This window comes from Stomoxys calcitrans, chromosome 2 (genome assembly GCF_963082655.1).
Source record: "Stomoxys calcitrans chromosome 2, idStoCalc2.1, whole genome shotgun sequence".
NCBI lineage: Eukaryota > Metazoa > Arthropoda > Insecta > Diptera > Muscidae > Stomoxys > Stomoxys calcitrans.
The window spans coordinates 16,028,746-16,521,826 of NC_081553.1; the positions used below are offsets into that span (position 1 = coordinate 16,028,746).

At 38.0% G+C, this 493,081-nt stretch overlaps 5 protein-coding genes and 7 non-coding genes across 15 annotated transcripts; 6 read left to right on the forward strand and 6 right to left on the reverse strand.

The window, feature by feature from the left end:
* Positions 1–50,739: 50,739 nt before the first annotated feature.
* Positions 50,740–53,204, reverse strand: LOC106083823 (telomere-binding protein cav). Its single transcript, XM_013247077.2, has 2 exons — positions 53,078–53,204; positions 50,740–51,664 (listed from the first exon to the last, which is right to left on the reverse strand). Exons 1-2 carry the CDS (start codon positions 53,162–53,164, stop codon positions 50,822–50,824), a joined length of 930 nt encoding a protein of 309 aa, XP_013102531.2. The 5' UTR covers positions 53,165–53,204; the 3' UTR covers positions 50,740–50,821.
* Positions 53,205–56,026: 2,822 nt separating this feature from the next.
* LOC106083821 (DNA-binding protein Ets97D) lies at positions 56,027–61,853 on the reverse strand. The gene is made up of 8 exons (XM_013247076.2): positions 61,750–61,853; positions 60,583–60,907; positions 60,343–60,475; positions 60,209–60,278; positions 60,019–60,151; positions 59,657–59,955; positions 56,948–57,236; positions 56,027–56,873 (listed from the first exon to the last, which is right to left on the reverse strand). Exons 2-8 carry the CDS (start codon positions 60,650–60,652, stop codon positions 56,410–56,412), a joined length of 1,458 nt encoding a protein of 485 aa, XP_013102530.1. The 5' UTR covers positions 60,653–60,907; positions 61,750–61,853; the 3' UTR covers positions 56,027–56,409.
* A 33,445-nt stretch (positions 61,854–95,298) lies between these two features.
* Positions 95,299–419,354, forward strand: LOC106083827 (aminopeptidase N). 4 transcript variants are annotated; one of them, XM_059362206.1, is made up of 14 exons: positions 95,299–95,328; positions 214,388–214,546; positions 219,677–219,712; positions 348,864–349,175; positions 368,271–368,439; positions 371,725–371,940; positions 404,679–405,038; positions 409,150–409,302; positions 409,373–409,690; positions 409,790–410,870; positions 410,935–411,125; positions 415,126–415,293; positions 415,545–415,685; positions 417,726–419,354. In XM_059362206.1, exons 2-14 carry the CDS (start codon positions 214,522–214,524, stop codon positions 417,979–417,981), a joined length of 3,426 nt encoding a protein of 1,141 aa, XP_059218189.1. In that variant the 5' UTR covers positions 95,299–95,328; positions 214,388–214,521; the 3' UTR covers positions 417,982–419,354. The 4 variants fall into 4 exon arrangements, with proteins under 4 accessions (XP_059218189.1, XP_059218188.1, XP_013102535.1 ...); XM_059362205.1 differs by lacking the exon at positions 95,299–95,328 and adding an exon at positions 95,491–95,647 and having other exon boundaries at positions 214,307–214,546; XM_013247081.2 differs by lacking the exons at positions 95,299–95,328; positions 348,864–349,175 and having other exon boundaries at positions 214,307–214,546.
* Trnak-cuu (transfer RNA lysine (anticodon CUU)) lies at positions 414,826–414,898 on the forward strand. The gene has a single exon. It is a non-coding gene; the product is annotated as a tRNA-Lys (tRNA).
* On the reverse strand, positions 415,357–415,428 carry Trnaq-uug (transfer RNA glutamine (anticodon UUG)). The gene has a single exon. It is a non-coding gene; the product is annotated as a tRNA-Gln (tRNA).
* Positions 419,355–421,529: 2,175 nt separating the features above from the next.
* Positions 421,530–421,602, forward strand: Trnak-cuu (transfer RNA lysine (anticodon CUU)). Its single transcript has one exon. It is a non-coding gene; the product is annotated as a tRNA-Lys (tRNA).
* A 385-nt stretch (positions 421,603–421,987) lies between these two features.
* Trnak-cuu (transfer RNA lysine (anticodon CUU)) lies at positions 421,988–422,060 on the forward strand. The gene has a single exon. It is a non-coding gene; the product is annotated as a tRNA-Lys (tRNA).
* Positions 422,061–425,213: 3,153 nt separating this feature from the next.
* Trnaq-uug (transfer RNA glutamine (anticodon UUG)) lies at positions 425,214–425,285 on the reverse strand. The gene has a single exon. It is a non-coding gene; the product is annotated as a tRNA-Gln (tRNA).
* Positions 425,286–425,484: 199 nt separating this feature from the next.
* On the reverse strand, positions 425,485–425,556 carry Trnaq-uug (transfer RNA glutamine (anticodon UUG)). Its single transcript has one exon. It is a non-coding gene; the product is annotated as a tRNA-Gln (tRNA).
* Positions 425,557–429,442: 3,886 nt separating this feature from the next.
* On the reverse strand, positions 429,443–429,514 carry Trnaq-uug (transfer RNA glutamine (anticodon UUG)). The gene has a single exon. It is a non-coding gene; the product is annotated as a tRNA-Gln (tRNA).
* A 1,308-nt stretch (positions 429,515–430,822) lies between these two features.
* On the forward strand, positions 430,823–453,320 carry LOC106083819 (sperm-associated antigen 1). The gene is made up of 5 exons (XM_059363267.1): positions 430,823–431,160; positions 431,241–431,638; positions 431,725–431,852; positions 432,254–432,381; positions 452,643–453,320. Exons 1-5 carry the CDS (start codon positions 430,891–430,893, stop codon positions 453,177–453,179), a joined length of 1,461 nt encoding a protein of 486 aa, XP_059219250.1. The 5' UTR covers positions 430,823–430,890; the 3' UTR covers positions 453,180–453,320.
* Positions 453,321–458,405: 5,085 nt separating this feature from the next.
* On the forward strand, positions 458,406–474,921 carry LOC106081829 (uridine phosphorylase 1). Its single transcript, XM_013244043.2, has 7 exons — positions 458,406–458,513; positions 465,629–465,664; positions 465,739–465,862; positions 465,971–466,102; positions 466,178–466,387; positions 474,131–474,269; positions 474,339–474,921. The coding sequence occupies exons 2-7, from the start codon at positions 465,654–465,656 to the stop codon at positions 474,623–474,625; spliced, it is 903 nt and encodes a 300-aa protein (XP_013099497.1). The 5' UTR covers positions 458,406–458,513; positions 465,629–465,653; the 3' UTR covers positions 474,626–474,921.
* The last annotated feature ends 18,160 nt before the right edge of the window (positions 474,922–493,081 follow it).

A 493,081-nucleotide genomic window follows, 5' to 3' on the forward strand; every position in this document is an offset into this window, starting at 1 on the left:
GTATCTAGCATTACTCCTTCGAAAGTTAGAGTGCTTTCGACATACGGACGGACGAAAGAACAAACACAGCTAAATAGACTTAGAATGTAGAGACGACATATATACTTTGTTGAGTCTCAAATCATTATTTCGATGAATTACAAACGAAATGACGATGTTAGTATACCCCCATTCTAAGGTGGATGGTATAAAAATTTAGTTATTCTAAAAATTTAAATATTTAACGGCAAGTACCTTGAATAAGGAGGCCACAGTAGCGCAGAGATTAGCATGTGCGCCTATGACGCTGAACGCCTGGGTTCGAATACCGGCGAGAGCATCAGAAAAAATTTCAGCGGTGGTTTTCCCCTCCTAATGCTGGTGACATTTGTGAGGTACTGCCATGAAAAACTTTTCTTCACAGAGGTGTCGCACTGCGGCACGCCGTTCGGACTCGGCTATAAAAAGGAGACCCCTTATCATTGAGTTTTAACTTGAATCGGAATGCACTCATTGATATGTAAAGTTTGCCCCTGTTCCTTATTGGAATGTTCATGGGCAAAATTAGCATTTTGCATTACCTTGAACAAGGATCGTGTTTGGCAAGCCATAACATTTAATTAAAAGTCCACATTCAACATTTAATCCAATTCGAATAGAAACTTCATTCCATTGGTGGTGAAGAAGTCATAACAGATTATCATAAAACCCAATATCTAACAAATCGGTGCTGAAATGCGCCTTCTATGTGCTCAATAGGTCAAATCATTATATGGAAGTAATTACATACTGTTGCAAGTAATTGCAGAACATGTAAGCAGAGCATTAACCAAATAAGAACTGCAAAGTAGGTGCTGATGATCGGTTTTAATGGGAGCTTTATATAAACAATGTCCGAATTGTTAACTTAATTCCGAATTTTACTTTTTATTCTTATATATTTGTAATTTTAAAAATATTAATTGGGTGACGTTATAGGTGGTGCAATAAACCTCACCTTTAAATAATTGCTAATCCTCTAAACTCTTGTTGTTGCATTCATCTCACGCTAGTCAACCATTTGAAGTTTTCTAAATCAAATGCCATAAATTAAGCAATCATGGATGGATTTCAGTTGGCGCTAACTCTAAGTTAGTTTGTCAGTAAACCAGTTGGTCAGTTGGTCGGAATGCCTGTCTGCTGGTGATCTCCAATTAAATAAAACCGAAACTGAAACCAAAACCAAAATGCATGATATTGAGTGTTTTTGTGAAAATAATTGAAATGTCACTCGAATGCAATGCGCTGCCCGAATTAAAGTGGGGTTCAGCTGGGTTATAGACTCCAACAGCAAACTGCTTCAAATTAAACATATGAATTAAAGTGTGATTCAGCTGGGTTATGGATTCCAATAGCAAACTGCTTCAAATTAAACACAAGTACAGGTAGGTTTGAGCTTTGATTAACAACTGATTTTATTTTCCTCAACATTACTTATCAACTAACAATTTATTTCTTATGAATGTGTTAGTGTGTGTGTGTGTTTCTGTGGGTTTTGCTGAGTTTGCAAGACCATTGTGTGACCTAATTAAAGTTCTTTATTTATTATTGTTGTGTGTGTGTGTGTGTTTTTACAAAGAAGGTGTTGAAATTAGTTTTGGTATTCTGTTTAAATGTGTCTACTCTATTTCCGTTTGCTAAATGTTCTTAATAATAAAAGGTGCAGAAAGTGCAACATAATATTGAATGATAACATGATATTTATCGTATGTTAGGATGTAGTCTGTTCTTAATAATAAAAGGTGCTGAAAGTGCAATATATTATTTAATAGGGTGGTTTATATCTAATGATAACATGTTATATATTCTTATACTAGGGTGTAGTCATCCTCGGTGGCTTTGATGGTGGTGGGCCTAACGTAACTCCTCCCCCCTTATTGTAGAGCGAAGGCCACAGTGAAGTCGATGGGGCCAGAGCGACCTTCAACTGTTCTGGATAGAATTTTATACTAGATTTCTTCCATAAGATGATTGAGCTGCAGACTAGTATTATTCCGAGAATTATTAGTGACCCAAGTATGATGTTGTTTCTAGTTGTTGTGTACTGTTTTAGGTTGAGAATATCGTATCCATTGTTAAAGGTGTAATCTCTTAACTTTATGAGATTAAATGTGTCGCTTATAGATGAGGCTTTTATCTTGTTGTAATTGGGGGGAGTTATCATGATTTGGTCCCAAAAATATAAAGGGTTGTCCTTATAAGTCACTGAGGCTGCGGTAACTGAGCAGTTTGAGAAACGTATCAGCGAATTCCCCTTAATTGTGAAGTTGGGTTTGCTGCAAGTGGACGTAATTAGTAATTGTTTTATATTGATAAATATGATGTAGTTATTTTCCGGTTGGAATATTGAGGATATGTGGCCAACATCTTCTAGGGGACAGCTAGGTGTTTTTCCGGTTATTATATTGCCAATGCAGGTGGATTTGTCTGTTTCTTCGGTTGCTGCAGGTTTTTTACAAAAGTGGGTGTTCTCTATTCGTGGGCAGGGGTCAGTGAAATATTGTATGCTTTGATTATTATAATTTATATAAGGTTTGGTTATAATTCGCATGGTTTCGTTTATTGGTAATGGGATTAGATGGTAAAGTGTGTAAGTTTCGTTTGAAAAATTTGGTATTTTTACATTAAATATTAGATTGTTGTTGTTATAGTAGGCTTGGAGTTCCAAGAGTTCATAAATGTGTTGATCTGATATCAGGTCAATTTTCTGTGATTTGAAAATATTTCTTATTACGGTAGTTTCTTCTGGGTGAAGGATGAGCTTAGATATCGTACCTAATTTAGCCAGCATTATTGAATCTATTATGTCAGAAATATGGTCTGACAGTAAATCAATATTGAGGTTAAGTTGATTCATATATTGCATTTCTTCCAAAATAGTATCTTCCCTCTTTATACTATTGGAAGTTTCCCTTGAAAGTTTTGTCAAGAATTTATTTATTACGTCCTGTTGATAGTTTATGTGTCCAGTCAAATTTTTAAATCTTTCGATCATCTGTTGGTTCAAATTCTTTTGGTTCTGCATTATGCCGGCTGATTCGTAAGTTATGTTCTCTAAGTCTTGCAATTGTTTATTAATAGTCTCAGCGTCGTTTGCGTCCATGTTTCCAGTAATAAATTTTATTGCCGATCCTAGTCCATTTATAAGTCCCCTTCTTTTTCTTCTGTATGGATTTAATGTATCCAGTTTGGTCATTACACTCTTTAATTTCAGCATGCACATTTTGGCGGAATCCTGTAGTATGCTTTGCTTTCCAAATTCCTCAACGATGGCAGACATGTTTGCTATCTGGTCGTTGTAACTGTCCAAGTCAATAATGTGTATGAGACTGAAATAGCCCTCTATTGTTCTAGATTTTCCAATTTCTAAGACTGCCATACTTTGGTCTGTAGCAAAATTATGTACCTCCAACATTTGTCCGAGTGTGAGGGGTAAACTAGAAACAAAATTAAGTATTGATTATTTTCCCTTCCTTAACTTCATCTTGCTTTTATGTAGTTTCTTGTTATTCGTAGTCAGGATAGTGAATTTATTACTTCTTAGCACTCTTTGTTTGGAAAATCTTGGAGTAAGTTTATTTCTCCTACATTCTTTCCTGTATATTTCTTCATCCGTGTCCCATGGCTCCGGATCTTCCCGATCTCTATTGAGTTTAGAAATCAATTTCTTCTTTGCGTCTAAAACCTTTTCCTTCACCACTGGATATAATTTGTCCCTATATTCGTTGAGTTTGTCGAGAAATTCATGTTCGTTTCTGAGTTCCGTCTTATCTTTGAAGTCATAAGGTCTGCCGAAAAAAAGTTCGTAAGGGGTAAGTTTCGTGGAAGAGTGAATTGTGTTATTATATGTCATGAAGGTCTCGTCTAGGATCTCTTCATGATCGGTCTGGAGTTTCTTTTGTCTCCTGGTAGCCAATATAATCCGATAGATTTCTGTTAGAGTAGAATGTAATCTTTCCACAGGTGAATTACTAGACGACTGTTGAAATGAAGTGAAGTGTAGTTCTATTTGGTATTGTCTACAGAAATCTTTGAATATATTAGAATTAAACTCAGTCCCTTGATCACAAACAATTTTCTTTGGAATGCCCAGAATATTCATAAAGGATTTCAGGGACTTAAGTACGCAAATACTAGTTTTCGACGGAAGTGTGTACCCTGTCGCATATCTCGAAAACTTATCTATTACCGTTAATATGCTTTTCCCATTCACTGTATAGATGTCAGTGTGTAATATGTCAAGAGGTTGGGACGGTGTTTCGGTCAATTGAAATTTTATCTTCGGTGGATTCCGATCGTATTTAAGAGTCTCGCAGATTTCACAGTTATTTATAGTTTTGTTGATTATCTCTTGCATGAGAGGGAAATAATGAGTCCTTTTAAGGTAATTATAAGTTTCCGATATCCCCCTATGATTCCTATTTTCATGGCATTCCCTTACTAGTTCAACTTGTCTGTCTTGTTCTGTCACATCCAATAAAAGTCTTGTACAACGAACTACGCGAAATTGCTTTCCGTTCGCAAAGTATTTGGAGTACACTAGTTGTACTATCTTGAAAATATCGTCAGTAGTGTAGACAGCCGTTAGTTTCTTTGGAGGGAGAAATTCCTTCAATATCCTCATTACTACCTCCTCTGTAAAGTCAGGTTCTTCTATCGTCCTACGCTGCTTGTTACGGAAAACGTTCTCGACCCTCATCATAGGTTTCCCGGCGGATTTATCGAGGACGAGTTGAATATTGAACTCATTTAGAGGTTTCTCAGAGATCGAAATTCCATCGTCCAGGTTCTCTTCGCAAGAATGTATGGTGGAAAGGTTCTCAGAGACATTCATGTTCACGTCTGCAATATTCCCCCCGTCAATTTTTATCCTGCTTAGTGCATCTGCATTCCTATTTAGTGTACCTTTCTTATAGACGATCTCATAGTCGTATTCCTCTAGTTTCAATCGCCATCTCACAAGTTTCGAGTTAGGCTCCTTCAAGGACATCAGCCATGTGAGTGGTCGGTGATCCGTTACTATCTGAAATTTTCGTCCGAAAAGATAAGGCCGAAAGTATTTGGTAGCCCAGATTATAGCAAGCAATTCCTTCTCTATCGTAGAGTAATTACACTCGCTGCTTGAGAGGGTCCTACTAGCATAACAGATAGGTTTATCACTCCCTATCCGACCTTGTGACAAAACTGCACCTAATGCAAAATTACTAGCATCTGTCGTCAATATGAAAGGTTTAGAGAAGTCGGGATATTGCAGAATAGGGTCATTCATTAGAATTCGCCTACATGTTTCAAATGATCCCACATAGTCCTCGTCGAGTGTAATGCGTCTGTCTTGCTTTAGACAGTCTGTCATAGGCCTTAAAAGTTTGGCCAGGTCGGGAATGAATTTCCTATAATAACTTAGCAATCCTACGAAAGATTTTATCTCCCTTCTAGTTCGAGGGATAGGAAATTTCTGTATAGCTTCGATCTTTGCTGGGTTCGGCTTTATACCCTCTGTCGAGACTAAATGACCTAAGAAAGCTATCTCTTTTCGGAGAAATTCAGATTTGTCTAACTGCACTTTGAAATTTGAAGATCGCAGTCTTTCGAAAACCTGCTTCAGACTGACTATATGCTCCTGTAGAGATGTCGAATATATGATGATGTCGTCCAGATATACCAAACATGTCTTCCCTACTAGATCTCTAAGCATGTTATCCATCACTCTTTGGAAAGTAGATGGTGCGTTCTTCAAGCCAAAGGGCATCCTGACGTATTCGTAATGACCGCCCTCTACAGTAAAGGCTGTCTTCTGAATGTCCTTTGGGTGCATCTCTATCTGATGAAATCCGCTTGCCAAATCTAATGTGGAAAAGTAGAGGCATTTGCCTAATTTATCTAGGATCTCTGAGATATTGGGTAATGGGTACCTATCAGAAACTGTCTTCTCGTTCAGCTTTCTATAATCTATCACTAGTCTCCACTTCTGTTTTCCAGATGCATCTTTCTTCTTTGGAACGATCCATACTGGAGAACTCCATGGGGAATAGCTTGGCCTAATTATGCCCTGATCCAGCATGTCTGATATCTGTCGTCGGACCTCCTCTTTATGGATAAAAGGGTATCTGTAAGACCTTGTATGTATCGGAATATCGTCCGTTGTAGAGATTCTATGCTTCACTTCGTTTGTGAAAGTTAATGTCTCTCCTTCTTTATAAAAGACATCGTCATATCGTCTACAAAGACTAAGAAACTCTCTCCTCTCTTCGGCATTGAGATGTTCTATGCGTAATAGGTCTGTGAATTTCCTAGAACCATCGTCTACTATGTCATACTGCACATCAATTTGATTAAGTTCTACAAAATCAGTTGAGTCGTATGGGTTCACTTTCATCGGTTGTCTCATGAAAAGTTTCAAATCTGTATCCGTGGGATTAACTATCTCCATCCTACTAACCCAGTTATCTGCATTGTATAACCCAGGTGAGACAATTAATCCGTTGTCCAAGCCGATTTTCCCTATCAAAAAGTCACCCTTTTCAACATCCACAGGGAGTTCTATGAGCTGTCTTGTCTTAGCCATTATAGTGTGTAAGCCGGACGAAAAATTCGGTTTGAGGTTTAAAGGAATTCTAACGTCGCCTGTAATTAGTACTTTGTCTTTGAGGTCTACTTTCGCCTCTATTTTAGTCAAATAGTCGGTGCCTAACAGTCCATCGAAGTAGCCATGGAATTGAAAAACAAAAAAATTGAAATTTCCCGACCTTCCAATTTCCTTGAAAAATGGCAAGGTAACTTTCTTACTGATCTTATGTTCATTACGAAGGGCAGAAATTGTGATCACTTCACACTCCTTGATGTCGTTTGGATTCACAAATTCAGGGTTTATGAAGGAAGCTGAAGCCCCAGTGTCAACCAGAAATTTCAAAGGTCGTCCGGAAGGTGAAGATATGTCAATATAAGGTAATTCGTTTCCGAGGTTATTAACGTCTATGTATCCTGTCTGCCTTTCGAGGCGAAATGTCGAAAATCCTGGTTGTCGTCGATATTGCCTTCCTCGTATCTATCCAGGTTCGTCATGTCCTGATTACTAGTGTAGACCCTCTTCTTGTTAAAATCTTCTTCTTTACAATTTCCCTGGCTGGCAGATCCGAATCCATCTACGTTATTCAACTCCCCTCTGTTGGAAAATCTACTGAAGCGAGTGCTAGGGTTTGATTTGAACCTCGTTGAATCCTTTTCTAATTTTGTATAAGTCGTGCTTGTATCCATAGGCTCGAGTGGAGGTTGAGATTGTCTCCAATTTGTCTGCCCCGAGGTTGTCCTGAAGGCCTGACCCTGCCTGTCATTAAAACTGCCATTACGATTTTGTGGCTGGTATTGATACCGATTCGCGTCCCGATTATAGTAACTCGAGTTGAAAGATTGGTTGTTATTATTGGAATAAATCTGCCTGTTTGGCCTATCAAGATTTCCTCGCGGTGTATTAAAATTATTCCCGAAATCCCGTCGATATGGGAAGTTTCTAGCATTAGGATAGTCCGATCCCCAACGGTTCTGTCTGGGTCTATAAAAGTCTGATCGCGAATAATGGATGTTCTGCTCCCCTATACAATACTCAAAAGCCAAAGCCAAGGAGCCGGGTCTCATCGCTCTAACCGTGGACCCCATTGGTTCGCGAAGACCAGAAAGAAAAGAGTTCAAGCACATCTCAGAAAAAAGTTCCCTCTTTGCATTTATAACTGCCCTTTCATTTTCGTGAATGGAAAGATTGTTATACAGAGCCGATTGTATCTCCATTACCTCACTAAAATACTTCTCTAGGGGTTTCCCATATTGTTTCAGAGAATGTAGATCCCTAATAAGGGATGTCTCCGTCCTCTTGTCGGAATAGTGGGAAATCAGGTTCCTCTTTATGTCGTCCCAATTGAGAGGAGTTCCATACATGTTCAAAACCTCGTTAGCCTGTCCGTCTATTTTATTCCTAATTGCCCTAAGTAGGATTTGTCCTTGTGGAGTATTGTCGGTCCCCTTGATAAACAATAGTATCTCTTCTACATTGCTAACAAATTCATATAGGAGACGTGGATTACCGTCGAATTTAGGCAAGTCCTTAATAACGTCTGGTATCCGTAACGAGCTAATTATATCTGTTGCCTGAGCCATCGTCGGATTAGCCTCGTTTAGAGACATATGGAAGTCAGCTAAGTTATTCTCGGGGATGGAATTGAGGCTTCTTGACTTAAAAATTCCAAAATTCTTAGGATATGGCAAAAACCTAGATCTACTGCTCATTAGATATAAATGAACCGAAAAAATTTCTTTCAAATTGCCAGAAGATAGCCCAAAAAAAAAATTTTCTTTTTTTTTGTATTCAGGGAAGCCTGCCGAAAACCCAAAATCTATTTAAGTAGAACAAACATAAACGAGGAAAAGCACGTAATATGAAGAAATATTTTCAACACATCGCACGGAAAATTTTTTTTTTTTTTTTTTTTTTTTTTTTTTTTTAATAATCTGTTTTCGTTTATAATCAACAATACTCTTTCGGAAGATTTGTGAGATTTATTGTTCCCAGTATATTAAAATTATTCTTCTTTCTATTTATCTCTCTTTTTCAAATTTTCTTTTCTTTATTTCGATTTTTCCTTTATTTGGTATATTCTTCTCTTTTTCTTTCTCTTGTTTTCGTTTATATCAACAATACTCTTTCGGAAGATTTGTGGGATTTATTGTTCCCAGTATATTAAAATTATTCTTCTTTCTATTTATCCCTCTTTTTCAAATTTTCTTTTCTTAAATACGATTTTTTCTTTATTTGATATATTCTTCTATTTATTTATTTCTTTCTTTTACATACACATTTCTCTCTTTCTTTCTTTTCTTTTTCCTTTTTTTTTTCTTTTGTTTTCTCTTTTTTTTTTAATTTTCTTTTCTTTATTACGATTTTTTTTTTTTTGTATATTCTTCTATTTATTTATTTATTTATTTTTTTTCACATACACAGCATACTCACAGTATCCCTGCCCACAGATGTGCCGGTTGCATTTTTCCTTTGGTGATGGGGGTCCTGAAGATTGAAGAACGTCGGTTCGCGCCGATGACTATTTCTGCCTGGTACTGATGTTCCCTCAGTACCTGTGGTATCTAATTTTCCTTTAAATAACCACAACGACAATAATGAAATTTTTGTCAATCGGTCGTTTTTCGACTGCGCCAATTAAAGTGGGGTTCAGCTGGGTTATAGACTCCAACAGCAAACTGCTTCAAATTAAACATATGAATTAAAGTGTGATTCAGCTGGGTTATGGATTCCAATAGCAAACTGCTTCAAATTAAACACAAGTACAGGTAGGTTTGAGCTTTGATTAACAACTGATTTTATTTTCCTCAACATTACTTATCAACTAACAATTTATTTCTTATGAATGTGTTAGTGTGTGTGTGTGTTTCTGTGGGTTTTGCTGAGTTTGCAAGACCATTGTGTGACCTAATTAAAGTTCTTTATTTATTATTGTTGTGTGTGTGTGTGTGTTTTTACAAAGAAGGTGTTGAAATTAGTTTTGGTATTCTGTTTAAATGTGTCTACTCTATTTCCGTTTGCTAAATGTTCTTAATAATAAAAGGTGCAGAAAGTGCAACATAATATTGAATGATAACATGATATTTATCGTATGTTAGGATGTAGTCTGTTCTTAATAATAAAAGGTGCTGAAAGTGCAATATATTATTTAATAGGGTGGTTTATATCTAATGATAACATGTTATATATTCTTATACTAGGGTGTAGTCATCCTCGGTGGCTTTGATGGTGGTGGGCCTAACGTAACTCCCGCAGCAACAACAGCAGACAGCCAGAGTGGAGCATGCGCATAGCTGCATGTGCGCCTGAGCAGTGGGTGCTTGCGAATCGGCTCAATGTCCATCATCGTCAATTAGTTTGGACATCGTCACGTAGACGAATATTACATATTGCATGACTGCAATAACAAAAGAACCTCGAACGGCAGCAGCAACAACACTATCGCCCCCATAGCAAACCCCACCCGCCTTGTAACAAGCAACAGTTTTGGCAACAACTTGTGTGCTAATGTTGCCAACTTGTTGTAACAACAGCAACAACATTATGCTTTGGGCAGACAAGCCGACACAGTGTTGTTTACACATACGAGTACGTTTTTACAGCGATAAACATAACTTGTAAATGACAACAGCAAACAAAAAAACAACAACAACAACATCAGTATAACACAAGTGTCACATTACTGACATTTTGTCTTGGCTCCCCCAAAACAAAGCGAGAGCCGTCTGGGGGCAATCGTGCCACCTGAGTGTTGCTTCCAACGCATTTTTGCCTACTTCTTGAAACAGAGTCTTATAATGTACGTTGCATTATGCATCCGTTCGGTAGCTTGAAATAAAATCCTTACCTTTTATTTTATTTTGTTTGGCTCGTTGAAGAATGTGTTGTAATACGGAGATGGACTTGTTGTGATTTGTGTGCATGCGGATTACACGTGCACTTGGTTTTGATCGAATTACTTGTGTTACTCTACACATAAGAGCATTAATCGCGGAATGTGGGTTAGTGTGACATTTTGTTTACACATACATACATATTTTAAGAATATAATAAAATTTCTCAAAATATATTTATATATATTTCTTTGGCATAATCGTATGAGAATAGGAATTTCGAGGAACTCAGGAAGTTAAAAGGAGAGATCGGTTAAGTATTGCAGTCGTAGTATTATAGTCGCAGTATTAAAGTTTTAGTATTACAGTCGTAGTATTGCAGTAGTAGTATAACAGTCGTAGTATTACAGTCGTAGTATTGCAATCGTAATATAACATTCGTAGTATTAAAGTTGTAGTATTATAGTCGTAGTATTATAGTATTAAAATCTTAGTATTACAGTCGTAGTATTACATTCGTAGTATAACAGTCGTAGTATTACAGTCGTAATATTATTGTAGTAGTATTACAGTTAAAGTATTATACTCGTAGTATTACAGTTAAAGTATTATACTCGTAGTATTACAGTCGCAGTAATACAGTCGTAGTATTATAGTCGTGGTATTACAGTCGTATTATTACTGTAGCAGTATTACAGTACTATACTCGTAGTATTACAGTCGCAATAGTCATAGTATTGCAGCCGTAGTATTACAGTCACAGGATTACAGTCGTAGTATAACAGTCGAAGTATTATACAAGTAGTGTTACAGTCGTAGTACTACTGTCATAGTATTAAAGTCGTGTCGTTATATTACAGTCGCGGTATTACAGTCGTAGAATTGCAGTCGTAGTAATACAGTCGTAGTATTACAGTTGTAGTATATAGGCGACGTATGAACCACGAGCTGTGTGAGCTGTATGACGACGATAACATAGTTACATGCGTCAAAATACAACGGCTGCGTTGGCTAGGTCATGTTGTCAGAATGGATGAAGAAGCTCCAGCAAAGAAGTTTTTTGTAGGCAAACACGGCGGTACACGCAAACCGGGAATACTAAAAGCCCGATGGAAAGATCAAGTGGTGGGTGACACCTGAAAACTTGGTCGAGATTTAAGAATGAGCGCAGAAGATCGAGGCGCTTGGGCGCTATTCTACGTTCGGCTAGTGGAACAGATATTCTGTCATAGCCAATTAAAGAAGTATTACATTCGTAGTGTTATAGTCATAGTATTGCAGTCATAGTACTATAGTCATAGTACTACAGTCGTAGTATAACAGTCGTAGTATTACAGTCGTAGTATTACAGTCGTAGTATTGCAGTCGTAGTATTACAGTCGTAGTATAACAGTCGTAGTTTTACAGTCGTAGTATTACAATCGTAGTATAACTCTCGTTGTATTACTCTCGTAGTATTTCAGTCTTAGTACTGCAGTTGTAGTATTGCAGTTTTAGTATTGCAGTTGTAGTATAATAGTCGTAGTATTACTGTCGTAGTATTATAGTCGTAGTACTACAGTCGTGGAGGCCACCGCAGCGCAGAGGTTACCATGTCCGTCTATGACGCTGAACGCCTGGGTTCGAATCCTTGCGAGACCATCAGAAAATATTTTCAACGGTGGTCATAGTACTACAGTCGTAGTATAATAGTCGTAGTATTATAGTCGTAGTATTACAGTCGTAGTATTGCAGTCGTAGTATTACAGTCGTAGTATAACAGTCGTAGTTTTACAGTCGTAGTATTACAATCGTAATATAACTCTCGTTGTATTACTCTCGTAGTGTTACAATCTTAGTACTGCAGTTGTAGTATTGCAGTTTTAGTATTGCAGTTGTAGTATAATAGTCGTAGTATTACCGTCGTAGTATTAAAGTCGTAGTACTACAGTCGTGGAGGCCACCGCAGCGCAGAGGTTAGCATGTCCGCCTATGACGCTGAACGCCTGGGTTCGAATCCTGGCGAGACCATCAGAAAAAATTTTCAACGGTGGGTTTCCCCTCCTAATGGTGGCAACATTTGTGAGGTACTATGCCATGTAAAACTTCTCTCTAAAGAGGTGTCGCACTGCGGCACGCCGTTCGGACTCGGCTATAAAAAGGAGGCCCCTTATCATTGAGCTTGAACTTGAATCGGACTGCACTCATTGATATGTGAGAAGTTTTCCCCTGTTCCTTAGTGGAATGTTCATGGGCAAAATTTGCATTTGCAGTACTATAGTCGTAGTATTACATTCGTAATATTTCCGGGATTTTAATATTCTGAGGACTAACACATCCGGTCCTAAGAGACTGTGTAAGCCATAAACTAATGAACAGGTGGATGTGTTGTGGGTCGCTTGACATAAGTATGATGAAAAGCGAAGCATAGGGTACGCAAAATAAGGACGTTTCTGAGATTCCAATGCAGGATATTGTCCGGCTTTAGACCATTGTTAAATGCTTTCTATTCAAAGAATAGTATAGCAAAAAACATTTAAAAGTCATCAAAAGTGTATTGTTGCTGGAAACATTTGACTAGTTTCCCGTATCGCGGTTTCCCAATTTCGACCAAGAAATATCATTAGCGGGAGATTTCAAATGGATCATGATGCTTTACAACCATTTCAACTAGAGTAGGTTGTAAATCACACATCTGAATTTGATTTGTTTTCTATTGCGCTTATGAATCAAGTGGAGTCTTAAAGAGCCCTGCTCAGATTCAGATGTGTGCTTTACAACTTACTCTAGTTGGAATGGTTGTAAAGCGCCATGATCCATTTTTCATCTCCCGCTGATGATATTTCTTGGTCGAAATTAGGAAACCGCGATACGGGAAACCGATTCAACCTACTTACAATCTAATCTAGTTGGAATGGTTGTAAAGCGCCATGATCCATTTGTCATCTCATACTGATGATATTTCTTGGTCGAAATTGAAATCGCGATACGGAACACCATTCAAATGCTTCCAGCAACAACACACTTTTGATGACTTATATGTTTTTTGCTATGCTATTCTTTGAATAGAAAGCATTTAACAATGATCTCAATCCGGACAATGTCCTGTAATGGAATCTCAATAAGATTTTAAAACCGAAAAAAGAGCGCAAACAGATAAGGACGTTAAATTCTTAAAACGTGATGTTTTGGCATTGCCAGGGCATACATATACAGATTAATGATAAGGCAGCCACTTCAGCTTACTTACTTACTTACTTACTTAAAACTAGGATAAAACGATAGGTCGGTTTTTTCTCTTTGATATGAATAAAGTATCACTGCTTTTCTTAACAAAATGTTCCGAGGCAAATTTAAATTGTATTTGCATTATAATAATCATCGCATAAACTAAGAAGGGTCGACTGGTGATATTCATAAGCCTTCAAAATTCAACAATTTGTCTCTTAAAGAACATTTGTAGTCTGATTATAAAAAAATCAATTTATTGCTAAATGAGCATTTGTAGCCCGATTTCAGTCCAATTGGATACCATCTTTTTTCAAAGGCATTCTTTCGTACCCACATATTTAGTTCAAGGGCAAATTTTGAGAAGATCTAATAATTGGTTCAAGCGATCCCAAAAAGCAGAACCATGAGTAAAAAAGTTAATTCCTTCAAACTTTAGGTGTTTCTTTCCCATACCATTCATCATCCATTTTCCTTTAGAAACTCCATATAAAAATCTCATCAAAATACTTTTAAGCTCTTTTTTTGTAAATATATAAACATAAATTTAATGTAGTGTCAACAATGTTGTATTTTAATGTGTTTGTTTTCAGTCTATTCTTCCATTGTTTTTCATCGAGTCGTTAACAGTTCCACCTGTTAGGCCATATGTCTATTTGCGGTGTAAACATTTCGGACATGTTTGCACCTAAACTTGACATTAATATTGGGACATATAAAACATAACTCGTACGTTCTTTGTAGAAAAGTTAAATTTATAACGCTGACACATGTAACGGACAGACCGGCGGCTTTACCATACTATTCTTAATTTATGTTTTGCCTATGTAAATAACATAACAATCCATTAATGAAGAATAGCTCCTCATAAACTTGACACTTGAAGTGAAACATGAATGTTAAATGACTTTAAATGCTAACGAAAACTATGCATATGGAGGAAAATTAAGTTTTATGTAAGAGTTATTTTTCAGAAATTTAGTGTTGTTGTTCTTGCGCTTTTTATTTTCGTCTCAACATCGTTTTATCATTATTTATATATTAAACTAGCTAGACAGGGCCCGCTCCGCTGCGCCTTCTTTTACTTTATATGGAACAAAATTATGCTTTGAATATTTATTTTCGACAATTAAAAACCTTTTAATGAAATATCATGCTAGGAAATTAGTAAATGTATATCGCTTGATGTCTGATTAAGGGATGTTTTCGTGATTGAGGTGGTATCTTAGACACTTGGTCTTGAAAAAATATCAACATCGTGGTATTCTCTCAAATACCATTTATTTAAGCCCCATATTGCCATTGGTTTAAGGGGAGTTAATGGGATGAAGCGTCCTTGAACAATGTGTACTCTTTGGGGGGTGTTTTTGGAAAGGGGCGGTGCTCCAAATGCATGGTCCCACATTTGGATATAAGATTCGTATTGTACTCCCAAATACTTTATTTGAGCCACATATTGCGATGGTCAGTAAAAAATTGCTGTTTGTGGGGTGTTATGGTGGTCACGAAAGTAGGTATCAATTTCATACTCTTCTCCCGGTAAATATGCGCAACGTGCTCCACTCTCAAATATCATTTATTTGAACCCCATATTGCCATTGACCTCAAAATTGGATATCAATTTCGTTTTCGCCAAATACCTGTCATTTAAACCCCTTTTTGCAAAAGTCAGCAAATATGCCCGGTTTTGGATATGGGCTCTATAAACTATCAATATCGAGATCCACTCCCTTTAAGACCCCAATTGTCATGGTGAGCAAATACGTCCTATTTGGGGGTTGTTATGTCGAATGTTGATGTTAGATCGTGGTCTACTCCCAAATACCTTTCATTTGAGCTCCAAATTTCCATAGTCGACAAACTTGATCGGTTTTGAGGGTGTTTTGGGGGATGGGGCGGCCGTTCAGTGATTTGGTCCTGAAAATATAAGATTCGTGTTCTATTCCAAAATACTTCTTATAACCGCTCCATATTGGAATGGTCAGCAAATACGTCCTATGTGGGTGTTGTTATGCGGCTGGGGTGGCCCCATAGACACTTTTTCCTGAATATTGATATCAAATTCGTGCTTTACTTCCAAAGACCTTTCATTTGAGCCCCATATTGCCATGGTCGTAAATTTGTTCTCTTTGGCGGGTGTTTTTGGCAAGGGCGGCCCCCCATCACTTGGCCCCACACTTGGATATCAGATTCTCATTCTACATTCAATTACGTTTTATTTAAGCCCATATTGCCATGGCCATGACTTCTTGAGCCGCTAGAGGGCACAATTCTTATCCGATTTTGCATGAAGTGTTTTATTGTGACTTCCAACAACTTTGCTGAGTATGGTTGAAATCGGTTCATAACCTGATATAGCTGTCATATAAACTGATCTTGGATCTTGACTTCTTGAGCCAATAGAGCGCGCAATTCTCATCCGATTTGGCTGAAATTTAGCATGAGGTGTTTTGTTATTACTTCCAATAACCGTGCTAAGTATGGTGCAAATCGGTACATAACCTGATATAGCTGCCATATAAACCGATCTTGGATCTTGACTTCTTGAGCCAATAGAGCGCGCAATTCTCGTCCGATGTGGAAGACGTTTTGTACAACGGCTTCTCTCATGACCTTCAACATTCGTGTCTAATAGGGTCTGAATTGATCAATAGCTTGATACAGCATATAAACCGATCTCCCGATTTTGCATCTTAAGCCCCTACAACGCACAATTCTTATCCGAATGAACTGAAGTATTACACAATAGCATATTCTTATTCAATATCCTTTGTTTGGCTTAAAAGAGATACTGCGCATAGAACTCGACTAATGCGATCCATGGTGGAGGGTATATAAGATTCGGCCCGGCCGAACATATCAAGCTCTTACTTGTTATATATAAGATATATTATTTGTACATGTATGAAATGTCCTCAAATGTGATGTTTTCGTTTAAAATATGTACGAGGGGAGCTTTATAAGTTTGTGGCCTAGACAACTAGTGTTGCCAGGTGCAATCTGACATTTCCATTGACCATCATTTGGGTTGTTTACAGTGAAAATATTAATTTGGCACCCAATGACCTAAGGTAAAAATGCGTGGTCCATGATTTTTGCCACCAGAAAATACTGTTGAAGCGTTCTTCAACCATGTTTTGGAGGTGTCTCAATCGGAAAGGAAAAAGTGCTTCAACAAATGATTTGAGGGCATGCAAAAGTTTATAAGTCTGCAAGAATACCATATTTGATGATATAAATTAGCATTTTCTTTTTTAGGCCTGAAATTGATATAGCAGCCTCGTACAATAAATAACTATTGAATATCAGAAGAAATAACCAGTTGAATATTTAAATATATATATACCATATAAAGTCCTAAATAAATCTGTTGAATTTATTACAGATACTTTTGACGACACCAAACTACTTCTTTAGTCTTAGTGAAAAAACAAATTTATTTTGAACATGCTATAGTAACCAGCAATTGGTTACATTGCTCCCTGCATACACTATTCAACTTCAATTAGATCGACAACAGAGGTGTTTTTTGTGTTGTGGAAGAAAATGTTATGTTGAATCATTAAAACAAAATACTGCCGGGTTGTTTGTTGTATTAATAAAATGATTTAACAGACAAAACCAGGATTGCCCATAAAATTGTGCCATGTCACAAATCGAACACATGTCGAGCACTGATCTTTGAAAATTGGAAAAGAAACAATACATGGCAGCTAGATGACAAAAAAGTAACACGAACACCTACGCCATCCGATTCGACAACATGAAAATGGCTTTTATTTCACAAATGGAAACATAAAATTTGTTATAACCATTCAATAAAACCAAAACAAGTATTTCTACGTATTACAAAAACATTGTCTATGAGAAAATCCAGATTGTTTAATATCAGCAGTGTTAACAGACCGCATTTTTGGGGTTTAACTACTGTTAATGGGAAAATTGAATAGTATAAAGATAAGAGAAACAAGTAGCGATCAGTTAAGGCGAATTTCCAATAAGTTAATATGATGGTATCATAAAATTCAAATAACAAGTAAAAGCGTTGCTAAGTTCTGCCGGGCTTTATCCACCATGAATCGCATTTGTCAATTGGACAACAACTTAAATACTTAAAAACTATTGGGTTGCCCAAAAAGTAATTGCGGATTTTTCATATAGTCGGCGTTGACAAATTTTTTCACAGCTTGTGACTCTGTAATTGCATTCTTTCTTCTGTCAGTTATCAGCTGTTACTTTTAGCTTGCTTTAGAAAAAAGTTTAAAAAAAATATATTTGATTAAAGTTCATTCTAAGTTTTATTAAAAATGCATTTACTTTCTTTTAAAAAATCCGCAATTACTTTTTGGGCAACCCAATAAATAAACTTAAATACCTTTCTTTTGAGTCCCATATTGTCGGGATTGGTCCTTATATATAAATATATATATTTTGTAAGTTTTCGGGGTGGGGAGGCCCCCAGATACCCAATGGAAAAGTTGGATACGAAATTTTTGTGTTTAGGTTACTATAAGAGAGCAAAATTTCGTTTCTGACAAGGAGCGTCTTTGTCCGTTCTCAAATGCCATATTATACCCACCACCGAAGGATGGAGGTATATTCATCTTGTCATTCCGACTGCAACACATCGCAATATTCATTTCCGACCTTATAAAGTATATACAATATATTCTTGATCAGCGTAAAAATCTAAGACGATCTAGACATGTCCGTCCGTCTGTTCGTTCTGTCTGTTGAAATCACGCTACAGTCTTTAAAAATAAAGATATTGAGCTGAAATTTTGCACAGATTCGTATTTTTGTCCTTAAGCAGGTTAAGTTCGAAGATGGGCTATATCGGATTATATCTTGATATAGCCCCCATATAGACCGATCGGCCGATTTCAGGTCTCAGGCCTATAAAAGCCACATTTGTTATCCGATTTTGCTGAAATTTAAGGCAGTGAGTTATGTTAGTCCCTTCGTCAATTTGACCCAGATCGGTCCAGATTTGGATATAGCTGCCATACAGACCGATCCTCAGATTTATGGTCTTAGGCCAACAAAAGTCACATTTATTATCCGACTTTGCTGAAATTTGGGACAGTGATTTGTGTTAGGCTCTTCGACATTTTTCGTCAATTTGGTTCAGATTGGTCCAGATTGAAATATAGCTGCCATATAGATCGATCCTCAGATTTAGGATCTTAGACACATAAAAGCCACATTTATTATCCGATTTTGCTGAAATTTGGGACAGTGAGTTTTCTTAGGCCCTTCGACATCTTTCATCAATTTGGCCCCGATCGGATCAGATTTGGATATAGCTGCGATAAAGACCGATCTCTCGATTTAAGGTTTTGGGGCCATAAAAGTCGCATTTGTTGGCCGATGTCACCGAAATTTGGTACAGTGAGTTAAGTTAAGCCCCTTCACTTACTACTGCAATATGGCACAGATCGGTCCAGATTTGGATATAGCTGTCATATAGACCCACCTCTCGGTTTTAGGTTTTTGGGCCATAAAAAGCGCATTAAATGTCCGATGGCGCCAAAATTTGAGACATTGAGTTGTGTTAGGCTCTTCGGAGTCCTTCTTCAATTTGGCCCAGATCGATCCAGATTTGAATATTGCTGCCATGTAGACCGAACTCTCGATTTAAGGTTTTGGGTCCTTAAAAGGTGTATTTATTGTCCGATTTCGCCGAAATTTGGGGCATTGCGTGTAAGGCTCTTCGACATTTTTGTGCAACTTGACCTAAATCGGTCCAGATTTGGATATAGCTGCCATATAGACCGATATCTCGATTTAAAGTTTTGGGCCTAATAAAAGGTGCATTTATTATCCGATTTCACTGAAATTTTAATCAGTGACTTATGTTAGACTTTTCGACATCCGTGTCGTATATGGTACAGATCGGTTTATTTTTAGATATAGCTACTAAAAAGACCAATATTTTGTTATACACACATTATCAATGACTTGTACTTATTAGTATTTGGTCCAAATCGGAACATATTTCGATATAGCTGCTATGGGACATAAGGTATGCAATTTTCACCGGATTTTGATGAAAGGTGGTTCACGATTCAAGGTGGTGGGTATCAAAAGTTCGGCCCGGCCGAACTTAACGCCTTTTTACTTGTTTTTTACTAATTTTTTTCGTTTCTATACTACTGTGGGAAATGACGCCTCAATTTAGAATGTTGAGAAGATCACAAATATAAGGGGTCAAACACCATTTTTCTAAACATTAACGAAGGAAAAAGCGATATCAATATCACCCCCAACAGAAAACCAGCCTGCCAACAATTTCAGTTGCAACTTCATTTCCCTATGCCAGCTTTGTATCCAATCCCTTTTTCCATTTCATGAGACAATCTATGACCTCATTTTATGATCAATGATGAATTGAATTGAAAATCCTTCCTTTACAATATTTTGACATTTGTGATTTGATATTCAAATGGCAGCCGATGGGAATTACGAAACACGTGCAGCTTCATATTCAAATTGGTTTATTTTTTTCCTCTCCATTTATTTATCTACGATGTGGGTTAATATGGCAGTTTGCTAACCTAATTTCTTGTAGGATTTGAATAAAATCGTTGAATCGATGGAAAACTTTAAAAGTCATTCGATCAATTCATTATGATTTTTGACTTTTTGTTGATTGCATTCTGGTGGCAATTTCCGTTTTGCCAACAATTTGCCTACTGAAGTGTGTCTATCGTAGCATTGATTTAATACTGCTGCTGGTTCACATTCATTTTGCAGTCCATGGGTGTTTTTCACACTTGCGACAAGAAAAAAGCATAGTTTGATTAAACAAATTGTGAACAAAGGCAATTTTTTAACAAATCGGTGAATGAATTAAGTTTGTAATGGATGAAATCCTCAATTAGAGGATATATTTATTCATAGACCATAAAAGTCTGTTTTGATGTGGATATACGAGTATCCAGTGACTTATCTAGGCTTTATTTATAGGTCCAAGTAGCAGTAAACCGACGAAAGAACAACAAGGCAGCAGGAGCCGACGGGTTACCCGCTGAACTATTTAAGACCGGAGGCGACACGCTGATAAGGCGTATGCATCAGCTTATCTGCTCAATCTGGCTAGAAGAACGCATACCCGATGATTGGAACCTCAGCATACTATGTCCCGTACACAAGAAAGGAGACAAGACGGAATGTGCCAGCTACAGAGGAATAAGTCTCCTCCCCATCGCATACAAGATACTCTCGAGCGTACTGTGTGAAAGATTAAAACCTAAAGTCAATGAGATAATTGGGCCCTATCAATGCGGCTTTAGACCAGGTAAATCCACCCTAGACCAGATATTCACACTGCGCCAAATCCTGGAAAAGACCCGAGAAGGACAAATCAATACCTACCATCTCCTTAACGTTCAAAGGTATTTCAAGCCATGTCTCAGTTTGGTATCCCTGCAAAATTAATAACACTCTGCAGGATGACACTTGCTGACACGCGTTCCTCAATAATAGAATAGGACAGAATCTCTCCGAACCATTTAATACCAAACGAGGTTTCAGACAAGGAGACAGCTTATCGTGTGATCTATTTAATATCCTGCTGGAGAAGATTATACGAGATGCAGATGTGAATTGATATGGCACACTAATCACAAGAGATCACATGCTACTCGCCTATGCCGACGACATATCATAGGTCGGTCACCGGAAGTAGTAACTATGAAAGAATCGAAAGAGAGTCAGTGAAAATGGGTCTGGCAGTAAATGGAGATAAGACGAAATGGATGGTTTCCACTCCCAAAAAGCCTTGTACAACCGAGCAGATAAAGAACATGGAGAAAGTTGGGAACCACAACTTTGAGATAGTCAGTAACTTTATCTACCTCGGCACCGCCGTAACCAAAACGAATGACACCAGTTTTGAGATAAAGCGAAGAATAATACTGGCAAACAGATGCTACTTTGGACTAAGTAAGCAGTTTAGAAACAAGGCCACCTCTCGACAGACGAAGACTACACTTTACAAGACACTGATACTACCCGTGCTATTATATGGTTCTGAAGCATGGGTACTTGTGAAAGCAGATGAGGCAGTGCTTGGAGTATTTGAGAGAAAGATTCTTCGTAAAATATATGGACCAGTTTGCGTTAACGGAGAATATAGGCAACGTATGAACCACGAGCTGTATGAGCTGTATGACGACTATAGCATAGTTACACGCATCAAAATACAACGGCTGCGTTGGCTAGGTCATGTTGTCAGAATGGATGAAGAAGCTCCAGCAAAGAAGTCTTTTGAAGGCAAACACGGTGGTACACGCAAACCGGGAAGACCAAGAACCCGATTGAAAGATCAAGTTGTGGGAGACACCTCGAAACTTGGTGTCAGAGATTTTAGAATGAGTGCAGAAGATCGAGGCGCTTGGAACGCTATTCTACGTTCGACTAGTGGAAGAAATATTCTGTCATAGCCAATTAAAGTAAGAAAGTAAGTATATAGGCTTTATTAAAGGCTATAGCTAATATGGCTATGTCTAAGCGATATATTGCTCTACACAGGGTAGCTTGAGTTCAAGCAAAACAGTTTATTTGCATTACATCGCAACCATCTATTGTTGCCGAACTCAAATACCTTAAAGTGAACCAAATGTTTGTATATTTCACTTAGTTATAATGATACTGGTAGCGTTACCATACGTCGTGGTGGTGGCCCAAAAAATTGCAACAACACCTGAAATTATTTAACGAATGGTTCATGGACCAGTCTAGGCTGTTTTGTTGTGAATGTATTCAATAACTTATCTAGACTTTATTATGGACTATGTAACTCTATTTGAGCCCTATTATTTGTTGATGTTCGGAGACATGAATGTCTCCGCCCTTATTTTGTGCAAATGGGTGGTTGCGATCTCTAATCGAGGAATTGGTTTACACAGATTAATTGGAATTCTAGAATAATAGTTTATTTATGCTATATTAGGCTAGAAAATCACAATCAACTATTGTTGGCGAACTCAAACACTATAAAGCGAACAAAATGTTTGTATGTCTCACCATAAATCTTTATAATGATACTGGTGCCGTTGCCAAACGCCATGGTTGTGGGCCAAAAAATTGCAACAACACCTAAAATGGTTCGACGAGTGAACGCTCCAATACAACGAAATCCATACAGTAGTGTCAAACAAATGGCTAAATATCTTAAAATATCGCGAAAAATGATCATGTTTACCGAGCGAACGCATGAGTATTTGAGCCAACGAACGGCCACCTGAAGTAATTTTCAATCTCAAGTGATGGCTTGAGCAGTTGTGATCGCCGATGGCTGCTCTCCAATCGTTTTCATCGACCCTGGCGTCAAAGTAAATGCAACTTATTATCGGAAAATAATTTGAGATGCTTAAGGGCCTTGAGCACGCAAACATTTCGGTCGTAGACCATGGACGTACCACCAAGACCCGGCTTTTCTATTGGGGTCTTCTTGGAGAGCAAGATAAGAATTAAACAACAAAAAAGACATTAAGTTCGGCTCGACCGATCTTTGGGGTATATATGTAAATGACCTGGGGTATATATGTAAATGACCTTTTGTCATAATCCGGTGAAAAATGCATTATTTATGCACCCTTAGCAGCTATATCGAAATATGGTCCGATTTGGAGACATTGAGTGGTGTAATAAATACAATTCACTGTTCAATTTTGGTTCAATATTGGTCTTTTTGGCAGCTATATCCAAATGGAATGAAAGGAATACTTCTTTCCACAGCTGATTCGGACTGGGTTTCCCCTGAGTGACCCCTTTGTAGAGAAGTTCTTCATGGCTGGGTAAGATTAGGTTTAGATTCGCTTTAAATGAGAGTCTGCAATTAGCCTCATTTAGACTTTTTCGTCCATTGTGACACCACAGAAACAGAAGAAAGAAGATACCTTTTACTTCTTACCGGTGAACCGATCCTATTCTCCACGTTGGCCTTTCAAAGTTAACCATCTACGCTCAATATTCAGGATTTATTAAGGGCAATACGGTGGCGATTAAAACATTGAACTCTATGTTGGCAAGACTGATGAGGTGGTGTACTATATATAAAAAACTTGTATAAACTCCAAGTCCATGGCATTAAGCTGTCTTGAGTTTCTGGACACGACGACATGAAAATCAGGACAGGAGAGGCGAATAAATTGCTATTAATTTTAACACAGTTATTTCCATTGATTGTCTGTCCTCAGTTGACCTCTTTAAGTCTTAATTGGCTCATATAATTTCCCATGACTAATGACTTGACATAAGTCATCTGCATTAGCAAGGAGAATAGATTCAAGCCTTCAGAGTAATAGGCGCACATACTAACCTATGCTTCGTGGCGGCCATTCAAAGATAAGGTATTTAAACTCTATGTTGGCAAGACTGAAAAGGTGGGGCAGAATATAAAACACTTGTATAAACTCCAAGTCTATGGCATGCAGCTGTCTTGATTTTCTGGACAGGACAGAAAAGGCCGATAAAATGCTATTTATTTTAACACAACTATTTCCATTGGTTTGTCTCTGCTATGTTTACTTTGCTATTCACAATTTTCGGCTTTTTGCATATAACTGCAGTAAAACCACAAATTTTTCAATCATGCTCTACTTAAACCCTTTAAAAACTTACCTCAATGGTTTCTTGTTCTAGTTCTTGCTTGCATGGCATTTTCGCTAAATTCTTTAAGATATTTTAAATATCCAGTTGTTTCCAACCAAACCAAAAAACCTACGTGGGTGCCAACGTTTGTCTTGTTTTTACTGTCTCACTGAGTTGACTTGTTCTTTTTCATGTTGAGTGATTGCTACAACAACATTGTCTTGATTTATGGTATGGACATAATCGCATAATCAGTACTGGTCTTGTCTGTCAAATTATACCATTTAAGCTATAACTTGGTTTTATTTGTTCTAAGTTTTAACACCTTCCCGGTGTTGTCCTATTTTGGCCTGCTTATTGACGTAATTGAATTTAAATAGTTATTGATAAAAATTAGAAAAAAAATATTTGGTGTAAAGTTGAACTTTTAATATCTTAAGGCTATTCAATTATTCATAGTTTTATTATTCATCTAGAAATTTTCATAAATGTGAGCACACTTCGTTAGTGGTGAATAAAACAAAAGACTTAAGACACGAACTTGTTACACTTAACAGCTGTGTCAAAGCCTAGGCAAAGAAAATACCGACATGATTATTAATTACAAAACTGGTAGCTATTCATGTCAATGTCTGGAAAAAACCTATACTCCAATCTTAATATTCCCTATATTGAAAGGTGAGAGTGTTCATTCCCCCAAGATCTCCTTTTTTTTTTAATTAAAAATATAAACTCCTATCCATATTGACTTTCGGTTGTTCGAAATCCCATTAAAAAAGAAAAATGAAGCTATTTAGAATTTCAACACAATTTGGAGGCATGTCGAGTCTTTGAAGTGAACGAAATGAACTGATTTTAACATCAAAAGTGTTTTAGACCAACATGATCATTTAACACTTGCAACGATGAAGACTTTCTTTTTTGATATGTCTGCCGATTAATATTATTTTTTCTTATTTTTTTTTTAATTTTGACGAAACAATATCTTTTATTCAATTTACCTACACGCTATCGGTAGAAATTTGAAACAATTTCAAATTAACTAGATTTTTTTTGAGAAGAAGCCCTTTCATGTTTCGCCACATGTTGCCATCAATACTGGTAGCCTCTAAATTGCTTCTTTTTTGCTCTGATCTAAAGATTACTTCATTTTATACCGCTCATCAAAACTTGCCAAGCCAATAAGAGTAAAGTTTGTCTTATTATCTCATGGGAATCCACTGTTGATGGACACGAGACATACAGTCAGCCAAAGATTTGTGACTTGCATATATTGACAACTAACGAAAGTTTTGACTTCTTTCTTTGCTTTATTTGACACTCCTTCGTTGGGTTTTCGTTTTATTTTCTGTCGTTGTATTTGGACATTATGTCTTCTTTTGTGTCCATTTCTTTTTCACTGATTGGCTTAGGTTGCATGTGAAGCATTCGAAACTGCGAGGTGAGTATGCTAGGAGGTAGTATATGTATAAATAATTGTGGAAATGTTAAAATCACGCTACAGTCTTCAAAAATTAAGATATGGAACTGAAACTTTTTTCAATATAGACCGATCTTCAGATTTAAGATCTTAGACCCATTAGGTTAGGTTGAAAAGAGGTTGTGGATATTAATCCGCCCCATGCCACTATGGAGATACACCTTAGTCAGTAATCGGCTTGTTGTGCTATCTAAATACTAAAAAGTAACCATGAACAAAGAGACCACCGTGGCGAAGAGTTTAGCATATCCGCCTACGGCGCCGAACGCCTGGGTTCAAATCCCGGCATAAACATCAATAAAATTTTCATCGGTGGCTATCCCTTTACTAATGCCGGCTACATTTTTGAGGTACCCTTCCATGCTAAAACTTCTCTACCAACCAGTGTTGCTATATCAGATCAGGTTATAGGCCGATTTGGACCGCACTTGCCACAGTTATTGGAAGACGAAACAGAACATTATGTACAAAATTTCAGCCAAATCGCGGCTTCTAGGGGCTCAAGAAGTTAAATCGGTATATCGGTTTATAAGGGTTCTGAACCGATATGGCCCATTTGCAATCCCCAATGACCTACTCCAATAAGAAGTATCTGTGAAAAATTTCAAGCAGCTAGCTTTACAACCGCAATCGTGGTTTCGACAGACGGACGGACGGACATGGCTAGATCGACTCAGAATGCCGAGACGGCCAAGAATATATATATACTTTATGGGCTCCCAGATCAATATTTCGAGGTGTTCCCAACGAAATTACTAGATTAGCATACCTACATCCTATGGTGGTGGATATAAAAAGAAAATCTTAATTAGGAATTCCGAGCTACTTTCAAAAGTCTTTAAGTTGGTTCGTGTCCCCACCCCACCGATGCCTGTTAGCCACGCTGGCTATGAAATATGAAATGCTCCAACGTCTCATCATCTTACACACATTCCCTACATAAGCTATCACTTGCCGCACCGGTTTCGCATTAGTGAACTCGTATGATACCGAAAGCAATACTGTCCTTCGTCTTACTACTTTCAATAATAGTCTTGTCTTCTCCCGAAAGTATTTTTGCCGTCCTACCGATCGTTGCGTGTTCGTCGAGCAAGCCCTTAACTTGGACTGAGTCGACCTGAAAGTCTTTGGGTTAACCAATTGTGTTGACGTCTTCTCTTTTATTCCAGTTTTACTTCACAGAACAGGCACCCATACGATGCGGATTGTGCCATCCTCAGAGAAAGCGTTTATTTTCTTCTTACGCTTCAAGACAGTTCATGACCTTATCGTTCTCGTTGTTATTGCCCTGATGGCCAATAACGTCTGCCTTCAGAATGGTATTTTAATCTAAAACAGATCTCAGTCCCTGGGTTCTCATTGTAGACCCCCAGTCGCACTCTGTCTTCTAGCTTTGATCAATCTGTATTGGATGACCTCAAGTGTCGTGTCAGGTATCCGATCGGAAACCTTTTCTAATCCACCCAGGTTTCCTATCGTCGCTTCCTTTATACCGCAATTGCTTTAAGTCTCATAGCCGCAGGGGGTGCCTCACACTTAGTCTGTATGTCAATGGGTCGGATATCTAGAATAGTCTCCAGTGCTCTAATGGGCGCGGTCCTCATCGCTCAGCCTATGTCAAGATAACATGTTCTCCCAAACTGTTGTATTATTCCTACGTTGCATTTTTTCTCCATCGCAGTCCACCAAACTACTGAAACGTAAGTAAGTATTAGTCTAATCACGTCCCTGTGAGCCAGTAGACTATCCTGAGATTCAAGCCCCATTTCGAGCCTACGGCCGTCTACATAGTGCTCAACATCTGTGAGCATTCCTAGTACGCTCCTGAATGCAATACTTCCAGCTAAGTTTCCTGTCCAAATCACCCCAAAGTATTTGACCTCGCCAGATATAGAAGTTGTTCTATTGAGGAAATGTGGAGCTTCAAATTCGCCCACCTTCATCTTTCTCGTGAACAGGCAAATTTTAGTCTTCACTGGGTTAACATTGAGACCGCTGGTTCTAGCCCAGTCGTATGCCATCTACAAGACCCTTCGGCCCTTCTGCATAGCTGATTTGGATCCTTACCTTATATAAGTCTTATAACATCGTCTGCGTACCAGACAGGTTCAAATCAGTCCTCAGTAAGGTAATTTATGGTGATTGTTGTTGTTGTTGTAGCCACATTTTCATGTGGAGGTGGCGATCCTCGTCAAGCTCCTATGTGAGCAAGCTCGTTTCGATCCAAAGGACCGATCGCTGCGGGAACAAGGTGGCCATTGGTTATTTAAAGGCGCTAATAGCTCGCCCTGTCATATTGAGCATCGTAGGCACTCAGTATTTGTGCAAGAGCCGGTAGCGCCCGGCCTCTCACTAGGACTCTCCCTCCGCTCGATACCACTAAGTATACGCAATTGCCTTTGCAGCTACTCCGTATGGAGTATTCCACTATCCGCAACCTGTGGTAGCTCGCAGCTAAGCTTCTCGTGACAGTAATGCGCACCACACAAGTAGGACCTCAAAGTTCCAGCATATGTGGTGCTCACAGCTATCCCGTGGCGGGATATGGTGGTCGCCCATAGGAGTGACGATAAATTGCCCCCTGTGGCGTGCCTTGCCTTTTTCCCTAATATTTTTTCATGGGACCCAAAATCCCCACCTGTTCCATGGCATATGGTTTATCCAGTCTCTAAGGAGCCGGTCAACCCTGTACTGGTTTAAGGATTGGATCAATGTGTCGGTCCGCATTTTGTTAAACGCCCCTTGATGTCAGTGCAAACCGCCAATGTGTACTTTTTGGCATCGAAGGATTCTTCTATTTTATGCAAAACCTAGTGCAGGGCAGTCTCCACCGATCATCCCTTGACATAGGCATACTTTTTGTATTTGAATAGTTCGCTGGATGTACTACTTTTTTCATGGTTTCCACAATACATTCCATGGTTTTGAGTAAAAAGGACGTAAGGCTTATGGGTATAGTGTCTCATAGCTTGCCTAGCTTGTGTATAAAAACCACCCTTGCCTCCTAACAGGCTTTCGTAGTATATGCAAACATTGTTGCCGTTTTTGGTAGGTTCCTACCAAAATTGGTAGGTTTCTATTCTCTTGGTAGAAACCTCAATTTGTGGTAGGATTTTCCAACGTATAAATAACTCAAAATTATTCCACTTCCTGTCGTTTCTGTGTATTCGTTAAAAGTGCAGCATAAAATCCTGGAGGTCGAGGGGCCAACTACTGTTCCAACGGGTCTCACTGCTACAAATTCCAGGAAAAAGAGCTTAAGTTCCAATATTGCCTATAACTTGTGCAAATGCTAAGGGATCTCTTCTAAATTTCGTAAATTCTGATGTGTTGCAAATGGACCGCACACATCTTTGGTCACTCGCCAAAAACTGAGTGAGCTTGGCTGGGAACTTTTGATGCATCCACCATATAGCCCTGACCTTGCACCATCAGACTACCATTTATTTCGATCTTTGCAGAACTCCTTAAATGGTAAAACTTTTGGCAATGATGAGGCTATAAAATCGCACTTGGTTCAGTTTTTTGCAGATAAAGGCCAGAAGTTCTATGAGCGTGGAATACTAAATTTGCCAGGAAGATGGCAAAAGGTTATCGAACAAAATGGCAATTATATATTTGATTAAAGTTCATTCTAAGTTTTATTAAAAATGCATTTACTTTCTTTTAAAAAACCGCAATATCATCGAGAGACCCCACTTTTGCAGTCGTAATCCTGTTGACATTGTCGTCAATGTCTTCTATGCTGGGACAATCTAAATTATCTTGCCCAAGTCTTCATCTGATTAGTCTTGCGAATTTTGTCTATTTGATTTTGCCCATTAAAACCGGATTTATTGTCCGAATTCACTGAAACTTGGCGCAGCAAGTTTTATTGTACTTCTCCACGTCTATGCCGAGTATGGTCTGAACCGCTCATAATTGGGATAGCTGCCCAATATACCAATCACTCCATTTAAAGTCTTATGAGTTTTAAAGCTACAACTACTGCTCGGATTCGATGAAATTTGGAACAGAGAGTTGAGAGAGAGGCCACCGTAGCGCAGATGTTAGCATGTCCGCCTATGACGCTGAACGCCTGGGTTCGAATACTGGCGAGACCATCAGAAAAAATTTTCAGCGGTGGTTTTCCCCTCCTAATGCTGGCAACATTTGTGAGGTACTATGCCATGTAAAACTTCTCTGCAAAGAGGAGTCGCACTGCGGCACGCCGTTCGAACTCTGCTATAGAGAGGAGGCCCCTTATCATAGAACTTAAACTTGAATCGGACTGCACTCATTGATATGTGAGAAGTTTGCCCTTGTTCCTTAGTGATTTCATGGGCAAAATTTCCATTTGAGTTGTGTTGGACCCCTCAACTTTCGTACAGCGTATATTTTAGATCGGACCCTATTGGGATGTAGCTGCCATATATACCGAAATCCCGGTTTAAGGGCTTGGGCCCATAAAGAACGCATTTATTTCCCGCATTCAGTTTAGTTCCTCAATCGACTTTACCAAATTTGAGAGCAATACCTCCTACTTTTGTAAAGATCAATGTTTCACTGAAATTTGGAACAGAGAGTTGTTTTAGACCGCTCTACTTTCGTACAGAGTATACATTCAGAAAAACTAGTCTGCTGACATCAGCAAACACTGTCTGCTGATATTTAATTAAAAATTTTTCACTTTTCAATATATCAATTTTTTGAACTCCTGAACAACGATTGAGCCATTTGCTATATATTGGGTTGCCCAATTTTTCATATAGTCGGCGTTGACAAATTTTTTTACAGCTTGTGACTCTGTAATTGCATTCTTTCTTCTGTCAGTTATCAGCTGTTACTTTTAGCTTGCTTTAGAAAAAAATTGTAAAAAAAAGTATATTTGATTAAAGTTCATTCTAAGTTTTATTAAAAATGAATTTACTTTCTTTTAAAAAATCCGCAATTACTTTTTGGGCAACCCAATATAAATGATAAAATTTAACAATTTTAGCCGTTAATTTTTTATTTTAAATCATAAATATAATAGTTGTAGTTATTTTGTCTGCTGTTATTTAAATTAGATAATAAAATTTGCAAATCAGCAAAAAGTGTTTACTGTTTTAGCAAAAAAATTACTGATGTCCCATTTTCAGCAAACTTTCTGCTGTAACAGCAAACAAACTGTTTTTGCTAACAAATTCCTATGAGTGTATTTTAGATCGGACCATATTGGGATGTAGCTGCCATTTATATCGATCTCCCGATTTAAGGTCTAGGGCCCATATGAGACGCATTTATTTTTCAAATTCAATATCTCCATTAACTATAGCATTTCCTCAATCGACTTAACCAACTTTGAAAGCAACACCTCCTATTTATGTAAAGATCAATGCTTCACTGTCACTTTATATTTTTGACTTATCCATTCAAAAATCTCAGCCTCAGCTAAAGTAGCAAAAAGACCTTTTTTCGCTACTGCAAAAGAAAAATCGAAAACGAAGGATTTAGTTTTTGTCATCGTCATCGTAGTCATCATCATCAATAACTTTATGTATTCGCCACCAGACCTTCATTAAAATTTGAATGTAGTCTCAAGTAGTGCTGAAGTTATGTATGTAAGTCCCATACTTGATTGACACTTGCGGAAGCGGTTAAAATATTCAAAATTTCTGTTTTTTGTTTGTTTATTAGGGAGCCACTGTAAGTTTGGGTCTGTTGTTCCTTTTGTTTGTTAAATTTTCAAAAGAAATGCATTCGAAATGAAGAAAGGTAGCCTTTCTGGAATTTCTGTTATTGTTTCATGTTAAGCACAACAAAACCATTGAGGACACTTCTTGAAGATGATTAATGTAAGAGAAGCCAAATTTTTGTAAAAAAAAACATTTTTTTTCAAATACATAACCATGTATTGAATTTGTATGTGCTTGCATTTTGAATGACATTCGACACCAAAGATTGTTTTGATTGGTTTACTCTAGAAAAGAAGAAGATGTGCCTTTTCCCACTTGTCTACAGTTAGTGTCATATATTACAAATTTGTCTGCCATTAGAAAGTGAAATTTATTTTTTTTTTGTTTTAAAAGCGTTGTCAACACCTTTTGCTGTGTGCATTGATTTACACACCGTATATTTTCGTGAGCGTTTTCTTCTGTTAAGATTTTATAGTTTATGGTGTTTTAAGATATTCACTTGATAGCCACAACACGACTAAGCTGCGCTTTGACTATAAAATTTACAATAGTTTTACTTAGATAAATCGTGACATTATCATTGTCACATTGTCAAAACATATTGTTTTTCAGGTGAGAGTGCTTGTAACAGTCTGGCATATTTTCTTAAAAAGTTTATGTGGATCTATCTGTTCTTTTGATATTGGTTTTACAAAACATTAAGTCTGATTCGAATTTATAATACGAAAAACAAGTAAAAACGCATTAATTTCAGCAGGGCCGAACTTTGGGTACCTGGCGCCTTGGATGTATATTAACTGTAAAAATCCATGAAAATATAGTCCGATTTCAACCAAACTCGATACGGGCGTCGAGGGACCTAACCCAACTCACTATGCTAGATTAAAGAGAAATTCGGAAGTAAATACGTCTTTTATGGGCTTAAAACCTTAAATCCTGATATCGGCATATATGACTCGCTCGTCCATTACGCAACCTTTTCAACCTTGCCTACCGTGCGGGTGTCTTCCCGGCACGTTGGAAGGTTGCGAACGTTCAGCCAATACCCAAGAAGGGTGAGACAAACAACCCTGCGAATTATGGGCCAATTGCGATATGCTCCGCTCTGTACTAGGTCATGGAGTGCATGGTTAATCATCATCTTGTGAGATATTTAGAGTCTAATGGCCTTCTTAGCGACCAACAGAATGGGTTCCGCAGAAATCGCTCTACGGGTGACCTCATGGCACTTCTGTCAGAACGTTGGAATCGCTCAATCCACCAGTTTGGTGAGAGTAAGTTTCTGGCTCTGGATATCTCCAAGGCATTTGATAGGGTCTGGCACGGTGCAATACTTTCAAAGCTTATCGCATTTGATGTCGGTAATGGCTTCGTTCGATTTATTTCGAGCTTTCTCAGAGATCGCACTAATCGAGTCGTTATAGATGGTTTCTCATCCAATGAGCAGGTGTACCCCAGTGCTCTGTTCTTTCTCCTTCTCTTTTTCTTATTTTCATTAACGATCTGTTGGGTCAGACATCGAATCCGATCTACTCATTTGCGGATGACAGTAATCTCTGTCATTCGTACTCATTCGACCATAGGCCAAGTCTTCGAGAGATTGAGGACAAGAGGCGGGTTATGGATGATACACTCTGCCAGGATTTGCTGGCCATTTCTGAGTGGGATCGAATGAATCGCGTAGATTTTAATGAACGGAAGACTCAGTGCTGCTTTTTGTCACACAAACGATTCGCTGACCTATTACGATCATCTTTGTCTATTAACGGTGTAGATGTTGAGCAATCAGAAGCTCTTGATGTTCTGGGCATAAAAAAAGAAAGTGAAATCCGTTGGGCTTAATATGTATTTGAAGTGTCGAAAGAAGCATTCAAGTGCTTAGGCTTCCTTAAACGGTGTAAGAATTACTATACTCCGTCTGATCTTCTTAACATCTACACCACTTTCATAAGGCCGAAAATGGAGTTCAACTCAAATATATGGGCTGGAGCTTCAAAATCATCCCTGGAGCTACTGGACCATGTACAATGGAGAGCGATGGCGTTGATTGGGGACAGTGGGGTGTCCAACTCTATTGTCTCCCTTCATCATGTGGGTTGTTTGGCGCTGTTCTATCGGTACTTTCATTGTGTGTGTTCGTCTGATGTGCGTCTTCTTATTCCTGATGTGAGGATGTATGTCAGAGATACTAGACATTCTAGGAACTCACACCCGTATGTAATTGATTGGCCGGCGGACCGCACAATGCATTATAGAGATAATTCTTATTTCGTCCGAACCGTTCGTATGTGGAATCGACTTTCGGCTTATATTGGGTTGCCCAAAAAGTAATTGCGGATTTTTTAAAAGAAAGTAAATGCATTTTTAATAAAACTAAGAATGATCTTTAATCAAATATACTTTTTTTACACTTTTTTTCTAAAGCAAGCTAAAAGTAACAGCTGATAACTGACAGAAGAAAGAATGCAATTACAGAGTCACAAGCTGTGAAAAAATTTGTCAACGCCGACTATATGAAAAATCCGCTATTACTTTTTGGGCAACCCAATATTTTTCCCACCCACTTTGAGACAAATGTCAATAAGCACTAATTTCCTCTCGCCAACGCAATGCACTGCAAAAAAAAATACAAAAAAATTCCAAATACAAATATAACCCGATCTTGACCATATGGGTGTCGAGTGGCCTTACTCAACTCACCCTGCTAAATTTCCGAGCATTTGGGGTAATAAATGCGCCTTTTATGGGCCGAAGATTTTAAAACGAAAGATCGGTATCCAGTCTCATCTAGGACATATTCCAACAAAATTGTGTAATAAATGCGGCATGAGAACTGAAATCGGAAGATCCGTGGGAAGCCAATCTTCGAAATGGTGACCGGTCATAACGCCTACCGGATGTACGCTAAAAATATTTTATGTTGGAAAATTTTGATGCGGCCATTATGTCCAATACTGTTTTGGGCACTAAAACCGCCCAAAATCGGCCAGAACGACCATTGGGCTTTATGACCTTTTTTATACCCACCACCGAAGGATGGGGGTATATTCATTTTGCCATTCCGTTTGTAACACAACGATATATCGATTTTCGACCCTATAAAGTATATATATTCTTGATCAGCGTAAAAATCTAAGACGATCTAGCCATGTCCGTCCGTCTGTCTGTTGAAATCACACTACAGTCTTAAAAATTGATATATTGAGCTGTAACTGCACAAATTCTTTTTTGTCCATAAACAGGTTAAGTTCGTAGATGGGCCATATCTTGATATAGCCCCCATATAGACCGATCCACCGATTTAGGGTCTTAAGCCCATAAAAGCCATATTTATTATCCGATTTTGCTGAAATTTGGCACAGTGAGTTGAGTTAGGCTTTTCCACATTCTCCCTCAATTTGGCCCAGATCGGTCCAGATTTGTATATAGCTGCCATATACGATTTAAGGTCTTGCGCCCATAAGAGGCGCATTTATTATCCGATTTTGCCTAAATTTGGAACAGTGAGTTGTGTTATACATTTCGATATGCCTTTTCAATTTGGCCCAGATCGGTCCAGATTTGGATATAGCTGCCATCCCTAAAATTTGGGTCAGTGAGTTGTGTTAGGCCCTTCCACATTTTTTCTCAATTTGGCCCAGATCGTTCCAGATTTGGTTTTGGGCCCATAAAAGCCACATTTATTATGTGATTTTGCTGAAATTTGGAACCGTGAGTTGTGTTAGGTGTTAGGTTGGATGATACTTGAATATATTTGGTATGGATTCATTAAAGCGCTTTCTTCAACGGATTTGGACGAAATGTGGTTGATATACATCATATATATCCAAGGTGGTTAGTATCCAAAATTTGTGCTGCCGAACTTAATGAGTTTTTACTTACCTTACTTTCCTCCCTAAAATGAACCAATTAGAAAAGTTCGTCGGAATGACATCCAATGAATTGGACAACCACTGTATGACTTAAATTAAGTGTTATTCTTCTTAGACGGTGTAGAGTCTTGTCCATGATCTACGACAGAAATGATTGCATGCCCACGGCTCCAAGGCAGTTTTCAAAATGTGTTCCCGATAATATAAGTCGTATTTACTTTGATGCTAGACTCGATGAAAACGATTGGACGATGGCCATCGGCGGTCCCAGCTGCCCATACCATCACTTGAGATGGAAAATTACTTCGGGTGGCCATTCGTTGGCTTATATTGTCGTACGTGCCCTGGATTAATATTGGGAGTTTACAAATTGTTCAGTTGGGAAATTTTTCTCGCCAGAGAACACCATGTTCGGGAATTAACCACTTTCGTACAAGAACAGTAACTCCTTTGCCCTTTCGAGTCAAATTTTTTTTGCTTCGGTGTAAGATCGTGTGCCTTTTGGAACTTGTAAGGCCTAACCTTGAGCTCGTTACTCGCGAAATGATTGCAGGTTTTGTTGCCTTTTTTTACCACCACCAAGGCGTTTGGCAACGCTGTAATTATAACGATTAATGGGCCGTACACAAACATTCTGTTCACTTTAGGGTGTTTGAGTTCGCCAACAATACTCGGTTGTAATTTTCCAGCTAAATAGATCCCAATCACAATAAAACAAAAAAACTCAGATGCAAATGCTTTTGGTGACTTGTGGACAATATAATAAGCTGTAAAAAAACAAATCTCATGTAGCCGTCATTTTCAGTATGATAGATATACCAGTGTAAACTTGGTACCACTTAGTATAAACTACCTTGTATTCGATTTTTAAATTTGATATTTTAGTTTTGCTTTGAAACGTTTTACTTTAATTATTTAAATCTAACATTTTAATGCAAATTTTAAACTTAAAGATTTTTTATCGAATTTTTCTTAATTTTTTTTTTAATTAATAACATTTTAAGTCAAAGATATGAATCTCAAACTCTTACATACCATAAGGTAATTTTTAACCACTCTTGGAGAAACACAGAAAAAAACAAGTTTTAAGCTCAACATGGTCAAATTCAAGCAACCATGGACATTAACGCTAATTTGTCAGATAAGTCTAATAATCAAGACAAGAAACCAACTAACCAATTTGGAGTTGTGTTGTCCATTTACATCAAAAATCAGAGAAGGAAAACAAGTCAAACACTTAGAAATGCCTAATCCCAAGCAATCATTCGCAGATACTTGGGCTATCAAATTATCTATCGATTGATCGGTTGATATGGTTGTAGTCACTTTAGAAAAATACCGTTACTAATGGAAACATTTTGGAATTTTCCTAGAGCTATGTAGGGGTACCATACATACCCCCTAAGAAAAACACAAACGATAACAGCAAAAGATCATTAAATTTAATTTCCAAAACCCAAAGACAAAATTTTCAAAACTCACAAATGGGCTCCACACATCTACATCTGGGGGCCAAGTTGCCCAAGCAAACCTACTCGCCAAATGCGGTTGCAATGTTTAACGAAATTAAATGAAATTTGAAAGACATAACAAAAATTTTCGAATTACCTTTATCACAAATCTCGGCAAGTTGTTGGCTTTGTCTCCATTGTCCAACTATCCGTCCGGCCGTCCAGTGCTTAATTCAGCAGCTGTGACTATAAAATAAATTCAAATTAATTGATAACAACAGCCAAGAGATCTGTAGCCGCAACAAGAAACTTCAGAGCCTACTCTACTCTGTGTGCTGAATTTCCCCCATGTTAACAGCTCTATTTGGTAGGCCTTCAGCCTTTAAACGTAATAAAATATCGCAAAGAAATTATCAACGCCAATTTATGGTAGCAAAATAAGAAAAAAAAGCGGCTATCAACAAAACTCACCTTAAGACGGCGTAGACCTAGAGTCGCATTGATCGTTCCATGGGAGAACGATGGTCCGTCGGCATGTCCGTCCCTCCATTTCATTCACAGACCGCCTATGAACAAAATTGTTTGTGGCAACTGCGTTTGTTTATTAACAATCGTTAAATTGTTGCAACATTCGAACGCAAGACCAACAGCCAGTTAACCAGACAATAGTTGCTGCGATTGCTCCAGCCTATTTGAACAATCAGCACAAATCTCAGACACATCTCAAGTGTTGTCGTAGCTGCTTTGCGCTTTAGCTTAATGAAAGAAGATCATATCCTAGCCATTGACGAGCTGTTGTGGATTAAGGCCTTATTACAGGCGTGGTTAAAAAAATAGCTATAAAAAAACACTCAAATATTCACTATCTAAAAATTATACCCAAACTAAATCTTTAATAAAAATTACTTAATAAATTAAAAAATATGTTTTCAAATAAAATAAAGTCTATATATATATATATATATATATATATATATATATATATATATATATATATATATATATATATATATATATATATATATATATATATATATATATATATATATATATATATATATATATATATATATATATATATATATATATATATATATATATTAATACCCTCCACCATAGGATGGCGGTATACAAATTTCGTCATTCTGTTTGTAACACCTCGAAATATGCGTCTGAGACCCCATAAGGTATATATATTCTTGATCATCATGTCATTTTAAGACGATCTAGCCATATCCGTCCGTCCATCCGTCGGTCGAAAGCACGCTAACTTTCGAAGGAGTAAAGTTAGCTGCTTGAAATTTATCACAACTCTTTTATATAAAAATCAATTTGTGTTTGTTCGTAGGTTTGTTTGTTTGTGTGTTCCTTATATAATCAGAAACGGTTGATCCAATTTTCTTGAAATTTTCACAGATGGTGCATAATGACCCCGTGGTGAAAATAGGGTACTACATTTTTTGATATCTGAAGGGGGGGGCGGACCCTCCCCTTACCCTTATTTTCAGAAACTCCAGATCTCGGAGATGGGTGGAGCGATTTAAGCGAAATTTTGTGTGCTCTCATATAGTACCTTAAAAATAAAAATTTGGTATCCACATTTCGGGGGGCCTCCCCACCCTAAAACCTACACAACACATATTTAGACCAATCACGACAACATGGGAATCAAATGAAAGGTATTTAGGATAAGAAATCGTATCTGATATCCAATTGTCGGACCAAGTGCTAAGGGGACCACCCCAAGCCCCAAAACACCCCTAAATCGGACATATTTACCGACCATGGCAATATGGGACTCAAATGAAAGGTATTTGCGAGTAGATTACGAATCTGATATCCAAATGTGGGACCAAGTTTCTGGGGACCACCCCTTTCCCAAAACACCTCCCAAGCAGGACTTTTGTACTGACCATGGGAATATGGGGTTTAAATAAAAGGTATTTGAATGTAAAATACGAATCTGATATCCAAATATGGGACCAAGTGATTGGGGGCCGCTTCTCCGCAAAACCATCCCCCAAAGGGGAACAATTTAAGACCATAGCAATATGGGGCTCAAATGAAAGGTCTTTGGGAGTAAAGCGCGAATCAATATTCGGGAAAAGTGTCTACGGGGCCACGCCACCCCCCACAACACCACCCAAATAGTAAGTATTTTTTGACTATTGCAATATGAGGCTCAAATACGAGGGTTTTTAAAGTGGAACACGAATCCGATATATATTTTCAAGGCCAACTCACTGAGTGGCCGCCCCAAAACATCCCCCAAACCGGTCATGTTTGCCGACTATGGAAATATGGGTCTCAAATTAAAGGTATTTGGGAGTAGACCACGTATCTGATATCAACATTAGGGACCAACTGTCTAGGGGACGTCCCACCAACATAACAACACCCAAATAGGACGTATTTGCTCACCAAGACAATTTGGGTCGTAAAGAGAGTGGAACTAAATATCTATAGTTTTTAGGGAAAATAAGAGGAATAAGGAAAACCGGACATATTTGCTGACTTTTGCAATAAGGAGTTAAAATGAGATTTGAAAACGAATTTGATATCCAATTTTGAGGCCAATGGCAATATGGGGTTCAAATAAATGATATATAGATATATGAGAATAGGGCACGTTGCTGATATATTTTCCGGGCTTAGTGTTTGGGGGACCACCCTAATCCCCAAAACACCCCTAAATCGGCCATATATACCGGCCATGTCAATGTGGAGCTTAAATGAAAGGTATTGGGGGATAGAGCAAGAATTGATATCCATTTTCGGGACCAATTTTCTGTGGCTCTAACCCTTTCCCAAAATACCCCACAATTAGCAATTTTTTAGTGACCATCGCAATATGGGGCTCAAATAAAGGTATTTGGGAGTAGAATATGAATTTTACATCCAAATGTAGGACCATGTATTTAGGGCATCACCCCTTCCCCAAAACACCCTCCAAAGGGTGAAAATTTTTTGACCATGCCAATATGTGGCTCAAATGAAAGGTATTTGCGATTAGAAAACGAATTTGATAACCTATTTTGGGGCCATGTGTTTGGGGACGCCTCATCCTGTAAACTCTTCTTCAGCCAATGGCATAAAAGGGTTTAAATAAATGGTATTTGAGACAAGAGCACGATGCTGATATTTTTTCAGGGCCAAGTATCGGTGGGACCACCTCTCCCCCGAAAGCACCACTAAATCAGACATCATGAGAATATCAGACTGAAATGAAGTATTATAAGAATGGAGTACACCTTACATCCAAACTTAAATTCGTAGACCAATAATCATCATATGGGATTCAGATAAAGGGACTTATATTGTTAAACTGTTAGTCAAGTTAGCATGGTATTTCACTAAAAGATCTTTAATTGTCGAAAATAAATATTCCAAGGAAACTTTTGTTCCATATACAGTAAAAGAAGGCGCAGCGGAGCGGGCCCGGGTCAGTTAGTACCTTTTATAATTGTAGGTCAGTTGGGACTGTAAATGGGCTATATCGATCCATGTTTGGATATAGCTGCCATTTAAACCGATCTTGGGCCTTGACTTCTTCAGCCTCAAGAGGGCGCACTTCTCGTCCGATCTTGGGTCTTGACTTCTTGAGCCTCTAGAGGGCGCAATTCTCGTCCGATTTGACTGAAATTTGGTACGTAGTGTTTTGGTATCATTTCCAACAACTGTGTTAAGTATGATTCAAATCGGTTCATAATCTGGTATAGCTCTCATTTAAACCTATCTTGGATCTTGACATCTAGAGCCAATAGAACGCGCAATTCTCATCCGACTTGGCTGAAATTTTCCATGAGGTATTTTGTTATGAATTCCAGTAAATGTGCTGTGTATGGCGCAAATCGTTACATAATATAGCTGCCATATAGACCGATCTGGGATATTGACTTCTTGAGCCGCTAGAGAACGCAATTCTCCTCCGATTCGGCAGAAAATTTGTACAACGGTTACTCTCATGACCTTCAACATACGTGTCTAATATGGCCTGAGTCGATCAATAATACTACCAATACCATTCATTGAACCATTCAAATTCCTTATCACAGCATGCAAGCAATGTCAACTAAATAACTGGACTGGCAAATGTTTAAGGCGCTCTTTTGCCATAAATATCTTGTCTTTAGCCCACACTTAATGCGCGTTGATAGTGTAGCAAAGTTTTTACGTCAACAACTATGACAAAATTTGTGTGGCTTTTTTCCACAAAAATAAAACTCCATTATGACTTGTTTTTCCTTTTGCGATTTTATTATTCGAATAAAGACAAGCAATAAAAATTCAAGTTTTATATTGTATTTCTGATATAAGATCAAAATAGTAGATTTTTATGTAAATTAAGTGTTTTTAATTATATCACCTTATATACAATTAAAAACACTTAATTTACATAAAAATCTGTATAAAAATCTTGTATATAAGGTGGGTACTATTTATTTGAAGTATAATGAAAAAAATCTAAAAGTCAGAATAGCAAAAAAAAAAGGAGTTTGTGAGAATTGAAAATTCACTGATCATTATTCTAATATGTTCATGAAAATAAAGTTCACTTTATATAGCAGAGACAAGAACGCACTCTCTTATGGGGTCTTAGCAAAGCTCTACAGCAAATATTTGGAAAACACTAAAGAGAATGCAGAGAAGAAATCTTTCGATGTCCAGAATCGAAATTAATAAACCAAATAGTTCGAGATATGTTGAGTTTTAACAAGTTAAAGCGGATATCAGATTCGTGCTCTACTCCCATTTATACCCCATATTTCCATAGTCAGCAAACATAACCGAATTGGAGGGGTGTTTTGGAGGATGGGGCGGTCACTCAATGACTTGTCTTTGAAAACATATATCAGATTCGTGTTCTACTCTAATGGCCCCATAGACACTTTTTCCCGAATATTCATATCAGATTCGTGCTTTACTCCCACAGACCTTTCATTAGAGCCCCATATTACTATGGTCCTAAATTTGTTCTCCTTGGGGGATGTTTTTGGGGAGGGCCGGCCCCCCAAACTCTTAGTCCCACATTTGTATATCAGATTCGTATTCTACACTCAAATACCTTTTATTTAAGCCCCATATTACCGTGGTCAGTAAATAAATACTGTTTTGGAGGTGTTATGGAAAAGAGGTGGACCTCCACAAACTTGGTTCCACATTTTGGATATCAGATTAGATTCTACTCACAAATACCTTTAATTTGAGTCCCATATTGCCCGGGTCGATAAATATGTCCAATTTAAGGGTGTTTTGTGGTTGGGGTGGTGGACACTTGGTCCCACATTTGGATATCAGATTCTTATTCTACTAGCTAATACCTTTCATTTGAGTCCCATATTGTCGTGATTGGTCTATGAATATATTTGGTGGGTTTTGGGGGCGAAGCGGCCCCCCTAGGTACCCCATCCGAAATTTTGATACCAAATTTTTGTTTTTAAGTTACTAGAAGAGAGCACACAAAATTTCGCTAAAATCGCACCACCCATCTCCGAGATCTGGCGTCTCTGAAAATAAGGATAAGGGTGAGGGGCAGCCGCCCTTCAGATATCAAAAAATGTAGTACCCTATTTTCATTCTGGGATTAATTTGCGCCATCTGTGAGAATTTGAAGAAAATCGGTTCAGCCGTTTTTGAGTCTATAAGGAAAACACAAAGAAACAAACCGACAAACAAACCCAAATTGATTTTTATATATAAAAAAGAAGATATGGGATCTTAGACGAATATGTCGAGGTGTTACAAACGGAATGACTAGATTGGGATACCACCATCCTATGGTGGTGGGTATAAAAAGTAGTAGGAATTAAATGATGAGTTTTAAAGGGCTTTGGGGTGTTGCGTTCTCCCTGACACTTGGCTTTTATATCAAACCAGCTGATACAATGAGCTTCGGTACACCCTAATAAAGGATTTCTAAAAAAAAAATAATTTCTTAATATTTTGAAACCTGCTCCCAGATTTTTTTACATCCACATTTCAGAACTACATGACACCCAAAATTTGGGCCTCAATGGCCACTTTGACCAAAGCTATTGTCTGTTACGCATACAACCTAAAAACAAAAATAGCTAGAAACACACACAAAAATAGCTAGAAACACACACATATACAATAGAGTGAGAGATGCCCGAACATTATAGTAATGTGTGAATGGGGATGTTTTTTTTTCAATTTGGTCGTTGGGCATTATTTTCAAACTAGCAAATAACCATCACTCAGGTGAGTGTCATATGAAGCCAAAGCAAGCAGAGGTATGAGATATCAAGTGTTGTTAAGAGGCATAGATATGCTCCGATGTTTTTTGCACTTGCTTTTTATGTTTGGGTGAGAATTCCTTTTACCAATGACTGTCTCCGTCTGTTCAAAAGTGACAGACTTACTTCCATTTTATTCTTATCCAAGCCATTACAAAGGCCGCAAATTAATTTAAGCTCTCAAAACTTTGAACGGTAGCTGTGTGTGTGTGAATAGAACAGTTGTGGTCAACGTGAACAGTCGTGAGTATTGCTCAATATGTAAAATCATCCAGCAATCATTCTATGCTCATCAGCCTAAACACTTACAATAGCTCAACGAATTAAAAACAGCATTTTATGTTTTAGTCGTTGAGAGTCGTAGGAGTCAACAATGATTGCTGGTAAAAAGGGTGAGCTTGCCATTCGCAGTGTGTCAATAGTGTGCACTTGTTTTTAAGTTGGTTTGCTGCTATTCTCTGATCCACATCCTCATAAATGTCGTCAGCATTAGGAGAGGATAAACACCGCTGAAAATAGCGTACGATGTTCTCGCCAGGATTCAAAAAGCTATCACATGGGACAAAACATTTTGAAGGATCCACATGTCCCTCCTGCTTGTTTGAGAACATTTTACTCTATTACCAAATAACCCTTCATTGAAGTACTATTTTGCCCACATGTCCGTTTAAGGTTGTAATGAAGTGGCCAGCCCTCATAAGCATTTCATTTGTCCCGTTTGCCCTAGATAACCCTTTGGGAGTTCGATATGGCGACCCCTCGATATTGGTCCCAAACTTGAGAATTGTATATGATGCTCTCGCCAGGATTCAAAAAGCTATCACATGGGGCACAACATTTTAAGGATCCGCAGGTCCTTCTTTCATGTTTGAGAGGAAACATTTTACTCTACTACCAAAGAACCTTTCATTGAAGTATTATTTTGCCCACATGTCCGTTTGAGGATGGCCAGCCCTCATAGGCATTTCATTTGTCCCGGTTGCGCTAGATATCCCTTTGGTGTAATGGGGGGGTCGGTTCGCCAGACACTAGGACCAAAATAATTATATGAATTTGATCCCTACTGTTAATGACCTTTTATTTGAGTTTCATATTGCCGAGATCTACGTGTCCACTTGAAGGGTGTTTTGGAGCCTCAATAGGGCACAATTCTTATCCGATTTGAGTGTAATTTTGTATGAAATGTTTTGTTATGGCTTCCAAATATGGTCTGATATAGCTCCTATATAATTTTTATTCGATTTGGCTTAAATTTCCAAACCAAGTATGGTCCAATCGGTCAATAGATGACAAATTCAATCCATGGTGGAAGGAGTATAAGATTCGGCCCGGCCGAACTCAGCTCGGTTTTACTTGTTAGTACTATGGTGCGAGGCCGTTGTTGCATCCATGTGCTCTACCAGGCTTAAGAAACCTCATTATATTCAGCTTGCACAATACATATAGCAAGAACCCTTCATAGCCATGCCCCCTCACTTTTTTTTAATCTTCCTAATGTTGATCTCTTGTGTGACCTTGGAGACAATTTCAAGTTTTAATTTAAGATACCACTTAGATATGTGGGCATTTTTAATTTATTTCCCAAGCAGCTCTCATTTGTTATTAAATCCATGACCACTACCTTCACTTCATGTCAATCAATCTATGCACAATTTTTATGTGGCATGAGCAGTATGGGGCACAGTGTCTTTTTGCTGTAATGATGACGTATAGACGGCCCACAAAACGTTGATGCAGACTGCAGCTTATAGTAGCCCCACATTCATCAGCTCATTCATACATGGTGGGTCGAGCAGTCAGTCGATATTTGTGTGCCTCTCTCTTGTGTCCATTAGATGGACAAATTTGATTATAATTCACATTTGCTCCATTATGTCCATTGCGAGTTTATTATCCATTTTTATTTTGTTCAATGGCACTTATCGTCAATTGCATCTAAGACAGGGGAGACCTTGAAAACATTGGCACATAAGTATCTCTATGCTTCTCTCTGTCACAGAGACAAGTTCTGCCCTCTGTCACCATTGGCCACTGTTCACATGCAGTAGATGAATGCTTGAATGGTTCGTTGCAGATCAACCTTTGAAAATGGAATATGCAAATCGTTGCATCAATTAGAGACACACAAAGATAAAAATGTGCTCATTCACAATTAAATAAAAATCCAGAACTTGCAGAATTGCCTTCAAATCAAGAAATGTAGTGGAACACTTGTTGTACCAATGGAATAAGATTGCGCCCTAGAGAGGCACAGCCAAGTTTTGTTTAAACAAAACACTTCATGCAAAATGTCAGCAAAATCGGGTAATAATTGCGCCCTCTAGCGGCTTAAGAAGTCAAGATCCAAGATCGGTTTATAAATCGACTTGGTCCATACTTAACATAGTTGCTGAAAGTTTAATCAAAACACTTCTTACAAAATGTCAGCCAAATCAGGTAATAATTGCGCCCTCTAGAGGCTCGAGAAGTCAAGATTCGAGATCGGTTTTATGGGAGCTATATCAGCTAATGAACCGATTTGGACCATACTTGGCAGAGTTTTTGAAAGTTAAATCACAACACTTCATGTAAAATGTCAGTCAAATCGGGAAATAACTGCGCCCTCTAACGGTTCAAGAAGTCACCATCCGAGATCAGTTTAAAAATCGATTTGGTCCATTCTTAACATAGTTGCTGAAAGTTAAAACAAAACACTTCATCCAAAATGTGAATCAAATCGGATAATAATTGCTCCCTCTAGTGGCTCAAGAAGTCAAAATCCAAAATCGGTTTATATGGGAGCTATATCAGCTAATGAACCCATTTGGGCCATACTTCGCACAGTTGTTGAAAGTTAAATCAAAACACTTTATGCAAAATGTCAGCCAAATCGGATAATAATTGCGCCATCTAGCGGTTCAAGAAGTCAAAATTCGAGATCGGTTTATAAGGCAGCTTTATCCACTTCTGGGGTTCCAACAGTAGGCCCACCTCTAACTTCAATCCACTTCCCCATAGCCTTAAATCTCTTATACACATGTGCTGCCTCATATATTATTTGTATGTCTATGGGTCTGATGTTCGGAATCGCCTCTTGTGCCCTAGTCGCCATGGTGCTATAGCTTCACATATGTCAAGACAACATGAACTTGGGGCCTGTTGTTATGTTTTAACCTTGCTCTTCCTCTCTACCATGCTAACGATGAGTATCTCAGTATCGGCTTGACCACACTTTCGTAGAGCTAGTAGACCATCTTCGAATTCAGTCTCAACATGGTGGTTCTTCCAGTTCCATTCCATGTCCCAGATTACTTCTGGGTATTAAACTACAACCGATTTTGAGATTGTTTCATCCAAGAAGAATAAGTACTCCCGTTGACCTATGTTCGTCTTTCTAGTGCAGTAGCAGTTCTCTTTTTTTCCAGGTTTAAAGTTGAAACCCCTTGGATAGGTACTCATATTGACCTATGTTCGTCTTTCTAGTGAACAGGCAGATGTCTTTTTTCCTATGTTTGACGTTGAGTCCCCTTGCTCTAATAATTGCGCTCTCTAGTGGCTCAAGAAGTCAAAATCCGAGATTGGTTTATATGGGAGCAATATCAACTAGTTAACCGATTTGGACCATACTTCGATCAGTTGTAGAAAGTTAAAACAAAACACTTCAGGCAAACTGTCAGCCAAATCAAGAAATAATTCCGCCCTCTAGCGGCTCAAGAAGTCAAAATCCAAGATCGGTTTATATGGGAGCTATATCAGCTAATGAACCGATTTTGGCGCAGTTGTCGAAAGTTAAAACAAAACACTTCACCCAAAATGTGAGCCAAATCGGATAATAATTGCTCCCTCTAGTGGCTATATCAGGTTATGAACCGATTTGGACCTTACTTAGCACAATTGTTGGAAGTCATAACAAAATGCTTCGTGCAAAATTTCTCCCAAATCGGATATAAATTGCACCCTCTAGTTACTCAAGAAGTCAAGATACAAGATCGGTTAATGTGGCAGCTATATCAAAACATGGACCGATATGGCCCATTTACAATCGTAATCGATCTACACTAATAAGAAGTATTTATGCAAAATTTCAAGGGCCTATCTTTACTCCTTCGAAAGTTACGACGGATGGACATGGTTAGATCGTCTTAAAATGTGATGACGATCAAGAGTACATATATTGGGTTGCCCAAAAAGTAATTACGGATTTTTTAAAAGAAAGTAAATGCATTTTTAATAAAACTTAGAATGAACTTTAATCAAAAATACTTTTTTTACACTTTTTTTCTAAAACAAGCTAAAAGTAACAGCTGATAACTGACAGAAGAAAGAATGCAATTACAGAGTCACAAGCTGTGAAAAAATTTGTCAACGCCGACTATATGAAAAATCCGCAACTACTTTTTGGGCAACCCAATACTTTTTGGAAACTTAAAAGAAGATTTTGGGGTGTTACAAACGGAATGACGAAATTAGGATACACCCATCCTATGGTGAAGAGTATAAAAATAAACCCTCAATTTGCTAACCCGTACCCTCATACCGAGTGCCTCGATACAAAAAAGGTCGAGAGGAATCTGTAGATCAACACAAGTCATATAGGCCGATCTCCCTTCCTACATTGGCCTAAACTATACGCAGTGATTAAGCCATACCAGAATGCTATTCTACGAACCGCGATAGATTGTCTTCTAAGATTTTATTTGGACCACCTTCATCGCGAGACAATGAAATTTTGTTCTTTTAGGGAAGCAATTTGTATGACTCTCCTTCAATTGAGAAGAAAAAAGCACACAATGTTTTCCATATGCAAAAAACACGACACCAGACTTTATGGGCCACACCACTGACACACTGAACCACTAACTGTTGGCTATCCATTGACTGCATAGCTACATTGAGTGAATGACTAGAGTGACAAAAACTGCCGAAGGCTTGAAATTGCAATTTTTCAATTGAGCATAATTGAATGTAGGAACCAATAAATGGGATAGAGTCAACCTATCTATCCGTTCAACAAGCAAGCAACCAACCAACTCTGCAGACCAGACACTTAGGCGAACGCAGAACAGACAGACAGATAGACAAAGTATGTACAAGCATCGAGTAGTAATCAAATGGTCTTTTGTTGCGTTAAACTTTGCTTGCTCCTGTTGACTGGTCCTGGGAGTTTTTGTTTTGTAGCTCTTATGGAAGCGATCACATTTTTCATTTGGCAATCCAACAAATGTGTCTCATTTACATATGTATTTGTATGTGTATATGTACATTGAACCCTGTCAGCCATGTTGGCATGGTGTGTTAGCAGCAAATTGCATTTGGTTTTATTGAATTATTGAAAATGAATTCAATAAATAAATTAAAATTTATTACCGGCAGAGGTGAAAAGCTTGTGATGGAACGATGGCTCATTCCATCATCGCAGAGATTCATAGTTTTTAACATCCAACACTATAACAAGGAAAATGTACATACACCAATCTGGTAACTACGATTGTAGCAGCTCGTAAGGCCTGGGCGGAGGACGTGGGCAAGGCCCAGACTTGGGTTGTTGTTGTAGCAGTTTGTTGTGTTCTATCTTTCGTCTGCTTGATTCTGTTGAGTGTCAAGACCTAGGAACTCTGCGACTAAGATGGGGTGCGTCCACAGGAATCTGGGTCGGAGTCGGATGGGTCTGGGTCTGAGTGAAGTGGGTCTGGGCAGTTAAACAGGTGACATGTATCGTGCGGTCCCTGATTACAACATCGGGACATACATCTTGCACGTCGGCATCAATCCTTGCTCTGTAGGAGTTGAGGCGGCTGCATTTGACGGAACGTAATTAAGCCAGAACTACTCTAGTTTGCCGCTTGATCTAGAGGTTCTCTCTTGTAGCGCTCAACCTCACGCTCTAGATCATGTAGATCTACCTCAAGGCTTCTGGGCGGTGGATATCTATCCACAAGATGATGATTTGGATGGTCTCTGCGATAACAGCCCAAAAGGTATTGCTTAGACAGCATATAGTTATGTCTTCGCACAGGTGGTCCACATGAGAACTGAGGAGACAGCCCGTCGCAGTTCGGAGGGCGGCATTCTGACAGATCTGAATATTATTCCACTGAGTGTCACAAAGCTAACGTGATCACACTGGCGCTGCATAACTTACCACAGATCGGCCAATTGCTTTGTACGTCAACAAGGCCAACAAGGTTTCAGTTTGCTGTTTAGTTGCAAAAATGATACACTTCCCGACACTGGCCTGGCAATATTGGGACCGGGATGCTGCTGTTGCGTATATTGCCGTACGGGAGAGGTCGGGGGGTTACATAGTTCGACGACGAGGACGCAGAAGGCGATGACGATGACGCTTGTGACCCACTGCTGGCTACGTTCGCACAGCACTTTGCAACATATCCAGTACGACTATACTCCCATAGTGAAGTGAGGCCAGAGCAAGATCGGAAACGTACCCACTCCATGCACCGGTTACACCTCACCGACACCGACCGGTGATGGAGGCGGTTCTGGTATACCGAACAGAACTAGAACCCGGCACGGAGCAGAAGCATGCGGAGAAGGCACTCCGGAATGTGCCTCTCCCATGACGAAAAAGACGAACATGTACACTGAGGTGGCAGCCCTTGAAGATGAAAGGTTCCATCGGGTTAATCCGGTACGAACAACCGGCTGCCATGGGATTGTTTTTGTAGCAATGTGTTGTGTTCTATCTTTCGTCTGTTTAGTTCTGCTGGATATCCAGATTCACAAACGCTGAAACAAAGGCGGGGTGCGTCCAAAGAGATCTCGGACGCCTTTAAATAAACTACGGAGCTTGACAAGAATCGCTACCTCCACATACAAATGTGGCTACAACAGCATCAGCTTAGAAATTTCGCCGGAGACCAATGTCTTGGACGACGAGTTTCGTCTGTTAGTTCCTTTGCCTGGGCGGGGAATTGGGCTCAATCTGGGCTTTCCGAACGGTCAGTGTCAAGCAAGTGGATGTTGTTGGTGTTGTAACCACATTTTCATGTGGAGGTGGCGATCCTGGTCAAGCTCTTGTAGGTGGACAAAGGACCGATCACCGCGGGAACAGAGTTGTCATTGGTTATTTAAAGGCGCCAATAACTCACCTTGTCATATCGAACATCATAGGCACTCAGTATTTGTGCAAGAACCGGTTCCACCCGAGCTCCCACTGAGACTCTCCGCTCGATACCGCTGATTGTCCGCGACTGCAAAATGCAAATGCAAAACGCACATATATATAGGACAGGTGGCAGTCCACTAAAGCAATGACTGGTGTACTCACTGAAGCCATTGCCATCGGATTTCTAAATACGTCTGGCAATCCGAGATTATGAAGTCCGACGATCGGCCCATGGAGAAAATTATGAGATGCTCTGATCCCAACAGAAAGAGAGGTTCCCAGGATACATCATTTAACAGAACTGGTGATGGAATGGAGATGTCTGGAGAACTTCTGCCATCTTTTCTAATTCTGGTGAGAGTATCTTCATTCACCGTGCACAACATGAAGCTATTTATCTATTCTAACAAAACCTTATCCTGGTCGTTAGGAGAGAATGCCATAACAAAGAATTGTAGCCGGACAATATTCGACCAATTCCAGCCATATCGCCTGAGGCACAACTTCACACAGGCTATGAATGTACGTGGCATAGCTCTATCTCAGCATTTGCAGATTTGACTGCTACTCCACACATTTCATCTCAACCAAGCTGTGGTAAACATTTCGTTACACGCATAAGTGTCCTAGATCCTTCTAAATATTACAATAAAAGAATAAATTCTTAGAAAACTTAATTTTATTAGTTAGTAACTTTGAAACACTCTTAACTTTAAACGCTTAACAAAAACAAAAACTTAACATTTTAATTCACACTTTAAACATTAAAAAATTAATTTAAATTTTATCCTGGGATTGAGTTGAAGTCAATGGTACACCACCATCAAATTCTTCATAATTATTACTTAGAACATCTTGAGATTGTGCGTCCTGTGTTAATACTTCGGAATCACAAATGGTCATTGATTCTGTGTTGGCATTGAACATTTGACACATAGACTTATTAAGGCCTCGCTCACGAAGTTCCTCAGAATTAACTAATGGTATTTGATCGCCCTCCCTCATATTAAGTGCCTCATAATTTAGTTGTGTTTCAACTATATTGGCATCATCATCGAAGGGTATTTGATCAGCCTCACTCATATTTAGTGCCTCATAATTAATGTGTGTCTTAACTATATTCGCATCATCGTCCAATGTTGACATTTCAGATTCAGCTTGGGATATAAGGAATTCACTATCAACAATTGTGGGTGTTTCAAAGTCTTCCTGTTCCTCTTCTAAGTGCTCTTCTTCCATGGGAGATTCCGCAACTTCAAGTAATTCCATACTTTGGGAACTGCGGGAAACATTGTCATTTTCATGTTCGCGAGCATAGGCCCAACTCTCTAGCGATAGTAAATTATCCTTCTTTCGTAATATCCATTCCTGACGACGTTCTTTTTTGATTTCCTCTTCGTCATACAGCATTTTTGCTTTGTGACGATTCACCGCTTTAGCCATTAAATACCTTTGCTCCTGGGGTGGTTTATTGGCGAAACGGTTTCTCTTTTCGAAATATCTTTTATACACATACACCGGATTCCAACGGTATGCTTCTACACGACATTTTACTTTGAGGCACAGCTCTCTTAACTCTTCATCAGTCATTGGACGTTTTATGTCTTCCTCAGTTGGTTCCTATGCGAGGTTAAAAAAAGAGAGAAAAGGATGTTAATATAAGCCACTAATGACGAAGTTGTCTGAGAAAAATTTTACTATTAATGCTACTGTTAGTTGAGAAGTGGAGCAATTAATTTTCATAGGCATTAACTGCAAATTGCAAAATTTTTTATGAATATTCTATAGAGGAAAAGCGGGTATGCAAATGCAATTTTGCCCATCAACATTCCATTAGGAAAGAGGGGCAAACTTGTCACATATCAATGTCCGATTCAAGTTTAAGATCAGATGTGTACTTCTCTCGGGGATGCTTTTCTCAGACTTTAGTCCGATTCAAATTTAAGCTAAATGATAAGGAACCTCCTTAGTACAGCCAACCTCGGAGTTATCCTCCATACGGAGTAGTGAAATGTTCGCGGACAATCAGCTGTATCGAGTGGAGACTCACAGAGAAGTCGGGCTGCTCTTTTTTAAATACTGATTGTCTATGATGCTCGATATGACAAAGCGAGTTATGGGCGTTTTTAAGTTATGTTCCCGCCCCAGTCGGTCCTAATGAAAAAACGAGTTTGCTCACTTATAAGAACTTGACGGGGATCTCCACATGCAAATATGTGCTTACTACAGCACCTGAGAGAAGACTCGCCAGCATTATTGCGATGATAACCAGCGCTCATCTTTTTTGATGTTCGCGACCGGATTTAAAGTTGTTCGTTTAGCGTCAAAGGAGGACATGATAATCTCTAATCCAAGGTAGAGTTAGGTCTTGTGGATGTATCACGAAAGCAGGGGCAAAACTTGATTTTACGTGGTAGTTCGCAAAAAAATCAAATTTTTGGCATACCCCCTAATTTTGAACCCAGGAACCCGAATATGAATTCCGTTTTTGGGGCTCGGGCCCGTGAAAAAACACCCTTTGGGGGAAGTAGTCCAATCTATGCAATATGGGTATCAAATGATTAGTAGAGTACGATTATATGCAATCAAATGTCCCGGGAAGGACCTATGGGGTTTTCAGGATTTTGACCCATATTTGGAAAATTTGCTATTGTTATTTTAAATAAAACTCTGAATAGACAAAAGTATTTAAAATAAAACTCTGTATAGACAAAACTATTAAAAATAAAAATCTATTTACCTACCAAAGTTGGGCAAAATGTTTTGGTCCTAGGGGGGTCCACGGGCCCGAACACCGAAAACGAACTTCATTTTCGGGTTCCTCTGGGGTCAAAATTAAAGGTATGCAAAAAATTAGATTTTTCAGCAAACAACCCCGTAAAATACAGTTCAGCCTAATCGTTCGGTGATAGCCTAATAAGTAAGCAAACACTTGGAAATTGCTTAGGACGACGGAATCGAAGGTAGGATGTCAACGGTTTAATGCAATTGTAGCATGAAAACCGCTATTGTCAGGTTTATAATCCTACTTACCAATCTTTTGGCCATCTTCAACAATACCTCCTTATCTAAATCACTTGGAATTTGTTCTTCCTCGAGGTTATAATATGGTGTATCCATCTCCTATTCCGTTGATTTTAATTTAGTTTTGCCGCCTCAATTCCTTAATTCGTATAAAGCAAATCAAACATATGATGATGGTGATGGTAAGGAACTAAATTTCGATTTTCGATTTATCAAATACTAGAAAAAGTCGAAGTCGACTTTTACAGAATAAAAAAAAAATTGAATCGAGCATCGCAATAAGATCGCTCGAACAATCTTGAGATCGCTCGAACACACTATACAATGCGAGTTGTTGCAGTATGTTGTACACTGAGGGTTGGTACTCTTTTCGGCTTTTGACGTGAACTGCTGTCAAACTCTATATAAAAACAAACGTACATGCTAAAAACATGTGAAATAAATGGCTTAAAAAGAGTAAATGAAAACAATCAATCATAGTTGTTGTTGTAGCAGTTTATAGTGTTCTATCTTTCGTCTGCTTGATTCTGTGTCAAGACCCAGGAACTCTGCGACTAAGATGGGGTGTGGCCACAGGGTCTAAGTCGAGTGGGTCTGGCTGGGCAGTTAAACAGTTGACGTGTATCGTGCGGTCCCTGGTAACAACCGGGGCATACATCTTGCACGTCGGCATCAATCCTTACTCTGTAAGAGTTGAGGCGGCTGCATCTGCCGGAACGTTATTAAGCCAGAACTACTCTGGTTTGCCGGGGGAGGTCAATTTCTTCAGGTGCAATGGAAGGCGGTCATTCTCAAAGGCCTACATTTACCCGGTAGTCATTTACCGCATCTGCTACCGTGTCTGCATGTATGTTGTCTAGACCTGCTTGATATGCTGCTTGATCTAGAGGTTCTCTCTTGTAGCAGTGAACCTCATGCTCTAGATCATGTAGATCTACCTTAAGGCTTCTGAGCGGTGGATATCTATCCACAAGATGATGATTTGGATGGTCTCTGCGATAACAGCCCAAAAGGTATTGCACAGACAGCATGTAGTTATGTCTTCACACTGGTAGGATCTTCGTCTCCTGATGGAGGTGTTCCACATGAGAACTGAGGAGACAGCCCGTCGCAGTTCGGAGGGCGGCATTCTGACAGATCTGAATATTATTCCACTGCGTGTCACAAAGTTAACGAGGCCACACTGGCGCTGCATAACATATCACAGACCGGCCAATTGCTTTGTACGTGTTCAAAAAGATTTCTTTGTCTGCACCCCAAGTGCTGCCAGCAAGTGACTTAAGGACCTTGTTTCTACTTTTGACTTTATCGCAAATTGCTGTGGCATGTGCGGAGAATGTGAAAGAGCTGTCAAATGTGACGCCAAGAATTTTGGGACACTTGATGATCGGAATCATTTCTCTATCGACCATCACAGTCAGCTCAGTATTCACCTCACGCGTATTTGTACTGAACAATGTGGCTGAAAATTTGGTGGCAGATTTCTTCAGATTTCTTGTCGCAAAATATGAGGCAAGTGCGTTGAGGTAGACGTTCAACTTATCGCAGATGTCAACAATGGGTGGGGGGCCTGATGCCATGTTCGTACAATCGTCCGCATATGATACGATCTCTGTGCCGTCTTTAGGGGGTGGAATGGAGGATAGGTATTTGGTAAATTATGATGTTTGTACATCGGTTCAGAGAACACGTATGAGGGATAGCTGTTGTGCACAAAGCTATCTCGGTATAGCTCTGAGCACCATACAGGCCGGAACATTGAGGTCCGACCTGTGTGGTGTTTATTGCTGCGTGGTAGCTGCGTGCTACCGGGGGCATCGTTACAGCCATGGTTACTCCGTATGGAGCATACCACTATCGGCAACGGCAGTCGCGGACAATCAGCGGTATCGAGCGGAGAGTCACAGTGAGAGATCGGGCAGCACCAGCTCTTGTACAAGTACAAGATATGACAAACGAAGCGAGTTAATAAAGCCTTTAAATAACCAATGGCCATCCTGTTATCGCGGCGATCGTTCCTTTAGACCGGAACGAGGTTGCTCACCCACAGGAGCTTGACGACGATCGCCACCTCCACATGAAAATGTGGTTACAACGACAACAACAAATGTCTTTCATCGTCGTCCTACCACTCTCGTAATGGGCAATAAATTGATGTATGAAATTAAATGAAATGAACAAGCTGCGCATCTCTTCGGAACAGTCAATGCTATGTTGCGGTACTGTCATCCTTGTTGAGGCGATATCAAGAGTGAATTAACAGCAGGCCAAAGCCCCCAATTCCGACAGTTATCCAACGGCATTGATTTGCATTCTTCTTCAAGGTTTTCCTTATAGATACTTATGATAGTTGTTGTGTAGCCATGTATTAGCATGTGTAGTTGCAATCCTCGTCAATCTGCTATCTCAATATCGTTCCGGTACATGGGTCCGTTCGCCGCGGGAAAATAATTGCCATTGGTTATTTAAAGGCGCTAATAACACATTTGTCATATAAAGCAACAGCTTACGCCGCCCGGCCTTTCACTAAGACTTTCCGCTCGAAACCTCTGATTGTCCACAACTGCAGTTCCAGCTACTCTGTATACCCACGGAGCATTCCATTATATGTAACCTATGGACGCGCCCGGTAGATCTCGGCTGACATTTCCTTGACAACAATGAACCCCACACTGATCGGAGCCCAAAGTTCCTACCGGTGTGGTGCATAGATATCCAGTGGTTGTAGTGATTGCTCTTGAAAACCAAATGCTCCCATCCTAGCTAATATGATATGGTTTAGACTTTTCTATCCTACGTTATTTTTTTTTTCTTTTTATTTGAACATTTGTTTTTGTGTATGTAAAAAAATTGTATTTTATTTTTAAAAATATACATATATAGATTTTCTTCAATTTAACAATAAACCCGTTTTGTTGTTACAACAACATGTTATTATTGTTATCAATAGTTTTTAGTTTGTATTTTGTATTTGTAGGATATCAAAAAAAAAAATGATAAAAAAAGGAAAAAAGACAACGATTTGTTTGTTTTTAACAGCACAATTTCAAAGTAAAACCAGTCTCTGTAGAGAAAAAAACTTAAATAAAAAAATGTAAATGATGAACGAACGTTGATAGCGTTGAAAACAATATGTATGTTCAATATAAGGATGAAAAAAAATAACAATAACGAGTTAATTAAATAAAATGAAGAAAAATAAAATACTAGAATTTAAACATAATAATTATCTGCCTTAAAACTTCCACCGAACTTCAGTCCGGCTGTATTTCCACACATTCCTCTATAATGTGTTCCTCCAGTAATGTGAATAGGGGTTCCTCTTTTACCTTAACCCAAGGTCATTCTTCATGAGCTTCCAAATTCATTTTCTCCAAGTAGACGGATTCATCTACAAAGGACTTTTCATTGACCAATGCTGACAACTCGGCAGCTGTATAGCCAATAAGTAATTTAAGGTCACAATCGAATTTATAGGCAAATCTCTTGCCAGACACCTTGGAAATCATATCGCCATCATAGTAGTAACGTAAGGCCCTAGAGAGTTTTTCATAATTCATGGCTGGTTTATTTTTCTTTTCGCCCCATAAACGGGCGACTTTTTCAGGGTCGGTTAGCTTGAATTCACCATCGTCGCCCACCCACTGGATGATGTCAACATGGTCACGATCCGTGAGTATTTCGAGTAAAAATTGCCACAGCTGTACTTGACCATTATTACCGGTGCCCACACCGTATGAAGTGTGACCCAGACCGGGGGAGACCAAACTATTCGATTGTATATTCAATTCGCTCAGTGCAGCGGCTGTAACAAACATGAGAGGAATGTTAGGAATGTTTTCAGTGTTTAGTTTAGTACTTGTGACGTTGCGAACTCACTTTCTTTTTTCAAATTATGGAATGTCTTACGCATAATTTTCGGCTCCCTTGACATGTTTATGGCATTTGCACTCAGAGACTCTGGTATAGCTGATTTAGATTCGTTTGTGGCCAACGCTGTTTCGGCTGCCTTATGCACCACCGAGACGAATTTACACTCCTTAAGCAATTGTATGTGGGTCCAGAAAACATTACCCGGATCTGTTGGTATTTTCTTGCGAAACTCTTCATGGGAGAGAGAGCACAGCTGTCGACCCGATATGCACCAATCGCTGATATGGCCCTCGACCTAAAAACAAAGCGAAGGACATAATTAACGAATGAGGACAAATTTTATAAACACATTGTAATTAAAATTTAGAGATGTAGAAAAAATCTCCAAAAAAGGCATTTACAAGGACATTTGCCTTCTGATGGATGATATAGCTTTGCGCATTTAGTAGAGCAGCATTTTTGCAGTCCTGGACATTATCGACTCTTCCACTATCCATGTAGTGAATGAACCGCGGCAGAAGATTTTTTGCAGCGAAATCAGCGGCAGGATTGGCAAGAGGATGGGTAGAGGTTTAACAGTGCCTACCATAGAAAACATCCTGTTTCATTTAAAAGGGGTTTCGATGACCTTAGTCACATTTGTCGACGTTACTGAGACTTATCCGAACAACAACAGTCGTTTCGGCTCGGGATAACTATTTGCACCACACAGACTGGAACTTTAAGCTTCAAACTGTGTAGAGTTCATCGCTGTCACGAGAAACTTAGCTGGCAGCTACCGGGCGCCTTCACAGGTTGCGGATAGTGAATTGCTCCATGCGAAGTAGCTGCAACTACAATCGCGGACAATCAGTGGTATCGAGTGGAGAGTCTCAGTTGGAAGCCGGGCGGCACGGGCTCTTGCATAAATACAGAGAGCCTATGATGCTCGATAGGAGAAGGCTAGTTATTGGTGCCTTTAAATAACCAATGGCCATCTTGTTCTCTCGGCGATTGGTCCTTTGGCCCGGAACGAGCTTGCTCATCTAAGAAGTTTGACAAGGATCGCCACTCCAAGGCGTTGGGTACAGACGGCATCTATCTTTGATCACCCCTATAGTACCCGATGTCCGAAAATACTCTGGCCATTTTCGGATCCCACTATTGAAGACTAGAAAAGATCCGAGCAAGCAACCAATTAGCTATGTGGCAAGGGGTTTGTAAAATTTAAGGACAAGAAGTCAAAACACCGCTGAGTGAAATAGAGAGTTTCCAAGGCGGGGTGATTTCTCAGGTACGGTTTAACCTCTAACAACCTTCCATTCCACACCCTCCTAACGGTCATAGTTCTCATGAGACGTTCAGCTGAGAGCTACTTGGGCGCGTCCACAGGTTGCGGAAAGTGAAATGCTCCGTATGTATACGGTGTAGCGGTAACTGGAGTCGCGAACAATCAGCGGTATCTCAGTGAGAGGCCGGATGACATCGGCTCTTGCTTAATTATTGAGTGTCTATGTTGTTGTTGTTGTAGAAGTGTGTAACACTAAGGCGTCAGCGCTTGCCGATGAAGAACTCCATCTGGTCCATCCGGGACGTACAACCGGCTGCCATAGGATTGACTGAGTGTCTAACGAGCAGGACTGCGGGCTCTAACCCTCGACTCCAACCCCGGCTAACAGTCTAAATTAGAGTATTAAGCCGGAGTCGGAGAGCGGTTTGGATTCGAAGAGCGGTTTGGATACGGAGAGCGGTTTGGAGTTGGGGCAAGTGTTCTCAACTCCGAACCAAACTCCGACTCCGGGTCAATAGTCTGACTTTAATTTCGACTCCGGCTGACTTCGATTTTGACTCCAGGCTCAAAAACTCAACACCGGTCGACTCCGGCGCCCTGCTATCGAGTCTATCTCGATACGATTAGGGGAATTATCGACACTTTTAAATAACCAATGGCCATCACGTTCCCAGCTCGATAGGTCCCAAGGACCAGAATGGCCTTTCTCAATTACAGAAGCTTAACGAAAAGCGATACCTCCTCACGTAAATATGTGCCTACAACAACAACAACAGGACGACGGAGGTTCAACATCCCCCACCCTATGAATCACCCTGTTTCAGTCTACGGAGTCTATTTTTGAACCCCAAATTCAACGTGTCCCTATAAAGCATGGCATGGTTATCCTTATTGAAAGCCTTAGGTAGGTCAAGGGCCACAAGGACCGTGCTATAAAATATCTTGACCCAATTGAGACTTCATCTAATATGTGCATTGATGGTGTGCAAAGCAGTCGTCATGTATCGTCTATACAAATCAAGAAATCCCTGTTAATGATCAACAAGGCTCTGTTTGGTTAGTGACTGCAATGTCTTAACTATTGGCGAAAGGAGAAAAATGAGTCGGCACGATTTTAACCTTTTTCGAATCGTTTTTTGGCTTTAGCAGCGGGTCGCTCTGGCTATCGGTAGTTATACGAATGACCATAGGCAATTTGTTTAAGGGAAATTTTCATAAAATTTTTTGCGGCTTTAACCTACAACAAAATTTTTGTTAAGTCTATTATTCGTAGTCCTCATCGCCGCCCCGCCTTTGCCAAGACAACATGTTCTATGAACCGTTTGTATTATTCTTGTGTTGCACTTTTTCTACATCGGAGTCCACCAAACTACTGAGGTGTAAGTTTGGTTAAAACTTTTTTTTTTTTTGGTTATAGCCCTTTGAGGAACCAAATTTCCACTCACCAAATTAAATTCTCGCACAGCCCACTGAAACCAATATTTCACTTGAGGCATTGTCCAAGCATTAGGATCATCTGGTATTTTAAGGCGAGTCTGCTCTCGGCGAAATTTATTGTCAAGAACCCAATTAAGACATGGCTTATCCTTGAGCGAAGAAGCAGTGGTGGGCGTTAATTCTGTGAGTTTAGCCTTTTTAGGTTTCGATTCTTCTTCAGTGTCATCTTGGGATTCACTGCTACGTATAGGAGCCTCATCGTCGGTGGACGCATCTGTTTTGTAGGCCTCCTCAGCAGCTAAGGCAGCTAAGAAGGGAAAAAGAAAGAATTATTAAAATTATATTTTCTTTTTTCGTTTCTTTCTCTTACCCAAAGCATCTTCTGTTGGTTTTAATACATCAAGAATATTTATGCGTTTTATGATATATTTGATTTCTACATTTATTTGTACCAAGCCCTCGCCTTTAACACATTGGTCAACAAGGTTTTTATGGGGTTCCAACTAAAACAAAGAATTGTGTTATCGCTTATTATAGTTGCTATATTTTTAAGTGCTTACCTCTTGGGCATCTTGCAGCCAAAACTCGTAACCCTGCAGACTGAGGCCTACTTTTTTCTCTAATAATTTCCTATGAACCAGAGGGATTTTATCATTTTACTACACTTCAATTATAATTGCATGGATATACTTACTGTAACGTTCGAAGTGGTTCTCTTATGTCCATATGCATGATTATTTCATTATCAGAACCTACATTGGAACTGCTATCATCTTGATTTATATACAAATCATCCTGTTGAAATAGCTCATTGGCCATCATACCCTCTGGAAGGAAGACAAAGGGAAAAAAATTGCCAATAAGAAAATATTTAAACGTTGGGTTAGGCAATGAAAAATTTTCTTAAATTTTAGATTAAAAAAAAAACACTTACCTAAGTCACCTCCACTTCCCAATCGCTGTATGAGCTCTTCCGATAGTTGTGTTAAATCGTTTGATTCCATTTTTTTATGTATTTGTTTAGCAGTACTGTACTTTCTTTTCTGAATGGTTCGTTCTTACTCCTTCGTCTGCCAAAATACTCTTCGCTATTTATGTACTTTCTAAATGTTGTACTTTTTGTAGCTACAATATGATGTTCCACAGGGCGATGTCATCGTAGGCAATATTATGTTGCGTCTATGTTAAGCGATTTAATCCTAGTCAGACGGATCGTTTATTTTATTGTGTATATAGTGTCGCATAAGTTTCAGCTTTTGCTGCAAAAGATGGAGAATATTTAAATGTGAATTATGGTAATAAGATTCGATTTGATATTTTAAGTTTGAGATAATTTTCGAATGACTGCGACTGATGGTTAAAAATTGAGGGTTGTAACCATTCCATATCATTTGGCCCAATCTAAACTTGAGGTCTATCGCTTTGCGATTGGCTATAACAGAAGTCTCACTCACCGCATCGTCATGAAAGGGGCTTGTCTGATTGGAAAACATGGTAATTGACAAGTAACTTACGAAGAAGGAAACTAAAGAACATCTGCTGTATGCGTATTCCGAACAAGCAATGAGGCTAATTTGAAAATGACTTCTAAATTTATCCAATGGTGGGGATTACCGACATAACATTTCATATTACGACGTTATTGTGCATTCCACTCATATATAACATTTGGTTGTATTGGTAAAAGCATTGTTAATACGCACTGATCTTTAGCACAATTATTCCATATTCTAAAAATGTTTGTTGTTTTATAAACGTTTTGCTAAAAGAAGCAAGATCAAGTCCCTGTTCCCTTGAAATAGTGCGCTAGCCATTGTCATTCCGACCAATTACTATTTTAGTATAGCTGTGCCATACAATGGACTTTCATACTTTTAGAGTACACTTTTGGGTGAATTACACGAATGTATCCTTATATTGTTTCCGGAACTATGTTTTTTTTAACTACATCCTGTTTATTTAAATCAAAAATGCTAATAAATAATTTTCAGCTATGTCCACCGCGCCGTTTCCGGAGTCGCTCTCATTCTGGTATAAATGGGTCCAGCGAACACAAAAGATGTTATCCTGGTCAACAGGTTTTGTCCTTTTAAATACTCACCGGCTTTAGGCCCAAAATATACTTTCGTTTTAGCAAATTATTAATTAATTTTAATAGTAATTCTCAAATAACAGAAGTAAACAATTCAATTCCTTTGGAGCAAAAAATTTCTAAGCAGAATGTCAAGGAAAAGAAGAAGCAACAAGCAAAGCAAAGCAATAAAGGGGGAGCACACTTAAAGATTGGTTGTTAACTAATACAATGTTTACACTTATCGCAAATCTACATTTGCGACGAGATTTCGGTAATCAAGGATTCACTAATAGAAGGTTAGGTCACTTGCGAAAACATAGATAGGTCCCATGAACATCATTAAGCTGCCGATTGAAAATGTCATCAAATGGGAGAAACCGTAAACAAAATATATTTTCGTTAAAAAAAACAAACCAGTTGACATCCTCCATACCAAGTACTGCCAAATATTTAAAAAAAATTGTATGTCGGCTGATCGCTTAGCTTAACCTTATTCAGTGAATCCTGACGTAAATCTAAAGTTTTGCCTGGATTCACTAATATAAGGTTGGGTCACTACCTCAAACATAAAGTGGATAGGCACCATGAATATCATTAAGAGCGTGTGTCGAATGATAGCAATCTCTCATGACATACAGGATTCACTGAATAAGGTTAAGCCAAGCGATCAGCCGATATACTTTTTTTTTAATATTTGGCAGTACTTGGCATTGAGGATGTCAACTTGTTCTCTTTTTACATTCATTCTTTGTTTACGTTTTCTCCTATATGATGACATTTTCAATCGTCAGATTTGACATCCTTAATGATGTTTATGGGGCCTATCCACTTTGTGTTTTGCATGTGACCTAACCTTCTATTCAGGATTCACTGAATAAGGTTAAGCCAAGCGATCAGCCGATATACTTTTTTTTATTATTTGGCAGTACTTGGCATTGAGGATGTCAACTTGTTCTCTTTTTACATTCATTCTTTGTTTACGTTTTCTCCTATATGATGACATTTTCAATCGTCAGATTTGACATCCTTAATGATGTTTATGGGGCCTATCCACTTTGTGTTTTTGCATGTGACCTAACCTTCTATTAGTGAATCCTGCCTTCTATTAGTGAATCCTGCATGACATAATTACCAGGTAGGGTACCATAAGCAGCTGAGTACAATTTTTTTTCTCGCGAAGTGCACTATCTGTCAACGGGTTTTGGTTGCGTGTGTGTCAGGATTCACTGAATAAGGTTAAGCCAAGCGATCAGCCGACATACAATTTTTTTTCAATGTTTAGCAGTACTTTGCATTGAGGATGTCAACTTGTTCTCTTTTTACATTCTTTCTTTGTTTACGTTTTCTCCTATATGATGACTTTTTCAATCGGTAGATTTGACAGCTTGATGATGTTTATCGGCCCTATCCACTTTATGGTTTCGCATGTGACCTAACCTTCTATTAGTGAATCCTGTGTGTGTGTATAATAGTTAAGAATCATAACACACACAAACAACGAAAAATGGCGCGAACTAGTAACATACATAAAAGCAGAGTTGCACCAATCACTGATTTTGACAGTTAGCGCACTCAACATTTTGTTGTTGGGCAACTGCCACTGCCTGTAAATAAATATATCTTGCAATCTCCTATAGTGAGATGTAAAAATAACGAAGGGGTTGTTTTTTACACTGGTGAGAAAAAAAAATCATTTTGCAGTGTCAATCGACAATTTTTACTAACACTGAAAATTTTGACGTTTGGCAAAAATCAAAAGTATATATAAAGATGTGCGCGCCACATTATAATACAGGAAAAGCCAGAAAATAATAATAATTTGGGTAATGAATATTTTTCAGAAATATTTTCCATTATTGCTAGTTCGCAAATGCGAACTTTGCAATATGGAGATATTTTAGGTCTTGCTCTAGATGGTCTCACGCGAACAGCTGCTAACAGCCGGCCAGGTTTGACGGTATTAAGATGTTAGATTTTTGTTTGCATTCTCTTTGTTGTAATCTTCTTTCTCACATATTCTCAACTCATGTACGCACACGTATACAAAAACGCACATAAATTTCTTTGTGTGTGTTGCAAAACGTCGATCAGCGTGATGGCAAGATGGCGGATTGCACTATATGATTTGTGTTTGTTGTACAAATGAGACCTTCATTAATTGTTTCGCCATGGGCCTTGCTTTGGAAAAGAGGAAAACACTTCCAGACAAAGACATCTGTATTAATTATTTCCCAATTTTAGGAAGTTTTGTACATGAAACCGTCTTCACGAAAAATTAATGCAAATGCAAATTAGCTTCTATTTTTATACTCTCCACCATAGGATGGGGGTATACTAATTTTGTCATTCTGTATGTAACTCCTCGAAATATTCGTCTAAGACCCCATAAAGTTTATATATTCTTGATTGTCATGACAATTTAAGTCGAACTAGCCATGTCCGTCCGTCTGTCTGTCGAAAGCACGCTAACTTTCGAAAGAGTAAAGAGTGCGCAATTCCTATACGATTTGGCCGAAATTTTGCACGACGTGTTTTGTTATGACTTCCAAAAACTGCGCTAAGAATGGTTCAAAACGATCCATAATCTGATATAACTGTCATATAAACCGATATGGGATCTTAACTTCTTGAGCCTCTAATGGGCGCAAGTATTATTCGATTTGGCTGAAATTTTTGACAACGGCTTCTCTCATGACCTTTAACATACGTGTCGAATATAGCATGAATCGGTTTATAACCTAATACAGCTCCCCTTTAAACCGATCTCCCTATTTTACTTCTTCAACCCCTAAAGTGCGCAATTCTTACTAGATTTGGCTGAAATTTTACACAATGACTTCTACTATGGTCTCCAATATTCAGTTTAATAATGGTCCGAAATGAACCATAACTTGATATTGTTCCAATAACATAGCAATTCATTTATTTTGTCCTTTGTTTGCCTAAAAAGAGATACCGTGACAAGAGCTCGACAAATGCGATCCATGGTGGAGGGTATAAGATTCGGCCCGGCCGAACTTAGCTCTTTTTTTATTTGTTTTCTATCACGAGATAATTACGCGAAATGCACTATCTGTCAACGAGTTTTGGTTGTGTGTGTGTATTATATTGTATTGGGTTGCCCAAAAAGTAATTGCGGATTTTTTAAAAGAAAGTAAATGGATTTTTAATAAAACTTAGAATGAACTTTAATCAAATATACTTTTTTTAGACTTTTTTCTAAAGCAAGCTAAAAGTAACAGCTGATAACTGACAGAAGAAGAATGCAATTACAGAGTCACAAGCTGTGAAAAATTTGTCAACGCCGACTATATGAAAATCCGCAATTACTTTTTGGGCAACCCAATAGTTACGAATCATGAACCATAAACTCATGAAAGGTAAACAAAGTATTGAAGCCGTTATAGATAAATCACTAAACGGCGGCGCCATCATTTTAATAAACTACAAACACAAAACTGTTCTTTTGTCCATTATTGTTAAATAGAAACCTTTTAGAATCCCGTTGCCAATGATAATACACAATAATTTTACTTATTTAATGCAAATAAGTCGTTTAAATTCAGCGACGCCTGCCCGCAAGGTAGGGGGATAAGTTATGCCTCACGCAAGTTGGTTACCAAAACGCAGATGAATTTACAATTACTGACGTGGGACTTTGCTCAATGAAACGTCAAAATTTGCTGCGCATTCAAAAATCTTACTAGCCCCATGGGCTACTCAAAAATTATTTACCATACTTAACGTCATATTTTTACTATGCCTACAACTTTGCTACCATTCGACACACAGCCTAGGAGTTTTAAACTAATCCTCTAAGGTTTAAAATAATCCTCTTGTCAGGATTCACTAATAGAATGTTAGGTTATTTGCGTAAACATAAAGTGGATAGGCACCATGAACATCACTAAGGAAGTCAAATCTGCCGATTGAAACTGGCATCAAATAGGGGAAAATGTCAGGATTCACTAATAGTGAATCCTGGGAAAATGTGAACAATGAATGAATGAATGTAAAAAGAGAACAATTTGAAATCTTCAATGCCAAGTACTGCTAAAAACTAAAAAAAATGTATGTCGGCTGATCGCTTGGCTCAACTTTATTCAGTGAATCCTGATAAAGCCCTTGACATAATTATCAGGTAGATTACCGTAAACAGCTGAATACAATTTTTTCTCGCGAAGTGCACTATATGTCAACGAGTTTTGGTTGTGTGTATATTATAGTTAAGAACTATACACACACAATCAACGAAATATGGCGTGAACTAGTAACATACACAAAATCAGAGTTGCACTAATCATCGACTTTGACAGATAGTGCACTCAAAATTTTGTTGTTGGGCAATTGCCACTACCTGTGAGTGAATATATCTTCATAGAGCTCCTATTAAAACCAAAGTCATGATATCAAGAATAGTTGGCCAATTTGCTGAAAATAATGAATGAAATTCAAATATATAACATTTAAATTGTACGATAAATAACAGTATAGATAAATATATAACTTCGCCACATAGCGAAGACAAAAACCACACATCAATCATATTAAGTTTGCTATAATTGAAAATACAACGCTGCATAACTAAAATTAACGTATCAATTTGATACTTGATGGCGTTTATAGCTTTTTTCTATAACACAACGCATATAAAATCATATTGATGCCCTAAAACAAAACAGAGTTTCAAAAAGTTTATGCTAACACAACAAATGTTACTTAATAACTTTTTAGCAGAATATATATGTGAGACCGTTTTAACTCAAGAGCGATTGTCTGCCGTAAGGACGTCAACATTTCTGGATTATACACTGTCCGATATGACCAATTATTTCGTTTTGATTTCGACAGCAGAAAATATTCTCGAAGGAATCTCAATGAGCCAAGGTTATTTTAAATTCTGAGTTTGTTCTTCAAAATTATAACAATTCTTTTTAACAAAAAAAAAAAAAAAATAATTTTTTATAATTATCTGTAATACACAATTTTTAATGAAAATTTTGAAATAAATGTGGCTAACGATTTTTTTTATGTTGTATAAAAATTATGATAAAATTTATTCAGTTAAACTTTTGCAATCTCATCAACTATTTCTGAAAGTTAATTACCTGAGACGCGTAGGTCATTGTTTTGTTAAAACATTTTGGTCATATGAATTGTGATTATTAAACGCATGTGAACACGTTCCTCTATCATTTGTTACAGATGATTTATAATGGTAATTAATGCAAATGCCAGCTTTACTAAATTGTCCGCAAATATTGGAGCAGCATACATTTGTTGTGCAAATAAACACTGGAAGTCAGTGCTGTGGATTCATTACTTTTACGCATACATACGAGTATACCCACATATTTATACGTTGGGTATAACAACATATTCTTAACATTGGGTAAAATGCCAAAGAAGTTTACAGCAAAACAAATAAAAAGGCATTAAGTTCGGCAGGGCCTAACTTTGGATACCCACCAACGTGGGTATATCTGTAAACTACCTTTCGTCATAATCCAGTGAAAAATGAATAATTTATGCCCCCATATCAACTATATTGAAATATGGTTCGGTTTGGACCAAATTCGGCACTGACATTGAGTTCAATTTTGTGCAACAAAATATTGGTCTTTTTGGTAGCTATATCCAAATATAGGCCGATCTGACACGGATATCGAAAAGCCTAGCATAAGTCACTGCGTCAAATTTCAGTGAAATCGGATTAAAAATGCGCCTTTTATGGGCCAAGACTTTAAATCGAGAGATCGGTCTATATAGCAGCTATATCCAAATCTGGACCGATCTGGGCCAAATTGCAGAAAGATGTCAAGGTGCCTGACACAACTCACTGTCCGAAATTTCGGCGACATCGGACAATAAATGCGACTTTTATGGGCCCAAAAGCTTACATCGAGAGGACGGTCTATATGACAGCTATATCCAAATCTGGACCGATCTGGGCCAAACTGCAGAAAGATATGTAGGGGCCTAAAACAACTCATTGTTCCAAATTTTGGCTACATAGGACAATAAATGCGACTTTTATGGGCCCAAAACCTTATATCGAGAGTTTGGTCTATATGACAGCTATATCCAAATCTCGACCAATCTGAGCCAAATTAAAGAATAATGTTGAAGGGCCTAACACAACTTACTGTTCCGAATTTCGGCGAAATCGGAGAATAAATATTGCTTTTATGGGCACAAAACCTTAAATCGAGAGATTGGTCTATATGGCAGCTATATCCAAATCTGAACCGATCGGGGCCAAATTGAAGAAGAATATTGACTGGCCTAACACAACTCACTGTTCCAAATTTCGGCGAAATCGAAGAATAAATCTGGCTTTTATGTGCACAAAACCATAAATCGAGAGATCGTTCTATATGGCAGCTATATCCAAATCTGAACCGATCGGGGCCAAATTGAAGAAGGATATCGACTGGCCTAACACAACTCACTGTCCCAAATTTCAGCAAAATCAGATAATAAATGTGGCTTTTATGGACCTAAGACCTTAAATCGGCGGATCGGTCTATATCAGGGCTATATCAAGATTTAGTCCGATATAGCCTATCTTTGAGCTTAACTAGAATGCACAGATGGTGCATAATGATACCGTGGTAAAAATAGGGTACTACAGTTTTTGATATCCGAAGGGGGGCGGACCCTCCCCCTTACCCTAATTTTCAGAAACGCCAGATCTCGGAGATGGGTGGTGCGATTTAAACGAAATTGTTTGTGCTCTCTTATAGTAACCTAGAAACAAAAATGTGGTATCCAAATTTGGGATGGAGTATCTAGGGGGACGCCCCACCTACAAAACCTACCAAATGTATATATAGACCAATCAGGACGATATAGGACTCAAATTAGAGGTATTTAAGATGGTTAGGGGGACCACCCCAACCTCCAAAACACCCCTAAATCGGACATTTTTACCGACCATGGCAATATGGGACTCAATCGAAAGGTATTTGCTAGTAGAATACGAATGTGATATCCAAAAGTGGGACCAAGTTTCTGTTGGTCCACCTCTTCCCCAAAACAGCCCCCAAACAGGACTTATTTACTGGCCATGGCAATATGGGGCTTAAATAAAAGGTATTTGAGTGTAGAATACGAATCTGATATCCAGATGTAGGACCAAGTATTTGGGGGGACGCCCATCCCCGAGAACTTCCCCAAAAAACGACAAATTTACGACCATGGGAATATGGGGCTCAAATGAAAGGTCTTTGGATGTAAAGCACGAATCTAATTTCAATATTCGGGAAAAGTATCTAAACGTCCAGTGGACACTCAAGACAATGGAGATGGATATTCATAGTTTTTAGGGCCCATACCCCAAACCGGATATATTTGCTGGCTTTTGCAATAAGGGGTTTAAATGAATGGTATTTGAGATTAGAAAACGAATTTGATATCCAATTGCGATATGGGGTTCAAATAAATGATATATGGATATATGAGAATAGAGCACGCTGCTAATATATTTTCAGGGCTTAATGTTTGGGGGAGCACTCCACTCCCCAAAACATCCCTTAATCGGGCATATTTACCGGGCATCAAAGGTGTAGACCCCTTTTCCCAAAATACCCCACAAACAAAAATTTTTTTCTTGCCCATCGCAATATGGGGCTCAAATGAAGGAATTTGGTATTCCCCAAAACACCCCCCATGCCAATATGTGGCTCAAATAAAAGGTATTTGAGATTAGAAAACGAATTTGATAACCAATTTTGGGGCCATGTGTTTGGGGGATGAGGCCATCCTGTAAACTCTCCTTAAGCCAATGACAATATGGGGTTTAAAAATATGGTAATTGAGAGAAGAGCACGATGCTAATATTTTTCAGGGCCAAGTGCCACCTCAACGCCGAAAACACTCCTAAATCAGACATCATGAGAATTTCGGGCAGAAATTAAGTCTTTTAAGAATGGAGTACACCTTACATCCAAACTTAATTTCGTAGATCAATGAAGATCATAAGGGATTCAGATCCACGCCTTTTTAATTGTAAAACTACGTAAATTTGTATGAAGTACAATTTTAATTTCATTAAATTGCCCTTAAAAATATATAAGATTTTATTATAATTATATATATACATATAAATATCCTTATGCTTATTTGCATTTCGAAATGGCAAAAGAAACAGTTAACTGAGAATATAAATTAACATCAATCAAAATGTATGTTGGTCACAAATGCTAGAGGGCGCTTTTTCATTGTCCAGAAAATGGGGTTCTTTATTACACCTTGCCCATAACTGTGTCTTTTTTTAATGGACAATATGTCTAACCTTTACCTATTATGTAGAAAAATAGCCCAGTTTGTTATGATGAGACATCCACAATAAATCCTTTTCTAAGTATGTGTGGCATATTACAACTTTTGGGCAAAGTTCATTAAACTGTGTTACATATCAGAGCGGTAATTAGTAACATTTGCTGTGTTTTATTTTAGCACTGGGTTGACAAGCTGTCAAGGGGAAAAACCCAAATAATGTTTCCAGTGAAAGTCTGCTTGTTTGCCATTAGATGGTAATACCGTTTGCCAACCTGTCAAAACAAGACGAGAAAATATTTGTAAAATTTATAAATAAAATAGAGATTCAATTAAATTTATTAAGTTTTGTGCATGCAATTGTGTAAACAAATGGTTTTAATTTTATCATGCCATTCACAATAGAGGTATTTCTGCAGGTGGCCACACTGATTTGTGAGAAACATTTCATGGCAATCCTGACGACAGATGTTCTACATGAGCCTGTCTGGTAATTTATCCAGAACTTCGTTGAATATATGTCATTATACCCTACACCACCACTGTGGTATAGGGTATTATAGATTTGTGCATTTGTTTGCAACGATAAGAAGGAGAAGAGCTAGACCCATCGATAAGTATAAGGATCGGCTAAGAATCACTACCTGATTCGATTTAGCTGCGTCCGTCTGTCTGTCCATGCATTCTTGTAATCAAGTTACAGGTCGCATTTGTTGTCTGATTTTCACAAAATTTTGCATAAGTCTCTTTATTTGGTCCAAGGACGAACGCTATTGATTTTGAAAAAAAAAATCGCTTCAAATTTAGATATAGCTCCCATATATATCTTTCATCCGATGTGCCATTTCAAAGCTGTAAAAGCCACAATTTTGGTCCGATCCTTATAAAATTTGGTACAAAGTGCTTTTTTGACGTTCCAATATGTGCGCAAAATTTCATTGAAATCGGTTCAGATTTAGATATAGCTCCCATATATATCTTTCATCCGATATGCCTTTTTATACCCTCCACCATAGGATGGGGGTATACTAATTTCGTCTTTCTGTTTATAACTACTCTATTACTGATTGTCGTGACATTTTATGTCGATATAGTCATGTCCCTCCGTCCGTCTGTCTGTCGAAAGCACTCTAACTGTCGAAAGTGTAAAGCTAGCCGCTAGAAAATTTGCACAAATACTTCTTATTAGAGTAAGTCGGTTGAGATTGTAAATGTGCCATATCGGTCCATGTTTTGATATAGCTGCCATATAAACCGATCTTGGGTCTTGACTTCTTGAGCCTCTAGAGGGCGCAATTCTTATCCGATTGGAATGAAATTTTGCACAACGTATTTTGTTATGGTATTCAACAACCATACTCAGCAGAGTATGGTTCAAATCGATCAATAACCTGATATAGCTGTCATATAAACCGATCTTGGGTCTTGACTTTTTAAGCCTCTAGAGGGCGCAATTCTAATCCGATTGGAATGAAATTTTGCACGAAGTATTTTGTTATGGTATTCAACAACTGTGCTGAGTATAGTTCAAATCGATCAATAACCTGATATAGCTGTCATATAAACCGATCTTGGGTCTTGACTTTTTAAGCCTCTAGAGGGCGCAATTCTAATCCGATTGGAATGAAATTTTGCACGATACGATATCTAACAACTGTGCCAAATAAGTTTCAAATCGGTTCATAACCTGATATAGCGCCATATAAACCGATCCGGGATCTTGATTTCTTGAGCCTCTAGAGGTCGCAATTCTTATTCGAATTGACTGACATTTTACACAGGTCTCCAACATATAATATAATTGTGGTCCGAACCAGACCATATCTTGATATCGCTCTAATAGCAGAGCAAATCTTTTCTTTTATCTTTTTTTGCCTGAGAACTCGACAAATGCGATCAATGGTGAAGGGTATATAAGATTCGGACGGGCCGAACTTAGCATGCTTTTACTTGTTAAAGTTGGAGGTGCCATAATTTTGGTCCGATCTTTATCAAATTTAGCAGAAGATGTTTCGTGTGACATCTTAATACGTGTGCAAATTTGATTCAAATCGGTTTAGATTTAGATATAGCTCCCATATATATCTTTCATCCGATATGGTCTTTAAAGGCTTTAGAAGGCACAATTTTGGTCCAATCTTTACCAAATTTAGCAGGAGATGTTTCGTGTGACGTCTTAATACGTGTGCAAATTTTATCCAAATCGGTTCAGATTTAGATATAGCTCCCATATATATAACTTTCATCCGATTTGACCTATTAAGGCTGTAGATGGCTCAATGTTGGTCCGATCTTTACTAAATGTGGCACAAAGTGTTTTTTGTGACGTCCCAATATGTGTGCAAAATCGGACCAGATTTATATATAGCTCCCATATATATCTTTCATCCGATATGGTCTTTTAAGGCTGTATAAGGCACAATTTTGGTTCGATCTTTACCAAATTTGGCACGAAGTTCTTTTTTTGACGCCCTAGTATGTGTGCAAAATTTCATCAGAATCGGATCAGATTTATATATAGCTCCCATATATACCTTTCATCCGTTATGCCGTTTTAAAGCTGTAGTAGCCACAATTATGGCAAAATTTCGTTAAATGAGGCTTTTATCGGCCTAAGACCCTAAATCGGCGGATCGGTCTATATGGCAGCTATATCCAAATCTGGACTAATCTGAGTCAAATTGACGAAGGATGTCGAAGGACCTAACACAACTCACTGTCCTAAATTTCAGCAAAATCGGATAATAAATGTGGGTTTTATTGGCCTTAGACCCTAAATCGCCGGATCGGTCTATATGGGGGCTATATCAAGATATAGTCCGATACAGCCCATCTTCGAACTTTACCTGCTTATGGACAAAAAAGAATCTGTGCAAAATTTCAGCTCAATATCTCCATTTTTGAAGTCTGTAGCGTGATTTCAACAGACAGACAGGACAGAGTGACAGACGGACGGACATGTCTAGATCGTCTTAGATCTTTACGTTGATCAAGAATATATATACTCTATAGGGTCGGAAATGGATATTTATATGTGTTGCAAACGGAAATGAATATACCCCCATCCTTCAGTGGTGGGTATAGGAAGGTGGCTATAGCAAAATGTTTATTTATTTCTCAATAGTTTAATTAACAACTTCACTACTCATAACAAAGGTACGGAAATCAACGGTGTTACTCATATCAATAAGGAAGAACATTCTTCACCGCTTATAGACAAAACACACCTATTGACTCATTCCAAATGGGTACGAGAATCTTATAAATTATTGACATATTTTCCATATTAAACAAACCGAGAATTTAGAAGCCATCGATATTTTAGTAGCCTGTCGGCCAACAACCATTTTGGTCATGATTCAATTCAGGCGAAAACATTGTAGCCGTCATTACCGAATTTGGCACATTTGCGGTTAAATTACTTTTTTTGAAGAATTATTTTTTTCTTTCTCATTTCAATTCATTCATTCATAAATTTCTCATCGAATCACAGTTTTAAATATTAATTTTTGTTTTTTTTTTGTTGTTGCATCGGTTGCGGTGTTAGAAATTCTTATCAAAATTCATGACATCACTCCCAAGAGAGAGAGATTGATGATGGAGGAGAATTGCCGTTTAACAATAATTGGTAGAAATCTATTTGCACAAGTCGTCTTTTCGTACCCCAAAATGATTCATTGTGGGGCGTAATTCAAGGGAAAATACAAAAATGAAGTGTTTTATGGCCCAACAAAGTAATAAAATAAATGTACCTCCTCAAATTGGTGGTATTGGTTGGTAATGTCTATCACGTTTGCTTGTCATCTGGAACAGAGACAATCACAGGCTGGATGACAACAATGACCAGAGAAAAATGAGAAATTGAAACAATTTATTGCAATTTTAAGGACATGGCATGAAGGAGTCAAATCTGGGTTGATGAACATTCCACTAAGGAACAGCGGCAAACTTCTCACATATCAATGAGTGCAGTCCGATTCAAGTTTAATCTCAATAATAAGAGGCCTCCCTTTTTAATGCCGAGTCCGAACGGGGTGCCGCAGTGCGACACCTCTTTGGAGAGAAGTTTTACATGACATAGTACCTCACAAATGTTGCCAGCATTAGGAGGGGAAAACCACCGCTGAAAATTTTTTCTGATGCTCTCGCCAGGATTCGAACCCAGGCGTTCAGCGTCATAGGCGGATATGCTAACTTCTGCGCTATAGTGGGTTGACGTACATATGGGTTGCCCAAAAAGTAATTGCGGATTTTTCATATAGTCGGCGTTGAAAAATTTTTTCAACGGCTTGTGACTCTGTAATTGCATTCTTTCTTCTGTCAGTTATCAGCTGTTACTTTTAGCTTTCTTTAGAAAAAAAGTGCGCGAAATTTTGTTTACATTTGTTTGTTTGGCGTCAATTTTAATATGGAGCCCACAAAGGAGCATTTTCGTCATATTTTTTTTTATTATTTCCGTAAAAGAAAAAACGCGGAGCAGGTTGTTAAAAAGTTACGAGATGGTGATAAAGCCTTAAAAGGAAGACAGTGTCAAAATTGGTTTCGCAAATTCCGTTCTGGAGATTTTTCACTTAAAGATGAGCCACGTTCAGGTCGGCCAAATGAAGTTGATGATGACCAAATCAAAGCATTAATCGAATTGGATCGTCATGTAACTGAGCGTGAGATAGGAGAGAAGTTAAATATACCAAAATCAACCGTTCATTATCACATAAAAAGTCTTGGACTGGTGAAAAAGCTTGATATTTGGGTACCACATGTATTGAAAGAAATTCATTTAACAAACCGAATCAACGCTTGTGATATGCACCTTAAACGCAATGAATTCGATTCGTTTTTAAACCGAATCATAACTGGAGATGAAAAGTGGATTGTTAACAACAACGTTAGTCGAAAACGATCATGGTCCAAGCATGGTGAACCAGCTCAAACCACTTCAAAGGCTGATATCCACCAAAAGATGGTTATGCTGTCTGTTTGGTGGGATTGGAAGGGTGTGGTATATTTTGAACTGCTTCCAAGGAACGAAACGATTAATTCGGATGTTTACTGTCAACAATTGGACAAATTGAATACAGCCATCAAGGAGAAGCGACCAGAATTGGTCAATCGTAAAGGTGTCATATTCCACCAGGACAACGCTAGACCGCACACATCTTTGGTCACTCGCCAAAAACTGAGTGAGCTTGGATGGGAACTTTTGATGCATCCACCATATAGCCCTGACCTTGCACCATCAGACTACCATTTATTTCGATCTTTGCAGAACTCCTTAAATGGTTAAACTTTCGGCAATGGTTCAGTTTTTTGCAGATAAAGGCCAGAAGTTCTATGAGCGTGGAATACTAAATTTGCCAGGAAGATGGCAAAAGGTTATCGAACAAAATGGCAATTATATAATTGATTAAAGTTCATTCTAAAATTTATTAAAAATGCATTTACTTTCTTTTAAAAAATCCGCAATTACTTTTTTTTTTGATATATAATCCGAACCGGACCATATCTTGATATCGCTCTAATAGCAGAGCAAATCTTTTCTTATATCCTGTTTTTCCTAAGAAGCGATGCCGGGAAAAGAACTCGACAAATGCGATCCATGGTGGAGGGTATATAAGATTCGGCCCGGCCGAACTTGTCACGCTTTTACTTGTTTTTTATGAATTTATCATTATTCAATACATTTATGTCCTTGCAAATCTAAGTTTATTAGTAACCCTTGCATTTCAGCCATTTTATACGCACTCCCATTATTGAAATTAAAACAACAAAATTTTCTGTTGTCCAATTCCATTTAACTGCCCTAGGGGTCGCCGATGATGATGATGATGACGATATTTCTACTGATAACCAGTTATTTATAAGTTGTCCCAGTTTCGCTTCAAGTTCATTTATTCTCTTTTAATGTTGCCATGAAACGAAGAGCCTATCCTTCGCATATAGCCCAACCATGCTTGTAACCCATTTCATTTTGGCTAAGCGGAATCCTTTATGACTGCACAAAGTCATAAATTTGACACCATTTTCGGTTATTATTTAATTAATTCCAAATCATTTTACAACATTCAGGAAACAAAAAAATAGTCCAAATTCCAAGAGAGTAGAGTCAATATTTCTCACTTAATCATAGTACACATTCCGGCATACGTTCATGGGCCAGGTTTGCTAGATATTTTTTTTTGTTTTTCCCGATAACACGCCAACCGCTCCTTTGGAGCGGTTTTCGGTTTTTTTGTTTTTGGCAGAAAATGTTTGTGTTTGTGAGTTATCCATTTACTCCACTCTTAGGAAAATTAAAGTAAAAGTACTTTGGCCCACTTTCTTGGGTGGCGGCTTCCAACTGTATTTTATGACACTTGTCGTCGGTCGGCTTTTATGATGTTGTTCTCCAACACCACCATGTAAAACCCTCCACTCAGCGAACAAGAGTCTCAATATTGTCCTGTTGCCTGTTATGGAGCAATTCTTTTTTAGTTGTGCCAAAGCCTTAAGGCCCCTTTTTATTGTTTTTGTTTGGGGAAAAGGTTTCCTAACGAAGGAAATTATCCTGAAATGAAAGGAATCTAAGTGAAATGGCCTCAATACCAAACAATTACTTTGAAGTTGTTTGAGAGTTGGAGGTTGATATTAGGGTATTAGTTAGTTGTAACGCCTAGCACTTTAATAAAGTGAAAGTTGTTGATTACTAAAAGGGCTGTAATTGACTACAACACTTTAAACATATATATTAGGTTGCCCAAAAAGTAATTGCGGATTTTTTAAAAGAAAGTAAAAGAAAGTTTTTACACTTTTTTTCTAAAGCAAGCTAAAAGTAACAGCTGACAACTGACAGAAGAAAGAATGCAATTACAGAGTCACAAGCTGTGAAAAAATTTTTCAACGCCGACTATATGAAAAATCCGCAATTACTTTTTGGGCAACCCAATAGCTATATCTGGTTATATATAGCTACGGAGGCCACCGTAGCGCAGAGGTTAGCATGTCCGCCTATGAAGCTGAACGCCTGGGTTCGAATTCTGGTGAGACCAGAAATAATTTTCAGCGGTGGTTTTCCCCTCCTAATGCTGGCAACATTTGTGAGGTACTATGCCATGTAAAACTACTCTCCAAAGAGGTGTCGCACTGCGCCACGCCGTTCGGACTCGGCTATAAAAAGGAGGCCTCTTATCATTGAGCTTAAAAACTTAAATCGGACTGCACTCATTGATATGTGAGAAGTTTGCCCTGTTCCTTAGTGGAATGTTCATGGGCAAAATTTGCAATTTGCATATCTGGTTATAGACCGATTCAGACCATACTTGGCAAGATCATGGAGGTCATAGGAGAAATCATAAGAAGTAAAACCAGGAGCACCACAAAGGCTGGATCTCAAAGCTTTGACTTGTGTGGTATTCATCGTTATCAAGGGAAGCGTACCTGAAGTCTACCGGCCGCGTTCACAGGTTGTGGGTGGTGGAAAGTTTAGTATTTATGCGGAGTAGCTGCAAATGTGGTCAATCAGCGGTTTACGAAAGGAGTCTTAGTGAGCGGAGGGTTGGTAGCGGCTTTTTCTTCAATACTAAGTGTCTCGAAAGATATTGGAGACACTTAGTATTGGTGCCTTTAAATAAGCAATGACCAACATCAGCGTCTGTTTCGAGAATAGAGGAGGCTGTAAGTAGGCGTCGGATCTTGAAGCAGCCGGCCCGCCACATCAAGGGATATACATGGGCGCTGGGCCTGAAATTTTGCATGCCATATAAACCGATTTCTCGATTTGACTTCTTGAGCCTCTAGAAAGCGCATTAACCTATCGATGTGATTGAAATTTTGCACAGTGACTTATTCTGGATGGTTTCAACTCCCAAAATACCATGCACAACCGAGCAGATAAAGAAAATGGAGAAAGTTGGGAACCACAACTTTGAGACAGTCAGTAACTTTATCCACCTCGGCACCGCCGTAACCGAAACGAATGACACCAGTTTTGAGAGTAAGCAAAGAATTATACTGGCGGCATCTGTACGCCAGTATAATTCTACTTTAGACTCAGTACGCAGTTTAGAAACAAGGTCACCTCTCGACAGACAAAGATTACACTATACGAGACACTGATACTACCCTTGTCGTTATATGGTTCTGAAGCATGGGTACTTGTAGAGCAGATGAGGCAGTGCCTGGACTATTTGAGGGGGAAGATTCTTCGTAAAATATATGGACCAGTTTGCGTTAATGGAGAATATAGGCGACGTATGAACCACGAGCTGTATGACGACGATAGCATAGTTACACGCATCAAAATACAACTGCTGCGTTGGCTAGGTCATGTTGTCAGAGTGGATGGAGAAGCTCCAGCAAAGAAGCCTTTTGAAAGCAAACACGGTGGTACACGCAAACCGGGAAGACCAAAAGCCCAATGGAAAGATCAAGTGGTGGGAGACATCTCGAAACTTGGTGTCTGAGATTTTAGAATGAGCGCAGAAGATCGAGGACAAACATTCTATCGTAGCCAATTAAAGCAAAAGTAAAGTAAAGTAAGTCTTATTCTGAGACGCTTAACATACGTGCCATATAAGGTCTGAATCGGTTCACAAGTTGATACAGCTCCAATATATACCGATCTTCTGATTTTATTTCTTGAGCATCTAGAGGGCGCAATTCTATTCGGATTGGTCTGAAATTTCACACAATGACTTCTTCTATGATTTTCAGCATACGTGCCATCAAATGTGGTTTGAATCGTTTTATAATCAAAAGCAATTATAATCCGCTATACTTTGTTTGCCTATACAGAGATACCAGGCAAAGAACTTTACACTTGCGATCCATGATGTAGGGTATTTAAGATTCGGTCTGGACGAACTTAGCTCGCTTTTACTTGTTTGTATTTATTGAAAACAAGTTCGAGGTCTGTTATTGAAAATTTATATATGTATTTGAGTTAATTTTTAACAATATTTCGCCTTCAATCTGTTGAGGCATGGTGCATTTGACATTTATCTTCCAGTATAAACAAAAAACGCCATTTTGATAAAAATTGAGTTAGACCCTTTTTATATTAAGCCATCAATTTGTGTTTTTTTTATCATACCTATCCGTTCGCTGACGGCGAAATGTTTCGCTAAAAGCAAGGAATAATCATCGTGGTGAAATATAATCTCGCCTTCCATGTCTACGGTGTATCTAATGCGACCTTACCCAAATTTTGTATTATGTCAAAAGTAAGAGATAATGATCTTTTTCAAATATTAGCAAATAACTCAATTGTCTAATACGAACTGAATTAGCATACAAATGCGTTTTGGCTCATTTGCTTCATAATTAATAATGGTTTTTTAAATAATTTATTTATATATTTATTAGGGTCCACCCTCAATAACAAAACAAATAAATTTGTCATTTGCGAAAGCGGTAAGCAAGCAAGCTTGGCTGATGAATTCTTATTTTTTGGGGGGGATGGGCATTATTTGCACTTGGACGCATTCCGGGCGAAATGACTAAGCAATGAAGAGGCGACTATGAAGTAGGCTATTGTTTTTGGAAATTTGACATCAGACCAGCAGCACTTAGCACTTTTATTTATTTGTATTTTGTCATCCAGAGTATTGCTCATGATCTTGAACTTTTCAATTAAAGCCATGTAGGAATTAATAATGTTAGTTCTTCATGAACAACAACAACAACAACAACAGTTAGTCAATATTCGAAAAACGTGATGACTCCATCACTTTCTGTACAAATTCATAGTACACCCCTTAAAATCATGACATTTCCCGAGAACCGAGCAAATGTTAATAAATTGCACTTTCATGGCCAGGCCAGACGTGATGCTAATGTCCCAAATTATTTGATATGTACATTTGGCATTTCTCGGAAGACTCAATGAATGTGAAATAAATCCAAGCCTTTTAAATTAATTTCTCCCTCAGCTTTTGTATCAAAGAAAATCTAGGTTGCAAGTGTTGAGGTTGTTCTTCAAACAAACAGAAAAATTATCAAGAAGAGTATTCAGCTGCACGTACGACCATCATTCCCTGCCATAGAACAGGGAATGATGTCAACTTCTTCACTCCCCTTAGACTCAAAATGGGGAAGATTAGAACAATATTTGCGAATTTGTTCATCATCTTCATCTCGTTGGTGAGAGTAGAACAAAGCTCTTTGTGGTGGTGGTGGTGATTGACAGACTCAGTGACTGACTAGGTTATCTGCAATTTCCCAAGTGTGTAATTTTAATGTCAACAATGAGGTAATTTTAATTATTATTATTGTTGACTGTTTTTACCAAGAAATCTGTGTGACTCAATGATGATATATTTAAAAACGGGAAAACGAACTATTTAAACAAGTGTTTTTCATATTATCCTCTGGTTGAGAGTACTCATAGTGTTTAATTACAAAGTGTTTATTTCATATTGTACTGATGAACCGGGCCCGCTCCGCTGCGCCTTCTTTTACATTCTATGGAGCAAAATTATCCTTTGAGTATTTATTTTTCACCATCAAAGAGCTTTTAGTGATACACCATACCATACCATATCGCTTGACTAACAGTTTAACAATATAAGTGCCTTAATCTGAATCCCATATGATCTCACATTCTTCCATACTTTTGTTCATACTCCATTCTTTAAATACTTTATTTCCGGCCGATATTCTCATGATGTCTGATTTAGGGGTGTTTTCGGGGGTGAGGTAATCCCCCAGACACTTGGCCCTGAAAAAATATCAGCATCGTGCTCTTGTCTCATACACCAGTTATTTAAACCCCATATTACCATTGGTCTAAGTAGAGTATATAGGATGAGACGTCCCCAAACACTTGGCCCCAAATTTGGTTATCAAATTAGTTTTCCAATCTCAAATACCTTTCATTTGAGCCCCACATTGACATGGTCGGTAAATATGCCTGATTCAGGCATGTTTTGAGGAGTTAGGGTGGTCCCCCAAACACTAAGCCCTAAAAAAATATCAGCTACGTGCTCTATTCTCATACATCTATATATAATTTATTTGAACCCCATATTGGCATTGGCCTCGAAATTAGATATCAACTTCGTTTTCTAATCTCAAATACCTTTTATTTAAGCTCCTTATAGCAAAAGTCAGCAAATATGTCCGGCTTGGGGTATGGGCCCCAAAAACTATCGATTTCGAACTCCACTGTCATGAAGATCCAAATTGTCTTGGTGAGCAATTACGTTCATACCCCATCCGCAATTTGGATGCCAAATTTTTCTTTTCTTTAATCGCACCTCCCATCTCCGAGATCTGTCGTTTTGAAAATAAAGGTGGAGTGGACCCTCCCCCTTCAGATATCAAAAATGTAGTACCCTAGTTTCACATTTCAAGAAAATCGGTTAAGCCATTTTTGAGTCTATAAGGAACACACAAACTGACAAACAAACACAAATTAATTTTGATACCCTCCACCATAGGATGGGGGTATATTAATTTCGACATTCTGTTTGTAACTACTCGAAATATTCGTCTGAGCCCCATAAAGTATATACATTCTCGATCGTTGTGACGTTCCGTCAGTCTGTCGAAAGCACTTTCAAAGGAGTAAAGCTAGCCGCTTGAAACCTTGCACAAATACTTCTTATTGGTGTAGGTCGGTTGGGATTGTAAATGGGCCATATCGGTCCATGTTTTGTTATATCTGTCATATAAACCGATTTTGGTAAATGGGCCATATCGGTCCATGTTTTGATATAGATGTCATATAAACCGATTTTTGGTCTTGACTTCTTGAGCTTCTAGAGAGCGCAATTCTTATCCGATTGGAATGAAATTTTGCACGACGTGTTTTGCTATGACTTCCAATAACTGTGCTACGTATGGTTCAAAGCGGTCAATAACCTGATATAGCTGCCATATAAACCGATTTTGGGTCTTGACTTCTTGAGCCTCCAGAGGGCGCAATTCTTATCCGATTGGAATGAAATTTTGCACGACGCGTTTTGTTAAGATATCCAACATCTGTGTCAAGTATGGTTGACATCGGTCCATAACCTGATACAGTTGTCATATAAACCGATCTTGGGTCTTGACTTCTTGAGCCTCTAGAGCGCAATTCCTATCCGATTAGAATGAAATTCTAATCCGATTTGGCTGAAATTTAGCATTACGTTTTTTATTATGACTTTCAATAACTGTGCCAAATAAGGTTCAAATCCCTTCTTAACCTGATATAGTTGCCATATAAACCGATCTGTGATCTTGACTTCTTGAGCCTCTAGAGGTCGCAATTATTATCCGATTGCATATAACTCAATTGTGGTCTAAACCGGTCCATATCTTGATATCGCGCTAATAGCAGAGAAAATCTTTTAAATTATCCTCTTTTTACCTAAGAAGAGATTCCGGGAAAAAAACTCGCCAAAGGCGATCCATGGTGGAGGGTATATAAGATTCGGCCCAGCTGAACTTAGAACGCTTTTACTTGTTCTTATATATTATAAGAAGATAACGGCAAATCGGACGAACATATATATGGAAGCTATACGTAAATCTGAACCGATTTTTTCCAATTTCAAAAGGCTACGTTTCTAGGCCAAAAAACATGCCTGTACCAAGTTTGAAGGCGATCGGATGAAAACTGCGACCTGTAGTTTGTACACAAATTAACATGGACAGACAGACAGACGGACATAGCTAAATCGCATTAGAAAATGATTCTGAGTCAATCGGTATGCTTATCATTGGGGTATCTCTCTTCCTTTTGGCTGTTACAAACACTACATTACTGTACACAGTAGTGGTGTGGGGCATAATTAAAATGTTTTGGGGTGGTATTACTTACTTACACTTGGAAGTCACAGACCATTAGATCTATTAGACGGAGCTTGACAAGATTTGCAAGCGCCTCAATCTTCTGCACTGCTTCTTTAATTTCGTGCACCTAGTCTCGAGATGTTTTTCACCACATAATCTTTTTATCATCGGATTAAATTTTGAATGTCCTCCAAGCTGGGTCTTTTTCATTCTTCATTCAAACAACATGACAAATTACTTCTTAAATCCTTCCCCAAAAGTCAATGCAATTTTTAAAAAATCGTGCAATTTTTTTTACAATCGCTAATGAACTTTTCCAAGAATCGGCATTCATTACATTTGAAATATGATTTCAATTTTGGATGAAGTGTGTGGCATTGACTTCAACCTCTAGACTACTAGGCTCATACCTCTAGATTTTTAATCTCAACGATTAATTCCATGAAAATAGTTTTGGATATGGGATTGGTCCCAACAGAGAACAATACTATTTTCTGATGACTTCTTGTCTGACAATTGTACAAACATAAACTATAACTAGCAATACTCGTATTTCAAAATTATTGTTTTTCTTGCAATAAATGTTCTTGTATAGTAGTAGTTCATAATAAAATTAATTAATTTCATATCTCCAACAGAGCTCTTCATAACGATAAACAAAGCACGAACAACATGTTGCTGTTGTTGCTGACAATGTCTTGTTGCGTTGATGTGGATGGTGTGACGATGATGATGATGTGATGGTTGGTTGTTGGTGAAACAAACAAGAAAACTAAATCATCATCTTAAAGAGGAAAAAGTGTTAAATGTGTATTGAGGGTACTTAATGTTTGACATAATGATTGTTTATACTCGACCCAGTGAATGAGATGGAGCGACTGTCAGACATTGTGACACTAGGCCATAACATACAACAAGAATGACGATATTTTTGTTCCGTCTCTTCTTAGTACTAGAATATGTCAAGTGCATCTTTTACCCAAACCACCCAACCCATAGCTCCCAATCATCCATCCATCAATTGCTACTCAAGCGATACTTTCATCTTAAATCGTTGCACAGTGGAGGATAGTATGCGCATTTATGAGGCAAAAGTTTCAAGAAATCAGCATGTTAGACATATGACATGCTTCAAACTAATATACCTACTGTCAACTGTTGTTACTTAGCTGTAGGTAAATGGTTAAAGGATGATGTTCCTCTACAGTGCATTGAAGACGTTCCCTTAACCAATAAAAACAAGAAAGAGCGTGTTAAGTTCAGCCGGGCCGAATCTTATATATCTCCACCATGGATCGCATTTGTCGAGTTCCTTGCGCGATACCTCTTTTTGAGCAAACAAAGAATACTGAATAAGAACTGTCCGATTTGGACCATAAATGAATTGAATGCTGAACATTGTAGAAGTTATTATGGAATATTTCAGTCCATTCGGATAAGGGCATATTTATGAGTGTAGGAAGGAAATTAGCGCATTCTCTAAGATTGGTTCGGGTAGCATCGTTTGCGTTTTCGGGCCATAGCCGTGTAAGGGGAAACGAAAGTGCAAACGAATTGTCTGTAGAGGCCATCATGAATTTAATGAATGGGAAACCTTTCGGTGCTTCGCACTCTGGAATTGTGAAACGATCGGTAGGACGACGAAAATCCTATGGAGGTATCGGGAACGTGAGAGAAAGCAGCAAAAATGTCCGTATGCTGAATAAGGGGAGTAAGTGCAGTGTGCCGAGGGCATGTGGGGAAGATGATATAACGTTAGTTCATTTTCTATGTCAATGCCTGGCTTTCGCAGCTAACAGACTTTGTCACTTGGGTGCGGATACGATACAAGCCTTGAACCAGCTTGGGGTCATAGAATGGAAACCAATAAAGGGTTCTGTGAGCAGAGCGGTATTCCGGGATCTCTTCGGGGATACTTTTCGGTTTAAGGACACACAACGAGCCGTTTACTGGCTTAGGTAAATTTACATAAAGGCATGGGATGGATTAGAGTCCATCAATCGGTCTTTAGATTGTCTTCTTAAATTCAATAAGAGAATGAGTCTGTATAAAAGTTTTTAGAACCATGTTTCAATCTTCTGATAAAACCGTGGATTTGATTCATATCTGAATATGCTCACACTCAGATCGTGCTGTTACCTCTCTAATTATGCTTCTACCCTTCTTTTCTCTTCTCTATAGCAATACGGCTGGTTAAACAGTGCAGAGATTCCTTCTATGTCGCATTATTTGCTTAAGCAACACAGATTATACCACGAATTCCTTATTGCGAATTTCTTATGAATCATTAAGTTTAGTTTCGACTACGTTATTGCTACAAATTTCTCCAAAGGAATATTTGATATCTCTTACAAAAATCTTTCAATGTGCCTAAGTTCCGTTTCCATATTATGATGGTTTAACATGTCTCCCCAATTTAACGGATAAACTAAGTGATTGTTTCGTTTTTTTTTGATCGGCCTACCAAACAATCATTTTCACTATGCTGACACACTGACTTATTTGTAAGGAAAAAGCCGCTGACTATGACGGAAATTGATTGGGTATGGAATGGATGGTCTTTGTTTCTGTCACAGAAGTTGGGTCAGCCGCCATCACTATGACAATATTAAAAACATGATTGCAGACAAGGGCATATTTATGATTGGTGATCCGTGTTTATTATGACGGATGCACAACAGACTCAATGAGAGTTTTTTTTTTTTTTTGTAATTATTAAAGGGTTTCTCTTTCATTTTTTGTTGCTACAAATATAAGGGTTAACTATAGATCAAGGCTGTCCAAAAATATGAGTTTTAATAAGCTGTACAATGTATGGATCTTTTCTTTTATAAAAAAATTGCCCTAAAGTCTAAAATTTGTTGATTTCCCCTTGATTAGTAAAGAAGATATGCCGTAATTAAAAGAGTTATTTAAAATAGTCCTGGGAAATATGTCCGTTGTTCATTAAGCCAATTATATCTTTAATAGGTTTAGAATAAAACTTAAACTTATTTACAAATAACAAAAACTAAGACTCCAATCAAAAATCTTTGAAAATTTAATTTAGTCGAAATTATCTGGGGTTAGAATTCCCAAAGGATTTTGGGAAATAATCTTATCCTATAGAAGAAATTGAAGAGATAATTTATCAGCGTTCTTTTATGGATAAGGATACATGGGAGAGCATTTACACTTGCAATATTGGAGGGGAAACCCCTTGGCTAAATATATGGATTAATCTTCGTTGAGGAGGCCTTTTACATTCAGCTTCGGAACTACATTTAATCTTAGACTTAGGCCCATAGTGAAACTCCGTTTTAAAATCATTCAGAGACAACGTTTTAAAGCTTTTGTTCTCGTATTAAGGTAATTTTTTGGCATATATGTAATCATTATTCATATCATTAATAATGTAGGCCTTACCAAAATGTTCTTAATATCCACTTCCTTATACTTTAAATTGTTTCTAATGTTTAAATCATCTATTATCCCTAGATACTATGAAAAAAATATTTATGGACTTACCGAAGTGAATTTTCTTTTTAAACACTCAAAGACGAAAACAAAGAACATAAAAACTGCAAAGAGGAATGTACTCACGAAAAAGTTTTACATTGTTCTATGCGAAGGAATTCCTTTTCGCTGAACACCACATAAACACACCCGCTTACAGATATACTGCTATGCCGACATACAGACATTGTCTTTTTAAATATACACAACCACCCATTATTGATTTACCAATGACGTAAGAAGAGTTATCCTGGCCCAGTTTTCCTGACGCAGTCAGTCTAAGTAAAAAAAAAAAAAAAACGAAACTGTTTTCCCACATTCTGTGGAGAGTTCTGCTACCGAGAATAAACGTTCGTTGCTCCTTATTATTCGAATAACTTATCGTTGACGAACTATGTAACTCTTAGACGATTCGTCATAAAGCACCCCACCATAATAAGTGTACAAATGTAATTAAAGTAGAAATATGTGTGTTGCCATATTTTGTTAGTGTGTAAAATCCTTAAAGTAGGATCACCAAAAAAAGTAATTTTTGGGGGTATACTAAACTAGGCATTCCGTTTGTAACATGTCTAAATATTGATTTGAGACCCGATAAGGTTAGGTTGGATGAGGATGACACCAGACATTAGATGTCCAAATGCGGCCCATTGTAATTCCTCAATAGCCTTTCTCTCTTCGATTTGGGTAAATTAACTGCCAACTCCACTGATTGACGACTTTGATGATAGAGCAATAAATAACAGACTTCCTGGTTAAAGTCCGCAGAGTGATTCTTCAATAGCGTTTCTCGTTTCGATCTGGGTGGAATAACTGGGCCGTCACTGATTGCTTCACAATGGATCACTGTGCCCTCTCGTACCACTTTGATCGAAGGACGAAAGACTTCGATCTTCCTGGATTCAGTCCTCTTATCTCCTCCAATGCCTAAAAAAAAGAGAGCCTAGTATCTTATTCTTATTATGACTTATGGCCGGACATTTGCAAAGAAAATGATAACTATCTTTCGCGGCGTCAGTTCTATAACACCAGGTACTGATATCATCATTCCTAATGCCAATGCGAGACATAGCTTATTGTGTCCTGTTAGAATTCTATGACTGTTCCTAGGTGTATTCTTTCCATCCATAAAAGCGCATCTATGTTATGGCTGGAGCGTTCGTCCATAGTTGTTTCGTATGCTCACAACCTGCTGTTGCGTTCCATCTGCTAAACCAGGTTTCCTTAAAACGCAGACGGAACCCATAATAAATATGTGAGAGAAACGGGTGCATATCTGTTATCGATATCGTGGAAAGATTCGCACTCTCCCTCGCAAGCAAATCAGCCTTCTCGTTACACGGCACCTCCTTGTGACCAGGGACCCAATACAGGGTCACCCTGTGGTGCCTATGTAGTTGCTCCAGAGAGATCTGACATTGATACAGCGCTCTAGATCCTATGTGTCCTCTCCGCCGATTCCCTTACGTAAAGGTCAACCGGATGTATACCTAGGAGCACCTCCTAAGACCTGGCCGCAGTTGTACTCAAAGCCCCACTTATAAATCTCAAAGCCACCCTATTCCCCCTATCCATGTCATGCACATACGACGCATACTCAGTCACCGGCCACCAGACATGGCATCCATATGTTAGAACCGGCCGCAGACCCCATCTACTGCCAACGAGCCACTGACACGAGAATAACCCCAAGAAAGCCAGCAGAGTTAGACAGTCCCAAAGTCATTCTCTATAACCTCGGCAGTCTGAACTCCGGCATCTTCCTCTTCCTCGTGAACAACAACAACTCCGTCTTGCCGGCGTTAACCCCTAGACCACAATCAGTAGCCCAAGAAGTCGCAGCCCCAAAAATAATATGCAGAACCCCAGACTGGGTATCCAGGAACTTCCCGGTGGCTATAACAGCTAGGTCGGCTATAATAACTAGGTCTGAATTCTCCACAGAATCCCGTCGACTACAAGAATCCATAGTAGTGGAGATATAACCCAACCCTGTGGCTTGCCCCTGGACGCATTCACCGTCACCGAAGTGGCCCAATGCTGGCAGTGATCTCCCTTTGCAGATGCATACTCATTATTCACCCAGTAACACCACACCCGCCTTTTCAGATATTTTTGTCCAAGGAATGTATTCTAATATACCACTAAATATTTAGTTTTATTTTTATAAAAAGCCATTCAAAATAGTTTGGAGTTTTTTAGGGAAATTAACTTGTAAAATATCTGAAATTTGGGGACAAGGGACGGAAAAATATTGGCAACACTGCCCCGATATGACATAATTTTACTTGTTTAATGCTGGCCGTGATCTTCCTATGCAGATGCATACTCATTATTGACCCAGTAATACCATCCTCCACACCCGCCTTTCTCAGATATTTTTGTCCATCATATTTTTGTCCAAGGAATGTATTCTAATATACCACAAAAACATATTTTTATTTTTATAAAAAGCCATTCAAAATAGTTTGGAGATTTTCTATGGGGAAATTAACTTGTAAAAGATCTGAAATTTGGGGACGAGGGACGGAAAAATATTGGCAACACTGTCCCGATGTGACATATTTTTACTGGTTTAATTCATTTCATTCCTTTCACTCATTTCATTTCTTTCATTTTTTCATTTCATTTCATTAATTTCATTAATTTAATTAATTTCATTCATTTCATTCAATTCATTCATTTCATTCATTTCATTCTTTTCATTCATTTCATTTCATACATTTCATACATTTCATTCATTTCATTCATTTCATTTATTTCATTTATTTCATTCATTTCATTCATTTCATTCATTTCATTCATTTCATTCATTTCATTCATTTCGTTCATTTCATTCATTTCATTTTATTTCATTTCATTCACTTCATTCATTTCATTCATTTCATTCATTTCATTTCATTCACTTCATTCATTTCATTTCATTCATTTCATTCATTTCATTCATTTCATTCATTTCATTCATTTCATTCATTTCATTCATTTCATTCATTTCATTCATTTCATTCATTTCATTCATTTCATTCATTTCATTCATTTCATTCATTTCATTCATTTCATTCATTTCATTCATTTCATTCATTTCATTCATTTCATTCATTTCATTCATTTCATTCATTTCATTCATTTCATTCATTTCATTCATTTCATTCATTTCATTCATTTCATTCATTTCATTCATTTCATTCATTTCATTCATTCTATTACCTCATTCATTTCATTCATTTCATTTTATTTTATTTCATATCATTTTATTTTATTTTATTTTATTTTATTTTATTTTATTTTATTTTATTTTATTTTATTTTATTTTATTTTATTTTATTTTATTTTATTTTATTTTATTTTATTTTATTTTATTTTATTTTATTTTATTTTATTTTATTTTATTTTATTTTATTTTATTTTATTTTATTTTATTTTATTTTATTTTATTTTATTTTATTTTATTTTATTTTATTTTATTTTATTTTATTTTATCTTATTATATTTTTTATTATTTTTTAAAATTTTTTATCTATTACCTCATAATTGTCCACAAAACTCTTTAATGGCATCCCCGCCTTAGATACTTTAACAGAAAATTTATTTTTGTATTACACTCTGGACTTGAAAAGACTTTGGCTACTGTTTTCTTATTGTTCTTGCTGTTTCTCTAGTGTTTGTTGTTGTAGCATACTTTGTGTGTAAAAATATATATATGTTTGTTGTCATTTATTACAGTTGTTGTTGACTTTCCTCATAAGTACTACTACTACTACTTGTGAGACGACAACAAGGAGTTCAACAGAAAGAGAGCGACAGTGGCAAGGGTGCCTGCGAAATGCCGAATGTCTAGAGTGTGAGAGTATGTTTCTCGTCTGTTTTGGTGTTTTGGGGATTTAGGATGAAACAAATTGGAGTATGTTGGCGTTTGGCGCCAATATGACTTTGCATAAAATATCCACGTACTCGTAGTATTTCTCATACTCTTTGATCAGGCTGTGTGGACGTTTATTTGTCTAACTTGGTATTGACAAATGCAGGGGCAGACAGATGATGGTGGGTAGGAAATAGGGGGATGGGCTTAAGCACACGTTTTTGCTTGAACAGAGTTTTTGGCTACTTTTTGTTATGTTGCTTCGTATTTTTTATTTTGCTTAAAGGAAGAGTATGAAAAGTGAGCCTTGTTAACTTGTGTCGCCGTAGCCCGGCATTGTTTCTTTTTTTATTATTATAATAAATGTTGTTCCTTGAATAGGTTTTGGGTTTGTTTTGTGGAAAGCAAAACACAACACAATGCTCATGACCCGAGTCGACATATATTGTGGTTGTTGTTGAGAAAACACCAACAGCTATACATATTTGGACATTCATATGTATGTACATATTAACATTTGTTTGTGTTTACTGGTAAATGTATCCATGCCTAAAATGGTAAAAAAATATGGTGAGATTCTTCATTTGTCTAACCGAAAATTGTGTCAGAGCGGTATGTATGTACATACATAGGTATGCATGTGTGTGTAAGTATAAGTGGACAAATGTTTGTTTTTATGGCTCCAATTATAATACGGGGATATGGTCATTTAAAATAAAATTTAAAATGGGAATGTTTGTCCTTTTTCATCTGCGATTGAATTTTATTCGGAAGATTTCTTTTGCATTGGCTAAGCAGTCCTAAGGGATTGATACAAAAAGTAACACAGATAAGAATGTTTTTAACTTCAGGAGTTGAAGTAAATTTTAAACGAAATTGTTAATAGGAACATGCAAAATCTAAAAATAAAAAAAAACATTAACTACAATCCAATACAAAAAAAAAATAAAATAAAATAAAATAAAATAAAATAAAATAGAACAAAATAATATATAAACAAAGGTAAAATAAAACTATATAAAAAATAAATGAATTAAAATTAAAAACATAATAAGATAAGTACAAATAAATTAAATAAAAAACAAAATAAAATCTAACAAAAATATAAATAAAATGAATGAAAACAGCGCAAAATAAAATAAAAAATAATATGTAAAAAAATAATATTGTGTAAATTAATTTAATAATTTAATTTCCTTTCATACCTATCATATTTAAAATAAGTGTTTATTAAAAACTTCTTAATTTAATTTACCCCCTTTAATATCTCAAAATACACATATTACAGACATAATAAATATTCAATACTTACTTAAAATATATGGCAATACATGTGACATATAAACTAAATCATGAACAACCAAAGCTGCTTAAAATGTTTGAACTAAAATCGCGATATTCAAATTTTATGAGTGTTTTTTTTTAACCTAGCTTAGCGAACAATTTATTTTTGCACACAAGCAATAAACAAACCATCATACAAACACCCTGCACACTGATTGACACAATTCCTTCTCGTTTTCTAGATGATGTCACTAATTCTGTTGAATTTGAAGCAGTCACTTGCCCCCCAATGTGTGCCATGTGTTGGAAGTAACATTAAATTAACACACACACACCCTATGGGTGCTAAACAGCAACACTAACAGCAGTGTAGCAGCGGCTAATAAACTCTCGCTGTCATGCAAACACTGTTATTGACAGAACAGAGGGAATGTGGACAGAGACAAAAGCAGCAAAATGCATTGTTCCACCAAGTGCGGGCTAACAGTCAGCAATTGAGTGAGAGCTAAAGGGTTACAGCAGAAGAGTTGTATTTAAATTTCAATTCTGTTAAAAACGTTTTAAAAAAATTATCTAATTTTGAGTATGAGACGTCAATAAAGATTAGCATGTAAATAGAGAACGAGAAGATTTATCATGAATGAGGATTAAAAATGTTTGTCTAGATAAATATAAATATCATACTGTTGGGGTTTAGAACAAGGGAATCGGAACGGAGTGAGGAAGAAAGAAATGGTGCTTTGTACCGATGTCTGTAGTGGTTGTGGACTGTATGTGCGGGGGTTGGTCGTTGATATCAACTCCGACAGCAAGAAGTTCTTCAATGATAGAGAAGGGATTTAAGGATTGAGGTTTTTGCCAAACATAACATCTCATAGAAAGAGAGGTTATGGGCAATGATAAAAAAAAACAACAACGAAAGAGTGTGGGAGTTAGATTTCAAGTATGGTTTTATTGTTTAAACCCTATGTGGTCACCGTTGTGTAGCTATGAAGTAAGTGGGGCAAGTTGTTCTTCATGATTTGCCGAGAAATATCTTAACTGTAGATTGTTAATTCACAATAGTGCACAATGGTTTTAAAACTATTGAGTGAGTTAGCCAACATAGTATCGCAAAATTCAAGTATTTAAATAAGTAAGTCTAAACTCGTAAGATTAGAGACATACTAAACTCCCATTACAGCAATCATTTAAGTATTTGTCTTTATAAAATGAGAACAACATGAACTCACTATGGCTTGAAATAGAAATTTCAGTAAAATTTTTGGGTAAATCAGTCAGATCTAGGACGGACAGTCTATAGGTCCTAAAAAGGTCCGTATCTCTAGAAAATGCAATATGGTTTTACAGAGGGATTCGATCCACTCTCTATCCAATTTCTCTCTCGCCTTCCGTTGACGACACGCTTCGTCAAATTACTTTCGTTTGCCACTTCGATCTGCTGTCGGTATCATGGAACCGATCGACACAGAAGATTTTTCTGTCAATAAAGGGTTTTTACATACTGTTGTAGTAACACACCGGCATCTCATATCATTGTAAGGTGCATTTACTGGGATCTTGTTTCTTTCAAAAAATTTTAGGAATTGCAAGTTTGCTTACGAACATTTCATTATGGAACGAACATTTTATTACATATCAAAGAGTACTGTCCGATACAAGTTTTACGAGTATATTTTATAATAACGAACCTTTTTTTCTAGCCAAATCCGAATGGTCATGTAAAACTTCTAGTGAGGGGCTAACCATTACAGAACGCTTTCGCCAGAATTCGAAACCGGCAGTTTAGTGTAATAGTATGCTAATCATTGCTCCACGAAAGACGTCTCAAGAAACATTCTAAAATCCAGATTTAAAAAAAAAAAAATCCAGAAACCAAGAAATACCATTCCGAATCATCCTAAAAAAATTTTCCTATCCTGATATTCTTTGCAGTCTTAATGGTAGACTTTCCTTCTACGCCAAAACAAGACTGACTCACTCTTCCTAACATTCTGTCCTAAGCAGCACCCCCTACCCCATGACTCCGAGAGCGAATTTCAGACCTCAGTGACAATAAAAATTATTGCGCCAGGGAAATCGCAATCCTTGACCTCAGACGTCTAATATTTAGACAGAATCTGTTCGACCTTAAAAAACGACAATAGAATTAGGGTGTGGCATTTATCCTGCCAGGTGGCATTCATCCTTACCGAGGTTGCCCCAATATTGGCCGAGCTCTCCCCATGTAAAAATATCTTTAAAAAATAAAGTTTGCTGAAAATAGCAAAAACTGTCTGCTGCATATTAGTATTTAGTTCTCCGCTGATGATATTTCTTGGTTGAAATTGAAATCTTGGGATGGGAAATAATCGTCTAAGACCCCATAAAGTATATATTCTGGATCGTCTCGTCATTCTGAGTCGATCATGCCATATCCGTCCGTCCGTCTGTCGAAATCACGATAGCGATCGAACTCGTATAGCTATCTGCTTGAAATTTTACACAGGTACCTCTTATTGATGTAGCTAGTTGGGAATTGCAATTGGGCCATATCGCTTCTGATTTAGATATAGCTCCCATATAAATCGATCTCCAGATATTACTTCTTGAGTCCCTGGAAGCCGCAATTTTTATCTGATTTGACAAAATTTTGCACATATTGTTCTGCTACGACTTTGAACAACTGTTCCGAGGACGGTCAAAATCGGTCTGTAACCTGATACAATTCCCATATAAACCGATTTCCCGATTTGAATTCTTGAGCCCATGGAAGCTAAATTTTTTATCCGATTTGGCTGAAATTTTGCATCTAGCGTTCTGTTATGGTCCAAATCGGTATATAACCTCATATAGCTTCTATATGAACCGATCTCCCGATTAGACTTCTGAAGTCCTTACAAGCCGCAATTTTTGTCCGATTTGGCTGCATGTGGTGTTGTTTTACGACTTTCAACAATTGTGCCAAATGCGGTCCAAATCAGTCTACAACCTGATATAGCTCCCATATAAACAGGTCTTTCGATTATGCTTGTTCGGTTCCTAGAAGTTTTAATATTTGCTGGTTTAACCGAAGTTTTGTATGCATAATAAAATTATGCCCTACAACTAAAAATTTTTGATATATATTATTTGAGCAAAATCCATGATGGTGGGCTCCCAAGATTTGGCCTGGCCGAACGCTTTTAATTGTTAATATATCATTTTATGGCAAAGAAAAAATTATGCACAATTGTCTAATTGAATAAAAAAATGTAACTCATTAAACAGAACAGACAAAGGCATTTTTGGATGTTGATGTAAAGTAATTTTACCTGGATTTCTTTCTTTTCTTAAAGTGCCGCAAACTTTAATCCATTTTTATTTTTGTATTGAATTTAGGAACTTTGTATTCAGGTTACAATAATTTTTTAATTTAAGATGCCGTTTACTTGGTTTGTATCTGCATTACTTATTTTATGCTAGGACGTTATACTTCTTTATAAGTTGAGTATCTTTGGGCCGATATTATTACCAAAATCCAAAAATTAAGGACAGAGTCTTCGAGTTTGAGTGCCTTTTTTTTAGAGTCGACATTGCACATTTTTACTTGTTAAGTAATTAAGTAGTCTCTTTTTGCTATAAAACACTGTACCTTTTGCTAACGGAAACACTGCAACACATACTGGCCTACTGTTAACAACTTTGAATGCTACAGCCCACAATGCAAGAGTGAGTATGGGTGTGTGTGTACACATAACATTACTGTTAATGAGGGGGTTCCGTTTGAAACAAAACAGCTGTTTGCTTCGAACTCAAACATTTCACACAGAGAAGCGAATGGTGCGAACGAAGGAAGAAAACAAAACAAAACAAATAATTTTTGTTGGGTTGTTGGGGCTGCGTGCCGCAGCTTTAATTTTAGTCTGCAAATTTTTTTCGTGAGCGTCGGTTGGGGGTTCGTCGGATTTTTGTTTGTAATAAAATAATTAAATAATTAACTATTTTAATAAAAAATTAATAAAAACGTTTAAAAAACACGGTATTTTATTTGAATTGAAAATAAATTGATAACAAATTTATTTGTGTCGTCTTACCAACTAAATATTTGAGTGAGAGCCACTGAATAGAATTTTTGTTTTTCGAATAACTCTACTGAAGTTTCCAATACTTGTGTGGCGTAAAACTAGACCAGAGAAAAAAAATAGTATCTATTGGATACTGTTTTTTTTGTTGTTGTGCGTTTTTGTTTGTTTTTATTTTTATTGTCAACTGAAAGTGTGGGCGCCCATGAAGGTAACGCATTTTTGTTGTTGTTGGACTCTATTGGAGGAGTAGGAGGTGGCAGAACAAAACACCGTGTGTGTGCGTGCGTGTTCTTTTTATGTTAAACGTGTACTCGGTTAATTTGTTTTTCGGTTTATATTCTATGCTTTTGTTTTTGAATTCTCTCTCCGTTTTGTTTGTTTAAATAATAAAAACAAAATAACGTGAAAACGAGTTAGTGATGAAGTCTAACCTATATTGGTGATTGTTGGGCCAAATGGCATTATAACCCCTTTCGTTATAAATAAAGAAAAATGTTAAAAAATAATTATTTTGCTTAAAAAAAACATACATTGCTGATTTTTTATGTGAATGTATAATGGCAAAAGTTGTCAATTTAATGGTACCTTTACAACATCTTAAATAAAGACCTGGCCAAATGCCATAAAACAGTGCAACAAATTAATACAAGCTGCTGGTTGTTGACAAAACCAAATCGAAGAAAAACAACAACTTCGGAAGTTCCTACAAGAAACAAGTGGACAGTAAGCAGTTTCTTTGTCAAAAGTGTGAGAAAAAATGAGCAGCGAAAAAAAATGTTTGACATAAATTAACATAATCCAAAGATGACGTTATGGCTATGCTTCTGTGAAAAGCAGTGTTACAGTGTTGCTTGCTGTCTAATGGCGAATGTGCATAAGTGCGTGCTTAGGCGTGTGTGTGAATAATTGATCTGTTGGCAGCCAGGGCCCTCTGCTGCTGCTGCGGAGTTGTTAATTTGCAAGTGTTTTGATGATGCTGATGAGAACAGCTATAGTTACAAAAACAAAAAATCACAATGTTTTCATTGTCATTGTTGTTACAACAACAAATAACTTACTCGTGTTTTACGGACCAGAGAAGTTAATGCAGATCTTTCAATACAAACAACATCCGGAGAATTCAGCTTAACAATAACAGCAACAACAAACAAAAAAGGTAAGTTTTTCTCTCATGTTGTTTTTGTACGTTTATCTCTCGCATGTATTACTTGTCATAATCTCCCGCCCCACACCTGTAATCAGGTATTTTTTTATTGTCACCACAAAAGGCCTAAAACATTAGCATAGCCTATGGAGAAGGCAGCAAGGTGAAGGGGGCTTGTGATAAGCTTCTACAATGCTTTGCACTCACACTCATTCACGCATGGACCGGACCAAAAAAAAAAAACTAAAAACCAAAACCGTTTAAAAACAAATGTTTAGTGTGATAGATGTGTTTCTGTCGCGACAATAAAACAAAATTTTACAAATTGGAATTATGAGTAGGTACCTATGTTAAATAATATTGGAGTGTTCAAACATTAGAATGCCTGGCTTTGAATGGTTTCAAATTGAATTCAATAAATAATAAAAATATAGAAAAATAAAGCACAAAACCTGTGAGAAATTCGATAATTAACGAAATTCATTACAAAACTAAAAAACAAAAAAAAAAAAAAAAATGGGTTTTAGCAAAAAAAATTTCATAAAAATTCCATAGATTTGAATTTTTAAAAATTAAAATTTTTGCCAAATTTGCTGGTTTTAGTATTACCACTTTATAGAGAATTTAATTTGTTTTTCTTGATTTCGATTTTTATAATGCTATAGGTATGAAACAAACCCCTATGAAATTTGAAACCAGTAAGGAAGGGCAGAAGTCGGGCGGTGCCAACTGTATAATACCCTACACCTACCCTATTGGTCAATAAATGCGCTTTCAGTGGCTCTAGGATATCCATAAGAAAATCCTTCCTGCAAAAATTTCGACACAATTGGTTAACAAATGATCACTTTTTTTGCAATATTTCTCAAAATCAGACGAACATATATATGAGAGCTATATCTTAATCTGAACCGATTTCGAGCAAACTCCTCGTATACTGCGGCAGCCGTCGAGGAAAGCGTTTTGCAAAATTTTGGCAAGATGGGTCAATAAATGCGCTTGCTGTGACTCCAGAAGTTAAAATCGGGCGATATATATATATGAGAGCTATATCTAAATCTAAACCGATTTCCATCAAATTCACCAGTAATATTGAGAGTCAAGAGAAAATCCCTCCTGCCGAATTTCGAGAAAATCGGTTAACAAAAGACCATTTTATTGCAATATTACTGTAAATCGGACGAACATATATATGGGAGCTATATCTAAATCTGAACCGATTTTGACCGAACTCTATGTATATTGTGGTAGTCGTCGAGGAAAGCGTTGTGCAATATCTTGGCAAGATTGGTCGATAAATGTGCTTGATGTGGCTCTAGGAGTGAAAATCGGGCGATATATACATATGAGAGCTATATCTTAATCTGAACCGATTTCCATGAACTTCAGCAGTAATGTCGAGAACCATAAAAAAATCCTTTCATCCAAATTTCGAGAAAATCGGTTAACAAAAGGTCATTTTATTGCAATATTACTGGAAATCGGACGAACATATATATGGGAGCTATATTTAAATCTGAACTGATTTTGAGCAAACTTCTCATATACTGCGACAGTCGTCGAAGAAAGCGTTGTACGAAGTTTTGGGAAGATTGGTCAATAAGTGCACTTGCTCTGACCCTAGGATTGAAAATCGGGCGATATATTTATATGGGAGCTATATCTAAATCTGAACCGATTTCCATGAACTTCACTATTAATGTCGAGAGTAATAAAAAAATCCTTCCTGCCAAATTTCGAGAGAATCGGTTAACAAATGACCATTTTATTGCATTATTACTTTAAATCGGACGAATATACTGTGACAGTCGTCGAGGAAAGCGTTGGTTTGGGAAGATTGGTCAATAAATGCGCTTGCAGTGGCTCTGGGAGTGAAAATCGGGCGATATATTTAAATGGGATCTATATCTAAATCTGAACCGATTTCTATGAACTTCACCAGTAATGTCGAGAGCCACAAAAAAATCCTTCCTGCCAAAGCGTTTTGCAAATTTTGGCAAGATGGGTCAATAAATACGCTTGCCCTGACTCCAGAAGTTATATATATATGAGAGCTATATCTAAATCTGAACCGAATTCACCAGTAATATTGAGAGTCAAGAGAAAATCCCTCCTGCCGAATTTCGAGAAAATCGGTTAACAAATGACCATTTTATTGCATTATTACTGAAAATCAAACGATATATTCGTTTGATGGGAGCTATATCCAAATCTGATCCTATTTTTTCCAATTTCAATAGACTTTGTCTCTTGGAAGAAAAACATGCATGTACCAAATTTTAAGACGATCGGATGAAAACTGCGACCTTTACTTTGTACACAAATTAACATGGACAGACGGACGGGCGGACGGATAGCTAAAACGAATCAGAAAGTGATTCTGAGTCGATCGGTATACTTTCCAATGGGTCTATCTCTCTTCCTTTTGGGTGTTACAAACAAATTCACTAAGTTATGATACCCTGTACCACAGCAGTGGAGTAGGGTATAAAAAAAAATCTTACAAAAAAAAAAACCCCCAACATAAATGAAATAAACCCCAAATCTAAATAATGAAATAAACCCCGATTTTTTGGAAATAACTCCCAAACAAAAAATTAAATAAAGCCCAATGTTTTGAAACAATCTTAAGATATTGTGCCATTATTATTAATAAAAATTAATAAGGTAATATAGAATTTCTTAAAAATTGCATTTTCGGCACTACGAAATAACCCCCAATGTAACAAACCCCAAATTTTTTGAAATAACAAAAAAAAAAAAAAGAAAAAATAGCCCAATGTTTTGAAATAATACCCAATTTTAAAATCTTAAAATTGTACGACATTTTTGTTGATAAAGAATTTCTTAAAAATTGAATTATCGGCACTACGAAATTAGCCCGAATAAAATAAACCCCAAAGCAAAAAATCAAACAAACCCTAAATCAAAACATTGAAATAAACCCCGAATTGTTGTATGTAGAATAAAATGCCGCACAACTTAATATTGCAAAAATTTTTAGAAGAATCCACCACCATGGGTTCTTAAGATTCGGCTCGGCCGAACTTAGCGGAACGGCCGAACACGTTTTTTTGCTTGTCTTTTTTTTAAGTTAGCTTCCCTTTTTTATTTGGAAATTGTTTCATAATGAAATCATGTCTAAATAGTATCAACGAAATAAAACCCAAAAAATGAAATATTCTCGAAATTATTTTTGGTTTTTTTTTTGCTATGGAGGTGATTTCATTGGAGGTTATTTCGCTATGACTGAATTTTCATCAAAAATTTCCTGGATTTTCAAAATTTCTTAAAAATTTAATTTCTTGCCAACTGTTTGATTTGAAGAGGAAGTTTCTTTAAATAGAATTTAATAATAAAATAAAATTTTTAGAAAAAATTGGAATTTTACTGAGATTTTCATAAAAAATAAAAAATGCGTCAAATTTAAAAACTTTTAAAATTTGATTTTGGTGCAACAGTTTCAAAAATTTTGTTTTTAAACAACCTTTTTTTAAACTTGACAAACATGCTAAAAATATTTCAATATTTTTTCGAAAATTTTCAATAAAATATAAAAAATTTGAAAATAAAGAAAATTTTTATTGAAATTTATAATTTTTTTTATAAATGAAATTTAATAAAAAAAAATAAAAATTCAAATGCCTGGGCTGTCGAAATAGCAGGATTTACAACGCATTGCGTTTAAATCGACCGTATTAGTCCCGAAACACTCTTCTGGGATATTATTGGTGAACTCGTTGCGTGTGCGGAAGTTTCAGCAACTCTTCGCGACGATTGTTTTACAACTTATTGCGTATAAGTCGCAATTCAATTCAATGGACAATTCATCGCGTCGACTGTTACGCAACTCATTTTATAATCGTCCAAATAATTTGTTTATAATTGCCTGAGTTAACTTTTCGCGATTGCTTTTATTTTCATGCCTGGTGTGTTTGGAACTTGTATTGAATTATGTTATTCGATGTTCTGTTTTGAGTGGACAACTTTTACAACACCAAACAGAATTCTCACTTCGCTTATATGACGATTGGTACTTAGTACGATGGTTATGGAGAGTAATATCACAGTTTTTTTTCGGAGTTGTTACGTTTTTGATGAACTTGTTCTGAAAAATGCATTAGTTTACGAACAACGTACAACTCTTATAGAATAATATTTAATAAATATTAAAAAACACTTATCAGTTACTCGTGCCAGGGGGTAAAGCGCAATTCTTCTAGAAGAGTATTTAATTACTCTTCCAAAACACTCGTTTTTTAATCGTCGACACTATACTTGCGCGGTTCTTAAATCTTCCAATACTCTTCTGACTTCCTCGTTATCAACTCATATGGAAGATTCGCGGAACATTCTTCCGGAAGTGTTTTCTTGAGGACACAACTCCTCACGATGGGGAATCCCTTAGACGAGCTCGTCCGCGATCATAACCTTCGTCTAGAAGGCTCGCGAAAGATTACTTGGGAATCAAAAATGTTTGCAGGGCTTTTATCCTTTATCAGGGTTAAGTGTATGAAACATACATATGTAGTGATCATGGCTGTATGAAGCTGAAATGAAAAGTATGTGAAAAAAATATTAAGAGGAGAATTTTGTTCCATATTTGGTAAAAGAAAGCGCAGGGGTGCAGTCGCGGTTCAGCAAGTTTTGATATTTTTTCCAATTTTTTCAAGGAACTTTGTTGTTAGTACCATCGTTCGGGTAGAGAATAAATGCTCATCTTATGGCGCCAACAATTTTAATTGTGAGGACGTTTTATATCGTAGCTATATCAAGATATACTCCGATATAGGCCTTTTCGAACTCTAAATAAATAACAAGTAAAAGGGCATTCAGTTTGGGTCGAATCATGAACCATGGATCGCACTTGCCAAGTTCTTTGGCCAATATCTCTTGAAAGGAAATCAAAGGATAATGGATAAGAATTGGAAGGAAATCAAAGGATAATGGAAAAGAAATCAAAGGATAATGGATAAGAAAGGAATGGATAAGAATTGGAAGTATAATCGGAATATCGGCTTCTATGGGAGCTATATCAGGTTATGAACCAATTTTGACCATATTTGGCACAGTTGTTGGAAGTCATAACAAAACACTTGATTGAAAATTTCAGCCTAATGGGGTAATAATTTCGCCCTGTAGAGGCTCAGGAAGTCAAGATCCGAGATCGGTTTATAACGCAGCTATATCAGCATGTTTTTGTAAGTCATAACAAAACATCTTATGAAAATTTCAACCAAATCGGATAAGAATTGAACCCACCAGTGGCTCAAGAAGTCAAGATCCAAGATCGGTTTATCTCAAAACATAGACCGATGTAGATCATTTACAATCCCAACTGACTTACACTTATAGCAAGTATTCGTTCATTCGTTAAGCGACAGACGGACGTAATGACAGACGAGCGGACATGGCTAAATCGACTTAGAATATCAAGACGATGAAGAATATAAATACTATGTGGGGTCTCAGATCAAAATTTCGATGTGTTACAAACGGAATAATGTTGGAGGGTATAAAAATAGTCATCAAATGATGTAAAAATGTCTGAATGATTCGCATTCAGAATTATATGCAAATTTAGATTTGTTTTTTTAAAGAAAACATATCATCATTTTGGTTTTTTAAACCCACCACCATGGGATAGGGGTCCATTTCCGATCCTGCAAAGTAGATATAGTTCTGATCGTTGTAAAATTCTAAGGCGATTTATCTATGTCCGTGTGTCTGTCCGTTAGTCGGTCTGTGTGTCCGTGGGTAGTTATCACGCTATAGTCTTCGAAAAATTTACATATCGAGGTGAAATTTGGCACAGATCCGTATTTCTTTCGCACTCAGGTTAAGTTCTTGTATGAGCCAAATCGGTTTATATTTAGATAATATAGACCGATCTGCCGATTTAGGACCTTGAGTCCACAAAAACCTCATTTATTATCCAAATCCGAAGAAATTTGAAATAGTGAGTTGCATTTTGGCTCCCGATATTCGACCCGAATATTGTTCATTAAGATTAAGAGTCTTAATCCCATAACAGGAGCATTTATAGTCCGATTTCGTTAAAATTTGGATTAGGTAAGTTGGATTAGGTCCCCTGATATTCGGTCGGAATATTGTCCATATCGGACCATATTCAGATATAACTGCCATATATATCAATCTAACGAGTTAAGTGATTAAGCCCATAACAGGAGCATTTATAGTCCGATTTCGTTAAAATTTGGATTAGGTAAGTTGGATTAGGTCCCCTGATATTCGGTCGGAATATTGTCCATATCGGACCATATTCAGATATAGCTGCCATATATACCAATCTAACGAGTTAAGTGATTAAGCCCAAAATAGGCGCATTTTCAGTCTCATCAATTTTCAAACTAAATATGGTTGCTATCGGACTGTATTTAAATATAGCTGCCATATAAACCGATCTCCCGGTTTAAATTCTCAAGGCCATACGAACCAAATTCACTGAGACAGTGATTTGCACTAGGCCCCCTGATATGCGAACAAAATACTCTCCATATTAGACCATATTGAGATGTAGCTCACGTATAGACTGAACTACCGATTTGGGGTCTTAAGCCTATAAAAGCTGCATTTATTTTCCAAATTCGCTGAAATGCGAGTTGTTCTGGGTGGAATTATAAGTTGTACTGGGGTCGCCGATGTATGAACTGACTATGGTCATCGGATCATATTTGGATATAGTTTCCATATGGACCGATCTTCCGATTTTGGGTCTTGAGACCATAGAAGGTGCATTTTTACCCGATGTTGTGGAAACTTGGTACAATAAGTTGTGTTAGGACCTGCGATACCCGTGCTGAGTATGGTTCAGAGCATAAGTTTTTTTCTGTAAAATTCTTTGTGACAAAAAAAATAGACCTCTCCTTTGAAAGTCTAGACTAGACAAAGACTATTTTTTTAATCTAAAACATCTATTTACCAAATTTATGCCTTAAAGGCCATTTTTCTCATTCTAAACATTAATTCGTCATATCACAAATTCAATTTAGAAATATTAATGTGCACCCCATGCTGAGCTTAAGTGGTTTTATGATCTAAGCATACAATAGCATTTGCATTCAACCCAAGCTAAAGACCATTCAAACAAAATCCAAATCGATATTCTCCAAAATAAGCAAAGCTAAGCAAATTATTTAAAATAAACAAAAACATGAATCACAGTGCCGGCTGAGTGGTTTTAAGAGACGATAGTATCCTCATTATAGATTCATATTTTACCCCAAAGATTTTATGCGAATGAAAACAAATGCGAAGCTACAAATATTAGGTTGTAGTATGGTGTGTTTGTTGGAACAAAACACTGAACTGAACACACAAATCAATTACTAGCCATTTTTTCAATTGAGACATCGTTTGTGAATGTCATTTCATTTTGTCATTTCGCTATATATTTTTATATCCACCAACATAGGATGGGGGTATACTAAGCTAGTCATTCCGTTTGTAACACCTCGAAATATTGATCTGCAACCTCATAAAGTGTATATATATTCTGGATCGTCTCGACATTCTGAGTCGATCTAGCCATGTCCGTACGACTGTCGGAATCACGATAGCGGTCAAAGGCGTAAAGCTATCCAGCCGCTTGAAATTTTGATGTAGGTAGTTGGGAATGCAAATGGGTTCAGATTTGGATATACCCCCCCTATAAACCGATACCCCGATTTTACTTCTTGAGCCCCTAGAAGCCTCAATTTTCATCCGAGTTGGCTGAAATTACTTGACTTGAGTTATGACTTCCAACATCCGTGCCAAGTATGATTCGAAGCGGTCTATAAACAGATATAGCCCCCATATAAACCCATCCCCGGATTTGACTTCTTCAGCCCTTAGAAGCCTCAATTTTCATCCGATTTTGCTAAAATTTGGAACAAAGACTTGATTTATGACTTCCAACGTGCCAAGTATGATTCGAATCGGTCTAAAAACAGATATAGCCCCCATATAAACCGATCCCCGAACATAAATTCTTGAGCCCTCAGAACGCTCAATTTTCATCCGATTTGGCTGAAATTTAGAACAAAGACTTGATCTACGACTATCAACATCCATGTCAAGTGTGATCCGAATTGGTCTATTAACAGATATTGCCCCATATAAACCGATCCCCGGATTTGATTTCTTCGCCCCTAAGAAGCCAAACTTATCACCTGATATGGCCAAAAAACGTATCTTATGAACTTCAAAATCAGTGCCAATTTTTACCTGAATCGGTCAATATAGTGATATAGGTCCCCCTAAGTACCGATGTCCCGAAATGAATTCTTGAGATCAAAATAATTGAAATACAAGCCTAGTCAATAAAGGTAAGTTTTAAGCGGAATCCATGGTGGTGGGTACCCCAGATTCGGCCCGGGCGAATTTATCACACTTTTACCTGTTTCTCTTTTTTTTATACCCTCCACCATTGGATAGAGGTATACTACTTTCGTCATGTCTGTTTGTAACTACTCGAAATATTCGTCTGAGATCCCATAAAGTATATACATATATTCCTGATCGTTGTGACATTTTATGTCGATCTAGCCATGTCCGTCCGTCCGTCTGTCTGTCGAAAGCACGTTAACTTTCGAAGAAGTAAAGAAAGCCGCTTGAAATTTTGCACAAAAACTTCCTGTTAGTGTAGGTCGGTTGGGATTGTAAATGGGCCATGTCGGTCCATGTTTTGATATAGCTGCCATATAAACCGATCTTGGAACTTGAATTCTTGAGCCTCTAGAGGGCGCAATTCTTGTCCGATTGGAATGAAATTTTGCACGAATTATATTGTAATGATATCTAACAATTGTGCCAAGTATGGCTTAAATCGGTCCATAAGCTGATATAGCTGCCATTTAAAACGATCTTGGGTCTTGACTTCTTGAGCCTCTAGAGCCCCTAGAGGGCGCAATTCTTATCCGATTTGAATGAAATTTTGTATGACGTGTTTCGCTGTGACTTTTAACAACTGTGCTAAGTATGGTTCAAATCGGTCAATAACCTGATATAGCTGCCCTATAAACCGATCTTGGGTTTTGAATTCCTGAGCCTCTAGAGGGCGCAATTCTTATCCGATTGGAATGAAATTTTGCACGACGTGTTTTGCTGTGATTTTCAACAATTGTGCTAAGTATGATTAAAATCGGTCCATAACCTGATATAGCTGCCATAAAAACCGATCTTGGGTCTTGACTTTTTGGCCTCCAGAGGGCGTAATTCTTATCCGATTGGAATGAAATTTTGCACGAAATATATTGCTATGATATCCATCAACTGTGCCAAGTATGGCTAAAATCGGTCCATAAACTGATATAGCTGTCATATAAACCCATCTGGGGTCTTGACTTCTTGAGCTTCTAGAGGTCGCAACTATCACCCCCTTTGCCTGAAATTTCGTACGACGGATCCTCTCATGACCATCAACATAAATCGTTCTCTCTTTTTTACTATTTGAGCCCCCAAAGGGCGCAATTCTTATTCTAATTGGCTGACATTTTACACAGGTCTTCAACATATAATTTAATTCTGGTTCGAACCGGACCATATCTTGATATCGCTCTAATAACAAAGCAAATCTTTTCTTTTATCTTTTTTTTTGCCTATGAAGAGATATCGGGAAGACATCTCGACAAATGCGATCCATGGTGGAGGGTATATAAGATTCGGCCCGGCTGAACTTAGCACACTTTTACTTGTTGTTATTTAAATTTGGAACAGATAACTTATTGATAACTCATTTACTCACTCAGTCACTCAGTCATTCATTTGACCAAAGTTTCTGGGTCAAATTTTGTTTTGTATTTTTTTGTTGTGGATACTACCCCAAATACTCGTTAAAATAAAAACAAATCCCCTGCAAAAATAAAAACATCAACAACAACAAACAAATGGAAATGATGTGATGATGATGTAGTATAACATACTAGTGAATATAAAATTAAATCTGCTTAAAAAACATATGTATATGAAAATACAAAGAGTATTAAAATTCAATACACAAAAGGGGTGTAGCTATATTTCACGTATTGGGTGCTTCTGCATTATTAATGGTGATTTAATTTAACATAAATTTGATAACAAAGATAAGAAAACGCCAACACAAACATTTCAATCTCATCATAAAGACACAAATAGGCTATATCTGATTTTTTTCTATTAATTTTGAAGCTAAAATTTGTCGAAATTTTGGTTTTGTTGGAATATGCATAAAATACCCATAAAATCCGTCTGTCTGTTGAAATCACGCTACAGTCTTTAAAAATAGAGATATTGAGCTGAAATTTTGCACAGCTTCTTTTTTTTTTGTCCATAAGCAGGTTAATTTTGAAGATGGGCTATATCGAACCATATCTTCATATAGCCCCCATATAGTCCGATCCCCCGATTTAGGGTCTCAGGCCCATAAAAGCCACATTTATTATCCGATTTTTCTGAAATTTGGGACAGTGAGTTGTGTTAGACCCTTCGACATCTTTCTTCAATTTGGCTCATATCGGTTCAGATTTGGATATAGCTGCCATATAGACCGATCCCCCGATTAAGGGTCTTAGGCCCATAAAAGCCACATTTATTAACCGATTTTGCTGAATTTTGGGACAGTGAGTTATTTTAGACTTTTCGACAGCCTTCTTCAATTTGGTCCACATCGGTTCAGATTTGAATATAGCTGCCATATAGACCGATCCCCCCATTTAGGGTCTCAGGCCCATAAAAGCCACATTCATTATGCGATTTTGCTGAAATTTGGGACATTGAGTTGAGTTAGACCCTTCGACACCCTTCTTCCATTTGGCCCACATCGGTCCAGATTTGAATATAGCTGTCATATGACGATCCGCCGATTTAAGGTCTTGCCCAATATTTGTAGCCTTTACAGACAATTTACTAGAAAAATTCCGATTTTGAAATCATCTTTGCCCGACATGGGTATTTTGGGGATTTTGGTGAAACAATTCGTGCAGTATTTATATTAAAATTTATCTTTTGGTTTTTTTGCTTTGCAATTCGAATTTTCGTTTTCAGAAACTTTAAATTTTTCCTTTATCAGTTTTTGGGCTACTTTTTATTTTTGTTGCTTCAATTTATCTTTGTCAAGCTAAAACCAATAGGCTTTCATTTTATTTCCATTAAGAATGGAAAGTATTATGAAAAAAATGTCCATCGGAGCGAGTGATGCCGTCTTAAGGGGCTCAAGAACTGAAATAGGGAGATCGGTTTATATGGGAGCTGTATGAGGCTATAGACCGATTCGGACCATATATCACACGTATTTTGAAGGTCATGAGAGAACCCGTTGTACAAAATTTCAATCAAATAGGATCATAATTACGCCCTCTGGAGGCTTAAGAAGTCAAGACCCCAGATCGGTTTACATGGCGGCTATATCAGGTTATGGACCGATTTGAACCATACTCAACACAGTTGTTGGAAGTGATAATAAGACACTTCGTGCAAAGTTTCATTCCAATCGGATAAGAATTGCGCCCTCTAGAGGCTCAAGAAGTCAAGACCCAAGATCGGTTTATATGGCAGCTATATCAAAACATAGACCGATTGGGCTCATTTACAATCCCAACCAACCTACACTAATTAGAAGTGTTTTTCCAAAATTTCGAGCGTCTAACTTTACTTTTACCCCATCCTATGGTGGAGGGTATAAAACGAAATAGAGCACTGAAGATGTAGAATGCCAAGCCGGTAGTCTTCTTCTCCAGCACACAAGACAGGCCACTTTTTTTTTTTAGAAAAATTCATGAAATTGAGTACCCAAGATTCAGGCCAGCCCAACTTAGCCTCCTGTGTTAGTTGTCATTAATCTTTGAATGTACGTTTTTGTCCAATAAATTTGATTTGAAAATGTTTTATTTCTTCTTTAATTTTGATACCATTTGCATTTTGGACATGGAAGTCATAACTTAAAGGCATATCAGTAATAACTCATCAAATGTTTTAACGTTTGCCTTGGATTTGCCATAAATGAGGTATAGTAAATGTGTAGCCATTAAATGCGACTCACGATGAATAAACAGTCAACGAAAAAATATTTCTTTGGTTTTTTGCGGTAGCATTTTTTCTACCAGACGTCGACTAAGATTTGTAGACAAATGGCCGTGCTTATGCTTAATGCTATTTTGGGCTAATTTATTAGACATTTAATAAATAATGATACGCTGATGATAGGAAATTTATGAACATTATATTAAGAATTTTAACCAAAGCAGCGGCGGGAAAAAAAGAGCTTATTTGCAAATGTGGTCAAACATAATTTTGCATTCTAGGAAAAAAGTGACCCCCCACCCCTCCTCCCTGGCATGTTCTTAGCATTGAAGAGGATTCTAGTGAAGCGCATTGTTGTTTGGTTGGTGGTTTTCATGCTGACACTGAAATTCATTTTGGCACCTTCTCTTATGCGGAACACATTCTGGCTTTTAGGTTTGTAGCACAATGTCCAAGAAATTTGAGACCATCATCCTCTTTTGATTCTGACACTGTCGAGTGAAATTTCAACAACCTGCACGCCGCCCTACTACAAGCCGATATCATCGCCCCAGTGACAGACCGAGCGTGTGTCGTGGTGCGCTTGGTGTTTCCTCAAAAACAGACAGAATTTCCGCATGACAAAATCTATGCTGCTATTTTTTGCGTCTCTTGTTATGCCCTCCGCCATAGGATGGGGGTATTCTTATTTCGTCATTCTGTTTGTAACTACTCGAAATAGGCGTCTAAGACCCTATAAAGTATATATATTTTTGATCGTCGTGATATTTTATGTCGATCTAGCCATGTCTGTCCGTTTGTCAGTCAGTCTGTCCGTCCGTCCTTCTGTTCGTCCGTCCTTCCGTCCGTCTGTCTGCCGCAAGCACGCTAACTTTCGAAGGAGTAAAGCTAGCCGCTTGAAATTTTGCACAAATACTTCTCATAAGTGTAGGTCAGTCGGGATGGTAAATGGGCCATATCGGTCCATATTTTGATATAGCTGCCATATAAACCAATCTTGGGTCTTAACTTCTTGAGCCTCCAGAAGGCTCAGTTCTTATCCAATTTGAATGAAGTTTTGCACGACATGTTTTTTTATGATATCCAACAACTGTGTCAAAACTGGTTCACATCGGTTCATAACCTGATATAGCTGCCATATAAGCCGATCTTGGGTCTTGACTTCTTGAGCTTCTAGAGGGCGCAACTCTTATCCGATTGGAATGAAATTTTGCACGAAGTGTCTTATTATCACATCCAACAACTGTGTTGAGTATGGTTCAAATCGGTCCATAACCTGATATAGCTGCCATATAAACCGATCTGGGGTCTTGACTTCTTGAGCCACTATAAGGCACAGTTCTTATTCGATTCGGCTGAAATTTCGCATGACGTATTTTATTATGACTTTCAATAACTGTGCCAAATATGTTTCAAATCGGTCCATAACCTCATATAGCTTCCATACAAACCGATCTTGGGTCCTGACTTCTTGAGCCTATAGAGGTCGCAATTCTTATCAGACTTGCCTGAAATTTTGTACGACGGATCCTCTCATGATCATCAACATAAATGTTTTTTATGGTCTGAATCGGTCTGTAACCTGATACAGCTCCCATATAAATCAATCTCTCTATTTTACTTCTTTAGCCCCGAAAGGGCGCAATTCTTATTCGAATTGGCTAACATTTTACACAGGTCTCCAACATATAATTTAATTTTGGTCCGAACCGGACCATATCTTGATTTCGCTCTAATAGAAGAGCAAATCTTTTCTTTTATCCTTTTTTTGCCTAAAAAGATATACCGTGGCAAGAACTCGACAAATGCGATCCATGGTGGAGGGTATATAAGATTCGGCACGGCCGAACTAAGCACGCTTTTACTTGTTTTTTTGTTATTATTTCGTCTTTGGGTGTTCATTGTTCTATGAGTATATTCTGCCTTTGTACTCGTTGTTAGTGTATTGCGATATGAGAGATTTGGGAAATTGTTTTGAATAAGACAAATATAATTTGCCTTAACAGATGTACTTTAGGGCACATCGTATTGTAAAAATAAAAACAAAAAAATGTCTTATTTTTAAGTGTTTTCAAGGGTACTTCAAATTTCTGCCGCCACAATCGTGTCCTTGCTTAAGGGCGGAAAATACAAGAAATTAAATATATCAACGATAAGACATTTGGTGTAACCTTAAACATTATTAATGAGTTTAATACATGACTAATATAAAAATGTGTTAAATTTAAGGACAATTTGTTTCCTTAAGAAATTTATAATAGTTGATAGGTTAGGTTGGGTTAGGTAAGAGTGACAGTCCTTTACAGACAAGTCTATATGACAGCTATATTCAAATCTGGACCGATCTAGACCAAATTAAATATGGATGTCGAAGGGCCTAGCACAAAATCGGATAATAAATGCGCCTTTTATGGCCTCAAAACCTTAAATCGAGAGATCGGTCTATATGGCAGCTATATCCAAATCTGGACCAATCTGAGCCAAATTGAAGAAAGATGTCGAAGGGCCTAACACAACTCACTGTGCCAAATGTTGGCAAAATCGGACAATAAATGCGCCTTTTATGGGCCCAAGACCTTAAATCGAGAGATCGGTCCATATGGCAGCTATATTCAAATCTGGACCGATCTGGGCCAAATCGGAGAAGGATGTCGAAGGGCCTAACACAACACACAGTCCCAAATTTGGGCAAAATCGGATAATAAATGTGTCTTTTATGGGCCTAAATCCCTAAATCCGAGGATCGGTCTATATGGCAGCTATATACAAATCTGGACCGTTCTGAGCCAAATTGAAGAAGGATGTCGAAGGGCCTAACACAACTCACTGTCCCAAATTTCGGCAAAATCGGATAATAAATGCGCCTTTTATGGGTCCAAAACCTGAAATCGAGGGATCGGTTCATATGGCAGCTATATCCAAATCTGGACCGGTCTGGGCCAAATTGATGAAAGATATCGAAGGGCCTAACATGACTCACTGTCCCAAATTTCAACAAAATCGGTTAAAAAATTTGACTTTTATGAGCCCAAGACCTTAAATAGAGAGATCGGTCTATAAGGCAACTATATCCAAATCTGGACCAATCTGAGCCTAATTGAAGAAAGATGTCGAAGGGCCTAACACAACTCATTGTTCCAAATGTTGGCAAAATCGGACAATAAATGCGCCTTTTATGGGCCCAAGACCTTAAATTGAGAGATCGGTCTATATGGCAGCTATATCCAAATCTGGACCAATCTGAGCCAAATTGAAGAAATATGTCGAAGGGCCTAACACAACTGACTGTCCCAAATTTCAGCAAAATCGGATAATAGATATAGCTTCTATGGGCCTAAAACTCTAAATAGGTGGATCGGTCCATATGGGGGCAATATCAAGATATAGTCTAATATAGCCCATCTTCGAACTTAACCTTATGGACAAAAAAAGAACCTGTGCAAAGTTTCAGCTCAATATCTCTATTGTTAAAGACTGTAGCGTGATTTTACAGACACAGACAGACGGACGGACATGGCTAGATGGTCTTAGATTTTTACCCTGATTAAGAATATATATACATATATACTTTATAGGGTCGGAAATGGCTATTTCGATGTGTTGCAAACGGAATGACAAAATGAATATACCCCCATCCTTCGGCGGTGGGTATAAAAATGTCACGTAGGTGTTTTTTTTAGCTTTTATACCCTCCATCATAGCATGGGGGTATACTTATTTCATCATTCTGTTTCTAACTCCTCGAAATATTCATCTATGACCCCATAAGGTCTAAATATTCTTGATAGTCATGACATTTTAAATCGATCTAGACATGTCCGTCCGTCCTTCTGTCTGTCGAAAGCACAAATATTTTTTATTAGTGTAGGTCGGTTGGAATTGTAAATGGGCCATATCAGTCCATGTTTTTATATAGCTGCCATATAAATCGGTCTTGATTTCTAAAGCCTCTAGAGGGCGCAATTATTATCCGATTTATCTGACATTTTGCAAGTGGTGTTTTGGTATCACTTCCAATAACTGCGCTTAGTATGGTTCAATTCGGTTCATAACCTGATATAGCTGTCATATAAACCAATCTGGGGCCTTGTCCCCAGATCCGCTAGAGGGCGCAATTATTATCCGATTTGGCTGAAATTTTGCACGACGTGTTTCGTTATGACCTCCAACAACTGTGCTAAGTACGGTTCGAATCGGTCCATAACATGATATAGCTGCCATATAAACCGATCTTGAGTTTTGACTTCATGAGCCGCTAGAGGGCGCATTTATTTTTCGATTTGGCTGAAATTTTGTACAACGGCTTTCCTCATGACCTTCAGCATATGAGTTAAATATGGTCTGAATCGGTCTACTGCCTGATACAGCTCCCATGTAAACCGATCTCCCTATATTACCTCTTGAGCCCCCAAGGTCCGCAGTTCTTATTCGAATTGGCTAAATTTTTACACAATGACTTCTACCATGGCCTCAACATTATACTCGATTATGGCTCGGATCGGATCATAAATTGATATGGCTCCAATAGCATAGCAACTATTTTCTTTTATCCTTTGTTGGTCTTAAAGGAGTTACCGGGAAAAGAACTCGACAAAAAGATCCCTGGTGGAGGGTATATAAGATTCGGCCCTGACGAGCTTAGCACGCTTTTACTAGTTTATATTATCACAAATTAACACAATGTTCATTCGACTAATCATCAGCAGACAAAAACCACTATTTCTCCTAAAACGAATTATTTTGTTGCGGTCATATAATAAAACTAAAACTACAAGAGAAATTTTGAAATTTCTAACAAATTAAAATATCTCATAATGATTTTTTTCTCCTAGACTATTGGTGGCATGAAAAATTGTGGGGTGGCATATGGGAAGAGCACATCGCATATTTATTGAAATAATCTTTTGCGTTGTTGTGCACGCGCTGCCTTTTAATTTGGAAATTGCCACTACATTCCGTCCCATAATTTATGTCAATGGTGGAGGAGATCCTCTTGCAACATATTAAAATATTGTTTATGGGTCAAGTAAATCATCCTGGATTAGTGAAAAACCCTAAAAGCATGTAATCTGTCCACTTGGCTGATTGTTGAGATAACATACATCTAGGGGGGTATATGGGGAAATTTTGTCTGTGGAATGTGATGAAAAGCATTGAAACAATTGGTCACAAGAGTGAAGGGAAATTCTTTCATTTATGTTGCTGTGGGCGGAATATTTGTGAAAAAGTACTGTACTGCATGGGACTTCAGTATTTTTAACAATTTGATGTTATAAAAACTAGCTGGCCCGGTGTGCTTCGCTATACCCTTTTTGTGGACCCTTTTGACATGGTCTAAAAATAATGCATAGCAGTATTCCAATCTCAATTACCTTTTCTTTGAATCCCACGTTGTTCCGTTCGGTGTACTTGTCCATTTAGGGTATAGTTTTGGGGTGGGGCGACCCGCCTGGGAATAGACCATGAATTTTTAAATAAGTTTCGTATTTTACTCTCAAGTACCTTTCGTTTGAATCCCATATTTTTTCGATCGGCTTACCTGCCCGTTTGGTGGTGGTTTTTGAAGGCGGCGGCCCCCCTGGGACTAGACCCCAAATTTGTATAAGCGTTTCGTATTGTATTACATGTCATTTTCATTATATGTACTCAACCGGTATATATATATATATATTTTTATTTTTTTTTTGGTTTTTGGGTGTTGGCAGTTGGGGTGAAATTCCGACAGTTGGGGTGAAATTTTTATCTAAATTTCGTACTCTACTCTTAAATACTTTCAAATTGATACCCAAATTGTCCCAATTGGTAGTATGTCCGTTTGGGTGGATTTTGGGATAGGGCGTCCCCCACCGTTATTTGACCTCAAAGTTTTTTACCAATTTTGTGTTTTTGAGTTACCATATGGGGGCATACAAAATTTTTCTTAAATTGATGCACTCATCACCGAGTTTTTTGAAATACTTTCCAATTGATACCCAAATTGTCCCAATTGGTAAATATGTCCGTTTGGGTGAATTTTGGGATAGGGCGTCCCCCACCGTTATTTGACCTCAAAGTTTTTTACCAATTTTGTGTTTTTGAGTTACCTTATGGGGGCATAAAAAATTTTTCTTAAATCGATGCACCCATCACTGAGTTTTTGGAAATTGTGGTTAGAAAGGAGGGTCCGCCCTCTTGCGGATATCACAAAATTAAGTAACCTATTTTCACCGAGAGACCAAATTCTGCCATCTGTGAAAATTTCATGAAAACCAGTTCAGCCGATTTTGAGTTTATTCGGTTTAAACAAACAAACAAAATGCAACACTTTAATTGTCATACCCTACACCACCACTGTGGTACAGGTTATTATAAGTTTGCGCATTTATTTGCAACGCTAAGAAGGAGAAGAGTAAGACCCCTTGATAAGTATACTGATCGACTCAGAATCATTTTCTGATTCGATTTAGCCATGTCCGTCTGTGAGTCCATGTGTTCTTGTAATCAAAGGACGGATTGTTTTGTTACTAATCTTAACATATCTGCAAGAATTCATCAAAATCGGTTCAGATTTAGATATAGTTCCCATATATATGTATCTTCCGATTTGGACTTAAATGGCCGTAGTTGCTACAATTTTCAACCGATCTGCACAAAATTTGGGACGGATTGTTTTGTTGCTGATCTTAACATATCTGCAAGATTTAATCAAAATCGGTTCTAAATTTAGACATAGCTCGCATATATATATATCGCCCGATTTGCACTTAAATGGCCGTAGTTGCTATAATTTTCAACCGATCTGCACAAAATTTGGGACGGATTGTTTTGCTACTAATCTTAACATATCTGCAAGATTTCATCAAAATCGGTTCAGATTTAGAAATAGCTACCATATATATGTATCGCCCGATTTGCACTTAAATGGCCGTAGTTGCTACAATTTTCAACCGATCTGCACAAAATTTGGGACGGATTGTTTTGTTACTAATCTTAACTTTTCTGCAAGATTTCATCAAAATTGGTTCAGATTTAGATATAGCTCCCATATATATGAATCGCCCGATTTACACTTAAATGGCCGTAGTTGCTAAAATTTTCAACCGATCTGCACAAAATTTGGGACGGATTGTTTTGTTACTAATCTTAACATATCTGCAAGATTTCATCACAATCGGTTCAGATTTAGATATAGCTTTCATATACATATATATTTATATATTGCCCGAATTTATAATTGTAGGGTCCCGACTTTTGCCTTTCCTTACTGGTTATAAAATAGACTAGTTGTATCAGGCCTGCTCTGCTGCGCCTTCATTATGCGAAAAATATGTTCCTACTTATATATATCTCCCCAGTACAATTTGTTTATCTACAATACTACCAAATACCTTTTATTGAACTCTATATAGCCATGATGGACAATTATTAACATTTTGGTGGGTGTTTTGATGTGTAGGCTACCTCCACAATACTTGAACCTTATTTGTAATACCATATTCATAATCTATTCCCGAATCCTTTTTTTTGAGTCCCATATTATCATGATCGTCTAATATGCCCATTTAGGTCGGTTTTTGGGCTTGGGGGGCCCCCTTGGTAATTGCAGCCAATTTTTTATAATCGATAATCATATTCATACTCTACTCTCCAATATCTTTCATTGGAGCGGTTTTGGGTCTGTGGTGGCCCCTTTCATTTGAGTCCCATGTCGCTCAGTGGTAGAAAATCGAAAAAAGTAGTAGAAACCAGTAAGGAAAGGCAAAGACGGACGGAGCTGACTATATAATACCATACACCACCGAGTCTGCGTACAAACTACTTTTAATACATGAAATCTATGCTAAAATCTAGTCTGACACTAGTTGTGCATGCCTATTGAAATATTCAGTAAACCGTTGTAAGATTTTCATACGATACGACTGTGGCTTCGAATGATATATATAATATATATAAGAGCTATGTGTAAATCTGAACCGCAAATTTTTGTAAAGATCGGACCAAAATTTTAGCTAATACAGCTTTAAAAGACAATGTCGGATGAAGGATACATATGGGAGATATATCTAAATCTGAACAGATTTTCTTCATATAAATAGCGTTCGTCCTTGGACCAAGAAAGTGACTTGAGCAAAATTTTTTGACAATCGGACGACAAATGCGACCTGTACCTTGACAACAAGAATACATGGACGCACATAGCTAAATCGAATCAGGAAGTGATTCTAAGTCGATCGGTAAATTTATCTTTGGGCCTAGCTGGTCCGATTTCCAATTTATTTATTGCTCAAAAATTTCTACAATTTGGACAAAAAAACGATTACGATTCGTATCTTCTTTGAAGAAGTACGTTCCAATGACGCCACCAGCCCATAAACCGCACCAAACTGTGATTTTTTCTGGATGCATTGGTAGCTCTTGCAATGCTTCTGGCTGATCTTCACTTCAAAATGGAGAATTCTGCTTATTTACGTACTCATTGAGCCAAAAATGAGCTTCGTCCAAAAAATGGAAGCAGCACACGATGAACCTTCTTAACAGAGCACGCATTTTGATAATAAAATTCAATAATTTGTAAGCGTTGTTCGTTTGTAAGAAGATTCATGGTTAAATGATAGACCAAACTGAAGATGTTTGACAGTGAAATAAAACACGAAACGTGCGTGAGCGTTTCGTCTTTGGTTAGAAGACTTTTCAACCATATGAGGTGTGATGGCTTCAAGGGCCGTGCGTTGGTATGTTGTATTCGAATCGTATTAATTGCGAAAACGCATCTATGATACAATTACAATAGACAGGGTTGTCGAGCGTGGTTAATGTGGTAATTGTATCATAGATGTGTTTTCGCTATTAATACGATTCAAATACAACATACCAACGCACGGCCCTTGAAGCCATCACACCTAATATGATTGCAAAGTCTTCTAACCAAAGACGAAACGCGTCCCATAGTGGTTGGTGTGTGTTGCTATTTTTGGCTATCCTTTTCCATATGCATCTCCGATCATTGAGCTCGTCTCGAAAGAGAAACAAACAAAAAAAAAATTAAAACTTTTATGTCAAAATTTTAGTTTTTTTATATTTTTCTAGTGAATAATTTTTTTATTTCTTTTAATTTTTACCATGTTCCATCTCTTTCTGAGCTCTAGTTCCTCGAATCCATTCGATAATCCAAATACTCTGCTTATATTTAGCATTGACACATTTTTACGTTACCAACTACAACATGGATGAATCAGATGTCCTTGTTGTTCTTTTTTTTTTCTCTTCATTTTGTTGGATACAAAAGTAGAAGCATTGTTGACATTAAATCAAGCACAAATTTTCCCCCAATTTGAGGCATTAGTAATTGATTAGAAACCACTTTGGCCATTGTAGAGCGAACATCATGATACTACTTTGTCTAAGTAGGTTGCTTTAAAATTTCATAGAGCCACAAGTTTTTTCTCCTTATATTAAAGGGTTCTATGATAGGGGGGGAGACTACTATAAAAATAACCTCCTTCTGGTATCGATTTTGAGCTTTTATTGCATGCTCGAATGGCCTTCAACAATACTTGGGTAATAGTATGGTGGTCGGATTTGTCAGCTGTCTCACTTGCAACTTTTTCACGTACTCCAACCTTGTTGAGCTTTCTTTGCCCAGTTCTCGAGTCTCCCCTCACCAACAACAGCAACATAAAAACAATGAAATATAGAGTTGTTGCTGCTGCTGCTGCTGCAGGAATGCATTCGTAATCATCCTTTGTAACAACAGCATCGAGGACATTTGGAAAAAGGAACGAAGGATGAAGGAAGCAACGAACCAACGAACAAGTGCAAAACAGACATGCACAAGGACAAAGTGCAGCAGAGGATGTTGAGTTGCTTGCAAAACAGTCAAAACGAAACGACCGCCAAAGAACCGGTATATTATATCAGACCCAACATTTCACTGAACAACATGTTGCATGCCGGCTCTGGGTTTTCAAACGAACACAAACAATGTATGACTGCAACCTGCAAGAATCATTTGAACACTAACACATTTACCCAAGCCAACGTCATGCTCAACTTGGGAATATAACACCAGCTGTAACTGCAATTGCAGCTGACTGTGATGCGCATCCAAGATGCCGCAATGCGTAAACATTGAAGGTGCTGTGGTGTTGTTGTGGTTGAATGTTTAAATTATCGTTCATTGAATGATCAAAACAGAATTGGAAAGAATGAAAAACTCATTACATTTTAAAGGCACTTGACTTGTAAAGAGAGACTCGAACTGTCTTTACAAATTTTATTGAATGGGTGGTATTGAAAGGGTTTAAATTTAAAATGAAATGAAAATAAGGAGAGAATTTGAATTCTTTGGGAGTTTCTAAAGATAAAAATGGAACAATTAGTGGCCACAACATACTTAAAAGTCTAAAGATAATAACAAGTAAAAAAGTGCTAAGATCGGACGGGACGAATCTTGGGAACCCACCACCATAGATTCTACCAAAAAATTACATGAATCAAATTAGTTGAAGGGTACAGGAGTACTTTATGCAAAAAATTTCCGCCGTAGAAGATTAATCGGGAGGTCGGCTTATAGGGAAGCTATATCATGTAATACACCAATCAGAGCTCTGCAAATTTTCTACCAAATCGGAGAACAATTGCGACTGCCAGGAGCTCAAGATCTCAAATCGGGAGATCGGTTTCTGTGAAAGCTATGTCAGGTTAAAGACCGATTTGAACCGTACTTGGAATGGATCTTGGAAGTCAGAGCGGAAGACCTTGCGTCAAGTTTCAGCCAAATCGGATAAAAACTGAGGCTTTTAGGGGCTCAAGAAGTCAAAACCGGGAATCGGTTTGTATGGAGGCTATATCAGTTTATAGACCAGTTCGGATCATACTCAGCAATAATGTTGAAAGTCAAAACCGGATAAAAACTGAAGCTTTTAGGATCTCAACATGGCAAATCCTGGGATCGGTTTGTCCTGGGGGTTATATCAGATTATAGATCGATTCAGATCATACTGGACATGGATGTTGGAAGTCTGATCATTGTGTCAAATTTCAGCAAAAAAATCAGCAATCAAAAATCAGCAAATAAAAAGTATTTGTGAAAAATATTAAGAGGATATCTTTTCTTCGTTTGACCGCTATCGTGATTTTCACAGACTGATTTTGAAATTTCACAGATTTCGCAGAATGGTCTAGTAATTGTTGTTGGCGTTGTAGTCACATTAATCCATATTTGCAAAAACGCCACATCTCGGCCATAGTTGGGGCGATTGGAGCGAGTATATAAAGTCCATTGGTTATTTAAAGGCGCCAATAACCAGTTTTGTCATATCGAGTACCACGTCATAGCCAGCGTCTGAAACCGACCACTCGATATCGCTGATTGTACGCAACTGCAATTGTAGCTTCTTCGTATACGAGGCATTTCACTATTCGCAGCCTGTTGATTTTCATATCTAAAGGGGAACGGACCCTCCCCTAACCCTAATTTTCAAAAACGCCAGATGTGGCAAATGGGTAGGGTGATGCAAGCAAAATTTTGTTTACGCTCTTATGAAAAATGTTATCCAAATTTGACGTGGAGTGCCTAGGGGGACGCTCTCCCTCCAAAAACCTACCAAATGGATGCAAAGATCAATCACTACAATATGGGATTCAAATGAAAGGTATTTCAAAGAAAAAACACGATTCTAATTTGCAATTTTGGAGCCAAGTGTTTGGGGGCATTTCCTTTCCAAAAGCAGCCCAAATCGCATTTATCTTCCTACCATGGGTACCAAGTCTCAGGAAGTTCACTCCTTTGGGGCGTGTCCTGGGGAAGGACACGCCCTTTTGCCGTTTAAATAAAAGCTATTTCTGGGTAGCTTCTATTGCCTACTTCCAGGGGCAAGTGTCTGGTTGGAAACCTCATCCAACCCAAAAAGCCAACTAAACCGAACATATTTACCAACCATGGCAATATGGGGTTCAAAAGAAAGTGATTGTGGGGTAGAGCACGAATTAGATATACACATATGGGGCGAAATATCTGATCAGCTGTCCTTTCAAACTGTACTTATTTACCCACCAAGGGAACAAGTAAATGCGTGCTATGTTCGGCCGGGCCAAATCTTATATACCCTCCACCACGGATCGCGTTTGTCAAGTTCTTTGTATGAATGATACTTGTTGAAGGTCATACCAAAATAGCACTTGCAAAATTTCAGCCAAATTGGATAAGAACCGCACCCTCTAGAAGCTTTCATGAAGATATCTCTATCCGTTCCAAAATGGCAGACCCAATTCCACTTATTTTTTCCCATCCCACTATGGGACGCTCGGACAGACGGATGGACATGGCTAGAGGTGTTACAACCGGAATGATGAAATTAGTTTACTACCATCCTATGGCGGAGGGTACAAAATTGGGCTCAAACAGAGGGTATAAAGAGTGAAATAGTCGCAGCGGAGCAGGCCAAGTTTAACTATAATATTATTGTGATCATACATTCTTTTTCGATCTAACCATTTCTGTCCGTCCGTCTGTCGAAGTCATGGTAGCGTTCGAAGCTATCATCAAAAATTTAGCACATTTAGCTCTTATATCAGCCGAATAAATTCCTGGAGAAAGTATTTCTGATCACAAAAACCGCGCTCGACTGTCGCAGATCTCTTAACAGAGATCTCGCAGATCTGAAAAGTTTAAAATTCACCTGTTCTGGGTGTCGGGTCACAGAGATATCCCAGGGAATTCTAAAGCAGACGAGCATGCGAGACTAGGAACTACCTTACATACTCCAGGGACACTGGAATCTGTGGGTATACCTCTAGCGACATGTTAGCTAAGTTTTCAAGACCGGGCCTGAAGGGCAACGAATGATAGATGGCCACAAAGAGGGGGCTGTGAGCATTCCAAAACTATGTGGCTTCACCTAGACTTGAAGAGGTCTATTGCTTTGCTGTCATTGGCTAGAACAGACGTCTCAATCATAGTGTCCGTCATGACAGGTCACTGTCTAATCGGAAAACATGCTGACAGACTGAAGGTTGCCAACAACGACTTTTGCAGAAGCTGTAGGGACATCGAGGTAGAAGAGACTAACTAGAACACCTTCTGTGTGTGTGTCCCGCACTAGCAGTCAGAAGGAGTTCCACTTTAGGTTCTCATTTCTTTGAGAACCTGTCTGATTTAGCGGATGTGAACATTCGCATGTTACTGGGCTTTTTAAAGCGATTTGGATGGTTCAACGGTAGGAACTAGAAGGCATCTTTCTTCTTCTGTTTTTATACCCACCACCGAAGGATGGGGGTATATTCATTTTGTCATTCCGTTTGCAACACATCGAAATATCCATTTCCGACCCTATAAAGTATATATATTCTTGATCAGCGTGAAAATCTAAGACGATCTAGACATGTCCGTCCGTCTGTCCGTCTGTCTGTTGAAATCACGCTACAGTCTTTAAAAATTGAGATATTGAGCTGAAACTTTGCACAGATTCTTTTTTTGTCCATAAGCAGGTTAAGTTCGAAGATGGGCTATATCGGACTATATCTTGATATAGCCCCCATATAGACCGATCCGCCGATTAAGGGTCTTAGGCCCATAAAAGCCACATTTATTATCTGATTTTGCTGAAATTTGAGACAGTGAGTTGCGTTGGGCCCTTCGACATCCTTCGTCAATTTGGCTCAGATCGGTCCAAATTTGGATATAGCTGCCATATAGACCGATCCTCAGATTTAGGGTCTTAGGCCCATAAATCCGATTTTATCCGATTTTGCTGAAATTTGGCACAGTGAGTTGTCTTAGGCCCTCCGACGTCGTCCGTTAATTTGGCTCAGATCGGTCTAGATTTGGATATAGCTGCCATATAGGCCGATCCTCCGATTTAGGGTTTAAGGCCCATAAAAGCCTCATTTGTTATCCGATTTGGCTAAAATTTGGGGCAGTGAGTTGCGTTAGGCCCTTCAGCATCCTTCGTCAATTTGGCTCTGATCGGTCCAGATTTGGATATAGCTGTCATATAGACCGACCCTCCGATTTAGGGTCTTAGGCCCATAAAAGCCACATTTATTATCCGATTTAGCTGAAATTTGGGAAAGTGAGTTGTGTTAGGCCCTTCAGAATCCTTCGTCAATTTCGTTCAGATCGGTTAAAATTTGGATATAGCTGCCATATAAACCGAACCTCCGATTTAGGGTCTTAGGCCCATAAAAGCCACATTTTTTATCCGATTTAGCTGAAATTTGGGACAGTGAGTTGTGTTAGGCCCTTCAAATCCTCCGTCAATTTGGCTCAGATCGGTCCAGATTTGGATATAGCTGCCACATAGACCGATCCCCCGATTTAGGGTCTTAGGTCCATAAAAACCACATTTATTATCCGATTTTGCTGAAATTTGGGACAGTGAGTTGTGTTAGGTCCTTTAACATCATCCGTCAATTTGGCTCAGATCGGTCTAGATTTGGATATAGCTGCCATATAGACCGATCCTCCCATTAGGGGCTTAGGCCCATAAAAGGCGCATTTATTATCGGATGTCGCCGAAATTTGGGACTGTGAGTTAAGTTAAGCCCCTTGACATACTTCTGCATTATCGCACAGATCGGTCCAGATTTGGATATAGCTGCCATATAGACCGATCTCTCGGTTTTAGGTTTTGGGGCCATAAAAAGCGCATTTATTATCCGATGTTGCCAAAATTTGGGACTTTGAGTTAAGTTAAGCCCCTCCACATATTTCTGCAATTTGGTCTAGATCGATCAAGATTTGCATATAGCTGCCATATAGACCAATATCTCGATTTAAAGTCTTGGTCGAATAAAAGTCGCATTTTTAATCCGATTGCACTGAAATTTGACACACTGACTTACGTTATGCTTTTCGACATCTGTGTCGTATATAGTTCAGATCGGTTTATTTTTAGATATAACTACTAAAAGGACCAATATTTTGTTATATACAATTGAACAATGACTTTTACTTATTAGTATTTGGTCCAGATCGGAACATATGTTGATATGGCTGCTATGGGACATAAGGTGTAAGTTTTGCACCGGATTTTGACAAAAGGTGGTTTACATATATACCCGAGGTGGTGGGTATCCAAAGTTCGGCCCGGCCGAACTTAACGCCTTTTTACTTGTTGTGGTATCACAATGAACAAAAACGTCTAAGTGAATCTGATGTCGGACTGCCACTTAAACCTAACCTAGCTCTAATATTGTTGGTTGTCGGGGATTATTAATGAGCGGTATTGGGCCACACTTGGATGTAGTTCTAGTATAAATATACCTATGGCCCCCAAACAGCCAAACCATATGATCCAGATGGGTCCATCAAAAGCTTTAGGCTCTAGAAACTTTATTAATTTCGCTGATGTTTGGTATGTAAAGAAAACTAAACGTTACACCAAAAATTGTCTAGTTAGGTCTATATAAAGATGTAGATCCGCCATAAACTGACCTCCAGTTTGAGTTATTGTAAATATCACCAACCTTCGAAATTTTCTATTGTCTTCCTGATTAACTTCCTCTAGTTTAAGTTTAAATCCCTTAAAATTATTATTCAAGTGAATGCCATGAAATGGTTTCATTACTTAAAAGAGCACCACTCACCCGAGAATAGATAAAATTGTAGTTGTATTTCCGCAATATGCACAAAATCAATACGGCAGGCAATCAGTTAAGGGGTTCTTGAACTCTTAAAGCTGATAACAGGATACTTAATTTTGTGTACACACACTTGAGTCATGAAAACTAAGTAGGTATTCCTTCAAGCAGGGGGAGTAACTATAATTAAATGTAGCAATGAACACACCAAAGAAGTGTTGAATGGCAAAACAAACGACGATGGATGTTTTGCAAAGTGCATGCAACAAAATAACGAATGGCTTCCGCTCTGATTTTTTTGTAGGCTTCTTTTTGGCAAATTCAATTTTGGCCCACAAAAAAACCCGCCAGTGGGTGAAACGAAATATTTTTTGTTGTCTTCTATTATTTTCCATTTAAACAATGGCGAAGCATTGGAACCCACTTTTGAAGAGTAGAGCGAGAAAAATATTTGAAAACACACACACAATGCCTGGAAATCAGGTTAAACTATAAATTAAGAAGTTATCAGCTCGTTTAGCAGGCTACTTCAGTGCAGCTAATACTAGCACTTGTTTTTTATAAAAATCTTTTTTCAGTTTTTTTTACGAAAAATAATGCAAATACCTGACGCAGTTCCAGCCCATCCCCAGCTAGCATGTGGATGAATGTCAGTCAGTCTATACACATGCGAGTATTGGAAAATATTTTTCTAACACTGCGAATGCATTTGAAAATGAAAACAAACATAAAAATACCCGGCCACTTAAGCCTTACCGGCGAGGAAGATCATGGGGGTGGAGGAAGAAAATGAATTTTGTTTAGGGAAAATATATCTAAACTGGCTGACAAAGCAGAAAATATTTAACAACAGACAGCAATGAACTCCCAAAGTGGCATTTGCTTTGCCAGCCGGCCCCTGGAATTCCCATTGTTTTGCTAACAGCAGGAGTTCCAACCATTGCCAACTGCCACTGACGCTGGTATGAGTCTAAACAATGCCAGAACATTTTCCATTTGTTGTTTCGGTGGTTTAATAACATTTGTACTTTTGGTAGAAATAGTTCATTTGTTGATCGCACTTCATTTTTCATATAAAATTTATCATAATTGGACATCAGGCATACAGGGAGTGAAAGTGAATTGGACAAATGTTGTGAGGCAGTAGCCAAATTTTTGAAAACTTAAAATATTACCCTAATTAAAATTAGCTTTGAGTAATTAGAAACAAGTATGTTAAATAGGTGTAAAGTTTGGGCCATATCGAATTTTATATAGCTTCCACAATGAATCGAGAGGGTGTTATAATAAACAAGTAAAAGCGTGCTAAGTTCGGCCGGGCCGAATCATAGAAACCCTCCATCATGCATCGCATTTGTCGAGTTCTTTTCCCGGCATCTCTTCTTATGCGAAAAAAGGATTAAAGAAAAGATCTGCTCTGCTATTAGAGTGATATCAAGATATGGTCCGGTTTGGACCACAATTAAATTATATGTTGGAGACCTGTGTAAAATTTCAGCCAATTCGAATAAGAATTGCGGCATATGGGGGCTCAAGAAGTAAAATAGTGAGATCGGTTTATATGAGATCTCACCATATTGCATTCTTCTGCAATATGGCACATATCGGTTCAGATTTGGATATAACTGCCATATAGACCGATCTCTCGATTTAAGGGTTTGGGGTCATAAAAGGCGCATTCATTGTCCGATGTCGCCGAAATTTGGGACAGTGAGTTGTGTTAGGCCCTTCGGCATGCTTCTTCAATTTGGCCCACATCGGTCTAGATTTGAATATAGCTGCCATATAGACCGATCTCTCGATATAAGGTTCTGGACCCATAAAAAGCGCATTTATTGTCCAATGTCGACGAAATTTGGGACATTCTTCTTCAATTTGGCTCAGATCGATTTAGATTTGGATATATTAGCTGTCATATAGACCGATTTCTCGATTTAAGGTTTTGGGGCCATAAAAGGCGCATTTATTGTCCAATGTCGGCGAAATTTGGGAGAGTGAGTTGTGTTCGGCACATCGACATTCTTCTGAATCTTGGCCCAAATCGGTCCAGATTTGGATATAGCTGCCATATAGACCGATAACTCGAATTAAAGTCTTGGACCCATAAAAGGCGCATTTATAACCCGATAACACTGAAATTCGACACAGTGACTTATGTTAGGCTTTTCGACATCCGTGTCGTATATTTGAACCATATCGGTTCGGTCGGTTCATTTTTAGATATAGCTACCAAAAAGACCAATATTTTGTTATACCCAATTGAACAATGATTTGTACTTATTGGTATTTGGTCCAAATCGGAACATACTTCGATATAGCTGCTATGGGGCATAAGGCATGCATTCTTCACTGGATTTTGGCAAAAGGTGGTTTATATAGGGTGATTTTTTTGAGGTTAGGATTTTCATGCATTAGTATTTGACAGATCACGTGGGATTTCAGACATGGTGTCAAAGAGAAAGATGCTCAGTATGCTTTGACATTTCATCATGAATAGACTTACTAACGAGCAACGCTTGCAAATCATTGAATTTTATTACCAAAATCAGTGTTCGGTTCGAAATGTGTTCAAATTTTGACAAATTTTGTTCAGCGATGAGGCTCATTTCTGGTTGAATGGCTACGTATATTACATTACAAAACTCCTCTCCTCTCCTAGTGGTTAAAAAAAGGGAAGGGATGGGTATCGCTCATAAGAGGCATGCTTATTTATGCTGAATACTCACAAATCCTGCTAGTACCCATTAGACCAAGCCACTAGTTCCAAACCAGTTTTTTCACTAGTTCCAAAGAAACCAGGACTAGTTCCACTTTTGTTTACTTTCAATGTAAACACTTGGTGAACTTAACATGGGTTAGTCATTGGAGTAACCAGTTGTAATAACGTAATAAACATTATTACACAGAAATAAGTTTCTTAATGCAATTAAATGTAAAAAGTTATAGAAACCACTTTTAAATTACGAATTTTCTAAAATTAGTTAAAAGAAAAAATATCAAAAAAACTGCCGGCCTGTGGACTCATACCTGATTTTGCGAGTCTATCAGTGGCATGTGAATTTTTGGTGGTGCAAATTGTTTCTCGCATACAGCAGCACGATCTATTTTTTAAACCGACCCTATCAACTGTACCTGTTACTAGTTCCGTAACTAGTATTTGAGAAGCCAATCCATAAATAACTGCATTTCTTCGAATTTTGCGTTAAATGAAAGTGCTGGGACAAAATTAACTTTATTAAATTTTTTTTTTATTATTCATAAATATTATAAATCATCAAGCCCTTTTTAATAAATTTTTATATTGTTTTTCTTTCAGGTTAGTATTGTTGAACGAACTTCTTCTTGGACCCTAAATCTTTTTCAATATATTAAAAGGTAACTCTCAAATTTCACTTCCCCTTTTAAACATTTTAAGCTACAAGTTAATTAAACTTCCATTATAGCTCAGATAGTGAGCTGCAACAATGTACCTTCGCAACGACCACCACTCCTTTTGTGATGTTCATCATTATAGCTACACTCTATTCAAGACATTCAATTAGAGACTCGTTTCCAAAATGAGTTTTTCTCCAAAAACTTGCTCCTCCTTCGTTCAGCCACATCATGTACTGCACTATTTTTGTTTGTTTTGCAGCTCACTCATAAAACTAAAAAGACCATAAAGTTCGTTTTAATGATGCCAACCAAAAAGGAAGGAGGAGAGTTAAACTAAAACCTAAAATAAAATGGAGTCAATGATTCCTACAGCGAGTCAAGGTAATGCAAAGATATTCAATTTGACTTCGCCCAAAAAAAAAGAGGAGAAAAACAGAGTTTTGGTTTTTCTTTTACAAAACTCTGCTCTTTACATGAATGAACAACCAGAGAATTCGCATAAAAATCAAATATTTTCCTTTATTTTGTTCTCGCAAATACTGCAAACGTTCCCTAGTGATTGTATAGAGAAGAAACGAACTCAAGAATCTGGCACGCTTCAGTGCCTAAAAGTCTGCTGCATGCTGCCTGGCTACCGACTGACTATTTGGAATGAAATCAACACACAGCGAAGGGATGACAAAATAAATAAAAAACAATGCTATTGGAGGGTGTAGAGGAAATGGGAGGGATAGTATGTCAATAAACACTGCTCAAATGTTCAGGAAAAAATGCAATAAAAAAAATTTAAATTGAATACATAGATTCTACAAGCATTTCATATCTTTAAACAAGTTCAAAGGCATTAAGTTCGGCCGGGCCAAACTTTGGACATCCACCACCTTGGGTATATATGTAAACCCCATTTCGTCACAATCCGGTGAAAATTGGATAACTTAAGCACCCAAATTCGGCACGGACAATGGTCTATTATATGTGCCACTATTCAATTTTGTAGAACAAAATATTGGTCTTTATGGCAGATATATCCAATTATAAACCGATCTGAACCATATTAGGGTCGGATATCGTGAGACACAGAAAAACTCACTTTTTCAAATTTCAACGAAATGGGGTAATAAATAAAGCTTTTATGGGCTTCAGTCACCTTATCGGCAGATCGGTCCATATGGCAGCTATATCTAAATATAGTTCGATCTGAACCATATTTAGATCGGATGTTGGGAGGTCTGAACCTACTCTCAGTTTCAAATTTCAGCGAAATCGGGTAATAAATAAAGCTTTTATGTCCTTCAGACCCTTTATCGGCAGATCGGTCTATATGGCAGCTATATCTTAAAATAGTCCGATCTGAACCATATTTATATCAGATGGCGGGAGGCTTTAAATAACCCACCGTTTTAAATTTCAGCGAAATCGGGTAATAAATAAAGCTTTTATTGGCTTCAGATCCCTTATCAGCAGATCGGTCTATTTGGCAGCTATATCTAAATATAGTTCGATCTGAATCATATTAGGATCAGATCACGGGAAGCTTGAAATAACCCACTGTGTTTAATTTCAGCGAAATCGGTTAATAAATAAAGTTTTTATGGGCCTCAGACCCTTTATCGGGAGATCGGTCTATATGAGAGCTATATCTAAATATAGTCCGATCTGAACCATATTTACGTCGGATGTCGGGATGCTTATAATGACCCACTGTTTAAAATTTAGCTTAAGCGGATAAAAAAAAAAAGTTTTTAGGGGCATTAAACCCTTTATCGGAAAATCGGTTCATATAGCAGCTATATCCAAATATGGTCCGATTTGGCCCCTTCAAGAACATAACCAGCGTGAATCAAAAAGACATACCTGTGCCAAATTTCAGCTCAATATCTCAATTTTTTAAAGCTCTAGAGTGATTACAATAGACGGAAGGACAGACAGACAGGCACACGGACATCGTTAAATCGTCTTAGAATTATACAACGATCCGAAATATATATACTTTTTAAGGTCGGAAATTGATATTTCGATGTGTTGCAAACGGAATGACTAAATGAATATACCCCCTACCCTACGGTCGTGGGTATAAAAAAGGCGTTTTATACCCTCCACCATAGGATGGGGGTATATTAATTTCGTCATTCTGTTTGTATCATCTCGAAATATGCGTCTAAGACCCCAGTATATATATATATATATATTTATATTCTTGATCGACGTGACATTTGAAGTCGAACTAGCCATGTCCGTCCGTCCGTCTGTCGACAGCAAGCTATCTTTTGAAGGAGTAGAGCTAGCCACTTGAAGTTTTGCACAAATACTTCTTATTGGTGTAGGTCGGTTGGGATTGTAAATGGGCCAAATCGTTCCATGTTTTGATATAGCTGCTATATGATCCGATCTTGGGTCTCGACTTCTTGAGCTTTTAGAAGGCAAATTATTATCCGATTTGATGGAAGTTTTGCACGACGTGGTTTGTTATGGTATCCAACAACTGTGCGAAGTATGGTTCAAATCGGTCCTTAACCTGATATAGCTGCCATATAAACCGATCTTGGGTCTTGACTTCTTGAGCCTCTAGAGGGCGCAATTATCATACAATTGAACTAAAATTTTGCACATAATGTTTTGATATCACTTCCGAAAACTGTGCGAAGTATGGTCCAAATCGGTCCATAACCTGATATAGCTGCTATATAAACCGATCTTGGGTCTTGACTTCTTGAGTCTCTAGAGGGCGCAATTTTCATCCGATTTGGCTGAAATTTTGCAAGTGGTGTTTTGGTATTACTTCCAACATTTATGCGAAGTATGGTCCAAATCGGTCCATACCCTGATATAGCTGCTATATAAACCGATCTGGGATCTTGAGTTCTTGAGCCTCTAGAGAGCGCAATTCTCATCCCATTTGGCACCGATTTGCACAACGACTTCTCCCATGTCCTTCAACATACGTGTGCAATATGGTCTGAATTGATCTATAGCTTGACACAGCTTCCATATAAACCGATCTCCCGATTTTGCTCTTGAGCCTCGAATCGGATATAGCTCCTCCACCTCCTCCGCCCATATTCATTATTCTTTGTTTGCCTAAAAAGAGATACTGCGCAAAGAACTCGACAGATGCGATCCATGGTGGAGGGTATATAAGATTCAGCCCGGCCGAACTTAGCACGCTTTTATTTGTTTTTCTTCAAAAATTAATATTCTGAAAAATTTTTCTAGAAGACCATATTTGCTTAATTTGATTATCTTGTAAATTTGAGAAGGGATGATGCTTACACTTTTTATTTTCTTAATATCCCATTCCTTATTTAATCCGCTTTAGTTTTTTTACAATTTGAGCCATTGTATTTATAAACTTCACTGTGCTCCCCCATTCATTTGGGGTAGTGCAATGCCTGGAATTATTTACAACCACATCCACAATGGCTCCTGTAGGGCTGTTTTAATGCTGCCAAAGAGTCGAAACATTATATTACGGTGTTCAGTCAGTCAATACTCGTACCATGGTCTGACAAACGTTGAGCATAGTTCACCGCAAAAGGCAACTGGCGGAAATTGTGTATTTGTGCTAAAAGGAAAAAAATCTGCAGTGGCGCACATCCAAACTGGGGATGCATTGTAATGCACCACAAACATTAAATGAGAGAAGGGAAGGAAAAAAGGAAAGCAAAAAGAGAAAATAGGCTATGCAAATCCCAAATGGCCACTCATCTCGGCTCATGTGAAGGCTCTATTTACCAAATCCTTGTTTATCCTTTTAATGGATTTGCGACAGACGACTGCTGATGTGCTATTTGATCAAACAAAATGTTGTTGACATGCCACATCACCATCCTGGAATCCAGCCATTCTTCCATACTGTCTGCTAATAGGCCTAATCAAAACGGGGGTGGCAGTAGCGTGGAGGTCTTTTGTTCTCAATTTTCACACAGCACCCAATGCCATTCAGTCAGGCCTTAAATTGAAATTCAACCACCCGCAGTTTTAAAGCCAAATTTCTTTTCAAAATTGCCAATTTAATGCTTCAACTTTTCAACAATTGTTTTCATTTTTATTGCAGGGTTATTTGTTTAAAGTACTGCTCTTTCTTGTTCGAGTTGCTTGTTGAGCTGTTGTCTTTGGCGTTTGATATGATTTCTATTAGTTTTTGGGTCTATTAACGATTCTCAGCACGTGTCACCACGCTTGGGATTTAATTGTCATTTTTATAAGATTGTCTCTTTTCTAATTTTCTTCAGCTAAATGGGTTGTAATAGAATTAAATAAAAATAAATTTTGGTCTCGATTCAATTGGGAGAAAGAAATGTCAATTTGGCATTAGTACGCTTACACTCAGGGAAAAATGTTAGGAAAAATTGGCCTTGACTTAAGGCCTCACAAATGTCGTTATTATTAGTGAAAGGAAAGATATTTATCGGATGTTTTTTTTCAAGATTTGAACCCAGGCGTTCAGCGTCATTTAATATAGGACATGTTAACCTATGCGCCACACTTTTCGAAGATCTTCCTTCATATTCGGAAAATGCCAAAATTGTGTTCCTATATTACCACCAGACCAAATTGGAGCAAAATTGCAGGGAAAATCTGGTCATTAACTAAAACCAGGCTTACCTTTAAACAAGGTCAATTGAACCATAGAACTGTCAATTTGGTTCGTACGCTTGACCAGGTTTATATAAACGACCGAATTTAACTTTTGGCACCCGCCACCATTGGATTATAACCCGATCCGAACCAAACTCGTTAAGGATATCCAGAGGAAAAAGTTTAGGAAATTGGGTAATGAATACGCAATTAATAGTTGATAGACCTCCAATCGGCCGATCGGTCTATGTGGGGGCTATTACAGTATTAGACCAAAACGGACGAACATATGGAAGCTATATTCAAATCTCACCCGATTTTTTCGTCTGTAGACCAAATATGATAACCGTGACAAATTTGAAGACGATAGGATGAAAATTGCGATCAGTACTTTAAACACACAATAACATGGACAGACAGAGGGACATGAATAAATCGAATCAGAAATTGATTTAGAGTCAATCCATATACTTATCAATGGGTCTATCTCTTTTCATGCAAAATATCGTCATTTTTATACCCCACACCATAGGATGGGGGTGTACTAACTTCATTACCCCTATTGGAACACACGGAAATATTGGGCTAAGACTCCATAAGGTGCACATGTTCTTGACCGCCATGACATTTTAATTCGAATATCACGATTACCTTCGAATAAGCAAAGCTAGGCGATTGAAAATTTGCACACATTTAGTCCATATCAGTCCATATTTAGATATAAAAATGCAAATTTGCCCATGAACATTCCATTAAGGAACTGGGGCGGAGTGCAGTCCGATTCAATTTCAAGCTCAATGATAAGGCGTGCCGCAGAGCGACACCTCTTTGGGGAGAAATTTTTACATGGCAAAGTACCTCATAAATGTCGCCAGTATTAGGAGGGGATAACCATCGCTGAAAATTTTTCTGTTGTTCCCGCCAGGATTCGAACCCAGGCGTTCGGCGTCATAGGCGGACATGCTAACCTCTGCGCTACGGTGGCCTTATTTAGATATAGCTCGCATAAAAACCGATCTTCCGTTTATATTTCTTGAGCCTCCAGAGAGCGTAATTCGTATCCGATTTGGCTGAAGTTTTGAACTATGATGTTTTCTATGACATTCAACAGAGGTGCTTCGTATGGTCCGAATCGGTCCATAACCTGATATATATAGTTCACATATGTACCTATTGCACTTCTTGAGCTCCGCAGTTCTTATCTGATTTGACTGGAATTTTTCACAACGATTTCTCCTAAGACAATTAACATATTTGCTAATTATGGTCTGATTCCGTCAATAACCTCATAAAGCTCCCATATAAACCGATCTTCCGATTTGACTCCCTGCGGGCTTGTCTGTATAGACATGAGCTTTACCATATCCCATTAAAAATACTGTAAAGCGTTAAATCGCAAGATCTAGGCGGCCAATTAATCGGTCCCGAACGCGAAATAAAATCTTCACCTATCTTATCGCTCAATAAGTCCGATGTTTCGCGTGCTGTGTGGCATGTGGTACCATTATGTTGAAACCATATGTCATGCAAGTTATCAAGCTCTTGCATTTTGGGCAAACAAGGTTGGATATCATCTCTCGGTAGCGCTCACCATTCACAGTTATGTTACGATTCGCATCATCTTTGAAGAAGTACGATCCAATGATGCAACCAGCCCATAAACCGCACCAAATTATGTCCAAAAAGATAATAGCTAAAAAATCTGCCCTTATTTACTTCCCATATCATTCTTCAATCCTTTTTCAATTATTTTGCCATATTTTTTCTTGGAGTGTCTTACATATAGGCCTGTTATCTGTTTCAATATTTGCCGTATGTCCCGGAATTATGGCAGCATACGTTACAAATTACACAGGGAATTCATGGCAAAACGTATGTTTGGTTTTTCGGCTATGGTTGAGCTCTTGCCAACCGGCAAATGGTGATTTTATTACCATCTGATATTACTACCAGAAAAAAACTCACACATACACACAAAACTGAAACTCATCCTCCTTCTCATATTGTTGTTGTTGCTGTCAGTTAGCGACAGCGACTGCTGATATTAATGATCGATGAGGTTTATTGAACCTCAAAAGCAAATTATGTTGAACAAGCGTTAAACAAATTCATGACTATCAACAACAAAGCCATTTGCCTTTTGGTCGCTATGATATTCGATTAACTTTAACGTCATTACCTTTGCGAGGGGTTTTCGGAGTTACCTCATTACTCAAGTATCGATTGCATAACTCCAGATATGAGTGGTTCCTTAACTACCTGCGAAGCCAACCGAGGAAACTCAGGACCCATTATAATGGTGGCTGCTATAAATAGCTTACCTCACTGTGAAAAAAATTGATAATTTAACACAACAATGAATATGAACTTTGTTTTTGCTATCCCTAGGTCCGTTTTTATCTGATTTTCATTTTTGCAATATAATTAAAAAGTTTGAAAAGGGGGAAGGCAGTATTAAGCTTTCGCTGTTATACAGATAAAACAGGAATGATAAGCATTAATTCTATAACTCTATTTGATATGGCACACAATGTGTCTATGTACACATCAATAAATAATAAAATGTCTATTCTCCTTCCCACATTGAGATACTTAGAAGCATAGGTTGGTGGTAACTCTAATCGGGTAAACAAGTCAAGTGCTGGTGGAGGTAAAGTCAGCAGACTCAACTATTATTAACTTGATATAAAATGTGATAGTTTTTTTTATAGTTGGCAATAAAAAAAGAGGTGCTATAGAAAGTGATGAAATATTAAATTTACAATGTGCAAATATTGGCAATTTTCTTTTCAAAGAATTACTGTGTTCTGTAAAATTAACAAGTTAAAAGGCGTTAAGTTCGGCCGGGCCGAACTTTGAATTCCCACCACCTCGGGTATATATCAATATATTATATCGATATATGTTCCGATTTGACCAAATACTAATAAGTACAGTAGCTATATTTAAACATAAACCGATCCGAACCATATACGATACGGATGTCCAAAAGCCTAACGTAAGTCACTGTGTCAAATTTCAGTGAAATCGGAGTATATGCCTTTTATGGGGCCAAAACATTAAATCGAGATATAGGTCTATATGGCAGCTTAACCGAAATCTAGTCCGATTTGGCCCAAGTTTCAGAAAAATTTCGAAGAGCCTAACACAACTCACTGTCCAGAATTTTGGCGACACCGGACAATAAATGGACCTTTTTTAGGCCTAAGACCCTAAATCGGATGATCGGTATATATGGCAGCTATATTGAAATCTGGACCGATCCGGGCCAAATTAACAAAGGATTTTGAAGGGTCTTACACAAATCACTGTTCCAAATTTCGTCAAAATCTGATAATAAATGTGGCTTTTATGGGCCTAAGACCCAAAATCGGAGTATCGGTCTATGTGGTAGCTATATCCAAATCTAGACCGATCTGAGCCGAATTGACGAAGGATTTCGAAGGGCCTAACACAACTCACTGGCACAAAATTCAGCAAAATGTGACAAGAAATGTGGCTTTTATGGGCCTAAGACCCAAAATCGGAGGATCGGTCTATATGGCTGCTATATCCAAATCTGGACCGATCTGCGCCATTTTGACGAAGGATGTCGAAGGGCCTAGCGCAACTCACTGTCCCAAATTTCAGCAAAATCTGATAATAAATGTGGCTTTTATGGGCCTAAGACCTTAAATCGGATGATCGGTCTATATCCAAATCTGAACCGATCTGGGCTAAATTAACGAAGGATATCGAAGAGCCTAACACAACTGACTGTCCCAAATTTCAGCAAAATCGGATAGTAAATGTGGCTTTTATGGGCCTAAGACCCTAAATCGGAGGATCGGTCTATATGACAGCTATATCGAAATCTGAATCGATCTGCGCCAAATTAACGAAGGATATCGAAGAGCCTAACATAACTCACTGTCCCAAATTTCAGCAAAATCGGATAGTAAATGTGGCTTTTATGGGCCTAAGAACCTAAATCGGAGGATCGGTCTATATGGCAGCTATATCCAAATCTGGACCGATCTGAGCCACATTGACGAAGGATGTCGAAAGACCTAACACAACTCACTGTCTCAAATTTTAGCGACAGCGGACAATAAATGCGCCTTTTATAGCCCCAAAACCAAAAACCGAGAGATCGGTCTATATGGCAGCTATATTCAAATCTGGACCGATCTGGGCCAAATTGACGAAGGATGTCGAAGGGTCTAACACAACTCACTGTCCCAAATTCCAGCAAAATCGGATAATAAATGTGGCTTTTATGACCCTAAGATCCTTAATCGGCGGATCGGTCTATATGGGGGCTATATCAAGATATAGTCCGATATAGCCCATCTTCGAAATAAAGAATCTGTGCAAAGTTTCAGCTCAATATCTCTCTTTTTTGTAAGACTGTAGCGTGCTTTCAACAGACAGACGGACGGACATGTCTAGATCGTCTCAGATTTTTACGCTAATCAAGAATATATATATTTTATAAGGTCGGATATGGATATTTCGATGTGTTGCAAATGGAATGACAAAATGAATATACCTCAATCCTTCGGTGGTGGGTATAATTAATTGATTCGATCATTTTTAATTGAATATGTTTTTTTTTTTCAATTACATTCGTTGATTGAAAATGTTGCCATTTTTATTTAAAAATTAATTGATTCAATTAGATTTTAAATAGAATCTGAAAATTTTTGTAATTTTTAGTTAAACAATTAATTCATTTAATCATTTTTTTAATCGAATCTTAAAAATTTTTCAAATATGGTACTTAAGTCAATTCAACTTAAGGGTATTTTATCCTATTTTGTACAACATAAAGGTAAGGCGATTTCAAAGACCCATATGTCCCACAAAACACTGCTACGACAACAACAACAACTCTATAGGGCAACCCAATCCGCCACGGGTGCCCACGGTCATTTGTCTAAACAATGCACCTCCAGATCATGTTCCGAGGGGTAAACATTTGTGTACCAAATATAGAAATTAAATCGAATTTTCAAACATTTTTTAATTGAATCAATTAATAAATTAATTGAAAATGTTAAAGATTTCCATAATTTCTAATTGGATCAATTAAAAATTTAATCGAAAATATCAAAAATTTGAATAATTTTTTTAATTGGATCAATTAAATAATTCATCGAAAATTTGAATAGTTTTTTTAATTGGACCAATTAAGAAATTAATCGAAAATAACAAAAATTTCAATCGTTTTTTTAATTGAATATGCAATTTTTTTTTTATTGAAGTTTTTTTCAATTACTTTACCAAAAGCTGTTATTGATTTTATCATTTTCGTGATTGAAGCAGTTTCGATTAAAAAATTAATTGGATCGATTAATTTCATTATTGAAAATGAAGAAGAACGTGAAGTTCGGTGGGATCGTCTATGGTATTCAAAGGCAAAATTTCATCAAATCAGAAGATGGGACTTTTGTCACTTTTACGACTGATCTGGATGAACTTTAACAAAAATATTGCTCTTTTTTTCTCATAGCATTTATTCACCCTCCTATAATTCTTCTTTTTCCAATTAACACTAAAGCATTTCTTTCCACCCCCACATATAAAATTTCACTTTGATTACAATGACAACCGTCATAAAATGCACCTTTCTAATTGCTTCAAATGTATTGATAATGTTTTGGCAATCAAATTTCTTGCTACCAAATGAAAGTGACTTTTATATGGGCAACAATAGAAAATATTCCTTCATATTGATTTTTTCCAATTTTTATGGCAGAAACAACCCTTAAAAGTGAAACTTAAATAAATAGAAAAACAATAGTAACCCCCCACCTCGTGGACGGCACGATACACAATACTTGACCCTCCTTGCCAGCGGGCAGAATACATTTATAATTTTAATATGTTGTATTCGACGAACGGCGTTAAAGTTTTTCCAAAGGCAAAAACGCTCCTTAAATGAATTCCAAAAAACAAAAGAAAAATGTTGTGGCTAAGCCAACAGCATTTATACTTTGTTGACAAATTGTCAATACTAATGGGGAGAACTATTTGTTTCATGCGTTGGCAAAGGGGGTGTTGCAGGAGCTGAGTGGAGGTGGTAGCCTGTGGTTGTAAACCTAACCCAACCCAAAGGACAAAAAATAGTAAAGCATTTATTTGTTGAAACAAGAGGGAACTTGGTGGCATGAGGGGCGAGTTTTCAATCAAGTTTTTTCTCGTTTTCCTTAAGGCCGTTAAGAACAGCCCTTAAACGCTTTAAACTGGCATGTCATATAAAGCCACAGGAATTAGTCGTTGTCTTTTGAGTTTTGTGGTTTCCTCGACTAGTATTTCCGACAAAGAATAAATTAATTTTCTACTTTTTGTTAGGTAAAAAGGATACGTTCTGAAGAAGGTATTTTCGAAGAGTGATTATTTAACACCCTTTAACATTTTTTTTTTTTAATTTATGGTGGGAAGCCGGAAAATTGTGCATGGTTCTTGATTTTATTCTTTCTTTCTTTTATTTTAAATGGTTTGTTTTTGGTCTTTTGATTTAGTTGCACTTTCAAAAGACTCAATTCCAATAATGAAGGACACACACGTACGAGGGGCCGATATGGCCCCTTTTGCAATCGCCAGTCAATTGTATTTCTAAATTCAACAGTATTTCTAAACCGAATTCAAACAAGGGTACTCAACCACGCCATGAAATTGCCACAAAATATGGTCGACAGACTCAATTTCATTTTCATTCTAGTTCTCTTCCTTTTCATTGCAGTTAAAGCATCCCTAAAAGCACGATTTATAACCGCCCAAGAGATCGGCACCTATCCGATGATGTGAACATTTCTTATCGTTGCCAGCCTAAGGTGCCTAACTTTTACAACTTCGAGTCACTTTCTTGCTTGCAGATCAATTGTTCCACTAGCCGAACGTAGAATAGATTTGCAAGAGCCTCGAGTTACGATGAGAATAAAAAACATTCATTCCCTTCTCCGAAATTCCTATTCCAATTTCCGCCATGATATTCCACTTCTTGGGTTATCAAAAACTCTACATACTTGAAAGATGACATCCGGTAGGACAAAACAAGAATTAGGCTAAATTGCGTATTCTTGTTTTGTCCTACCGGATGTCATCTTTCTGTTGATGTTGCGAGTCGCAATTATAACAAAAATACCTTTTTCTTCATTGTTCCACAGTGATACAATTGGGGAACATGGTTGCTTCAGTGTTTTGGCTTCCGTTCGCTTGGATTTAGCTAAGTTCGCCAAGTTTTGACGCCAACGCAACCTCCCCGATGTGGTTCTCGAAAATGATCCAGCACTCGCTTGGTCATGAGAATCGCCATCGTGGGCTGTTGCTCAGCGAATGGTTGACTTTGAATGACGTCGATGTGTTGAACATACCGAGCGAAAAGTATACCTTTGATGGCACTTCGGGCGTTAGTGACATTGACGTAACGGCTGCGAATGGGGCGGCATTTACTGCTTACCAGTTTAGGTGGAGGGTTTTGTGACGAAAGGGGCTCAAATGACCATAATCCGATTGAGATTATGGTCACTTCCAGGGATCGACGTACTAGGGTTACGACTGAACGATTCAGGTGTTGGAAAGATCGAGACGTGAACTGGGACTTGTATGTGGAAAGTTTTAGAGAGACTGCATCAGCATTGTCTTTAGATGACTGTAGGGCACTGACCGTAGATGACCAAATTGCTAAGGTAGCCGAGTGGATGAGCGCCGTGAATGATGCGTTCCTTGGCAGTCGTCGAAAGGCGAAACCAAGTAAGGTCAAGTGGTGGACCCGTGAGCTGGAAACAATGCGGCGGAACGTCAGGCGTCTGAGGAAGCGATTCGAAAGAGCCAGAAGTTCCAATGCTGAAGATCTTGTCTCACGCTTTAACGACCACCTTAGCAATTTGAGAACGTGCAAGCATCTGTTGATTAGGAGCAAGGAAGATCACTTTAGGAGATTTGTACAGGACAACAGAGATGATCCATGGGGCAAGGTATACCGCGTGTGTCGGCGCGGTGGGCAACAGGGTTCTAGTCAGGGTGACCTGGGCGGTTTTAGAGTGGGGCACAATATGTTGACTTCTTGGAACGAGTGTGCTAGGGTGTTAATGGGAACGTTCTTTCCCGATGCGGATGAGCACGAACAGGATCCCAGTATGGAGATGATCGTGCCTCCTCCAAGTCTGGAAAAGGTCGAGATAGTGGACAGTGTTTGCCGGCTTAGAAGCGGGAGGTTACCTGGCATGGACGGTATGACTGGACAGATGTGCAAAAGCATCTGGAAGGCTATACCTGACCATGTCGAGTTGATCCTCACACGATGTGTCAAAGTAGATTATTTCCCTCGTACGTGGAAATGTGCTCGAGTCGTAGTCCTTCTGAAATCACCCGATCGATTGAGGAGCAATCCAAGATCATATCGGGGCATCAGTCTCCTCCCCGTGTTTGCAAAAGTATTGGAGAGGGTAATGGTGACAAGATTCAAAGGCGCGTTTGATTACCTTTCATAGCGTAGTGTACTCACGAGGTTAGGCTAAATAGGTTGTCGGGAACTTTCTCTCTGGCGTAGTTACTTTTGTGATAGAAGAGCTTGCGTGTTTGGTGCTAGCGATACGGTTTAAAAGGATATTCAGCCCTCATGGCTCCATCTGTGCTGCATATATATGGAGCCTCATGATGGATCCCCTGCTGCGACGTCTCGCTGAGTCCTTCAAAATCAGTGCATATGCGGATGACCTCATCCTGATTGAAGGAGATTCCAGACTTGCTCTGGAAACTCGCGGCGAGCTTGCCATGGGCAAGCACGTCGCGGAAGACAAAACCGTGACAATATTGCTCAGTGGCATCTTGTCGCGGAATCGTCTACCCACGATTCGATCTGGTGGAGCTAGCTTCAGGAATGTAGCGCTCGTTAAATATCTGGGAGTGACTGTTTCGTAGAGAATGGGTTTCCTGGTCCATTTGGATCGGGTGAAGGAGAAGATGACTGGAGTAGCCGGTATGGTTAAGCGTGTTCTGAGAGGCGATTGGGGTCTTAGTCGTCGCGCTGTTCGGTCCATATATGGTGGTCTATTTGTTGCTTGCGCAACTTATGGAGCGCCTGTAAGGCACGGAATTGCTGCGACAGTCTTAGGACGAAAGAAGGTTCCTCTCTTGTCAAAGGGTGGCAATGCTGGCTTGCTTGCTTGTGTGTAAGACTGTTTCGACAGATGCACTATAGGTATTGCTTGGCGCGCCCCCGCTTGACTTAATCGTGAGTTACATGGCCGTTCTATATAGTGTGAAAAAGCGAATTCCATAAGTGCGTGAGGATTGGCTCACCGCTTCGAAGCTTGCAGATGGGGATGTTAGGCGGCTCAGGGCACTCCTTTTGGAACGTCTTGATGATAGGTGGAGAACTAGATGGACGAACAGTGACAATGGTCGAATGACTTACGAATTTATTCGTGACGCGACGTTCGTACGAGACCGCCCGGACTTCAGTCTAAGTCTGGGCTTCATACTGACGGGACATGGTTCCTTTAATGTATTTTTGCATCAGAGGAATTTGTCCGCGACTGATTTGTGCGACTTTGGGAGACCTGAGGACTGATATAATGCCAATTAGAGATTTAGGCGCGATGGGGACTAGCGAGGCGGTGTGGGATTTCAGTAGGGCCCTTGAAGACAAGACGACAAGGCTGACCACCTTTTCCCGGGAAGTATTTCTTAGGAGGCGGACTAGACTTAGTGAGGGATGAATACCTGCTAGTTATCCATAACGAGGTGTTGCTGTACTGGCGCGACCGAGTGATTTGGTACTGTGCATGACATGGCCTGGCATCTGCCTTGCCCATGTTTATGCAGCGGTGTTTGCCCATTGTTGGCTCCCGTAGCTATTATGGCTGTATTCGGTCACCCGTGAGGGTGGCCTCGTTGATTGTAAAGTCCCATATTGATGCAGATATGTGTGGCGTAGCCCGTGAGGCCTGTCGTGTCCTGTTTGTGTATATCCTCCTGTTGTATGGTTGATGCATACTTCTGTATGCTGGCTTGAGGTCAACTTAGGGCGATGCTTCTCATCCAGGTGACCAGTCCGGAACTGTTTGGGGTTCAACTGGTAGTAGTCTTTTAAGGCTACGAAGTCTGACCGGAGACTTTAATCTGGTACCACGGGTGTCAGGAGCCTCTGGAACTTCGGTTTTAGCCTGACAATGGTGAGGCCTCAGTAGGAAGCAACGGCTATGGTTTGTACCCAAATCGCGGGTAGAGCATAAGTTCGGCGTGGAGTTGCGTTTTCAACCGGGTGCCATAGATCGGAAGGAATTTTAGGTAGTGCTCCGCTCCTATCCAAGAAGGTGAACACGTCCAACTACGTGGGATCAAATTGGTACTCATGTGTGGGTTACCACCCTTGGGCCTTGGGCCTCGCAGGTTTGGGCCATGATTCTTTTTCTTTTTCATCTGATAAAATGAAATTTTGTTGTTAGTTTGGTCCAAGTTTTTATTCTATTGACATTTTCCAAGCACCATATTCACTTAGCACTGTCGGCATTCCTTTGGATTGAAATGATGCAACACTTTTAATTGGTTGCAGTATGTAAACATAATGAAGTCATAACTATCATGTCAACCCATTTGACATGTATTTACAATCATAACATACAAACATATTTGCATATGTAATTGCCTGCAAACACACAAACAAACAACAAATACTTTTAGTCCTTTAGCAAGGACTTTCAAAAGGAAATCTACTATGTTTGGGTTTATAGCAACAAGCAATTATTAAGTAATTATGTATCAACATTTCGTAAGGACTCTACGATGGGCAGCAGACATGCACAAAGTCATTGCAAAGGACAAATTCCCAATGGGACAGGTCCTTTGTAAGAAACTGCCAGTCATGTTGCGACTTGTATTCTATTCTTTATTTATTATTAAATTAGTGTTTAAAATAACAAAAACAAGAAAGGAAAATAACTTTCAGGGACTTGCCTTCGTTGGGGTTATTCAATTCAGACAATCACTCTGAGTGCCATGATCAAATTCCAAACATGACTTCATACATTCCTGTGCAGTCAGTCTTTCACATCTTCTGCCCTAAATATGCAGATGACATGGAATGTGAAATTTCAGGGTTCTCTTTCAGTGGCCCCTTTGAATTTTGTAAAATCATTCCAAGATAAGGAAATATTTGAACATAGGCGCATTTTAATCAAGCGTCCTCGTCCATCCATTCATCTGCCCTGTTAGACATTTATGACAAATGATATTCAGCTTCATCTGCTCACTTCATTGCAATGGTTTATTATGGCCATTAATGTTCAGAAGATGGTGATGATGATGATAATGGAATAGCTAACATGTCCAACCGTTGTAGCGATGGCATAATGGTGATGAAGAGATCTAACTGAGACGCAAACCAATTTAAAAACTACTATGACAAATGATGTTACGGAGAAAAGCCATGTGCCTGTATGCAGGGTTGCCAACCAAAGCTTTTATGGTCTTCAGACCCTTTATCGTGAGATCGGTCTACATGGCAACTATATCTAAATATAAACCGATCTAATCCATATTTAGGTCAGATGTTGGGAGGCTTAAAATAACCCACTGTTTTAAATTTCAGCGCAATCGGATAATAAATAAAGCTTTTATGGGTTTCAGACCCTTTATCGGCAGATCGGTCTATATGACAGCTATATCTACTATGGTCCGATCTTTACCATAATTGGGTCCTATATTAGGAGGCCTAAAACTACTTACTGTTTCAAGTTTTAGCACAATCGGTTAAAAAATAAGGCATTTATGGGCTTCAGACCCTTTATTGGGAGATCGGTCTATATGACCGTTATATTTAAATATAGTCCGGTCTGTACCATATTTGGGTCGGATGTTGGGAGGCTTAAAACAACCCAATGTTTTAAATTTCTGCGAAATCGGGTAATAGATAAAGCTGTTATGGTCCTCAGACCCTTTATCGGGAGATCGGTCTATACTATACATAACCTGTTATATTTTGTCAACGCCGACTATATGAAAAATCCGCAATTACTTTTTGGGCAACCCAATAGTTCACATATAAGCCGATTTTGATTCTTCAGGCGCTAGAGGGCGCAATTCTTATCTGACTTGGTTGAAATTCTGCACAATGGCATTTACTAGGGTCTCCAACATTCAAGCCAAGTATGGCCCGAATCGGTCAATAACCTGGTATAGCTCTAATAGCATAGCAATTCTTCTCCATTATCCATTGTTTGCCTATAAAGAGTTACCGGGCAAAAAACTTGACCGATGTGATCCATGGTGTAGGGTATATAAGATTCGGCCCGGCTGAACTTGGCACGTGTTTACTTGTTTTTTTTTATTAAAATTTATTTTCATTTGTTTTTTTTTATAAATTTCCCCTGTTAATGGAAAATGGTGAGGCGGCAACCCTGCTTGCAGTGCACAGTAGCCAACTCGCCATACATTATCAATTGCCCGCTCAAAGATCTCCATTCATTAATGCACGTCCATCATGTCACTCATGTCACTCATTCAATATTCATCATCCTACAAATTATGCAAAATGATCTACGATTCAGTCTCTAGGTCTTCGCGTGTACTATCTGCTTTGTTTAGCCACTTTTACTAGGTTTTTAAGCGTTTGCTACACTCGTGAATTTCTTTATTAGCAGCTGTCAGTGAGTGAGTTTCTCATATGTTTTTTTGCCCCTCCTCCCGTTAGTGAGCTGTCAAAGTGTAAACAAAAGTAATTTCTGACATTTACAAAAGACATTTAACCAGGAAGAGAGCTTATATTAGTATCTTCAAATGTTGTTGTTGTTGTACTCTGACAGTTGCCATAGGACATTATGGAGCCATTGAAATAATTGGAATTTGTGTTGCGTGTGGTCATAGCAAAGATTTGATGAAGAGTGTTGAGTGGTAAAGTTTAAGTGGATCTATGTTATTGTTGCCATTTTTTGACTTGGCAAATTTAAACGTTTTGACAGCCTATGAGAGCTAAGGCTGGGCTACAACTTTTTTAAGAAAAAAATTGTTTTGCTTATTAATTGACCATTGTGCGGCGATATATTTTTCAAGCAATTGAGAATTTTGAGTGGAAAATAACATTGATGCCCCAGTTAGGTTAGGTAAGAGTGGCAGTCCTTTACTGACTCACTTAGTGATACCAAAGTAGCGACAGACCAAGGCTTCTGGCGGAAATCGAACCCACGACCCCTGCACTGGTAATTCGAGCACGGTACCAACTCGGCTACCGGGGCGTACCATTTGCTAAGTTAGTAGTGAGCTCCGTTTACCAATGCTGGAGTGAAGAGTTTGATTTTCATCAGAGGCTGTAGTATGTCACTACTGTGGTATCACAATATACAAACATTTTCAACGGGAGATTGATTTCAGATTCATCCTTTTACAGCGGTTAAGTCTTAGTCTGCCGTTGTTGAAGTTTTCCTTGCGAAGTCTGCACTTTCTATCTGTTTGTTGTAGAAGCATAAGCAGAAATTGACGTTAACAACCAAACTCAAATTATTACGAATTATAAGTAGATCTCAGTTTATTTGGATTTATTTTGATGCTATTATATTAAAAGCCTCCCATTTTCGCATAACTTTATTATGGTTTTGTAGTATGATCGGCTATATTCGTTATACTGTAAATAAAACAAACAAGTAGAAGCATGCTAAGTTCGGCCGGCCCCAATCTTATATACCCTCCACCATGGATCGCTCAAGAAGTAAAATAGGGAGATCGGTTTATGTGGGAGCTGTATCAGGCTCCGATTCAGACCATAATTGACACGTATATTGAAGGTCATAAGGAAAGTCGTTGTACAAAATTTCAGCCAAATCGGATAATAATTGCGTCCTCTAGAAGCTCAAGAAGTCAAGACCCAAGATCGGTTTATATGGCAGCTATATCAGGTTATAAGCCGATTTCAACCATACTCAGCGTAGTTGTTGGAAGTTATAATAAAACACCTTATGCAATATATCAGCCAAATCAGATAATAATTGCGACTTCTAGAGGCTCAAGAAGTCAAGATCCCAGATCGGTTTATATGGCAGCTATATCAGGTTATGGACCAATTAAAACCATATTTGGCACAGTTGTTAGAAGTCATAACAAAACACTTCTTGCAAAACTGCAGCCAAATCGGATATAAATGGCGCACTGTAGAGGCTGAAGAAGTCAAGATTCAAAATCGGTTTATATGGCAGCTATATCCAAACCGACCGATTGAATCATACTTAGCATAGTTGTTGAAAGTCATAACAAAACACCTCATGAAAAATTTCAGCTAAATCGGATAAAAATTGCGCACTCTAGAAGCTGAATAAGTCAAGACCCCAGATCGGTTTCTATGATAGCTATATCAGGTTATGGACCGATTTGAACCATAGTTAGCACAGATATTGGAAATTGTAACAAAACACATCATGCAAAATTTTAGCCAAATCGGGTAAGAATTGTGCCCTCTATTGACTCAAGAAGTCAGGATCCAAGATCGGTGTATATGGCAGCTATATCAAAACATGGACCGATATGACCCATTTACAATCCCAACCGACCTACACTAATAAAAAGTATTCTTGCAAAACTTCAAGTGGCTAGCTTTACTCCTTTGAAAGTAAGCGTGCTTTCGATAGACAGACAGACGGACGGACATGTCCAGATCGACTTAAAATGACATGACTATCAAGAATATATATACTTTAGGGGGTCTCAGAGGAATATTTCGAGGAGTTACAAACAGAATGACGAAATTAGCATACCCCCATCCTATGGTGAGGGTATAAAATAGTTGTTGTTGTTTTCGCACATTTAAATACCTACTTTGTGATTTATATTCCTTTATTGCGTAAGTGTTAGCAAACTTGTTTTGTTTTCTTGTACCTGGCAGCCATTTTTGATTTGTTTTAATGATATTTATCATTGTACATACCATACATTTTTGTACCGAATCTTTAAAAATTGTCTCTTTCAGAGTTTAACAACCGCACTCGTCCGAGCTGCTCAATATACTGACTGCTCTTTGCTCAGTCAAAAGAAAAAAAGGAAAAAAATTTTTTTTTGAGAATGTGTCTATACCTATGACGGGCACACAATTACAATTATTTGCAAGCCAATAGGTCTGCTTGGGTTTATTTCCTTGTGTACGTACAAAGTAATGAGCAATAGAGTGAGTATTTTTGCCAACCATTTGTCTATACGCTCAAACACTCATCCTCTCTCTCTCCCTCTCTAGTAGCAGAAACACAAGAGAATAATTATTGGTCCGGTACACGAATAATCTTTTTCGACTACCGAAGCACTTTTGCAATTAAAGAGATTTTGGTTTTACAACAAAAGGAAGGTCCTTTTACCGTAGATGAAGCTGCTAAAGGGTTAACAACAAACAAAGTTAGTTAGCTTCAATAATACTAAATTTATGGCTATCTTTGATATGTTGAAGCGAAACGTTACATGGTTACAATAAAAGCAAAACTTCGTGGTAGTATTTTGTTGGTTGACACATTTTTTCAAACTTTATATTTTTTTTTGCGTGTTCATTGTAAACGACTTTTCCAGAAAGAGCATCGTAATTAATACAAAAATTTTTGATTCAAGCCTTGACTTGTTTTCTTTGTATAGCTCGGTACTTTGCCAAAGCGATTAGGGCACATCAGCGTTATAGATATTTTATCTTCATTCGTTTTTTTTTTCTGATTGATTGTCATAAAAATGACAGTTCATACTGTCATTTTTCAAATACCAGGCACTAGGGTTGAATAAATTCACGCTAGAAAATTTCATACAAATTAAGTATCAGCTACTGAAAGAAACAGGTCTCCCCATCACCATCATAGCCGACATCAAAAGTGGGGACAAACGGCAGACAGTCACATGAAAAATAGTTATTATTATGATATGGTACTCGTGCTGTAATTTAAGGGTGCAGTCTATGGAATACAAGTAACACTTGCCATCAATCCCACCGGCCACTCAGTCACTCACCCATCTAGAAATTCCTCTGTCTGGGCGTTACTATTTGACATTTATTTCGGGAGTTATGGGAATTATTTGTCTGCGCTGCGTGTTTTCAAAAATGACACACTCACTCACGCAACACGGGCCCAAATGCGTCACATATGCACTTAACAAACGCATATGAGTGACAAGTGTTCGTGTTTGGTGGAGTATGTGTGTGTGAGTTTGTGTGTGTGGCATAATTTGAACCACATAAAATTGTCTTTTATTCTGTTATAATGTAGGACACATTCGTTTGGAAATTGGGTCAATTCTTTCACTGTTCTAATTTCACCGTCACAAATGTACAAATTGAGGAAACCGATAATTTTCCCCTTGGAGACCGCTACAAACGCTACCGTTGGACCCAACGCTTGTTGGTGTTGGTGGCGGTCATTAAATTGGTATGGAATGTGAACGTAAATCAAGAATGAAGTGTGTAATGAATTGGACAAATAAATCATAAAACGTAGATATTTGGTGCAAGATATGGATACGACAGCCAAACCACTATTTACATCGAATTACAACCCAAAATTCTCATAATTTTCTATTTAATTTAAGATAAAAGTTGCACAATGCAATCGGGAGACGGAGTAGTAGTAGGGGGACTAACACAACAATTTTGTTGATATTTTTATTAATTTGTTAAATACCCCACAAGTGTGAACGAATGATGACTTTTTATTGTCTATTAATCGGTTTGGTTGCTCGAAAGGCAATTTTGTGTATTGTCATGAGTTTTCTCATGGACCATGGCCACTATTTTCTTAATTATGATAAAAGAAAATTGATGAGTGGTTCGATACGCGGAGTTAATTACGTTGTTCGTGTTTTTTAAGAAAAAACCAAATCAATAAAAACAAATGAGATGATCATGAATCGCGATACCAAATGTAGCCGATCAGACATATAGATGGCGGTAGTAGTATGACAATAAATACATACATAAATAACATATGTTTCAAGTCTCAAGACCAAAGCGATGTTCAATACAATACTGAAGTCGGGGTTGATGGCTATTTTCAGAAGCTAGATAGTTACATGAACAGTGTAATGCAGCTATTGAAAATCGCTGAAAAAAATGTGTCGAATAAAACAGACATTGTCTTGAGAAATAACGAGAAATTATATAAGTGAAGTTAAATTCGGAATTAAACTAGTGGAGACACAAACCACTTACTTAATGGCCTCCTGTTACTGGCATTGGCAGAGCACCGTTAAGCAAATCTGCGCAAAACCAAGTAGAAAAAATAATTTATTCTCAAAAACATAATTCCAAACATCACCAAAAAGCATAACTAAATAAAACCTCATAGGTTAGACCACTCTACCAACTCGGTTAAAGGTCACCTAACCAAAACCTAAGAAGACATATAAAAAACAAGTAAAAAGGCGTCAAGTTCGGCCGGGCCGAACTGTGGATACCGACCGCCTCGGTTATATACGTAAATCACCTATCTTCAAAATACGGTGAAAAATGCATACCTTATGCCCCAGAGCAGCTATATCGAAATATGTTTCGATTTGGACCAAATACTTATAAGTACAAGTCATTGTTCCATTGTGTATAAAAAATATTGGTCTTTTAAGTAGATATTGGGTTGCCCAAAAAGTAATTTCGGATTTTTTAAAAGAAAGTAAATGCATTTTTAATAAAACTTAGAATGAACTTTAATCAAATATACTTTTTTACACGTTTTTTTTCTAAATTACAATTACTTTTTGGGCAACCCAATATATCTAAAAAAAAAAACGATCTGAACCACCATCCGTGTCGGATATCGAGAAGCCTAACATAAGTCATTATGTCAAATTTCAGCGAAATCGGATTATAAATGCGCCTTTTATGGGGCCTAAACTTAAAATCGAGATATCGGTCTATATGGCAGGTATAATCAAATCTGGACCGATCCAAGCCAAATTAAAAAGAATGTCGAAGGGACTAACCTATCTCATTGTCCCAAATTTCGGCGAAATCGGACAATAAATGCGCCTTTTATGGCCCCCAAACCTTAAACCTTATATGGCAGCTATATCCAAATCTAGACCGATCTGAGGAAAGATGTTAATGGATCTAACGCAACTCACTGTACCAAATTTCGGCGAAATCGAACAATAAATGCCCCTTTTATGGTCCCAAAACCTCAAATCGAGAGATCGGTCTATATGGTAGCTATATCCAACTCTGAATCGATCTGTGCCATATTGCAGAAGCATGTCGAGGGGCTTAACGCAACTCACTGTTCCGAATTTCGGTGACATCGGACTATAAATGCGCCTTTTATGGGCCCAAAATCTCAAATCGAGAGATCGGTCAATATGGCAGCTTTATTCAAATCTGTACCGATCTTGGCCAAATTGAAGAAGGATATCGAAGAACCTAACACAACTCACTGTCCCAAATTTTGGCAACATCGGATAATAAATGTGGCTTTTATGGGCCAAAGACCCTAAATCGGCGGATCGGTCGATATGGTGGGTATATCAAGATATAGTCCGATATAGCCCATCTTCGAACTTATCCTCCTTATGGACACAAAAACACAAAAGAATCGACGCCAAATTTCAGCTCGATATCTCTATTTTTAAATACTGTAGCGTGATTTCATCAGACAGACGGACGGACGTGGCTAGATCGTCTTGGATTTTTACGCTGGTCAAGAATATATATACTTTATAGGGTCGGAAATGGATATTTCGATGTGTTGCAAACGGAATGACAAAATGAATATACCCCCATCCTTCGGTGGTGGATATAATAAAATATTGTTCCCACAATATGCAGTAGCAAGTTAAAGAAAATGTTGTACCCTCCACCATAGGGGGTATGTGGGTATATTAAATTCGTCATTCTGTTTGTAAAACCTCGACATATTCGTGTAAGACCCCATAAAGTCGATGTAGTCATGTCAGTCCGTCTGTCTATCGAAAGCACGCTAACTTTCGAAGGAGTAAAGCTAGGCGCTTGAAATTTTTAACAAATATTTTTTATTATTGTATGTCGCTTGGTAACATAAATGGGTCAAATCGGTCATGTTTTGACATAGCTGCCATATAAAGAGGGCGTAATTCTCGTCCGATTTGCCTGAAATTTTCCATGAGGTATTTTGTTATAAATTCCAGTGTGCTTAGTGTGGTGCAAGTCGGTACATAACCTGATGTAGGTGCCATAAAAATCTATCTTGGGTCTTGACTTCTTCAGCTCTCAGAGGACGCAATTCTTAACCGATTTGAATGTAATTGAATGCACGTGTTGTTGTGGAATCACTTCCAACAACTGTGCTAAGTATGGTTGAAATCGGTTCGTAACGTGGTATAGCTGCCATATAAACCGATCTTGGGTCTTGACTTCTTGAGTCTCTAGGGGGTGCAATTATTACCCGATTTAGCTGCAATTTAGCATTAGGTGTTTTGTTATGACTTTCAACAACTGTGCATAGTATGGCGCTAATCGGTACAGAACCTGATATAACTGCCTTATAAACCCATCTGGGATCTTGACTTCTTGAGCCGCTAGAGGGCGCAATTCTCATCCGGCTCAACGGCTTCTCCCATAACCTTCAACATACTTGTCCAATATGGTCTGAATCGATCTATGGCTTGTTACAACTCCCATATAAATCGATCTCCTGATCTTGCTTCTTGAGCCCCTACAAGGCTCAATTCGTATTCGAATGGATTGAAATATTACACAATGGAGCATTAAATTCATTTATGGTACGAATCGGAGTATAACTTGATATAGCTCTAATAGCATAACAGTTCTTATTCATTATTCTATGTTTGCCGTACAAAGAACTCGACTAATGCTATCCATGGTGGAGAGTATATAAGATTCGGCGCGGCCGAACTTAGCACGCCGAACTTAGCACCTATTTAAAATTGGTAGTTCCACTGTGCAAAAATGGAAATTCTTAAGTAGATGAAACTTCAATCACAGTTTATGGAACCTAGTTTCTATCCATATCAGGTTTTATTACAAAAAATCGTTGTACTATCGAATTTTTAGGAAAATTTTGGAAAATTATTGAGACTCTCCACTCGACAATGCTGATTGTCTGCGATTGCAGTTGCAGTTATTCCGCCTTGCCGACTCCCAGCAGCGTAGTGACTGAAGATTACTGGAGATCGTTAGGAGAGGAATTCATTTCTTTCTATATCTTGAACTGATAGAAATTCTTCAAAATAAACCAAAGGATCAAAACAATATGCCACATGTTACTCAAGAATGCAGAAAACTTAAACGTTTAAAATTAAAACCACAAAAAATTCTTAAAAAAATATATTTTCTCTTAATTTCGAGAGAGAGTAAAATATTTCCCTAAACTCTTTAGTGTGAAATCTTGGCAAACTCTATGTTGCGATTGATGCTGATGGATTTTCCCAATGCCATAAAACAAATTGGACATTAATGGTGTTTTCTTTTTTACTTAGTGGGATAACTAGGTGTTTATACAACGGAAACTATTACCACAAATAAATCAGGCCAATTAAATAAACGTCCCTAGCCACATTGCGAAAGCGGCTCGTGTCTGCTAGAGAAATGCCATATAGCTCAGCACTTAACCAGCCAGGCAGGTTTCCGCCATGCTATCTGCCTACTTACCAAACGCCTGTTGCCCGCCACATGACAAGAAAATCCCAAAATCCCTCAGTCATTTTGTGCCAACGATGACTTTGAAGGTGAAAATGGTGAATATTTTTTGTCTTGTTAGCCAAAAGTGTTTTTAGACTACATCTGTCTGTATATGTATATATGTTTGGTCTTGGGGATCACCCACATGTTTTTGTTTGATTTTAAATGCCTACTGCCTGTGATTTTCGTAATGAAAATAAATAAATACATCAGCTATCATTCCCCAGAGTATTCATCCTTTTCACTATTGTGGGGGGGGTTATGCTGTATTTGTATTGCTGGCAACTATTAATAAATGCGTTGTTGGGAGAAGATGAGGTGATGCCGAAACAAATCCCATTCAGCCACTTACCACATATTGGAATATGGCAAACGTTTAACACATAAAATTTATTGTTAAAAGTTTTTTTTTCTCCCTTTGTAAAATTTTATCAGATTTCAGAAAAAATCCGACAGAAAACAACATACAAAAATGACAAGCTTGTCCACAAACTTTTTTTTTTGAAAAGATAACATCGCCTGAAAGAGGGCAGGGTTCGATGTTTACACACTGTCAAGGCACTCACTGGCTGTGGCACTTTTTAGTAGCATTTTATTTATTCGACTGCTATATGGTCGTCTTCCATTGGGATGACAATTAAACTTTTGCTATGAAAAACAATGTCACAGCATTTCATTTATCTTTACGCTCCCCCGAAATGTTGAAGATGATGATGTTGAGAGGGACTCGTTATTTACACCACGGCCATCAACACATTCACCTCTAATAGTCGCTTTCGTTGTGCGTGACTCATAATCATTTGACGTATTTTGTCCCCCACCCACTTTCTACTCTCCTCCCCACCCAAAATATTTGTTTGGTTTTTCTTATCTCTTCAAGGTGAATTTCACATTGTTTTCGGACACATATGCTGCTACTGTTAGTGGACGACATACACTGACTACCAGTCTATGTTCAAATATTCAGCCAGCACACAGTAGCTCGTGCGGCACCTGTTTTTTTTTTTTTTTTTTTTGACGGGAGGCGCCCATTTACTACTTTTCTTTTGTTTGAAAATCCCCACTCCAGAAGTCAAATAAGATTTTGTGTATAGGAGCTGCTATAAATTAGGTTATGCCTTGAAAGGTAATCATTTCAGGGTTCCCTTAGAGATGGTTATACCCTTCTTGCGAAGAGGGGGCATATAAACTTTGTCTTATCGTTTGCAACACTTCGGAGTATTGACTTAAGACCCTTCAAAGTAGGTGCACCGATTTTCACACAATGAAGAGTTGTATATACAAAGAGGGGAGGCATTCTCCCCTTAATCGCAATGTTTACCGCAATGTTCAAAAACGCCAGATCTGGTAAATGGATGCATCGATTTAAAAAATTTTATTACATAATGCAAATTTGCCCATAAACATTTCATTAAGGAATAGGAGCAAACTTCTCATATATCCATGTATGCGGTTCGATAAAAGTTCTCAGCTCAATGATCAGGGGCCTCCTTTTTATAGGTGAGTCCGAACAGGGTGCTGCAATGCGATACCTCTTTAACATATTACCTCACAAATGTCGCCAGTATTAAGGGGATTCTCGACAGGATTCGAACTCAGTTGTTCAACATCATAGGCGGACATGCCAACCTCTGCCCTACGTTGGACTCCTGCTATAACCCAAAAACTCGAATTTAATGAAACATTTTGGGGTCAAACCATTTGGGGGAACACCCCTCCCCAAATCCCACCTAAACGGGCATGCTTACCGACTGTGACAATATGGGTATCAAATGAAAGATGTCCCGATTATCTGGGAGCTATCACATCCCCAAAACAAACCCTGCTAAATGGAAATGTAGGCTGATCAGGAGCATTCACAAAATGGCTCGATCGGGACAGTATGGCACTCAAATGGGCTGCCCTACCCACAAAAAAAACTTCGACAGGGCCTGCAGACCGATCGGGACGATATGGGACCCAAATCAAGGGTCGATATGAGTAGAATATGATGAATCGCCAATCCAAAAAGTCCAACCAAATGACATGTAGACCGATGGCGACAACATGCGATTTAAATGGGGGCTACCCTTTTCTGAAAAACCCACCCAAATGAATATATAGGCCCATCAGGACAATGTGGAACTCAAAAAAACCTACCAGCGGAATATGTACATTGATCGGAACAAAATTGGACAACAATTAAAAGACTTTGGAAGTAGAGAACAAACCTTGCACATAAAATTGGGGTAAATGTGACCCCGGAAGGGTCATTTTTAATAATAACAAGTAAAAGCGTGCTAAGTTCGGCCGGGTCGAATCTTATATACCCTCCACCATAAATCGCATATGTCGAGTTCTTTTCCTGATATCTTCTTTAAGGCAAACAAAGGATATAAGAAAATAATTGATTTAATATTGGAGCTAAATCAAGTTATAGTCCGATTCAGACCATAATAGAATTGCATGTTGGAGACCATAGTAGAAGTGATCGTGTAAAATTTCATCCAATTCGAGTAAAAATTGGACCATTTAGGGGCTCAAGAAGTTAAATAGAGAGATCGGTTAATATGGGAGCTGTATCAGGCTATAGACCGATTCGGACCATATTTGTCACGCATGTTGAAGGTCATGCGAGAAGCCGTTGTACAAAATTTCAGCGTGTTGTACACTGAGGTGGCAGCCCTTGCTCATCAAGCATTTCATCGGGTCGATCCGGTATGTACAACCGGTTGCCATGGGATTCGGAAAGAATTGGTTTTCTATTGGTTTTCGATTCGAGCCATACTTGGGTCGGATGTTGCTTGCAGACCATAGTAGAAGTAATTGTAAAAAGTTTCAGACAAATCGGATAAGAATTGTGTGCTAAAGGGGCTCAAGAAGTAAAATCGGGAAAATCGGGTTTATATGGGAACTATATTAGGTTATGGACCAATTCAGACCATATTTGGCACATATGACCTTCGTTGTTTGTTCCGTATAGACTCAAAAACGGCTGAACCGATTACCTTGAAATTTTCACAGATTGTGTAGGTTAGTCTGGAAGGAAACATAGGTTATATAATTTTTATACCCTCCACCATAAGATGGGGGGTATACTAATTTCGTCATTCTGTTTGTAACTACTCGAAATATTCGTCTGAGACCCCATAAAGTATATATATTCTTGATCGTCGTGAAATTTTATGTCGATCTAGCCATGTCCGTCCGTCTGTCCGTCCGTCCGTCCGTCCGTCCGTCCGTCCGTCCGTCCGTCCGTCCGTCCGTCCGTCTGTCTGTCGAAAGCACGCTAACTTCCGAAGGAGTAAGGCTAGCCGCTTGAAATTTTGCACAAATACTTCTTATTAGTGTAGGTCGGTTGGTATTGTAAATGGGCCATATCGGTCCATGTTTTGATATAGCTGCCATATAAACCGATCTTGGGTCTTGACTTCTTGAACCTCTAGAGTGCGCAATTCTTATCCGATTGGCACGAAATTTTGCACGACGTGTTTTGTTATGACATCCAACAACTGTGCCAAGTATGGTTGAAATCGGTTCATAATCTGATATAGCTGCCATATAAACCGATCTTGGGTCTTGACTTCTTGAGCCTCTAGAGTGCGCAATTCTTATCCGATTTGAATGAATTTTGGCACGACGTGTTTTGTTACGATATCCAACAACTGTGCCAAGTATGGTTGAAATCGGTCCATAACCTGATATAGCTGCCATATAAACCGATCTTGGGTCTTGACTTCTTAAGCCTCTAGAGTGCGCAATTCTTATCCGATTACAATGAAATTTTGCACGACGTGTTTTGTTATGATATTCAACAACTGTGCCAAGTATGGTCCTAATCGGTCCATAACCTGATATAGCTGCCATATAAACCGATCTTGGGTCTTGACTTCTTAAGCCTCTAAAGTGCGCAATTCTTATCAGATTGGAATGAAATTTTGCACGACATGTTTTTTTTATGATATCCAACAAGTGTGCCAAAAATGGTTCAAATCGGCTCATAAACTGATATAGCTGTCATATAAACAGATTTGGGGACTTGACTTTTTGAGTTTCTAGAGGACGCAATTCCTACCTGATTTGGCTGAAATTTTGCATTACGTTTTTTATTTTTTCTTTCAACCACTGTGTCAAATAAGGTTTAAATCGGTTCATAACCTGATATAGCTGCCATGTAAACCGATCTGGGATCTTGACTTCTTGAGCCTCTAGAAGTCGCAATTATTATCCGATTTGCCTGAAATTTTGTACGATGGATCCTCTCTTGACTATCAACATACGTGTTGATTATGGTCTAAATCTGTTTATAGCCCGATACAGCTCCCATATAAATCGATCTCTCTATTTTACTTCTTGAGCCCCCAAAGGGCGCAATTCTTACTCGAATTGGCTGACATTCTACACAGGTCTCCAACATATAATTTAGTAGTGGTCTAAACCGGATCATATCTTTATATCGCTCTAATAGCAGAGCAAATCTTTTCTTCTATCACTTTTTGCTTAAGAAGAGATGTCGGGTAAAGAACTCGACAACTGCGCTCCATGGTGGAGGGTATATAAGATTCGGCCCGGCCGAACTTAGCACGCTTTTACTTGTTTGATATCGAAAGCGCCTTACTCAAAAAGTTCTACCCACAAAACTAAAGTGTACTGATCAGGACAATATGGGACTCAAATGAAAGGTATTCAAAGTAGAGTACGAATTTCTTATTAAAAATTGGGTCCAAGTATCTGAGGGGCCGCCCCAACCCCAAAACCCCCTAAAATAGGTTTTTCGGACAATCATGGTGGGACCAATATGGGACTCAAATGAGAGGTATTCTGGAGTAGATTGCGGATATGGACAGGAGGCATGAATCGGCTTTATAATTTGTTGATATCTGAAGGGGGCGGACCCTCCCCCGTTACTCCAAAAACACCACCCAAAGTCAAAAGTGGACCGATATGACAATATGGGTATCAAATGAAAGGTATTGAAGAGTAGAATGCGAATATGTTATTTAAAATTTGTTCCAAGTACCCAGGAAGTCGACCTAACCCCAAAATTCCTCCAAGCAGACAAATTGAACATTCATATCAATATGGGGCTCAAATGAAAGGTATTAAGGAGTAGATAACGAATCTGCTATACAAAATCGGATTGAAGTATAGGGGGTCACACCAATCCCCCAAAAAAAGAGTCAAATGGGCATATTAACTGATTAGGAGTATATGGGACTCGGTTTGTTTGTTTGTTCCAGCTAGACCGATTTGGTTCAAGTTTTCACAGATTGTTTAGGCATTGTTGGAAGGAGACACGTCACATACGTTATATAATTTTTTGATATCGGATGGGGGCGGACCCTTCCCCATACCCCAAAACCACCACCCAAAATCAAAAGTTGGCCAATAGGCACAATATGGGTATGGGTATTAGAGAAAACGAATATCGTATTAAAATTCTGGGTACAAGTACCCAGCGAGCCGCCCCAAGCCCATGATTCATCTAAACAGCTATATTCGACGTTCATGTCAATATGGGACTTAAATAAAAAGTAATCGGCAGTAGATTACAAATATGTAGATTGCATAGAAAATTAGGTCCAAGTTATGGGAGGTCGCCCCACCCCCAAATGGGCACTTTAGCCGACTGTGGCAATTTGGAGCTCAAATCAACGGTATTTAGGAGCAAATAACGAATTTGATAACTATTTTCAGGGCAAAGCGCTGGTGGGCGCCCCATCCCCAAAACACCTTCCAAACGGTTCACATTTACCGACCATGGCTATATGGGGCTCCAACTAAAGGGATTTGGGAGTGAAGCACAAATTTAATATCAATATTTGAGTCAAAATATCTGAGTGAGCACTTCGCATTACCCTAATTTTCAAAAAACAAGATATCGGAGATTTGTAATACAATTCGTTCGAAATTTTTTTGCACTCTTACAGTCACCTAAAACAAATCAAGGTTTCTATTGTTGGGGTCGGGTACCTCAGGGTCCACCCAACACCCGGCACATGGATAAATAGACCAATCACGACAACGTACAGCTCAAGCGAAAGGTGCTTGAGAGAAAAAACGAATTTGATATTCAATTGAAGAGCCTTGTGTTTGGGGGTCGCCCCATCCTAAAATACCTATTTACTGGACATTACAATATTTGACTTCTATAAAAGCTATTTCGGAGTAGAGTACGAAATTGATATTCACTACACCCTCAAACAGAAATTTTTTTCAGCGCCATAGGCGGATATGGGCTGCAGTGACACTAATTCGATATCCACATTCAGGCGAAGTGTCCAACCTTAAAAAGACACTAGAGATTTAAAGAAGACGGAGCGGGCCCGGTTCGGCTAGTTTTATATATAAGAAGAAGATTATAATGTGTAATTATAATAAAGATTTTTAACAAATAAATAAACAAATAATAAGCTATCAATAATACAATTATCCTGTAGTTGTCATTTCTTCACAGATATACCAGTCTGAACTTGGTAACACTTTGTGTCAGCTACCAACATATACACCATGTGTACAATATTAGTTCATGTGTGACGTTCTACGTTAGTTGATCATTCAATCGTTTAAGCCCTCACACTTCAGTCAGCTATTAAGATAGACTCACCTCCTCACAAAATGGCTGAGTCAGGCAACTTACTCACATATTCAGTAAGTCATTTAATCCGTTATTCAGTCAATAATACAATTGTTCAATTCTACAGTCCCCTATTTCGTTATTCATTTAGTTTTAAGTTATACTGTTAATAGTTACCAATTCGGTCATTCATTCATTTAATCAGTCGGTCCATCATAAAGTCACTCACATAATCTGTTATATTATTGAAATTTTTGTAGTCAGTTGTCTTTTGTCATAGTTACTTGGTTACTCAGTAAATCTTGCAATAATTGAATACATCATTGAATATCTTCAGATAAGATAGCATACCAATACAGTTTCAGAAATTACTGCAACTATCACTTTTGTCTATTTTTTTGTGGCTTTAACAGATGTCCCAAATCAAGGGACAAATGTCTAATTTAAACTCATAAAAAAGACATAAAGATGGACAAATAATAACTTAAACAAGCGATTAATCATTGAAGTTAATTGAGACATGTCACATTGTCATATTGATAATATTGGTATTCACTACCCAAAAACCTATATTATACTAAACTTGAGCCAAATGCGATAGGCATTAAGGTTTTGACATACATCAAAGCGACTATTTTTTGTATTATTTTTTCTACATTGTCGTTTTTCGTTTGCAAAACAACTTAATATTATTGTTGATTTATTTGATGAGAAATTTTAGTTTTATTTCATTTTCTTCTGTTTTGCTTTTCTTCAGCATCTTTTGTTCTGTGAATAATACAAACAAGTAAAACGGCATTAAGTTCGGCCGGGCCGAACTTTGGATACCCACCACCCTGGGTATATATGTAAACCATCTTTTGTTATAATCCGGTGAAAAATTCATCATTTATAAACCCATAGCAGCTATATCGAAATATGGTCCCAGTTGGACCAAAATCGGCACTCAGTGTCGAGTGGTCTAATAAATACAAGTCACTGTTCAATTTTGTAGAACAACATATTGGCCTATTTGGTATCTAACGAAGGATAATCTTTTATTCTTATGATTAATTAAAGATTTAGATTTATTAGAGTAGAGTGCGTTAGCCCATCGACAAACACATTGGAGGTCTTCATTTAGTTCACGCACATCCTGACTTATATACTGTAGGGAGCTGCCTAGATAAATGTGCACTTCATCTGCATACATATCGATTCGACTATGAGTTTGTTGGAGAGGAAGATCATTTGCGTACATAGAGAAATGGAGTGGGCCTATCATAGATACCTGTGAAACTCCTTACCTCCTTACTCCTTCCTTCGGAGTGATATTGATGCCAACAAGTCTGTTTGCTAGTTCTAAAAGACTATTGATACAGTTGATCATCGTAACTTGTGATACAAGCTTCGACAATTTTACCAATTGATCTACAAGACTTCTAGTCAAACTTATCTAATCGTTCCCAATCGATAAAGCGATAGTGTAACTGTGACAGTGCAGTTGGATTTCCGTACTGCCCACAGTTGCACTATCGCCTTAATAGAAGAGTCCCAGTCAATTCGGAGTGATATTGATGCCAACAAGTCTGTTTGCTAGTTCTAATAGACTATTGATACAGTTGATCATCGTAACTTGTGATTCAAACTTCGCCAATTTTCCAATTTTGCCAATTCGCGATCGGGATACTCCGAAATCTGTTCGTGTATTATTTTCTCAAATACTTTAGAAAGGTAGGATAAGATTGCTATTGGTCGAAATTCCGTTTTGATTTGGGAACTGAGATTATCTTGGCATGTTTCCAAAAAGTGGGATAGACGAAAGAGCTCAGTATAGGCCAGGGAGAAGTATCCCCACAAACCTCGGATCAATTCTGGCAGAATCATTGGCATTCGATTCAACATTAGCAAAACAGTTTAAAACCTCATCATAAGTTACGCATCGGAACTCGAAAACTGGCTCGATTTAAATGCCCGGTATATTAACAAAAGCCCGATTGAATTCGTTCAGGCTGGCGTTATAAATCCCAGAAGCTTTCGGTTTCCCAACACCTATATCGTTGATGGTTTCCATCTACTCTAAGAGTTTAGTGCATAACTAAATGGCGTATAATAATACCCAGTCTTAGCAGAGTTGATGCAGTCCTTGATGCAGTCCTTGCAGTAAAGTTCTAGTGTCCTGTAGCGTTTTCACCTCGAATATGCACTATCCCTATATTTTATGGAAGATAGTACTTTGCCAATACCGCCTGGTATTATTTTGTTCGCGCCATCGGCAAAAATTTTTAATACTATTTGATATCAATTCAATACCAGATAAAAGAGATTATAAGGAATTGACGGCATCATATTTATATTCTTACGGCACTTTGCCAATACCGCCTGGTATTATTTTGTTCGTGTCATTGGCAAAAATTGTTAATACCATCTGGTATCAATTCAATACCAGATAAAAGAGGCTATTAAGAAATGAAGGTGTTAAATTTATAATCTTGTGATCGCGCCAAAAGTATTGTTGAGCTTTGTAATTAAAATATTGTCGCCATTATAAAATATTTGTCAAATCAATAACGGATTGGTAATAAAACCTATAACAGATTGGTACCAAAACCAATTCCAGTTCGGTTAAATGATAGTAAATGCAAATTTTGTCCATGAACATTCCACTAAGGAACAGGGGCAAACTTCTCACATATCAGTGAGTGCAGTCCACGCTCAATGATAAGGGGTCTCCTTTAATAGCCGAATCCGAACGGTGTGCCGCAGTGCGACACCTCTTTGGAGAGAAGTTTTACATGGCATAGTACCTCACAAATCTTGCCCACATTAGGAGAGGAAAACCACCGCTGAAAAAATTTTCTGATGGTTGTGTTGTGTTGCTTTATTATCAATACCATATAGTACTGAAATCAGCACGTTTGGGTGCACCAACATTCGAGGAGAAGTGCGTAGGGTGTAAATTAGTCGCGGTGTATAAGTCTAGCGCCAGTATGTCTTTCATCAATGTCGGGTTAACGAGTATATTGGCGTTAAAATCGCCTGCTATTATTACCTCATTATAGCCCAGTAAGATGTTCTCCAAGACACTTCGAAGAAGATCAAGATCTCGTCACCAATGCTGGATTTCAATTTGAACTTGACTTTTAAGGCAAAAATGCAAATTTTGCCCATGAACATTCCACTAAAGAACAGGGACAAACTTCTCACACATCAATGCGTGCAGTCCGATTTAAGTTTTGTGAAGCTCAATGATAAGGGGCCTCCTTTTTATAGCCCAGTCCGAACGGCGTGCCGCAGTGCGACACCTCACTAATGTTGCCAGCATTAGGAGGGGGAAACCACCGCTGAAAATTTTTTCTGATGGTCTCGCCAGGATGCTAACCCAGGCGTTCAGCGTCATAGGCGGACATACTAACCTCTGCGCTACGGTGGCCTCCGGTGGTTTTTAAGGCATCCCTGACAAAAAAAGAAGAAGGATTTCGAGTGGCCTAATACAACTCACTGTCCTAAATTTCAGCAAAATCAGATAATAAATGTGTCTTTTAAGGGCCTAAGACCTTAAACCGGCAGATCGGTCTATACGGGAGTTATATCAAGATATAGTCCGATATAACCCATCTACGAACTTAACCTGCCGATGGAAAAAAAAGAATCTGTGCGAAGTTTCAGCTCAATATCTCTATTTTTAAAGACTGTGATTTCAAAAGACAGACGGACATGGCTAGATCGTCTCAGATTTTTACGACGATCAAAAATATATGTACTGTATAGGATCTGAAATGGATATTTCGATGTGTTGCAAACGGAAAGACAAAATGAATATACCCCCATCCTTCGTTGGTGGTTTTAAAAATTCAAAACAGTTCCAATTCACAGACTACTCAGACCGGTTTTAGCCTCTCGACCATTTGCCACTTAAAACCTTTCTCATAAAAATAAATATTTTATTAAAACAATTAGCAAACATGATTAATTTCTAGTATAAATGGATTGTACAACAACCAGAGTGTTTGTGTAATTTTTCCTTCTTTCTTCATATAATTCCCTTCCGTGGGGTATATGACCCAGTTTTTATTTTTCAATTCGTTTTCTGTTCTTTTATTTTCCCTTTTTTTTAACATTTTGTGTTTGTTTTTTTTTCAGTAGTAGTGGAGCATTGATGCAAAAATTCCCTGGGGGGTTGATAGCGATGATTATGATGTTTGGTTTTATAGTGGGCTTACAGAATGAGGGAAAATTTTAAGGAACCTTAGGAAGGAACATTTAGAAGCTACAATTGAGTATATGAATTTTTAATTTCAATTCGAAGTTTAGTATATATATGGGGCTATATCTTCTAATAGCCCCATAATTCCGAATTCCCAATTTCATTAACTCATTTAAGGCGTATAATTTGGCATTGTTTGGATTAATGAATTATATGAACAACTAGCTGAAAAGGGCCCGCTCCGCTGCGCCTTATTTAAATCCTGGCGAGATCATCAGAAGAAAATTTTCAGCGGTTGTTTTCCCATGGGCAAAAAATTTGCATAAAAATTTGTTAGAGTGAAAAAAAATTTCGAACGAATCACATTACCAATCTTCGAGATCTGGTATTTTTGAAATTAGGGTAATGAGAAGTGTTTATTAGGGGAGATATTTCGACTGAAATATGAACACAAATTTGTGTCCACTCCCAAATCCCTTTACTTTGAGCCCCATATTGTCATGGTCGGTAAGTATGAACCATTTGGAGGGTGTTATGGGGCTGGGGCGGCCACCGGCATTTTGTCCTGAAACTAGATATCAAATTCGTTCTTTACTCCCAAATACCGTTGATTTGAGCTTCATATTGCTATAGTCGCAAATGAAGTTCAGTTTAGGGGGTGATTTAGGGCGTACCCCAAAATTGGATATTAAATTCGTTTTCTACTCTCAAATACCTTTCATTTGAGTCCCAAATTTGCCATAATGGCTCAATTAACCTATTCGACGTGTTATTAGGAGGAAAAGCGCCACCTTGACTTGAACGCAAATTTTAATGTCATATTCTTTATATACTCCCAAATATCTTTCATTTGAATCCCATATAGCCATGGTCGGCTGATATGCCTATTTGGGGGTGGGGCGACCTGCCATTACTTGGACCTAATTTTTTTATGCCATATTTGTAATCTACTGACAAATACTTTTCATTTCAGTTCCATATTGAGTTAGGGCGGCCCGCTGGGTACTTAGACCCAAATTTTAATACGATATTCATTTTATAGCCAATACCTTTCATTTGATACCCATATTGTGCCTATCACTCAACTTTGAGTTTTGATTGGCGGCTGAACCTCCCCAGCCGCCGTCCGATATCTAAAAACAAACCGAGTCTCTTTTTGACAGGATGGGTCTTATGCCTATTGGTTGCGTTTTTGGGGGGTGGGGTGACCCCCTACACTTCGATCTGATTTTGTATGCCAGATTCGTAATCTACTGCCGAATACCTCTCATTTAAGCCCCATATTGATATGGACGATCAATTTGTCTGCTTTTAGAAATTGTTGGGATTAGGGTTACTTTCTGGGTACTTGCCCCCAATTTTTAATACCATATTCGTATTCTACTCTTTAGTACCTTTCATTTGATATCCACATTGTCCTTGTCGGTTCACTTTTGATTTTGTGTGGTGTTCTTAGTGTAACGGGGGAGGGTCCGCCCTCTTCCAATATCAACAAATCATAAAGCCTATTCCTTCTTCCTGACAATATTCGTAATCTAATCCCGAATACCTTTCATTTGAGACCCATATTGTCATGTTCGTCCAATAAACCTATTTTAGGGTGTTTTGGGGTTGCGGCCGCCCCTCAGTTACTTGGATCCAATTTTTATTATAAAATGCGTACTCTACTTCCGAATACCTTGCATTTAAATCCCATATTGTCCGGATCGGTCGACTTTTATTTTTGGGTAGTACTTTTGGATTAAGGGGGAGGGTCCGCCCCCCTCCCGATATCAAAAAATTATATAGCCTATGTTCCCTTCCAGACCAACTATTCCGTGCTGGGATACCTATTCCGAGCAGTTCAGAGCATATTTGCTAAATTTTTGCACTCCACTTTTGTAAAATATTTTTTAGGTGTCATTATATTTTGACAGATCACTGTAACTGCACTCAGCCATGTTAGTTATTTTAACATTTTGTTGTACTTCTGAAGCTGGGTACAACAACAGCAAAACTTATTATTTTGCTTTTAATTGGTGTCGGCAACATTTAACTTTTTCAATTTACTCCACATGGACTGCAGTCTGGCATACACATTGCAATTAAAAGGCGCTAAAAAAAACATTTTGCAAATAAATACAGCTCGTAATTAAAGGTTTTGTTTTTTCTCAACACATTTTCAACACTTTAACATGTGTCAATTAAGTATGAGAAATATTAAAATTAAATTAACTTTATTCACGCCTTTTTGGGTTTATACGATGATACGACTATGATGAAATCAAAAATAAACAAAATCAGTTATGGTTATGCTAATTATGTTACTATTTTGGATTATGTTTAAGTTAATTTATCCTCAGATTTTCGACCAGCAGTTTCAAATTTAAAAACCAGTTTAAATTTGTCTAAATGTGAATTGGTAAGCTTAATGTAGATGTTAATATACCATGAATGTTGATAACTTGAAAATAAACATCAAAAAATGTCACTTAAATCTTTTTGTTATTGAACGTGAGTTGAGTGTGCTTTTATACCATGACCTTTTCGCATGAAACTGACATAAATGGTTCATATATAACAAATTTTGATATTCATGTCGAATATTAACTAACCAAAATTGATTAAATAAAGTGCTAAAGAAGATATTGAAACCATGTTAAAACTTTTTATGATCCATATTAAGCGAGTCTATTCAAAAAACAATCAATTAATGAATATTAAATAGATGTTGCGAAACTATTGGGTGTGTCTTACATGTATGGGCAATTAAAAGAGTTCTATTCAAAGGTGAATTATCTTACATTTAAGCTAGACTACCTTTATGTTACACCTTAATATGCAAATTTCAATCTTCCACTAAGGAGTAGGAGCAAACTCCTCACATATTAATGAGTGCTGCCAAATTCAAGTTCAAGATCAATGATAAGGGACCTCCCTTTTATAGCCGAGTCCGAAAGGCGTGCCGCAGAGCGACATCTCTATGGGGAGTAGTTTTTATATGGCATGGTAACTCACAAATGTCGCCAGCATGAATCTCTAATAATACATCCATAAAATAGGGGGTTATACAGGGAGGCCCTTCTAGCGATTGTTTGGGTTATCTGAATCCTTTGGACTATTATGGGAAAAAGGAGTGCATAAAACATTCAGTACACCCTAATGTTTGTAAAGACTTCCCTAAAGTGCTGCCAATGCCCTAGATTGCAAAACAACAATTTCTTCTCTCATACAGCAGCTTCTCCTTTTTTTGTGAATTTATTCATTTATAGATGTCTCAGCGAATTAATCTGGAAATGTCAATCAAAAATTACTTCACAAAACATCTGTCACAAATTAGCACACACACTTGACATCCAACAACAAAATAACAACGAAAACAAAACATCTGTAATCAAACATCTAACCAATGCGTATTTTCTTTATTAAGGCTAGTTCATTGACAATTAAGATTTTCTATACCCTTCACCATAGGATGGGAGTGAACTAATTTCGTCATTCAGTTTGTAACTTCTCAAAATATTCGTGTAGCTCCCCATAAAGTGCATATATTCTTGATCGTCATGACATTTTAAGTCGATCTAGCCATGTCCTTCCGTCTGTGGAAAGTACGTTAACTTTCGAAGGAGTAAAGATAGGCGCTTGAAATTTGCACAAATACTTCTTAAACATGTAGACCGGTTGACATTGTTAATGGCCCGCATCGATCTATGTTTTGATATAGCTGCCAAACATAACGATCTCCAGATATGACTTCTTGAGCTTCTAAAAGGCTGACATTTTGCGCGGTAATTGTCTCTTAAACCTCTAGCATAGGTGCTGAATATGGTCTGGATCGGTCCATAAACTGATATACTTCCCATCAGGGACGTAGCCAGGAAAAGCCAGGCAAAGGAAACCAGAGATCACCATACACACCAACCACTATGGGACGCGTTTCGTCATTTGTTTAGAATAACTCATCAGCCATATTAGGTGTGGAGTCTTCGAGGCCTATACATTAGTAAGACGTACTTATATCGAATATAGCGCGAAAACGCATCTTTGATGTAAGCACGACACTAACACAAGTATGACACCTTTCACACTAGCTGTTCTTTTCCGTCGCATGTATACCTCAATTTTCAATGGAGGTATTTTTACCAATTTCATAGTAACAGAAGAATTGAAGCAATTTTCGATTTTTAAAACATGTGGGGAGGCCTCCCCCCCAAAAATTAAATCCTGGCTACGTCCCTGCCTACCATGTAAACCGATCTGCTGATTTTATTTATTAGCGTCTAGAGGGCGCCATTCTAATCCAATTTTGCGCAATGACTTTCAGCATGCGTGCCAAATATGGTTTGAAACGGCTTATAACCTGATATAGCTCCTATACAAACCGATCTCCCGATTTTACTTCTTGAGCCTTTAAAAGGAGTAATTTCTAACCTATTTGGTTGAAATTTCGAGCAGTGACTTTTTCTATGACCTTAAACTTACTTGCAAAGTATAATCCAAATCGGTCCAAAATCTGGTATAGCCCCCATATAAACCGATTTCAGGACTATAATTCTTGAGCCTATAGAAGGCATTACTCTTATCCGATTAGAATAAAATTTTGCACAATGGCATCTACTATGGCCTCCAACATCCAAGCCAAGTGTGGCCCAAATCGGTAAATAGCCTTATATATGCTCTCAAAGCAATTCTTGTCGAATATCCTTTGTTTGCCTTTCAAGAGATATCGGACAAAGATCTTGACCAATGCGATCCATGGTGGAGGGTATATAAGATTCTACCCAAAAATTGCAAATTTCCCAAAATTTGGAAATTTTTCCCATGAACTTTCCACTAAGCAAAGGGGGAAACTTCTCACATATCAACGAATGCAGTTCGATTCAAGTTTTAAGATCAATGATAAGGGGCCTGCTTTTTATAGCTGAGTCCGAACGGCGTGCCGTAGTGCGACACCTATTTGGAGAGAAGTTTTACATGGCATAGTACCTCACAAATATTGCCAGCATTACGAGGGGAAAATTTTTGTTGATGGTCTCGCCAGGAATCGAACCCAGGCGTTCAGCGTCATAGGTGGACATGCTAACCTCTGCGCTACGGTGGCCTGCTTGAAATTTTTTTAAATTTTGCATAAATACTTTTTATTAGTGTAGGTCGGTTGGGATTGTAAATGGGCCAAATCGGTTCATGTTTTGATATAGCTTCATCTACAAGGCGCAATTCCCATCCGACTTGGGAGAAATTTTGTACCACGGGTTCTCCCATGACCTTCAACATATGTGTCCAATATGGTTCAAATCGATCTATAACTTGATACAGCTCCCATATAAACCGATCTCCCGATTTTGCTTCTTGAGCCCCTACATGGCGCAATTCTTATCCGAATGGACTGAAATATTACACAATGACTTCTGCAATGTTCAACATTCAATTCATTTATGATCCGAATTAGACTACAACTTGATATAGCTCCAATAGCATAACGGTTCTTATTCTTTGTTTGCCTAAAAGAGATAGCGCGCAAAGAGCTCGTTAATGCAATCCATGGTGGAGGGTATATAAGATTCCACCCGGCCGAACTTAACACGCTTTTATTTATTTCTAAATAGTCACATGTAAATATGTAAATGAATTTTGCCGCTAGAGAAAAGTGTCAATCATTAATTAATAAAAACGTTTTACAACAAAGTTGCAGGCAAATTTCTTTAAGTGTACATATAAAAACTAGACTTTATTGACACAATTATTGTATTGTGCGTCATGAATTCTAAAACACCCATGATACTTTCATGCAAAATGCTTGTAGAATTTGCTATTTTGTTAGGTTTTCTGTGTTAAGCGCCATCAATATTAACGCCATCGGTAATTCTAAGAAGTCTAAATAAAGAAGAAAGAGTGTTATAAAAATTTTATTGTTTTTGTTTTAATTTGAATAGAACGGAAAATTATCATAGTAAACAAATGCGTACAATTAATAAAAAATTAAAAAAAAAATGCCATTCCTTAAAAAGTTTCTCTTTAACGTTCAAAGTGGAAATGGCGGCATTTGTTATTACCGACGACAATATTTTTTTTTAATAGTTTTAATGAGTTAGTGATTCTATCGGCAGGGTTTTACCATTTAATACTTTTTTGGATTTGAATCTTAAAAAAAAACTCAAACTACACTACTTCAAATGAATACTTTATGAATAGAACCCGTGTCAGTTATTTGAGAAGTCTAACAGATACACCGCCATTCTTTACCCAAATGGCCGGTTTTCTTAATTTCTAAGGAACATTTGTTCCTTATATAATATAATGTATAACATAAACAACTAACAAGTAAAAGTTTACCTCAGGTATAAATTATTCACAGTTCGGCATAATCCGGTGAAAATTAACCATTTCAGACCTGTAGCAGTTTTGATCTAGGCCAAACCTGGCACGAACATCGAGGGTCTTACGCAACTCACTGTTTCAAACTTCAGGAAATTGGCAAGTAAATAAGCCATTTATGAATGTAAGATCATAAATCGGGAGATCGGCATATATAGCAGCTATATCCAAATTTGGTCTGATCTTAACCATACTCTGCACTGATGACGAAAGGCCTAACACAGCTTTCAGGGCAAAATTTCGATTTATGGTGATATATTGGGTTGCCCAAAAAGTAATTGCGGATTTTTTAAAAGAAAGTAAATGCATTTTTAATAGAACTTAGAATGAACTTTAATCAAATATACTTTTTTTACACTTTTTTTCTAAAGCAAGCTAAAAGTAACAGCTAATAACTGACAGAAGAAAGAATGCAATTACAGAGTCACAAGCTGTGAAAAAATTTGTCAACGCCGACTATATGAAAAATCCGCAATTACGTTTTGGGCAACCCAATATTTATGCATTTTGATCACTTTCAAGTGTTTGAGTTCGCTAACTACAGCCGATTGTAATTTATCTAGCCAAGTTTTAAATAATCTAGCCAAGTTTATTTATTACGCTTAAACTCCATCACCAATAACTTTCTATTTAAATAAACTCTGAAGGAAATGCTTTTGTTGGCTTTTAAATAATATAATAAACTGTTAATTAAGCAAGTATCATGTAGTTGTCATTTCTAGTTTGACAGACAGATGTACCTGTGTGGACTTGTCAACACTTTGTGTTAGCTATACTGTAGTCTTCCTTCCTCTCTTGTCTCCTTATACGATTTTAATGCCATGAGTAGGGCAGCGTGGAGGCCACCGTAGTGCAAAGGTTAGCATGTCCACCTATGACGCTGACCGCCTGGGTTCGAGTCCTGGCGAGACCATACAGAAAATAATTTTCAACGGTGGTTTTCCCCTTATAATGCTCGCAAAATTTGTGAGGTACTATGCCATGTAAAATTCTCTCCAAACAGGTGTCGCACTGCGGCACTCCGTTCGGACTCGGCTATAAAAAGGAGGCCTCCTATCATTGAGCTTAAACTTGAATCGGACTGCACTCGTTGATATCTGAGAAGTTTGCCCTGTTTCTTAGTGGAATGTTCATGGGCAAAATTTGCATTTGCAATTGTAGGGCAGCGTTCATATCTCTAGGTGCTAGTAAAACATATCCTTGGTCTGCTCGTTCTTGTCTTCTATGAGGCATGAGCACAGTTGAATTGCTATGCTAATGGAGCTATACCATGCTATGGATCGATTGGGCTCATACTTGGTTTGGTTGTTGGAGACCAAAGTGAAAGTCATTGTGCGAAATTGCAGCCAAATCGGATAAGAACTGCGCCCTCTATAGGCTCAAGAAGTATAATCGAGAGATTGGATTATATCATCAGGTTATAAACCGACTTAGACCAAACTTGGCACTTGGTTGTTAGTCATTACAAAACACTTCATTTAAAATTTCAGCCAAATCGGATAACAATTGCGCTCTCTAGCGGCTCAAGATCCTAAATCGGTTTATATGAGGGCTGTATCAGGTTAAAGACCCATTTGGGCCATACTGAGCACAGTTATTGGAAGTCATAATAAAATTGGTAATAATTGCCCCCTTTAGCGGCTCAAAAAATCAAGATCCGAGATCGATTTATATGGCGGCTATATCAAAACATGAACCGATATGGCCCATTTACAATCCCAACCGACTTACACTTATAAGAAGTATGGGATATAGCTGTCATAAAGACCGATCTCCCGATATAGTGTAATTAGCCTATAAAAGGAGCATTTTTCATCCGATTTCAATGAAATTTGGCACAGCGAGTTCTGCTACCCCTCATAACCTTTTTGTTGAATATCGTCCAGATCGGACGATATTTGGATATAGCTGCCATATAGACCAATCTCCTTATATAGGGTATTGATCTCCTGAAAGGAGCATTTTTCATCCGATTTTGATGAAATTTGAAACAGTGCGTTTTGGTACCCTTCTAAACCTTTTAGTTGAATACCAAAACTCACTGTTTCAAATTGCATCAAAATCGGATGAAAAATGCCTCTTTATGAGCTTAATAGTCTATATCGGTCTATATAGCACCTGTATCCAAATATGGTCCGATCTGGACGATATTCAACAAAAAGGTTTAGAGGGGTACCAGAACTAACTGTGCCAAATTTCATTGAAATCGGATGAAAAGTGCTTCTTTTATAGGCGCATTACACTATATCGGGAGATCGGTCTATATGGCAGCTATATCCGATCTGGACTACTTATGACAGGATGGGGTTTGGGCTTTATCAGAGCACACTGTGCCAAATTTCATCGAATTCGGGTATAAATTGGATCTTTTATGGCCTCAATACCATATATCGGGAGATCGGGTGGTCAGTCTAAGGGCAACTATCCAAATATAGTCCGGTCTGAACCACACTTCACAGAAATTGACGCGATGCACTACAATTGCCAAGACAATTGTAGTGCATCGCGTCACCTTTCAGTGTTGTTCAGACACCATTCGCAATCCATCGCACTTCCTGTACGGCCTTGTACTTTCCGTCAGTGCGCATACTGTGTACACTGCATCTGGGACATTCCAGGTGTAGATTCGCAAATCATGGTCTTTAATATCATTTATTTTCTAAACTTTGAAAAAAATATTTCTATCACCTTTTTCTCCATTGTATATAAAAAAAAGGAAACCAGAGAAAACAAATCCAAATTGCACAAAAAGCCCCATAAAAATCATTTTGTTTTTATGAATATTATATTACGTGGTACGTGTCTATATTTTGTCCCACATTTTCCTTTTGCTAAGACTACGTGTGTGGTTTCAACCCATTGTTGTTTTCCAAGTTCAAAGAACTTGTTAAGCATTTTTCCAAACAAATCCAGCTAACTTTGCAAGTAGGAACAGCAGAACGTCTCAAAAAGCGAACACATGGGTCTTTTTTCATTATTACCATTAGCCATAATCCATAGGATATCTTGCCATACCTTGAAAAGAAATGAGGCACGCGTTCAACAAAGTTCTTCTTCAATAAAACCAAAATAGATGTGGTTTGTCTCTGGTGAAAATCCCAAAAAAACATAAACCCAAGACGACAATGCTGACAACCGATGAAGATAACTTGGCCTGTTGAGTGAGTACTTCGTCATTTGATTCAGGCAAAAAAATAAAGGAAAACAAATGGAAAAGAAAACTGTCATCAGCAAGTTTTGGGCCTTTTCTCGTCACAGTCATAACTATGTATTGTTGCACAAAAAACGTGACTAGAATTTCTGTCATCACGGAAACAGAATGTCTATTATGTTTCATGAAAACTTGTAAGCATGTCTGCAAACATGTGTTAGGCTATGTTAACCCTCACCTGTAAAATCAACAAGTTTAAGCAGTTGTATAATCAAATCTGCAAAAAAGTTCTTAATTGAAAGCCTATAGGAATGTGGTACTTATTTAAATGTTCGAGAGTGTAACTACGTTGTGGGTTTGGCACAAAGGGACTTAGAATCCAGGCAAAGGTCAAATAGGAATCAATGACGGTTACCAGATGGACAGATTAAAACAAGTAAGGATGGGTTAAAGTCGGGCAAAGCTGACATTTTGATACCATACACTACGTTGGGTATGCAGGCACAGTGGATGAAATTAAAATATGTTCAAATTTGAAAAAAAGAATGAAAATTTTGTGCCATATTTTGAGAGGATCAATTAACAATTCACCGAATTATTACAGGATTAGTTAAAATCTGATGAACATTTAAATGGAAGATATATCTTAATCTGAACTGAATCCGACAAAAATCCATATATATCATGGTAGTCGAAGGAGGAGGCCACCGTAACACAGAGGCCTATGACGCTGAAAGCCTGGGTTCGAATCCAGGCGAGACCATCAGAAAAAATGTTTAACGGTGGTTTTCCCCTCCTAATGCTGGCAACATTTGTGAGGTACTATGCCATGTAAAACTTCTCTCCAATGACTGCGGCACGCCGTTCAGATTCGGCTATAAAAGGAGGCCCCTTAAACTTGAATCGGACTGCACTCATTGATATGTGAGAAGTTCGCCCCTGTTCCTTAATGGAATGTTCATGGGCAAAAATTTGCATTTGCAGTCGAAGGTGAAAGCATTGTGCAAAGTTTTTAGAAGATTGGTTGACAAATGCGCTTGAAAAGTGTGTCTAGACGGAAAGATCGAGAAATACATATATAGGGGAGATATATCTATATCTGAAACGATTTCTATGAAATTCAACAGTAATATGGGGTCATAAGGGAATCCTTTGTGCCAAATTTCGTAAGAATCGGTTAACATTTGCCATAATAGTAATATTAGTGCAAATCGGGACTTGTTTCCAAATGGGAACCGATTTCTTACAGTTTCAATATGCTTCCTCATTAGGCCAAAAAAGATGCCTGTGCCAATTTTGAAGATGATCGAATAGAAAGTTGCGACTTCTAATTTGTATACAAATTAACCAGACATTGCTAATTAGAATTCGGAAGTGATTCTGTGTCGACCCTTATGCTTAGAAAAAGATTTATCTCTCTTCCTGCTTGGTGTTACAAACAAATGAGCTAAGTCGTAGTACCTTGCGCCACAGTAGTGGTATAAGTTATAGGTTTAGGTTGAATGGGTAGTCCACACCAAACAGTGAGTTCACTCGGAGGCCAGTCCGGCCCATTGAACACCCTAGGAAGAGAAAGGAAAAAAAATGGATAATGAAGACTTGGTGAAAATTATGATGATGAAATACAAATCCGGAGATCGCTTTATATGGGAGCTACATCAGGTTATAGACCGTTTCAGACCGTACTTGGCACAGTTGTTGGAAGTCATAACAGAACACTATGTGTAAAATTTCAGCCAAATCGAACAAACATTGCGGCTTGTAAGGCCTCAAGAAGTCAAATCGGGAGATCGGGAGCTATATCAGGTTATGGGAGCGATATCAAGTTATAGCCCGATTCGGACCGTACTCGGCACAGTTGTTAGAAGTCGTAACAGAACACGGTGTTCAAAATTTCAGCCAAATCGGACAAAAATTCCGGCTTCCAGGGGCTCAAGAAGTCGAATCAAGAGATCGGTATATGGGAGTTATATCAGGTTATAAACCGATTTGGCCGTACTTTGTTCAGTTGTTCTAAGTCACAACAGAACATTATGTGCAAATTTTCAGCCAAATCGGACAGATTCTAGGGGCTCAAGAAGTCAAATCAAGAGATCGGTTTATATGGGAGCTATATCAGGTTATAAACCGATTTGAGCCGTACTTTATTCAGTTGTTGTAAGTCACAACAGAACACTATTCACAAAACTTCAGCCAAATCGGACAAAATTTGCGGCTTCCAGAGGCTCAAGAAGTCAAATCCTGAGATTGGTTTATGTGGGAGCTAAATCAGATTATAGACTGATTTAAACCGTACTAGGCCCACCAATTTGAAGTCACAACAGAACACTCCGTGCAAAATTTCAGCCAAATCGAACAAAAATTGCGGCTTCTAGGGGCTTAAGAAGTCAAATCGGGAGTTCGGTTTATATGGGAGCTATATCTAAATCTGATCTGATATTGCCCATTTGCAATCCCCAACGACCTACATCAATATAAAGTTTCTGTGCAAAATTTCAAGAGGTTAGCTTTACGCGTTCGTCCGCTATAGTGATTTCGACAGACGGACGGACGGGCGGACATGGCAAGATCGACTCAGAACGTTGTGACGATCAAGAATATATATACTTCATCTTAGACGAATATTTCCAGGTGTTACAAACGGAATGACTAGATTAGTACACCCCCATTTTATGGTGGTGGGTATAAAAATAGGGAGCAAGCGCCTATCCATCATGCCTACAATCGACTGCTTTGTCAAGTGTTGAAGATTTCATCGCGTCTCGCATCGAATCAATCCCGTCTTATCCAAGCTCGCCGCTATTGGAGAAGAACCGTCTTCCTAGGAAGACAGTCCTATGTCCCTACGCATGAACAGAGCAGGTGCTCGAACTTCTCCTCCATATCCTCATTAAGACATCGTCCACAGTAGTCATGAGGGACTTCCATGCGCTCAGCTATATGGCCTATCGCACAGAGGTGATCCTTTATCAAGGTCCAGCAACTCCTTAGTCCTCTTCCCCTTAACAGCTCTCCAGAGCGTTCTGGCAATCCGACGTCCATCCACAGACTCCCACCTCACCACCGCCTTCGCACTGGTCATCTTCTCTACTATGTTCAGTAGTTCGATAAAAGGCACGTGTGCAAGATCGACCAAAACTCCAGGGATTGACCAAGTGAAGAAAGACATCTCGAGACTGATACTCAGAAATTGGAGAAGAAGTGCAGAAGATTGAGGGGCTTGGAAATGTATTTAACTTTCGGCTAAAGGAATAAATGTTCTGTAATGGCCAACTAAAGGAACTAAGTGGCTGCCATGGAGACAATCCTATAATGTTGTTCTTTCGCAACATAAAGGGTGATTTTTTTGAGGTTAGGATTTTCATGCATTAGTATTTGACAGATCACGTGGGATTTCAGACATGGTGTCAAAGAGAAAGATGCTCAGTATGCTTTGACATTTCATCATGAATAGACTTACTAACGAGCAACGCTTGCAAATCATTGAATTTTATTACCAAAATCAGTGTTCGGTTCGAAATGTGTTCATTCACCGTAACGTTGCGTCCAACAGCATCTTTGAAAAAATACGGTCCAATGATTCCACCAGCGTACAAACCACACCAAACAGTGCATTTTTCGGGATGCATGGGCAGTTCTTGAACGGCTTCTGGTTGCTCTTCACTCCAAATGCGGCAATTTTGCTTATTTACGTAGCCATTCAACCAGAAATGAGCCTCATCGCTGAACAGTGAATGAACACATTTCGAACCGAACACTGATTTTGGTAATAAAATTCAATGATTTGCAAGCGTTGCTCGTTAGTAAGTCTATTCATGATGAAATGTCAAAGCATACTGAGCATCTTTCTCTTTGACACCATGTCTGAAATCCCACGTGATCTGTCAAATACTAATGCATGAAAATCCTAACCTCAAAAAAATCACCCTTTATAATTAACTACACTTAACTACACTTAACTATATTTGCCTTTGTAATAACACACGGAAGTTCTACTGAACTTTTATTAAGTTAAAATTTCTTAATATTTAGTAAAACTATTATTCATGCAAGTAATTGCTTAAAAAAATGCAAAATGTTACTTTTCTTATGGTGGCCACCCTAGCGCATGTCTGTCTATGACGCTGATCGCTTGGGTTCAAATCCTGGCGAAAACATGAGAATCATTTTTTAAGCGGTGGTTATCGCCTCGTAATGCTGGTGGCATGTGTTAGGTACTTTGCCATATGAAAATTTCTCCCCAGAGAGGTGTCGCACGCGGACTCGGCTATAAGTTCGGCAGGGCCGAATCTTATATACCCTCCACCATGGATAGCATTTGTCGAGTTCTTTCCCGGTTTCTCTTTTTAGACAGACAAAGGATAACAGAAAAGAATTGAATTGAATGTTGCAGACCACAGTAGAAGTCCATCCAAATCGAATAAGAATTTTGCCTTTTAAGGGCCCAAGAAGTAAATTAGGGATATTGGTTTATATGGCAGCTGTATCTGGCTAAAGACCAATTCAGACCGTATTTGAAACGAAATACGGTCCGTCCGTCTGTCTGTCGAAAGCACGCTAACTCTTGAAGAAGTAGAGCTAGCCGCTTGAAATTTTGCACAAATACTTCTTATTGGTGTAGGTCGGTTGGGATTGTAAATGGGCCAAATCGGTCCATGTTTTGGTATAGCTGCCATATGAAGCGATATTGGGTCTTGAAAAATTGCACATAGTGTTTTGATATCACTTCCAACAACTGCTTGACTTCTTGGGCCTCTAGAGGGCGCAATTCTCATTCGATTTGACTGAAATTTTGCACATAGTATTTTGATATCACTTCCAACAATTGTGCGAAGTATGGTCCAAATCGGTCGATAACCTGATATAGCTGCCATATAAACCGTTCTTGACTTCTTGAGCCTCTAGAGAGCGCAATTCTCATCCGATTTGGCACATATTTTGTACAACGGCTTCTCTCATGATCTTCAACATACGTGTCTAATATGGTCTGAATCGATCCATAGCTTGATACAGCTTCCATATAAACCGATCTTGGGTCTTGACTTCTTGAGCCTCTAGAGAGCGCAATTCCCATCCGATTTGGTACATATTTTGTACAACGACTCCTCCCATGGCCTTCAACATAAGTGTGCAATATGGTCAGAATCGATCTATAGCTTGATACCGATCACCCGATTTTGCTTCTTGAGCCCCGAATCGGACTATAACTTGATATAGCTCCTCCTCCGTCCTTATTCATAATTCTTTGTTTGCCTAAAAACAGATACTGCACAAAGAACTCTACAGATGCGACCATTGTGGAGGGTATGTAAGATTTGGCCCGGCCTAACTTGGCACGCTCTTACTTGTTTTTTTTCTCAATAAGGGTGGCTGTTATAAACATTCGCCTGCTGGACATCATAAAAATCACCTCCAATGAATATAAAATGTTATAGCTTTAAATAAGTCACCTTAAGAAAAAAGTGCCCTTTTTAGGCCACCTCCATACAATGGCATACCTGTTTCAAGTGTGAAAAATTAATAGAATTCGCCACACTTAATCATTGAAATTCCACAGCTGCTACTGGTTTGTGTTGTTCTTTGTTTTAATGACTTCCATGACACCTTGGCCCAATGATTAATTCGATTTGTTGTATGGCATATTTGGTCTATGTAGTATTTTCTCCAAGGCTGGGAGCATTGTCTGCTACACCATGCCATTATCATCATCAATTTTATATCATTTTTATTGTAACATTTCTGCGAATTTGTGATCTTGGATCGTGAAGAGGGGCGGCAAAGGTGGAGTCGGAGGCCTGTGGCCATGTTATGGGGTGACATCATAGGAATTGTTTTCGACAATTGTTTTTCGACTTTCTTCTCTATTTTCTTCACATTGCCTTTTGTTTTTTTTTTTCTTTTTTATGGGAAAAGTCATAAAAATGAAATGAAGCTCACACTGCTATCGAAATAAAACAAAAACCAATCGAAAAAATGAAATTGAATTGAATTTTAGTGTACTTTCAAAGACCATGTGCTGATGTTGGTGATGTGCTGATGATGATGACAGTTCGGTACACAAAAATATTTTTGATTATTTTCTGAGTGAATTGTGGTATGATAAGCTGAAGACGGATACACAAGTAATTGGATTTCATGTTTAAAAATTTAATTAGTTTTGCTCTTTGGAAACTGAATAGTATTTAAGAACTATGCTTAACATATTCAAAAGAACTACTTTCTTTGTTTTGTAATAATAATGAGTTCTTTGTTTCTTTTTTATTTTCAGATTTTCATACGATGATGCACATCATTTGCTTAGGAGGACACTAAAACCAAAGAAATATAGGTCAGTTTAAAAAACCATAAATATAAAATTTTTCAATTTGATATGTTTTTAAACAAATTTTAATATTGAGAAAATCGTTAAAAATTTAAAAAAAATACACTTAAGATTTTATGAACAAGAGTTTAATATAAAGTGATAAAAATTGCAATAAACAATTTTGAGTTAGTTTGGGTTAAAGTGACAGTCTGCCATCAGACTCACTTGGACGTATACGTCCTTTGTGATACTCCAGGAACAGGAGAAGGAAGATACCTTCTAGTTACCATCCAGATCCGCTAAATCAGACAGGTTCTCAAAGATATGAGAACTTAAAGTGGTACTCCGTCTGATTGCCAGTGCCGGACACACACAGCAGATGTTCTATAGTCTCTTCTTCCCCGACGTCCTCACAGCTTCGCCAAAAGTTGTCGATATAACTTGTATTACCAGGGATATCGTAGTTCCAATCGATACAGTCAGAGATAGTTGTACTTACTTACTATACTTTTGTTGGCTATGACAAAATATTTGTTCCACTAGCCAGACGTATTGTAAAATAGAGTTCCAAGCGGCTCGATCTTCTGCGCTCATTCTAAAATCTCTGACACCAAGTTTCAAGGTGTCCACCACCACTTGATCTTTCCATTGGGTTTTTGGCCGTTGTATTTTGATGCGTGCTATCGTCGTCATACAGCTCGTGGTTCATACGTCGCCTATATTCCCCATTAACGCAAACTGGTCCATATATTTTACGAAGAATCTTTCTCTCAAATACTCCAAGCACTGCCTCATTTGCTTTAACAAGTACCCATGCTTCAGAACCATATAACAGCACGGATAGTATCAGTGTCTTGTATAGTGTAATCTTCGTCTGTCGAGAGGTGGCCTTATTTTTAAACCGCCTACTTAGTCCAAAGTAGCATCTGTTTGCCAGTATTATTTTTCGCTTAATCTCAAAACTGGTATTATTTGTTTCGGTTATGGCGGTGCCGAGGTAGATAAAGTTACTAACTGTCTCAACGTTGAGGTTCCCAACTTTCTACATTTTCTTTATCTGCTCGGTTGTGCAAGGCTTTTTGGGAATTGAAACCATCCATTTCGTCTTATCTTCATTTACTGACAAACCCATTTTCACTGACTCTCTTTCGATTCTTTCAAAGACTGCAGTTACTACTTAAGGTATCGATGTCATCGGCATAGGCGTGTAGCAATGTGTTCTCTTGTGATTAGTGCGTCATATCTGCATCTCGTATTATCTTCTCCAACAGGATATTAAAGAGATCACACGATAGGATGTCTCCTTGTCTGCAACCTCGTTTGGTATTAAATGGTTCGGAGATATTTTTTCCTATGATTCATACTGATGCATACGCCTTATCAGCTTGTCGCCTCCGGTCTTAAATAGTTCAGCGGGTAGCCCGTCGGCTCCTGCTGCCTTGTTGTTCTTTAGTCGGGTCACTGCTACTTGGACCTCATTCTGAGTAGGAGGTAAACATTCTATACCATCATCAGGGATTGGTTCTGCGGTATCCTCTTCGCCGCCAACATCGGATACTAGCAGTTGGGTTAAATGTTCCTTCCATATCCTCAGCATGTTATCTGTGTCAGTTACCAGATTTCCTTCTTTGTCTCTGCAGGAGGATGTGCCTGCACCAAAGCCATCGGTTTAATTCTTTGGTAGAATTTTCGGACTTTATTCTGACTCCTGTACATCTGAATTCGCTCACGTCTTTCCATAGTAGTATAGTACTTTTTATCAAAAAGCGGCTCAGGTAAGGAGTAATTCACACTGCCTGGAACTTCGGGCATTGTATCAAGGATAACACAGTGGGCGTAGCCGCCACAGGACCAAAGAGAAAGCTCCCTTAGCCTCACAGCAGTGGTTGCAGCAATTTGCCTCGCCACAATGTCCAGAGGCATTAGAATGCTACACCCAAATTCGGTGCATCAGATGGTGTCGTCCTCTGTGCGGCTGTGATTCGCTAACAAGCCATCCTTTGGCCATCCAGGCCATCCAAGAATAACACAGTGTCCGTAGCCGTCACATGACCAAAGAGTAAGCTCCCTTAGCCTCACAGCATTGGTTGCAGCAATTTGCTTCACCACAACGTCCAGAGGCATTAGAATGCTACACCCAAATTCAGTGCATCAGATTTTGTCGTCCCCAGTACGGCTGTGATGCGCAAACAAGCTATCCTTTGGATACGAGTATTGAACAGTAGGTGGACTTTTGAACCGACGTCCACCGAACCACAACACCATATGCATCTTTAGTAAATAAGATATTAATAAACTTTCAAGCGGTAGTGTTGATGACTAGGAACTCCAGCTCCTTCGTGATTGACGTAGGTATGACATTATTGAAGGAGGCCACCGTAGCGTAGAGGTTAGCATGTCCGCCTATAACGCTGAAGGCCAGGTTTCGAATCCTGGCGAGAACATTATGAAATTTTTCAGCGGTGGTTATGCCCTCCTAATGCTGGCGACATTTAGGTGGTACTGTACCTTTAGGTATGGCAGCCATGTAAAAATTTCTCCACAAAGAGGTGTCGCACTGCGGCACGCCGTTCGGACTCGGCTATAAAATGAAGGTCCCTTATCATTGAGCTTAAAACTTGTATCGGACAGCACTCATTGATATGTCCCTGTTCTTTAATGGAATATTCATGGGCAAATTTGCATTACATTATTGAAAGTGCCTTCAATGTCAAGAAATGCTACCATTGTATATTCCTTGACAGCGAGATAACCCTCTATGTAGCTGACTAAGTCATATAGGGCTGATTTAGTGGATTTACCCTTACTGTATGCTGTTGTCGAGACAGGCCATCTCCAGGGATCTTCGCCTTAAGATATGTTTCCATCAACCTCTCAAGAATCTTCTACAGGGAGTATGACAGGGTAATAGGGCGAAAATATTTCGCCTTCGTGTGGTAAGGTTTTCCTGCTTTCGGAATGAAAATGACCACGATATACTCTGTTATTACAATATACTCTGCTATTACAAGCATAGTATATTTCCCGAAGCCAAGGAGCCAGTCTGTCAGAGACAGCTTGTTATTCAACCGGTGATACATCAGGGCCTGGCGACTTAAGGATTCGAAACTTCTTATCGGCCAAAAGATTTTCTGTTCAGACACAATTTCCCCAATAACCACCGACAAATGCATACCAGCGACAACCTTTCCTAGAGTCAAGTTGTTCGCTGGAGTATATCCCGGGAAATGTGTGTCATCGATTAGTTCTAGTATTTCTTCACTAGACATTGTCCATGCGACTTCTGAATATATCCCACAGTAATAGATCTCAAGAATAGGATCTTCCTTAGCCTAGAAGTCTCAGATGTATCCTTCACTGAGCTGCTGAGTTCCACCCAGGATTTATTATGAGCCTTTCTCAGATTGCCTTTGTATTTTCTTAGCTCAGCCTTAAAGACGTCCCAATCATGCGGTGCCCTTGTGGCTTTCGGTATGCTGAAGAGTTTTCTGCAATCGTTTCTTAGACCAACCAGTTCTGGGGTCCACCATAGTGTTCGCTGTTTGCCCCTTGGCTTGGCACTAGGACATGCTGGCACAAGCGAGTCATTCAGGACCTTTGTGATCCGCATGACCATTATGTTTATACCATCCGCGATGTCAACTTCCTTTTCAGGTCTAGAAGGGATAATCGTGCAGAATGTATGGCGAATTCTATCCTATCTTTCTTCTGCTTAGGTCTGCCATATGTACCTCATACTTCTTTTTCATCAAAAACTACAATATTAACGCTTTTAACAAATTATCCAGTTTATTGAAATTTGTCATCAACACCACTTCGATAAAGCGGTTATTGCACCCTGCCCACTCACAGTACATTACACTGCTCACTTCTTGAATTCAGCATAACGTTTGTTTTTTTTTTTTTTTTTTGAAAATAAATCAAAAATTCTTTGAACTACTTCCCCGGAGGGCGCTCAAATTTCAACCATTCCATGAATATTCAAACAATACCGCCAATGTGAGTGATGTGGATTGAATGACTAATGCCAGGAGTAATAACCGGCATTTATGGTTTGTAGCCAGCTTTAAGCAAATAAAAAGTGAACAGGGAGCACACAACACTTTAGTGCTTATTTAAGCAATTTAATGGGGGATTGTATGTCATAGAAACATAAACTACCACTGCTGCGGTTTAGTTTTGTTTTTCCTTCGTCTATTTTTCGCATATGTATATCCACTGTTGATGTTTGTAACTACAATTTTTGTTTTTCGTAATTTAAAGTGGTAAATTTAATACCACGTTGACCTTAAACTTTTAGCAGACTGACCTTTGACACGCACTTCATTTTAGAATAGGTAATGAATGAACAATAAAATGTGTGAACATTTCGTGTCAAAACAACGATGCACAGTGGGATGGAAAAAATTGGTGATTAAGGGCATGCCAAGCATTTCTAACATATAAGAAAACCAGTAAGGAAAGGCAAAGGTCGGGCGGTACCGACTATATAATTCTCTACACCACCTAGTGTGTGTAGTACTTTTTATATGTAGAACTTATCTCGAAATCTAGCCAGACTTTTATTTGGATACCAATTAAAACAGCAATTTAGAACCTTGTAAGATTTTCCTACCATAGGACAAATGATTTGGTTTTCCACATCTTTAAAAGGCCATATCGGATAAAAGATTATATGGGAGTTATATCGAAACCTGTGCCAATTTTATTGACACATACTTGGACACGCAATAGAATATAACACGGCCTATATTGTAGAGATGTGACCAAAATTTTGGATTTGACAGCCTTAAATGGCCATATCGGATGAACGATATATATGGGATCTATATCTTTATCTGAAATTGTCCACACATATGAGGATGTTAAATAAAACACCTCATGCAAAATTTTGTAAAGATCGCACCAAAATTGTGGTTTTTACAGCCTTAAAAGGCCAAATCGGATGAAAGATATATACGGGAGCTATATCTAAATCTTAGCCGATTTTGATGAAATTTATCAGATATATTAAGATCAGTAACAAATTAATCCACGCCAAGTTTTGTGCAGATCCGTTGAAAATTGAAGCTACTAGGGCCATTTAAGTGCAAATCGGGCGATACATATATGTGGGAACTATATCGAAATGTGGACCGATCTTTATGAAATTTTGCACACATATGGAGAAGTCAAATAAAACACCCTATGCAAAATTTTGTTAAGATCGGTAAAAAATGGTGGCTTCTATAACCTTAAAAGACCTTATCGGATGAAAGATATATATGGGAGCTATATCTAAATATGGAGCGATTTTCATGAAATTTTCCACACATATTAGGACGTCAAATAAAACACCTCGCGCAAAATGTTTTATAGATGGGACTAAAAGTGTGTCTTCTACAGCCTTAAAATTCCATATCGGATGAAAGATTTATATGGGAGATATATATATAACTCTGGACCGATTTTTATGAAATTGCAAATAAAATACCCAATGCCGAATTTTGTAAAAGTCGGACGAAAATTGTGGCTTCTACAGGCTTAAAAATACATATCGGATGAAAAATATATATGGGAGCTATATCTAAATCTGAACAGATTTTCAAAATCAACAGCGTTTGTCCTTGGGCCATAAAAGTGACATGTGCAAAATTTCGTGACAATCGGACAACAAATACGACCTGCACTTTGATTACAAGAATACATGGACTCACAGACGGATAGGCGGACAGACGGGCATGGCTAAATCGAATCAGAAAGTGATTGTGAGTTGATCAGGATACTTTTCAATGGGTCAAGCTCTTCTCCTGCTTAGCGTTGCAAACAAATGCAAAAATCTATTATACCCTGTACCGCAGTGGTGGAGTAGGGTATAATTATTAAAATCGCACCTCAAATTAACATTTCGCCGCAAACAAAAATTGGTAGGGGATGGCTTAATCCAAGGGCCCACGTATAGGGTCTAGACTCCCTGGAATTTTGTATATCGTCTAACAAACACCTCCGCTATAAACATTTCAAATTTCATAAAGATATCTCAATTTATTCAAAAATGGCAGACTGATTTTCACTTTGAAGTCTTCCGAATGCGTGATTTGTCGAAAATGTATAGGAAAAAAGACGAGTTGTCTACTAGAGAACTGAAACCTGAAAACCAACATTTGGAACTCAATTGCCACTTTGGCCAAAGCAATTGTCTGTTACGCATGCCACACTTAAACAAATTTAGCTAGAAACACAAGCACATATACTACAATGGAGTGCGATATTACAGAACGTTTTAGTAATGGTTCAGTTGATGTGTTTTTCAATTTGGTCGACGGACATCCTGTGTTGTTTGCAAATGAGCACCACTTAAATGGGTGCCATATGAGGCCAAGTATCGATATACCCCGTAGTTTTTATACCCTCCACCATAGAATGGGGCTATACTAATTTCATCATACTGTTTGTAACACCTCGAAATGTGCGTCTGAGTCCCTATCAAGTATATATATTCTTGATCGTCATGTCATTTTAAGTCGATCTAGCCATGTCCGTCCGTCCGTCTGTCTGTCGAAAGCACGCTAACTTTCGAAGGGGATAAGCTAGCCGCTTGAAATTTTGTACAAATACATTTTATAAGTGCAGGTCGGTTGGAATTGTAAATGGGCAAAATCGGTCCATGTTTTGATATAGCTGCCATGTAAACGGATCTTGGGTCTTGAATTCTTGAGCCTCTAGAGGGCGCAATTCTCGTCCGATTTGATTGAAATTTTGCACGTATTGTTTTGGTATCACTTTCAAGAACAGCACTAAGCATGGTTTAAATCGATCCATGTATTAATATAGCTGCAATATAAACGGATCTTGGGTCTTGATTTCTTGAGCTTCTAGAGGGCGTAATTCTCATCCGATTTGACTGAAATAATGCACCAGGTGTTTTGGTATCACTTTCAACAACAGCTCTAAGTATGGTTTAAATCGATCCATGTTTTGATATAGCTGCTATGTAAACCGATCTTGGGTCTTGACTTCTTGAGCCTCTAGAAGGCGCAATTCTGGTCCGACTTGGCAGAAATTTTGTACAACGGCTTCTCTCATGACTTTCAATATACGTGTCTAATATGGTCTGAATCGATTAATAGCTTGAAACAGCTCCCATATTAACCTATCTCCCGATTTTGCTTCTTGAGCCCCTACATGGCGCATTTCTTATCAGAATGAACTGAAATATTACACAATGACTTCTACAATGTTCAGCAGTCATTTATGGTCCGAATCGGACTATAACATGATATAGCTCCAATGGCATAACTGTTCTTATTCAATATTCTTTGTTTGCCTAAAAAGAGATACCGCGTATAGAACTCGACAAATGCGATCCATGGTGGAGGGTATGTAAGATTCAGCCCGGCCGAACTTAGCACGATCTTACTTGTTTGAACTTGCTTCTTTATTTTTGGATGAGAATTGGTTTTATCAGTAACATGCGTGCTGTCAGTGACATACCTACTTCCTTTTCATACCCACCACCATAGGGTGGGGGTATACTAACCTAATTATTCCGTTTGTACAAAATGCAAGTTTTGCCCATGAATATTCCATTAAGGAACAAAGGCAAACTTCTCACATATCAATGAGTGCAGTCCGACTCAAGTTTAAGCTCAATGATAAGAAACCTCCTTTTTATAGCCGAGTCCGAACGGCGTGCCGCAGTGCGACACCTCTTTTGATGAGAAGTTTTTACATGGCATAGTACCTCACAAATGTTGCCAGCATTAGGAGGGGATAACCACCGCTGTAAATTTTATGATCGTCTCGCCAGGATTTGGACCCAGGCGTTCAGCGTCATAGGCTGACATGCTAACCTCTGCGCAACGGTGGCTTCCATTCCGTTTGTAACACCTCGAAATATTGATCTGCGACCCCATAAAGTATATATTGTATATTCTGGATCGTCTCGGCATTCTGATTCGATCTAGCCATGTTGATCCGTCCGTCCGTCTGTCGAAGTCACGATAACGGTCGAACTAGTAAAGCTGGCCGCTTGAAATTTTGCACAGATACTTAATATTGATGTAGGTCACTGGGAATTGCAAATGAGCCATATCGGTTCAGATTTTAATATAGCTCCCATATAAACCGATCTCCCGATTTCACATATTGAGCCACTTACAAGCCGCAATTTTTGTCCGGTTTGGCTAAAATTTTGCATGTGGTGTTCCGTTAGGACTTTCAAAAACTTTGCCAAGTACGGTCCAAATCGTTCTATAACCTGTAATAGCTCCCATATAAACCGATCTCCCGATTTGACTTCTTGAGCCCCTAGCGGCCACATATTTCGGTCCAAATCGGTCTATAACCTGATATAGCTCCCATATAATTCGATCTCCCGTTTTAAGCCTCTGGAAGCCACAAAATTTCGTCCGATTTGCACACAGTGTACTCTTGTGACTTCCAACAACTGTGTTAAGTACGGTTCAAATCGGTCGATAACCTGATATAACTCCCATATAAACCGATATCCTGGTTTTACTTCTAGAGCCCTTACTAGCCAAAATTTTTTTCCGATTTGGTTGAAATTTTGCATGCGGTGTTCTGTGATGACTTCCAATAACTGTGCCAAGTACGGTCCCAATCGGTTTATAGCCGATGTAGCTCCCATATAAACCGATCTCCAGATTTGACCTCTTGAACTCTTACAAGCCGCAACTTCTGTATGATATGGCTGAAATTTTGCATGTAGTGTTCTGTTACGACTTCCAACAGAGATTCTACAAATTCCACAAAAATCTAATTTCTGCCAAATATTCAACGAATTTTTAAAATTTTGAAGATATATGTCTTAAAATGTTGGTGACTTTTTTTTACAAAATTCCAATGTTGTTAACTTTTTTGCAAAAGTTTAAAAATTTAAACATTTGTTTAAATTTTTTTAACGTACGTGAGTATGTGAGAACGCAGGGAATCCATGCCACATGAGAAGGAGAATTTTTGTGTTATTTTATTACCATTTTGAGTTCCTTTGTCTATGGTATCATCAGTGGCTCTGCACCCACTGTCACTGTTAAAATCAAATATCTTTTGATTTGTGTCAGATAATAGAAACACCTTTGTTGTCTAAGGTCCCAAATGTCTCTCTCTTCCAAAAGTTGCGTTGATTTGATTTATTTTCAAACTGCATGTTTAAAGAAACCTTAAGTAACTAAATGGGCTTATCTATTTGTCCGTCCGTCCTTTCGCCCTGTCATCGTTCTAATCTAAAATATTAGGCTGCGTATTTGCTCATCAAAATTTCGGGTCATTTTTGAACGATTTCTTTAATTAAATAAGAATATTGATGATGAGCTCATCAACCATTCACAATGTTGTTATTAAGGTCAATCTAAGCAATTGGTAGATCCCATACCTGATATAGAAGCCATTTCAATCAGATGTCTTTACCAAGGCCATAACTAACTCTGTTAGGGGATAAAGGAGAACTGAATGACGGTTACGCCTTGCAAAAACAAGGTTTCCCAATAAGTTATTCTTAACGAAAACAAATTTCACACGTAATAACTGCGTTTGGTAAAGTTCCATTTCATTATTTATGCAAGGGTATAATACACTGAGAAAATTATATAAGCAAATTTTAATAGAAGTACAAATATAATTTGAACAAAAATTAACAAATTCAAAATAAAGCGTGTTCTATGAAATTGTTTTCTTATGTTTTTAAAATAAATTTAGATTTTTTAAATTTTTTCCCATAAAATCAAGTGAAAGTGTGCTAAGTTTGGCCAGGCTGAGCCTTATATACCCTTCACCATTATTCGCATTTGTCAACTTCTTTCCCGGTATTTTTTTTTAGACAAACAAAGGATAAACAAAAAGAATTGCTATGCTAATTGAATTGAGTGTTGGAGACAACATGTGTAAAATGTGTATGAATTTCAGCGAAATCGAAAAAGAATTAGGCCATTTAGGAACTCATAAAGTAAAATAGGGAGATCGGATTTGAACCATAATTGGCACAGTTATTGGACGTCATCACGAAACACTGCATGCGAGATTTTAACCAAATCCGATATAAATTGCGCCCTCTACAGGCTCAATATGTCAAGACCCCAGATAAGTTTATATGACAGGTGGCACAGTTGTTAGAAACTATAACATAGCATCTTATGCAGAATTTCAGCCAAATCGGATAAGAATTGCGCCCTGTAGTGGCTCAAAAAGTCAAGATTCCAGATCGATTTATATGGCAGCTATATTAAAGCATGGATCGATATGGCCCATTTACAATCCCAACCGACCCACACTTATAGGAAGTATTGGTGTAAAATTTCAAGCGGCTAGCTTTACTCCTGCGAAAGTTAGAGTGCTTTCGACAGACAGACGGCGGACGGACGGACAATCATTAAATACACCATTTCTTACTAGTGTGCTGGGTGGAAGGTCCACTTACTTCGTCAACAAATCGGAAAAAATAATGTTTTTCTAACCAACAACTTAAAATGTCTGTATTTCCTCGAAAAAAGTATCTTTATTCAAAAATGTGTTATTGGAACACCTCAAAAACTTTCAAACCAGATATCAACACATTGCCACTTATATTACATTAACTGGCCCGGTGTGTTTCACTGCACCCTTAAGTGTTTGCGACCACCCTTTTGACATGGTCCAAATTGGAAAATAATTTAAATTTGTATTTAACTCTCAAGTTCCTTTCACTAGAATCCCATATTGTCACGTTCGGTACTCATATCCCTTTGGCGCGAACCCCAGGACATTTTTGTGTAAGTTTCGCATTCTAGTCTTTCTTTTGATCCCACCTGGACTTGCCACCAAATATATGTATATTTTTCGTATTCTACTCTCAAATACCTTTCGCTGGAGTCCCATATTGTACCGTTCGGTGTTCATTTCCATTTCGGTCATAATTTTGGGATGGAGCTGGGATTTGACCCCATATTTTTATACAACTTTCGTATTCGACTTCCAATTACCTTTCATTTGATACCCATATTACCCCAATCGGTACACATGTCCGTTTGGGTCGGTTTTAGGGTAGGGCGTCCCCCCGCCCCACTGTTATTTGACCCCAAAGTTGTATACCAATTTTGTGATGGGATTGTCATAAGGGGCCATACACAATTTCACTTAAATCGATGCTCCCATCTCCGAGATCTGGCGTTTTTGTAAATTGGGGTTAATGGGAGGATTCGCCCCCTCGCATATATAACAAAACGAAGTACTTCCCACCGTGGGACTAAACTCTACCATCTGTGAAATTTTCATGAAAATTGGTTCAGCCGTTTTTTAGTCTTTTCGGAACACCTAAGCAAACAAACATATCGCAACACTTTCATTGTTATACCTACCATCATAGGATAGGATGGTCATTCCGTTTGCTACACATCGAAATATCCATTTCCTACCCTAGAAAGGATATATATTTCGGATCGTCGAAAAATTCGAAGGCGTTTTAACGATGTCCGTGTGTTTGTCCGTCCGTATGTCCGCCAGTTGTAATCAAGCTACAGTCTTTACAAATCGAGATATTGCGTTGAAATTTAGCACAGACTAGTATTTCTTTTATACGCAGGTTAATTTCTTGAATGGGCCACATCGGACTTTATTTGGATATAGCTGTCATATAGACCGATCTGGCGATTGAGGATCTTGAGCCCGTAAAAACCGCATTGTTTGTCCGATACCACTAAAATGTTAAACTGGAAGTTGTACTAAGGGCCCCGATTTCAAACCGAATGTGGTCCATATCGGACCATATTTACATATAACTGCCCTATAGGCCGATATGCCAGTTTAAGGTCTTAAGCCTGTTATAGGGGGATTTATTATTCCATTTCGATGAAATCAGAAATGGTGAGTTGTTTCAAGCTTTCGTCGTTATACCTTACTATGGTCCAAATCGGACTATATATTTGGATGTAGCTGTCATATAGACGAATCTGCCTATAGAGTGTCTTAAGCCCATAAATCCTTCAATTGTTATCCAATTTCACTAAAATTTCAAATAGTAAGTTAATAAAAGCCTCCTGGCATCCGATTCCAATATGGTTCAGATCGTTCTATATTCAGATACATGTACCATATAGAGCGATCTGCCGATTAAGGGTCTTAAACCAATAAAAGCTGCATATATAATCCGATTTCACTGAAACTTGAAACGGTGAGTTGTTTAAGCCTTCCGTCATCCGACCAGCATATGGGAAAAATATTTAGTGATAGCTGCCATATAGACTGATCTGCCGATTGAGGGTCCTAGGCCAATGAAAGCGCAAGTATTATCAGATTTCGATAAAATTTGAAATTGTGGTTTGTTTTAGGCCTCCCGACATCCGACTCAAATATGGTTCAGATCGGACAACATTTATATATAGGTACATATAGACCGATCTGCCGACATGAGGTCTTAAGCCCATAAAAGCCATAATTATTATCCGATTTCGATGAAATTTTAAATATTGAGTGGATTAAAGTCTCCCGATATCCGACTCAAATACAGTTCAAATCGTTGTTTATTCAGATATAGCTGCCGCATAGACCGATCTGCCGATTTAGGGTCTAAAGCCCATAAAAGCCATATCTATTATCAGATTTTGCTGAAATTTTATGAAATTAAGCCCCTCGACATCCATTTTCAATTTGGTCCAGATCTGTCCAGATTTGGATATAGCTGCCATATAGATCGATCATCCGATTTAGTCTTAGATCTTAGGCCCATAAAAGCCACATTTATTATCCGATTTTGCTAAAATTTGGGACAGTGAGTTGTGTTTGGCCCTTCGACATCCTTCGTTAATTTGGCTCAGGTCTGTCCAGATTTGGATATAGCTTCCATATATACCGATATCTCGAATTAAGGTTTTGCGCCCATAAAAGGCACATTTATTATTCAAAGTCGCCGAAATTTGGGACAGTGAATTGTGTTAGGCCTCTCGATATTCGTCTTCAATTTGGCTCAGATCGGTCACGATTTGGATATAGCTCCCATATAGACCGATCTCTCCTTTTAAGGTTTTGGGGCTATAAAAGGCGCATTTTTTGTCCGATTTCGCCAAAATTTGGGACAGAGAGTTGTGTAAGGTTCTTCGACATTTTTCTGCAACTTGGCTCAAGTCGGTCCAGATTTGGATATAGCTTCATATGTACCGATATATCGATTTAAAGTCTTGGCCCCATAAAAGGCGCATTTATAATCCGATTTCACTGAAATTTGACACAGTGACTTATGATAGGCTTTCCGACATCCGTGTCGTATATTGTTCAGATCGGTTTCTTTTTAGATATAGTTACTAAAAAGATCAATATTTTGTTATACACAATTGAACAATAACTTGTACTTATTAGTATTTGGTCCAAATCGGAACATATTTTGGTATAGCTACTATGGGGCATAAGGTATGCACTTCTCACCGTATTTTCATGAAATATAGTTTACATATATACCCAATGTGGTGGGTATCCAAAGTTCGGCCCAACCGAACTTAACGCCTTTTTACTTTTTTTTTCTTGTAATTATTGCAATTTTACATTTTATTTCAAAGCAATCTTAAATTTCTCCATTTAAAATCTTTTGAAATGCCTGAGTTTCCATGTTTCCCTCAAAATTTTCTCTGAGTGGTAAGTGTCCATATGGAAAGACGTCATCTAAATTCGCTGTCACTCGCTGAAGGTTATAGAAGCCATAAAGATTTCTATTCCTATTCTTAATTTCTTCGCTGAATCATACGCCTTAAACTATAATTTATTGATATTTATTTGTTTGCCATTATTTTCTTTGCCATTCGTTTAATGATTTAAATCTGTGCTTTTGCGAAAGAAACAACTGACACCTCAGCGTAAGGTGATGCACATTTGTTGCCAGATTTGTCATCATTCGAAGATATGGAAATAATTTATTGCCTAAGTCAATAATCGAAACGATTTAATGCAATTATGTCATAGATGAGTCTAAAATGCTGAAAGCAGTATGATGTTTCAAAGAGTATTTTTTTTTTAGAATAAAAAGCTCTGCAGTTGCTTAGCTAAATCTCTTATGCCAGGTTTTGTCAATTTCTAGTAAATTTGAGATATTTATTAAGACAGTTTTTAGAAGATCAATGAGATTTGCCGAAAATTAAAATAAATTTAAATAGAACAGTCCATAGTTATAGATAAAGAGTAGAGCAAAACATGTGCGGCTTGTGTTCGAGGCTACACCCAGAGAAATTTGTCTGCTGATATCAGCAAACACAGTCTGCTGATATTTAATTTAAAATTTTAAACTTTTAAGGGTAGTCATACAACATTTTTTTTACTTCTAAACAACATTTGAAGTACTTGCTATATATTGATATAATTTTTTCTCAATTTTAGCCTTTATATGTCTTAGTTATTTTGTCTGCTGTATTTTAAAATCTTGAGTTATCAAATTGAAGAAAACTAACAGATATTGTTCGCTATATACCCCTAAAAAGAATCTATGATCCCGAACAAACAAAGAAGATTTTTCCCAAACCTTTTTCGCTTTTTCTGCAATTTCCAACCCCATGTTTCGCTATGTCTTCACCTACTTTAGCCTTGTTCGTATTTAGATTGCACCTTGAAAAGTCACTCTACCGACTAGTTTTGGTACACTGTTTCAGACTTTTCTCAATTTAATCAATAGCCGCAAAGGATTAATCAGAGTTGCAATAACTCTAGGAAATTAAGGAAACAAAATTTGCTTTTGCGTCAAAGTGTTTGTTGTTGAATCAAACTATCGACTCTCACGGTATCAGTAATAACTTAAAATGACTGTATCTCCCTTCACACTTTACTTACTTGTCCATCGTTGTCAATTCTACACCAGATAGGTTCAATTGTGGTATCGCATCCGCCAAGTGCCGCATTTTATTAGCCGCCAAAATCGGACATTGACATAGAAAATTTTGCCACGTCACATCATCTTTCCCACATGCTCCTCATACTCTGTTACTTGCCGCACAAATTCTACAAAAGTGTGCCGGTAGTCCTTTGGGACCCGTAAGGATACCGAGAGCTACATTTACCTCCTTACTACTTTCATTCTTAGTAACGACGAACATGATTTTCCCAAGTCTTGTCCGTTTTTTTTTCCTTTTCCTTACCCTAGGTTAGGTCAGGTTGAAATAAAGGCTACGGACCATAATCCACTCCATGCCGCTGTGGGCAAACATCTAAGCCAAGCCATTCGGCTTGTTGTGCGCTCTAAAATACGAAAAGTATCCCCGAAGGGTCTACTTCAGAGATAACGTGCCCTTCACTAATTTCTTCATCGTTTCCCAGCCCATGCCTCCATGATGGTTATGTCCGGTATTGTGTCCGCACCCAGGTGCCGTAGTCTTTTATTTTTAAAAGTTGGGTGTTGACATAGGAAATGTTTCAACGTCTCGTCGTCTTCCCCACATGCCTCGCACACACTGTCATTAGCCGCACATATATTGCATGTGACCCTTGATGATGCCGAAAGCTATGCTGACCTCCTTCCTACTTCCTCTCAGTAGTAGTCTTGTTCTCTCCTTATCCGTGTACTCCTACATAAGAAACAAGTCACCCCACGGACCGTTTCACTGCTGCACAGTGTTACATTTTCATTCATAGGTCACGCCCTTTACTCGGAATGCGTCGCCCATAAAAACTTTTCCAAGTTTACTGATGGCATCCCACGACCATCTCGTTTACCCATTCGGTCCCTGCACTCTGCTGTGGCCCAAAACCCAAATGTTGGTTATCGTTCTATACTTAGAAAAGGCGTTTATTTTTCTACTTGCACTGCAGGACCGTTCAGTCCCTGGATCCTAAATATAGTTCTCCATTCCCACACTGTCTTCTAGTTTTGATCCATCCGTGTAGCATGATCTTCGAGATGGCAATACCAGGGTTCTGCCAATTCACAAATGCCCCGCTGGCAGCACAGCCTCGCAATCAGCTCCAAGTGTCATCTAATGAATCCGATCAGTAACCTCCACCAGACCATACAGGTTTTTTGTCGCCATCTCGATTATCCCGCGCTGGTACGACCTGCTTCAAACCTCTATCCACTCTCCCATCGCCTTAAGTCTCATAACCGCAGTGGCTGACTCATACTTAATCTGTTTGTCTATTGGTCGGACGCCTAGAATAATCTACGATGTCATAGTAGGCGCAGTCCTCATCGCCCCACTTATGCCGAGACAACACTTTCTCTGAACCTGTTATAATGTCCTTATATTGCATTGCCGTCCACCAAACCACTGAATCGTAAATTAGTATTGGTCTTATCATGCCCCTGTAGAGCCAACTATATGAACTATACTCGGATTCAGACCCATTTCCAACTGCGACCCACCTGCATAATGCACCAGACCTGTGAATCTTCCCAACACATTTCTGGATGTGGCACTTCTAGCTCAATTTCCCATCCAGGATCACCCCTAAGTACTTGACCTTATAGGATGTGGAAATCGTCCTGTTGACACAAATCGGTCGTTCCCAGATACTGTTGTCTCTGGTGGAAAATGTGACTTCATCAGAAGCTTCAACATGTGCTCCGTCGTCTCAGCGCTTACCCCCAAGTCATCGCTTAAGGTCTTAGTTTAAGACTTGGGTTTTTGACAGGAACTTCTTCGCATTCATTTCTTAGCTCAAGACTCAATATGTCTTTACCTACGTGCTTAAATGGTGTCGACTAAAATGTCTTTCAGGCAAAAAGTTCTTCTAGCAAAATTTTGCCCATAAACATTCCACTAAGGAACAGGGGCCAACTTCTCACATATTGATGAGTGCAGTCCGATTCAAGTTTTAAACTCAATAATAAGGGGCCTCCTTTTTATAGCCGAGTCCGAATGGCATGCCGCAGTGCGACACCTCTGTGGAGAGAAGTTTTACATGGCATAGTAAGCCAGGCGTTCAGCGTAATAGGCGGATATGTTAACCACTGCGCTACGGTGACCTCTCACATTTGCAGCTACTCCGCATAAATACTAAGCTTTCCACCACCCACAACCTGTGGATGCACCAGGTAGATTTCAGGTACGCTTCTCTTGATAACGATGAATACCACGCAAGTCAAAGCTTTGAGATCCAGCCTTTGTGGTGCTCCAGGTTTTACTTCTTATGATTTCTCCTTTGACATCCATGATCTTGCCAAGTATGGTCTGAATCGGTCTATAACCAGATATGAAAATTGCAAATTTTGCCCATGAACATTCCAATAAGGAACAGGGGCAAACTGCTCACATATGGATGAGTGCAGTCCGATTCAAGTTTTAAGCTCAATAATGAGGGACCTCCTTTTTATAGCCGAGTCCGAACGGAGTGCCGCAGTGCGACACCTCTTTGGAGATAAGTTTTACATGGCCACCTCTGAAAATTTTTTTTCTGAAGGTCTCGCCAGGTTTCGAAGCCAGGCGTTCAGCGTCATAGGCGGATATGCTAACCACTGCGCTACGGTGGCCTCCAAGCATTCTGCGTATTAACTTAAAATGATTGTTTCTCCCTTCATACATTACTTATTTTTAGGATTAGGATTTTTAAAAGAAAGTAAATGCATTTTTAATAAAACTTAGAATGAACTTTAATCAAATATACTTTTCTTAAACTTTTTTTCTAAAGCAAGCTAAAAGTAACAGCTGATAACTGACAGACAGTGAAAAAATTTGTCCACGCCGACTATATGAAAAATCCGCAATTACTTTTTGGGCAACCCAATAGTATAGATCACTCAGATTATGTCTCATACTACACCGATATTCTTCGTTAAGAAGATATATATTCATAATTCATTTTTTCTCGAATGATTCAAGCACTGTAGCTTCGCCTGTTGCTTGTTTCTCTCTCTCTCCCTCTCTCTTTTCCTGTTCTCTTGTTTCTATCTCATAAAAAAGCATTGATAGTATCAGTATCTTATGGAGCATTATTATTGTATACAATGTACACTGTGAAACTACCTATTTACTCCAGAAAAGCATCTTTAGCTGACGCTACTTTTATTTTATGCTTAAAATTTATGTCTGTTATGTTCCGTTTTTGTCTACGCATTTTGCATTGATTCGGACTTATTTGGGATCTTAGTTGTTGCCATGACTTTAGTTCTGTTAACTGTAGACACCCTTTTTAAGATAACTTAAAATGTCTGTATCTCCATAGTCATGTAATTTATTTGTTTGTATTCAAGGCCCTAAAAATATGTCCTCGATTAGTATATCAAAAATTATTTTCGTGATTTTTCGAACACAATCCATTCAAAGAGTGGCATTATTCAAAGAATAGCATAGCCAAGAACTAATAAAAGTTTAGCAAGAGTGTGCTGTTGTCAAAAACCCTTTGACTGGCTTGGTAGATCACGATTTCTGATACAACAGTGTCCTCATCAACGCCTTTGTCAAACTGATTAAGGTGCTCTACATACCCAACTACTATTGAGTATGGTGTAGAGCACGTTTTTGTTCTGAAACAGGGCTAGATAAGTCCCATAGCCTTCCGAAGCGCAGTAAAAGAGCATAAATACTTATTTTTCACTATTCCGACACAAACTAATCATCAATGCTTAGAACAACAGAACACATCAACATTGCAATTTTATTTTGCTTAGTATTAGCCAGCCATCATTGTGTTCAAAGTTACAAAATAATTCCATCGTTATTCAATTTTACGTCCATTTCAATCTCATTGAAGCATAACATTTTGATCAACACCTATTACAAACGCCAACGCTATGAAATTGTATATCACAATCAATGGTATCATTGTTTAGTTCAAATAAGAACTTCAAATCGTGATTCTATGGCGAATTTGTGGTCACAACTATTTGTACCTCGAACATGACGAAGAGATTTGTTTTCAAAAAAAATACACTAAAGAGGTGTTAATACAAAGTTTAAACAACAGAATGCTGCTGTTTAAAACCACAAATATTTAGAGTAGATCTGATGGCGAATGATTAATTTCACGTGAATAAGATATCATAAACAACCAACATCACCCCCACAACAGGGCCATTGTCATTGTTACGACTCAGAAGCGGAATTTTTGAAAAATTAATTTTGCATTTAAATGTGAAAAGAATCATATGACTGACATGTTCGTGTTCTTATTCTTAAATTAGTAAAAAATAGAATTCATAATAAAATATAATAAACGAAAAGTAACATCAATTATAATATGAATTATTTAAACCTCCCGCACCAATGCTATCTAGGCAAGGCTTGTTTCTCTCAAGCGTTTGAAACTTGTAGTGAAAATTACATGATTGATGATGCTGGTGGCCCAAATTAGGATCAAATAACAACAACAATGATGATAATGATGTTGCTGATGATGATGCGGCAGCTGCCACAAAACCATTTTCTCTAGCCAACAAATTATCAAAATATCTAAGTACACGAAATTTATCAATTATTACATATTTTTTATTATCCCAAAAGAAAAAAAGGGAAACGTCAAAATTTTATTACATAACAACAATGAAACCCTAAATCATTTATCAACTATTATTCGATAGAAATTGGAAAATAATTGTTTTTATACTAAATACAATTAATAATGATGGCTTTTTGATTGCAATCATCAAAAATTTGGAATATTAACCCCAACTCCCTGCCCTTTTCCGCTCTAATAAAAAAACGATAACCAACAATTTCAAGGTCCTCCTCAGATATGGTATGGACCATAAACTACGACTACAATGACTACCACCGCCATCTATGGCCACTTTCTTTTTTTTCCCCCTCCATAGAGACAATGAACCCTTTTCATTTTAATTTCCTTAACCACCAAACAAATGACCCTGATTGTAAAATTAAATCAAAGTCAAATTGAAGCAACCGACAATATTCCCTAAATAAAATTTACAAGGTTATCGATTTCACTTTTTGTCTTTGATCCACCCTAGAACTGCATTTAAAAGGTTAATCACCAGACAACACTGAGTTCATTCAGACAATTGATGATTGGTTCGTTGGGCCTAATGCCAAGTCATGGCCATATGAATATTTGATCAAAATTATTCTTCATCGTTGTCTTGTCCCCCCAATTCTTTTTTTTTAAATTATTTTATTGTTTATTTTTATTGTCAAAGTGTTTTTTTTTTTATTTCGAAGAACAATTAAAGTTTTGAACTGAAAAGTATGAATCCAAATGGTCTCCCCACATAGACAAAATTGAAGATCACGGCTGTGATATGCTGCAAACGATTTCCATCCCAAATTGGGGGGGAAGTTGTCATCATTTGTTTGTTCTGCTAGATGTGATACTTCCGTAAATTTTTTTAATTTAGGAAATTTTTTAAGTTGATTTTAATAAGAAATATAAGGGGACATCAGCACCAAGGTCAATGACATGCGCAATTATTTTTTCGAAAATCTAATTCGTAGAATTGGTTTCAAATGCAAACTGACATGGGCCATTGGCAATCAAAAAAGATCTTTATCAAGAAGTATCTTGGGCTTCCGATATAAGGATGTATTACAGCTTCCCAAACTTGTTTGAGAGTTTGAAATGAAAGCTGACACCAACCCCTAAAATATTCTCTTTGCAATCATAATTTTGGGTTTCAAAACTTAAAATGTTTGCATCTCCTTAATCCAAAACAGAATCCTTCGATGGCAAGATCTACATCGAGGAGGCTTTTAAAAATGTGACGACCGACACATTGATACAATTCATTGACCAATACCGGGTAGAACGGATCCTCAGAGACTGGATAAACCATATAGCAAGAAACAGGTGAATAAAGGAGATATAAAGGGGGATAGTGGCACAGGGTAGACGACAGAGGGGGCATTTTATCGCCACTCTTTTTGATGATCACCATAAATAACCTATTAGGCATGCTGACTGAACTGTAATTTGATCCGGTTCTGCTACGCAGACGATGTTATAAAACCTCTAAGTGGTAGGGATCTGAATCTGACCTAGGAGTTTCAATGCTAACACAGAGAAGACAGAATTCTGCCTGTTCATGAAGAAGACAAAGGTGGGCCAATTTGACGCACCACATTTCCTCAACCTCCTTCTCGATATTTGACAAGATCAAATACTAAGGAGTGCACTTGAACAGGAAACTGAACTGAAATGTCATATTCGGGAGCGTATCAAGAAGTCTCACAGAAGTTAGACACCAGAAAGATCGGTTGTAAGCTCGCAATGTGGTCTGAATCCAAGTCCGCTGGCTCTAGAGGAGCATGTTAAGGGTAATACTTGTTTACGCTTTAGTAGTTTGGTGGAGTGTGATAGAGAACAAGTAAAAAGGCGTTAAATTCGGCCGGGCCGAACTTTGGATACCCACCACCTCGGATATATATGTAAACCACATTTCGTCATAATCCGGTGAAAATACATAACTTATGCCCCCGTAGCAACTTTATGGAAATATGGTTCGATTTAGACAAAATTTTACCCCCACAGCAGCTTTATCGAAATATGGTCCGATTTGGACCATATTTGGCACGGATATTGAGTGGTCTAATAAGTATAAGTCATTGGTGAATTTTGCAGAACAAAATATATGCCTTTTTGGTAGCCATATCCAAATGCAGATGGATATGAATATACGACATATTCGACACAGATGTCGAAAAGCCTAACATAAGTCACTGTGTCAAATTTGAGCGAAATCGTATTATAAATGTACCTTTTATGAAGCCAAGACCTTAAATTGAGAGATCGGCGTAAATGGTAGCTATATCCAAATCTGAACCGATCTGAGCCAAATTGAAGAAGGATGTCGAAGGCCCCAACTCACTGTCCCAAATTCCGGCGAAATCGGACAATAAATGCGCCTTTTATGGGCCCAAAACCTTAAATCGAGAGATCGGTCTATATGTCGGTCTGTTCGAAATTTCGGCGATATCGGACAATAAATGCGCCTTTTATGGGCCCAAGATCTTAAATCGTGAGATCGGTCTATATGGCAGCTCTATCTAAATCTGGACCGATCGAGGTCAAATTAAAGAATGATGTCGAAGGGCCTAACACAACTCACTGTCTCAAATTTTGGACCGATCTGAGCCAAATTGAAGACGAATGTTGCAGGGCCTAACACAATTCACTGTCCCAAATTTCGGCTAAATCTGACCATAAATGCAGAGATCGGTCTATATGGCGATAAGGACCACTCCCACTAGTGACTATTCTAAAAATCCGACCCATAGCCATATAGATAAAGTGTACGGCAGCCGCTACGGCTATAAGAATTAAGGCAATGGGAGAATGGATAAAGATAGGAGCAAGTCATACCATAGCGATATAATCGACGGGGCGATAGTAAACCTGAGAGGAGGTTTCGGATCAAATACCTAAGAGAACTCGAAATCGTGGCGCAGTCTTGCTTTAAAGAAACTCTGGCATTGGCAACTGGTAGTTAATGTGATGGGTGAATGAATAGAGGATAAGAGCAGATCACACCATCAAGGCCATAATTGGAAACCTGGAAGGAAGGGAAGAGGTTTCGGATCGGATACCTGAGACGACACTTGAGATTGAGTGCAAGGCACTGCAGCCAGCGGCACCGATTGAGGGAACTCTGGTATTGCCATCTGGAAGTTTAAGCTAAACGGATTGATCAAAACTAGAGGACAGAGAGGGCCACGGGGATTTACATTAGTGGTGGCCAATATTAAAATAAGACTGTTTGTGAGAATTACTCTATAAAATTTTTTTAAATTTCTCTCTATGAATGAATATTCATTTAACCGACAAAAAAACTTTGTTTTTCAAATGAAAACACAAAAAGGATGCGTACACCCATGCGAATGTTCATTCGTTGCTGTCTGAACATCGACTGAAATAAAGCGCACGAGTGAACGTGTGAATTGAGTATGCAGACTAGTGTAAAGACAATTATAATTTTGGCCACCACTGGTATACATTGAGAACCCAGGGACTGAGTTGTGTTTCCGACTGCCAAACCATTATACTTTCCAACAGGAGGATAGCCGGAGTCATCAAGGAATGCGTGATGTGGCATGGTGTTAACGCGAGTACAGCGTGTGTGAACATCTTTGCGCACATTATTGCGCCATCAGGGCAATAATAAGCAGGACGGTAAGATCACGAACAGTCTTGGAGTATAGGAATTAGATTAACGCCATCTCTGAGAATGACACGATCCGCATTGTTTGATTGCTGAGCCATTGCGGAATATGGGGGAATCAAAGAGCAAGCCATTTGGTAGTAAAGGCCTGAGGACTGCCCCGCAGTCCGAATTAAGGGTGTGGGCGACGAACGCGAATGCAGCACTCTGGAACAGCTAAACGGCCGGAAGGACTTCATGAGAAGAGAGCTGAAAAAAATTGTTGATCTATGATCGATTTTCCTACTTTTTAAGGAAACTTTTCCTTTGGTGATAGATATTTTCCTTGTTATTAAGGATTTTTTATTTTAAATATAAGGTTTATTGATCTTTCACTTATAGACGACAAAAATCTAAAAGTAGGGTCAACATATGGTTGAAAGTTAGGAAAATGACTTTGTGTTACAAATAGGAACGTCTTTAAATTTTTAGTTTTTAAACCCTCCACCATAGGATGGAGGTATACTAATTTCGTCATTTTGCAACACCTCGAAATATTGATATGAGACACAACTTAGTACATATATTCTTGATCTTCTTGACATTCTATGTCGATTTAGCCCTTCATCTGTCGAAAGCACGCTAACTCGCGAAAGAATAAAACTAGGCGCTTCAAATTATGCACAAATACCTCCCATTAGTGTGAGTCGGCCGGGATTGTAAATGGGCTATATCGGTTCATGTTTTGATATAGCTGCCATATAAACCGATCTTGGATCTTGACTTCTTGAGTCTCTAGAGGGCGCTATTCCTAACCGATTTGGCTGAAAAGTTGCACCAAGTGCTTTATTTTGACTTCCAACAACTGTGCTAAGTATGGTCCGTATCGGATCATAACCTGACTTCTTGAGCAGCTCAAGGGCGCAATTATTATCCGATTTGGCTGAAATTTCGCATGAAGTCTTTTTGTTTGACCTTCAACAACTGTGCCAAGTATGCTTCAAATCGGTTTTATTGTTGAATAATCAAGAAAAGGACCAAAATATGCAACTGTTTTCAAGAACTGTGTATGGTTGTGTGTGATATGCACATTCTTGTATACGCATGTACGCTTGTATAGCTCACTTAAATTCCCAAAAACGCAGTATAAACGGACAGGATTTGTTTTTGGATTTAAATAAATCCAGATTTAAAAAATTTCAATGTAAATTCCGCTCTCTGCATATAGTGCTTCTCTCTCATAAGGTTGAATTGGTTATTAAATGTTTGAAGGTAAAAGTAGCATCAACTGTTTTGTTTCTACAAATCGCCTTCTACCAATTTCCTTATAATAGCATCTTCTCGAAACTACCGAAGTAAAGGTTAATTGTAAATGTCAATCGAAATTAACTTTAAACAATATTCTATAAGTTCATTTACATTGGTCACTAAATCCGGATTTATGACCTCTTCGAGATTTAAGTGCTAAATCCTAAGTTTTTTTTGCAGGTTTTACCATACAAAAATAAATCCCAGTTTTGCAAGATTTATTTTTAAATACCATATAAACCCGATTTTCTGGCTGAATTATCGATAAAAGTACCAAAATATGCAACTGCTTTCAAGAATTGTGTATGGATGTGTGTGATATGCACATTTATATATACACCAGTACGCTTGTGTATGTCATTTAAATCCCGAAAAACGCTGTGAAAACGGACAAGATCTGTTTTTGGATTTAGTTTAACCCAATTCATAAAATTTTGTAAACGTGCTTTAAGTGTAACTTTTCAAACCCTTTCTTGCTTGTAACACAATAGAGTGTTTAGAGTTACCATGTGCCCTTTTTTATTTGTTCTTCCTTGATTCCTCAAACAAGTCTTATATGAGAAAGCTCAATGTAAATGCCTACATTGAGCTTTCTCATTAAAGAGAGAGAGAGAGAGGCCTTTTGGTTATTGCTATTTTTTTTTGCTCTTACCATTTTTTATAGGGAACTAATTATAAATCTTTTCCATTCTATTCCCAAGAGCTTTCACTACTGTTCTTTGGGCACCATGTTGACAAATGTCCCATATATGGGCATTGTTCTTCAATTTGGCGATTTGTTGTTTGTTCACTGACTCACACACCAACATCCATACACAATCCAATGGAATTGCCTCACTGAAGAATGAAGCCTTAATGAAAATTCAAGAATAAATTCATTGATGAATTTCAATGTGTGTCTGGTTTCAGTACTCCAATCTAACAGTCTGATAGACACTCATCATTCAAACTCTCGCACACACCATCTCATACAAACAAACATTTGCTTATTCACTCAATACAAGCCGTTCATTGATTCATCCATCCGTCCATCCAGGCCTTGTCATACACCGTTGTCCATTAATTAATGATCATTAATGCCGCATGGTGGTTTCAAGAGATCCGTCCGTCCGTCTGGCCGGAACAAACCACACATCAACACAGGTTTTTAATTGTTTCAGGTCTTTATATGGTAAAAAGCCTGGGGTATGCTGCTACTGTTCATGGCTTATGGGTATTTTCTTTCTCTATCACCCAAGGGGGTGTTGATCAACAGCAGTTGAGTTGGAAAGATAGTGAGTGAGTGAGTGTGTGACTCTCACTTACACTCTCTTCTGTTGCGGTGTGTCAACAAATAAGAAAGGGGTTGACAGATGCGCACAATAGCCTCTTCTTTTTTTGACAAACGCCACCGCTTAGCCAAGCACAGAGCTCCAACACTTTAATCGTACATTAGACGACATCGGGTTCGGTTCGATTGTGTTGTTGTTGATGGTTCGCCGCTCGGTTGTTTATTTCGGTTTTAAATTCATACACTACGGCAGTGTTGATGGGTGAAAATTAAAAGACGAATAAAATGTTCGGGTAAACAAACAAATTAGCGTTTCTTTTTATTAAAAGAAAAAATATGAATATTGTGCAAATCATATAAATCAAATGGAAAAATGTGGTTAATTTGTTAGTTCGTTAATGAAAATGTATATGAATTAAAAAAGTGGAAGTTGATTTTGGACCAAAAATAAATAGAAAACATTGAAACTTAAGTTCATTAAAAATCCTAGATTGCAGATAAAACAAATTGTAACTCAAAACTAGAAAGTGTAAAGCAGCAAACTTAATCTTGATTTACATATCTTATTCAATATTGCATATTGAAATGAATAACGTTCGCGACATTCAAGCTGACAATGCGATCAACTTCTGGTTGATAAATTTTGGATTTAATTCTTACCAGGTGCTCTAGAGTTTCACAACAAATTTATAATCAATTCTCAAAGCAATACTATTCAAGAATTTGAAGCGGGCCGGAGCGGAGCTAAGCGGGAGCATGAAAGGGATCTGATTGGCCGGAGCGGAATTGAGAATGGAAACTGTTCCGCTTCGAATTGTGAAAACTCCGCTCTAATTCTGGCGAAAACTGGGCCGCTACGCTTTAGCTCCGGTTCGCTCCGAATCCCTGGTTCTGATATGGTCTTTTTGGTTCAACGGTTCGGTCCCAGCAATATGCCATCTTTTGATAAGACTGTTCAACTTAAAGGAGATGACAGGGGAACAATGGATAGGCGAATAAAAAAAGTAATGACTTACGAGCAAGTGGATTATCGTTTTCATCTAATTGTTGTTTTTGTAATTGTTGTGTTTAGTGCCTTCATCTTACAATTGTTAGCTAAGTTTCTGTTAAGTATCCAGATCTGGGAGTATTTTTGTGTCAGAAGGAGTTAACAAGGGGCCTAAGCCATGATCCCACAATCATCCGCATATTAAACGATCTCTTTGCAGTCCGAAGGTATGCAATTTTGAGTAAAAATCATTGAACTTAAACTTGTATCGGACAGCACTCATTGATATGAGAGAAGTATCCCCACTGTTCCTTAGTGGAATTTTGGCCTACATTAAGGCCAAAACACCCGTCAAATCGGACAAATTTGCTGACCACGACTCAAATGAAAACTATTTGGGAGTAAAGAATGAATTTGATATCAATGAATTTGATATTTGGGACTAGATGTATGAGAGGCTACACCAGCCCCAAACAGGACTTATTTTCGGCCTTGCCAATAAAGGGCACAAATAAAAGGTGTTCGAGAGTGAAGAGCAGCGGAACAGGACCGACTCCACTTATTTTCAATAAAGAAAAACTTTAAATTTAAAAAAAAAAATGAAATAGACAACTTTCCATTCAAATAAAATTCCAAATTTTTCACAAACAATTTTTTGAAAAATTAATTTTTTTTTATTTTTGTCTATAAAATTTGTTTGATTTTTATACCTACCACCATAGGATGGGGCATACTAATCTAGTCATTCCGATTGTAACACCTCGAAATATTGATCTAGGACCCCATAGAGTGTATACATTCTTGATCGTCTCGAGGGTATATATCATGTTCGTCCATTTGTCGAAATATTGAATAAATTTTCTTGAAAAATTTTGACATTTCTTGGAAACTTTTCTTAAAAATTTTTAACGATTTTTTTTGGAAAATTTTCTTATTATACCCACCACCGAAGATATTCATTTTGTCATTCCGTTTGCAACACTTCGAAATATGTATATATACATATAGAATATATGTATTCTTTATCAGCATAAAAATCTAAGACGATCTCGACATGTCCGTCCGTCTGTTGAAATCACGCTACAGTCTTTAAAAATAGAGATATTGAGCTGAAACATTGCACAGATTCTTTTTTTTTTTTTTTGTCCATAAGCAGGTTAAGTTCGAAGATGGGCTATATCGGACTATATATTGATATAGTTCTCATATAGACCGATCCGCCAATTAAGGGTCTTAGACCCATAAAAGCCACATTTATTATCCGATTGTGCTGAAATTCGGGACAGTCAGTTTCCTTAGGCCCTTCAACATCTTTCTTTAATTTGGCCCTGATCGGTTCAGATTTGGATATAGCTGTCATATAGACCGGTCCTCCGATTTACGGTCTTAGGCCCATGAAAGCCACATTTATTATCCGATTTTGCTGAAATTTGAGACAGTGTGTTGCGTTAGGCCTTTCGACATCTTTTTTCAATTTGGCCCTGATTGGTCCAGATTTGGATATCTACGGTAGATGTCCGCCTATGACGCTGAACGTCTGGGTTCAAATCCTGGCGAGACCATCAGAACAAATTTTCAGCGATGGTTTTCCCCTCCTAATGCGGGCAACATTTGTGGATTTGACGAATTTTTGTTTTCATATGCGTCATAATTTCTCGTTTATTTCTCTTTTGAGAAGAGTTTAATGATGATGGACGATATTTTTGCAATGGAAAAGGAAAGAAATCGCAACACACGCTCGAATCCCATTAATCCAAAACTAAAGTGAAGAACAACATAATTTCGTTAACAAAAACTATACAATATTCTATATTTTTTTTGCCTTAAAACTATAAAAACAAGAAAATAATTTTAAACAATTTGTCACAGTCAAATTTAAAAGTCTTCGACTATAGATAAAAATTTTAACAAAAAAAGCAACACCTTAAACATAAATTACCCATAATGTCTTATCGCAAATTACCTTAAACTTGCCTTGCTGTAGCCCATCTAAACCATCCCATTCATGTTGCCTAAATGGATTGGCCAAATCGTTATTTGGTGTTCATGGTGAACTTCTTTGTTTATTCGCATGGATTGTCCTCTGTGATTTGAAATTTGGGGATTTGTCTATAAATTAGATTTGAATCATTCTACATCTACAACACCAACTTTTTAATGATGTGGAAAACATATGAACACAACAAACATAAATAAGCTCATAATTTTACAAAATCCACATAAATTTCTATACAAATTGTATGAAATGCGGAATGTGTATGTTTCACAAAAGATGTTTCAGTTTGAACATTCGAAGGTATAAACATGTAAAGTTTATTCTAGAGGAATGTGTGAAAAGAAAATCGGATGAATTTTCCCATGCGTTAGGTGAGGCATAAATCATATGGTAAAAGTACGCACATTTGTGACATAAAAAATATACTATTTTAATATAGTATATATATATATAAAAACAAAAATCAAAATATATGTCGTAAAAAATAAAAAAAAAATTATAAATTTTTCCTTAAAGCAATTTACTATAAATTTGTTTACAATATGGTTTATTCGCGGGAGATAAATCGGAAGATCGGTTTATATGGGAGCTGTATCAAGCTATTGATCAATTCAGACCATATTAGACAGGTATATTGAAAGTCATGAGAGAAGCCGTTGTACAAAATTTCTTCCAAATCGGTGAGAATTACTCAATTGGCTCTATTGGCTCAAGAAGTCAAGACCCCAGATCGGTGTATATGGCAGCTATATCAGGTTGTGTACCGATTTGCGCCATACTTATCACAGTTATTGGAAGTCATAACAAAATACCTCATGCTAAATTTCAGCCATATCGGATGAGAATTGCGCGCTCTATTGGCTCAAGAAGTCAAGACCCCAGATCGGTTTGTAAGACAGCTACATCAGAATATGAACCGATTTGAATCATACCTAACACAGTTATTGGAAGTGATGTCAAAAGACTACTTGCAAAATTTCACTCAAATCGAACAAGAATTGCGCCCTCTAGAGGCTCAAGAAGTCAAGATCCCAGATCGGTTTATATGGCAGCTATATCACGTTATGTACCGATTTGCGCCATACTTCGCACAGTTATTGGAAGTCATAACAAAACACCTCATGCAAAAATTTAGCCAAATTGGATAAGAATTGCGCGCTCTATTGGCTCAAGAAGTCAAGACCCCGTATCGGTTTATATAGCAGCTATATCAGGTTATGGACAGATTTGGACTATTCTTAGCACAGTTGTTGGAAGTCGTAACAAAACACGTCATGCAAAATTTCATTCAAATCGGATAAGAATTGTGCCCTCTAGAGGCTCAAGAAGTCAAGACCCAAGGTTGGCCCATTACCTTAGGCAACAAAGGCGAAACATGTAATGCAGGTACATCGCGTACAAACTAACCAAAAAAATATTAAGAATTCGCGCGAAAAAAGGAACAACAAATCAATAAAAACACATAAAAAATTAAATTTAAGAAAAAACCTGCTCGGTCCCAAGCGAGCCGGATAATCGAGGCCCAACTGTATATATATTTCGAATCGTCGCAAAATTCTAAGGCGTTTTTACGATATCTATGTGTTTGTCAAAATCTATTCAAATATTGGGATATTGAGCTAAAATTTCTCACAGATACGTCTTTTTGCTGCACGCATTTTAGGTTCTCGAACGGGCCAAATCGGACCATATTTGAATATAGCTGCCATATCGACCGATCTGCCGATTTAGAGTATGAAACCCGTAAAAGCAACATTTATTACCCGATTTTGCTAAAATTTGAAACTGTGAGTTTTTTTAAACTTTCCGATATCAGCCCAAATATGTTCCGATCGGACTCTATTTAGATATAGCTGCCATATAGACCGATCTAAAGTCTGAAGCGATTTAAAGTCTGAAGCGGATAAAAGCTTCATTTATTACCCGATTTTGCTGAAATTTGAAACAGGGAGTAGTTTTAAACTTCCCGACAACTGATCCAAATTTGGTTCAGATCAGACTATATTTGTATATAGCTGCCATATAGACCGATCTGCCGATAAAGGGTCTGAAGCCCATAAAAGCTGCATTTATTACCCGATTTTGCTGAAATTTTAAATCAAATCCGATAAGAATTACGCCCTCAGAGGCTCAAGAAGTCTAATCGGGAGATCGGTTTATGTGGCGACCTCCTCTTCCATCCTATGGTGGAGGGTATAAAAAGGAGGTTGGTATCGACGGCAAGGACCTAAAATTTCCATGTATTGCTTTAATTGTCTTTAACGGACTCAGCACATTACTGAATTAAAATACTAAATTACCTAGAGAAGCATAGTTTTTAAGCAGGTAATAAAGTGACAGCTAATAAATTTTGCCCGGATTAGAATTTAACACCAACAACATCTTCCACCATAAAGCGAGTTGAGATATCTAAATCCCAGAATTGTGCTGGAATAAATAAAAATATTTATCAAATGGTGCAAAATAAGATAAGAATACGGTACGCGTAATGCCGTTGCGAATGTGGTGTCATTGCATCGTAAATTTGCCATATTTTTTTCTAGGAAATATTTCAGCAATGACTCTTTAACAAACTTGTTGAATCATTCGATCCAAATGGTAAAGTCTTATTTCGCCTGAAAACTGTTAAAATATTAAAAAAAAAATTAAATTTTAATTCTCCCCGCACAGTGGGAATTTTTTAATCATTACCTTAGGATGGGGAGTACATTAATTTTTATCAAAAATGGATTATAATTCAGGTTTACAAAAAGAAGATTTTCTTGAAATACAAGTAAAAATGCACTAAGTTTGGCCGCTCCGAACTTTGGATACACATCACCAATTTTATCATCCAATTTTATTTTAACTCTACTTTATCTATATTGGTCGATGTGGACATGTTTAGTTCAGTCACCAAGAAGCCTGATGTAAGCTTTTAACGTGGTTTTGTCTTCAGCTGAGGTAGAGAAAAGGTCGTCCAGGGTTTAACCTTAAGGACCCACAAACTTTAAATAATAACATACTAAAATATTCCTTTCGGGATACGCATAGATATCCCGGGAAAGATTTCTTCGGTATTCGGACGGATAAAGATAAGACCAGTTGGGAAGCGAACTGATAGCCTTAGGAAGCGAACGAGTCGCGATGGGAAGCGAACTGATCGCGTTAGGAAGCGAACGAGTCGCGTAAGGAATCGAACGGATCGCGTAGAGAAGCGAACGAGTCGCGTTGAGAAGCGAACGGATTGCGTTACAAAGCGAACGAGTCGCGTAGGGAAGCGAACGAATCGCGTTAGTTGATGAGATCTCAAGGGCTTCGGAGTGAACGACTGGTGGTTTCACGTCTAATGGTTTCGTCTGCTCAAGCGACTCATGCCCTTCCTCAAAAAGGTGTGACATTAAGTTCAGACTGTCAAATGAACCAAGTGAGAAATATATTCCACTTGTCCTGTTAAAAAAGACGTCGAATAACGACATTTAACCGGATCACCAGTGCCAAGATATAAATGCCCATTCCCACATCAGATCGTATACCCTTCTTACTAGTGTGTATGAATATCCACCACCTGCGCGGATAACCACGGCCATCGTATGTTCATATCAATAAACAATTGTACGGATGGTTGTGTGGTCAGCCCGTGAATAATGATGTGTGTAACAATGTGCTGGCATATGAGTATTTACATAAATAACTGCGGACGGACACTGAGGCACAGTGGATAGAGAGATGACAACTGCACAGTGGCCACAGTGGTTGTCGTAATATGCAAAATGTGAAGTCAATAAGCATAATATTCGGGGACGAAAAAAGCCTAAAAAGATGTGTTGTGTACGAGTCGCCAATGAATCGTTACAACCTTTAGATTAAAATTTCGGGGAAAACGGTTGATAAATGAGGTTGTTATGAACCTAAATTGGCAGATCGTCCTAAACTGCAGGTATATCCAAATTAAGTGTGATGTAAACCATAATTGGTTAGGATACCTTTTAGCCTAGCGTACCTCACGGTTACAAATTTCAACCAAACCGGGTACTAAATGCGCGTTTTTACCTTAAATGCATCGGTGGATATGGTAGTCATATCTAAATAAGTTCTGCGGTTGACTATAATCGATTCGGATCCAATCCACTGCTCCAATTTTTTTTTCCCAAAATATGATAAAATATGCGCCTTCTATGAGTTCAAGATCTTAAAGATCATGCATAGATCCATACATAGGTCTATATGGTAGCTGCATATATTCAAATACGATCCGATTTGGCCCGTTCAAATATGCAAAATAAATTTTAATGAAGGGCATAATTTTATTCTACATACCAAGCTTCCCTCAAACCAGCGAAAATTAAAGCTTCTAGGAACCGAACAGAGATGATCGAGGGACTGGTTTACATGGGAGCTATATCAGGTTATAGACCGATTTGATATAGCTCCCATATAGACCGATCCGCGGAATTGGGGTCTTAGGCCCATAAAAGCCACATTTATTATCCGATTTTGCTGAAATTTGGGACAGTGAGCTTTGTTAGGCCCTTCGACATCTTTCTTCAATTTGCCTTAGATCGGTTCAGATTTGGATATAGCTGCCACATAGACCGATCTCTCAATATAAGGTCTTGGGCCCATAAAAGTTGCATTTATTATCCGATTTCGCCGAAATTTGGGACAGTGAGTCAAGTTAGGCCCCTCGACATCTTTCTTTAATATGGCATAGATAGGTCTTGATATGGATATAACTGCCATATAGACCGATCTCTCGATTTAAGGTCTTGGACCCATAAAAGTCGCATTTATTATCCGATTTCGCCGAAATTTGGGACAGTGAGTTGTGTAAGGCACTTCAACATTATAATTCAATTTGGCTCAGACCGATCTCTCGATTTAAGGTTTTGGGCCCATAAAAGGCGCATTTATTGTCCGACTTCGTCGAATTTTGGGATAGTGAGTTACGTTAGGCCCCTCGATATCTTTCTTCAGTATGTCACAGATCGGTCCAGATTTGGATATAGCTGCCATATAGACCGATCACTCGATTTAAGGTTTTGGACCCATAAAATACGCATTTATTGTCCAATGTCGTTGAAATTTGGGGCAGTGAGTTATGTTAGGCCCCTCAACAGCTTTTTGCAGTATGGCCCAGATCGATCCAGATTTGGATATATCTGCCATATAGACCGATCTCTCGATATAAACGTTTGGGCCCATAAAAGCCGCATTTATTGTCCGATTTCGTCGAAATTTGGGACAGTGAGTTGTGTTTGGCCCTTCGACATTCGTCTTTCGACATTCGTCTCAAATCGGTCCCGGTTTGGATATAGCTGCCATATAGACCGATATCTCGCTTTAAAGTCTTGGCCCCATAAAAGGCGCATTTATAATCCAATTTCGCTCAAATTTGACACAGGGGCTTATGTTAGACTTTTCGTCATCCGTATCGTATATTGTTCAGATAGGTCTATATTTCGATATGGCTACCAATAAGACCAATATTTTGTTCTGCAAAATTGAACAATGACTTGTACTTATTATCCATGTAGAATTTGGTCTAAATCGGACCATATTTCAACAAAGCTGCTATGGGGGCATAAATTATGCATTTTTCATCGGAATCTGACGAAAGGTGGTTTATCTATATACCCGAGGTGGTGGGTAGTCAAAGTTTGGCCCGGCCGAATTTAAAGCCTTTTTACTTGTTTCTTATTTCAAATATACCTACTCTTGCTCATATAGGCCTTCCTTGTCTATACCCATAAAACTCTAAAAGACCACAATCATAAAACAATTTTCACCAATGATTTATTATAATTGCTGACATTTAAAACAATAAAAGATTTTATGATAGTACCTAGTAAACATAAGCAGCTACATGACAAGAAAATTAATAGTTTTATTTTTGTCTTTTTTTCCCATTGCAGATTGGTCCATGCTATGAGCTGGCATCATTAACAAAATATGAACTTGCAGCAGCCGGCCAAAACTCACGAGGGGTTAATCACTAGGAAATAATGTTTAGAAAAAAACTAAACTTGAAGTAAACATGTAACAATGTTTTTAGTTTTATGAACAAGCAACAAAACCGACATTTTATTTTGTTCCGGCCAACAACTATTAAAACTTTTTGTTTAATCAGTAACGAAAAAAAAGAAACTATTAACAAAATAAAAAATATAGTGTTTTGGGTGTAGTGTTATGAGGCCATAAAAGTAAACAAAGGGAACAATTTCCACCCAAAAATTCACTCTTCCTGCCAACATTCCAATTAAAGGGAGAACAAGTCACTCCCAGCAGCCCAAGGGTCCATGTCACCATAAAATATTCTAAAATCAATTCCAAACCTATAAAAACAGAAATGGCAGCCATAAAATACAAGTGCTAAAATAAATTTGTATCAAATAGTTTCGGTTAAGGGTGTTTCGAAAGAAGAAAATATAATTTGAAGTGCTTCAGTTATGAAATGGAAATTTTTGAAATTGTGAAATTCAATAGTGCATAGAAATTCAAGTGTTTTTTAGTTAAAAAAAAATTTTAAAAAAATTCTTTTATTTTCAGTGCTTAATTAAAACCTCTAAACGTGTTTTTAAATAATTTTTTCTGTTTGTTAAAAAAATATTTTTTCCTAAATAAAATCAGTGTCAAAGTTTTCTTAAATAGTACAGAAAATCCAAACAAATCCATCATCTTTTTTGTGTTTTAAATTTTCGTTGGGAAAACTCTTCTGAAAGGCGGTAAAAATTAAAGGCAACAAGTTGTACACATTTGGCACCATGGAGGGAGGTTACGTGAATGAAGGTAAGTGAAGAGAATTTCACCCCCAAAAAAAATATTCTTTAAATACCCACATTTATTCAATAAATCCCAAATAAACACCTTTGCATTGTTTACAAATCCAAAAGCTTCTCATAATTCCCCATCAATGTTTAGTTTTAGAACACACAAAAATATAGGAATGCCTTTAAACTATTGGAAAATCAAAACTACGTATCTGTATGAAATTTCTTAAAAGCCTTGCTACCTGCCCACATTTTTCCGGTCACTGAGGTGGCCCGATTATCAGCATCAACATCACCATCACCATTGCCACCAACACCATGCTACACAGCCAATAGAGCCACCTTATGCATGTTACGCCTCCAAACATAGTTGGCTTTATTCCATTTGTTTACATTTTTAAAAATTTTTTTTTTCGATTTTTGTTGTCTTCTAAAAAAAATTCAGTTTTTGTCTTTGACTCTTGGCCCCATAGTTGTTGAAGTGTCTTAAAAGAAAATGCAGTCTTTTGTGTTTCTGTGCGAGCAGTAGTTTCTGAATATCATAAAACAGATGTCAATCTCAGGCACCTTATTCAAATACGCACAAGTAACCCACCCAACCCCTTTGGATCAACCAATACCACCCCCCTCTCTTCCTTCTAATATCATGCCAAAGACACTTTGTACCATATTTTGGTAGGGAAAGGAGATCAGTGTGAAAATGATTTCAAAGTCAAACATTTTGTGAGCAGACACTAGTTTTGTGCGTATAATAACTCGACGTCATGTACAACACAAATATTCAACAAAACAGACATCCAAACAGCTTTTGAACTAAGAAAAAAAAAATGTATTTTGAAATTATGATCCCCCTCTGCTATTTTCAAGTATTTCATCAAGCATTCCGTAAAATGCAACTGAAATACCAGAAGATGCATAAAATAGAAACAGTTGTGTTCAATAAAGTAGCATTAGTTCATATGATGTTATTTAGAAGTTTGGATAGCCTCCATTGCAGGAGGAGGAGGAATATCTTCATTCCGTTTATAACACATCGCAATATTTTACTACTGGTTTAAAAGGTACTTTGGTGTTGAATTTTGAGAGCATCGGTTTAAAAATTAACTAATTTTTGCAATACTTGACAAAATCGGACCAAAATATATATGGGATTTAGATCTAAATGTGAACCGATTTCGATCAAAATTGGTAAAGGTCTTAAAAGAGAAATGGGCAAATGTTAAGCAACATAGGCTTTTAAAGTGAAAATTGAGTGATCCACCCGGAGTCCCCGAAACGCAGAGGTTATCATATCCGCCTATGACTCCGAACTCCTGGGTTCAGTCCTGGCATAAACATGGGAAAAAATTTTTGACGACATTTGTGAGGTACTTTGCCATGTAAAAACTTCTATGACGCCGAATGCCTGAATTCAACTCCCGGCTTGAACTTAAAAATTTTCTGCGATGATTATCCCTTTACTAATGCTGAGAATATTTGTGTGGTATGCTGCCCTGTTAAAACTTCTCTACCAAGTGGTGTCGCTTGCGGCACGCCGTTCGGACTCGGCATAAAAAAGGAGGCCCCTTATCATTGAGCCTGACTGCGCTCATTGATAAGAGAAAAGTATTCACTGTTTCATAGTGAAATGTTCATGGGAAATTTAGTAGTAGTAGTAGTAGTAGTAGGTTAGGTTAGGTTGAAAAGAGGGTGCGGATATTAATCTGTCCCATACCACTATGGGCATACACCTAAGCCAGCAATCGGCTTGTTGTGCACTCTAAAAGCTAAAAAGTAAAACGTGCTAAGTTCGGCCGGGCCGAATCTTGGGAACCCACCACCATGGATTCTGCTAAAATATGGGAGCTATATGTAGTTATAGACCGAATTGGACCGTACTTGGCGCAGTTGTTGAGAGTCATAACCGAACACTGCAAAATTTCAGCCAAATCGGATGAAAATGGAGGCTTCCAGGTGCTCAAGAAATAAATCGGGAGATCGGTTTATATGGTAGCTATATCAGGTTATGGAGCGATTTGGGCTGTACTTGGCACAGTTTTTGGAAGTCGTAATTGTGGCTTCCAGGGGCTTTAGAAGTCAAATCGGGAGATCAGTTTATATGACAGCTATATCATGTTCTTGACCGATTTGAATCGTACTTGGCACAGTTATTGGAAGTCATAACAGAACACTATGTGTAAAATTTTATCCAAATCGGAAAAAAATTGTGACTTCCAAGGGCTCAAGAAGTCAAATTGGGAGATCGATTTTTAAGGGAGCTATATCATGTTATAGACCGATTTGAATCGTACTTGTCAAAGTTATTGGAAGTCATAACAGAACACTATGTGCAAAATTTCAGCCAAATCGGACAAAAATTGTGGCTTCCATGGGCTCAAGTATTGAAATTGGGAGATCGCTTTATATGGGAGCTATATCAGATTAAAGACCTATTTGAACCATACTTGCTACAGTTATTGGAATTCATAAAGCAACACTATGTGCAAAATTTCAGCCAAATCGGACAAAAATTGCGGCTTGCATGGGCTCAAGTATTGAAATCGGGAGATCGGTTTATATGGGAGCTATAGCTACCATAAAGACCGATCTCCCGATGAAGGATCTGAAGCCCATAAAAGCTTTATGCTTTAACCGGTTTCGCTGAAATTGGCAACAATGGGTTATTTTAAGGCTCCCAACATCTGATTTAAATATGGATTAGAACGGTTCATATTTAGATAAAGCTACCATATAGACCGATCTCCCGATTAAGGGTCTGAAGCCCATAAAAGCTTCATGATTTAACCGATTTCACTGAAATTTGCAACAGTGGGTTATTTTAAGGCTCCCAACATTTGATCTAAATATGGATTAGATCGGTTTATATTTTGATATAGCTTCCATATAGACCGATCTCCCGATAAAGGGTCTGAAGCCCATTAAAGCTTTATTTATAACCCGACTTCGCTGAAATTTAAAACAGTGGGTTATTTTAAGCATCCCGACATCTGATCTAAATATGGTTTTGATTGGACTATATTTAGATATAGCTGCCATATAGACCGATCTCCCGATAAAGGGTCTGAAGCCCATAAACGCTTTATTTATTACCCGATTTCACTCAAATCTGAAACAGTGAGTTTTTCTGAGCCTTACAATATCCGACCTTAATATGGTTCAGATCGGCTTTTAATTGGATATATCTGCCAAAAAGACCAATATTTTGTTCTACAAAATTGAATTGTGAAATATATATATATTAGATCACTCAATGTCCGTGCCGAATTTGGGTGCTTAAGTTTTTTCACCGGGTTGTGACGAAATAGAGTTTACACATATACCCGAGGTGGTGGGTATCCAAAGTTCGGCCCAACCGAACTTAATGCCTTTTTACTTGTTTAAATATGAAATTGTTGGCTTTTTTTTGTTGTACACAAAAAAAAAAAATAAAAATTCATGTATTTTATGAATATTGTTCCTAAAGTGTTGGCAATGTTCGTATTTCTGTATTTTGTGTGAGAGAGAGATAGAAAGAGATTTTGTGAGAGAAAGAGAGATAGAGTTAGAAAATGGATATACGAACGCGTACATGGTATACATGTACTTCCAGAATGGTATGATCTGATTCGGGCATTTAGGGAAGTCAATTTTGGTAAACATAAAAAATCAACATTAATTCTGGAATTTTTTTCTTTATTAAACGAACAAAACACCTATATGAATGCATATATTTAGAAAACAAATGTTTTAAATTTTTTTAGTATTCCATCAGAGTTTGAACAGTTAGTGCATAAGAAAAGCAATAGTTTGGTGTTCCTTTTTTTGTTTTGCCATTGTCCGTTACTTACCGAATGTTGTGCTTGTTCATGATAAATGAGTCTTGTGCATCTTTTCATTTCAGTATTCAGTAAAAGAGTAACATTGATCTGCGAAAGAAAAAATTCAACTTAGTTTGTTTGCCAGTTATCAGTTATACACACAAACTAACAAAATAAACAAAAAATCACCCAAATTCAAGAGGTCTTCCTCTGCAGGCAAGGTGCAAAACCTGATTTTGCTTGCTGTGAGAACACATGAGAGTTTGTCCCACAAGAGTGCAAAAAGGAGCACAAAAATTGAAAAAGTAGGAAAAAATTAGAAAATGGTCTTGGATTTTAGAAATTCTTACATACTTTCCAAAAAAAAAATACTGACTTGCGCTTCAATGGAAGAACTTGTTTTTGTATTTTAAGACCGATTCATGCATATTATGTAAAAAATAAATTATAAATGGAATTATGAAAATATTCCTAAAATATTTTTTTCTATTTATATGATGCGTTTCGCATGTGATTCACGACCAGCCATTAGAAAATGGTTTATTTCATTTTTTAAATAATTTTTAATAGTTTTTATTTGAATTCTATCTAAATGTCTACAGTATAAAGATTGCATTCACCAGAACACTGCTACTTCATATGTCATTCCTATTTTCTGCGCTGCATTGACTTTGAATTTTCACAAAAAAGACTCTTTATCATGCACTTTCGAAAAGAATTTCACAATAAACTATACAAATGTCGAAGACAAAACAGACCAAAAAACTAAAATTTTCATTTAAGATGAATTTAAAATGCATTCAAAGCGCATTTGTGTGATCTCTCTTGAAAAAATAAAAAAACAAAATTTTTTTTAGGCGTCATTTTTCTTATTCTGCCAAACAAACATTTTTAGTTGGTTTTCTAAAGTGCAAGCACCGAGTCAGAGGCATTACAACACCTAAACAATATGCATTAGAAACGATGCATTTCGTAATAAATATTAATAACTATTTGTTTACAACATTGGTTTTATTTTTAGTTGGTTACCTATTTCAGCTATCTTTTGTCATAGACAAATTAGCTCTGCCAGCGGTTAGTCACTTTTATGTGAATGATTAGTCACATTTTGGATTGAATAGTTTTCTTAGGCGCTATAAATTTAAAACTTTTTTTTAGAAAAAAATTTAAGGCAATTTTTAATACTCTTAATTTTTTTAATTCTTCGAATATTTTGCAACTTGCATGAATTGGAATTTTGAAATTCTATAGTTTTTAATCGATTTCTTCTCTACATCATTAAATACTTTATGTAACAATGATATTAACAATTTCCCGAAATATTTTCTATTATTGCTGCTTGATTTGCAAAGAGGATTCAGATGCCATTATAGGAGTGGAAAGTCCAGGTAAATTTTTCAAGAGAATTTTAGTATATTTTAAATAAGGTAAAAATTAAGAAAATATTATCAAATAAACAGACTTTATTACAATAAAATAAATAAAATAAAAAAATTAATAAATAATTAATAAAAAAAAAATTATATTTTTTTGTTACTTTTTTTCGGTTTTACCATTTGCCTTAGCATTCCTTTACAAATTCAAGCCGCCTTACTTATTTATATTTCATCTTCTTCAAGAACCCATTTGATTAATGCTTATACATGTAGGCATGTTTGTTTTTTTTTTGGGTGCCTATGTTAGCATCTCGGGTTATTTATTCTGTCGGCCTTTTTTTTTTTGTGAAATGAAATGAGTCTGTCCTTCCTGTTGAAGATAAACAATCGTTGCGAAAAGTGAAGTTTGCGGGTTTGAATGCAATTCGTGACCATGATGATATCACTCGTCTTCACTTAGCCTTGAATTCGCCTAAAGTTCATACTAAAAAGACAAATATTTTTTTTTTGTTGCTTGCATGGGAGGATCAAAATATCATTCTTGGAAACTAATATTAAGAAAATAAACCAATGTCGTTATCGGTTATGTGTTGGTGATCGAATATGTGGGAATGAAAATTTCATACAGGAGATACGGCGTTTTGTGTCGGCAAATCGCTTCAAAAGGTCTACGTGGTGGTGAGTTTTTTAATGAACAACAAGTAAAAGCGTGCTAAGTTCGTCCGGGTCGAATCTTATATACCCTTCACCATGGATCGCATTTGTCGAGTTCTTTTCCGGGTATCTCTTTTTAGGCAAACATATGATGAAAGAAATGAATTGCCATAGTAGAATTCGTTGTGTAAAATTTCAGCCAATTCGAATACAAATTGCTCCCTTTAGCTGCTCAAGAAGTAAAATAGGGAGATCGTTTTATAAGGGAGCTGTATTAGGCTTTAGACCGATTCTGACCATATTTGACACTCATGCAAAAATTTCAGCCAAATCAGATAATAATTGTGCCCTCTAGTGCCTAAAGAAGTCAAGACCCCATATCGGTTTATATGGCAGCTATATCAGGTTATGGAAAGATTTGAACCAATCTTATAACAATTGTTGGAAGTCATAACAAAACAACTCATACAAAATTTCAGCTAAATCGGATATGAATTGCGCCCTCTAGAGGCTCCAGAAGTCAAGATTCAAGATCGGTTTATATGGCAGCTATATCAGGTTATAGAAAGATTGGAACCATACTTAGCATAGTTGTTGGAAGTTATAACAAAACACATCATGCAAAATATCAGCCAATTCTGATAAAAATTGCGCCCTGTAGTGGCTCTAGAAGTCAATATCCAAGATCGGTTTATATGGCAGCTATATCAAAACATGAACCGATATGGCCCATTTACAATCCCAACCGACCTACACCTTTAAAAAGTATGTGTGCAAAATTTCAAGCCGCTAGCTTTACTCTTTCGAAAGTTATCGTGCTTTCGACAGAGGTCCGGACGGACGGCCAAGACCCAGGAACTCTGCGACTAAGATGGGTTGCGTCCACAGGGATCTAGGTCTGAGTCGAGTGGGTCTGGTTGGGCAGTTAAACAGGTGACGTGTATCGTGCGATGCCTGGTTATAATCGGGACATACATCTTGCTAGTCGTCATCAATTCTTGCTCTGTAGGAGTTGAGGCGGCTGCATCTGCCGAAACGTAATTGAGCTAGAACTACTCTGGTTTGCCAGAAGAGGTCATTTTCTTCAGGTGCAATTGGAGACGTTCGTTCTCCAAGGAATACATTCACCCCGTAGCCATTTACCGCATCTGCTACCGGTTCTGCATGTATGTTGTCTAGACCCGCTTGATATGCCGCTAGATCTAGAGGTTCTGTCTTGTAGCGTTGAACCTCACGCTCTAAATCATGTAGATCTACCTTAAGGCTTCTGGGCGGTGGCCATCTATCCACAAGATGATGATTTGGATGGTCTCTCCGATGTTTCGACTTCTCATCACTAAACTCCACAAATGAATAGCGACCACACAGATAATTCGCGACCCAGTTTTTCAAGCCTGGCTGGAGGCTATGTTGGCTATGTCCTCAAATAGTTTGGGATGGCTGACCGTATCGAATGCCTTCGATAGGTCCAGTGCCACGAGGACCGTCCTATCACATGGCCTAGGCTGATTGAAGCCACGGCAAATGTGTGCGGTGATGGCATGCAAAGCAGTCGTTGTGCTATGCAGTCTTCGAAATCCATGTTGATGCTCGGCGACTGGAAATTCTCCTTCGTGGCACGGGAGGAGTAATGCCTCAAGCATCTTTGCTATTGGTGAGAGAAATGAGATCGGTCTATACGAATCCCCAAAACTCGGGTTCTTTCCAGGCTTCAATGGCGGGATCACTCTGCCCATTTTCCAGACATCGGGAACTAAAAAAGTGTTCAAAGACAGGTTGAGGACAGTAATAAGGTACACAACTCGAGGTAAATCCAAATTCTTCAACATCAATGTAGAGATTTCGTCGGGGCCCAAAGACTTGGATGATTGGGCGCCACGGATGGCATTCGTAAGGACACGGATGACATTCGTAACATAGTGCCATTGCGCCCAGGTCGCCTTAAATTTGACACGTTCCCTCTGTTTACAACAAGCCTCTTGTTACTCTTGATTTGCTTTGAGTTGGGGCGGATTAATATCCGCATCCTCTTTTTACCCTAATCTAACCTAATCTCCTCTTGAGGTAGTCGTTGGCATGCCTTATTCTATAACTCGAGAGTTGAAATCGCCAGCCACTATGAAATGCCCGTCTAATTTTCGCATTGTGTCTTCGATCTTTTCAAGTTTCTCTTCGAAGGCGTCTATACTTTCACTAGCGGTGATAAAGCAGCTAAACAACATGAAATTATATAGCTGCACCCAAGTGTATGCGTTCCCATTTTCACCGCTTATAGGTGAGATATCATTGCGGTCTAGAATTCAGGTAGCAGCTGGCTTCGTCAGATGCCCCGTTGTTCTCTATATTGTTTACTTATAACTAAGATATCGGCATGTTGTACTGCGACTACTTGCGATAGGAGACCATGTGCGATCTTACTCATGTGCATGTTGGCCTGTAGTATTCTTAGCATACCTGTTGTGTGCCTGCATTACATCTTCCTAAGCCGCTCCAAAATTCCTGAAGCAACGTTTCCTCTCATATCGATATTTCAGTCGACAATTTGTGATTCCAATCAGGAGCCTGCTTGTCTTCAGCAGCTCATTGGGGAGATGAAGGCCCATCTCTGTTCTCAGGTCCATTTAGCTGCACAGTCATAACTTTAGCTGATGTCCATATATCCTGGATCACTGCATCAGTGATTTCTTTGGCGATGGAGAGGGAATCCAGGTCGCGGATCTCTATCATCACCTTTGGTGAGTCCCTCAAGGGGACTCGTAGAACACCTCTGCCCATCACGAGGAGAATTGTACCCGTTTTTGTCTTCTCGACAAAGCGGATGGCGAATTCAGCTTCCTCCGGTTTTGCATTTCGTCGAACGCCCCTAAGCACGTCTGAATAGGTGCGCCCTTATTTGGGCTTCATTATTACGGCCTCAGGTCGTTGGCTAGGTTTTCGTGGTTTCCGAGCACGAGGTTTTCGTCGCGGGGTTCCTTTTCTACGCCTTAGCCTCTTTGTCGGGCTTTTTCCTTTCAGCCGTTTTCGCTGGTGGTCTTATTTCTACAGCTTTGTCCTTCTTTTTCTTGTTTTCGCTTAGACTTGGTGCGCTCCTCTTATTCGGTACCGTCTGAGGCATCGGTATTTTTTTTTCGATTTCGAAAATATCATCTCATAATGTCTCCGAATTTTCTTAAATTATATGAAGCATTATTATACCGTCCACCATTGGATGGGGGCACACTAATTTCGTCATTCTCTTGGTAACACCTCGAAATATGCGTCTGAGACCCCATAAAGTATATATATTCTTGATCGTCATTTTAAGTCCATCTAGCCATGTCCGTCCGTCCGTCTGTCTGTCGAAAGCACGCTAACTTTCGAAGGATATACCTTTTACTAGTGTAGGTCGTTTGGGATTGTAAATGAGGCAAGTCAATCCATATTTTGATATAGCTGCCATATAAACCGACCTGGGGCCTTGACTTCTTCAGCCTCTTGAGGGCGTAATTCTCGTGCGATATGACTGAAATTTTGCACTTGGTGTGTTGGTATCACTTCCAACAACTGCGATAAGTATGGTTCAAATCGGTCCATTTTTGATTTAGCAGTCATATAAACCGATCTTGGGTCTTGACTTCTTGACCCTTTAGAGGGCGCAATTCTCATCCGATATGAATATAATTTTGCACATGGTGTTTTGGTGTCACTTCCAACAACTGCGCTAAGCATGGTTCAAATCGGTCCATATTTTAATATGGCTGCCATATTAACCGATCTGGGATCTTGACTTCTGGAGCCTCTAGAGGGCGCACTTCTTATCCGTTTTGACTGAAATTTTGCACGTGGTGTTTTGGTATAGCTTTCAATAACTATGATAAGTATAGCGCAAATCGGTACATAATCTGATATAGCTGCCATATAAACCGATCTTGGATCTTGACTTCTTAAGCCAATAGAGCGCGCAATTCTCATCCGATTTGACTGAAGTTTTGCACGTTGTGTTTTGTTATAACTTCCAACAACTGTGCGCAATATGGCGCTAATCAGTCTATAACCTAATGTAGCTGCCATATGATCCGATCTGGGATCTTGACTTCTTTAGCCTCTAGAGGGCGCAATGCTCATCCGATTTGGCTGAAATTTTGTTCAACGGCTTCTCTCATGACTTTCATTATACGTGTCTAATATGTTCTGAATCGATCAATAGCTTGATACAGCTCCCATATAAACCTATCTCCCGATTTTTCTTCTTGAGCCCCTACAAGGTGCAATTCTTATCCGAATGAACTGAAATGTTACACAATGACTTCTTCAATGTTCAACATTCATTTATAGTCCGACTCGAACTATAACTTGTTCTGAATTTTTTGTGGGTCCAGAAACTATTAAATAAAACCAATAACATTTCTATATTAATGATATTAAAACAAAATATAAAAAAATAAATTATAGACATAAAAAATAATAGACAACAAAATTATATGAAGACCTTATAACAAAAAGGCCACACACACACTGTATACCCTTCAGCTGCATAAAACCGTATAAAAAACTTTTAAATTCCCATAAAAGATCTATAATTTCCTTTTGAAATACCAAACATGCAACGTAAAATATTTGAAACCCTTTGCATAGGGCGTTGTATAATTAACGCGATCCCTTTGATGAGGTCATAAATTAAAAGTTCCCCTTATGATTTAATTAATAAATAGCCCACAAGAAAAGAAATGGAACACTAAACTCTTATCATTCCACACTATAACTGTCATCAAAATGACCGTGGTTATAAAAAAAGCAAATCCGTTGCAGTTGTTACTTGATTGACATTTTTAGAGTGCAACAGTTTGCTTTTTATTCCATTGTTTTTTTTTTACAAGTTTTTATTATTTATCTAACACGCCCACCTGATCATAAAATTGTCTTTTAAACTCCCATATTTGTGTTACAGTTTTATTTCCTATGTCAAGTTGACATTAGATTTTCCATGATGGTGGTCCGCCATAAGCACCTTCAACACTTTGTCGACTTAGCGTTGCCGTTGACATTTCCTCTGTTTACAGTTGTAAATGGGTTCGGCACGTGATCGGCCTGAACAGCGCCATGTGTTCCTTTGTAAGATGATACCCAGTCTCTCTGATGTTTGTCGCGATCGTTTTTTATGGCTTGTTTTTAATTGGCTAATTAATGGTTTCACATTAAATTCAATGTAAAATGGTATGGACAGAAACAAAACTACAGAGGGAAATGTTTTTTGATGCATTACATAAAAAACAAAACCATAAAAATATAATTACTGGGTCTCAGCTATAATTTTCTGTGATAATTATTTGTGGCATCAAATGAAAATGAAATATTTTTAGTGGATGCAACCCGTAGGATTACAATACCTTAAATTTTCAAAAGAGGCGTTTCATAATTAACAATTTTTGTTAGAGTTTTTTAATAGATATCTTTGAATGGGGTAACAGGTTAGGGGATTAAAAATGTTTAACGTTTTGAAATGGAAATTCAATTCCAACATTTTTTAACTCGTTGTTTTAATGTTAAACCGTATACCATTTACAAATGCGTTTTGTAGAAAATTTACTAAAATTAAAGAAACCAAGTAAAAAGGCGTTATGTTCAGCCGGGCTAAAATTTGGATACCCACCACCTCGGGTATATATGTAAACCACCTTTCCTCATAATCCAGTGAAAAATTCATAACTTATGCTCCTATAGCAGCTATATTAAAATATGGTCCGATTTTGAACAAATTCGACACGGACATTGAGTCGTCTAATAAGTACAAGTCATTGTTCAATTTTGTATGACAAAATATTGGTCTTTTTGGTAGCCATATGCAAATATAGACCGATCTGAACCATGTATGACACGGATGTCAAAGAGCCCAACATAAGACACTGTTTCAAATTTCAGCGAAATCGGATTATAAATGTGCTTTTTATGGCGCCAAGACTTTTAATCGTGATATCGGTCTATATGACAGCTATACCCAAATCTGAACCGATTTGGGCCAAATTGAAGAGGGCTGTCGAAGAGCCTAACACAACTCCCTGTCGCAAATGTCGGCGAAATCGGACAATTAATGCGTTTTTTATGGGTTCAAAACCTTAAATCGGCAGATCGGTATATATGGGGGCTATATCGAAATCTGAACCGATCTCGGCCAAATTGAAGAGGGCTGTCGAAAGGCCTAACTCAACTCCCTGTCCCAAATTTCGACGAAATCGGACAACAAATGCGACTTTTATGGGTCCAAAACTTTAAATCGAGAGATCGGTCTATATGGGGGCTATATCCAAATTTGAACCGTCGAAATCGGACAATAAATGCACCTTTTATGGGTCCAAAACCTTAAATCGAGAGATCGGTCTATATGGGGCTATATCCAAATTTGAACCGATCTGAGCCTTATAAAAGAAAGCTGTCTAAAGGCATAGCACAACTCCCTGTCCAAATTTCGGGAAAATCGGACAATAAATGCGCCTTTCATTGATCCGAAACCCTAAATCCAGAGATCGGTCTATATGGCAGATATATCTAAATCTGGACCGAACTCTGCCAAATTGAAGAAAGATGTCGAAGGGCCTAACACAACTCCCTATCCCAAATTTCGGCGAAATCGGACAATAAATGCGCCTTTTATGGGTCCAAAACCTTAAATCGAGAGATCGGTCTATTGGGGGCTATATCCAAATTTGAACCGATCTGGGCCAAATTGAATAGGGCTGTCGAAAGGCCTAACGCAACTGTCTCAAAGTTCAGTAAAATCGGACAATAAATGCGCCCTTAATGGGTCCAAAACTTTAAATCGAAAGATCGGTCTATATGGGGCTATATCCAAATTTGAACCGATCTGGGCCAAAATGCAGAAAGATGTCGAGTGGATTAACTTAACCCACTGTCTAAAATTTCGGCGAAATCGGACAATAAATGCACCTTTTATGTGTCCAATACCTTAAATCGAGAGATCGGTCTATATGGGGGCTATATCCAAATTTGAACCGATCTAGGCCAAATTGAAGAGGGCTGTCGAGAGGCCTGACACAGCTCACTGTCCCAAATTTCAGCAAAATCGGAAAATAAATGTGGCTTTCATGGGCCTAAGACACTAAATCGGCGGATCGGTCTAAATGGGGGCTATATCAAGATATAGTCCGACATAGCCCATCTTCGAACTTAACCTGCTTATGGACCAAAAAAGTATCTGTGCAAAGTTTTAGCAGAAAATCTCTATTTTTAAAGACTGTAGCGTGATTTCAACAGACAGACGGACGGACATGGATAGATGGTCTTAGATTTTTATGTTGATCAAGAATATATATACTTTGTAGGGTCGGAAATCGATATTTCGATGTGGTGCAAACGGAATGACTAAATGAATATACCTCCATCCTTCGGTGGTGGGTATAAAAACCAGGAAAAAGGCGATAAGTTCGGCCGGGCCGAATCTTATATACCCTCCACAATGGATCGCATTTGTCGAGTTCTTTTATCATATATCAAGTTATGGTCTGATTCGGACCACAATTAAATTAAATGTTGGAAGCCATAGTAAAGCCATTATGTGACATTTCAGCCAAATCGAATAAGAATTACGCCCATAAAAGGCTCTGGAAGTGCAATAGAGACATGCGTTATATGGGAGCTGTATCGGGCTATAGACCGCTTCAGACCATATTCGACACGTATGTTGAAGGTCATGGAAGAAGCCGTTGTACATAATTTCAACCAAATCGGATAATAACATCGCCTCTTGAGACTCAGAAGTCAAGATCCCAAATCGGTTTATATGACAGCTATATCATGTTATGGACTGATTTGAACTATATTTAGCACAGTTATTGAAAGTCACAACAAAACACGTCGTGCAAAATTTCAGTCAAATCGGACGAGAATTGCGCCCTCTAGAGGCTGAAGAATTCAAGACACCAGATCGGTTTATATGACAGCTATATCAGGTTATAGACCAATTTCAACAATACTTAGCAAAGTTGTTTGAAGTTAAAACAAAACACTTTGTGCAAAATTACAGCCAAATCGGATCAAAGATCGTTTTATATAAGAGGTATACCAAATTATAAACCGATTTGAACCATACTTAGCGCAGTTGTTGGAAGTGATACCAAAACACCACGTGCAAAATTTCGGTCAAATCGGTCGAGAATTGCTACCCCTAGAGGCTCAAGAAGTCAAGACCCAAGATCGTTTTATATGGCAGCTATATCAAAACATGAGCCGATTTGGCCCATTTACAATCCCAACCGACCTACACTAATAAACAGTATTTGTGCAAAATTTCAAACAGCTAGCTTTACTCTTTCGAAAGTTAGCGTGCTTTCAACGGACGGACGGACATGGATAGATCGACTTGAAATGACATGACGTTCAAGAATTTATCTACTTTATGGGGTCTCAGACGCATATTTCGAGGTGTTACAAACAGAATGACGACATTAGTATACCCCCATCCTATGGAGGAGGGTATAAAAATTGTCACTTTTCGAGTTTACCATCCGCATTCGTCCGAGCTGCTAAATTTATTGACTGCTCTTTGGTCTGTTTGTAACACCTCGAAATATGCGTTTGAGACCCCATAAAAAAGATATATTCTTGATCGTCATGTCATTTTAAGTCGATCTAGCCATGTCCGTCCGTCTGTCTGTCGAAAGCACGCTAACTTTCGAATGAGTACAGCTAATCGCTTGAAATGGGCCATATCGGTCCATGTTTTGATATAGCTGCCAAATAAACCGATTTCGGGTCTTGACTTCTTGAGCCGCTAGAGGGCGCAATTCGTATCCGATTGAAATGAAATTTTACTCGACGTGTTTCGCTATGATTTCCCACAACTATGCTAAGTATGGTTCAAATCGGTCCACTACCTGATATAGCTGCCATAAAAACCGATCTAGAATCTTGACTTCTTGAGCCACTAGAGGGCGCAATTCTTATCCGATTGGAATGAAATTTTGCACGAAGTATTTTGTTATGATATCTAACATGTATGGTTCAAATCGGTTCATAACCTAATAAAGTTGTCATATAAACCGATCTCGGGACTTGACTTCTTGAGCTTCTAGAGGGCGCAATTTTTATCCGATTTGAATGAAATTTTGCACGAAGTATTTTGTTATGATATCTAACTGTGCTGTGCCAAGTAAGGCTCAAATCGGTTCATAACCTGATATAGCTGTCATATAAACCGATCTGGGGACTTGACTTCTTGAGCTTCTAAAGAGCGCAATTCCTATCCGATTTGGCTGAAATTTTGCATGATATATTTTATTATGACTTTCAACGACTGTGCCAAATAAGGTTCAAATCTTTTCATAACCTGATATAGTTGCCATATAAACCTATCTGGGATCTTGACTTCTTGAGCCTCTAGAGGTCGCAATTATTATCCGATTGGCATGAAATTTTGTACGACGGATCATCTCATGACCATCAACATACGTGTTTCTTATGGTCTGAATCGTTCTATAGCCTGATACAGTTCCCATATAAATCAATCTCTCTATTTTGCTTTTTTAGCCCCCAAAGGACGCAATTCGAATTGGCTGACATTTTACACAGGTCTCCAAAATATAATTTAATTGTGGTCCGAACCGGACCGTATCTTGATATCACTCTAATAGCAGAGCAAATCTTTTCTTTTATCCTCTTTTTGCCTAAGACTAGATGCCGGGAAAAGAACTCGACAAATGCGATCCATGGTGGAGGGTGTATAAGATTCGACCCGGCCGAACTTAGCACACTATTACTTGTTATTTGTTGTAAATAAGTTGCAGATTTATAACTTCTTTAATTTTCTCTTACATTTATATTGACCACCTTTACAGCAATCGTATATAACGTTTAGCTTAAAGTTCAAACATGATTTACAACACTTGAAGTTAAGGGCGTAAACCGTGTCATCAAGTCGTATACAGTGGCATATTAAATAGCCTATTTGGGTAAAATTAAGCGATATTATCGGTTTCGCTTAGACCAAGTGGAATGAAGTTGATAATTTATTACTAGTGGCTTTGTGGCTGTAGCTGTTTGCCCTTTCCGCTTAAGTGACTGCCACTTGGTATTAGAGTGGGAGTATCGATGACTGTATCATTGGGTGGAGTCAGACTCGACGATTTTTTTTTTTTTGTTATGGCATTCATAATTCATAGCGGCAATCTCTCAAAAGTTTGCATGCATCGTAAATAAAGTTGAATACTTAATTTTGAACAACTTTTAGAGTTTCAAGGTTAGTCGCAGTTGGCCATAACTGTCGTCGAGTTAACAACATTTTCAAATTTTCATATATATGAACATGACTACAGCCTTTTTGAAGAGGTTAAAAGAACAAGAGAAGTGATTCAGTTGTTGGACAGCAGTTGCCTTGAAAACTTAGTGAAACTTAATTGAGAATATGCCTATCTCGAAATTTCAAATCTGAAACTGCAGCAATTTCCCTCATTACCACCGCGATTTCCATCTAAATGAGTTCGCATCAAGCCTAATTATCCAACCAACAGTCATGGGCAAAGTGATTCTACCCATGTAGAACATGCGATACATGGAATACCGTAAGACCCCTAAAACAAACAGACAGACAGACAGACATAGTCACACCTTCTCCTTTGCAATTTCTGCTGGGCAATCATTTCAAGCGCTAAGCTCGTCAGAGGAAATTCAACGAATTTAAATGACTTAAAATTAAGGCAAATCCAACACTAGTCGCTGTCTTTCTAGTCGTCGTCATCGTCATCGTTTATGCCACTTAAGCAGTGTCACATTGACACATGATATTGACATTTGTAGCATGTTCAAGTGTCAATTTATGACCCCTTGCCACCTTCTCTGGCCCCCCCTTCCATCCATGCACAAAGTTGGGCAGACTTGAAATGGTATCAAGCAAGGCAACGAAATCACAAAAAACGCAAAGGCTGACAGCTTAGCGTGAAACACGCCGTGGTTTGAGCGCCACGGCGCCATACACGTTGCTCTCTTGAGGTATTTTTGGCCCAAGATCGAATGCATTGAAAACGCATGAAGCGATATGCGTCACTCAAAATCCAAATGCGAATGGCCACTGGAGTAATGCCACAAAAGAAACGAACAAAAAAGGAAAATAAAGCTGAATGCATGAAAATCGAGTGTTAATTGCCATCGATTAAACAAACGCTTCCATGTAGAAAACTTAAATTTGTGCGTTGTTTTTTCCTGCCAACCCAGGCAACGCAACAACTGGCCAACCCTCCCTGGTCTAGACGAATCGATTGCATTATTGCCTAGCTGCTTTGAGATCTTATTTTACCTGACCAAACGACCACTTGGCTGCCATCCAAGGATGTCACATCGAATGAGGTTACCACGGCGATCGACACCCTGGAAAATGGTTTTGCATTCAACTGAAAATGAGAGTATGACAAATATTTATGGCCTTTTCATTTGCATTGCTCGATATGCGATAAAAGGCTTCTGTCTTGCTGTGGCTTTGTTGGCTATCCAAGCTGCCATTAGCTATAGAACTCTGACGGCTTAACCAGAAACATGAAATTGCTAATGAATGTTGCAACAACTGACGGAAACATAAATTGGTTATGATTTGTTGGGAAAAAAAGAGTCCAATTCCAATTAAGCCAAGAGCACATGCAAGTTGATAAGAAAAATGTAACTTGTAATGTAGGATAAATTTCGTAGATTCTAGTTCTTAGGGTGTGTTGATTTACATTGAATTAAAAGTTGCAAATGAGAAAAAAAATATCTCTTGTCTATGTTTCAAGAAATTCGTAATTTAACCTTGAAAGTAGAAGTTTGACGAAGAGCAAGAAGAAACTATGAAGTCGCAAATTCGGCAAAAAATAGACTTTATTGGAATGCCGCAGAATTTTACTAAGAGGCCGTTAAATTTGTCTAGGAAGTAGTAAACTTTTACTAGAAATTCGCAGACTTTTACCAGGACGTCGTAGCCTGTACCAGCAAGTCGAGAGCTTCACTAGGAAGTCGTAGACATCGGTAGAAAGTCGTAGAATATTACTAACAAGTAATAGATTTGCACTAGGATGTCGTTTACTCTAACTAGGAAGTCGTATACTTTCACTAGGAAGTCGAAGACTTTCACTAGATGTCGTAAACTTTTACAAGGAAGTAGTAGACTACGCTAAGAAATGTTGAACTTTCACAGGAAAGACGTTGTCCTTTGCTAGGAAGTCATACAAAGTCATACGAGGTTGCTATGAAAGTCATAGATTATCGTAAACTTTCACTTAGCTGGGAAGTCGTAGACTTTCACTAGAAAGTCTTAGACTTCGCTAGGAAGTCATAGACTCTCTCAAGGAAGTCGTAGACCTTCCCTAGGAAGTCGTAGCCCTTCCTTGGGTTGTTGATCTACCTTAGGTAGTCATAGATCTTCCTTATGAAATCATAGACCTGCCTTAGAAAGACGTATATCATCCCTAGGATGTCGAAGACCTTCCCTAGAAAGCCGCTGCAAAATTGCAAATTTTGCCCATGAAAATTCCACTAAGGAACAGGCGCAAACTTCTCACATATCAATGAGTGCAGTCCGATTTAAGTTTAAGCGCAATGATAAGGGGCCTCTTTTTTATAGCCGAGTCCGAACGGCGTACCGCAGTGCGACACCTTTTTGGAGAGAAGTTTTACATGGCAAAGTACCTCACAAATGTTGCCAGCATTAGGAGGGGGAAACCAGCGCTGAAAATTTGTCTGATGGTCCAGCCAGGATTCGACCTTCCTTAGGAAGTAGACCTTCCTTAGGAAGTAGACCTTCCTTAGGAAGTAGACCTTCCTTAGGATGTAGACCTTCCTAAGGAAGTAGACCTTCCTTAGGATATAGACCTTCCTAAGGAAGTAGACCTTCCTTAGGAAGTAGACCTTCCTTAGGAAGTAGACCTTCCTTAGGAAGTGAACTTTCCTTAGGAAGTAGACCTTCCTTAGAAAGTTGTAGGTCTTCCCTGAGAAGTAGTAGACCTTTCTTAAGAAGTCGTAGATCTTCCTTAGTACGTCAAAGACCTTCCTTAGGAAGTTGTAGACCTTCTGTAGGAAATCGTAGACCTTTCTTAGGAAGTCGTAGGTGTTACCTAGAAAATAGTAAACCTTCCTCAAGACGCCGTAGACATTTGAAAGTTGTAGACGTTCCTTAGACAGTCGTAGACCTTCCTTAGGAAGTCATAGACAAGTCTTAGACCTTCCTTAGGAAATCGTAGACCTTCCTTAGGAAATCGTAGACCTTCATTTGGAAATCGTAGACCTTCCTTAGGAAGTCGTTGATCTTCGCTCATAGCTTTACATAGCTCAAATATATTGAAAAGTGATTCAAAGAACTTGACAAATACAATCCATGGTTGAGCGTATATGCGATTCGGCCCGGACGAACTTAGCACGATTTTACTTGTTTTTCTGTTGCGTATGACGTTAATATCAGCCATTTTGAATTGTTAGTTTTTCTATGACAGGTAAAAAGGTTAGGCGTGTTTTGGTGAGCTCTTCTTACTATTCAAAAAAATGAATCAAAAAATTGTATTAGGTTTTGTGTAACCAAAAAGCGCAGTTCAGAAGTGTTTCAAGGATTGGAAAAGCGGAAAAAAATGGAAAAAAACATATTAGGGGGATTACTTTGAAGGGGACAAGATAGTTATTGATGAATAAGTAAATATTTTTTGAAAAAAATTTAATAACGGTTATTTTTTGATCAGACCTATCGTAAAGGCTTCAGATCGTTATTTATTTCGCCCTCCTAATTCCTTCAACAGTTGAAAGAGATGCTTTCTATTTAGTATCATATTATTAGACTTTAGGTCATAACATACATGGCAGAAGTCGTCACTATTCATATTATGCGAGCCAGGTGGGTACTAGTATGAGTACTAAATTGGAGTTCAAGGATAATATGACTCGAGAACATACCCACAAGCTATTTAAAAATAAATCCAAACAATTTGGCATCCCTCACCTTCTGTCGAAGTTCAAGGATGCAATCATAAACCTAAATATGTTATGTATCTTTACTTCACCGTCAGACTTGTTATATTCTAAAAATTCATATTTCATTGTTGATTATGTTCATGTGTACCACACATTCCGCTCGCTGAGTTAGAGCATTTGTTTATCATATTATATCTCAGAATTTTTAATGTTGATCTAGGAATTAATGAACTTAAAATACTTGGACTTGATATACAATCTAAACAAAAAACTACCACAGACCTCCTTGAACTCAGCAATTCTATGGTTAATGTGATATCATATCAGAGCAGAGCCAAAATTCATGTAACACACCAGCAATTTTTAATATGTTCATAGCCATAGTTATATTTTTCCGCCACTATATTGACGTCATTATCAGAATAATAATCGCCGAACGAGGGGGGGAAAAGCAAATAAAGCAGCCAACATAATCAACGTAATTACGCCATGTTTATTTAAACAGTTTTACACGTGCATTTTGGCCAACGATTAAATTTTTATTTTCATAATTTTTATCATTCGTAGTGTTAATTTTTTTACGAGTATTCATAGTGCTCTCCATACAAAAGACGTTTCTTACTTGGCTCTTCTCTTGTTGCCATCCCTGGGCAATGCCTAAAATCTGCTGACTTTTTGGGGAGATTTTGGCTTGTTTTTAACTGCGGAAAATTTATGATTTGCCCGCAATGCTCTATGCTTAGAGCCACTTTTGCTATGAAAACTGTTATCAAATAATCTCTGAAAATAAATGATAAAGAGGCAAATAAACAAGCCGTACGCATAGCTTCCGAATCTTGGGGGCAAAATATTTTGCTGTAATTTCAATTTCAAAATGATATCATCATTAAAATCAAATTTACAAAGTGAAGACTTGGCAAATGAATGAAAATGAGAGAAAAACATCTCGAAATCGTTTTGCCAACACAAAAAGATGTGCATAGGACTTATTTTGTGGTGTGAATTTACGAAAACGACAAAACAACCTTACGAAGCGAAAAAAAACTATGTAATTAATTATATATCAATTAGCAGTTTAGTATAACAATGTTGGCTGTGTTGGACTGAGAATCAAGGCAACAAATATAAGTGTAGTATTGAAAGGCAATTTGTAAAGAAAAATATGGTAATTCAATTTCCGCTGAGATTTTTCGTGATTTCTTACCAAATTTGCATTTTTATGGATGTATTTTAGTAAGAAACAATTTTAATCTATGTGAAAGAATTGCTCATTCAAAAAAATGTTTAAGATTTCCGAAGGGGTACCCTTGTAGATAAGAGGCAACACTAAGAAATGTGCGATACCCTCGAATTATAAGGAACTCCTCATAGGAATGTATGATTTCTAAAGGGAATTTGCATTTCATATAGGAATCTGGGTATCCATGTGGGAGTTTGTGGTTTTTTATAGAAATCTAAGATTCCTTTAAGCAGTTTGAAATTCCTTAACCCTAAGACATCTGCGATACCCTCAAAGTATAAGGAACTCCTCGTGGTAATGTGGGATTTCTTTAAGGAATCTGGATTTTATATGGGAATTTGAGATTTCTTGCAGGAATCCGAGTTTTCTCATACGAATCTCTGACTCATTATAGGAATCTCAGATTGTTCACAAAAGTCTTTGATTGCCCATAGGAATCTGGGATTCCTAATTGCAATCTTGGATTCCTAATTGCAATCTGAGATTCCTTGAAGGAATATAGGATTCCTTAAAAGAATATGAGATTCCTTAAAGGAAGTTAAGATTCCTTAAAAGAATATAAGATTCCATAGAGGAATATAGGATTCCTTAAAGAAATATGGGATTCCTTAAAGAAATTTAAGATTCCTTAAAGGAATTTAGAATTCCTTAAAGGAATTTAGAATTCCTTAAAGGAATTTAGGATTCCTTAAAGGAATTTAGGATTCCTTAAAGGAATATAGGATTCCTTAAAGGAATATGGGATTCCCCGATAAATTCTGAGACTTAAAGAAATTTGGGATTCTTTAAATATATCTAAGATTCCTTATAGGAAACTGGGATTCTATATAAGAGATGCGAATACAAATCTGGGATTCATTATAATAATCTCGCATTCTGGATACTGGAGTTCCTTTCTGTTTCTGTTTCTGTAGGTTTCTGTGTCAATAGGAAACAGGTATTCCTCATAGGACTCCGAGATTTCACATAGAACTCTGGAATTCCAAATAGCAATTTGGGATTCCTCATAGGAATATTGGATTATCATAGGAATCAGGGACTCCACATAGGAATCTAAAATTCCTAGGAGAAATCTGAAATTCTTGAGGAGGAAAACTAATTTACCTTAGAAAGTTCCAGAAATCCTCATAGATTCTTCGCGAAAAATAGAGATTCCTCATTGAAATTAAGGATTTCTATGAAAACTTCGTGTTGCATTCCTTATTCAGGAATAGAAGTTTTTTCTTTTAGGAATTTAGGATTCCACATGAGAATCTGTGAATCGTTCAAGGTATTTGGGTTCCTTAGAGAAACCTGTAATTTCTTCCAAAAAGGGGACATTAGATTAATACATGTAATATAAGAACCTTTTAGGGAATCTCAGATAACTAAATGAATCCGGGAGTCCTTTAAGGGAGTCTGAGAATACTTAAAGGCATTTGGGATTCTGTGATTTATAGAGTAATCAACGATTGCTAAAACAGTCTCAAATTCCTAAACGAATACGTGATTCCCAAAGGTTTCCCTAAAGATATCCTAACTTATTCCTGAAGGAATCCCTAGATCCTGAAGAAATTCCTAAGGTAATCCATGATTCCTAGGGGAAGCCATGATTCCTAAGGGAATCAGGGATTCCTTTAGGAATCAGGGATTCCTTTAGGAATCAGGGATTCCTTTAGGAATCAGGGATTCCTTTAGGAATCAGGGATTCCTTTAGGAATCAGGGATTCCTTTAGGAATCAGGGATTCCTTTAGGAATCAGGGATTCCTTTAGGAATCAGGGATTCCTTTAGGAATCAGGGATTCCTTTAGGAATCAGGGATTCCTTTAGGAATCAGGGATTCCTTTAGGAATCAGGGATTCCTTTAGGAATCAGGGATTCCTTTAGGAATCAGGGATTCCTTTAGGAATCAGGGATTCCTTTAGGAATCAGGGATTCTGTTAGGAATCAGGGATTCCTTTAGGAATCAGGGATTCCTTTAGGAATCAGGGATTCCTTTAGGAATCAGGGATTCCTTTAGGAATCAGGGATTCCTTTAGGAATCAGGGATTCCTTTAGGAATCAGGGATTCCTTTAGGAATCAGGGATTCCTTTAGGAATCAGGGATTCCTTTAGGAATCAGGGATTCCTTTGTGAATCAGGGATTCCTTTAGGAATCAGGGATTCCTTTAGGAATCAGGGATTCCTTTAGGAATCAGGAATTCCTTAAAGAAGTTTGGGGTTCTTTACTGGAATTTGGAATTCCTTACAAAAATCTATTAGTCCTAATTAGGATTTTGGGATACCTGTTCAAATGCCTTACACGAATCTTAGATTCCTTGGCAAAAATCCCATGAAGTATCCCAGATTCCATTTTCATTCCATTAAATGCGTCTTAATACTATTTAATGATCAAAAATTTTTTATTTCCGAATTTAGTTTTTTCGCTCCACTTACTAGGAATTTTTCCGTTTTATTTCCTTATTATGGTGAGTTTTTTCTTTTTTTATAAAAAGAAAAAATCCAATCACAATCACTGCACAATTACAATGTGATTGTTTGTTTATTTACATCGACTTAGTTAATATGAGTGAAGTAAATTTTATTCTCCAGAAAAACAAAAACAAGAAGAGAAATAACAATAAACAACCCCTTACATATTGGTGAAGGCAGAAATAAAATTACATTTTTATCTATTTTTAATGTTTGAATTTATTTATTGTTATACTTGCCAAATTGATCATTAAAGCGAAAGGGAAAAATTACAGCACAAAACTTTATAGCACTTGGGGCGAATGATTACTAATATCAGCAAGGGCCATATTTATTTTGCCGTTTCGCCGGAACACAATGTTAACAAATGAGATCTAACATTGACCTTGACAAAGAGAATTTTTGGAAAAAAAAATAAATAAAAAACACACATGTCCAAAATGAATCGCTGCGCATCAAAAGGCAGCCAAACAAAAGCTCATCATTAAGTCTCCTCCCTAACAAAAAAATGGAAGGAGTGAGAACTCTGAGACTGAAATCACCCAATACGAAATAAAGTTTCGTTTGGTGTTTTTGGTTTGTTTGTACACCAAATGAGTTATTTATGTCTTTTTATGGCATGAACTTTGCTAACGGCTACAAATCTTCTGTTTTTGGGGCTATGAGAAGCTGAATAACTGACTGGCGGGCACCCGAACTGTCAAAATGTTTCCTTTTATCTGATGCGCTAATCAGTTGTTAGCCTATATTGGAACAATGTTGTACCCTGCGCTAATCGAACCTGCCATTAATGTTGAATGTAATGTATGTCCTTATCATAAAGAAGGGGTCTAGAATTTCAGACTCTTTATCGTTTCTATCCATGTTGTAGAGCTGTTATACATTTCCTTGGAGATATCTTGAATTCCTCGAGCAAGCCTTGGATGTATCTTAGATAGTCCTGGAACATCGTTCGTTCCTACTTTTACCAGCAAGTACCAACTCAAAGTTTAAGTATGGTAAGGGTGTAGGGTACGTTATAGCCACCTAGGCCAACATGGGCTTTTTCCTTTTCTTATTTGATTTGTCTGTTTGGCAAAAAATTTAAAAATTATTCAGCCCCTTATCGCTTTGTGCTCTGTAGCAATGTTTAAGCATTCAGATGATCCCAATATTTATGGAGTAGCAAAAAAAGCCAATGAAAAAGGCAACCAAAAATTAACCATTTTTTGCTCTGCTCAGCCCATGTGCACCCTGTTTCGCTTAGGGTTCAATGAAAATTTTTGGCGCGAAAAAGAGATGAACAACCGAAAAAAAATAATTAGTTTTATTTTAATTAAATTTGGGAGTGAATTTAGTATTTGCGTGTAATTTAATTGAGGAAGTCATATCTTCCGATTTAAGCGTTATAATCTGCTTTCCGTCTGTCGTCAGTCAGGCATATTTTCACTTGGTCTGCTGCTGATGCTGCTTAATGGTGGACCGCCCACAACGTTTACAAGATGTTCACATCATTGAGAGCGTGCTTTTCGGGTGTTTTATATGTTGGTATGGCTCTTTTATTTTTGCTTCTCCGTTTTAAGAGGGTATAATTAATTATTTTTTTTCCATGGATTTAGTTTTTTTGTTTTTGTATCCAAAGATATTTTGTGGTTGCGGTTACTGTTTTGCTTATTTTGTTGTAAAAACCGGCACGTATCTTAACGGGGGATTAATTGCTCCTAAACAACACCCAAAAGCCAATTACTTCGTTATCAAGTGAAAGAGGTAAATGAAAGAACGTAGCGAATGTTTGCCAAAAGGAAGGGGCTACACAAACATTTGTGTAAACCATAAGCGAAGATAACAAATCCTTGTTTGCCTTGAGTAACATTTTTCGAAAAACATTTTCCCAAAAGCAATAGAAGTGTGACAAAGTGAAAAGGAATGCTTAGAAACAAGATATGTAGGATTATGTGACAACAAGTAAGAGCGTGCTAAGTTCGGCCGGGCCGAATCTTATATACCCTCCACCATGGATCGCATTTGTCGAGTTCTATATTGAATAAGATCTGTTATGCTATTGGAGCCATATCAAGTTATAGTCCGATTCAGACCATAAATGAATGTCGATCATTGTAGAAGTCATTGTGTAATATTTCAGTTCATTCGGATAAGAATTGCGCCTTGTAGGGGCTCAAGAAGCAAATTCGGGGGATAGGTTTATATGGGAGCTGTATCAAGCTATTGATCGATCGGACGAGAATGGCGCCCTCTAGAGGCTCAAGAAGTGAAGATCCCAGATCGGTTTGATCACACTTGGTACAGTTGTTGAAAGTTATACTGAAACACTACGTGCAAAATTTCAGTCAAATCGGACGAGAATTGCGCCCTCGTGAGGTTCAAGAAATCAAGACTCAAGATCGGTTTATATGACAGCTATTGGCCAATTTACAATCACAACCGACTTACTCCTTCGAAAGTTAGCGTGCTTTCGACAGACAGACGGAGAGAAGGCGTTGTACAAAATTTTTGCCAAGTCGGATGAGAATTGCGCCTTCTAGAGACTCAAGAAGCCACGATACCAGATCGGTTTATATGGCAGCTATATCGGGTTTTGTACCGATGTGCGCCATACCTGGCACAGCTGTTGAAAGTGATACCGAAACACTACGTGCAAAATTTCAGTCATATCGGACGAGAATTGCGCCCTCTAGAGGCTCAAGAAGTCAAAACCCGAGATCGTTTTAAATGCAGCTATATCAACACTTGGACCGATTTGGCCCATTTACAATCCCAACTGACCTACACCATTAAAAAGTATTTGCGCAAAATTTCAAGCGGCTAGCCTTATTCCTGCGAAAGTTAGCGTGCTTTCGACAGACAGACGGAGAGAAGGCGTTGTACAAAATTTTTGCCAAGTCGGATTAGAATTGCGCCCTCTAGAGACTCAAGAAGCCAAGATCCCAGATCGGTTTATATGGCAGCTATATCAACACTTGGACCGATTTGGCCCATTTACAATCCCAACCGACCTACACCATTAAAAAGTATTTGTGCAAAATTTCAAGCGGCTAGCTTTACTCCTTCGAAAGTTAGCGTGCTTTCGACAGACAGACGGACGGACGGACATGGCTAGATCGACTTAAAATGACATGACGATCAAGAATATATATACTTTATGGGGTCTCAGACGCATATTTCGAGGTGTTACAAACAAAATGACGAAATTAGTATACCCCCATCCTATGGTGGAGGGTATAGAAACGTTGACTTTTTCTGGTATTTTTTCGTAAGAATTGATAAGCTCTGCAGTGTACTAAATAAAACCAATGTTTTGTTTGTGCATAGAGAGAATTCTAAAGAAACTAGGATTATCGAAAAGATTTCAAAAAGGTGTTACAGCAAAAGTTTTTGGCCACATGATAAAAAGAAGTAAAATCGCATTATGTTCTTCCGGGCCGAGCTTTTGCAAATCAACAACTTTTCTTGTCACTGACAAAATTTATTAATTTTCCTTCTAGCTGAAACCAATAGGCTTTGATTATGCTTCAATTTAAAATAGAAAGCAAAATAAAAACCCCTTTTTGAGAAGTTAAGGCAAAATGTGGTGTGCTATAAACAAATTGGGCAGGTTACGGAGATCTATGGTGTAAACCCAGCGATGTCTAGTATGGCACAAAGCTGTGGGGAACTGTGCCTTCCGCAAAATGATCGAGAAGATACCGTTTACGGCGGCAGTTCTTATCCCTGGGGGAAGAGGAAGTGTTTCGAGAGAGGCGCTGAATAAGATTATCGATCAAATACCGAAGATTATTGAATAAGACTGAGGGAGTCAGACACATGGCGCTCCCCGAATTTATACCATTCTTCTGTTCTGGGTGGGTATGGTAATGCCGCTTGGCGGCATGACATATGCAACACGATTGGTTATACCAATTTCAGACCCTTTCAGTGGGGTGGAAATTCTTAAATAAATATGTTTAAAAAAATGTTTCCCTGTTTCTTTAAGTGTTCTTTTTTGTGAGCACTTGGATATAAAAAATATTATTTAAGAGCTTGCGTACGAAAAAAATTTTTAAAATCAATTTAGAAAAGAAAAGTCCAGACCTCACTATTTTGTGAAAGGTATATACCAGAGGAGTCCTTTCTTGTTGAGGGCTTGTAAGCAGGGGTCGGTGTTTCGTTCGAATTTGAGCACGTTAGCCCTGACTCCGAACCACTCTCCGACTCCGGCTTAATAATCCGACTTAGACTCGGATTCGGTCAGAGTCGAGCGCTAGACTCAGCAGCCCTGGTTGTAAGTCGTTTTCCCGAAAAGGGATCGCTGGGCTGGAGGCACCCCGCTCTTCCCGGAAGCCCCTGTATATGCGGATGGGTCTAAATTAGATGTGGGCACTGGTACAGAAGTCTTCACTGGATTCCTTGGAATCGGGGAATCTTTTAGGCTTCTGGCTGGGTGTAGACTTTTTCAGATAGATTTCTTAGCGATTCTGAAGGCACTGGAGACGACGTTTGTGCGGTGGCGGCTGCCCGACCAAACTGCCACTGTATAAGTGGACAGTCGGTCTTTTAGAGAAATCTTGGATTTCAAAGAAATCTTGGATTTAACAGAAATCTTGGATTTAACAGAAATCTTGGATTTAACACAAATAGTGGATTTAACAGAAATCTTCGAATTTAACAGAAGATTTCTGGAGACGACGTTTGTGTGGTGGCGGCTGCCCGACCAAACTGCCACTGTATAAGTGGACAGTCGGGCTTTTAGAGAAATCTTGGATTAAGAAGAAATCTTGGATTTAACAGAAATCTTGGATTTAACAGAAATCTTGGATTTAACAGAAATAGTGGATTTAACAGAAATCTTCGAATTTAACAGAATCTTTAATTTAATAGAAATTTTGGATTTAGCAGAAATCTTGGATTTACCACAAATCTTGGATTTAACAGAAATCTTGGATTTAACAGAAATTTTGGTTTCAACAGAAATCTTGGATTTAGAAGAAATCCTGGATTTAACAGAAATCTTGGATTTAACAGAAATCTTGGATTTAACAAAAATCTTGGATTTCACAGAAATCATGCATTTAACGGAACGCTTGGACTAAACAGAAATCTCGGATTTAACAGAAATCGTGGATTTGACAGAACGCTTGGACTTAACAGAAAACTTCGATTTAGCAGAATCTTGGATTTAACAGAAATTTTGGATTTAACAGACATTTTGGATTTAACAGATATCTTGGATTTAACAGAACGCTTGGATTAAAGAGAAATCTTGCATTAAACAGAACGCTTGGATTAAACAGAAATCTTGGATTTAACAGAAATCGTGGATTTAACAGAACGCTTGGACTTAACAGAAATCTTGGATTTAACAGAAATTTCGGATTTAACAGAAATCTGGGATTTAACAGAAATATTCAATTTAACAGAATTCTTGGATTTAACGGAAATCTTGGATATAACAAAAAGATTTGACAGAAATCTTGGGATTAACAGGAATCTTGAATTCAATACAAATTTTGGATTAACAGAAGTCGTGGATTTAACAGAAATCTTGGATTTAACAGAAATCTTGGATTTAGCAGAAATCTTGGATTTACCGGAAATCTTTGGAATTTAACAGAAATCCTGGATTTAACAGAAAACGTGGATTTTACAGAAAACCTGGATTTAACAGAAATCTTGGCATTAAATCTTTGATTAACAGAAATCTTGAATTAAACAGAAATCTTTAATTTGACAAAAATCTTGGATTTTACAGAAATTTTGGATTTAACAGAAATCTTGGATTTAACAGAAATCGTGGATTTAACAGAAATCGTGGATTTAACAGAAATCTTGGATTTAACAGAAATCGTGGATTTAACAGAAATCTTGGCTTTAATAGAAATCTTTGATTAAAAGAAATCTTGAATTTAACAGAAATCTTTAATTTAACAAAAATCTTGGATTTAGCAGAAATCTTGGATTTTACAGAAATAGTGGATTTAACAGAAATCTTGGCTTTAATAGAAATCTTTGATTAAAAGAAATCTTGAATTAAACAGAAATCTTTAATTTAACAAAAATCTTGGATTTAACAGAAATCTTGGATTTTACAGAAATCTTGGATTTAACAGAAATCTTGGATTTTACAGAAATCTTGAATTTAACAGAAATCTTGGTTATAGCAGAAAACTTGAATTTAACAGAAATCTTGAATTTAACAGAAATCGTGGATTTAACAGAAATCGTGAATTTAACAGAAATCTTGATTTTAAAAGGAATCTTGGATTTAACAGAAACCTTGAATTTAACAGAAATCGTGGATTTCACAGAAATCTTGGATTTTGATTATAAAACGAAATTGAGGATTTCATAGTAATTTTTGTTGTGTAATGCTTTCAACATTTCCCCCTTTGAATGATACGTCCATGCTGCATCATATGTCTCATATGTTTCGAATGGAAAACCTGTAAACGTTGATTTTGGGTTTTTGTTTTTTTCAAAAACCAAATATTGAGTAGGTGTATAAATTTATGAAATACTGTTCCAAATTTTTCTTTTACATAAAACCATGAATACATGTCTGTGAATTTTTGTATTCGCAATTTATAAAATTGGTTTAATTGCTACAGAGAATACAAACAATTCTTTCCTACAAAAAAAAAATTTAAAACAATTTCGTAGGAAGTATTATACCAACTACATAGCATAGTACATATCAATTAAAAATAACAAACTTTGTAAACTCAGTTTTGAATGGAATTCCAAAAACAAAGAGTACAATAATGAAGCAACAACCGCAAAATCACAATGTTGTTATGTTGAAAGATAACCCACACGGCTTCCCCAAAACTATTAGAGATCATCTTCAGCTTCATTTGTTGGTATCTGATAGCGAGCATATTTTGTACAATACGCTCAATGCCATTGGCCTTATGTTTTGTGGTCCAAAACCGCAAAATGTAATCTTTAGCTTAATAGAGTTTCCCTATAATTTTTTATGTTACTTAGGGATATTGTACGCTTGTTTTCTTTTTGAATGTGCAACCTTTTACAAGGAATATCGGTGTCTTTAAATTTGAGATGACTTTGATAGAAACCGCTATTTATGCTGTGGTAATAACAAAAAAAAAAAAAAAAAAAAAAATAAGAAAAACCTAACAATTTATTAGCCAGATTATAAACGACACCCAACATAACCAGAAAAGTTTCTCTTTGTTTCCTTTGTTTTTCGCTATAATAAAAGAAAATTAGAAGTGGTATGAAAAGTTGGAAAATATTTAAAAATGTTGTGATTATTCTATAAATTCTGAACAACGAAAGCTATTTTGAGTTCTTTTTTGTTTGTATGGAGAATTATGCATTGTAGTCGTGGTTTTTTGCTAAGAAACGAAAATTAAGTCGGTCAGTCAAATCATGCTTATATATATTGGTCCTGAACCCATTACGCTTGAGTCTCGATTCCTTTGTTGGAAATCAAAACAAAAAAAAATCAAAATTGCAGCAAAATTTGATAATGATAGCGCCCTCTAGCGGCTCAAAAAGTTAAGATCTGAAATCGGTTTATATCGGAGCTATATGCTGTTATGAACCTATACTGACCATGCTTAGCACAGTTGTTGAAAGCCATAGCAAAACACCTCAATCAAAATTTCAACAAAATCGGATTATAATTACGCCCTCTAGAGGCTCAAAGACTCAAGATCCAGGTTCGGATTATATGGCAGCTATATCATAACATGGACCGATATGGCCCATTTACAATCTCAACTCACCTACACTGAAGGGAAATAAATTGCAAATTTGCCCATGACCATTCCAATAAGGAACAGGGGCAAACTTCTCACAAGTCAATGAGTGCTTTCCGATTCAAGTTAAAGCTCAGCGGTCCTGAGGTTAGCATGTCCGCCTATGACGCCGAACGCCTATGTTCAAATTCCGGCGTGACCATCTTAAAAATGTTCATCGGTTGTTACTCCCTTACTTATGATGGCTACATTTGTGAGGTATCCTGCCTTGTTAAAGCTTTTCTTCCAAGTGGTGTCGCTGTGCGGCTGGCCATTCGGACTCGGCATACAAAAGAGGCCCCTTATCAATGAGCTTAAACTTTATTCGTCACAGGGTCACATCTATCGAGTTCTTTGCGCAGTATCTGTTTTTAGGCAAACAAAGAATAATGAATAAGGACGGAGGACGGAGGAGGAGCTATATCAAGTTATAGTCCGATTCGATCTCCCGATTGGTTTATATGGGAGCTGTATCAAGCTATAGATCGATTCTGACCATATTGGGAGGAGCCGTTGTACAAAATTTGTGCCAAATCGGATGAGAATTGCGCTCTCTAGAGGCTCAAGAAGTCAAGACCCAAGATCGGTTTAGATAGACGGACGCACACGACGGACGGAATATAATTTATGGGGTCTGAGACGCATATTTCAAGGTTTATAACAGAACGACGATATGGTGGAGGGTATAAAAAACTTTTTAAATCTTATATGGGTTGCCCCAAAAAGTAATTGCGGATTTTTCATATAGTCGGCGTTGACAAATTTTTTCACAGCTTGTGACTCTGTAATTGCATTCTTTCGTCTGTCAGTTATCAGCTGTTACTTTTAGCTTGCTTTAGAAAAAAAGTGTAAAAAAAGTATATTTGATTAAAGTTCATTCTAAGTTTTATTAAAAATGCATTTACTTTCTTTTAAAAAATCCGCAATTACTTTTTGGGCAACCCAATATATAAAATTCAATTTATGTTTGTTTGTCGGTCTGTTTGTTTGTTCCGTATAGACTCATCGGCTGAAGCGATTACCTTGAAATGTGTGGGTTGGTCTGAATGGGAACATAGGCTATATATATTTTTGATATCGAGAGGGGGGTGGACCCTCCCCCTTACCCCAAAAGTACTACCCAAAAATAAAAATGAACCGATCGGGACAATATGGGATTCAAATGAAAGGTACTCAAGAGAAGAGTACGAATTTCATAATAAAAGTTGGGTCCAAGTACCTGGGGGTCCGCCCCAGCCACAAAAAACCTTTAAAATAGGTTTATTTGTCGATCATGGGACAACATGGGACTCAAATGAAAGGTATTCGGGAGTAGATTACGAATATGGCCAGGAAGTATGAATAGGCTTTATAATTTATTTATAAGGGAATTGGTGGACCCTCCACCGTTACCCCAAAAACATCACCAAAATCAAATTTGGACCGATCGGGACAATATGGGTATCAAATGAAAAGTATGAGGGAGTAGAAAACGAATCTGGCATACAAATACCCTGTACCACAGGGTATTATAACTTAGGGTATTATACCCTGTAGGGTATAAAAATTCTAGACAACTCGAGTCCACAATTGTAATGCAATTCGTCTTTCTTACTAACAAGAAGAATTCCAATTATCTTTGATTATTCACCTCAACCACAATTATCATACCACCCCTGCTCACATTATCTGTCACAATCTATCAGTCAGTGTGCTGCTGAATGTGTTCAAAATAAGCCGCAGGTAGTTGTTAGATTTTATAAGGCTTCAAATGAGCAAACGAATCGTTAAATCGGTATTAGATTCTAATCTGCTGCATTCACTAAGCCTTTAAGAGGCTTTTTTATGCTTTTCTCCTTCAAGAAAGTGGCGATGATAATGATGGCAGCCTATTGAAATCATGATAGCACAACAACAGCAAAAAAAGCATTTGCATGAATTATGGGCTTAGAGTAGCGAAAAATTGCTCTTATTATAGCTACGCAAGATTTTCCTCAGAGATTATCTGCAAAAAACAAAGTGACTACAAAGAAAAACCATTTTGCATTGATCACACCAGCGGTTCTTTGGAGTTCCGAACTGATGAAATTTTTACAAATTGTTGCGGCTGCTGTCGCTGCTCTCGTTTTGCTCAAACTCAACATTTTTTTTTCGATATTATTCAAATTAGATTTAATTAAAAGTAAGTACAATGCAATGGAAATAAATTGAAGAAAATTTATAGGTGCTCTAAGTAGAGCGGTGGCAGCATTTTGGTAAACAAGAGAACGCTTTTAACCCAATTTTGTGGCATTTGATTTCATTCCAAAAAACAGAAAAAAAATTCAATGATTTTGAGTTTAAATTGAATTTGATTTGTATAAACACTTCAAATTGATTTATAACTGTTTCCAAATTCATTCGTAGGAGCGTGTGGCGCTAAAATTTAAATTTTTCTTCAGGTTTCACTGCTGGCTGGCTGGTGTGTTGGTGATTTCTGTTAATTTATTAAGCAAACAACAAACAAACATTAAAGTGTCGCTTTTTTTCCACGCCGTTTCTCATTTAAATCAAGCATTTTTGTTAATTACATAGTGACGACGGAAAGTTAACGCTTGAGTGTTGCCAAGGCGTATTTATCACGCAAACATTATCACAAATTGCCGCATGTTTATGTGATCTTGAAAGGCTCGTTGCTCAAATACCCCCGCTCACAAACTACCAAACTGACCAAATATTGAACTCATAACGTCATTTGAGTTGTTTGGAAAAAAGTGTTCTTCTTTATTTTCGTTAGGCTTTGAAGCTAAAGAGGGACAAAAAGACAGACAGACTCACTCATCCACTTGTCTGGGTAAACGATTCATATTCAATTCCAAAAAATTTGTGTCAATATCAATTTAAATGCCTGCAATCGAAGCTGTCAAGAAAATACAATCTGCATTGCAATGGCAGTGTTCCAAAACAACTGCACCAAAGAGAGATAAAACAAGTGAAAGTGTGCCAAGTCAGGTCGAACCGAATCTTATATACCCTCCACCATGGATCGCAATTGCCAAGTTCTTTGTCCGGTATCTCTTTACAGGCAAACAAAGGATAGTGGATAAAAATTGCTACGCTATCGAAGCTATATCCGGTTCTGGACATGTTCAGACCATACTTGCTTTGGATGTTGGAGACCATAGTAAAAGTCATTTTGCAAAATTTCAGCCAAATTCTATAAGAACTGCCCCTTATAGAGGCTTAAGAAGTAAAATCGGGTAAACGTTTATATGGGAGCTACACAGGTTATGAACCGATAATCGACACATTTGTTGAATGCCATAAGAGAAGTTGTTATAGGGAATTTCAGCCAAATCGGATAAGAATTGCGCCCTCTAGAGGCTCAAGATGTGTAATCAAGAAATCGGTTTTTATGGATTCTGTACCAGGTTATGAACCAATTTAGACCTTAATTGGCATTATTGTTGGAAGTCAAAACAAAACACTTAATCCAAAATTGCAGCAAAATCTGATAATGATAGCGCCCTCTAGAGGCTCAAAAAAATCAAGATCTGAAATCGGTTTATATCGGAGCACTATGATGTTATGAACCGATATTAATCATACTTAGCACAGCTGTTGGAAGCCATAACAAAACACCTCAATCAAGATTTCAACGCCCTCTAGAGGTTAAAAACGTCAAGATCCAGGATCGGGTTATATGGCAGCTACATCAAAACATGAACCGATATGGCCCATTTACAATCTCATCTCACCTACACTGAAGGGAAGTAAATTGCAAATTTGCCCATGACCATTGCAATAAGGAACAGGGGCAAACTTCTCACATGTCAATGAGTGCTTTCCGATTCAAGTTTAAGTTCAATGATAAGGGGCTCTCTTTTTATAGCCGAGTCTGCAAGACGTGCCGCAGTGCGATTTCTGTTTGGGGAAAAGTTTTTACATGGCATAGTATCTCCCAAGGGGGATTAACGCTATTGACAATTTTGTCTGATGTTCTCGTCAGGATTCGAACCCAGGCGTTTAGCGTCTCAAAGGCGGACATATTTAACTCTGCGCTACTGTGGTATTCGTTCTAAATTTCAATCGCTTAGCTTTATTCCTTCGACTGATGGACGGACATGGCTGAATCGGCTTAGAATGTCAGGACTATGTTGGGCCTCAGATCAATATTTCGATGTGTTTCCAACGGAATAATGACATACTTATACTCCCATCCTATGGTGCAGTGTAAAAAGACGGAACACCTGAGGATTGAAGCATTTATTTCTCGCTACCTATAGGGTATGAGAGCTTGCCCGATAACTTAGGGTTGATGGGTTTATTGCCATAAATTGCAGTAGCGCAGAAGTAAGCATGACGCTGAAACCCTGGTTTCGAATCCTTATGAGAACATTAGAAAGTTTTAGCTGTAGTTATCCCCTCCCAGTACAGGCGGGACTTGTGAGCTACTATGCCAATGAAAAACTTCTATCCAAAGAGGTGACGCACTGTGGCATGCAGTTCAGATTCGGCTATAAAAAGGAAGCCCCCCAATAGTGAGACTAAACTTGAATCGGACAACACTCAGTGTTATTCGTAGTTGTTGTTTGTATTGCTGAGTTATCCGGCACCCTCCTGTTAGGGTCCCCACAGTATCACCTCTGCGGCGTCAATGTAGCCCTTAATGAGTACCTAAGCATTCTCCTTTCAAATACACGTGGCTCGACTAAATAGAGCTTCTTACTGGCAATAAGTTTGCCATGTTGACATAACCACTTGCTTTTATATTGGAGCTTTACATTTTTGCACAAACCGTGTCACCTCTTCCCTTTGTTCAAAAGCTTGTCACTGTGGCAAGTGAACGCCATGTCTTCTTGGATGGTAACACCCAAGTATTTAAAGGATCCGTTATTCGTGATCCCCTCATGGCCAATTATGATACTGGTCCTACACTTCAAAATATCGCAATAGCCATTCATAAGTACTGGTGGATGACTTCAAGTTACTCCTCTAGATTGCCACTAAATTATCATCCATTAAAATAAAAAGGCTGCCCTGCAGCCGGCTCTGATATATCAGCCAGGTGGAGATTGTATAGCACTGGCCCTGACATTTTTCAAGGTCGATCTGAACTCAGCAACCATTATCCTGTTTGTTTATCCTGGTTGTCCTCCACAATGTCAATTATCAAGCTATCTAGGCAATAGACCATCTTGTTATGCACCAGGCCCTCCTGGCACAACATGTCAAAGGCCTTTGCAAAGTGCAGGCTCGTCGCCATTGTGACAATACGGCTGTTGAATCACTTTGTAAGCCTGTCCGTTAGGGCCATCAGCGCATGTGACTTGGTTTTCGCTCTCCTACATCGAAATTGGCATTCCCATAGTATCTGGGACTCCTGAATATAATCATTTATGTACTGGAGAATTATAATCTCAAACAATTTGGAGGGAAGGGATATGGGACTATAATTTGAAGGCGACGCACAGTGGGATAGAACCGAAAAAAAAACTATTAAAAAACAAGTAAAAAGGCGTTAAGTTCGGCCGGGCCGAACATTGGATACCCACCACCTCGGGTATATATGTAAACCACCTTTCATCAAAATCCGGTGAAAATTGCATACCTTTTGTCCCATAGCAGTTATATCGAAATATATCTAAAAATAAACCGATTTGAACTATATACAACACGGATGTCTACAAACCTAACATAAGTCACTGTGTCAAATTTCAGTGAAATCGGATTTCAAATGTGCCTTTTATAGGGCCAAGACTTTAAATCGAGAAATAGGTCTATATGACAGCTATATCCAAATCTGGACCGATCAGAGCCAAATTGAAGAAATATGTCAAAGGGCCTAAGACAACCCACTGTTCCAAATTTAAGCAAAATCGGATAATAAATGTGGCTTTTATGGGCCTAAGACCCTGAATCGGAGGATCGGTCTATATGGCAGCTATATCCAACTCTGGACCGATCTGGGCCAAATTGACGAAAGATGTCGAAGGGCCTAACACAACTCACTGTCTCAAATTTCAGCAAAATCGGATAATAAATGTGGCTTTTATAGGCCTAAGTCCCTAAATCGGAGGATCGGTCTATATGGCAGCTATATCCAAATCTGGACCGATCTGGGCCAAATTGACGAATGATGCCGAAAGGCCTAACACAACTCACTCAAATTTCAGCAAAATCGGATAATAAATGTGACTTTTATCGGCCTTAGACCCTTAATCGGAGGATCGGTCTATATTACAGCTATATCCAAATCTGGACCGATCTGAGCCGAATTGACGGAGGATAACGAAGGGCCTAACACAACTCACTGTCTTAAATTCCAGCAAAATCAAATAATAAATGTGGCTTTATGGGACTAAGACCCTAAATCTGAGAATCGGTTTATATGGCAGATATATCCAAATCTGAGCCGATCTGGGCAAAATTAACGAAGGACTTTCGGGAGCCTAACACAACTCTCTGTCCCAAATTTCAGCAAAATCGGATTATAAATGTGGCTTTTATGGGCCTAAGACCCTAATTCGGCCGATCGGTCTATATGGGGTCTATATCAAGATATAGTCCGATATAGCCCATCTTCGAACTTAACCTGCTTATGGACAAAAAACGAACCTGTGCAAAATTTCAGCTCATTATCTCCATTTTTAAAGACTGTAGCGTGATTTCAACAGACAAACGGACAGACGGACGGACATGTCTAGATCGTCTTAGATTTTTACGCTGATCAAGAATATATATACTTTATAGGGTCGGAAATGGATATTTCGATGTGTTGCAAACGGAATGACAAAATGAATATACCCCCATCCCTCGGTGGTGGGTATAATATGCCGTGTGAGAACGGGTAGAGATATCTCTTTGAAATTTGGAATGGTGAGATTTGAGATGCTTCCACAAATGAAGATTTGACAGATTTTCGAAATAACAAGGTGGCTAACATTAGGGGCCTGCCAAAAGGCGCTCTAGAGACTTGAAATTTTGCACTCTATCTCGAGATTTGAGATTTGAAATGCTTCCACAAATGAAGATTTGAAAGATTTTCGAAATAACAAGGTGACTAACATTAGGGGCCTGCCAAAAGGCGCTCTAGAGACTTGCAATTTTGCACTCTATCTCGCTAACACCTTAGCTCTAATCTCTCCAAATTTCAAAAAGATGTTGTTAACTGGCATATTTTGAACTAGTTTTTTTTTCAATTTTCTGCCACTTTGTGACGTCGGATTATTGCCTGGCTTCAAGGTGCCACCATTTCGTTGTCTTCCACATCTTGGGAAAATATCCTAGATTAAGGCATGTGCTTCTTCCAAATTCAGGAATCCTGTTCGCCCTATAGGGGTCTTTAGTGCTCTCTTGGGCCCTGGCAAGATCATCTGCTATATTATTTACCTTTCCTCCATCAGTTGTAACCTGATTACCATTCCCTTCGATGAAATGTTTCATCTTGATCATATTGTTCTGCTTCTCAAAGCGAGCAATACGCAGAGCAATTATATTTCCCAGGTTTCGACACCAAGGGTCGAGGATTCCGGCTGGTACATCATTCTAGGCCTATAAAATCAGCCAATCTAACCAAGCCTCAACTGACAGAATGTTAGTTGGTGTGTATTAAATGGTCACAAAGACACACATATCCTACTTCTTGATTATTGTTCTCCCGATTTCACCAAGACTTCAGCTACCATATAAGATCCCGCTATTATCGCTGTGCGTCCACACCTCCTGCCATTTGTCCTGATCCGCCTGAAGCAGTTGTATCCAACTATTCCGAACACATAATAATGGGAAAGTCTGTGTTCGGCTGCCATTTCGGCCTATTTCAAGCATCAAGGCGCATGGATAAAAATCCCATAAAGCTCTCCACCACGAAACCGCCACAAATGGGAGTGCGGGCAAGCCCTTCTGGTTGCATTGACAAAGCCATGCTCATCGAATCATTATTATGTGTTTCATGAGCCGTATCGAATCGACACCCCTGCCATCAATGGAAGGAGAGGGTCAGTCACAAAGCAAAATGTGTCCACATCCTGCAGAAGTGAATGGATTCTGAAATTTAGATTACTTCTGCACATATTTGTGCACGCTTGAATAGGTAACACTTTGTGTCAGCCACCCTGTATAATTATAATTTCGATATAAAAATGCAATAAAAATATTCTTATTTTGCAGTGAACCTGGCACATTCTTCAAGATAGATTCACAAATGTCTTCTGTGCCACAAAATGCCATTTGGACATTTTGCAGAAGAACCATACGAATATGCATCCAAGGTTTGGCCCATTTGAACTTTACGCAATTTTTTACATGACTAATGTTGTAATTAAGTTATGCAAAATTTATAAAATAATTTTGAATATCGTTGAAATTTTTTTAAATAATAATTTAAGATATTGACGTCATTCTAGTCTCTCATGTATTGCAAAATGTTAAAAAAAACCATGCCACTACTGAATTATTTCCTTACCTTGGGCAAGCAAAACAAAGTCATTTGACTCATGCAAAAAGCACCACAATCCATTGAAATGTTTTCTGGGGCATATGCACATGTGGAGGGAAACATGGTCATGTTGGTGTTCATGTTGCATTTGTCTGTTAATGTTTGCAAGAAAAACCAACTTCTAGACAGCAATGCTATGAAGTTGATAAATTCCTCAGAAATTAAATCATAAGCTGGAAAATAAACTGTACAACTAATGGATCACACTGAGAATTACAAAGAAAAAATTATAATATATTAGCAAACCGCCTAGTCCGCTTCGCTGTCCCCTTTGTTGGCATGAGAGATGACGTTACAGTGGACTGCCAATTGGCCGAGTCTAAAGATTTCCAAAGCCATGTTTAGAAAACTAAATACGCAGTGTAAGTTTACTTAATTTCAGAAAAATCTCTTGTAGTCGACTATTCAACATTGTGAAGCTGTAACTGTATCCCAATTTTGGGAGCTTTAGTCTAATCCGTAAAGAAAGTACCATTTTGTACGTCTTGGTATCTAAATGTACGAATTTCAAAAAAATTTTCTAGTCGCCTTATAAATATTGTCAAGGTGTAGTTGTATTGATCATTAAATTCATCTCGAGAAAGAGAAATTAACACATAATTGGAACAATTATTTTCGCTTATTATGGCTTCGAACAACTGTTCGTAGTCACACCGCATTCTTAAGCTCTTTGTTTCAGTCGTTGTTGAGACAGCAACGAACGAATATGCGCAGCGATACGAATATAATGTCCGATCTGGACCATATGCATGCTTTTCTGGGCTCAACACCCTTAATCGACAGGTCACTCTATATGGTAACTTTTTCTGAATATAGACCGATCTGCACTATCTTAGAGTCGGATATCGGGAGGCATTAATCACCTCACTATGTAAAATTTCGGCCAAATCGGATAATAATTGCGGCTCTTATAGGCTTAAGACCCCAAATTAGCTGGCCTGTCTATATGGCAGCTATATCTAAATATGGGCCGACGTATGCCATATTCGGTTTAAATATCGGGGCCCCTAATACAACTTCCCACTTCAAATATCAGCGAAATCGGACAAAAATGCGGTTTTATCGGGCATACCACAATATGATGTAGATCGGAAAACATTTACATATTGCCATATAGACCGATCTGCCGATTTAGGGTCTTAAGCCAATAAAAGCTTCAAATACTACCCGATTTGGCTGAAATTTGAAACAGTGAATTGTTTTAAACTTTCTGCTATACGAGCAGAATATGGTCCAGATTGGACCATAATTATATATAGCTGCCACATAGACTTATATATGCCAATATAGGGTCCAAAACCCGTAAAAGACGATTTCACAGAAATTTTAATTTGCGAATTCTTTTAGGCCACCCGTCACCCTAACCGAATATGGTTCAGATCAGACCATATTTGGTTATAGCTCCCATGTAGACCGAATTCTAATTTAGGGTCTTAATCCCTTAAAAAAGCGGATTTATTGCCCGATTTTGCTGAAACTGTAACTTATAAAAGAGTTCTTGGCTCCTGAACTAAATATGATCCCAACCAGCCCATATTTGGATATAACTTAGGATATAAGGCCGGGCCGAACTAATCCCCTTTTTACTTGTTATAATTCCACAACCATATCCTAAGTTATATCCAAATATGGGCTGGTTGGGATCATATTTGGTTCAGGAAGCATGGAACTGGAACTAAATATGATCTGATCTGAACCACCTTTTGCCAAAATCAGGTGAAAAATGTTTAATTTATGCCTTCATAGTAGCCATATCGAAATGTGGTCCGATTTGGAACAAATTCGACACGGATATTGAGTGGTCTAATATGTACAAGTCATTGTTCAATTTTGGAAAACAAAAAATTTCCTTTTTGGTAGCCATATCCAAATATAGACCGCTCTGAACCATATACGATGTATTATAAATGTGGTTTTAAGAGGCCAAGACCTCAAATCGAAAGATCGGTCTATATCGCAGCTAAATCCAAATCTAAACCAAACTGGGTCAAATTGGAAAGGTATGTCGTAGGGCACAACACACTGCCCCAAATTTCGGTGCGCCTTGTATGGGCTCAAAATCATAAATCTAGTGATCGGCCTACATGGAAGCTATATCCAAATCTGGACGGACCCATCTAAATTGGAGAAGTATGTTTGAAGGTCTTAACACAACTCACTGTCCCAAATTTCGGTGAAATCGGATAATAAGTGCGCCCTTTATGGGCCCACAACCATAAATCGAGCGATCGGTCTATATAGAAGCTATATCCAAATCTGGACCGATCTAAACCAAATTGGAGAAGTATGTCGAAAAACTTAACGCAACTCACTGACCCAAATTTCGGCAAAATTGAATTATAAATGCGCCTTTTTGGGGTCCAAGACCTTAAATCGAGAGATCGGTCTACATGGCAGCTATATCCAAATCTGGACCGATCTGGGCCATATTGCAGAGAGATGTCGAGGGGCCTAACATAGCTAACTGTCCCAAATTTCAGCGACATTGGACAACAAATGCGAATTTGATGGGCCCCAGTCCCTAAATCGAGAGATCGGCCTATATTGAAGCTATATCCAAATATGAACCGATCTGGGCTATATTGCAAAAAGATGTCGAGGGGCCCAACTTAACTCACTGTCCTAAATTTCAGTGACATTTAACAATAAATGCGCCTTATATGGTCCCTAAACCTTAAATCGCGAGATCGGTCTATATGGCAGCTATATCCAAATCTGGACCGATCTGAGCCATATTGGAGAAGGATTTCGAAGGACCTAACACAACTCACTGTCCCAAATTTCAGCAAAATCGGATAATAAATGTAGCTTTTATGGGCCTATGACCATAAATCGGGGAAACGGTCTATATGGCAGCTATATCCAAATCTGGACCGATCTGGGCCAAATTGACGAAGGATGTCGAAGGACCTAACACAACTCACTGTATAAAATTTTGGCAAAATCGGACAGTAGATGCGCCCTTTTTGGGCCAGCGACATTTGACAATAAATGCGCCTTTTATGGGCCCAAAACCTTTAATCGAGAGATCGGTCTATATGGCAGCTGTATCCAAATCCGGACCGATCTGGTCCAAATTGAAGAAAGATGTCGAAGGACCTGACACAACTCACTGTCCCAAATTTTGGCAAAATCGGACAATAAATGCGCCTTTTATGGGCCCAAGACTTTAAATCGAGAGATCGATATATCAAAATCTGAACCGAGATATATCAAAATCTAAACCGATGTGTGCCAAATTAAAGATGGATGTCGAGTGGCCTAACGCAACTCACTGTCCCAAATTTAGGCGAAATCTGATAATAAATGTGGCTTTTATATGCCTAAGACCCTAAATCGGCGGATCGGTCTATATGGGGGTTATATCAAGATATAGTCCTATATTATCCATCTTCGTACTCAACCTGCTCATAGACAAAGAAGGAATCTATGCAAAGTTTCAGCTCAATATCTCTATTTTTAAAGGCTGTAGCGTGATTTCAACAGACAGACGGACGGACATGGCTAAATGGTCTTAGATTTTTACGGTGATCAAGAATATATATACTTTATAATGTGGGAAATTGATATTTTGATATGTTGCAAACGGAATGACAAAATGAATATACCCTTATCCTTCGGTGGTGGGTATAGAAACTAGTATGACTAATATATCCATGGTGGTGAGTATCCAAGGTTCGGCTTAATACGTTTTAGCTTGTCTGAAACTAAAAACATAAAATTCAACAATGATATATTTTAAAATTTTGTATACAATCTAATAGAGGGTGATTTTTTAGCTATTATCTTTTTGGCAACACTGGTTTAAACAACTCACGCTCGTTTTGTGTTTTGTTTCACTGTCAAATATCTTCAGTTTGATCCATAATTTAACCATGAATCGTCTTACAAACGAACAACACTTGCAAATTAATGAATTTTGTTATCAAAAAGAGTGCTCTGTTAAGGTAGTTCATTGCGCGCTTCTTCCATTTTATGACGAATCTCATTCCTGGCTCAATGGATACCTAAATAAGCATAATTGTCTATTTTGGAGTGAAGATCAGCCAGAAGCTTTGCAAGAGCTACCAATGCATGTAGAAAAAGTCACAGTTTGGTGCGGTTCATGGGCTGGTGGCATCATAGGACCGTACTTCTTCAAAAATGATGCAAATCGTATTGTAACTGTGAATGATGAGCTCTATCGTGAGATGATATCCAACAACCCAAAATGCAATAGCTTAACTTGGATGACATGTGGTTTCAACAAGACGGTGCCACATGCCACACAGCACGCGTAACAATGGACTTATTGAGAAGCGAGTTCTGCGAACATTTTATTACAAGTTCGGTACCGGTCTATTGGCCGCCTAGAAGGTGCGATTTAACGCCTTTAGACAATTTTTTGAGGGAATATGTTAAAGCTCAAGCCCGTTTCAATTGACGCATTGGAACACAACATTGAAGCATTTATTCGTGAAATACCGGCCGAAATGTTGGAAAGGGTATGACGAAATTGGACTAAGCGGATGGACCATTTGAGGCGCAGTCACGGTCAATATTTGCATAAAATAATCTTCAAACATAAAATTATGTGGACCGTACTATCGATTCAAATAAAGATTTATTGAATTTTAATGAATTACGTGTTTTCTTCGAAAAACTTTCCTACAGCTCTTAAAAAATCACCCTTTATATTTTTCATATTTGAAAAAATTAATTAATTTTCATACCCTCCACCATAGGATGGGGGAATACTAACATACGAAGGAGTAAAGCTAGCCGCTTAAAATTTTGCACAAAAACTTCCTATTATTGTAGGTCGGTTGGGATTGTAGATGGGCCATATCGGTCCATGTTTTGATATAGCCGCCATATAAACCGATCTTTGGTCTTGACTTCTTGAGCAGCTAGAGGGCACAATTCTTAACCGATTTGGCTGAAATTTTGCCTGAGGAATTTCATTATGACTCCCAACAACTGTGCTGAGTATGGTTGAAATCGGTTCATAACCTGATATAGCTGCCATATAAACCGATCAGGGGTCTTGATGCTTGAGCCACTAGAGGACGCAATTATTATCCGATTTGGCTAAAATTTTGCACGAGATGTTTTGTAGTGACTTCCAACAACTGTGTTAGGAATGGTTTAAATCGGTTCATAACCTGATATAGCTGCCATATAAACCGATCTTAGGTCTTGACTTCTTGAGGCACTAGAGCGCGCAATTATTATCCGATTGGAATGAAATTTTGCATGAGGTGTTTTGTTATGACTTTCAACAACTGTGCCAAGTATAGTTCAAATCGGTTCATAATCTGATATAGTTGCCATATAAACCGATCTGGGGTCTTGACTTCTTGAGGCACTAGAGCGCGCAATTATTATCCAATTTGGCTGAAATTTTGCATGAGATATTTTGTTATGACTTTCAACAACTGTGCCAAGTATAGTTTAAATCGGTCCATAATCTGATATAGCTGCCATATAAACCGATCTGGGATCTTGACTTCTTGAGCCTCTAGAGCGCTCAATTCTTATCCGATTTGGCTGGGATTTCGCATGTGGTATTCCGTTATGACTTGCAATAATTGTGCTAAGTATCGCGCAAATCTGTTAATAATCTGATATAGCTGCCATATAAACCGATCTGGGATCTTGACTACTTGAGCCTCTAGAGGTCGAAAGTATTATCTGATTTGGCTGAACTTTTGAACAACGGCTTCTCCCATGACCTTTAACATACGTGTCGAATATGGCATGAATCGGTTTATAGCCTGATACTGCTCCCTTATAAACCGATCTCCCTATTTACTTCTTCAGCCTCTTAAGTGCGCATTTCTTACTAGATTTGGCTGAAATTTTACAAAATGACTTCTGCTATGGTCTCCAATATTTAATATTATTTTATCCTTTGTTTGCCTTAAAAGAGATGCCGTGGAAAGAGCTCGACCAATGCGAGCCATGGTAGAGGGTATATAAGATTCGGCCCGGCCGAACTTAGCATGCTCTTACTTATTTTTTATATATTTTAATGTTTTCTTTTAAATGACAATATCATGATGTTTGAAAAATTCCTCAGGGATTAAATCATTACCACCAAATGAGTGCCACTAATGAATGACATTTTTAATAGCAGGCTAACAAGAGTTAAGTGATATTAAATAAAAAAATAAATAACCAACAAATACATATTTAAACAAAAAGGCAATAACCCAATTATTATTTCACAGCCATCAGGCGGCAAATGGCAGACACCGTGTGTTCTGTATCCAAAAAAAATGCCAATGCCTGCCGCGAATCCCCCCATAAAGTCTCTGTTGATGTGCAAAAAAAACCAAAATGAAAATTAAAAAAAAAACATACACTCACCCCAATGAGGCAAATGTTGTTTATTTTGTCGCTTAATTGGCCTTTTCCAAAGTGACACAATTTTTGCCATTTATTTGTCCATCCATCCAACCATTGGACTTTCCGCAGTTTCACTATCGCATATCAAAGTGCTGATGCCGTTGCCTTTGTTTTCCGCATTTTAAGTGCGACAATGACCAAAATTTATGCAAAAGTCAACACATTGGCCAATACTTTCGTTTAATGAATGTTCACCAAATATTAAGCAATAATCATATTTTTATCACTCAAATTTATTCGTGTTTTGTGTTTTTCTCTCTCGTTCCTTTTTTTTTTGCTAACAGTAGCAGTTTTTTTCAAAAAAGGCTCACATCTATAGAAAAGAAACAAAAATTATTATTTGGCTGAGTTCCAAAAAATTTCACTTTAACAGTGACATTGCCTCACGATTTTATATTGGGACGTTGATTTTTTTTTATATTTGCAGTCTAAAATTATACACTCGAGCAAAAATACTTGCTTTTTGGCAGTTGAGTTAGTGTGTGTGTGTATTAGTGAGTGAGTAAGTGGAAGCATGGATGGCAGACATTTGAAAATGCAAAAGTTTAAATAGTTTGTTTATGCGACAAAAGCGCTGAAGTGTGGCGACTTACTGTCAGTTGCATCATATGCGATGGTGCTTTGGAAGAATGATAACCCAGCAAAACGTTTGGAAAAGCACATTTCAATGTCAATATAAAGACTTTGGCGGTATACATTGACTTCAAAGCGACTTTTAACAAAGTGAGGTCCAATACACTCCAATACACCCAATTCTCAGGCCAGTATCGAAAGAAAAAGGAGAGAGTGGTATAGGGCACGCTCCCGGTTGAATTTCGTCGTCATTCCTATGGTTGACCATAGTCCATAAATAAATAGTCCACTAAGGATCCTGAGAAGGCTATTGAACCTGTCTGCGATGCATACGATGTTACAACACTTCTACTGGTAGAAGTCCGAGTCAGCTATGCAGAAGAGTCGAAAGGATCTTGCAGATAGCATACGACGGCGCTAGACCTAGTGATCTGAAGAGCTGACTGAGAGCTGCCTGATTTCCTGAAAGAGAAGGGTGGGTCAAATCGAGGCGCCGCTACTCCTCACCTGGACGATTTTGATATCCTACAAATAAAATACTCGAGAATGATCTTGGATAGGCCGTAGGCTCGAAATGGAACCTGAATCCGAGGATAGTCCACTTGCTCTTCATCAGCTAGTTTAGACCTACACTGACTATACCCTAGCAGTTTGGTGGATGTCAAAAGAGAAAAAGCACGTTAGAATAAGTTCAGCGAACCTGTTGTCTTGGAACAGGCGAGGCGATGAGGACCAAGCCCAGTAGGATATTGGAGACTAATGTAGAAAACTGCTCATAGCAATACAGATTTATTATGAGGCAGCCACTGCGGCTATGAGACTTAGCACAATGGGAGAATGGATAGAGAATAGGAGCAGGGCATATCATCGTGGTATAATCGAGGCGAGGATAAGAAATCTAAAAGGTTTCGGATTAGATACCTGAGACAGCTGTCGAGGCGCAAATCCCTCGTTCAAGACACTGGTACCAGTGGCTCAGTCTTAGATTGAAGGAACTTTGGCATTGCCTCCGGTATTTCATGCTACAAGGATAGTTCAATGCTAGGGCATCGCGAAGTTAGGAAAACTGGATGGAATGCAAGAGGTTTCGGATCGGATACCTATAACGACACTTAAGATAGAGTGGGAGGCAATGCTGCCAACGGTACGGTCTTGTATTGACTGAATTCTGTTATGCCACCTAGAAGTTCATGCTTAACGAGTGGATCAAAGCTAGAGTAAAAAGTAGTCTTAAAGGCCTACATTGAGGACCCAGGGACCCAGACCCAGAGAGGTGTCGTATTCGTGAACATGCAAACATTTCGATTGTAGATCATGCACGTATCGTCCACACATTGGCTGTCCAGTAAGTCAAATATCACTTCGATGATCTTTTGCATTTTAGAGAGCAAATAGAGGACTAAACAAATAAAACAAGTAAAAGCGTGCTAAGTTCGGCCGGGCCGAATTTTATATATCCACCACCATGTATAGCATTTGTCGAGTTTTTTTCCCGGCATCTCTTCTTAGGCAAAAAAAAAAGATAAAAGAAAAGATTTGTTTTGCTATAAAAGCGATATCAAGATATAGTCTGGTTCGGACCACAATTAAATTATATGTTGGAGACCTGTGTAAAATGTCAGCCAGTTCGAATAAGAATTCCGCCCTTTGGCAGTTCAAGAAGTAAAATAGAGAGATCGATTTATATGGCAGCAGTAACAGGCTATAGACCGATATAGACCGTCGTACAAAATTTCATGAAAATCGGATAATAAGTGCGACATCTAGAGGCTCAAGAAGTCAAGATAGCAGATCGGTTAATATGGCTGCTATATCAGGTTATGAACCGATTTTAACCTTATTTAGCACAGTTGTTGAAAGTCATAATAAAATACGTCTTGCAAAATTTCAGCCAAATCGGATAGGAATCGCGCCCTCTAGAGGCTCAAAAAATCAAGTGTCCAGATCGGTTTATATGACAGCTTTATCAGGTTATAGAGCGATTTGTTGGATTATAACATATACAGTTGTTGGATTATAACAAAATACTTCGTGTAAAATTTCATTCAAATCAGATGAGAATTGCGCCCTCTAGTGGCTCAAGAAGATAAGAATTGCGCCCTCTAGAGGCTCAAAAAGTCAAAACCCAAGATCGGTTTATATGGCAGCTAGATCAGATTATGAACCGATTTAAACCATACTTGACATAGTTATTGGATATCATAACAAACCACGTCGTGCAAAATTTCATTCCAGTCGGATGTGAGTTGCGCCTTCTAGGGGCTCAAGAAGTCAAGACCCAAGATCGGTTTACATGGCAGCTATATCAAAACATGGACCGATATGGCCCATTTACAATCCCAACCGACCTACACTAATAAGAAGTAATTGTGCAAAATTTCAAGCGGCTAGCTTTACTCCTTCGAAAGTTAGCGTGCTTTCGGCATACAGACGGACGGACGGACAGACGGACGGACAGACGAACGGACAGACGGACGGACATGGCTAGATCGACATAAAATGTTACGACGATCAAGAATCGAGTAGTTACAAATAGAATGACAAAATGAAATACAAATTTGTTTTGTTATTACTCTTAATATCCATGCCAAGTTTGGTCTAAATCGATCCATAGTAAGATATAACCTTTAGGTGGCGCAATTATAATCTGATTTAGCGGAATTTTTGTTCTGAAATATGTTTCAACATTCATGCTTGATATGGACCAAATCGGTTCCTAGTCTGATATAGCTCCCTATAACCGATCTTCCGATTTGACTTTTAGCCTCTAGATGGCGCAATTATTATATGATTTGGTAATATTTTGTTAGGGCTTCTAACATGCATGCCAAGTATAATCCAAATCAACCCATAACATGATAAAGTTTCCAACCTTTTTCCGATAGGCCGGAAATTTTGCTAATCGTCTATTGTTTTGACTTCTAGCTACGATCCATATCTCCATTCAAAGAGCTTGTCATATACGGTCCATGGTGAAGGTTCTATAAAATTCCACTCGTCCGATCTTTCCTATCCTACCTAGGTAAGAGTGGCAATCCTTTACAGACTCAAATAGACAAATTTTTGGTCTATTGTGATACCACATAAGCGACAGACCAAATCCTCTGGTGGGAATCGAACCCACGACCCCCGCTCCGGCAATCCGAGCATGCTACCAACTCTGCTACTGAGGCGCCTCAACAAAGGATTAAAGAATAAATCATATGGTCTTATTTTAGTTTTATTTCCTTAATGATTTTAAATTTTAATAGAAATTTTTTAATCTTTCTTTATTTTTTCTCTTTTCAGGTAAGTTTTGAACTAAGAATCGAGATATTTTCATAAGAGAAATTCTTATAATTCAAATTTAATAGTTAGTGGTGAGTTTATTTTTTAATCCTTATATGGAACATATATCATTCTTGAACATTACCGTCCTTGCTCATTTCTGTATTTATAGGGAAGTTAGACCAGACAGAACTTTGTGCAGCAATCGCAATTAGTTTGCTAAAAAAATTGAAATATTTTATAATAAATTTAAAAACGGACTAAGTTAAGCCGGATCGAGTTTTGGAAACCTACCAAGAGGCCAGTGTGACGCTGAACGCCTTGGTTCGAATTCTGGCGAGAATTGGCGATATACTGTACCATTCGGTATGGCATCCATGATTAAACTTCTCCACAAAGAGGCGTCACATTGCGGCACGCCCATCGGACTCGCCTATTAAAAAATTTGCCCATGAACATTCCATTAAGGAACAGGGACAATCTTCTCACATATCACTGCGTGCTGTCCGATTCAAGTTTAAGCTCAATGATAAGGGTCATTCTTTTTATAGTGAAGTTCGAACGGCGTGCCGCAGTACGACACCTCTTTGGGGAGGAGTTTTTCATGGCATTATATCTCACATATGATGCCTGCATTTGGAGGGGATAACAACAGCTGTAAATTTTGTCCCATGTTCTGGCCAGCATTCAAGACCGATCTTGGGTCTTGAATTCTAGAGCCTCTAGAAGGCGAAATTCTTATCCGATTGGAATGCAATTTTGCACGACGTGTTTTGTTATGACTTCCAAGAACTTTGCTAAGTATGGTTGAAATCGGTCAATAAGCTGATATAGCTGCAATATAAACCGATCTGGGATCTTGACTTCTTGAGCCTATACAGGAAGTAATTCCTATCCGATTTGGCTGAAATTTTGCACGACGTACTTTGTTATGAATTCCAACAACTGTATTTAGAATGGTTCAAATCGGTCCATAACCTGATATAGCTGCCATATAAACCGATCTGGGGTCTTGACTTCTTGAGCCACTAGAGGGCGCAATTATTAACCGATTTAGCTGAAATTTTGCATGAGGTGTTTTGTTATGACATTCAACAACTGTGCTAAAAATAGTTCAAATCATTCCATTACCTGATATAGCTGCCATTTAAACCGATATGGGATCTTTACTTCTTGAGCCTTTAAAAGGCGCAAGTATTATCCGATTTGGCTGAAATTTTGTACAACGGCTTCTTCCATGACCTTTAACATACGTATCGAATATGGCATGAATCGGTTTAAAGCCTATTACAGCTCCCCTATAAACCGATCTCCCGATTTCGCTTCTTGAGCCTTGAATCGGACTATAACTTGATATAGCTGCTCCTCCGTCCTTATTCATTACTTTGTTTGCCTAAAATCAGATACTGCGCAAAGAACTCGACAGATGCGACCATGGTGGAGGGTATATAAGATTCGGCCCGGCCGAACTTAGCACACTGTTACTTTTTATTTCTCATTTAAAAATCATTTTTCATCATTTCCATATTTTTTATGGTCATCTCATATATCAAAACTTTACCAACTCCTACCAAAAACTCTTTCAAGAACTGATAATTAAAATGATTAATCGGTTGACCATGGTGTTGTTACATCTCACCCAAATAAGTAATGTTTTAAAGCTTGTCAAAAATGTTTCTGGGTTTTAAATTCGGTTATTTTGATGTTTCATTCATTCCTACATTCGCAGTGAATCATTTCCAACATTGTGTGAAGGTTGGTTGACAAAAAGCCTCAAACTGTAGCTATAGCTATTGTTTTGTGTTCACAATCCAACACCAATTGTTATTAATTTAAGGCACTCAAGTGTTGTTTTTTAATGAGAATTAGCAGATGGTGCAAGTGAAAAGTACAAACAACAACAAACAACTGGAACGTTTGGCCAAAGATCAAGGCTAAGATGGTTAATCAAATGGCTTAGTGGCCCACTGACCGACTGAGTAACTGAATGGCTGAGTGTGTTTAGCCCACACACATCACAACATACGATTTTTTGAGGAAATGTCACAGAATTTCGAAAACGATGATGTCAATAATAATAGCAATATTAAATAAAATCCGAAATGACATTGATATAAGAACTGAACACCTGTTTCTATGTCATTTGGTTCCTTAAGAATGTTGAAGAAAATATGAGAGCCAAACATAATATTTTTTAACAAATATTTGAAATAGTTTTGGCTTATACTCTCTTATGCCAAATGGGTCTTTGGGGCAGATTTATGTATACCAGAAGCATATTTAATATAAATATATATTTAAAGTACTTATTTTAATATGTTTTATAATAATAACAAAAAAACTTTATTTGAATGTCCTATGTTGACATTCCTTAAACAAATAAAAATTTTTCTTATAATCTAACTCGGATTATTATATTAAATAACTAGTACATTAAATAAAATGCAATTTTTTTATTATCATCTGTATATATAAATTAATCAACATTTTTCATAAATCCCCTGTCTAATGTTTAAAATGTCAGGAATTCCACCACAGAGTACATTTGTCTATATTATGCTTAATTAGAAAAATATTAATTCCAATTATTACCAAGTTAATTATGAACATTTGTTTGTACACACTTTAAGTTCATGTAAACGCTTTTTCATCGTTCCGCTTTCAAACTACGTGATTGGTCATTACCACCCCAAGCAAACGTACGAGTGGTGTTGTTGGGGCCATACCCAACATGCCCGTGTGCCTTTAAAAGTTTTTATGAATGAAATGTTTCATTTTGAAAATTTAATCACATACGACGTTCACATTTGCTGGTTTAAAAATAAACATTAGTCGCCGCCATATTAATCAAAAAAAAAAGAATATATTTAAAGGAAACCGCAAATGCAGCTACAGTATAGGGCAAACGTATTATGACGCCTTGAAAAAAAAAATATTTGTGCAATGCTAAAATTAGAAACAACAAGTAAGGAAAGGCAAAAGTCGGGCGATGCCGACTTTACAATACACTACACCTACCCTATTAAAAAAAAGGGGCTACATCTAATTCTGAACTAATTTTGATGGACCTCGCCGGATGTATCCAGATAGATTATTAAAATTCCTGCATCAAATTTCGAGCAAAGCAAATATGTTCACAATGTAACAACTACGGTTGACAAATGACAAAAAATTACCCAAAATCTGACGAACATATACATGGGAGCTATATCTAAATCTGAACCGATTTCAAACAAACTTTATGGATATTGTGAAAGTCGTCGAGGAAATCGTTGTACAAAATTTTGGGAAGATTGGTCAATAAATGCGCTTGCAGTGGGTCTAGGAGTGAAAATCGGGCGATATACATATATGAGACCTACATATATCTAAATCTGAACCTATTTCTATTAAATTCACCAGTAATATCGAGAGTCATAAGAAAATCCTTCCTGCCAATTTCCGAGAGAAACGGTTAACAGATGACCATTTAATTGCTGTATTACTGCAAATCGGACGAACGTATATATGGGAGCTATATCCAAATCTGCACCGATTTTTATGGAATTTAGAATAGAGAATCGGTTAACAGATGACAATTTTATTACATTATTACTGCAAATAGGACAAACTATATATATGGGAGCTATATCCAAATCTGAATTCTGATTTCTATGAAATTTACCAGTAATATCGAGAGTCATAAGAAAATCCTTCCTGCCAATTTCCGAGAGAAACGGTTAACAGATGACCATTTAATTGCTGTATTACTGCAAATCAGACGAGCGTATATATGGGAGCTATATCCAAATTTGCACCGATTTTTATGGAATTTACCAGTAACATCGAGAGTCGTAAGGAAATCCTTCCTGCCAAATTTCGAGAGAATCGGTTAACAGATGACCATTTTATTGATGTATTACTGCAAATCGGACGAACATATATATGGGAGCTTTATCTAAATCTGAACCGATTTTTATGAAATTTACCAGTAAAATCGATAGTTATAAGAAAAGCCTTCCTGCCAAATTTCGAGAGAATCGGTTAGCTAATGACGTACAAAAATTGCGGCTTGTAAGGACTCAAGAAGTCAAATCGGGAGATCGGTTTATATGGGAGCTATATCAGGTTATTGAACGATTTGTTAAAATGAAACTACATATGCAAAATTTCAGAAGTCAAATCTGGGGACCGGTTTTTATGGGAGCTATATCAGGTTATAGACCGATTCGGAGCGTACTTGGCACAGTTGTTGGAAGTCATAATAGAACATTACAAGCAAAATTTCAGCCGAATCGGACGAGAATTGCGGCTTCCAGGGGCACAATAAGTCAAATCGGGAGATCGGTTTATATGGGAGCTATATCTAAATTTGAGCCCATATGGCCCATTTGCAATCTCCAACAATCTGTTAAAAATTTCAAGCGGCTAGCTATCGTGATTTCGACAGACGGACGGACGAACATGGCTAGATCGATCGATCAAGAACATATAAACTTTATGGGGTCTTGGACCAATATTTCGAGATGTTACAACCGGAACGATTAGATTAGTATACCCATCCTTCCCCCGATAGTGCTCAAAAATCTCTATACAAATTTCGCTTGAGGTATATATTGTAATACCTCAATTTAATTTAAATTTTTTTTGAAATTTTGGTCGATATTGGCGATTTACGAATGCATTTGTGGTTCGATATTCAATTTGATGAAAGATTTGGATTGGTGACAAAGCTTGCAATGAGTTTGTTGTGGTATTCGTCAACATCCGATATTTCACTTAAAAATTATACATGTGAAAAAGTTATTTTTTTTTCTATTTTTTGGTCAAAAAATGTATTTTCATTAATTAGCCGTTATTGACCATAGGATTGTCGTTCCATTTGTAACAACTCGAAATATTGATCTGCGACCCCACAAAGCATATATATATATACTAAATCGTCTTGACATTCTGCGTCGATTTAGCCATGTCTGTCCTTCCGCTTGAAATTTTGCATAGATACTTCTAATGGATATACCCCCCTATAAACCAAACACCGGATTTGAACTCTTGAGCCCTAAAAGACTCAATTTTTATCCGATTTGGATAAAATTTATAACAGAGACTTCAATTATGATTTCCAGCATCCATGCCATGTATCATTCGAATCGGTCTATAAACAGATATAGCCCCCATTTAAACCGATCCCTGGATTTGAATTCTTGAGCCATTAGAAGTCTTAATTTTCATCAGGTTTGGTTTAAATTTGGAACAAAGACTTAAGTTATGACTTCCAAACCCCTTATCAAGTATGATCCGAATCGGTCTATAAACAGATGTATCTCCCATATAAACCGATCCCGGGATTTGATTTCTTCACCGCTTAGAAGCCGAAATTTTCTCCTGATTTGGCTGAAATTTGTAACAAAGACTTGTGTTATGACTTCCAGCATCCACGCCAAGTATCATACAAACAGATATAGATTTGATTTCTTGAGCGCTTAGAAGCCTCAATTTTCATTCGATTTGGCTGAAATTTTGAATAAAGACTTCAGTTATGACTTCCAACATCCGTGCCAAGTATGATCCGAGTCGCCCTATAAACAGATGTAGCCCCCATAAAAACCGAACCCCCGATTTGACATCTTCACCCCTTAGAAGTCTTAATTTTCACCAGTTTTGAAATTTGACTCAATAACCTATCTTATGACTTAAAATATCAGTGCCAAGTTTTATCCAAATCGGTCAATATGGTGTTATACGCCCCTTAATTACCGATATCCCGATATGACTTATTGAGACCAAAATAATTCAAATATAAACTCAGTTAATAATTGTAAATTTTTGGCGTAATTCATGGTCGTTGATACCCAAGATTCGGCCCGACCGAACTTAGCACGCTTTTACTTGTTTTTACTTCATATGTTCTCGCAAGAATTCCGTTGTAAGTTCATAAATAAGGCCAAGACTTCTTCTTTTTAATGCGTGTTTTTAGAGGCGTGTGAATGATTTACTTCATCGTTTTGACCATCTTATTACAGCCTTTTTCTATAGAGAAGGTTTAAAAAGTCATCACTATTTTCAATCCCAAACTGTAGCCACTTCTTAAGACAGGAAAGTTTAGCTTATCAGACAACCGAATTTAAGAAATAATTATTCACCAAAGTCGTTATTTACGAAATAAAAACTCTTTTTTTTTTTCATTCATTACTATCTCTTGATCGCTGAACGTGTTCAAAAATGCAAGCCGCATTCAAGCGTGGCCATCGACCAATCCCTCCATTAACACAAACGCTGCATTTACCAAATGTGCTCACAAAAAGGTGATATTCAACCATTAAAATAGTGTCTGAAGTATGTAATTTAAATTCTGTTAATAATTGAATTAATCCATATAAATGTTTGAATATTTATGAATGAATTAATGAATGAACCAAGTCTCTACCATAAATTTTCGATCAAGAACACACGTATGTGAAGACAAAAAATTAAAGAAATAAATTGCCTTCCATGTTGTAAGTCATAGCCAAAAAACTGAACATGATATTGATTTAAGCGATCAATCTAAATTTATGGATTTTACTAAATCTAAAACTAAAGAAAACTTTAATGTACAATGTTTTCATGAGGATATGGTTAGTTGTCGGAGCACTATAACAACAATATTGACTATAGTATAGATGTTGGCAATATCGGTATTTTTGAATCACTTTTTATGTGAAGTGAAGTGAATGGTAATATGTGGGTCTACATCTGGTTTACCTTCCACATAAATTTTGTATTTATTGTCGAAATATATGTTAGGTAGGAAGGATTTTCTGTTCATTCACTACAAAATTTAGAAAACAATGTGTACAGCTGCATTTGTACTGTATTTTATTGTTGGTTGTTGTTGTATTTATATGTATATCATCATTTTTGATTTGCAATACTAACATCATGCGTATTTTTTTACAAATCATCTTCAAATATGACACTTTTTGTTAAGCTTTCGATCATTTCCTTTGCCTTTAACTTCAAAGAATTGCATACATGTCCGCTGTCATACGTTACGGGTTTTACTAAAGTTGAATTATATGGAATTCTCATAAAATGACCTACAGAAAATTTAAATGAGCAATTGTTACATTCGAGCCTTCAAAATATGTCAAAGTTTTAAATTTTATTTGTTACAGACGTGCTGAAGTCTCATTAATACATACAGTATGCATACATATCCGGCCTTATTCACAAAAATTAATGTACATTTGAATTAGGTTTATTTGACAGTTCTATAAAGGAAGTCTGTCGAATAAACCTATTTCAAACCTAGATTAAGTTTTGTAATACTAATCTAGTCATTCCGTTTGTAACATCTCGAAATATTCGTGTAAGACCCCATAAGGTATATATATTCTTGATCGTCTCGTCGTTGAAAATCGATCTGTCCATGTCCGTCCGTCCGTCTGGCGAAATCAAGATAGAGGTCGAACGCATAAAGCTAGCGGCTTGAAATTTTGCACAGATATTTAATATCGATGCAGATCGTTGAGGATTGCAAATAGGCCTTATCAGTTGAGATTTAGATGTAGCTCCCATATAAACCGATCTCCAGATTTGTCTTCTAGAGCCCCTGGAAGTCGCAATTTTTGACCGATTTTGCTGAAATTTTGCATGTGGTGTTCCATTTCCAACAACTGTGTCAAGTACGGTTCAAGTCGGTGTATAACCTGACGTAGCTCCCATATAACCGAACGACCGATTTGACTTCCTGAGCCTTTACGAGCCGCAATTTTGATCCGATTTGGCTGACATTTTGCATGTAGTGTTTTGTTATGACTTCCAACAACGGTGTTAAGTACGGTCCAAATCGGTCTATAACCTAATATAGCTCCCATATAAACCGATCTCCCGATTTAACTTCTTCAACCCTTCAAGCCGCATTTTTGTCCGATTTGACTGAAATTTTGCATTTATTGTTCTACAGTGATATCCAAAAAGCAGCGTAGTACGGTCCAAATCGGTCTATAACCTAATATAGCTCCCATATAAACCGATCTCCCGATTTGACTTCTTGAGCCTTTACAACCCGCAATTTTTGTCCAATTTGGCAGAAATTTTGCATGTAGTGTTTTGTTATGACTTCCAAGAACTGTGCCAAGTACGGCCAAAATCATTCTATAACCTGCTATAACTCCCATGTAAACCGGTCTTACGATCAGCCTTGTTCGGTTCCTAGAAGCTTTAATTTTTGCTGGTTTGACCGAAGATTGGTATGTAAAATAAAATTATGCCCTACAACTTCATTTATTTCGTATACATTTTTGGCAGAATCCGAGGTGGGGGTTCCCAAGATTCGACCCGGCCGAACTTGTTGTAATTTATATATATACCCTACACCACTACTGTGGTACAGGGTATTATAACTTAGTGCATTTGTTTGTATCACCCAAAAGGAATTGAGATAGACCCATTGATAAGTATACCTATCGACTCAGAATCACTTTCTGATTTGATTTAGCTATGTCCGTCTGTCTGTATGTCTATCTGTCCATGTTAATTTGTGTACAAACTACAGGTCGCAGTTTTCATCCGATCGTCTTCATACAGGCATATCTCTCAGTCTAGAGACGAAGCCTATTGAAATTGGTAAAAATCGGTTCAAAATTGGATACAGCTCCCATATATTTGTTCCCCTGATTTGCAGTAATACTGCAATTTAATTTTTGGTCATTTGTTAACCGATTCTCTCGAAATATGGTAGGAAGCCCGATTTTTACTCCTAGAGCCACTGCTAGCCCATTTATAGGTCAATCTTCCCAAAACTTCGTAAAACGATTTCCTCGAGGACTTCCACAATATTTTTAAAGTTTGGTCGAATCCGATTTAGATATAGCTCCCATATATATGTTCGTCCGATTTGCAGCAATTTTGCAATAAAATGGTCCTTTGTTAACTAAATTTGACAGGAAGAATTTTCTCTTGACTCTCGACATTACTGGTGAATTTCATGAAAATCGGTTCAGATTTAGATATAGCTCTCATGTATATACATCACCCGATTTTAACTTCTAGAGCCACAACAGGGGCATTTATTGACCCGTCTTGCCAAAATTTTGCGAAAAGCTTTCCTCGACGACTGCCACAACATCTGAGAAGTTTGCTCGAAACCGGATCAGATTTAGGTATAGCTCCCATGTATATGTTTGTCAGATTTTGGGTAATATGCAATAGTGTTGTCATTTGTCAACCGTAGTTATTTAGTTTGAACATATTTGCTAGTTATACCCTCCACCATGGGATGAGGTATACTAATTTCGACATTCTGTTTGTAACACCGCGAAATATGCGTCTAAGACCCCATAAAGTATATATATTCGACGTGACATTTTAGGTCGACCTAGGGATGTCCGTCCATCCGTCTGTCTGTCGATAGCACGCTAACTTTCGAAGGAGTAAAGCTAGCCGCTTGAAATTTTGCTCAAATACTTTTTATTAGTGTAGGTGTAGGTCAGTTGGGATTGTAAATGGGCCAAATCGGTCCATGTTTTGATAAAGCTGCCATATAAACCGATCTTGAGTCTTGACTTCTTGAGCCTCTACAGGGCGCAATTCTCGTCCGATTTGACTGAATATTTGCACGTGGTGTTGTGGTGCCACTTCCAATAACTGCGATCAGTGTGGTACAAATCGGTATATGTTTTTTTACAGCTGTTACACAAACCAATATCGTTCGATTTGACTGAAATTTTGCACGTAGTGTTTTGGTATCACTTCCAACATATTATGGCATGGTATGGTTCAAATCGGTACATTTTTTGTTAGAGCTGTTATACAAAACTATCTTGGGTCTTGACTTCTTGAACCTCTAGAGGGCGCAATTCTTATCCGATTTGACTGAAATTTTGCACGTGGTGTTTTGGTGTCACTTCCAACCACTGCACTAAGTATAGTTCAAATGGGTCCATGTTTTGGTTTAGCTGCCATATAAGCCGATCTTGGATCTTGATTTCTTGAGCCAATAGAGCGCGCAATTCTCATCCGATTTGGCTGAAATTTTGCATAAGGTGTTTTGTTATGACTTCCAACAACTGTGCTAAGTATGGCGCAAATCGGCACATAACTCCCGATTTTGCTTCTTGAGCCCCTTCAAGGCTCAATTCTTATCCGAATGAACTGAAATATTACGAAATTACTTCTCCAATGTTCAGCATTTATTTATGGTCCGAATCGGACTATAACTTAATATAGCTCCAATAGCATAACAGTTCTTATTCAATATTATTTGTTTGACTAAAAAGAGATACCGGGAAATAACTCGACAAATGCGATCCATGGCGGAGGGTATATGAGATTCGGCCCTGCCGAACTTTGCACGCTCTCAGTTGTTATTTTAAATTTTGTTGGATGATGTATTTGCGGCCCGTTTCGGCCTATAAATAGACATAATGAACGTAATAATCCAGGGAAATATTGAAAACAAACTTTTTAGTTAGTTGGCAGTTACAAAATTCAAAATGCCATGCTAATGCATCATAAGCATGAAACTTGTTTTTGTTCACAATTTACTTTAGAGTTGTAGATGCATTCGTTACGTTGTGCATTTTTGTTTGTAAACTTCATGGATTATATGATAGAGCAATGCTAATTTCATTAATTTTTATGAAAAAACAATCAACAAAACAAAAAAGTTTAAATACAATAACAAATAGCTATAAAAACCAGTAAAACAATAACAATAACACTTGCATTTATGGGAGGGAAAATGCGGCGCATTGTATCAGGCCCTGCCCCCTGGTTCCAATATCCAATGACCAACAAACGGTAGTCGGTCATTGTGACCATCTTTGGGTGGTAGTTGCACTTTAGAGATGGAGCCAACATTAGGGTGTGCTGAATGGAATTGAATCTGAATCGGCCGCTATTGTGATTTCGAAAGAAGGACAGGCAGACAGCTAGACAGACGGATATGACTAGATCGACTTAGAAAGCCAAAAGTATAAAAAACATATATTCTCTGATTCTATATACAGTAAAGAATCAGAGAACAACATTTAGAGGTTTTACAAACGTACACTCATAGAAAAAGTTTGCTAAAAATAGCAAACACTGTCTGCTGAATATTAGTAGTTAATTTTGCTGCTACTACAGCAGTAGTACTGCAATTTTAGAGTAGCAATCTTACTGCTGTAGAGTCTGTTGTTTGCTAAAAATTACTGCTGCTTAACTATGAAGGGGATGTTGGAAGAAAAAATAGAACACATATATAAATGCGTTTCTCAGTGGATGTTTATAATCACCACTGAATGTATACATTCCATAACCCTTTTTTCTTTAAATTTAGATACAAAAGACCATGCCAGTCATGTGCACATGAAATGTATACCAATGGATGGATCAGGCAGCCTTTTTACAGCAATATTCCACAAATTAAAATCATCTCTTCCAACAAAATTTCTAAATAATAAAAAAAAAAAAAAAAAACAAGTAAAAGCGTGCTAAGTTCGGCCGGGCCGAATCTTATATACCCTCCACCATGGATCGCATTTGTCGAGTTCTTTTCCCGGCATCTCTTCTTAGGCATAACAGGATATAAGAAAAGATTTGCTCTGCTATTAGAGCGATATCAAGATATGGTCCGGTTTGGACCACAATTAAATTATTTGTTGGAGACCTGTGTAAAATGTCAGCCAATTCGAATAATAATTACGCTCTTTGTGAGCTCAAAAAGTAAAATGGAGAGATCGATTTATATGGGAGCTGAATCGGGCTATGGACCGATTCAGACCATAATAAACACGTATGTTGATGGTCATGAAAGAATCCGTCGTACAAAATTTCAGGCAAATCGGATAATAATTGCGACCTCTAGAGGCTCAAGAAGTCAAGATCCCAGATCGGTTTATATGGCAGCTATATCAGGTTATGAACCGACTTGTACTTTTTTTGACATAGTTGTTGAAAGTAACAATAAAAAACGTCTTGCGAAATTTCAGCCAAATCGGATAGGAATTTCGCCCTCTAGAGGCTCAAGAAATCAAGACACACGATCGGTTTATAAGACAGCTATATAAGTTATGGACCGATTTGAACCATACTTGGCACAGTTGTTGGATATCGTAACAAAACACGTCGTCCAAAATTTCATTCCAATCGGATAAGAATTGTGCACTCTAGAGGCTCAAGAAGTCAAGACCCCAGATCGGTTTATATGGCAGCTATATCAGGTTATGAACCGATTTGAACCATACTTGGCACAGTTGTTGGATATCGTAACGAAACACGTCGTGCAAAATTTTATTCCAATCGGATAAGAATTGCGCCTTCTAGAGGCTCAAGAAGTCAAGACCCAAGATCGGTTTATATGGCAGCTATATCAGCATGACCGTATTACGATCGGCTAGTCCTAAGCAGATCACAGTCCTAAGGGTATCTATGTAGATCCCCAGCCCATTTTGTGCTTTGGATTTAATCCATTAGTGAGCATAACCTAATCGACAAGGACAATACCACAGTTCCGTCAATCCAGGACTGTACCGCTAGCAGCAGTTCCATGCACTTAACATCAAGTGTCGTCTCAGGTATTCGAAAATTCATTCATTCCATTCGGGTTTTATATACTAAGGTCAACGATTTTATCGATATTGTATGTGCATTGTATGTGCGATCTTGACTTCTTGAGCCACTAGAGGTTGCAATTATTATACGATTTGCCTGAAATTTACGGATCCTTTCATGACCATCAACATACGTGTTTGTTATGGTCTGAATCGGTCTATAGCCTAATACAGCTCCCGTATAAATCAATTTCTCTATTTTACATCTTGAGCCCCCAAAGGGCGTAATTCTTATTCGAACTGACTGACATTTTACACAGGTCTCCAACATATTATATAATTGTGCTCCGAACCGGACCATATCTTGATATCGCTCTAAAAGCTGATCAAATCTTTTCTTTTATCCTTTTTTGCCTAAGAAGAGATGCCGGGCTAAGAACTCGAAAATGCGATCCATGGTGGAGGGTATATAAGATTCGAAATTTCATCTAAATCGGTTCAAATTTCTAGTTGATGAAGGTTCAGATTTGGATATATACCCCTTATAAACGGTTTACCGGGTTTGATTTCTTTCAACATTCAAACTATATTCCTCTAGAGAGGTTTAAAAATAGATACAGCCACAATATGACTTTTGAGCACATGCAATCCCTAATTTTCATCCGATTTGGTTGAAATTTGGTACGTGAAAAACATCTTGGCCCTAATCCCAAAAAGATTACATATAGCCCCTATATAAACCAATTCCCGGATTTGACTTCTTAAGATCCTCAAGAAATCAATCGTCAGAAGTTTGTCATAGGCAAACATAATAACCTCTGCGCTACGGCAGATTTGGCTGAAATTCGGTACGTGAAAAACATCTTGGCCTCCAAAGGTCACACTTAATCCCAAAAAGAGAGACCTTTAATTAGATATAGCTCCTATATAAATCGATTCCCGGATTTGACTTCTTGAGATCCTCAAGGAATCAATCGTGTGGAGTTCGTCATAGGTGGATAGGCTAATCTCTGCGCTACGGCAGATGGTTTACATCTTGCATATATATTTCGCGATAGATGAACTGCTACTCAGATAAGAGGCTATGTTGATCAAATTCCATATCCGTTACAACCTAATGTAACATGGTGTATACAACATTAGCATGAACAGCTACACAGGTAGGCCCCCGTATATAGGCTTATATACCGAAGTTTTGTGAAAAAAACAAACGAACAAAAAACTTTAAACTCATCGGCAACAATTCATGTTCACATTCAAAGTGAGTTGAGTTGCACGACTTGGTTGATTAACATGAATGAATTGCTTGTCGAACGAGTGAGTGAGTCTTCCCCTCCATTGACCACCAGCGGTGGCTAGTCAATCAGTCCAGTTGTGGTTTTGTTGCGGGGCCTAAGGAAGCAATTACGTCATATTGACAATTAGCCATAACCATTCATGGAATCACCATGTTTTTTGCTACTGTTATGGGCCTAGCAAATGGCCTAGGAAGAATAGAACAAAAAACAATTTCCTAGCTACATACTCGAATGGCACCGTTTTGCGGCGGGACGGACATGTTGCCATAAAAGTAAAGTGAGTTACGGGAATTTACCAGACAAATTGTCTGTCCAAAGGGCATTTGCATGGGCACGAGGCGCGAGGCACGATGAGTTTGTTTTGCTGACACGTTTTTTTTTTGTTCATCCTATGCTATTTGGCTTTAAACACTTGAGGTGTTTTAATTTTGCATACTTATTACATAAATCTACTTTTTTGTGTTGACCACAAATAGGCCCTTAAGAGGTGCAACCATAAAAGGTTGAAACTTGCTAAGAGGCTATTATAGGTTGAGAAATGCTGAGTGAGTTAGTGATTAGATGAAGGATAGTAAAAAAATCGCAAAACTGTTATTATAAATAGCGTAAATGTAAATAAGAGGGGCCAAGCCCAAAAAAAGTGAAATTGTGTAAATTTATTGATTTAAAAACAATTTGTCTAAAAATTGGCCTAAAATTGTAACATTTATTGGAAATTTCTACATTTATTACTAAACTAATGGATCAATTGAAAACCAGAGTAGTGTTTCGTTGGTAACGATGAGAAATTTCATCTAAGCAAAAAAATTAACGGTGCTCAAAACGTTAAGGACATATAGGCATTAGGGCAGCAGCCTTTTCCAAATCTGGGCCGATTTGGGCCAAGTTTCAGAAAAATGTCGAAGAGCCTAACACAACTCACTGTCCCAAATTTCGGCGAAATCGGACAATAAATGCGCCTTTTATGGCCCCAAATCCTTAAATCGGGAGATCAGTCTATATGGCATCTATATACAAATCTGGACCGATCTGGAATGCGACCGCACTATTCAAATTTTAGCATAATCGGATAAAAACTGAAGCTTTTATGGCCTTCAGACCCTTTATCAGGAGATCGGTCTATATGGCAGCTATATCTAAATATGGACAGATCTGAACCATATTTACATCCGATGTTGGTAGGCTTTATGTAACCCACTGTTTCAAATTTCGGGTAATAAATAAAGCTTTTATGGTCTTCAGACCCTTTATCGGCAGATCGGTCTTTATGGCAGCCCTATATAAATATAGTCCGTTCAGATGTTCGGAGGTTCAAATCTGCGCACTATTCCAAATTTCAGCAAAATCGGATAAAAAATGAAGCTATTATGGGCTTCAGACCCTTTATCGGCAGATCGGTCTATATGGTATCAGACCCTTTATCGGGAGATCGATCTATGTGGTAGCTATATCTAAATATAGTCCGATCAGAACCATATTTGGTTCGGATGTTCGGTTCCAATCTGCGCACTATTCCAAATTTCAGCAAAATCGGATAAAAAATTAAGCTATTATGGGCGTCAGACCTTTTATAGGGAGATCGGTCTATATGGCAGCTATATCTAAATATATACCGATCTAATCCATATTTGGGTCAGATATCGGTAGGCTTCAGATTACCCATTGTTGCAAATTTCAGCGATATCGGGTAATAAATAAAGCTTTTATCGTCTTCAGACCCTTTATCGGGAGATCAGTCTATATGGCAGCTATATCTAACTATAGTCCTATCTGAACCATATTTGAGTCAGTTGTCGGGAAGCCTTAAAGTACTCACTGTTTCAAAGTTCAGCAAAATCGGAAGAAAAATAAAGTTTTTATGGGCATTAGTCCCGTTATCGGAAAATCGGTCTATATATCCGCTATATCCAAATATGGTCCGATTTGGCCCGTTCAAGAACTTAACCAGCGTGCATCAAAAAGACGTTACTGTGCCAAATTTCAGCTCAATATCTCAGTTTTTGAAGGCTCTAGAGTGGTTACAACAGACGGACGGACAGACGGATAGACGGTCTGACGGACAGACACACGGACATCGTTAAATCGTCTTACAATTTTACGACGATCCGAAATATATATACTTTGTAAGGTCGGAAATTGATATTTCGATGTGTTGCAAACGAAATGACTAAATGAGTATACCCTCTATCCCACAGTGGTGGGTATAAAAAATCGATTTGCAACAAAATGTTCCTCCTTCATACTCGTAGAATGAGACAGTCGAATGTTCAAATTCGTCATTTTTGTTTACTTTTCTTTCGAAGCTCTCCAATGTTGTTTTGTTTTGATAGATATTCAAATATTATTTACTTTTTTTATTCATAAGCCATGAAGTGCTAACAGAAAATGCCAATGACAAAAATTGAAAGAATGCTTTCAGAGTTAACTGTAGCTAATTTCAAGGCCAACTTATTAGGGACTACTTTGAAATTTCCGCTAAAAAACTTCACATGAGAACTATAACGCTCTACTAATACGCTTTGGTGATAAAAACCAAACAGATTTTGCACACTTTTGAACTTGTGCTAATTGCAAACAAAATAAGGAAAAAAACTTTCTAGATAATACTCTATTCCAGCACATAATAATGATATCGCTTATTAGGATATAGGGTTAAAATTTGTGAATATGTCTTTCTCGCCTGCCCCACAAAAAAGGTCTAACGCAGCTCAAGACGAACGCAGGTAAGTCTTTATGAAGGCTATATCAATGTATTGTCTAGACCATATTCAATATGGATGCCGTGGAGTCCAACGTACGATACGGAAGTCGAGAAGTCCAACACAACCCATTGTGATAAACTTCTGCTATGCGATGCGGCTTCTATGGGTCTTAGAACCATCGGTCGATCTATACGCCAGCTATATCCAAATATGGAAAGTTCGGTGCAATATTGAACGCGGATGTCGAAGAGCTTAACACATATCAGTGTGTCAAATTTCAGCGAAATCGTATAAAATATGCACCTTTTTTGAGCTCATGACCCTAAATCGAGAAATCGGTCTATATGGGGGCTATATCAAGATCAAGACCATATTCGATAAGGATGTTGAGGGTCTTACGACAGCTCACTGCGCCACATTTCAGCGACATCTGGTTATAAATGCCGCTTCTATGGGTGTAGACCTTCAATCGGGAGTTAGAAGTACGGCGTACGGATGTCGAGGAGCCTAACACATTGTACCAAATTTAGTCCGGTAGCCCATTTTTTATGAACAAAAAGGAACCTGTGCAAAGTTTTAACTCATTATTTTTATACCCTCCCCCATAGGATACGGGTATACTAATTTCGTTATTCTGTTTGTAACCACTCGAAATATTCGTCCGAGACCCCAAAAAGTATATATACTCTTAATCGTCGTGATATTTTATGTCGATCTAGCCATGTCCGTCCGTCTGTCAGTCGAAAACACGCTAACTTTCGATGGAGTAAAGCTAGCCGCTTGAAATTTTGCACAAATACTTCTTATTAGTGTAGGTCAATTGAGATTGTAAATGGGCCATATCGGTCCATGTTATGACATCGCTGCCATATAAACCGATCTTGGGTCTTGACTTCTTAAGCCTCTAGAGGGCGCAATTCTTATCCGATTGAAATGAAATTTTGCACGACGTGTTTCGCTGTGACTTCCAACAAATGTGCCGAATTAGGCTAAAATCGTTCCATAACCTGATATAGCTGCCATATAAACCGATCTTGGGTCTGGACTTTTTGGGCCTCTAGAGGGCGCAATTATTATCCGATTGGAATGTAATTTTGCACGACGTGTTCTGTTATGATATCCAACAATTATGCCAAGTATGGCTCAAATCGGTTCATAATCTGATATAGCTGTCATATAAACCGATCTTGGGTCTTGACTTCTTGAGCCACTAGAGGGCGCAATTCATATCCGATTGGAATGAAATTTTGCACGACGTGTTTTGTTATGATATTCAACAACTGTGCCAAGTATGGTTCAAATCGGTCCATAATCTGATATAGCTGCCATATAAACCGATCTTGAGTCTTGACTTCTTGAGCCTCTAGAGGGCGCAATTCATATCCGATTAGAATGACATTTTGCGCGACGTGTTTTGTTATGGTATCCAACAACTGTGCAAAGTATGGTTCAAATCGGTTCATAACCTGATATAGATGCCATATAAACCGATCTTGGGTCTTGACTTCTTGAGCCTCTAGAGGGCGCAATTGTTATACGTTTTGCCTGAAATTTTGTACGACGGATCCTCTCATGACCACCAACAGATGTGCTGATACAGCTCCCATATAAATCGATTTCTCTATTTTACTTCTTGTTTTGCCTAAGAAGAGATGCCGGGGAAAGAACTCGTCAAATGCGATCCATGGTGGAGGGTATATAAGATTCGGCCTGGCTGAACTTTGCACGCTTTTACTTGTTTTTTTTTAATTTTTCCACATTAAGGCCCAAAAAATGTTCCTTCATTTTCATAATTTTTCAAATTAAATTTTATCTGAGACAGCACATAATGAAGAAATTTTCCATCCTTCCTTCACCATGTGATATTTTCCTTATGCGCTTTTTTTAAATTTCAAGCCTTCTTAGTGCACCCATAAAATTATAAAGATAGGCTCGTAGCCACACATCCCTGTGGTACTTGTCTCAAAGCTTTAACATATTGAAACTGTTGCTTGTCAGCTTGGCCCCCAAGATGATACTGTGATGATGCACGCCCACATCCTTTTTACATCTTTTTAAACGCTTGTGCTGCTTGGTGCTTCAGGCATTTTCTGGCTGATGTTCTTTATCTTTGGGAGACAAATGCTTTAAATACGCAACTAAAAGTAAGTGCGAGTAATGTCAGCCTTTTGCTTGGAGGGCACCTATACGGGAAAAAATACAGTAAAATTTACATACGTGGTTGACATTAACATCATCCAAAGTCTTCCTTTTTATATCGGAAATGTTGCCACATTGACAATGGAATTTTAATGAGTTCACATGAAGTATTCACACTAAAGACGTCGCTAACGGCATGGTGTGTTTCAGTGCATGGTTTATAAATTGGATTGAGATTGTGATCATAAGGAGATGATGTTGACTCGTCATGTATTTTGAGTAAATTTAATAATGTGAGAACAATAAGATTTCTCATGGTATTGTAAGGAGTATATTGGTGTTTCCAAATTTAATCCTTATTGGAATACGGGGAGGGATAAGAAATTATTTATTTGAAGAAAGTCATGGCAGATTTGTATCTAAAAAAGGATTTACAATTTGGTCCTTCGCTGATACATAGTGTTTCCAAGTTCGCACTGGTATATATTGGGTTGCCCAAAAAGTAATTGCGGATTTTTTAAAAGAAAGTAAATGCATTTTTAATAAAACTTAGAATGAACTTTAATCAAATATACTTTTTTTACACTTTTTTTCTAAAGCAAGCTAAAAGTAACAGCTGATAACTGACAGAAGAAAGAATGCAATTACAGAGTCACAAGCTGTGAAAAAATTTGTCAACGCCGACTATATGAAAAATCCGCAATTACTTTTTGGGCAACCCAATATGTCATACTAAAAATGAAAGGTTCATAATATTCCATCAAGAGAACGTCACTCTTGATGGAGTTCAAGATCATAGTGTGATTCCGTTATGTATTTGGCTGGAAAATTACACCCGACTATTGTTGGCGAACTCGAATACCTCAATGTGAACAAAATGTTTCTGTATCGCAAAAATAACCAAACACCATGGTGGTGGTGCAAAAAAATTAAATGGATCGGCGAGTGAAGGCTCGAATTTAAGGATGTCTTGTCCAATTCAAATTTAAACTGAATCTAACACCAAAGCAAAAAAAGGTATACTCTTAATATTATAGGAGTTGGGTGAATTTCCGAACATAATGTTTTCTGACAAGAAAATGATCGTGTTTACTTAACTGACGCACGAGAATTTGAGCCTACGAACGGCCATCCAAAGTAATTTTCCATCTCACGTAATGGTATCGCGTCGGGCGCTCTCCAGTACATTTCATCGAGACTGGCATCGAGGTACATGGGACCTATTATCGGGAAAACATTTTGAAAGCTGTTTTGGAATCGTAGACCCGCTATATATGGGAAGATCGGTTTATATGGGATTTACATCAGATTTTGTGTCGATTCTAACCATATTCGGCACGTATATTGAAGATCATAGGAGAAGTCATTGCGCAAATTTTCAGCGTAATCGGATAACACATCCGCCTTCTAGAGGCTCAAGAACTATAAGACAAGATTGGTTTATATGGAAGTGATCAGTACAGATCAGTATACTTATCAATAGGTCTTCTCCTTCTTAGAGAGTTGTAATACCCTGTACCACAGTGTTGTCGTTGGCTAATAACAAGTAAAAGCGTGCTAAGTTCGGCCGGGCTGAAATCTTGGAAACCCACTACCATAGATTCTGCCAAAATATGGGAGCTATATCTGGTTATAGACCGAATTAGACCGTACTAGGCGCAGTTTTTGAGAGTCATATGGAAAATTTCAGCCAAATCAGATAAAAATCGGGGCTTGTAAGGGCTCTAGAAGTCAGATCGGGAGATCGGTTTATATGGGCGCTATATCAAGTAGGAAGTCATAACCGAACACCACATGTCAAATTTCAGCCAAAAATTATGGCTTCCAGGGGTTCCAGAAGTCAAACCGGGAGATCGGTTTATATGGGAGCTATATCAGGTTATAGGCCGATTTGGACTGTAACTGGCAGAGTGGTTGGAAGTCATAACAGAATACCACATGCGAAATTTTAGCCAAATAGGATGAAAATTGAGGCTTCCAGAGGCTCAAGAAGTCAAATCTGGAGATCGGTTTATATGGTAGCTATATCAGGCCATATGCCGATTTGGATCGTAACCGGCAGAGTTGTTGAAAGCCATAATAGAACACTATAAACAAAATTTCAGCCAAATCGGATGAAAATTGAGGCTTCCAGAGGCTCAAGAATTCAAATCTGGAAATCGGTTTATATGGGAGCTATATTAAGTTCTTCACCGATTTGAACCGTACTTGGCACAGTTGTTGAAAGTCATAAAAGAACACTATATGCGAAATTTAAGTCAAATCGCACAAAAATTGCAGCTGCCAGGGGCTCAGGACATCAAATCAGGAGATCGGTTTATATGGGAGCTATATCCAAATCTGAACCTATATGACCCATTTGAAATCCCCAACGTCCTACATCAATATATTGTATCTGTGCAAAATTTTAAGCGACTAGCTAGATCGACGGACGGACGGACGGATGGGTGGACGGATGGACGGACGGATGGAAGGACGGATGGAGGGACGGATGGGTGGACGGATGGACGGACGGATGGACGGACGGACGGATGGACGGACGGATGGACGGACGGATGGACGGACGGATGGACGGACGGATGGACGGACGGATGGACGGACGGATGGACGGACGGATGGACGGACGGATGGACGGACGGATAGACGGACGGACGGATGGACGGACGGACGGATGGACGGACATGGTCAGTTCGTACAAATGTAATGACTTGATTAGTATACCCCCATTATATGGTTGTGGGTATAAAAAATTACCATGCTATTGGGGCTATATCAGATTATTGACCGATTCAGACTATATATGGTACGTATTTTGAAGGTCATAGAAGAAGTTGTTGTACAAAATTTTCCAAATCGGATAAGAATTGCGCTCTTTAGAGGCTTTAAAAGTATAATCGGAAGATCAGGGATCTATATCAGGTTATGAACCGATTTAGACCATACTAAACATAGTTGTTGGAAGTCAATACAAAACACGTCATGTAAAATATCAGCTAAATCGAACCGGTTTATATGGCAGCTAGTTTTTGGAACAGTCGATGGAAGTTACATTAAAACACCTCATACAAAATGTCATCCCAATCGCATTAGAATTGCGCCGTCTAGAGAAGTTAAGACCCAGAATCGGTTTATATGTCAGTTATAAAAACATCGACCGATATGGCCTATTTACAATCCCAACCTTCCTACACTGGTAGGAAGTACTCCCCCATCCTATGGTGGAGAGTATTAAAAAGAAGGTGAGCAAAGTTTCAGCTCAATATCTCTGTTTTGAAGACTGTAGCGTGATTTCAGTAGACAGACGAACGAAAAGAGAAACGGCGATCAAGAATATATATACTTATACTGTAAATGGACAAAAAAGAATCTGTGCAAAGTTTCAGCTCAATATATCTATTTCTAAAGACTATAGTGTGATTGCAACAGATGAACGGACATGGCTAGATCGTCGTAGATCTTTACGACGATAAAGAACATATGTACTTTATTGGTTCCGAAATGGATATTTTGATATGTTGGAATCGAAATGACAAAAATGGTATATTCTACAGTTTTTAATATAGGGATATTGGGCTGAAACTTTGCACTTTGCACCATCCTTCGGTGGTGGGTATAAAAATATACCAGAATGGAAGCGCTGACGAAAAGTATTGCACGAGAATCTAACAAAATACCGGCAAGTTACATTCCTACAGCTTGCAATTCAGAGCAATAGCCATACAAAAGGTGATCATATTGAGCAAAAGTGAATGGATTTTGATAACTTCCACATATTTTTGTCATTTGTATCAATAAAAAATATTTTCACAAGAAAATTTTGTTGTTTGAATTGGTGACACTTTCAGTCAGCTATCTTGTAATCCTACAAAAATCCAAAAATTAGTATTCTATTTTGCAATTTTATTCAAATTTTTTTGCCATCTTTTCAACTTGGTTCCCCTTACAAGAAAATTACTCTCAAAACTGATAAAATACTGATTTGAATAAATGACTCAACGGATATGTCAGTTTGGGTTGTTATCATGTAATCACCGTCTCTCAAATTATTATAATAATCAACATTTTAAAACGTTAACATATGTAGGTCATGAACTTGAATATTCGCTTCCACATCATTAAATAGTAATTAGATATAGAAATTCACAAAGTACACTGCAAAAAAAAAGTGAGACTAAAACTAACAAGTAGGAGCGTGCTAAGTTCGGCCGGGACGAATCTTATATACCCTCCACCATGGATCGCATTTGTCGAGTTCTATGCGCGGTATCTCTTTATATCAAGTTATAGTCCGATTCGGACCATAAATGAATGCTGAACATTGTAGAAGTCATTGTGTAATATTTCAGTTCATTCGGATAAGAATTGCGCCTTGTAGGGGCTCAAGAAGCTAAATCGGGAGATCGGTTTATACGGGAGCTGTATCAAGCTATTAATCGCTTCAAACGATATTGAACAAGTATTTTGAAGGTCATGAGAGAAGCCATTATACAAAATTTGTGCCAAATCGGATGAGATTGCGCCATCTAGAGGCCCATTCACAATCCCAACAGTACAAACACTTTATATTAGTGTAGGTCGGTTGGGATTGTAAATGGGCCAAATCGGTCAATGTTTTCATGTAGCCGCCATATCAACCGATCTTGGGTCTTTACTTCTTGAGCCCCTACAGGGCGCCATTCTCGTCCGACTTGAGTGAAAATTTTCACGTGGTGTTTTGGTATCACTTCCAACAACTACGATAAGTATGGTTCAAATCGGTCCATGTTTTGATATAGCTGCCATATAAACCGATCTTGGGTCTTGACTTCTTAAGCCAATAGAGCGCGCAATTCTCTTCCGATTTGGCTGAAATTTCGCGTGAGGTGTTTTGTTACGACTTCTAACAACTGTGCTAATTATGTCGCAAATCGGTACATAACCTGATACAGCTGCCATATAAACAGATCTTGGGTCTTGACTTCTTGAGCCTCTAGAGGGCGTACCTCTCGTCCGATTTGAAATTTTGCACGTAGACTTTTGTTATGACTTTCAAAACTGCGCTAAGAACAATTGAAATCGGTCAATAACTTGATATAGCTGCCATATAAACCGATCTGGGGTCTTGACTTCTTGAGCCGCTGACTTTTGTTACGCTCTTACTTGTTATGGCTATATTTGTGAGGTCTTTAACCTTGCAACACTCCTCCACGAAGACGGGGATATTTATGAGAATTATTTGTTAATTTGAGGACATGCTTTTGTTAAGACAAAGCTTTTCGTCACATATTTTTAAACAAACTGATAATTCTCTGAGTGTACTAAAATTGTTAGCAACAACAAAATGTGTGTCAAAAACAATAAAAAGCTTGGCAGGAAAATGGCAGCAATTAATAAAGGAAAATTCTACCATAGTACGCATACATGAATTGGGAAAAACTGTCATAATGGGCCATCACTCAACCCTCATCACCGTCATCCTTGTAAGTAATTACAAAAACAAAACAAACAAAAAATTCGGCATACATCAACATATAATTAGAATATAATAAAATAAAACAAAACAAAAATTAAATCCACAATAATTTTCCATTTGAAAAGATTTCTCATTACCGTAACGATTTTAATTATCAAATATTTAGCAAATATCTACGAAAAAAAACATGGCATTTAATACAAAATAAATATCAAAAGAATATGTTCAACAAACAAAACAATGGTTTGTGGTGTGTAATTGCATCGGGGCCTCTATTCGATACGGTCTCATTTCAAATCGAATTCATTTGAATCGCTTTGTATCAAATTTCAACATAAATGAAGCCTAACTTTAACTTTGATTTCATGACTCAACCACGTTAAGCGTACGCAAGCGCCAACCGCAACTGAAGATCAATGTCCGTCTGTCTTTCTGTCTGATTACAATGGGTGTGATGTTCGTAATTTGAGAACTTTTGCAGTACAATCAACTTTATTATAACAATTATGGCATATGCCACAATGAAATGGTGTACACAAGAGTCCTCAACAGCCACAAATCGCCCCGAAAGGCTAAAGAAATTCGATATTAAAGTCGTAGCTTTTGTTTCATTTATAAAACCCATTATGAGGGGACAATGGCGTAGAAATAAGGGTGATAGGGAAATTAAATCCCTTGCAGATTTTTGTCATAGACATTTAGTGGAAGATAGAAAAAACAAGTAAAAAGGCGTTAATACGAATTTGATATCCAAATGTAGGACCATGTATTTAGGGCATCACCCCTTCCCCAAAGCACCCCCCAAAGGGTAAAAATTTGTCGACCATGCCAATATGTGGCTTAAATGAAAGGTATTTGAGATTAGAAATTGAATTTGATAACCAATTTTGGGGCATGTGTTTGGGGGACGCCTCATCGTGTAAACTCCCCTTAAACCAATGGCAATATGGGGTTTAAATAAATGGAATTTGAGAGAAGAGCATGATGCTGATATTTTTTCAGGGCCAAGTGTCTAGGGGAACCACCTTACCCCCGAAAACACCCCTAAACCAGACATCATGAGAATATCTGGCTGAAGTAAAGTATTTTAAGAATGGAGTACTTCTTACATTCAAACATTGAATCGGACAGCAGTCTTTGATATGTGAGAAGTTTGATCCTGTTGCTTAATGGAATATTCTTGGCCAAAGGTTAATTTGCATATCAAAACATGGACCGATAGGGCCTATTTACAATTTTAACCAACCTACATTAATGGTCTATATTTTGCAAAATTTCAAGAACTAGTTTCATTTCTTCAAATAATTTTCTACGATCATTGTACGGTATGTGATTTGCTCGTCCAAATGTTCAAACCGCGGCACTCATGCCTAACCGTAAAATTTTGAATATCTCGATTTCTGTAACGAATTCAGTCAATTTGGGAACATAAGCGGATTCTGCTCCCTTGGGGCTTTCATTTGAGAGCCACTTTTCTGCGTTGATATTAATCAGAAATGTCCCAAATTCGACGCTCAAGTTTATAAAAAAAATCTGATCATATAAGGGAATTGCCCTTTCTCTTAGCTTTCCATCGATGCCAAGTTTTTGTAAAAGTTCTAACCAAAAATATTCAAACCGTGGCACTAATACCCAACAATGTCCAGTCAATGTGGGGACATTGGCGGATTCTGCTCCCTTGGGGCTTTTATTTGAAAGCCACTTTTTTTCGTTAATATTTTTCAGAAATGTCCCAAATTCGGCCCTCAAGTTTAGTCAAATAGTCGGGTCAAATTTTATGGAGTTATATCTCAGCTTCAAAAAATCGTATCATACGAGGTAATTGCCCTTTCCCTTAGCTTTTCATGAAAATTGTGGCACCAATCACAACCACTTAATATAAAATATCTCAATTTTTGCATTAATATTCTCTGTGTTTATATTTTTTAAAAATATCCGAAATGTGCCCTTTAAATTTCTTACCAAATTTAATTTGTGGCTGTATGAATGGTTCTGTGGAAAAAGCTGGTCCCTAAGGATTTCTTTGGATATCAAATATTTCAAAATCCGCCCAAAATTGCCAGAGATATATTGATTTTAATTTTTTGTTTCAATTTCACCCATTACTGGTTCATGTCTCGGCTAAAATCACTTTCTATCACTTTAACTATATCTTCACAACCTTTGAGAAGTTTGACCATGTTTCTTAATGGAAATGTGTAATTTTTTTGTTTCGCATTGCTTCGAAGGCAAAAGAAGTCATTGGTGGTCGTCTTCGGTGTGGATGTGTTTCACAGATTCGCTCTCTTTCGGATCCATATTAGTATTTAATGATAGTCGGAGTTTTGAAATGCCGTCCACCAGACCACAACACCATATAACATTGAAGGGTTGACAACTGCTAATGTATGACAATTGTTTATAGTGAAAAAGTTGCGATTTTTATGGATGTTGTGATTATGAACGAATTACTAGAATTTTCAATGAATTTTGAAATTAAAACTGCATTCTATGCAGAAAATTTCATCGGAAGATTGATTTATAAGGGAGCTAACTATATCAAAACATGGACGAATTTAGCTCATTTACTATGCCAACCGACCTATATCGATGCAAATACAAATTTTGCCCATGAACATTCCAGTAAGGAGCAGAAGCAAACTAATCACATATCAATAAGTGAAGTCCGATTCAAGTTAAAGCTCATTGATAAGGGGCCTCCTTTTTATAGCCAAGTCCGAACGGCGTTCCGCAGTGCGACACCTCTTTTTGGAGAGAAGTTTTACATGGCATAGTACCTCACAAATGTTGCCAGCATTAGGAGGGAAAACCACAGCTGAAAATTCTTTCTGATGGTCTCGCCGGGATTTGAACCCAGGCATTTAGCGTCAAAGGACATGCCAACCTCTGCAATACGTTGGCCTCCATCTATATCGATAAGATGTTTAAAATCTAAATTTCCCGTGGATATCATTTGGAAGATGGTGTGCTTTCGACTTTCATATACATAGATTTTAGAACATTATGACGAAGTATTCTATGAACAATATTTTAAATATTTTACGAAAATCGTGTTTTAGTAAAATTAATAAAAACACAAAAATTTTAGTTAAAAACCATTGTAGACAAAATTGATTCCTCCTCAAACAAACTAAATTTTTACGCCCATGAAAAGGCAGACATGCCGACCGTAATTTGAGCCAGCAACGCTAGTCATATTCATACGAGACGGTACATGAACATGACTTAAAGGGTTTCGAATTGCGATAATGTTTTAAACTAAATGGCCAGAAAAAGGCTGGTAATTGCATTGTTATACAGGAAGAAAAACAAACAAAAAAAAAGTAACAGAACCTCAGCTGATACATTTTCAATTCCCCAGAGACGATGGGCCGTCATCATAACCAATAGTGGTTTTTCCAACATGAAGTCGCAACTCACAAAGTCAATTTCTTTTATTGTGGTCTGTTTTCTTGGCTAGAGGCGCTGTGCATACGCACACCTTTGTCATGGCAATATTGTCTTTAGGGGGTAACAAGATGATATACCATAAAAATGTCATTATCGTTATCTGTTTCCATTTCATTGAATCTCTTGCTATTGATCGTCTTCCAACAATGAATGATTCCGGCTTAAGCTCCCATATGGATTTTTTGTTGTAAAAAACAACAACGAAAAACTGCAATATACTTGCCTTTAATCCATAAATTATCAGACAGTTACTTTTATTTGCAACATTCATATATCAGCGATTTGAGTACAGTACTCAACATTAAGATAGGATCAGTATGACAACACGATGGGGGTAAATCATCAAGAGTGGTGTCCTATGACGTTAACCGCTCGGCTTCAAACACTTTCAGCAATTCCTTAATGGATGATGTATGTTGTAAAAATTCTACATAACTAGCTTTCGAAGGAGTTAAGCTACGGGGCTTGATATCTTGCACAAATACTTACTCTATGTGTAGGTCAGTTGGGATTGTAAATGGGCTATATCGGTTCATGTTTTCATATAGCTCCCATATATACCGATCTCCCGATTATATTTCTTGATCCTATAGAAAGCGCAATTCTTATTTGATTTGAAATTTATATGAAAGTTTTCACCATGATTTCTCCCATGCTAAATATGGTCTGATTCGGTTCTAAACTTGATATAACTTCTATATACAATGATTTCCCGATTTTTATTCCTAAACCTATAGAGCGCGCAATTCTTATCCGAAAATTTTAAATTTGATATAGTTCCCAAATAAACTGATCTCCCGATTGCACTTCTTGAGCCCCTAGAGGGCGCAGTTCTTGTCTGACATGGCTGAAATTTTGCACAACAATTTCACATATGACCTTCAACATACATTCCAAATATGGTCTGAATGGGTCGATAGCCTGATATACATAGCTCCTATATAAACCGATCTCCCGACTTTATTTCTTGAGCGCCCATAAGGGCAGTTCTTATCCGGTTTGGCTCAAATTTTGCACAATGATGTCTTCTATGACTTTCAACTTACCTGCCACATTTGGTCTGAATCGGTCGATAGCCTGATAAAGCTCCTATATAATCCGAACTGCAGATTTAACTTCTTGAGCTTCCATAAGGGCAATTCTTATCTGGCTTAGCTGAAATTTTGCACTACGAATTCTCCTTAATCTCCATCTAAACCAAGTATGGCCCGAATCGGTCCATTGACTGATGCTTCAATAGCAAAGCTATTCTTATCTACTAAGCATGCTTTTACTTGTTTTGGTCGTAATGCGAATGGAGGCCACTGTTATCCTATATTAACCTTTCGGGTTCAAATGCTCCCAGGAGTTCATTAATGGAAGGCAAATTTGCCCATGACCATTCCATTAAGAAACAGGGGCAAACTGCTCACATATTACTGAGCGCTCTGCAATATAATGATAGTGCGTCCTTTTTATAGGGCCTCCAAACGGCGTAACGCAGTGCGACAGCTCTTTGGGTGAAGTTTTTGCAGTGCATAGTACCTTAAATTGTTGCCAGCACTAGGAAGGGATAACAACCGCTGAAAATTGTTTCAGTTGATCTCCCAGGATTTGAACCCAAGCGTTAAGACGGACATGCAAATCTCTGAACTACGGTGGATATTCCTTTAAGGAGATCTGTGGCCATTCCTTTAAGGAGTTATGTTGGAAATTTCGTAATTCAGGTTAATTTAGGAACTCATAAGTTGCATAACTAGACCACAGATATAAAAGAGGTCCCTCATCAATTCCAATGCCAGCGGTGGTGATAGGAGTATTGATTTGTCCTTCCATATATTAAAATATTCGACGAAATATTGCAGAACCTTCAAGATAATGCGGAGGCCACCGTAGCGCAGAAGTTAGCATGTCCGTCTATGACGCTGAACACCTGGGTTCGAATCCTGGCGAGATCATCAGAAAAAATTTTCAGCGGTTGTTTTCCCCACCTAATGCTGGCAACATTTGTGAGGTACTATGCCATGAAAAAAAATCTCTTCAAAGAGGTGTCGCACTGCGGCACGCCGTTCGGACTCGGCTATAAAAAGGAGGCCCCTTATCATTGAGCTTAAACTTGAATCGGAATGTGAGAAGTTTGCCCCTGTTCCTTAGTGGAATGTTAATGGGCAAAATTTGCAATGCGGTCCATATAATTTAATGTTTGAAGATTATTGCATGAAAATATTGATCGTGACTGCGCCTCAAATAGCTCATTCGCTTAGTCCAATTTTGGCATATTCTTTCGAACATTTCGACCGGTATCTCACGAAATAGTGCTTCAATGTTGTCTTCCAATGCGTCAATTAGAGCGGGACATGAGATTTAACATAGCCCCACAAAAAACAGTCACAATTAAATCGCACGATCTAGGCGTCCAATTGACCGGTCCCGTACGTGAAATAAAATGTTCACCGAACTCACCTCTCAATAAGTCCATTGTTAAGCGTGCTCTATGGCATGCGGCACCGTTTTGTTGAAACCACATGCCATGCAGGTCAAGCTCTTGCATTTTGGGCAAAAAAAAGTTACGTTACGATTCGCATTATCTTTGAAGAAGTACGGTCCAATGATGCCACCAGCCCATAAACCGCACCAAACTGTGACTTTCTGGATGCATTGGTAGCTCTTGCAATGCTTCTAGCTGATGTTCACTCCAAAATCAACAATTCTGCTGATTTACGTACGCATTGAGCCAAAAATGAGCTTCGCCGCTCAACGGAAAAAGCGCACCATGAACTTATTTAACAGAGCACGCATTTTGATAATAAAATTCAATAATTTGCAAGCGTTGTTCGTTTGTAAGACGATTCATGGTTAAATTATAGACTAAACTGACATTCTCCTAATCCGGATAGCTTTTACAGAAATTTGTACATAGGATTCCCATGCACGTCGCCATATTGCCCGGTTAGAACTCCTGCAGTAGTGCTCAGTGACCATTTATCAAAAACAACTCATTTCTCATTATTCGGTCGATAGTACGTCGCAGGCATCGTAGTCCTAATTCGGATAGCTTTTACAGAAATTTGTACATAGGATTCCCATGCACGTCGCCATGTTGCCCGGTTAGAACTCCTGCAGTAGTGCTCAGTGACCATTTATCAAAAGCAACTCATTTCTCATTATTCGGTCGATAGTACGTCGCAGGCATCGTAGCTGTTTGGCATGCATGTACAAATTACCTCCTAGTCACCAGCTTTCCACTGGTCATCCTCCCTACTATGGTCAGCGGTATCATTTTCCGACACTAATACGCTCTTTGTGGACAAGCCCTTCCTATAAAATTCGTCCGCCTTCTCATTTCTTGACATACCATTGTGTCCCAATACCCAAATCAGCAAATGTTATCAGTATGGAGTTTCTTTTGGGATTCGATGCATTTTGCAACGGCTTTTGACCTCACTGCCATATAGATCCGTAGCCATATTTGGAATCAATTTCCGACCGTACAAAGTATATACATTTCGGATCGTCGTAAAATTCTAAGACGATTTAGCGATGTACGTGTGTCTATCCGTCCGTCTGTCCCATCGTCTGTTGTTATCACTCTACAGTCTTCAAAAATTGAGATATTGAGCTGAAATTTGGCAGAGATACATCTTTTTGATACACGCTGGTTAAATTCTTGAACGGGCTTAATCGGACCAGATATAGCTGCCTTATAGACTGATCTGCCGATAAAGGGTCTGAAGCCCTTAAAAACCTTATTTATTACCCGATTTCGCTGAAATTGGAAGCATTGGGTTATTTTAAGCCTCCCGACATCTGATCTAAAAATGGTTCAGATCGGACCATATTTAGAAATAGCTGTCACATAGACCTATCTGCCGATAAAGGGTCTGACGTCCATAAAAGCTTTATTTACTACCGAATTTCGCTGAAATTTGGAACGGTGGGTTATTTTAAACTTAAATATGGTTCAGATTGGACTATATTTAGATATAGCTACCATATAGACCGATCTCTCGATAAAGGGTCTGAAGACCATAAAAGCTTTATTTATTACCCGATTTCGCTGAAATTTAAAACAGTGGGTAGTTTTAGGACTCACAACACCCGACCAAAATATGGTTAAGATCGGACTATTGTAATGGTACATATTTTTTTTATCATCATTGTTCACAGAATAATTATTTTTATACGAATGATTTAATTTGCCATCACTGGCCTTGACACATTAATTGGGTTTGTACAGTCCGTATGATGTTTTTTTTTTAGTCTATCTGATATTCTGTTTATAACAACAGCAATCTATGATTAAGCACGAGGACTGTCGATGCTATGGAAATGACAAGAGGATGACGTTAGTGGCTCTCTTTTCCAGTCTGTTTCTATTTACTTTCGAGTTGGTATTTACAACAAAAGCGATCTATGATTGGGCAATGATTGATGGATGGCTAGAGCTTTTGGTGATGATAATTTTTTTTTTTTGCTCTCTTTTCTCTTTATTGCTCTAAGCAATAGTTTTCATTCTTGGGCTCTTGAGACGAATGCGAAATAACCAGTTATCTTTTTCTATCTTCTTGTTTAAAGAATTTTTTTTTTTTTGATTCTGTCTTCACATCGAGCCTTGGTGATAGTCGAAATGTGAAAGACAAGTTCTTTTTAATTTGTAATCCTCCGCAACAAGACATCAAAGCGAAAAAAGTGAGACTCAGAAAAAAAAAAAGGAAAGACCTTAAAGGGTACAGTGTTTTTTTTATATATACGGCCAAATTTAAATCGTGTGAACGATTAAGCGAAGTTGTTTGTGTGCAAAGACACCTTTTTACTTCCGTATTTTTTTTTTGTTTCAATTTGAATGAAATTCTGTCTAAATTGGAACAAACGAATTTTTGATTTTTATTAAATTCCTGAATTTAAAATACCCAGGTAATTTTGGATAGATTTTTTTTATGTGGATTTGCCCAGGATCTAATTCCGTAATTGGTTTTTTTTTAGGGCATACTGGTCATACATAACCTCTCTCGAGTATAGGCCTGTGAAACCCATAAAGCCAGACACGTGGGCTTTTGGGTTACTCGAGAGACGGGTTCCCCTTTTATTGACGGGCCACATATGCCGATTTTGATTTCCGCAGCGTATGTAACAAGTGAAAGCTGGCATAACATAAATAGGATTTGCAAATTAATGAAGGTCGCAGCAATTGAACTAATTAATACCTAAAAATACCTACAACTATACTTCCTTTAAACCCAAATTTATAAGAAAAAAAAAAAAAACCCTTAAATATTAATTTAACTTTAAATTTCCGTAATATTACCTAACCTAACTTGATTTTTTTTATTTTTTCTATTTTTTTTATTAATTATACTATCTATAACCTAACCTACAATACCTTTAAGATAACTTCTAAAATCCCTAAAAATCATTTTTTTGTAAAATAAGAGAAGGAAATTACTAACTCTTAACATGTATCATAACCCCCTTATCTAAACCATATTATCCAGCCATTATAATTTTTGTGTGACCAGACTTCGAACACCGCAAGGAGGCCTTCATGCATCGTTGGAAGATCGTCAGCAGTTGCAAAAACAAAAGTGAAACCGTAAGTCTTTAGACAAAAGCAAGCAAAACAGTCCTTTTTTTTCTATTGTTAAATTTTTTTTTTGATACATGATAAAAGTTAAGTATTTTGCGTAGTATATGTATAAAGGAATTTCTAAAGGGGGCCATTCTGATTAAATAGTTGTATCAGACTCCCCCCACCCCCTTTGAAATCTCTTTATGGTCTGAATTCTCCATTTTTAAATTTAATTCAATTTAAATTACACATATATTTAAGTAATATGGCTCCGCCCCTTTAAATCTAATCTTTGTTGTTTTTTTTTTTGTATATATAACCTAAAAAAAAAAAAAAAAAAAAAAAAAAAAAAAAAAGAAAATGGTTTCCTAGACATTTTGAATTTTTGGTTGTAATAAAAATAACTAAAAATGGAATAATTTTTTTTCTAATGTGAACCAGGTATCTAAGGTAAAGGCTTGTTTTAGGGGTTTTTCTAAAATTTTGGAAAAACGTTTTGAAAAACCAGTAAGGATGGGTGGGTAGAGAGGCCCAGAGCTTGACACCTATGCTCTGGATAGTGTCACAGGAAGGAAATAAATGGAGTTTTAAGGGCATTTAAATCGCACGTGAATTTTTTTTGTAATGGGTTTAGTCATGAAATGGAACAAGATCCCCGCCCATATCTCCCGAACAGGCTAGCTTGCCGAGCACGTGCGTTCCGTTCCAGACTCTGACTTAGGATTTTGGGGTGTTGATATAGCTTAGTTTAGATGGCCAGAGCGAACCTAGACTTCGACCGGTACGATCCCCCGACTTCAGGCTAACAGAAGGCTTATATTGACCAGAGAAGACCATGATCTCAAATTTTTTTTTTGTTACCTTGACACATTACAAGAATGGCGCCCAACGTGGGGCACGAAAACTGAGGAGTAAAAGTTAGATTAATTTTTAACCAAAATTTAGTACTATCTTCATCTAAGTACAAGACCTTAAGTTTTTGGGTACCTCGTATTTAACATCTATATACATTTTTTTTTCCATTCTGGATATCAATTTAGTAACAGTTATATAGTGTTTGTCATAGTTTTGATCATAGGATCAAGAATGTAATAATGGGAAATTACAACAGGAATTATTTTGTACAGATGTCTCGTCATGCAAAATCCATTGGAAGTTTTCTATATATTCATTCATTTTTGTTTAAGTGACTGTTGCATAAATTTTTATCCTGAGGTGCGAATACTTTTCAGGTACTATGACCAAAAATTTAGAAGGAGAATTGATAGGAATTACAATTGCGAAGCAAAGGATTCTGCTCGAATTGTCCACAATTTAAATTTTAATTTTTAGCCATTTTTCTGTAATTGTATACACGACACAAAGTTTTATTTTCCTGTGACATAATCAGCTTTCGAATTCTAAGTTCCAATTTTTTTTTACGGCTTTTAGATTATTTCTTTTTCTATTAGTAATTTTGATTGGTAAACCGAATGACCGATCGTAAACATTTTTTTTTGTTTCTTTGCAAAAATTGGACCTTAGATGTGAAAGTCTGTTTATATATTTTTTCTATTAGAAGCAAACCTTTACCAAAGATGACCACGATTCACCGTAATATATTGTATTTAAAACAAAACTTTTTTAGCAATGTCACTCATTCACAGCAATGAGAATATTCCCGGCCTTGTGTCAAATAACAAACCCACACAGTGTATAATTTGTGATAAACCATTTGAGTTAGACGATGTGATAGTTTGTACGCCGTGTAAACACGTTTTTCATAAGGAATGCATTGTTCGCATATTAAACGAGACTCAGGAATGTCCTATCTGTGCTAAGCTATGCAGGACGAACCGTCTAGTGCCCTATGACATTTTGTCAAGTACGGCAGATCAGACGACAGATAGACAGGCTTCGGCTAGGACTGATTTGGGGGCGATCCCTAAGACCGTTAATCAAAAGAAGAAACCACCTAGGAAGAACTTGGCTGATTCAGCTTTGAATAGGAATTTACCCAGACATTCGATAGAAGGAGGTGCTAGATCCTTGGACCAACTTTTAGATATTTCACAGGCTCCTAATGATTTAGAGTTTCTGCCGACAGATCCACGGAACACTAATATTTCTAGTAGGCCTGACGCTAGAGCCACGGCTTCGACTGTTCCGAAACCAAACAGGAAACCGGCTAGGAGGAATTTGTCAAGGACTCCAGGCTTTGGGAATTATTTTGGTAGTGTTCCAATAGCATCCGATCAGTTTTTGAATTCATTACACCCTATTCCAAATACTAATAGTCAACAGCGACCACTGGAGCAACAGAACCTGAGTGACAGTTTTCTACAAAATTTGATTAATGACGCGATTAGGAACCAACTGTCTTCCATGAGTTTGAATCAAGGCAACCACACGAGACTTAGTTTCGCGAATCCTGATGTTGGAGTAAATGCTCCTAATAGACGACATGTGGGTCAGAACAGGCAGGATCGTTTCATTGATTTGACCACCGATAAAGTATCGAATATTATTTCTGGCTGGAGATTGAAATTTACGGGTGAAGAGGAAACCGGATTATCTGTGGATAATTTTATTTACAGGGTTCAGGCTCTTACTGTCCAGAATTTACGTGGTGACTTTGACACACTTTGCCGACACATAGATTTACTTTTTTCTGGAAAGGCAACGGATTGGTTCTGGCGATATCACAGAACTGTGAACCGCATTGATTGGGTTTCCTTATGTCGCGAGTTGAGAAACCAATTTCGTGATCGTCGGACAGATTTTGACTTGAAGGAACAGATCAGGTGTAGGAAACAAGAAATAGGTGAGCGATTCGATTCCTTTTATGACGCTATTCTACAGATCTCTGATAGATTGCAATATCCTCCAGAAGAACACGAATTAGTAGAGATACTAAGACGAAACCTTAGGCCCGAAGTGCGGAAGGAACTATTACACTTTCCGATACATTCTATTTCTGATTTGAGAGAATATGTGAGGAAACACGAGATATTAAACGAGGAACTAAATAAGTATAGAAACAATAGAGCATTTGTTCCACGTAGAAATGTGTCAGAAATTGAAATTGAGGAAGTTATTGAGGACGAGACGGTAGAAATCGACGAGATAATTGAGGTTACTTGTTGGAATTGTTTGGAGCCAGGCCACAAGTTTGAAGACTGCTTAGGTGACAGAAAAGTGTTTTGCTACGGTTGCGGAACTCCGAACGTATATAAACCGAACTGTTCAAAATGTAACAAACATCCAAAAAACTACCATGGAAATCGGACGAACAGATATGTTCAGTCCAAAGCAACACAATTTTGAAATCCATAGAATGTCAAACTGACCCTTCTGACAATACAGATACGAGAGTAGCAACCACCTATGACGACTTCCCCAGACATGTAAAGCCGTATCATATACGACTCAAGGAATACAAAGAGGCAAGAGCGAGGATCTTCCATGAGGAAATTCTAGTACCCACTCCGGTTAGGAGGATGAAAAGGTCAACGAGTAGGTTGAGGTCCTTTTGGCGGAATGTTTTGTCTTGTCGTAGGAAATTTTGTTCTGCTATTGTATCTGGTATGGTCAAATCTGATTTAAGACCATATGCGACAGTGAAAATTTTTCGGAAAGAAGTAGTAGGATTGATAGACACAGGAGCTACGACTTCTTGCTTCGCTTCCGATTACGCGAAACAATTCTTGGACCAGAACGAATATCCTTGGAATAGATTCAATATAAAACTGCAGACCGCGGATGGGAAACCACACCTTGCTGTAGGTTGTGTAACGACATCAGTCTCATTTCGGGGACAAACTAGAGACATTACGTTTTTAATAATTCCTAATTTGACACAAAATGTTTATTTAGGAGTTGATTTTGTTAGAGAATTTGGTTTAGCCAATGACTTATTTTCAGAGAACAGGTCTATGACTTCGGCATTGGGAGTAGACGAGATTGGGATGAATGAGGATACACATAACCTTGACAAAGATCAGCAGAATGTTCTTAATGCTGCAATTAGCGCATTTCCTTCATACAGCAAGGAAGGGCTAGGACGGACGTCTTTAGTTACCCATACCATAGATACTGGTGAAAGTAAACCGATTAAGCAGAGGCATTTTGCGGTTTCGCCCGCTGTAGAACAAATGCTTTTCTCAGAGATTGACCGCATGCTCGAGTTAGGCGTGATTGAAGAGTCGCAAAGTCCATGGTCATCGCCGGTGGCGCTGGTACACAAACCTGGGAAGGTACGACTGTGTCTGGACGCACGGAAGTTGAACAGTGTTACGGTGAAAGACGCTTATCCTTTGCCTTTAATCGATGGAATTTTAAGTAGGCTCCCAAAGGCAAGATTTATTACGAGTCTTGACCTGAAGGACGCCTTCTGGCAAATTCCATTAGATGAAAAGTCAAAGGAGAAGACCGCTTTCACTGTACCCGGCCGTCCATTGTACCAGTTCGTTACCATGCCGTTTGGTTTGTGTAACGCCCCACAGACGATGTCCCGACTCATGGACCGAGTTATTCCGGCGAATTTGAGGACCAAAGTATTCATCTATTTAGATGATTTGCTTCTAATTACTGAGACATTTGAGGAGCACATTCTACTACTGCAAGAGATAGCTTTATGCATGAGAAAGGCAAACTTGACAATTAATGTGGAGAAAAGTCGGTTCATGCTTAGACATGTGAAGTATTTGGGACATATAATTGGTTATGGTACTATTAAGACTGATCCGGAGAAGGTGCAAGCCATTCGAGATTTTCCCTTGCCAACATCCGTTCGTCAGCTAAGGAGATTTTTAGGCGTTTGTGGTTGGTATAGACGATTTGTTCGTGATTTCGCTTCGATTAGTTCACCAATTACCGATATGCTTCAAAAGGGCAAGAAATTTTTATGGTCTGAGGAGGCAGTTCAAGCTTTTACTAATTTGAAGGAGATTCTCTGTTCGGCTCCGGTGTTACACAACCCGGATTTTGCTAGGCCATTTTCAATACAGTGTGATGCGAGTCAATATGGTATTGGGGCGGTTTTGGCTCAGAGGGATGACGATGGTGAGGAGGTCCCTATTGCTTACATGAGCCATAAGATGACGACACCGCAGAGGAATTATTCTGTTTCTGAGCAAGAATGTTTGGCGGCCGTCATGGCCATCAAAAAGTTTCGTGCTTATGTGGAGGGCCACCAATTCGAGGTCATAACGGATCATGCCTCGTTAAAATGGCTGATGGGCCAGACAGACTTGCATGGACGTCTTGCACGATGGGCGTTGAAACTGCAAGGTTTCAATTTCACCATAAGACACCGAAAGGGCAGCCAAAACGTTGTGCCAGATTCCTTATCCCGCATGTATTCGGAAAATAATGATGAGATAGGCCATTTAGCTATTGACGGATTGTTTATAGAGGAATTAGATAGTTCGGTCGAGATTGATTTAGGATCAGAGGAGTTCAAGTCTCCCGATTACTTGGACCTTCAGGAGAGATTAAGTTCTAACATTAAGCACCTTCCTGATATTAGGATACAAGATGGGTTCATTTATAAGAGGGTAGAACATGCCACAGGTGATGCCGTGCAGGAACAACTATCTTGGAAACTTTGGGTTCCACAGTCTTTAACTCATGATCTCATCGAGCGAGCACACGACCACCCGCTTTCGGCACATGGAGGGTTGGGTAAGACCCTAGGGCGTTTGAAAACTTTCTTTTTCTGGCCTAAGATGGCGAAACAGATTTCCGAGTATGTTTCGGCATGCGAAGTGTGCAAGCAGACTAAGTCTACCAACAGGATTTTGAGACCACCGATGGGTCAGCAGAACATTTCCACTAGAGTATTCCAAAAGTTGTATCTAGACTTGTTGGGTCCGTACCCAAGATCATCGACAGGGCTTATTGGTATAATCGTCGTTCTGGATCATTTGTCCAAGTTTCACTTTTTGGAACCCATTAGAAAGTTTACTGCTAATGTCATCGTTGAATTCCTAGAGAAACGCATTTTTCATATTTTTGGGGTTCCAGAATGCATAACGACGGATAATGGGGTGCAGTTTAAATCGAATTTGTTTAGATCATTTCTAGATAGCTATGGAGTGTCTCATAACTTGACAGCCATTTACTCTCCGCAAGCAAACGCTAGTGAGAGAGTCAATAGGTCAGTCTTGGCGGCAATACGTGCCTACGTCAACCCCAGTCAGAGGGACTGGGATGTGAAATTGTCCTCTATTAGTTGTGCTCTGAGAAGCTCCATTCATACTAGCACTGGATTCTCTCCCTATTTTACAGTATTTGGCCAGAACATGATGACCAATGGAAAATCGTATAGCCTCCTTCGCCAATTAAATCTTTTAGATGACCATACAGCTGACTTAAAACCTGATGAGAAGACGGATTTGATAAGGAAAAAGGTACAAGACAATATTAGGAAGGCATATGAGAGAAATGTTAAAACTTATAACTTGAGATCACGAGCTGTTAACTTTGATATAGGTCAAATCGTTTTTCGAAGAAATTTTGCGCAGTCGAAGGCTGCAGACCATTTTAATAGCAAACTTGCAAATCAATTTGAGAAGGCTAGAGTTTCAGCGAAGCATGGATCTTGTTATTATGATCTTGAGGATATGTCAGGAAGACCTTTGGGAAAATTCCATGCTAAAGATATTAAGGCTTGACTTCAGCTTTTGTTCTCTCTTTATCATCAATCGGAACAAAATCTGTGTTGTAATGGTACATATTTTTTTTATCATCATTGTTCACAGAATAATTATTTTTATACGAATGATTTAATTTGCCATCACTGGCCTTGACACATTAATTGGGTTTGTACAGTCCGTATGATGTTTTTTTTTTAGTCTATCTGATATTCTGTTTATAACAACAGCAATCTATGATTAAGCACGAGGACTGTCGATGCTATGGAAATGACAAGAGGATGACGTTAGTGGCTCTCTTTTCCAGTCTGTTTCTATTTACTTTCGAGTTGGTATTTACAACAAAAGCGATCTATGATTGGGCAATGATTGATGGATGGCTAGAGCTTTTGGTGATGATAATTTTTTTTTTTTGCTCTCTTTTCTCTTTATTGCTCTAAGCAATAGTTTTCATTCTTGGGCTCTTGAGACGAATGCGAAATAACCAGTTATCTTTTTCTATCTTCTTGTTTAAAGAATTTTTTTTTTTTTGATTCTGTCTTCACATCGAGCCTTGGTGATAGTCGAAATGTGAAAGACAAGTTCTTTTTAATTTGTAATCCTCCGCAACAAGACATCAAAGCGAAAAAAGTGAGACTCAGAAAAAAAAAAAGGAAAGACCTTAAAGGGTACAGTGTTTTTTTTATATATACGGCCAAATTTAAATCGTGTGAACGATTAAGCGAAGTTGTTTGTGTGCAAAGACACCTTTTTACTTCCGTATTTTTTTTTTGTTTCAATTTGAATGAAATTCTGTCTAAATTGGAACAAACGAATTTTTGATTTTTATTAAATTCCTGAATTTAAAATACCCAGGTAATTTTGGATAGATTTTTTTTATGTGGATTTGCCCAGGATCTAATTCCGTAATTGGTTTTTTTTTAGGGCATACTGGTCATACATAACCTCTCTCGAGTATAGGCCTGTGAAACCCATAAAGCCAGACACGTGGGCTTTTGGGTTACTCGAGAGACGGGTTCCCCTTTTATTGACGGGCCACATATGCCGATTTTGATTTCCGCAGCGTATGTAACAAGTGAAAGCTGGCATAACATAAATAGGATTTGCAAATTAATGAAGGTCGCAGCAATTGAACTAATTAATACCTAAAAATACCTACAACTATACTTCCTTTAAACCCAAATTTATAAGAAAAAAAAAAAAAAACCCTTAAATATTAATTTAACTTTAAATTTCCGTAATATTACCTAACCTAACTTGATTTTTTTTATTTTTTCTATTTTTTTTTATTAATTATACTATCTATAACCTAACCTACAATACCTTTAAGATAACTTCTAAAATCCCTAAAAATCATTTTTTTGTAAAATAAGAGAAGGAAATTACTAACTCTTAACATGTATCATAACCCCCTTATCTAAACCATATTATCCAGCCATTATAATTTTTGTGTGACCAGACTTCGAACACCGCAAGGAGGCCTTCATGCATCGTTGGAAGATCGTCAGCAGTTGCAAAAACAAAAGTGAAACCGTAAGTCTTTAGACAAAAGCAAGCAAAACAGTCCTTTTTTTTCTATTGTTAAATTTTTTTTTTGATACATGATAAAAGTTAAGTATTTTGCGTAGTATATGTATAAAGGAATTTCTAAAGGGGGCCATTCTGATTAAATAGTTGTATCAGACTCCCCCCACCCCCTTTGAAATCTCTTTATGGTCTGAATTCTCCATTTTTAAATTTAATTCAATTTAAATTACACATATATTTAAGTAATATGGCTCCGCCCCTTTAAATCTAATCTTTGTTGTTTTTTTTTTTGTATATATAACCTAAAAAAAAAAAAAAAAAAAAAAAAAAAAAAAAAAGAAAATGGTTTCCTAGACATTTTGAATTTTTGGTTGTAATAAAAATAACTAAAAATGGAATAATTTTTTTTCTAATGTGAACCAGGTATCTAAGGTAAAGGCTTGTTTTAGGGGTTTTTCTAAAATTTTGGAAAAACGTTTTGAAAAACCAGTAAGGATGGGTGGGTAGAGAGGCCCAGAGCTTGACACCTATGCTCTGGATAGTGTCACAGGAAGGAAATAAATGGAGTTTTAAGGGCATTTAAATCGCACGTGAATTTTTTTTGTAATGGGTTTAGTCATGAAATGGAACAAGATCCCCGCCCATATCTCCCGAACAGGCTAGCTTGCCGAGCACGTGCGTTCCGTTCCAGACTCTGACTTAGGATTTTGGGGTGTTGATATAGCTTAGTTTAGATGGCCAGAGCGAACCTAGACTTCGACCGGTACGATCCCCCGACTTCAGGCTAACAGAAGGCTTATATTGACCAGAGAAGACCATGATCTCAAATTTTTTTTTTTGTTACCTTGACACATTACACTATATTTAGATATAGCTGCTATATAGACCGATCTGCCGATAAAGTGTCTGGAGCCCATAAAAGCTTTATTTATTACCCGATTTCGCTGAAATTGGAAGCAGTGGGTTATTTTAAGCCTCCCGACATCTAACCCAAATATGGTTCGTATCGAACTATATTTAGATATAGCTGTCATATAGACCGATCTGCCGATAAAGGGTCTGGAACCAATAAAAGATTTATTTTTTATTCGATTTCGCTGAAATTTGAAACAGTGAATAGTTTTAGGCCTCCCAACGCCAGACCAAAATATGGGTCAGATCGGACTATATTTAGATATAGCTGTCATATAGACCGATCTGCCGATAAGGGGTCTGAAGCCCATAAACGCTTTATTTATTACCGGATTTCGCTGAAACTTGAAACAATGAGTAGTCCAACGGCTCCCGACACCTGATTTAAATATGGTTCAGATCGGACTTTATTTAGATATAGCTGTCATATAGACCGATACGCCGATTAAGGGTTTGAAGCTCATAAAAGCTTTATTTATAACCCGATTTCGTCGGAATTTTCAATAGTGAGTTAGTTCAAGCCTCCCGATATCCAACTCTCATATGAGTCAGATCACTCTATATAGATGCAGCTGTCCATCTTCCAATTTAGGGTCTGAATCCCATTAAAATTAGATTTATTGTCTAAAAATTTTACTTGTTTATGAGGTTTGGGGACCTGAATAAAATACGATCGGGACCAGCCCCTATTAAGATATAACTACGGATACGTAATAAATTGGGATGATTATCATAACCTTGTATAATTTGATCCAGATCGGTCCAGATTTGGTTATAGATGCCATATAGAACGATCTCTCGTTTTAAAGTCTTGGCCCAATAGATAGTACATTTATGATCAGATTTCGTTTTCGACATCCGTGTCCTATGTGGTTCATATGGGTTTATATTTGGATATAGCTGCCTAAAAATTAACAGTTTTATTTATCCGTGCCGAATTTGGGTCCTTCAGTTACCCAATTTTCACCGGATTGTTATGAATGCGGGTTTACATATATACCCGAGGTGATGGGTATCCTAAGTTCGACCCAGTCGAACTTAATGCCTTTTTACTCGGTTTTTTTACTTGTTCTTCTTTAATATGAAACTATGTAAAGTAGGTTACAAACACTCAACCACTTTTACATTTACCGTAGTATTATAAGCTCATACGTTGTATTATTCGCAAGCAATATATATTGAAAATAAAAACTTTACCAATTTAAAACTTTTGCATTAAATGAAGCAAAGTTATGTATTTTCTCTATAGAAAAGGAAAACGTTTTTTTTTTAATTTTTTTCACCCCTCTAGTAGGTTGTCAATAAAAACATTTCAATAAAGTTATCATAACATAGTTTACCACACTATTATAAATGCCCGCAGTTTTGGATTTCTATGTCTGCCTTTAGCTGTTATTCTCTGGGTTCTTCTTGGTGGATTATTCTTCGTTCATCGTTTGCGACTTTGAACTTGAATCCCAAAAGCCAGTGTCGGGGTTGAATTCAACGAGACATCGTCTGTAGGTACGGCATGGCAATCAGTTCTATAATGATTTATGTACATAATTTTCACACAACAAACAGACAACATTGAAAAAAAGTAATAATTATGTATTGATGATAAATGGAATTGAAATGAGATTCAATAACTTCATTAAATTAAAGTTCTGGTTTTTAATGAAAATTTACTAAAATAAAGGCGAAATGGGGTAAAATGGGGCATTAATATAATGCCGTAGGTGATAAGAAAGCAACTTATTAAAAATTTATGAAAATGCATGGATGCATATCAATGTTTTAGAGTAATCTAGGGCATTAATAATTGAAAGAAAACCATAAAAAATTGACAATAATTCACTAGCAAGTAATAATTTTTCGATTTTTATTGGTTGTCAATAAGGAGAAACTTGTTTCTTTGTTAACTGTTTAAATGAAATTTCTTCAATATATCAATAATATTTTTTTTTTTTTTTTTTGTTTTTCACTTAGAAAATGTCTGCATTTGTAAATATTTTAATTTGTATTGCTCCACTATTATGCTTAGGTCCAATAGATGTTAATTTATAGTCTGCACACATAATGAAGATTAACCTATAAATGATAAGAAAGAAACCAAAGAAAATGGAATTTCGATATGCAAATGCTTTCCATTTTAAACGGTTGTCAATTTTAAACTTCTTATGAAAACCTTTTGGAAAAGTTTTTGATATGTGTTAAATGTTCGCTTATATATTATTTTGAGGACAAATTATTTGTTTAGATAGTGTGACTATTAAACCTTCTTAAATTAGCTTAAACCATTTTCCAATAATTTCTCCCACTAATTGTGTGGAGACTCATTTTGATAATATTATAATTTTTTCTTGAATATTTTCCCCACTAATTATGATAGTGAGTGAGATAATAACAAAATTAAAATGTTAATTTTCCTTTCTTCTAATTTCAGGTAAGATTAACATTATGAAAGACATTTTGAACACCGTCCTAGAGAAAATATTCAGTGTATAATTTATGAAGTTACGGTAAGTTAAACTAATGAGCCTATGCTACCTACTGGCCTTCCGATTAAAAACTGGATCAATTAAAAAAGTGAAAATATTTACCAACTCTTTTAATTTGAATCAGATACAAGTCAATGAACGAAATAAATTTCTAGTAGTCCACTATGTCTGTTCAAATGGCTTCCCATTTTCTTTTAATTTTAATAAACTAAAATGCTTTAAAAATCCATTTTTTGTTATAACTTAGAAATTTAAGTGATTTCTAAACCCCTCATTAATGTGAAAGTCAAAACGTAAGACATTGATGGACAGCACATATCACCATCATATACAAACTGTAGTTATTGAGGAATTGCTTTTAAAGTCCTGTCCTCCTGTAAGCTACAGGAAAAAACCATAGCGCCTCATTAGCGATGTGATCCACAGACATCAATCTAATAACCGTTAAACGGAGACATGATGTATATCACACATTGACATGTTGTTGGCAAGCTTGCATTTTTAAATTGAACAGAAGAAAATAGAAGACAGAAATAAAAATGCAACAAGTAAAAAGGAATTAAATTCTACCGGGACGGAATACAATATTGAATGAAATCAGTTTTTCTTTTGGATGGCCTACTGCAACTCATCGTTAACAATTTTAGCAAAATCAGTCAATAACTGAGGAGGGCACGCGACCAGCAACATTGATTACAAGTCGCTTCACTCCGAGGCCAAATGTGTTCACCCTAGAAAAGAAGTTAGAAGGGAAGAAGAGGGAGAAACAAGTAGAACAAGTAAAAATGCATTAAATTCGGCCGGGCCGAACTTAGGTTACTCACCACCTCGAGTATATATGTAAACCCCATTTCGTCAGAATCCGGTGAAAATTGGATAACTTAAGCACCCGAATTCGGCACGAATATTGAGTTGTCTAATATATATGACCTTATTCAATTTTGTTAAACAATATATTGGTCTTTATGGCACATATATCCTATTATAAACCGATCTAAACCATATTAAGGTCGGATATCGGGAAGCTCAGAAAAACTCAGTGTTTCAAATTTCAGCGAAATCGGGTAATAAATAAAGCTTTTATGGTCTTCAGTCCCCTTATCGGCAGATCGGTCTATATGGCAGCTATATCTAAATATAGTCTAATCTGAACCATGTTTAAGTCAGATGTCGGAAGGTTTAAAGTAACCCACTGTTTTAAATTTCAGAGAAATAGGGTAATAAATAAGGCTTTTATGGGCGTCAGACCCTTTATCGGCAGATCGGTCTACATGACAGTTATATCTTAATATGAAACGATCTAAGCCATATTTAGGTCAGATGTCGGGAGACTTAAAATAACCCACTGTTACAAATTTCAGAGAAATCGGGTAATAAATAAAGCTTTTAGGTCTTCAGACCCTTTATCGAGAGATCGGTTTGTATGGCAGCTATATCTAAATATGGACCGATCTAAGCCATATTTAGGTCAGATGTTGGGAGACTTAAAATAACCCACTGTTACAAATTTCAGAGAAATCGGGTAATAAATAAGCTTTTATGGGCTTCAGACCCTTTATCGGGAGATCGGTCTATATGGCAGCTATATCTAAATATTGTCCGATCTGAAAAATATTTAGGTCAGATGTCGGGAGGCTTAAAATAACCCACTGTTTCAAATTTCAGCGCAATGGGATAAAAAATAAAGCTTTTATTGGCCTCAGACCCTTTATCGGCAGATCGGTCTATATGACAGTTATATCTAAATATGAAACGATCTAAGCTATATTTAGGTCAGATGTCGGGAGGCTTAAAATTACCCACTCTTTCAAATTTCACCGAAATCGGGTAATAAATAAAGCTTTTAGGTCTTCAGACCCTTTATGGAGAGATCGGTCTGTATGGCAGCTATATCTAAATATGGACCGATCTAAGCCATATTTAGGTCAGATGTTGGGAGACTTAAAATAACCCACTGTTACAAATTTCAGAGAAATCGGGTAATAAATAAAGCTTTTATAAGCTTCAGACCCTTTATCGGGAGATCGGTCTATATGACAGTTATATCTAAATATGAAACGATCTAAGCTATATTTAGGTCGGATGTCGGGAGGCTTAAAATTACCCACTGTTTCAAATTTCACCGAAATCGGGTAATAAATAAAGCTTTTAGGTCTTCAGACCCTTTATCGGGAGATCGGTCTATATGGCAGCTATATCTATATATAGTCCAATCTGAACCATGTCTAAGTCAGATGTCGAAAGGCTTAAAATAACCCACCATTTTAAATTTCAGCGAAATCGGGTAATGAATAAAGCTTTTATGGGCTTCTGACCCTTAATCGCGAGATCGGTCTATATGGCAGCTATATCTAAATATAGTCCGATTTGAACCATATTTAGATCAGATATCGGAAGGATTAAAATACCCCACCATTTTAAATTTCAGCGCAATGGGATAAAAAATTAAGCTTTTATTGGCCTAAGACCCTTTAAGGGCAGATCGGTCTTTATAGCAGCTATATCCAAATATGGCTCGATTTGGCCCGTTCAAGAACTTAAGCAGCGTGCATTAAAAAGACGTATCTGTGCAAAATTTCAGCTCAATATGTCACTTTTTGATGGCTGTAGAGTGATTACAACAGACGGACGGACAGACAGACAGCCATGTCGAAGAGCACAAAACGGGAGATCGCTCCATATGGCAACCATATCCAAATAAAGACCGATGGGGCCCATATTGGATGCTGAATTCGTAGGGCCTAACAAAGCTTACTCTATCACATTTTAGCAAAATCGGGTAAAAAACGCTGCTTTTATCGCTCCAAGTTCTAAAATTGGGAGATCGGAATATATGGCAGCTATATCAAACTATAGATAGATCTGATCCATATTGGGCATCTTTTATGGACTCTAGACCTTTGATCGGTAGATCGGTCTATATGGCAGCCATGTCGAAATATAGGCCGATGAGAGCCATATTGAACACGGATGTTGAAGGACCTAACATAACCCGCTATGCTTAATTTCAGCGAAATCGGGTAATAAATGCTTCTTATATGGGTCCAAGACCTTAAATCGGGAGATTGATATATATGGCAGCTATATCCAAATATAGACCGATCTGGACCATATAAGGGACGGATGTGGGAAAACGTAGCAAAAATCCTTGTGCCAAATTTCAGCGAAATCGGGTAATAAATACGCCTTCAGATTTAACGTCTTATCCCCATACCCAAGACCCTAAATCTGGAGATCAGTCTATATGGAAGCTATATCCAAATATAGCCCGATCTTAACCATACTCAATACGAATGTCGAGCATATAGCAAAACTTTGTGCAACTTCAGCGAAATCGGATAAAAAATGAGCCTAAAACCTTAATTCGGAAGATCAGTCTACATGGTGGCTACATCACGATATAATCCAATATAACCTATCTTCGAACATAAACCTTCTACGTACAAAAAAATAATCTGTGCAAAGTTTCAGCTAATTATCTTTGATTTTAAAGCCTGTAGCATGATTTCAACAGACAGACAGATGGACGGACATGGCCAGATCGTCTTGAATTTTTCGACCATCAAGAATATATATACTTTATAGTGTCGGAAATAGATATTTCGATGTGTGACAAACGGAAAGAGACGAATTGTCTGACTGGCCATCCTTCGGTGGCCAGTCAGACAATTCTGGTCTCTTTAGAACTCCAAAATGACAAAAGAACTCAGAGCCTAGAGCGAACCCAGGTACGTAAAGAGGTGTCCCCTATTACTCTGTGTCTTCTCCTCGTATTTGCAAGGTAGGTAAAATTTTAAGCCATAGTGGTTTGAGGCCGCCCCACTCTCTAACAAAAACAAAACCGACATGCATATTCATAAGGATTTAATGCAACACCAAAAATTATCTTGGAGAGGGGCCTCTACAATTTTTCTTCAGACAAATTTTGGAGGGTCCTCTACACCATATTTCTATAAAAAAAATGCTGGAGAAAGATTTCAGTACCATATGTCCATAGAAACTTGCTGGAGAGGGGCCTTTCCTTCATATTTCTAAAGAAAATTGCTGGAGACGGGCCTCTCCACCATACCTTTGTACAAAATGGCTGTGTAATAAATAGCTGGAGAGGGGCCTCTCCACCATATTGCTGACCAAAATTTAAGTAAGGGACCTTAGCACCATATTTCTCTGGAAATTGCAGGAGAGGGATGTCTTCACAATATTTCTTAGAAAAGTTGCTGTTTTTTAAATATTTCCACAACAATTAGTTGGGAAGGGGCCTTTTAAAATTTAATTTTTCAAAACCCAATTTTTTTTAATCAAAATTGTTGCGTAGTGTTTAATAAAACCAAAAAAAAAAATTTTTGTTGGTTTGGGGCAAATGGTTCAAACGCTGTCATTATTGCGTTAATATCCATTCAAACGAAATTTGGCACGCAATTGATCTTTTTAACCAGCTGCCGCAATAAAAAATAAACTTTTGCTGATATTCGATAACATTAATCCATTCTCCTGAATTTGTTAGAAAGTGGAGCATAAACACAAATATCATGGTCCCACCCTTTTGTTGTTTATAGGCCAAATTTATAACAAAGACACATAACAATTTGGCTTCTTTTTTGCTTTTGTGTTGCTTGGTTTAAGGTGCAAAAATATACACAACAAACTATGGGCCCACTTATGCGTAGATTTATGATGGAGTGTATGATAAGTTTGGTAAAGAAGCTTTAACAAAAATTTAAAAAAAAAAATAATTGTATGGGTCCAAAACCTTAAATCGAAGATCGGTCTATATGACAGCTATATCCAAATCTGAATCGATCTGGGCCAATTTGCAGAAATTTGTTGGAGAGCGTAACGCAACGCACTGTCCCAAATTTCGGAGAAATCGGACAATTATTGCGCTTTTATGGGCCCAAAACATTATATCGAGAGATCGGACTATATGGCAGCTATACCCAAATCTAGACAGATCTGTGCCATATTGGAGAAAAATGTTGAATGGCCTAATACAACTCTATGTCACCAATTTCAGCGAAATCTTACAATAAATGCCCCTTTTATGGGCCCAAGACCTTACATCGAGAGATCGGTCTAAATCCAAATCTGTACCAATTTGTGCGATTTTGCAGAAATATGTCGAGGGGCCTAATTTAACTCACTGTCCGAAATTTTGGCGACCTCCGACAATAAATGCACCTTTTATATGCCCAAAACCTTAAATCGAGAGCTCGGTCTATATGGCAGATATATCTAAATCTGAACCGATCCGAGCCAAATTAAAGAAGAATGTTGAAGAACAATTTTCGGCGAAATCTGACAATAAATGCGCCTTTTATGGGCCCAAGACCTTAAATCGAGAGATCGGTCATATGGCAGCTATATCCAAATCTGAACCGATCTGCGCCATTTTGCAGAAAGATGTCGAAGGGACTAACACAACTCACATTTTTCCAAATTTGGCAAAATCGGACAATATATGCGCTTTTTATGGGTCCAAGGTCTAAAATCGAGAGATCGGGCTATATGGCACCTATATCCTAATCTCGACCGATCTGGACCAAATTGAACAAGGATGTCGAAGGGTTTAGCATTATTCGCTGTCTCAAATTTTGGCAAAATCGGATAATAAATGCGCCTTCTATGGGCCCAAGACCTTAAAGAGATCGATCTATATGGTAGCTATATCCAAATCTGGGCCAAATTAACGAAGGATGTCGAAGGGCCTAACACTACTCACTGTCCCAAATTTCAGCAAAATCGGATAATAAATGTGGCTTTTATGGGCCTAAGACCCTAAATCGAGAGATCGGTCTATATGGTGGCTATATCAAGATATAGTCCGATGTAGCCCATCTTCGAACTTAACCTGCTTATGGACAAAAAAAAAAGAATCTGTGCAAGGTTTCAGCTCAAAATCTTTATTTTTATTTCAACGGATTTCAACGGACAGATGGAAGGTTACGGCTAGATCGTCTTAGGTTTTAACGCTAATCAAGAATATGGATATCGGAAATGGATAATTCGATGTGTTGCAAACGGTATGACAAAATCCCTTCTAGTTTTTCTTTCATACCTAAAAGTGACAACATAGGTGACAATGTCTTTTTAATGGTCGTTGATAACTTTTTGTACAGAAAATTTTTTCGAAAATACGTCTTTTGATAAGGTTTGTTATCTTTTTGCCTTAAGGTTTCATACAACATTGACGACATAGTCATGGACAAAATCATGCACATTGTCCTTGATACAATTCCCCTCAAGCAATTACAAAATAATTATTGCCAAAACAAGTTCAAAAATTTCCAATTTGATATTTCTTAATATTGTCAACCAACATTTCACCTACTGGTCATCGTTGACAAAATAGCAACCACTCAACAATTCATTGTCCTCCATCAAGTGATAAATTTCGTCAATGAAACCATCAATTCTTAAAGTTGTTCACATTTTTTAAAAATATTTGCTGCCATCCATACATTTTTTTATTTAATGCTTGATTGAATATTTCCTATGGTTTTCTTAAAGAATTCATGTCAGTTCCCATACAAACTTCGTATCTTATTTATGGCTTTCATTGGTTCTTCAAACCCAACTACCCCAAAGTCATCATCAGAGGCCGTTGGAACAATATCAAGGGCTTACACATTTCGAACATGAGATTTGTTTTGTGTGGCGCTATTTTTTTTTTCTTCACTGTCTTTTCGAAAAGCCAGCTAGCTGTTCACTGTGTTGTCTGTTGTGGTTCTATTGTCCATTGTCCAAAGTTGTGTAATCCATTTGGTCAAGGTCATTCAATGATATTACCTGAGGTCTTGTTTCTTCCATACGGTTTAGGTGCGTAGCCAGCTCTTACAGCTTACCACAACAGAAGTGTTACAAGACAAAAATAAAACAAAATAAAGAAACCCAATTCAAACAAAATTTATCGGTTTGGACAGCACAGAATTAGACCACAAATAATGCATGGAGAAAAAACGTATGAAACTCTGTGATTTTTTGCTTACCTTTTTGGGAGGAGATTGGCTGAGAAAATTTTATTGAATTTATGTTGAGTAAACGAAATCTTAATTATGTTGGGCCCCCAAAACAAACCACCAAAGATAAGATTTACATATTTTGATATGGGGCTAAGTGTACACATAATCTCTGTTTTCTGCCAAATAAGCACTTTTCCTAGGAAATGTGATAACTGTTATCTTAAATGGAGGAAACTAACATTGACGGTTGTTCCTATACCCAATACGAAGTCAGGGACATTTGCCACAAAAATAATTGGAAATTTTCCTAAAAACATTTTATTAAGGAACTGCTGGAAAATTATTTACATCCCTTAGTTAAATGAAATTTTGTTAGCTGAGTCTGAATGTCGTTCTGCAAAGTGACAACTCTACGTAGAGACATTTCACAAGGATTTGCATCAAGTGTAATAGGATTTTCTGATGATATCGCCAGAATATTAATCCACACTATCGGCGCTATAGAAGGACATGCTTACCTTCGTGCCACAACTCCCTCCCTCAAAGACCCTGAAAATAAATCGGCCAATGATTATAGGTTAAAGAGGATTGAGAAGTGAAAACCCCAGTTTGGGAGGTTTGATGCATAAAATTTTAGCGTGATTGGCTAATAATCAAGGTTTCTTAGCCATTTTGCATATGCCGTTTTGGTATGACTTCCAACGACTGTTCCATGTATGGTCTAAATCGCTAGGTAACCTGATATAGCTGTCATATAAACCGTTCTCCAAATATGACTTTTTGAGCCTCTGGAGGGAGCAATTATTACTCGATGTGCCTGAAATTTTGAAGGTGGTGTTTTTCTGTGACTTTAAACAGCCATGACAAATACGCTCCATATCGGCCAATAACTTGATATAGCTCACATATATTTGAAAAAGTGATTCAAACGACTTGACAAATGCTATCCATAGTGGAGGGTATATAAGATTCGGCCCGGCCGAGCACAGCACTATTTTGCTTTTTAAAAATTAAAATCTTTCGAACCCAATTTCAGTGATTCGAACCCTCTATGGGGTGAAGTTTAAACATGGCATGCAAAATTGCCCATGAACATTCCACCAAGGAACAGGGGCAAACTTCTCTTAAATCAATGAGTGCTGTCCAATTCAAGTTTAAAGCTCATTGATAAGGGACGGACCTTCATTTTATAGCCGAGTGTCATCGGCGTGCCGCAGTGCGGCATCACTTTTTGGAAGTCTTTATATGGCTGCCATACCAAATGATACAGTACCACCCAGGATTCGAACCCATGCGTTCAGCGTCATGAGCGGACATGCCAACCTCACAAGTACCTCACAAATGTCGCCAGCATTAAGAGGGGATAATCACCTCTGCATATTTTTTCTGATGTTGTCGCCAGATTTCGAACCCAGGCGTTCAGTGTAGTTCATAGGCGGAAATGATAACCTCTGCGCTATGAAGGCTTCCAATTGAACTCTCCAATAACTCTCATTAGAATCCCATATTGTCCCGTTTGGTATGCATGTTCATTTGGGCCATAATTTAAGGGTACGCGACTCTTTGGGAATTGAACTACATTTTTATACCATCCACCATAGGATGAAGGTATACTAATTTCGTCATTCTGTTTGTAACTCCTCGAAATATTCGTCTAAGACCCCATAAAGTATATATTCTTGATCGTCATGACATTTAAAATCGAACTGGCCATGTCCGTCCGTCTGTCCATCCGTCCGTCGTCCATTTGTCCGCCCGTCGTCCGTCCGTCTGTCGAAAGCACGCTAACTTTCGAAGGAGTAAAGCAAGACGCTTGAAATTTTGCACAAATACTTTTCATTAGTGTAGGTCGGTTGGTATTGTAAATGGGCCAAATCGGTCCATGTTTTGATATAGCTGCCATATAAACCGATCTCGGGTCTTGACTTCTTGAGCCTCTAAAGGGCGCAATTCTTATCCGATTGGAATGAAATTTTGCACGACGTGTTTCGCTATGACTTCCAACAACTGTGTATGGTTCACATCGGTGCATAACCTGATATAGCTGAAATATAAACCGATCTTGGGTCTTGGCTTCTTAAGCCACTAGAGGGCGCAATTCTTATCCGATTGGATTGAAATTTTGCACGACGTGTTTCGCTATGACTTCCAACAAATGTGTCAAGTATGGTTCAAATCGGTCCATAACCTGATAAGCTGCCATAAAAACCGATATTGGGTCTTGACTTCTTGAGCCTATAGAGGGCACAATTCTTATCTGATTTGAATGAAATTTTTCACGAAGTCTTTTGATATGAATTTCAACAACTGCGCCATGTATGGTTCAAATCGGTCCATAACCTAATATAGTTGTCCACAAAACCGATCTGGGGACTTGACTTCTTAAACTTCTACAGCGCCCAATTCCCATCCGATTTGGCTGAAATTTAGCATGACGTATTTGATTATGACTTTCAACAACTGTGCCAAATAAGATTCAAATCGGTTTATAACCTCATATAGCTGCCATATAAACCGATCTGGGATTTTGACTTCTTGAGCCTCTAGAGGTCGCAATTATTATTCGATTTGCCTGAAATTTTGTACGATGGATCCTCTCATGACCATCAACATATATGTTTATTATGGTCTGAATCGCTCTACAGCCTGATACAGCTCCCATATAAATCGATCCCTCTATTTTATTTCTTGAGCCCCCAAAGGGCGCAATTCTTATTCGAATTGGCTGACATTTTACACAGGCCTTCAACATATAATTTAATTGTGGTCCGAACCGGACCATATCTTGATATCGCTCTAATAGCAGAGTAAATCTTTTCTTTTATCCTTATTTTGTCTAAGAATCGATGCCGGGAAAAGAACTCGACAAATGCGATCAATGTTGGAGGGTATATAAGATTCGACCCGGCAGAACTTAGCACGCTTTTACTTTACTTTACTTTTACTTTAATTGTTCCACTTGCCGAACGTAGAATAGCGTTCCAAGCGCCTCGATCTTCTGCGCTTATTCTAAAATCTCTGACACCAAGTTTCGAGGTGTGTTTCACAACTTCATCTTTCCATTGGGCTTTTGGTCTTGCCGGTTCGCGTTTACCACCGTGTTTGCCTTCAGAAGACTTCTTTGGTGGAGTTTCTTCATCCATTCTGACAACATGACCTATAGCCATAACTATGCTATCGTCGTCATACAGCTCGTGGTTCATACGTCGCCTATATTCTCCGTTAAGGCAAACTGGTTCATATATTTTACGAAGAATCTTTCTCTCAAATACTCCAAGCACTGCCTCATCTGCTTTCACAAGTACCCATGCTTCAGAACCATATAACAGCACGGGTAGTATCAGTGTCTTCTATAGTGTAATCTTCGTCTGTCGAGAGGTGGCCTTGTTTCTAAACTGCTTACGTAGTCCAAAGTAGCATCTGTTTGCCAGTATTACTCTTCGCTTAATCTCAAAACTGCTGTCATTCGTTTCGGTAACGGCGGTGCCGAGGTAGATAAAGTTACTGACTGTCTCAAAGTTGTGGTTCCCAACTTTCTCCATTTTCTTTATCTGCTCGGTTGTGCAAGGCTTTTTGGGAGTTGAAACCATCCATTTCGTCTTATATCCATTTACTGCCAGACCCAGTTTCACTGACTCTCTTTCGATTCTTTCAAAGGCTGCAGTTTCTACTTCCGGTGACCGACCTATGATATCGATGTCGTCGGCATAGGCGTGTAGCATGTGTTCTCTTGTGATTAGTGTGCCATATCTATTCACATCTGCATCTCTTATAATCTTCTCCAGCAGGATATTAAAGAGAACACACGATAGGCTGTGTCCTTGTCTGAAACTTCGTTTGGTATTAAATGGTTCGCTTTTACTTGTTCAAAATATTCCCCATTAAGATTTACACACTTTTGCATGCGTTTGAACCAATTGTCGAAGAACTTTTCCCACTCTAATTGAGGTATCTCCAATACATGAATTCTGAACGCATCAATCGCTTCTTCAGGTATCGAAAACCGTTGTCCTCTGTTTTATATTTTACGTGCGGGGATAAAAAGAAGTCATTAGGTGCCAAGTCAAGGCTTTACGGCTGTTGAATCACCAAATCAATGTTTTGGGTGCTGAAAAATGCAGTTGTTTCGTATTTTTGGAGCCTTTCTTTCGACCAATCGAAACGAGATATTTTTGAACGATTGACAAATTGTGTGGGACTCAACGTGATCAAATTTTTTTGACGGTCAAATTTTTATGCAACATTGAATGCACTAATACCTAAGGTTGTCTCAATCTCACGATAGCTCACGATTTTGCAATATCAGTTGGCGCACACCATCAATGGTTTTTTGAACAACAACTGCTTTTGAACAACCTTCGCGAAATTCGTCTTGGAGTTACTGCGACCTAAGTTGAATTCACTATACCATCGATAAACACAAGTCCTTGATGGAGCTTCATCGCCAAAAATTGAATTAAGTTCATCGAAACACTGTTGTTGGCCACATCGAAAGTTGTTTTGGACGACCTTCGCGAAATTCGTCTTAGAGTGAACTGCGACCTCAGTTGATTTCACCATACCATCGATAAACACTAGTCCTTGATGGAGCTTTATCGCCAAAAATTTAATTAAGTTCATCGTTGCACTGTTGTGGGTTAAGCCACATCGAAAGTTGTAAAAAATAATCGCACGAAAATGTTCACGATTTAATTCCATTTTTGGCCGAGATGGATTACTGTAAACAACACAAATAGCGCTCGTATGTCAAAACGTTGTGGGTATGTATAACCTCAAATATGTAAAGCTTTACGATAGAGCTGCCAGTTGGCAGATTGCTACACAAGGTTTGTCCAATCCCTAAATATAAAAGATAACCCTCGTATGTTAAATCAAATCCGATGAAATGAGCATATAAATGCCATACTATCTCCTTTAACTGAACTTCTGGAGCTCATAAACTCTTTTGTATGTATATATGTAGTAAAACTCTATGTGGTATCAGGAATTTGTCCATGTGGGAGTATCCACTGTTAGGCACAGCAGGAGAGACCATATTATTACTAATTGCTACTGATCCACTTTTTAATTTAAATTAAAATTTTTGAAGAGACTTCCCTCGTGACTAAAAATCAATTAAACATTATTAACGGCCATAAAAATACCAGCGATCAACTTTTACCGATAGTAAATACCTCCATCATAGCTACGATATTTAAACTACAACTAGCACGTCATCATTATGCTTTTATCTTATCAGCCAGCATATGAAGAATAAACTACTGATTTTTGATTGTTGAACATTTCCCAAAAAAAACACAGCGTGTTTTTTTCGATTTGAGCATTAAACTTTCGAAATAAAAACCAAAAAAAAAAAAAATTTTTGATAATTTTTCTGGGAGATATGACAAAAAGTTGGTGACAGCGATTGCGAAATAATGTTCGAAACCCGTTTGTCATTAGGAGAAATTGGAAATTGTGAATGAGCCAACTAGGCCTTTTTCTTTCCACCCAAAATCTAATAATCAATAGTTTCTTCCTCCATCTAGACAAGCGTTGCATTACCCATTGTATAGAGGGGAGAAGGAGGAGTAGGACAAACAATACAACACTTATTAATAATGTATGTATTTCTTATCATGAGGTAGTGGCAGCATAATGACAATCACTTTATTGTGCGACGTCTCCTCTCATGTGCTTGCCATCAGCATGAGTCCGTCCATGCATCAGCTTATGCGCTATGTTACTCGTAGTAGGCATATGACTCCATTGAAGTTTTAAACAAAAAAAAAAAAAACAAAACTGGAATCTCATTTGAAAAAATTAAATGTGTTATGATACACTTTAATTATTTGTGTTGATATCTTATGTGAAGTTTATGCCTAAACAGAGACGAGCTTTAAGTGTTTCTTTTAAGAGGTATTTGATTAGGCACAGGGGTTTGCAGGGCAGAAAATTGGGGAAATTGATTTTTAATAAATTTTTGAAATTTGATTTTCAAAAAAAATTTTCTTAAAAGATTAGGTTAGGTTGAAAAAGAGGTTGCGGAAATTAATCCACACCTAAGCCAGTTAAAATTTTACTGAACATATCAAAATGTGATTTTTCAGAAAATTTCAACGAGAATGTTGATTTTTAAACATACTTGATTAAAAAAAAATAATTAATAAATATTTCATATACAAGTAGGTTAGGTTAGGTTGAAAAGAGGGTGCAGATATTAATCCGCCCCATGCCACTATGGACATACACTAAAAACTATAAGGTTACCTCTAAAAAGAAAATTTTAAGTTAGGAATTCCGTGCTACTTACAAAATCCTTAATTGTTTTCAATACCACTCCCCTAAGTTGGTTCATGTCTGGTACTGTGTCCCCAACTAAGTGGCGGTATCTGTTGGACGCAAAAGGAAATGCTCCAACGTCTCATCATCTTCCCCGCACGCCCTACACATGTTATCACTCGACGCACCGATTTTACATAAGTGAGCTCGTAGTCCTATATGTTCCGTTATGATACCAAAAGCTATACTGACCTCCTTCTTGCTTCCTTTCAGTAATATCCTCGACTTCTCACGATCTGGATCCCCCCATAGGATTTTCGCCGTCCTGCCGACCGTTCCGCTGTTCCACAATGTTGCATGCGCATTCGTCGCCCACTCCCTTAACTCGGTCAGCGTCGACCCGACCGGCAGTTCTCTGACCTTCACCGCCAAATCATCTGCCCTTTCATTTCCCCTTTCTATGCAGATGCAGATGCAAACGATGCAGATTTTGCCATCCCCAGAGAAGGCGTTAATCTCCTTCTCACATAGTAAGACTGTTCGTGACCTTACCGTCCTGGTTGTTATTGCCCTTATGGCAATTTTACTGTCGGTTAGCACCACACAACTTCACGCATTCCGTGATCGCCCGGATCTCCGCCTGCAGGACCGTATTATGGTCAGGCAGTCTAAAACAGATCTCAGTCCCTGGGTTCTCAATGTAAACCGCCAGGCCCACTCTGTCCTCTAGCTTTGATCCATCCGTGTAACATGATCTTCCAGATAGCAATACTAGGGTTCCGTCAATCCAAGACTGTGTCGATGGCAGCAGTGCCTCGCACTCGACTTCAAGGTTCATCTCAGGTATCCGATCGGAAACCTTTTCTCTTCCTTCCAGGCTTCCTATCGTCGCCTTGATTATACCGCGATGGTATGAGCTGCTCCCATCGCTTTAAGTCTCATAGCCGCAGTGGCAGCCTCACACGAAATCTGTATATTTATGGGTCTGATATCTACAATAGTCTACATTACCCCAGTGGGCATGGTTCTCATTGCTCCGCCTATGCCAAGACAACATGTTCGGTAAACCTGTTGTATTATCCTTACGTTGCACTTTTGTTCCTGTAGAGGCAGTATCCTCGATTCAGGCCCCATTTCGAGCCTTCGACCCGTCTAAATAGTGCCAAACATCTGTGAGCCTTTTCGGTACGCTCCTGAATGTGAGACTTCCAATTCAGTTTCCTGTTCAATATCACTCCTAAGTATCTAACCTGTCAGATATCGAAATTGTTCTATGAGGAAATGTAGTGCATCAAATAAGCCCATTAGGGTAGCCCAACAACTCTGAGCCTTCTCGGTACGCTCCTGAATGAGACACTTCCTGTTAAGTTTCCTGTCCAAGATTACTCTTAAGTATTTGATCTTGTCAGATATCGAAATGGTACTATTGAGGAAACGTGTTGCGTCAAATGTCTTCCTCGTGAACTGGCAGATTTCATTCTTCTCTTGGTTAATATTGGGGTCTAGCCCAGTCGTATGCCATCTCCAAGATCCAGTCGGCTCTTCTGCATAGCTAATTCCGAACCTTAGATCCCTCCTCAGTCGGCATCCGTAATAGGTCATTTATGGTGGTCACCCATAGGAGTGGCGAAAAAATGCCCCCCTGTGGCGTGCCCTGTGCCACTTTCTCCCTTATATTTATGCTATGCGAAACACAATTTATCCACCTCTTCCATAGCATATGGTTTTTCCAGTCTCTAAGGATTGGATCAGTGTGTCGGTACGCGCATTTTTAAAAGCCTCCTCGATGTCAACGCATGCCGCCAGTGTGTACGTTTTGGCATCGAACGATTCTTCTATTTTATGCACAACCTCGTGCAGGGCAGTCTCCACCGACCTTTCCTTGACATAGACAGGCTGTTTGTATTTGAGCAGTTCGCTGAATGTCATACTCTTTATCATGGTGTCCACAATACGTTCCATGGTTTTGAGTAGAAAGCATGTAAGGCTTATGGGTCTGTAGGCATTTGGTGTCGCATAACTTGCCTTGCCGTGCTTGCGTATATCATAAACAAGTAAAAAGGCATTAAGTTCGACCGTGTCGAACTTTGGATACCTACCACCTTGGTGTATATATGTTAACCACCTTTCGTCACAATCCGATGAAAATTGGATAACTTATGAACCCTAATTCGGCACGGACATTGAGTGGTTTTATAATATAAGACCTCTAAGTCACTGTTGAATTTATGACCTTTATCAGGAAGTTGGTCTGTATGGCAGCTATATCTAAATATAGTCCGATCTGAACCATATTTGGGTCAAATGAAGGGAGGCCTAAAGCTATTCACTGTTTAAAATTTTAGCAAAATCGGATAAAAATAAAGCTTTTATGGGCTTCAGACCTTTTATCGACAGATCGGTCTATATGGCAGCTATATCTAAATATAGTCCGATCCGAACCATATTTGGGTCAGATTTTGGTAGGCCAAAAACTACTCACTATTTAAAATTTCATCAAACTCGGATAAAAATAAAGCTTTTATGGGCTTCAGCCCCTTTATCGGTCCGATCTGAACCATATTTGGGCCAAATGACGGGAGGCCTAAAGCTATTCTCTGTTTAAAATTTTAGCAAAATCGGGTGAAAAATAAAGTTTTAATGGGCATTAGACCCTTTATCGGAAAATCGGTCTATATAACAGCTATGTCCAAATATGGTCCGATTTGGGTCGTTCAAGAACTTACACTTTGTAGGGTCAGAAATTGATATTTCGATGTGTTGCCAACGGAATGACTAAACGAATATGCCCCCTATATTATGGTGGTGGGTAGAAAAATGTATTCACATTTTTCGTTCAAAGCATGTTTTCCCTTTTTTTGCAATTTTATAAAATTTTGTTAAACTTCAAATATACCAATTTTTGCTACACAATGCAATGTATTATGCGTGACAGACATATGTTCGATGTTTTGTCCCTTGTCACTGACACTAAAGTTGTCTTGTTAAGATCAATCATAAAACATGTTTCACTTTTGTTGCAGATAACCTAAATTCGACATAGGCTTCAATTTTGAGTTTCTCGTTACGGTGTTTCCTTCAGCGGTGAAAAAAAAAAGTTTATATGCCTATTTCGATGCAATTTACAACGAAAAATGTTTACATTTTATTGTTTGTTTGTCTGTCTTTACCAACATACCATTTTTGAGGGCAGTCGGTTGATATAAAAGAAAAAAATTTTGAATAGCAACTGAGACGAATTGAAAGTGTTAATTGTTGTAAGTCAATAGAGAAAGATTTTTTTTTAATTTTTATTATATATAAGAAACTTAAAATAATTTTATTTCCTAAATTTTATTTTTATACCCTCCACCATAGGATGGGGGGTATACTAATTTCGTCATTCCGTTTGTAACATCTCGATATATGCGTCTAAAACCCCATAAAGTATATTTATTATTGATCTACATGACATTTTAAGTCGATCTAGCCATGTCCGTCCGTCCATCTGTCTGTCGAACACGCTAACTTTCGAAGGAGTAAAGCTAGCCGCTTGAAATTTTACACAAATACTTCTTATTAGTGTAGGTCGGTTGGGATTGCAAATGGGCCAATCGGTTTTGATATAGCTGCCATATAAACTGATCTTGGATCTTGACTTCTTGAGTCTGTAGATGGCGCAATTCTTATCCGATTGTAATGAAATTTTGCACGACGTGTTTTGTTATGATAGCCAGCAACTGTGCCAAGTGTGGTTAAAATGGGTTTATAACCTGATATAGCTGCCATATAAACCGAATAGTTTAAATCGGTCCATAACCTGATATAGCTGTCATATCAACCGATCTGGGGTCTTGACATCTTGAGCCTATAGAGGGCGCAATTCTCATCCGATTTAACTGAATTTTTGCACGTGATGTTTTGGTTTCACTTCCAGCAATTGCGCAAAGTATGGTTCAAATCGGTCCATGTTTTGATATAGCTGCCATATAAACCGATCTTGGGTCTTGACTTCTTGAGCCTCTAGAGGGCGCAATTTTTGTTCGATTTGGCTGAAATTTTGCACGACGTGTTTTGTTGTGACCTCCAACAAATGTGTTATGAATAGTTCAAATCGGTCCATAACCTGATATAGCTGCTATATAAACCGATCTTGGGTCTTGACTTCGTGAGCCTCTAAAGGGCGCAAGTATTATCCGATTTGGCTGAAAATTGTTGTACAACAGCTTCTCTCATGACCTTTAACATACGTGTCGAATATGGCATGAACCGGTTTATAGCCTAATACAGCTCCCCTATAAACCGATCTCCATATTTTACTTCTTCAGCCCCCAAAGTGCAATTCTTACTAGATTTGGCTGCAATTTTACACAGTGACTTCTACTATGGTCTCCAAGATTCAGTTCAATTATGGTTCGAAATGAACCATAACTTGATATTGTTCCAATAACATAGCAATTCTTTTACTTTATCGTTTGTTTGCCTAAAAAGAGATACCGTGGCAAGAGCTCGACAAATGTGATCCATGGTGGAGTGTATATAAGATTCGTCCCGGCCCGGCCGAACTTAGCACGCGTTTACATGTTTTTATATAATTTTTTATAGCCTACACCACTACTGAGATAAAGGGTATTATAGCTTAGAGCATTTTTTTGTAAAACCTTGAAGGAAGAAAGATAGACCCATTAATAAGTATACCGATCGACTCAGAATCACTTTCTGATTCGATTTAGCTATGCCTGTCTGTCCGTCTGTCCATGTTAATTTGTGTACAAACTACGGGTCGCAATTTTCATCCGATGAAGAAATTTGGTACAAGCATTTTCTTGGGCCTAGAAACGAAGCCTATTGAATAGGAAAAAATCAGTTCCGATTTGGATATAGCACCCATATATATGTTCGTCCGATTTGCAGTAATAATGCAATAAAATGACAATTTGTTAACCGATTCTATAGAAAGTTTGCAGGAATGGTTTCCTCTTGACTCTCGATATTACTGGTGAATTTCATAAAAATCGGTTCAGATTTAGATATAGCTCTTATTTATATATATCGCCCGATTTTCACACCTAGAGCCATTGCAAGCGCATTTATTGACCAATCTTCCCACAATTTTGTACAAAACCTTTCTCGACAACTACTACAATATCTAAGAAGTTGGGTCGAAATCCGTTCAGAATTAGATATGGTTCCCACATATATGTTTGCCAGATTTTAGGTAATTTGCAATAATGTTGCCATTTGTCAACCAGAGTTATTACAGTTTGAACATATTTGCTCTAAATGTGATACGGATTGTTTGATAACCCATCTCAAAACATCCGGCGAGGTCGATCAAAATTGGTTCAGAAGAAGAAATAGCTCCCACTTTATACTTATAGGGTAAGTGTAGGGTATTATGCAGTCGTCTCAGCCCTACTTTTGCCTTTCCTTACTGGTTTTTTATCCTATCTCATTTTATTACTTTTCTATCTTATTCTTTATATCATTATTATTCACCTGTTGTCATTTTGATTTATGAGTTAATTCTTTTGTTTTTTTTTTAGAAACTTTATGTGGGTGTTGGGGTTGCTTGATTTGAGAAAAAAAATCCTAAACTCGAAAAACAGTTAATAGCTTTGCAAGGTCGTTGCCATTGTCCCATAGTATAGTTTTTCTGATATATTCCATGATTAATTAGAAATCCATTTATTGATTTATTATTGAAGTAATTAATAATGAGTTAATCGGATAAGGAATTTCGAACTAGTTTTTGATGCTCGAAGTGTGATATTGTGTTTCTATGGTAATTAATCAATGATGAATTGAGCTACATGGTAGATAATGTTTTTATGCTAACATGCAAAAAGATACCTTTTTGGGGAAATTTTACTTCTTTCATTTTGCCAGTGGCAGTAAATTAGTTTTTATACCCTCCACCATAGGATGGGGGTATACTAATTTCGTCATTCTGTTCGTAACACCTCGAAATATGCATTTAAGACCCCATAATGTATATATATTATTGATCCTCATGATATTTAAAGGCGACCTAGCCGTCCGTCCGTCCGTGGAAGCTGATGAGAATATTATGACAAATTTTTCACAATTCCAGCAAACTCGGATGTAAAATAGAACCTAACAAGAGGAAGTGATACTGAATAAAAGTTTCTTAAACATGTGTGCAATAAATGAAACAGTACTACTTAAATATTTGCTTTTTTATACCCACCACCGTAAGATAGGGGTATATTCATTTAGTCATTCCGTTAGCAACACATCGAAATATCAATTTCCGACCCTACAAAGTACATATACTTTCGGATCGTCGTAAAATTCTAAGACGATTTAAGGATGTCCGTATGTCAGTCCGTCCGTCTGTTGTAATCACTCTACTCTTGAAAAATTGAGAATTTGGCACAGATATGTCTTTCTAATGCACGCTGGTTAAGTTCTTGAACGGACCAAATCGGACCATATTTCGATATAGCTGCTATATAGACCGATTTTCCGATAAAGGGTCTAATGCCAATAAAAGCTTTATTTTTCAACCGATTTCGGTAAAATTTGAAATATTTTTAGCCTCCTGATACCCGACCTAAATATGGTTCAGATCGGACTATATTTAGATATAGCTGTCATATAGACCGATCTCCCTATAAAGGGTCTTAAGCCCATAAAAGCTTTATTTTTCATCCGATTTTGCTGAAATTTCAATCAATGAGTAATTTAAAGCTTTCCGACAACTGACCTAAATATGGATTTTATCGGTCCATATTTAGATATAGCTGCCATATTGACCGATCTGCTGATAAAGGGTCTGGAGCCTATAAAAGCTTTACTTTTTATCTGATTTCGCCGAAATTTTGAACAGAGGGTTATTTTAAGCCTCCCGACATCTGGCCTAAATATGGTCCAGATCGGACTATATTTAGATATAGCTGTCTTATGAGCCGATCTGCCCATAAAGGGTCTGAAGCCCATAAAAGGTTTATTTTTTAACCGATTTCGATAAAATTTGAAACATTAAGTTCTTTTTAGCCATCTGATACCCGACCTAAATATGGTTCAGATCGGACTATATTAAGATATAGCTAACATATAGACCGATCTCTCGATAAAGGGTCTGAAGACCTTAAAAGCGTTATTTATTACCCGATTTCGCTGAAATTTGCAACAGTGAGTAATTTTAAGCCTCGCGATATCTGACCTTAATATGGATTAGATCGGACTATATTTAGATATAGCTGCCATATAAACCGATCCCCCGATAAAGGGTCTGAAGGCCATAAAAGCTTTATTTTTTATCCGATTTCGCTGAAATTTGGAATTGTGGGCAGTTTTAAGCCCGACCTAAATATGGTTCAGATCGGACTATATTTAAATACAGCTACCATATAGACCGATCTCCCGATGAAGGGTCAGAAGACCATAAAAGCGTGAAATTTGCAACAGTGAGTTATTTTAAGCCTCCCGACATCTGACCTAAATATGGATAAGATCGGTCCTTATTTAGATATAGCTGCCATATAGACCGATCACCCGATTAAGGGTCTGAAGGCAATAAAAGCTTTATTTTTTATCCGATTTCGCTGAAATTTGGAATTTGGGCAGTTTTAAGCCTTTCAATATCCAACTCAAATATGGTACAGTTCGGACTATATTTAGATATAGCTGCCATATAGACCGATCCCCCGATAAAGGGTCTGAAGGCCATAAAAGCTTTATTTTTTAACCGATTTCGGAAAATTTTGAAACAGTGAGTTATTTTTGGCCTCCTGATTCCAGACCTAAATATGGTTCAGATCGGACTATATTTAGATAGAGCTGCCATATAGACCGATCTGCCGATAAAGGGTCTGAAGGGTGTGAAAGCTTTATTTTTTATCCGATTTCGCAGAAATTTGGAATTGTGGGCAGTTTTAAGCCTCTCAACATCAAACCCAAATAAGATACACATTGGACTATATTTAAATAAAACTGCCATTTAGACCCATCTGCCGATAAAGGGTCTGTAGCCCATAAAAGCTCTATTTATTGCCCGATTTCTTTGAAATCTGAAAGTGGATAGTTTTAGGTCTCCCTGTATATATATATATGTATATATATATATATATATATATATATATATATATATATATATATATAGCTTCTATACAGAGCGATCTGCCGTTAAAGTTTCTAAAGCCCATGAAAGCTTTATTTTTTATCCGATTTCACTGAAATTTTGAATTTTAAAGTGACTTATATTTATTAGACGACTCAATGTCCGTGCCGAATTTGGCTGCATAAGTTACCCAATTTTCACCAGACTGTTTACATATACACCCGAGGTGGTGGGTATCCAAAGTTCGGCCCGACCAAACTTCATGTGCTTTACTTGTTTAGTATTTTGGCTGCTACGATCTCATTTATGGTGGACACATTTCAAGCATAAACTTTTTTGCCTGTCTGAAACTTTTGAATTATTGGCCCCAGAATTGAATTTTTTTTCTTAAAAAAATATAAAATAACACCATTAGCAATTACTGCCATACCTCTATTTATAATTGTTTTTGTCTGACACAAAATGTGGCATTTAACAACTTTTAATTGCATTCCAAGAATTTGTCAAACAATGCAGACGAAAAACGTTATTGTTTTAAGCCTATTACATCAAAATTACTATGAATTTTAATGCAAGCGAATCACGTGATGCTAACTAACACTTCAAGGCATCTTAGCTTGCCTCGATAGAGGAGGATTGTTTATAATTAAAAGAATTTTTGTTCCATTTCCCCCATTAATTAGAAAATTTTATTGTAACAACTTAATTAGATATACGTGTTGATGGATAGCTGTCTTCAGGGTTCAAGTAGACATTGATGGACTTTATTATAAAGTGTTTTATTTAATTACACAAAATAAGTTTTATGGCTTCAGTTTAATGATTATGAACATAATAGCAGTCATATAAACAATTTTTAATTTTTAATGCAGACCACAAACATTTCGGTTAAAATTGACCATTGAATTTAGCTGTTAACATAATTATTTATTCATTTCAGCAGCTATACTAAGAATTCATAATTAATTCATCCCAAAAAGCAAAAAACAAAAGAATTGCCACGACATTTTGCAAAACTGTTCCCATTATTTCGTTGGCCTGTCATCTTAATTTTTGCGCGGGTTTTAATTTATGGCAGCTCCATCATTCTGTTCCTATTTCTTTTGTTTTTTATTCCTCATCGTCATCGACGCCAATTTACCATATAAGCTTAAGACGGAAGAATGAAATGCCCCTTGGCATACAGTAAAGTTCGCCAATTTGGAGTTGTGTTGATCGTTAAAAAAAACAAGAATATTTTAAAATTCCGTCTGCAATTTGTCGCGAATGGGGTCATTACTGAGCGAACTAAATCGCTCCGTTTTTGGTCATAATGATGTTGGCGTCCCTTAAAAGGAAAGACGTTTCTGGGGTTTGAATTTTTGTTTTTAGTTAAAAGTTTGCTTTCATTTTTTTCATTTGCACATTGCAATGACCTAATTTCTCGCACTTGGGGGTAATCATTAATTTTTATTAAAAATAATCCTTACGTTTTTTTCATAAACATGAGCTCATAAAACGCAATGTTAACGCTGACACATATTTTTTTCTGCACGAAATATGACTTGGACGCAAAAGTACTTTAGAGGCGAAATAACATTGAAAACAAGTAAAAAAAGGCGTTAAATTCAGCCGGGCCGAACTTTGGATACCCACCACCTCGTGTAAACCACCTTTCATCAAACTCCTGTGAAAATTGCATACCTTATGTCCCATAGCAGTTATATCGAAATATGTTCCGATTTCGAACAAATACTAATCGGTACAAGTCATTGTTCAATTGTATATAACAAAATATTGGTCTTCTTGATAGCTATATCTAAAAAAAATCCGATCCGAACCATATACGACACAGATGTCGAAAAGCCTAAAATAAGTCACTGTATCAAATTTCAGTGAAATCGGTTTGTAAATGCGCCTTTTATGGGGCCAAGACTTTAAATCGAGATATCATTCTACATGGCAGCTACATCCAAATCTGGACCGTTCAGGGCAAAATTGACGAATGACGTCGAAGGTCCTTAGACAAGTCGCTGTCTCAAATTTCAGCAAAATCGGATAATAAATGTACCTTTAATGGGCCTAAGACCCTAAATCGGAAAATCAGTCTATATGGCAGCTATATCCAAATCTGAACCGATCTAGACCAAATTGACGAACGATGTCAAAGGGCCCAACACAACTCACTGTCCTAAATTTCAACGACATTGAATAATAAATGTGGCTTCTATGGGCCTAAAACCCTAAATCGTCCGATCGGTTTATGTGGCATCTATATCCAAATCTACACCGATCTGAGCCAAATTGACGCACGATGTCGAAGGGCCTAACACAACTCACTGTCCCAAATTTCACCAAAATCGGATAATGAATGTGGCTTTTATGGGCCTAAGACCCTAAATCGGCCGATCGGTCTATATGAGGGCTATATCAAGACATAGTCCGATATAGCCCATCTTCGAACTTAACCTGCTTATGGACAAAAAAGTTTCAGCTCAATATCTATATTTTTTAAGACTGTAGCGGGATTTCAACAGACTGACGGACAGGCGGACGGACAAGGCTATATGGTCTTAGATTTTTACGCTGATCATGAATATATATACTTTATAGGGTCGGAAATGGATATTTCGATGTGTTGCAAACGGAATGACAAAATGAATATACCCCCATCCTTCGGTGGTAGGTATAAAAATATGGAAAAGGCTGCATTTTTAAAATATCGTAGAAGAAAAGTTTATAAAAATTTAATATCCCATACCATCATATGACTTAAAATTCCAGCGAGAGAATTTGAATCATTGGAGAAATCAAACTGGCAATTTGTATGCCCTACACCACTACTGTGGTACAGGGTATAATAACTTAGAGAATTAGTTTGTAACACCCCAAAGGAAGAGAGATAGACCCTTTGATTAGTATACCGATCGACTCAGAGTCACTTTCTTATTCGATTTAGCTATGTCCGTCTGTCTGTCTGTTTGTCTGTCCGTCCGTCTGTCTGTCTGCCCGTCTGTCCATATTAATTTGAGTACAAACTATAGGTCCCAATTTTCATCCGATCGTCTTCAAATTTGGTATGGGCATGTTCTTCGGCCTAGAGGCGAAGTCTATTGAAATGGAAAAAATCGGTTCAGATTTGAATTTAGCTTCCATATATATGTTTGTCCGATTTGCATATATATGTTTGTCCGATTTGCAGTAATACTGCAATGAAATGGTCATTTATAAACCGATTCTCTAGAAATTTTGCATGAAGGACTTTTTTATGACTCCCGAGATTACGAGTGAATTTCATCGAAATCGGTGCAGATTTAGATACAGCTCCCGTGTTTTCGTCTGATTTGCAGTAATAATGCAATAAAATAGTCATTTGTTAACCGATTCTCTTGAAATTTAGTAGGAAGGATTTTCTCTCGACCCCCGATATTACTGGTGAATTTCGTGGAAATCGATTAAGATATAAATACAGCTCTCAAATATGTATATCGCCCGATTTTCACTCCTAGAGCCACTGCAAGCGCATTTATTGACCAATCTTCCCAAAATATTGTAAAACGCTTTCTTCGACGACATCCACAATGTCTATAAAGTTTGCTCGAAATCGGTTCAGATTAATACATAGCTCCCATTTATATGTTCGTCCGACTTGCAGTAATACTGCAATAAAATTGTCATTTGTAAACCGATTCTCTTGAAATTTGTAAGGAAGGATTTTCTCCTGACTCTCGATATTACAGGTGAATTCCATGGAAATCGGTTTAGATTTAGATATAGCTCTCATATATGTATATCACCCGATTTTCACCTCTAGAGCCATTGCAATCGCATTTAATGAACAATCTTGCAAAAATTTTACGCAACGCTTTTCTCGACGAGTACCACATTATCCAAGATGTTTGCTCGAAATCGGTTTAGAATTAGATATAGCTCCCATATATATGTTCGTCAAATTTTGGGTAATTTTCAATAATGTTGTCATTTGTGAACCATAGATATTACAGTTTGAACATATTTGCTTGAAATGCGATATGGATTGTTTAACAACCCATCTGAAAACATCCGGCGAGGTCCATCAAAATTGTTTCAGAATTAGACATAGCTTGCACTTTGTACCTATAGGGTAGGTGTAGGGTATTATAAAGTCGTCACCGCCCGACTTTTGCCTTTCCTTACTGGTTGTGAGTAGTTTACTGGCAATATTCTTTACAAGAATTCTAGATCTGCTATTGCTTTAAATAAAACATTACTCTTTGTATGAGTAAAGTTATCCTATGTTCCCCTTTTTAGAAGAGTTTCTTTAGAGGGTAAAGAATTACAAATATGTGCATCACTCTAAAAAAAATTACCAACTGACCAAGAAAAAAAATGTTTTCAAATCTCCTGAATCATTTTATTTGTTTATCTCACGAATTGCTGGACGCATGCATGTTAACTGTAATTATTGAATGTATACAATTTTCCCATATTACTTTTCACACCTAAAGGTAGAAGGTGTTTAAATAACCACTTCAATATCAAATTCCAATTATAACCGGTGTAACCTCAACTGAGCCACACTTGAAAATTGATCCCTAAGTGACAATTAAGGATTTCCGGAGAAATCTGAGATTCTTGAGATTCTGACACCATAATTTGATGGTGTCAGAAAGTATTCAGTTTTGGTTTTCCAGGAACTTTAAGAAAATTTTTTCATCAATTGTAGATAGGGAAAAAAACAGAACTTGGAATGTGATTTAATACATACAACCGGCTGCCATGGGATTGGTCATAACTTGGTCAATTATGTTGGTTCCAGCCGCGACTCCTAAGTTTCATTTCTTATGTTCAGTTCCAGAAGGTTATCGTTACACCAGCTGTATAGATTGTTGAGATCGGACTGCAGTAAACTCTGACATGCTTCGATATTATGGAAAAAAAAATATATTCTCTGTTTGTTTCTCTTTCGAGACGAGCTCAATGATCGGAGATGCAAATGGAAAAGGGAAGCCAAAGATAGCAACACACACCAACCACTATGGGAGGCGTTTCGTCTTTGGTTAGAAGACTTTTCCACCATATTAGGTGTGATGGTTTCAAGGGCCGTGCGTCGGTATGTTGTATTTGAATAGTGTTAATAGCGAAAACGCATCTATGATGCAATTACCACATTAACCAAGCTCGACAACCCTGCTTATTAGCTGTACTTTTCCCAATACATGTATTTTTGTGTAATGACAGACATTCAGTCTGTGGCAATTTACACTTCTTCCTTACTACACATGATTTTGTGCATCTGTTGGAAGTTGTATTGATGGCTTCGAACGGTAAGACAACGGCAATTGCTCTTGCTGTCGATCCGTGTGCTCAATGATCGGAGATGCAAATGGAAAAGGAAAGTCACACGGAACAACAGCGAGAAACATTGCCGTTGTCTTAGATTTCGAAGCCATCTATACATCACGTCATCCGAATACATAAGTACTTAAAAATTGCGTAATATATTAGGCAGGGCTTTTATGAACAAAGTTAACAAAACGAGTCCAAGATGGCTCCCTTGGGGAACACCAAAGCTTACATTGATTTTATCCTCTCAACTAAGTACGATTCTATCCATTCCAACAACGAAGTACTAAAACCCATACAATGCAGCTTATATAATAGCAATTCATGATTTATCTTATCGAATGCCTTACTGAAGTCTTTATAAACACAGTCTGTCTGGTATCCTTTTCTAAAACCCTCGTTCACTCTATAAGATTTCGATTCTATAAGATTCGAGACTGTTGAGCGGTGTTTTCGAAACCCATGCTGGTATTTCGATAATATAGAAGACTAGCCGAATCGGGCCCGCTCCGCTGCGCCTTCTTTAACTCTCTTACATCTCTTTAGGGTGGGGATGCGGATATCGAATTCGTGCCATTGTAGCCAATGATGCTGAACGCGTTCGAATCCTGGCGAGAACATCGGACAAAGCGATGTTTATCCCCCCATTTAAAAATTGTTCCCCAAAGAGGTATTGCACTGCGGGACGCCCTTCCGACTCGGCTATAAAAAAGGTCGCTTATCGTTGGGTTTAAACTTGAAACGGAAAGCACAGAAATATGAAAACCATATTCGTTTTCTGGTCTCCAATACCCTTCATTTCATACCCTTATTGTGCCCATCGGACCACTTTCGGATATGGGTCCGTCTCCACCCGATATCTAAAAATTATATAGCCTATGTTCACAATCTATGAACATTTTAAGAAAATCGGTTCAGCCAAGTATTGGTCTAATGGCGTTTTTGTGGGGTGGCATGACCCCTACACTTCCATCTGATTTTGTATTCCAGATTCGAAATCTACTCCCGAATATCTTTCATTTGAGCCCCATATTGAAATGAACGTCCAATATGTCCGTTTGGGGGAGTTTTGGGGTTGGGGCGGCCCGATGAGTACTTAGACTCAAATTTTAATACCAAATTCGTATTCTACTCTCCAATGCCTTTCACTTGATACCCATATTGTCCCGATCGGTCCACTTTTGGTTTGTGTTTTTGGCATAAGGGAGGGAGGGACCGTCCCCATTCCAATACCGAAAAATTATATAGCCTATGTTTCCTTTCAGACCAACCTACACAATATGCGAAAATCGCTTCTGCCGTTTTTCAGTCTATACCGAACAAACAAACCGAGTCTCACATATATCCGTGATTGGCTAATGTGCCCATTTTGGGCGTTTTTGTGGAGGTGGAGTGACCCCCTATACTTCGACATGAATTTTTATGCCAGATTCGTTATCTACTCCTGCATACTTTTCATTTGATACCCATATTGTGCTTATCTGTCCACTTTTGATTTTGGGTGGTGTTTTTAGGGTAACGGTAGGACCTTTCACACCCATCCCCTCCCCCCCTTCCGTTATCAATAATAAAGCCTATTCCTACTTCCCGACCATATTCGTAATCTACTCCCGAATACCTTTCATTTGAGTCCCATATTGTCATGATCGTCAAATAAACCTAATTTAAGGGGGTTTTGGGGCTGGGTCGGCCCCCAGGTCCTTGGACTCAACTTTTATTATGAAATTCGTACTCTACTCTTGAATACCTTTCATTTGAATCCCATATTATCCCGATCGGTCTACTTTTATTTTTGGGTAGTACTTTTGGGGTAAGGGGGATATCAAATATCAAATGATATTAAAATATTATATAGCCTATGTTTCCTTCAATACCAACCTACACAATCTGTGAAAATTTCAAGGTAATCGGTTCAGCCGTTTTATACCCTCCACCATAGGATGGGGGTATACTAATTTCGTCATTCTGTTGGAAAGACCTCGAGATATGCGTTTAGGATCCCATAAAGTACATATATTCTTGATCGTCGTGACATTTTAAGTCGAACTAGCCATGTCCGTCCGTCTCTCTGTCGAAAGCACGCTAACTTTTGAAGGAGTAGAGCTAGCCGCTTGAAATTTTGTACAAATACTTCTTATTGGCGTAGGTCGATTGGGATTGTAAATGGGCCAAATCGGTCCATGTTTTGATATAAAAAATTTTGCACATAGCGCTTTAATATCAATTCTAACAACTGTGCTAAGTATGGTTCAGATCGGTTCATAACTTGATATAGCTGCCATATAAACCGATCCGGGGTCTTGACTTCATGAGCCAGTAGAGGGCACAATTATTATCCGTTTTAGATGACATTTGTCATGAGGTGTTTTGTTATGACTTTCAACAGATGTGCAAAGTATGGTTCAAATCGGTCCATATCCTGGTATAGCTACTATATACACCGATCTGGGGTCTTGACTTCTTGAACCTCTACAGGGAGCAATTCCTATCCGATTTTGCTGAAATTTCGGATGACGTGTTTTATTATGACTTACAACAACTATATTAAGAATGGTTCAAATCGGTCCATAACCTGATATAGCTGATATATAAACCGATCCGGGGTCTTGAGCCACTAGAGGGCGCAATTGTTATCCGATTTGGCTAAAATTTTGCATGAGGTGTTTTGTTATGACTTTCAACAACTGTGCTACGAATAGTTCAAATCGTTCTAAAACCTAATAAAGCTGTCATATAAACCGATATAGGATCTTGATTTCTTGAGGCTCTAAATGGCGCAAGTATTATCCGATTTGGCTGAAATTTTGTATAACAGCTTCTCCCATGACCTTTAACATACGTGTCGAATATGGTATGAATCGGCTCGAGCTCAACAAATGCGATCCATGGTGGAGGGTATATAAGATTCGGCCCTGCGGAACTAAGCACGCTTTTACTTGTTCGGTCTATACCGATCAAACAAACCGAGTCCCGTGTCATGATCATGATTTCATGATTATAATAAGAGTTCTCGGGACCTAAATCAACTATGATACAGACCAACCCCCATTTGCATATCGCTATAGATATGGTAGTGGAGTTGTTATAGAAGAGGATGGCTAATTTATCCATGGTAATGGGTATTCAAAATTTGGCACGGCCGACGTGCCGTTTACTTGTAAAGCTTGCCTTTGTTCTTTTTAACTCAGCATTATAGATGTTCCAGTCCTGTGATATACAAGTAGCTTTCGTCACATAGTGGATAGTTCCGTAATCGTTACCTAGACCAATTCTGTGTACTACCATCACGTTCTTTGCCCCTTGGTTTGGTTCTAGGACATAAAGACTTCAGTTAATCGTTCAGAATGCTGCTGATCCGCTAAATTATCATATCAGTGTCATATGCACTTTCCACTTTCTTCTCAGATCTGGAATGGATAACGCTGTAGAACATGTGGCTAAACTTTTCCCAATCAGTATTCCTTCTGTTTAGCGGTGGAACCACTTCTGCAGTATTTCCCTATACTTTGTTTACTCGACAAAACCTAAGGGTAAATCCGAATTGTGGCAAATGTTTATATTAATATTTTGTTTATGAACGTATTTTCATTTGCTTCAATAAAATGATTACTTATGGATTCTTCAAACTAAAAGATTGTTTATAATTAGTTGTGTGGATATCAATAGCACCATTACTAATAGATTTGAACATTTTCTTTTGAAATTTCAAGTGTAATTAGAGACATTGTCTTAACATAAACAAATAAATTCAAGTCATTATCCTCCAAAGTTCTCTCAATTGATATGAAATTGATAGACACTTGAAACTGTTATTTATTTAAGATTTTTTGCAATCATTATGAACTAATAAATATATAAATACTTCAGAATATTGTGGTTATTTAAAACGCTGGAGGCCACCGTAAAGCAGAGGATAGTATGTCCGCCTATAATGCTGAACGCCTGGGTTCGAATCCTTGTTTTTTGATCTTTCGTTTTATAAACAAGCAACAGGGTTCTTTTTTCGTAGAAAATCAATTATTGATTCTATTTCCAATGTTTTCATCTTTCCACATTCCTAGCATAATTTCAAATACAACAACAATCTCCCACATTGTAGGCAGGCCAAAATGCAATAGTCAGCATACTTTCATTTGTTTTACAGATTACTTAAAACAAAAACCGTCAGGCAAAAAAATTGGCATCCGCAATTCTTTGTAGAATTCCCCCAGTAGCATACAAAAGAAACTCTAGTTCTATTTAGAGAACAGTTCAATGAACTTGATCTAAATGTGGCCGTACTCACAAAAAGTAAATTTTTTGCAACAATCACGTAGAGTAGCAAGCAAAAAATGTAACCGAATGAAAAGAACAGAACAAAAAATTTGTGAACACTTTCAATTTTTCAATTAACGCCGTTTTCTGTGTTTCCAAGTTGAGAACGTTCTTCTCAAATGGCGCCAAATGGCAAGTTTATTGTTATTGAGATGGTTTTTGTTGTTGTCTTGACTCTTGCAAATGAATTGCAAAAACAAACACACAATCCAATGGATTACAAAAGATCAAAACGGCAAAATGCCTATAAAGAAACGCCAAACTATGTGTGAGTGTGCGTTTACCTCACACATATTGTTAATGAGCCATAGAACGTTTAAGGTAATTTAACATACAGGTAAAGTTGTGAAAAAAAAAAACTGTAGGTTGAAAATAATTTTTATATCCTCCACCATAGGATGGGGTTATACTAATTTCGTCATTCTGTTTGTAACTCGTCGAAATATTCGTCTAAGACCCCATAAAGTATATATATTCTTGATCGTCATGACATTTTAAGTCGAACTAGCCATGTCCTTACGTCTGTCCGTCCGTCCGTTTGTCTGTCGAAAGCACGCTAACCTTTGAAGGAGTAAAGCTAGCGGCTTGAAATTTTGCACAAATACTTCTTATTAGTGTAGGTCTGTTGGGAGAGTAAATGGGCCATATCGGTCTATGTTTTGATGTAGCTGCCATATCAACCGATCTTGACTCTTGACTTCTTGAGCCACTAAATTTTGCATGGCGTGTTTTGTTATGACTTCCAACAACTGTGCTAAGAATAGTTCAAATCGGTCCATAACCTTATATAGCAGCCATATAAACCGATCTGGGGTGTCGACTTCTTGAGCCACTAGAGCGCGCAATTATAATCCTATTTAGCTGAAATTTTGCACGAGGTATTTTGTTATGACTTTCAACAGATGTGCCAAATATGGTTGAAATCGGTGCATATTCTGGTATAACTGCCATATGAACCGATCCTGAGCCTCTACAGGGAGCAATTCATATCCGATTTGGCGGAAATTTTACATGACGTGTTTTGTTATGACTTCCAACAACTATGTTAAGAATGGATCAAATCGGTCCATAACCTGATATAGATGTCATATAAACCGAAATGTGGTCTTGATTTCTTGAGCCACCAGAGGGCGCAATTAAAGGGTGATTTTTTTGAGGTTAGGATTTTCATGCATTAGTATTTGACAGATCACGTGGGATTTCAGACATGGTGTCAAAGAGAAAGATGCTCAGTATGCTTTGACATTTCATCATGAATAGACTTACTAACGAGCAACGCTTGCAAATCATTGAATTTTATTACCAAAATCAGTGTTCGGTTCGAAATGTGTTCATTCACCGTAACGTTGCGTCCAACAGCATCTTTGAAAAAATACAGTCCAATGATTCCACCAGCGTACAAACCACACCAAACAGTGCATTTTTCGGGATGCATGGGCAATTTTGCGGCAATTTTGCTTATTTACGTAGCCATTCAACCAGAAATGAGCCTCATCGCTGAACAAAATTTGTCAAAATTTGAACACATTTCGAACCGAACACTGATTTTGGTAATAAAATTCAATGATTTGCAAGCGTTGCTCGTTAGTAAGTCTATTCATGATGAAATGTCAAAGCATACTGAGCATCTTTCTCTTTGACACCATGTCTGAAATCCCACGTGATCTGTCAAATACTAATGCATGAAAATCCTAACCTCAAAAAAATCACCCTTTACTATCCGATCTAGCTGAAATTTTGCATGAGGTGTTTTGTTATGACTTCCAACAACTTTGATAAGTATGGTTCAAATCGGTTCACAACCTGATATAGCTGCCTTTAAATCCGATCTGGCATCTTGACTTCTTGAGCCTCTAAAGTGCGCAATTAATATCCGAGTTGACTGAATCGGTTTTATGCCTAATACAGCTCCCCTATAAACCAATCTCCCTATTTTACTTCTTCAGCTCCTAAAGGGCGTAATTCTTACTAGATTTGGCTGAAATAAAAGCCACATTTAGTATCCGATTTTTCTGAAATTTGGGACAGTGAGTTGTGTTAGGTCGTTCGACATCCTTGTTCAATTTGGTCCAGATCGGTTCAGATTTGGATATAGCTGGTGGGAGGGGGGAAAGAAGGAGTAGTGTTTATTGATATTAGTTTTAAATTTCTGAACGTCATTGTCGGTGGGAAAGACATTAGCTGGAAGTCGACTCCATATGCGAATAGTTCGGGCGAAAAATTAATTTTCTCGGTAATGCATGATCTCGTCGACTGGCCAATCGATTACAAACGGGTTTGAGTTCCTGGCAAGTCTTGTATTCCTGGTGAACATCCTAACGTCAGGGATAAGAAGACAAATATCCCTGGAACACACGTCATTAAAATATCGATGGATCAATACAACTCTACCCACATTCCGACGATGTTCAAGGGAAGCAATAGAGTCGGATACCCTACTGTCCCCAATCAACACCATCGCTCTCCGTTGAACCCGGTCAAGTAGCTCCAAGGATGATTTTGGAGCTCTTGCCCATATATGAGAGTTATATTCCATCCTCGGCCTGATGTAGGTTGTAAAGATACTGAGAAGATCAGAAGAGGTGAAATATTTCTTGCACCGCTTAAGAAAGCCCAAACATTTGAATGCTTCTTTCGACACTCGAATACGTGTTTTGACCAACGGACATCACATTGTATCTTCATGCCCAGAATATCAAGAGCATCTAAATCCTCAATATCTATGCCGTCGATAGATATCGACGATTGAAGTGGGTCGATGAATTGCTTGTGAGACAAGAAACAACACTGCGTCTTCTGTGCGTTAAAGTCTACTCTGTTCATTCTACCCCACTCGGAAATGGCCAACAAATACTGGGAGAGCGTCTCATCCATAATGCGCCTCCTGTCCACAATTTCTTGAGGACTGGGCCTATGGTCGAACGAATATGAATGACACAGACTACTTTCATCGGGAAATGGGTAGACTGGATTCGAAGTCTGATCCAATAGGTCGTTAATGAAAATAGGAAATAAGGGAAGGGGAAAGGACAGAGCCTTGTGGCACACCTGCGGTCAATGTATACTCATCTGATGAGAACCCATCTACAACAACTCGTATAGTACGATCTCTGAGAAAGCTCGATATAAATCGAACGAAGTTATTACCGACACCAAATGCGACAAGCTTTGATAAAAGTGCACCGTGCCAGACCCTATCAAATGCCTTGGAGATATCCAGAGCCACGACCTTACACTCACCAAACTGGTGGATAGAGCGACTCCATCGTTCCGACAAAAATGCCATTAGGTCTACCGTAGAGCGATTTGTGCGGAACCCATACTTTCTGTCGCTAAGAAGGCAATTGGACTCTATGTATCTGACAAGATGATGGTTAATCGTACTCTCCATAACCTTGGAGAGCGCGGAGCATATCGCAATTGGACGGTAATTCGCAGGATTGTTCGCCCCACCTTTCTTGGGGACGGGCTGAATGTTCGCAACCTTCCAACCGCACGGTAAGCAAGGTTGAAAAGGTTGCGTAGTGGACGAGCAAGCGTCGAAGAACATTTACAAAGGACAAGTGTTGATATACCGTCCGGGCCCGGCATATTGACCCTCCGGAGTCATATGTCCCCAATGAGCAAGCCAAGAGGAGTTATGGACATTGAAATCGCCAGCAACAACGATTTCACGGTCCAGAGAATCCTCTAAGATTGTAGTTATTGAGTCGGAAAGGGAGTCAAAGCCGGGTTTTATGGCCATAAAAGGCGCATGTATTGTTCGCTTTCGCCGAAATTTGGCACAGTGAGTGGTGTAAGGCTCTTTGACAACTTTCTGCATTTTGGCCCAGATCGATTCAGGTTTGGATATAGCTGCCATATAGCTTGACTTAAAGTCCGAGGTGATGGTTATCCAATGTTCGACACTACCGAACTTAACACCTTTTTACTTGTTTAAATACTTTTTCATTTCTTATTACCTTTGTTTGAGCTTTTAAGTGTGGTAAATATGCTTGGTTTTTCCCTCCTTATGCTGGCGACATTTGTGAGGTACTATGCCATGCATAGAAGCCATGTAAAAACTTCTCCCCAAAAAGGCGTCGCACTGGCTATAAAAAGGAGGTCCCTTATCATTGAGCTTAAACTTGAATCGGACAGAACTCATTGATATGTGAGAAGTTTGCCACTGTTCCTTAGAGGGATTTTCATGGCAAATTTGCAATTTGCAGATGTACGACTTACTAAAAGCCACTTGGCATTTGGCTATTAACTTATGCCGTGATCATTACAAATATAGACACTGTGACTAAACCGTCAATTTGTTTTTCCTATGCATATTTTCAATGTTATGAAGTCATTCCAATGTACACTCATAGTTTGTTGAAAATTAACGCTTTAAATCAATAACATTAAATTTTAAATTGCTATTGGGACAAATATAGCAATTAGGGGTGTATATGTAAAAAAAAAATAATTTTATCGTCACGTGTGAGTCGAGTGATTTGTAAGCATTCGTGTTGCTGAAAACAAAATCTGATGCAACATTTAAGAACGAACTCAAAATCCCATGGATCATATATAATGCTGAGTTGGAAAAGAACAATTCTCCACTACATGGAACTGATGTAGTTGGTCACCATCAGATTCACACGTGAAACAATTTTCCAACCGCCAAAAAAAATAGTCAGCTGAATATCTGTTCAGGGAAAGAATTATACTGGCAAATGGTTCTTAAGTGTCTCTGCATAAGAGTGGGCCTTTATGAATAATGTTGCCTAAATAAAGCGATGGTAATCTGGAATTACCTGTGTGAGTTTCGAAGGTCGGCTTTCTAACAGTGTCTGAAGTTTGTCGCTACTACTATGTTGTTCATAATGAACAACAATTGTCTAAGTTAGTCTCATTTTGTACTGCCGCTATCACCTAATCTTAGTCAAGTTATGAGGTCATTACTTGACAAAAATTGGTTTACATACAGTTGCAGCATGTGAGTCTGTGTCATCACTCACGTACCCATCACCCAAAAGCAATTTAAGACACATGCCCGTTTGTTATCTCAACTGCATGTTCTAAAATTCGCACAAGCTTTTGTTAGGTCTTCTCTTTTTTTATGTTCACTTTTCTAAACAAATAAAAATTCCATTGTGGCCAATTAATTATTGGAACAAAATACATAATTGTTGAAGACAAATTGGCGTAAAGTGTTTTTGATGAATTAAATCAGATATCGATGAACAACATTAGTTTTTTTCTTTGCGTGTGCAAGTTTAATGTGAATGAACTTTTGTTGAAACAAAGAATAGGCATTGTTGAAAAAAGTAATGAATTGAAAAATTAAAAAAGTGACTTTAAAAAATTATAAATGAAAAAATTTATGAAAAAAAGAAAAAACATTGAATAAATTGAATTCTTCTTTATTAGCTGATCCGTTATTGAGATATTGCAAATTTGCCAATGAACATTCCATTAAGGAACAGGGGCGTACTTTGGAATATTAGCGAACATTACAGATCTACATTGGATGCCACCATAGCCCAGAGGTTGGGAGGTATGCCAATGACGCTGAACGCCAGGATTTGAATCCTGGCGAGAATATCTGAAACAAGCATGAGTGTGCTAAGTACCATAAGATTTGGCCCGGTCTTATGGTATATAAGATTTGGCCCGGACGAACTTAACACACTCATGCTTGTTTCTGATATTCTCGCCAGGATTCAAATCCTGGCGTTCAGCGTCATTGGCACACCTGCCAACCTCTGGGTTATGGTGGCCTCCAATCTATATCTGTAATGATCTCAAATATTCCACCATGTATCGCATTTGTCGAGTTCTATGCGCGGTATCTCTTTTTAGACAAACAAAGAATATTGAATAAGAACTGATACGCCATTGGAGCTCTATCAAGTTATAGTCCGATTCGGATCATAAATGAATGCTGCACATTATAGAAGTCATTGTGTAATATTTCAGTTCATTCGCATAAGAATTGCGCCTTGTAGGGACTCAAGAAGCCAAATCGGGAGATCGGTTTATATGAGAGCTGTATCAAGCTATTGATCGATTCAGACCATATTAGACACGTATGTAAGAGGTCATGAAAGAAGCCGTTGTACAAAATTTCTGCCAAATCGGGCGCTCTATTGGCTCAAAAAGTCCATGATCGGTTTATATGGCAGCTATGCCAGATTATGAACCGATTTGAGTCATACTTAGCACAGTTGTTGGAAGTGATACCAAACACGTGCAAAATTTCAGTCAAATCGAATAAGGATTGCGCCCTCTAAAAGCTGAAGATGTCATGATCCCAGATCGGTTATATCAGGTTATGTACCGAATTGCGCCATACTTCGCACAGTTATGGGAAGTCATAACAAAACACCTCATGTAAAATTTAAGCCAAATCAGATGAGAATTGCACGCTCTATTGGCTCAAGAATTCAAGATCCATGATCGGTTCATATGGCAGCTATATCAGATTATGAACCGATTTGAATCGTACTTAACACAGCTGTTGGAAGTGATACCAAAACACAACGTGGAAAATTTCAGTCAAATGGGACGAGAATTGCGCCCTCTACAAGCTCAAGAAGTCAAGACCCAAGATCGGTTTATATGGCAGCTATATCAGGTTATGATCCGATTTGAACCATACTTGACACAGATGTTGGAAGTGATACCAAAACACGTCGTGCAAAATTTCATTCCAATCGGATAAGAATTGCGCCCTCTACAGGCTCAAGAAGTCAAGACCCAAGATCGGTTTATATGACAACTATTGGGTTGCCCAAAAAGTAATTGCGGATTTTTCATATAGTCGGCGTTGACAAATTTTTTCACAGCTTGTGACTCTGTAATTGCATTCTTTCTTCTGTCAGTTATCAGCTGTTACTTTTAGCTTGTTTTAGAAAAAAAGTGTAAAAAAAGTATATTTGATTAAAGTTCATTCTAAGTTTTATTAAAAATGCATTTACTTTGTTTTAAAAAAACCCGCAATTACTTTTTGGGCAACCCAATATATCAAAACATTGACTGAAATGGCTCATTTACAATCCCAACCGACCTACACTAATAAGAAGTATTTGTGGAAAACTTCAAGCGTCTAGCTTTACTCCTTCGAAAGTTAGTGTGCTTTCGACAGGCTGACGGACGGACGGACATAGCTAGATCGACATTAAAATGTCACGAAGATCAAGAATATATATACTTTATGGGGTCTCAGACGAATATTTCGCTGAAAAATCACAAGATTTTCCTGAAAATTCCAGGATTTTCGCTAAAAAAATACTGGAATTTCTAAGGAATTCTGAAATTTTTGGAAATCTTGGAATTTCAAAGGAAATGCTGGCGTTGCTTAGGAAATCTTGAGATTTCTAGAGAAATCTTGAGATAAAAGGAACTGAAAACTGCGAACGTGAATGCCAATGCAAATTTTGCCCATGAACAGCCTACTGAGGAACAGGGGCAAGCTTCTATCAATGAGTACAGTCCGATTCAAGTTTAAGCTCAATGATAAGGGGCCTTCTATTTATAGCCGAGTCCGAACGGCGTGCCACAGTGCGACACTTCTGGATTCGAATCCACAAATTCCTTTAATATCCCACAATTTCCTTAAAAATGTCACGATTTACTTAAAAATTCCAAGATTTCTGTAGAACTCCCATCATTTTCTTAGAAATGCCAAAATTTTCCTGAAAAATCACAGGATTTTCCTGAGAAATCCCAGGATTTGCTCAGGAATTTCAGGATTCCCTGGAATTCTTTAGAAATGCTAAAGTTTCCTTAGACATTTCAGCGTTCTTAAGAAATCCCAGGACTTTTCAGCTGATAATGAAACTCTCAGAAATCACAACATTTCATGAGAAGTCCCTCTATTTCCTTCGAAATCTCACTATTTAAATACAAATCCCACTATTTCCTCAAAAATCCCACTATCTCCTGAAAAATCACACGATTTTCTTAGATACCCCAGGACGCAAATCCCACTATTTCCTCAAAATCCCACTATTTCCTGAAAAAACACAATCTTAGACATTCCAGGACGCACACGATTTTGTTAGAAATCCCAACATTTCCTCTAATCTTACGATTTATATGGAAATTCAAAAATTCCATAAGAAATCCATAGATTTCCTAAAAATGAGTTTTTAAGATTTTTTATGATTTTCGTAAACATTTTAGTATTTCATTAGAAATCTAGGAATTCTTTGTACTTCTTAAATGGACGACCATAAATGACACACATAAAAATTTAATACAAGTAGGTTAGGTTAGGTAAGAGTGGCAGTCCTTTACAGACTCACTCAGACAATTTTAAACCCATTTTAATACCACCGTAGCGACAGACCGAGGCTTCTGGCGGGAATCGAACCCACGACCCCTGCACAGGTAAACCAAGCACGCTACCAACTCAGCGGGGCGCCCCTTTAAAATACAATACAGGTAAATATACTTCAATTTGTCACGAATTTCTATCTGAGGTGTCACTCATTCATAAGCATTGCATATTTCTTCGTCAACAAATTCGGATATTTTTACATTGACTCAGTACACTGGCATGAATGAAATAATTTTAACATTAGTGATCTATTATCTATTTCTTCATTACGTACAAGGTAGGTACAAGAATCATAAAATAAGAAGCTATTCGCCGAAAGTCGAACAATGAAGCAGAGTTCGATGGACTTTTTTAGGATATGTCACTGTCTCATGGCTGTTGATTCTGCGTCTTTGTGTCTGGAAATCTTGTAACCAATTCAATCCTTCTTAGTAATATTTGCAAAATTTACCTCCTCCTCTCCTCACTGTTCTTACTACCCCCACACATGTGTATTGTCTAGAAATACACTTCATCTTGTGCACCAACTAACATGTTAATCAATCAGCTAATGTTTCATTTGTAAAAGTGCTCGCATAACACCAACTCCATTTTCTTGTTCTTCTTGTCTCATTTTCACTTGCAGCGCACATTCCAATAAATTGCAAACAATCATTACATCAACAACAAACACGGCAACCTTCACCACTGCTGCCGACCAGTGAAACATCATCCCCCATCAAGCTCTCCTCCCTAAGTCCAGACGAAGATCTGGATTTGGATCTAAACCTGCCCTATGCTAGTACGACAAAGCCCTTAGACGCAAAAGCCACACACCGACCCAGATGGCTAACCACGGAGGGCATGCGGGCGTATTTGCGTGATTTCGATTGGCGTGATGTGAAGAAATTCAAACAGAAATTCTTTGTCGAATATTATTCCGAGGAGCAATTTTTGGGTATGTGTGGTTGGGCTTTTATTCGATTTTTCTATTTTTCTACAATTTTTCGCTCCATCCATAATGTTATGGCGTAGTTTGTTTATGTGTTGTTGTATATTAAAATGTTGTAAATAGTAGATTAGCTTTAGCTTCTTCTCCTTCTTCAGTTAATAATGAATTTATTGGTTTTTGTCATATATGGATTGGTTTTGTTTGTATCATTTTTTGTTGGTAGTGCCCCCTTTACGGCAGTAGTTCCCCCTTATATATCTTTTTGGGCTCTAATCTTTGTGTCATTTAATCAACCCACATTAATTTTTATGTTCATTTTCGTTTATTAATTTTTTGGTTTGTTATCTAACATTTAAATTAGTTTTTCCCTTAATTTGGTTTTTAATTCCTTCACCATCGTTGTCAACACCTTCTTGGTTTGAAAATGTTGAAGAAAAATTAAAATGCTGCACCATGAATTACTCAAATTAGTTAATGATATTATCATTAGATATACAAATGACTAACATGATCCAGTGTCACATGGGCCTCAACTCGAATGTATGTGGCACAGTGTTATGAATCACAAAACAAAAAACACAGGAGAATGAAATTATATGGAATTTCAACGAAAAGAAATCAAAGGACTTTAAAAATCAGGAAAATATGAAAAAAAATCGACGATTTCTTTAGAATCCCCACGATTTTCACAGAAATCCCACAATTTCCTAGAAATCCCACGTTTTCCCTAGAAATCCTTTGACGTTCATTTCTGTAGAGTTGCCACAATTTTGTTAAAATTCGCACAGTTTCTTAGAAATACACCGATTTTCTTAAAAAATGCAACAAAATGGTCAGAATTTCTACATTTTGATTTCTATAGAAATGCCATGTTTCTGTTGAAATTTTCGCTTTTTCTAAAAAACCTTATTTTTATGCCCTCCTATGATTTCCTGAGAAATCCTGCGATTTACTGATAAATCCCACCATTTACTCAGAAATCACATGATTTGCTTAGAAATCTCACGATTATGATTTCTTTAGAAATGCAATTATTTTGTTCAAAATAACCCCATTTTCTTGAAAATCTTTCTTTTAGCTCCCAAGATGTTCTCAGAAATCCCACGATTATGATTTCTGTAGAAATTGCATTACATTGTTAAACATTACCCTCCATTTACTTAGAAATCTTTTTTTGACTCCCATGATGTAATTAAAAATAATACGATTTCCTAAGTAATTTCACAATTTCTTGCAAACCCCCCATTATTTCCTTAAAAAATACACATTTTCCTTAGAAATCCCACGATTTCCTTAGAAATCCCTTAATTTCCTTAGAAGTTCCACAGTTTTTTTGAAATTCTATGATTTTCTTAATCTCACTGTTTCCTTAAAAATCCCACAATTTCCTTAGAAATCCCTTGATTTCCTTAGAAGTTCCACAGTTTTTTTGAAATTCTATGATTTTCTTAGAAGTCCTACGATATACGTAAAAATCCTATGATTTCTTAGAAATCCCACGATCACTTAAAAATCCCGCAATTTTTAGAAATCCCATTCCTATGATTTCCGCAAAAATTCTATAAGTTCTTAGAAAATCCGCGACTTCTTGGAAATACCACGATTTCACAGTTTGTTTGAAATCCGATGATTTCTTAAAAATCCCATGATTTTTTAATGAAAACCCTGGATTTCTTACAAATGACTTTATTTCTTAGAAATCCCTCAATTTTTAAAAAGCCCACGATTTATTAGAAATTCTATAACTTCTTGGTAATTCCAGGATTTGTTAGAAATTCCAGGATATCTTAGAAATCCCAGGATTTCTTAAAAATCCCAGGTTATCTTAGAAATCCCAGGATTTCTTAAAAATCCCAGGATATCTTAGAAATCCCAGGATATCTTGAAAATACCAGGATTTCTTAGAAATCCGAAGCTTTCTTAGAAATCCCAGGATATCTTAGAAATCCCAGGTTATCTTAGAAATCCCAGGATATCTTAGAAATCCCAGGATATCTTAGAAATCCCAGGATATCTTAGAAATCCCAGGATATCTTAGAAATCCTAGGATTTCTTAGAAATCCCAAGATTTCTTAGAAATCCCAAGATTTTTTAGAAATCCCAAGATTTCTTAGAAGTCCCAAGATTTCTTAGAAATCCCAAGATTTCTTAGAAACCCCAAGATTTCTTAGAAACCCCAAGATTTATTAGAAATCCAGCTATTTCTGAAAAATCCCCCGATTTCGTTAGAAGTTCAACAGTTTCTTTGAAATCCCATGATTTCTTTGAAATCCCATGATTTCTTTGAAATCCCATGATTTCTTTAAAAACCCAGGATTTCTTAGAAATGCAAGGATTTGTTAGAAATCGCAGGTCTTCTTAAAAATTAGAAATCCCAGAACTTCTTAAAAATTAGAAATCCCAGAACTTCTTAAAAATTAGAAATCCCAGGATATCTTTGAAATCCCAGAATTTCTTAGAAATCCCAGGATATCTTCGAAATCCCAGAATTTCTTAGAAATCCCAGGATATCTTCGAAATCCCAGGATTTCTTAAAAATCCCAGGATTTCTTAACAATCCCAGGATATCTTAGAAATTCCACGATTTCCTAGAAATTCCACGATTTCTTAGAAATCCCACTATTTCTTAGAAATCCCACTATTTATTAGAAATCCCACTATTTCATAGAAATCCCACGATTTCTTAATTATCCCACGATTTCTTAAAAATCTCACAATTTCTTAAAAATTCCACGATTTCCCTAGAAATTTTACGAGTTCTAAGATATTTCGGATTTCTTAGAAATTTCACGACTTGCTTACAAATCTCGAGATCTCATTTTAAAATGTTACGATTTAATTAGTAATTTTCCGCTTTCCTAGGAATCGCCCGATTTCTTAGAAATCCAATGATTTTCTAGATATTCGATGATTTCTTAGAAGTCCCACGATTTTTAGAAACGCCACCATTTATTACAAATTCCACTGTTTCTTTTGAATCCCACGATTTCTTGAAAATCCTGCGATTTCTTTGAAATCCCACGATTTCTTAGAAATCCCACAATTTCTTGGAAATCCCAAAATTTCCCTTAAAATTCCCCCATTTCTGTAGAAATCTCGCAGGTTTATTTAAAATCTCAAGATATCCTTAAAAGTTCAAAAATGTACGCAGAAATTTTATCGGAAATCCCCAGATTTTCTCAAAAACCCCCCGGTTTTCAGGTAAATTCCACGACTTCCTTTAAGTTTTCTTAAAAAATTCTCACAATATCTTAAAAAAAAGCTCTAAATCTTAAGATATGTCACTGACCCAGATCCCTGTGGACGCATCCCATCTTAGTCGCAGAGTTCCTGGGTCTTGATACTCAACAGAATCAAGCAGACGAAAGATAGAACACAAACTGCTACAACAACAACAAATGTCACTGTTTTCTTAGAAATTTCAAGATTTCACTAAGACGTCCACGCTTTTGTACAAGTCCCACAATGGGTTTAAAATTATTCGTTTATTTGTTGAAAGTCTTGGAGATTTCCTATTAAAAAAAAACTTTCTAAGTTCCCATTAGAAATATCCTGATTTAATTAAAAAAAGCTTTTTCTTGAGAACAAAAAAAAGGAAGCCCCATTTTTATTAACTTTATTTTGACAATTGAGACCCATACTACTGTGAAGTAAATTTTTTCTTTGTAGTGGCTAATACAACTGCCACATTTAATAAATAATGCAAGCTGTCTTTAGAAAAGACAAAATACCTGCTCTTAATCCAATTTATAAACACCAAAGGCGGCGGCAATCACTTAACCGCTCAGACAGTGATAAAGCTGATGCCCATGATGTTGGTGATGCACCAGCATTATGTTTGAAGTATGCCGCTTTAATACAACACGGTTAGCGGGATTTATTCATCAGAAATTTTCCAACTCAAAGTTTACTTAATTTTTTTGTTTTCACCAAACATACATAATCAGAAGATCAGTTCATCATTTTTTATCACATAAGCAGTAAAGTGTTTACAAATTTTCTCAGATTTATAAGCCATCTGGGGGGAAATTTATTTAAGCTTTTTTTCTCTTGTTAAATATACATATTTATGTCACCACCTGTAGCTTAAATTATGGGGAGGCAGCCCTTTTTCTTAGATTTTTTTTCTAATAGGGAACAAATTTTTTAGGAAGGCCTGTTTTTATATGTTACACATGGAGGCATTCCACTTCTGTGTTTTGTTAGCTCTTGTGAAACCAACAAATTATTATTTTGCTCGTTTTTCCCCAGAAATGAGATGTTTATGCTATACGATTTTCTTTAATAACAACATGAAATGTTTTTCGAAATTTGGGCCTATAAATTATCGATATAAATGGCGAACTCTGTGCAGATCCCCCAGCGCAGTGATGAGAAAAAATGTCATACGTAAAAAAATCCATAATGATGTACAAAACACAAGCGCCTACTAAAATTCAAATCCCATGTGGATGCTATAAAAATTTCAATTGGCCGGGAATGTTTACTGCAACCATAAATAAATAACTATTTGGCAACCTAGAACTTTTTTTTCGTCTAATTTATGTTAACCTCTTGTTTATAGCAAAACGAAAATTGTTTATTGTTTTTTTTTTACGTATGTTTTATATATTTCGTTGGCATACATTTTACATTTTATTTATTTTTTTAAAATCCAATAAATAAATTATTAAATAAAAAATCTAAAAAAAAACATTATATTAAGAAAAACAATTTTTTTTTTTTTAAATTATGAATGAAAAATAATAACATTAAAATGTTAATATAAGAAACTCAATTAAATGCTATAATTAATTATTTATACATAAAACATAGAAACTTAAATTAAAAAGAAAAATTCAATCAAATTAAAAAGAAATCCTCCTGCAGACTGTAGGGTTCTCTGTTTCTATTGGGTTGCCCAAAAAGTAATTGCGGATTTTTTAAAAGAAAGTTAATGTATTTTTAATAAAACTTAGAATGAACTTTAATCAAATATACTTTTTTAAACTTTTTTTCTAAAGCAAGCTAAAAGTAACAGCTGATAACTGACAGAAGAAAGAATGCAATTACAGAGTCACAATGCCGACTATATGAAAAATCCGCAATTACTTTTTGGGCAACCCAATATTACAAATAGGAAAACAAAAAACCCCATTTTAAAGTCAGGCAGAACAAATGTGGTTGCTTTGTTATAGCATTTGACTGGTTTCCAAGATCGCGATTTCGTTTGGCATCACACCAAAATCATCGGTAGGATTTGTCAAGAAAGCTATGTCTTTTTGTTTGAAACTATGCTCTTAAGCGTATTTTCCTTTTGTAGCATAGCAAGAAAGAAAACAATACCCACTTCATATATTTCTGCCTAAAGAAAACATCCAACTATTGCGACAAAACACACTTGCCCAACTGCTACTCTAAACAATCGTCGATTGCTATAAGAGTTAGATTTCAATGTAAGCATATTGCAGCATACACTGTTTACGGAGTGCCATTCCTTTCATTCACACGTTCAAAAACAAATAAATTTAGTGCAAAACATATAAGAAAAATTCTTATAACTTGAAAAAGTGTTAAAAAGTCAAAGTTTAAAAATTACCATTTTAATATGAAAACCAAAAAAAAATTAAAAATTAAAAAAGAAATAAAATAAAAATTTATAAATTTAAATAAAAACATAAAAAAAATATGAAACAAACAAGTAAAAAGGCGTTAAGTTCGAATTTTGTACCCACCACCTCGGGTATATATGTAAACCGCCTTTCGTCAAAATCCGGTGAAAAATACATACCTTATGCCTAATAGCAGCTATATTGAAATATGTTCCGATTTGAACCAAATACTAATCGGTACAAGTCATTGTTCAATTGTGTATAACAAAATATTGGGCTTTTTAGTAGCTAAATCTAAAAATAAACCGATCTGAACCATATACGACACAGATGTCGATATGTCTTACATAAGCCACTGTGACAAATTTCAGTGAAATCGGATTATAAATGCGCCTTTTATGGGGCCAAGACTTTAAATCGAGATATCGGTCTGTACGCAGCTATATTCAAATCTGGACTGATTAGGGCCAATTTGCAGAAAAATGTCGAAGAGCCTAACACAACTCACTGTCCCAAATTACGGCGAAATCGGACAATAAATGCGTCTTTTGTGGGCCAAAAACCTTAAATCGAAAGATCGGTCTATATGGCAGCTATATCCAAATCTGAACCGATCTGTGCCAAATTACAGAAGTATGTCGAGGGGCTTAACTTAACTCACTGTCCCAAATTTCAGCAAAATTGGATAATAAATGTGACTTTTATGGGCCTAAAAACCTAAACCGGCGGATCGGTCTATATGGGAGCTATATCCAAATGTGGACCGATCTGGGCCATATTGCAGAATGATGTCGAGGGGCTTAACTTAACTCACTGTCCCAAATTTCGGCAACATCGGACAATAAATGCGCCTTTTATGAGTCGAAAACCTTAAATCGAGAGATCGGTCCATAAGGCAGCTATATCCTAATCTGAACCGATCTTTGCCATATTGGAGAAGTATGGCGAGGGGCTTAACTTAACTCACTGTCCCAAATTTCGGCGACATCGGACAATAAATGCGCCTTTTATGAGCCCAAAACCTTGAATCGAGAGATCGGTCTATACGGCAGCTATATCCAAATCTGGACCGATCTGGACCAAATTTAAGAAAGATGTCGAATGGCCTAAAGCAACTCCCTGTCCGAAATTTCAGCAAAATCGGATAATAAATGTGGCTTTTATGGGCCTTAGACCCTAAATCGGCGGATCGGTCTATATGGCAGCTATATCTAAATCTGAACCGATCTGTGCCATATTGCAGAAGTATGTCGATGGGCTTAACTTAAGTCACTGTCCCAAATTTCAGCAAAATCGGATAATAACTGTGGCTTTTAGGGACCTTAGACCCTAAATCGGTGGATCGGTCTATATAGTCCTATATAGCCCATCCTCGAACTTTACCTGCTTATGAACAAAAAAAGAATCTGTTCAAAGTTTTGGCTCAATGTCTCTATTTTTAAAGACTGTAGCTTGATTTCAACAGACAGTCGGACGGACAAGGCTAGATGGTCTTACATTTTAACGCTGATCAAGAAGGAGTAAATCTAGCCGCTTGAAATATTGCACAAATTCTTCTTATAAGTGTAGGTCGTTTGGGATTTTAAATGGGCCAAATCGGTCTATGTTTTGATATAGCTGCCAAATAAACCGTTCTTGGATCTTGATTTCTTGAGCCTCTAGAGGGCGCAATTTTGCACGTTGTGTTTTGGTATCACTTCCAACAACATGGTTTGGTATAGCTGCCGATATAAACCGATCTTGGGTCTTGACTTTTTGACCCAATAGAGCTGGCAATTCGTATCCGATCTTATTGAAATTTTGCACGTTGTGTTAAGGTAGCACTTCCAACAACTACGCTAAGTATGGTTTAAATCGGTGCATGTTTTGATATAGCTGCCATATAAACCGATCTTGGATCTTGACTTCTTGAGCCAATAGAGCGAGAAATTCTCATCCGATTGGGCTGAAATTTTGCATGAGGTGTTTTGTTAGACGTCCAATAACTGTGCGTAGTATGGTTAAAATTGGTTTATATCCTGATACAGCTCCCATATAAACCGATCTCCCGATTTTGCTTCTTGAGCCTCTACAAGGCGCAATTCTTATACGAATGGACTGAAATATTACACAATCACTCCTACAATGTTCAGCATTCATTTATGGTCCGAATCGGACTATAACTTGATATACTCCAATAGCATAACAGTTCTTATTAAATATTCATTGTTTGCCTAAAAAGAGATACAGCGCATAGAATTCGACAAATGCGATCCATGGTGGAGGGTATATAAGATTCGGCCCGGCCGAACTTAGCACACTCTAACTTGTTTTGTTTTTTTGTTTTTTTTTTTTTTGTTTATAATTTTTTTAACCCTAAACTAAAATTCCAAAAAATAAAATAATCCAAACAAAAAAAATTGTAAATAAACTAAAACCCCATACTTCCTCATATTTGAGTCTCTGCGTAATAGTCAAACGAAAAAAAACCGCCAATCTTTCACTTTCATTCATAAAAACCATTTTCTTAGAAATTTAGAACAAATCTTGTTGCACGTGCACAAACAAAAGTTTTAACCTTGATACTAAAATTTATTATTTTAAAATATGAAAATATGCTCATTTGTTAGCATGAAGTGAGAAAAATGGGAAACACACTTTTTTGCCAACAATATTCAAGGAAAAGTACTTATAATGGAAAATTTTATTTTCCACTAAAATAACATTAATTTTCTTTTATGCAAAGAATATCCTATCCATAACAAATTGATCAATAAACACTCTCAACATTTAGCCAAAACAGCAATAAGTTTTATATGAGAAAAAAAAAATTAATCAGGTGTTAAAATCGAAATAATTATGCCCCTGCCTGCCCACCCACCATCAAGGTTAGCAAAATGATAAATTTTGCCAATTGCTGCCATAATAGAAAGTCATTGCAATTTCAATCGAAACAAAGCAAAAATACAGCCATGCCCAACCATATGCTGCTATCTAAACAAAAACTATTTGAACGGTGATCTTGGAAACGAGAAAAAACACAAATTTGCAATTAAATTGTTTTCCACCAGCATACGAATGTTTAGAATATCATCCGCATTTTTTTCTTTGATTCCATTCGAACATTTGCCCATGTCCATTTATTTGCAATAGAGCGTAGAACATAGCAATGGGTTTTCTTTCAGTTTTGGTATAATTTTATTTTTAAATGATCATGACACAGAGTGTTTTTTTTTTGTTATTTTCAAGTAAAACAACAAAAAATTTAAAACTAAAAATAAACCTGAAATATTAGCCCCCACAAATGAATGCAAAATTTATGGACACTAAATGTGTCTACAAATGTTTATTTAATGAATTCTCTGAGGATTTGCTAGAGAAAATACTGGGTGTATTAAGACTGGCGATTTGGAAAGCATTTTCCCAAAGATTAATTGATGTTACAATTAGTGTAGCAAACATTGTATGGCAACCCAGTAAAGCGGACGATAAAAGTGTAGTGTGTTGCTAACAATGGGCGTTTAGCGCACAAGTTTGTGTGAAAAACATGCTACACATGGCTGGAGAGTCTCAAGACCAATACATGGCGCCATTTGTCTCAAAGGACAGCAGTTTTATGATGTGTATATCCAACAACAAACCGATCTGAACCATATACAACATGGATATCGAAAAGCCTAACAAAAGTCAATGTGTCAAATTTCAGTTAAATCGGATTATAAATGCGCCCTTTTTTGGGGCCAAGACTTCAAATCGAGATATCGGTCTATATGACAGCTATATGCAAATCTTGATCGATCTAGACCAAATTGCAAAAATATGTGGATGGGTTTAACATAACTTTCTGTCCCAAATTTCGGCAACATCGTACAATAAATGCGTCTTTTATGGGCCCAAAATATTAAATCGAGAGATCGGTCTATATAGCAGCTATATCCAAATCTGGCTTGAGATGTGAAAGCTGTTTGTATTTAAGCAGTTCGCTGGATGTTCTTTTCTTTATCATGGTGTTCACAATAAGTTCCATGGTACGTAAAGCTTAAAGGTCTGTAGACCTTTGATGTCACATAACTTACCTTGGTGGGCTTGGGTTTTAATACCAGCCTTGCCTCCTACCAAACTTTCGGAGTATATGCAAGTGCTAGGCACACTTTAGATATAGTGGCCAGATGGGGCGCCAGATAGTCAGCCTCCTGCTGTAGTAACGCTGAAGGCTTCATTAACCACAAATTCTGTAATGATAAGCCTTCGATCAACCTTAATATTTGAAGATTCCGGTGTTTCCGTGAGTGCCGTCATATCCTGTGGAAAATGCGTTTTCCGTTGTCTCTGCTCTCACTCCTATGTCGTCTACTAATGTTTTGTTTTGGACATGGGTTTTTGAGAGCTATCGATACAGCGATATGATTTCTTGCGCCTATATAAGCCTCTATATATATTCGATTGGATTGTTACAAAATAAATAAATTACTTGAGGAACTTGGAAGGATAACGGCGGATATCTGCACGTAGACCTAAAGCAGATGAAATAATTAAGCACCACATAGTATTGGGTTGCCCAAAAAGTAATTGCGGATTTTTCATATAGTCGGCGTTGACAAATTTTTTCACAGCTTGTGACTCTGTAATTGCATTCTTTCTTCTGTCAGTTATCAGCTGTTACTTTTAGCTTGCTTTAGAAAAAAAGTGTAAAAAAAGTATATTTGATTAAAGTTCATTCTAAGTTTTATTAAAAATGCATTTACTTTCTTTTATAAAATCCGCAATTACTTTTTGGGCAACCATATCCTAGTCGAAGTAGGTGAGATTGAAGAGGATAATACCGGACATTTAATATCGGATAATCCACCGAAGTTAATGTTTGGCCCATTGTAATCTCTCAATAGCCTTTTCAATGGGTAATGATAAAGATTATGCAAATACATAGTAGAAAGTCTAGGATTTTTTTCTTTGTAAAAAAATCTAGTAACGAAGCCTGAAAAAAAATTCTGGACTTTTTAGTACGTACTTTTATACCCTCCACCATAGGATGGGGGTATACTGATATCGTCATTCTGTTTGTAACTACTCGAAATATTCGTCTGAGACCCCATAAAGTATATGTATTCTTGATTGTCGTGACATTTTATGGCGATCTAGCACTGTCCGTCCGTCTGTCCGTCCATCCGTCCGTCCGTCTGTCTGTCGAAAGCACGCTAACTTTCGGAGGAGTAAAGCTAGCCGCTTGAAATTTTGCACAAATACTTCTTATTAGTGTAGGTCGATTTGGATTGTAAATGGGCCATATCGGTCCATGTTTTAATATATTTGCCATATAAACCGATCTTGGGTCTTGACTTCTTAAGCCTCTAAAAGGCGCATTTCTTATCCGATTGGAATGAAATTTTGCACGACGTGTTTTGTTATGATATCCAACAACTGTGTCAAGTATAGTTCAAATCGGTCAATAACCTGATATAGCTGCCATATTAACCGATCTTGAATCTTGACTTTTTGAGCCTCTAGAAGGCGCAATTCTTATCCGATTTAAATGCAATTTTGCACTACGTGTTTTGTTATGATATTCAACAAGTTTGCAAAGTGTGGTTCAAATCGGTCCATAACCTGATATAGCTGCCATATAAACCGGTCTTGGGTCTTGACTTCTTGAGCCTCTAGAAGGCGCAATTCTTTTCCGATTGGAATGAAATTTTGCAGTACGTATTTCGTTATGATATGCAATAACTGTCTAAAGCATGGTTTAAATCGGTCCAAAACCTGATATAGCTGCCAAATTATCCGAACTTGGGTCTTGACTTCTTGAGCCTCTAGAGGGCGCAATTCTTATCCGATTTGAATGAAATTGTGCACGAAGTATTTTGTAATGATATCTAACAACTGTGCCTAGTATGGCTCAAATCGATATATAACCTGATATAGTTGTCATATAAACCGATCTGGGGACTTGACTTCTTGAGCTTCAAGAGGGCGCAATTCCTATCCGATTTGGCTGAAATTTTGCAAGACGTATTTTATTATGACTTCCAACAACTGTGCCAAATAAGGATCAAATCGGTTCATAACCTGATATAGCTGCCATATAAACCGATCTGGGATCTTGACTTCTTGAGCCTCTAGAGGTCGCAATTATTATCCGATTTGAACGAAATTTTGAACGACAGATCCTCTCATGACCATCAACATACGTGTTTATTATGGTCTGAATCTGGCAATAGTCTGATACAGTTCCAATATAAATCGATCTCTCTATTCAACTTCTTGAGCCTCCAAAGGGCGCAATTCTTATTCGAATTGGCTGACATTTTACACAGGTCTCCAACATATAATTTTATTGTGATCCGAACCGGACCATATCTTGATGTCGCTCTAATATCTTTTCTTTTATCCTCTGTTACCTAAGAAGAGATGCCGGGAAAATAACTCGACAAATGCGATCCATGGTGGAGGGTATATAGAACGACAGATCCTCTCATGACCATCAACATACGTGTTTATTATGGTCTGAATCGATCAATAGTCTGATACAGCTCCCATATACATCGATCTCTCTATTTTACTTCTTGAGCCCCCAAAGGGCGCAATTCTTATTCGAATTGGCTGACATTTTACACAGGTCTCCAACATATAATTTTATTGTGATCCGAACCGGACCATATCTTGATATCGCTCTAATAGCAGAGCAAATCTTTTCTTTTATCCTCTTGTGTCTAAGAAGAGATGCCGGGAAAAGAACTCGACAAATGAGATCTATGGTGGAGGGTATATAAGATTCGGCCCGGCCCAACTTATCACGCTTTTACTTGTTACTACTAAAGCATTTCCCATACAAAATTCAAATCCCACACACATACCTGGTATATGTGGTTTCCCAGGAAATCCTTTCTTTCTTCTAAACATACAACCGTTTTTTCAGGTTTGGTTTGGTGATCGTTGTCTATTCAAATTAGAGTTAAATGTACCTTGAGGTGACTGCTGCTTTTCCAAATGATGACGATGGCTTTTGTTCATATTTTTAAGAGACAATACAAGACAAGAACACACAATGTCTCGGTACTTGTTATTCCCGGAATAAGACTTTTTAAATTGACCCAGTCGACAATTTGTTAAGTTTTTATGGCGTCGCTCTTAACGAGCCCATGTAACCCATCACCATTACCCCCAATCTAATGCGATGGCAATTAACCCATTTTATATCTTATTTGGATTTTTGCCTTTAGAAGAATCGCTTCATTTCATAGTTGCAACGGGTGAAAAAAAAAACAACTACAAAGTGGCTAAAAAAAGTCATAAATGTCTGTCCATTTGTTGGTAGATTGAATTCACATGAATATGATCAAATTATACAAGTCACACTTTTGTGAAATGTTCATTAAACAGCCTATGGCCAGGGGAGTGCAGGCGGGAGCAAGAGAAACGTTTGGATATCTGAAGAGGTCTTCATTCTTGAGTTGAATTTATGCTGAACACGTGGGCACCCCACTTACGTGTAAACAGTGGCCACAACAACATGCTGTCTGCCCATACGCATCTATCATTGTTAGGGTAGCCAACAAAAGACTTGATTTATGCGGACAACAATGGCGGCAGTTTTGGGGGAGCCCCCATAACCAAGGAAAGAAGATTTTTGTGTCGAGTATAACAACATTTTCTGCATTGCAACATTTCAAGGAATGTTGTGTGCAGGGAATTTCTAAAAATTCTCTTCATTGGCATCCCTACCAAAGAATGCAATGTCCCCTTCTTAAGCAAGTTTGAAAGAATCGTTTCTTTTCGAAATCGTGTCTATAAAAAAACGACAACAAATCAAATGACTAATGGCCTTATAGTCCAACCATTGCAAGTCAATTGTTTTGCTTTGTTTTGTTTTGCTTGAACTTTTTATGCGCTTTTCGCAAAGAGTTTAATGATCTCTTCTAAGCCTTAAAAGCACTGCAATGTCAGTTAATCGGCAATAAGCATGCGCGAATGTGGGTTTTATGGAAATGATTTAAATTCTGGCTTTTGTATGCAAAAAAAAAAAATTACACTAATATTACGACTCTTCAAATTTAAATGACAATTTCGATATGGAGATACGATTTCAAGGAAAAATCCTGCAAACCAAATGTGTTTGACAGAATGATGTTAAAAAATTATCGAAAATTTTGTAGAGTTGGGAGCAACAAGTTCATTTTTTATGTTAAATTTTAAATATATTAATTTTTTATACCCACCACCGAAGGAAGGGGGTATATTAAAATTGTCATACCGTTTGCAACACATCGAAATGTCGATTTATGACCCTATAGAGTATATATTGTTGATGCTCTTAAAATTCTAAGACGATCTAGTCATGTCCGAGCGTTTGTTATACTCTCCACCATAGGATGGGGGTATACTAATTTCGTCATTCCGTTTGTAACACCTCGAAATATGCGTCTAAGACTCCACAAAGTGTATATATTCTAGATCGTGGTGGCATTTTAAGTCGAACTGGCCATGTCCGTCCGTCCGTCCGTCCGTCTGTCTGTCCGTCCGTCTGTCTGTTGAAAGCACGCTAAGTTTTGAAGGAGTAGAGCTAGCCATTCGAAACTTTGCCCAAATACATTTTAATGGTGTAGGTCGGTTGGGATTGTAAATGGGCCAAATCGACCGATGTTTTGATATAGCTGCCAAATAAACCGATCTTGGGTCATGATTTCTTGAGCTTTAAGAGTGCGCAATTCCTATCCGATTTGGCTGTAATTTTGCACGTGGTGTTTTGGTATCACTTCCAACATTTATGCGAAGTATTGTCCAAATCCATACCCTGATATAGCTGCCATATAAACCGATCTGGGATCTAGAGTTCTTGAGCCTCTAGATAGCGCAAAGAACTCGACAGATGCGATCCATGGTGGAGGGTATATAAGATTCAGCCCGGCCGAACTTAACACGCTCTTACTTGTTGAAATCATGCAACAGTCTTTAGGTTAGGTTGAAAAGAGGGTGCAGATATTAAGCCGCCCCGTGCCACTATGGACATAACAAAGTCATAACTGGAAGTCATAACAAAACACCTCATACAAAGTTTCAGCCCAATCGGAAGAGAATTGCGCCCTCTAGTGACTCAAGAAGTCAAGACCCAAGATCAGTTTATATGGCAGCTTTATCAAAACATAGACCGATTTGAACCATACTTAGTGCAGTTGTTGGAATTGATACCAAAACACCACGTGCAAAATTTCAGTCAATTCGGATGAGAATTACGCCCTCTACTTACTCAAGAAGTCAAGATCCCAGACCGGTTTATATGGCAGCTATATCAAAACATGGACCAATTTGTCCCATTTACAATCCTAACCGACCAACACTAATAAAAAGTATTTGTGCAAAATTTCAAGCAGCTAACTTTACTCCTTCGAAAGCTGGCGTGCTTTCAACATACGGACGGATGGACGGACAGACGGACGGACATGGCTAGATCGACTTAAAATGACATGGCGATCAAGAATATATATACTTTATGGGGTCTCAGATGCATATTTCGAGGTGTTACAAACAGATTGCCGAAATTAGTATACACCCATCTATGGTTGACGGTATAAAATAGTAACCTTAAAAAAGAACATCTATGTTAGTAATTCCGTGCTGCTTACAAAATCCTTAACTGTTTTCCATGCCACTCCCCTAAGTTGGTTCAGGTCTATTATAATCTCCCTACCTAAGTGTCGCTATATGTTAGACGCGAAAGCCGGGCGATGACAGAGGAAATGCTTCAACGTCTCATCATCTTCCCCGCATGCCCTACACATGCTTTCACTTGCCGCGGCAATTTTTCATAAGTGAGCTCATAGTCCTGAGGAAGTAAGAAGGCTTACTTACTTTCAGTAAAAGCCTCGTCTTCTCGCGATCTGGATCCCCCTATAGTATTTTCGCCATCCTACCGACTGTTTCGCTGTTCCACAGGGTTGCATGCGCATTCATCGCCCACACCCTAAACTCAGACTGCGTCGACCCGAAACGCTTCAGGTTAACCAAGTTTATTGACGGAAGTCCTCTGGCCTTCACCGCCAAATCGTCAGACCTTTGGTTCCCTCTTACTGGCCCGGCACCCAAACGAGGCAGATTTTGCCATCCTCGGAGATGGCGTTAATCGCATTCCTCAGTCTCAGGTATCCGATCGGAAACTATTTCCCTTTCTTCCAGGTTTCCTTTCGTCGCCTCGATTATATCACAATGGTGGAGGTTGAGTGCGACCATCTTTTCCGTCACTAAAATTGCCATAAGGGCAATAAAAACCAGGACGGTGAGGTCACGAACAGGCATGCAGTGTAAGAAGGAGATTAACGCCTTCTCTGAGGATGGCAAAATTCGCATTGTTTGGGTGCCGGGCCATAACGAAGTAAGGGGGAAGGAACGATTTGAGACGACGATTTGGTGGTGAAGGCCAGAGGACTGCGTCAATAAACTTGGTTAACCCGAAGCCTTTCGGGTAGACGCAGTCCGAGTTAAGGGAGTGGACTACGAATGCGCATGCAACCCTGTGGAACAGCGAAACGGTCGGTAGGACAGCGAAAATCCTATGAAGTGACCCGGATCGTGAGAAGACGAGCCTTTTACTGAGAGCAAGTAAGAAGGAGTAAAGCTACTGGTATCATAACGGGACACATAGGACTACGAGCTCACTTATGTAAAATCGGTTCGGCAAGTGATAGCATGTGTAGGGCATGCTGGGAAAATGATGAGACGTTGGAGCATTTCCTTTGTCATTGCCCGGCTTTCACGTCTAACAGTATCCTATACAAGAAAGCTTAGACAAGTTGAAACGCGTTATATTGGGCACTGCTGTTTTTGGAAGAAAATTTGGGTGAAAATTTGCACTCATATATAAATATGGTCCGAAAGCAGTTCACTGTTTCAAATTTCAGTGAAATGTGTAAATAAATACGCTTGTTATGGGCTTAAGACCCTAAATAGACATATCGTTGTAAATGAAACCGATATGTGAATTTCGCTCGATATACACCATATTCGGGTAGGATTTTGGGGCCCCTTGTACAACTCATGGCTTCAAATTTCAACGACATCGGATACAAAATGCAGTTTAAATGGTCTTATGACCCTAAATCGCCCGATCGGTCTATATGGCAGCTACTAATACAGTCTGATTTGGCTCATTGAAATTTCAACTCAATATCTTAATTTTTGAAGACTGTAACGTAATCACAACAAATGGTACATCGTTAAATCGTCTTAGAATTTTACGACGATCAGAAATATATATGGCCCATTTACAATCCCAATTGACCTACACTGTTAATAAGTATTTGTGCAAAATTTCAAGCGCCTAGCTTTACTTCTTCGAAGTTAGCGTGCTTTCGACAGACGGGGGCGTCTTTGATGAATATTTTGAGGTGTTACAAACGGAATGATGAAATTAGTATCCCCCATCCTAGGGTGGAGGCTATAAAAATCAATTTGTGTTTGTCTGTTCCATATAGACTAGAAAACGGTTGATCCGACTTTCTTGTCGGGTGGTGAAAATATCTGAATGGGCGGGGGGCGGACCCTCCCCCTTACCCTAATTTTCCATTTAAGCGAAATTTTGTATGCTCTCTTATAGTAAACTAATAATAAAAATTTGGTATTCAAATTTCGGATGGGGTACCTAGGGGACTGCCCCACCCCCAAAACCTACCAAATATATATTTAGACCAATTACGACAATATGGAACTCAAATGAAAGGTATTGAGGATAAGAAAACGTATCTGAAATCCAATTGTCGGACCAAGTTTTAAGGGGACCATCCCAACCCCTCAAAACCCCCCAGTCGGACATATTTAACGACCATGGCAATATGGGACTCAAATGAGAGGTATTTGAGAGTGGAAAACGAATCTGATATTCAAATATGGAATTAAATGTTTAGGGAGTCGACCCTTCCCCAAAACACCCCCCAAAAAGGACTCATTTACTGACCATGGCAATATAGGGTTCAAATAAAAGGTATTTGAGAGTAAAATACGAATGTGATATCCAAATGTGGAACCAAGTGTTTGGGGAGTCGCCCCTTCCCCAAAACACCCCCAAAGAGAACAAACTTAGCGACCATAGCAACATGTGGCTCAAATGAAAGATCTTTGTGAGTAGAGCATGAATCTGATATTAACATTTGGTTAAAAAATGTCTATAGGGCAGCCCCTTCCCCAATGCATCACCAAAAAGAACACATTTACAGACCTTGGCAATATGAGGCTCAAATAGTAGGTATTTTAGAGAAAAATATGAATCTGATATTTATTTTCGGTGCCATGCACCGTGTGGCCTCGTCAAACCCCCAATACACCCCCCTCCCAAATGGAAAATGTTTACCGACTACGAAAATATGGGGCTCAAAGGTATTTGGGAGTAGCGTACAAATCTGATATAAGCTTTCGGGACTAACTGTATAGGGGACGTCCCACCCCCCATGGTAACCCCCAAATATGATGTATTTTTTCACCATGACAATTTGGGGCTCAAAGAGAGTGGAGCACGATGTGAATAGTGTTTTAGGGCCCACCGCCTAAACCGGTCATATTTGCTGATGATTGCCATAAGGGCCTCAAATAAAAGGTATTTGAGATTAGAAAACGAATTTGATTTCTTTTTTTGGCCCAAGTGTATGGGAGACATCTCATTCCATATATTCCCCTTAATCCAATGGCAATATGGGGGTCAAACAAATTATATTTGAGAGTAGAACACAATGCTTATATTTCATCAGGGACGTGTTAAAACTTCTCCCCAAAGAGGTGTCACACTGTGACCTGCCGTTCGGACTCGGCTATAAAACTTAGACCACCCATCATGCAAAGCCATCCAAATCTTACAAAACTTATTCATCCAATCTTCTGCTTATAATGAAAATGCCAACGCAAACAATTCAATATTAATTTAAACAATTTTGAGAAGTGCCAAATAAATAGCACATATCATTAATAAAATTCATTGGAAAAATCATTGATCTCATGCTGCGTCAATAGTTCAACAAGAGAAAACAGCTTCCTTGTTAGTTTGAAATTCCAAGAAATATTTCTTCTAAATCTTAAAACTAATGAAAACTGCATTTCAATCGTTTCATGCAATTAAAGAAATGTGTTAGAGGAGCAGCTAAAAAAATCAAGACAAACTAACACTGCAGTAAGTCTTAACTGAAGCTATAAAACATAAATTTTTAGTATCAAAAAAAAAAATGCAACATATCCAAAGTTCACCACAGCATCGTAAAAATTGTATTAGACGATTTTCTAATAAAAAATCAATTAAAGTGAGATGTGGTGAATAGAGGCGTTTATGATGTGGCTGTGGCGAGAAAAAACAAGAAAAGCAAACAAAGTCATTAAACTAAACGACCATCCATATATCTGGCCACTAGCCTGGACACATATTTGTTTTGTTTTTGTTTTTTTAGTTAAGGATCTTTAACGCCAAGCGGTTTTTATGACAATTGATTTAAATTATAAAATATGGCATTTCAATTGGTTACTAAACAAACAACTAATTTAGGCTGTTTTCTTCTTTTTTCAGGAGGGCAACTAAAAACGAAAAATGGCCAAAAGTATGTCTTCAATGGACGACCCTCGGGTATCTTTGTATCGAAAACGTGTGCCATATTCTCATGCATTATCGCCATATTGATTGTCCTATTCAGTGTGCTTATCACATATTTTGTGACGGTGAGCACAACAACTCCAGGGTAAGTTTTAATATACCAAAGTTTTTGTTCCTGTCTATTTTATTTGGTGCATGACCTAAAATCCAATACAGAAAAGGTGTGTGTGCATGGTGTTTTAATAATGATAACCTGTAAGAAGTTACACCTAGAGAAAGATGAAACAAGTAATAACCAGTAAGGAAAGGCAAAAGTCGGGCGGTGCCGACTATATATTGGGTTGCCCAAAAAGTAATTGCTGATTTTTCGTATAGTCGGCGTTGACAAATTTTTTCACAGCTTGTGACTCTGTAATTGCATTCTTTCTTCTGTCAGTTATCATCTATTACTTTTAGCTTGCTTTAGAAAAAAAGTGTAGAAAAAGTATATTTGATTAAAGTTCATTTTAAGTTTTATTAAAAATGCATTTACTTTCTTTTATAAAATCCGCAATTACTTTTTGGGCAACCCAATAATACCCTACACCACCTAGTGTATGTAGTACTTTTTTATGTAGAACTTATCTCGAAATCTAGTCAGACTTTTATTTTGATCCCTATTGAAATAGAACCTTGTAAGATTTTTCTACCATAGGACAAAAGATTTGGATTTACACATCTTTAAAGGGCCATATCGGATAAGAGATTATGTAGGAGTTATATCGAAACCTGTGCCAATTTTTATGACACATACTGGGACATGAAATCGAACATCTCGCACCCTATATTGTAGAGATGTGACCAAAATTGTGGATTTTACTGCCTTAAAAGTCCATATCGGATGAAATATATTTATATAATATAATTAATCCCATTGGTGGAAGATCGATCTATATGGCAGCTATATCTAAATACAGTTCGATCTGAAACATATTTGGGGCAGTTATCGGGAGGCTTAAAACAACTCACTGTTTCAAATTTCATCGAAATCGGATAAAAAACCAAGTTATAGTCCGAATCGGACCATTAGTAAATTGAATGTTGAAGACCACAGTAGAAGTCATTGGGTTATATTTCAGTCCATCCGGATAAGAATTGCGCCTTGTAGGGACTCGAAAAGCATATTCGGGAGATCGGTTTATATGGAAGCTGTATCAAGCTATAGATCGATGAAGACAATATTGGAGGCCGTTGTAAAAAAATTCAGCCAAATCGGATAAGAATTGCGCCCTCAAGAGGCTTTAGAAGTCAAGATACCAGATCGGTTTATAAGGCAGCTATATCAGATTATGTATCGATTTGAACCATATTTATCGCGGTTGTTGAAAGTCATAAAAAACTAATTGATGCTAAATTTCAGCCAAATCAGATAAGAATTGCACTCTCTAGTGATCCCAGAAGTCAAAATCCAAGATCGTTTTTATGGAAGCTATATCGGGCTATTGACCGATGCAAACCGATGCAATTGCGCCCTCTATTGGCTCAAGAAGTCAAGATCCAAGATCGGTTTATATGGCAGTTATATCAAGTTATGGACCGAATTCAACCACACTTAGCACAGTTGTTGGAAGTCATAACAAAACACTTCATGCAAAATTTACCAAATCGGATGAGAATTACGCCCTCTAGTGGCTTAAGAAGTCAAGACCCAAGATCGGTTTATATGGCAACTATTGGGTTGCCCAAAAAGTATTTGCGGATTTTTCATATAGTCAGCGTTGAAAAATTTTTTCAACGGCTTGTGACTCTGTAATTGCATTCTTTCTTCTGTCAGTTATCATCTGTTATTTTTAGCTTGCTTTAGAAAAAAAGTGTAAAAAAAGTATATTTGATTAAAGTTCATTCTAAGTTTTATTAAAAATGCATTTACTTTCATTTAAAAAATCCGCAATTACTTTTTGGGCAACGCAATATATCAGGCTATAGACCGATTCAAACCATATTTGGCACAGGTTTTGGGAACAACTTCAAACAAACAACTTCATGCAAAATTTCAGCCAAATAGGATGAGAATTGCGCTCTCTATTGGCTCAAGAAGTCAAGATCCAAGACCGTTTTATACGGCAGTTACATCAGGCTAATGACCGATTCAAACCATATTTGACACAGTTGTTGGAAACAACTTCAAACAAACAACTTCATGCTAAATTTCAGCCAAATAGGATGGGAATTGCACCCTCTATTGGCTTAAAGAAGTCAAGATCCAAGATCGGCATATATGACAGCTATATCCAGTTATGGACCGATTTCAACCACATGAGAATTGGGCCCTCTAGTGGCTCAAGAAGTCAAGACCCAAGATGGGTTTATATGGCAGCTATATGAGGTTATGAACCGATTTGAACCATATTTAGTGATACCAAAACACCACGTGCAAGATCTCAAGAAGTCAAGACCCAAAATCGATTTATATGGCAGCTATATCAAAACATGGACCGATATATCCTATTTACAATCCCGACCGACCTACACTAATAAGAAGTATTTGTGCAGAATTTCAATCAGCTGGCTTTACTCATTCGAAAGTTAGCGTGCCTACGACAGACGGACTGTCATGGTTAGATCGACATAAAATGTCATAACGATCACTGGCTCTTGCTTAAATACTGAGTGCCTGTGAACTCGGTAATGACAAGGCGAGTTAAACAGTGTCCATTACGTTCAGGTGGCGATCGGTCCTATGGGCCGGAACGAGCTTGCGCACCTATGGAGCTTGACGACCATCGCTACCTCCAATATGGCTAGAACAAATACAATAACAGTTATGCAGTTTCGACTTTAATGCAATAATGTGGCCACTTTCCAACCACTCCTCAGAAAATGCTGCATATACAATTTTCTTATGACTCACGATTTTACCACTGAGTTTTATTTAAATGCGTTCAGATTTATATATAGCGTTGATATGATGATATCGCCCAGTTTAAGCTGTTAGATTTTTGAAAAAAAAATATGTTCTTTTAAAAAATTCGTTTTTCTATAAAAAGTGTTATCAACAAAAAGTGCAATTTGTTGAGTGTAATAAATTTCTTAGATTATCTACCAAAAATGATAATTTAAAAATATTGGTAATGGGAAACAGATTCACACACACCATCATATTCTGTCCTTCCAAAACAAGGACTGGATATAGAAATCATGTCGAATGTCCTTTTTCACTTTTACCATAATTTATAAATGAAGCTGATGGCAACGCTTTACAAAATAAGGGAGTGCCATAAACCTAAATGGCTTATAATAATAAACTCACTCCTTCCCCGCATAGAGTTCAATTTTTCACCTGCTTTATCTGATTGGATATAAAAAAGGAGTGTTTTTTTTTCGTCTTCTTTTTTGGCTTTTTAACCCTTTTCTAATGTGTCTTTTTTTTTTATTTTCTCTCCCTTTACAGCTGCTTGAATGGCCACAGTGATCCAACAGTCAACAATAACCATCTTGCCACAGCCAGCATGCTGGGTATGCCTCAGCCCAAATCGAAATATAATAATGAAGTGGCGCCCGTGGGTGATATACCGCCGGACAATGAGATATTTGGCGAGGGAGCCAAAGACAAATTTCCCAATCGTCAACTGCAGCTTTATGATGGATGGTTGCCATTGCAATACAAGTAAGTTTAGCTTAAGGAGAAAACCTAATACAGTTTATTATGATTTATTTGCAAAAAAAGAGAACAAAAATTTGACAGTGCAGTGTTTTTGTACCCTAAGGTCTGTACTATGCCAGTACAGCTATTGTTTGTAACATTCAGATGAAAATGGAGTAAAATTCTTGTTTAAATAAAATGGACCTAATAACATTGTCTTGGTAAATTCTGCAATGTTGAACGGCATGGTCGAAGCGGTGGGTGTGTCCACAAATTACCTGGGAGTGGGTGGTTGGACACTTTTATGGGCCTTAAACCCTAAATCGGCGGATCGATCTATATGGCAGCTATATTCAAATCTGAACCGATCTGACCCAAATTGAAGATGGATGTCGAAGGACCTAACACAACTCACTGTCCCAAATTTTGGGAAAATCCGGCAATAAATGCACCTTTTATGGGCCTAAGACCCTAAATCGGCGGATCGGTCTATATGGCAGCTATATCCTAATCTGAACCGATCTGGGCCAAATTGAAGAAGGCTATCGAAGGGGCTAACACATCTCACTGTCCAACATTTCAGAAAAATCGGATAATAAATATGTCTTTTATGGGCCTAAGACTCTAAATCGGAGGATCGGTCTATATGGCAGCTATATCCAAATCTGGACCGATCTGGGCCAAATTGAAGAAGGATGTCGAAGGGCCTTACACAACTCTCTGTCCCAAATTTCAGCAAAATCGGATAATAAATGTGGATTTTATGAGCCTAAGACACTAAATCGGCGGATCGGTCTATATGGCAGCTATATCCAAATCTGAACCGATCTGGGCCAAATTGAAGAGGGATATCGAAGGGCCTAACTCAACTCACTGTCCCAAATTTCAGAAAAATCGGATAATAAATATGTCTTTTATGGACCTAAGACTCTTAATCGGCGGATCGGTCTATATGGCAGCTATATCCAAATCTGGACCGATCTGGGCAAAATTAAAGAAGAATATCGAAGAGCCTAATACACCTCAGTGTTCCAAATTTCAGCAAAATTGAATAATAAATGTGGCTTTTATGGGCCTAAGACCCTAAATCGGCGGATCGGTCTATATGGGGCTATATGAAGATATAGTCCGATATAACCATCTTCGAACTTAACCTGCTTATGGAATACAAAAAAGAATATGTGCAAAGTTTCAGCAGAATCACTTTCTGATTCGATTTGGCTATGTCCGTCTGTCTGTCTGTCCGTCCGTCTGTCTGTCCGTCTGTCCATGTTAATTTGTGTTCAAACTACAGGTCGCAATTTTCATCCGATCGTCTCCACATTTGGTATGGGTATGTTTATTGGCCTAGAGACGAAGCCTATTGAAATTGAAAAAATTTGAAAAAATCGGAACAGATTTGGATATATCTCCCATATATATGTTCGTCCGATTTACAGTAATAATGAAATAAAAAGATCATTTGTTAGCCGATTCTCTCGAAATTTGGTAGGAAGGATTTTCTTATGACTATCGATATTGTTGCTGAATTTCATAGAAATCGGTTCAGATTTAGATATAGCTCATATATATATATATATATGTATATATATATATATATATATAGCCCGATTTTCACTCCTAGAACCATTGCAATCGCATTTATTAACCAATTTTCCCAAAATTTTTTACAACGCCTTGCTTCACATTTTCTGAGAAGTTTGCTCGAAATCGGTTCAGAATTAGATACAGCTCCCATATATATGTTTGTCAGATTTGGGGCAATTTCTAATAATGTTGTCATTTGTCAACCGTAGTTATTGCAGTTTGAACATATTTGCTCGCTGAGGTCGATCAAAATTATTTCAGAATTGGATATAGCTCCCACATTGTACTGTATAATAGTATAATACCCTACACCTACACTATAGGTAGGTGTAGGGTATTATACAGTCGGCACCGCCCGACTTTTGTCCTTCCTTACTGCTTTTTTCCTTAACTAGTCCCATGCCACTTGTGGCTTTTAGTGGCATTGCCATCACCTCTTGTGGTTTTAGCCTCATTTTCAGTTTGCGCCAACAACTACTCTTCGAAATGCATTTCCTGTCACCATCATATCGCTTGAGTTGACCAACTAATGTTGTCATATATAACCTCGTCTTGTCTTGACTCTGTGCAAATGGCTTAATGCGACATGGCTCTTAATGTTTGTGTGCGGCGACAAAATGCCCAAAGGTTTACATATATTTGAAAAATTACAACTTTATTTTTTTTCTGTTATATTTTCCTTTTGTCACCTCTGGCCTTGGTCTCAAAATTCTGTCATAGGATGGTAAATTATTATCATAGGCTATTGGAAAGACACATGAAACTTCGAAATGGATATTTTTTAGAACTTCATCATGATATTTCCTCAATTTATATATTTTGCAATTAGCAATTAAACAATGACACATTTTTAAAGAAAAGCAATATTTCCATGTTTATGTCAATCCGTTAATTTGACATTTCTTCTGCTAATTTAATTATTATATTAGATTGATTGATTCGTAACATAGTTGAAGGAGAGAAATATATCAAGCATGTAAAAGCATTCTATGTTAAGCTGGGCCGAATTTTGGCTACCCACCAACGTGGATTAAGCTAAAAATTTGTCTTTAATAACTCTGTTCGTATTTGAATTATTTTACAACAATCAAATCGGGAAGTATTGTAGTTGCGACTGCTGTGATCTCAAGAAGTCCAATCGGGGAATCCCGGTTAGTGGCCAGCAGAAACCATTGTGCCAAATTGAGGCCTCTGGAGGCTTAAGAAGTCAAATCCCGAAATCGGTTTATATGGCAGATATTCCGGTTTATTGACCAATTCAGATCATACTCGGCCCGGATATTCAAAGTCGGAACAGAAGTCCTTGTGTTAAATTTCAGCCAAATCAAAGAAAAATTGAGACTTCTAGAAAGTCAAATCAAGAAGTCAAATCTGGGTATCGGTTTGTATAGGGGCTATATCAGTTTATAGACCGATTCGGATCATAGTCGGTATTGATCCTGAGTATCACTCAGAATATCAACACAATCAAAATATTTCTAGGTGTTACAAAAGGAATGATTAGATATGGTGGGTATAAAAATTACGATCTTACTTCAACAATGGCCGTATAAACACTGATGTTGTAGGAACACAGCGAAATAGCGACAGAAATATTCAGATATAATGTGTCGGCCGTACGTCTGGTTGTCTATCGAAATCACAACAGCGATTGAAGACATAAAGCAAGCCTTGAAATATTTCACATATATTTCTTATTGATGTAGGTCGTAGGGGGATTGCAAATCGGTCATATCGGTTCAGATATGGATATAAACACTACTACTAAATTTCCCATGACCATTCCACTAAGGAACAGGGGGATACTTCTCTCACAAAAATGATTGCAGTCCGATTAAAGTTTAAGTTCAATAATAAGGGGCCTGGTTTTTTATGCCGAATCCGAACGGCGAGCCGCATAGCGCCACCACTTGGTAGAGAAGTTTGAACATGGCAGGATACCTCACAAATGTTGCCAGCATTAGTAAGGGGATAATAACCGCTGAACATTTTTCAGATATTCACGCCGGGTTTTGAAGCTGTTGTAGCTTCAAACGGCTCTATCAGGACAAACAATGTGTATTACACACTGCCTGCGATATTGGGCATTGTGTTAAGGATGACCGTAACTGCTGCCAGACCAAAGGGAAAGCTCCCTTATCATTAAGGCAATGGCCCTAGAAAATATGATTCAGCTGAAAATATGCATGTAGTGTTTTATTGCCACTGCTAAAAATCGTATCAAATTTGGTCTAAATCGGGGTACAACCTGATATAGCTTCCATAACAATCAATCTCTTCAAATGACATCTGCGGCACTAGAAGCCATAACTGTTCGGATTTGGTTGAAATTTTACACGTGGTGTTATGCTGTGACTTCCAACAACCTTGCCAAGTACGGTCAAAATCGATCAATAACATGATATAGATCCCATATTAACCTATTTCCAGATTTAACGTCTTTAGCCCCTGGAAGTGTCAATTGTTGTCCGATTTGTATGAAATGTTGCACGTAATCTTTTTTGTAAGGACTTCCAACTTCAATGATTGGTCTTGACCAAATTGATCTATAGCCTGATAACCCAATAGCCTTCTACATTCATTTGAGTAAATTTTTATGAGTATCCATGGTGGTGGATTTCCAAGATTCGGCCTGGCCTTTTCTTTTTTTTCCTTTTTCCTTTCGGACCTGAGATTTTGTACAATGACTTCTATTATTCAAGTATAGTCCAAATCGGTTGGTTGTGATTATTTTCAAAAACGCCAGATCTCGAAGAAGGTTCAACCGATTTAAGAGTCTTTTTTTTTGTGCCACCTTATGGTACCCCAAAAACACGAAATTGGCATACAATTTTGGGTCAAATAACCTGGGGGGACGCCCCATCCCAAAACCCCCTCGAACGGACATGTTTACCGATTGCGACAATATGGGTATCAAATGAACGGTATTTAAGAGTAGAGTACGAACTTGGTGTACAAGTTTCACCCTGGGTGTTCGGGGGGTACCTCAACCCCAGAAAACCCCCCACAGGACACTTTCAACGCTTTGGGCAATATGGGTATCAAATGAAAGGTATTTAGAAGAAGAGTACAAATCTGACATAAAAATGTATTGCTTGGTTTCTGCATATTTACCAATTGGGATAATATGGATATCAAATGAAAAGTATTTAAAAGTAGAGTAAGAATCTGATATAAATATGTATTCCTTGGTGTCTGAGGCATCAACCCATACCCCAAGACCCCCCAGCATGTCATATTTACCAATTGGGACAATATGAATATCAAATGAAAGCTATTTAAAAGTAGAGTAAGAATTTGATATAAAATTTTGTTCCTTAGTATCTGAGGCGCCTCCCCAGCACTCAAAACCCCTCAACAGGACATATTTACCGATTGGGACAATATGGGTATCAAATGAAAGATATTTGGAAGTTGAATACTCATCTGTCAAAAGAATTTGGTCCAAGATGGCTACGGCGCCTCCCCAACCATGTTCAATGTCACAAAATGGGTATCAAATGAATGTTCTTTGGGAGTTGACAACGAATCTGGTATAAACATTTGGCAGAGTCTGGGACCGGCTCACCCACTAAATAACATTCAATAGGACGTGTAGTTCGATGGGTGGTGCGATTTAAGCGAAATTTTGTGTGCTCTCATATAGTACCCTAAAAATAAAAATTTGGTATCCAAATTACGGTTGGGGTACCTAGGGGGGCTGCCCCACCCTAAAACCTACCAAACATATATTTAGACCAATCACGACAATATGGGACTCAAATGAAAGGTATTTACGATAAGAATACGTATCTGATATCCATTTTATCGAAACAAGTGCTAGGGGGACCACCCCAAGCCTCAAAACCCCCCTAAATCGGACATATTTACCGGCCATGGCAATATGGGACTCAAATGAAAGGTATTTGCGAGTAAAATACGAATCTGATATCGAAATGTGGGAACACGTTTCTGGGGGTTCACCACTTTCCCAAAACACCCCCCAAAGAGGACTTTTTTACTGACCATGGGAGAATATGGGGCTTAAATAAAAGGTATTTGAATGCAGAATACGAATCTGATATCCAAATATGGTACCAAGTGCTTGTGGGGCCGCCTCCCACCAAAAACATCCCCAAAAACAAATTTACGGCCATAGCAATATGGGGCTCAAATGAAAGGTCTTTGGGAGTAAAGCAATTCGGGAAAAGTGTCTATGGGGCCACCCCACCCCCACAACACCACCCAAATAGTAAGTATTTTCTGACTTTTGCAATATGAGGCTCAAATAAGAGGGGTTTTAAAGTGGAACAAGAATCCGATATATATTTTCAAGGCCAACTCACTGAGTGGCCGCCCATCCCCCAAAACACCCCCAAGCCGGTCATGTTTGCCGATTATGGAAATATGGGGCTCAAATTAAAAGTATGTGGGAGAAGACCAATCTCATATCAACATTAGGAGCCAACTGTCTAGCGGACGGTCCACCATCATAACAATCCCCAAATAGGACGTATTTGCTCACCAAGAGAATTTGGGTCTTAAAGAGAGTGGAAATAAATATTCATAGTTTTTAGGGCCAATAGCCCAAACCGGACATATTTGCTAACTTTTGCAATAAGGAGTTTAAATGAGATTAGAAAACGAATTTGATATCCAATTTGAGGACAATGGCAATATGGGGTTCAAATAAATTATATATATATATATAAGAGAATAGAACACGATGCTGATATATTTTCCGGGCTTAGTGTTTGAGGGACCACCCCAATCCCCAAAACACCCCTAAATCGGCCATATTTACCGACCATGTCAATGTCGAGATTAAATGAAAGGTTTTGGGGTTAGAGCAAAAATTTATACCCACTTTCGGGACCAATTTTCTGTGGGTCAACCACTTTCCTAAAATACACCAAAAGCAGCAATTTTTTTAGTGACCATCGCAAAATGGGGCTCATATAAAGGTATTTGGGAGTAGAATACGAATTTGATATCCAAATTTAGGACCACGTATTTAGGGAATCACCCCTTCCCCAAAACACCCCGCAAAGGGTAAAAAATTTTCGACCATGCCAATATGTGGTATTTAAGATTAGAAAACGAATTTGATAACCTATTTTGGGCCATGTGTTTGGGGGACGCCTCATCGTGTAAACTCCACTAAACCAATGGCAATATGGGGTTTAAATAAATGGTTTTTGTAAGAAGAGCACGATGCTGATATTTTTCAGGGACAAGTGCCTGGGGGACCGCCTCACCCCCGAAAACACCCCTAAATCAGATATCATGAGAGGAGCGGGCTGAAATAAAGCATTTTAAGAATGGAGTACACCTTACATCCAAACTTAAATTCGTAGACCAATAAAGATCACATGAGATTCGGACAAAAGCACTTATATTGTTAAATTGTTAGTCAAGCGATATACTATTTTCGTAGCATGGTATTTCACTAAAAGCTCTTTAATTGTCGAAAATAAATATTCCCAGGAAACTTTTGTTCCATATAAAGTAAAAAAAGGCGCAGCGGAGCGGGCCCGGGTCATCTAATTTGTAATAAAACCTTAGATTACACAAAACCGTTTAATAGTACCCTACCGTGGTGTAAAAGTGTGTTGTTTAATTATTGCCGCCATTGAAACAAGCGTGAAGGTGTGACCAACCGACTAGATATGACAAATAATGACAAATAATTTCATAGAATTTGTATTCCATTCCGTTGTTACAATTAATGGCATTAGCTTGTAAATTATTACCTTTTTCGGTGTGTGTTTGTGGGTGGCATCGTAAAACGCCAACGCAATGGGCACTGAGCGATTAAATGAAAAACAATCCACCAGCAACTAAAAGTCAGACAGAGCTACAGACAAACAGATGGACGGACAGACATTCGTTGAAATAAAACACCAAGCACTCATTGCCACTTAAACATTGTCTCACGAATGGCGGTGGTCGATTTTGTTTGGTGATGATGGCAACTACCCACCTGAAAAATGAGTGCAACAATTTAAAGGTCTGACGTCAAGCAACACAAGCTTCAGGGGGATCGCAGAATATCAGATGATGGCAGACGACTTACAGGTGACAAAACACAGGTTTTCTTGGCGCATTACACATGTCAAGCACTCCGACACTAAAGTGCTATGTGTTTACAAGGCGCATGCTGCAAGTTGCTTGTGAAAGCTTCAACATTTCGTTGCACTTTGATAAATGTGCTCCATTCTCGGAAACTACTCTACGAAATAATTATCTGGCGGCATGGTGGGTTGCTAGTCTCCTAGTATTTGCGCGTTGTTTAATAAATTGGCATGTGCATTTTTCTGAAGATGTTGCCGCTTTTGTAGTCGCTGACTTTGGGGGCCCGCCTGCCTCCCTGCCTGTGCGGCTTTAGTTGCTGCTGACACACATTATTGGCAACATGCCACAGTTGCTTGCAATGGGGAATGAATGCCATTGCATTTACAATTGTTATGTTTTGTTGTCGTTGTGGCGTTTTCTTTTTTTGGCGCAGGGCGGCGCTAACAAAAAAGTTTGCGCTTCAAAACATCTCTACTCTGTCAGAAATCCGTTGGCAAAGAAGGCTCGTCATTAGTGTGGACAGTGGTTTTTAGAATCTTTTTTCTTTATAGGCGGCAGCTAGTAAGAGAGTTAAAAACAAAACAAAAATACCATGGACTTTTCTTTTAAATATTTGGTTCTGAATTGCCTCCTGTAGGTGCTCAAGAAGGCAAATCGACAGATGGGTGATGAACACATTCCGGTCATAATTGGTTTAAATATTGTAGGTCATAGCAGAGGTCGTGCAAAATTTCAGACAAATCTGATGAGAATTGCGACGTCTAGAGGCTCAAGAAGTGTGATCAGAAGATCGGTTTAGATAGAAGATATATGAGGTAATAGACCGATTCGGATCATACTTAACACGGATGTTGGTAATCATAACAATAGTCATGTGGAAACTTTCAGACAAATTGGATAGAAATTGCGCCCCCTAGCGGCTCAACAAGTATAATCGGGAGATCCGTTTATATGGGAGCTATATCTAAAAATGGACCGATTTGGTTCTTTGAGCCTTCTAGCGCTCAGGAAGTGAAATCGGGAGAGTGTGTATTTGGCATATCGGGTTGAAAATTTCGGCCCAATGGGATCAGAATTGTGTCCTCCAGGTGCTCTGTAATGAATAATGGTGACCTGAGTTAACCTCCAATTATGTATAACTTAGAACTGTTAGGTATAGTGCAAGTTAATGGCATTGAACCCAACCAATATCATTGCTCCCACTCTATATTTGGGCTGCACAAGCTCTGCGATTTTAATAAGCCGGTGTGAGTTTGCAACTCTCCACTCGGTACTAGCACTGCTCTCATGATATGTATCACAGAGCATGTGCCGACCAAATTGATAGTGGGAGCAATGATATCCATTAAAGAACAGGGGTGAACTTCTCATATAGCAATGAGAAATGTCGGATACAAGTTTAAGCTCAATGATAAGGAACCTCATTTTTATAAGCGAGTCCAAATGGCTTTCCGCAGTGCGACATCTCTTTGGGTAGAAGTTCTTACTTGGCATAGTACCTCACAAATGTCGCCAGCATTTGGTAGGGATATCCTCCGTTGAAAATGTTTTCCGTAATTTTTTCCAGGAGTTCAACTCAGGTGTTCAGCGCAATACATGCCTCTGCATACACCTCTTTCAGGAGAAGTTTTTATATGGCATAGTACCTCGCAAATGTCGCCAACATTTGAAGGAGAAAACCACCACTTCAAATTGTCTCTGATGTTCTCTCCATGACTGGATTTTCAGAGTCATAGGCGGACCTGCTAACCTCTGCGTTACGGTGGCTCCTCTGTTTGATAAAGTGCCTCTAATCTAACGCCCATAAAAGATTTATTGGGTCTTTTGTTTATACCCACCACCGAAGGATGGGCGTATATTCATTTTGTCATTCCGTTTGCACCACATCGAAATATCCATTTCCGACCTACTAAAAAATATATATTCTTGATCAGCGTAAAAATCTAAGACCATCTAGACATGTCCGTCCGTCTGTCCGTCTGTCGGTTAAAATCACGCTACGGTCTTTAAAAATAGAGATATTGAGCTGAAACTTCGCACAGATTCTTTTTTTTGTCCATAAGCAGGTTAAGTTCAAAGATGGCCTATATCGGACTATATCTTGATATATCCTCCATATAGACCGATCTGCCGATTTAGGGTCTTAGGCCCATAAAAGCCACATTTATTATCCGATTTTGCTAAAAGTTGGAAAAGTGAGTTGTGTTAAGCCCTTCGACATCCTTAGTCAATTTGGCTCAGATCGGTCCAGATTTGGATATATCTGCCATATAGACCGATCCTCCGATTTAGGGTTAAAGCCCATAAAAGCCACATTTATTATCCGATTTTGCTGAAATTTGGGACAGTGAGTTTTCATAGCTTCCATATAGACCGATCCTCCGATTAAGGGTCTTAGGCCCATAAAAGCCACATTTATTATCCGATTTTGCTGAAATTTGGGACTGTGAGTTGTGTCAATTTGGCCCAGATCGGTCCAGATTTCGTTATAGCTGCCATATAGACCTATCCTCCGATTTAGAGTCTTAGGCCCATAAAAGCCACATTTATTATCCGATTTTGCTGAAATTTAGGACAGTGAGTTTTCATAGGCCCATCGAAATCTTTCTTCAATTTGGCCGTGATCGGTTCAGATTTGGATATAGCTGCCATAAAGACCGTTTTCTCGATTTAAGGTTTTGGACCCATAAAAGGTGCATTTATTGTCCGATGTCGCCGAAATTTGAGAGAGTAAGTGAGGTTGAGCCCCTTGACATACTTCTGCAAATATCTCACAGATCGGTCCAGATTTGGATATAGCTGCCATATAGACCGATATCTCGGTTTTAAGTTTTGGGGCCATAAAAAGGCGCATTTATGTCCGATTTCGCCGAAATTTGGGACAGTGCCTGGTGTTAGGCTCTTCGAAATTTTTCTACAACTTGGCCCAAATTGGTCCAGATTTGGATATATCTGCCATGTATACCGCCTTTTTACTTGTTTTTTTTAGGTCCTTTTAAAATTGTATAGGTTCATTTAAAACCACAGTTCACCAAAAAGCTCACGCATGCCTCCGGCAATCAGTTTGCGTGCAAATTGTAAACAATTATGACATATGTGGCACGTTTTGTTATTTACTTACATTGAAAATATGCAACGAAAACAATGATGAACCAGAGATTGAAGATCAATTCAAGCATTGTTTTGGGAAAATTCTTTAGAAGTATTGCCGCTCAAATTAAGCAAAACATGTAACATGAAGTGATGGCAAAATAAGCTTAGACAGAAATAATAAGTAAACCATGGCAACATAATCATTATAATGGTGATCATCACCAGCATAATGGTTAGTTTTGTAAAAAAAAACACCACATTATACACATAGATCTCCATGATTAGGGGCAATTTTGCCTTACCCTGCACCACCATGGCCTATCATCGGCTAGTGGCTTTGCCATACTGACACATCCACCAGATGTGTTATGCGATATGTGGACTCATGTTTCTGTTCTTTTGTGGCCGCACAAACCAGGAAATACTATTGAGTGGAGTATGTTAGCTAGCCTAACAACCACATATTGCAGCTATGGAATCGATTGAACTTTTTCCTTAACCAACCATCCCATTGCATTGAAAATTCCAAATGCGTACCACAGAAGCATTCGAGCGGCTTCATTGCATGTTCTTCCTCCCGGTTTTTCGCGCTGCACTCAAAAGCCTTCTGGAAATTTAAAGAAAGAAGCGAATTGCCAGCCCCCCTCTAATTATCTGCACATAATGATCAACATCAGCGATAATGCCAAACAAATACTTAAGAATCGGTTAAACTTATGTTCAGTGAGAGGTAATGCCTCCTGCTTGGAACATTTGTTATAGGCAAACTATGCCATAGTTATTATAGGACATTGATCAATAACGAGGGATGGGAGGAAAAGTATGGTAGAATAATTTTAAAGAACCAATGAAAATGTTTATAGTAAATTAAAAACAGAAAAAACCTGCTGGAACAGCAAATACATTTTGAAGTCAAGAGGTGTGGATTAGAATTTTATTTTTGATACATGGTTTCTTCGGAGAAACTTCTTAGAATTGTATGCAGTTTACGTTTTTGCTATATAATTGTTTGAAAAAAAAATCGACCCGGCCTAATGTATATACTTTCAACAGGTTAGCTGGCAAATTCAAATGACCACATTTTGTTATTCTATTCTGTATATTTATTTTGTTATTCCGTTTGCAGCACATCGGGATATCCATTTCCGACCCTACAATTTGGCACAGATCCGTATTTTTTTCATACGCACTTTTAGTTCTTAAATGGACTAAATCGGACCATATTTGGATATAGCTGCCATATAGACTTAATGAGTTAATGATTAATGGTCTTAAGTCTCATGTAAGTAGCATTTGTTGCACGATTTCGCTAAAATTCTGAATAGTGAGTTGCACCCCCGTCATACGAACCAAATATTGGTCAGAGCGGACCATATTTAGATATAGCTGCTATATAGATCGATCTGCCGGTAAGGGATCGTAGCCCCTGACATGTGAATTTGTTGCTCGATTTCGACAAAATTTGGGACAGTGAGTAACACTAATACAGTTACACGAATTCTGAACCGAACATGGTCCAGATCCAGCCATATTTGAACATAGTTGTCATATAGACCTGCATAAGCATGTCCGCCTAAAACGCCGAACGCCTGGGTTCAAACCTCGACGAGAACATCTGAAAAATCGTTCGAATAAAAATGGAGGCCCCTTATCATTGAGCTTCAGCTTTAATCGGAGTGCACTCATTGCACTATGACTATGAGAAAAGTATCTCCTGCTACTTTTTGGAATGTTAATGGGAACTGTAGTTGTTGTTATATAGACCGATCTGCCGATTTAAGGTCATAAGCCCATAACAGTCGTATCTACGGCCTAGGGTCCCTGTTGTCCGAACCGATTATGGTCCAGATCGGACCTAATTTTGCTTTCGCCCATTAAAAGCCCCATTTGCGGTCCGATTTTGCAGAAACTTCAATATGGCCAAGATCGAACCCATTTAGATACAGCTGTCATATAGACCGTTCTCCTATAATGTTGTGTTAAGGCCATTACAGGTACATTCATTACTCGATTTCACTAAAATTTTATACTGTGAGTTGCACTACGTCGCAAATTTTGAGTTTTTTTGCCAATCCAGAAGATAATTTTAAATGGAATGAGGACAATTATTCCAGTTAAGATTATAACGGCTAAATCAGACGACAAAGGTTGATTTAACTAGACATGCAGATATGCTGTCAGATCGAAAGAGTTGGCATTGAGGAACTGACGCTTTGATAAAAATGCCAATACTGAACTGCTGCGCAAACAGGCAAGATGCTTAGGCCAAAAAAATTCTTTACGAACGGCATCTGCGTACTAAGGTTCTAGCTTCTACACGAGGAAGTAAGAGCTTTTCGTCGTTCGGGACAAAAGTAAAGGGTAGTTCTTCATCTATTCCAACTCTTGTTAAGGACGATCAAACGTTCACTGACCCGGTTGATAAGCCTATCCTAGGAACTCTTCCCTGCCGGATACCAATCAACCATTCCCCTCAATCGAAAATGTATCTAGCGTCATGCCCCAAATATTTTTGCGAACTCGTGGAGTTAAAAGGGTTCTTGAAAATCTAGACGTAAATAAATCCCCGGGCCCGGATGGAATATCAACACAGGTCTTACGCAAGTGTTCTTCGACACTCGCTCGTCCATTACGCAACCTTTTCAACCTTACCTACCGTGCGGGAGACTTCCCGGCTCGTTGGAATGTTGTGAACGTTCATCCAGTACCCAAGAAGAGTGAGGCAAACAACCCTGCGAATTATCTGCCAATTGCACTATGCTCCGCTCTCTCCAAGGTCATGGAGAGCATGGTTAATCACCATCTTGTGAGGTATTTAGAGTCGAATGGCCTTCTTAGCGACCAACAGTATGGGTTCCGCAGAAATCGCTCTACGGGCGACCTCATGGCACTTCTGTCGGAACGTTGGAGTCGCTCGAACCACCAGTTTGGTGAGAGTAAGGTTGTAGCTCTGGATATCTCCAAGGCATTTGATAAGGTCTGGCACGGTGCACTACTATCAAAGCTTATCGCATTTGGTGTCGGTAATGGCTACGTTCGATTTATTTCGAGCTTTCTCAGAGATCGCACTTTTCGAGTCGTTATAGATGGGTTCTCATCCAATGTGCACAAATTGACCGCAGGTGTACCCCAGGGCTCTGTTCTTTCTCCTTCTATATTTCTAATTTTCATCAACGATCTGTTGGGTCAGACATCGAATCCGATCTTCTCATTTGCGGATGACAGTTATCTCTGTCATTCGTACTCATTCGACCATAGGCCGAGTCTTCGAGAGATTGAGGACAAGAGGCCAGTTATGGACGATACACTCTGTCAGGATTTGCTGGGCATTTCTGAGTGGGTTCGAATAAATCGAGTAGATTTTAATACACGGAAGACTCAGTGCTACTTGTTGTTACACAAACGATTCGGAGACCCATTACGATCATCTTTGTCTATCAACGGTGTAGATGTTGAGCAATCAGAAGCTCTTGATGTTTTGGGCATGAAATTACAAAGTGATGTCCGTTGGAGTAAAAATATATTTGAAGTGTCGAATCAAGCATTCAAATGTTTAGGCTTTCTTAAACTGTGTAAGAATTACTTCACTCCGTCTGATCTTCTTAACATCTAAACCACTTTCATAAGGCCGAAAATGGAGTACAACTCACATGTATGGGCTGAAGCTTCAAAATCATCACTGGAGCTACTGGACCGTGTACAGAAGAGAGCGATGGCATTGATTGGGAACAGTGGGGTATCCAACTCTATTGCCTCCCCTCATCATCGTCGCAATGTGGGTTGGTTGGCGCTGTTCTATCGGTATTTTCATGTGCGTTCGTCTGATATTAAACTTCTTATTTCTTAGGTAAGGATGTATGTCAGGGATACTAGACATTCCAGGAACCCACACCCGTTTGTAATTGATTGGCCAGCGGACCGCACAATGCATTATAGAGAGAATTCTTATTTCGCCCGAACCGTTCGTATGTGAAATCGACTTCCGGTTAATGTTTTTCCCACCCACTTTTACATCCAAAGATTTAAGACAAATGTCAATAAGCACTACATCATTTTCCCACCCTCCAATTCCTAACTTCCTCTCGCCAACGCAATGCACTACATTCATAGGGGACATTCCCTGGGTGTTGGCTGAAAAAAAAATGACATGCTCGAGGTGAGCAATTTTCAAGCCCTATAAATCAGCATCTGGATCAACTAGAGTGTTCAAATTTTCCATACTTATTGTGTAATACCTCAACATTGACTATGTTAAGTTTCTTATACATATCTTTATCCTTATACATATCATATCACTGTGCGCCGCTCGCTATCAGATATCGATATCGAGTTTGGTTCACATCAGACCTTATTTAGATATAGCTGTCACATAGACCGATCCGCTGATTTGGGGTTTTTGACCTTGAAAAGTCTCATGTTTTACCCGTTGTCAATGAAACTTGGAATAGTGGCATGAGGAGGGGGAATTGGATCCTCCCCCTTTCCACAATATTTAAAAACGCCACACCTCAGGGATGAGTGCACCGATTTAAGTAAAGTGCGGTTTGCACTCTTATGGTAACCCAAAAAGATAAAATTGGTATAAAAATTTGGTAAAATAGTCTTGGCGAACGCCAAATCCCAAACCCCACCCAAATAGACATGTTAATCTATTGGGACAATATGGGTATGAAATGAAAGGTATTTAGGAGTAGAATACGAACGATACGATAATTTAGAGCTTAATGCCTAAGTGCAAAACCATATGGGACTCTACCAAAAGGTATTTGGAAATAGAATACGAAATAGAATACATTTAGTTCACGTCCCAGAGGGGCCTACCCAGCCCAAAAACCACCCCAGACGGACATATAGGCAGATTGGAACAATAATGGATTCAAACAAATGGTATTTTAAACGAAAGGTATGGGATGCCATCTACAGAAAATTTCAATAGTTGGTCATAGACCCCAAGACCGGAAACGATCTGAACGGTTCTCCTGCTTGTCCCATCATTTTTGGAATTTTCAGTAATGGTCGAACAACCTGGCGCTTCTTTTCGATTTCCTATTAAGTCTCCTATGAGGGTTACATCTTAGCCTGAATAAATTTTCAAATTATTCACATGAGTTCTTCTAGACGAACTCGCTTCGACCATACTTCACATTGATTTTTGAAGTTTGAAAAGAATTCCTTTTGCTAAATTTAGACTACACAAAAGGTCAAATCGCACAATAAACATGATCTGAAACCTACCAATACAGACCGTGCTTGTTATGTAACTTGGATATTTTAACAAATTTTAAATAAAAATGCCCAACTAACTCGAGTAAGAATTGTTCCTTAAGATGCTCAAGAAGATCGTGTAGTATTAATCGCCTTCAAAAAGATGATATAAATGTCCCAGATAGGATTCGAAATTAGACATTAATTAACCGCCATTTTTCAATTCCATCCTATATTTTTAGAAAGCCTAGCTATTAGTCCATTTTTCCACTTGTCGTCTCTAGCCAATTTATTGACATTTCGAAATGTATTTTTCATCAATTTTTTTTTACAACTAATTTTTTTCTGAAAACATTAAATTTTCTTCCTAAGTTCCCCTTCAACTCCAATATATCTCTCACAAGCATCCAGATGTTAATTCGATTTTCCAAACTCCAATTTTATTTTTTGTAATATTTCCTACTGTAATCACGATCGTCATAGATGCACCATCAATGAATGCATTTATGCACTGACAATGACGTGATCATTGACAATTAATTCAATACAACATTGACTAATCACATAAATTCGATGACTGCATTCGTGGACAAACATCAATTAACCAGTTTCCCCGCTCCACCTCTCGCTGGAGGCATTCTACGAATGCCTTCTAAATTACCTCAATATGTGGCCAACAACATGATCGCTGGAAGCTTGGGGCGCAATGATGATGAACATCATCATCATCATCCATCCCCATTGGGTCGGTGACGTATCGATTCACCAGGCCTCTGTCAAATGTTGTCACGTTATTTGGTGTGCGTTTTTATTTATTTTTGTCATATTACTTTACTATTCTAATAATTCCTCATAGAGAGAGAGGAACGTGTTTTGTTTGTGGAAAATGCATTACAACGCTATCATGGCACAGCAAAGGCGATCAGCAAATGGTAGTGATCTCAATGCATGCAAAGTGGTAATTTTGTATCGTTATTGCAACACCTTATATGAAAGCCCCCCCCTTTGAACCATGAGGCGAGAAATATGTTATTCATAATGATAAGATTTATTTTTAATTGTATGGAAATGAGGAAAAGTTTATAATGTTGTAAGGGGTGATGTCATTTAAGTTTATTAACCAAGTCATTGAGAGGCCTGTACGTGTTATTACCAGATGATAGGCTTTGTTAGCTTTAAAATCGGTACCTAGTTATTTAATGCCAATTAAATCGATTGCTCGGTTTTTCAGAAGTCATTTGACAGCTGTCAATGTCGTATTTGGTATTGCCAGCATCAAGTGTTGACAGCTGACAACTTAAATCATCACCTACAAATATTTTAAAATTGATGTCTTGATTTAGTATTCCTTCAGTAAATTGTCAAAACAATCAATGCGTCTTATTTTAGAGACCTAGGAAGCTTTGTTGAAGGAGAACGTACATCATTAATATTGGCATTGAAAAATATCAATTGGTTATCAAAGAGAACCGGCTGGCGCCTATTCCGTATAAAATCTTGGATTTATAACCCAAGATAAGATAACGAATGTTGACAATGTAGAAAAATTTCATTCATTAAGAATTACAGCATTAATATTCCACTTGAGCTGTATTGATTTTGAAATTTAATTTAGTAAAAAGGCATTAAGTTCGGCCGGACCGAACTTTGGATACCCACCACCTCGGGTATATATGAAAAACCCCTTTCGTCACAATCCGGTGGAAATTGGATAACTTATACACCCAAATTCGACACGAATATTGACCTTTTATTCTCCCTAGACCCTTTATCTGGAGATCGGTCTATATGGCAGCTATACCTAAATATGGTCCGATTTGATCCATATTTAGGTCAGATATCAGGAGGCTTAAGATAACCCTCTGTTTCAAATTTCAGCGAAATCGGGTAATAAATAGAGCTTTCGTGGGCTTCAGACCCTTTATCGGCAGATCGGTCTATATGGCATTTATATCTAAATATAGTCCGATCTGAACCACATTTGGGTTCTAAGTTAGGAGGCGTAAAATTACTCAATGCTTCAAATTTCAACAAAATCGGTTAAAAAATAAAGCTTTTATGGGCTTCAGACCCTTTATCTGGATGGTCGGTCTATATGGCAGCTATACCTAAATATAGTCAGATTTGATCCATATTTAGGTTAGGTATCAGGAGGCTTAAGATAACCCCCTATTTCGAATTTCAGCGAAATCGGGTAATAAATAAAGCTTTTATGGGCTTCAGACCCTATATGTATATGTATATATGTATATATAAATATAGTCCGATCTGGACCATATTTGGATCAGATGTCTGGAAGCATAAAACTACTCACTGGGAGCTATAACTAGTTATAGCTCGAATTGGACCGTACATGGCGCAGTTGTCGAGAGTCATAACAGAACACCATATTCAAAATTTCATCCAAATAGGATAGAAATCAGGGCTTGTAAGGGCTCAAGATGTTAAATCGGGAAATTGATTTATATGGGAGCTATATCAGGTTATATACCGATTTGGACCGTACTTGGCACAGTTATTAGGAGTCATAACAGAATACTATGTGACTTCCATGGGCTCAAGAAGTCATATCGGGAGATCGGTTAATATGGGAGCTATATCCAAATCTGATACTTTGGCGAAATTCTTTATCTTTATCAAAAACTCCAATTATTATACCCACCACCATAGGATGCGGGCATGCTATTCTAGTCATTCCGCTTGTAACACCTCGATGAATCGGATCATAACCCGATTAATAGCATAGCAAATTTTATCCGTTATCCATAGTTTGCCTGTAAAGAGATACCGGGCAAAGAACTTGATAAAAGCGATAAAAGTGTGAAAATCTAAGACGATATAGCCATGTCTCTCCGTCTATCCATCTGTCTGTTGAATTCACGCTGCAGTCTTTAAAAATAGAGATATTGAGCTGACACTTTGCACAGATTCTTTGTTTGCTCATAAGCAGGTTAAGTTCGAAGTTGGGCTATACCAGACTATATCTTCATATAGCCCCCCTATAGACCGATCCACCGATTTAGGGTCTTAGACGCATAAAAGCCACATTTATTATCCGATTTTGCTGAAACTTGGGACAGTGAGTTGTGTTAGACCCTTCGACATACTTCCTCAATTTGGGCCCGATCGGTTCAGATTTACATAAAGTTGCTATATAGATCGATCTCTCGATTTAAGGTCTCGGGCCCATAAAAAATGCGCATTTATTGTCCGATGTCGCCAAAATTTGGGACAGTGAGTTGTGTTAGGCCCTTTGACGCCCCTCTTCAATTTGGCCCAGATCGGTCCAGATTTGGATATAGCTGCCATATAGTCCGATCCGCCGATTTAGGGTCATGGGCCCATAAAATTCACATTTATTAACCGATTTTGCTGAAACTTGGGACAGTGAGTTGTGTTAGACCCTTCGACATACTTCCTCAATTTGGGCCCGATCGGTTCAGATTTACATATAGTTGCTATATAGATCGATCTCTCGATTTAAGGTCCCGGGCCCATAAAAAGGCGCATTTATTGTCCGATGCCGCCAAAATTTGGGACAGTGAGTTGTGTTAGGCCCTTTGACGCCCCTCTTCAATTTGGCCCCGATCGGTTCAGATTTGGATATAGCCTTATAGTCCGATCCACCGATTTAGGGTCTTAGACGCATAAAAGCCACATTTATTATCCGATTTTGCTGAAACTTGGTACAGTGAGTTGTGTTAGACCCTTGGACATACTTCCTCAATTTGGGCCCGATCGGTTCAGATTTACATATAGTTGCTATATAGATCGATCTCTCGATTTAAGGTCTTGGGCCAATAAAAAGGCGCATTTATTGTCCGATGTCGTCAAAATTTGGGACAGTGAGTTGTGTTAGGCCCTTTGACGCCCCTCTTCAATTTGGCCCAGATCGGTCCAGATTTGGATATAGCTGCCATATAGTCCGATCCGCCGATTTAGGGTCATAGGCCCATAAAATTCACATTTATTATCTGATTGTGCTGAAATTTGGGACAGTGAGTTGTGTTAGGCCTTTCGACATACTTCTTCATTTGGCCCCGATCGGTTGAGATTTGGATATAGCTGCCATATCGATCGATCTCTCGATTTAAGGTTTTGGAGCCATAAAAGGCGCATTTATTGTCAGATTTCACCGAAATTTGGGACAGTGAGTTGTGTTAGGCTCTTCGACATTTTTCTGAAGCTTGGCCCAAATCGGTCTAGATTCGGATATAGCTGCCATATAGACCGATATGTCGATTGAAAGTCTTGGCCCCATAAAAGGCGCATTTATAGTCCGATTTCACTGAAATTTGACACCGTGACTTCTGTTAGGCTTTTCGATATCCGTGTCGTATATGGTTCAGATCGGATTAGTTTTAGATACAACTACTAAAATTCGATATTTTGTTATACACAATTAAACAATGACTTGTACTTATTAGTATTTGGTCCAAATCGAAACATATTTCGATATAGCTGCTATGGGGTATAAGGTATGCATTTTTAACCGGATTTTGACGAAAGGTGGTTTACATATATAACCGAGGTGGTGGGTATCTTTCGGCCCGACCGAACTTAAGGCCTATTTACTTGTTTCTAAATAAGAAAAATCCATTTTCTGTTCCTATTAGATTTCCACATAAAAAACTGTATCTTGTCATAAAAATGAGAAAAAAATTAATAAAAATATTTCTTTTCCCCCCATGACCACATTCAAGGTAACATAGAACTTATTTTTATAGGTTACCATTAGCGTAGATATCATTAGCAATAACCATGGTTTTAAAAGATTCATAACGCATTGAACTAAATTAAGTTTTTTCTGTATTTACCCACTATGTCTACACCCATTAAGAGAGCTATTAAACAGCATTATATGACGTTGGCATTTCCAAACACCCATTAAACACTCATTGATCATTGGACTTGTCAACGGCAAATAGAAAGACAGACAAACAGAGCGACACCTTTAAACACTTATACAAATGACCTTCAGCGGAAAAAGGTGTTAATTTTTTAAACGCACTTTTTCAAATTTCTACCCAGAAATACAAAAATAAGCATTTAATGTTGTTGACAGAGGCAACTACTTTTTGCCCACCTTCTCCTATGGAGACATTGCTCCCAACGAATAAACAAGGAAAGGAATCGAACAACAACCAACAAAGCCAATGAGCAATGACAGTTTGGCTGGCAGTCAGCTAAAGGCGAGCATTTTTAATTAACTAAACCAAACAGCAACGAAAATAGTCAGGTCAATATTTATTTAACAATACAAAAAACAAAAGGCGCTTTTATAAAAATCGAAATGTTAAAATTCTCCCTGGACTATCGAGTAAATACAATTACCCATGCGCTAGAAAGAAGGAAGTGTTTAAAAACCACAACAATGAGAACAACAGCAGAGAGGTTGCTTCTGATCTGGCCATGCCTAGTTTACATAGCTGTGTAATGTTATTAACAGGCCTATCATCAGTATTAGCTGTGTCATGTGATGCATGCCCATGGTTAATGGGGGAGGAAATACAGATGTGATTGTTGAGAAAGACTCCAATGGCGCTGTTATATAAACTATTGGGTTGCCCAAAAAGTAATTGTCGGTAATATAGTAGTAATATAGTCGGCGTTGACAAATTTTTTCAACGGCTTGTGACTCTGTAATTGCATTCTTTCTTTTGTCAGTTATCAGCTGTTACTTTTAACTTGCTTTAGAAAAAAAGTGCGCGAAATTTGAACACATGTTCATGTATTGAAAGAAATTCATTTAACCCAACCGAATGAACGCTTGTGATATGCACCTCAAACGCAATGAATTCGATCCGTTTTTAAAACGAATCATAACTGGAGATAAAAAATGGATTGTTTACAACAACGTTAGTCGAAAACGATTATGGTCCAAGCATGGTGAACCAGCTCAAACCACTTCAAAGGCTGATATCCACCAAAAGAAGGTTATGCTGTCTGTTTGGTGGGATTGGAAGGGTATGGTATATTTTGAGCTGCTTCCAAGGAACCAAACGATTAATTCGGATGTTTACTGTCAACAATTGGACAAATTGAATACAGCCATCAAGGAGAAGCGACCAGAATTGGTCAATCGTAAAGGTGTCATATTCCACCAGGACAACGCTGGACCGCACACATCTTTGGTCACTCGCCAAAAACTGAGTGAGCTTGGCTGGGAACTTTTGATGCATCCACCATATAGCCCTGACCTTGCACCATCAGACTACCATTTATTTCGATCTTTGCAGAACTCCTTAAATGGTAAAACTTACGGCAATGATGAGGCTATAAAATCTCACTTGGTTCAGTTTTTTGCAGATAAAGGCCCGAAGTTCTATGAGCGTGGAATACTAAATTTGTCAGGAAGATGACAAAAGGTTATCGTACAAAATGGCAATTTTATATTTGATTAAAGTTCATTCTAAGTTTTATTAAAAATGCATTTACTTTCTTTTAAAAAATCCGCAATTACTTTTTGGGCAACCCAATAGTTATAAACATTGGGCTATTTGCATCCCAAATCACCTGTATTATCGTCCGTTTGTCTGTCCTTCTGATGGATACTAACTACTACTACTACTAAATTTCCCATAAACATTCCATTTGGGAACTGGGGATACTTCTCTAATATCAATGAGTGCAGTCCGATTAAAGTTTGAACTCAATGGTAAGGGGCCTCCTTTTTTATGCCGAGTCCGAATGGCGTGTCTCATAGCCACACTTGGCAGAGAGAAGTTTTAACATGGCAGGAAATCTCACAAATGTAGGCAGGAAACCTAACAAATGTATGTAGGATAACCTTAATTTACTTGCTACCTTTAATTGGCTATAACAGAATATTTGTTCCACTAGCCAAACATAGAATAGCGTTCCAAGCTTCACGATCTTCTGCGCTCATTCTAAAATCTCTGAGACCAAGTTTCGAGTTGTCTCCCACAACTTGATCTTTCCATCGGGCTTTTGGTCTTGCCGGTTTGCGTGTACCACCGTGTTTGCCTTCAAAAGACTTCTTTGCTGGAGCTTCTTCATCCATTCTGACCTTGCCAACGCAGTCGTTCTATTTTGATGCGTGTAACTATGCTATCGTCGCCATACAGCTCATACAGCTCGTGGTTCATACGTCGCCTATATTCTCCGTTAACGCAAACTGGTCCACATATTTTACGAAGAATCTTTCTCCCAAATACTCCAAGCACTGCCTCATCTGCTTTCACAAGTACCCATGCTTCAGAACCATATAACAGCACGGGTAGTATCAGTGTCTTGTATAGTGTAATCTTCGTCTGTCGTAAACTGCTTACTTAGTCCCAAGTAGCATATGTTTGCCAGTATTATTCTTCGCTTAATCTCAAAACTGATGTCATTCGTTTCGGCTACGGTGGTACCGAGGGAGATAAATTTACTGATTGTCTCAAAGTTGTGGATCCCAACTTTCTCCATTTTCTTTATCTGCTCGATTGTGTAAGGCTTTTTGGGAGTTGAAACCATCCATTTCGTCTTATCTTCATTTACTGACAGACCCATTTTCACTGACTCTCTTTCGATTCTTTCAAAGGCTGTAGTTACTACTTCCGGTGACCGACCTATGACATCGATGTCGTCGGCATAGGCGAGTAGCATGTGTTCCCTTGTGATTAGTGTGCCATATCTATTCACATCTGCATCTCGTATAATCTTCTCCAGCAGGATATTAAAGAGATCACACGATAGGCTGTCTTCTTGTCTGAAACCTCGTTTGGTATTAAATGGTTCGAAGAGATTCTTTCCTATTCTTACTGAGAAACGCGTATCAGCAAGTGTCATCCTGCAGAGTCTTATTAATTTTGCAAGGATACCAAACTCAGACATGGCCTGAAATACCTGTCACCCTGCAGAGTCTTATTAATTTTTCAGGGATTCCAAACTCAGATATGGCTTGAAATACCTTTGAACGTAAAGAAGTATCGAAGGCGGCTTTGTAGTCAACAAGTTGATGGTAGGTGTTGATTTGTCTTTCTCGAGTCTTTTCAGGATTTGGCGCAGTGTGAATATATGGTCCCGGGTAGATTTACCAGATCTAAAGCCACATTGATAGGGCCCAATTATCTTATTGACTTTAGGTTTTAATCTTTCCCACAATACACTCGAGAGTATATTGTGTGCGATGGGGAGGAGACTTATTCCTCTGTAGTTGGCACATTCCGTCTTGTCTCCTTTCTTGTGTACGTGACATAGTATGCTGAGGTTCCAATCATCGGGTATGTGTTCTTCTAGCTCGATTGCGCAGATAAGCTGATGCATACGCCTTATCAGCGTGTTGCCTCCGGTCTTAAATAGTTCAGCGGGTAACCCGTCGGCTCCTGCCGCCTTGTTGTTCTTTAGTCGGGTCACTGCTACTTGGACCTCATTCTGACAAGGAGGTAAACTTTCTATGACATCATCAGGGTATCGTCTTCGCCGCCAACGTCGGACACTAGCAGTTGGGTAAAATGTTCTTTCCATATCCTCATCATGTTATCTGTGTCAGTTACCAGATTTCCTTCTTTGTCTCTCCAGGAGGATGTGCCGGCACCAAAGCCATCGGTTTGATGTTTAATTCTTTGGTAGAATTTCCGGACTTAATTCTGACTCTTGTACATCTCAATTCGCTCACACTCAAGTCTTTCCATTTCCTTTTTCTTTCTGCGGAATAGACGTTTCTCCTCTCTCCTTTTCTTCCGATACCTTCCCTTCATCTGGCGCGTTGCTACTGATTGCAGGGTTGCTCTATATGCCGCATTCTTGGCTTCAGTAGCATCTCGACACTCTTGGTCGTACCATAGGTTTCTTGGATGAGGCTTCCGGTACCCAAGTATGGATTTCGCGGCATTTTCCATGGAGTGGGCAATAGTTTGCCACTCCGCCATGTAGGATAACCACCACGGAAAAATTGTTCTGATGAGGATTTGAACCCAGAAGTTCGGCGTCATAGACACGGACATGCTAACTTCTGCGCCACGGTGGCCTCTAATGGATACAGCTTTATATGAACCAATCTGACATTATATTACTTTTTGTCCCTGGAAGCTTCAAATTTTGCCCAAATAGGTTTGAATTTGTTATTACCCTACACCCACACCAAATACGGTCCTGATAGGTGCATAAATACACATAACCCCTTTGTAACTCATTCCTCGATTTGAGAACTTAGGTCCATAATAAATGCCAATTATGTTGTTATTGTGTCCAACATCTTATATAGCCCTCATATAAACATATTTTTTTGCAGGCCACCGTAGCGCAGAGGTTAGCATGTCCGCCTATGACGCTGAACGCCTTGGTTCGAATTCTGGCGAGCACATCAGAAAAAATTTTCAGCGGTGGTTATTCTCTTCTATTGTGAGGTACTATGCCATGTTAAAACTTCTCCCTAAAAAGATGTCGCATTGCGGCACGCCGTTCGGACTCTATATAGAGGAGGCCCCCTATCATTGAGCTTATCATTTGAATCGGACAGCGCTCAGTGATATTTGCCCCAATTTGCCCCAATCCCTTAGTGGAATGTCCATGGGCAAATTTGCAATAAACAAATTTTAATACCCTACAATCGTAAAATAAGTTTGTTCAGTCTTTAAAATTTATTTCCCATAATTTTTCTACAATCCTGCTGTTCTCCACATTGTGAAATAAAAAATCAGTTGCATTGCACATCAAACTTCGCCCATACATATGCAATGTTGCGGATGAGTGTCAAAAATGTGTTTGGTGAATGAATTGTTCAAAGTGCATTTCAATTTCAAGTGGTTTGAAATGGAACAATAAAGTATGGAAATAAAGCCATCCGTCATGAATTTAAGTAGAACACATTTAGGCCAGCGTCCTTGACTAAAGCATTTGACACAAATTTGCATAAAAAATAACATATTGCAAAGTAGAACAAAATTATAAAATATAGCAATAATCTTTAAAAATTTATGAATATTCAAATTTATTGGCAGATAAGCCATTTCAAAGTTGGCAAATAATTTCTAAGTGCACACAGAGTTTTATTTATTATTTTCACTTTTCCCTCTAAATTAGGCAGCAGATGGCATTTAGCCATTAAATCTTGCTCACTTTCTTTAACCATGACCTCTGACATTTTGTCTTGTAAACAAATGCCAGAATCTTAACACCCCTGTACTCGGACTTTCTTAGTCTGCAATGGCGTGTGTTGTTATTTACATATGTATCAATGTCCGTCCCTCTAGCCAATACATCACAAGCGTTTCTTTTTCGCTCTAAACTCTGATTGACATTTTGGCGAACGTACGATGTAGCGAAGAATGTGCTAATTGCAATTCCAATTGTTGAACGTATCATTTCCGGTATTTCCTAGCGCAAGCAATTCTAAAATAAAATTCGAAATTTCATTGTTCCCCTCCCTACGTATTTGGTTTGAAATTTAAATAAAGATTCACTTTTATTTTTGGCGAACGTCGCAACATTTATTTGCATTGTTAAATGGGAAAACGGCATACGTGTTAGGTTAAAATAAACTCTCGACAGTGGGAGGGAATTTAAAGAAAGATGAACAAATCTAGAATGAAATCATAAACAATCCAATTCTGAAAAATTAATTTCTCCCCCTAATAAAATCTATTCTAATAGAATGGGGAGAGGAACAATTTGGGAAAGTGAATTTCGAATTTGCTTATTTTGGCTAAGAGCATCGGTTAACAAATGAGTATTTTACTGCAATATTTCTAAAAATTGGAAGAATATAAATATGAGAGCTATATCTAAATCTGAACCGATTTCCACCATACTTCTTAGATATTGTGGTAGACGTCGAGGAAAGTGTTGTACAAAATTTTAGCAAGATTGGTCACTAAATGCGCTTGCAGTGGTTCTAGGAGTGAAAAATCAGGATATATATATATATATATATATATATATATATATATATATATATATATATATATATATATATATATATATATATATATATATATATATATATATATATATATATATATATATATATATATATATATATATATATATATATATATATATATATATATATATATATGAGAGCTATATCCAAATCTGAACCGATTTCGATGAAATTCACCAATTATGTCAAGAGTCAAAGGAAAATCCTTCCTGCCGAAATTCGAGAGAATCGGTTAACAAATGACCAGTTTATTGCAAATCGTACGAATATATATATAGGAGCTATATCGAAATCTGAACCGATTTTTTCGAATTTCTCTAGGTCGAAAAACATGCCTGTACAACCGGATAAAAACTGCGACCTGTACTTTGTACACAAATTAACATGGACAGACTGACGGACATAGCTAAATTATAAAATCAGAAAGTGATTCTGAGTCGATAGGCATACTTATCAATAGGCTGATCTCTCTTGCTTCTGGGTGTTATAAACAAATGCACCATATTATAATATATTGTAATACTCCGTACCACAGTGGTGGTGTAGGGTTTACTCAGAAAAACGGTCAAACAAAATTGTCTAAATGAGTCTGATTTCAAACTACCACCTAGTGGAGGAGATCAGGGAAGGAGGAGATCAACTTTAAATCTGCATGTGATTTGGAGTAGAGTTGGCAAAATATCGATGGCACTATCAATACTACCGGCATTTAATTTTTTGCCAGAATATCGGTTGATATCTTTCCGATGAATACTATCGCAAAAGTTAAATTTTTGCAAAACTAAACAAAAACAAGTAAGAGCTTGCTAAATTCGGCCGGGCCGAATCTTATATACCCTCCGCCATGGATCGCATCCGTCGAGTTCCTTGCGCAGTATATCTTTTTAAGCAAACAAAGAATAATGAATATGGACAGAGGAGGAGGAGGAGCTGTATCAAGATATAGTCCGATTCGGGGCTCAAGAAGCAAAATCGGGAGATCGGTTTATATGGGAGCTGTATCAAGCTATAGAGCGATTCAGACCATATTGCACACGTATGTTGAAGGCCATTGGAGAAGCCGTTGTACAAAATCTGTGCCAAATCGGATGAGAATTGCGCTCTTAGAGGCTCTAGAACTCAAGATCCCAGATCGGTTTATATGGCAGCTATATCAGGGTATGGACCGATTTGGACCATACTTCCCATAAATGTTGGAAGTGATACCAAAACACCACGTCCAAATTTCAATTGCGGCTTTTAATAGCTCAAGAAATTAAGACCGAAGATCGGTTTATATAGCAGCTATATCAGATTATGCGCCGATTTGAACCATACTTCGCACAGTTGTTGGAAGTGATATCAAAACACTATGTGCAAAATTTCAGTCAATTTGGATGAGAATTGCGCCCTCTAGCGGCTCAAGAAGTCAAGACCCAAGATCGGTTTATATAGCAGCTATATGAGGTTATGTACCCATTTGAACCATACTTAGCGCAGTTGTTGGAAGTGATACCAAAACACTACGTGCAAAATTTCAGTCAAATCGGATAGGAATTGCGCCCTCTAGTTGCTCAAGAAGTCAAAACCCAAGATCGGTTTATATGGCAGCTATATCAAAACATGGACCGATTTGGCCCATTTACAATACCAACCGACCTACACTAATAATAGTATATAAATCGATCCCCTAATTTTTGCTTCTCATTTTCGTTTGAAATATAGGTGATGGGAAATTAACGATAGTATCGTTATTTATTATTAAAACTATCGAATGTTGCGGTTATCGATGGTTTGCCAGTTCTAATCTGGAGGTCAACTCCAAAGCCAACTCTGCCAACACAATGCTCAAACAATGAAGATCCACTCCCACGCTAATTAGTACTGCCTTCACTGCAGTAAGAGAAGCGCATGACAGCCGGTGTACGAATTGACCCGACTAATTCCTTCATCGCCAAGAGCTGCCAGCTCAGTATACAGCACACAGCAACAATAGCAAGCGCAAGATATGAAGAACAAATTCAACTCCGTACAACCGCTCTTACAAAATTATAAACAATTTTTGTCAGGGTATTATACCTTTATTGGCTTTGTTCACAGCTGTAGGCATTCTATGTTTAATGCTACCATTGCCCACGAGATGGCGATTTCCTACTAGGCCTTTGAATTCAAATTATGTGTGTGTTTAAATCAAACTTAAAACAATGGGTCGTAGGTTATTAAGGTTTATATTGGGTTGCCCAAAAAGTAATTGCGGATTTTTCATATAGTCGGCGTTGACAAATTTTTTCACAGCTTGTGACTCTGTAATTGCATTCTTTCTTCTGTCAGTTATCAGCTGTTACTTTAAAATTGCTTTAGAAAAAAAGTGTAAAAAAAGTATATTTGTAAGTTTTATTAAAAATGCATTTACTTTCTTTTAAAAAATCCGCAATTACTTTTTGGGCAACCCAATATTTTATGTTTTCTATCTTGAATATTTATATACCAAAAATAAATGTAATAGGTAATAATAAGGCCCAGATCGGCTGTTACCGTCGCATCCTCTACACAGAGAAGTGTGTCCTCTATTGGACTTGAACTGACGCCAACGTGGTGGATGTATTATTAGCTTGTACCCAGGGACCACACCACATACCTCAACTGTTTATCTGTTTTCTCCACTTCCCGAGTATGATCTCTAAAGATGTAATTATTAATTTCTATTTCCATTCATTTAAGAATCATTTATTTTTTCCTTGTTTATATGCCACGTTTTAATATCGAATTGCAAATCTTTTATAGTATAAACATTGCGCATTGCCCCATATTTTTTTACATTTGCCTGCTTAAGATCCACGTTCATAGTCGCAGTATCTTATGTCAGATCTGATCTATTTCAGTGTTTATTTTCTGCACTCGGTAATTCTTAATATCAACATTGAGAAAAACAACACTCTTCTCCAGTAGTTGTGGGAGGAGAAGGCAATGTATGTACAGTGCGATAACATTTTGCCACTTCTGCATTTGGTTTATTTTTCCAAGCCAAAGAAAACAATCCTCACGGAACAGAACAGAACAGAAACAGCAACAGAAATAGCTCAAAGTAAATATTTTCTCAACTGTCTGCAAAAATTTTCATAATACACAAAAGAAATTCAGCATATTTTTCCAGCGCGCTATCATTATTTATTAACGAAATTAAAAGCAAACAATTTCTATATAGCCGATGATGTTATTAAAACAATTTAATTTGATTATTTGCAAGTACAGACGGACAGACAGCGCACAAAAGTCTTAGGCTTCTGCACATGCAGCTGCTAGACGTGCGGACCTAACGACTAACTGTCGACAGATCAGGAAATGAATAGAAGGTGTTATTTGAAAAACATTCCTTTCCTGGAACGCAAGTTGTGCTATTTGATCGTATTTTAATATGTGATTAATGAATTATTGACGGTTATGTATTGTGTTGATGAGTTTCTTCAAGGACCAAGTGATGAGAAATATTTTAGGAATAACCATTTTCGGAGAAATTTATTTTTCGTATTTGAAAATATTCCCATTGAGAAATGGAATGCCAAGGCATGAAATCACATATTTGGGTGCAACTACATACATATGTATTAGAATTTTAAGAATTTTTGTTTTGGCAACGGAAACCTATTTTAAATTAACAAATTGCATTATTTAATAGTCCAAAAGTTGTATAATTAAAAGTTTTCTCTAAATGGGGCCATAAAGTATGAATTATGCTAGTAAAGGGTGATTTTTTTGAGGTTAGGATTTTCATGCATTAGTATTTGACAGATCACGTGGGATTTCAGACATGGTGTCAAAGAGAAAGATGCTCAGTATGCTTTGACATTTCATCATGAATAGACTTACTAACGAGCAACGCTTGCAAATCATTGAATTTTATTACCAAAATCAGTGTTCGGTTCGAAATGTGTTCATTCACCGTTCAGCGGTGTGGCTCATTTCTGGTTGAATGGCTACGTAAATAAGCAAAATTGCCGCATTTGGAGTGAAGAGCAACCAGAAGCCGTTCAAGAACTGCCCATGCATCCCGAAAGATGCACTGTTTGGTGTGGTTTGTACGCTGGTGGAATCATTGGACCGTATTTTTTAAAAGATGCTATTGGACGCAACGTTACGGTGAATGAACACATTTCGAACCGAACACTGATTTTGGTAATAAAATTCAATGATTTGCAAGCGTTGCTCGTTAGTAAGTCTATTCATGATGAAATGTCAAAGCATACTGAGCATCTTTCTCTTTGACACCATGTCTGAAATCCCACGTGATCTGTCAAATACTAATGCATGAAAATCCTAACCTCAAAAAAATCACCCTTTATAAACATTTCAGTACAGAAGCTAGCTTTCTAAAACAACTTTCTTTTCAAACCCTCCACCATAGGATGGACGGTATACTAATTTCGTCATTCCGTTTGTAACACCTCAATATATTAATCTTAGACCCCATAAGCTATATATATACTTGATCGTGATGACATTTTAAGTCGATCTAGCCATGTCCATCCGTCCGTCTGTCGAAAGCACACTAACTTTCGAAGGAGTAAAGCTAGCCATTTGAAATTTCCCGCAAATGCTTCTTATCAGTGTAGGTCAGTTGGGATTGTAAATGGTCCATATCGGACCAAGTTTTTATATAGCTGCCATACAGACCGATCTTGGGTCTTGACTTCTTGAGCCGCTAGAGGGCGCAATTCTCATCCGATTTGGCTGAAATTTTGCACGACGTGTTAAGTTATGACTACCAACAACTGTAAGTTTGGTTGAAATCGGTTCATAACTTGATATACCTGCCATATATACCGATCTTGGATCTTGACTTCTTGAGCCAATAGAGGACGCAATTCTCATCCGATTTGGCTGAAATTTTGCATGAGGTGTTTTGTTATGGCTTCCAATAACTGTATTAAGAATGGTTCAAATCGGTCCATAATCTGATATAGCTGCTATATAAGCCGATCTGGGGTCTTGACTTCTTGAGCCCCAAGAGGACACAATTGTTATCCGATTTGGCTGAAAGTTAGCACGAATTTGTTTGTTATGACTTTGAATAACTGTGCTAAATATGGATCAAATCGGTCTATAACCTCATATAGCTGCCATATGAACCGATCTTGGGTCTTGACTTCTTGAGCCACTAGAGGGCCCAATTCTCATCCGATTTGGCTGAAATAATACATGACGTGTTTTTTTATGACTTCCAACAACTGTATTAAGAATGGTTCAAATCGGTCCATAACCTGATATAGCTACTATATAAGCCAATCTTGGGTCTTGACTTCTTGAGCTAGAAGGCGCAATTCTCACCCGATTTGGCTGAAATTTTGCTCGATGTGTCAAGTTATGACTACCAACAACTGTACTAAGTTTGGTTGAAATCGGTTCATAACTTGATATACATGCTATATATACCGATCTTGGATCTTAACTTCTTGAGCCAATAGAGGACGCAATTCTCATCCGGTTTGGCTGACATTTTGCATGAAGTTGTTTGTTATGACTTCGAATAACTGTGCCAAATATGGAACAAATCGGTCTATAACCTAATATAGCTGCCATATAAACCGAACTTGGGTCTTGACTTCTTGAGCCGCTAGAGGACGCAATTCTTATCCGATTTGGCTGAAATTTAGCACGAAGTTGTTTGTTATGACAACCAACAGCTGTGCTAAGTTTGGTTGAAATCGGTTCATAACTTGATACACCTGCCATATATACCGATCTTGGATCTTGACTTCTAAAGCCTCTAGAGGGCGCAATTCTTATCCGATTATTTTGTATATAAAATATATAAAATTATATAAAATTCGGCCCGGCCGAATTTAGTACGCTTCTATTTGTTATTTATCAATTTGCTCCATATTACATTTTCTCATCATTAGCAGTTTTTATTGAAATATTACTAACAATATTTTCTCCTCCTTACTTTTTCTTTCAGCGTCGTCATTGAACCCAACAACCAGACATCCACCAGCAATGGCAGTGTGGCTATTCGCGTTCAGCGTGATATCCGTTTGACATCATTTGAACCCATTGTCTTGGATATCAATAATGTGACCATAACGAATGTACGCGTCACACGTGATGCATACGCGATGAATTTCAATGCAATCGATGTAGAATTTGAGAGCAGCTACAATTCAGATTATACGGCTTATGTGATCACATTGGCAAAAACGTTGGCTAGTGAAAAAGATCTCAGATTGATTGTTAGCATGGAATTTGTTAGTCAAATTACCGACACATTACAGGGAGTTTACAAGACTAGTTATATCAATGTGGATACGGGAAAGAGAGAGTAAGTATTGAATGATTGTATGATATCAAAAAGAAACCTTAATGTTCTAAAGTCAAGGAATTTTTCCCAAATACATTCATGGATTTAATTTGGAGTTATTTTATAAAACTTAAAAGGCTTGTACCTCCTTAAAATATTATATAAAACCTTAATAGTAACCACTAAAGAAAAAAGATTTTATCGCTTATATTTTGAAATTTCTTCCGTTAGACAATGCTTAATTTCAAAGCTAAACTTAAAATTTCATACATGTTTTTAGATCTTGCGCGGTACAATTCTATTTCACGACAACGCAACTACAAAACACACCAGAATCGTAATCGTCAATCAACAGATCAAGATAAAATATGAGGCGTTTTTCAATAAACTTTTCTTTTCCGAAAAGTCGATTGTGAACTTCGTTCATTGACATTGACTGATGACAGTGTTATGAAATTCTTCAAGGACTCCGTTATGAGAAATATTTAAGACATATCATTTTATTCCATATTAACGTCTATAATCTAATATTCGACTTATGAAACTTAAAACGCTCTTCTGAAAATTTTTCAAAAAAACCTATACTTACGCACTTGATAGCTTACAAGAATTTTTGATTTCATGGCCAAACAAAAAGGTGTCTACAATATCTTAGGATGTGTGCGCTTCTATTCCAATTTCCAGCATTCTTACAAGAATTTTTGATTTCATGGCCAAACAGAAAGGTGTCTACAATATCTTAGGATATGTGCGCTTCTATTCCAATTCCTAGGGTTAATTTTAGGTCATCCCTGTTTGCGTGAACCATGTGTAAGTGCTGATTTATATTTCATTATAGCAAAAGCATCCTCTTAATTTAACTGCTTAACCATTTCAATATCTCAATATAGTTCCTGAAGATCGTGATTTACTCCAAAGTTGTATCTGATTGCCATATTGTCTCCATTTCAATCCCTTTTTACTTGTCTCTTATGTTGCCATATCTTGTTTAATTTTGTTAAAAGAAAGTTAAAGTCTCCAGAACAGACCCAGCGGCCTACATGTAAGCACATCTTTCGGAAGAGCACTGGTTCAAGCTCACCTTGCGATCCACTTGTTCCGTGAAAACCAGTAGTCCTGCTCGTCCACATAAAATCTCATCACTCCCTCTGCTGGAACCTCCCGTCTTGTCTATGAGGAAACCTCCAAGAGGTACGTTTGCGAAGTTACCTAAAACAGAGAAAACCGCTATACCAAGGCCTGTGCCCCAGAAGACCTCTACATGAGCAAACCAGATGCTCTGTCCCTTATTTTCAATAATATAACTATTATTGTTATCATTATTTAGGAATTCCATGTGTCAGAGGGTCCTAAGAGTCCAGATTTCTACTTCCGTTATAACTCCTGACAAGCAGACCCTTCTGGGACCTGGATTTTACTCAGAACTCCAAACATTCCGCCACGAACTTCAAATCCCAGATCATTATCACCGCAATACTGTCCACAAAAATCCCTTCTCAGAATTTCACTTCGGCTATTGCTACGGCATCGACCTCTGTCGGAAAAAATATTTCCTGACTTAACTTAACAGCAATCAGTCAATTCCGAAGTCCCCTCGTCCTTTTATACAGCTCAGCCTCCCAGTCCTCCATTTTGGGAAAGTAAATCCTGAAATCATGCCTAGTATCGGTCTCGGCACGAGAAAGTCTTTGACCTCCATTAGTCTACCATTCCATTCTTTAGTATCCAAGAAGGCGCCGTGGCGGTACCTGTCCTCCTTCAGCATGCCATCTCCCTCGCGTGAGCATTATCTTGGCGGTACAGTTTCGAATATAGACAACAGTAGGCGGTACTCAGCATCGCATTCTAAGCTCCTTACACTAAGGAAATTAACTTTTCTATGAGTCCTCTGCAGATCAGGCTTCTGACCTGCTTAAACTACATGTATAAGGCTTCCTATCCACAGCCTTATACCATAATAGTGCCCCATATGAAAATATTGGCCTCGCAATGACCGTGTACATCCAGAAAATCATCTTGGAATAAACTTCCTCCGGAACACCCTCCTACAGTTTATTTCGCATAACTTGGCAGCAAATTTCAAGTTGCGAATTGGATCATGAACATGCTGTTAAGGAACAGCGGGGATACTTCTCTCATATCAATCAGTGCTGTCCGATACAAGTTTTATAATATGGGACCTCCTTTTTATTGCCGAGTTCCAAGGGCGTGCCATAGATCGTCACCACTTTTGTAGAGAAGTTAAAACGAGAGATTATCTAAGATAACTACCCAACAAATGTCGGTAGCACTAGGAGGGAATAATCTCCGCTGAAAATGTTTATGATGTTCACGCCAGGATTTTAACCCAGGTATTCAGCGTTAAAAGAGGTCATGCTGATCCCTACGCTACGATGGCCTCCCTTGACGGCAAGTTCCAAATAGACAGCATATTCATTATTCCAAACTTGCCTGCGGTATGGATCTAAACGCTCTTCGGCGCATGCAAATCATTGGACCTTTTAAACTACCTCTTCCTTTCATAATGGCCGGGTACATCAAGTAAATCATCAACCAAATTTCCCATAAACATTTCATTAAGGAACAGGGGATACTTCTCTCATATCAATGAGTGCAGTCCGATTTAAGTTAAAGTTCAATAAGAAGGAACCTCCTTTTTTATGCCGAGTCCGAATTACATGGCGCACATCGACACCGCTTGAAAGAGAAGTTCTAACATGACAGAATACCTCACAAATGTCTTCCGATGAAAATTTTTCTGATGTTCATGATGGGATTTGAACTCAGGTATTCGAATATGATCCAGTAAATCATATTCGGTTTAGAACACGAGTTTGGTATCCGCTTCTAGGGCCAAGTGTCTGGGTGTCCACCACACCCTAAAAACACCAACGAGATACCCACCGCCCAGAAGCCTTAAGGTAGATTTACTTGATCTAGAGCGTGAGGTTCACCTCTAGATCAAGCGGCATATCAAGCGAGTCTAGACAACATTAATGCAGACACGGTAGAAGATGCGGTAAATAGCTACGGGGTGAATGAAGTCCTTGGAGAACAACCGCCTTCCATTGCACCTGCAGAAATTGACCTCCCCCGGCAAGCCAAAGTAGTTCTGGCTCAATTACGCTCTGCCAGATGCAGCCGCAAGGATTGATGCCGACCTGCAAAATGTATGTCCCGATTGTGACCAGGGACCACACGATACACTTCACCTGTTTCCTACTTTATACGGAACTTCCCCCTGCAGAATTGGAAATACCAACGGTTTTTTTTCTGCGAGTAAAGTTTTTTAGCTTGTCAGCACTGGTTGAGTTCAAACATCATCTGTGAAAAGTGTTCAGCATACTCTGCCATTTCATAATGGAGATAATCACAAACGAGTAACGACTGCACATCTTTGAGCATTATTATCAAAATTTGTGCTCTGTGATAACAGGCGGATGAAAATCCAACCTTATATGGAAAAACTGAGTTCAGCGATTAGGCTCATTTCTGGCTAAATAGAAACGTAAGCAAGCAAATCATATGCCAAGTCTGAGGTGAAGAATAATCACATGTGCGTAAACATGGATTCATGGATCAAGCCATGAAACGCTACTTTTTTGCCACAATTGGTTGATTTGAACTTGGTTGATATGTGATTTCAACAAGACCTGCGTGTGCAACCTGCCACTCAGCTCGAGAAACAATAGATTTGACGCCTATTCACTATTTCTTGTAGAGTCATGTGAAGTCGTTGGTCATGAGGACAAGCCAAATACAATTGAAGCTTTAGAGTATAACACAACACGTGCACGTTTGACATGTTACATGTTATTCGTGGAATACGGATCGAAATGATCGAAAAAGTGGTGCAAAATTGGACCTTACATATGGACCATTTGGGCAAAAGCAGTGGTCGTTATTTACTTGAAATTATATTTAAAGAAAAAACTACGCTTAAAATTTACCCTTTCCAAACGAATTGAAGCTAAAGCTTTAATTCATCATTCCTTAATAGGTGAAGAACATCCTCTAAAAAATGCACTGATAGGTCTTTATTTCTAATATTAACTTAAAATGATTGTATCCCCTTAGATAAACTTTGACTATAGAGAAATTCTTTCATAACTAACCTTCTTTTTCATTACAGATGGATGATCAGCACACAATTCTCCCCCATTGATGCGCGTCGTGCCTTCCCCTGTTTTGACCGTCCCGATATGAAAGCGAATTTTTCAATCAGTATTATAAGACCCACCCGAACCGCAATGGCTTTATCAAATATGCCTGTATATAATAGCACGTAAGTTGGATAGTATCTTCCATCTTCACATCAACTTTATTGAAAATCTTGATTTTGTTTCTGTTTTCAGTGTAATTCGTCCCGGCTTTACCCGTGACGATTTTATGACTACACCAAAAATGCCTACCTACCTCTTAGCTTTTATTGTATCGAATTTGGTTAAATCTCATTACTCTGATCGTGATGCTTCCATGGTGCCACGTATTGAAATTTGGACTAAACCCGAAAATAAGGATATGACCCAATATGCCTATACATTGGTACGAAAATTCTTACCCTTCTATGAGGGCTATTTTGGCATAAAAAATCGTTTGCAAAAAATAGATTTGGTAACAGTGCCCGATTTTGGATTTGGAGCCATGGAGAATTGGGGTTTGATAACATTCAGGTAAGTTGATCGAAAAAAATTCTATTCTTGGAAATCTTTTCAAAATATTCATTCTTTATACTAATGTTATTGCTTTTATCTTTTTTACCGATTTCTCAGAGATTCTTCCCTTTTGGTACCTGAAGATTTAGAGAAAGCCTCTTCCTCAGAACACATGGAATTTGTTGCCCAAATTATAGCTCACGAATTGGCCCATCAATGGTTTGGCAATCTGGTAACTCCCAAATGGTGGGATGATTTGTGGCTCAAGGAAGGTTTTGCCTGTTACATGAGTTACATTGCGTTGAATCGTGTCCATCCCGAATATGAAATTATGGACACATTCACCGTCTTCGAATTCAGGGAATCCATGTCACATGATTCCGACAATAGTTCACATCCCATCTCATTTAATGTCAAGTCCACCAATGATATACGGCGTATTTTCGATCCCATCACCTATTCCAAGGGAACTATTCTACTGCGTATGTTAAACTCCATGGTGGGTAATGAAGCTTTCCGTGATGCCTCTCAAGATTTGTTGAAAACATTTGCCTATGGCAATGCCGATCGTGATGATTTATGGGAATTTATGACCAAACATGGTCATCTCAAAAAGACGTTACCCGATAATATGGATATTAAGACCATTATGGATACCTGGATCAATAAACCCGGCTATCCGGTGGTCAATGTGGAGAGACGTGGTGCCGATTTAATTGTTACCCAAGAGCGTTATATACTGCCCTCTCGCGATATGGCTGATGACAGCAAATGGATTATTCCCATTACCTATGAGACAAATGAAGTACGCACTGGCCACACCATACCCTCCTATTGGCTGATGGACAATGGCCATGAGTTGGTCATAAAGGATGTCTTTACTTCGGACAATAATAGCAATGACATTGTCTACTTGAATTTGAATCGCCAGGGTTATTATAGGGTAAACTATGATGTGGAATCTTGGTTGGCTTTGAAAAAGCAATTTAGCATTTTGCCTCGTGTGACCAGAGCCCAGTTGTTGGATGATGCCTTCCATTTGGCACAAGCAGAATATCTTACCTATGACATTCCTTTGACTTTCCTAATGGAAATATTCACCTCCATTGATGATGAATTGCTGTGGTCGGCTGCCCAACAAGGTTTGACCTATTTGATACATATGATGAGTCGTGAACCGGGCTATGAGACATTTAGGGTAAGTTGGAAATGGTTACGAGAGATGAGGAAAACATTTTGCTAACATTTTGTTTTGTTTTTAGGCCTTTATGAAATTCATGGTTAGACCCGCCTTTGACCAATACAATCTTCAAGAGCCCGATAATGAATCCCACATTCAATTGCAACACCGAGCCTTGGTAGCCAAATTGGCTTGTAAATTCAAATATGATCGCTGTTATAACATAGCCCACACTAAATATCGCAACTGGATGGCTGATCCCAATAGCAACCGGTAAGTCCAAATGATTATAAGCAAGAAAAAGAAGAAAGAAAGAGAACAAAGTTCTCGATCTGAAGTTGCACGAAAAGAACCGGGTATCGTGACCTTTAGATCGAAAACAGCTAAGATGGTTATCCATTCCTAAGCAAGGAGGTAATCAAGCCTAGGCAACATGGCAACGATTGGGTAATAATGCAATTCCTAGGCTATTCATGGGAAAGATGGAAAACGAATTATATTTACCTGGAGCTAGGAACCCTTAAGTTTTATATTTTCCAAATCTATCCGATTGACCCGGAGTCTAAATATAACGGGATCCACCAATTATTAGAAATGATGGGGCAAAGTTTTATTCATTCTTAAATTTCATCAGATTTGTACTCTGCTCACAAAAGCCTTTAATTTAAGTCTCATATTCTCCCCTTATACTTGACTAAAATTTAATATCACATTCCTACTGCAATTCCAAATATCTTACAATTGAGCTCAATATTATCCCGTTTATCTGAGAATTGTTTTTGCGAAAGCCGGGCAATGACATAGGCAATGCTCCAACGTCTCATCATCTTCCCCGCATGCCCTACACATGCTATAATTTGCCGCACCGATTTTACATAAGTAAGTTCTATGTGTCACCTTATGATACCGAGAGCTATACTGACTTCCTTCTTACTTCCTTTTAGTAATACCCTTGTCTTCTCACGATATGGGTCACCCCATAGATTTTCGCTGTCCTACTACCGTTTCGCTGTTCCACAGGGTTGCATGCGCATTCGTCGCCCACTCCCTTAACTCGGACTGCGTCGACCCGAAAGGCCTCGGGTTAACCAAGTTTATTGACTTCAGTTCTCTGGCCTTCACTGCCAAATCGTCTGTTTTCTCATTCCCAGTTACTCCACTATGGCCTGGCACCCAAACGATGCGGATGGTGCCATCCTCAGAGAAGGCGTTAATCTTCTTCTTACACTGCAAGAATGTTCGTGACCTTACCGTCCTGGTTGTTATTGCCCTTATGACCTGTTTACTGTCCGTAAAGATGTTCACATTCGACGTCCTCGCGTTAAAACCACACCACCTAACGCATTCCGTGATCGCCCGGATCTCTGCCTGCAGGACCGTATTATGGTCAGTCTCAATCCCTGAGTTCTCAATGTAGACCCACAGGCCCACTCTGTCCTGTTTGGTTATAACAAGTATTGCTCCGATCGGTGTTCATTTCTAGATATCTTTCATACTATGAATGTACAGATTAATTTAGGTGATTTAAGGGGGGGGAGCGGACTCGGATACTTTTCCTAAGTTTAACAATTAGATTCATCTCTACTCAAAAATAACCTTCATTTGCGTCTTATAGTGTCCCGATCGTTCTTTATGCGTGTTTAAGGCGGTTTCTTGGGAGTTGCCCTTCCTGACACTTGGTCCCATATTTTTGCATCAGTTTCCAACGCTACCCTCTACTCCTAACTACCATTGATTTAAGTGCCTTACTGTCCCGATCGCTTATATTTCCGTTTGGGGGTTTTGGGTGGGGCGTTTCCCCTAGTTTTGGGTAGCATTAGGCTACAAACAAAAATTCTTTTAATTCGCTCTACCCATCTCTGGCAGTTTCGGGACAATATGGGGCTTTTTATGTCCAGATCAATTTAAACATAAACTTTAATCAGTACTCCCATCTCTGTCGGTGTGGCCAATGGACAGACATGTGAGGCGTAGAGATGGGCGGTAAATTTGATAAATACACGGATATTTACTCATTTATACCCAGAAGCAGGGTATTTATAATATTCCAGGTGTCATGGGTATGGAAACATTTTTCAAAAATTTTTTGATAATTTCGTATTCCTTGTATATAAAGCTGACCTTCTGGTCTCATAAAATCGGATTTTAGTTATACATAGACTGATCTACAGACCTAAAGTCTTGATGCAATAAATTGGTATTTTCCATCCGATTTCGGATGAAATTTGGCACTATATTTAGATATAGCTGCCCTTAGACCGACCACCCGATCTCCCGATGTAGGGTATTGAGGCCATAAAAGATCCATTTATTACCCGAATTCGATGAAATTTAGCACAGAGTGTTCTGGTAGACTCCTACTCATTCCTGTCAAATGTGGCACAGATCGGGCGATATTTGGATATAGATGTCATATATACCGAGCTCCCTATATTGTGTAATGAGCCTATAAAAAAACATTTTTATAACCTCCACCATAGGATGGGGGTATACTATTTTCGTCATTCAGTTTGTAGCACCTCGAAATAGTATTCTTGATATATATATTCTTGATCGTCATGTCATTTTAAGTCGATCTAGCTATGTCCGTCCGTCTGTCTGTCGAAAGCACGCTAAATCTCGAAGGAGTAAAGCTATCCGCTTGAAATTTTGCACAAATACTACTTATAAGTGTAGGTCGGTTGGGTTTGTAAATGGGCCAAACCGGTCCATGTTTTGATATAGCTGCCATATAAACCGATATTGGGTCTTGACTTCTTGAGCCTCTAGAGGGCGCAATTCTTATCCGATTTGATTGAAATTTTGCAAGTGGTGTTATGGTATCACTTCCAATAACTGCGCTAAGTATGGTTCAAATCTGTCCATATTTTAGTATAGCTGCCATATAAACCGATCTTGGGTCTTGAATTCTTGAGCCTCTAGAGAGCGCAATTCTCATCCGATTTGACTGAAATTTTGCACGTAGTGTTTTGGTATCACTTCCAATAACTGTGTTAAGTATGGCGCAAATCGGTACATAACCTGATATAGCTGCCATATAAACCGATCTGGGATCTTGACTTCTTGAACCTCTAGAGCGCACAATTCTCATCCGATTTGGCAGAAGTTTTGTAAAACGGCTTCTCTTATGACCTTCAACATACGTGTCTAATATGGTCTGAATCGATCAATAGCTTGATACAGCTCCCATATAAACCGATCTCCCGATTTTGCTTCTTGAGCCCCTACTTGGCGCAATTCTTATCCGTATGAACCGAAATCTTACACAATATCATATTCTAATTCAATATTCTTTGTTTGCCTAAAAGGAGATACTGCTCATAGAACTCGACACATGCGATCCATGGCGGAGGGTATATAAGATTCGGCCCTGCGGAACTTACCACGCTCTTACTTGTTCATCCTGTTTGGATGAAATTTGGCACAGCGAGTTCCGATACCCCTCTAAATCTTTTTATTGAATATCGTCCAGATCGGACCATATTTGGATATAGCTTGCATGCAAATGCAAATTAGATGGGGTTTAAATAAAACTCATTTGGTGCTTGTTCCCTCGAGGTGAAAAATCCAGTAATTGATTTATAGGATGAGGGAAATATCGAAATTTATCCTAGGTAAACTTACCAACCCTTGAAATAGATGTCAGAGGGTCCACAGCACCGTCATTGTAAAGTCCAATAAGGTAATTAGAAAGCCTATAAATGATTTTTACATGGGATGGCCAGTTTATATTCGGTACAAAAATGTTGATTTCTATCTGAAGCTTTTTATTTCATTCAATAACACAACACTGTTATATGCAAAGCTATCCAATTGCCACCCATGTTGTTAACAAGAAATGCTTTTCGTTAACATAGACAAAGCTTTTAATACAGACAAAATGAGTAGGCTGTTATTCAAAAAGCTTTAAATTATAAGATACTAAGTTTGTAGCCTAGCAAACAACAAGAGTTTTTGTCAACTATCGATAAGCGCCCGGCTAGCTCAGTCGGTAGAGCATGAGACTCTTAATCTCAGGGTCGTGGGTTCGAGCCCCACGTTGGGCGAGAGAAAGTTTTTTAAAAAAAATAGAAAATTAAAAAAATTATTGGTAAATTTCTTTGTAAAATTCTATTGAGATGTTTCAAATAAATAAAAACAAGGCGTCAACATAGTTTTGTTTAAGGATTTCCGCTACATGTGCCAATTTTGTTTTTTGTTTCTCTGTACATATATTTCGTTTTTTTTTTTCATTTTAATACCTAATTTTATTTGTCTCTTATTCTTCTTCTAGCATTACACCCAACATGAAACCTGTTATTTACTGCACTGCTATGGAAGAAGGCTCTTTCCAAGAATGGCATTTTGCTTATAGGCAATACAATCGTACCACCAGCGCTTCAGAAAAGGAACAAATTCTTTCTTCTTTGGGTTGCACCACCAAACCTTGGTTATTATCAAAGTAAGTTACAATGCACAAAAAAATATATAATTATCACATTTAAGAAAAAAAGAGATTTCAACCAGGTTCTACCGAGATTTGAACTCGGATCGCTGGATTCAAAGTCCAGAGTGCTAACCATTACACCATAGAACCTCTTGTCATCTCATTTGCCAAAGAACAGTTTTGTATTTTCACCACACACAAACACACCACTAATGTGCACCACTTAATGGACTTCATTGTTGTTTGTCTTATTTGTTTTCTTTCAGATATTTGAACATGACATTAAATTCAACACTCATCATGAAACAAGATGGCGCTCGTGCATTTAGGGCTGTGGCCGAAAATCCAATTGGCTTTGAAATCGCCTTTGATTTCTTGCAAACAAATATCAAAGAAATCGCTGAATAGTAAGTTTTTTTATATATTGTATATATGGCATATAGGGTTGTCGTTGAGATTTATTGAAAAGGGTCAAAAATAGGACATTTATTTAAAAAAAGGGTTAAAGCTTTTTTTTATATCATTCATTTTGTTTGACCCATCTATAGTGAAGTGGGGGCCACCATAACTCAGAGGTAAGCATGTAAGAATGCCTGGGTTCAAATATTGGCAAGAACATTAAAAAGTTTTCAGGAGTGGTTATCTCCTCCTAGTGCTGGCACACTTGCGAGGTATTTATCTTAGTTAACAAACCGTGTAAACTTATCTACTAAGCGGTGTCATTGATATGAGAGAATTATTCTCGCTGTTTCGTAATGGAATGTTCATTGGAGAATTCGCATACTGACATTGCCATTCCTTGAAAAGGATCCGGAAAATTCTTTTCGCGGGATTTCGGTTGATCAGCATTTCTTAGTTTAAAGTAAAATGTGACATTGATTCAGAGCCTGTTTCCAATAATTCGTGCATATATTTTTTTATACCCTCCACCATAGGAGGGGGGTATACTAATTTCGTCATTCTGTTTGTAACTACTCGAAATATTCGTCTGAGACCCCATAAAGTATATATATTCTTGATCGTCGCGACATTTTATGTCGATCTAGCCGTGTCCGTCCGTCCGCCTGTCCGTCCGTCCGTCTGTCTGTCGAAAGCACGCTTCCGAACGAGTAAAGCTAGCCGCTTGAAATTTTGCACAAATACTTCCTATTAGTGTAGATCCGTTGGTATTGTAAATGGGCCATATCGGTCCATGTTTTGATATAGCTGCCATATAAACCGATCTGGGGTCTTGACTTCTTGAGCCTCTAAAGTGCGCAATTCTCATCCGACTGGAATGAAATTTTGCACGACGTGTTTTGTTATGATATCCAACAACTGTGTCAAGTATGGTTCAAATCGGTCCATAACCTGATATAGCTGCCATATAAACCGATCGTGGAACTTGACTTAGCCCTGGGGTACACCTGCGGTCAATTTATACTCATTGGATGAGAACTCATCTATAACGACTCGAATAGTGCGATCTCTGAGAAAGCTCGAAAAAAATCGACACCAAATGCGACAAGCTTTGATAGTAGTGCACCGTGCCAGACCCTATCAAATGCCTTGGAGATATCCAGAGCCACAACCTTACTCTCACCAAACTGGTGGATTGAGCGACTCCAACGTTCCGATAGAAGTGCCATGAGGTCGCCCGTAGAGAAAATTAAATGGACGCGATCATTTGAGATGCCCATGATATTAGCTATTTCACGCACTTTATGCACTTTGGCTACAATTTCTGTTTTTGTTGCTGTTTTTGGACGTCCTCTACGTGGTTCATCTAGAGCCACAGCCTAACTCTCACCAAACTGGTGGATTGAGCGACTTCGACGTTCCGACAGAAGTGCCATGAGGTCGCCAGTAGAGAAAATTAAATGGACTCGAGCATTTGGGAAGCCCATGATATTAGCTATTTCACGCATTTTTATTCGTCGATCATTTAATACCATATCATGTACTTTGGCTACAATTTCTGTTGTTGTTGCTGTTTTTGGACGTCCTCTACGTGGTTCGTCTTCAATGCTTGTACGACCACGTTTGGATTCAGCAACCCAATTTTTTACTGTTGCATATGAAGGAGCTTTTAACACATTCACCATATCAATATGAATTTCTTGTACCGATGAACCTTTTTATGTAACTACACCACGCATTTCTAATTTTTCCATCGCGGATCTGTCTTTTGTGAACATCTGTTTTTATATGAAGGAGTTGCCAGATGGAAACAAAATTTAACATGTGTTCATTGCAGAGATGGAAGTTTTCAAAGCACTCAACTTTTTTCTGTTTATACAGCGCTTTTTGTGCTAGGCTAAGAAGTTACCGAACCGCCGTTGTACACATATGAAATTGGGCCCAGCCAAAGAGGTTTTACCTTATTTTCGCCTAAAAATATAATTTTTAAAATTTATTTATTTTATTAACAATAATTTCATAACCTTTATTCTTTGTTTTTTTTTCAGTTTCGGTGATGGCTTCTCCACATTAACGTCAATGATCAAATCGATAACCACTTATATGAGTAAAGAATATCACAAAGAGCAATTGGAGAGATTCCGTGAGAAAGCAAAAGGCTTGGGCCTGCATTCAGTAGCAGCGGCCATAGATTTGGCCATGGAACAGGTCAATAACAACATTTATTGGCGCAATCGTTCCTACTATAGTCTCAAGTCATTTGTGGACATCATAGTGGAGGACTTTGAAATCAATATCTTCTAAGTCTTAGCCAGAATACAAAATATCCTTACACCAAAATACTTCACAACACAAACACATACACACACACACACATACACCCCTACCCATTTAAACATATTTACATGCATACAATCACTTACATCATGAAAATGATAAAGAGAAACGATTTAAAATTATGAATAAATTAATTACCATACTAAAAGCAAAACAAACATACATACATACATACATTTATGTTTAAGGAAGAATAGATGAAAAAGAAAACAAAAACAAAAAAGTAAACAAATTATTTTTCAAAATAGGTTTGCAAATTTTTTATACGTGAAACACACACCACACAAACTTTTTTCATAATTTGAAAAGAAAAAAACGAAAATTTCAAAACATAGGGCCTCAAAAATCAACGATGACTTTTCTTTGATTGATTTTTCATTTGAAATTTGATTTGCAAACAAAAAAAGTGATATAATTTTAGTTTATTTTAACAACATTTACAATTTAGTATTGAGCTTTAAAGCTAATTATAATTACATATTTTTTTTCTATTACTTTTATTGCTATTTTATTTTTTCAAAAACCAAACTCAACTAAATATTATGATTTATAATTTATTTTTTTTTTGTTTTATCTTTTTTTCTTTACAAAAAAAAAAAATAAAAATATTTTTCTATAGAATTGTGCTATATGTAAATTTTGAGGAAAGAAAAAATTATTTTATTATTATTTTTTTTTTTAATCATATCTTAAGTATTGTTCCTATATTAAAATTAAACCATTAATATTAAGAACTTGGAAGAACGCAAATAAGATGGTAATGATGAAGAATGTTGACCGAAACTCCTAGAAGAAGCCAAATTTGTGGTGTTTTAAAAAAAATTTTCGCACTGCTGTCATTCCTTGGTCTACAAATCTTTTGCCCGGGGCAAAAGTTTTCAATGTTGACAAACGAAAAGAATTACACCGTGAAAAAAGAAGTAAAATTAACTAAACAAACACAAAAAAGAATTTAACTGACATTCGTTGGAAGAAGTTAACGAAAATACGCTGCTAATGTAAAATGTTATTTGATAAGGTTTTTTTTCGTTTATTTTTTTGCGACTGGCCTATTCGGGCATTTTGAGATCAGACATTTTCTCTATTCTAATAAGCTATAAAAAAGCCTTTTAGTATTCTAAGTTCGTTTGTGTGAGCGCGCCCAATTTCTAATCTTAACCCTATTTCCTTTTTCCTTTTTGTCTCTTCTGAGTGTAGAAAATCCTACCAAGATTTTTATTTTCATATAAACCAAATAGTTTTAAACATAGTAATTATTAATTTACATGTACATATAAAATTGATTAAAAATATTTCGCAGTAATTATAAATAAATAAAGAAAAAAAATGCGTGCAGCGAATTTTATGAAGTTTTTTTTTTCAATTACGTACAAAAAGGGGTTTGGGTTATAAACAAATAAAAAGGCTTTAAGCTCGGCCGGGCCGATACCCACCATACCTTTGGATACCCACCATACCTTTGGATACCCACCATACCTTTGGATACCCACCATACTTTATGCCCCATAGCAGCTATATCGAAATATGTTTCGATTTGGAACAAATACTAATAAGTACAAGTTATTGTTTAATTATGTATAACAAAATATTGGTCTTTTTAGAAGTTTTATCTAAAAATAAACCGATCTGAATCATATACAACATGGATATCGAAAAGCCTTACATAAGTCAATGTGTCCAATTTCAGTGAAATCGGATTATAAATGCGCCTTTTATGGGGCCAAGACTTTAAATCGAGATATCGGTCTATATGACAGCTATATCTAAATCTAGATCGATTTGGGCCAAGTTGCAGAAAAATGTCGAAGAGCCTAACACAACTCACTGTCCCTAATTTCGGCGACATCGGACAATAAATGCGCCTTTTAAAGCGCAAGACCTTAAATCGAGAGATCGGTCTATATGGCAGCTAAATCCAAATCTGGACCGATCTGGGCCAAATTGAAGGAGGATGCCGAGTGGCCTAACACATCTCACTGTCCCAAATTTCAGCAAAATCGGATAATAAATGTGGCTTTTATGGGCCTAAGACCCTAAATCGGCGGATCGGTGTATTTGACACCTATTTATTTTCAAATCTGGAGCGATCTAGGCCAAATTGCAGAAAAATATCGAGGGGCATAACTTAACTCACTGTCCCAAATTTCCGAGACATCGGACAATAAATACGCCTTTTATGGCCCCAAAAAAATCGAGAGATCGGTCTATATGGCAGCTATATCCAAATCTGGACCGATCTGGACCAAATTGGAGAAGATTGTCGAAGGGCCCAACACAACTCACTGTCCCAAATTTCGGCGACATCGGACAATAAATGCGCCTTTTGTGGCCCCAAAACCTTAAATCGAGAGATCGGTCTATTTGACAGCTATATCCAAATCTGGACTGATCTTGTCGAAATTGAAGGAGAATGTCGAAAGGGCCAAATACAACTCACAGTCCCAAAATGTTGCGATATCGGACATTAAATGCGCCTTTTATGTGCCTAAAACCCTAAATCAAGAGATTGGTCTATATGACAGCTATATCCAAATCTAGACCGATCTGAACCAAATTGAAGGAGGATGTCGAAGGGCCTTACACAACTCACTGTCCCAAAATTTTGCGACATCGGACATTAAATGCGCCTTTTTTTTGTGCCCAAAACCCTAAATCAAGAGATCGATCTAAATATATGGCAGCTATATCCAAATCTGGACCAAATTGAAAAAGTATGTCAAGGAGCCTAACACAACTCTCAGTCCCCAATTTCGGCGACATCGAACCCTTTTATGGGCCCAAAACCTTAAATCGAGAGATCGGTCTATATGGCAGCTATATCCAAATCTGGACCGATCTGAGCCAAATTGAACGAGGATGTCGAAGGGCCAACACAGCTCACTGTTCCAAATTTTGGCGAACTCGGACAATAAATGCGCCTTTTATGGGCGCATTTATTGAATATATATGTATATATATGATCAAGAATATATATACTTTATAGGGTCGGAAATGGATGTTTCGATATGTTGCAAACGGAATGACAAAATGAATATACCCCCATCCTTTGGTGGTGGATATAAAAATTTTATATATTAACTTGTGTTAGATGTTGAAAAAAACTAGAGGCATATAAACATGTCAGAAGCAGAAAGACTTAATCACTCAAGGCCTCCAGCAGGACTTGATAGCTGTGCAGTCTCCATGTAGTCATCACCTCTATGCACGCACGAATCCTCTTTAAGATACAAATGCACCCATCTCCTTGGGTATCACAAAGTAAGTATTTAACTTTTAACGGGGGTTTAACTCTACATTCATACGGAACAGACATAAACGGGAATGTAGTAACTCAGCAAATAGAATTTTTGATCAAATTTATGTATCGTTCTTTGTACCATGCGTATTTGCTTAGCGAACATTTTGCTAGAACTGTCAATCGGCCTTTACATCAAAATAAAAATGGGATCCTTCAAAACGATCATGCATTGGCTTATATTTTCATAAATACAATATGTGGCAACACTGTTGCAACTGCCCGGCTAGCTCAGTCGGTAGAGCATGAGACTCTTAATCTCAGGGTCGTGGGTTCGAGCCCCACGTTGGGCGCATTTCAATATTTTGTTGTCAAAATAAACACAAGAAATATATATGCAAAAACAAACTAAGCTCATCCAAAGGAAACAAAATGTGCAAAAGAGAAAATGTTCCATAAAAAAAATCACATCAATATCGACCTCACAACCATTTTAATCTGCCGCTAAATATTATTTATTAAGTGAAACGGTATTATCGGCATTCCTGGGTTGATGGCTTCGCTATCATACAGTACCAGAGTTGTATATTCATTTTCACCTTTTCATTCAACTTTTTTTTATGGGGATATTGCGGTGGTGGGATATTTATAACTGATAACGCAATGATGTAATTGAAACTGACCACTAAGATAGTTGTCATGGGACTGTGTGACGTTATTGACTGCACGCGGATAACAGCCCGGCTAGCTCAGTCGGTAGAGCATGAGACTCTTAATCTCAGGGTCGTGGGTTCGAGCCCCACGTTGGGCGCAGCTTGGTTTTTTTAATATAAGTTGGAAATATTTGAATATAAATTAACTTAAAAAGATAATTTTTATGTTAGTATACAGTTTCAATACATTTTTAGGTTGCAGCCAATAGATTTTAGAGTAACCAATGGATATTAATTAACATTATAGAATGAATAATTTAATATGCTAAAATTATTCCAAATGATTGTAGCTTTCTCATCTGATTCAGGGAGTGATGAGAGAAGATAATTTATAAGGAAATTCTAGAATTCATCTTTAATGGAAAGTTTACAAGAAACTCTGTGCCAACAAAGTTGAAACGGAAGAGACAGGTTTTAACGGATTCTGCAGCGATGTTTTGCCGTGCTCAGTGGGTCCAGAAAATTTATTGTCTAAAAGTCAATAACTTACATTCTTAAGTAGAGAGGTTTAATATCGGGTTTTTCAATAGGAGCGCTACAAAAGCATGTTTAAATAAAACTAAAACGCTTGCGGATATAAATTAAATTCTTTATTTCGTTCGATGCTATTATGTATGGAACACGATTTATTTTGCATGACCACCACGGGCACGCTTGCACAAGTCAAGACGCTGAACCCAATTTCCGACTGTTTCCAAGCATAAATCGGTCGATACTGTAGCAATTGGCTTGTTGGCATAGACCCAAGGCGGATTTAAAAAGGTGGTCTCACGCGAATATCTCAGCCGGCCAGATTTGACGATATTAAGATGTCAGATTTTTGTTTGCATTCTCTTTGTTGTAGTTGTTGTAGTCTTCTTCTCGCATATTCTCTGCTCATATACGCACGCGTGTACACACACTCAAACAAATTTCTTTGTGTGTGTTGGCAAAACGTAGATCAGCTTGATGATAAGATGGCGGATTGTACCATATGATTTGTGGTTGCTGTACAAATGAGACCACCTTTAATTGTTTCGCCGTATCATAGACCATAGACTTGACGTAGCTCCACAGGAAATAGTCTAACGGCGTCAAATCGCACGACCTAGGCGCCAAATCGACTGAACTATTTCGTGAGATAACATGTTCTCCAAACTTGGTTTCCAATAAATTGATTGTGACATTCGCTGTGTGGCTTGTGGCGCCTTCCTGTTGGAACTACGTGTCCTCCAAGTCCAATGCAAATTTTGCCCATGGACATTCCACTAAGGAACAGCTGCAAACTTCTCATATATCAATGAGTGCAGCCCGAGTCAAGCTTTAATCTCAATGATAAGGGGCCTCCTTTTTATAGCCGAGTCCGAACGGCGTGCCGCAGTGCGACACCTCTTTCGAGAGAAGTTTTACATGGCATAGTACCTCACAAATGTTGCCAGCATTAGGAGGGGAAAACCACCGTTGAAAATTTTTTTCTGATGGTCTCGCCAGGATTCGAACCCAGGCGTTCAGCGTCATAGGCGGACATGCTAGACCATATCATTCAATTGGGGCAAAAAATATTCTGTTATCGGTGAACGGTAGCGATTTCCATTCACAGTAACGGAAGAAGAACGGCCCAATGACCTATGACTTGTGGAGTACGTGTGGATTGCCGTCTGACCAATAACTCATATTTTGCCTACTGACGAAGCTATTAGGCCAGAAATGAGCCTCGACCCTAAATTGGACGTAGTGCTCTTAACATTGAGGCCACTGAGATTTACCGCTTTGCTGTCGCGGGCTAGAACAGACGTCGAAGTCATTGTGCCCATCGTGACAGGTCAGTCACATCGGAAAAAATGCAGACAAACTGAAGGTTGCCAGTAACAACTTTTGAAGAAGTTGTGGGACGTCGAACATAGAACATCTGCTATGTACAATATTTCTCCGGCACTGTCAGTCAAAAGGAGTTCCATTTTTGGTTCTCATTTCTTGGGGAACTTGTCTGGTTTAGCGGATGTGAACATTCGCAAGTTGTTGACAATTTTAAAGGGATCTGGATGGTTCAACGGTAGGAACTATGGTATCACAATGGGCGATAATTCCTAAAAAATCGACCATAAAGTTCGATGCCTTATAAAGAATTTTTTTTATGTCTGTTTTTCAACTTTGCCACACTGTTTTTGGTAGTTGGTCCAAAGACATACAATAAGGCATTTGAAAAGGTCGATTAGGGATAATTTTGGACGCATATATGGCATTGTAGTCAGACTTTAATTTTGAATACCTAATGAAATATCGAATAGATCCTAGCAACATTTTTTTGAGGTAGGACCTAAATTGTAGTTATCGAAGTCTTAGAATCATGTGTCGGTTAAAAGATTTACACATATGGGAGCTGTATATAAATTCGGCCAGATTTTGATGAAATTGCGCATGCATGTGGGGACGCCGAATGAAATGCCTCATGCTCAAATTTTGGCTACTGCAGTCCTAAAAGTCCATATCGAAATAAATGTGATTCAATTTTGAAGAAATTTCGCAAACGACCAAAATAATGTCATATCGGATGAAAATTATATATGGGAGTTATATCTATCTACCTATATCTACTTTCACCTAAAATTTTGTACATATCTAAATTTTAGTCCAATTGTGGCTTCTACAGCCCAAAAGGCCATATTTGATGAAAGCTATATGTATATAAGAGCTTTATCTAAATCTGATCCGATTTCGTGAGTGTTTGTCCTTAGACCAAAAAAATTACTTGTGCAAAATTTTACGACAATCAGACAACAAAAAAGGCCTGCATCTTGATCACTAGAATAAATGGACAGACAGACGGACAAGGCTTAATCAAATCAGAAAGTGATGCTAAGCCGATCGATATACTTATCATTGGGTCTTTCTCTTCTTCTTCCTAGCGTTGCAAAAAAATGGACAAAGTTATAATACGCTGTTCCACAGTGGTGATGTAGGGTATTAAAAATCAGATATGGCGGGAATAGAGGACAAGTGTAGGGGTAAATGATTAATTAACGGCATATGTACCCCATATGTACCCCATATGTTGGAGACCCAACCAACATCATCCAATTAGATACATTCACTATAAACACCGTTTTACAAACACGTCGTACCTATACTTTGTGCTATAACTAACTGTGAATAATGAAGTTTTGGTAATTTTATATATTCGGGATTAATAACAAACAACACTTTTGATTGAATGTCGAATTATAGCCCAATACAGTAACCAATACGCATCTCTCAAAAAGCTAATTAATTTCAGGTTCTACCGAGATTTGAACTCGGATCGCTGGATTCAAAGTCCAGAGTGCTAACCATTACACCATAGAACCCTATAAACTGTAGCGAACATAATTATCTACAGCAATTTTGTTATACATACACATATGGCAAAACTTTATTAAGTTAAATATATATATATAAACACTTTTAGAAATAAAAATACCAATAAGTTATTTTTTAGTTTATACATAAGTCCGCAATTTTCTTTTTTTTTTTAATTTATGTGTGTTTCATGAAAAAATACTTTGAAGGTTCTACCGAGATTTGAACTCGGATCGCTGGATTCAAAGTCCAGAGTGCTAACCATTACACCATAGAACCTGTTGACGTATTCGTGTCAAAGTCGTTATTTCAACATGTGGGCAGATTGAAGGTAGTGCAGTGGTGGTGAGTGAATTCGTTAAGTCAAATAAAAGTGTGGTTGTTTATATCTCCCATGTTGAGAGTGGAGACTTTAATAAATGGTGTAGAAAATATAACATACCATGAATCTGTTATACTGCTAAACAGTGTCTTTTGTTATATTAACATCCAGCGTTTTTGTTATATTAGGTGAAAATATATAAAGTTGTGGGAAAGTATATAACATTAAATAATTTTTCTTTATAAATGATGAGATTACCCACTTTAGTAGAACTTTTGTTCTAGGGACAAGTACCAAAGGGTAGGGGACGAATCATCCCCTAACTCTAATTTTCCAAAACGAAATTATGTTTAAGCTCTTATAGGTAGTAACCTAAAAACAAAAATCCATTTTAGAGGCCAGGTGTTTGGTTGTCACCCCATAGAACCGCCAAACTATCGGTATTATGAAATATTCGATATTTTTCTAACAAATATCGATAGCATCGATACTATCGTTAGTTTTTTATAGCCTTTATTTAAAAAATAAAAAACATTGGTTTTCAAATTTAAATAAACGAAAGAAAGTTTGTTAACAGAAAATAAATAAAAATGTGAAAAGTTAAGCAGGACCAAATTTTCGTGTGGTAAGGCTATTCTGCTTTTGGAATGAAAATGTCCTTTGTATATCTCCTTACAACCGCGTGATTCCGGAGAAACCCACTACTATGTTATTATTATTTAAGGTATATGATTAGAGATGGGTTTCTACCGGGTAAATACTCAACGCTTGGTATTTAACCAATAAATACCTTTTTTAAGTATTTATAATTTCGCAGATATCTTGGGCATAAAAACATTTTCCGAAAAAATTTTTTTTGATATCATATTCTTTGTATATAAACCTGACCTTCTGATCTCATAAAATCGGATTTTAGTTATATATGTAGCAGATATATAGATCGATCTCCAGACTTAAAGTGTTGTGTGTATATGTGTGAGACAATTTTCTGGCCTTGGTCATGACCATTGTCTGGCTTAGGTAATCTGATTCGTGCATATGGACAGTCATCCGCGTTGCCGTGTGAATATACATACGTTGCATATTCACAACCCAACAGCATGGGAACATGCTGGCTAGGCTTAAGCTAGCTTAGAAACATTTTGTTGATTGGATGATTTGGATGAAATTTGGCACGGTGAGTTCTGGTAGATCCCTACCCATTTCTGTGAAGTGTGGTCCAGATCGGACTATCTTTGGATATAGCTGCCCTATAAACCGAACGCTCGATCTCCCTATATAGAGTATTGAGACCATAAAAGATCCATTTATTAGCCGAATTCGAAGAAATTTGGCAAAGTGTGTTCTGGTAGATCCATACCCATTCCTGTCAAGTGTGGCCCAGATCGGATCATATTTGGATATAGGTGCCATATATACCGATCTCCCGATATAGTGTAATGAGGCCATAAAAGCAGTATTTTTCATCTTAATTCGATGAAATTTAGCACAGCGAGTTCTGGTACTGCTCTTTTTGTTGAATATCGGCCAGATCGGACCATATTTGGATATAGCTGCCATATAGATCTATCACCCGCATTTTTCATCCCATTTGGATGAAATTTGAAACAGTGAGTTTTGATAGACCTCTACACCTTTGTGTAGAACATCGCCCAGATTCAAAATAATTGTACAACCTGATATAGCTGCAATATAAACCGATCAAGATCCCAGATCGGTTTATATCGCAGCTATATCAGGTTATGTTCCGATATGCGCCATACTAAGCACTGTTGTTAAAAGTCATAACAAAACACCTTATGGAAAATTTCAGCCAAATCGGGTGAGAATTGCACCCTGTAGCGTCTCAAGAAGTCAAATCTATATGAACCGATTTGAACCATAAATAGCACAGTTGTTGGAAGCGATACCACAACAACACGTGCAAAATCAGTCAAATCGGACTAGAATTGCGCCCTCTAGAAGCTCAAGAAATCATGATCCCAGATCGGTTTATGTGGCAGCTGTGTCAGGTTGTGTACCGATTTGCGCCATATTTCACACAATTATTGAAAGTCATAACAAAACACCTCATGCAAATTTCAGCCAAATCGGATAAGAATTGCGCGCTCTATTGGCTCAAGAAGTCAAGATCCAAGATCGGTTTATATCACAGCTATAGCAGATTATGAACCGATTTGAATAATACTTAACACAAATGTGGAAGTGATACCAAAACACTACGGACGAGAATTGCGCTCTCTAGAGGCTCAAGAAGTCAACACCCAAGATTGGTTAATATGGCAGCTATATCAGGTAATGGACCGATTTGAACCATACTTAGCACAGTTCTTGAAAGTCATAACAAAAAACGTTATGTAAATTGTCAGCTAAGTCGGATAATAATTGCGCCCTCTAGTGGCTCAAGAAGTCAAGACCCCAGATTGGTTTATATGGCAGCTATACCAGGATATGGACCGATTTAAACCATACTTAGCACAGTTCTTGAAAGTCATAACAAAAAACGTTATGCAAATTGTCAGCCAAATCGGATTACAATTGCGCCATCTAGTGACTCAAGAAGTCATGACCCCAGATAGGTTTATATGACAGCTATATCAGGTTATGGACCGATTCAGACCATACTCAGCACAGTTATTGAAAGACATAACAAAACACTTCATGCTAAATTTCAGCCAAATCGGATAACAATTGCGCCCTCTAGTGACTCAAGAAGTCAAGACCCAAGATCGGTTTATATGCAGCTATACCAAAACATGGACCGACATGGACCGCTTTCGACAGACAGACGGACGGACAGACGGACGGATAGACGGACGGACATGACTATATCGACTTAAAATGTCATGACGATCAAGAATATATATACTTTATGGGGTCTTAGGCGAACATTTCGAGGAGTTACAAGCAGAATGACGAAATTAGTACACCTCCATCCTATGGTGGAGGGTATACAAATTTAAAATTTACAATAATATTTTTTAATCCACTTATTTATCATTTTTTCCACAAATTCTGATTAGCTATAACTAAGCACCTACAAGGCGTAGCACCCTTTAATACCTTAATTTCATAGCCTGAACAGTTATCTTTCATATACCGTTTAAATCATTCAGTTATCTTAATTGGTTCAAAAGATATGATTTTTGCCACGACAAAACTCAAATTGCGCCACTGTGCTATGTTTGGGGTAAAACTGAAGTGGACCTCAGAAGTAGCCATCGTTTCCAAATCCATTTCTGGGAGTAATGGGGCGCACCAGGATAGTTTGCTAATAAAAAAACTTCAAAAAGCTTTACTTTACAGATTACTTTTTCTGAACTGTCAAATAAGCCTGTTGTAAGGCTGTTTTAAGTTATTTAATGATATTTTCCCAGCAGACCAAACTTCAGTCCAATTTTCCGCAAAGACTAAATTTCCCAAAAATTTTCCCTATAGACCAAATTTCAGAATAATTCTCCCTTAAGACAAAAAATTTTTGTAAAATTTATATCCAACATATGATGGGGAATACAAACTTCTTCATTCCATTTGTAATACCTCGAAATATTGGTCTTATATACTGTTCAGTATATAGCTAACCTCCTGGTGCAATTTTTCTGCGATTTGGCTGAAAATTTGCACGTGTTGTTTCGTTACGACTACCAACAATGGAATGGGTCCAAACCGGCCCATCATCTGATAAAGCTGTCATATAAACCGATCTCCCGATTTGTCTTCTTGAGCCTCTAGATAATGCATATATTTCCCAATTTAGGGCGCTTTTACCTTTGGATTTTTATTTTATTTTTATATTATTTTAATTTTTATGTAGCGGTAAATTAAAAAAAAAAAATACTTCTAAGGTTCTACCGAGATTTGAACTCGGATCGCTGGATTCAAAGTCCAGAGTGCTAACCATTACACCATAGAACCGCTTATATCCCCCCTCGCAATAAAAACGATTTCATTGCCCTCATCAATTATACCCGCGATCATTGATATCATTAAGACAAACAACAGACGATAGAAAGAGGTGAAGAAGATATATATGAAGATACATTTCACCAAGTAGTGTTGTATCTTGTAGATGCTATTTTTATCGCTGACCATTAGATTTGAAATACATCTTACATTATGACCATCCAAGAGTTGGGGAACACACCAATTCTGCTCTAGAGAGAGGGAGAGGTATATTTATTAGGGGTTTCCCCCCTATATTATTCATTCAACCTTGTTTAAAATCATATATGAACGATGGCATTGCTATTACAACAGATAACACCATAAACAGAGACTGCAAGTAGGGCGTTTGTTATAAGTGAATGAAATTCTAAGAAAAGATTAGCACAACAAACAAACTCTGTAGTGTTAATAATCCAGATCACATGCTTTCCAATAGGTGTTCAAGGGACCAATTGATATAAGTTTGAAAAAAAATTGACTTGATATTTGATATCAGAAGTGACACTATAAAACATTTCAAATAAATTATTGTCAACAAAAATCTCTTTATTGCAGCAGCGTATGGCATGCAGTTTATTCACCTTAGTTTAAAGTTTGCATTTACACCATAGGAAGGAGGGTATGCTACTCTAGTCATTCCATATGAAACACCAAAAGGGTGATTTTTTTGAGGTTAGGATTTTCATGCATTAGTATTTGACAGATCACGTGGGATTTCAGACATGGTGTCAAAGAGAAAGATGCTCAGTATGCTTTGACATTTCATCATGAATAGACTTACTAACGAGCAACGCTTGCAAATCATTGAATTTTATTACCAAAATCAGTGTTCGGTTCGAAATGTGTTCAAATTTTGACAAATTTTGTTCAGCGATGAGGCTCATTTCTGGTTGAATGGCTACGTAAATAAGCAAAATTGCCGCATTTGGAGTGAAGAGCAACCAGAAGCCGTTCAAGAACTGCCCATGCATCCCGAAAAATGCACTGTTTGGTGTGGTTTGTACGCTGGTGGAATCATTGGACCGTATTTTTTCAAAGATGCTGTTGGACGCAACGTTACGGTGAATGAAATATGTAAAGCTAGTGGGCAAGTGTTCCAAGGGCATATTTATAGAATTCCTAGAATAGATAAGCACAGTGATTGTGCCATGTAATGCCGGTATTAAAGATTCCAAGCTGTCTTCCGTGCAAGCAGGTAGTCAAGGTAACCCGAAACTCCTGCATATACCGTAACCATGGAAAATGAGAATTGTTTAACAACAAAGTGGCAATTGACATTTGTTTGAGCAATAAACAATTGATGACTGGTAATTTGATTACAGAAGTGATAAAATCTTGCGCTCGTAATGAATGCGCCTAAGAAATCTCTCTTGGAGCGTTATGGCATACCGGTCAATCACTTGGATTTCCAATACATTGCCCAATGCAACGATGCCAGGGAAATGGAGAAAATGGTGCACATTCTGAGATCAGGTGAAGAAGGTTACTATCCAGATTTAACCAAATGTGCTGAAGAAAAGTTAAGATTACTGAAACCTCATAGCCGTCTATTTCGTTTGGAGGAAGAGATAAAGGGACGTGAAGCTTTGCCTTCAGAGGAATGGAAACCAATTTACGTAAGATCTAGCAATATGGAACACATTTAACATAGGTTGTAATGAAATTTCTTTTAAATTTTTGGAAACAAATATTGCAGGATTGGAATCATGACATCAAAACCAAGGACAAAAAATTACAAAATTTAAAACTGGAAGAGGATGTAGAAAATCGCTTACCTCCAGTGCGTAGAAATGCTAGAATTTCTTTATCAAAAAAGGACACCACTTCAGCAAATAATTTGCCTAATAAGCCCGACAGAATTAAATCCACGGACTATAGCAAATGGGATAAATATGATGATGAAGAGGAAATCCTTCGCATGGATTTAGCCGAAGAACGTGTAAAAGAGGAAGTGGAACGTAAAAACCTGCTAAATTCCCAAAAGTATGGCAAATCCTCAACACCCAAAATAGAGGAAATTTTAGATGAATCGACCAAAGAAAAAGAGCTATTTGGGCATCTTAGTGATATCGAAAAGGAAAAACTATCAGAAGAGTAAGTTGAGAAGATTGTTGGATTGTTCGTCGAAAAAAATTTTATTGAAAATTTGGATACAATTTTAATCAATACTTCCTTTTAAGATTTCGCTTACGTGGTAATGAGTATTTTCGAGCCAAGGAATATGATAATGCCATGACAGAATACACCCGAGCCATTCAAGTGTGTCCTGAGAAGGCAGTCGGACCATATAATAATCGTGCTGTGACCTGTAAGTATCAAAGAGCGTAAGATAATCAAGAGAGGGTTTCTGCTTTGTCTTCCCCGTACCGTAAAATAACATGCGTTAAAGACACAACATTTTCCATGTATTGGAATCACATTGACGGTTGCAACATTTTCGGGTAATTCTGTTTTGATTCGGGCATTCGTTCGAACATTTTTCGTATTTTGCTTTGTTTCTTTGCAACCGAAAGTTTGAATAAAGGAAAAACGAAATATCATAAGCAATTCAAACATGTTGTGTCTTTAAAATTTGTCACTCGTCATCCCGTATTAGGCTCTAACGCCAGCTCTTATTCTTTCTTACGCTCTTTGGTAAGTATCATTTATAGCCCCAAATTTTTGAAATGTGTTGGAACATATGAAAACATTTAAAGTTTTAATTTTTAGATTTTAAACAACAAAAATATTTCGAATCTATAAAAGATTGTGAGGCGTGTCTCAAATTGGATCCCAAAAATCTAAAGGCTAGATTGCGTTTGGCCGACGCAAGCTATGCTTATGGTAAAAGACGAGAGGTAAGTTTCAAATGTAAATATTTACATCAATTTTGGATGCTACAGAAATACATGGGAAGGTAAAGACAAACGGCAAAGACAAAATGAAGGAGATGGCGCTATAGCTTATTAGTAGAAATCGTAAATATATGCACTTTTTTATGGGCAGATATTGACCAAAATTTGTATTTAGGTATAATTTGGTGTAAGAAAACGATTTTTGAGTGCATATCTGAAATATGAATTTTTTATGCAAAAAGTATATGCAAAATGTACGAGCCAAAATTGATACTTCTAGAATAATGTTTTTAAGTATTTTTATGGATATAATTATGCTCTTCAAATCCATTTTATTTTAATTGTAACCTGAAGACCTACAACATCCAAATTTGCACCGATCTTCCGATTAAGGGATTTAGGCCTATAAAAGCAGCATTTATTACCCGATTTCGCTGAAATTTGGCACAACTCGTTGTATGAAGTTATTTGATATCTGTGCCGAATATGGTTCAGATTGGTCTATATCTAAAAATAGCCCCCCTACAGGTCGATCTCCCGATTTAAGGTATAAGGCCAATAAAAGTCTCATTTTTCATCTGATTTCATAGACATTTGGCACAACCCGTTGTATAGAGTTCTTGATATATGTGCCGAAAATCGTTCAGATCGGTCTATATTTTAATATAGACCCATATTGACCGATATCCTGATTTAAGGTATTTGGCCAATGGTTAGGTTAGGTTTGGTAGAAAAGAGGGTGCAGATATTAATTCGCCCCATGCCTCTATGGACATACCCCCAAGCCAGTAATCGGCTTGTTGTGCGCTCTAAAAACTATAAAATAATCTCTGAAAAGAAAATTTTAAGTTAGGAATTCCGTGCTACTTACAAAATGCTTAATTGTTTTCAATACCACTCCCCTAAGTTGGTTCATGTCTGGTACTGTGTCCCCATCTTAGTGGCGGTATCTGTTAGACGCGAAAGCCGGGCAGTGACAAAGGAAATGCTCCAACGTCTCATCTTCTTCCCCGCATGCTCTACACATGCTATCACTTGCTTCACCGATTTTACATAAGTCAGCTTGTAGCCCTATGTGTCCCGTTGTGATACCAATAGCTATACTGACCTTCTTCTTCTTAATTCCTTTCAGTAATAGCCTCGTCTTCTCACGATCTGGATCACTCCACAGGATTTTCGCCGTCCTACCGACCGTTTCGCTGTTCCACAATGTTGCATGCGCATTCGGATTGCGTCGACCCGAAAGTCTTCGGGTTAACCAAATTTATTGATGGAAGTCCTCTGGCCTTCGTCGCCAAATCGTCTGCCCTTTCATTTCCCCTTACTCCGTTATGGCCCGGCACCCAAACGATGCGGATTTTGCCATCCTCAGAGAAGGCGTCAATCTCGTTCTTACACTACAAGACTGTTCGTGAACTTACCGACCTGATTGTTATTGCCCTTATGGTCCTTTTACTGTTGGTAAAGATGTTCACACTCGACGTCCTCGCATTAGCACCACACCACTTCACGCATTCCGTGATCGCCCAGATCTCCGCTTGCAGGACCGTATTATGGTCAGGCAATCTAAAACAGATCTCAATCCCTGGGTTCTCAATGTAGACCCCCAGGCCCACTTTGTCCTCTAGCTTTGATCCATCCGTGTAACATGATCTTCCAGCTGGCAATAGTAGGGTTCCGTCAATCCAAGACTGTGCCGATGTCAGCAGTGCTTCGCACTCGACTTCAAGGTTAATCTCAGGTATCCGATCGGAAACCTCTTCTCTTCCCTCCACGATAGGTCGTCCCGATTATACCGCTATGGTATGAGCTGCTCCCATCCTCATTTCATTCTCCCATCGCCTTAAGTCTCATGCCGCAGTGGCTGCCTCACACTTAATCTGTATGTCAATGGATCTGATATCTAGAATAGTCTCCAGTGACCTAGTGGGCGTGATCCTCATCGCTCCGCCTATGCCTAGACAACAAGTTCTCTGAACCTGTTGCATGGTTCTTATGTTGCACATTTTCTCCATAGCAGTCCACCAAAATACTGAGGCGTAAGTAAGTTTTGGTCCAATCACGCACCTGTAGAGCCAGTGGACTATCCTCGGATTCAGGCCCCATTTCGTGCCTATAAGCCAATAATACCTCAATTTTTTATCCGATTTCGCTGAAATTTGGCACAATCCGTTTTATAGTTCCGTTCCGTGATATATGTGCCGAATATGATTCAGATCCGTCTATATCTTAATATAGTCCCCGTATAGATCGATCTTACCATTTAAGGTCTTAAACACATAAAAGCCGCATTTATAGATTGATTTCGCTAAAATTTGAACTAAAGAGTTAAACTAGTTCACTCGACATCGAAACCAACATGGTCCATATCGAACCATATTTAGATATTTTAGGGCCTTGAGCCCATAGAAGAAGATTTTTTTCGATTTCGCTGAAGTACGGAACAGCGAGATATAATAGTCCTCTGAACACCGAGTGTTCCAAATTTTACACAAATCCAGTAATAAATCGGGAGATCGGTCTATATAGCAGCTATACCCAAACATGATCCAATTTAGACCAAATTGGGCAAAAATTCAAGGGATCTTATATAACTCACTGTTTTAAATTGCATCCCGAAATAAATGAGCCTTTTCTGGATCCAGAACCTTTTATCTTAAGATCGGTCTATATGTCAGCTATACCCAAATATAGTCCGGTCTGTATTAAATTTGACATCGATGTAGAGGGGTGTAATGTAGCAGTTTAAAATTTCAGCGAAATTCATTAATAAATGTGTCATTTATGGCCTTAAGACCTGACATGATTAAATAACTGATTGCCAGATTCGTTTTGGCCTCTCAAATACCTTTCATTTGAGCCACATATTGACCCGATCTGTCTGAGTCAGTTTGGGATGAGGCGTTCCTCCAATAGCATGATAGGAAATTTATTTGCCAGATTTGTTATTTTAATGGTGCAAACAAAATTTCACTTAAATCAGTTCAACCATCTCCGATATCTGATGCCAAAAAATTTTCAGAATATGCAAAAATACGCAAAATATGTAAAAGACAGGCAACATATAAAAATATGTAAAATATTCAAAAATATGCAAAATGGGCCGATATGGCCCATTTGCAAAACCTAATGACCTACATCATTAGTAAATATGTGTGCAAATTTCAAGCGGCTAGCTTTACGCGTCCGACCGCTATCGTGATTTTGAAAGACGGACATGGCTACATCGACTCAGAATGTCGAGACGATCAAGAATACGATATATATATCCTTTTGGGGTCTTAGTTCGGAACTACAACTTGGGTAATTTGGGAACTACAAGTTTGAGATAGTCATCAACTTTATCTACCTTGACACCGCCGTAACCGAAACAAATGACACCAGTTTTGAAATAAAACGAAGGATTATATTGGCTGACAATAGCTTCTTTGGATTAAGCAAGCAGATGAGAAACAAACCACCTCTCGACAGACAAAAAATAACACAACACAAGACACTGATACTATCCGTGCCGTTGTATGGCTCCGAAGCATTGGTATTTACTAGCGAAAGAAAGAAAACACAAAAAAGGTAGTACTTGGAGATTTTGAGAGAAAAATCCTTCGTAAAATATAAGGACCAGTCTGCGTTAGTGGGGAATATGGGCATCGTAACCCCACAAGCTGTACGACGACGATATCATGGTTAAATGCATCAAAATACAACAGTTGCTTGAATAGGTGAAGTTGTCAGAATGGATGAAGAAGCTCCAACAAAGAAGACAATAATAATACAATACACGGAAGGGGAAGACCAAACCTATGGAGTGACCAAGTGGAGAGCGACATCTCGAAACTGGGTGTCAAAGATTGGAGAAGAAGCGCATAAGTTCTAGGCGCTTGGACATCTATTCTACGTTCGGTTAGAGGAATACGTTTTCTGTAATGCCCAATTAAACTAAAGTAATACACTAATGTTTTAGTGTGTGATGCTAATTTTGTTTTGTTTGTGCTGTCCATTAGCAGTTTAAGCACTACTCCCCTTCTTTTGACCACTGGTATGTGAAGAAATTTGGAAGAAGACAGTACAAGTACGTATAATGTATGATGTGTTACATGTGAACAGGAGAAGTTGGACATTTGACAAGACACAAAGCTTGACTAAAAAGTCCCACATTGGGTACGAAACTCAGCTACTCGAACGTTTGAATTATTGACTCTACCTAGACACCATTCACCTGGCTGAAGGTTGTCTTCCTTAATAACAACAAAGTCATTTTCCTTTAGATTTGGTTGAGCAGCTCTCCATTTGCACCGACGTTATAACTCACAGATATAATCAGCTTTCCAGTGCTTGACGAGTTGCACTTGGATGGCCTTGAGCCATCCAGATAACACCATAAACAGCGACTGCAAGTAGGGCGTTTGTTATTAGTGAATGCAATTCTAGGAAAAGATTAGCACAACAAACAAACTCTGTAGATCCAGATCACATGCTTTCCAATAAGTGTTCAAGGTAATTCGAAAACCTATAAACAAAGGAACCAATTGACATAACTTTGAAAAAATATTGACTTGATATTTGATATCAGAAGTGACACTATAAAACACTTCAAATAAATTATTGTCAACAAAAATCTCTTTATTGCAGCAGCGTATAGCATGCAGTTATTCACCTTAGTTTAAGGTTTGCATTTGCACCATAGGAAGGAGGGTATGCTACTCTAGTCATTCCATATGAAACACCTCGAAATATTGATCTGAGACCCCATAGATTATATACATACACTAGCTGGCTCACTCTGTCCTCTAGATTTGATCCATCCGTGTAACATGATCTCCCAATGGGTTCCATCAATCCAAGACTGTGCCGATGGCATCAGTGCCTCGCACTCGACCTCAAGTATCGTGTCAGGTATCCGTTCGGAAACCTCTTCCCTTCCTTTCACATTTTCTATTGCCGCGTTTCCTACCGCAGTGGTATGAGCTGATCCCATTCTCAATTCATTCTCCCATCGCCTTAATCTCATAGCAGCAATGGCTGCCTCACATTTTGATATCCTGAATAGTCTCCTTTGCCTTAGTGGGTGTCGTCCTTATCGCTCCCGCCAAGACAACGTGTTCTCTGAACCTGTTGTATGATCCTTATGTTGCACTTTTTCTCCATAGCAGATCACCTAACCACTGAGGCGTAATTGGTCTAATCACGCTCATGTAGAGCCATTGAACTATCCTTGGATTGAAGCCCCATTTCGAGCCAACATCTGTGAGTCTTCTCAGTACGCTCCTGAATGTGACACTTCCAATTAAGTTTCCTATCCAATATCGCTCCTTAGTATTTGACCTTGTCAGATATCGAAATCGTTTTGTTGAGGAAACGTGGTGTGTCAAATTTGCCCACCTTCAGTCTTCTCTGGGTTTATATTGAGTCCTCTGGGTCTAGGCCAGCCACATGCCATATGCAAAACCGTTTCGACCCTTCTGCGTAGCTCGTTTGTATCCTTACCCCTATGAAATATTATAAGATCGTCGGCATAGCAGACGTGTTCAAATCCTTCTTCATTCAACATCCGTACTAGGTTATTTATGGTGGTCACCAAAAGTAGGGGCGAGAAAATGCTCACCTCTGGCGTACCCTGTCCCACATTCTCCCTCATATTTATGTCATGGGACCCTCAATTTATCCACCGGTTCCTCAGCATTTGGTTTATTCAGTCTCTAAGGACTCGGTCCACCCGTTACAGCCCTACAAAGCCCTATCGATGTCAACGCATACCGCCAGGGTGTACATTTTGGCATCGAAGGATTCTTCTATTTTATGCACAACCTCGTGCAGGGCAGTCTCCACCGACCTTCCCTTGACATAGGTATGCTGTTCGTATTTGAGCAGTTCGCTGTATGTCCTACTCTTTATCATGATATCCACAATGCGTTCCATGGTTTTGAGCAGAAAGGACTTAAGGCTTATGGGGCTGTAGCTGCCTTGCCGGGCTTGGGTATAAACACCACCCTTGCGTCCGGCCAGGCTTTCGGCACGCTGTGAAAATAATGGCCAAATGAGGCGCCAGACAGTCGGCCTCCTTTTGTAGTAACGTCGGAAATATTCCATCAGGTCCGGGTAACCTAAATGGTTTGAAGCTCTTCAAGGTGTCCTTGACCATAAATTCCGTTGTGATAAACCTTCGGCAACATTTGTGATGTACTATGCCATGTAAAGCTTCTCTCCAAAGAGATGTCGTATTGCGGCACGCCGTTTGGGCTCGGCTATAAAAAGGAGGCCCCTTATCATTGAGCATTGATATGTGAGAAAATTGCCCCTGTTCCTTAGTGGAATGTTCATGGGCAAAATTTGCATTTTGATAAACCTTCGATAAACCTCATTACTCCAAGATTATTATGTCTCCCGTCGGTTTCCTTGACAATAAATTCCATTGTGATAAACATTCGATCAATCTCATTATTCCACGATTGCGGTGTCTCCGTGAGTCCCGTCGTATACTGTGGAAAATGCGTTTTCATTAAAAGCCTCAACATGTCCTCCGTTGTTTCTGCTCTCACTCCCTTGTCGTCTACTAACGTTTCAATTTGAACATGGGTTTTTGAGAGAAACATTTTCATCTAGGCAGTGTCATTAACGCTATCGAAGTGGTCGCAGAAAAGCTTCCAAGAGGCACGTTTTGCCGCTCAGGTAATCTTATTGTATTCCTTGCCGTGCCGTGTACACATCCCAATAAACTTCCGCTTTTTTATGAGGACCTCTTTCCTAATATTGCGAATCTCCCCGGTCATCCAGGGTTTTTCTTGGGCTGATATCCTTTCTCTGAGAGGACAATTACCTTCGAAAGACTCCACTAGTGTTGACTACTGTTGACATTGTAGTCAATGTTTCTACGGTCGGACAATCTAAATTATCTCGCCCAAGTCTTCTTCTGAGTAGTCTTCTGAGTTTTGCCCCATTCCGGAAGTTAATTGGATTCACCGCTGACCGTACTATTCTAAACCTAATGCAGCGATGGTCTGAGAAGGAATGCTCCATGCAAACACTTCAACGCTGAACCTTATCGATTAGATTTTCTGAACATATTGCCGCATCTAAAACTTCATGACGTCATACAACGATAGTAAAATTGCTACAATACGGTGTATGACGCCCAAGGTTTTCTTCGATTGTTGTTTGTTTGAAACTCTAGATTTCCAAAATCTTTTAATTTTTCTAAAGATTTTCAACCACAATTCCTTCACTTCTTTCACTACTCACTATATTAAGTCCTTCTATCATGTCCTTTAACCTGCATTAATCTTTTGTCAATTCTTTTACATTTTTTCTACGTATTTCCTTAAACGGATTATTCTCCTTATCTTCATTTTTCCTTCATGGTTGCATAAAACTTTTTTCTTGGCGATTTATGCTCGTGGATTACCTGGGGTATTATGCCATAAGGCAATGTCATGTTGCTGGCGTCTTAAAAAAAATGACAATGAATCATAAAAATGACAATGAACAGAGGAAAAACTTTTTTCATTCTCATACGTCTACGTCATGGTCAACTACATCGTCATCATCATCATCATCGTCATCATAAGCAACAGCGTAAAACATCATCAAATCGTAATAAATGATGATGGTCTTTTGTCAACCAGTCACTCATTCACTGATATAAAAAACGTAACTTTATCCTTGGAAGGCAACTCTTGGGTGGATAGTGAGAAGAAAGAACGCTCAAATATTTGTGAAAAAGGGAAATAAACATCACTTGCAACGGTAGGTAGACTTTCTATTAAAATGACCAAAAGGAAACGGAACTTAAACATGTCCGCTCTCATCCCCAATTCCTTTCGTCAAGCATCTTTAGTTTTGAAATGTTTTTCTACAGGCGGAAACTCGTTTGCATGAGTCAGTGGTAAGATATTGGAGTGGGTCGAAGGAAGTAGTCAGTATTGATGGAATGATTTTTGTTTGTTTCTCTTTCGAGACGAGCTCAATGATCGGAGATGCAAATGGAAAAGGTAGCAAAGATAGCAACACACACCAACCACTATGGGACGCGTTTCGTCTTGGGTTAGAAGACTTTTCAACCATATTAGGTGTGATGGCTTCAAGGGGCGTGCCTTGGTATGTTGTATTTGAATCGTAATAATAGCGAAAATGCATCTATGATACACGTACCACATTAACCACGCTCGACCACCATGCCTATTAGCTGTACTTTTCCTAATGCATGTATTTTTGTCTAATGACAGACATTCTTTCTGTGACAAATTACACTTCTTCCGTACTACACATGATTTTGTGCAACTGTTGGACTCTCGCTGTTGCTCTGTGTGCCTAGGTTCGAATCCCTGCTGGGCTCTGCCAAATTTCTCATTTTCCAAGTTTTTTGCCTGTTAGGGCGAAATCATTAAATTTAACAATTTTTGTTTGTTTCTCTTTCGAGACGAGCTCAATGATCGGAGATGCAAATGGAAAAGGAAAGCCAAAGATAGCAACACACACCAACCACTATGGGACGCGTTTCGTCTTTGGTAAGAAGACTTTTCAACCATATTAGGTGTGATGGCTTAAGGGCCGTGTTAAAAAGAATGTTCACTTCACATGGGCGTTAAAGGGACTATAAGAGAGGCAAATGAAGTTTCAGGCCCCCAATTTTTAAATCATATCTATGCTGATGTCTCTTCCATTTATCCACTTTCCTAAGTTAAATGTACATTTTGGCACTGAAGTGTTCTTATAATCCACATTTTATCCATCAAGTGTGACGAAATTGAAAAATTATTACTATTTTTCTATAGTATGTAGCGCAAAGTTTAGTATGTCCGCATACAACGCTGACACAAGGGTTCAAATCCTGGGATGGGGGTATATTCATTTTGTCATTCTGTTTGTAACTACTCGAAATATTCGTCTGAGACATTTTATGACGATCTAGCCATGTCCGTCTGTCTGTCCGTCCGTCCGTCCTTCTGTTTGACGAAAGCACGCTAACTTTCGAAGTAGTAAAGCTAGTCGCTTAAAATTTTGCACAAATAATTTTTATTAGTGTAGCTCGGTTGGGATTGTAAATGAGCCATATCGGGCCATATTTTGATATAGTTGTCATATAAACCGATCTGGGGTCTTGACTTCTTGAGCCACTAGAGGGCGCAATTCTTACCCGATTGGAATGAAATTTTGCACGACGTGTTTTGTTTTGATGTCCAACAAATGTGCTAAGTATGATTCAAATCGGTTTATAATCTGGTATTGCTGTCATATAAACCGATCAGGGATCTTGACTTCTTGAGCCTCTAGAGCCTCTAGAGGGCGCAATTCTCATCCGATTTGGCTGAAAAATAGCATGAGGTATTTTGACCTGTCTTCCAATAACCGTGCTAAGTATGGCGCAAATCGGAACATAACCTGACATAGCTGTCATATAAACCGATCTGGGGTCTTAACTTCTTGAGCCTCTAGAGGACGCAATTCTCATCCGATTTGGCTGAAAATTTGCACGAGGTGTTTTATTATGAATTCCAACAACTGTGATTAATATGGCGTTAATCGGTATGGAACCTGATATAGCTGCCATATAATCCGATCTGGGATCTTGACTTCTTGAGCCGATTTGGCTGAAATTTTGTACAACATTATCTCTCATGACCTTCAACATACGTGTCTAAAATGGTCTGAATCGATCAATAGTTTGATACAGCTCCCATATAAACCGATCCTCCGATTTTGCTTCTTGAGCCACCACAAAGCGCAATTCTTATCCGAATGAACTGAAATATTACGCAGTGACTTCTACAATGTTCAGCATCGTCCAAATTGGTCAATAACCTGATATATCTCCCATATAAACCGATCTCCCGATTTGATTTCCTGAGCCCATCGAAGCCTCAATTTTTGTCCGATGTGGCTTAAATTTTGCATATGGTGTTCTATTTGACTCTAACAACTGTACCAAGTACCGTTTAAATCTTTGTATAATCTGATATAGCTCCCATATATACCGATGTCCCGATTTGACTTCCTGAGCCCCTGGAAGCCGCAATTTTTGTCCGATTTGGCTGAAATTTTGCACATAGTGTTCTATTTTCACTTTTAATAACTATGCGGTCCAAATCGGTCTATAACCAGATATAGCTCCCATATAAACCGATCTCCCAATTTGACTTTCTGAGCCCCTTTTTTATCCGATTTTTCTGAATTTTTGCACATAGTGTTCTATTTTCATTTCCAGTTACGGTTTAAATCTGTGTACAACCTGATATAGCTCCCATATAAATCGATCTCCCGATTTGGCTTCTTGAGCCCCTGGAAGCCGCAATTTTGTACATGGAGTTCGGTTACGACACCCAACAACTGTGCCAAGTACGGTTTAAATAGGTCAAGATTATGATATAGCTTCCATATAAACCGATCTCCTAATTTGAATTCTTGAGTCCTTATAAGCTGCGATTTTTATCCGATTTGGCTGAAATTTTTCATAAACTGTTCTGTTATGACTCTCAACAACTGCTCCAACTCCAATTCAATGGTGGTGAGTTCCGAAAATTCGGCCCTGCTAAACTTGGCACGCTTTTACTCGTTTAATACTAACTACATGTCATGAAGGCTCATTTTAGGACAGCCCACGTGTCAAAATTTTCATGTTTTCTGTCGAAAAGCAGAATGGAGCTAATTAATCAGTAGCATATTATAACAACAACAATGGGTTTGGTTATCTTATTAAAAAGGGAAGGCCAAATAACAGACAATAGGAAAAATCGAGGAACATGCTACTGTCATTGGTTTCTATGTTGTCCGAAATTCATTATCAATTCCTTTGAACGACCGCTAATCAGTCTGTCCGCCCGACAAAGTTAATAGTTTGTTCATTATCGATAATTGTATGTAGTATAGCCAAATTTGGCATAATGAGAGATAATCACCTCAGTTGTTCCCTATAGCCACTGTGCATTATCTATCGTTTCGTATTAAACCCACTTAACTTTTCTCTAATCTACATTCCCCCACTGTACCCCAGCCTTCAAAGTAATTTTCGCATATGTGTGAGCTTAGAAGGAAGGGAGCACATTGCGACCTCGCACATTCCTTGTGATATTAATTTCATAGCCAACCATGTGCGAGGACATTGGCCTAAATATTTACCAACCAACACCAATACCAAGATTTATAGTAACGCATACATGAGTAATTCTAGTGTCATACATGTGCGAGTACATACATGTATAAATATTTGCTAATTGAAAAACATGTACTTGAACCGAATACAGCGTGTAGGAGTGAGATAGTAAGAGGGAGAGTGGAAGTGGACGAGGAGGTTAACCCTATTTTGCCACAGGACATGCTTAAATAATGGCTAAAGTGCAGTGATTTTTTTCTGTCATGGTTAGGCCCCATGGAAACCAGCAACATAGAGGATATGTTGTTTTTTCTGCCATTACTATTTGTTGGATTAAATTTAGTAACCATAGGAATTTAATATAATTTGTAGTTCTATTTATGAAACTACAAACCAGATGCTTAGAGAGGTCGGTTTTAGAAAAGCTAAATGTGATTTGTAAACTTTAAACGAGAAAATGCTTCAATGCTAGGAAGACTTACATGGAGCATATAAATAATTCGCTGTGTTCAGAAACAAATGGTTATAACACAAACTGGCCAAGGAAGTGTATTATTCCTTTATAGTATTTTACAAAAGGAAACGTCAGGGGCAGACGAATCTTGAGTACTCCCCACCATGGATACAGCTAAAAATGTACTCAGTTTGTATTTTGAACAATCATATCAGCTATTAAGATCGGTAACGGTCTTAAGGGTCTTTGGGAATATGGTGTGTGTATTGAAGGGCTTAAGTTTACTTCATGTGCCAAATCGGATGAACATTTTTGGTTCTAGGGGTCAGAGAAGTCAAATAGGTGATCGGATTATGTGGGAGGAATATCAGTTTATAGATCGATTCGTATCATACTTCGCACGGATGTTGCAAGTCAGAACAGAAGTAGGTGTGCCAAATGTCAGCCAAATTGGATGAATATTTTGGCTTCAAGAGGATCGGTTTATATGGGAGCTATTGGGTTGCCCAAAAAGTAATTGTGGATTTTTTAAAAGAAAGTAAATGCATTTTTAATAAAACTTAGAATGAACTTTAATCAAATATACTTTTTTTACACTTTTTTTCTAAAGCAAGCTAAAAGTAACAGCTGATAACTGACAGAAGAAAGAATGCAATTACGGAGTCACAAGCTGTGAAAAAATTTGTCAACGCCGACTATATGAAAAATCCGCAATTACTTTTTGGGCAACCCAATATATAAAAATTAATTTGTGTTTGTTTGTTTCGTAAAGACTCAAAAATGGCTGAACCGATTATTCACAGATTGTGTAGGTTGGTATGGAAGGAAACATACGCCATATAATTTTTTGATATCCGGAGGGGGGCGGACCCTCCCCTTTCCCCCCAAAAGTACTACCCAAAAATAAAAATTAACCGATCGGGACAATATGGGATTCAAATGAAAGGTATTCAAAAGTAGAGTACGAATTTCATAATAAAAGTTGGGTCCAAGTACCTGGGGTCCGCCCCAGTCCCAAAACCCCTTAAAATAAATTTATTTGACGATCATGGCAATAAGGGACTCAAATGAAAGGTATTCGGGAGTAGATTACGAATATGGTCAGGAAGTAGGCATAGACTTTATAACTTATTGATAACGGAAGGGGGCGGACCCTCCACCGTTACCCCAAAAACACCATTTAAAAAAAAAGTGGACCGATAAGGACAATATGGGTATCAAATGAAAAGTATGCGGGAGTAGATAACGAATCTGGCATACAAATTCGTGTCGAAATATAGAGGGGCACCCAACCCCCACAAAAACGCCCAAAATAGGCACATTAGCCAATCACGGATATATGGGACTCGGTTTGTTTGTTCGGTATAGACTGAAAAACGGCAGAACCGATTTTTTTTTCGTAATTTTCACATATTGTGTAGGTTGGTCTGGAAGGCAACATAGGCTATATAATTTATCGGTATCGAAAGGGGGACGGACTCTCCCCCTTATGCAAAAAACACAACCCAAAATCAAAAGTGAATCGATCGGGACAATGTATCATTCAAATGAAAGTAACTTAAGAGTAGAGTACGAATTTCATAACAAAAGTACCTGGGGGGCAGCCCCAGCCCCAAAACCCCGTAAAATAGTTTTATTTGACGATCGTGAAAATATGGGACTCAAATGAAAGGTATTCGGGGGTAGATTACGAATATAGTCAGGAAGTAGGAATAGTCTTTATAATTTATTGATTACGGAAGGGGGCGGACTCTTTACTGCTACCCCAAAAACACAACCCAAAATCAAAAGTGATCCAATAAGAATAATATGGGTATCAAATGAAAAGTATGCGGGAGTAGTAGTACCCAGCGGCGCTTTTCCTCCTAAAGATACGTCAAATGGGTTATTTGACCCATTATGACAATATGGGACTCAAATGAAAGGTATTTGAGAGTATAAAACGAATTTGATATCTAATTTTGGAGCCAAGTGTTTTGGGGTACACACTAAAGCACCCCTTAAACTGAACTTCATTTCCGTTGGGAATAAAGAACGAATTTGATAACTATTTTCAGTGCAAAGTGCCGGTGGCCGCCCAACCCCAAAACACCCTCCAAACGGTTCATATTTACCTGCCGTGGCAATATGGGCCTCAAATTAAAGGGATTTGGAAGTGCAGCACGAATTTGATATTTGAGTCGAAATGTCTGAGGTACCATCCCTCCCCTAATGAGAATATTACCCTAGAAAAACATTACCACCAGGAACCGAGAAGGGGCCAATTCTCACACATCAATGTCCATTTTCCGATTCAAGTTTCAACTCAATGATATGGGACCTTTTTTTTCGGACCTTTTTTGCGGAAGATTTTTTAAATGACAATGTATGGCATTGTACCTCGTAAATGTCGCCAATGTTAAGAGGGGATAAACACTGCTTTATCGGATGTTCTCGCCAGGATTCAAACACATTCAGCGTCATAGGCTACAAAGGCATGAATTCGATATTTGCATTCAGGGCGAAGTGTCCCCACCCTAAAAAAAAATGAAAGAGTTGAAGAAAGCTAGTGTATGTATAAAAAGAAAGAGGTACGATAACAAACTTTCAGTTATACGTAGCAAATAAAGGGTGATTTTTTAAATATTATTTTTTTGATAGCACTGTTTTAAACAGCTTACGCACGTTTCGTGTTTTGTTTCACTGCCAAACATCTTCAGTTTGGTCTATAATTTAACCATGAATCGTTATTTCATATAACGCCTGCGTGCTCTGTTAAGAAAGTTCATCGCTCGCTTCTTCCATTTTACGACGAAACTCGTCTTTGGCTCAATAGGTACCTCAATAAGCAGAATTGTCGTTTTTTGAGTGAAGATCAGCCAGAAGCATTGCAAGAGTTACCAATGCATCCAGAAAAAGTTACAGTTTGGTGTGGTTTATGAGCTGGTGGCATCATTGGACCGTACTTCTTTAAAGATGATTGCGAATCGTAACGTAACTGTGAATGGTGAGCGCTACTGTGAAGTGATATCCTAATTTTTTTTTGCTCAAAATTCAAAAGCTTGACTTGTATGACATGTGGTTTCAACATGCCACACAACACGCGTAACAATGGACTTATTGAGAGGCGAGTTCGGTGAACATTTTATTTCACATTCGAGACCTGTCAAATGGCCTCATAGACCGTGCGATTTAAAACCTTTATACTATTTTGTGTGGGCCCATGTTAAAGTTCTATTCAATTGACGCATTGGAAGACAACATTGAAGCATTTATTCGTGAGATACCGGCCGAAATTCTGGAAAGAGTACGCCAATATTTGACTAAGCCGATGGACCATTTGAGGCGCAGTCACGGTCAACATTTGCATGAAATAATCTTCAAACATTAAATAATATGGACTGTACTAACGATTTAAATAAGGTTAGGTTAGGTTAGGTTGAAAAGAGGGTGCAGATATTAATCCACCCCATGTCACTATGGACATACGCCTAAGCCAGTAATCAGCTTGTTGTGCGCTCTAAAAACTATAAAATAACCTCTAAAAGAAAATTTTAAGTTAGAAATTCCGTGCTACTAACAAAATCCTTAAATTTTTTCAAATACCACTCCCCTAAGTTGGTTGAGGTCTGGTATTGTGTCCCCACCTAAGTGCAGGTATCTGTTAGACGCGAAAGCCGGGCGAAAACAAAGGAAATGCTCCAACATCTCATCATTTTCCCCGCATGCTCTACACATGCTATCTCTTGCTTCACCGATTTTACATAAGTCAGCTCGTAGCCCTATGTGTCCCGTTGTGATACCAATAGCTATACTGACCTTCTTCTCGCATTAGCACCACACCACTTCACGCATTCCGTGATCGCCCAGATCTCCGCTTGCAGGACCGTATTATGGTCAGGCAGTCTAAAACAGATCTCAGTCCCTGGGTTCTCAATGTAGACCCCCAGGCCCACTTTGTCCTCTAGCTCTGATCCATCCGTGTAACATGATCTTCCAACTGGCAATAGTAGGGTTCCGTCAATCCAAGACTGTGCCGATGGCAGCAGTGCTTCGCACTCGACTTCAAGGTTAATCTCAGGTATCCGATCGGAAACCTCTTCCCTTCCCTCCACGATAGGTCGTCTCGATTATACCGCTATGGTATGAGCTGCTCCCATCCTCAATTCATTCTCCCATCGCCTTAAGTCTCATGCCGCAGTGGCTGCCTCACACTTAATCTGTATGTCAATGGATCTGATATCTAGAATAGTCTCCAGTGACCTAGTGGGTGTGATCCTCATCGCTCCGCCTATGCCTAGACAACAAGTTCTCTGAACCTGTTGCATGGTTCTTATGTTGCACATTTTCTCCATAGCAGTCCACCAAAATACTGAGGCATAAGTAAGTTTTGGTCCAATCACGCACCTGTAGAGCCAGTGGACTATCCTCGGATTCAGGCCCCATTTCGTGCCTATGAGCCAATAATACCTCAATTTTTTATCCGATTTCGCTGAAATTTGGCACAATCCCTTTTATAGTTCCGTTCCGTGATATATGTGCCGAATATGGTTCAGATCCGTCTATATGTTAATATAGTCCCCATATAGATCGATCTTACCATTTAAGGTCTTAAACACATAAAAGCCGCATTTATAGATTGATTTCGCTAAAATTTGAACTAAAGAGTTAAACTAGTTCACCCGTCATCGAAACCAACATGGTCCATATCGAACCATATTTAGATATTTTAGGGCCTTGAGCCCATAGAAGAAGATTTTTTTCGATTTCGCTGAAGTACGGAACAGCGAGATGTAATAGTCCTCTGAACACCGAGTGTTCCAAATTTTACACAAATCCAGTAATAAATCGGGAGATCGGTCTATATAGCAGCTATACCCAAACATGATCCAATTTAGACCAAATTGGGCAAAAATTCAAGGGATCTTATATAACTCACTGTTTTAAATTGCATCCCGAAATAAATGAGCCTTTTCTGGATCCAGAACCTTTTATCATAAGATCGGTCTATATGTCAGCTATACCCAAATATAGTCCGGTCTGTATTAAATTTGACATCGATGTAGAGGGGTGTAATGTAGCAGTTTCAAATTTCAGCGAAATTCATTAATAAATGTGTCATTTATGGGCTTAAGACCTGACATGATTAAATAACTGATTGCCAGATTCGTTTTGTCCTCTCAAATACCTTTCATTTGAGCCACATATTGACCCGATCTGTCTGAGTCAGTTTGGGATGAGGCGTTCCTCCAATAGCATGATAGGAAATTTATTTGCCAGATTTGTTATTTTAATGGTGCAAACAAAATTTCACTAAAATCAGTTCAACCATCTCCGATATCTGATGCCAAAAAATTTTCAGAATATGCAAAAATAAAAATATGTTAAATATTCAAAAATATGCAAAGTGGGCCGATATGGCCCATTTGCAAAACCTAATGACCTACATCATTAGTAAATATGTGTGCAAATTTCAAGCGGCTAGCTTTACGCGTTCGACCGCTTTCGTGATTTTGAAAGACGGACATGGCTACATCGACTCAGAATGTCGAGACGATCAAGAATACGATATATATATCCTTTTGGGGTCTTAGTTCGGAACTACAACTTGGGTAATTTGGGAACTACAAGTTTGAGATAGTCATCAACTTTATCTACCTTGACACCGCCGTAACCGAAACAAATGACACCAGTTTTGAAATAAAACGAAGGATTATATTGGCTGACAATAGCTTCTTTGGATTAAGCAAGCAGATGAGAAACAAACCACCTCTCGACAGACAAAAAATAACACAACACAAGACACTGATACTACCCGTGCCGTTGTATGGCTCCGAAGCATTGGTATTTACTAGCGAAAGAAAGAAAACACAAAAAAGGTAGTACTTGGAGATTTTGAGAGAAAAATCCTTCGTAAAATATAAGGACCAGTCTGCGTTAGTGGGGAATATGGGCATCGTAACCCCACAAGCTGTACGACGACGATATCATGGTTAAATGCATCAAAATACAACGGTTGCTTGAATAGGTGAAGTTGTCAGAATGGATGAAGAAGCTCCAACAAAGAAGACAATAATAATACAATACACGGAAGGGGAAGACCAAACCTATGGAGTGACCAAGTGGAGAGCGACATCTCGAAACTGGGTGTCAAAGATTGGAGAAGAAGCGCATAAGTTCTAGGCGCTTGGACATCTATTCTACGTTCGGTTAGAGGAATACGTTTTCTGTAATGCCCAATTAAACTAAAGTAATACACTAATGTTTTAGTGTGTGATGCTAATTTTGTTTTGTTTGTGCTGTCCATTAGCAGTTTAAGCACTACTCCCCTTCTTTTGACCACTGGTATGTGAAGAAATTTGGAAGAAGACAGTACAAGTACGTATAATGTATGATGTGTTACATGTGAACAGGAGAAGTTGGACATTTGACAAGACACAAAGCTTGACTAAAAAGTCCCACTTTGGGTGCGAAACTCAGCTACTCGAACGTTAGAATTATTGACTCTACCTAGACACCATTCACCAGGCAGAAGGTTGTCTTCCTTAATAACAACAAAGTCATTTTCCTTTAGATTTGGTTGAGCAGCTCTGCATTTGCACCGACGTTGTAACTCACAGATATAATCAGCTTTCCAGTGCTTGACGAATTGAACTTGGATGGCCTTGAGCCGTTGCCATCGATTAACAATGTATCATCGGAATATTCTCCTGAACAGAAATCAAAACAGCTCCTTTTGACCAGGAGTTAATGGAAGCAGATCGGAAGGGTTACCAGTCGTTGTCGAGGGTTCAGTACACTCTCTATTCTCACAAGAAGTGTCGAAAACTCTTCGGATGTCTATTTTGTGTTGGAGACTACTTTCCTTAAAAGAGACTTCATGCTCTTTACAGCGGCACCCTAAAAACCACCAAATATGTGGAGCTTGCGGAAGTATAAAGCGCCACGAAAACAAGTTAATGCAATTTTTCTTCTCCTTGACAGATTTGTGAACAACCCTTAGAACATTTCTGAATTCTTGAGCTAATGATCTACTAGCTCCAACAAAGTTCGTGCCGTTATCAGGAAACATTTTATTGAGAAATTCTCGTCGTCCAGCAAATCTATTAAAGGTAGATAAAAATGCCTTAGTTGAAAGTTCCGAACAAGCCTCCAAATGAATGGCTCTAGTAGACAGACATACACAAATTGCAGCATATCACTCGAAGGGACCAGCAAAGTAAACTTCAGGGTTCGTCAGCGAAAATGTACATCTCTCAGAACGAAGCGCATCCATGAGTTTACTCCTTACACGATGCTTGTAAATTGTATATGTTTTACAGTTTCTCACACAATGTTGTATGGCATTTTTCAGTCGAATGATGTAAAACTCTTGACGAAATGCACGCAACATAGCTTGATTTTCATAATGAAGCAGGATTTTATGCATGTATTCGATGAAGAGTTTACCCAGATTTTTCAGGCAATATAATTGAAAAATGTAAATTGTAGCTCAAATCCTAATCAACTAAGCGTTCATCTACGTGAAGCAGTTTGTGTTTGTCGATGAGGAAGTAATTATCTTTTTGAACTTATGCGTTGTTTACTTTCGAGAGCTTTATATTCGCGGGGATAGTGGACAATCTATGCATATTGTCTTTTAATGACAAACTGTTATTGGATTTAGTACTAAACCGGGATTGTTTTAATACCATTCTCGTCATCACTTGCACATTCCCACGCCGTAACGATTAAAAGAAAATCATTGAATATACTTTTAATACTTGGCGCCCTCAATTCCTTATAGCAAAGTATTGAATAAATACCAAATGTTATTAAAAATAATGTGAATAAAATATACCAAAGTAGAATATTTTGATACATTCCACCATAGGATGGGGTATACTAATTTCATCATTCCCTTTGTAACAACTCCAATATTGATTTAGTCATGTCCGTCTGTCTGTCCGTCGAAAGCACCTTAACTTTCGAAGGAGTAGTGCTAGGCGAGTGAAATTTTGCACAAATACTTCTTATCAGTGAAGGTTAGTTGAGATTGTAAATGGGTCAAATCGGTCCCAGTTTTTACAAGCTGCCATGTAGACCGATCTTGGGTATTGACTTCTTCAGTTTCTAGAGGGCGCAATTCTTATTCGATTTGGCTGACATTTTGCATACATCGTTTTGGTATGACTTCCTACAAATGTGCCGAGTATGATCTTTATCAGTTCATAACCTTATATAGCTGCCATGAAAATTTGAAATTTTGTTCATATCGTTTTGGTATGACTTCTCACAACTGTGCCAAATATGGTCTAAATTAGACCATATCCTGATATAGCCTCCCTATAAATCGATATCCCGATTAGACTTCTTGGGCTTCTAGAGGGCGCATATGACGCTTTAGTATAACTTACAATAACTGTTTCAAGTATGGTCTAATTCAGGCCATAACCTGATATAGCTGCCATATTAACCGATCTCCCAATTTGACTTTCTAAGCCTCCGGAGGTCGCTATTATTACTTCATTTGCCCAAAATTTTGGAGGTGGTATTTTTCTATGACTTCTAACAGCTACGACAAGTGCGATTTATATCGGTCAATAACTTGATATAGCTCACATATATTTGAAAAAGTCATTCAATGAACTTGAGAAATTCGATCCATGATGGAGGGTACATAAGATTCGGCTAGGCCGAACAAAGCACGCTTTTATTGGTTCTATTACTATTAATTCCAAATTAATTTATTATTTTGTATATTCTCAGTCGTATAACCTCTACAACAACGTTTTGGAATTGGATCCTCAAAATGCTGTGGCCCTAAAAGCTGTAGCAGAATTGCGTAAAATATTTGAAGATCTACCACCGCCAAATGCAACACGTCTACAAATTATAGATGAAGGAACTTCCGTGGGCCCCCAGCCAACAGCAATTACCAAAACCCCAGAAAATATTACAAAAGCCTCTTCTTCATCCCAATCTCAATTGGAGAAGCCTCAAAGCAAATGGAAAAATTTAGATTTGGCCGATTTGGTTAAACCGAATCGTATAGTTAAAAACAAAATCATAAAAGCTGCGGAAACTTTGGAAAAAATTCAGACAATTTCAACTGTGGCAAGTGAGAAAAAAGCTGCCACCTACAATGAGAAAAACGAAAAGAAAACAAAACAACAACAACTGGGGAATATAGATACTAACTCAGAGGAAAATTCGCAAGTCCTAACGTCACTACGTATGCCGGGAACATTTACATCATCAAAAAGAACATCTGTGAAGGGTAAACCATTGATTGAGGAATTATAGACTGCCAGCGATAGTGGAAGAAAGACAACAGAGGAAAATTCATGGAAAAGAGATCTAAATAAAATATGTTTTCGTTTGAGTTGCCTTGAATAGACGAATTGTTTTGATTGCATTAACTCTAATAAAATAATTTTAGCTAGAGTGTATGGTTTTGCATGCATGTTTTTTTTGTCCATGTTTTTATTCTAATGTGTTAAACCATATTTAACAGGAATTCAGATTATAAGGAAAATATCATGTATTACTTGCATTAATTGAATTTATAAAGTTGAATTAAATGAAAGTATAAAGAGAATGGTGGGAACTCTTTAAAATGCTTGTAAAAAGGCTTTCCCATCACGTATATTTCAAACGAAAATGAGAAGTACAAATCAGGAGATCGATTTATATAAAGAGTGATTTTTTAAGATTTATAAGAAAGTTCTTCAAAAAAAAAAAAAAAAAAAACAACTAAAAAGGCGTTAAGTTCGGCCGGGCCGAAATTTGGATACCCACCACCTCGGGTATATACAATATGTAAACCACCTTTCACCAGAATCCGGTGAAAATTGCATACCTTATGTCCCAAAGCAGTTATATCGAAATATGTTCCGATTTGGTCCAAATAATAAATAAGTGCAGTAGCTATATCTAAAAATAAACCGATCTGAACCATATACGACACGGATGTCGAAAAGCCTAACATAAGTCATCGTGTCAAATTTCAGTGAAATCAGATTATAAATGCGCCTTTTATGGGCTCAAAATCTTTAATCGAGATATAGGTCTATATGGCAGCTATATTCAAATCTGGACCTATCTGGGCCAAATTGAAGAAGGACATCGAAAGGCCTAACTAAACTCACTGTCTCAAATTCCACTGACATCGGACAATAAATGCGCCTTTTATGGCTCCAAAACCTAAAACCGAGAGATCGGTCTATATGACAGCTATATCCAAATCTGAACCGATCTGCGCCATATTGTAGAAGTCTGTCAAGAGGCTTAACTTAACTTACTGTCCCAAATTTCGGCGATATGGGACAATAAATGCGGCTCAAAATCTTAAAGCGAGAGATCGGTCTATATGGCAGTTATATTCAAATCTGAACCGATCATTTCCAAATTAAAGAAAGATATCGAAGGGTCTAAGACAACTCACTGTCTCAAATTTCAGCAAAACTGGATAATTCGAACCGAACACTGATTTTGGTAATAAAATTCAATGATTTGCAAGCGTTGCTCGTTAGTAAGTCTATTCATGATGAAATGTCAAAGCATACTGAGCATCTTTCTCTTTGACACCATGTCTGAAATCCCACGTGATCTGTCAAATACTAATGCATGAAAATCCTAACCTCAAAAAAATCACCCTTTAAATGTGCCTTTTATTGGCCTAAGGCCCTAAATCGGAGGATCGGTCTATATGGCAGCTATAACCAAATCTAGACCGATGGGACAATAAATGAAATGGGACAATAAATGCGGCTCAAAATCTTAAAGCGAGGAATCGGTCTATATGGCAGTTATATTCAAATTTGAACCGATCATGACCAAATTAAAGAAAGATATCGAAGCGTCTAAGACAACTCACTGTCTCAAATTTCAGCAAAACTGGATAATAAATGGGCTTTTATTGGCCTAAGGCCCTAAATGGGAGGATCGGTCTATATGGCAGCTATAACCAAATCTAGACCGATGGGACAATAAATGCGGCTCAAATCCTTAAAGCGAGAGATCAGTGAATATATGGCAGTTATATTCAAATCTGAACCGATCATGACCAAATTAAAGAAACATATCAAAGGTTCTAAGATAACTCACTGTCTCAAATTTCAGCAAAACTGGATAATAAATGTGGCTTTTATTAGCCTAAGGCCCTAAATCGGAGGATCGGTCTATATGGCAGCTATAACCAAATCTAGACCGATCTGGGCCAAATTGAAGAAGGATGTCGAAGGGCCTAACGCAACTCACTGTCCCAAATTTCAGCATAATCGGATACTAAATGTGGCTTTATGGGCCTAAGAGGATCGGTCTGTATGACAGCTATAACCAAATCTGGACCGATCTGGGCCAAATGACGAAGGATGTTGGAGGGCCTAACACAACTCACTGTCCCGAATTTCAGCAAAATTTGATTATAAATAAGCCTTTAATGGATGTAAGACCCTAAATCGGTGGATCGGTCTATATGGGGGCTATATTAATGTATAGTCCGATATAGCCCATCTTCGAACTTAACCTGCTTATGAACATTTTCTATTTTTAAAGACTGTAGCGAGATTTCTACAGACAGACGGACATGTCTAGATCGTCTTAGATTTTTACGCTGATCAAGAATATATATACTATATAGGGTCGGAAATGGATATTTCGATGTGTTGCAAACGGAATGACAAAATTAATATACCCCCATCCTTCAATGGTCGGTATAAAAACACAAAATTCAGAAAAATGCATGAAATCTTTATTTGAATTCATAGTACGGTCCATATAATTTAATGTTTCAAGATTATTTCATGCAAATATTGACCATGACTGCGCCTCTAATAGTCCATCCGCTTTGTCCAAGTTTGGCATACTCTTTCAAACATTTCGGCCGGTATCACACGAATTTTTATTTATTTTTTTTTTTTCAATCAACCAACACGCAGGGGATGTCCCCTATATATGCAGTGCATTGCATTGGAGAAGATAGTTAAGGATAGGAGGGGGAAAGAGGGATTCTATAAGTAGCGGGAAAAACATCCGCCAGAAGTCGATTCCACATACGAACCGCCCTAACGAAAAAAGAATTCTCTAGGTAGTGCATGGTCCGATCAGCTGACCAATCGATTACAAACCAGTGCGCACTTCTAGAAAATCTTGTATTTCTAACAAACAACCTTAAGTCAGGAATCAGAAGACTGATTTCCGAAGAACACACACCGTGGAAGAATCGACAGAACAGTACCACACAACCCAATGTTTAAGGGAAATAATTGAGTTGAATACCCTACCATCTCCAATCCACACCAACGCTCGCCTCTGGACACGGTAAAGCAGCTCAAAAGGATAATTTTGGAGCTCCGGGCCATATATGCGAGTTATATTCCATCTTTGGCCTGATGTAGGTAATGTAGATATTAAGAAAATCAGCGGGAGTGAAATATTTCTTACAACGCTGAAGAAAGCCCAAGCACTTGAATGCTTCTTTCGACACTTCAAATACATGTTTTAACCAACAGACATAACATTGAATCTTTATGCCCAGAACATCAAGAGCCTCTGACTGCTTGATATCTACACCGTCGATAGATATTGACGATTGTTAAGTGTCACTGAATCGTTTGTTGGACAACAAACAGCACTGCGTTTTGCGCGTTTTAAAATCTACTCTGTTCATTCGACCCCACTCAGAAAGGGTCAGCAAATCCTGATAGAGTGTTAAGTCCATAATCCGCCTTCTGTCTTCAATCTCGCGAAGAGTCGGCCTATGGTCGAATCAAAAATAATGACATTGAACAGGACAGAGCCTTGTGGTACTCATGCGGTCAATTTATATTCGTCAGATGAGAACCCATCTACAACAACTCTTATATTGCAAGAGAAAACTCGATATAAATCGAGCGAAGTTATTACCGACACCAAAAGGGACAAGCTTTGAAAGGAGTGCACCATGCCAGACCCTATCAAATGCCTTGGAGATATCCAGAGCCACGACCTTACTCTCAGCAACTGATGAATAGAGCGATTCCAACGTTCAGACAGGAATGCCATCAGGTCACCCGTGGAGCGATTTCTGCGTAACCATTGGATTCTAAGTATCTCACAAGATGTTAATTGATCATGCTCTCCATAACCTTGGAAAGCGCAGAGCATAACGCTGTTAGTCGGTTGCCACACCCAACTTGGGGATAGACTGCACGTTCGCAATCTACCAACGCACCGGAAAAACGGCCGCATCCTAAGCTGAGCTTTAACATAGACCCACAAAAAATAGTCTAAAGGCGTTAAATCGCACGATCTAGTTGGCCATTTGACCGGTCCCGAACGTAAAATAAAATGTTCACTAAACTCGCCTTTCAATAAGTCCATTGTTACGCGTGCTGTGTGGCATGTGTCACCGTCTTGTTGAAACCACATGCCATGTATGTCAAGCTCTTGCATTTTGGGCAAAAAAAAGCTGGATGTCATGTCACGGTAGCGCTCATCATTCACAGTTACGTTACGATTCGCATTATCTTTGAAGGAGTACGGTCCAATGATGCCACCAGCTTATGAACCGTTCGCAATCTTCCAACGCGCCAGGAAAACGCCCGCACCGTAAGCTGAGCTTTAATATAGCCCCACAAAAAATAGTCTAAAGGCGTCAAATCGCACGATCTACGCGGCCAACTGACCGGTCCCGAACGTGAAATAAAATGTTCACCGAACTCGGTTCTCAATGAGTCCATTGTTACGCATGCCGTGTGGCATATGACATCGTCTTGTTGAAACCACATGTCAAGCAAGTCAAGCTCTTGCATTTTGGGCAAAAAAAAAAAAGCTGGATACCATCTCACAGTAGCGCTCATCATTCACAGCTACTTCGAAGATGTACGGTCCAATGATGCCACCAGCTCATGAACCGCACCAAACTGAGACTTTTTCTGAATACATTGCTAGCTCTTGCAATGCTTTTGACTGATCTTCACTCCAAAATCGACAACTCTGCCTATTTGCGTGCATATTGAGCCTAAAATGAGCTTCGTCGATGGAATGGAAGAAGCGCGCGATGAACTTTCATAACAGAGCACGCATTTTGATATTAAAATTCTATAATTTGCAAGCGTTGTTCGTTTGTAAGACGATTGATTCATGGTTGAATTATAGACCAAACTGAAGATGTTTGACTGTGAATCAAAACGCGAAACGTGCTTGAGCTGTTTAAACCAGTGTTGCCAAAAAGATCATAGCTAAAAAATCATCCTTCATATTTAATCTAATACCCTAGATTAGTTTTACTCCTGTACCAAATGAAGACAAAGATATTCTTTTCCACCACCACCTACTGTTTGTTCTATTTCTATTTAAGAGATCTATATATTCACACAATGAAAATAGAAGGTGGGCACGTTCATTTTCTCTTTTTTCTCTATATATACTAAGTACGATGAAAATCTAGGGGGCACGTTTGCCATCTCTTTGCGTTCGTATTGATCTAGAGCTGTTGTGGTGTGCTTGGGCTTAACGGAAACATTAACTAATAAATAGCGTTAGAATGCTCACTATGGTTTCAGTCTGCGTTGAACGTCCCGCATAGCAAGAGGTGACAACTCTAGAGGAAAATTTTTATCAAAACATAAACAAATCGATCGTGTCATTGAGCGTGTGAGTGAATGAGTGCCAAGTTCGAGGAAACTAACAAAAATAAATGATTAATTAGAGAATTAATAATATAAACACAGTGCCGCAACAAATGTACAAATTTATTTATTTTTCGAGTGCGGCACTTTGTTGGCATTTTTATCTGTAACACGAGTGCCGGTAGGCTTGCGGCTCTTTTAGTGCTCAAATATTCAAAATTAATGTTTATTAAATAAATATCGTTTTTCCAGCTGAATGTAAAAAACACATTTCAAAAAATAATACAACAACAATAAGTTGATTAACCGAAAACAGTAGGTGCTCGCAAATAGAAGCTCTTAAAAAATCAAATCCTAAAGTACGTGTACATTGGCCACTAAATTCGGATTTAATGTCCTTTTAGAGATTTAAGCGGTAAATCCTGTGTTTTTTGCAAGTTTTACAATACCATAATAAAACGCATTTTTGCAGGATTTATTTTTAAATCCCAAATAAAACCGATCGCATGGCTGCATAATCCATAAAAGTACCAAAATATGCAACTGTTTTCAACGCTTGTGTGTGTGACTTAAATCCCCAAAAACACAGTGTAAGCGGACAGGATTTGTTTTTGGATTTAGTTAAATCCAGATCATAAAAATTTCAATGTAAACGGAACGGCATTACGAAAATTTATTGGGTTGCTCAGAAAGTAATTGTGGATTTTTTAAAAGAAAGTAAATGCATTTTTAATAAAACTTAGAATGGACTTTAATCAAATATACTCTTTTTACACTTTTTTTCTAAAGCAAGCTAAAAGTAACAGCTGATAACTGACAGAAGAAAGAATGCAATTACAGAGTCACAAGCTGGGAAAAAATTTGTCAACGCCGACTATATGAAAAATCCGCAATTACTTTTTGGGCAACCCAATAGTCTGTCAAGAAAATTTAATTTGTTTTTAATTTGCAATCTGTAATCTGAAATCGTTTTTTCAAATCGTGAATGCATTTGTGAATTTTTTGTAAAAATTTGTAAAAAGTGAAATTAAAAAGGTAGTGATAAATATTCCGTATTACAAAGCAACAAAACGTAAAACATATTTCCCTCTCCTAAGTTTGATATATCAAATTTTTCAAATCGCTTGAGCCAAAGTCTATGCACTATGCAATATATTGATAAAAACATGTATAAGGCATTAAGTTCGGATGGGCCGAACTTTGGATACCCACCACCTCGGGTATATATGTAAACCACCTTTCGTCATAGTTCGATGAAGAATGCATAATTTATGCCCCCATAGAAGCTATATCGAAATGTGGTTCGATTTGGAACGAATTCGGCACGGACATTGAGTGATCTAATAGGTATAAGTCACTGTTCAATTTTGCAGAACAAAAAATTAGCTATATCCAAAAAAAGACTGATCTGAACCATGTACGACACGTATTTCGAAAAGCCTAACATAAGTCACTGTGTCAAATTTCAGCGAAATCGAATTATAAATGCGCCTTTTAGGGGGCTAAGACTTTTAATCGAGAGATTGGTCTATAAGGCAGCTACATCCAAATCTTAATCGATCTAAGTCAAATTGAAGAAGGACGTCGAAATGTATAACAGAACTTACTGTCCCAAATTTTGGCAAAATCGGACAATACATGCGCTTTTTATGGGTCCAAAACCTTAAATCGACAGCTATATGGCAACTACATCCAAATCTGAACCGATCTGAGCCAAATTGAAGAGGGCTATCGAAGGGCGTAACACAACTCACTGTCCTAAATTTCGACGAAATCGGACAATAAATGCCCCTTTTATGGGCCCAAAACCTTAAATCTGGAGATCGTTCTATATGGCAGCTATATCAAAATCTTGACCGATCTAAGCCAAATTGAATAAGAATGTCGAAGGGCCTAATATAACTCACTGTTACATGGATGTGGGAGACCTAAAACTACCCACTGTTTAAAATTTCAGCGAAATCGAGTAATAAATTGAGCTTTTATGGTCTTCTTACCCCCTATCGGGATATCGGTCTATATGCTAGCTATATCTAAATATAGTCCGATCTGAACCATATTTCGGTTTTGTATTAAGAGGGCTAAAACTTCTTATTGTTTTAGATATCAGCGAAATCGGATGTAAAATTAAGTTTTTGTTGGCATTAGATCCTTTATCGGAAAATCGGTCTATATAGCAGCTATATCCAAATATAGTCCGATTTAGTCCGTTCAAGAACTTAACCAGCGTACATCCGCTAGTCCATGAACATTCCATAAAGGCAACAGTGTAACTTGCATTAATTCTTTGCAAAAATTAAGTCTAAAACAAATAAAGGCAGCCGGGCCGAATCTTAAATACCCCCTACGGATCGCATTTGTCAAGTTCTTTTGACGGAATATCTTTGAAGCTTTATTAGTTTATGGACCTATTCAGGTCATACTTGGTTTGGATCTTGGAGACCTTAGTGGAAGTCATTGAGCAAAATTTCAGCCAAATCAGATAAGAATCAGGAGATCGGTTTATGCTTGCGAAATTTCAGCTAAATCGGATAATAATTGTGCACTTTAGAGGTTGAAGAAGTCAAGATCCCACATCCGGTTTATATGACAGCTATATCAGGTTATGAACCGATTTAGACCACACTTGGCACCGTGGTTGAAAGTCATAACCAAACACAGTACCTGCAAAATTTCAGCGTCCTTTAGAGTCTCAAGAAGTAAAGCTCCGAGATCGGTTTATATGGAAGCAATACCGAAATATGGACCGATCTGGCCCATTTACAATCCCAACCGATATGCACTAATAAGAAGTATTCGTGCAAAATTTCAAGCGCCTAGCTATATTGCTTCGAAAGTAATCTTGTTTTCGACAGACAGATGAAAGGACGGAAAGACATGGTTAAATCGACGGTCGAGACGATCAAGAATATATACACCTTGTTAGGTCTCAGATCAATATATCGATGAGTTACAACCGGAATGACGAAATTAGTATACCCCATCTATGTTTGGGGGTATTAAAAATTTATTTTGAAAAAATGTATTGAAATTTTTGAGCATCTACTGTATATGCAAAAGAGAAATGTTTAAAATTTACGCAAAAATGGAAAGTGTTCCTACATGCTGATTTGATGGTGTCTAGTTGGCTTAATTTTATGGCGTATATATATAAAAAGTATATACATATAAAAGTTTAGACGAAAATATGATGGAAACAAAGATCAAACAAATAGCAATTTTGTTTTTGAAAAATCTGAAATGAAAATATTTCACTTTCCTCTAATGATGCGTAAAACAGCCCAATTAGTGGCCAAGTAGTAAGGAGGAAAATATGCACTTTTTATACTCACCATCGTAGGATAGGGGGTATATTCATTTAGTCATTCCGTCTGCAACACATCGAAATATCAATTTTCGACCATACAAAGTATATATATTTCGGATCGTCGTAAAATTCTAAGACGATTTAACGATGTCCGTGTATCTGTCCGTCAGTCTGTTGTAATCACTCTAGAGCCTTCAAAAATTGAGATATTGATCTGAAATTTGGCACAGATACGTCTTTTTGATGCACGCTGGTTAAGTTCTTGAACGGGCCAAATCGGAACATATTTGGATATAGCTGCTATATAGACCGATTTTCCGATAAAGGGTCTAATAGCCATAAATGCTTTATTTGTCATCCGATTTTGTTGAAATTGGAAACAGTGAGTTACTTTAAGCCTCCCGACATTTGACCTAAATATGGATTAGATCGGTCTATATTTAGATATAGCTGGCATAAAGACCCATCTCCCGATAAAGGGCTGAAGCCCATAAAAACTTTATTTAGTACCCGATTTCGCTGAAATTTAAAACAGTGGGTTATTTTAAGTTATTTCTCCCGACATTTGACCTAAATATGGATTAGATCGGTCTATATTTAGATATAGCTGCCATATAGACCCATCTCCCGTTAAAGGGTCTGAAGCCCATAAAAGCTTTATTTAGTACCCGATTTCGCTGAAATTTCAAACAGTGGGTTATTTTAAGCCTCCCGACATCTGACCTAAATATGGTTTAGATCGGACTATATATGGATATAGCTGTCATATAGACCGATGTGCCGATTAAGGGTCTGAAGCCCATAAAAGCTTTATTTAGATTTTGTTGAAATTTTAAACAAATAATCTTAGGATTCCTTGGTGATCCATAGGATTCCTTAGTGATCCATGCCATTTCTTAGTGATCCATTCTTCTTGCCTTGGTGCGTTGTGGTTTCCTAGGGTGTGCTTTGTTTTTTGCAACATCAAGCGATATTTAACTCCGTTTATATGTAGATCGGCGTCTATAGCAGACTATATCCGTATAAAATTCCCGAATTTATTTCTTGAGCATTCTACATTCTAAGCCTCTAGAGGGCTCAATTATTACTTGATTTGGCTGGTATTCTGCGTATTATTTTCTATAATAACCTCCAACATCCATGCCATGTATGGTCTGAATCCGTTTCTATAGCTCCCGTATAAAACATACGAGTATACCGGAAGCAATTCCTAGCCAAATTTATACAAATTAATTAAAAACGCATTACAACCGTGCTGAACTTTGGATATCTACTACCATGGATAGATTAATTATCCTTTTTTATTACAAACCAATCATGTCTATATTAATGTTCAAGTATGGGCCGATTTGTATTATATTCGGTACAATGCCCAGAATCCTTATAGAAGTCACAGTTTCGAAACTCAGCGAATCTTCTTATATATAAAAATTAATTTGTGTTTGTTTGTTTGTGTGTTTCTCATAGACTCACAAACAGCTGAACCGATTTTCTTGAAATTTTCACAGATGGTGCATAATGATCCCGTGGTGAAAATAGGGTACTACATTTTTTGATGTTTAAAGGGGGGGGCGGACTCTATCCCTTACCCTAATTTTAAAAAACGCCAGATCTCGTAGATGGGTGGTGCGATTTAAGCAAAATTTCGTGTGCTCTCATATAGTGTCCTAAAAAAAAAAATCGGTGTCCAAATTTCGGATGGATTACCTAGGGGGGCTGCCCCACCCTAAAACCTACCAAACATATATTTAGACCAATCACGACAATATGGGACTCAAGTGAAAGGTATTTAGGATAAGAAAACGTATCTGATATCCAAATGTCGGACCAATTGTTAGGGGGACCACCCCAAGCCCCAAAACACCCCTAAATCGGACATATTTACTGACCATGGCAATATGGGACTCAAATGAAAGGTATTTGCGAGTAGAATACGAATCTGATATCCAAATGTGGCAACACGTTTCTGGAGGTCCACCCCTTCCCCAAAACACCCCCCAAACAGGACAGGAATATGGGGCTTAAATAAAAGGTATTTAAGTATAGAATTCGAATCTGATATCCAAATGTGGGACCTAGTGTTTGGTGGGCCGCCTCTCCCCAAAAACATCCCCCAAGAGAAAAAATTTACGACCATAGCAATATGGGACTCAAATAGAAGATCTTTGGGAGAAAAGCAAGAAACTGATATCAATATTCGGGAAAAGTGTCTATAGGGCCACCCCAACCCCACAACACCACCCAAATGGAAAGTATTTGCTGACTATTGCAATATGAGGCTCAAATAAGAGGGTTTTTAGAGTAGAACACGAATCCTATATATATTTTCAAGGCCAACTCACTGAGTGGCCGCCCATTCCCCAAAACACCCCAAGACGGTCATGTTTGCCGACTATGGAAATATGGGGCTCAAATTAAAGGTATGTGGGAGTAGACCACGAATCTGATATCTTCATTTGGGACCAACTGCCCAGGGGATGTCCCACCCCCATAACAACCCCCAAATATACCGTATTTGCTCACCATGACAATTTGGGTCCTAAAGGAAATGGATCTCGATATGGATACTTTTTAAGGCCCATACCCCAAACCGGACATATTTGCCGACTTTTGCAATAAGGGTTTGAGATCAGAAAACGAATTTGATATGCAATTTCGAGACCAATGGTAATATGGGATTCAAATAAATGATATATAGATATATGAGAATAGAGCCGATGCTGATATATTTTCAGGGCTAAAAAGGGCCCCAAAACACTCCTCAATAGGGTATATTTACCGACCACGTCAATGGCAATATGGGGTTTAAATAAGTGGTATTTGAGAGAAGACCACGATGCTAATATATTTTCAGGGCCAAGTGTCTAGAAGACCACCTTTCCCCCGAAAACATCCATAAATCGGACATTATGACAATATCGGTCTAAAATAAAGACTTAAGAATGGATCTAACACCCAAACGTTAATGACCCTTAACCCTGCGAGAGAATTCATAGACCAATAAATATCATATGGGATTAAGATAAAGGCATTTATATTGTTATACTGTTAGTCAAGCGATATACATATACTAACTATTTTCGTTGCATGGTATTTCATTAAAAGCTCTTTAATTGTCGAAAATAAATATTTAAGGGATAATTTTGTTCCATATAGAGTAACAGAAGGCTCAGCGGAGCGGGTCCGGTTCAGCTAGTCGGTTTATAAAAATTATGTTTTGTTTTGCATTTGGATATATCATATATTGAAAATACCTTTCATTGAAATATTGATAAATAAATTAGAAATGTAGGAAGCAAAATTAAAAAAGAAATCATACGACCAGACATTCAGAACTCTTTCAAAACTGTCGGAAAAAAATTCCTCAGAAAATCAAACAGAATTCGGAACGATTTCGGTAAGATCTTGTCGCAAGAGTTCAAAATTTGTACAGTAATGTCTGACATCCGAAATTTGGTTGACTGGGCGGAGTGGAAGTCGGGGTCGAGCAATCTTACCGGGGTCGGAATCGAGTCAAAACTGTAGTACCGTTGAAGAGGTTAAAGATCATGTTTTGGAAGTGAATCAATTGGAGTGGAAAAGGACTTAAAGAATTGGTTTGGGCGCATGCAAAAATGTTTAAATCTTGTTGGAGGATATTTTGAAAAATATTAAACCCATTTTTGATGATAAAAGTTAGCATTTCATTATTAGGCCAGAAGCTTATATAGCAGCTCTCGTACACACCTAAATAGCTTTATTGCTTACTACACAGTTATCACATATGCAATTCCAAGAAAAATTCAAAATATTCTTATTTGTTGTTTATTGTTTATTGTTCCTTTTTCTTGTAGGTAGTACGAGTATTATTTTACCAAAATGCCCGAGAGGTATGTACATTTATTGGGACTTCTTGCAATGCATTTTTTTTTTCATACCATTATTTTTTTTTTCTTGCTTGCAGTATTCCTATATTAAAGAATCCCCATTTGGATGCCATGGAGAATGACTATTTGTATCACATTAACATTAATGTGGTCAATTCGCGTTCTGCCACAGACATTGAACGGAGATTCGGTGATGTTAAGGTAAACAAACAAAACTGTTCTTCATTTATAAAAATAGGTGGCTTATTGTTATAAATTGGAAGAAAAAAAATTGACTTTGTGTTTTGCCTTTTTTAATTCCATTTGCAGTTTGTTTGCTTGGGCGGTACCAAGAACCGCATGTTTGCCTTGGCCAAGTACTTACGTCACATATTGCAATTGGATAATGGCGAGGAATTGGTTGATATCAGTGAATCGGGAAATCGTTATGCCGTTTACAAAGTGAGCACCTGATACCGAAATGAATCAAGCGATTTTTGTTAATCGAGTTCTTGTCATATGTGTGTGTTTTTTCAGGTTGGCCCCGTACTATGCTGCTCCCATGGTGTGGGCATGAGCACTATGAGTGTTCTGTTGCATGAACTTTTGAAGTTGGTGCGCTATGCCAAATGTCAGGATCCCGTCTTTATACGATTGGGCACCAGCGGTGGTGTAGGCGTCACCCCAGGCACTGTGGTGATATCCAAAGATGGTTACAATGGCTATTTGAGAAATGAACATGAAGTTGTAAGTATTATGGTAATAGATGGTGTGAAGTCTGGGGGCCATTTTTGTTTATTTCGAATTCGATGTTGATCCAAGACGCTGTAAAGTGAAGTCGATATTAGGTTCGTCCCTCTGTCCGTCCATATGAAGGAAGCACACCATTTTGCTGAATAAATATATAATAAATAATTTAAATAGTTGATTGAATAGATTATATGGAATAGCATATGGTTACCTTACGATTCGCAACATATTTGAAGAAGTACGGCCCAATGATGCCACCAGCCCATAAACCGCAACAAACTGTAAATTTTTCTGCATGCATTGGTAGCTCTTGCAATGCTTCTGGCTGATCTTCACTCCAAAATCGACAACTCTGTTTATTTACGTATCCATTGAGCCGAAAATGAGCTTCGTCGATAGATTGAAAAGCGCGCGATGAACTCTCATAACAGAGCACGCATTTAAACAACCAAATTCAAAAATTTGCAAGCGTTGTTCGTTTGTAAGTCGATTTGTAGTGAAATTATAGATCAAACTGAAGATGTTTGACAGTGAAACAAAACACGAAACTTGCGTGAGCTATTTAAACCAGTTTTGCCAAAAAGATAATAGCTAAAAAATTGCCCTTTATTATCCAATTTCATTATAACGTACTACAACGTTTTCTACGATAAACAACAGAATCGAATAGGTCCAAATCTTGATTTAGTTCCCATACGAGTATAAATGGAGTTCCCGATTTTACTTCTTGAGCCTCTTACTTTACTTACTTTAATTGGCTATGATAGAACATTTGTCCCATTGCCGAGCTTAAAAAAGCATTCCAAGAGTCTCGATCTTTTGCGCTCCTTCTAAGATCTCTGACACCAAACTTAGAGATGTGTTTCAACATTTGAGCTCTCCATTGGGCTTTTGCTCCTCCTGGGTTGCGTACAGTGATCGCCTTTAAAATACTTCTTCGCTGGAGCTTGTTCATTCATTCTGATAACACGACCTAGTCAACGCAACCGTCACACAGTGGGCCAATAGACAAAACATTTGGAAATAAGTCTACAACTTTTTATCTGTTTGTAGAGGAGGACATAGGCTTTCAGAAAAGTGCTGATGTAGTTCATATCTTTAATACACCTTGAGCTATAGGGTGTCAAAGTTGACTAATTTCGACTTTTTCAACTTTCTGTTGGCCACAACTATTGATCTACTGGTCCAATTTGCATGATTTAGAACTCTTGAGAAAGAGATTGATTAGATCTAAAAAATATGCTGCCGTGTACCATTAACGAGGTATGAATTGTTTAATTTTAAAATATCAAAGTTTTGACTTGGGCTTTTTCAGTGTCTTTTTAATACCTACGCCAATTTTTGAGCTTTCAATTTCAAATCACTCCTTAAGCTTATAAAATGCGTATTTTTTATCCGATTTGTCTGAAATTTAGAATAAGATTCTATATAGATATAGCCGCCATATATATTGATCCGCCGATTCAGGGACTTAGTCCCATAAAAGCCACATTTATTATCCGATTTTGCTGAAATTTGGAACAGTGAGTTGTATTAGGCCACTCGATATCTAACTGCAATTTGGCCCAGATCGAATGAGATTTTAATATAGCTGCCATATAAACCGATCTCTCGATTCAAGGTCTTGGGCCCTTAGAAGGCGCATTTATTATCCGATTTCGCCGAAATTTGGGATAGTGAGTTTGTTAGGCCCTTTGACATCCGTGTCTTATATGGTTCAGATAGGTCTATATTTGGATATAGCTACCAAAAAGACCAATATTTTGTTCTACAAAATTGAACAAAGACTTGTACTTATCAGACCACTTAATTTCCGCGCAGAATTTGGTCCTAATCGTACTATATTTCGACATAGCTCCTATTGGGGCATAAATTATGCGTTTTTCATCGGATTATGGCGAAAGTTGGTTTACATATATGCCCAAGGTGGTGGGTATCGAAAGTTTCTTTGTTCTTTCTGCGGAATATACGTTTCTTCTCTCTCCCAATACCTCTCTTACATTTGGCATTTTGCCACGGATTCAGTAGCATTTCGACTGCTTTATGAAAGCGGAAGGACTGATTTCATGAAGCAGTTAATCAGTCGAAAGGAGTATGCCTATGCCATCTGATGTGTTTTGCAGCTTTTCAATGCCCAGGTTCTGTGCAGCATCAGATCGTACTTTTCACGCCATGCTCTAAAGAGTGCGAACTTTTGCTACAACAAGGTGATGATACAAATCTATGTTCGCTCCTCGGATCTATCGCATATCTAAGACGCTGGATGAATGCCTTCCATCTACCACAACGACAACCGCATGGGTTATGTGAGATCGCATATGTAACCCTCAATGTCGGAAGCAGCTCGTTTCTAGATCCGACGCTCGCTTCCAGCCATTTATCTAGTCATTTCGTTTCAAACACCTTGAAATACTTATCTGATCTAATAGGTATATACTATATATTTAACCGTCTTGACATTCTAAGTCGATCTAGCCATGTCCTTCCATCCGTCTGTGAAATCACAATAGCGGTCGAACGTGTAAAGCTAGCTGCTCGAAATTATGCACAGATTATTTTTACACCATCCACCATAGGATGGGGTTACACCAATTTTGTCATTTTGTTTGTAACACCTCGAAATATGCGTCTAAGACCCTATAGAGTATATATATTCTTTATCGTCATGACATTTTAAGTCGAACTAGCCATGTCCGTCCGTCCGTCTGTTTGTGGAAAGCACGATAACTTTCGATTGAGTAAAGCTTTGGGATTGTAAATGGGCCAAATCGGTCCATGTTTTGATATAGCTTACATATAAACCGATCTTGGGTCTTGATTTCTTGAGGCTCTAGAGGGTGCAATTCTCGTCCGATTTGATGTCCGACGTGATGTTTTTATATCATTTCCAACAACTGTGCTAGGTATGGCGCAAATCGGCACATAACCTGATATAGCTGCCATATAAACCCCTCTTGGGTCTTGACTTCTTCAGCTTTTAGCGGGCGCAATTCTCATCCGATTTAGCAGAAATTTTGTACAACGGCTTCTCCCATGACCTTCAACATATGTGTCCAATATGGTCTGATACAGCTCCCATACAAACCGATCTGACGATTTTGCTGCTTGAGCACCTACCAGGCGCAATTCTTATCGGAATTGACTTAAATATGACTTCTACAATGTTCAGCATTCAATTCATTTATGGTCCGAATCGGACTATAACTCGATATAGCTCCAATAGCACAACAGTTCTTATTCGTAATTCTTTGTTTGCTTAAAAAGAGGTACCGCGCAAAGAACTCGACAAATTATAACCATATTGGAGATATAAAAGATTCGGGCTGGCCGAACTTAGCACGCTCTTACTTGTTTTGATGTAGGTTATTGGAAATGGATCATATCGGTTCCGATTTGGATACAGCTAACACACAACGTGGTTGTTCGGCTTAATTTTTGATACCCTAGAAGCCGAATTATTATCCGATTGAGCTGAAATTTTGTATGTAGTGTTCGGTAGCAAATCGGTTTGTAACCTGATATAGTTCCCATTTAAACCGATCTCCCGAGTTAACGCTTTACGCCCCTGGAAGCAGCAATTGTAGTCCAATTGGGCTGAGATTTCGAAGATAGTGATTTGATATGACCTTCAACATTCGTGGTAAGCATGATTCAAATCGGTCTTAACCTGACACAGTTTCCATAAAAACCGATCCCCCGATTAACTTCCTACGGACCCTAGAAGCTTGAAATTTTGATCGATTTGGCAGAAATTTGGTATGTAAAGTACACATTGCCCTTAAACTTAGTTCATTTGTGGACTTTTTTAGAATCCAATTTCTAAGAAGTCTATACATACTTTTGACTATTGTATTACGCAACTTTTAAGAAAATTTAGCAAAATTTTGCAAAGATACGTTAGATTTGTATTAATTTTTTATATTCGATAATATGCTAAACCCCAAACAAAAAACTAAAAACTTACTATTGGGTTGCCCAAAAAGTAATTGCGGATTTTTTAAAAGAAAGTAAATGTATTTTTAATAAAACTTAGAAAGAACTTTAATCAAATATACTTTCTTTACACTTTTTTTCTAAAGCAAGCTAAAAGTAACAGCTGATAACTGACAGAAGAAAGAATGCAATTACAGAGTCACAAGCTGTGAAAAAATTTGTCAACGCCGACTATATGAAAAATCCGCAATTACTTTTTGGGCAACCCAGTATTACCAATAAAATCATATGACTAATATTACCATTTGAATTTAAATCGTTCGGCTCTAAGTTCTTCATAACATTTTATGTTCTTTTTTTTTTTTTTGTTAAAAAAAATTAATTCACATATATGAAGTAAAAAGGCACGGCATACATTTGCAAATCAATTTTCAATTAAGATAAAATTGAGAAATTGATATTAAAAAGTCAATAAAAAAGTTACCATATCTTATCTTTTCAAAAGGAAAAGGCGTAGCAAAATTTTGTATTATCATCACACATCACACATTCATAGATACCTACGTACATTAGACCGTCCCACAGTATGAAAGCGGAGCAATGTGTTTACAATAGGGAAACAATAAGCAAAATAAGAACTAATTGCAGTGTTTTATTTCGTCATTCTGTCTGTAACACCTCGAAATGTGCGTCTAAGACCCCATAAAGTATATATATTCTTGATCGTCATGTCATTTTAAGTCGATTTAGCCATGTCCGTCCGTCTGTATGTTGATCGAAAGCACGCTAACTTTCGAAGGATTAAAGCTAGGCGCTTGAAATGGGCCAAATCGGTCCATGTTTTGATATAGCTGCCGTATAAACCGATCTTGGGTCTTGACTTCTTGAGCCACTAGAGGGCGCAATTCTTATCCGATTTGGCTGAGATTTTGCACATGGTGTTTCGGTATCACTTTAAAATTTGATAATGTGTTAAGTACGGTTCAAATCGGTTCATTACCTGATATAACTGCCATATAAACCGATCGTAGGTCTTGACTTCTTGAGCCACTAGAGGGCGCAGTTCTTATCTGTATATATACTTATATTTGGCTGAAATTTTGCATCAAGTTGTTTGTTATGACTTCCAACAACTGTACGAAATATGGTTTAAATCGGTCTATAGCCTGATATAGCTGCCATATAAACCGATCTTGGATCTTGACTTTTTGAACCACTAGAGGGCGCAACTCTTATTCGATTTGGCTAAAATTAAGCATGAAGTATTTTTTATGACTTTCAACAACTGCAATAAATATGGCTCAAACCGATATATAACTTGAAATAGCTGCCATATGAACCGATCTGGGATTTTGGCTTCTTAAGCCTCTAGAGGGCGCAAATTTTGCTATGACTTCCAACAACTGTGCTAGGCATGTTGTTGCTACATATACCGTCCTTGGATCTTGACTTCTTGAGCCAATAGAGGTCGCAATTCTCATCCGATTTGGCTGAAATTTTGCATGAATTTGTTTATTATGACTTCCAACAACTGTGCGAAATATGGTTTAAATCGGTCTATAGCCTAATATAGCTGCCATATAAACCGATCTTGGATCTTGACTTCTTGAACCACTAGAGGGCGCAATTCTTAACCGATTTAGCTGAAATTGAGCATGAAGTATTTTTTTATGACTTTCAAGAACTGTAATAAATTTGGTTCAAATCGATATATAACTTGATATAGCTGCCATATGAACCGATCTGGGATTTTGGCTTCTTAAGCCTCTAGAGGGCGCAATTATTATCTGATTTGGCGGAAATTTTGTACAACGGCCTTCAAGATAGGTGTCCAATATGGTCTTAATCGATCTATAGCCTGACACAGCTCTCTAACCCGATCTCCCGAATATAAGTTGGGGGTTTAAACCGCGTGGTCACCATATACTGCAGTTGACAGACCTATTATGCTATATGGTGTTGTGGTCTGGTGGACAGCGCTTCAAAGATCCACCTACTGTTCAATACTCAACGGGATCAAGGGGGTGGCAAAAGTTGGGGGTTTAAACCGCGTGGTCACCATATATATGCTGCGGTTGTCAGAACTATTATACTATTGGGTTGCCCAAAAAGTAATTGCGGATTTTTCATATAGTCGGCGTTGACAAATTTTTTTACAGCTTGTGACTCTGTAATTGCATTCTTTCTTCTGTCAGTTATCAGCTGTTACTTTTAGCTTGCTTTAGAAAAAAAGTGTAAAAAGAAGTATATTTGATTAAAGTTCATTCTAAGCTTTATTAAAAATATATTTACTTTCTTTTAAAAAATCCGCAATTACTTTTTGGGCAACCCAATATATAGTATTGTGGTCTGCTGGACAGCGGTTCAAAAATCCACCTACTGTTCAATACTCAACCGGATCAAGGGGATGGCTTATTTATGCATCATAGCCGCACTAAGAACGACACCATCTGATGCACTGAACTTAATGCTACACCTAATTCTTGTCGACATTGTGGGTAAACAAATTTCTTTGACCACTGTCGTAAGGCTAAGGGACCTTTCTCTTTGGTCATGTGGGGGTTACGAACACTGTGTTATCATTGATACAATGTCCGATGTTCCATGCAGTGTGGATTACATCCTTCCTGAGCCACTTTTTAGTAGAAAGAACTGTAGCAGTATTTCTGACAGAAACGATTGGGACTACGAAATCCCTGGAAATAGAAGTTACATAGACTTCTACACGGATGGTTCCAAACTAAACGACCAGGTGGGATTAAGGGTGTACTCTGAAAAACTGAAACTGATCATATCGAGAAGGTTACCCAATCAATTAATTAAAGAAGTGGTGGAATGGCTAAGATATAATGTCTTTACGACAACTGGCATAAATATCTTCTCAGACAACCATTAAATCCCTGAAGAACGTATTTCTGAATTCGAAAACCGCCCTCGAGTGACGCAGATCTCTCCACGACATGGCTGATATTCACCTGTTCTGGGTGCCGGGCCACAGAGATATCCGAGGAAATTGTAAAGCGAACGAGCTTGCGAGACTAAGAATTACCTTACACATTCTAGGGGAACTGGAATCTGAGGGTATGCCTCTAGCGACATGTAAGCTAAGTCTTCTGGGTCAGGCCCGAAGGGCAATGAATGATGGATGGTCACAAAGTGGGGGCAGTGAGTATTCCAAAATTATGTGGCCTAATATAGACTTGCCGATGCTGTATGGACGTGGAGAAAGAAGAGAGAGGAGTACCACTTGCGGTTCTCATTTCTTTCAGAATTTATCTGATATAGCGGATGTGAACATTCACAATTTTTTGGGATTTTTAAAGCCATCTGGTTGGATCAGCCATCTTTCCCTCCTGTTTCTCGAGTATCACGATGGACGAAAACGTCTTAGTGAATCTGATGGCAGGAGGCCACCGTAGCGCAGAGGTTAGCATGTCCGCCTATGACGCGGAAAGCCTGGGTTCGAGTCCTGGCGATACCATCAGAAAAATTTTTCAGCCGTGGTTTTCCCCTCCTAATGCTGCCAACATTTGTGAGTTACTATGCCATGTAAAATTTCTCTCCAAAGAGGTGTGGCACTGCAGCTCGCCGTTCGGACTAGGCTATAAAAAAGGGGGTCTCCTTTGTCATTGACCTTAAACTTGAATCGGACTGCACTCATTGATATGTGAGAAGCTTGCCCCTGTTCCTTAGTGAAATGTTTATGGGCAAAATTTGCATGTGAGTCTGATGGCAGATCTAACCTAACCTATACTATCCTAACCTTTTTAAGATGTATATCTAATTTTAACATTTATATATTTTCAGGCAATCCTTGGTAAAAGAGTTGTGCGTCCCGCAAATTTTGATGAGAAATTGGCTAATGATCTTTTGCGACATGCCAAAAGTCACTGCGGCTATGATGTTATTATGGGCAATACAATGGCTGCTGAATGTTTCTATGAAGGTTATAACGATAAGCACAATCATGTTTGATCCATATTCTTTAGTAATTAAATTTCTAATATTTATGCAGGTCAGGGACGTCTAGATGGCGCTAGTTGTGATTATAGTGAAGCTGATAAAATGGCTTTTTTACAACAACTCTATGAAAAGGGTGTGCGAAACATTGAAATGGAGGCCACCATGTTTTCTTCGCTTACCAAACATGTGGGAGTAAGAGCGGCTGATGTTTGTGTAACTCTGCTAAATCGTCTTCATGGTGATCAAGTCAACTTGACCAAAGAACAAAAAGAGGATTTCGAACAAAGACCATTTTCCGTTGTGGGGGAATATATAAAGAGTAGCCTTTGTGGCAATTAGACTACATTGATGATGATAACTATGGTGCAAAACATTGTGAATGCCTTAAAAATCGTAATATTTTAAAATAGCTGATATTCCAAAAACAATTATTCTGTATATGTATTTGCCTGAAGCTATAAATTTATAATTTCATGAAAAAAAAATATTTTAAGAATGAAACAATTATATTTTGTTAGCTCATTACGACAACTTTGAATTGAGTATAATATGGAACAATTATATTATTTTATCTCAATTTAATATATTATGTATATGTATTATATGTTAATAAAACTTATAAATTTAAAAATCCAGTTCTCTGCATTTTTGGTTACTATCATCATAAAGTAAAAGGCCGAAAAAAATTCGTTTTTTTTTTAATATAACCCAATATACATGAAATATTAGAAAAAAATCCAAAATAATTTTTATTTTGGATTTTTGTCCACCGGGCAACACCATTCGCCGCTGCTTCCAGGTTCATCTTCTTCCTGTGCAGAAATTTTTTGGCGTATCTCATCACCGCCTCCCAGTTCTTGTTCTCCAGACTCCTCTGTACTATTATCCCAGACGAAACGCAGCTATTCGCTGTTTCCAGTTCCCTGCGTCTTTCGACCTAGCGCTCGCAGTGGAATAATGTGTGTTCTACATGGTCTGCAACTTCCAGCTCCTCATAAATGAACTTGCTGGAAAGCATTTGCCCGTTACATGTAGGTATTTCCGGAAGTAACCATAATCTGTCAACATCGGTGTAACCTAATAGTTGACGTCGCCGTGCTTTCTATCTCTCCTCATCCGTATATCGGGGATTTGTGTCCGATTTAGCTGAAATTTTGCATGTGGTGTTCTGTTATAACTTCCAACAACTGTGCCAAGTACGGTCTAAATCGGTCTGTAACCTGATATAGCTCCCATATAAACCGACCTCCCAATTTGACTTCTTGAGCCCTTGCAAGCTTCAATTTTTGTTCGATTTTGTGTGTAGTGTTCTGTTATGAATTTCAACAACTATGTTTAGTACGTCCATATAAACCGGTCTTCGATTATCCTTGTTCGGTTCCTAGAAGCTTTAATTTTTGCTGGTTTGACAGAACCAGAATAAATTTAAGCCCTTCAACTAAATTTATTTTGTATAAATTTTTAGCACAATCCATGGTGGTGGGTTCCCAAGATTAGGCCCGGCCGAACATACTTGTTTTCTCGTTAGGACTCTGTCTTCTGCATTGCAAGTTACAAGACGTGATAGTTCAGCCGATCCTTTGCCTTTAGCATCACCTGCCGTTGTCTGAGCTCTGCACCTTCCGTATATCTTGCCGTGATGACTGCAGCCATAACGTCAGCATATTCCACTAGAAACGTTCCATCTGGCATGGAAACGATCCAGGTATGGAGCCTTGCCTCGTTTCTGCTGTGACCTCATATCACCCGTTGCATACCGAGATTTATAAAAAAGTACTCTATTTTGCAAGATACTTCTCATTTTTCTTATCAGTTACGCCGAGTGTATACTATGATGGGGGTATACTAACCTAGTGTAATTTAGTATGCTATTCGTCCATCCATCTGTGGAAATCACGATAGCGTCTTAAAGAATCCCTCATTTCGCTTGAAATTTTGTACATATACTTCTTATCGATGAAGGCAATTCAGGAATGCAAATAGGCCATATCGGTTTAGAGTTGGATATAGACCCCTTATAAACCGATCCATGACTCCTTTAGCCCGTAGAGGGCACAATTCATACCCGATTCATCGGAAATTTTGCACAATAACTTCTCCGATGACCCTGATATAGCTATAACCTGATATAACTATAACCCGATATAGCTATAACCTGATTCCTTATAGACCAATATTCAGACTGTTCTTCTTTAGCCCTTGTATGCCGCGATTCTTACACCATTTAGAGATTTTTTAGTAAAATATCATGCTAATTTGACTAACAGTTTAACAATATAAGTGCCTTTATCTGAATCCCACATGATCTTTATTGGTCTACGAATTTAAGTTTGGATGTAAGGTGTACTCCATTCTTAAAATACTTCATTTCAGCCCAATATTCTCATGATGTCTGATTTAGTTGTGTTTTCGGGGGGGAGGTGGTCTCCCAGATACTTGGCCCTGAAAAAATATCAGCATCGTGCTCTTCTCTCAAATACCATTTATTTAAACCCCATATTGCCATTGGCTTAAGAGTAGTTTACAGGATGAGGCGTCCCCCAAAACACATGGCCCCAAAATAAATAGGTTATCAAATTCGTTTTCTTATCTCAAATACCTTTCATTTGAGCCACATATTGGCATGGTCGAAACATTTTTTTCCTTTTGGGGGTGTTTTGGGAAAGGGGTGATACCATAAATACATGGCCCTACATTTGGATATCAATTTGTATTCTACTCCCAAATACCTTTATTTGAGCCCCATATTGCGATGGTCACTAAAAAATTTCTGTTTGTGGGGTATTTTGGGAAAGCGGTAGACCCCCAGAAAATTGGTCCCTAAAAGGGGTATCAATTCTTGCTCTACCCCCCAATACCTTTCATTAAGCCTCCACATTGACATGGTCGGTAAATATTCCTGATTTATGGGTGTTTAGGGGATTGAGGTGGTTCCCCAAACACTAAGCCCGTAAAATATATCAGCAACGTGCTCTTTTCTCATATATCTATATATAATTTATTTGAACCCCATATTGCCATTGCCCTCAAAAGTGGATATCAAATTCGTTTTCTAATCTCATTTGACCCCCTTAAAAGTCAGCAAATATTTCCGGTTTGGGGTATTGGCCCTAACAACTATGAATATTTAGTTCCACTCTCTTTAAGACCCAAATTGTCTTGGTGAGCAAATACGTTCTATTTGGGGGTTGTTATGGTGGTGGGACGTCCGCTAGACAGTTGGCCCCTAATCTTGACATCAGATACGTGGTCTACTCCCACATACCTTTAATTTGAGCCCCATATTTCCATAGTCGGCAAACATGACCGGCTTGGGGGGTGTTTTGGGGGATGGTTGGCTACTCAGTGAGTTGGCCTTGAAAATACCAACGAACACTACCGATCTTGGACCTTAATTTTTTGAGCTTCTAGAGGGCGCAATACCTATCCGATTTGTCCAAAATTTTGCACGTGGTGTTTTGGTATCACTTCCAACAACTGCACTAAGTATGGTTCAAATCGGTCCATAACCTGGTATAGCTGCCATATAAACCGATCTGGGATCTTAACTTCTTGAGCCTCTAGAGGGCGCAATTCTCATCCGATTTGGAAGAAAAGAGATACTGCGCATAGAACTCGACAAATGCGATCCATGGTGGAGGGTATATAATATTCGGCCGGGCTGAGCTTAGCATGTTCTTACTTGTTTTTTCTATCAACCATCACGCAGGGGATGTCCCCTATGAATGCAGTGCATTGCGATGGCGAAAGGAAATTAGGAATTGGAGGGGGGGGAGAGGATGTAGTGTTTATTGACATTTGTCTTAAATCTCTGGACATTTGCCGGATGTTGATTTCACATACGATCGCTTCGGGCGAAATAAGAATTCTCTCTATAAAGCATTGTGCCGTCCGCTGGCCAATCAATAACAAACGGGTGTAAGTTCCTAGAATGTCTAGTATCCCTGACAAACATCCTTACAACAGGAATAAGAAGACGAATATCAGACGAACACACACCATGAATGTACCGATATAACAGCGCCAAACAACCCACATTGCGACGACGTTCATGGTGGCAATAGAGTTGGATACCCTACTGTTTCCAATCTACGCCATAACTCTCCTCTCTACACGGTCCACTAGCTCCAGGGATGATTTTGAAGCTCCAGCCAATACATGCGAGTTGTACCCCATTTTCGGCCTTACGAAAGTGGTGTAGATGTTAAGAACATCAGACGGAGTGAAGTATTTCTTACGCCGTTTAATGAAGCCTAAACACTTGAATGCTTCTTTCGACACTTCAAATACATGTTTAGGCCAACGGACATCACTTTGTATTTTCATGCCCAGAACATCAAGAGCTTCTGATTGCTCAACATCTACACCGTTAATAGACAAAGATGATCGTAATGGGTCAGCGATTTGTGTGTATGACAACAAGCAGCACTGAGTCTGCCGTGCATTAAAATCTACTCGATTCATTCATTCGAGTGTATCAACCATAAACCGCCTCATGTTCTCAATCTCTTGAAGTCTCGGCCTTTGGTCGAATGACAGAGATTACTGTCATCCGCAAATGAGTAGATCGGATTCGATGTTTGACTTAACAGATCGTTGATGAATACAAAAAAAAGAGAAGGAGAAAGTAAAGCTGGCACCTATTGGGCCCTTCCTATTAATTCAAGTATCGATCTAAAATATTTCTAGTTTAAAAAGATGCTCTTAAAAGTCCATTTATTGATTTCTTCTTTTTCTCCATTTAAAGACATCGAATTATGATCTGCAAGTCATGATCCTACAGACCCCTTGGCTAACTTATTTGTTTTTCTCCATATCTTTTCGCTCCCTATATTTTTCCTCTTTCGAGCTCTGGTCTAGATGACATCATCATCAATGATTCTATGGCTAACCAATTATACATTGTGCATATTAAATTTCTAGTCTGAAAAAAAAAAATGCATAGACATGCAAATTTACAATAGGCACGTAACAATTGCAGTGTTAATAAATTCATTGTCCACATTGCATAGTAGCCATGAATCACTCTAAGACGTAGACCAAATATTGTACTCGTAAATAATTCGAGGCCTAACAAAGAAGGATGGAAAAAAATAAATATTAGCATATATTTCAAAATAGTTCCTGAAGAATGAATTATTTTCATACTCCAGAAAATATGTTTAAACGATATTGATCGATATATGAAAACCCCTATCATCTGGTTCAAGGTATTTGCCGTACAGAGGCCAGTTTTGGAGCGAAGTTGTGTACTATGCAATTTTCGTACGCCTTAGAAAGCATTCGGAATTATTCTGATTTGTTTTGAATAGATGTGCGGTTGAGATAATTCAATTTAACGGATAGGTTATGTTATCAACAGCGATAAGAGATACTAGTCATACGAATCAGCCAGCATAGCGGTTATTCATACTAAATTATCGATTACTGGTTAAAGAGGATTGATTGATATATCATATTTCATGTCTTACTATTGGCTAAGCTGTGTTGTTGTTGCTAACGGGTACGGTGTGGGCGAAGTAAAGAAAGGCTTCATGAAGATTGCCGATGGAATTTTTATTTCATTTCGTTTGGGATCTCGAAAGTGAAACACACGACAAGTGAATAGAATAGCCTAGAAGGGTGAAGAAAGAAAAAAAAAGCACAGGCTGTGTTGAATAATTTAAGTGGGGTTGACGTTTTTTTTTTTTTTTGGTCGCTAACTTCTTCTTAGAGACTGAATTATAGTCCCAATTTTATTAATTTGGAAATTATTTAGGTGTTAACTGAATATAATCTGAGGGTAAGACTACTGCGACAGAGATGAAGTTTTTTTTTCTGAATAACTGAATTTTAGGAATTTTGTGGGGTAATTGGCCGACGCATGTGCCAGTGGTACCCAACTTTTGCTGCAATTTTGCACTGGCCTTACCCAACGCACGTGCCAGTGTTACATTATCTTGGCTGGCATGCTCCCCAGATCATCCTCGGTTCCAGAGCTTAGTTGAAACCCGTACCATTTCGGTAGAAATATAAACCTGATTGACGAGAATACCTTGAAGTGTCTAAATTTTGCTATTTTTATAAGCGGCCAACACATGCGGTCCGGCCTATGATTATGTGAGCTATATAGCCTACTGACCACGGAGCTGCATAATATTCTAATACTCATTCATGAGAACCTGCAAGCAGTGCGATTTTTGGTGAAATTAAAAAGAAAACAAAAGCTGAATTAAATTTTTTTATATTTTTGTTTAGTTCATTTAAGACTAATATTAAGATTTTTTTCTTAGGAGCTTAAACGAGGGACATTTTGTCAAGCTAACCTGAATGGTATATGTATATATAAACACTTTATCACCTACAGCATAAACTCATCATCAAACAACGACATCGATGGGCCCAACGGTGGAGTAAGCCAAACTGAAGGAAAGTGTGAGTAAAAATATTTCTTTTTAATCTTTTGTGTGAGCCATGTAAATATATACCATTTTGTTATACCCTCCACCATAAGATGGGGGGTATACTAATTTCGTCATTCTGTTTGTAACTACTCGAAATATTCGTCTGAGACCCTATAAAGTATATATATTCTTGATCGTCGTGAAATTTTATGTCGATATAGCCATGTCCGTCCGTCTGTCCGTCCGTCCGTCCGTCCGTCCGTCCGTCCGTCCGTCTGTCTGTCGAAAGCACGCTAACTTCCGAAGGAGTAAAGCTAGCCGCTTGCAATTTTGCACAAATACTTCTTATTAGTGTAGGTCGGTTGGTATTGTAAATGGGCCATATCGGTCCATGTTTTGATATAGCTGCCATATAAACCGATCTTGGGTCTTGACTTCTTGAGCCTCTAGAGTGCGCAATTCTTATCCGATTGGGATGAAATTTTGCACGACGTGTTTTGTTATGATATCCAACAACTGTGCTAAGTATGGTTCTAATCGGTCCATAACCTGATATAGCTGCCATATAAACCGATCTGGGGTCTTGACTTCTTGAGGCTCTAGAGTGCGCAATTCTTATCCGATTGAGATGAAATTTTGCACGACGTGTTTTGTTATGATATCCAATAACTGTGCTAAGTATGGTTCAAATCGGTCCATAACCTGATATAGCTGCCATATAAACCGATCTTGGGTCTTGACTTCCTGAGCCTCTAGAGTGCGCAATTCTTATCCGATTAGAATGAAATTTTGCACGACGTGTTTCGTTATTATATCCAACAATTCTGTCAAGAATGGTTCAAATCGGTCCATAACCTGATATAGCTGCCATATAAACCGATCTGGGGTTTTGACTTCTTGAACTTCTAGAGTGCGCAATTCCTATCCGATTGGAATGAAATTTTGCACGACGTGTTTTGTTATGATATCCAACAACTGTGCCAAGTATGGTTCAAATCGGTCCATAACCTTATATAGCTGCCATAAAAACCGATCTTGGGTCTTGACTTCTTGAGCCTCTAGAGTGCGCAATTCTTATCCGATTGGGATGAAATTTTGCACTACATGTTTTGTTATGATATCCAACAACTGTGCCAAGTATGGTTTAAATCGGTTTATAACCTGATATTGCTGCCATATAAACCGATCTGTGGTCTTGACTTCTTCAGCCTCTAGAGTGCGCAATTCCTATCCGATTGGAATGAAATTTTGCACGACGTGTTTTGTTATGATATCCAACAATTGTGCCAAGTATGGTTCAAATCGGTTCATAATCTGGTATAGCTGTCATATAAACCTATCTTGGATCTTGACTTTTTGAGCCAATTGAGGGAGCAATTCTCATCCGATTTGGCTGAAATTTCGCATGAGGTGTTTTGTTATGACTTCCAATAACTGTTCTAAGTATGGCGTAAATCGATATAGAACCTGCTATAGCTGCCATAAAAACCGATCTGGGATCTTGACTTCTTGAACCTCTAGAGGGCGCAACTCTCATCCGAATGAACTGAAATATTACACAATGACTTTTACAATGTCAATCAGCATTCATTTATGGTCCTAATCGGACTATAACTTGATATAGCTCCAATAGGATAACAGTTCTTATTCTATGTTTGTCTAAAAAGAGATACCGCGCATAGAACTCGACAAATGCAATCAATGGTGGAGGGTATATAAGATTCGGCCCGGCCGAACTTAGCACGCTCTTACTTGTTATATTTTTGGTCTAATTTTAATTTTAAAATTAAATAAGTCATTTATTATGAAAAGACCCATATCTTACTACCGGAAAGATTTACTTTGAATTCGCAGATACATATATATATCTGCGTCTTTATCAAATTGGTCCCTCGTAAAAGCTGTAGTATTATGTTTTTATACCCTCCACCATAAGATGGGGGGTATACTAATTTCGTCATTCTGTTTGTAACTACTCGAAATATTCGTCTGAGACCCCATAAAGTATATATATTCTTGAACGTCGTGACATTTTATGTCGATCTAGCCATGTCCGTCCGTCTGTCCGTCCGTCCGTCCGTCCGTCCGTCCGTCCGTCCGTCCGTCTGTCTGTCGAAAGCACGCTAACTTCCGAAGGAGTAAAGCTAGCCGCTTGAAATTTTGCACAAATACTTCTTATTAGTGTAGGTCGGTTGGTATTGTAAATGGGCCATATCGGTCCATGTTTTGATATAGCTGCCATATAAACCGATCTTGGGTCTTGACTTCTTGAGCCTCTAGAGTGCGCAATTCTTATCCGATTGGAATGAAAATTTGCACGACGTGTTTTGTTATGATATCCAACAACTGTGTCAAGTATAGTTCAAATCGGTCCATAACCTGATATAGCTGCCATATAAACCGATCTTGGGTCTTGACTTCTTGAGCCTCTAGCGTGCGCAATTCTTATCCGATCGGAATGAAATTTTGCACGACGTGTTTTGTTATGATATCCAACAACTGTGCCAAGTATGGTTCAAATCGGTCCATAACCTGATATAGCTGCCATATAAACCGATTTTGGGTCTTGACTTCTTGAGCCTCTAGCATGCGCATTTCTTATCCGATCAGAATGAAATTCTGCACGACGTGCTTTGTTATGATATCCAACAACTGTGCCAAGTATGGTTCAAATCGGCCCATAACCTGATATAGCTGCCATATAAACCGATCTTGGGTCTTGACTTCTTGAGCCTCTAGAGTGCGCAATTCTTATCCGAATGGAATGGAATTTCGCACGACGTGTTTTGTTGTTATATCCAACAACTGTGCCAAGTATGGTTCAAATCGGTCCATAACCTGATATAGCTGCCATATAATCCGATCTTGGGTCTTGACTTCTTGAGCCTCTAGAGGGCGCAATTCTTATCCGATTAGAATGGAATTTCGCACGACTTGTTTTGTTTCGATACCCAACAACTGTGCCCAGTATGGTTCAAATCGGTCCATAACCTGATATATCTGCCATATAAACCAATCTTGGGTCTTGACTTCTTGAGCCTCTAGAGGGCACAATTCTTATCCGATTTGAATGAATTTTTGCACGAAGTATTTCGTTATGATATCCAACAACTGTGCCAAGTATGGTTCAAATCGGCCCATAACCTGATATTGCTGTCATATAAACAGATCTGGGCATTTGACTTCTTGAGCTTCTAGAGGGCGCAATTCCTATCCGACTTGGCTAAAATTTTGCATGACGTATTTTATTTTTACTTTCAACAACTGTGTCAAATAAGGTTCAAATCGGTTCATAACCTGATACAGCTGCCATAAAAACCGATCTGGGATCTTGACTTCTTGACCCCTAGAGGTCGCAATTACTATCCGATATGCCTGAAATTTTGTACGATGGATCCTCTCATGACCATCAACAAACGTGTTTATTATGGTCTGAATCGATCTATAGCCCGATACAGATCCCATATAAATCGTTCTCTCTATTTTACTTTGTGAGCCCCAATGGTCCGAACCGGACCATATCTTGATATCGTTTTAATAGCAGAGCAACTCCTCTCTTATATCCTTTTTTGCCTAAGAAGAAATGCCGGGAAAAGAACTCGACAAATGCGATCCATGGTGGAGGGTATATAAGATTCGGCCCGGCCGAACTTAGCACGCTTTTACTTGTTTTTTTTTTTTCATTCATAAAGGACACTTACTTCCTCTTTAAGCAAAGAGCACATATCTCCATTACTTTCATTCTGTCATACAAAGTGTTATAATTTTTTTCGTTTTTTTTTACATTTTTTTATTAATTCTCGATTTCTCTTACTGCACACTCTTTTATTAGATCTGCATAATGTAGGGTCAGTTTAGTTGTAAGACAATATTTTTTATTTGTAGTTTTTGGTTCTCTCACTATATTACAAATGGAATAAACACACACAATGTATTCTCTTGAAATTAGAATTCTCTTTGAATTGATAATGCTCTGCTAGATTGCAGTATGGTCTGTCTGAGTAAGCTGCTGATCATTGTTATGGATTTTTTAACTAGCGTTGTTGTTAGTTTGTTTTGGGCGACCCCAAGATCTGCAAGATCTGAGAAGGGGGCTCGCAAGGCAGGGAGGGTTTGGGATGGAAGTACTCATTACCATCTGGAGTACGTATGAGAGTCATGGGGATGGCAAGAATAGTAATAATAAGTCCGTCTAGTCGTCTGTCCGTTTGTCGGTGTCGGCAAAGTTAATTGTCTATCGGATTTGATAGCTTTTTTTTGTTTGGTATCCCAAACCAAGTTGCTTTTTTTGTTTTTTTTTTGGGTATTTTATATCACAAGTACACCTAATGAAAATTGGTTGTGGTGGATAACCGTTGGACAAAGAAAGGAAAGAACCCAACCATATCGGCGAGCTAGCAAGTGCAGAGCTAGAGGTGCACGTTTACAATTCTGAGTCCTACGAATAGTTAGATAGATAAAATCTTAGATAAAATCTTGCATTTGGAGTTCTGTTATTTCTTCTAATTCTGTTATTTTCTTCTAATTATATTTCATTTATTAAATAATAATAATTGTTTGGTTGGTAAATTTGTTATTATTGAATGAAAATAGATTTAATGAATAAATAATAATCGTTGATTTAAGTACAATTTATGAAAACCTTCAGACTGTTACAACACCTCGTCAACTATTTAAAGTTTGGTTTTTGCAATGTATGTTATAATAGGGTATGATAACTTCCATCATAGATAATCAACTCATGAAAACAAACAAATTTAATTAAAATTTTTCATTTCATTTATTTTAATGAACCTGTCAGCAAATAGAGTTCATTTTAAACGGTTTATATGTTATATAATATATAGTTTTAAATTGCCATACAAATTTTATAGATGAATGATAACACGTGCTGCCTTGTTAACTGCAACAAGTGGATTAAATAATCATTTTCATAATTATTTATAATTAAATTATTATTTAATCAAAATGCATTATGAAAGCATTAAAAATCCTTTCATTGGATTCAATCTGAACAACTAAAAAACAGAGTGAACTGTGGTTGATTACACACTTGTGGGCTACTTAAAATATTTGGGGGATAAATTAATGTTTTATATTGTTTTTTTTTTTTAAGAATCTGAATCGGTTGCAGTAATTTGTTTTGCCAAATTTAAAAATGTTCTTCTTAATGAGTGAATGAAAGGGAATATGTCAGTAATTAAACCTAACGCTAGTTGTTGTAAACTGCAAATGCAAATTTGCTCATGAACATTCCATTAAGGAACAGGGGCAAACTTCTCACATATCAGTGAGCGCTGTCCAATTCAAGTTTAAGTTCAATGACAATGTTGTTGTAAAGTTGTTGTAAACTATCTATGGTTTATAGGTTAACTAGAGTGCCCCGGCAGATGATTTAGTAGCGAGTTTGTATTGACAGTGATGGGCGTCGGTTCGATTCCATTCAGAGGCTTTGGTCTGCCGCTACTGTGGTATCACAATGGACAAAATTGTCATAGTGAATCTGATTTAAGAATATCACTATAATCTAGCAAAACATACATGTAGATTTATTTGTATTGAGTTTCCAGTTCATTTCGTAGATAAAATTTTGCACACTGTTCGGGAAGTTTAAGTTAATCACCTTAAAACCATCTGTATCATTTAAAAGATACAGACATTTCTCCATAAAAGTGAGTGAGAGTGCGGGACACACGTATAGTTCTATTATATAATCCACTAGCCGAACCGAGCTTGTTCCGCTGCACCTTCTTTAACTCTCTAATAGCTTTTTAGGTTTGGGGACACTTCGCCCCGAATGCGGATATCGAATTCGTGCCATTGTAGCCTATGGCGCTGAACGCGTTCGAATCCTGGCGATAACATCGAACAAAGCGGTGTTTATCCCCTCTTAATGTAGGCGACATTTGCGAGGTACAATGCCATGCATGGTCATTAGGAAAATTTTCACCAAAGAGGTGTCGCGGGACGCCGTTTGGACTCGGCTACAAAAAAAAGGTCCCTTATCATTGAGTTTAAATTTGAATCGGAAAGCAATCATTGATGTGTGGAAATTTGCCCCTTCTCTCCCGCTGAATACTTGGACCCAAATTTTAATACCATATTCGTTTTCTGGTCTCCAATACCTTTCATTTGATTCCCTTATTGTGCCCATCGGACCACTTTCGGATATGGTTGGCGTTTTCGGGGTTAGGCGGAGAGCCCGCTTCCACCCGATATCTAAAACTTATATAGACTATGTTTCCTTCCAGACAAACGTTTACAATCTATGAAAATTTTAAGAAAATCGTTTCAGCCAAGTATCATAATGTCATAATGGGTCTAAAGACGTTTTTGAGGGGTGGCGTGACCTCCTATACATCGATCTGATTTTGTATGCCAGATTCGAAATCTACTCCCGAATACCTTTCATTTGAGTCCCATATTGAGATGAACGTCCAATATGTCTATTTGGGAAAGTTTTGGGGTTGGGGCGGCCTGATAGGTACTTAGACCCAAATTTTAATACCATATTCGTATTCTACTCTCCAATACCTTTCACTTAATACCTATATTGTCACGCATTTGATTTTGGGTTGTGTTTTTGGCATAAGGGGGAGAGTCCGTCCCCCTTCCGATACCGAAAAGTTATATAGCCTATGTTTCCTTCCAGACCAACCTACACAATATGCGAACATTTCGAGAAAATCGATTCTGCCGTTTTTCAGTCTATACGGAGCAAACAAACCGAGTCCCAGATATCCGTGATTGGCTAATGTGCCCATTTTGGGAGTTTCTGTGGGAGTGGTATGCCAGATTCGTTATCTACTCCCACATACTTTTCATTTGATATCCATATTGTCCCGATTAGGTCCACTTTTTATTTTGGGTGGTGTTTTTGGGGTAACGTTGGAGGGTCCGCCCCCTTCCGTTATCAATAAATTATAAAGCATATTCCTACTTCTTGACCATATTTGTAATTTACTCCCGAATAGCTTTCATTTGAGTCCCATATAGTCATGATCGTCAAATAAACCTTTTAAGGCGTTTTGGGGCTGGCGCGGCCCCCCATTTACTTGTACCTAACTTTGATGATGAAATTCGTACTCTACTCTTGAATACATTTCATATTGTCCCGATCGGTTAATTTTTATTTTTGGGTAGTACTTTTGGGGTAAGGGGGAGGGTCCGCCCCCCTCCTATGTTTCCTTCCAGACCATCCTACACAATCTGTGAAAATTTCAAGGTAATCGGTTCAGCCTTTTAGAGTCAAGATATTCTGTTCCTGGTACGGACAATAAAGCAAGAACTTCGGAATCAATTGCTCGCTAAAATTGATTTCCACAAACTGCATATATATATATCTGAAGATATAAGCAATCTGTGTAATAAGTCAGTGTTGATTTCTATTCTTGACATTTTCCGAGTATAGAGTTCACGATCATTTCATGCATCTTTATTTCTTGACTTTTGAGGTTCCTCCGAAAGCTGACCAATAGGATGAATACACGATGTTATTTTTTTCCTTTTCATGAAAAAGAATTTTGTGTACACTCACTGATATCATTCACCAGGGATATTCGGACAAATAAAGTTTTCTTGTCTCTCGTGCATAGTTATCAAAAGCAACCTGATTTATTTGGCAACTCACATCCGATGCAAGAAAGTATAGTATGAAACCTTTTTAAAAGATTTTCATTTAAGACAGTTATGCTTGCAGTAGTTTTAGGATCTCCGAAAAATCCTCTCGCAGTATTTCCTTCATTGTTGTTGCCACATTTTTGCTTGGACATATTCACTAACAAACCAACTTCATTTCTAAATCTATTTTGGATGTGTTTTTGTTTAAGAAAGCCGGTTTTCATTCGACTTGGACCTATCCATCTATTCTAAATGCTAAAACATACATTATGAATAAATTTTTATACCCACCACGAAGGATGGAGGTATATTCATTTTGTCATTCCGTTTGCAACACATCGATATAACCATTTCCGACCCTATGATGTATATATATTCTTGATCAGCGTAAAAATCTAAGACGATCTAGCCATGTCCGTCCGTCTGTCCGTTGAAATCACGCTACAGTCTTTAAAAATAGAGATATGGAGCTGAAACTTTGCACAGATTTTTTTTTGTCCATAAGCAGGTTAAATTCGAAGGTGGGCTATATCAGACAATATCTTGGTATGGTCCCCATATAGACCGATTCGGCAATTAAGGGTTTTAGGCCCATAAAAGCCACATTTATTATCCGATTTTGCCGAAATTTGGCACAGTGAGTTGTGTTAAGCCAGTCGACATCCTTCTTTAATTTGGCCCAGATCGGCCCAGATTTGGATATAGCTATCATATAGACCGATCTCTCGATTTAAGGTTTTGGGCTCATAAAAGGCGCATTTATTATCCGATGTCGCCGAAATTCGGGACAGTGATTTTAGTTTAGCCCCTTGACATAATTCTGCAATATGGCACAGATCGGTCCAGATTTGGATACAGCTGACATATAGACCGATCTGTTGTTGGTTTTAGGTTTTGGGCCATAAAAGGCGCATTTACAGTGAGTTGTGTTAAGCCCTTCGACATCCTTCGTCAATTTGGCCCAGATCGGTCCAGATTTGGATACAGCTGCCATATAGACCGATCTCTCGTTGTAATGTTTTGGGCCCATAAAAGTCGCATTTATTGTCCGATGTTGCCGAAATTTGGGACAGAGAGTTAAGTTAAGCCCCTCCACATATTTCTGCAATTTGGTCTAGATCGATCAAGATTTGCATATAGCTCTGCCATGAGGACCGATATCTCGATTTAAAGCCTTGGCTTCATAAAAATGCACATTTATAATCCGATATCACTGAAATTTAAAACAGTGACTTATGTTAGGCTTTTCGACATCTATGTTGTATATGGTTCAGATTGGTTTATTTTTACATATAGCTACTAAAAAGATCAATATTTTGTTATACACAATTGAACTATGACTTTGGATATAGCTGCCATATAGACCGATATCTCGATTTGAAGTCTTAGTCCCATAAATGGCGCATTTATAATCCGATTTCACTGAAATTGGCGCAGTGACTTATGTTAGGCTTTTCGACATCCTTGTCTTATATGGTTCAGATAGGTTTAGTTGTAGATATAGCTTCTAAATAGACCAATATTTTGTTATCGGCAGTTGAACAATGACTTGTACTTATTTGTATTTTGGTCCATATCGGAACATATTTCGTTATAACTGCTATGGGACATAAGGTATGCAATTTTCACCGGGTTTTGATGAAAGGTGATTTACATATATACCCGAGGTGGTGGGTATCCAAAGTTCAACCCCGCCGAATGGCGTTAAATTCGTTACTTGTTTTATTGATTCGTAAACACCACGTATATTTCCAATATTGGCTGCATTTTCGGCTTGCAAGTTAAATTATATTCACTTATGTCTGAGCTTTACCAGCTAGGCGGAGGCGCGATATTCAGGCCTGGCTGCGATTTTGGTTACACATGATTTTGCCAGAATGAGTTTGCTGATAAGTATGTGGTCGATTTGATTATGGATGTTTCCATCTAATGTTTCCCAAGTATATTTGTGTATATTTTTATGGGGGAATTTTGCGCCTTCCATAAAGAGCCAATTTCTTGTGCAGAAATCAAACAATCTGTCGCCATTATCATTCCTGGAATCGCCAAGTCCTTTTATTCCCATGATTGTTTGTAGATTATTGTCTTTATTGCCCACCTTGACATTAAAATCTCCCATAACAAGTTTAATGTCTCCTTTTGGTAGAGAGCGTGTCACTGAGTCGAGTTTTGAATAGAATTGATCCTTTGTTTCGTCGTCATCGGGTTCGGTTGACGCGTAGCATTGTACAATGGATATTTTGAGGAATTTTGAGTTTAATCTTGCCGTCATAATGCGTTCAGATATAACATTGTATGATAGAAGAGCTCGCTTTGTTTTCGGCGACAGTAACAGATCAACCGTATTTATTCGGTGGACTTCATTACCTGAAAAAATGAAGTGCTAGCCACCTTGAAGATCCGTAATTCCGGATTTCGGCTATCGTACTTCACTTTAACCAAGGATGTCTAGGTTGTAGTTTGACATCTCGTTTTAGACTTGGTAAAGTCTCGATGCTTCTGAGAGAGTTCTGACGTTCCAAGTTCCAAATATAAACCGTGTTCTGAATCCATAGTTCGTCATCGGGGGGCTGTCAGTTCCATTATTTCCTGTTGATGTTTGTGTAATAGTGATTTTTTTAGGTGGATGGCGGATGGGGCCTTCGCATCGGTACCGAGTGGCGGGGCTGCCAGCGACCCTCCAGGCGAGGCTTTCTTAATGGTGAATCTTCTGAAGATCTGCGAGAGCCACCGTTGGCCATTTCCTTTGGCTCATCCGCTGCCGACCCTATAGCATGAACCCATCGCGATGGTAATCGTATCCGTGCAACCGGAATACCCCCTGCTTGTGTTAAGCTGTTAGTTTGCCCCGCATAATTTATTTCTGCGGTACGCGTCATATCTGATGAGCTTTCCCCAATCCACCACCTGGGAAGGCGTCCGATGGGAGTAGTAGCATCGAACTCCATACGGAATATTATCAGACTGCAGTCCCTTATATTGAACACAGTACGAATTATTGATTGCTTCTAGCCCAGTAAGATTGTAAGTTCACCTTTCCTATATACCAGCCTTTCATTTATTTCCTTCTCCAAGAATATCCCCTTTAGTAAAAAACATTGAATTTTATACGAATTATGGTCGATTCTTCGTATAAATTAACATGAATACATTTTTTGTTTTATTTTTGTTTTTTTGGTTTTCTTCCTCATTTTATTCTTTTGCATTTTTACAAACATTTGTCAATGGTAAAAATAAGTAACAGAAAACAATTGTTGCTAAATATAACAAAGAAAAATAAATACATTGCTTTATTGTAATAATAATAATTATAATATTACTCGGTTTTTTTTTTTTTTTTTTGGTTAATTCCATTAATAATTTCTTGTTAAATTTGTTTTTTTTTTCTTCATATTTCGTTGCTTCTTTTAATGCAAAGTTCTGGTTGATATTCAATAATTTTTGGTATTTTCTTCATCAAATTGGATTTTTGAGAAAAATTCAGCTTTATTTATTCCATACGAGAAATAAAAAAATTCAGAGGATTAAAAATATATAAATGAAATAAAATTGAGTAATATAAAATAAAAATAAATTTAAACTATCAGAAGAAAGCTCAATGCGTAACTTTTTTGAACTATTGACTAGTTTGAAGAAGTTCTTTGCCGCTGAAAAAATAATTGAAGTCTTTGATTTGTTGTTGTTAGTTATGTTGCAGATGTATGTTTAATAACTCCCATAGCCACGGCGACTTCTGAGGTAAAACGGCGTGCCGTAGTGCGACACCTCTTTGGAGAGAAGCTTTTACATGGCATACTATTTCAGAAGTGGCGCCTGCATTAAGAGAGAATATCGCCGATGGAAATTTTTTCTCATATTCTCCCCAGGATTCGAACCTATGCTAGCGTCTGCGCTGAAAAATCATCTTACGTGAACTGAAGCAACCGAATTTAGGAATGAGTCTACATAATATTTATGATGAAGTTGTAAATCCATCGTTTGAAATATTATTAAACTCGGAAAATTGTATGAAAATATTATCCTTCTGTGTTCTAAAGAAGCCAAATCAATGGATCTAAACTCAGGAAAAATATAGGATGGACTTAATAAAAGCAATCTGAAATCAGACTTACTTTGACAATTTTTGTCCATAGTGATGTAATAGTAACATCAGCCTTTTCAGATGCCAAAGCATAATTTGCGCCCTTCCAATTTCAGCGAATTCGAATGAAAAAACTTTTTTTGTGCCCTTCTGGTGTAAAATCGAAATATTGGTTAAAATAGGGGCTAAACATAAATTTTACCTATGCTCGAGATTAATGTGGGGGATTAATATAGCCTTGAAGATATGGAAAGAACATTTTACCCATCTGCTAGTGTCCGATGTTGGCGGGGAAGAGGATACCGAAGAAACAATCATTGATGATGGTATAGAATGTTTACCTCCTAGTCAGAATGAGGACCAAGTAGCAGTGATCCGACTGAAGAACAACAAGTCAGCAGCAGCCTACGGATTACCCGCTGAACTATTCATGACCGGAGGCGTCACGCTGATAAGGCGTATGCATCAGCTTATCTGCGCAATCTGGCTAGAAGAACGCATACCCGATGATTGGAACCTCAGCATACTATGTCCCGTACACAAGAAGGGAAACAAGACGGAATGTGCCAACTACAGAGGAATAAGTCTCCTCCCCATCGCATACAAGATACTCTCGAGCGTACTGTGTGAAAGATTAACACCAAAGTCAATCAGACAATTGGGCCCTATCAATGCGGCTTTAGAACTGGTAAATCCTAGGGTGGAAAGTTG

Excerpts from the sequence above, each read along its gene's own strand:
- LOC106083823 (XM_013247077.2), bottom strand. The coding sequence starts at position 53,164 with ATGGATACACCATATTATAACCTCGAGGAAGAACAAATTCCAAGTGAT. Across the intron at positions 51,665-53,077 it reads TGAAGATGGCCAAAAGATTG|GAACCAACTGAGGAAGACAT; the intron begins GTAAGTAGGATT and ends AACCTCGCATAG.
- LOC106083821 (XM_013247076.2), bottom strand. The coding sequence starts at position 60,652 with ATGGAATCAAACGATTTAACACAACTATCGGAAGAGCTCATACAGCGA. Across the intron at positions 60,152-60,208 it reads GGCTGCAAGATGCCCAAGAG|TTGGAACCCCATAAAAACCT; the intron begins GTAAGCACTTAA and ends TCTTTGTTTTAG. Across the intron at positions 56,874-56,947 it reads CCATAATTTGAAAAAAGAAA|CCGCTGCACTGAGCGAATTG; the intron begins GTGAGTTCGCAA and ends TGTTTGTTACAG.
- LOC106083827 (XM_059362206.1), top strand. The coding sequence starts at position 214,522 with ATGGAGGGAGGTTACGTGAATGAAG. Across the intron at positions 349,176-368,270 it reads TTCCGAGGAGCAATTTTTGG|GAGGGCAACTAAAAACGAAA; the intron begins GTATGTGTGGTT and ends TTCTTTTTTCAG. Across the intron at positions 368,440-371,724 it reads GTGAGCACAACAACTCCAGG|CTGCTTGAATGGCCACAGTG; the intron begins GTAAGTTTTAAT and ends CTCCCTTTACAG.
- LOC106083819 (XM_059363267.1), top strand. The coding sequence starts at position 430,891 with ATGAATGCGCCTAAGAAATCTCTCTTGGAGCGTTATGGCATACCGGTC. Across the intron at positions 431,161-431,240 it reads AGGAATGGAAACCAATTTAC|GATTGGAATCATGACATCAA; the intron begins GTAAGATCTAGC and ends CAAATATTGCAG. Across the intron at positions 432,382-452,642 it reads CTTATGGTAAAAGACGAGAG|TCGTATAACCTCTACAACAA; the intron begins GTAAGTTTCAAA and ends GTATATTCTCAG.
- LOC106081829 (XM_013244043.2), top strand. Across the intron at positions 466,103-466,177 it reads ATCGTTATGCCGTTTACAAA|GTTGGCCCCGTACTATGCTG; the intron begins GTGAGCACCTGA and ends GTGTTTTTTCAG. Across the intron at positions 466,388-474,130 it reads TGAGAAATGAACATGAAGTT|GCAATCCTTGGTAAAAGAGT; the intron begins GTAAGTATTATG and ends ATATATTTTCAG.